This window comes from Carettochelys insculpta, chromosome 12 (genome assembly GCF_033958435.1).
Source record: "Carettochelys insculpta isolate YL-2023 chromosome 12, ASM3395843v1, whole genome shotgun sequence".
NCBI classification, from domain to species: Eukaryota; Metazoa; Chordata; order Testudines; family Carettochelyidae; genus Carettochelys; species Carettochelys insculpta.
The window spans coordinates 2,575,490-3,080,136 of NC_134148.1; the positions used below are offsets into that span (position 1 = coordinate 2,575,490).

Sequence of the window (504,647 nt, forward strand, 5' to 3'; positions counted from 1 at the left end):
TCTTCCTTAACAGCTGAGTCCGTAGGTCTGCTCAAGCGCCACCGCTGGCATATACATGCGGAGTGCTGTGTGTACCTGTGACACAGCATCCAGTGAGCATCACTGCTGCACAACACAGCCCTCTGGGCGCTGTTAGCAGTTGCTGCAGCTGCAGTGACTGACAGTGGGATTTGTTTCCTAGCCCCAGCCCCATACTGGGTCAGTCCCTCAGAATGACAGAGGGAACGATGCCACCTGCAGTGGTCCTGCCTCTTCCCTGGAATGTCTCCCCTCTGCACATACAGCAGGTTTGATTCTGTGGCCCAGATGAGGGCTGAGAGAACCCAGCAGCGAGGCTGCCTACAGCTCTGTGCAGGGGAATGTGGTGTGGCTTGTGTCCCTAGGGCTGGGGTACATTGGCAGCCTAGGAATGGTGAAGTCGGTATTGCCAGAGCTGGAGCCAGCCTGCCTGTGCCCCCACCCCCTCAGCTGGGCTGAGACCAACAGAGCTGCTCCCATGACTGGAGCCAGTGCCCCTTGGGCTAGGGCTGAGTCTGGTGCTGTTACGATGGCAGCCAGGTGCCACAAGTCTTTACAAGGCCAGCATCTGGAGCAACCTCCCAGGTTATGGTCATAGGGGCCAGAGGTAAGGTGCTCACTGCAGCTGGAGATGAAGGCATGGGCAGGCAGGAAGCAAAGCTGGCAGAAGGTTGGGGCAGCAGACTGGGTTCCCTGCCTTCATGTGGCAGATTTCCCATGTGCAGGACAGGTGCAGTCCGGAGGGAGATGTAACCTATACTGTGAGATGGTGATACCCCAGCAGTGGATTGAATAGTTTCACAGGGCGTCAGTTGTCCATGATGGGTAGTGTCAGGCCATCCTAATTGTATGTCACATTTTAGCAATACAAAGGATGGTCTGTTCCAGAGCCCAAACTCATTGAAATACCAGGCTTTGCGTTGCTTTTACTAAACCAGAACAGTCATGTCGCACTTTAAAGCCTAACAAAATAATTGAGTTTTGGTGGGACCGATCCAGAAGTGGGTCTGTCCTATGAAAGCTCATAAACGAATTAATTTTTTAGTCTTTTTTTTGCACTTTAAAGACTGCTGTTTTGTTTTGGTAGCATACAGACTTACCAAGCTCCCTCCTGTTAATGTGTTTGCTGTCTGGTTTTTGGCCCTTTGCAATAAAAGGGAGCATGGCCATTCAGAACTTGCCCAGTAGGTGGTGAGCTTTCCCTGATGTTAGCAAGTCAAAGGTGTTTGTCCCAGATCTAGCAACTAGTAAGATGAGGGTCTGACAACCCAGCCCCTACTTCACAGGCCTAGGCCCCAATGGTCAAGACTGCTAATAGGAAGCAGAGTGAAGCAGTGAGCAGGAGACAGGGCCCCTCACAGAAGTTAGCAAGAGCAGAGGTGGTACTACAGAAATGTGCATACCTGGAGGTACTAAGCACAGGCTATAACCATGCTCTAGTGGGGTTGTAACCCTGTGCCTTAAGACGAAACCTTGTGGTACCAACCCACGCCAACAGCTAAGGGGAATGGACTGACCCAGCTTTAAGATAAGGTCTAAACAGGCCACTTGATACTGACCTGAACCTGCCCTGCGTGAGGCAGTGCATTATACTGAGGCATAGTCAGAGGTTGGCAACCTGGTCAATCAGGAGTGATGTAAGTTTTGTACCTGTGTGTAAAAATGTAACCCAAGGGAGTTGTCTTTGGCTGAGGGGGCAGTGAAGAACCCTGTCACTAAGTCGAGCACATTGTCGTGGGCACACATTCCTGCCCTACCTGTAGACAGCTGCTCTGGGGAGGCTGTTACTGTGCTTCGTTTCCAGTAAAGCTGGCCCGGCACCATTGATCCTTAGCTGATTTTGTGGTCTTTGGGGCCTCTCTTGGCACTTACTGTATCAGCCATCTGCACAGGGCTGCTAGAATGCCCAGCAGCACTATCTAGCAGGAGCCATGTCAGGGCACCCCACTAGTGACTTCAGGCAACCGCATCGTCATCTTGCTCTTCAGTGCTAGTCCTGTTCTCTCTTTGTAATGTAAATAATTTACGTAATGCCAATCCCATAAGCCAGGAGCAGTCAGCCTAGCCGCCTTCCAGGGCACGTGTGCTTCTATCTAACGTGTAAACCGGGCTCTCCTCAGACGTAGATTTAAAAAGACTCAAGCTCTAGCCTGCTTCCAGAAGAGCCAGAAGTTAGGATCATCTGACAACTCTTTTTAATCTAAATATTATGAGTTTCGGGGTGTGTGGTGAGTTCCCTGGGTCTTGTTTACTCTCCTCTTTGCTCTGGAGGAGGGATAAGCTGCACTGTGATACAGCACCTTTATAACTGCATTTTACTGCTGGTGTCAAACTACCAGTAGTTAAGAGGTACAAAGTGTGTAAAATTGCTTTTGTGCTCCACAGCACTAACCATGCTAACTACAGAGGCAGAGAGTTGGCTCCCTGGCTCTTTGAGCGGTGGGGGGTAACTTATGGTGCCAGAGCACTCCTAGCCCACAGAAAAGGGGTGTGTATTGTAGGTGTCAGTCAAAAAGGCAGGGATGGGAGAAGCTGGGCACAGCTGCTGTGGGGGTAGGCAGGAAAGGGATGGATTGCAGCTAAACACAGAGCAGGGCAGCACCTTTAGTTATTTGCATCTGTGAGACAGAGGGATTAGACATTTGAAGAGCACATGGGACTAAATGCTCAATTTCCTTACAGCTCCAGCAACTGCATGTAGAGCCAGTCCAGTTGCTCTCACTAGGCCTCTGGCTGAGAGGAGCAGCAGAAGGTGGGTGGCCTTCCCCTAACGCACCAGTGAGTCAAACAGTACCTCCTCCTTTTGTTTGCTTGTTAAAGAAGAGGACAGTTAAGTCAGAGACCTCAACTAGGAGGGACAGGGTCCCACAAGGCCTTGTGGAGATAGAAAGGAATTTGTTCCCCCCACCCCACCCCAAATCATGTCTCTGGGCCTGAGTGGCCCCAGCTGAACCAGTGTCCTTATGCTGGTCTCAGTTTGCAGGGAATCCAGCTGACAGCTTGCAAAACCAGAGGGAAGATAGGCTCACCTAGGCAGACTCCTCTCTAGTTCAGGCTCGAGGACCCTACCAAGTGATTCCTGGAGTCAGCCTGTTGTTGCCAGTTGACCTAGAGCAGACCTCTAAAGAGCTGTCCGTCGAGTCTTAAAGGACTTTGGGTCACAGAGAATCCACCGGATCCCTAGGTTCGTCTGTTCCAATGTTAGCTACCCTCACTGTTTTTTAAAGCTGAATCTGGCTAGCGTCAGCTCCCAAACCTTGGCTTTCATTCTGTCTTTTGCTGCTGGTGAAAAGAGTAGCCTGTCAGAAAGGATGTCTCCAGGGAACTTGAGCTGATCACCTCTTAGATTAAATATTTTGGGCTCCTTTTGTCCCTCACAGCAAATCCTTTGGAGCTTGACTCATTCGCTCCATCTCCCCAGGACATTTGTCTGGCTCATTCTAACTAGCCTTGTACTGATCATGACTTTGTGAAGTACCCGACCAGCACCGTAACTGCAGTGGGAGTTTTGTCTATAGACTTCCAAAGCTGAGGTACTGTCTCCTCCTCAGTCTTGGCCGTGGCCAAAGCCCAGCACTTTTAGTGAGACACCCAGCTCTTTTTGGAGAGCTCTTGAAGTGCAAGTGGAGCTGGCGCATGCTGCTGATGAATGGACCTTGATGATGGCTAATGAGCAGAATGCACGTAGTTCAGACCAACGCATGAAGCCAGTGTTGGACTTGAGGGGCTTTTACCAGACAGTCCAGCCCATCCTCACTGAGCTGGTCAGAGCTTTAGAGAGAAGAACAAATCCCTGTCTGCTCGGGGAAACCAGCCCGCTCATCCTGCTTAAAAGGGAGCTTGAGAAGCACATGCACAAGGCTATTTACGTAAGGCTCTTTAATTAGCACCAACGTAGCAGCCTGGTGGAGGTGAGAGAACAGGCTTGAGGGAAGGGACAAGGAGTGAAGGGGCCTTCCCACTTTCACAAGCACCGATACCTCTGAGCTGTACTGGAAAAGCAAACCAGCAGTCCTGTAGCTCATTAAAGACTAACCCAAAGACTGACTAGGTGAGGCGCTTTTGTGGGGCAGACCCACGGCTTCAGATGGGGCAATACTGATGAAAGTAAGCTGGCACAACAAAAATAGAGAAGAAATGAAAACTGATAAGTGATATCATTTTTCTCTCTCATATTTTCATTGTGCCAGTTTACATTCGTCAGCATTTCCAGATCTGAAACAGAGGGTCTGTCCCATGAAAGCTCCTCGCCTAATAAATCGTTGTTAGCCTCTAATGAGCTACAGGACTGCTGGTTTGTTCTACGAAGACAGAGACTAACATGGCGACCTCTTTGTGGCGGTACTGGAAAGACACACATGCTGTGACCAGCCCCAGAACTCAAAGGCACTTGGGTTTGAACCTAAGTGTAAGGAGCATTTGATTTCCCTAGTGCTCTCACCCTCAGCGAGCCTCACAAAACCTTGTCCCCTCTTCCATTGTCCTGTAGCACAGCTTGTGGAGCAAACACTAACAGCCCTGTGCAGGCAGAGGGCCTGCGACAGCTGTAGCGGGATGCCGCTTGCTCTTCCTCTTGTTCCCTTGCCTGTCAGGGAGCGAGGGTAAAGTACATGGCTTGTGTGTGTGCCCCTCACTTCTGACTGGGGAAAGGAGGAGCAACACAATGGAGCCCTCTTGTTAGGGGTGGAAGTATTTTCTCAGCAGAAGTGCCGACAAGTAGCATTCCCACACACTGGCTGTTGGCGACAGGGTTGTGTCGACACTGCATCATCTCAAAGCCGTGGAGTGGAGATGTGCCCTTGGTTTGCCCGCTCAATTCTCCGGAGACTGGGGCAGAGATGCACAGGTAAGAGACCAGGGATCCCGCTAGCAACCGAGTTCCTGCGGTTGGTTACAGATGTAAAATCTTAGCCCGTTAATAATTAAGTAACCATTGCTTTTTTCCTGCACCCAAAGCGTGTTCCATGGGCATGTGGTTCTTGGCGTCCCTGCTCTGTCACCTGAACGTGGGGCTCTCGTGTAGGTAAAGTTTGGGTGCTGCTGATCCAAAACGCAGCTCGGGAGCCTTACAAACTCTCCTGTGACATGGAGAACTTTCCTGCCCTGCAGCCTTACTTCCACTGATCGTGCTACATTGCTGCCGGCCTGCAGCTTCCTGCGAGCGCTGCGATGTGAATGGAAAAGCCGGAAGTGCCACACTGACCATGCAGAGTCCCAGGGGTGGGACCCTGAGGCCGTTTCCTTTTGGATACGTCTGCCAAGTGCATCGTGAGGTGTCGCTCTGACGTTCCCGAGAGGAAGGACTGCTTTGAATATAGGTGTGCCCTATTTGCCTGCTGTGAGATCCATCTCTCACAATGGACAAACACTGTGGAGCTTAATCGGTGCCAGAAGGGTTGAATGCATATCCCATAAAGGACACACAGCACATAAGGAACCCCTCTGGGCACTAAAATAGCAGACCACTCGGCCCTGGATGGTCTCTCACATTTAGGGGTGTGGCACTGAGACCACTTCCCAAAAGAGAATGAGTTTCCTCTACAACTTTAGCAAGAGTCAGCTGGCTTTCAGCTCACACTCTAGCAGCTCCTTCGCTAAGGTCTTAGGTTCAAGTCCACCTGTAGGCAGGTACACTAGTCAGTGCATTAGAGGAGATAAAAGGTCCTCTACAAACAAAGGAGCTGCTGGACCAGATCAGGCCAGGAGCCACCTCATCCAGGAGCCTGTGTCTGACAATGGCCAGTCCCAGAGTTTCCAAGGGAGTGGAAAGAAGTGGGGTGGATTTTAGGGGTTTTTTGGCTGATTTATTCAGATGCCAGTAATTGCAAAATGGAGCAATTAAAATAACAGATTTAAATTCAAAATATGCATAGGCTGATGTTTTCATGTACTCTGCTCTTAGTAGTAGGCATCCTTCAGTCTGCATAGACTATGGATCGCGCCCTTTAAAGTTTCAATTGAGGGCTTTATTTACAGCGTCTTCTGTGACTATGAAGACCCACACGAGAGTGACAGTCCTTGCTGCATCTCTTGCAGATGTGGTGGGTGTCTGGCAAGTCCTTAGTGTGCTTTCTGTGCGCTCGCTTCTCTGCTAGCTGTCTGATCCTCATCTCGCCCTTCTGAAGGCCCTTGTGTAACCCCTGCCTCCATCTGCTGCGGTCGTCTGCTAGTTCTTCCCAGTTGTCCAGCTCGATGTCTACCTCTCTGAGGTCTCTCTTGCAGACATCTTTGTAGCGCAGCTGGGGCGTCTGGGAGGCCTTTTGCCAGAGGCTAGCTCACCATACAGGATGTCTTTTGGAATCCTTCCATCATTTATCCAGTGGACGTGGCCAAGCCAGCAGAGCCGACGCTGTCTGAGGGTGTGCATGGTTGGGATTCCAGCTTGCTCGAGGACAGCGGTGTTGGTCACTCTGTCCTTCCATGATATTCCAAGGATGCGCCTGAGGCAGCGCAAGCGGATGATAAAATAATTAAGGAAGTTTTACATACAGTAAACTTTCATATCTAACAGCCAGAACTCTCAAAGAACGGGCATTTCAACCACAAGTAAATTCTAGTTGTGTTTTCCAGAAGTACAGTACAGTGAGAGTCAATACAAGTACAGCAAATGCAGTGTACGTTTACAGGGTACAGTACTGCTGTTGTTGGTAAATAGAGTACTCTGCATGCATTTTTGTTTTTCTTAATATCTAATCTGTTTTGTCTCTAGTGTTATGCATTGCTGAGTATACTGCTCGATTCTCCAGAATGTTTGAATACCCAGCAACCTCTCGATCCCGGGGATGCTGGATATGGAAGAGTTTACTGTAAGTGGTTTTTGACGTATTTTCCAGGCATCCTTGTTGCAAGCAAAGCCGAAACACTGCAGTGTAGTCTATATGGAGGACTTGAGATTTATCTGGAAGTCTTTTAAAAGCGTTCTTTAGTGCTTGGTAAAGGAGCCAGGTTTTCAGTCCTGGAAGCAGGTTCTCCATGCTAGAGCCCAACAACATGGGCTCCCCGTCCCCAGCTCTTGCCCTTAGCCCACCCCGGGATGCTGAAAATCAGCAGCAGCAGCACTTGTTGCTCAAGTCCCCACCTCACATGCTGCAAACCCTGCCCTAGCAGTGCTGCTCCGAACACCCAGCAGGTGGTGGAAATGAGGCACCCTCTGTTCCTCCTTCTGGCCTCCCTCCCAGCAGGCTCAGTGAAGTCAGCAGAGCTAAGGCTGTCCACAGGGTGACCTGCTCTGCAGGAAGCAGCTGGGGATTTGCTCCTGAGAGCCGAAATCCTCTTACCCAGACCAAAGCGCTCTTGTGATGATCAGAAATCCCTTGTGCATGATCTGCCACTGTCTAGCGCCTTGAGGAGTTGTTTGCAGCAGGGTGCATGAGGCAAGGGGCTGCTGTGCTGATGGAGGAGCATGTGACATCTGTTTTACACAGGGTGGGATGAGAAGGCAGGTGCAGGAGGTTCAGAGCTGGGTCTTTCAGGCTCTGTGGGCTTGACTGAACCTGGATGAGTGCAGGTTCAGCACCCTGGTGAGTGTTCCTGGTCCCTTGCAGTGCTTGTCTATCGAGGTGAGGCCATTGCAGGCCATGACGGAGGCCGGGAAATGTTTAGAATCATTCTGGAGGCACGTGTGGGCCCAGATCCTCGGCAGGTGTAAACTGACACTGTGATGATTAGCACTGACCAAGGATTTGGCCTGGTGTGTTCTGGGGGTTAATGTACTGTGACTACCCAGGGGTCATCTCCTACAAGGGTAGAAGGGTGTTTGCCATGGCCTGGGCTTCTCCTGCCATTCCTGTGGCCAGCATGACTCGGTGTCTTTTGCTTTTGTGTCATGCCAGAGTGTGGCGCGATGCACTCAGGGCTGGGGGTGTACTTGCTGCTGCTGCAGAGCCATGTGGTGGGCCCAGCAGTGTGGAAAACGATTCTTTCCCAGGCTAAGGTGCCGGAACACAGCACTTCAGTTAATCTGGGGCCAGCAGTGCTTGCCAGCAGCTCAGGTTCTGACTTTGGCTTCACTGCTGGAAATCCAGAGTAACACCAGTGCAGTAACTCCCTTTTTACGCTGGGATAAGGGAAATCAGACTCTGGCCCACTGCCCTACGTAATAACAAGCAGCTCGTCTCTAGTCTCTCCAGCCCGGGAGTGAGCAAACTTCTTATGTCAGGCCCCCCTTTTTTGTCCTGGTGAGGTGCAGCACCCCCAACCTGGCCAGCGTAATCCAAGCCGATTTAGAATGTGGAAACTTTCTGAGCTGGGACAGAAATACGAACACACGCATGCATAAAAACGGTAACAGGTTTCAACCTTTGTACTGAGACGGATAAGCCGACCGTGCTGTGACCCTCTTACGGCATTTCACCCCCGCCCCAGGGGGCCTGCCCCCCACTTTGCACACCCCTATTCTAGAAGATCTCTTCCTCCAGCGCTAGGTGCTGCAGGCACCCCCGGCTTTATGGGCTGGGCTGGGCTGGGCAGCTGCGGCAGCTCCCATACAGGATGTGTGCAGGTGCTGGGACTGACCTGGGGCAGAAGTTGCCAAGGTTTCTGGCCTGGCCTTCCCTCTGCTCCTTCCTCCATGGGCATCTCTGGGCCAGTCCAGGGCATGTGCCACCCAGGAGCCGGGCAGAGCAACATGCCCGCAGCAGGCCCCACCTTGTCCTGGGTGGGGCCTGCTGGCAGCAGTTGGGCACCTGGGAGGGAGCTGCCGCTGCAGAAAGGGGAGGAGTGTGGGAGCAGTTGTGTAACCTCAGTCCCAGGGGCGGAGGGGCAGAGACAGTTCACCTGGGCCAGTCCACCCAAAGAAAGGAAGGGAAGTGCTGCAGCCATTGTCTGGGCTGCGAGCTCTGGGCTGGGCCTGTCTCAGCGACTGGGCCTGCTGGCCCTCGCACTGCTGCAGCCCCACAAGACCAAGGACCAGTCCCACAGCACTGGCAGGACGGGCTGGACCCCGGGGCGCTGCTCAGAGGTGGGGACTCAGTTCTTCTCGCCCAGGCTTGCCCCCTTCTGCTGGGCATTTCTGAGTGCGGCGTAGGCAGATAACAGGTCCGGCAGAGAGCGGCCCGCGAGAGCCAGCCATGCCCAGCAAAGAGCCGTACTCCGCCTCCCTAGTAGGTGCTGGATCCCTGCAGTGATTCCGCTCAGCTGGGCTCACATCCTGGCAGAGGGACTGAAGGGTCCCGGCTGGCGCCTGAGCGGCTGCCGTGAAGCTGTGGACTTGCCCAGAGCCCAGCCTGCATGCTGGGCGGGTAGCCGCACTCTGGCCTTGTGCTCAGACGAGAAGCCAACGTGCTGCGCGTCCCACAAGGCGCAGCCAGGCCCGGGAGTGCCTTTCCTGCTCTCCGAGGGACTGGTAGGCCTGTGCTCCTTCTGGCTCAGACTTTCCAGTGACGTCACCGGGGGCGGGTGCGGCGGAACGACTGCTTGAGGGCTGGGCCCGGAAAGAGAGGGAGAAAAGCACAGCGGGGCTAACGCTGCCCACTTCCTCTCCTCTCCCCCAAGCGTGGGCCTGGCCCTGGAGCCTTGCTGCTGGGGTGGAGGGGCCTGCACCGAGGGGCATTGCAGGGCTGGACGGAGGCAATGCCCATGCAGGGCCACGGACAAGAGGCTGAGGTTTGATTGGCTGCTGGCTAAGGATTAGTTCCCCTATACCAGCATCCTCTGTGGGCTGAGAAAGGAACCTCCAGGAGTGAGGGACCCAGCCTCAGTGCCCTCCAAGCATTTCATTAAGGATGGCACAATCATCAGCGCTAGTTCAGAGGTGGAGAAACTGAGGCAGGGGGAGGGAAGGGACTTGCCCAGGGTCACCCAGCAGGCTAGTGGCAGAGCCAGGACTAGAACCCAGCCCCAGAACAGCTGCAGACTGTAACTAGCCTGGGTGGTGGTGTCCCTGTGCCTTGTGGAGAGCACAGTGTGAGCAGGGGCCAGAGGAACCGCTGCTGGGAAGGCGTGAGAGGAGTGAACAGCAGTGCCCAAGCGCAGCGGGAGGCGTGAGAGGATGGGGGACTGTCGCAGGGCTGCAGGCAGACTGGCAAACACCTAACAGCTCCCAGTGATCGTGCCCTCCCTCCCCTTTTCAAATGTGGCCACTGCTTTGGGGCGTGCAAGGGGAGGCCCTACTGGAGGTGCGGGGGTCCCCCGCCTCCTTCCCGCGGTGCTGGGGGTGTCAGTGCTTCTGCAGGGCAGACCTGAGGAATTGGGCGCCCTACAATGGAGGCCTTTGGCGCTTTGGAAAATGTTGGCCTGACAGTACCGCTGTCCTGGTGGGCCGCCAGGCTTGCTGCAGCCAGTTCTGTCCCAGCTCCAAAGCACCCCCCTTTTCACTGCGGAGCCCGGGCAGGTTAATTACCCCTTGGCAGGCGGGGTGTACGCTGCTGAGAGCAGGCCGGGTCCTTGGTCCTGTCAAACTCCTGGGAAGGGGGCCCTGCCAGAAGAGGCTGTTTGGGTGAGTTGTGACCCCACCACAGAGATCCCAGCATAGCCACTTTCACCCTGCTGAGGGAGCAGCGCCTCTCCGGGAGCAAGTCAGCAGAGCTGCCTGGATGTGAACGGGGCTGCACTGTGTGGTGTTGAGGACTGGGGCTTTAAGGGCTGAAGTTGTGGTTGTGCCCAGTTAGTTGGAAACTGTAACTGACTCAGATGCTGATCCCCAGGTATAGAGGCACCAAATGCCCACTGAGTTTAGTGGAAGATAGGAACCTAAATCGCTCTGAGGACATGGCCCCCCTGCAGCCTCAGCCCGATGGGTCCGAAAGAACCTCAAGGTCACGGCCTCCAGTGCCTATGGGGGCAAAATGGTGCAGCCATCTCTTAGGTGGAACGTGCTTCCTCTATACAACACAACACAACACCGAGTCATTTTTGCAGGCAAGCATTTTTGTTCCCTTTCCTGGGGAAGAGGGAGGCTTGTTAACTTCCTGATCTGTAACTTCAGGGAACGCAGGCTGGCAGGTTGTTTCCAGGTTGGCACGACATAATTAGGCTGGTTGGAAGTTGGCCAGGGCCAGAGGGACAGCACCGAAGGAGGCTTGCAAAGAGCGCCGGGGGAGCTTTTAATGATGCAGGCGTCTGCTTTGCTATTCTCTGCCAGGCTGCCCAGCGCTGGGGGGGCCGGGGGGGGTTATGCTGGGGAAGGGGTCAGTGCTGGATCAGAGGGCTGCTGGGCCTGGACTCCTGGTTCCACACGGCCAATAGGTAAGGTGGCATTCTGCCTCAGGCCACCCTGTCACATAGCCATCCCCACCTCTCTGATGCCTTCACACGCGACGCCACCTGAATTCCCTGAGCACACACAGCTTCACCTTGGGCCTGGGTTTAGAGAGCTTAACTCCTCGGGCAAGCACTGGTGGAGTATTTTACCTTAGCCCAGACAGGGGCTTGGGTCATGGTTCCGCCTCAGGGAGAGAACAGGCAGAGGCCGGAAATCTCTTTGAAGTGCCTCAGGTGCAGGGTGCCCATCCAGCCTGTTTCCGGCGGGACAGCCCTGTATTTTGGGCACCATGAAGTGTCCTGATTTATTTTCAAAATGGGGCTAATTGCCCCGTATTTGTGGGGCGAGGAGTGGCTGTTGCCCAGTTCCAGCACACGCCTGCAGCGGCTGCCTGGTTCCTGGCTCCCCGCGCCTTGTGGGAGCTCAGATTGACACCGGTGGCTGCTGTCTCCTTCCCAGCTCCCAGAGGCGTGGGAAGCAGGGAGCCCACCTGCGCTGGTGCCTGGCTGCTTGTGCCTTGGTGGAGGCAGGAGGAGCTGCTCCTCGCCCCATATCTCCCTGAACTATATTGGGAGTGGGAGATATGGTCACCCCCTACTCACATGGCTCCTCTTCTGTGGCAGTGGGCAGTCGGGTCTAGGGGCTAGTGCATAAGTCGGCTTCCTGCATTCTGCTTCTGAGTGTCCAGGGGAAAATAGTAGCGTTGCCCTGTGCCTCAGTTTCCCCATCTGCCAAGTGGGCATAACGGTTCTCCCCTCCTTCGCGGATAGGTCTGCAACTGACTGATGAAAAGCGTTAGATAAGAGCCAGGGAGGGGTGAGGGTGTTACCACCTGCACTATGCTGGGTATCCTCTGAAGGAGCCTTTGGCTTTCAGCATTAGCATCTGAGCGCTGCCCCTGGGCTAAGGAAGCAAGAGCTAAAGGAGAGAGAAGGGCTGGGGCGTTGTCTGGAACCCACTGCAAGCCGGCTGGCTCCTCTCAGGGGGATCCCGGCACGTGGCACAGATTCATGGTGGGCACGGAAAGATCAAGGGAACAATTAGGAGGCGACAGTGCTGCGGGTCTTTGGCGTTAGGAGATGTTGCGCTACCGCGTGTACTTCAGCACCTGGGCCCTGGCTGATTCACACCAGGAAAATATTGCCTGAAGGTGTTTTGTAATCCTCCTGGATGTCAGCATTTTAAGTGCAGTGCTGCCAAGACTGGTGTCCTCTGGCAGGCCGGCGAGGGGTGCAGGGAGGTTACGAGAGCCCCAGTGTGCCCACAGGGGTGGCAAAGAATTCCCTGATGCAAAGGGCACACAGAGCATGGGACAGGCACTTGTCTGCGCATCTTTCATCAAATTGAATACGTAATTACAGGTTGGAGGAGTGGGCCAGAGCCTCTGCCCTTGTGTGCCTGCCCTCAGGGGGAGTCAACCAGGGCCCTGTCCAGGTGAAAATGAGTACACAAGGTAAGGCAGTGGGGCGCTGGGACCAGTGAACCTGACCCTGCTCTCCCAATGGCTACCTACCCCAACAGAAAGGAGAGACCCTGTCTTCATTAATCTAATCAGCCCTGAGCCGGGCTTGGCAGAGGCTGGCTGCGCCCCAGCCCCAGCAGACCCCTGTGCAGCAGCCTTACAGAGACTCCTGGAAGAGACAGACTGAAGTGAGGCAGCGGGCTGGGGGGCTAGGACCAGGGGAGAGGCAGGGGCCTGGGAAAAGGGAGGAAATGCCCGGAGTGGGGTAATGTCTATGTGGGGCACAGGATGAGATGCCTGGGAAGGGGGTGGGGCTATGAGTGGCAGGGGGGGTCAGAAGACCCTGTGCCGGGAAGTGGCTGGGCAAGGGGCGGGGAATACCTTGGAAGGGGGTGGGGCCTGAGGGGAAATGGGTAGGGCCAGGGCCACTGCCCACGCCGGGGGGGCAGTGCCCAGAGAGGGCGGGGGGCAAGTACGGGGGGGGGGTCAATGCCGCGCTAGGGGGACAGTGTAGGCGGGTCAATGCCCGAGTTGGGGGGCAGTGTCCGGAGTGGGGGGGTAGTGCCGGGGGGTCACTGCTCGAGGGCGGGGCAATGGTCGGGGGGGATCAGTGGGGAGGGAACTCGCCGCCGCCAGGCCCCGCCCCTTACAGATCCGAGGGCGATGCTCTGGGGGCGGGGCCTGGAGCAGCCAATGGGCGATCGCGGAGGCCTCTGCGCGCCGTGCGGGCGGGGCAGCTGGCGGCCAATGGGAGGTGGCGGGGTGGGGCGAGGCGAGCGGCTGGCGCTGGCGCTGGCGGAGCGGAGCGGGGTGCCGGGATGACGGCGCCGAGCCGGGCGGAGAGCGCGGGGCGGCCACCCAGGTAGCGTGGCGGGCCGGGCCGGTCTGTAGCGGGTCTGCGCGGGGGGCTCCCGCCTCCGGGGCTGCACAGCGGATTCGTCCCGCTCGCCGCTGCCCCGCGGTTGACCGGAGGCGGCCGCGGGCGCCGCCGGGGAGGACAGCGCCGTGCACCGCCGGGAGCCGAGCGGGGCTGGCTGCGGCCGGCCAGGGCCTTTCTCTGCTTGGCCACTCTGGAGAGACCCTGCGGAACTGGGGTCCAAGCCCCGCCCCAGCCTGGAGTCTGCTCCGGCCGCGGGCGGTCCCACCCCTGCGCGCGGGGGCGCCCCCCTGTCTGAGCCTCTCGGGGGTGCCCGGCTGCAGGCAGCTTCGCGGGACCCGGGTGCTCCGGGCTCCGGAGAGGCAGCGACTGGGCCCTGGGGGGGATCTCGGGCTTCCCTGCACCGTCAGCCCCGTGGAGGACGGCGGTGACCAGGAGAACCCGGCGCCGACCCGAGTCCCCGTGTTCGGGGCAGGAGCAGAGCTGGAGCCCCGCTGCCCGGGCCCGGCTGGAGCTCAGGGGGCTGGACCCTGAACCCGGCCGCCCAGGGCTGCAGCCGCAGCGCCAGTCGGCTGCCAGGCCTGGTGCCCCCCGCCCCCCGAGACGGGGCTGTGAGCCGTTCTGGGGGCCTGTCTGCGGCCTTACAGCCACTGTCTGCCCGCCCGGGGCGCGGTGGCCGGAGGGGGCACCGAGCGATTCTGCTCCAGTCCCTGCGAGGGAGCCCGGCGGCTGCGGGTAGCTGCTCCTGAGCCCGCAGGGCTGCTCCAGGCCAGGGCGCGTGCGGCTCTCGTGGGAGTGGAACGTTTGCGGCGAGGGCCAGCCCGTGGGCGTCCCTCCTGGGTCAGCGGCCCGCGGGCGGCTTGGGTGGCTGTCGGCAGGTTCGGCAGGGGCCTGGTGGCTGCGGCTCGGAGAGGCTGGCGAGAGCCCTTCCTCTGCTGCTTTTGCTTGCCAGGTTTCCTGCTGCTGTCGGGCAGGTGGCCCGGTGAACGACAGAACGGGCGCGCGCTCGGGAAGGGCCACGCGGCTGCAGCTGGCTCCGGAGACCCCGAGAGCAGGAAACTTTCTCGCTGTCTTTCTCGCTGGCCAGGAGCAATTCCGCGCGGGTCTTGGCGCCCGCCTGGGCGCTTGTCTCGCTCAGGAATGCAGTGCTGGCCTGGAGGGTGTGGAGGGCAGGCGCTGAGCGCTTGTGGCTTCTTCCAGCGGCTCCTCGCACAGTTCTCGCTTTGTGTGCTGCTTTGGAGAGTGGCGCTGCGGATCCCTGTCTCTGCCCTGCACACCGCTCCCCAGCTCAGACCAGGGCTGGCGGCGTTGGCAGCAGAGCAGGTCGCGCTGCTGCTGGCCTGCTCGGGCTTTTTGCGCGTGGTGCTTTCAGGGCAGGTTTTAGAAGCTTGGAGGTGGTGGTGAGTTTCCGAGGACCCTGCCTAAGCAGGGTTGCGACCTGTGTGGCTGCGCACTGGAAAAGCCGGGCTTTCCTGCCACTGCTGCAAACTTTTCTCTCTTTTCTCCGCTTTATTGCAGCTCATCCCGCCCAGGCTGCTGGCGCGTTCCCCAGCATGCTAATGAAGTGCCGTGCTGGGTCTGGTTGGGAAACGCAGTGGCTCTTTCCCGTAAAGCTAAGCCAGGCCTGCTTGTGAGTCTCCGCATGGACAGGACCTGCATTGTTTGTTCTACAGTACAGTGCTTTATTGCATTTCATTCAGGGCTTCTTGGTGGGAGTGGCGGACTAGCTCCCTGCCTCCCTCTGCGTTTGGGCACTTCTGGTTTTTCACAGGCCGAGCAGGTTCTTGGTTGAGACCGTTTCTTTGCCTTGGCATGTAGGAATATAGAGGGGATGGGTGTGCTGCCTTGGGGCTGGATTTTGGAGGTGCAGTCCCATTGGCTGCCTTCACTCCTTCCACGCATGTTGCATCGTTAGGGTGTGGGCCCTCAGTCTGTGCCCTTAGAACGGGGCTAGCAGGAATGAGGCGAGCCTGGTGTGCCTCACCCTGGGTGGCTTTATGTTTGGAGGGAAGAAATGGCATCCTCCTGCCTCGTTTGTGTGCCTTGGGTCCTGCTGCTGTGATTGTCTCTATGGCCACTGGGCACTGGACCTGCTGCCTGTAGCCTACCAAACAGCAGGCAGATGATGATGATTTTTGATTGATGCTGACCCTCTCCAGACCGCAGCTGGAGCCACCTGCGACTCCACTAGTCCCTACGCCAGGGTGGGGGGGTGTCGCTGTGGGGTGGTTGTTGTTTAAAGAAACAGAGCAGCCGGCTCAGCCCTGAATGCGAGAGGTAACGGAGCCACTCCCAAGCCCTCGCCTGGTCTTGGGCCCTTCCCTTCCCAGCAGAGCTGGGCTGTTCCCTAGCACGTGCCTTCCTTCGCCCAGCGCCCGGCGGAGGGCTTGCTCCTTGGTGGCTGTAAGCGTGATGCTGGGCGCCTCTCCCAGCCCTGCTCCAGTGTGAAGTGGCCATGTCTAAAGCAGAAGGGGGGGGGGCAGGGTTGGCATTTTGTGTGTCTGGCGAATGAGGGCGCTGCCTAAGGACCAGATGGCACTGAGACCTTTTGCCAAGGAGCAAGGACCTGGTTTCAGATGTGAGGCTGCTTTCCTGACTCCAGGTCAGCAGGCTCAGCTGTTGGTTGGGGGGGAAACACAGGCACTGCCCTCTAACGCCACCGCTCCTTGGTGCTGTGCCTCTGTCAGCTGGTTAGACTGAAGGCCTGGGGAATCTGCACACCATGTAGCCTGGACCAGTAACCTCGGTTGCTGAGCACCTGGTGCTGTATCCGGCAGTCAGGGTGGAGGGTTACCGTGGACAGCTGCATGGGATGGTGCTTTGGTGCCCCAGTTTTGAGGGGGGGTTGCTGGGTTTGGGGTGTCATTGGCCTCTTTGGCTGATTTTTTTTTTCCTGCAGGAGTCGGAATGGGACTGGGGTTCTGTGTGACAAGAGAGACTGGGCAGAGAGCTCAGGCTGGCGCCTGCAAAGGGTTTCGGGGGCGAGAAAGAACTGGTGTAGCAGTGACAGGCTGGGCCTGGAAGTTGCACTGGGTGAAACTGGCACTGCTTGCCTGCGCCTGAGTTCCTCGGGCCTTTGCTGGAAATCCTGCCGTGGGTGCAGCCTGTGGGGAGCTAACGCAGAGCTTGGGGGGCCAGCCGCTCAGCCTGACCCTGGTCTCGTAGCGCTACTTGTCACCTGGGGGCAAGGCAGGAGCTGTGGTGAGTCCCTTCCCGGTGCCTCTCGTCAGAGGAGAAAGGCGCAAAGCCTCCGTACTGGACCCGTCTCCACGCTCAGCACAGCTTGCACCCAGACTCTGCCCGCTGGGCGGTGGGGAGACTGCGCACCAGGCCCGTCTCCACGCTCAGCACAGCTTGCACCCAGACTCTGCCCGCTGGGCGGTGGGGAGACTGCGTACCAGGCCCGTCTCCACGCTCAGCACAGCTTGCACCCAGACTCTGCCCGCTGGGCGGTGGGGAGGCTGCGTACCAGGCCCGTCTCCACGCTCAGCACAGCTTGCACCCAGACTCTGCCCGCTGGGCGGTGGGGAGGCTGCGTACCAGGCCCGTCTCCACGCTCAGCACAGCTTGCACCCAGACTCTGCCCGCTGGGCGGTGGGGAGGCTGCGCACCAGGCCCGTCTCCACTCTCAGCACAGCTTGCACGCAGACTCTGCCCGCTGGGCGGTGGGGAGGCTGCGTACCAGGCCCGTCTCCACGCTCAGCACAGCTTGGACCCAGACTCTGCCCGCTGGGCGGTGGGGAGGCTGCGCACCAGGCCGCACGGGTGGTTTCATCTGCCTGTGGTCAGAGTGTGGCTTCCCCCAGGCAGCGCCTTGGTACAGCGGCTGAGAGGCCTGCCTCGGCCTTTGCTCCCGGCGTTGTCCCTGACCGCGGTGGCACCAGGGTGACGTGGGAACGCTGGACGTGCTGTTCCTGTGGGATGAGGCAGAGCTGCACTCCAGGGCATAACCCATGATAACATCTCCATCAGGCAGTGCAGGAATGGACCCTGCTCTGGAGTCGTCTTCTGGGCCTAGGCCCAGGCCCTTCGTGGGGCCAAGGCGGCCGCCAACGGACTGAAACAATGGCCATAGCTTCCTGGAGGGCTGCGCTCTTCCCAGAGCGCAGTGCCCTGCCTGCTGTCCAGCCTGCGGGCTTTCCCCGGCCGCTTCCTCTTGAGGGCGGGATGATGGGAAAGGCAAATGTAGCGCCCGTCTTTAACAAAGGAAAGGACAATCCTGGGACCTACAGACCAGTCAGCCTGAGTTCAGTCCCTGGGAGGATCATGGTGGGGATCCTCAAGGAATCTATTTTGCAGCATTGGAAAAGGAGACAGTGATCTAGAGTAGTCAGCATGGATTCCCCAAGGGCAAGGGGTGCCTGACCAGTCTGATTAGCTTCTATGACGAGGTAACAAGCTCTGTGGGCGTGGGGAAGTCAGTGGGTGTGATACACCTCGACTTCAGCAAAGCTTTTGTTACAGTCTCCCACAACATTCTTGCCCATAAGCTGAGGAAGTGTGGGTGGGATCCATGGCCTGTAAGATGGACAGATTGCTGGCTTGGCATTCGGGCCCAATAGGCAGTGGTCAGTGGCTCAGTATTCAGATGGTGGTCAGTTTCAAGCGGAGTGCCCAAGGCTCTGTTCTGGGGCCGGTGTTGTTCAGCATCTCTATTAATGACCTGGATGAGGGACTGGGTTTCACCCTCAGCAAGTCTGCAGATGACACTAAGCTGGGGGAGAGGTAGGATCCAGAGGGACCTGGATAGATTGGAGGACTGGGCCAAGAGAAATCTGATGCGGTTCAACAAGGAGAAGTGTAGAGTCCTGCACCTGGGGCAGAAGAATCCCAAACAGTTACAGGCTGGGGACCGACTGGCTCAGCCGCAGTACGATGGAAAGGGACCTAGGGGTTACGGTGGATGAAAGGCTGGATATGAGTAAACGGTGTGTCCTTGTAGCCAAGCAGGCTAACAGCATACTGGGGTGCATTAGGAGGAGCATTTCAAGCAGATCTAGAGAAGTGGTTGTTCCCGTCTGTTCAGGACTGGTGAGGCCCCCCAGTATAGAAAGGATGTGGATGTGCTGGAGCAGGTTCAGCAGGGAGAACATAAGAACGGCCATACTGGGTCAGACCAAAGGTCCATCCAGCCCAGCATCCCATCTGCCGACGGTGGCCAATGCCAGGTGCCCCAGAGAAGGAGAACAGAAGACAATGATCAAGTGATTTATCTCCTGCCATCTATCTCCTGCCCTTGTACTGAAGGCTAGGGCACCATGCTTTATCCCTGGCTAATAGCCATTTATGGACCTAACCTGCAAAAATTTATCAAGCTCTTTTTTAAACCCTAATAGAGTCCTGGCCTTCACAGCCTCCTCGGGCAAGGAGTTCCACAGGTTGACTGTGCGCTGTGTGAAGAAAAATTTCCTTTTATTAGTTTTGAACCTACTACCCATCAATTTCATTTGGAGGAATGAAAATGATTAAGGGGCTGGAGCACATGACCTGTGAGGAGAGGCTGAGGGATTTGGGCTTGTTTAGTTTGCCGAAGAGAAGACTGAGGGGTGATTTAATAGCAGCCTTCAACTTCTTGCAGGGGAGTCCTAAAGAGGAGGGTGAGAAGCTGTGCTCAGTGGTGACAGATGGCAGAACAAGGAGCAATGGTCTGAAGTTACAGAAGGAGAGGGATAGGTTGGCTATTGGGAAAAAACTGCTTCACCAGGAGGGTGGTGCAGCACTGGAATGCGTTACCGCGAGACGTGGTGGAATCTCCATCCCTAGAGGTTTTGAAGTCCCGTCTTGACAAAGTCCTGGCTGGGGTGATTTAGTTGGGGTTGGTCCTGCTGTGGGCAGGGGGCTGGACTAGATGACCTGCTGAGGTCCCTTCTAGCCCTAGGATTCTATGATTCCCACCTACGCTTTCCCCCAGCTCTGGCTCCCGTTTGGTCTGTGCCAGGCTGAGCTGAACCAATGATCCCATCCTGTGCGAGATGAGGACCGCCAGCCCCCTGCCGCCTAGAATGTGGGGTGTCAGCTGAAGGGGGTGTGGTGTATTCCCACCACAATGCAGACTAACACAGCTACCTCTGTGCTTATTGAGAAGAAACGATGCAGATGAAGGTGTGGATGTAGCTGAGTAGTTCCACTGGCCAGTAACTGAAGTAATTCCCTTTGCAATGCATCACTCTTCAGAACTCTCTCTCTGCCCCTCAGTGTGTGTGATTTGACAAGTAACCGCCCAAGCTGTTTGCGTTGAACATTGCTCGGGGGAAAAAAAAGTTCAGCGGAGCTAATCCTTATGGCTTGTTTGGTTACTTAACTCAGTTTAGAATTGGTCCCTTACGTTTACAGTACAGCAAGCTGCAGTCAGAGAAATCTCGAGTTGCCAGGTGCCATGGAGTATCACTTTCTTATTTCATGTTACATCACACATGCCCTTATTTGGGGACATCCTGGCCACAGCCCATACAGGTGATGCCGTAAGTCTGTTCCCTATTTTACTTTGGCGTAACTCAGCTCTCCGAAAGGAGCCCCAGCCTATATTTGTTTTGAATGGGGCTCGCTCCAAAATGAAGCTCCCGCTAAGTGCAGTCAGTTTGAGCTTTTTTGGTAACTTAATTTCAATTGGTATTTTTTTTTTTTTTGGTGGTTTATGCTGTATTTAAATCAATCCCTTCTGCCGGCACGTCCTGGTTGTGCTCTAGTTCCACATGGCTTGGCCCTTAGGGTCAGAGCATGTGGCTGATGGTGGGAACTGCCTTAGGTGTGAATTTTCCAACCCCTCTGTCCTCTGCCAGCCCACGCTGATGAGCCTGATAAGCACTTCCTGTTGCCTGCCTTCATGGCCTTGGGGTCCCTGAAGGAAGTAGGATGTGCGTTGTGATAGGCCTGCCCCTGGATTAGTTTATGTGCTGTGTGCATTCTGCCCTGGCTGCAGCTTGGTTTTATGGCATGTGGCTTTCAGCTCATCAGGAAGTGGCTGAAGCAACCTTGGAGCTGTTAACAATTATCTTTGGGAGCTCCTGGAGGCTGGGCGAGTGCCCAGAAGACTGGAGAAGAGCACGAGTAGGAAGACTGTTTAAAGATAGGCACTAATGACAATTCCTGGAAAGAGACAGGAGCAAATGGTGAAAAGATCAGTTTGTGAGCCCCTGGAGGAGAATAGGGTTACGAGGATCATGAGTCAGCAGAGATTTGTCAAGACGAAACTGTGCTGATTCCAAACCCACTCGAGGTCCATCTGTGATAGAATTACTGGCCTTTAGGAGAGCAGGGAAGTAGACGTGCTCCACCGTGGCTGGTGGTAAGGGGTTTTTGACGGTGGCCTGCAAACTAAGGAAACGTACGTCGCATGGGTAAGGTTTCCAGAGGGTGCGGGCACAGCTGATGGAAAGCCTGTATTCCATGTGGAGCTATCGGGCTCACTGTCAGACTGGGAGAGGATAGGTAATAGGGTCCTGGAGGGTCAGTCCTGGGTCTGGTACTTGTCAATATGTCCATTAATGACTTGGATAATGGAGTGGCTCATGCTTATAAAGGCTGCCGATGACATCAAGCTGGGAAAGGTTCCAGGCACTTTGGTGGACAGGGTAAGATGGAAAAACAACTGAAACCAACTGGAGAATTGGTCCGAAAGCAGCCGGATTAACTTCAATCAGGACAAGTGCAAAGAACGTGCCTTAGGAAGTTAAAATCAGAGGTGCAGTTGCAAAACGGGTTATAGCTGGGTAGGCAGTAGTGTGGCCAGCTGGGTCTGGAGGGAGTCACAAATGGAACGTGGGTCAGCAATATGATGTAATTTCCAAAAAGGCTGATGCAGAATCACTAGGCCTGGAAGGGACTGCAACTGGTTATCAGGTCCAGCCCCTGCGCTCCTGGCAGGACTAAGCACCATCCAGATCACCCTGTTAGGTATTTATCCGACCTGCTCTTAGAATCTCCAGTGCTGGAGAGATTTACAACCCCCCTTGGGCAATTGATTCCTGTGTTTTGCGAAAAACACAGGCAGTAATTGTCCCCCTCCGCTCAGCACTGGTGAGGCCCCTGCCGGAGGAGAGGGTTCAGCTGTGGGCACTGCAGTTTAGGAAGGATGGGGACAAATTGGACAGAGTCCAGAGGAGAGCGACTGATGCCATCACCAGTTCCCAAACCCAGGCTGCACTGAGTGCCTCTGATTCTGAGAAATGGGAAGAAGTGGGAGGTGGAGGAGGGAGGGTTGAGATAAGTTATCGTATCTGCTCTTGCTCTTGAGATAAGAGCAATGAGGTGGCCCTGATAAGCTTTCTAAATATGTTCAGAGCTGCCATAGAAAGGACGGCGATTGGCCATTCTGTGTCCCTTGCAGGTAAGAGCACCATGAATGCGATTTACCTGCAAAGGGCAGTCTAGGTTAGGTGTGAGGGACATGTGAGGGAACACTTTTGAACTATACCAGTAGCTGAGCTCTGCAACAGGAGGTTGTGGAATCTGTGCCACTGGGGAGGCTTAGGAGCAGGGTGCACAAACCCCTTCCAGCCCATTCTTTAGCTGCCTGCAGTGGAGCTGTAACTTGTCTGAGGTGCTGAGCGGCCTTTCCTTCTGCCCCTCACTATGCCCGTTTGGTTTCAGTGATGCTTGGCTTCTGAGCTGTTTGCATAACGGAGCTCAGACTGCCTGCCCGACCCTTCACGTCCCCTCACACTGGTGGTTGCTGGCTCTGGTGGTGATCCCAGCTGTGCGAGGCAGCTCATGGTCCCCGTGCCCCCAGGTGTGTCTACTGTCTGTTGTGGGTGGAATCAAGAGAAAGAGTGGTCCAGGAGAGCTCTTTGGTAGGGCCTGGCGTTGCACCCAGAGAAGATGGGTGAAATGCAGTCTGGCCAAGGGTCAGCACAGAGCGAGATCTGCTTGGCAGAATTAAATTTTGACTTCCTTGTGCTTCAACAGCCATAGAACATGGATTTTTGTTACGGTTTTTTATTTTAAGTTTACCCAGCTGCACAAAATTCTGGGCTGTTGGCATTTTTCCCCGTTCTCATTGACATTAAATGCCCACAGTTGTGGGAAATGAGGGGGCTCCGAGGCAGTTGCGATGGAATGATGGTGCGTTTTGATTATTGTTTCAAATATTACTTCCTTGGTTTGCATGCCTGCTGTGAGACTGACACGACTGCTTAGCCCCAGTCATGCAGGGGGAGCGTAGGTCATCCACCAGTCTCCTCCGCTTCACTCTGTCTTGGGACAAAACTTCTAGCTGGCCCCAGGAGCACCCCAGTTGTTGTCCTTCAGTTTCAGTAGATCTTCTCCACGGTCTTCCTCGTTTGTGTCTGCCTTGTGGTTCCACGTGAGAGCTTGATGGACTCTGCTGGACGATGGTTTTCTGAGAGTGTGGCCTGGCCATCCCCACTTTCTTCTCTTGATTTGAATATCAAGTGGTTCTTGTCCTGCTCTGTTCCAAAGCACCTCATTTGTGATGAAGTCTTGCCATTTGATGTGAAGGACGTACCTCAGGCATCTGCTTGTGATTTGAAGACTTTAGTGCGCCGGGTCTCGAGTCCATACAAGAGCACGTTTCATATTTGTGTTGCAGATCCAGTGTCATCTCTGCAGGTGTTATCTGTGAGTTCCATATGGGACGGAGAGTCTTGAATGCAGTTGTCGCTTTCCCTATCCTGCATTGATATCTTTATCTGTTCCTCCATCTGTGCCCATAGTACTCCCCAAGTAGGTGAACTGCTCCACATCTTCCAGGTCATCCCCTTGCAGTGGGATGATGGTGGTGGTGTTGGACTGGTTGATCCTCATTGTCTTGGTCTTTCCCTTGTTAATGCTCAGTCCAGTCATTGAGGCAGTTTTGTCTAGTGTTGCGACCTTTTCTTCCATGCTGCTGTGACAGGAGGGTGACATCAGCAAAAATCAATGTCCTCCAGCTGTTTGAAAAGTGTCCACTGAACGCCTTATTGACGGCCTTGTGTTGTCCTGCTCGTTGTCCTGTTCATTGTGATCAAGAACAGGAAAGGTGACGATAGGCACCCTTGTTGCACTCCCGACAGTACGCTGAAGGAGTCTGTCCGGCACCACTGTGAACAACTTGGCACGTGGAGGGTTCATACGCTGAATGAATCGAGTTGGTACTTTTGTCTGGGATGCTGCGGTGTTGGAGCAGTTTCCACAAAGCGTCTCTCTCAGCGCTGTCAAAGGCGTTTTTAAAATCTCTGAAGGTTGTGTACAGGGGGAGTTCCACTCGAGCGACTGTTCTGTGATCACTCTGAGAGTTGCTATTAGGTCAGGACAGGGTCTCTCACTTCGGAAGCCGGCCTGTTCTTCCCTGAGCTGTCTGTCCATTCTGTCTTCATTCCCTCCAAGAGAATCCTACTGAACGCTTTTCCTGGAACAGACAGTAACGTGGTGCCCCTCCAGTACTTGCATCCCTTTGGAAGCTTGATAAGCAGCCATGTTTCCAGTCTTGGGGGATCTCCTCAGTATCCCAAATCTTCCCAAATAGATTTCTACATCATGTTGACTCATGTCTCGCTAGCTGCCTTGATTGCTTCTGCAGGGATGTTGTCTGGACCAGGTGCTTTTCTGCTTCTCAGATGGGCAATGGCTTGCCTGATTTCTTCTTTTGTAGATCTGCTGCTGGTAACTTGCAGTGGTGTGTTTGCAGGTGGTCTGTTCCTTGTCGTGGGGAGGTGGCTTGTGTGTCTCAAGGACCCAGAGAGAGATGCCAGCGGGAGCTACAGTTCCTGGAAGGGTCACCCAAATTGGACAGGTCAAAGGGTAGAGACCAGATGAATTTGGATCACCTCTCCCCGAGGTGATGGGCTGGCTTAGGGTTAACAACCCTATCTACAAAGATCAACAGTTACAGAACCCTCTGCAAACAAAAGACTGACGTTTGCCAGTTAAAAACGGATCCCTGCCAGGCCTCGTTACCAGTGCAATTGGCCTTGGGCCAAACATGGGTGTGGACAGGGGAAGAAAAGACCAATCTCTTAGGGTGCCTCTGCTTCTGCCCAGGTGGCCACGTATCCATCCTGGGCTGGCACGAGTCCCCCGCAGGAGCAGCAACTTGGCAGCAGAGCTGGAGGCTGTATGGCAGCCAAGTGCAGGGATTCCCTGGCTGTTTGCCCAATACTGGCCAGCCAGGAGCCTGGGGACGGAAGTGGGCCCCTGCTGCAGCTGTGGGCAGCCCTGGCGGCAGGGGAATGCTTTGCTCTGCTCTGGGGCTGCTGGGCTCAGTGCTGGCACCAGAGCGACTCAGGGATGGGCTCTGAGGCAGGAGGCGAACAGCTGTCACCCTCCTTCCCAGCCGGGCCGATCTTCCAGCTCCTGGGACAGGTGGGGCTTTGGTTAAGCCGCCTCCTCCCCACTTCTTCCGTGTTTCCCGAGCGCCAGGCACATGGTCAGCCTGGGCTCGGGGGCTGAAGCTGGCAGCAGCTGCTGGGACACGCAGTGCTGGGGTTTGCAGAAGCCTTTCTGTACTGTCAGTCGCCGGGTGTGAGGAAGGAGGCAGGGGAGGGACTCTCCTCTGTTGGACCAGCCGCTGCCGGAGGGAGAGACGAGCTGGAGAGCTCCGGATGTTCCCTCGCCCTTGTCTTCCTCCGTATCTGCGCTAGTTCCATGGAGTCCCTCCCGCCCGCCCCGCTGGCCCGGCTTGCAGCAGCAGGTAGCTGCGTGCAGTCAGGCCGGAGAGCGGCGCAGCTGCTCCTGAGGTAACGTGTCGGCACGGGGACCAGGAGCCGAGGCAGCCTCAGTGCAGGTGCCCTGTTGCAGTGCGTTCCCCGTGTCCTGCCCGGGTGCACCTCCGCGCCCGCCCAGCTGAGAGGGGAGTGGCAGCCTGCGGTGGCAGGGCCTTGTCTCCTTCCGCGTTAGTTGCCGTGTGGGGTCTGGCGGCTGGGGAGATGTGCAGCTGTTCTTTCTGGCAGTGCCTGGTGTCCCTGGCCGGGTTCCGCTTGCCAACAGCCAGCTCAGGCCCAGCCTCGTGGGAGAGGCGCCCGCGTAAAGGGCGGGGCGGGGCGGGCCGGAGGGCGTCTGTGAAACCCCATTTGTAGGGACCGTTTCCTGCTGCCCCCGCCGTGAGCATGCGGAGCCAAAGGTGCCTGACGCTGGGTTTCTGCCCCTCTGGCGCCCGAAGCGGCAGGAACGAGCAGCGGCCGTACGCCGGGGGCAGGTGTTCAGGATGGGAGCTGCTGGCTCTGCTGCGGGCGGAGAAAGCGGAGCTGGTGTGACAGCTGGCGCTGGCCCCTCTGTGATCCTGCTGGCCAGGCCCATGGCCCTCTGCTGAAGGCAGTCGGAGTGTCTCCGTCAGTGTCTTTAGGGCTTGTTACCCTAGTCAGCCAGCTCTCCCTGCAGAACGGACTCACGAGCGACAGAGAGGAGGGGCTCGTGGCTGTGAAAGCCCCTGCCGTGCCGGGCTGGTGTCGTCTGTTACAGCAGCACCCAGAGGCCCTGAGTGAGATCAGGGCTCCACTGGGGTCCCTGCCCTGGAGAGCGTGCAATCGTACAAACCAGGACAGACAAAGGAGGCAGAGGGGAAACTGAGGCACGGAGTGGGGCAGGGCTCGCCCAATGCCCCACAGCAGGTCGGGGGCAGAGCCAGGACTAGAACCCGCGCCTGGTGGCCGGAGGACTAGAACCCGCGCCTGGTGCCTGGTGGCCGGAGGACTAGAACCCGCGCCTGGTGGCCGGAGGACTAGAACCCACGCCTGGTGGCAGGCCTGTGCTGCCCCCCTCACCCACGCCCTGAGGAGGGGGAGAGAAGCCCTGGCCTCGCTGCTTGAACAAAGGCAGGGGAGCGGTTGCTCAGCTACTGCTTGCTGTGAGCTCGGCAGCTGCTTCGCCAGACGCTTGTTTGCAGAGTTACAGATGATAAAGCTTAAGCCGGTCTGGCCTGCCAAGGAGGGAGATGCCAGGCTGCTCTCGGCCGCGGTGCTGGGGCCCCGTGCGGGGAGGGAGGCCGGCAGAGGCAGGAGGCCTGTGAGCTGTGCGGGTCGCTTGCTGTGCTTTTAACGGTGGGAGGGTAAATACCGGCCGTGCTGAGGCAAGTTCTCCCTGTGCTCACCCTCGCCTGGGTCCATCCTCCTCCGGCTGAGCTGTGAAGGCTCCCCGCTCCCACCTGCCGCCGACTTTACGCAGAGCTGGATTCCTGGCCCAGAGGCTCCAGAGCTGCAGTTTAGTGCTGCGTCTCTGAGGCATGTCCTGCCCTGGCAGGGTGGGTGTAGTAATCACCTGGAAATGTCAGAGCCTTACCAAGGCGGCCTGGGGCCACAGTGAGTTCTTAGAAGTGCCGCAAGAGAAGAGCATCGCACACCTGCAAGCCTGCCCCGGAGGCTCAAGTACCTTGGCAGTTCAGCCGAGTCCAAGCTGGTTAACTCAGCCACTTCCTCTGCGCAGCGCTTGGGGTCCTGCCCAGGGCCACCCGTAGGCTTCGTGGGGCCCTACACAGCCCTGTCAAAGGGGTGCCCCATGCCCAACGGCAGCCCAGCGAGGAGGGACGGTGTCCTAATCTTCAGGAACACACTAATGGCTAATAGGCCATTTCAAACTACGGAACTGTAGGCTACTTGTCTGTTCAGACCCTTTGGCCATAGGCCCGTGTGAATGGGCTTTGTTACCACCGGCCGAAGGACTTGCCCAGGGCGCTGTTCTGATACCAGGCCGCCTGGAAGGCTGTTTTGCTTCTGAGTTAACTAGCTCATCTCCACCAGGCTGCAGCAGCCACAGACCAGGGATGGGAAGAGGCGGCTGGGTGGACACTGAGACCCGATGGTGCCCTACGCAGCTGCGTATTGCGGGTATGACTGAGGATGACACTGGTCCCGCCTCCCGCTCCCAAGCCAGGATTCTCCCACTCTTCCTTCCCCACAGCAGGCAGTGCTCTGCGTGGGGTGGTGCGCGCTTACTCTGAGGTGTGGCTGAGCCGCAGCCTGGGGGTTTCCCTCCCTCTGTTCCATCACAGACTTGTCCTGCTGTCTTGAACGTGTCACCCTGGGGGTTTGTCTCAAGCTCCTTCCTGGTACCTTGCGGAGGACCCCTCTGAATGGGGCGGAGGTTCCTTCCCCGGCACCTGCATTGCTACTGTGGAGCTTGGTCGTTCGCGCGCGGGGGCGGAGGGGGCGGAAACCCGGCCCTTCCGCGCGTGGAGCTCCACAGCCGCAACCGGAAAGCAGGGGAGAAGGAGGAGTTTTGGGTAAGGCCCCAGTGGGAAATGCTGCCTCGTCTCGGGGGGGTTCCGAGCCGCCTCCCCGGGCGGAGCGTGGCAGTGGTGCCGGCGTGCGAACGGCGAGGGAGGCTCGTGCTGCAGGACGAGGTGTGTGGAAAGCACTCAGCGCGCAAGGCAGAGGGCGCTTTCGGGGGCGTCTGGGCTGTAAGGGAAACCTGGTGGGTCTGAGCCTCGGAGCCCAGGCTCCTCGGAGTCACTGCTGCCGCCTACAGCTGGCCATGCACCAGCCCCGCCCGCAGCAGCAGCCGCTCCCCCAGCCTTGTGGCCGCTGTGCCACCCCAGCCGCCTGGCTCGTCTCCTTGGGCCGGGCCAGGCTGCAGCTGCCGCCACCGTCGTGGTGCCCAGGCCGAGGTGACAGAACAACCGGGGGCCATTGGCGGAGCGTTTCCTTTACACGCCCCAGCGAGGTGCCTGCAAGCAGCTGCTGAGCTCCCACCATCGGCCCCGCCAGCTCAGCTCTGATCTGAGCGCCCCGCTGGATGGACGGGCGAGGGTGTTTAGTGTAGATGTGTCCCCAGCCCCTCGGTAAGGGGGTACCTGGCCTCCTGGGCCAGCCCCACACAGGTGGCGCCTGTTGTTCTTTTCCATGGGGCTGATACAGCCCAGCCTGCAACATGCATCGCCACTGGGGGTGTGAGTGAGTCTCCGGGGCGCGAGCCATTGCGAGAATCCAGTCCTGAGAGCCGTAGTGCAGCATCGAGTTGCCAGGCTCCTGCAGCTGCTTCCATCACAAAGGGCGACCTTAACGAGTTCCCTCTGCAACACAAGTGCTGGCCCGCGAGTCCCGCCGTCGAACCCCTTCAGCTCGCCCAGCCGGGTGGAAGCTCTGTGGCGTTGGCGCGTTAGCCCTCTTGCTTCGGGAGGAACAGGGACGCTTTCACAGTGCTGCGCGTCCCCCCCACTGAGCAAAGCAACTGCAACGGTGACGCCAGACGAGAACTCGGAGACTCGCTGCTGGGGTTTGCTATTGCAGCTGGTCGACCCAAAAGGTTCTCTCAGATCAGGACGCTCCCTCCCCCGAGGCCTTTGCAGCAGTATCTTGTGCGGGGAGACTGGCTCTCCGAGCTCCCCTGAAATGATCCATCTGTAAGTCACCTCCGGGGAACGGGGTGGGGCTGTGGTTGGCGGCTGGGGGTTGGCGGCGGGCGGCGGCTGGCTAGGCCATGCTCGAGACTGGGTGGTTAGTGCTCCACCAACACAGAAACCTCTTGCTGGTTAAACTAGAGCTGTAGGCAGTCTCTGGTTCTTTCCATCCGTGGGTGGGATAAATGTTATGGGCAGATGCGCACCGCCAATAGAAACACCTGCTGTCCACTCGCCAGTGTCGGGGCGTGGCCAGTCCGCTGAGCGGCACCCGACGCGCTGCTGGGCAGCCTCCCAAACACCTCTCGGGGGGGATGATCTCTGGTTCCTTGGGGGCTGGACAGGATGATGCGCAAAGGTCTCTTCGGGCCCCACGCTTCCGCAGCTACTTGCCTCTGGACTTTCTAGTGTTGTCTCTGGGCTCCCAGGAGGGTGGTGGAAACGGGCTCAAGGGGCTCTTAGTTTTTCTGACAGACCAGCTTCCGAGGGGGGTCGTGGACATGGGGCCTCCGAGACCCCTGAACTCCAGCTACTTTGTCGCGGTTCAGTGTCAAAAGAGCGCGTGTTCAGAGCCCGCGGGTCCGGCAGGTCGTGCAGCGGCTGGCGTAGGAGAGGGCAGCTGGAGATAAATGCCTCGCCTGCCGTCCGGTTACAGCCGTGCGTAGTGTGGGGGTCTCTGGCCAGTCACAGCACAGTTGCATTTTGTAGCTAGACAAGGCCTTACCGAGACCCAGGCGAAGCTTTGGGCGTGTCTCAGACAGGACCGAGGGTTCAGGGCACCACTAAAAGGTGGTTGGACCCTGCACTGCTGGGCTGTTCTGTGACAATTTTTATCAGCCGTTCCCTGCCCTGGGCAGCGCAAGGAAAAGACCTGGGTGGGAATGGTGCTGCAGGGAGGGTGGGGCACATGACCCTTGTCCCCTCCTGTTCCATCCTGGGGCAGACCAGCCTTTGAGCTTCGGAGGGCCCGAGACCCAGGCAGGCTTCAAACAGACACTGGGGCTGTGTGTGTGACCGGCACAAAGAGGCCCTGGAGGAGATGGGTCTCGGACGGGGTCAGAGAGGGCTCCCACCACCTCCTCTCTCCACTTGAGCAAAGGGGCGTGTGCGTGCGTGTATGTTCCAGGGAGCAACCTGCTCGTTCCAGGGAACTCCTGGGTGCCCCAAACTTGGCAGCAGCGTTTCCTCTAATTTCTTCCATCCGTGTGTGGAATGAACTCTGTTCTGTGCACTGAGGTGGGGCCGACGTGCACCACCAGTAGAAACACAGGCTGCCGACTGTGGGTGCTCTGCTAATCAGGTGGGAGGCACCTGGCTCTCTCCTGGGCGCTGCCCAAGCGCTCAACTCACAGGGAACCCTGCTTGGCCATGCTTGTGGGTAAGTGGTGTAAGGTCCCCCTCTGAGCAGGTTCAGCTGCAGATCCTAGTGTGGGCGGCTCAGTCTGGACTGCTAGCATGTGCCTCTGTCTGGGCCAACCTGGGAAACAAGCCCGGACGCCACCTTTCCTGGTACGTCCCACCAGAAACTCACCCTGGGCTGCTTCTGTGAAATGCCTCTTGGGAGCAACTGTGTACCTCTGCCTCTGGGCCAGCACGTAGAGGCTCACCTGGGAGGCTGGATGGTGCCTGGCCCAGTCCCTGGCACCGTGACCGTTCAGCGGGGTCATGGCACAAACCATTAGCAGGCTGCTGATGAGCGGCACCGATGTGTCTGCTTCTCTGGGGTTTGGCAGGCCTGGTTCTAGCCAAGACGTCCGACCGATCTAAGCCCCTAGAGGCCTTGCCACTCAAGGACTGCAGGCTGTAGCCTTGCACGGTGCTTGCCTGGTGGCCGGGCTCTGGGTTACTGCCTCTGTCTTGGTCCCGATCCCACGCACGGGGACCGAGAGAATCTTGCCAGCCCGTGACTGCCAGGTCGGTACTTTGGCCAGACTGATGTTCCTTTTTTCCTAGGAAAAAAGCACTGGGTGCTACTGATCTCAGGCTCTTGCGACTGTGAGTAATCGGTCTCACTCCGTTTTCCTTCTGAACTCAGCCCCTGTGGCTTCCCCTTTGCAAATCCCTGGGGGTGGGATACTTTCCGCCAGCTCTCTGGAAGCTGTTTCCCTTCCCTGCCTTGGCAGGGTGTCGTCATTTTAAGGCGGGCAGGGCCACAAAGCCTGAACTCAGCCGTTTCCTCCTGCGCCTGATCCATGCGAGCTGCTTCCTTTCTCTTGCCACGTGTGGGTGAATACTGTACTGTGGAGAGCCCAGCAGAGCGAAGGTGGCTGGAACAGGTGTCACAGCCAGGTTCTTCCAGTGACACACCTTGTCCTTGCCCTAGAGGGGCCACATGGAGCAGGAGCAGAGAAATTCAGGGTGTGTCTACAGGGCAATTAAGTGGCAAAGTAACTTTCTCCCGCAGGGGTGTGACACTCCTGCCACAGTGCAGCAAGTTGACAGCTCTGTAAAAGCGCCAGTGGAAACAGGCTCCCAGCGCTCTGGGCTGCTCTGGAGGTGGCTTATCTTGAGTGCCAGGAGAGGGTTCTACCAGTGCCGGCTCCCTGACCACTCTGCCACAGCGTGGACAGAGCTTCAGCCTGGTGGCCTTGCACATCTCCCTCCTAGCTGCCGATCGGAGCCAGTCGCAGTCGGGCAGCTGTCGTATCGGACCCCTCCGGAAGTGTTGGTGACCGTAAGTGGGGAAACGCCGTTTGCATTTGCTGCACACTTGAACGGTTTGTTTTCCTCTAGCTGTTTTGTTCTCTTTCAGGCCTTTGTTTACTCGCAGACCTGTGTGAGCTCAGCTGGAACCCCCAGAAGAGCTGCTCGGCAGTTGTGTACCTTGCTAACACAAAGTGCCGCCTTGCCACCCAGCTGGCTAATGTATAGCCACAAATGACAAGGCGGAAGGGATCTGTGTGTGGTTACCTGTTTGCACCTTGCCGAACGCAAGGGGCCTGGCTGGTAAGGCTCTTCTGAGGGTCTCTTGGCGGGATAGTAAGGCCTGGTAAGCGGGCTGGCTGACTGTGTATAAGAAGCAGCCTGTTAAAAGGCGCACTTTTTAAAATTGGCTCTTTGGTGGTAATGATTGTAAAGTGTCTCACCTCTTGTGTGCCTATGGACAGCCTCAGAAGACGCCAGGGCTGCAGGCTGCTTGCCTCAGTCTACAGATGGGGAAGCTGAGGCACAAGGATTATGTGACTTGACCAAGGACACTTAAAAGGGTGTGGAAAAGCTGGGCACAGAACTCAGATCCTGTATTGCCCCAAGCACAAGACCAGCTTTCCTGTGTTGCTAGCATCACTCTGGACTGCCCTGGAGACAGGCCATGGCGTCTGTCTTCTGCAGTCTGTCCCAGTGACCAAGCCCTTTCGCAAATGTTCTGCTCAAACCTTGGTGCACAGCCCCAGTCACGTGCATATCAATAACCCACCGGAGATCTGATGGGCCATTTGCAATCGCTGGCCTTGTGTGTGTGGTGGTGTGATAAGTGACCTAAACCTGGGAGCTTGGGTGCACCCTCCACACACTGAGCCAATGGAGTCAGTGGTGAAAAGCAACAGGCAGAATTAAAATTCCAGGCAGCCTAGTCACATGCCTAAATCTCTGAGCTTGCCCCAGCTTGTTGGCTTTACTCAGAGGAGCTTTTCTGTGCGGTTGGGAGGCACCAAGGACGCACCGGTCTGCCCAGGGTTCTCAGAGGGAGCGTAACATGTGCGGTTGCCTGGCGGTACAAGAGAGAGCGAAGAAATCCTCTCCGGGGGATCGGGCAGTGTGAGAGTTACCCGTGCTTCTCCTCAGCCATTCCACAGACCTTCCGAAACCAGAAACTGCTTTCGTCGCAGAGGCAGCGGATTGCTTCTCTCCTGAGAGCCTGACGTGAGGGGGAGAGAGAGAGAGAGGTCCCCCTGCAAAATCACGCGCTCTTGCTGCACTGCCTGCATGCGTGCGCCCGGCCTCGTGTAAGATGCAAACACCTGGTGCCCCGTCGTGTGGGTCTCAGCACTGCAGCTGCTGCTCAGCGACTTACGTTCCTGCTGTGGTGGAAGAACGCGGCCGTCCTCTCCCGACAGACTCCTGCTGATGCGGGACCTGAAGCTTGGGGGGATGAGAAGGGTCTCCCCTTCTCAAGAGCGTTACAAGTGGAAGAGGAGTGGTGGAGCCGTGTGAAGTGTAAACCCGCTGTTTTCAACATGCTGAGCTGTGGAAAGAGCCTCCTGTTATGAAGATGCTCCAACGTTTTCTGCCCAGGGTGGAATAATTTCATGTGCACAAAGGCTTGTGCAATGTGCACCGCCAGTAGAAATAGGTGCTGCTCCCTGGGCGTGGCTGGGGGTGCTCTGCTGATCAGCTGGGCCTCCCCTGAATCTCTCCTGGGCGGCAGCCCGAGTGCTCAGCGTGCAGCGAACGCTGCCGTGCTGCCAGGAAAGGGACTTTCCCCTGTGCTGTCTGCGCGACTGCTGATGTGCCGGGTTGCCTGTCGGATCCGTTCCTGGGAAGGATTAGGAACAGCTGTTGAACAAACGAGCTGCGCTCGTGCCCTGGCGTGAGGGCCTGCGCGGTGGCATGACTGGTGCGTTGTTCCAGGCTGGGTGCTGGGCTACAGCCGGTCTCTCCAGGGTAGCGCTCGCCCAGGTGGGAGAGCAGCCTTTGTAGCAGTGGAGGCCCAGCTGGCTGCCTCATGAAGGCCATTTAACCTGGGTGGTGGCTGGGATCTGCGCCCAGTAACTTGGGGTCCAGAAGCAAGGTGGGCCCCTGGCTGTGAGTGGGATGGATCCTTGTCCCCTGAGATCGGCTCAGCTGGCCCCCACCATCCGGGGGCCACGTGCTCAGCTCTGCGCTTCAGACTTCACATGAACCGTGGCCACTGCCAAGCTCTGCCCCCACCCTGCTGGGACTCGCCTTCGCTGGAGAGCGCCTGCATGCCCAGCTCTCGGGGGAGTGAGCGCTGCAGGGCAGGGTGCAGGCAGTGGGGTTCAGTGGTTAGAGCTGGGGGGTGGCCAGGCCCCTGGAGTTAAGGCAGAGTCAGTAGCCATGGTTCAGTACCGGAGTCAAGGCGCCGGCAGCCAGGAAGTAGGGGGCAGATGTGGGGACAGGAGAAGGTGGCGGCCGTCTCTGCCTGGGTATGGATCTGTCTGGGTGCATGGGGGATACCCCTCCTGGCCAGTGGGTGGTCAGAGGCGGGTGGTATGGGCGTCCCAGCTGTGACGGACGTCTCCTGGCACGTTGAGGAGCGCTGCCAGCCCTGCCGACCCGGTTCGGTTCCCCCCCCGGGCCCCCGTAGGGATCGCGTTTCTGCTTCAATACGAACCCGTGTCCCAGCCCGAGCGTCACAGGGGGCCGGCGTGCCCGTCTCTGGTGCCCCAGGGGAGGTTTCCGTGGGCCCCTCCTGGAGTTCCTTAAGCCGAGGGTGTGGCATGAACCGGGCTGGCCTGCTGCTTCCCCGGCGTGGGGGTCCGTTGCCGTGGGGACGTTCCAGCCTGGACGCTGGTGGCCATGTGCCGGGGTTTGGAACATCAGCATGGCTTCCGGGGGGCCTCGGCACCAGCGCTGTGCCCCTGGGCGCGAGAGGAAGGGGTGGCCGCCTGTGGCCCAGCACTGTCTCAGCCAGGTGGGAGCACACCCAGCCAGGACCTGCACTGGGGTTTGCAGTGGAGACGTGCATCTCAGCTGCCTGACAGGGCCCCTGGCGAAGCCCCATCCCTTGCCAGGGCCCCTTAACCCCCCCCGTTGTCCTCCATCGGCATCTTAATTCATTGCCTACTTCCTGCCGCTTCCACTGGAGCGTAGGTCCCTGGCGGCCTCCCCTGGCGGCACCGCTTGGGCAAAGAGGACGTGACCCCGCTCGGGCCTCCCAGGAGAACCTCTGCCCCCGGGGCTGGAAGCGTGTTTGCTTTGGGCTTGGTAAGGGCGGGCTCTGCACACCTCTGCCGGGGAAGCCTGGCAGTGCGGCTGGGTGGGGTGGGGAGCTCTGCGCCATGGGGCTGGTACCACCGGCGGGTTGAGCAGTTCAGAACCTGCCCAGCAAAGGAGACAGTGCGGTCAGGCGGAGCTGATCCCTCCAGCCGGGCTCGCCGCAGGGGGGCCCTGGTGGGAGGCGAAGGAGCATGTGCCCCAGGACTGGACTTTCAGAGGGGCCTGGAGCCCAGGCCACTGCTCTTACTTGAGAAGGGCCAGCGTGGTCGTGGGCGGCCCAGCAGCGCTAAGGGCTGACTGCCCTTAGCCCCCCCGCCTTCCCACAGGCCCCTCCACTTTGTCCCAGGGCTGTCTGCCCTGCTGTGTCCATCCCAGAGTAAGCTGGGGCTCTCTGCTGGGCACGTGTGTTTGTTCACCCCCCCCCCCCCCCCGCAGAATCACCCCCCTCCCTCCGCCACAGCAGGGAACTGACAGCTGGCCTGGCCGCAGGGCTGACTCCACCGAGCTGTACCTGGGGGCCCAGCTCTCGGTGAAATGAAACAGGCGTGACCCACCCTCGCTCCGTTGCGAGGCCGCAGAGCTGTGCTGGCTTATGGACGCCAGCCGAGGGGCTGGCCCACAGCCCTGCTCTCAAATGTCATCTCCCTCCGGTGAGAGCCAAATGCTACATCCTCACCGAGCTCCAATCCCGAGCAAGTTTCCCCACGCCGCTCCGTGGCCCTGAGCTCTCGCTCACGCTGCTGTTACAGGGACCAACTCTACCAGTCAAACGCTGTCCCGAGAGCTGGCTCGCTGCCCCTGCTCCTTTCCCTCCTGCGATTTGGTGTAGCGAGTCGGCCCAGGGAAGGGATTTGACCAGCCCACTGCGCACTTACAGCAGCCCTTCTCCTTCTGCATACAACACCGTTAGCAGCTGCACCAGCAGAGCACAACGCTCCTGCTGCCAAAGGAAGTGTTTCCAAGGGCTGAACACCTCGAAGGTGGTGGAGTAGAGGCTGGCCAGCCCCTGCTAATACAGCTGTCCCCTTAGTCCCCCAGCAGGTGAGCTAATAAACTTTCTGCTTCTGTCTGTCTGTCTGCAGCACAAAGCCAGCTCATGAAAAAGCAGCTCCCCTGAAGAGCTCCGAGCTCATGCACAGCCAGGAGAAACTGGAGGCGTCTCCGAAGGAGAGGAGCTTGGATGCCCTGGATGACAGGTGAGCTCTGAAAGTGTCTGCATTTAAAATTTGGACCCCCATCAGATGGGCTACAAACAAGGTGGGCTTGTGGTGAACGGCTTCCCTGGAGATGGCAGCAGGCCCCTTACAGTGTGAGCAGATCCCCTCTTCCTCTCCCGGGGATGCAGCTACTCCTGCAGGTCCCAGCAGCAGCACGCAGAGAGCTGTGCTCCTGGCCTGAGTCTTTAGGGCTGCGTGCATCGACTGCTCCTCCTCTGCAGCATTCTCCCGCCGTTCGGACCCAGTAGGGCCTTCTAAAGACACCCTGCGTGACTCCAGCGTGCTCTGCAGCAGGGTGCAGGGAAGGACGGATTAAGTGAGGCCGGGCCTGGCATTTCCTGCCAAACGTTTGCCCTTCTGGTGCGCCAAGTTCCAGCCATGGGTGCAGCCGGCCCGGGTGTGTGAAGCAAAGCCCAGCAGGTAGGAAGCTCTGGCTACCACGTCACAAGAGAGCTCCCCAGGAGCAGCCCAGGGCTGGCTGCATAATGTACCGAGTGGATCCATGGAGCTGCTGCTTGGCCCCTTGTGATCTGGGGTTGGATCCCACGGCCACTCTTAGTGTGCAGTCCCCAAAGCCAGGTGACTAAATATTCACATCCCATCATGCGACTGCTCCGTTAATGCCGCTGTCCTGTCTGGCAGTGGCTGGTGTCAGATGCTGCCTGCTCCTGGGCATAATACCTTAAACTGTTCACTGCTAAGCCCCTAGAGGAAGATTCCCAGCTGATACTTGGCTTACACCCTGAAAGGCAACTATTTACACCCATTATGTTGCTACCCCAGCTAGCCTCACTGCAGAGGACTCCTATAAATGCCCAAGTCTTTCCCCTGAACTGCTTGTCTGTTTCCTGCAGCAGCCAGTTCCACAGGTTGATTATACTGTGTGCGTAATAGGCCTGGGGGTGGGAAGTGCCTGTCGCATGGTTATCTCTTCACTTGTCATTTCAAGGGCCCTCTTGTTAAGTGCCCCAGTCTGACACTCAGCACCATTTGTTCTGTTGTATATTGCTGCTGTATCCCTTGCGGGGAGAGGGGGTCCAGTGGATGGCTTTTCACTTGGCTAGGATCCAGTATTCTCTCTAAGCTGAGCACTTGGGTGGCTGCCTGGGAGAGATTCAGGAGCCGCCCAGCTGATCAGAGATCAGCAGAGCGCCCCGCAGCCAGTAGCCTGTGTTTCTATTGGTGGGGCGAATCCACATGTGCCTTGGTGCACATAACAAAATTTATTCCACCCTTGGATGGAAAAATTAGAGGGACCCTTGCTAGGATCATCCTCTTTCCCTCTCTCTTAGTTTGCATCTGACGGAAGCGCTGAAGGATGAAGAAGTAAAGAAATGCCCCAGACTAGCGGTGAGTCACGCTGTCCCTGGCGTGTTGGAACTGCCCGCCAGAAGACAAGGGTTCTCAGTGCTGGGCAATGGCACCTGTGTACGATGGTCTCCAAGGCTCTGGAGTGCTTTACACTGGATGGGGCGGCTCCTGCTCCAGGCGGGCTGACTGCTCTGCAAGCGCCCTATGGGGAGCAGGGTCTGGGGGTCCATGGGGTGCGCTGCCACTTTCCTGCTTAGAAGGATGAATTACGCAGGTGTCCCCATCCCGAAATGAATTGGGCCTCGTTAAAAATGACTCTTCCCTTGGCCTCTGTTGGGACGTGGTCTCTGGGCTTTCCCACCCAGCCGCTGCGCTCTGCTTGGCCGAGCGTGACCACTGTACTGCTGGTCGCTCAGCCCTGGGGAAGCACCCAGTTTTTCTAGCTGCTGCTGCTCTGCAGTAGCATTGGGACTGTCCGGCAGCAGCTCTGCCGTGGCTGAGAACAAGGGAATGAAACGCAGCTTTTGCCTCTCTTGCCCTGGGTTTGGGGTTTGAGGGAGACGTGATGGCTACTGGTTGGTTTTCTGGTTTTCTTGCACTCTGGCCTTCTTACGTGCCTGGGGAATACTTCAGAAAATCCAGCACATGACGTAAGGTAGAAGCGTTTCATGTGTCGTCTGGAGGATTTACTGCCATTGTGTCCTCATGGGTCTTTGGCTCCATTGATAATAAGCAGATGTCTGCCTGTGTGCCGTTCATTCACACGGGCTCGGTGACCCCAGCAGACCCCACGAGGTTTCCCCAAGACCTCAGACCAGATCAGGCTCCATGTACAGGTACAGCTAACAGCCGCCATAGGGCGCTGCACTGATAGGCTTCACAGATGTGCCTGCAGCAATGGACTGACGCGGTCAGTGAGAATTCCACTGCCCCCCAGGGTCGGACAGAGGGCCCTCAAGACACCCCGTTGTATCCAGGTGCAGACAAAGCACACCCCACTGCTGACGTGTGCGCTTACCACCCTCTGCCACTGTTTAGATACCACGTTTCCCTTAGATTGTCTCATCTCCATCACGCTGTCGTTTTAGACCCTTTCCTGAACCTGGGTCTGTATCTGTGAGGAGTTGGTAGCAAGGTCTTTGTTAATGAGCTGCTGGTGTCTTGTGATTTCAGCTTGTTCCAGGTACTGTTCTGCACCTGGGCCAGTTACCAGTGACAGCAGACCTCTGACTTACGGGGTGTTTGCAGTCTCGCAACCCCTGTGTGAGTCAAATTTCCCACACAATTTGGGGGAGCCAGGAAACTGAGCAGGGCTGGCGCCCTGCTCAGTCTCCTGGCTCCAGGCTGCCTTCCATTGATGGGAGCCTGGAAACTGACCAGCACTCTGGGAGCCAGGAGCCACTGCTCCCAGCCGGGCAGGCAGGCAGCTGTAGTGTGTTGTACTCTTAGCCTGTCTGTGCCAGGTGCTGTCAGCAGAGGCCTGCCTCTTGCTCACAGCTTAGCTTTGCTTTTAGCCGTGTTTTGTTCATTGTTGCTGGGCCTTGCACCTGAGACCAGGGCTGTGCTCTATGGGCTTAGGCCTTCATCTTACTACATTGTATAAACAGCAAATTAGCCCGTGTGAATGTAGCTGTGTGCTGGAGGAGGGGATCGTGCTGACAGACACGCCTGCAGGCGGCGTCACATCTGTGCTCGTGTCCGTACAGAAGAGTGGGGTGCCAGGTCTGGTGCTCAGCACCCAGGGCAGGACAGGGAACCCTGTTACCATGTTTTCTAGAGCAGATGGAAACAGAAGCAGAAGAGATGAAGGAGGCAGCACAAGGAGCCGGTAGCCTTGTTCCTTCCACCTCTCTTGTGCCTGGGCCACTTTCGTTTTGTGGTTTCCTTTTTCTTTTTTAATTTGGTTTTGTTCTTGCTGTACCGTCTCTAGTGTTTAAACCTGACCTTTGCCTAGAAAAGCAAGGCGTCGCGTTTTGGCACCAACTTCCATCAGCATTAAAGAAACTTTTGCTATAAACAGGGGGCTGAGTATGAGTCAACAGAGCGACACTCCTGCAAAAAAAGCAAACGTGATTCTGGGCTGCATTAACAGGAGAGTTGTGAGCAAGGCCGGAGAAGTGTTCTTCTCTTCTGCTCTGTGTTGATTAGGCCTCAGCTGGAGTCTGTCATGGTGACCTAATTACTGGGATAAATTGCCTGGGGTGGTTGTAGAATCTCCCTCACTGGCGATGGTTAAGAACAGGTTGGATAAATACCTGACAGAGGTGACGTAGACGGTACTTGGCCCTGCTGGGAGGCAGGGGACTGGATTCAAGGACCTCTCTCAAGGTCCCTTCCGGTTCTAGTGTTCCGTACCCCGGTTCTAGGGTATTAACAGTGGAAGAAGGGCCTTGGCTCCAGGCAGCTTCTCGTTGGGCGATCTTGGAAACATAGGCAGCGTGGCCCCTGCGGACATGATGCAGTTGCGCTGAGGGGGCAGGCACAGAAGTACTTCTAGAAATGGGCTGTGGCGTGTCCAGGAGGCCTGTGGCAGGCAGGCCTGCTGGTGGGACCCGCAGAGGCATACAGGCCGAGACTAAGATGGCAGTGGTAAGCAGGCAGTCTGGCATGGGCGCTCTCTGGGGCAGGGGCCTGGCTTCCCTCGGGCAGTGCCTGTGTGGGGAGGAGGAAGCTGCAGAATCAAGTGCTGGAGTTCGGCGCTGTGGGCCTGTAGCCTGGACTTGCCTAGTTTGACGTAGGGCCCTGCGGCTGCCTCAGTTTACTTCCATTCTCCCCGCAAAGCAGCTGCTCCCTCCGGCGGCGTCAGAATGCTGCTCCCGGCTGCTCCCCTTCCGGGTGCGGCTGGCTACCAAGGAGTAGCGGGTAGACCCTGCTTCCCCAGGCCTGGCAGCACCACCGCACCCTCCCAGCGCCGACAGGGCCCTCCTAGGAGGGGTGTCTCTGCCTGGCTGGGAGCTGTGAGGTCTGCTGCGCCTCTGACTGAACTCAGCCTGCCCTCGTGTTCCCCAGCAGGCCTGGGCTCACCCCTGTGTCCTCTCCTTTCCCCAGGGAGGTGAGTGGCTGGCGCCAGCCACACCAAACCACAGTCACCTTGAGGGCCAGCTCACCCTGTCTGGCTCTGGCCACCCCCAGGTCGTAGTGCTCCTTGGAAGCCCTGGGGTTGGGCAGCTCTGCGATTCCTGGGCCGTTGGAGGAGGAGATGGCCCCAGGGCTAGTCCCCCCTGCCCCGTCCCCCGCCGGGAATGCTCCTGCCAGTGGGGATCTAAAGGGCGGGGGAGCAGCCACTGCCGCAGCCCTGGGGAGAGGAGAGGTTGCTTCCTGGCCCGTCACTTTAACCCTGCGCGGGCCCCTGCTGAAGGCACCGTCTCCTGAGGCAAACAGTCGGGCTGGTTCCTGCAGCATCTCCCGCCTGACGTTCAGGCCTAGGCCCTCCTGGCAGCTGGTGGTGGCGCCTACAACTGGGCTGGTTTCCCCAGCGTTGGCCGGTCGGTGCAGCTGTAGGCCAGGAGTGGAGGTGGTGGGGGGTGTCTCGCTTCGGGGAAGGGCAGGTATCTCTGCCGATTTGTGCTTGTAGCTCCATCTAGACCAGCCCTGACAGGTGTGTGTCCAACCTGCCCTGAAGTGGCTCCAGTGGTGGGGATTCCACAGCCTCCCTGGGTAACTTGTTCCAGGGTTTAGCCACCCTGACAGCTGGGAAGTTATTCCTCGCGTCCAACCTAGCGCGCCCTGGCTGCAGTTTGAGCCCGTTGCGCCTTGGCCTGTCCTCAGAGGCCAAGGAAAGGATTTTTTTTCCTTCCTCCTTGTAACACCCGTTCAGGCGCTCGAGAGCTGTGAGCTCTGGAAAGCGCAGCTGGAGAGCCGGGTGCCAATGGGGCTGGCCGAGCCACCGGAGACGTGCCGGCACTGTTCTCCCTTCGCCGCTGCCTTCCCGCTCCAGTTCCATTGCCACGGGGTCCTGAGAGAGGCACCAGCCTATGCCCTGCTCAGCGTCTGCCCCGGGGGAGATTGGGCAGCTCACTGCCACGTTCCACGGGAAAGGGTTAATTCTCTTAGAGTCATGGCTTGAAACTGGCCAATGGGAGCTGTGGTGGTGGGGCTGGGGGAGGGTCAGCATGCAAAGGTGCCCTCAGTCCCCACACCCCCTCCGTCTCCTACCCTGGCCTTCCTTCTGCACCCAGCCTCCGTCCCAGCCGCTGCACCCCTTCCATAGAAGAGTGCAGCCCGGGGCCCCCATTGCAATGATCTCCCGCCCCGGGCTAGGGTCAGTGTGCTCTGCTGCTCTCTGCTGGCTGGATCAGAGCTGCCCCACTGTGTCATAGACCCTGTACCTCTCCCAGCTCTTCTCCTCTAGCAGCCGGGCCCCAGGCTGCTGCTGCAGGGGGCTGCGGAGCGGGTCCCGTTCGAGGGGAGCCAGGGAAGCTGGACTTCTGTTACATGCTGCTTCTGGATGGCTGTGTGTCACCTGGGCCCCCTGCAACGGCTCTGACCACCTGACTCTCTCTCTAACTTCCAGACCCCCAACAAATACAACTCTCAGTACCACAAGCTGTTTAAGGACATCCCCATGGAGGAGAGCGTCTTGAAAGGTGAGTGGTGGTCGTCTGCTGGGAGCAAGGAGAGAGCCAGGCTTTTGGGGCAGGACCCCAGGGCTGCGCTGGTGGCAGAGCAGCTGTGGAAGGCAGGTAACCTAGCCCCAGCCCCTCCCCTTGTGCATGAGGCCACGCCCCTTCTCCCCCCCCCCCCCCGCCGCCTTACAACCCCAGCCCTGGTGCTCTGCAGCCACGGCCCCTGGGTGGCACAGTCACCACCCCGCGTCTGGTGCTGTGGGCAGCTGGCAGGCCGTTTGACCCAGTGCTGGCGAGGCCCTGCAGGGCAGCAGGCTGTTTGGGGGCACGCAGCTTCCCCTGCCTACAATACCCGCCGCCCAGAGCTGCCCTCCCGCTCTGCGATGCCCAGAGGCTGAGGGGGTGGCACGAGGCAGAGGCCCCCCGAAGAGCATGCTGGATGAAGACTGATTTCCATGCTGCAGACCCAGCCTGTGTCCCGGCCCCATGCTGGGCCCCCAAGGACCTTGATCATTGTGGCCAGAGCACGGCAGGAGTCTGTGCACCTTGCGCCGGGGGCTCGAGTTGGCAGAGCAGAGTTCTTGCACAGCGGGGTTGGTTTCTTGCTTTCACAGGCCTCTGACGTCCCCACACCGAGCAAAGGGGGAGAACGTCCCAGGCCGCCGTCCCTAGCAACATCTCAGAGCAGGTGGCTGGCGACCTGCTGGCGTGCCGGGCACAGTGACGTGAACCCCGTGGTCTCTGGGGCTGGGGCCGAGATCCCTGGGTCCCCCTCTCCTCTAGCAATCTGTGTGTGCATGTTTCAGTCTGCTCCTGTGCGCTCCAGAGAGACATCCTCATCCAGGGCCGGCTGTACATCTCCCCCAACTGGCTCTGCTTCTACGCCAACCTCTTCGGGAAGGACATCAAGGTACGGCCATGCGGGCGCCCTGCCTCCTTTGGCTGAGGCCGGCATCCGATTGCCAAGCCCTGGGCCCCGCCAAGGGCTCCTTTACCAGCTCCTCTCCTCGGGGATACGCTTGCCCTCTGGCCCGAAGCCGCTGAATGGTGCAGTAGGACCCACATCCGTGCCTCCCAAGATGGGTGGAGGATTTTCACATGCTGCTGGGAAGCCGTCTGGATAGCTAGTGACCTCCCAGCTCCTTCATGGAAACGGTGCTGGTTGCTTGGGTCTGGGTTTGAATTCCACCCTATAAGTATTTTTAGAGGCTCAGACTATGGGGATCAGAAGATTCTGAACCTTCCTCTGCTTGAGCCTCTGAAAAACCCAGCAGTTCTGCAGCACCTTTCAGACTGACACTTTATGTATTAGGTAACGAGCCTCCGTGGCTAAGTCCCCCTGCGATTGGACATTTGCCTGTTATTGCTGGAGCTGGCGGGTAGCTCTTTTAAAGCCGTGCCCAGCGGAGATCCCTGGTTAAACAACCCTCTGACCAAAGGAATGTGAGTCAGTTCCCAGCAAGCTTCAGTGAAGTTGTCCTGCTAGGAAACTGCATCCTAGTTTATTTTTAACTGTGCCCTTGAATGGGAGGCTCTTATCTAAGTCCCTAGGCAGAGATCTGCTCTGTTAGCCTTGGACAATGGCCTCTTTCTGTGCTAATTGTACTGGAAATGCCAAACCTTTGCAAACCGAGGTTATGTTGCTCAGTAAATGGTCCTAGGCCAATGACAGCTACCCAGGTTATTGTCCTCTCCAGGATGCAGAAAGACTCCCCTGGGATGGAGAAAGGAGCAGTGCACTTCCAGAGGAATTCCACGCCGAGCTAGGCTGGAAAGCCATCAGAAGTTAGGAAACGCAGGTGGTCAGGTTGCCCATCCCATGCGGGACCGAGTCTCGGGCTGACTCAGGCTTTAACACGGCAGTGTAGCACTCCAGGCTCCGAGACCCTTGCCCCTGGCAGGTCTTTTTATTGCAGCATAAATGTGCCCTGCCTGGCCCCGTGCTGTGGTCTGTGACTGCAGATGCTCCCGTCTCTGCCTGGGGGACAGACATACCAGCTCCTCCGGGGCTTGTTGCCGTCACGCCCTCGGCTGTAACACGGGTGCCTTTACCTGGGTGTGTTTTGCATTTCAGGTGGTGATCCCGGTGGTCTCCGTTCAGCTGATAAAAAAGCACAAAACGGCTCGGCTGCTGCCCAATGGGCTGGCGATCACCACCAGTGCCAGCCGGAAGGTAACTGCTGTGTTGTGGCCTCGCGTCTGGGCCTGATCTGCCAGAGGCCCCTAAGCTACTCTCTTGCTACCCCATGATGTGACAGAGCACGACTGCCGGCCCTGCTCTGTGCCACTGGCTGGGACGCCCTGGCACCTCGTCTGGGAACCTCACGTGCACACGGCATCTCTCTGTTTAGACCATCCCCAAATGCTTAGCAAACCTGGGCCCAGGGAAATGCCCATTGCAGGCAATGGGAATTGGCGTGTGTCAGGCCTGAAGCATGGGCTGAAATGGGGTGCGGCCACTTCTGGGGTGGGATGTGGAGGCAGCATGGCTCTGGCACGTTGGGACTAGGAAAGGACCCGGGTCAGGGGTGGAGCCGGGAGTGTCCTTGCTTTCAGGTCACCCCGCCTGGGAATTGGCTTTTGTGGGCGAGATGAACCCAGCTGAACCTGGCTCCCTTGAGTGGGCTTCCAGCTACCCCCGATAACCCAGCGCCCCGGAGGTGGGAGGTGCCCAGGTGTATTCCAAGTGGCTTGTATTCAGAGAGCTCTGGGCAGTTCTGGCCAATGTGTCCCCTGCAAAGGGCCCAGAGTGCAGATGGTGAGGCCCTTGGTAGGATGTCTCCTCTGAGCTGGCCCCAGGCTGGGCGTTTGTAACACTGCTGCTCTGGCTTGCTCCTCCCCCAGGCTTCCAACCCAGGAGCCCAGGCCCAGCCGAGTGCAGCTGGGGCTGGGAATTGTGACTGTCGCCGGTCGTTCACTTGAGCGCCTGAATGGAAGGAAACGAGCGGTCGTGGGGCTGAGCAGAACGCTTTGCTGTCAGGGTTCATCTTTTCCGCATTGTTTAGATGGGAAGACCTGAGATGCTGGGGTGTTTGCAATGGTGCTCTGGGGAGGGGTGCTCGGGAAGGCCTCTGAACCACGGTGCTGCTTCTGCTGAGCTGTGGGCGCCCCACAGTGGTAAACGCCCCTCTCTCTGTCGCTGGTTTCACACTGTCGCGTCTCCTCTATCAGCCTTGTGATCGCAGCCCCCACAAACAATCGCAGCTAGAGGCGTGTGACTGTCCTGCCCCCCCCAGTCCACCCTGGGGAGCAGAACTCTCTGAGGCTGCTCCAACTCAGCTGCTGCTCCCCTGAACAAGAGCCCCGATGCCGCCGGCGGGTGCCCTTGTGTCGCAGAGCAGCTGGGAGAGGCCCGGGGGCTGAGGCATAGAACGGCTTCAAGTTCCGAGTCGCTACTTCTGCAAGGGCCGGGGAGAGCAGAGGAGGGCACCTCCAGAGCAGACGCTGCGAGAGGAACGTTACCACCACCCCGAGCAAAACTCAGAGGCTGGAAGGGGCTTGTGGGGACAGCCACCCTCCTGTAGCCCCTCCTGGCACGGACATGAGAGCAAAGCTGAGCTGCCTGGGAGCAGCTCCTCGGTGGGAAATCCCCACTTGGCAGCAGCATCTTCACCAGAGGGAGACCAAAGCCTTTAAGCCAGGCGCTCGGGAGGAAAACCATCCTTGTTTTCCTGCTGATTATGGACGTGCCCCGAAAGCTTTTCCCCGGCCGGGCGCTGTTCTGCTGGGCAGTCGAGCAAAGGTGGTGAGAGCCCTGCTCTCTAACGGGCTCCTGCCGACTCCCCTGCACTGCTGGGTCCCAGCAACAGGGCTCCTCGCCCAGAGGGGAGCCATGCAGATCCCAAGCAGGCAGCCCCCTGGTAGGAGGCAGAGGGGGGTACCCGGCACGCTTCCCATACGGGGGTCGGTAGCGAGGTAGTGGCTACCACAGCGCTGGGACCTTGTGATGCTGGCGGCGTCTGCCTGCGGGGAAAAACTCTGCACCAAGATTCTGACAGTTCTCGCTAATTATCTCATTCTGCTTGAATCAGAGGCCAGCCCCTGCGTCCTGGCTGGAGCCCAGCTCTTCTGCCCTGGCTATCCACCACTCCGCCCCCACCATTCTTTGGTTCCTTCCCTGGGCTCTATTCAGGGCAAATGCAAATTACTTCACTTAGGAAGGAACAGGCGCATGCAGGATGGGAAGCGGCTGCCTAGCAAGGAGTACTGCTGGAAGGGATCTCCAGCTCAAAGCGGCCCCCAACCTAATTATGAGTCAACAGTGGGACACTGGTGCGCGAAAGCAAACGTGATTCTGAGCTGTATCAGCAGGAGTGTTATGAGCAAGACAAAAGAAGCAAACCTCCTCTGCTCTGCGCTGATGTGGGGTATTGTGTCCAGGTCTGGGCACCGCATTTCAGGACAAGTGTGGTGGAAGTCTAGAGAAAAGTGAGGGAAATGATGGAAGGTCTAGAAAAGATGATGTCTTGTTGGGGTTGTTTAGTCCCAGGAAGAGAAGACTTGGGGAGTGGGGCGGGCAGAAGAGGTTAAAAGGAGAAAGGAAGAAAAAACTGTTCTGCTTGGCCTCTGGTGACAGGACATGCAGCAGTGGGCCCATGTTTCAGCCAGAGAGGTTTAGGTGGGGCGTTCCTGACTGTCAGGGGGGTTAAGCTCTGGAATACATTGCTAGGGAGGCTGTGGAATCTCCATCATTGGAGGTTTAAGAGCAGGTTAGATAAATACTTGTCAGGGAGGATCTAGATGGTGCTTGCCCCTGCAGGGGACTGGACTAACCTCTGGAGGTTCCTTCCAGTTCTGTGCTTAATGAGCAGGGTTGCTGGTGATCCCCTGTTCCTCCCCAGAGGTGACTGCATTTCCGTGCTTGCTGAAGACACGCTCTCTGGAGCCTGTCCAAGTGGAGTGCGTGCTCTCTAGGTAGAAGCAAAGCCCTCTTGGTCTTAAGCCTTAAATGTGCTTTGGTAGTGACCTGAAAGGTGGCTTTCCCCAGTGCTGGCCTAGCTGCTGCCCCCGGAAGGTGGGGAGAAAGCTGCCCCTGGTGTGAGCAGGAGGAGGATTAGAATCATAGAATACCGGGGCTGGAAGGGACCTCGAGAGGCCATTGAGTCCAGTCCCCTGCCCCAATGGCAGGACCAAGTACTGTCTAAACCATCCCTGATAGACATTTATCTAACCTGCTCTTAAACATCTCCAGCGATGGAGATTCTACAACCTCCCTTGGCAATTTATTCCACTGTTTGACCACCCTGACAGTTAGTTATGAACTTTTTCCTAATGTCCAACCTAAACCTCCCCTGCTGCAGTTTAAGTCCATTGCCTCTTGTTCTATCCTCAGAGGCCAAGAAGAACAAATTTTCTCCCTCCTTATGACACCCTTTTAGACACTTGAAAACAGCTATCATGTCCCCCCTCAATCTTCTCTTTTCCAAACTAAACAAGCCCAATTCTTTCAGCCCTTCTTCAAAGGTCATGTTCTCTAGACCTTTAATCATTCTCGTTGCTCTTTTCTGGACCGTCTCTAATTTCTCTACATCTCTCTTGAATTGTGGTGCCCAGAACTGGGGCCTAACCAGCGCAGAGTAGAGCGGGAGAATGACTTCTCGTGTCTTGTTCACAACACACCTGTTAATGCAGCCTAGAATCGTGTTTGCTTTTTTTGCAACAGCATCACACTGTTGACTCATATTTAGCTTGTGGTCCACTACAACCCCTAGATCCCTTTCTGCTGTACTCATTCCTGGGCAGTCCTTTCCCATTCTGTATGTGTGACACTGATTGTTCCTTCCTAAGTGGAGCACTTTGCATTTGTCCTTATTAAACTTCATCCTGTTTACCAATTTGTCCAGATCATTTTGAATGCTGACCCTATCCTCCAAAGCAGTTGCAACCCCTCCCAGCTTGGTATCATCTGCAAACTTAATAAGCGTACTTTCTATGCCAATATCGAAATCATTGAATATATTGAACAGAACTGGTCCCACAACAGACCCCTGCGGAACCCCACTTGTTATGCCTTTCCAGCAGGACTGAGAACCATTAATAACTACTCTCCAAGATCGGTTATCCAGAAAGTTTTGCAGCCACCTTATAGTGGCCGCATCTAAGTTGTATTTGCTTAGTTTATTGATAAGATCGTGCAAGACCGTATCAGATGCCTTACTAAAGTCTAAGTATACTCCATCCACCACCTCTCCCTTATCCACAAGGCTTGTTATCCTATAAAAGAAAGCGATCGGGTTGGTTTGATGTGATTTGTCCTTTACAAATCCATGCTGGCTGTTCCCTCTCAGCTTTGGCCAGTGCTGAATTTCTTTGCTTCCCCTTTGGGAGTGGCCTCTTGGTGGGTCCTGGTGTTCCTTGCTTTGACCTCTGAGCAGCCTGGCAGAGAGGGAGCCCTGTGCCTCCTGGCCATTGGCCTGGGTGAATACAGCCGGCCTCTCACTGCTGCTTCTCTGTGTGTTTGTTTTCAGTACATCTTTGTGTCGCTGATCTCTCGGGACAGCGTGTATGACGTGCTGAGGAGAGTCTGCACGCATCTGCAGGTAGGTACCTTCCGCCCCGTCTCAAAGCAGGAGCTTCTGCCGGCTTGCAGGAGGGGTCTGAGGCCGAGGCGTGTGCCCCGAAATAGCCGGGCTTGGACAGCGGCAGGGCGGAGGGTCCCTGGATGCTGCTGCAGGACGGCCGGAGGTGGATGAAGTGTGACAGCCTCGTGTCTCAGCATTGCCTGGCGTCGTTTGATGGCTGGTCTGTGACTCCCCCGCCCAGTGGCGACAGGCGGGCAGGGTGGTCTGCACCTGCCACTGCTGGGGGGCAGAGCAGCTGCGTGCTTGTAGTCCCACGGGCCCGTTGCTAACAGGGCCTGGATTAGCCCAGAGAGTGGAGCAGTGAGTCCGTCGCAGCTACCTGCTGGGGACAGCGGTTTGTCCCTGACGGAGGCAGAGGCCTTAGGTTGAGGGGCTGGGGTGGGGAGACAAACTACAGCCCACGGGCTGCATCTGCCCTGTCGGCTGCTCGGAGTGGGGCTGCCCTATCCCACACGGCAAACAGGAGCAGCAGCACGTCCCCCAGCTCCTGGGCAGCTAGAAGGTACCCCACCCCCACCCCAAGCAGCGCCCCACAGCTCCCGTTGGCAGGAAACCGCAGCCTGTGGGAGTAGCAGGGGCAGCACACGGAGGTGGCTGGAAGGGAGACAGGGGTGTAAGTGCAGAGCAGAGTCTGCACCCTGACCCCCTGCCCCATCCCCCTCCCTAGCCACTAGTCCGCTCCCTGAACCTCCCCAGTGTTCTCTGGCACTGTCCTCTGGGGCGGCAGAGTCCTAGATACGGCACGGGCGGGGGGTTCCAGTTTGCTTCCTCTAAGCAAAATCTTCCATTTGATCAGCACCACACCCCACAGGTAGCTCCCTTCAGGAAGGCCCCAGGGCATCGGTGCCCCTGGGAGCTCACTCAGCCAGAGTCCCTGGAGGGGTGGGAGGTTAAGGGACTTGCCCAAGGATCCCACGTGAATCGGTGGCAGCTCAGAATAGCTGTTGCAGGCAGGCAACAGGCCCACCCTTCTCTCGGTGATTGCTCACGTGCACGTGAGCTTGGGCAAGCGATGGCTCTTCCCTCTCTCCAGGCCCCCCGTCCCCAGCGCCCTGTGGGGGCCAACTTCCTAAAGTGCTTTGAAGACGGCAAGTTCCACGCGCCTCGCATAGGGGAAGAGCGGTGTGTGTGATCTGCCTCCTCCAGCGCAGTGCTCGTGAGAGCCTTTGCGCACACGCTAGTGCTGTGGAGTTCCATCACCCATGCTGAGTGTGCCGTTACACTGCCCCAGCGTGCGTCAGTGGAGACAGCCGTGGGGCCCCGGGGTGACAGAGAAATGGTGGGGGTGGGGGAGGTGATCTCTTGCTGAGACTTGGGGGCTGGGAGGGAAGGACAGCCATGTGTATCTGGCCAGCTGCTCTGCCTGCCACCAGGCCTTACCTCCCCGCCTCGTCTGCCCCCCGGTGCTAAGCGCTCACCAGACTGCCTGGGCTTTGAGCCACTCCCACTTCGGGTTTCGACACTTCTTGAAGCAAGGGCCGACCTCTTCCTGGATGAGCCTTGAACGCATGCCCTTGGCCCGAGCAGTCCAAGCCCTCTGCTCCCGCAGACCCCCACACGCCAGCCCGTCCCTGATCTGCCTGGAGGTGAAGAGGGAGGCCTATGATAGGGAAAGTCCCCCTGGCCGTTAACAACATAACACTGGGACAAAGCCTGTTTCTCTTGGCTTCGCCCAGGGCACAATTGGTACCTAATTCCCATGTCTCATCAAAGAGGGGCCTGGATGTCTCTGCGCTGTGCTGCCAGCCAGGGGCAGCCGTTTCTAGGTCACTGATAAATGAAGCTAAATCCGAGGGGAGTTCTTCGCATGTAGCAGTGCGCATGTGCATTATTTATAACCTCTCCAGAAATACACCGGCTCTGCCGTATCTGTGTTCTTACCGTCTCTCTTCAAGGGGTTTAAATACGGATATGAAAACAGCAACACAGATTAGATCCAAGGGAAATTAAAAAACAAAGGCCTTTCACCTGGTGGTGAGCATAAAGTGGCTCTGAAGAGCCCCCTTATTTCTGACACCTTTCTTTTGAGGCCTCTGGGGCTGTGGGGCTGTGGTAGAATTCAGAGGTATCCTTAGGCCAGAGAAACACCTCTGGCATGTAACAGGACGAGCTGAGAGCCTTCATAGGCATGCAGGGTCCTGCTGACTCATCCTGTCAGCCAGGTTAGGTGGAAGCCAGTAGCTCTGCCTCAGGAGTTCTTTCTTCCCCCTTGGCTGGTGTTCCCAGCATTTTACAGGGAGGAGAAACTGAGGCATGGAGGGGAAATGATTTACCCAAAGCCTGGTGCTAGGTCTGGAGAGATGGGGCTCAATGCTGAGAGCTCCAAAGGGGTCTCCCTAAGCCCAGACTGTTGTGCCCATATGATGCTGCCTAGGGAGGTTGTGGAGTCTGCGTCACTGGAGATACTTGAGAGCAGGTTAGATGGACATCTACCAGGGATGGTCAAGACGGTGCTTGGTCCTGCTGTGAGGGCAGGGAACTGGACTCTGACCTCTTGGGAATCTCGGCCAATTCTGCTGTTCTGTGATTCTATGCTGGCTTTGTTTAATCCTGGAAACAAGAACAATGGTGCGTACGCTGCCACCTGTGTGGAAGTTGCCCTGCGAAGGGGATGCAGGTGGGGATGCAGGTGATGCTTTTACCAGGTTCAGCAGCAGCTCAGAACCCAGCGGTCCAGTAATATTGAGCTGGGGAGAGAGGGCCCGGAGAGCGTGCTAGTCCGGACGCTCCAATTTGGTGCCCAAAGTAACTGCTTCCAGTGGTGATCCGCTGGCCATGGGTCAGTAACAGCCACTCCTCCCTCTCTTCCAGGTTTCAAGTAAGAAGAGTTTGAGTTTGAAAGAATTCACAGAGGAGCCTGATTCTGTATCCCTGGTAAGAGCCATGTTTGCCCCCGAGGAGCCTCTAACAGGAGCTCTCCCAGAACTCCCCTGGGGAAATGCTTCTGCTGGTGATGCTGGAAAACAGCTGTTTGAAGCGCTAGCAAATTTAAAAACATTCTCACATGCTTTGCCTCTGCCAAAAGCAGCGCTGGGGTGTGGGTAACACCGGGTCCTCTGCCTGCTTCTTCCCATGGCCACAAGGAAGTGCAACGTCAGTGTGTGTGGGAAAGTCACAGTTATGCTCCTTTTTTTAAAACCATGTCCTGCAGGGTCTTTTGCCAGAATCCAGCCTGACTTAACAGAAATGGATATTAGTGGGGGGACCCTGTGTGTGTGCGTGAGAGGGGGAGAGAGAATGAAAACAGGGTCATTTAGAAAACCTTGAGTTGAGTGTGAGCCTTCAGTTCCAGCATCAATGTCCAGCTCAGGCTTAGAGAAATAAAATCTGCTTGACATTCAAACAGCTTCTTCATTCCTGTTTAGAGGAGAGAGATCTTACAATCCAATAAAGCCACCTCAGTCATAAGCATGCAGAACATGCCGGGAATGTGATTAACTGATCAAAAATCCCAATAAATTAAAAACTTCTCTTCTGAAAGTTCCTGTGTCACTGACTGAGCAGGTGCTCAGATCAACTTCTCGGGCTTGCAGCAGAAATAACTCTGCACGGACATCCCAGCCCCCGAGACAGCGCAAAGCATCTGCAAAGGGGTTGGCTGGGAAATGAGACTTCTAGTTTGTGCCATGTGTTGTAGCTTCAAAATTTGATTTCATTCCACGCTGAAACCAACCTGGGATTTCACATTTTCCGTTGAATGCATGAAGGGGGGAGTGGCGCCCCATCAGAGCCCAGCGGCCAGGGCAATGAACGGGGATGTGAGTGCCGGACCACTGGCTATTGGCTATTCTGGGAGGGGCAGGAGTGTGTCTCTGACCTGGACTGTCCCCTGCCAGCCAAGACTTAGTTGGAACTCATATTTTTTTCCTGTGGAATTTCCTTGTCTCCAAATTAATCACTTTCTGATGGGTGGGGCAGTTTTGAAAAAGTTTCCACGCAGCTGTGTCTGTAGGGCAGGTAAGGGGGCTTCCCCCAGCGTGAGGTCCTCGTGGCAGCCGTGTGGCCGGAAGCACTGCAGGCTCTGTGGGAACAGCCCCTCGGGGCTGGTGGAACAGCAAATGTCTTGTGTAGAAAAACCGTGCAAAGATGTTTCCTGAGGTTTTTTTTATACGACAACCACGCCGGTCAGGCGCCTTCTTGCTGAGCTGTCTCAGCCTTTCCGTGCAGCCGTGGTGAGGGACGGCAGAGTGCAGGGGTGGTGGTTAGCGCCCAGAAGCGTTCCAGGAAGCCCAAAGAGCACATGCATGTGAGCTTGACCTGGGGCCCTGTGTGCGAGGGCTACGGCAGTGCGAGTGTGAGCTGTGGGCACCACCCCCGGCTGTCCGGGTGTTAGGTGGTTGATTAGAACGGTGGGCGAGTCAGTACGTGAGTCAGTGCAGACAAAGGCGCTCTCCAGAAAGGGTTAACTGGGCCTCGGACAACAGCTAGGAACTGTTGGGTTTTCCGATCACTGGGCTTCTCTCGCAGTGAGCTGAGTGATTCTGAAGCTGGTGGCCGCCTGGGAGCCGTGTGCCCCAGAGAAGCTGCCCCTCTGTTGTGCTGAGCTGCACAGAAGTCCTTGTCCGTAGCTGCTGCTGCTGCATGAGGCTGTGTGGCCATCGGAAACCACAGCTGCGAAGTGAGGCACTTGCGGAAGGACCTGTCCTTGTGCGCCAGGGAGGGACTGCTGCCCCAGGGTTAGGAGCAGTCAGACTGCTCGAGCCAACAGGGCCCCTTTGCTGAACGCTGGCACCTTCCAAAGCCCTCCAGCTCCCCATCCTGCTGCGAGGCCTCTCTAGTGATGGGGATGGGTAAGTGGTCATCTCCCGCCCGCCCGCCCACGCAGTGGTCTGGTGAGATATCTGGTCCAGAATGAGGGCCCTGGCTGCTCCAGATCACGGGCCCATGCTGGATCAGCCACGTCCGCTTCGCTTTTCCGTGCTGGTCCCTGTAGACGGAGGTCTTGCGGCTCGGGCGCCTGGCTGTGGCAGGGTCAGGGGCCCTGGTGCGCTGGGCAGGGGCTCAGGATCCCTTGGGAAAGGCCGTCTGGTTCGGGGGTTGGTTTGCTCAGCTGGATGCCAGGGAGGCATCTGGTTGAGAGGGTCCAGCTGGTGTCTCCGTCCACATGAGCAAGCCTTGGACTAATTGTTGCCAGGCCTGCTCACCTCTCCGGGTGGTCTGTGGCTGGGTCCCATGGTCCTGTGCCAGGCTGCAGAGCCCCTTTCGGTGATGAATAGGCCTCTTGCCGTGCTGACACTGGGTTTACTGCGGCACCGATAGTTACCGTATCATGGGCAGTAATTTTCTGCTTTTGCCAAGTCACCGGTTATCATCTGTTGGCTGTTTGGCCAGGAAGTGCTCAGAACTGCCGGCAGCCAGGCCTTGCCAAAGGGCCGCTGCTCTGGGCTGCAGATAAGTGTGTGTGGGAGAGGTGAGATTATGGGTGGTGAGGTAGGGATTGCTCCTGCTTGGAGCTGGAACCCTTAACAGTCTGTGTGCCGCTGCCTGGAGCCAGAAGAGCAAGTGCAGGCTTGGGGTTTGCCGCGCAGCTTGGCTGCCTCAGTGCTGCTTTGCTCCTGGGCTGGGATTCCCAGGGCACAAATCCCAGCTGCTTTGAAGCCGCACGTCCAGTGGCGCCCCAGGATGGCTGGGGGTTGAGGCGCCAGTGGGAAGAAGCTGGTGACCTCTCGCCCGAGTCTGGGGATGGGGCGCGTATTGTTAGCAGCCGGCTGTGGGTTCAAGTCATCTAGTGCTGCTGAGCATGAGGAATCCGTCCTGGCAGCTGTCGGGGCCAGGGCTCCTGGGAGGCGAGAGGAAAGCCCAGTAGCTCCCTCCCAGCACCCGGCGGGTGGCTTGTTCCTAATGTAACCCCCCACAGGCCAACTCGAACCTGGGACCGCAGGCGTCTCTGCAGCGTGAGCTAAAAGCCACTGCTCTCCCGTAAGGCTGGAGGGGAGACTCACTCTCCTCTGTAAGTGGTCTGAGTGCCCCTATGTGGGACAGACGCCGCCCCCGGCAGGTGCGTGGGTTACACGCCTGCCTCCACGTGGGACCCCAGGGGATCATGCACATCCGGAGACGCCAATGCCTGAGCGGAGCCGACAGCTGCACCGCAGGGCTTGGCGAGGTGGCATTCCTCAAGGAAGCGACTGAGATGTGCTGGGAGCAGGGCACCGTCTGGCCCTGCTGCTCCCCATGATCGCGTTGCTCAGGGGTGTCACCCTAGCAAGTCTGACATGGGGCGGGCGGGCGAGTTGAGCTCCAAAGGACGGGGCACGTCACGTTCTCCCCGCGGGGAAGCCTCTCCGGGGGGGTCTTCAGCAGAGGCTCTGCCAGGGGCACGAATCCAGTCAGTTGCTGAGCTTTTTAAGGTGATGGAAAGGGGCATGTGTGAGTGGCCCCTCCCCAAACACCGGCAACCCTACAGCAGTGGTTGACCAGAGCGGCTCGTTGCTCACGTGGGCCTGGGGCTGCGTGGGGCCTGGCTCTTGAGGTGCAAGCAGCTTCGCAGGCGTGTGAACTAGCTGGGAAGGGCAGAATCGTCGTTTGGCTGCCCAGGGACACAGAAGCTGGCAGGGCTGAGATGCTGTTGGGCTCCCCCGGGGAATGCAGCTGGCGAAGGCTTTGCCATCCAAGAGATGCCTCGGAAATGCTCCTGGCTGGAATTGGGCGGGGGGACCCAGGGAGGTTGTTGGGACCAGGGCTGGGAGCAAGACTGGCTGTGGTGATGTGAAGATGCCCTGACAGAAGAACCCTGCCAGAGCTCTGCCACACCCAGCCCTGCGGCATGACCATGCCAACACCCAGCGTAGCCCTGCACTTCCTAGCGCAACAGCCAGCCCAGGCGCTCGGTCAGTTCTCGCTCCCCCTTGGCCTGCGTGCTCTGCTGCTAACGGTCAGTGGCTTCCCCAGGAGGTGATCGTCCCGGAGGTGAAGTGGAGGAAGGTTACCCCGGCGGCCCTCTCCCTCTCTCTCCCAGACGCAGACTACCAGTGCATCCACCGAGCGTCCATCAGCAGCCTCAGCACCAAGGAGAGCTCTTTGAATTCTGAGGAGCCCCTGGCGTCAGGTGAGGGGGGTGGGCGTGGAGGTCCGAGCTAGTGCTCAGCTGGTCCCTCCTATCCTCTGGGATCCCATGGAGGGCTGCTCCCCTGGGAGCTCCAGGGCAGCGTATGCCAAGGGCGTGCGTAGGTCAGAGCGGTTCTGTGGCTCCATGGACGGTAACTATTCACTGGCTGCCAAGGTGTGTCCCTGGCAGGGCGCGGGCTCTCCCCCTCGAGGAGGCAGCCTTCCCCAGCGCACCCCTGCAGTGGACTGTGCAACGGCCGCCTCCTTGGGACGGGAGACTCCTGTCTGGGTGCAGCTTCTGCCCAGTGCACGTCTGATGCAGGAAGAGCACCGCTGGCTGCGGGTTCCTCAGCTCCGGCTCTGGGCAGAGGAGAGACCCTGGGCCTCGGGCACAATGGGCACGTCTAGGAGTGGTGCTCTGACGGGGTTGCCCTGTTGGGAGTCCATGGCAGAGCCCAGGGCTGCCTTCGTTGGAGGGGGGTTTGGCCAACCCCTCCTGCAGCGCATCGGGACGTCTCCGGCTGCCCCGGCAGCCTTGCCAGGTTCATGCCCTTCCCTGCCGGGATCCTCAGTAGGCCTTGCCTTTGGGAAGGTGTCTGCGTGCTGCACAGGGCAGCAGAGGGTTAAAACACTCAGTTCAGAAGTGTTCTCTTTCTGGTGGAGGGGAGAGCGCAGCTGAGCGGGGCAGCCCTCTGCTCGCGGGGTGGGGTGAGCATCGCAGAGGTTCCTAGTCGGCTGGGGGTGACGTACAAACTCAGTGAAAGGGTGGGGGGTTGGACATGGCTCTCCCTGGGGCAGCGTCGGCGCGAACAGGCCGTTGGACCGGGCGTAGCAGGGCTCTCTGGCTGTTGGAGCCTGCCAAGCTGGTTGGGAGAACCAGGATGGGCCCGTAAGCCAGAACGCCCACCGGCCTGTCAGCTTCCTTAGGCCTCTCCCTGCTTTTCTCGCAGAAAGTGCCATACACACGGAGGAGGAGCTGGAGGAGGAACCCAACTATGTAACCGAGCTGAGGCCGTCTGATTATCAGCTCCTGAAAGTCTTCATCGTGCTGTAAGCCTGCAGCCGGGCACAGAGACCGCGGCAGGGGAGCTGGTGGTATTTGCTGCCCCGCTTTCCCCCAGGGCTCATGGGTCCGGTCCTGCCAGTCAACAGCAAGTGCAAGTCGTTGCTGTTACAGTCCTTCCGTGGCCTGTGGGAGATGATGAGGGCTCAGTCCAGGTCCCAGGCAGAGGTCCGCATTGCAGTGGAGAAGGCCCGTGCCTGAACCCAGCAGGCGCCCGCCCCCTGCGGTGAGGGGAGAGATCAGCAGAGAGTCAGCACGCGACGCTGTTGCGGAAGGACGGCAGGTGTTCCGCTTGGCACGGCCCCATCCCTGGGCTGTGCTGCTCTCCCCTATGGGACGGCTCTCGCCTGCCTCTCGTCGAGTCAGAGTCAGGAGCAGGAACACGGGCGTTCTGGCACCTCTGCCACAGCCCTGGAGCCCTGTGCGGGAGGGTCAGGCTAGCCTCCGTGCAGGGGAGGCGGCAGGGCTCGACCGTTGCATTAATTGCCAAGCGTGGAGGGGTCTTGGAGTGCAGGGAGGAGGTGGGAAGCAGCCGTGCGGTTGCAGAGCCCAGTGGGGATGTGAAAGGCCCCTCTGGCTGGCACCCTGCCAGCTGGGCTAGCACAGCTTCTTTCAGGGCTTGTCACCTGCGCTGCCCTGCACTCGGGTTGGGCTGAAACTCACAAGGGGGTTTGCAGTGTGGCTGCAGCGCAGGAAGGGTTTAGATCCACAGGACGTGAGCGGCCCCAGAGATGCTCCCCTCCCCTGTGGGCTGCTCAGCCTAGTTACCAAAGCTCTGCCCTGGAACGGCTCCGACTTGGGGAGGTTTGTGCTTACCAGTGCTCTGCACTGAGCTCTCTTCCCAGCTCATCCCGGGCCCAGGAGCCCAGAACTTACCACCTCCTCGGCAGCAGGACAACTCCCTGCCTGGCACGCTAGGGGTGCACCGCGCTGGGGTTAGCCCGGTCCCCTCTTGCTGCAGGCGTGAGACATGGCGGGGGACTGGAGCGAGAACTGCTCCGGCCTGTCCTGGGTCGATCGAGACCATCAGTCGCTGGGAGCTCCCCAGCCAGCCCTGTGCCCTGCGCTAGCGCTGGTTAAGGGACTTCTCCCTTCCATCCCTGTGGCTGGTGCTGCCTTCCAGAGCTACTGCTGTATGGGCCTGACTCCCACACAGGCTGAGGCTGCTTGGCACTGGAGCATGGGCCTCCCGGTAGGTGGGCGTGATCTCGTGACCACTTTAAGGCCCATTTCCACAACCAGCAACGGGCCTTGAGGTCTTGGCACAACGGAGAGTGGTTCCCTGGCGCACCTGTCTAAGCCCAGGCGCTGGCTTTGGAGCACTGGCTGGCTGGGCTACGTGCAGCCTGTGAGCGTGGTCTGCCTGCCCTGGGGTAATGTGCTGCCCCTGGCGGCCCTGTGGGGAGGTGATGGACGTCTCGTGCCGGCACCAGGATGCTGCATGAAGAAAAACATGTCCGATTGAGAGACCCCCTGGGTTTCAGCCCCTTCCTCGGGCCACATCTCCTCTGGCTGCGGGAAAAGCCACGGTCTCCAAGGCTTTCCTTCCTAGCCCGTGACCCCTGTCTCTCTGCTCCCAGGATCTGCCTCCTGGTTGTGTCCTCGTCGTACCTGGCATTCCGGATCTTCCGCCTGGAGCAGCAGCTCTGCTCGCTCAATCGGGACTACCTCTCACGCGGGCCCCGGAGGTAGGGGGCTCTCAGCGGTGGGGGACCCTGGGGCTGGTTTTGTACACGCTGTTCCTGGGGTGTGCCCGCAGGATAGAACCAGGGCCCTGCTTCTGGGCCAGGGCGAGTAAGAATCCTGCTGTGCACTACAGAAGTGCAGTTTACCCTGTGTCTTGCCCACAGCCTGTGTATTTGCTTGCCCACAATCTCCCCCCGGTGCATTGTCAGCGTAGCAGCTGCTGTCCCCCTGAAGCTGGTGGCATTTCCCCATTGGAAATGCCCGCAGTGTGGGCCGTCTGTAAGGCACATGGGACCCTTTAAACAACCCACTGTGCTGAGCTAGTGACCAGGCTGAGGTCCCACTGTCATCACCGAGATGGTTGCAGCTCAACACGTGGTTATTCTTTGGCTCCGGAACCGGCCGGAGACGGTGGCGGCTGCTGCTGCTTCCCAGCCCAGGGAGCCACAGAGGCATTTCACTGTAGGCCTGAGGGGCACCAGGCTCTTGCTGCTCACCTCTCTGGCGTCACTCACCTGGGGAGGCAGCATGGGAAGGCATTCTGGAGAGCCACCACTCTTAGGCTGGCAGGACATGCTGGATGGCAAGGACTAAACAGGTCCTGCTCCCTGGTGGCCATGGTGGATACAGCATTGCTCCAAGAGCCCTTGTCCTTCAACCCTCTCCCTGATCCCTGTCCTAGCACAGCGGAAGTGGCTCAGCATCTCTGAGCCAGCGGGAGAACGTTTCCAGTGCCGTTCCCTGGGCCGCACTCCAGAAGTCCTGTTAGTACAGGTTGAACCTCTCTAATCCAGAACTCTGCAGAAATGATTGCCCAGCCCTGGTGTAACAGGTCTTGAGAGAGGGGATCTGCCCCCACACAGTGCCTGGGGTGAAAAGGGGCCCTGGCTGGGGTAGTTTCCCTTCATCTTCTCTGTGCGCCTCTGCAGGTGACCGTTGCCCCGGAGCCGTGACCTGCGATGGACCTTGCCTGGAATCTAGCACTTCGTGTACAGCTCTCCGGGCGCCTGCTGCCGACCACGGCTGCGATGTTGAGAATCGGCCCCTGGGCTCCTCGCTCCTTTAGGCCGCATGCTGCCAGCTTGTAACGCCTCCCTTCGCAATGGCAGGCCCCGGCTGCCCTGGCCTGTCGCACGGGGGACTGGGAGCCGCCCTGCAGCCGGCCGTGCAAACACTCCTCTCAAAGGACAGCGGCTGGTTTGGCCAAAGCCGCTCCCAAGGCCCCACTCGATCGGTGTCTCAGGTGCAGCTTCGCCGGACGGCGGCTCGAGCTGCTTCTCTGGCTGGCTTCGGAGCGAGTCAGAACAGCTACGCGCTCGATGGGTGGGGAGCAGGGAAGTGTCGGAGCAGCCTGCCCTTGGCCGCGCTGTCGAGCCACACAGCTGGGACCACACGCAGAGACCCCTGCTCCAGCAGGGAGAGTCCATCTGCGTAGCCCCCGCCGGTGCCAGCAGGACTCCCCCCTTTCAAGGAAAGGGGATCCAATGCCACTGAAGTCACATGTTGTTCTTGAGGCCTGGGCTTGGGCTTTGGCCCTGGCGCACGGTGCCGAGCCATCATACTGACACCACCAGCACTGGCCATCGTTGCAGCCCTCCAACGGTGGCACAGCAGATGGCAGATGACAGGAGGCCTTTCTGGTGTGATGCCACTGAGCCCAGCCCTACACGGACCCCCTTCTCCAGTTACCACCTAATTCTGCTTTGGGCTCTTGGTCATGGGGAGCCAGAGCTCGGTTCGGTCAGAGGCCCATTCTTCCTGTGGATGCAGGCGCTCGGTGCGTGCCTTCGTGTGTGCAGCCGGGGCAGGTTCTGTTCACCCTGCTCCCCATCCTCTTGCCTCTTGGGATTGCCACGTTCCCCTGCCTGGCTGGCCCCCGCACTGCAGCTCTGGTTTGGTGCCTGGGTTCGTGCTCAGGCAGCGGCACAGATTCTGTAGTTGGTCGTAACGCCGGTGAGTGACCGCCAGCATGGGGAGCGCTGCTGCTCAAGGCAGGTTCGTCAGGAGGCACTAACGGACTCCTTCCTGGGGAGTCTCGTGCCCCCCTCCCCCTCCCCCCCCCCCCCCCGCGGTGCCAGTCTACTCTGCGCTTCGCTGCTTGTCCCCGCTCCAAACGGCACCCGGCCCGGTGCCAGTGTTGCTTTGTTCTGTGGAGAGGGGAGAGTAAAGGGAGAAGGCGGCTCACTCCCCCCCGCCCCCCAGAGCCTGGGCCGCATACAGCCCAGCTGCGTGCCGAATACATGCCAGGCTGCTCTGTGCAGCGTTGCACGCTCCAGGGAGAGGGTGAAGGGTGGTGCGAATGGCACCCAGGGCTCAGCACGCCCTTTGCACGTCCAGGAGCTCTGGAGTCAGGGTGCCTGTGTCTCCCGTGGGTGCTTGTTCCAGCTGGGACATGCCCAGCGGCTCTGAGGAGGCTGCTGGAGCCTGTAGCAAAGCAGCTGCACCGTCCCTCACGACCCCTCTTCTCCCAGCACTGGCTCGCTGGGTTGAGCTGTGGTTGAAGGTGCTGCTGGAATGAAGCGAGCTGTGCTGGGCGTGGCTCCTGCCTGCGCTCTCCTGCCCTGCCAGCAGGTCTCCAGGAGCACGCTCCACGGACCGGCCGCCCGGCAGCTGCGGTGTGCCAGCCGTAATTGCTGGGCTGCGGCTGGGTCGGACCTGCTCGGTTGGACACACGACAGCTCCTCTCCCAGATACGAATCCCAGGGGGTAACAAACCCCACGGGAGCTGTTTGTCTGCAGAGTCGTCCTCAAAGCTGCTTGGGCCTGTGCCCCACTCCCGTCCCGCCCCACGGAAACCCCACGTCAGGACCCAGGGAGACGCAGCACGTCCCAAGCCCCCTCGTCCCGCCCTGGGACTCGAGGAGAAGAGGAACCCCGAGTTATGTGCCTGGAAGTCGAGAGCTCTGCTGGGGCTCCGTGAATGGCCCTCAGGCTGCATGCGTGTGCCCTGTCTCCTAATGACTGCCTCGCAGGCCCAAGGAGCCAGCCTCGGAGGGCGTGTCTGCACCGCAGTCATACCCTGCGGCTGCCAGCGCGGAGCTGCCTGATGGTGGGGGCCGGGGCTATTGAGGCGCAGTGCGGATGTCCGTTCTCATGCTGGAGCCTGCGTGTGTCCAGGGCAGTGGGAGCCAGCTGCAGCGCGGACACCCTGCGAGGCACAGCAGGCAGGGCAGCAGTGGTGTGGGCACTCACGGCTCTGCCGCTCGCGGTGGCGCTGCCCCAAGCTGCCGTCTGGGCTCCTCCGTCAGACCGTTGCCCAAGTCTGCCCCTAAGTACTGAGACGAGCTCCTGCCGATGGGTGTGGTGCAGAAGGAATCTTGGCTGCTGGGGGAGACAAGGCGCTGGCGTGCTCGTCTAATCCCCTGGCCGGAGGCTGCTCCCAGTCCGGCTGTTGCAGGGCGTGCGTCTCGGAGGTTCGAGACGGGAGGAGACAGCGATCCAGGAGTGAAAGAAGTGTTCCGTTACTTCCACGCCCCCACCTCTGACCCAGACTGGCCTCCTCTAACCGCCAGCTGCAAGGCGCTGGAGACAGACTGAGCAGTCTGGCTTTTGTAACCGCCCCCCCCCCATGGCAACATCACTCAAATCTGCCTTTGGCCTGCCTCAAGATTGCCCACCTCCTGGGACGGTGGCTACTGGCAGTGGGCGCAGCAGGAGGCAGGCAGAGGGCCTGTAACCTTGGCCCAGGAGGAAGTGGCCTTTCACACTGCCACGGTGGTCAGGCGGATGGGAAAGTGACCAGGCCCCAGGGGTAGGGATGGCCCAGAGGCCACAGTTCCCTAGTGTGGGAAAGGATTCCATTTGGACACCCTGTGCTCCTGCCAGGGATTGGGGGGACAGAGGCTGAAGCTATCCATGGACCTTGTGGCCAGAGGAAGAGGAGGAGTCGGGGCGGGGCTAATCACACCATCACACAGCTCATGGGATCTGCCCTGGGCCAGAGCCACCTCTTGCCACGCCAGTCCCGGGTACAGTGTTTTTGAGTCACAGAGCAATCTCAGTGCAGTTGTCACCCTGACTCTTCGCTGCAGCTGCTGCCACAGCTGGGTCCTGTGAGTGCTGATGCTGCGCTGACCGACGGGGAGAGGCAGCCGGAGACAGCGTGTGCCCAGCCCAGAAGCTTCTCTTTTTGTATTTGTTGTAAACCAGAAGTATTTATATGGATTCAGTGAATTATTGGTGTCCTTTCCCTGCTCCACAGTGGTAGCTACATGGGTTGGCCCAGGGCCACCAGCTGGGGACTAGAATGCTGTCTCGCTCTCAGCAGTGAACATATTTTAAATAAAACCCATCCGTTTCTAGTGTGCCGGAGTCTGAGAGAGAGTTCCTTCTGCAGGTGGAGAACCCAAGCCGGGGCCGATGCATCGCTGCAAATCAGCATTGAGCTGCCCTCTTGTCTCAGGCTGTCATCATGTGCAGTACAAACCAAGCAGGGCCTGGGAAGCCTCACGGAGGATGCTGAAGTTGGGGAAGGGTAGCAGAACCTCAGGGAGCAGGGCCCTTTTGCTCTGGGGCGATGCTGAACCAAGGCTGGGCCGTTGCAAGGGGCCCCAGCTGTTGGCTCCTGGGGGCTCTGCAGTGCTCTCTGACCCATGTCCCATGGGCTGTTGTGGGATCCCAAGTGCTACCCGGATGCTCATCATAGCCACGAGCAGCCGTGTGGCACAGCTCCGAGTGCTAACAGAGGATGCACCCAAGCAGTACAGCTGGGGCCAGGGGGCCAGTTCTGGGCTGTCCCAGCAGGCACAGAGCCTGCAGCATAGCCAGTCCCTGTACCTCCCTCCCCTCTGTGCTCCTGGGCTGCAGCATCTGGGAACTACAACTAGAGGTTGATTTTCTTTTTTTTTTTTGGCTCCACCTCCACCCACCCATTCATCCCTGCCCTGTGTGACCTGGATTTTACTGGGGGGGAAGGGAATCAACCTGACCAGAGGTGCGCTCTGGCGCAGGCAGTGCCAGTAACTGTCCCTGATCCTGCTGTCCAGGCAAAGGAGCCATCAGCCCCGCTGGCTGTGGGGAAGCAGCTGCTTGCGGGACTCCTGGCTTGCACCAGAGATGTTCCTGCGGGGCAGGGGGCAGCTACCCTCCCTGGCTGCCAGGCCTGATTCTTCTGAGGCTGAACAACAGGTTGTGGCTCTGGGAAACATTGTCCTAATCAGTGGTTCCTTTCGTTCTTCACTCAGCTGCTTGGCCAGCCCCTTGCATGCTGGCCGGCAGGGCAGGCCCAGCCCAGCCCAGCCCAGCCCAGCCCCCTTTGGCTCGCTAAGTCCTAGGAGGCAAAAATACAGGCTGGAGGAACAATCCAGTGGAAGGAACGGAGCTGCCCATCTCTGTACTCGGAGCCCCCCCACTGTCCCGGAAAGTGCCAGCAGCGTGGGGCAGAGCCTTTTCGTTCCAGGGCCGTGGCCTGTGCCACCGTGCTGTGGTCCAGCTCTGTGGAGCGAATTGCCACTGCTGTGCGCGCCAGCTTGAGCCAACCCAGGCAGCCCCGGCTTGTAGCCTTTGTCTCTTTTGTTTGTTACCAGCAGCGGTGGGCTTAGCCGAGCCACGTGAAAGCCTCCGCGTAGCTGTGCACAAATTGCAGCGATAGTTACACTCACGTCTGCCCAGCGGGCTTGGGGGGGGGGGCGGGGGCTGATCAGCACAGGGACAGCTCCTGGGGCGTGTTCCTGTGGGCACCCCCTTTTCAAAGGGGATTCTCCTGGTACTTCAGCCCCGCCCAGCTGAGCATGGAAGCGTCAGCCCTCGTGCTTCTGCTTTGTATTGTGTGCACAAAGAATGCTGGGGGGTGGGGGGGCTGTTTTCTCTCCGTTGTGTCTTGTATTCTCAGCAGCATTGAGGCCCTGGGTCCTGTGGTTAAGGCATTTGGAAAAATATGTGCCTGTAGGGCAGGTCATAGTGTGCAAGTAATCGTACAGGTTAACCTTCTGCAATATCATTCATTGCTATGGCATCTGCCCTGCTCTGGGGTCATACTTTGGTCCTTTATGTCAAACATGTCTCAACTCTCAGGCTTAGCAGGGCTAGGCAAAGGCCTACACGATCAGGCCAGTAAGATTTTGTGGTCAACTTTACTTAGCAAATTAATACCTGCTTATTCATGCTACCCACCAATTAGTTTTGTTCCAGGTGGGGGTCCTGCAGCGCGCTAGGCATTTCTTGGGTCTCATTCACTTAATTTTTAAAACTGTCTGCCCCTGCAATGGGCGCCTGTGCCACTCTGAATTCACCCCGGAGCTTGCACGTTGGCTGCTTGCAAGGTTGTTTAGTTCCCATCAGCGCCTGGAAGGAGCTCTGCTTCCCTCCTGTAACAAGCCCAATAAACTGGCTGGAGTTCTGTCCCAGGACATGATTGCATTAGAGACTCTCACCAGCACTGAAGTGCGGGTGGCTGCAGTAAAACGTCACTTTGGCTGGTGTATTGCTTGGATTCTCCCTCACTGCTCTCCAGAGATGGTCCATTCCAACCCCTGCCAAGTGCCTGGAGAGGCAGCTAAAAAAGGAAACAGCTGTTTCTGACATGCTCATTAAAAAAGCTATGAGAAGCCTGGCCTGAGGGCACGGTGGGAAGCGGGAGCTGCAGCCAGGCCGGCCGCTGGGGTCAGGAGCAATGCCCAGGGCCCCACGAAGACAAGCGCTCACCACTGCTGCCACTGAGGGATTTGCTGAGTTGCCATTGGCTGGTGGAAGGGGGTGATGGTGGCAGAACCTGTACCCTCAAGCTCCTAGGGTGACCTCTGGCCTGTACGGACCTGCCTGTTAATCACAAACAAATCTTTGAAAATGTGGGGTGACAGTAAAGGGGCCGGTGTGGAAGTCTGTCACCCCAGACGACAAAGCAGGCACTGCTCATTGCCTACTTACCTCTACTTGCCTTACTCCCACCCGCGTTTTCCCCCTGCGGCCACCAGCCCCCTCCATGTTCTCCCTTGCCTCTCCCAGGCCGGCTGAGCTTTGCCCTTTCGCTTCTATTCTTCCCTTCTTTGGGTGCGACCTTGGCCATGAAGCAGTCTGATGGCAATACATGAGTCCGCCAGTGGGGCAGGCAGCTAAAGCCCCAGGGAGAACCAGGTGAGCTTAGCCCGGAGCAGCAGGAGTGGAGGCTTGGTCCCATGCCTGCCACCATCTCCATGGTGAATCCTCCAAACTGGTCTTCCACATTGTGCACAGTAGTTGCACCAGTGCCTGTCTGGGATGCCAGAACCCCTGTGCTGGAGAGGGAGAGATTCCTCGGGCCCGCACTCTGTGCATGGATCCCAGAGCATCACAGGGAAAGACAACCAGGCAGCTCCAGGAGCAGCTCCTGCAGCTTCCTGCTCCATCACTCGGCCCAACTAGCAAGGGTCTCAGAGGGGCTGGCCGCAGAACTCGTGCTGGAAGCAGGTGTGGTCTTCATTGCGGAGGGGAGGACTCAGTCCCCACAGATGCCTGGGGTGTCTGCATGTGGCTGTGTTCTTAGTCACTAAGCATCACTAAGGCTGGTTAGTCCATTCCGGGCTGCGCCTGGGCCATCTGTCCTGGGTGGGCCATATGCATCTGTGTGAGGGAGCTGAGGGCCAGGAGCAATCGATAGCTCCCAGATGCATGGTGCACCCTATAGCAAGACAGGGCAGAGTCCTCCAAAGGAAAGGGCTGGAGCTACAGCCTCTGCCTCCAGTTACACCCCAAGCAAAAGTATTCACAAGCGGTCAGTGGACTAATTCTAAGGGAAGATTTTTTTTTTTTTTTTCTCCCACTGCTCTAGAGCGATGCCCGTGGGAAAAGCATTGCTTTCTCCACACCAGGCATGACTTCATAGAGCTCTGGCCTAGCCCTCCTTAGCTGGCTCTTTTCCAGGCAGAACAGTTCCCGGCTGAGTCAGCTCTCCTCATAGGGCAGCAGCTCCAGCCCCTCTTCGGTGTTGGTGCTCTGCTCTCCAGAGCAGGAGGTTTGTGCCACGCTAGAACTGGGCAGCACAGAAGAGTCCCAGGTGCAGGATAGTGCTACTCGTGCCCAGACCACCTGGCACAACCTGGTTCCATGTGGATTTCAGGGCCTTGAATGCAGCCTCACAATTTGATGCTTCTCCTGTGCCCCAAGTTGACAAATCCTGGAGTGGCTTGGGGAAAACCAAGTGTGTCACAACCTTGAGTCTGACCACCTGGTATTGGAAAATGCCCCTTTGTGCTGCCCTCCCCCCGCCTCAGGGGGACAAAAAAAACAACAGCAGCATTTCCTACCCTGGTAGGCCTGTTCCAGTTCATAACCCTGCCTTTCAGATTACATAGGGGACTACGTGCCTACAGATCATGTCCTTCTTCCCCACAGGCAATTTGCAGCTGCCTTGCTAGACAACACAGTGGGCTTCAGTGAAGACTGGCAGTTGTATTTCGTGCATGTGCCAGTGCTTCTGAGTGCCCACAGCCGCTGAAGAAGTGTAAATTTTGCATGCAGGAGACTTGGTTATCTTGCAGTGAATGGGAAAATACAGCCCCTGCCAGATAAAAGCGGGGCAAACTCAAACCCCTCTCAAAGTGGGGCTCATCAGCTGGGCAGCACCTGACTCTTGCCTGGGTGGCCACCACCGTTTTCAGCTTCCTGAGAACACTGGTACCATCCGCCCCCCCCCCCCACCCCCTTTTTTTGGTGAGCTTTGTCTTGGAGTGCTGAATAGCACATTACAGTGCTTGGTGGAGTAGCAACTCCCTGTATGCAGCAGAGGGCACTCCTGACTAGGAAAACCAGGGAGCAAGCATTTCCGCAATAGCTGTGACTGTCCCAGTAAAATGTTTGCAGGGTTACATCTTTGCAAGCTATGATTTGAGGGGAGCGGGGGCAGTGAATTATTTGTAACTTCAACCCAACTGGCCAAGGGAGGAGGCGCTTTTCTTACTTGCTGGGCTCTCTGAGAATTAGATACAGGATTCAATCCAGTTTACCTTAAAAATATGAGTAACCTTAGTTATGGGACTTGTTCCCTTTACCCCACCTCCTCTCACCTCCTTCCTTCAATATCCCCGCTTCCTTCAGTATAAACAGAGACATGGATTAGCTCACACATTACAAGGAGTGCGTCTCTTCTTTTGATGCTCATAATTATCTCAGACAGGACAATTAGCACCCGCCCCCCCCCCCCCACCTCTCACACCCTTCTTTCTATCCTATTTGATGTGTCCGTTCTTATTGCAATTTTTTTCTTTTTGGTCCTCTGCACTTACAGCTGCTGGGCCGTATTGGATATGAAATTGATCTGATGAAGCGGGTCTGTCCCACGAAAGCGTATCACTGAATAATCAGTTTGTTAGTCTTTAAAGTGCTACATTTCTACTGCTTTGTGTTGTGTTGTGTTGTCGTCCCCCCCCCCCCCCCCCGCCAACGCACACAGTTACCCACATGCTTAAGCATTCGCGGAATGACGCTGTGCACGTGTGCAGTAGTCTAAGCAAAATGGAGTGGTGCATATATGCAAATCTAGGCTAATGTGAATGGTATGCACCATGCCCTTCATTTTGCTTAGCCTGTTGAACACATGTCGCTTCATGATACTAACACGGCAGCCTGGTTTTAACAGGATGGAGACAAGGTATTTTTACCTCTACACAAGCTTTTTCTTCAGGGTTTTGATAAGGAAAGGTTCTGGGAAGCGCTGTGGATGCCACTTGGCTGGGGAAGGAGGCTGGAAAATCCATGGAAAAGGCTTTGCTGGAAGATAGTGTCAAGACAGACTGTGCATGTTTCGGAACCAGGCTTTCAGACCGCAGAGAGCAGGTAAATTATTTTAAAGGCAATTATTCTGGAAGATTATTTCAGCGTCAAAAGTGGGTGAGTGTTTAAGGTGAACCGTGCATCCAGAGCCATATGAACTGCCCTGCCACATGGGCCTGGCTCTGCAGATACCTGGAATACACTGTTCAATGCACACACCAGCTGAAGGCTTTCAGCTGTCTCCTGCAGAGAGAGAGAGCGAGCGAGCGAGCGCTAACTAAACTCAGGCAAGTGACAGAGTCCTTCTGTATTTCTTGCTTCTCTGGGAGTTACGGTGTGTGCACGCACACAAAGGAGAGAAGGGACAAGCTTCTGCTTAACCGCCCCTCAGGGGAAGACTAGCCTGAACTCAGGCAGACTAGAAAACACATCCCTAGCGCCTAGGCTCCTAAGTCCCGGGGCCTATGGGACCGTTGCATGTTCAAGGACCCAGGATCTCTCCCTATGCGCTCCTTGCAGTCTTGAAAAACAAATGCTCTGAGACCATTCTAGGTTAGTAGTTCTCACCCCTCCTTGTATCACTGATCTCTGCCAAAGTCGCCAATCCCCCCCGCCAACAACCACCCTTGCTTAATATTTACAATCAGGACTAGCCCGAGGGGTCAGGATGGGGGAACCCCTCCAGTACCCCAGGATGTGGGGCCCTGGGCAATTCCCTCCCCCGCATCCTGCAGGCCCTGTCCCTCCCCGCACCACTCTGACCCCCCTCCCACACTACTCCCTCCCCACCCCCCGCCCAACCTGGCCAGGGATTGCCTGGGGCAAGGTGCAGCATCAGGCAGCTGGAGGGGTTCAGCCACACAGGCCCCCTCCCACACTGACCACATGGTGTGAGCAGCAGTCTGGATCACCACACCCGCCCGACCTGCCACGTCTCACTTCGCTGCAGGGAGCAGAGGCTGTGTCCTCCTGCCATGGGGGAGCAGGGCTTGGGCAGCTGGGCACAGCATAGCAGGCTAATGCTGGCACCACTCCTGGGGTGAGGAGAGGTGGCTCCCCTGCTGCTGCTGCTGGAGTCCCGCACCATGGCACTCTGTTCAAGGGAATCCCCCCAGCCCTTTCCGGCCATTGAATGGCTGGGGTGTTTGCCACAGGTTCCCCAAAAGCACGGGGCCAGGGGCAGTCACTTCACTTTGTCCCATGGACAGGACGGGGCTGTCCACAAGTCTTACCTACAGTGGGTGGCTGGCACAGGTTTGGCTTGGGCAGCAAGCGTGTTGTAAATGGGGTGTTTGCCACTAGACAAAGCGTTGTGTAATGCTCACAAGTGCCCCCCCCCACCGCTGGTGTGGCTCACAGCTTGGGTCTCAGCAGATGACAACGTTTGCCAAGGGCGAGCTGAGTCTCTCTCCAGCCAGCTTTCTGCAAGGAAGTAACGCGTCGTGAATGAGAGAGTCAGCCAAGCTTCCTGCAGGCCCCAGAGCAAAGTGGGGAGCGCCTCCAGTCTGGGAGCAGCCGGCATGTGGTAGGAGCATTGATAAATGTCTGCCCCAGGAAACTGCCCTAAAGGCTGTAGCTAGGGAACTCAGCCACCGGGAGTGTCGATCCTCAGGGCTACTATGCAAACCCAACGAGTGAATAGTCTCAGAGAGGGAGCTGTGTTAGTGTCGTCACAAAACAAAACGCAGCCCAGGTGAGACTAAAAATAATGTATTAGGTGATGAGCTTTTGTGGGCCAGCCCCCACCACTTCAGGTCTGGTGCAATCTACCAGGAGTCTCCAAATAGCAAAATTAACATGGGAGGGGGCGGGGTCAAGCGACTCTGTTCCTCCCTAGGCTGCTCTGCAATAGGGAAGGGTTCCCTGCTGGCTCATCTGCATGCCTGCCATCTACACCCACAGGCCAGCGCGAGCACAGCAGGGCAGTTCCATCCCACCAAAAGTACCACCTTCACGCTAGCTCAGCTAAGCCTGTGCTCCATTGTGCCCTCCAAATGCCCCTGGCCTTTCCCCAGAGAGACCTCCAGCATTACCCTACACACCAGCAGTGAGAAAGTCCTTTCAGCAAGGAACCCAAAGCTGCTCTGCATTTCTCTGCTGCTGACTTGAATGTTACTCTAACTACATGGTGTGCTGTCTTGTTCGGGATCCTGGGCTGCTGCTTGTGAGTCAGGTAAGAGATGCTGCTGCTGCAAAGGCACCTTTGAATTGTTGGGCAGGGCCCTGTCGGCAGGGAAATGTTTGTTTAAATGGTCAAGAAGAGCATTTGTATTTCTGATGAAACAGTAAAGCACAGCAGCTCACGTTGGGCTGTTTCCTGCAGGGAAGGTGCCAGGTGTCTGTCTGCCTCAGGTTTGCAAATTGCCAGCCTGTACTTACACAGGAAGCTTTAAGAAAGATAAAGGGGCAAGTAGGCAAAGGTCAGTCAGTACCTTTCTTTGCGCTGTGACACAGTTGCAGGGCCTGTTAGTTTTGTTTCCCAGCAAGGAAGTATTTATTTAACCCCCCTTTGTGATGTTTATTCTCACTATGCCTGGTGCCGCCCTTGGTACTCTAACATATTTGCTTTTTCTTGTGTAAAGAAATTCCACCTTAAGGCCCTCAGCACTTCCTCAGCTGCTCCCTCTCGCCACCAGCTCAGGCTACCTGTGCACGATGCCTGAATGCCAATTCGGGGGCTTCATTCCCGCACGTGGCGCCAGGGCCACCCATCTCTTGTTTCGCTGCAGGAATCTGTGCACCCTCGTACCAAACTTCTCCACTGTAAAAGTTTCATGGGTGCCACGTTTTAGACCCCATGGCATGCACGTTGCCACCTCCCTCAAGGCCCCCCTCTCACTCCAGAGAGATTCATGAATTAAGGACCCGCCAAACTCACAAGCCACTTCAGTCCAAGTCATGGTCTTAGGATGTAAAAAAAAAAAATCATACTTGGGTCACAATCCCCACTTTGAGAGCCACAGGTTGTCCATGTGAAAGCTGCACAGCATAGGGGGAAAAGTACACAAAAGACCAGATTTCATGGCCCATCCTGCATTCCTCATAGCCAGGAATTTGGTAGAGTTTAATTCGTGAGTGAGGGTAGGCAGATAGACATTCAGCTGCCTAAGCTGTGGGCGGGTGTCAAACCAATAGACAAGCTCGGAGCATGCAGACTGGGTCAGGTACTATTCATACCCAGAAGGAAGAGGTGCCACCTTGTAACCCTCAGCCTAAAAGTTAGGACCCACCTTCAATTCCTCCTCTTAACCAGGAGGGGAGAAAGGAAGCATCCTGCCATCTCTCACTTCTCACAAGAGTGCACTAGCTCCTGAGCTATGAGATATCAGAATGGGCATGGGGGACAGGGTGTGGTCTTGCCTTCAGTCTTGTCTGTTGAAGCTGTTCTAGTGTGGCTAAAAAATGAAAGCCCAGGGATTGTTCCACTGAAATACTTTTAGTGGAAACTGAGGGCCGAGAGTATTTTGTAGAATTGGGCTCTTATGCTGTAGAGCTGGGTTCAGCTCAGCCACAAATCTAGGCCACCTATCTCACAGCTCTCCTAGATAACAAGCACTGACGCAAAACTTCTCCTGCCCCCCCGCCCCCAGCAGCAATGTGTCCATCCATTTTGAAGATCTTGTGACCAGTATTTACTCATGAGAAACTGGCCTGCAGCTTTCCCTGTGCGACACCATTGAGTGTATGGGATACAAAGAAGCAACAGTTAAACTTTAAAATGTTTTTTTCCCACATGATCATACACGATTTCACAGGAGTTAATTTCCATGCCTCTTGATTTTTGCTGTAATTTTTATAGCCACCCTTTAATCTGCTCCATTTACTAGTTGCTAGAAGTGTTGCAAAGTGATTTAAAGAACCGATTAAAAACTTCAGCTCTGTTCCAACTTCCTGTGGCATGGCTCAGCAGCTCCTCATGGTGCCAAAACATAATAAGAAGCCGCATGTGAATCATGCTGTCAACTGTAAAAGTGACACTGCCCAATAAACAGAAAGGATGTTGGTTTTGGGCTGCTTAGCAAAGGGGAACAACGGTAGCTGCTCCCCCTTCATGCTATAATCCTGTTACTTTAGCAAAAAGCGCTTTACAAGGGTAAGGCATTAATATTGCCAGTTAATGAGATGTAGGAACACCTTCCCTCCCCTAGCTACCCACCCCAATCACTGGGAAAGTGTGACACATCAAACAACACTGTTGCTTTTTTAATTGGTATCTTTCTTTATTCTTAGTACTGGATTCTCCAGGATGTATTTGACTGGGAGGAGGGCATCTGAGGTGGGTTAATTTCTTCCTCTCTTCCATCATGTATCGTACTGAGCAAAGATGGAAAAACATTCTCCCTGGGAATGGGAGGCCCCATGCTGAAATCAGACCATGGAAAAAAGTATTTTTGTGTATTAACCAACCAGGTAATCTGTCAGGGATATAAAAAGCATCTCAGTGCTACAGGGCAAACAAGTGGGGATGTGCATGTGTTAGTTTGTTCTTGGAAGCAAAAGAGGCAAAAAGTTGCAATGGGGAGATAAAAAACAAAACAAATTAGCTAAGAGTGCCCCATGTATTGTCTCACCTCCGACCCTCAGGGGGGAGAATGGCATGTTTGGCTAGGCAATGCACTTAGTGTAAGGTGACTCAACAATCCTATTCCATTAGACAGTTCCAGGGATTTCAAATACAAGGACGTGGAACTGACTTCTCCCATATGCTCAAAAGGATAAAGAGAAAGCAGAGAGCTACAGGCAAACCCTCTCTTCTGTTAGCACTGGACAATCTAGCTAGGATCATTCATTGTCTTGTGATATTTAACTCCTCTCCCCCACAATCACTACTGCTTGTTTATTTGACTGGGTATTTGGTTTGAATTGGGCTTGCTCTACTGAAATCAATGAAGCTATGCTGTTCTACACTGGCTAAGGATTTGCCCACTGTATCCAGCGAGGCTGTAGATTATATAAATCAAACTATTTCATTTCACACTGACATCTCCCTCTTCCACCAACAACCCCTTCTTCTGTCAATGGATCCTACTTTCTTGCATCCCCAGTGTAATCCAGGGCTGCAGCAAAAGCTTTCCTGTTTTGAATTAACCACTTACATTTGGTAGGATAGATAAGAAGACTACAGCCTTAGAGCTTGATTTTTCAGAAGAGCTGCAGCTCCCACTGATGTCAAGACCTCTGAAAAATCATGTACTGCAAATTTTTTTCTGCTCGTAGTGCTTTTTATGATGCAGGAGAGGGTCCAAAAGGTTTTTTACTTCTTGTTCCCCTGCATAGAAATATCCAGGATGTAAAATAATCAGGGGTGGTGGTGGATACCTTTTTTAGAGAAGTTGTTGGAAGTCTCATATGTGTTGAGTAGTCCTAAAACTTGACTGGCGGGGTGGAATCTGAGGGTTCCCTGCTTCCTTCCGACTTTGTGTAGGTTATTTGTTCTAAGTACATGTTGGTGAAAATAATCTTTAATCATTGGTTAAAACACGCCAGCTCCATCAGGTTTCACCTTCTTAGTTCTTGTTTTGCCATACCACTAGTTTTACAACAATCCAGAATATAGTTAAAAACAAGCAGGGAAAAAAAAATCAAGCCTTTGTCATACATCCTTTCAAAAAACTAGAAAAGTGATTTTTTTTTTGTTTGCCCTTTTTTCTTATCTTTTGAGGTACCTTTAAATGATCATCACCTTTACTTCTAATTTTGCACTCTCATGTCACAGGATATGATATCCCACTACCAAATTTTTGGGAATAATTGTGTAGCCAGACTGCTAAATCCCCTAACTGTGACCCACAATTAAAGGCAGGGACAAATCACGTATCCTTTAGGCACTATATATGTATGATGGACACCACTGGACCTGATTTGATTTTAAACTAGCAACATCCATAGAAAATTAAAATCAGGTAGTGAGGGCACATTGCTTATTGTAGGGGTGGAGGAATCCTTATCAACCTAGTTTGATACACTTAGAAAAGTGCTTGAAATCAAACCTGCCCTTAAGAAGGTTCAGCTGAATGCAAAAAGAGATGTTACCTGTACTTAAGTCTGAAGTTTAGGGTGTTGTTGAGAAGACTAAGGCTTTTTAGCTGGGCCGGTGGAGCGGGTAGCCATGCTGCGGGGGCTACATTCTTCTTATGGAGAATTGCTGTACCTAGCTACCTCCCTTAGGCACTGGGGGTGGAGACAAGAGGACTGGAAAGGTAGTTGCTGGGAAAGGGGGAGTTACATTTAAGTCATTTGTGTGCAAGTTTGGCAATGAGCGTTTTCCATTCTGCCCTCTTCCGGGTGATGTATGCAGGGGTGAGGAGCTGCAGGACTGGCTCCTGCAGGCCCCTAAAGTATCCCTGACACAGAGCCTCTGTGTTACAGATCACATACATTCCACAGTCATAGCTGTTCTGCTGGGCAGGGGCCTTCTCCTCCACAAAGGGCACTTTGCCTCCTCTTTTGCCCAGAAATGCTTCCAGCTTTCCTGCCACCAGCTTGGCATGGGCAGAGTTGCTTTTATTCTGGGAGTCATAATGGGCAAAGCAGTTTTTGTCCCTGAAGTAGACCAAGAGGCTCCAATGGGTGCCCCCAGCAGCCTGGTTGGAGTTATCATTGATGGCCAGGAACACCACCTCTTTGTGCGGGAGGCCCAGCGGCTTCAGGAACATGGCTACTTCCTCCTGGCTGGCGGCACACTTGATGAACTGGGCCACTTCAGGACTGACAAAGCAGACTTGGTCGGAAAAGTCTTGGAACTGGTCACTAGCAAAGTACTCAAAGGCAAATCCAATGATGTGGTCATTAAGCCAGCTGGGGGGGTCCAGCAATGAAACATCTGACTGCCTCAGCAAGCTGTCCACATAACTCAGAACAACAGGGTCCATTGTGCACAGGCAGGGGCCACCGCGCGTCTTGAAAGGTCAAGAACTAAAACAAACCAAAGCGGATAAGATAAGTTACTACTCAAACAAGCTGAACTTTTCCCACTGAGAAGCAACTATAGCTGACATGGAGTCATGTGAACATTAAGGGATTTCCCCACCTAGGTTTAAGCAACAAGGGTTAAACAAGCTATCAGATGGCAAGGAATGTAAAAAGGGAGAGAAAGGTGGTTTGCAAGTACCTTCCCCCTACCCAGTAGTGTGAGGTGGAAGCTGTGTGAGGCCTGCTGGATCCCAAAGCTCATGCTAGAAAAACCACCTAGCTGTGTTCCCCACAATACATTGGAAAGGAAGGAGGGTCCAGTGGTTAGAATGCTAGTCCTGGGGAGGGGCGTTGTGACAGGATAGTATCTCTAAGAAATTTAAGTGTGGGATGGAATGCGGAGGGCTGAAGGTAGGGGGTTGGCAGAGGGTCAGGGTGTGTGTGGGGATACATGGGAGGTGTAGGAGTCAACAAAGGGGCTTTGGGGATATCAGGGCGGGGGGCTGGAGATTTGCGGGTGCAGGAATCAAAGTTGGGGAGGTGAAAAGGACCTCAGGGTGGGGGTAGGGATATGGAGGGGTGCAGGAGTCAGGGCTTGCGAGTTTGTCTGGAGTGCAGGGGTGAGGGCGGCTCAGGGCAGGGGGTTGCTGTGCATGTAAGGGGAACTGAAGCCCCCACAGATTTGTTCCAGGATGCTGCTTGCTCTTCCCCTTCCTGTCACTGTCAGGAAGCCAGAGGAAAGCACACAGCTCATCTGAGAAGGGGAACAACGAGCAGCCTGGTACAAATTGGGGAGGTGGAGAAGAGAAAAGCTTCAGCCCCCTCCCCACAAATGGGACCAAGGATGGGAAGCTTGGGGCTGCAGCAGTGTTCCCACTAATTTTTGTTTCATTCACGGGCAGAATAAATTTTATGGGCATTGAGGCATGTGCCAATTACTCCTTGCAAGGATTAATGGTTGCATGATGACGCTTGCATCCTGAACTTTATTCTTTTTTATTCCTGTAACGATGAAACGTGGCTTTCCTTTTTTTTTTTAAAAAAAAAAAAAAAGTAAATAATCCAGCAGCTTCCACACGCAGTCTCTCTTCCTGATTATAACGAACAGCACTTAATTGCTACTTGCTGCTACTTTTACTTTTATTCCCATCTGGTATTTGTGAAACTGCATGTAAGATCTGCATGATGACTCAGTGGATGAATTGCACGGTATAAGGAGAATGCTGCAGAGACTCACATTTCACTCAGCAGAAGTGGGACATACTTCACCACAAATAGTACAGCCACTTTGGAAATTGCAGCTCTCACTCTGTGAAACGGAGCCTTCCAAGGAGAACTATGAACTCTGTGAAGTTGGATTTGGATACAATCTCTTCTAGAGTTTATGGATGCTTCAAGTCCACATCACAAAAAAATTCCAATCAGAACTTGCCCCATGTCTTCAGGGGCATGCTTTTCTCATTTACAGGTCTGACCTACTCCTTGTAGAGAACCTCTAGCACACCTCACCCAAATGCCCTAAAAATTAGAAGATACTGATAGACTACAGCAGTGACCAAGATTATAAATAAGAGTAAGGCTCTTTGTTTTGGTTTTTTTGGTCAAGTAACTGACTGAACTTGCAAATGCAACGTATACTTCTCTGCCTCCCTGCTGGATAATGCAAGTGGGTACTGGTTTCAAAAGCAAGGCAGATGCACATGCCTTCTTTCCAAGTGGCAGCTGAAGAATCAGCGTATTTGGGAGGGAGTAAGTTAAATACAAATTAGCATAAAACACATACTAAGACAATCAAGTCCTGTTTGTGCAGTTGTCCAGATAGTTCAGTAATTTAAAATTTATTTCGGTACCCTGCATCAAGAAGACTAAATTACCACTTAAATATGCTATACTAAGCTATGCTTTTTATCCTCTCACATCTTAGTTATTCCAATCTTAGATGGTACAAATAAGTAGAAAAATTAAGACAGAAGCGTCTTAAATTGTCCTTTTAATATGTCCCTTTAAAGCCAAAATTAAGGGCAGAGATTGTTTTTCTAAAGTTTTGCAAAACCTGATTTTCATAACACAATTTTTTTAAGTTGTGAACAAACAACGCCACACTGTGCTACTGCTTGAGAACCAAGTGAAACTGACTCGCTACAGATACAAAAAAAGTTAGTCTATTTTTATAATCTAACCTGAGCAAAAAAAGAACATAAATGGTGAAGAATGAATCAGATTTTGTTATACTTCTGTTTTAATATGTTAAGAACATATGGGCAGAGTATTTTAAAATATGTTGTTTACTGTGCCCCTGTAGCAAATTTACAAAATTAGGAGAAAGCCTAAAAAGCCAGCTGAGGAAGATATTATCCAAACATTACATAAAGAAACAATGAGGACCAGAGATATGAAATGATCTTCCCACCATCATACAGGAAGTCTTTGGCAAAGATGGAAATATAAACCTACCTCTCAAATCTATGAGTTAATCACTGTACCATCTTTCTAAGTAACGTACAGTTTTTGATGCATGTCAGTGCCACTTCTTAGATTCCAGGTTCACCTACCCCTCAATAAAAAAAAAAACCTGACAGCACTAAGGCTGCACCTACACTACAAGATAAATTCGATTTAATAAATTTCATTATGTAATCTGAATTTGAATTGTGTCCACAAAGCTTCTTGAAATTCAACCCACCTTTTTTTCTGTCCGGTTTCCACATCCCCATTGCCCTGTGCAAGTTTGACAGTGTGAGCAGTGCACTGCGGGTACCTAGCCTGCAATGCCTTACCACTGGTTGATTGTGGGCGTTTCATGTTTGAATCCCAGAATTCCAAGCTTTGTCCCAGAATTCAGAGCACGAGTAATCATGAGAAAATGAACCGGAGATTGCACCATTTCCTGCTGCGACATTCCAGTGCAAGCATGGATCCCCAAATGCTTCAACTCTTAGCACACATCGTTTTGGCAACCACGCTGGCTGTCGTGCAGTTTTTTCCTTCAATTACAAAGCTCAGTGACAGTTCAGTATTATAATGCTGCTGCTAATGATCGTTTGGAAGAGCAAATCTCCCAACTGTGGTCCAAGAACTCAGAGCTGCTGGGTGCCCTGGATGAACTGGTGACAATGGAGTGGCGGTTTTGGACTTGAGACCAGGACACACTGGTGGGATCAGTTTTGGAGTCCTGGGACAACCAGCAGCGGGTGCAGAACTTTTGCATGTGCAAGCCCACTTTTATGAAACTTTGTGATGTGCTGGTCCCTGCCCCGGAGCACAGCAACACAAGAATGTAGCTGGCTTTCATGGCTCAGGAGTGGCAATCGCGCTGTGGAAGTCTGCCTGATAGTTACTGGTCAGTGGCAAAACTGATTTGGGGTGGGCAGATCTACAGTGGGGTTCATGGTGAGGCAGGTGGCCCATGCCATCTGTCAGCATCTCCTCAGGAAGACTGTGACCCTGGGAGATGTACAGTTTCCTAACTGTGGTGGGGCAACAGATGGCATGCATATCCCCACCATGGCCCTGGACACCTGGCCTGAGCACATAATCCGAAAGGGGTACTTCTCAAGGTGTTGGTAGATCACAAAGGTCGTTACACCGACATGAACGTTGGCAGGTCAGGGAGGGTTCACGACACATGCATATTCCACAATCTGGACTATACGAAAAGCTCCTGGATGGGACATTTTCTCCCCAATTGGAAAAAGTCATGATTGGCAAAGCGGAGATGCCTATTGTTATATTGGGCAACCCCTCTTACCCTCTGCTCCCTTGCCTTATGGAGCCCTGGACCCCAGCAAGGAAAACTTCAAGCACAGACTCAGCAGGTACAGGATGGTGGTGAAATGTGCCTTTGGCCATTTAAAAGTGAGGTTCAGATGCTTATTGACCCATTTGGACCTTTCTGAAACTAATGTCCCCACTGTTAATTACAGCATGCGCTATGTTGTGCAACATATGTGAATCCAGGCAGGAGACTTTCCTGTCCCTCTGGAATTCCGAAGCTGAGGCCATAGGCAGGGCTTACTCACAGCTGCCTGCATAACCACCCACCAGTAGTCACACTGAGACAGCAGCAATAAGGAAGGCTTTAAAAAGTTATTTCATGAATGAGCTGTAACGCACATGCTACCACTGCATTTCTCTGACATAATGCCAATAAATCATACCATCTTAATGAATGAATGCTTTCAGCTGGTGGGAGGGGATTGAGTTGCAGTAAGTAGAAGGCATGGGGGGGCCAGATGTGCCCTCAGCCTTCCCCCAGCCCTCCTATGATTTGTGTTCCCCCCACACACTCCTGCATGCCCCACACCACCATGAGCTCAAAGGAATGATTTTATTTTGGTAGGAAGAAAGGTTTAAGTGCCTGGGAAAAGAAGCCTTCTCAAAGGTGCTTAAATAGCCTTTTGCAGTGGCCCTTGGGGCTGGAGCGGCAGGCTATCCTTGCTGCCCCTCCCTGTGTGAGGGGACCATAACAATGGGGAGCAGGCAACCTCTCCTCAGGTGACTCCAGGCAGGAGGTATAGGCTCCTGCACTGCTGTGTTGGGAGTCCCTCTGCCACTCCAGCAGGGAGTGCAGGACCTCACTTTGCTCCCTGACTGCCATTATGAGCTTTGCCACGGCCTCACTCTGTTTTGCCACTTGCTGCTGCTGCTGGCAGTCAAGCATTCTCTGCTGAAACTCAGCTTGACTCTAATGCCTTTGAGCAGTGTTGTTTTGTTAGCTTGTTGTGCTCAACTTCATTACTCTCCATGTCCTGTAGGAAAACATCTTGCTTGCACATCTTTCTTCTTCTGTTCCTCTCTGCTTCTCTGGGCATTGGCTCTGGAAAATGAAGGTCAAAATTAAGATACAATTCACATAATGTGCTTTGAAATTGAACGAACAGCTCTGTGTCCACTGAAGGCTTATTAAGGATGGGATAATAAGCATGCATTTCACAATACATCAGTTGCCATAATTTATCCAGCACATTGCTTTGTGGATGTAGTAAGCTATAAGCAGTTATCTGCTTTTTGGGGGAAGAGGAGAGCTGCAAAGCAGGGGAAGCTGCTGGGTGTCCTGTGGCAGGGAAATTTTTTTTTCAGCTGTTCTTGGAGCAAACCTCCACAATGACCAAGATGAGTAGAGAGAATGGTGGGGAAGGGTTCGATTCCAGCCACGTGGACTGCTGCATGAGGGGGGTGTTCAATGTACAATAAGTGTTTTAAAGAGAAAAAACAACCCGAAGAAAGGCTGGGTGTAAAGGGACATGGGAGAGGAGATGCCCAGCAGTGCACAACAGCAGCCGCGTGGCACCCGGGAGTCCTGAAAGAGCAAAAGAAATGCTGGTGGAAAGGGACCTGGGAGGGAAAACACCCAGCAGAGCCCGGGAGTTGCAGGGTGTGGGGGACTCCTAAAAAATTAAAAGAAATGCTGGTTGGAAAGGGACATGGGGGGTGGCGGAGAAGCCCTGCTGAGCCTGCAAAATGCTTTGGTGGTGGTGGTGTGGGGGGCAGATTGCCCGCCGGCTGCTGCAGGCAAGCATAAAGGGACAGGAAGAATGTTAAAATAAAAACATTCAAATTTTCATGCTTCTGCAGGCTGCCAAAGAAGATATCACCCCCGCCTAAAACTAAGAGATATGGAAAAAAAACACCTACTCACACTGTGCGACCAAAACCCTGGAAAATTTGCTAAAATGCTGTGTGGCACCATGACACCAGATTGCTATCTGTTTGCCTGGCGTGGCAAAGCATGCTACTGTGGAAGTTGCAACAAGTCTAGCCTGCCCAAGAAGCTCGTGGAAAAAATACAAGAGTGCCTGGATGAGGCTTTCGAGGAGATCTCCAAAGAAGAGAAGCGCTCCATCCCAAGAAAGGTTAACATGCTGTTCTGAGGGGCACAGAACCCTACCTAGCAAATCTGTACCCACACACAACCCTATACCTCTGCCCACCCCCAACCCACCTCTAGCACGCAGAATAAATACTCACCCAAACCGCTCGGTCCAGGGGGTGAGCACTGTGCAGGAGCATGGTTCCATGTCTACCGTGAAGAGCTCTGGGCTGTCTTTCAGAACTTCCTCTGTCCCCTGCTTGTTGCCTCCTTCCCTCTTCCTCCAGGCCACCCAGTACCTCCGGGCTCACCCTGAACTCCATAGCAGGGCCTCCAGAAGTGCTGTAATTCAGACTGGGCTCTATGGTGGGGTTGCTCCCCATAAGCATGTGCAGCTGTTCACAATAGCAACACATATGTGGAGATGCGCCGACCACTGGTTGGCTTCCCAGACTTTTTGATCGGCCTTTCAGAATTCTTTCACCTTCACCTGGCATTGCATTGAGTCCCAAAGTAACCTCAAGAGGTCATCTCTCGCAACATCTGATCATAGATGGCTGCATTTCTCTTGGCCACCTGTAGTCTCTTCACCTCCAACTCGTCTCCCCAAATGGCAATGAAATCTAGAATCTCTTGGGGGAGGTCCATACTGGGGCTCTTGCTTGCAACCCTGAGAAGTACGAGGCAGATCACTACCCTGAGTGCTCATGGTCACAGTAGATGGCTAACAATGCAATTGCTACCGATGTGGTGTGATGCTATGGGTAAAGGAATTTTTTCGTAACGGGCGCCCTTTATATTTCCAGGGCTGGGCACTGCTGAATTCCAATTCTAATTCAAATTTAAATGCAATCCAAACTTCATGGACTTCCTGTGACCTTCCTCCTGCGTACCTGGCTGGAGAGCAGCATACAACGAAGCGGCTATACATGGAGGGTCACCGCGTAGCTTTGTGGGACACATATGGAACACTTCTGGAGGCTAATAAATTCGAATTAAGGACATGGCACTTCCACACTGGCCTTGATTTGAGATTTTAAATTCGAAATTGATGCTATACCTATCCCATAATATTGGATATTTTGTTATCGGTATTATAGCTCAATAAATTGAGCTAATAGTATTAACTGTTAAGACAGTGACGTTTTAACTGGCATTAACTGTGAAGACAGTAAGATTCTGATTTTTTTCCAGGCATAAGAGGCTGCTGACAAAAGGGGAGATTCCTGCTGGTAGATCCACGTTTACACTGCTTTTCCTCTGCCGGGAAGCAAACATGCAAATGTGTCCCTTTGCATTTTCAAGACCGCCCATTTGCACGCTGCTGCCAGCAGTTCGGGTCAGTGTAACGGTAGTCTTGGAGTCTACAATCAAGCCACTCCTCACCCTTCTCTTTGCTAAGCTAAATAGATTCAGCTCCTTAAGTCCATCACTAGGAGACATGCAACTAGAGGATTAGAAAACGTTCTTGTGGTTCTTCTCTGAACCCTCTCCAATTTGTCAACATATTTTTTGAACCATAGGCACCAGGAAATCATATTCCAGCAGTAGTCATACCAGCACCAAATACAGAGGGAAAGTAACTTCTCTACCCCTCCTATGAATTCCCCTGTTTATGTATTCAAGGATTATTCTCTCTTTTGGCCACAGACCATCACCTGGGCATCATCATGACTTCCAAAGCCTTTTCAGAATCAAGGCTTCCCTGGAGAGAGTCCCCCATAACACTCCCTGCCAGCTAGTAACTATGGCCTATATTCTTTGTTCTCTATGTATACCTTCATATTTTGCCATATTTAACATGCATATTGTTGGCTTGCATCCATTTTACCACGTGAGCCAGATCTCTCTGTATCAGTGACCTTTCTGCAAACTTTGTCACTGATGATTTTGCTTGCTTCCAGGTTATTAAAGTTAAATAACCTAGGGCCAAGAATAATCCCTGCAGGAACCAATTCAATGACGATTCCTCATTTGCAATTACATTTGATAAAATGGATAAATTAACTAACTGATGTTATTGTTATGTGCCATGTTCATCTAATATCTTTGATTTTAAATCAAAATGTCACATAGTACCATGTTACATACATTACAGAAGTTCAAGTTGCATTTTCAACAGTATTGAAATCCAACGGGATTTGTGATTGCCCTGCACTATTAGCTCGACTACCACCAAGCTGTTGTTTCCAGCACACTGTTAACTTAATCTACATCTTCATATATGTCAGAGCTGCCTAATATGTTCTATTATTTAGGACACGTCCATACTTTTGGGAAGATTGGCACCCTGGAGGTTGGTCTTCTGGAGTTTGCTTTAGTGTGGCTAGTAGGGCTGCGCTCAGTCAAATGCTGAGTTCTTCCCCATCAACCCCAGTACTCCTCACAGTTGCAAGGAACAAGGGGAATTGATGGGAGAATTTCTCCTGTCACCCTCCTACTGGGGGGACAGTGGAGAACGTTGATCTAAGGTATGTCGACTCCAGCTATGCTATTCTTGAAGCTGGAGTTGCGTATCTTAGATAGACCCCCTCTTAATTCCAGCAAAAAATTGTCGAAGTTACCAACCCATGCACAAGGTTTACTCACCCACCCCTTATAATAAATATTATTTATAAAAAACTAATACTATCTGAACAACTTGTCAATTAAGGGTTATGCACTGTAGGATAAGTGAAATGCTGCAGGTTTTTAGTTAGATTCTCATGATGGTAAACTTCAGGAACATTTTCATGGTTCTCACAGACTGCATACACAGGCAATGCATAAGTCTTCTATTTTGTTATTAAAAGCTCAGAGACCAACCCTGTCCTGCTGCAAGGCAAAACAGCATTTTTGGTATTTACATATCAATTAAACAAGCCCCACAATCCTATTTTGCTTCAAAATCCTATATGGCAATGAAAAGCATTTGAATTAAAATAAAATATACGCAGGCCAGGACTGCAAACATGGGCTTACATTTTACTCAGGAGTAAGGGCAGGTAGAAAGATGTGAAACCAGCTGAGTACAGCACTCTGATAAGGTAGAGATGAAGCGTAGTGAACAGAAGAGATTAAAAAAAATAACCTCAGATAAAAAATAATTTGGAATTTAAGTAGAAAAACTAGAAAACTAAGTGGATCAACATTCACCTATTTCAGTTCTGTATCAAAAAGGCATAAAGAAAGAATATAGCTACAGCTAAAATGTGCATTTTTCTCCTGAAAAGGACACCATTCGATATAGTGCAAATCAGTCATAAGAACTGCTTTGGGTACTGTGGTAGCTTGATCTTTTAAAAAACAGTATCCACTCTAACTGATATGACGACACAGCTATCAGGGGACATAGCTTACCCCAATTTTCCTTTAGATGGTGTGAGTGGAGTACTTACAAATATAGTCGTTGTCTAATATTGTATAAGATACTTTTACGAGGTTGGTGCACCCCCTCTGACTGGGTAAACCATCGTGCCTCAGTTTCTCTTCTTTTGAAGACTCAAATGCCACACAACTGGTGTTTTAAATGTCTTCCCTTCTCACGTCTCACTAACATTCTCTTTTTCATCCTTATGTGTGGGCTCCCCAAATTGTTTCTGGCCCTCTTCCCTAGCCTTCAACAAAACCCGGATCACAGCTTTGCCATGTCCCCCCCCGCCCCGACAGAAAAAAGTTTCAAAACAATCTTGCTTCTGGAGCTTTTGCTCCAGCTCTCTAAAGCAGGAGCTCTGCTGATCCTGTGAGGTGGCCGATTCCCGTTCACTCCTCCTTGCTGGGCAGAGGAGGGACTTCAGCCCGAGCTCTCCCACATCCCCGGTGCCATCATGAACCACTGGGCTGGAAATGATAAAGCAGCTACTCCTCCCTTCCTCAGCCCCTGTTCCGACAAGTGCTGGCCTACCTAATAAGCAGCTTGTGAGGGCTGATCCAGTCGGCCGGGCCACGAGCTGCCCATACGCCCCTGGTTGGTGGAGCACCAGCCCACAGGGGCCAGGCCCTGCGGGGGCTGGACCGATCGCACTCCCCTCTCGCCCCCAGGTCTCCTCTGAGCGGAGGCGGGCAGAGGGGAAAGGTGCGCGGGGGCGCCAACCCTCAGGCCTGGCTCGGGATCGCCGGGAATTGAAGATTAACAGCCAACGAAGTCCTGTCGTGGGACAGGTCCAACCAGAAAGGGGGCCGGGCTCGCACGGAGATGGTACCTCAGGCCGGCAGCTCTCCCCGGGGAGCACAGGTCAGACGCTGCGGTGACGGGCGCAGCGCGCAGGCCTGAGCGGATAAAGGGGCTAGGGCCCGCCCCGAAGATAATTTACTAGGCGCGACCCCCTTCCCCCCCGCGGGAGAAGCGGAGCGGCCCCGGCCCCGGCCCCGGCCCCACAGGAGACAGGGAGGAAGGGACCCTTCCCACGCCGCCGCGCCTCACCTGCCGCCGCATAACGCTCCCGGCGCCACACAGCCCCAGCAGTTACTAAGGACCGCCGCCAAGGGAGGAAAAAAACTGTCGTAAACCGGCATCCTGCTGCGCGACGCCCACGGCGTGGCCACGAGAAAGAGGCGGTCGCCCTGGCTCCGCCCCCCGAGAAGGCTCATTAGCATACGGCTCAAAACGAGGTAAGGAAAAACGACGCAGCCTGCTACTGCGCAGGCGGGCAGCGCGCGGAAGCCGCAGACGGCGGGGGAGGAGCGAGACCTGAGCTGGGGGGGGCGTGTCCTCCTGAGGCAGTGGGGCAGGGACGGCGCCGTAGCCTCAGGGGAGTGGCGGGGGCGCGGCCGGGGGCGTGGCCGCGCATCTGGCGGGCACGCGCGACGCGCGCGGGCCAGTCGGGCAGTGCGAGCCGCGGCGGGAGCCGGTGGCGGAGGAGCCCGGAGTGCGCGAGCGGCGGCGGGGCGCTGCCCTCGGCGGGCCGGGACCTGCGGGATGCGCCGCCTCCCCGACACCCAGGTGAGAGAGCGGCCGCTGCGGGGGGGACGGGAGAGACCTGCCCCACGTATCCCGCGCGCGGCGCGCCCAGCTCGCTTCCTGCGCCCGGGAACACCCCGCCCCGCCGCCCCCCCCCGCCCAGCATCCCCGGGGGGGGGGTCCGAGACCGCCCCGTCGCCGCCGCCGCCGCCCCCCCCCGCCCCGCATCCCCCGGGGCGGGGTCCGAGACCGCCCCGTCGCCGCCGCCGCCCCCCCCCGGCCCCTCATCCCCCGGGGGGGGGGGTCCGAGACCGCCCCGCCGCCGCCCCCCCGGCCCCTCATCCCCCGGGGGGGGGACCGAGACCGCCCCGTCGCCGCCGGCCTCCCCGGCCCCTCATCCCCCGGGGGGAGTCCGAGACCGCCCCGTCGCCGCCCCCCCCCCCCTTGTCCCGCATCCCCCGGGGGGGGTCCGAGACCGCCCCGCCGCCGCCGCCCCCCCTTGTCCCGCATCCCCCGGGGGGGGGTCCGAGACCGCCCCGTCGCCGCCGCCCCCCCTTGCCGCGCATCGCCCGGGGGGGGGTCCGAGACCGCCCCGTCGCCGCCGCCCCCCCTTGCCCCATATCCCCTGCGGGGGGTCCGAGGCTGCCCCCCGTCCCTTCGTCCCCGGGGTGTGGTCCAAAATTGCCTCTTAGCTGCCCCCTCATCCCTCCGTCCCTGAGGGGTCCTAGACCGCCCCTTCACCACTCCCCCGTCCCTGCATCCCGAGGGGGGGAGGGGTGAGACAGTCTCTTCGTTGCCCCCCCCCAATCCTTCCTTCCCCCTGGGGGGATGAGACAGCTTCTTTCTCCCCTCCTGGGGGAAGGCAAGACAGCCCCTCCACCGTCTCCCATTCCTGCATCCTGGGGTGAGGAGTGAGACAGTCCTTTCACCTCCTGCTCCCATCCTTGTATCCCTCTTTGAGGGAAACAAGACAGTTTCTTCATCACTGGGGGTGGGATGGTCCTTGCCCTGCCCTGCCCCCCCCCATCCATACTTTGCCCTGGATGGGGGGGCAGACAGTCCCTCCACTGCCCACCCCACCGCACCCTGTCCATACAGCCCCTCATTTCTGGGGGAGTGTCAGGACCTCCTTACTCCTACCTACTTACCCATGTGCCAGCTGTCACCATCCTCTTCTCCTTCCCCCACCTTCCTCCATTTCCCAGGGTGGGGAGATGGGACAGCCTGGCCACCATCTTGCCCCTCTTGCCCACCCACTCCATAGCCTCAGCCTCTCTCTGCCAGCTCTGCAGGCATGCCAAACATTCTCCACCCGCCCCTGCATCCCACTGGACTGGGGGGATGGACAACCCTGACATGGCTGCCCTTTTCCTTCCATCCCTGTATCCCCCCTGTGAGAGCTGACCTGTCCCCGCGCCCTCTGTCTCTTTCTCCCTTACGTGCGTTGTTCGCTACTGCATTCATGTCTTCAGTCCCCTTCTGTCATATCATCCCTCCCCAATGAGTGTGGTGCCTTTGGCGGCACCCTCAGTGTGGGTGTCTCTTGTATGCATGCCTTGTGGCTTCCCCAGACCCAGGAGGCGAGCCATTATTGTGGTGGGGTAATAAGATCATGCTTTCAAGGTGGGTGGGGTTATGCCATGTGGTGTGTGTTTGCCCCTTTTTCCCACACCTCATTGCAGTTTTTATTGCAGGTGGGTATACTGGGGCTCTGGGGCCCTATGGGGAAGGGAGCATAAGGTACCTGGAAAGAAATAGCAAATTGTCTCAGAGGCCCAGATTTTCGAACGCGAGTGTCTCAAATTAGACACTGAAATCCGTGTTTAGCTAAATAAATACCTTTGAAAAAAGTGCAGAAATAAATGTGCTGATTTTCTGTGCTCTGATCTGCTGATGCAAAATATCTGCCATTTATATAGGTGCAAATTTGTGGTTTGTCTTGGGTATCTGTAGCGCATCATTTTGTGAGCATTAAATGGCAATGCTGTAATTCCAGCTATGCAGTGAAACATATTTTGTTTTGTATTACGTTTTTCTTTAATTTGTTTATTGTTACAAAAGGTCATATGCCCCTTATAAAGCAAAACACTCAGGGTTGTGGTCCCATATGCACTATAAAATCCACCTTGTTAGAGACCTGGTTTGTAGCATTTTGATCCTCCAAACACAGTTAACACAGGGTTTGAGCTTGCAGCATAGCTGAGACTGAGGTATTCCAAGTGTTCCCAAATTGTGCTACCGCTTTGGACAAATCACACCTCTACAAGAGGAGGATGATGATGCTTGTGGCCGTTCAGTTGTGAATCTGTGGTAAAAAGAGCAAATCTGGGAAAGGGGGAAGCTATTCTCATCAGACAACCTATGGAAGAGGTCTCATAGTTTATCCATGTGTCTTTTTTATTAGAGTTGGATAGATTCCGTGTTGCTTTAAGGATTTTCTCAAGACATTGGTTTCTTTTACTGTCATTGTACACTGGTTAGGAAATAAGGTAAGTTCCTTTTGGCCTGTTGGACCAGTGGCACAATTTGTTACAATACCTTGACACCTGTGATTCATGGTCAGTGTTTTGGTAACACATTTTTTTTGCTGATGTTTCATTCTGTGTTGCTCCAGTGAGCAAGTGGAGAACATTGCAATGTAAACTATAGTTAGCAACATTAGGCTGTTGTCAGTACAAGGCTAGGAAATCACTCCACACAATAAATGCTTCAGTTTATATTCACATGATGATTAAAGAATGCAGTATCCTGGTTATGTTTCACAGGACTACTTTAAACTGTGGCATAATGTGCGTAATGTACAGAGGGCACTGTCATAAACTTAAATTTATAGTCTCTCTTAGTTTGAATCTTGACGTTGAGTATTGTGGTTTTTGTGAAGCAACCTTAACTGATGCATATGGAAGGTAAAATGACCGTGCAGATTGAAAAGAATTATGTATTGGTAAGGAGATAAATGCAAAAAACAGCTTATTTTTCAATCGTACTTAAGGGTGAGAGGAGGATTCACTGCTTCTTTTTCCTGACTAAACATTTGTGTTTACATGATGTATTTTTATTAGGGCTTGGCTAGTATGTAGGTGTTGTGTGGTTTAAACTTTTATTAAAATAATAAGGGCATAAAATGTAGTCTTGGGAATAGAAGGTGTACTCAATGAAAATAACAGCCTGAGGACTTCTCTATGCTGGTGTTTTGTTGGGGGTGAAGGTGTACAGTAATGAGGGGAAATTCTCCTTGGTAACAGTGAGAAAACTGGCATAGGCAGGGTATTAGGTAAATGTGGTACTGTAAAAAGTGTCATGAGATTTGTTTTGGGTGGGGCTTGACCACAAAATGTTAAACGTTGGGTGTGGGAAACTTGTCTACACTAGGGTTTCTCATGTTGCTACCACCAGTGGATTTATATAATAGCAAGGTAGGGGACTTGTTTGCAAAAAAAAAAATCTCCTAGCATGGATATAGCACTGGTGCCAGACTTCAGTGATCCTTATTGGGATGGCCTTTTTGTAATTATTCGGATGAGTTATTTTACAAATGCAATAAAATCAACAGTAAAGCTAATAAACAAGCTGCATTCAAACCTCTTTTTTAGCTTGTAGTTTAGTGAAATATCCTGATTTTAAATCAATGCAATATTCTTAATGCATGGGAGAAGACCCCTTAATACTTCAAAATTTTAAGTACTGCTCTACTAGATTAAAAAAAGTCATTATTATTAGTTTTTTCTTATATGTAGGAAAACGTCAACTTTAGGGAAAAAGAACCCTTCACCCAGGAGTTGTTATACCATGTCAGTCTAACTTAAGCGAGATTGTAGAGTTTTCACAGCCTCTAGCTGTCCTTGTCCTTTTATTGTTGGAACAGTGTTCCTCATGGATATTTTGTCAGCCCTCATTTCATATAGTTACATTTTATAGCCTGAGGTCCTTCCGAGACTAGTTATTTAGAATATGACCAAAAGTAATCATAGCTTTCAGATGTTTTGACAGTCACAATAATGCGTACTGTAGCAGATTAGCAGGCACTGTCTGCTTTATGCTGGTACTACATGGTAGAGGAGGGTTAGCCAAATTTTCTGACCTGTCAGGCTGCATATGATAGTCTTTAGAAGTTTGAGAGGTGCAAGACATGCACAGTCTACCCCAAGGCTAAAGCTCCAAGATTCCCCTCCCCACCAGGGGGGAAGGTTGTATCTTCGCCAGCCCAGGAGTGAGTAGAAAGCCCGAGCTCCTCCCATCCCCCAGCATCTGGTAAGTGGGGAATAGGTGAGCTGCGTTCTAACTGTAGAAGAACTGCCTGCTGGCCGCAAGCCATGGTTTGGCTGCAGCTGCGTAGAGGCTTGAAGCAAGCCCACTGAGACTGTGAATTAGAGCTCAGGTACAAAGAGCGAGTCGAGTTCTCTGATTTGTGAAGCTGAATATTAAAAGCTACTGTCTGCGGTTAAGTTCAGTGATGTAATTAGGAGATTGTAAAACTTTATTTTTCAAAATAGGGTTTTAACCCTTTCCTTCAGTTTTCACAGTGAATTACGTGGGTTTGGATTGTGAATCTTTTCTTCCCCTCAACACCAACAAATTTTATACCGCAAAGGGGTTTTGCACATCTGCATGATACCTATGGACCAGAGACTAAGGTACCCATCCTGCTAACACTTAGCCCACTGGTTCGCAACCTTTTCAGTAAAGCGGCACACTTCAATGAAACAAACAGGTCCATGGCACACCCAATTTTATCAGCTCAATTGCTCATAAATGTCACGTTTAGTTACATTTACTATGGTTATGGTCCTATTAGAGACATTTGCAACATAGTAGCACATACAACAAGCTAAATAAGGATCAAATGCATTAATGGTTCAGATCTACCACAGAATACACCATCTTCGACAGCAAGCGCAGACACATTTCCAAAATCTGCTTAACGTTATGCTAGGGATGCTGAGAAAACAAGTAACCACTGAAAGCAGCTCCCATGCCCACTAGCCAGTTGGAGCCAGTATGCAGCATTTAGACTGCATCCCAGCTGCAACAGGCTTCCGTCCTCCCTCTCTTCCTCCCCTTTGCCACAGCAGGGAGTGTAGGGGGGGCTGACCACGGCTCATTTGTGCCAGCAAGCAGCATTGCAGTGGTCTCCTGGTGTGAAGGGCGTCCTGTGGGGTCAGCATTTTCCCTCATAGTGGCTCTGTGTGTTTGTGTGAGGAACTGATGAACCCTACACCAGTGTCAATCCCTTAGCGCCCCTGCCCCAACATACCCTGGGGTTCTGCAATGAGCCCCAGTAAGGGGAAATTGACAGAATTTCATGGCACACTTGGACAGTTCTCATGGCACCTTGGTTGAAGACCACTGACTAAGACTACTTGCCTGTAATAAAGCAGGTGCTTATGTCAGTGGGGCTGCACCATCACTTTATACTCAACAGCAGTAGAGTATACCTCCTGTAGAGGTTGAGTATGCAGTTTGGTAACTTAGATTTCCTTTTGAGATCAGAAATGTATTAATTCATCAATCGTGTTTACAGTGGGTTTTTTCTATCTAATATTTGAGCATTAATCTTGCTTTTGTCCATAGGGACTGTTGTTTTGTCATAGGCCTTACTCTGGACTGCCCTTCCAGAGTTCCTGTTGTAGAAAGGTGTGTAGAGTGGTCTGTTCACAGGTTTTAGGGAGGCTAAAATAGTGGTAGACAAGGTTCCTTCTAATTTTTACCATCCTTGTATTCAGTAAATTTTGTTATGAGCACAGGGGCTGGTGTGGATGTGCACCTCCAGTAGAAATACATGCTGCTGATTGTGGGCACTCTGCAAATCAGTTGGAGTGCATTATAATCTGCTGGGAGGCCACCGAAGCACTTTTCTTACAGGGAACGATGGTGGTAGGCAACTTCTGTCTCATGTCTTCAGTTATGAGCATAGATTTTCAGACCTGTCCCTACATGGAATGCCTGCCAGAATGTGACCCACAGAACCAGAGAAAGATGAGTATCAAGGGGCTTTGATAAGTAAGCTAGCCTGGTTCCCTGGCCTGAGGCAGAAATAAATTATCTGGCCATCATTGACAGGTCTTTGTCTAATCGGTTCTTAAAAATCTCCAATGATGGAGATACTACTCGCTAGGTAATTTGTTCCAGTGATTAGCTAACTATCCTTAGAGCAAGGAAGGGTTTGGTTTTTTTTCCCCTTCTTTTTATGGTCTCACCTAAATCTCCCTTGCTGCGATTTTAAGGCCATTATTACTTACACTGTCCTTGGTGGTTGAGGAGAAATGTTTATTATTTTCCTCTTTATATGTGGAATTATATGTACTTAAGGACTGTTACAGCTTCTCTCAGTATGCTCTTCTCTGGACTAAACAAACCCAGTTCTTACAATCTGTCCTCAGAGGTCAATGTTTGAGACCTTTAATCATCTTTGTTACTCCCCTTTGGACTTTCTCCAATTTATCCACCTCTTTCTTGAAGTATAGTGCTGGGTATATTGGACACAGTGCTCCAGCTGAGGCTTTGCCAGCACTGAGTAAGTGGAAGAATTACTTTTGCTGTCTTTCATATAAAACTCCAGCTAATACAATCCAGAATGTTCACTTTTTTTTTTTTTGCAATTGTTGATGTATACTTAGTTTGTGATCTACTATAACTAACAGATCCTTTTCTGCCATACTCCTTCCAAGCAGTCATTTCTCATTTTGTATTTTATAGTTGATTATCCTTACCTAAGTGTAGTACTGTGCATTTGTCCTTATTGAATTTCATACTGTTCATTACAGATCATTTCTCATTTGTCAAGATAAGGATTAGAATTCAAAATGTCCTCCAGAGCAACCCCTCCCAGCATGGTGCCATCTACAAACTCTGCCATTATCCAAATCATTCATGAAGATGTTGAATAGAACTGGACCCAGGACAGATCCTTGTGGGGCTATACTAGATATGCCCTTCAAGCTTGATTGTGACTCATCAATAACTGCTCCGTGAGTAGGGTTTTCCAGCCTCTTTCTTGTACATCCACTTTATAACAGGTTTGTATCGGCTGTTTCTCTAGTGCGTTCATGAAAAGGTCATGTGAGACAGTATTAAAAGCTTTACTAAAGTTGAGATGTTCAACGTCTACTGTGTGTCTCTCTCCCCCCGCCCCCATTCACAAAGCTTGCTACCCTGTCTAATATTGGCTAGTATATTAATTCTTTGATTTAAATATGCACTGTATGTACTTGAGACCTTCCACATATGTTTATTTAGTTTCTTATTTTTGGTAAGAGTGGGAGAAAAATTATGACTTTCGAGACCAAGCTAATAAACCTCTATCCCTCTAAGTTTTTGCAGAGTTCTATTGAAAAAGCAGACTCAGCAGTGGAAGTATAAGACTAGTTGAATGCCATTTAATAAAGATGTGTGAGGCCCAGATCCTATCAATCAAAAGCAGCACCTGTGAAACAGATTTCAAGGAAACTGAATCAAAACCCAGTTTCAGTCTGGGTAATTTGATTATTAAAATAGATGAGCAAAAATTACTACAGTGTAACATGTATAGTTATGTTACATGTTGTATATAAGTCAATGCAAGTACAGTACATTTTAGATGTTTTTCCATTGGAACAATATTGTAATTATGGGTTATAAAGTTTTTTCAGTCCTTCATTTACAAACAAACACCAAACAAAACAGCACTTGGCAGTTTAAGGGGTCAGCAGGAAACTAATGAAAACAATCAATATTTTTCTGCTGTTATCTGCATGTGCTGACTGTGTATGTACCAGCTAAAGCTTTAATAATTAGGGATGTTAGAAAACTTTTCAGTAACCTTTCTCAATTAGATAGACAAATAATTTTCTCTTGTTGTGTTTAAATTATTTTTTTTAGTCTAGGATAATTGGGATAATTATGTGCAAGCTATTAAAAGGATGTTAAGTTTGCCCTGATCTCATTCTTAAAAACAGCTGAAACATTGTTTCAGAAATTTTTCCAGAAAAGATTACCAAGACAGCCTGATGTGGAAAATTTCAGCTCAAAGGGTAAAAGTTTGGAAAGGTTATAAACCACTGAAAATTGGGGTTGACAATTAAAAATGTTGAGCAGTCTAGCTGGAATTATAGTTATAATTACATGAAGTATTTTAAAGCATAAATTAAGTCTTTTCCCATGCTTTAGGAGAAATTGCTGTTTGATAAAACTGTCAGAGAAATTTATTTGCTCTTACATGTGATTATGGTGTATCTTAATTATTGAAATAATTATTTAGCATATGGTAGTGTGAATTGCATTGTTTTTTCCAAAAGTTAATCTTCCAAAATGGTGCATGCTTCAATCTCTGAAAGCCAGATCATTTTTTGCTAAAGGCCTCAATCTTACAAATACGTATTTGAACAGCATTGTGCATGTATCCACTTCCTCTGAAGTGAATGGGACTACTCCTGTGGCTAGAACAACTACGTGCATACACATTTGAATTAGGGCTTAAATTTTAAATTTTGTGATTACCCCTGGCATTCCTTTAGGGAAAAAAATCAAGATGATAGCTTCTGCTTTTGACCAGGTGGTTAATGTACTCTGAAATAAAACTTGCTAACTTTGTGATCTTCCTGTTACATAGTGGTATAAAAATGCGTGACTGTAATTTTCAGGTTAAGTGACTCTTGGGTTATCACAGATCATTACACTAGCATCAGGGTTGAGTGAATGTCTTATTGGGCTATTAGAGTGATACTTGTAAGCATACGTACGTTATTTTTAATAGCCTATGTGATTGGAATTGTTTCCAGATTGAGGTAATTTTATTGGTCAGTCTTGTTTCTTATTTATGCTAGGTTTTTCAACAGACGTTAGATATATGGTATCTTATAAAAACAAATGTTCAGGAATTAAACACCGTAAATAAAATCAACATGCATAGTTCATGCCAGAGGATGATGGGGTGGGAAGAAAAGGAAATTAAATAGACCTTTTGTAAAGGTTTGGTACGTAGGCATCTCTGTGTATCTTAATATTGTCGAGTAATATAGCAGTGATAAGACACTTGAATATCTTGGTGTGCTTATTAATTATGCATTTTGTTAATATTTCAAGTTTATATTTTAGGAATCTTCGATACAGGTTAAGTTAAAAATAAATTCAAGACACAAGTCTCAAATTATTTAATCTTATTTGACTATTGAATTGAAATTGAGAATATTAAGAACAGATGTAATACTGGTGGTTTAAGTGTAAAATCTTTTTAAGAGTTATGCTTCTGTATGGCTGTGTCCAGATTAGCCCCCACCTTCAAAGGGGGCATGGTAATTAGGGTGTTGGGATATTACTAATGAAGTGCCGCAGTGCATTTGCAGCAGTTCATTAGGCTAAATCTCCCCCGTGGCAACTTCAGAGTGTCAGCTTGCGTGTAGTCGCGGGTCAGCCACAGGTATTTCAAAGTGCACATCGAAGTCCCTTTTACTCCTCAAAATTCTAGTCTAGTCTAGACAAAGGCTGTGTTTTAAATGTGAATTATTCTGTTAGAATTTTTTGTAGTAGGGAGGGATTATGTGACAGGTAAAAACAAAGCATTTTTATGTGTAAAATGAGCACTGGCTGTACTTCCGCAGGTTCCTTTCAAAACAAAAAGAGAAAATAAAAAATACTTTAATATCTAGTAACAAAAATCCCACCTGCTTTTTTTATCTGAGGCTTTTTTAAAAAATCATTTCCAGGGAAGATATATGTCTGTCTTAAGACATCCTTACTGGATGCATGCACTTAAAATAGTTATTTTTCTTTCAGGCAGGTTATCAGAATTCCTTTAGTCTCAGCATGGATGCATTTTCCTACATTAATCCTTTCCACCATGATTTTACCTTAGTTACCCTCATTGTGGCTGAAGTCAATGCTGCTCCTTTGCCTGCATCTTCTGCAGGCTTGAGGAGTGAGAAACTGAGACCAGAAACAGAATCCAGATAGCCCACATTTCTGGTATTGCAGAACATTATAATTAATCCTCTGGTCAGGCCCTATTAATTAAGTTCATTTAACTTCAAAAGAATCGGAGTATGCACAGAGTCTGTCACTAGCACACGCAGAATTTATTTTGGTAGTCCTTGTGACACTGTTAATATATTTTACTGTCGGGGAAGCTGATAGTGATAGGTTGAAATGTTCAACATCCACTGCGTTGTTATGAACGTTTCTTGGGGCTCTCTTTTGAGAATCTGAGAGACATCCATTGTTTGCAATAGGTCTTTGAGATAGATCAGAGAGAGAATCTTAGGGCCAGCAAATGCTTTTTCTTTGTTCCATGGAATTCTGTTGAGATTTAGCTGACTTGTGACTTGTTAAATCACTGTTGCCCTGCTGCCACTTGGGTTTGACAGGAAACTTGCACACTCACATTCTAAAGAGCTGGGCCGATGGTGTTATCCTTACAACAGCCATGCATATTGCTTTGGAAGATATATAAGAGCTGTTGCCATGGCACAGCCTGGCCCGATTCTTCGTCTTGATCTGATGCATGGCCCAAATGACTGATCTTGCCTCTGGGGACACCACTTGGGATAGGAGCTCCCCCATCTCCTGCATGATAGTATGCAGGCCCACTGATAGCAATGGCAGGTCCCAGGAAAGAACAGTCAGTGGGACCCTGTGCACGTGTAAGCTGTACCCACATGAATGCTGTCTGCCTGACATTTGGGGGGCGCTGCACCTGTGCTGGCTGGTGCCCCACAAGCTGCTGACAGTGCTGCTGGATACGCTCTTTCAGCATGGCCAGGACTTTCACATGCTCACCTGGCTGCCTTCACTGCTCCTAGTACCATCTTGTGCGCGTCTAGGAGTTTCCCTGTCCCCAGTGAGTGGGCCTGATAGGGAGTGATGTTGGGGGAGAGCTGGACAAGGCTACTCTTGAGCAACTCCTGCACGTATCACATGGCATCAGCAGTCTATCTTCCCCCTCTTTTGGGATAAGAGACTTATTTTCAAATAACACTCTGTGCTGTAGTACCTTAAAAACTAACAAATGTATTAGGCCATGAGCTTTCATGGGTAAGACCCACTTCTTCAGCTCAAGTGGCAGAAGATTCTTCTGCAGTGCTGAAGAAGGAAGGTGCACACTTGATCAATGATTATGTAGTCCATCATTCCCTGCGAACTGGGGAAGAGATGCATGTTCTCAGGGTATAGCTGTTTTATAAGATGCAAATTAATAAATTATCTTACAGATTACAGTATATTTACTTTGTTGGTTGTCATAAACATTGAGCAAATAGTTCACATATTCTTTGTGTAATTTAACTGTAAAATAAGGTCCTTGAAACTTGAGGTTTCTGGAGGTGGAAGGCAGGGGTGTGTATGAGAGAGAAAAGGGTCTTCTAAAGATTGTATTCCATTTTATTTCTAACCCTGATATGCAGGTAATAAAGTTTTTGATAAGTTAATGATTCTTTCTGCTTACTCATTTCCCTTGTGTTCTCCTGCTTTGCTGCCTAACAGTGGTTAAAAAGAACTGCTTTCAGTGCACTGGCTGTTATTAGTTAATGCAGTCTGAGTAACACTCCCTTCCCTTCTTTCAAACTGGGAAACAGCAATCACATCTGCAGGATTTTAGTATGGTTCTGTTTAGGCCCTCTTTCCATCTCTCCTCAGTTTTACTTTCTGCCTTTGTAAACTGCAGGATTATGTTGTACTGACTGTATCCATTGTTAAATTCATTCTTAGAAGCCAGATGCTTAGGCTGCTGCATCTATGCAGCATTCTCCTTTCGGAAGAGGAATGCAAACGAGGGAGGTCAAAAATGCAAGTGAAGCACTGATTTACAAATCTCGTGTGATTGCATTTCTGAAAGAGACTCTTCCGGAAACAAGCAGCTGCGTAGAGGGGGTTCCCTTGGAAGAGAATCCCATTTACTGAAGAACCCTTAGTCCTGAAACTTTGAGGAATAAGGTTCTTCCAGAAACTAGGTTTTCTCCCTCCCCCTTGTTAACCCTTTTTTAGGTAAAGTAGACCCAAGATACGTGCACTCAAATTGCACGTATCTTGGGTTAACATGACTGAGTGGTCAGCCCTGGTCTGTTTCCTGGCTCTGCAAGGGGAGGGCTGCCACCTGGTTCCCTGCTCCCCTCCACTCCCTGGGGCCAGGAAATTGACCAGGGCTGCTGTGCTGCTCAGCTTCCTGGCTCCCCTGAGTTGTGTGAAATTTGACTTACGTGGCGGTTGCAAGAGTAAGTCGGGGGTCTGCTGTGCTTGAAAACCACTCATGTCCCCTCTGTCTTCTCTTTCCTAAAATAAACAAGCCAGTTCTTTCAGTCTTCCCTCATAGCTCATGTTCTCTAGACCTTTAGTAATTCTTGTTGCTCTGCTCTAGACCCTCTCCAGTTTCTCCAGATCTTTCTTGAAATGTGGTGCCCAGAACTGGACACAGTACTCCAGTTGAGGCCTAATGAGCACCGAGTGGAGAGGAAAGATGACTTCCCATGTCTTGCTGTCAACACTCCTGTTAAGGCATTCCAGAATCAGGTTTGCTTTTTTTGCAACAGCATCACACTGTTGACTTACATTTGGCTTGTGGTCCACTTTAATCCCTAAATACCTTCTAGAGTACTCCTTCCTAGACGGTTGCTTCTCTTTGTCTATGTATGTATCTGATTATTTTTTTCCTAAGTGGAGTAATTTGTATTTGTCTTTATTCAACTTCATCATGTTTACCTCAGACCATTTCTCCAGGTTTGTCCAGATCATTTTGAATTATGACCCTATTCTCCAAAGTAGTTGCAATCCCTCCCAGCTTGGTGCCATCTGCAATCTTAAAAAGCGTACTCTCTATTACGATATCTAAATTGTTGATGAAGATATTGAATAGAACCGGTCCCAAAACAGACCTCTGAAGAACCCCACTTGTTATGCTTTTCCAGCATGACTACAAACCATTAATAATTACTTTCTGAGAATGGTTCTCCAGCCAGCTATGCATCTATAACCCATGTTATGAACAGTAACGACACTTCCTCAGCCAGGTTTGCTGACCTGATTTTGGTTTTTGGTTTTTTTTTTTTCTAACTTCCAACCTATCATCGTTCCCCAAGTCTCATCTTGATTTGATATGAAGTTTCATCCAAGCTCTAGTCTCTCACTGGGAGTGGCTCATTTGTTCTACTGCATTCAGGAGGTCAGAGTAGGGTACTGACCTATTGACGCCATTGCTCGTTTTTCTTCACTAGCCCTTCCAGTGAACTTATCCACTTTAAAGGACCTCTCTTAATTCCTTCTCCCTGAATAAGAATGATGAGACAGAGCCCTAGCTATAGTTTCTCCTCTCATTTCACTAATCTGGTAAAAAAGGATGTTTGGATTTTGAAATAAATGATCATTGACTTCTCTGAAATCTGAAGAGAGGCTGCATTTCACAAAATGTTCTTTTCCCCTCTCCCAAAGGTAATTTTGTTCAGTACCAATCTTAATAGAAATTTTCAAGTAAGCTTATGTGCTTTTTAGATGTTCATCATCATCAAAGTGTTAAAGGAACAGGAATTCTCAGAAGTGGACTCTCCAGTGTTCTTTGACCCTCAAGAGATCAGGGAGTATGTAATTGTTTTTCGATCCAAAGTGGCTGTATCTATTCATTTTTTACCACCAAATGCAGCACAGGGCTATTTAAATAGATGCTCACATTTGTGACAAAAGTTGCCTTTTTGCCATCCGGGTGTGCAAAACACATCACTATTTATTTACCTCTGCCATCACAGATGCTCATGTTTCCTGCTGGGCCTTCTTTATTTTCAGTAATTTTCACTTCTTTTTAGGTCTACACACCATTCAGGATAAGAAGCTCATTCTGGCTTGATGAGACTACACACCAATGTATATCACAGTTTTAGGAATTCTTGTGTTCATAACATCTTAACTGAATGTTTAGCATTCAGGCTTTTAAAAAAATAAATTATACTGCAGTGTTCAGCCTCTTGGAGAGGAATAATCTCTCTCCTCCTAAGGTGTGCATGATCACTAGCTTCTTCAGTGTTTGTCTGTCTTTCCATTCCACTAGCATTCTAAGGAACTTGTGCCGACATGGTAGGGATCATGTTTTGTTTATATATCAGTTCTTTGACAAATGTCTGAAAATTGCCATTTTGCCTAAGAAGAAACGTCCATAAACTTGACCATTCTTGAATTTCCAGCTATTGAATTATTTTTAGCATTCCAAGTTTTTCATGTAACACCTCACATTACTGTAAGTGTAAGGTCAGAAAGCTGTATCTCTTTCTAATGTCACCTACATGTGCATTTTTCATACTACAACAGAAGAGAAAAATGTTTTAAACTTTTTTTGTAAAAGCACAAAAGCTTGTAGAAACTCAGGAGCAAGTATAATAACTAAAACCACTTCTAATTCAGCTCTGAAATTGGCTTGATTTTTGAGCTGACACACTGTACCTTTTAAGTGAAAGCTTAATCTGGTTAAATTTCATGGTGTATAGTCAACTGCTGTTCAAAATCTCTACCTTTTGACCTGTTTGTGCTTTTTTTTTTTAAAGGGCACCCACCTAAAAATAGTATGGCGATACAGACAATCGGTGTTGGCTTCTGACTGAGTGGCACATTAACTAATGTGAGAACTGATGTAATGTTTCACAAAACAAATATATTCTTTTTTCATCACACTTGGATTTTATTTGCTGATAGCACACTTCACTTGAATCATTAACTCGGGGTTTGTAGTGCTATTGCTGTTTAGCAGGTCTGTGTGTTTGTTCAGGATCTGTTTGCTTTTTTCTATCAAACACTGCTATTTAATAGATTAGAAAAAGTCCTTATTAAAAAAAAGCAACAAACACACACCCTCCCCACCCATCATTTGCAGTTGTTATGGCTTGTTTTTAATAGGGGCCTGAGTGCACGGTTCCCATTGAACATCAATGATAGTTGAGTTCCTAAATTTGGGTGGGGGCACGGGGGGAAAGAGCCTGTAGGAGAGGGGACAGCATCAGCTAAAATGTTTGTTCTAAATGCTTTTTTTGTGTGCTGACAACATTGGTAATTATCTTCTATATACACACATCATGTGAGTGAGCACTCATTTAAATTCTAGTTTTATAAGAAATGATTAGCGGTTCTGATTTTGGAGTTGAATCACTGCTATTCTTTGTAGACATCTTTGTCTAGTTAATCACATGAAGGACCTCAGACACATGAATAGATTTCTCTTCAACAGTGCTATGAGGTAGGAAATATTTTAATGATTTATATTTGTGGCTGCATTCCATAGGATGTCAACTGTAAGGACCAGTGGGTGACGTAATCATTGAATGCGGTCCCATTATTGCATAAAAACGCAGTGCAAGTAGGGTAGTGCAACAAGTAGTTAGAACTGCTTTACTTATTAAAGGCACATGAGCCAGTTGTTTAGACTCCAGATTTAATGCTTTAAATGTTGGATATTATAGTACTCAGTGGCTTCCTAGGGTTTCTTTTGACAGTTAACTGCAATATTTAATTTAAAAAACCACTCTGCTAGCTACTAAAATGTAGTTCCAACTCAAATTCATCTTGTGTGGAATTGACAGTTGCTATCATAATATGCAATTTTTAATATACTAAATGCAAAGTTCAGGGCTGAACCACTTGATAGAACCTTTCCCAAAATGGAGCTTTTGTTTCATTTACACAGATAGAAGGAACAAAATTTAAAATGCTGGGTTACTGGACAGTGCTGGGGATTGGTAATAACGTACAGAATATTTTTACAGCTTTTTGATGAAATTTTTGCCAATTATATGTGAATTGAATTTTGCCAATTATTAGCTGGATGTTTAATGACTGTGGGTAATGAATTAGTATTAACAAGTGTAAGAGGCTGTCATGAGGGCCACATCACCAAAAAGTGATCAAATATTTTTAATTGTCTAATAGTGTAAATACACAACAGCTTTAGTCACTGTAAGACGGGTTTTCTAGACTTTGAACTATTCTTACAGTTCTTTTCTGAACGCTTTCCAGTCTAACAAATTTCTAAAGTAAAACCATAAGAACCTGAACACAAAATTGCAGTAATGGTCTTATCAGTGGTGTATTCAGATACTTCCTGCCCTTACTTGGTTTTCCCCTGCTTATACCTGTAAGAATCACAACAAAAAAGCAGTCAAGTAGCACTTTAAAGACTAAAAATAATTTATTAGGTGAACTTTTGTGGGACAGACCCACTTCTTCAGACCATAGCCATACCAGAACAAACGCAATATTTAAGTCACAGAGAGCCAAAAATAGCAATCAAGGTGGGCAAATCAGAAAAAAAATTATCAAGGTGAAGAAATCAGAGTAGGGAGCAGAAGGGGGAAGAAGGGGAAGTCAAGAATTAGATTAAGCCAAGTATGCAAACAAGCCCCTATCATGACCCAGAAAATTCCCATCCCGGTTCAAACCACGTGTTAATGTGTCGAATTTGAATATAAAAGAGAGTTCAGTAACCTCTCTTTCAAGACCGTTGTGAAAATTCCTCTTCAGTAAGATGCAAATTTTTAAGTCATTAACAGAATGGCCCACTCCATTAAAATGCTGGCTGACCAGTTTGTGGATCAGGAGTGTTTTTATGTCTGGTTTGTGCCCATTAACTCTTTGTCTAAGAGAGTTTGAAGTCCGTCAGTATACAAAGCATCTGGGCATTGTTGACACATGATGGCATGTATGATAGCTGAGGAATGTGACAGTGTGCCCGTAATTCTGTGAATAACCCGGTTAGGTCCAGTGATGGTATCTCCAGAATAGATATGTGGACAAAACTGGCAGCGGGCTTTGTTGCAAGGAAAAGTTCCAGGACTGGTGTTCCTGTGGTATAGACTGTGGTTGTGGTTAGAAGAAAGATAGGCCACAAAAACAGAACACCACTGGTCACTACCTACAGCCCACAACTCAAATCACTGCAACGCATTATTAAAGACCTGCAATCTATCCTTAATCAGGATGCCACACTCCAGAAGGTCCTAGGTGACAGGCCTGTTCTCTTACAGACAATCTCCTAACCTTATGAGGATTCTCACCCACAACAAGAGTCTATGCGGCAGGAACACCAGTCCTGGGACTTTTCCTTACAACAAAGCCTGCTGCTAGCTTTGCCCACACATCTGTTCTGGGGATACCATCACTGGACCTAACCGGGTTATTCACAGAATCATGGGCACATTCTCATGTTCCTCAGCTAACATCATATATGCCATCATGTGCCAAAAAATGCCCAGATGCTTTGTATATTGGACAGATGTCAAACTCTCTTAGACAAAGAATTAATGGGCACAAAACAGACCTAAAAACACTCCTGATCCACAAACCATCAGCCAGCATTTTAATGGAGTGGGCCATTCTGTTATGACTTAAAAGTTTGCGTCTTACTGAAGAGGAATTTTCACAACAGTCTTGAAAGAGAGGCTGCTGAACTCCGTTTTATATTCAAATTTAACACATTAACATGTGGTTTGAACTGGGATGGGAATTTTATGGGTCATGATAGGGGCTTGTTTGCATACTTGACTTAATCTAATTCTTGACTCCCCCCGGCCCCTGGGCCCTCTACTCTCTGATTTGCTCACCTTGATGATTTTTTTTTCCCTGATTTATCCACCTTGATTACTATCTTTGGTTCTCTGTGCCTTAAATATTGAGTCTTTTCTGGTATGGCTATGGTCTGAAGAAGTAGGTCTGTCCCACGAAAGCTCATCACCTAATAAATTATTTTGTTAGTCTTTAAAGTGCTACTTGACTGCTTTTTTTGTTGTGATAGTATATAGACTAGCACGTCTTTCTCTCTGTTACTGTAAGAATCGCATTACTGCTGAGCCTTCACGTTACACTTGAGATATCATCAGTTGGTGATTGCACCCGGTGATCAGGTCCCTGATATAGTCACTTCTTTCAAAATTAGAGTTCCCCATCCTGTAAGTTGTGAGCTGTTTTCTTTGTTCCCAGATAAACAGCCTTGCATTTGGCGAGATTTGAATTCATGTGGTTCAGATAAGTTGGCCATACTAAGCAATCCATATAATTGTATTCCACTCTTACAATATTTGTCATTTGCAGTGATTGTAGTGGAGTAGCTGTTCTGTACTGTGATGGCTGAGTGTTACTTGCTGTTTAAAAAGATTCCTATGCTAGATGCTCTAAAATATATATGCTTATGGAGAGTGTCTTGAAATATGTTTCAGCAACAAAGGGTCCTGTGGCACCTTATAGACTAACAGAAAAGTGTTGAGCATGAGCTTTCGTGAGCACAGACTCGCTTCATCAGATGCTGGTCTTGGAAATCTGCAGGGCCAGGTATCCATTTCCAAGACCAGCATCTGATGAAGTGAGTCTGTGCTCACGAAAGCTCATGCTCAAAACTTTTCTGTTAGTCTATAAGGTGCCACAGGACACTTTGCTGTTACAGATCCAGACTAACATGGCTACCCCTCCGATACTTGAAATATGCTGTGCCTCTTAGTTTGTAGTAGAGTTACTGGTACAACTGTTAGTGTCATTTGAGCAAAGCTTTCCTGAAATACAACCTCTTTAAATTGTAATTTGCTTAGCAGGTTCTGTAGTTAGGATTTTTGCATGTTCTTGGGGCTCAAAATATGACTCATCCTGCACAAAATGATGACATTGCTTGCTCAGGCTTCATTTCCACTAGTGTCATTTTGTGGAAGCAATATTTAGGATACACCAGAGGGTTAAGTTTAAAGCTCAGACCCAGGTTGACTCACACTCATGAGCCAAAGAGTGACATGTCCATGTGTGGCAAGACAGAGCTCTGTTAGATGATTTGCAGGCCATCAGTCTGTTATAGTCGCTGGATGGCTTAAGTGATGTGTTGTGGCTGTTGAACCTCATCGACGCACATTTATTGAGTTCTGTTGCTGTCGTTAACAGCTTCCTGGGACTCTGTTGTGGACATTAATAATTGTTCTCTCCCTTAATTATTCATTGACTGCCTTTTGGAAGTATTGTCCTGAAGCCAATGTTTGTGTTTTATGATACAAAACTTTAAAGAGCTGTGAAAGCCACGTAGAGGCTCTAATTTTAATATTATGGTATGGACAAGGACATTACATACTCTAGGGTGATTTCATGACTAATGCTCCTCAGTCATTTAAAAAAAAAAGTGTGATTAAAGGAAAGCAAGTCACTGGGTCCTTAGGTCAACAGCTTAATTAAAACACAGTTGCCCAATGTGAGCGGCTCAATTTAAGATTATCACTTCTGGTGCAAATATAGGGAACATGGGTGCTGGAGCAGCGTGTGGAGCTTGGGAATTGGGAAGGTGCAAGGAAAGGGGTTCTACCTCTCACAAACTTCACTGGTTAGGGTGATATTCTGGTAGAACTACTTAGGGGTTAGCACATCTCTAGACTGTCCTTACTAATATGAAGGCTGATCCAAACACAGTAATTGAAATCCCAGTTTGACTACAGTAATGATGAAGAACTGAATTTCCAAAATTTAGTGTTTTTGTTTTTGGGGTTTTTTTTGCCTGTGATCCCTCAACAAATAAGTGATCGTCAGCAAGGGGACCTTTGCTCTGTGGTAGCTCAGAACCATTGACAAATAAAAGATACTACCTTCACCTTGTCCTTTTGCTATCCTGTGGGAAGCTAATGTAAAGAGCAGAGGATATGTAGGCTTGTAATAGTTAGGTAGCTGAAGAGAGAATGCAATGTTCTGTATTAGTTGGAGTTTCCCAAGATCTGATGCCTTCATTCTCAAGTAGGTTGTATTGACGTAGTCCAGCTGTGAGGTGATAAAACCATGTATAATAGAGGCCAGGTCATCATTCACCAGGATGAAATGGAGTCATAAATGGAACTGTGTATTTTCAGTGCTGTATCCAGCGAGTGGATCCAATAGACTTCTATTAAGGCTGAGAGCTGAGCAGCAAAATATTTTTCACAGGATTGAAATTGTATCTCAGATATTCAGTTAATGAGGAAGATTGCTTGATAGTACCTCCCCCCCTTGCCAACTTTCCCCTGGACTTTTCTTTCATAGTTTAGAGAGAGCACAGTATAGTGAACAGTTACTTGTTTTACACTTAAACATAGTTTTTTTTGTCCTGTAGCTGAAAGCCATTCCTTAAAAGTAATAGTACTAGTAGTATTGCTAGAATTAATGCTGCCTGCTTTTTTTTCATTCATAAATGCTGTAAACTTTTCTTTTGGCTGTAAGAAACAATACAGCCAATCAAGAAACAAAAGTTAAATGAAGACCCCAAAAGTTTGGGGAATGGGATAATCACCTTTGGGGGGAAAATGAATTTAGTGGTACACACCTTTTGCTTCATTGTCTGAAATTACTCACATTAATGAAACATGACTCAGACTAAAATTGAGGAAAGTGTTTCATAAGAAGCTTTTTACTTCCATTTTGTAGACCTTTAAAAAGTCCTGGATCAAACAGATTTTTGACACTTTCAGTGTAGGAGTTTCACTGTCTGCCTGTTCCAAGAGGCAGAGCCAGCTATGGCTTAGATTGTTTGACAACTTTTCCTTCAGTCTCTATCTATAATGTCATTTCCCCTATTTGTTTTTTTGCCTTAAGCTAAGCTGTTGCCACCTTTGCTTATCTTTAATTCAGGAACTGCTGTGATTTTAAATCTAATGCTCCAAGAAAATGTATGCTTCATGTATGCTATTTCTACATGGTTTTACTCCAGGAGGGATTAATAGCTCTTCAAAAATATGGCCCATAATGAAGCAATGATGCAAGCCCTCCTCTGCCTCTACACTGGGCCTGAAACGTCTTCATCACAAGTTTTAAGAGCTATTTTTAATGAAAAATTACGTGAACTCCCTAACCAAGTCCTCAGGGAGATAGATTACAAATCTTTCAAAAAGCATCATCCCATTCCTTTGATTCCATACGGGAAACCATATTTTTAGACTTGTCTTTTTAAGATTTTTGCTCCAGGAGTAAATAGAGCTGTTTATTGGGCATATTTGCTAAAGGTATTTTGTGGATGGGCTGTATGTATGTACACAATTTAATGATTCCATTCTCCCAATAAACTTATCAATCTCAGTCTTAAAACAAAGTAGTTTTTTTTTTTTTGCCCCCGCTCAGCCTCTTGGAAGGCTGTTCCAAAACATCCAGTCCTCTGATGGTTAGAAACCTTCATCTGATTTCAAGACTGAACATATTGATGGCCAGTCTATATCCATTTGTTCTTATGCCAGCTTTGGCTCTTAAATAACTCCTCTCCCTCTCTAGCATTTATAAATATTGATGTATTTGATTTACAGAATATTGAGGGAAATCATATCTTCCTTCACCTTCATTTGTTAAGCTAAGCTCCTTATACCTCCTCTTCTAAGGTAAGGTAGGCTCTCCATTCCTCTGATCATCTTAGCTCCTCACATTTGTTCTGGTTTGAATTTGTCTTTCTTTAAACATGGGAGACCAGAACTATACCCCTGGCAAGCCTCAGGTATTGAGTCAAGTGATTTATGGGAAGGAATGATAAAGATCCAATAATCTTACCCAGAGGCCTGATGGATTTCTATTGCCAGTGATTTTTTTTTTAAATCAAGGTGACTGCAAGATCTGTTCTGGGAATTAATTTGGGCAACTTCTATGGCCTTGGTTACGCTGGAAGTTAGACTAGATGATCACAATGGCGTTTTCTAGCCTGCGAATATGAATCTACATGTCTTCCAATTTTCAGAATTAGTGAGGCCTGGGTTCTTCCTATAGACAAGAGCCTCATTTGCTCTGTAACCCTGATGTGTTCTCTGAATTCTATAGACTAGAGAAATTTCTGCTAGTGTAAGTGATGCACAAGCGTTGTTATATCACTCATGCGTTTTCTTGGCATAGACGAGCTGTAAATATTTTTCTGTAAATTTGTGAATAAACCCAAGCAAAAATGTGAAATAGTTCAGTTTTCTAGATTCTTGTGAAAAACAACACGTTACTGTCAGCCCTATCCCCACAAATAACTGAAGAAATATTTGTCTTTGCATTCATCAGGTTCTCAGTAAGGAAGTAGTTAATCCTGAAGTATATGCTGATGTGGGGAAACAATATGAGCCAGTTGCTGTGGCTTCTAGGGTGTGGTTCAGAAAAGGCCAGTGTCTGATGCTGTTTACTGGCTGAGCTAGAAAGGGCTAATTATAGAGACAAACTAGGGAAGGAAGAGAACAGGGTCAATTAGAGCATCCAGCACTGTTTCCTTTAAATTAGTAGTTGGGCTGAATAGATAAAAATAATAAAAAGCAGTGAGTGAATTTGCAAAGCGCAGCGACTGCCTTTAAAATTGTGCCCGGGGCTGTAGTGCATAAAATCTTGTAATTTGTTTCACGCTGATTTCTTTTTTTAAAGTACGTAGTATTATCCAATTTGTAGTTTTGTTTGCCAGTCTACCCAACTTTAGTTTAAAAGAAGACAGCAGGGATGTTACTTCTTCTCTTCTTGTGAGTCGTCTTTTTGATATGAAAAGCATCAGTGTAACAGCCTTCCACATTATTTAACAAACTGGATCTTTGACACAAAAGAGAAGTTGAGCAACTATTTTAAAACTTTATTGACATAAACATTTTAAAAGCAGCATCATGGCTGTATGGTCTCATCTATGTTGTATACACTATTTAAGTAAAATATCCAACCGTTTTAGATGTCTTTTTTGTTTGTTTTGGTGCTGATGGTTTTCAATAAATCCTGAGGTAGAAATCAAGCTTTTCTGGATTTTTTTCCTCCACTTTGAATTAGCTAATATTTTAAATTTTAAGAAGAGATGCGTAAGTGTTGCGTATTTTCAGTTCCCAATTCCATTGGAACAGAAGTAGAAGTAACAAACTCACATGCAGACTCGACTGGTTTGCAGCCAGTAATTTCTTTGGTGCCACTTAGCCAGCTGAGATCCTACTCCTCTCTGTTTGTTTTTCTTCTGCCTTTTTGATAAAAGGCAGCGTGCTGCAGACTTTGCTTTTGTGGAGGTGAGTTTAAGTGTTTCTTTTCCGTCTTCCAGCATGTCTACTTGGAAGCATTTTGAGCAACTGAATGGAGGAGGAGGTGGACAAAGCCAACAGTTGTTGTCTCGCTGTTCAGCCCACACTGGCAACTTCCTTCTGCCAGTCCTGTGACTCAGTCCTGGGCTTGCTTGCTTCCTTGAGGCAACTTCGGGTAGCTTATCAAAGGCGTGTCCTGTTCTTTCAAGCCATGGCTGAAAGAGGACTTTGCTGAAGTGCAGGTGGATGCTGGGATATTTTCTCCTTAGGAATCTTCTATGTCTGCACCACAGTAAGGTGCACCATTTTCTGCCCACCCACCCAAAAGCTGTTAGTCCTATGGGCAGAGAGTGGTTATTTTAGCAAACCACCCATTCCTTTTAGAGCTGTGATTTTTCAGCCTAGGGGATGTGAGCCCTCGTGAGGAGCGTGCGAGAACTTCTGTAATGGCCAACAACACATTTTACTTAGTAAGACTAGGTGATGTAATCATAGGTGCATTGTGCCCTTTCTGAGATAGGGTCTATGGTAGGCTACATTATTTGGAAAGGGGTATGCAGCCTAAAATAATTGAAAACTACTGTTGGAAGGATCATGCCTATCTGGTGATAAACTATATGTAGCCATTGATGTATTTCAAGTCACAAAGCCATTGTTCGGAGTCATTCATCAAGTTATTTGTGCTATTGTATGGCTTCTAATGAAGGGTAGATGCTTCATTTTTTTTTTTTTTTTTTTTTTTTTTTGTATTTCAATTGTGGAAATCCTGGTTAAATACTCAGAGGCCCAGTTACTCTATCAGGATTGGCCATTTTGTAATCCAGCCCATCACAGAATAAAGAGCATGATAAACCTTCCTTCTGATGGTATCTGTTCTCCCTCCCTGATGAGGCAGATTGGGATCTATAAGAAGGGAGGATTTCCTTGTTGTTCTGTGGACTGGACAGCAATTACTTGAGGTTTTGCTAGAAGACACCTTGTGTCAGAAGTATCTGAGGGGTAGCCAGGTTAGTCTGTATCTGCATCCATATCCATATCCATATATGGTTAGTTTTATAAGGTGCCACAAGATGTCTCATTGTTGCTTTGGAAGCTGAGTGTCCTGTGGGAACTGGAGTGGGGGTGACTTGACTCAAGTATCTCCTCAGTAAATGAATTGTTTTGCCATGTTCTTTGTTTCGTGAGCTTATCAGGAGTCTGCTTATTTACTTTTTACATGACCTCAAAAAAAGGAGACAAGGGAATGTGGTGTTTCAGTGTTCCTAAACTCAGAAGTACTGAACTGGTCTCTCCCAGTGTTAAATTCAAAATTAAATCCTTCAGGCCCTTAGCCTGAGTGATTTTTCTGACCTTGGTAAATGGGCATTCCCATTTGTATCAGTCAGTGGGTTTATTGAAATATCTAGCTGGATGCCACACATTCAACCAGTCCATGTCTTTGACTTGGCAAACCCACCAAGAGCAGTTTTCCAGGAGAGTCACTGTCAGTGGTTACGAAGAGCTGCTTTTGGTGAGAAGTTGGAGCATGCATAGACTCTTAGCGCTGTACAGGCATACACGCAGTTATGTTCAAATGTTGTTGTGCTTTGCTCTGTCTCAACATAAGAGAAGAGGAAACTTCAACTTCGTGCATATTTGTAAGAGGCTTAGAGAGTAAAGGAAAATCGATTACATTTCCAGAATTGACCTTGTGTAGGTATCTCTCTTGTCTCTCCAGCCCTTCCTCTTGCTTTTTGGACAATGTCGCCAGCTTGCCACCCATACTCTTACTGTCTTTATTTCACTCAGGCTGCATCTCCACTATGAGATAAATTCTAATTTAAGGCAGTTAGCTCAATATTGCCACGTGACTGTCTTCACCGTATATACCATTAGCTTGATTTAGGGAGCACTAATGTTGATATGGGTGTAGCGTCAAGCTCAAGTTCAAAAGTTTGATTAAAGGCCGCTGTGGAAGCGCCGCATCTTAACATTGAATTTATTAGCCACTAGTGGTGTTCTGTGTGTAACCCACAATGCCTCTCAGTGCTCCACTCTGGCCACTGCTCTCCAGGTATGCAGGAATTAGGTAACTGGAAGACCAGGAATTTCAAATCAGGAGCAGGAAGCCTGTGGCTGTGGGGTCATCTTTGTATGAGAGGCTGAGAAATGTCTTTCTTCCTTTGCTATTAGCACTCTGAGCACATCTGCCCATTACAAATAGCCCCTGCATGGAGTTAGTGGTACTGTTTCTATACTTGGTATTTTTTTCCTGCACTGCCTGGTGCCAGCCACTGCCCTGACACGTCACGTGGCAGCAAGGCTGTTGTGAGGGTTGTGCTTGCATACAGGCCGAGAAACTTCTTTTCAGCAGTTTATATTTGTGCACAGACTCCTTTCCTTCCCCCACAGGCATCACGTGCAGTCAGTCTTTCCCACGCTCAGCCAGGTCGTGCAGGTAGTCCCCAACCCAATTAAAGGACATGCCTGCCGTTCGGTGCTGACCATGCTGCCAGCGAGCACCATGTCCTGGCTTGTGCACAGTTAGGGCACCAAGGGTGGGAAAGATTTTCGGGGCCTTTTGGCCACTGGGAAGTAGTCTCTCTTCCCCCCCCCGCCCCATGGGCTAAGATAGTGGGGGGGGGTGACTACTTCAACTGGCCCCTCCACTGAAATCCCCCTATGCCCCTAGCAACAGACCCATGGGACTTGCTGCCGCTGGGTGTGGGGGGATCTTCCCCGGCAGCTAAGATATTTGGGGGAACTACTTCAATATTTCATCCAGCTCTGCAGCTGCAGACCACAAGCCCCCCACTGCCCCCTCTGCCAAAAATATTTTCGGGGGCTTCCTTCCCATTGGAGGCACCAGCTGCTTTGATATTTGTTATGAAGTCTTTTTCCTAACATTTTCTATTTATCTTCACGCTTTGACCCCTCCCCCAGAAACACAGGGTGGAAGGCCAGTTGAGATTGCTGCTTCTGTTAGAAATTCAGTGTGTGAGATTTCACTGCCATCCCCCGTGTTGACGATGTCTGTGTAGTGAAGAGAGAACACACATTTTTTTTCCTAGACTTTTCTATCCTCCTTTCTTCTACCTTTGCACCCCTTCACTCAGGGAAGAGAGGGTGGAGAGCCAATTGAGAATACAGTCTGTCCCTGTGTTTTTCAGGGATCAGAAGCAATGATGGGAAGAGGGCCAGTCAGTGGATGGCTAGTTGAGAACGCAGCCTGTGCACAGAAGCGTTATAGTGATCAGGGAAGCCAAATACCCTCCCCTCAGGAACTCTTTTTTTCAAAAACTTTGCTGTCCTCTCTCTCTCTCAAAGCTTTTCAGGATCCCTGTGTTCTTTTCATGGATTGGATGCAGTCATGGGAGAGAGGATGGCCAGTTGAGAACTGAGTTACAGAAGCAAGTGGCTAAGTACTGTTGACCCCCCTGACTTAAACATAGATTGTGTTCCTGGGCAACCATGCGTAAGTCAAATTCTGTGCAAGTTGGGACTGGGTGGAGGGGGGGCCCTGCCACCTTCCATCCCCTGGTTCTAGCTGCGTCTGGCTCCCTGCTTCCGTGAGTGAGGGGGAGCCAGGAACCAGGTGGCCGCCTGGCTCTCACTTCCCCTTTGCTTGTGGGAGCTGGGAAACTGACCAGTGTTGCCGTGCTGGTCAGTTTCAGGTGACAGGGAGTCAGCCTGCCACCTGGTTCTGGGCTCCCTGCCACTTCTGGGAACCAGGAAACTGACCAGCGCAGCGGCACTGGATAGTTTCCGGTCTCCTGCAAGCACAGGGGAGCCAGGCTGGTGCCTGGTTCCCAGCTCCCCGCCACTTAACGATTTCAACTCACATTATTGCAAGAAATGCATAAGTCAAAATCACGTAAGTCCGGTCTTTTGTGCAGCATTTATCCTTATTTGTAAACTTTAAAGTGAAACTGGTGGTTACTTTCACACAAGTAAGTGCATTTGTGTTCTGTACACTTAAATAAAACTAAATAAAAAACCCAAGCATAAAATTGGGTGTTACTTCCTAGAAGTGGTATTCTGTAATTTGACTTTGCATATAATTCACTAATAAAGTGAATTAGAAAAGTATACCCTTTCTGCCTCCTAATTTGTGGCCCTTTTAAAATTCCATGTTAGACTTAGCAGCCTTTCAACTGCAAGTATTTCATAGAAAGTCATTGTAATCTGTAGGGGCTACGGATCTCTGAAAATCAACTTGGTATCTAAACAAAGATTTAGGTGCCTAATGTCAGACATTCTACATCTGAAAATTGTACCCAAGTGTGCAAAATGTCCATAACTAGATGCTGACTAGAGCACAGAATGCAGATTATTTTACCGCTTTGATAAGAATTTGTCATTGTTAATATGTACAATGCATTGCTGCAATTTTGTGTAATCTTCAAACAAATATAATATTTAACCATGACTGACACCAAGATCATTGTTTCATTTACCATGCATTTAGCCCAGTACAAATTTCATAACTGGTGTTAACTTTTTCCACCACCCCTAATTTTCAGCAAACTTTGTATTCAGGAAATTACTCTGGTTTCCCGTGGACTATTTCTAGTTGCTGGTGGCTGAGAAAATTGTAAAAGTACCTGTGCGTTAAAATATTGATGATGATAGCCCACCAGTGTGAAAAAAATCCATTTTCCTTTCCTAGGATCTGAATTAAGTGTATATAGTACCCGAAAGCCAGTGTGGAAGTAATATTGTCCTGTGTCTTTCCACTGTTGCAAAGTGGTGTGGTTAGTCTTCTCTTTGGTTGACAATGCATGCAGGTGGTGATTAATAGGATTGCACAGGTCCCATGATCTTCAGCAGATCAGCTTCCTTTTTTGCAGAGAACAGGTTTGCTTCCTACTTCTAAAGGGGAAGGTCAGGACACAAGTGGTATTCTGTTTAACCACAAGGTTAGCATATTTAAATTAATCTGAATCCATTATTTTACTCTTCTAAAATATTTTGTTTTGATTTTTTCTTAGTTTACAGGGAGCTAGAGATGGAGCCAGAGAGGAAAAGTCTGTAACATTCAGTCTACAGCAGCTCTCAAGGTCTCAGCTGCCAGCTCTTTGTGGGCTATTTGTTCAGGCTAGGAACCCTCTGTTTTGAGGCAGTAGCTTCTCTTATTCCTGTAGCTGGGCTTCTAGCAGCAATCTGCACTTGGGCTGATGCTCAGCCGCATGCCATTCTTCACTCAGCATCATACTCTGGAAAGGGAACAAAAGGATGAGGTGTATCAGGGCTCAGAGATTGATACAAAAGGAAAGAACAACAGCTGTATGAGGGAAAAGCGTAAATGAGAGAAGACTGTCACATTTCAGACAGCTGTCCCTTGATAGTCTGTTTTCTCTGGGTGTTACCCTGCCAGTGTGGTGGTCCCACTCTTAGGGCACGGAGCACTATTAGACAGGACTCTGTATCAAATGTGAATGCTTAGTGGGGTCTAACTGAGTTTGGCTACCTACAAGTTTTTCCTTTGAGATCTGTGGCTGGTGGTGTATACGGTGACTGAAAATAGACTTTTCTCAAAACAAGGTACTGTTTTTAATTTTAACAGCAGTAATAAGAGTATAATGAGGAAAAAAGTTTTTAACACTAACATGTTTACAGACACATCGGTTTTACTATTTTCAGCAGTCAGTGGAGTGGATAGAGCCCTGTGCAGATACAAAATTTACATCTGCAGCCATATCTGCAAATATGAACTGCAGCCATATCCACAGATTTGCAGGGCTTTAAAGGTGGCTCTTGCTGGTGCGCCATCATGTAAGTTCATCTGATGTACAGTTGGCTTTCTGCGCTATGAAAAGATTTCTAATACTTAAAGAAGCTGCCTGCAGTAAGGATCTGAGATGACCTGTATGTCTAGTTCTGTCTGAGCAGCTTTTACAATTTAGGTTTTATAATTTGAGTGCTAACAATGTATTGGAGACTATGCAGAATGTACGGTTAATCTTGACCCCATCATACAGACTTTATGTAGCTTCTGTACTTTGAATAATAAAACTCACTTTGTTCCTTTTTGATCACCTTGATCTGTTTTGAAATGTTTTTCCATCTGTTTTCTGAGAACTGACAGTTTCTCAGTGTTTCACAAAGTGTTTGCTGCAAACAAAAGTATTTTATGGTAAAAAATATGGGAGTGTACTTGCACAAACAGATCATCTTTAATCTGACTAATTTCTTCTCTTTAGAATCAGCTCAGATAAGGCTTTTAAAAATGTTTTCAGGGACCTGTATTTGGTCAGCGGTCAGATGTAGAAGCTAGACAAGCTGACCATACCCTCTTAAGAATGGTGATATGAATCGTATTTTGCTGTATTTGCCACCTTATTTTTGAAGTTGCAGAAGTACAACTGTTAATTTGACACCAGTGAATAATTTTTAGATTTTATTGTTGTCCAAGATAAAAATAACTTGTCCTTCAATGTATAATTTCTTTGGTAGGGGTATGTTCTTATCTTAAGGGGTGAGACTGTTGTTTACCTAGTTTCTGTGTAAATATATTTCTCAGCATGGACTGTCCGTCCTGGGAAATGGAGACTATGAAAACTCTATCGTCAGTTGAACATGAGCTTCCCAGTGTGACACTGGCCAAAATAGCTAATGTGACTTGTAGATGTGTGAACAAGGGTATCTCGAGTAGGAGCAGGGAGGTTATATTATTGTGTTTTGTTGCAGGTGAGGTGACTACTGGAATATTGTATCTAGTACTTGTGTTATTAATTCAAGAAAGTTGTTTATAAATTTGGAGAAAATTCTAAGAAAAGCTCTGAGAATGAGTAAAGGATCAGAAAACGTGTCCCATAGTGCTAAATTGCTGGTATCCATTTATTTAACTTAACAAAGAGAAGGTTATGGGGTGGCTGATTCAGTTTATAATGTCTACATGAAGAAGAAATATTTGATGATTGGCTCTTAAATGTAGCAGAGAAACTCTGGTGCAGAAATGTCCCAGTGGTCACATGTTGAAGCTAGACAAACTGACATCAAATAAGTAAATAAGCCATGAATGTTTCCAGCAGTGAGAGTAACTAACCATTGAATAATTTATCCTGGGTTGTGGTGGATTCCCCATCACTGGGAATTTTTAAATCAATATCAGATCCACTCCAGTTCAATCAGGATTAATAAAAGGAAGTCTAGTGGTCAGTGTTGTACACAGGTCAGACTAGATGATGACCGATTCCTTCTGGCCTTATTTATTAATCTGTACATGCTCTTTTACATTTTTAGACTTGCAGGTTAGTCTGTGAGAGTCCACCAGGTGTTAAATAGTCCACCCAACTTGGAGAATAGGTACCAGAAATTTTACCTCAGGTTTTCCTATTTCGGTGCCCTAAACATATTGTCTCAAGTCTAAACTCAAATAAGAGGGGAGATGGTAGAAATAATTATAAACCTAGAAAAGTTTTAATTAATAATAGGGTCTGAAAAAGAAAATGGAAACATTTAGAAGGAAGAACATCCTACTTCAAATAGTGTTTCCGAATATTAAATTTCATCCTCAATTACTACAGAACCATACTGTAGTGTTGTGAATATGCCAACAGAACATTGTGTATAAAATGTTGAGTAAGCAATATTGTCTGTCTTAGAGTTCTGAGGCCTGGACCCTTGCACTACCCCTGCTCTCAAATGCTTTAGAGAAGTGAGTCAAAGTATTTCTGTTACCAGTTTTAATCTATAGCTTTGATAATGATCATTTGCTTTAGACCAATGGTTCCCAAACTTTTTGGCATCACACCCCACCTTTTGATTCTTCAGAAACCCTCATACCAACCCCACCTCTTCTTTACCATCATTCAACCCCCCTTTTAATAAAAAATTCAATTTGTAATTAAAATAAACACACAAACCTGATATAAAAATGTTATTTAATATTAAAAATAAGCTCAAATTGTTTTTCTTGGTCCCTTGTGGGTGCCTGGTGCAGCCCCAGCTGGCCAGGTACCTGAGCCCCATGCCAGCCACCAAAGCTGCCCGTACAAGCCACCCGCCCGCCTGAGACCTGTGCTGCCAGAGCCGCCCACCAGCCACTCACCCTGGCCATGTGTTACCTGCCCAAGCCCCACGCTGATGGGGTCAGCTGCCTGCCTGCCTGCCAGCCCAAGCTGCCCCGTGCTGCCAGGGCCAGCTGCCCACCTGCCAGCCCAAGTCTCCTGAGACCTGCAAGCCACCCACTTGAGCCCCTCCCTTCCCACAAAGCCAGGCATCACTTGCTCTTGCTCTTACCCCATCTCCAACCCTGCATCTAACCTCATCCTCCTCCTGCTCCAACCCACCTACAATCACTTTTGCAGGAGGCAGCTAGCTCCACATGGGTCTTCACCAGCTGCCTGATTCTTACAATGGCTGTGCTGGGTCATCCCCGTAAAATGGCATTGGCTGAGAGCCAGAAGCAAAGGCCGTCCCTTTCTTCAGATGGGGGTGGGTGGGTCACCTCACGCACCCCCTAGAATTTCTTCATGCCCCTCAGTTTGGGAAACCATGCTTTAGAGTGTGAGGGCATTTCTAGAGGGCTCACCTAAGCTATTCTGGATTCTGGTCTTAACCTTTGTACTAAATCCCTTTTATAAACAGGGTTACAAATGTTTTGTTTTTACCGTACTGTTTTACTCTGCTTTCAAGAAGTCTCCTTTTTGTATGTCTGATAAGACGGTTGTCAGTAAGCTGATTTACTATCTCTCTGTATTCTGCTTCTGACTTGGTTCTAAGCACTTTTCTCACGCATTTGTGTGGATACATTTTCTTCACTGTTCTTCCTGGAACCAGATCTCTGCTGTGACCGTCTGATATCACCAACCCTTAAATTCTTTTCCACATGGAGCCTTCTCTTTTTCAGCCCTTGAGAACTAAAACCAACCATGCATTGGAAAGTTCAGTTGACAGAAAGTCCATGGTTGTAAGGCTGATGAAGTTTGTGTCTTGCTCAGGTGCTTGCACGCTGAGCTGCTTCCGTTGGCTCTGTATGGACTCACCAGGAGTGCTTGTGTCAGTGTTTGTACCGCCATGTTGTCAGCCAGCACTGTTATGTGGGATGTTTTTGACATGTTTTGTGGGATGCTGCTGTATTCAGGACTCCAGCAAGAGCTGTTTGAGTTCAACAACTGAATGCTGATGGTCATAGTAAAATCATTTCTGGTATTCACTGAGCAGCTTTCTATAGGGCATGGCTGCCCCTGGGCCTGAGGCACTAGCTCTGGTTGGTGGGATTGCGTTATAGTCCTGATTTGGGATTTTAGATGCAAAAGGACCTGCTCCTTGATCTGTGCCAAGCAACGCACAGACATGAGGCTGTGAGCTGCCTTGACAGAGGAAAAGCAAAGGATGATTGCATGCTGGAAACTTACAGGGCTGAATTGCTATTTGTCAGTGGGCAATCAGTGGAAAATCCATTGTGGAGGCCATTGACATCAAAGGCCATTAAGTGTGTCCTGCTACGCTGCGCTCACTTGATAATGTACAGGAAAATAGTGGGTGGATTTGCAACAGTAAGGTGATAGAATAGGGGCATCCTTCCCCTCTAACAGCCGCCAGTGAGTCAGTCAAATCAACAGAAAGGGATACTTTCCTGGGCTGTGTGTGCTAGTTGATCACTGGGGACACATCATTAAAATCACGGGAAAGTGCATGATGCTTGCATCTTCAAGAACACGGGATTTTTTCAGAAAGCTGCAAGCAGGGACGTCTTTCCCCAACTGATGGATAACTACTGGTACTGTTGAAATGCCAGTAGTGGTTCTGGTAGATTCAGACAGACCTTTGCTCCTCTGGCTCATGAAGCTGCAAACTGGAGACTTGGGACAGCTCTAAGGAAAGCTTCAGGTACTGGCTCAGGAAAGTGCAGAATGACTTGAATGTGCTTTTTGGTAGATTGGAGGGATGCTAGCAGTGTTGGCTAACTAGATTAAAGAAAAAAGCTTTTCCATTGTTGCAGCTGCCTCTTATGTTCTGCATAATATGTGTGAGGTGAAGGGGACAAAAGCTGCAAGGTGAAGTGGGATGATGAGAGTGGACCTGCTGACTTTGAGCAGTGAGGTACAAAGACTGTTGAGAGAGAACTTGAAGCTTTGCAGGTGGGGGAAGCCATAAAAAACTGTTTTCAGTCATCCACAGTAGTGTTGTCTGTTAAGTATGTGTGAGTCTGTCTCCCACTTTGACTTATGTCATGTTTCCTGTAAACTAATAAATACACCCTGAGTGTCCAAAAATTGAACTTCATTGTGATTAAAGAAACACGGAGCAAAATTAAAGTGCAAACAAGCACAAGGTTGCAAATGCCTACTAAGGCTGTAATATGATGAACCATCAAAAATAAAAATGGAAGTCACAGTCAGCATTTATCCCTATATGTCTAAAACCTACTACAGTGCAGTAGATAACTGTGGCAGACCGCTGCCTGGAAGCTGCAGGAGAGCCTTCTTGAAGGAAGAGATGCTGACTGGTGGGCCAATGCCTTTTTGTTTCCTGATAAAGCCCAATTAGGGCAGGCAGTTGGGGCCTTGTTAGGGATCAGCCACAGCTGAGTCTAATCAGCAGTCATGGTCAGCTGAGGCCCTGCACGCTCTCTAAAAGGCTCCCCTATGCCTGGTTGCAGGGGGAAGGTTTTGGAAGATGCACTGGAGAGCAGAGGGAGATGGTACCACAGGGAAGCGGTGGGCAAAGTTGCCCAGGGTGCAGTTGCTACATCGGGGCAGGGGTGAAGGCCCTGCCAGCCACCTCTTGTCCTCTTGGGAACCCTGGGCTGGAGTCCAGGTTAGAAGGGAGTTGTAGACTCCCCTCACCCTTCCCCAGAGCGTTACTTCACTGGAGCAGGCATGGGCCTGCAAGGGGACTGGATTTGTCCTCCCCATTAACTTCTGTGCCAGGAAAGATAACGGAGCAGGTAATTAAAGCAATCATCTGCAAGCATTTGGAAGGTGGTAAGGTGCTAGGGAACAGCCAGCATGGCTTTGTTAAAAACAGATCATGTCAAACCAATCTAATAGCTTTCTTTGATAGAATAACGAGTCTTGTGGATAAGGGAGAAGCGGTGGATGTGGTATACCTAGACTTCAGTAAGGCATTTGACATGGTCTCACATAATATACTTATCAATAAACTACGCAAATACAACTTAGATGGGGCTACTATAAGGTGGGTGAACAACTGGCTGGATAACCGTACCCAGAGAGTAATTATTTATGGTTTTCAATCCTGCTGGAAAAGTATAACTAGTGGGGTTTCTCAGGGGTCAGTTTTAGGACCGGTTCTGTTCAATATCTTCATTAACGATTTAGATATTGACATAGAAAGTACACTTATTAAGTTTGCAGATGATACCAAGCTGGGAGGGGTTGCAACTTCTTTGGAGGATAGGGTCACAATTCAAAAGGATCTGGATAAACTGGAGAAATGGGCTGAGGTAAACAGGATGAAGTTTAATAAGGACAAATGCAAAGTGCTCCACTTAGGAAGGAACAATCAGTGTCACACATACAGAATGGGAAAGGACTGCCCAGGAATGAGTACAGCAGAAAGGGATCTAGGGGTTCTAGTGGACCACAAGCTAAATATGAGTCAACAGTGTGATGCTGTTGCAAAAAAAGCAAATATGATTCTAGGATGCATTAACAGGTGTGTTGTGAACAAGACACGAGAAGTCATTCTCCCGCTCTACTCTGCGCTGGTTAGGCCTCAGCTGGAGTATTGTGTCCAGTTCTGGGCACCGCAGTTCAGGAAGGATGTGGAGAAATTGGAGAGGGTCCAGAGGAGAGCAACGAGAATGATTAAAGGTCTAGAGAACATGACCTATGAAGAAAGGCTGAAAGAATTGGGCTTGTTTAGTTTGGAAAAGAGAAGATTGAGGGGGGACATGATAGCAGTTTTCAGGTATCTAAAAGGGTGTCATAAGGCAGAGGGAGGGAACTTGTTCTTTCTTGCCTCTGAGGATAGAACAAGAGGCAATGGACTTAAATTGCAGCAGGGAAGGTTCAGGTTGGACATTAGGAAAAAGTTCCTAACTGTCAGGGTGATCAAACACTGGAACAAATTGCCAAGGGAGGTGGCAGAATCTCCATCGCTGGAGACATTTAAGAAGAGGTTAGATAGATGGCTTTCAAGGATGGTCTAGAAAGTGCTTGGTCCTGCCATGAGGGCAGGGGGCTGGACTCGATGGCCTCTCAAGTCCCTTCCAGTCCTACTCTTCTGTGATTCTATGATTCTGGACTTGCCTATGGTGAGGATGGCTCACTAAGAGGAGACACCTGCCCCTGGAAAAGCCTGGGCAGATAGGGAGTCTCCCTGAGTCTCTGAGGCACAACAGAGAACCGCCAGGAAGCGCAGGGACCCACAGGGGCTGACATGGGAAATCATCACATAACACATAAATTGTTCTGTGGTTTTTACAAACCCAGGCATATGTGACTCTTGTTTTCCTGGTCCATCGTGAAGTGGCAGGGTAAGGATGAACACCATGGTTCTGGTTGTGGTTGCGAGTAGGAAGCAGTTATTTTGGGGTATTCCAAAAACTGGGAAAGCAGCTGAGTCTGGATCTTTGTGCATATAGGACAAATGCTGCTCTGCTTTTGACTTTGTTGCGTGAGCAAACCATTTGTCTTTGTGCATTTCCTGTCAGTCCTTTTGCCTCTCCTGCAGGAGCTGGTGTCTCCATTTGTGGTTCTTTTTCATGGTCATGTTTAGATGGGACCCTGAAGTCTAATGTTTGTGGATCGTGGCTGTATTGGAGTGGAGGATCTCACAGAACTTACCTTCCTTCATTCTCCTCTTACTTCTGTTGTTCAGGTCCAGATGTTCAACATGTAAGCACCTTGGAATGGCCTCTACACAATCGCAACGGAAAGGGAATGATAAGTCTCAGAGCTCCATTATATGAGTCCTGTATGTACTTTTTAATAAGCGGCTTATTGACACTTTGTTTTGGAGTACATAGTGCTACATCACAGCTCAAAGCATGATCACATGGCCTAGTGGGATAAGGAGCTGGTGTTGTTTTATGGAAGCTATAAACATTGGGTGGCCCTCCCTGAGAGGTGTAGGGAGGTTGCAGTTAACACTGGTAGTGTTTTCACAGTTAATCTTGGCTAATAGCTCACTCCTGAAGGTGACCAAGGCACAGAAGGTCCAGCTACTGCTGCTGTCCTGAAGCAGCTTGTCCCCTTCCCTTATGCTACAAGCCTGTTCACTGCAATGATGACAGCTGAACTCATCATGGAGTAATATGGAGGAATCTCCTATTGTGGAGGAAGAAGTGAGGCAGGCTGCCTTCTTTAGAAATATGCAGGCGACCACTGCAGTACTTACATGAAGATTTTGAGGTCTCTAGAGCACAAAAGGTTCATCCCCATTCAGAAACAAAGTTCTATGCATGACCTTCCCTGCCTAGCCCAATAAACCAAAAGGGGAAAAGTGGATGCTGACAGGACAGTGATAGAATGCGGGTTGCGTAATCTGACTTCCACACTACACTTTTTGAATTGATTTCTGACCCTTATACCAGTAAAGCAGTCAAAACTGTGATACCTCTGTCCTCTGCATTTGAAGATGGAATGGGCCCCATTTTTGCATGGGGAAGAAGGAGAGAGTGGGAGAAGTGAGGTTTCAGGGAAATCGGAACCAAAAAAAGAAAAAACTCTCCTGTATACACTTCCCCTTCGTCAGTGGGCTCATCTGCTAGGACTCACTTGACTCTGTGAGAACTTCAGGTAGTTCCTGGTTTGTAGCATAGTTTGAGTCACTGGCTGCGTCTTGACCCACTTGCTCCTTGCTGTTCATGGCATGGGTCTGTAGGTTCCTTCATAGTGCTCCACCGTTGTATGTAAGGGTCTCATGGGCTATAGCATGCAGTGTGCTTTGAAAGTGGCAGGTGTGTGGGGCAGCACCACTTTTTTTCTTCCCTCACGTGATATAACAACTGACAAAGTTCCTTTGTTTTCATGTGGCACTGCTGTTCATCCTTGTTGTGCCCCAGTTGCAGCACCCACTGTGATGGTTCCATAACTGTTTGGACAACCTTCCCTCTTCACTCAGCAGGGTGAGGCTTTCCAAGACTTCTTGCCAGGCAGAGTGGATGTAGTAGTTGTCTGTGTAGAGATGGTCAGATGCACGCAGGAGAGGTGAGCTGGTACATGTGCTTTGCAAGGTGGACAATCAGAAAAGGGCATTTCAAAAACATGTGGAAGGCTTTGGAGGTGAGGGGAATGGGACAATGAGCTTCTAGTCTCTCTCATCCCTGGATAGCAGTGTTCAAAACTGTGCTTCAGCCAGTCACAGACACAAGGACCAGGGCATTGTGGGATGGATGCTGTAGGGCTTGGGGTAGTCACAACTGTGCAATGTCTACCCTTAAACCACGTCAACTTAAGTACTATGGCTCGTTGTTATTCAGGGAGATATTGCATTACTGTAATGCCTTGCTTACAGTGGTAGGAGACCAATTTTGGTGTAGATACATGCATAGTTATAGTCAAGTTGCTTGACTTCAGGTCCACGCTGTCAACTTATGTCAAGGTCCCTCTAAGGTGCGAAGTTGCATGACTTTGCAGCAGCCTGGCTCTCAGAGGTGTGGCAGGAAGAGCTGTCTCTCCACCACCATGAGACCTGCGGCAGGGAGAGGCATCCCTTTCTGGCCCCAGGCATAGTATGGCTCTGCTGCAGCCCGTGGAGAGCTGCCACTGTAGTGAGAGGCTCTTCTTCCCCTTCCTCACTCAAGACTCCTTATCCCTGGCCTCACCCTCGGAGACTTAACCCAGGTGAAACCATCATACCATCTGCCACAGCCCTGAGCTCTCTCCTACTTTGTGTCCCTCAGACCCATCCCCACCACATTGATTTTTATGAAGTGTCACACCACCTCTGTGTTGGTGCACCTTGCAAAATTTGTTCCACATGTGTAGGAAAAATTATAGGGAATGCTGGTGTAGACCAGGCCTAAAAATTACCACCTCTGTACTTTATTATTGCAGTGTTTCATCGTTCTGGTCCTATAAAAGGGACTGTATGTTGTTTGGCACAATAGCATTAGATGCCAGAAAATCAAGAAAAATAACCATGAAAACACAGTAACCTGTTGTCTTGGCAATGCATCCGTCTCCCAGCATAGAACCTTTCTGTTCTGGCCATCTTACAGAGATCAGAACCTGGATTTTCCTCCATTTGCTACTAGATGGAGAGCACAGCCAGCCTGTGTTGGCTCATGTTGTTGCTGGAAAATCAAAATGAAAGGAAAATAAATAGTTTTAGCTGACAGCCTCTAGTGAGAACTTCCACTTATCTTCCAGCAGGATTAAGGCATTCTGTTTCCTACATTGTCTCAGTACCCAAATCAGCATGGGTTAGGAATCTTCTACCTTTTGACAGAGAGGTAGTAGTGTTAGTCTGTATCTTCCAGAACAACAAGAAGTCCTGTGGCATCTTATAGACTAACAGCATAATTCTTTTAACATAATTCTGTGGTTATGAATAAGGCAGTATCTCCTGGTAAATTTTCAAGCCACCTACTTTTGATCAGATATGGGAGCTGGTAGACTGTCCTATATTGGGACAAAAAGGTCTGTTTTCTGATTTGCTCTTGAGTGCCTCTCCCTGTCCTGAGGAGCCCTTCTGGAAAGCTCGTCCCTGAGCAGGTTTTTGGGCATCAGGTGGGTTGGTGCAGGCCCTCTCCCTGGCTCTTTCTGTTAATCCCTTCAATTCCTGATGTAGTGCACTAAAAATATAGATTAGGACTGTCGACTGTTTTAAAAAAAATGTGAATAATCTCAATGAATCATTTGTTAATAATAGAAGACCATTTATTTAAATATTTATGGACGACTTCTACATTTTCAGATTGATTTCAATTGCTGTACAGAATGCAAACTGTAAAGTGCTGACTTTATTTTTGATTACAAGTATTTGCACTATTGAAAAACCAAGAGATTTTTCAGTACACCTAATACAAATCGCATACTGAAATCTTTGTCATGCCATTTGATCAGTTGTTATCAATTTGAAGGCTTTTTCAATTGCAACACTACATTGTTGGAGGTTTCTGGGTCACATGGCCTGTTGCGCCCACATGGTTCAACATATAAGACTGCAGTTCTGAACTGCAGAGCTGGCTGGCATCAATCTGTTTGCTACGCTGCTGTCAGTTAGATTCAGTGGTTAGCTGCACCCTTCATGTTTTGGTGTGTGTTTAGCTCTTCCATTTGTCCATGTATAATCGATTCCCACATAGTGGCCAATGCTTTGGCTCTAGGATGGGGAACCTGCCTGGGTTATCTACTAATGCAGGGTCTGTGGACTTCACAGAACTGAAAGGTGTCTGGTTGGCATGCCAAGTATTCCTTTTGCAGAAGAGGGGAAGCATCCTGCTAGTCTCCACAGACAACCCAGAAGTAATATTTTTACCTCAGCAGGCTGGGGCAGCTGCCTCCTGTCTGCTCTGTCTTGAGATGACTCTGCTGGGGGAGCTCTGTATTGTCAGCTCAATAGATCCAGAAGCATCTTACCTGCCAGGCATATAACACAACCTAGCAGACCACCTGAGCACATTATTTATCAGTCATCACCAGTGGTCTCTTTGCCTGGATGCAGCCATCTTCAAGCCACAGGGTTCTCCTCAAATGGACTCATTGGGTACAAAGTCTGACAGAAAGTGTCTCAGATCTGCTGTGTTTGTGTACCTAACAGAGGGCAGGTGTGCTCATGCTAAAAGCAGGTGCTTTTTTACTGACCTGGTCAAGTTTCTGAAAGCTTTTTTTTTTTTTTTTTTTTTTTTTATTAAACCCAATCTTGCTCGTTTGAAGGATAGTACAAACGTTAAGCCTGGACCAGGCCAGGATCATGGGAGCAGTGTACACTTTCGGTTCTGCATTTTAATGGAAATCAGTGGATTTGAGAATGTGGGATAAACATCCAAAATATTCTATTGTTTAGCAGTGTGATTAAAACTGTGATCAATCCCATTTAATTTTTCTGAATTAATTGCGTAAGTTAACTGTGGTTAATGAACAGTCCTAATTTAAAATACTGTATTCTCATGATATGGAGAAGTGCTTGAAAACCTGACCCAAGAGTGCCCTAAAGATCAAATCCCAAAGAATAAAAATCAGATGGCAAACAATGAAACCCTATTTTAAAAATAACAAAATCCTGATGTTTTTCAAGCCAGTCTCATGTCTCTTTTGGAACTGAACTCGTGATTTTTAAATCTTGAGGATTTGGTGATAAAGTTTTGCTAAATTTTACCATGTAAGTTTCAGTGACTCTTCTTTTTCCTTACCTTTATTTATTTGGCTAATTTTTCAAAATATATAAATAAATAAACATGTAAATTGCAATACAAATTCAGAAGCAACCATATCTTTATCTAAAAGTATTTGAGACATAGCACGTTATGTAATTTTTTGGTATCTTTAGGATTATTTGTCAGCTTTTGTGTGTTTATCCATGCACACTCAAAGTGGAAATAGTTTGGACGTGACTTACATTCTTTGACTAGTAAACCTAAGGGTCTTTTGAGAGACAGAGTTGCACAGTACTTCCATCCTCAGTTTCAGATACTCTTGTTAGTAGCAAATCTTTGGAACTCCTTTGTAAAACAGACCAATACCGTGTTGCCACGCATCCAATTGAAGCTGAGAGGTAGCATCTGCTCTGTGACTGACCCATTATTACTGTACTGTGACGGAACAGGCTGCAAGTTGAATGGATGGTTTGTTACATGCTATGGCCTCGGGCAGCTGCCTGCTGTGTCCAATGCTGCTCTCCTAATGTTTCTAATTCTGCCAGTGAAATGGAGTGAAAATAATTTCAAAAAGCAATAGGTTAAATCTCCCAATGTCGTCTTCCCTGCCCCTCATGCTGCTGTTTTCCCTATTGTTCATAATAAATTTGCTTTGCCTCAAGGAATACTGAGCTAATTTTGTCTGCTCATCTTGCTTAATACTTGTTGCTGGATCCCCCTGATTTTCCTCTGTCGTGGAGGCTTTGTCAATACTCGTTCATCAGAACGACTAATTTGGTCATGCGTAATCGGAAAGTTGTTCTCAGTGTTAATTTTTAAGTTCCCCTTTTCTGTACCTTGCCCTTTTGCTTACATTCCATTTAAAATAAAATGTTTGCTTTAAATGAAAAGTGGGGGGTTGATTTAGTTGGGCAAGGAAATATTTAAAGTGAGGTGGTTTTTTTGTGTCACAGGAATCCCTAGGAAATCCACTCTTGGGCCAGGACCCTATTGTGGTGAGTGCTGGCCAAAGATGGTTCTTGCAGTGGGATGGGGGTGAGGGGAGTATAATGAAGCAGAAACAACATTGGTCACATCACACCAGCAACCTCTTACTATTGTCAAGTGTGTGTGTGGTTTTCTTTTTTATAGGCCTCTCACCCGAGGTAGGATTTTAAGAAGGTATTTGCAAATGGATAACGAGGAGGCTTTTGTGGTTGTTTGTGGGGAAACACCTCCCAGTCGTGAGGGGCCTTCAGTTTATTATTATTGAAATTTCTGCTGCTGAAGGATTTCAAAAAAAAAAAAAGACGGGGGGGCGGGGTATGAAGGCTTCAGTGTGTATGCAAGTTAAACAGGATGGAAGCACCTCAAGAAATTAAGTTACATATCTAGGTCCTTCGTGAAAAGTTGCTCTGCTGGTCTGAGGGCTGTCTGGAAAATGGAGTTTTCCAGTATTTCTTGAAAATAACAAGGAATATATAATCCCTGTTTCATGGTGAATATGCCATTGTTATAATACAAGGTTTATCATTTTTAGGCTAAAATGACCGTTTCTGAACCAAATGGATATTGTACTATTTTAGGTCCTATTTTTCAGAAGGGAAAAATTATCGTTGATGATATCCTGTTGGGAAGGTCTGGGTGTCAGAGAATGCTTTTTGTCTCCCTTCTGAATTACCTTTTGCTTAAATCAAAATAGAAAAAATTAATCCATTTTGCTATCATATTTTTGTATAGGTTTTACACTGCACTCCTCACTGTGTACCTTCGACAGTGTGATTGACACCTATTGTGCTATGCTTGATCTCTTATCCTCTCTCTAAGGAGAGAAATATGTGCAGCAGAGCATCGTGTTTTGGGAGGATTTTTAAAAATACAGATGTTGCTGTGTATTTGTTGGAGAAAGCAGGTCAAAGAAATGTTTGGCACGGGGGCTGGAAGCTGGCGAGGTTTAAGGCTACATCTACGCTACAAAATAAAGTTGAATTTATTAAAGTTGACGTTTTAGCACTAGATTTTATAAAGTCAAAGTTGTGTCCACACCTGCTCACAGAGTCAGCTTAGTCTCCGCTCTAAATTGCCACAATTCAACTGTTGCAGCAGTGCATCGTGGGTAGCGGTCCCACAGTTCCTTCAGTGCCATTGCATTTTTGGTTTTTTCCTGGTGCATTAGGGAAAAAATGCCCTGCAAGTGGCTGTGGGTGTTTGATGTCATCTTCCCAGACTGCATTGCCCTCATTCCCCCTGCCCTGGTAATCATTTTCACCATTTTTCAGAAATTTCTTTCCCTGATGACAGAGATTGAATTGTCACATTACGTGAAGAGGCAGCTTTTACAAAAGTTTTTTCAAAAGACTTTAAATTGACATTAAATACAAGTGGAGAGGGAGAGAGGCTGAAGGAGCTAAGTTTTAAACTGTAGCAAGAGAGAGAGAGCCATCACCATACAGAAGTGAAGAATGGCCATTTTTCAGAAGTCTCTTCCCCCCACCAGTGAAAATACACCCAACAGGAATGGGTCAAAGTGGGGTCTATGTGACATGAAAGACTTCATATTATTCATGAGGAAAGAAGGAAAGTATGGACTCCTGGAGGGCATTGGAGTCTAATGGCTTGGCCAGAACTGCTGAACTAGTTCTAGTGTGATCTGGTGGTTGTTCTAGGTGTTCTAGTTGAAAATCCAACACCGAGGCACCCTTGTGCAGTCATATGTAATAGTCAGGGCACCAGTCTCATGTGGAAAGTGCTCACTGAGGGGCATGTAACAGGGAAGGAGTTGTGTTACATTCTGCTGCTTGAAGGCCCAAGCAGTGGATTCATGCAGAGGAATTAAATTAGATGAGGCATCTCTTTTACAGTGGCAGCCTGTGTTTCTGTAACGGCCTCACATTCTTTCTCAAGCCAGTCTCTTGGGGACTTAGCAGTAGGAGAAATATGTTCACAGTTTCAAATGTCTGGACGTTTAAGTACACCTTAAAAACTAAACTAGAATGAACTAAAAATGTTTGTCTGGTAATCCAAATTAAGAGGCACAGTAGTCTGCATGAAAGTTCACCTTTAAAGGAATAACTTATTTTTAAAATGTTCTTTAATTACAACTTTGTTACCCATGTAAAATTTTATCTGCAATTAAATGTAGTGCTTTCTCTAAGATTGACATTAAGAATCATTGCTTTTATTCCTAAAGAAATGTATTGTCAAAAGGAAGCTCGTAATGGGCTCAGCAGATTTAGGATCTGTGATTACTGATCATGTAACACTGTCAGTTAGTAAGACTAGTTTGCCTATTTACTTTGGCCAACAGTATATTTCTGATTCTACCTTTTGATAGCAAAACCTGCAGTCCAAAAGCTTTTCTATTCCCATAAGACATAGAACAGTATTTTTTTGAAGTGTTGACTGTGTAAAGCTGAACTGCTTTTAGTTCATTTGTGCATCCAAATTCACAAAATACAGAGGCACCTGCAGGTTAAAGAGGAAATGCATAAGGAGAGCAATATATTTCTTTCCATTCTGAAATGCAGGTTGAATAGTTCGATAGTTTAAAAAAAATTAATATAAATTTAATATTGAAAGAAATGCTGTTTCAGCAGCTACAAATTAAATTTTGTTTGGGTGTTTGGCTTGTGGTGCCCCAACTTCACTGTTCTGAGACCTGGGCTAGCTAGGTTAAAGTTAGTTAAGAGGGTTTCTCAGACTGCAGTCACACCTAGTGCATGCTTTCCAGATGTACCCCAAGACCTCCTGATCATGAATTTCCTTCGCCTATAATGGTCTAGTAATTATTTAATCTTCCTTTTAATTGTTTCAGAAACCATACAAATAAAATATTCAGCTGACACTAGCCTTCAAGAACCGTTAATAAGTAACTATCAGGACTCTTCACTGAAATGCTTAGTAATGAGAGAGACACCCAGATCTGACACACAGACTGGTTGGACTTGTATGGAAGACCTCAAAGAAAAAAATGAACAAATAAGGAAAATTACTTCTTTTCTGTTGTATACAGTTCAACAGTTGGCACCTCCCAAAGAAATGAGTCATTGTAATATGGGCATCCTTTGAAAGACTAAAGTATTTCCAGCAAATGTCACAGCTGACTGTTCTTGTGCGAATCTGTAGTGGTTGACAAGTGCATGAGCAGAAGGCCAGGAAGTGGCTTTGAAAATATCACGTAAAGATGCTTCTCTTTCTGCCTTTGAAGGTCCGATTGAGCATGCAGAGTGAGCCTTAAGTTTCTAATTTTTTTCTTTTGCTGTGACATAAACCTCTCTGACCACTTACTTAAGCCATCCGACAGTGGAGGGATTAGAGGCTGCTTGACTTTTAAATAATGGTGGTATCCGGAAAGTCTGACAGGCTAAACTGATATCTTTGTAGGTAGTCTGCACTGTGGTACAGGCCATTTTGGCTTCTTGGGTTTGAGATGGGCTGTCTAGAGTTATTTTGAGGTTCACGTAATAGACCATTTTGAGGAGCCTGAATTCTAGCACAATCCATAGCCTGAGCTTCCTGTGGTGAAAATTGTATGGTTGTGTATGGAAAAAGGGCCTAAAATTCCCTTGTACTCTGCTGAATATACTTTTACTAGAAGATCCAGAGCAACTTTTTTCCTCAAGCTCTAATGAGGGAACTATGAGAAATTTTACCATCAGTTTCAAGGCCTATTTGGGAAACAGACATTCCTCCACATCCTGTTGGGGTGGAGGTGGATTAGCTACTGGGGCAATGAGGCTGGTGCCCAGAAGCCCTTTGTAAAACAGGACTCCTGTGCTCCAATCCTCACTGCCTGCCCAGGCACTCCTGCCTGCCAGACAGTGTGGCCAGGGTGTGAGATTTGTCCTGCTCTTCTTGCCACCCAGACGTCTTGCTGTGTAGTGGAGTTGGGGCGAAGGGACATGCCATGTCCCATCCCCCTGGTGCTCCTGCAGGTGTGTGGGCAAGCCCCAATGCCCATGGGTAGGAGTAGGGGGATGAGGGAGAACTGCAGACACCTTGTTGGAGCATGCTGCGCTGGCCCCCCATCCTCCAGCCAGCCCTAAAAGCTGCCCCAAGCACACCATGCAGCATTCAAATGGGTTTAAAGGGCCCAGGTTTCCAGCCACTCCTGTGATAGTAGTGGTGCTGGCTGGGAGCCCTGGGACCTTTTTAATTACCAGCTCTTTCCCCCTTGTTTTCCAGGCAAGAGCAGGCTGGTAAAAATGCCCAATGACACGATGGAAAATTCAGTTTCACTTTCTGAAACCATGTCCCAGCTCCCATGATGGGCGTAAGGCAATATCTCAAACTGCCCACCACATTGTCCATATAATCCCAGACATGCGCTCCAAAATATGTTAGTCTATAACGTGCCACAGGACTTCTTGTTGTTTTTGTAGATACAGACTAACACAGCTAACTTTTTATCCTGCATATATATTTCAACCAATATGATGTGCTTGGGGGTGGTCATGCTGGAAGACACATCTCATGGTCATTTAATCTTCTACCAAAAAGCATTGCTTGAAGGATTAGGGTGTTTGTATTTTAAGCAATGTTTTTCCCTTCTGTTTCCGTTCCCCATTGTGTTCTTTGAGATTGAACTTCTAAACATTAGATGCTGCCCTCTTTTATTGTGGCTTTCTGTGTGTGTCAAATATCATTCATAAAAAAAAAATCTGTTCTGCATTCCGGCTTTGTTTTTCTGTGTATGTCCACCTACCATCTTAGGAGAATTAGGCAAACAGTCTCAGTGAGAGTCTTCAGTAAAACTATTAGAATTTGCAGGTGTAGATATGTCATATATCACTTTTCCCATATTTTTGTTATGTAACCTTCCATTTCCCTTTCTCCAATTTCCTGTCTCAAAGGGATGCCTTTGAAGAACAGAAGCAGCAACAGCTTTGATAGAATAGACTTATATGTGCATTTTACAAGTATGCCCATCTTTATCTGTCTTTATCAAGGATAAAAAGGCTCAGAGGGGTATAAAGAAAGGAAAACAATCCAGGGAGTTGTTGCCAAAAGGGATCATTTTTTAAAAAAGCTCTTAATGTTCTCGTTTTGTACCAATTCATTTTTAATCAAATCACCATGAACAAATTGAATTGTGTTCAGAGTTTATAGTCCATGTCTGTTTTTGCCAGTTGATTCAAATTTTTAGGTTTAAAGTTGTTAAATTGAACTTTGTAATCCAACCTTAACTATGATGTACCTGCCACTACTGCGGCACAATAGTAATAGCATTTGCAGCATTTAATATGTAGGTTTTAAAATATTTCCTTTGGTAGCCCACATAAGAGCAGATTGGGAATTTGTCACAATTTGACAATACCTTGATTATATCCAGCATTCTATTGGCAGTAATGAATCACCTGTAATACATAAGAAAACAAATTCTAATGCAGTTGGCACATGTGCTTAAGGAGGAAATATATTTCAACAGTACATTGTCCACAGAGCACAGTAAACCACAACTTTCAAAGATAATGAATATTTTTTCTTCAAGAAAGGTGTTTTTTCTGTATCTCTATCAGGCCCCAAAGGCATTCTATTTAAATCCTCTGCTAGTTAAGATCCTGTCTCATATCAACTTACTCTCCTTTTTGATGAGGTAGACTAAAAGGTTTGTCTTTTGAGGAAGCCAATATTGTTCTTTCATCAGTGTGAGGAATCTCTTTTGAAAAATGAATAACTGCCCCCTGAAAGGGGTGTGTGTACTATTGTTCAAGAGCATTAAATCCATGGCAGAAAGAGTCCTTTTTAAAATACAGCTAAACGGCAGTGGTTCTCGTAAATGTTAACAAACAGTAGAAAACTATAACCTAATTAAAATTGCTCTTTTAATAAATTTATTGTCTACGCACAAAAAAGTTCCATAAAACTGAAGCCCTTTTGAAGCCCACCTAATGTTCATTCATTAATTGTCTGCATAGAACACAAACATTATAAGCTCTTAGGATAAGGGTCTCTTCTCCTCTGTATTCCTGTACAGAACCTAGCAAAATGGGATGCTGGCCCATATGACCTCTACACAGGAACACAACATATTTTCTTAATTTTGAATTCTTAATGACATCAACGGACATTAGTAAAGCAATGGCTTGCTTGACTTAAACCTTTGTAATCTGGTAGATGACCTATGCTCCACCCAATCTCCTGCATTTCACTCTGTCTCAGGACAAAACTTCTAGCTGACCCCAGGAGTACTCCAGTTGTTGTCCTTCCAACTCGGTAAATATCTGCATTGTCTGAGGACTTTCTCTTTTGTGTTTTCCTTTTGGGTTCCATTTGAGAGCTTGATGGACTGTGCTAGGTGGTGATTTTCTGAGAGTGTGGCCTAGCCATCCCCACTTTTTCTTCTGATTTGAATGTCAAATGTTCTTGTCCTGCTCTGTTCCAAAGCTCCTCATTTGTGACCAAGTCTTGCTATTTGATGTGAAGGATGTACCTCAGGTATCTGATTAAGAATGCCTGTAAGCCTGTGATTTGAAGACTTTTTAGCATGTCTGGTCTCGCATGCAGGCAAAAGCACGCTCTTCACGTTTGTGTTGGAGATCCACAGTGTTGACTTCAGATAATATTTGTGATTTCCACGTAGGACAAAGTCTTGAATGCAGCTGTTGCTTTCCCTGTTCTGGCATTGATATACTTGTTTGTTCCTCCACCTCTGCCCGTGATATTCCCCAACTGTGCCATGTCTTCAAGGTCATCCTCTTCCAGGGTGATAGTGGTGCTGTTGGACTGGTTGGTCCTCATGGTCTTGGTCTTTCCCTTGTTGATGATCCGTCCAGTGGCTGACACAGTTTTACGAACTTTTCTTCCATGCTTTCATGTCTGTGTGCCTGTTAAGAACAAGCTTTTATCCATCAACTTCTTGCATATCCTGGCAAGCTGAAACCAAATTCTATGGCAGACTAGAAGTTCTCCAGCAGATTTAGATGATAAATTTAAGATCTGTTTCTAGATGAACTGTGAAAATGAGAGATACAATCACTAGAGCAAATGCTATGTATAATTGTTCCTACATGTTCAGTGCTTTATTTTGTTGACAGTGCTGAAGAGGTTTTGGTATCTTGGATCAGGCAGCTGGTGTTTAATACGGGGTGGGGTGGGTGGGGTGGTCTATGAGATAATTAGAATTTGTGGAATAAACATAGCAGGGTCAGGTAGAAAACGAACGATACTAATATTTAAATTGTCCTATGTAGATTTCATACTCTCCGGTCTGTTGAAATCAGTGGAACAATACATATCTGATGTTTCAGACTCTTAGCAGACATGGGAAGTCAGTGCGGTATCAGTTTTCTAGAAGGAAAGCAAAGATACCGGAGAAGATATCTGTTGCAAATGGTGAATTCTGCAACTAAGGCTACATCTACACTTACCAAAAACTTCAAAATGGCCATGCTAATGGCCAAATTGAAGAATACTAATGAGGCACTGAAATGCATATTGAGCACCTCATTAGTATTCTTTGATCTGGCCATTAGCATGGCCATTTTGAAGTTTTTGGTAAGTGTTGACATGGCCTAAGTGGGTCTGGTTACAAACATCTGTAGTAAACCCCTGAGATACACGGAACTCAGGCTAATGTGACTGCTGCCCCTTACTGGCTCTCAGCTGCCACCACTGAGGGGAGCAGGGAAACTGACAAGGTACCAGCACTGGTCAGTTTCAAGGCTGTGCAACTGGAGGGGAGCCGGAAGCCAGGCTGCCACCTGGTGCTGACTACCTGGAGCCAGGAAGCTGACCAGGGCTGGTGCCCTTTGTCAGTTTCCTGGTTCCCCCAAGTTGCACAGGAAATATGACTTATGCAGGGGTTGCGAGAACACAACTCCTGCCTAAGTTGGGGCTCTAGTGTATTATGTGCTCTCTGGTGAAAAATAAAATTTGTGTGGTTGTTGTTTGTACTCCTGTTTGTATGCTCAATTTCTGCAGGCGGGAAAGTTCAAAAGTAGTAGATAGTTATTTGCATGTTACTGCTACTAGTAAGAAGGAGGGTCTTCTCTCATTTTTGAGATCAGATGGTTATTCTTTCTAGTAGATAATGTGTAACAATGTAACAATTGTATTTAATATTGTTCAATGTGTAAACATAAAAATGGGAGGGATAGCGACATGTTACATTTTCCTTTCATATTTTGCCTTCCTGCTCCACATTAATAATTGTGACTGTTTACTTAGAGGTCCCTAAAACGGAATGCTTTCCAGGAAAACTTGGTTTTTAATTTTTTATAACATTGCAGTAGGATAAATGAATAGATGAAAAGAGAAACTCAGTCATGCAGATGAAATGTTAACAGTGTTTTGTAAGCTGTTCCCACCCTATGAATGACATTTAAACTAAGAACCAGCTTTTCTAAATATATTCGTTAGTTATCAGGTTAATCTTTTGTTGGGTTTAGTATTAAGTTTTATTTGAATATTTGCCATGTTAGATTTTTCAACTAGACTTGTAATGTAAAAATGACAGACTTCTTTCTACCTAGTCACCTGTTAAAATAGGTTTATCAGTGCTAAAGAATCTTCTTAGATGTTTATTTTTGTTCACCCTGGAGTAGTTTGCATGAGTGAGGATTGAATCTACGTTTATAATACCACTTGAAGAAACTAGACTTCACAATTTTATTTTTCAGAATTAGTACAGCTCAATTAAAAGAAAAACCTTTAATCGACTGTAATGACCTAGCAAAAGCATTTTTTTTCCTTCCTGGTGAAAATTAGTGGTTGCGTAATATGTTAGAATGGCATCACTATACCTCGAAGTCTGGCTTTATGTAGTAGGTGCAGATAAATAGTGTAATTTTCCCGGTCTTGTTCTACCAATCTTGCCCCGGTCCATTTCTGAAAGGACCACTAATGATTGAGAGTAATTGAATATTCATGGCCTCTGCAGTCCTTGGTCACTCTAACACAGCAATCCCAGTCACTTTGCTCTGGAAGTAGTGGTTTTTAGCAAAGTTGGCATCTGTGATATCTCAGGGAGTTTCTAGCTTCTTTGGGTGCAAGAAAAAGTCAGACTTCAGCCTCATACTTCACCATGCCTCAAAGGCCCAGTATCTAGGCAGTTTACTAGACACTCTTGTTGTGACCTGTTGCTTCCTAACTTGACAGTGTGATGTTAAGTTTGCAGGGTTTTTCCATGAAATACTTGCATATATTGCAAAAGATGTACTGTGCCGCTCTTTGTAGGTCATCATACAAACCTGTATTTAGAAGAATTTTTTTTCCTGCAAGAGCCAGATTTAGCAAAAGTATCCATTTGGCTTTTGTGCCACACAACCCAACTTTTTTCAGTGTCTGCAACTGTAAGTGGTAGTTATTTTGGCTGAATTGGGCTAGAAGTGCACGGAACTGCTTTGGCAATAAATTCCAATTAACTTTTTTCTTAAGTTGGACCAATTTAATAGCTTAAAACCTTCAGGCTTGCTCGTACTAGAGAGATTGACTTAAAAACTCAGTCTTCTGGTCTGCTGGTTTCAATTCTAGAAGCTCCCTCCAGCTCTTACTCAAATGCAGAATAGGTGCTGGTCTCAATCATGGACTAGATGTTCCCCTGGGATTTCTAGGAATAAGTTGTGTACTGTTCCTTTAGTGGGCGAGGTGCCTCTCCCCTCTTCTCATTCTAATAATGGGAGCTAGTAATTGCTGTGATATCTGCTGCACCTGTGTTGCAATTTTAGCTGAACAAGAAACTTTCTACATAACCAGTGGCAGTGTGAGCCCCATTCAGTGTTCTATGGAAAGAGACATCATGAGGGTCCATGTTTGTGTCTGCTCTGTTTATAGGTAACAGTAATTTTTTTTAATTGCCAGCTAATGTTTCATTACCTGCCTATCTTCAGATCTTTGCAACTGTCTTTTTTTCTTCATTGAGATGATAAACCCTGTACCATAGGTGAGAATTTCTTTTTGAATTGATATGTAGTTAACGCTTTCATTTATGTGTACTTCGGAGATTAGAATCCAGATTGCTCTTTGTGGTCTACTCTATTCAGGCAAAACTTGTTTTTTGTCTTTAAAGTAGGCCTGTATGGCTAAATATAAGCAGGGATCAGAGCTGCTGACTAAGATACCACTATTTCTACATTGTTACTTTCCAGAACAGAAGTACGCTTTAAATTTGTATTAATTTCCAAGGTTTAATGGCTTCTTTGTGAACTTCTTTGTTGGAGGAAAAGGTTTGAAGATGAAGCTTGCCTTCATTTCTGAATCTATTTTATGTTGTCCCAGTATGTGGATTATAATGTTCTTGTTGGAGTCTGATTGTCTTGTGCAGCAGTGAACTCACTGACATTCAACAAACAACCTTTTACAAGAGTAACAGAGAGGAAACCGTGCTAGTCTATACACTGTCAAAACAAAAAGCAGTCAAGTAGCACTTTAAAGACTAGCAAAATAGTTTATTAGGTGAGCTTTCATGGGACAGACCCACAGACAGGCTATGGTCTGAAGAAGTGGGTCTGTCCCACGAAAGGTCACCTAATAAACTATTTTGCAAGTCTTTAAAGTGCTACTTGACAACCTTTTACAAGTGCAGTATTTCAAGTTACATTTGGCTTGTAAAAATGAAAACAACTTGTGGGTTCTTAACTAAGCAGGTTTATTTGTGGTTTAAATTCACATCTGAGAAAAAATTTTGGTAGAAGCTCTGTAATATGAGTGGTGCTATTTTTAACCTGTAGGTTAACCAATCATGTGCCTATTTAAGCCATTCCAGAATTACTTATGCTACATTTTAAAGCATTTTGAAAGCCGCTCGCAAAAAGGAGATACTCTTGTATGGCTTGTTGAAACAGACAGTCTATACTAAGCTGTTGAGTAACAGTGCAATTTGTTTGCATTTGATTACTAATGTAACCACCGTTTGTTCACATGGCATGAAGGGAGCTGTGGAAAGCATACAAACATGTTTATCATACCCCAATTAATAGCCTTTGTGTGGGGTTATGCAAAAGTTAAGGGTGAGGCATTGGGGAATAAAAGAGAATTACTAGTTTAAAAGTTTCTAGGGAAGCTTGGCTTATGATTGCGAGTGAACCTCTGGAATCTCTTTTTTTTCCTAAGCCTGTCGTACTCCCCATATGTAACAAACTGCTTTGGAATTATTGCTTTTCCTTATTCTTTATGGTTTTGAAATTGTCTCATAAGTATTTGAAGGTGATTTAAACTAAGATTTTTGTAGGGTTGGGACATAATGAGTACATATAGTTTTGCAGAGTCTTCTTCCATATGTAAGAATATACATGTTTTAGGTTAAGAAAATAGTTCTGATTCTCTTAATACACTAATATTTAGAGCATCACCTGGGAATTTTCTTGCAAAGCAATTTTCTGTAATTTTTTCTAATTTTATTGTACACTGTCAGCTGTGTAGAAACTCACTATGCTATTTATGATGCTAAGGTTGGGTGAAGTGGGTGGATCTTACTAGGAAGAAAGGACAGTGTATGATGTCATCTCCTCTTTCCTTTCAGTATAAGAGTTAACTCCAGCCTCGACCAGCTGACAAGACTGCAGCTATTTAACAGACCGTGCTACTGAGGGCTGATCTGCCTTTTGGATTTTTTTTCCTTTGGTACTGTTTCATGAAATGATTTTAGCTTCCTATTTCAAACTACAGGGCAAGCTGGAGAGAGCAGAAAGTGGTGGTGAGACTGGGACAAAAACACATGTTTATTTCACCCTTCATCGACAGCTGCCTTGGATGGTAGAGTGCAGATGTTGAAATCTATATGGACAGCTGGGGGAAAAAAAAAGCTGGGTTATGCTGTAGCATGTTGTGACAGTAAGAAGTGACATAACGAACCCAGAGCTGGGAACTGTGGAAGTGGCGTTTGCAGAGAGTTTGAAAAGAAGACGTGTTTTATACACAAAATGGCTAATGATGTTGCTGATCTTGCTGTTTTTGGGGGGTGTGCATGAAAGGTACCAGTATTTGGGAGCTGATGAGGAAAATATATCCGCAACTTCATTGATTGGAGTGGAACCTAATTTTACTGCATGGTGATGACAGGACAGAGAAGACTTGGAGGATACTGTAAGAGTATATTTTTGTTTAATGGATTATTTTTATTACCATACAAATGTTAAAGAAATAGGAAGGTGTCTCTCAGGGAATGTGGTGTAAGAAATGTAGCAGAACATTATTTTGGAGCGTTAGCTTTTTTTTGTAAACTAGAGGTGTAGAAGGATGTGCTAAGCTATCAGTTTTGCAAGCCCCAAGTGTTCCAAAAACCTAAGTCAGGATAAAAAAAAAATCACAAACTGGCTTAAAAATATTTTAAAAATTACATTTTGGGGTTTTATTTATCTTGTGGTTTTCTAGCGTGGCATGGGGGTTATACATTTTCATGCTATCTTCCAGATACATGAGGGTTAAACAAACGTTTTAAAAATAAAAGCTGAGATTTGAATGCATTCACTTAATTCCAGGGAGCTGGGCATTTTAAAATAGCTCCAGTTATTGCAAACATGCAATAAAATCATGAGCTGGGAGCACTGCAATATTTTATTTAAATCTAGTAAGGATTGGAACAAAGCTACAGTTCAGAGAACTTTGCCATGAGGGAGGTTTGAAAATACAGTAGTCCCTTGCATACCTTGAATTTCACGTAAGTCGGGGTTTGGGCACTGGGTGGGGCATGGGAGGGGGCGTGTGGAGTTGAGACGCGGGATTGGGGCCAGGGCATAGGAGTTTGGGCGAGGTATGGAGCCAGCGGGGGGGGGGGGGGGATTGATTCTGAGTCCAGGATATGAGCAGAGCGCCCCGCCCCCCCCCAAGCAGGGTGGGGCTGGAGCTGGAGCCCCATGTGTTGGTTGGAGCTGGGGCCTCCACAGGGGCAGGGTGAGGGGGAAATTGAGCTGGGGCTGCAGGAGTTTGAGCCTGGCAGCAGGGTAGGGAGGAAGGGGATTTTAGCCCTCCTAGCTGCCTGCAGCAGCGGGCAGCTAGGGGGCCTAAAACCCTTCTCCCTACCTTGCAAGAGCAGAGCCACTGTCAGCTTGACAGCAGCATCACTCTGAAAAGGGGTTTTTAGCCTGCCTGGCTGCCTGCAGTGGCAGGCAGCTAGGTGAGCAAAAAGCCTTCCCCCTACCTTCCCAGAGTGGCGCCTAGCAGGGGCAAGGGGCTCTCAGCCAGCCTAGCTGCCTGCTGCTGCTCAAGTCCACTGGCTAATTTGTTAGTTATATCAAAGATCATAATTTAAGAACTTAAAATTAACGAGAGATCAATTTTTTGACCTGATTTCTTCAGCCTCAGTAACCTTTTGTTCAGTTAAAACAAAAAAGCAGTCAAGTAGCACTTTAAAGACTAACAAAATAATTTATTAGGTGATGAGGTTTCGTGGGACAGAACCACTTCTTCAGACCATCCATAGCCATACCAGAACAGACTCAATATTTAAGGCATAGAGAACGAAAAACAGTAATCAAGGTTGACAGATGAGAAAAAAAATCATCAAGGTGAGCAAATCAGAGAGTAGAGGGGTGGGGGAAAGAGTCAGGAATTTGATTAAGCCAAGTTTGCAAAAGAGCCCCTATAATGACCCAGAAAATTCACTCCCAGTTCAAACCACGTGTTAATGTGTTGAATTTGAATATAAAAGAGAGTTCAGCAGCCTCTCTTTCCAAAGTAGTGTGAAAATTCCTCTTCAGTAAGAGCAAACTCTAAAGTCGTTAACAGAATTGCCCACTCCATTAAAATGTTGGCTGACCGGTTTGTGGATCAGGAGTGTTTTTGTCTGTTTTGTGTCCATTAACTCTTTGTCTAAGAGAGTTTGAAGTCTGTCCAGTATACAAAGCATCTGGGCATTGTTAACACATGAGGGCATATATGATGTTCATTGAGAAACATGGGAATGTGCCCGTGATTCTGTGACTAACCTGGTTCGGTCCAGTGATGGTATCCCCAGAATAGATATGTGGATAAAGCTGGCAGCAGGCTTTGTTGCAAGGAAAAGTCCCAGGACTGATGTTCCTGCACTATAGACTGTGGCTGTTGGTGAGAATCCTCATAAGGTTGGGAGGCTGTCTGTAGGAGAGAACAGGCTTGTCACCTAGGGCCTTCTGGAGTGTGGCATCCTGATTAAGGATGAGTTGTAGGTCTTTAATAATTCGTTATAGTGGTTTGAGTTGGGGGCTGTAGATAATGACCAGTGGTGTTCTGTTCTTGGCTTTTTTGGGCCTATCTTGGAGTACCTGGTCTTTTGGTATTCGTCTGGCCCTGTCGATTTTGGTTTTTTTTTATTTCTCCTGGTGGGTAATTCAGGTTTATGAATATTTGGTAAAGATCTTGTAGCTCGTGGTCTCTGTCAGTAGGATCAGAGTAAATGCGATTTGTACCTAAGGGCTTGACTGTGTGTTAAAACAAACAAAAAAAAAAAAAAAAAAAGGATCTAGTTGTGTGTGCAGGATGGAAGCTAGAAGCATGGAGGTAAGTATAGCGATCAGAGGGTTTCCGGTAGAATGTGGTACTGATCGGGCCATCCCTGATTTGTACTGTAGTGTCCAGGAAATGTATGTCTTGTGTGGAGTAATCGAGGCATAAGTTGATGGCGGGGTGCAGATTGTTAAAGTCTCTGTGGACTTGTTCTAGAGTGTCTATACCATGGGTCCAAATCATAAAGATATCCTCAATGTATCTTAAGTAGAGGAGGGGGTAATAGGGGACGAGAGCTGAGGAATCGTTCCAGGTCAGCCACAAATATATTAGCATATTGTGGGGCCATGCGGGTGCCCATAGCAGTTCCACTAATCTGGAGGTATAAATTGTCCCCAAATCGGAAATAATTGTGGGTGAGAACAAAGTAGTTTGTCTAGGAGTTTTTATGGGTGGGTGGATTTGTAGGAAGTAGTTTGTTCCTTTGTGGGTATAAAATAGATTGAATTCTCTTAGGAAGATGGCCTGTATATGGAGAATCAGGTTAATGAAATGTAAGTGGTGCAAGTTTTGGAACTGAGTAAAAGTGGTGTAGATCATGTCTCTCTGAGGGAGAAGTTTAAAAGAAAAATCTATTTTCAGTCTGGTGTGTGAAAATAGAAAGCTAGGAAGTAATTTGACCCCCTTTAAGCTGTTTTGATAGTGTTTTCTTAAGTGATGAAGTTGTCATATTTACCAGTCTTGTATCCATGTGATGCATTTTCATAAAGAACTTCATAAAATTATGCCCATTAAAAACTATCATTTTAATTTTTTCATTTATTTTAAACACCTAAAGATAGAGACTCTCCTGTGTTCAGACTAGTAGAATACAAGCATACTGTATTCTTCTACATGCCACTCAGTATATTACTAGCCAGATTTGTATCACTTGACTTCAGTGCCTTCAGAGCTGGATGAGAGTATGAAGGGTATGTGTGTGGTTTTATTCCATTTCTCTTTGTTCCTTGAAGTTCTTGAGCTCTGCAGGGTAGAGGTACCTTGTCCCTAAAATCCTGCAGAGCTCCTGAGCTATGAATGTAAGAGGTAATGCCTGTGGTGGTGGTAGACTCTCCATCATTGGAGATGTTTTTAAGAACAGGTTGGATAAATATCTAAGATGGTGCTAGCTCTTGCCATGAGGGCAGGGGACTGCACTTGATGATGTGTCGAGGTCCCTTCCAGTTCTAGTTTTCTATGATTCTATGCCTTTTCACCTATCTCTTGCAGAACTCCTGAGATGTTCCATTCCTGCTAAGTACCAGCAGTGTTCATAGGCAGTGCTCTGCCACAGTACAGTAAGCCCTGGAAATACATAGCTTCAAGTTGCAAGTTACTTGCTTTAGCATGAGTTAGGCACCACTTGAAGCTGCTCTGTGGCCCCTTCCCCATACCTTCCCCCGGCAGCATGGCTGTCAGCCTGACAGCTGTATGGCTGGAGGAAAGCGGGGGGGAAGGGGCGTTTTAGCATGCCTAGCTGTCTGCAGCTGTGGGCAGTTAGGCAAACTAAAAGCCTTTTCCCTGCCTTCCCCAGGCAGGGCGTCTATCAGGATGACAGCCATGCCACTGGAAGAAGGCAGGAAGAAGCAGCCAGGAAACTGACCAGCCCTGGTGGACTGGTGAGTTTCCGATTCCTGTAAGTGAAGGGAAGCTGGGAACCAAGGGGCAGCAGCAATGTGCTGGTGGAACCGGGAAACTGACCACCTGTGAGCTGGTCAGTTTCATGGGTCCTGCCAGCAGTGGGGAGGTGGGAACCAGGCTGCCCACCACTCTGGGAGCCAGGAACCTGACCAGCCCTGGTGGGCTAGTCTGTTTCTTGGCTCCTGCAAGTCTAAGGGAGCTGGGAACCAGGGGGCAGCCTGGTTCCCTCTACCCCTCACCCTGACTTGCATGGAAAATTTGAGTTATGCTGAGGTTGCAAGAATGCAACCTCCATGTAACTCAAAGGTTTACTATATTATAGTACGTTAATTCTTACCATACTCACTAGGGGTTTTTCTTTGCTTAAAAGCGCTGCAAATGCTCTGCTGTGGCACTTCAGTAGAAAGCATTGCTTATGTTGTTGGGTGAGTAGTTGGAGTTAGTAGTCATCTCCATCTGTATCTTCACAAAACGAAAATGCAGTTATTTTTTAGTCAAATTATCTTATTAGTCTTTAAAGTGCTACATGACTGCTTTGTTGCTGGGAGGGGATCTCTTGTTGAGATAAGGTAGGTAGGTTGATGAGAAGTCTCCTTTCAGTCTCAATCTAGAAAACATAAGGTAGGGAGTTAGGTCATTTTAAATGTATCACTCAGGGATGGGGATTTTTCACACTGCTCAGTTTTGTAAGTATAACCTAATTATCTCATTTAGCTCCAGTCTAGGACTCTGAGTCAGTACAACATTTAAGTGCACTCTTAAGTCCAGTCCTATTCCGTAAACCACCTAAACATGTGCTTATGAAACGAATGGACTGCTGAAACGGTGGTTGTACTGCCTTGAAGTTCAGCTGAAGCTCCTTTAGAACAGGAGCAGGCCATCACCAGCCCACAATCTGGGCGCGGGTCACCAGCGCTTTATTTACGTGTCGCAGGTCATTGTTCCCAGCCAATGGGAGCTGCAGGCAGCTATGTCCCAGTCCGCACCTGGCTTATTACTCTCCCCTGCTTTAGAAGAATCTTCACTTTTATAAAAATCCATCCCTCTGACAACTGAGACATATTGTTATCCAAAAGCAGATTCTACTTTAGCAGCTGTTCAGTTCGTCCAAAAGGGTTGAAATTCACTTTGCAGAAATAAATACAATTAAAATTCCATCAAGTCTTTATTTTCACTGGAAAAACTACATGTGGCACCAGTTGTGTAGTGCAAAAGTATAATGTGGAAAGTGTTAAGAGCTATTTAAAATCCTTTCCTTTTTCAGGTACTAAGTAGTATGTTTTTGTAGTATGTTGAAGTAAAATAATAGAACCATATTTTATAAGATAATAGGGAAATATCCTTTTTTAAACTACTAATTTTGCCACTGAGTCAGAAATATTTCTGAAATGTGGTTATGGAAATTATTAAATGGAAGAGATTTCCTGGAAGTACTGTAGCTTCCTTTACAATGCATTCGTCCTTTTACTATGGGTGTGCGCTTTTAAAGGCTGACTTTGTCCTGCCGTGGAGGTGGAAATAAAGGAAAGTTAAGGGGGGGGATGTGTGAGAGAGCACGAGAGAGAGAATAAAAACATAATTTGTCTTTAACTTTAATATAAGTATCACCTCTGTTCACCCATGACTGGGATCTCTTGTCCCACTTTTGAAGTCCTCAGCAGGAGAAGTTCATGCAGCGGACGCTGTCTTATTTCATTCCTGACAATCACACATCTTGATTCTTAAATGTTGATGCAAGGAGTTTTTCATTGACACATTTTTTTTATCCCCAGTGGAACTGAACATCTGCACGCCATGCCGAGATTTATATTCATTACAATTCTATATTGCCTATATGACATAAAAGAATGTTAATATTAAGTCAAACACTCAAAAGTTAGAAGCCATCAAAATTAAGGTGGCCATATATACCAGCCAGGGTGCTGGAGCACCTAATTAGCACCTGCCCTGTCAGTGCTTGTCCAGGGGAACAGATTGCTTCTGAGGAAAAGACTTGATGCTGGCCTGAGAATTGGCAGTGCCTGCCAGCCTGGCGAGGCAAGACCTAAACAGGCTGAGGAGGAGCTGGTAGGGAGGAAGAGGACAGAGAGAGAGCTTGAGGCCTCCTCCCTGCCTGTAAGCAGGGAGAGAACCCTGTAAAGGCTGTATCTATTTTGGCACTGGTGGTGGGGTAAGCTTAGGTGAATGAGGACATGGATATTGCACATCCTGAGGGGTCTCTGAACCTGATTTGAGAGGGCAACCAGTGCACAAAGAGATGATCCTGCAGCTTAGTTCAGCCCCCTTGAGCATATGTAAGTCTTGAGTTACATGATCTCATACTTTTTTTTCCACAGGACCTCTGCCTCCATCAGTATATGCTACAGGATGGACAGAGCTCAATGAATGAGTAGCCATTCAATATTTTATGTTACCATTCATTGTTTGCAGCCCCATACATTATTCACTGCACACCGTCCAAATCCTGCCTGCCTGTACTGAATATATTCACTGAACATATGCGCTGAATTATTCATTTTCTTTGGCTATTTTATGGAGCTGTCATTGTAGTTTTAGCTCATTTCAGACCTTCATGGAATCATCATCTCTACACTCTTGTGGGGTGAATTGATCATATTAGCCCCATTTTACCTAGGGGGAATTGAAGCACAGAAATTGAAACCAAAACTGTTTCAAACTGAGAACCCAAAATTAGTTAGTGCTTTTGACTTCCTAGCCTTATTTTTCAGAGTACTTGGGGATTTTACAGCATGTATTCTGGAGCATAAGCTTTCGTGGGCAAAGACCCACCTTCGTCAGATGCATCTGATGAAGCGGGTCTTTGGCCACGAAAGCTTATGCTCCAAATATGTTAGTCTATAAGGTGCCACAGGACTTCCTGTTGTTTTTGAAGATACAGACTAACTCGGCTACCCCTCAGATACAGCATGTATGTGTTCTGGATCAGAGCTCTCATTGATCCCTTGCCTTTGAGTTCTCAGAACTTCCCAGGGCTCATTTGCATGCATGTTTCAATCTGATCCCTATAAAATGTGGAACACACAGTGGCCACCTATGCACACTTTGGTGTATGACTTGCCTAGCATCACACAGGAACTTGGTGGCAGAGACAGGGATGGAAAGCAGTAACATGGGGGTAGCGTTCCAACTACCCTAAATCAGAATCCTCCTTTCTTTTCTTGCAATCCCCTGCCCCATTCATCACACAGCTTCTAACTTTGGGTTGGAGTCAGGAGCTCTACAGATAGCAGCATCATTCACTGTGCAGTCCAGGATCATTCCCAGCGCACATTTTGAAGCAGAGGAAAAATGTTGATCATCTGATTGGAGATGGTACCACAATGCATGTGTGCAACAGTGCTGAGTTAAATTGCACAGGCAATCAAAAAAGTCTCCAGCATTTTTTTCAAAGCTGAGAGGGTGTAGTACTTTTACTCCCTCTGCCACCTCCGGGGAGGGGGAGTAATTGGAGTTGTCTTTTCTTCCACTCCCTCTTTCTTTTGCCAACTGAAAAAGTGTATGCGAGGAAGTGAGATGGTAAAGCCTTTCACTCTTTGCCTTTTTAAAACGGTTTACCTGCACATGCTCCATGTTTCCCACCAGTGAAAAATTGCATCAAAATACAAGTATGGTTTAAAAATGAACAAAACCAACATATTTGTCCAGACTTTTTCCACAAATAACAAAAGCCAGTTTTGTACACTTCTACTTGAAACCAGTGGAAGAGACCAAGGCAGAGAGCGTAGGCCATCTGTCTGCGAGAAGGAACCATACGCCCAGGTGGCCTACCCTATTCTTCATCTCCTGAGACAGAGGCATGCGGTGAACCAGTACACATGTGCAGACCAGAGGACACTGTTTTCAAAATTCTCCAGTCCTGGACACATGCATACACCAAAGCGTAATATGTGTAAAGTTGAGAGCGCTTGAAGAAAAATTTACTACTATAAGTTGAAGGAATTCACGTAAAATCTAATGTACTGCTGTGAAAATGTAAGCAGAAAGACTGCCTATATAAAATCAAGGAAACGAGCTCTTCTAGTCCACCCCCTTACAGAAAGGCAGAATAGGCCTTTTAAAAGTAATTAATGATTGCGGAATATGGAAGGACAATAGTGTGGCATTTGGTATATTCCAGATTGAACACAATGTGTGATGATATATGCACCAAGTACATTTTTGCCATATTAATGCCTCTTGAAGACTTCAGTATCCTCTCTTGATAAAATTTTCTCTATATGAACACAATAGTCTTATCAATGATGTAAATGAGCGACTAAAATATTTGACCTTTATCAGCAAAAGTAACATATTAGTCATATTGGGACCCTACAGACATATACAGTTATGCACCCTCAACAGAATGAACTAAGCCTGAAATTCCATTGCAGGGCTCTTGGGATGTCAAACCAGAATGTGTTTAAATGCTGGCGCCACTCAGTTTGTGTCAGCAGAATCCTGTCAGTCTGTCTGTCTGTCCTTAATTTGTCTTTGCTGCATTTCATTTTAGTATACACATCACTTGCATTATTTTTTCTTTTTAAAAACAGCAAACTCTATAATATACTATTCCATCTAATCTATGGTGCGCTTACATTGGGCTATGTTTAAAAAAGACCTATTTTCCAGCTTTCAAACATCATTTTGGGAGTGAAGTCGGGGGTTGGCATCAATTCAATGTGGTGTTGATTCTGACCATTGAGATACCACAAACAATCCAAAACCCAGTAACTAGTGAATGTAACTGACCAGAAAGATATAAAAACTGGAGAGCATAATTGGAAGCTCATAATAGCATCCCCCCAAAGAGCTGGCATTTTTAGACTTTAATGTCACAGCCAGCAACATCACTGATGATGACAGTAGTAACTAAGTCTTGCTTGAAATCCTTATGAATACCAAAGGAAGGGAAACAGTTCTTGTACTGTGTGAAATAATTGCTATCTTTATTGAGACCAAGTCTTAAAGTATTGAAATTTGAGCATGAACTCCAGTTCATACATCTCCCTTTGTAATCTGCTGTTAGTCTTTCTTGTAGGATGCATATTCTGAGGTCTTTAACAGAGTGGCCCACTCCATTGAAATTCTCACTGACAGGTTTCCATATTACAATTCCTAATGTCTTCTCTGTGCCTGTTCATTCTTTGGACAAACTGGGCAAACACTTTGCCAATGTACATAACAGAGGGGCATTGCTGGCACATGCCATATATAACATTGACTGATGTACAGGAGAATGAGCTTCTGATCTTGTAATTAACAGCAGCACAGCTCCCTCACTATCCATGAAGCCTACCCAGTCTGGATGTGGAATGTGCTGAGATGACAGGGCTCAAGATATCCTAAAGAACACACTGTCCCCTGCGTGTGAAGGGAGAGCAAAATAAGCCTGAGCTTCTAATACTTGCTGATCAACAAGGAGCCAGGTGGCAAACATCTGGGGCCCCATCAGCAATATTCCAGCACAAGTGCGCCTAGTTCATCCCAAACACAAACCGTGGGTCTACCACCACCGAGTGCATGTCTTAGGCCCAGTACCATCTTTGTCTTCTGTGGCTGTGACATAGACCCTCTCTCCTGAAGGTTGGGTGGATAGAGCCCCCCTAGCCACAGGAAGAGCCAAGATGTATGCTCCACTTGAGGATACTCCACTGTGTCCCTCCCTCCATGAGGAGAGGCAACCTTTTGGAGGAGTCCGTCTCCCATTTCATCTTCAGGTTCTGACTTCCCTCCATTGACATGATCCATATCACTGTTGGATCTAGAATACTCATTGGGAGATTCTGATCTTCCCATTGAACCATTACTCCCTTCTCCAAGACGCACCTTCCTTCAAGAAGGCCTGGACTAGCTTGGGACTAACTTGTACCTCATTACCTGCCTCAGAACTGTTGATACCCCATGGTCCAACACTCTAAATACACTACGAAGATAAGTCTTTCCCTGACTCAGTTGGTTCACTTACCTGTGTTCTTCCTCAAACCACACACATGCTCAAAAGAAAGGAGGTTCCATTCTGTCAGCGTTCGGTGAGACATGATCTTTTACTTGGAAAAAATGTAAGCCCTCAAAAGTCTCTCAGAATATTTTTTACTCTAATGGAAAAAATGAGGGTCGATCTCTGTCCTTTCAAAGAATTTCAAAATGGATCTCGGGATGTATTTTGCTCTCAGCTGTCTAAATTTCCCACTACTCATGGGTAAGACAACAGCTCAGTTGAGGCTGATGGCATTGTTTCTGTGAAAATGACTTGAGTGCATTCTTTATGTACCAAAAGGAGACTGTTGGTATTGCTGTGTCCTGATACTGCAATGCTGGGTGGAGGTGGGCAGTCTTTCATCTAAACCCAGCTATGGCAGACTTATTGTTGAGCACAGGTCACTTACAATGTTAGGTCTTTTTTTCCTGTCCACATGCAGAATAAATTGTACGGGCACTGACGCATGTGTGGATGTCCACCACCGATAGAAACATGCTGCTGGCTGTGGGCGTTCTGCCTTTGAATCTGTTTTGGGCATCTGCCCAAGTGCTCAACTTACAGGGAGTGCTGGGCACTTGGAGATTTCAACTAGGTAAAAGGCGAAGTCTCTGAAATTTAAAGTCTTTAAGTTACAATTTGACCTCTTCACTAACTTGGCCAGCATTTGTGTCTATTACAGGAGAATGGGGTAGGGCTTTGTGGGCTGCAACATGCTGGAGGACAGACTAGATCAGGGGTTGGCAGTAATTCTTGATTGGGGCGGGGGGCTTCTTCAAGGATTTGGTAAGTGGTTGGGGCTTCATTCTTCTATGACTAATGGAGGAGGTGCAGTTTCTGGGCTAGAGGCTGGGTGCATATGAGAGCTTGGGGTACGGGAGTGGGCTGCAAGAGGGGGTGTGGGGTCTGTGGGTGAGTTTGGAGGAAGGAGGCAGTTGTGACCTGGTGCAGGGGATTGGGGTGCAGGAGCAGAGGTGCAGGGGGTTTGGGTTCTGACCTGGCAGAGGGAGGTGGTGGGCTGCCAGGTGCAGGTTCTGGCTGGAAGGTACTTATCTTAGGCAGTTCCCAGAGAGCAACCCACCAGCGTTGTCAGGCAGACTCCCTGTCTGCCTGGCCCATTCATGCCTTTCAAAGTGACTGGCTAGGAGAGATGTGAGCCCCTTGGGGGGCCCTTCCACACGCTGCCTGCTTCCCCAAGCTGTGGGAATGAGGTGCACGGACACACTCATGGCCCCCACAGCCAGCCGCTCTGAGCAGCGTGCAGGGACACAGAAGGCAGAGAGCCTGTCCAAGGCTCCTGCTGAGCCATGGATTGGTGAGGGGCCATGTTTGGCCTGTGGGCTGTATTTTTTCAGACCTTGAACTGGAGGATCATGATGGTCCTTTTTTAGTCTTAAAGTCTATGAGGCATAGTTGTCAACCCTGGTCTTCATCCGGGATTGAAGGTCCTTTTTTAGAGTGGACAGTTAGCCTAGGGATGTTTTGGATTCATCATCACTGGAATCGTTAAATCAAGACTGGCTTTCTAAAAAATATGCTGTAGCTCTAACAAAAGTTATGGGCTTGATACAGAAATTACTGGGTGAGGTTCTGTGGTGGGTGTTTATGCAGGAGGTCAGACTAGATTATAATAATTGTCCTTTCTGGCCTTATAAATCTGAGTCTGTAGTAAAAGCTTGTGGGTAAGATGTAATGTGTATCAGCCTAACAGTTTTGTAATGAAGGAAAACCAATCTATGGGTAATATTTTTCTTTAGCTGTACGGAGTTAGTGTTGAATTAAATATTTCCCTTACTTTGAGGTGCTTGAGTTTGAAACAGTAAGAAATAAAAATAAACACAAGTACATAAAGTATGTTGTGAGAATATAATTGATACCTGCTTGGCTCAACTGTAATAAGCAGATGTGGGAAATCCAAATGTGACTGTCAATCATGTGGAAACTGTGGAAACCAATGTAATTATTTTATTTTGAAGTTCATTTTGTCAAATGCTTCTCATTTTTATTACAGGTGAGTTGTTATTGTAGGACTTCTGAACCCAAGTAATTGTACTGGATTCTACAAGAATAGAAACTTCTCATATTAAGCATGTTGCTTTCATGATGCCCGTTTTCTTAAACAATGAAAATGGTTACTTTCACCATACCTCTAATTTTTTCCATCCATGGGCAGATTGAATTTTGATGTGTACCACTATAGGTTTTTTTTGTACTGGTGGCACATAGCTGCAGATTATCTCAATAAATCTTTTAAAAGTTCATAAATACAGAAAAATATTAAAACAAGGCATAATTAACAAGTTGCACTGCTTAAGGTGTTTAATATGCAATCAAATAAAAATAAAATTAACACTGTCCTTGGAGTGCATCCTTTCTAACAATTCACACTAATAAACGCAATAAAATGTTGTTTACTCAAAACAGCTAAATAAAGGGAGGCATGGCCATTATGTGAAAGCATAAAAATATGCACCATAGGTCCAATTTGAGAATCTACTGCTACTACCATACACAGACCACTAAATCTTCAGGAACAACAAGAAGCCCTGTGGCACCTTATAGACTAACAGATATTTTGGAGCATAAGCTTTCGTGGGCAAAGACCTGCTTCATCATATGCATGAGTGGGGGGACAGTTCCAGAGGGGTATTTAAAGAGTGGTATTTAAAGCCCTCCCCTGTAAAAGGGTGGGCGAGAGCTGACAAGGTCTATTCAGCAAGGTGGAAATGGTCCATTATCGGTAGTATGTATCAGTGTGAAAAAACAAGTCAGATCAGACAAGGGGATGTGACCCATTGTCAGTGTCTAATGGAGAGAGATTAACACCCAGGGCAGAGAAACTGCTTTTGTAAGGGGCCAACAACTCCCAGTCTCTGTTTAATCCTTGGTTGATGGAGTCAAATTTGCAGCTCAGAGATTTCTGTCTCTCATTTGATTTTTGAAATTTCTTTGTTTTAGGACTGCTACTTTTAAATCTGTTCCTGAGTGTCCAGGAAGGTTGAAGTGTTCTCCCACAAGTTTCTGTACATTACCGTTCCTGATGTCTGATTTATGTCTGTTTATTCTTTTATGTAGAGACTGTCCAATTTGGCCAATGTAAATTGCAGTGAGGCATTGCTGGGACATGATGGCATATATTATATTAGTAGATGTGCAGGTGAAAGAGCCCCTGATGGTATGGTTGATGTTAGGTCCTGTGATGATATCACTGGTGTAAATATGTGAGTAGAGTTGTCAGTGAGGTTTGTTGCAGGGATTGGTTCCAGGTTTAGAGTTACTGTGTTGTGATCTATAGTTGCAGGTGAGGATTTGTTGCAGGTTTGCAGGCTGTCTGTAGGTGAGGACAGGCCTCCCTCCCAAGGTCTGTGAGTGAAAGATCATTGTCCAGGATGGGTTGCGGATCACTGATGATGCGTTAGAGAGGCCCAAGGTGGGGGCCGTATGTGGTGGCAAGTGGTGTTCTCTTGTTTTCCTTGCAAGGCCTGACTTGTAGCAGGTGGCTTCTGGGTACCTGTCTGGCTCTGTCAATCTGTTTCCTAACTTCCTTAGGTGGGTATTGCAGTTTGAGGAAAGCTCGGTAAAGGTCTTTGTCTCTGTCTGATGGGTCAGAGCAAATGCGGTTGTACCTGAGCGCCTGGCTGTAAACAATGGATTGTGTAGTGTGCCCTGGATGGAAGCTGGAGGCGTGTAGATAAGCATAGCGGTCTGTGGGTTTTCGGTATAGGGTGGTTCTCAAAAATGAAGCACCCGCCAAAACATTAGCGTGCTATGGACTTCTGCAGTTCACAAAACCATCCCTGGGGCATGCTCATTTGTGCACGCTGCTCAGCTTTAAGATGCTCAGCAAATCTGAGTCAGCTAGAAATTGTCCTGCTCTCATCGCAAATATTAGTACACCATTATTTGCTACTGGAAGGAGAGTAAGTGGTATTCACTCAGTATTATACAATTTCTGATGGCTATCAATGCAATTTAATACTTCACACACAGAAAAGAGTAAAAATAAATAATAAAGCAATTCAGAGTATAAACAAAACTACAAGTAAAGGACAACACTGAAAATACAAATGGAAGTAAAACAAGTGGTTGGTTAACAGCAAGAAGTCCTGTGGCACCTTATAGACTAACAGATATTTTGGTTGGTTGTAAGTCTGAGGAGTAGCTGTGTTAGTCTCTATCTGCAAAAACAGAGAGGAGTTGTGTGGCATCTTAGGATCTGACAGGTTTATTAGGATATAAGCTTCATTTATGTGCAAAACTGACTTATCAGATGAGTTGGAGTAGAAGTTATAGAGGTGAATGTACAGAGAACAACAAAAGAAATACATGTCAAGTTAAGACCAGGGTTAGTCTGCCAACTTGACTAGACTCGTTAACACCAGTCCTCTCTTGACAGGTATTTCTTTTGCTGTATGTTATGTGTGTAATGCCAACACATCTTGCGCATGTAAAAGAGTCCTTGTAGAAAAGGCAGTTCTTCTGGCTTTGTATTCTTTATCACCCACTTAAAAAAAAGAAAGTCGGAGTATGGTCATTAAATTTTTACACATCTCTTAAGAAAATGGACCACCTTAACACATGGCTTTGGAGTGTGCAGCTGTGTTTCAAAGAGCCTGCAGCTACGGTTTTCATCCTACAAAGCTTAACACTAACCCTAGTGCTTGTTACTGAAGAGTCACTGAAGTACTCCGAAGAGCCAGAATTACACTAGGTAACAAAGAACTGACCTTAAAGGGTTCCAATACCTCTCCCCAGACAAATTCTACAACTTACTGAAATCACTTTTCTGGAATCAGTAATTCCCATTGTTTTAGGAATTGTTTGGAAAGACGCATTTCTCCAGGCAGCTGCAGCCCCTGAGCTGGGGCTCAGACATGACAGTTTAAAAATACACAAATTTGGATTCCAGTTAAAAAAATAAACCACGGTTACTGAAGTTACTCTCCAGCCAGAATGTGTCTCCCTTCCCAGTCCCCACAGCCCAGCTGGAGGACAAAGGCAGTCCAATAAATTTACATCAGTGCAGCAACTGTTAGAAATGATGAACTGTCAAGCGAAAAAAAAATACCGCATGAATTCTATTAAAATTAATTCATTCCGGGCTAGGTCTTGTGCTGGCAAAATTAGCTGAGAATTAATGCAATACTTTTTCCTCTCTAGAGTCTTTAAAGTAATTATATAATATGTAAAATTTTTGTTGTGGTTAGTCAGCATTTGAAAGTCACTGTTTAAATTATTGAAATTCATATTCATGGCTGAGAGTTCTTTTAATTCTGACTGATCATCTGATCTTTGCTTTATAGCCAAGTGGTTATTGAGAGAAATAAAATAACTTTTGTGACTCATCTCAGTTTTAGTTTAAAAACAAACCACCTATCTGTAATATCTATGTTACAATTTATATTAAGAAATACCTCATTCTTCCATTGGCAATGCAGACTCTAGGGTGGAACACAGTAGTGGCTTTAGTAGTGGTACACGTAGAAAAGGAAGGGATGACATATTTATGAAACTGCAGTAGTTCATGGGTTCCAAGGACCCAAGGAATCGCTGTGATCATCTTAACACAGGCCCAGTCCATAGAACTGCTCTCAGAACAGTCAGTCTCCATTTAAACATTGTCAGTGATGGAGAATCCACTGGGACCTTTGGTAAGATCTTCCAATTCTTAATCATCCAAAAAGTACACTGTATTTCCAAAAATTCAAATTTGTCTATCTTCAGCTTCTAGCCATGGAATCATGTATTTTTCTGCTCAATTGAAGAACCCAGTATTAAATGTTCTTCAAAGTTAAAATGTAAAACTGAGATAAAACCATACTGTCCTATTAAATGGTGCAGATCATCCTTTCAGGTTTTTTTTTCCTGTAAGTATTTATATGACAACACAATAAGTATTAACTTGGGTTAAGATTTTTAACAATAGTGAGGTTTAAGTGGCTTAGTTCCTGGGATTATAAATTTTGATGCATGTGGAAAGCAGTGGACTGTCAGTGGTCATCCACACTTGAGAAGGTGAGATCCCTTCAAGGTAGTTACTTTTAGACATCTTAACCTAAAAAACTAAGTTTGTGTCTGTCTCATTAATGCACATCTTATTGATGAATGTGTGGTTAGATTAAAAGTTTAGTTGCCATTTATAAAACTGAGTTCCTGGAACAGAGCATGTGTTAGACAGACCTTGGCATGAGAACTGTAACAAGGCCATAATGTCTCATTCTGCTTGTATCATGGGTGGGAAATAACAGTGATGACTAAAATAATGGCTAATTGGAGGTTGTTAATAATAATAATAATAATAATAATAATAATAATAATAAATTGAGAAAGGATTGGTCTGATGATTTTAGACTTCAGAAACACTCATGGCATCTATTTTCATCTTAAGGATTCCTCTAAAGAACAAACTCTAAAACGTTTCTGAATTACCATTTTCATAATTACTTCATGGTAAACCCATTTTAAAGGCCTTGACTGTGTCTGTAAGTTTCTCTGTCTTACTGATTTGTGTAAGTATTGTGTAGCCATTGTTTTTACATTTTTTCAGGAATATATAACTTGGGCATAAAATTAAATCATTTTGAAGGGTCTCTTCCTAGGAAAAGATTAATTGATTTTGTTAAGAATGTAGCCTTTTAAAATTTTCATGCTCTGAGGTAAATAGGATGAAGTTCAATCAGGACAAATGTAAAGTACTCCACTTTGAAGAGTCAGTTTTTCTCTCTCACTCTCACTCTCACACTCACACACACGGACGTAGTAGTGCAGAAAGAGATCTAGGTGGCTAAATGAGTCAACAGTGTGATACTACTGCAAAAACAAACCAAGGAAATCTTAGAGACAGGTACTACTCCATTAACTCGTTGAAAAACACTGATCTGGACCCTCTCTGACAGGTGTTTCTCTACCCTGTTCTTACAGACAAAAATTGCATGGGTTTTTTTACTTGTGATTCTAAAGTAAAGATGTGTCTAGAGAAATTAGAAAGGACAAGTTTTTAAATTAATAAAAGGCAATACTGAAATTGGGCCACTTAAAGTTAGGTTAATTTTAGGAGTGCTGCAAGTTGTAAGTATCTGAAGAAATGTTCTAATGCAAACCTTTAATAGCTGCTTAATTTTAATAGTATTAGTGTCATTAGAACAGTGGTGATCAACCTGTGACCCACTGGCGTTCTTGTGGCCTGCAAGACATTTTGTTACTGTTTCCCACGTGCAAGCTTGCCAGATTCCACTAGTTTCCATCCATGCAGTTTTCTTCCTACCATTATTACTGAAGTGACACACGTGAAGCAAGGAGCTGTGGAACGAGGTGCGTGCTGATTGCACGCAACACTTGACTGTGAGAGCTGCACACCTTCCCTGCATCCAATCAAAGCACTTCTACCATTCAGTTGGCACATTCTGCAAATTTTTGGTATGCCAGGGAACATAGCAAAACTACCCTCTCCTAGGAGACTGTTGGTGGCAACAATCTTGGGGCCCTGAGATGGAGAGTCACCACTATGGCTTGCTCACTAACCTAGGGTGCCCATTTCTGCATTAGAGTAATAGTTTGTGGAGAGCAAAAGGGGGAAAAATGGGTACACAACAAAAACATTAACAGCATGCCAATTTTTAAGCTGCGTCTTGTGAGCAAGGCTGTGCATATCATACTGTAGTGTGCTGAAACTTGATACTCTTTGTGGGCTTCCTTGTTGGTACATTAAGTAACCTCTCCTTGTCTAAAGAAGAGAGGAACAATGGCACAGGAAAAACTCCAGATTTCCTTTCCTCCTGTGTTAACACATGCAAAGCTATTTACTACTGAATTACTCAATCTCGCAACAGCTTTGATGGCAAAAAGTTATTTTTTCTTATACTTGAGGCAACAGCAGTGGTGAGTTCAGCAGGGTTTGCGTTTCTGTTACACTGTGTCAAAAAATATGGGGGGGCGGATTTCCTAAACTAGTGTACGCTAGACCCGCAATATGTGTTTACAGTAGTAAGTGCTTCTTGGATTTTATAAGTGCTGGAATTTTCATGGTAATGAAATGTTTTCTATTAAGCTTCATGGATTTTTTTTTAATCCTAACCTGTTCCTGTTGTATCAGTCAGATGTAACATATTGTGGATAGGTGTTCCAGACCTCCACTCAATTTAGCGTACGTTAGAGGTTCAGAAATGGGAAGAGTCTGTATTTTCTGAGGGGAAAAAAGCAAAGATGCTTTACCTTTGCTTAACTGATTCTTGTTCTTTTTTGTGGCATTCTGTATTTTAGGGCATGTATGCACTTTGACTTTCTCTATGCTACACAGCCATGTTGCTAAAAGTTGGGCAGTGTAGCCACTGTTTATCAGCTTTTTTCTGAGAAAGTACTTCCATCCCCACCAAGCAGTGTTTTTGTAGTTGTCCAAAGACATCTCCTGCCCACAACATGCTATTTGCACTACTGTTACTTGTGTTTTTGGGGGAGAGAGAGTTTATCTTCTGTGAACGACAAAAGTTTTCTTTCAGTTGCCTTAAAATGGTACAGCAACACAACTTTGGCACTTCGGTGGAGACACTTTCTACATCAAGAGGAGGGGTTACCCCTCATCTCCCTGAGAAGTGGCAGTTAGGTTGATAGATTAATTCTTCCTTTGACCTAGCACTGTCCACACTGGGTCTTAGGCTGGTGTAGTTACACCTTTCATTTTTCACACTTCTGAGAGACAGTGAGATTTTCAGGGTAGATTCTCCTTATTTGATTGATTTAAGGTAATTTCTTTTTCAGCCCTCTCCCCTCAGCAGCTCTAGTCTTTACACTAGACTCTTCTACATCCACTATATGCGTCGGACAAGCTGGACAGCCTCTACATAAAAGAATAAACACACACAAATCAGATATCAGAAATGGCAATATGCAAAAACCTGTAGGAGAGCACTTCAATCTCCCAGGCCACACAGTAGCAGACTTAAAAGTAGCTATCCTACAGCAAAGAGATTTCAGGACCAGACTCCAAAGAGAAATTTCTGAGCTACAATTCATCTGCAAATTCGACGCCCTCAGCTCAGGCTTAAACAAAGACTGCAAATGGCTGGCTAAATACAGAAGCAGCTTCCCCTCCCTTGGTGTTCACACCTCCAGATCAACGGCTGGTAGTAAGCCTCACCCTTGCTGACTGAGCTAACCTTGTTATCCCCACCCTTGCTCTGGCTTATTTATACCTGGCCCTGCAGATTTCCAAGACCAGCATCTGATGAAGTGAGTCTGTGCTCACGAAAGCTCATGCTCAAAACTTTTCTGTTAGTCTGTAAGGTGCCACAGGACCCTTCGTTGCTGTTACAGATCCAGACTAACATGGCTACCCGTCCGAAACTATCTAAAAATGAACAGAAGTTGTCTGTGGCCTCTTACGGACTTTCTTATAGTTTATGGAGCACTTTGATGCTTTGTTTTTATAAGCAATAAAGGTGTGTTTAGCTTATGGCAGTGCCTTTTTTGTTTGGAAAAAAAATAGGAGCCGGTACTCATCTGGCTTCCCTCCCTACCTGCCCCCCCAGCCAATCCCTTGCTGGTACTTAGTACTGGCAAGTACTGGTGCGCAAAAGAAAAAAAAGAAAAACACTGACTAGAGGTAAAATCCCAGACAAGGGTGTTTTTCTTTTTCCTGCACAAGTTAATAAGCAAAGTTAAACCCTTGGCTTTCCGAGACTTACCATGACCTTCTAACTTGTGTGAGAACAACAAATTGTCTTGTCTTCACGAGGGTTTTACCTTGGTTTAGTTACCCCGAGTTATGTAACATAAGAGCTCACTTTTTATTTCACCTAATGTCAGATTTTACAGCCACTAGAGAGTTTAAAAATTTTCTGAGTTCCCAGCAGCTAGTATATTTGTGATTTTAAAAAAAGCTTTGGCTAATCGAAAAATCCAGCAGTATGTGCTTTTCAGCACAGACAGCATGTCCTGAAGCAGTGTGTACGGCTCTCACAGCATATTGTTTGAATCCATGCCAAGTATGTTTCATGGGAACAAACTGATTTACTCTGTTCTTCAAGCCCATATCTAGGAATGTACACTTGCCGAAATGTTTGACTAGTGTTGAATAAACAGATATGGCTCAAAGTAGTATTTTTGCATTTCTATAGTACCTTCCATCGCAGGATCTCAAAAAGCTCTTATAAATTAAATGCCATTACTACACATCTCATGCTGGAATTGCCTGTTTATCCCTGTGCAAAACAGGAAAAAATTGTATTTTGCCCACATCTTTGGTCAAGTCATTGGCAAAGTAGGAAGTGAACACTTTGGTTGATGATTTCACCTCTGCTCTGTCCTCTTCTTATGGGACTGGAGTGATGTAGAGCGGTTCTGTTTAGTCCCAAATTAAACAGGTTAAGATTCCCCTGGTTTAGGAATGGAAAAAGATGATCATAAAATATCTTGTAAAGTACCTTCCCAAATCCTGATGTAGAGAGCATCTGAAGAGCAGGGATGCAGGAGAGAAGAGTGGCTGTGACAGGATTGCCAAGGTGTGCAACCTTGGACCATTAGTCTGCTGTGACCCCTTAACTCTTCAGGTGGGGCTGTTTCTCACAATGCTTTGCTAGTGACAGACAGCAAACCCCTGCAGGCACCAGGAACACTCAGCACAACAGCACATGGAACCCTATCCGTGCCCAGCTAGATTGCACGAATTCTTCCAGAATGCCTCATGAATCACTCAGGCAAAGGTGCAAGTGAAATCCCCTCACTCCCAGCCGTGTGCCTCAGGAGTATATGGTTTTGCACTGCTCAAAAGGATTAGTGCAAATGTATTAATTGGTTCACTTCATCGGTGGAAAGTGGACAAACACCAGCCTTTATAAAACCTGAGGAACTGATCAGTGAGTTTGCCTTAAGTGTCTGCTATAGCTAAACACTTAAATTTATTGACTGCGATAGGTACAATTTAAGTGACTGTAAGCGATATACAAGAAGTCAGAGTTAATTACCAAAAGGAAGTAAAATATTAGCACATAGTCCGAACTTTCAACGTATTAGATTGGGGAGCAGTTTTTCTCAACCCACTGAATATTATGATTCTTAATTACAGGTTTGACCTTAAATTTTGGCCCCTCTCAGTTGGAGTCTTCTCGCTGTCATCGTTTCTTGATCTTGTGGGAGCAGGAGAGAGGCCAAGAATGGGTCCTCCATCTTCTGTTTTATATCTTCAGTTGCATGTGCTTGGAGAATAGAAGTCCAGGCATATCTGGTGGGCATTGCTGAGTTCCCAGGCAAAGCTAAGCAATTCTTCTGGTGTGGCCTTATGCAGCTCAGTCATTGAACTGTAGCTCCCTTGCCAGACGACGATGGTTGAAGATTGTTTGACACCTAACCTGTGTGTTGGTTACTCTCCTTGCTATTGTCTCCGGGGAGCTGGTATCTGGCTTACAACATGTTTTAGTGACAGTTATCCAACACAATCTCAAGTTCGGATGTACTAAAGATACACATATTTAGATAGAACAGAGATTTTCAGCTAATCATAACCTTTTCCCTGATTCCTCACATGGTGTGTTTTACATGCAATATCACAGTTGTATATAGAGAAGGCATATGGGGATGCAGGTGACTCCCCCAGGATATAGAATGCCATAGTGCCATGCCAGGGCAGCACTGTGGAAGTTCAGAGTGGTGTTGCAATTCAGAGTGGGTCAGGCTGCCACAGGCTAAGTCTAGACTGTCACTTTATTGCACTGCAACTTTCTGGCTCAGGTTTGGGAAAAAAACCAGCTGTCCCCAACTGCAGCAAGTTAGTAGTAGTAGTAGTAGGCATCCTTCAGTCTGCATAGACTACGGATTGCGCCCTTTAAAGTTTCAATTGAGGACTTCATTTACAGCATCTATTGTGACTATGAAGACCCACACGAGAGTGACAGTCCTCGCTGCATCTCTTGCAGATGTAGTGGGTGTCTGGCAAGTCCTTATTGTGCTTTCTGTGCGCTCGCTTCTCCTCTGCTAGCTGTCTGATCTTCATCTCGCCCTTCTGAAGCCCCTTGTGTAACCCCTGCCTCCATCTTCTGCGGTCGTCTGCTAGTTCTTCCCAGTTGTCCAGCTCGATGTCTACCTCTCTGAGGTCTCTCTTGCAGACATCTTTGTAGCGCAACTGGGGGCATCCGGGAGGTCTTTTGCCAGAGGCTAGCTCACCATACAGGATGTCTTTTGGAATCCTTCCATCGTTCATCCTGTGGACGTGGCCAAGCCAGCAGAGTCGATGCTGCCTGAGGAGGGTGTGCATGGTTGGGATTCCAGCTTGCTCGAGGATGGCGGTGTTGGTCACTCTGTCCTTCCATGATAGTCCAAGGATGCGCCTGAGGCAGCGCAAGTGGAAGACATTCTGCCTCATTTCCTGGCGGGCGTACAGGGTCCAAATCTCGCTGCCCTAAAGGAGGGTGCTGAGGATGCAGGCTCTGTAGACTTGCATTTTGGTGTGAGTGTACAGCTTGTTGTTGTTCCACACTCTCTTGCTGAGTCTGGACAGAGTTGTGGCCACTCTTCCGATCCTCCTGTTTAGCTCAGTGTCCAACGACAGGGCGTCAGTGATGGTGGACCCGAGGTAAACGAACTTGTGGATGACTTTTAACGTATAGTTGTCAATGCTGATTGATGGGGATTCAGCAACATCCTGACCGAGTATGTTTTGTCTTCTTTAGGCTGATGGTAAGCTCAAAGTCCTTGCACGCTTTGGAGAACTGATCCAGCAGTTTTTGAAGCTGGTCTTCTGTGTGAGACGCTACAGCAGCATCGTCTGTGAACAGCATGTCTCTGATGAGGACTTCTCGCACCTCAGACTTAGCTTTCAGCCTTGCAAGATTACGACACTGTAAAGCGTTGGTGTAAAGGGTCTCCCAAGGCTGTAAGCTACACTCCTCGTAGAGATGGTTTGCTTGGAGTGCTCTCTACCAATACGTGTGCCATGGGGCCGTCCTGTCACTTTAAAGTGTTGCTGTGGCAGTGCTTTAATTTTGGAAGTGTAGAGCAAACCATAGTTTGACAGGCACCTGAATTTTACCAAAGCTTTAGAGCAGTGCAGGTTTAGGAGGGTACGAAAGCTGCTTAAATTTACCATACCCCACCAGCTCCTGGGTTCTGACTTTTGTCCTGCATCTCTCTCAATGTGCAGAACAGGATCTCTTACCCTGGATCACCAGGCTCGCTGTGGTCTGCAGCATATAAAATTGAGATTATGTTGGGTGGTGCTGAAAGGAAATGTAGGAATGAGTGGATGACTTGATTACATCTCAGGAAGTATGTCACAATCTCAGGAATAATTTTTTGTTTGCAAACTTTCTTTTCTTTAAAATCAGCTAGTGAGTGCAATACATAAATTCCCAAGGACGTAGATCAGGTCTTTACAGCATATAGTATTTAAAGTTAAGCTGTGTTAATAACGTCAGTAAATTTGAAAATAAAAAGAATTTTGAATGCATTTTGTAGATAATTAAAATCTCTACTGTATATCCACCTAAGTGCTGTTAGCTTGCCCGCTCACCTATTTTCTGTCTGGGAAGGCACAAGGAGAAATTAGTGTCAATTCTGTGTTGTGTGTGGTGAGAATATTTTGGTTGTATAGCCAGTGGGCAGTAAAAGGGTTGTTACCTTTCTAGACGTTGGTAACCTTCTGCCCTGGTTGAAGCAATTTGTGGGAAATTGAGTGCTCAAGGCTAGGGTTTTTTAAAGGTGAGTATATATGAGAGAATGTCGTCTTCCTTTTTTTTTTTTTAAGGGCATGGAGGGAAGGTAGATTGAGAAATGGATTCTGACTGTAACTAACCAACTGAGAATTCCCCGTGGGAGTTTCTTTGGAGATTTAGCACAGATGGCTGATGTCTCCAGCACCAGCCATTGGCCAATTCACCTGGGAATAGAAAGTGCATCAGAATCGAAGTTTTGCTCCACCATTCAACAACTGACAGTTCCATCCCTTTGTGAAATGCCTAGTGCACTGTTAGATATGATAGGGTTGAACCTCTCTCGTCTGGCAACATCTGTAATCCAACATTATTTTATTTAGCTGGATGATGACTTATCAGGGGTATGGCCAAGTTTCCTGTGGTCCCATAAAGTTAGTGTATAGCCAGCAGTCCTGCTATTTAGCAGTAATTTACCCCAAATGTCTTCTAAGAGCCTGGTAAGCAGTGGAAGTGTTGATTAATGTGCTAAACAATATTAACACCCTGTGGTCTGACAAATTCTTTTATTCTGTACTGGTCAGCTCCCAAAGGTGCTGGATGAGAGAGGTTCAACCTGATAGAAATATTAATATAGTTGGATTTTTAACCAAAATCTGTATTTCTGGGCATCTTAATGGGAAGTCGCTGTATTGCTAGACTAACTCCATCTGCCATAGTGGTAGTGTATATGCATAATATCAGAACTAATAAGCTAGCCTTCGTTTTGCTTTGGCACTGGACTAACATCTTAGCTGTAAAAATTTCAATATTGTTATGGTTGAAATTAGAGCTCATGAAAAACAAGGAACTGAATTCTCTTAAATAATTTTATGGGCAACCCATCGGTGTCCAGTTTTCCTCAATATCGTGGAAATACTCTAGTTTTGCTTTGAATGCCATCTTTTGAAATGTGTTGGATTAATGTGGAAAGCAGTGTTTCTGCCCAGAATATCTCTTTACAGCAGAAATTTGTTGAATTTTAAAAATAATAGTAAGGCTGTATTGTAGTAACAGTTGCCCAAAATCACAAGGCTTAACAGATATTAAGTATCATTATACCCACTTGAGACAGGCATTTTTAAATGCCTTTTAAATATGGGTAAACAGATGCCTAGCTAGTTGTGAGCTGGAAAAAGACCTTACATGTCATTCTCTGTTTGCTTTAAATATCTAAAAAATGAAAATGGAGGAAGCACAAACTTTCAGGTGAATCAACTTGTAAAACTATACTGTTTTGTAGAATGAATGCCACCATTGCAGAGGTCCATTAAGTAGCTATACCACTCTCAAAACATGACTTTCTTCACTAGCTGTGGCCATAATAAAATACATTTAAAACTAGATCTGTTTTCAAATCCCTGTTGCCTTAGGATCTTGCTGGTTCCTGCAAAATCTGAAGCAATTTATCCCTGAGTTTGTCAGGTTAAAATAGAATCTGAAATGTGTTACCCTTGGTCTTCTAGCTGCAGTTTTCTCAAAAGCATCATGATATTTAAAATTGCTTTTTTTTCTAAATGTCAATTTGGAAATACTGCATTACCTTTTGTAAAATCTTAATATGATTGAAGGTGGTATTTAGATGTTACGTTGCTTTATCTTTTCATACAATGTGTATAAATATATTTAAAATACCTGTTACTAAAAGAAAACCCTGAGTCTAAAACATTTTTGTCTTGATTTTTTTTGTAGTGTTGATGTCCTGACAGCTTATTGGACCATTCTAAAGATGCACTGCAGGTACTGATGGGAAGAGTCCAATATGAGTGTAAATGATGTCGGAGGAAGACGACGCTTTGAGGACAGTGAGTTTACACTACACGTATACCCTGGGAGCATTGCAGAAGGGACCATTTATTGCCCCATTACTGCCAGAAAAACTTCAACAGCTGCTGAGGTAATAGACTCTCTCATTAATAAACTCCAACTAGACAAAACAAAATGTTACGTCCTAGCAGAGGTGAAGGAGTTTGGTGGGGAGGAATGGATTCTCAACCCTACGGACTGCCCTGTACAGCGCATGATGTTATGGCCCCGCATGGCACTCGAGAACCGCTTGAGTGGGGAAGACTATCGTTTCCTCTTGCGGGAGAAGAATCTAGATGGATCAATTCATTATGGCAGTCTGCAGTCCTGGTTACAGGTGACAGAAGAGCGTCGCAGGATGATGGAGCGTGGCTTCCTGCCTCAGCCTCAGCAGAAGGACTACGATGATTTGTGTAGTTTACCAGATTTAAATGAGAAAACGCTCCTGGAAAATCTCAGAAACCGCTTTAAGCAGGAAAAAATTTATACCTATGTAGGCAGCATTCTGATCGTCATTAATCCATTCAAATTTCTCCCCATCTACAATCCCAAGTACGTCAAAATGTATGATAACCATCAGCTGGGAAAGCTAGAGCCCCATATTTATGCTGTGGCCGACGTGGCCTACCATGCTATGCTTCAGCGCAGGAAGAACCAGTGCATTGTGATATCAGGAGAAAGCGGGTCAGGGAAAACACAGAGCACAAACTTTCTGATTCATCACCTCACTGCTCTCAGCCAGAAGGGATTTGTTAGTGGAGTCGAACAGATTATTCTTGGAGCTGGGCCAGTTCTTGAGGTAAGATTAAAGTGATGATAATTATGCAGCTATTTTTCGATGTGCTATGACACAAATACTGCTGATTTTATATTACTGGGGAGGGGATGTCTGCTAAATGAGTGTAAGTAAGACTAGAACATTAACAATAATAAGATCTAGGTGTGTATCTTCAAGCCGATATAATTTTAACTTTTTTGGAAAACATTCAGTGAGCAGTTATTTAATGAGGTTTTTTTATGCTTATGTGCTTTATTTATTATGCTTTACATTTTTTTTTCACTTTAGCATGCATTTGCAGGGCTATAAATAGTGAACTTTTATTTTGTAAAAAATCTGTGACCCTAAAACAATTTCTTTGAATGAGTGGCCTTAATTAGTAGAAGATTTAAAAATGGAGTTCACTGCACATAGTGCATTGGTGGTATTGCTTTCCAAGTACTGTAAATATTTACAATTTAATTTTTGATATGAAGCTAATTTGTACTAAGAATCTGACAAGGTTTAGATTAGAAGACTTGCTCCTCCTTCCCCATCTGTCAGAAAAGTTAACTTACCCAAGAAAATGTTCTGTGTGACCAGCTGCAGATTAGAATTTTTGTAAAGAAAAAAATTAGGTGAGCTGCAGAGAGAGATTCTCTTCAAGAGACTGCAGGTTTCCATCCTATTTCAAGTGTGTACACACTCATAGTTGTAGACCAGACTTTAGCGATAAATCTCTATTACAGAGATAGGCTGATGCAAAGCAGTTTATGTTGACCTAACTATGGAAGTGTGTGTACTTGTTTGTACTCATTTTTTCCTGGCTAAGAATGGCCACTTACCTAGGAGGTAGTTCATTTGACTTTGTTAAAACCTGCCTGAGTTGTCAGTTTGCCTTTTATTTACGTGGAACCAAGTTGTGCATGGTTTTCCAAACTTTGAGCATGTCAGTGAAGTCAGACAGTAGAATCTTAACTTTACATACACTGTCACCACGCAAATTTTACTTGGACAATAACAATCAGCAAATTGTGAGTTTACAGATGATCTCATAAGACATACCTTGTACAAAACCCATCACCGTTTTGTACATTGGGTGAACATGAGGATACAGACTTTCACACTTCCTTGACTTTATACCGCTATTTCCATGAGCAGGGGTTGGTAACCAAAATAGCAAGAAGAGGTATTTCTTTTCTAATTTGGGAAGACCTCAGGAATCAAGAGCCTCGATGCATGTGAAAGAGAGAGTCCTTAATAAAAAAGTCAACCCATACATTTTGTAACCCCTGTTTTAAGAACAGTGCACACAGTGATTTGTAATGGGATACATGTTTACTGCAGGGTGTTCACAAACTTTTTACATATTCTATTTCCATACGCTTTACATGTGTGTGTTTTGTATCACTGTCTTCCCTATTTTTCACTCCCAAACCTGTTTTAATTATGCCAATTTTTCTTCATGGTGAATTTCAATTTTCTTTCTTAAAATGTTCATTGCCCTTCACAGCAGGAATGCTTCAAGCTTCCTTTTCCTTTTCAAAATCAAGACTTCGTTAGCAACACAGTATCATATCCTATGACGCATTGCACATATTCAAGGAGGAGTTCTCCAACATTTTGAGATCACGTATCATTTACTATTTAGATATGAGTTGTTTGTTGGCCTTTTAGATGTTGGTTATATTTAGATGCTGATCAAAATAATCAGGAGATTCTTTTTTACTTTGCAATTATAACGTTGGGAGACACAAAAGTCCTTAAAGGGCTGCACGTTGCAGACCCCTGGCTATGAGCATTATAGAGTTGAGGTCAATGTACTTAGGTTGATGCACAGGAAGCGTAGACAGTGTAGACGTCATCTGGTGTGGGCTTTCAGGAGCCACCCAACAGCACCCCACACTGACAGTATAATCGATACAAGTGGTCTGGGTGAGGAGATACGCTGCTGATGCAATCAGCAAAGTGCACACACCCACACGCGCAGTATGTAATTACTGTGATGGTTGTATGCCAGCGTAAATTAGATCAACTTAATTTTGTAGTAAACACATCCATGAGTGATAGCCATTGAAGGAGTGGGAGAAACAGTCTGATGTTGCTGCACAGTGGTGTGAAGGGAGGAGGCAGCCTGGGTCCCCTTAGTTTCTTCTTACTCTTGTGATCTGTGGTGAGAGCATGAGTAGATCTGGATAGGTTATATTCTCATATCATGGACCCTGTTTCTACTTGGGACTTGTACCTTGTGCTGGCAGCATTGATGAATTTGGGCTTTGAGCCCCATGGCCTTACCACACCTGTGAAAGCAACATTTTTGGTAGTTATTACGTGGTTGCAAAGGGTCAGGGAGTAACCAGCATTTATAGATTTCAGTAGAATAGTGGAGCTAAAAACAAGAATTCCTGTAGCTCTGTAAAAACTGATAAATTTATTTGGAATAAGCTTTCCTGGGCTGGAACCCACGTCATCAGTTACATAAAGAGGAAAGTTCAAGGTTGGCTTGTATATATGTGCATGCAAAAATGGGTGTTACATCACTACTCAGAGGACAAGCAGTAACGAAGCCAATGCAATCAGGATGGATGTAACCCACTCCCAACAGTTGGTGAGAAGATGTGAATACCAAAAGAGAAAATAATTCTGTGTAGTTAACTAGCCACTCTCACTTTTTCTTCAATCCCAGCCTGACGGTGTCCATTTACATAGGAATTCCAGCTCCGCAGTTTCCCATGGAAGTCTGGTTTTGCAGGTTTTTTTGCTAATGTATGGTAACTTTCAGGTCTGTGACTGGGTGTCCATGGAGACTGAAGTGCTTGTCTACTGGGTCTGGAATGTCAAAATTCTTGCTCTCTGATTTGGTTCCATTTAGTCTTGTGTGCAGACAGTTCTCTTTGGCCAGTGTACGTGGTTGAGAGGAATTGCTAGCACATGATGGCATGTAACATGTTAGTAGATGTGCAGGTGAACGAGTCCCTGATGGTTTGGCTGATGTCGCTTGAGTAGATAAGCTGACAGAGTTGGCAGTGAGATTTGTTGCAGCGATTGGTTCCTGAATTAGTGTTTCTATTGTACGATGTACATTTGCCTCATTTGGTATTCACATCTCAATGCAGAGGATTTGGTCTTAGAACATAAGAATGGCCATACTGGGTCAGACCAAAGGTCCATCCAGCCCAGCATCCCATCTGCCGACGGTGGCCAATGCCAGGTGCCCCAGAGAAGGGGAACAGAAGACAATGATCAAGTGATTTATCTCCTGCCATCCATCTCCTGCCCTTGTTCTGAAGGCTAGGGCACCATACTTTATCCCTGGCTAATAGCCATTTATGGACCTAACCTGCAAAAATTTATCAAGCTCTTTTTTAAACCCTAATAGAGTCTTGGCCTTCACAGCCTCCTCGGGCAAGGAGTTCCACAGGTTGACTGTGCGCTGTGTGAAGAAAAATTTCCTTTTATTAGTTTTGAACCTACTACCCATCAATTTCATTTGGTGTCCCCTAGTTCTTGTATTAAGGGAAAAGGTAAATAATTTTTCTATATTCTCTTTCTCCACACCATTCATGATTTTATATACCTCTATCATATCGCCCCTCAATCGCTTTTTCCAAACTGAAAAGTCCCAGTCTCTCTAGCCTCTCCCCATATGGGACCCGTTCCAAGCCCCTAATCATCTTAGTCGCCCTTTTCTGAACCTTTTCTAATGCCAGTATATCTTTTTTGAGGTGAGGAGACCACATCTGCATGCAGTACTCAAGATGTGGGCGTACCATAGTTTTATATAGGGGAAGTATGATATCTTTTGTCTTATTATCGATCCCTTTTTTAATAATTCCTAACATCCTATTTGCCTTACTAACTGCCGCTGCACACTGCGTGGATGTCTTCAGAGAACTATCCACTCTAACTCCAAGATCCCTTTCCTGATCTGTCTTGGATTTTATCCTGCACTCATCTGTGCTATGACATTGCCAAGCAACCCCCTTTGACCAGGTTATAGCTTGCACTCCAAGTACTTTACAAACTAAAAACAGCTAAAGTATTTGAAAAATCATGAAATAAGAATGACAGGCCAAATAAAGATATAGTAGATGATGATACCTATGCCATTCAGATCATCTTGTGGTGTCCAGAAAATAGGATGCTGTGCATAGCCGGAGTTTCTGCATGTCATTATTTACCATTTAAGGTGTCAGGTAACTTTTGCATCTTTTTTGGCCCATCTATCTGCAACAGATATTTGTAGAGCTGCAACATGAAACCATTTCAAGTCATCGTGCTACGTTTCAGCATTCCAGAGAGGATGCCAAGTTTAGATGTGTAGTTCCGCAGTCATTGTTCAGGTGGACTTCGAAACTAGGATATTCAATTTTAACCAGTTAACAGGTAAGCCTCAGCCTGAACAGCTGAGGCTAACTGGTTTATTGTTAACTGGTAGGGGCTGGAGCACCCCTGCCTGTGGTGTGCCAGGACCAGGGCTGTATGACCTGGCTGGATTGGCACTAGTGAAGCAACTAGTGAATGCTATGGTGTCCCTATCTCCTCTTCTTTTTCAGATGACAGTAAACTGTGCTAAAGTAAGGTTTATCCCTCAAGAGGATTGAGTGAATTGAGTTAGTTTTTTTTCCAAACTAGAGCAGTTTTGTAGTGTTTCCTGAAGATAGGTGGATTCTAGATTTACATTTTTCCCTTAAAAACTTGTTCTGTAGGGGGATCCCTTCATCTGAGCATGCTTGGCTTATGGTTGCCATGGTCTTGCGACTGGGTTTTGTAATTTGTCCTTTCCCTGAATAGTAGTAGTAGTAGTAGTAGTAGTAGGCATCCTTCAGACTGCATAGACTATGGATCACGCCCTTTAAAGTTTCAATTGAGGACTTCATTTACAGCATCTATTGTGACTATGAAGACCCACACGAGAGTGACAGTCCTTGCTGCATCTCTTGCAGATGTGGTGGGTGTCTGGCAAGTCCTTATTGTGCTTTCTGTGCGCTCGCTTCTCCTCTGCTAGCTGTCTGATCCTCATCTCGCCCTTCTGAAGTCCCTTATGTAACCCCTGCCTCCATCTGCTGTGGTCGTCTGCTAGTTCTTCCCAGTTGTCCAGCTCGATGTCTGCCTCTCTGAGGTCTCTCTTTCAGACATCTTTGTAACGCAACTGGGGGCGTCTGGGAAGTCTTTTGCCAGAGGCTAGCTCACCATACAGGATGTCTTTTGGAATCCTTCCATCGTTCATCCTGTGGACGTGGCCAAGCCAGCAGAGTCGACGCTGCCTGAGGAGGGTGTGCATTTCACAGAAGCTGTTCACCCATAGAGCTGAGGCCTGTTCTGTTAAGCTTTGTCTACATATGCCCCCTCCTTTTGGAGGGGCCATGTTAATGGGGCACTTTGGAAGCTGCTAATGAGGCTCTGATGTGAATAGGCAGTGCTTTATTAGTGTAATTGTGGCCACACACGATTTGAGTGCTGCTTTTGGAATGAAAGCTGCCTGTGTAGATAAGGGCCTTTCAAAAGGACCCCACTCTCTTCGAAAGTCCCTTCTTTCTATTTGGTTTTAGGTCCCGCTGGACTCTGTAAATGTCACCAAACCACTGGCGAACTTCATAAAGTGTGAGATCCAATGTATACGTTATTGTCTGTCACACCTTGTAGGAACAAATGGTTACTTAACGGTTTGTTCAAGCAGTGCAGGAGCAGGGGTGTAGGTTGTTCTGCAAGCTTGAATTGCCAAAGGACAGGAACTTGGTGGTACAGGTTGTCTCTAAAATGTCATTTCTGCAGAGTGGACTGGAAAAGATAGTCTTTAAGGTGCAACAGGACAGCTCGTCTTTTGTGAAGCTACATACTCTGTGGCACATTGGACTCAAAGTCCTCTGATGCAGTAGTCTGAAATCTTGCAGCAGAGTTTCTGGCCCCCACACAGTAACTATTTAATCTTTCAAATGTTTATTTTTTTTCAAATATAACCTTCATGTCGAATTTCCTGGTTTTAAGGGTTGGCTGTTCTTAAACTATTTGCATTCTAGTTTAATCAGTTTTGTGTGTGGGATATATGTTAGATTACACCTCCCAAGTGTGTGCGTGTACATACCTCCTCTCTAAACATATATCAAACCTATCTAAATATGTCCAACAGAACCTAGCTACAAACTTGTATCTATTTTAGCCAACTTAACATATAAAAGGATTTACAAAGCCCACCCAAGCACATGGTAACCATATATTTAAAAAAAAAACAACAAAAAAAAACCAAATAATTTCAGATGAATTCCAGATCCCTAAAGTATCCATAGTGAAGCATGCTCATGTGTTCTGCGAGCACAAGTAATGGATCTCTCTGAATCTCCATTGCTGCTTTCCTTTAGTCTTTTCCTTTTCCTGCTAGTAAATAAGTGGTTGCTACTACTGTAAAAGCAGGTCAGCGTACAAGCCATTTTAATGTTGCTGTGATCTCAAGGCCCTTTATTTACTGAGGTTGTAGTGGGATCTCCAGGTCTAAATCATGGTTTCCCAGACTTGGGGGGCATGCAGAAATTCCAGGGGCAGCATGGGGCTTCCCCTTTCATTCCCTGCTACTCCAAGAAAGAGCTTGCCTTTGCTTCCAGCTCTCAGCCCCTGCTGCTTTACATGGGCGACCTGGCGCAGCTGCTATAAAAAGCAGGCTGCCGGCAAAGACCCGTGTGGAGCTAGTGGGGGAAGGAGGGGGAGGGGGATGGAGTTAGATGGGGGGGCGGGGGAAGCCTGGCTTGGGGGAGGGGAGTGAGATGGGGTTAGATGGGGGGCTGGTAGTGCCTGGCTTTGGGGGAGGGGAGGGGCGTGGCTTGTGGGGCTTGGGTGGCTGGCCCGGGCTTGGGCTGGTGGGTGAGCAGGCATCTGGTCCCAGTGGCTAGTGGGTGGGCAGGCAGCTCTGGCAGTGCAGGGATCAGGTGGGTGGGGGCTGGTGTGGGCTGCTCTGGTGGCTTGCACAGGGCTCAGGCAGCTGGCCAGCTGGGGCTGCACCAGGCATCTGCAAGATGGGGGCTGTGCCATTAGCCTGGCTGGCCCATAGCACAGTGTCCAGCACCCCAGCCAGGGATGCAGCAGCTCTCTGCAGGGCTTGTGCCGCACCTGCAGCTCTGGGGCCATGCCAGCAGCCCATTTGGGGTGGAGCTGGTGCCCATGGGGTCCAGGCCATGTCTAGCATGGGGCTGGAACCAGCTGTCGCAGCCTGTGGCTGGGCTGGTGTCAGCTCAGCTCAGCAGGGATCAAGGTCCAACAGGAAGGGGGCCCTGGGACTGGTGGGGGACACTTAAGACTTTGGCGGTTGGCGCATGGGTTGGGTGTAGGGTGGCCAGCAAGTAGTAGTAGGGTGGCACAGCTCCACTGAGTCTGCTATCCACTATTTTTCCAGCAACCCCATTCATAGTATGCAATCCATTCAACATTGGTGTTGATACATTGCCAGAAGTATTGCGAGAACAAGCACTCGAAATAAAATATGATTCAAGTGCAAAAGAATTTCGAAAACTCAAGGTTGGAGGAATTTTGGATAAAATATTTCCCAATGTACCCGAAAGTTGGGGAAGGAGTGCTACGTGTTGTTCTTCCGTTTTTGTAAATATAACCCTGTGAAAAAAGCTTTTCAAGTTTACTCACGTTAAAAATGAAACGAAGAAATCAACTGGCTGTCAAAGGTTTGCATTGTGCACTTCCATCTTTCAAACTTAGGATTTTCCAACATGTGAAGAAAATGCAGCAGCATCATCCTTCACATGAATTTCATTTTGTTTCTGCTGTTTCTGAAGTTAAATTACATTTTCATTAAATTTTTAAGCCAAGAAAAACTATTCATGCTTATTTTTAAATAACATTTTTATATCAAGTTTTTTGTGTTTATTTTAAATTATGAATTGAATTTTTGGTTAAGGGGGGTTGTATGATGGTAAAAAAGAGGTGGTGAGGCGTGAAGGTCTCTCAAAAATCAAAAGGGGGGTGTGATGCTGAAAAGTTTGGGAACCACTGGTCTAAATGCTTAGACATACCATCTTTGCTCTCAGGTATGCCTACATTCACAGGAGGATTGGCGCACTGGTGGTTGATCATCTAGCCTAGTGGGGATGTGCTAAATTGAACTGTCATGGCACTGCCGTTGACTCCACTACTCCTGGCAATTGTGAGGAGTAAGGGTTTCTCCTGTCGACCTCCTGCTGTCTGGATGGCGGCAAAAATCTATTTTAGATTAATTGACTCCAGCGACAATTCGTAGAACAGCATTTGCGTATTTAAAATCGATTTTTACCTCCTAGTGTAGACCTGGAGTTAATGCTGTAGAAACTGACAAGGTTGGCCTGCATTGCCATGCTACTTCACACTATGGTGTCTTTTGGGATTAAACGTAGAGGAGACAGGGCATAGTGCTCTGTTCAACCTCACCTCGTTGGGTTGTCTGGTCTCTTAAACCATTCCAGGCGAGTCGTTGTGAATTTCACAGTCTTCTGTGCTTCCTGCTTTCCCACCCTTAGAGCAACAGCTTTTGGCATGAGTGTATATTCTGTGTTTTGTCAGCGTTGTGGCTATAAATGCACTTTTCTAACTGCCTTCAGATCTGTCTTCCTTAGGGTGGTTACTCAAAAATTTCTTCTGGCCAGCAATCCAATTAACAATCACAGAAATAAGCACTGCTAAATTCAGTCAGTGCACACCTCCTTTTTTCATTCTTTGAATTGTGGGGCAAAATCATCTGTTGGAGTAAATTGTAGTCTGTGGAGTTAAACCTGATACCTGTATAGGATCTGATCTTTCTTTGTTACCCAGGATTTGACTAATACACTTATGCTTTTTTATTTATTTGTCTTAGTCTTTCTTGTTCATTTGTCTGTGAAGCCTCTTTTCTTCTGCATTTCTCTTCCCTATTTCGTTTGGTCCCATCTTTCCCTCTACTGCTGAACACCCCCTGTCCTGTATCATGATCAAACTTTCCTTTTCCAGAGGGCAGGACGGCAGGTTTGGTGGTCACAACTTGCTTTGGGGCTCAATCTTGTCACTGCAGCCAGCCCTAAGAGATACTAGAGTGTGATGCATTTCTTTTATTTCAACCTGTGAATTTGAGGAATGTTGATGGGTTTGTTCTTCACTAGCCTGTCAGGACACCCATTATTCCTTATTCTCAGCTCTCTGGAGAGTCGCTCAGATATCTCAATGAGCTATCGATTCGTCAATGAGACGTTCCCTTTGACAGCATGGGTGGAGCGAAAAGTACAAGATACTGCGATTTTTATGCCATTTCTTAGTACTCCTGTTACAACAGTACCCCACATCTGTCTCCATGAGATTCACCCTCCGGGAGAGTTTGAAAATATACTTACAGGAATCCTGATCATTGGCCAATTTATATTCCTTCTCTGGAACACTGTAAAGGCATGTCAGTATTTGGTATCTAGTAACATTAGCGACATGGCTAATATATTTTCAAACAAAGCCAGCTCTGACGAAGTGCCGCCTTTTTGAGGTGCATTTGTTCTGAATGCTACTTACATGAAAAACACCTTTTCAGGTTTTGTTTTGGCACCACTTAGCTTGTGATGAATTGCTGGCAGATCTGAGAGTTATTCTTAGTAATAACCAGTTTTCCCTCAGTTTTCTTTCCCCTCCATATATTGAACACAGTTTATGCGCACTGAGGCACCTATAGATGGGCACCACCATTAGAAATGCCAGGCTGCTGGCTGTGGAAGCTCTGCTCATCAGCTGTGCAGCACTCAAATTTCTCCTGGGTGGCCATCCAAACACAAAGTGTAAAGGAAACACTGGTAATAACTTAATTGAATGCCACTTTGGTCCTGTTTGGAATGTTTGTATTTGACAGGGCTGGTGGACTTCAAACAAATCCAATAAGTTAATATTTGACTTCATTATATCAGCTGGCGTTATTTGAACAGTCTTCTTGTGATAAATTGCCGCTTGACTGCTGGACCTACGCTCTGGGAAGCTTTCAAGTACTCTATTGAAAAAGAAAGCCAACTTGCTCTTTGCTTTATTTCTTGTTTATGTGCATTTTCAATTCGGGGTGCAAATATATTTATTTTTTCCCAGTTAAGGTGTTGTCTTTAATCTGGTATCAGTGTCACTGAGTGTTTACAAAGAAAATAGTGTCCAAGAAAGCAGATATTGAGGGGTTCAGGTGCAAAACTATATGCAATCTGTCATTACATTTAGGTATTGAAGGGGAGAAACACATTTGTTTTTAGTTCACATTAGTTATCCTGCTTCAATCCTAGTGGAGACAGAACTGTACCTTTTCTGTGAGTGGCATATGAAATATCATCCAAGGTGGGATACATTGGTAACTTTGCCTCAAGATGTGTTGGTAAAGGGTGGAACTTGTCGCCACTAGGATTTCACAGTAGGATAACTGTTGAATGTTAGCTATCCTGCTGAAAAACCCCCCAACGTCTTTGCGATGAGCTCTCAGTCCAAGCTCTGCGACGAAAATAGTCTTCCGATAATCTATTGTTGGCAGATTTTTGGAAATGATACCTACTGGGTGACTCTGCTCACCTCAGATCATCTTCAGTGCTTGGTATTGCGTCGTGTTAGAGTCTGACACCTGGGCAGAAGCAAGAGTTCACTCACTGTCTTGGACAGTTTCCATCGTGACTGTTCCCTGAGTCACTGTAGGGGCTCATCTGCATACTTGGCTCAGTCTAATTCTTGACCTTCCCCACCCCCCGCCTCCACTCTCTGATTTGCTCACCTTGATTATCTTTTTCTGATTTGTCCTCCTTGCTTACTGTTTTTGGTTCTCTGTGCCTTAAATATTGAGTCTGTTCTGGTCTGGTCTGGTCTGAAGAAGTGGGTCTGTCCCACAAAAGCTCACCTAATAAACCATTTTGCTAGTCTTTAAAGTGCTACTTGACTGCTTTTTGTTTTGATAGTATATAGACTAGCACAGCTTCCTCTCTGTTACTAGTCAACATTGTTTAATATGTGAGTGCAAAGTACTGAAGTAGTCTGAACTCTTTTGGCTGCTATTAATGCCGTGCCAACACCTGGATGCTAGAAACATGGGCTTCCCCCAAAATGATTTACAGTGCAGCAGGGAGAAGTCTTGCCATTCAGACTTACGCACAGGCTTGTCAGCTAGCAAGTTAGACGTTCAAGTCTCAGGAAGAGCATGTGTGTGGAGGGCAGGAGGAAGACATGATTAACTGTCACCTGTTTGTGTCTGGTGCTTTCCTGTCATAGTAAAGTGGGGCAGATGCTAGGGCTCCTTTGGAATCTAATTCTAAGGAAGCTTTATGAGTCACGGGCTTTGGCACGGAATTTCAGGCTTGGGAAGTGAATCAGTCTGGATTGCTGGCTCTGAATCCCCAAACCTGACCTGCAAGGAAAATTGTATTGTTCAGAGCCTGCTGAGGTTTCCTGATAAGTATTTTGCCCAACAGTCCCCACCTCTGGTACGGGGGAGGGGAGGGGGTTTAGTAAATCGCATCCCCTGGATATTTCGTTTCTCTTTCTCACAGCATCCTGCAAATCTTTTCTACCCAATTCCCTGCTAGAGAAAATAGCACCAAACTTTTCAGTCTAGGTTCCTCAGTGTCTTTCCTTTCATTCCCAACTCATGGAGCTTGCTGGGATTAATCCTAGGCAATAATTCCTACATTGCCACCTTATTTAAAATGAAGTTAAGGTTTCAGTTTTAATGCCAGTGGCATATTCCCATTCTAAACCATTACAGATTTTTAAAAAATTAAAGGCACAGTAAATTGAATTAAACAAACAAGACATCAAACTGCCGTAACTCTGCCTCCTTAGAGATGCCAGTCTGCTAGCCTCCCTTTAATGACACTTCAAAGGCCCACTGGAGAGGAGCCCTGTTCTTGCAAACAGGGGGATGCTCAGCCCAGTTGACCATGGTGGGTGGGAGAATCCAAGTGGGACTTGGACTTGTGGTCTATTGCCCTGTAAGTGTGCTGCTGACCTCACAGTCCACCCACCTTATCGTGGAGGGAAGTTTTGAGGCCAATGTCTGAAGAACAGGTACTCTTCTCCTAAAGACAATGCAGATCACAGAAACAGTTTCCTGACCTTATCAAATCTATTTTTGAAAGGTTCTCTTTGGTTAGTTTGCTTTTAACGGTTCTTTACTACGTTTACTTTTTGTCTCTGCCGTTGCCTGGTGGCATACTTCTGGCTTCAAAAGAGGGCGCTGGTTGACTGATCAATCCATAACTCTGGTCTGTGGAACCCTCGGGTTCCACTGTATTTTCAGGATGCGCACAGTTCTCTGCAACAGCAATGAAGGGTCCTGTGGCACCTTATAGACTAACAGAAAAGTTCTCGGCAGTTACTGTGGTGTTTTCAGCGGAGACCGACTGCCCAAGCACACCTAGCTGCTGCCTTTAGAGATTAAGAGCTACAGCTCTAAGTTAGCCCCCAAGCACTTCTTGTGCAAGCCTGTATTATTCTTCAGGTAGAAGCACTACTGAGGAAACAGGTGAACCGTAAAAGGAACATACATGTGCTAGTAAGCCTACTCAGGGCTCATCCTAGTGCTAACATGGTTTCTGGCAGGAGCAGGGTATTCCTTACGTTACACATTCATCACAACTTCAGTGCAGAACAAGCACCCAGTCTTAGTGTGGCCTCAGAAGGGCCCCTTCTCCGAGTCCCATCCCTAATGTTTGGGGCTCTCGGTGGACCAGGAGTGCTGTCCATGTGCTGGACCAGGAAGTCATCCCTGAGCCTGTTTACCACCAGGTTATTTATTTAAAAACACACACAAATCCTCTCTTTGTTGGTCCCTGGAGCTATGTCTACATAGCTATGTAGGGCTATGTCTACACAAGTAAATCGATTGCAGATATGCAGTTTTAGCTACAGCTCTTGCGCAGCTGCAATTCATGTATCTGTAATCAGCTTACCTTACTGTCCTCACTGAAGAAGGTTGACGCATAATCATACCCCAGAGTATTGACCCTTAGTGGGTTGATCTTCCAGGCAATGTAGACATAGCCTAAAGTATGTGTACCTCTCCAGAGTGTGGGTTCAAAGGGCTGGTAAAAAGAACTACCTTCATGGCCCCCCTCCTATTACAGAGATGCTACCAGAAATTCCATACTAACACACACCCAATTGCATTTTTAATACAATAGGACACATACCCGCCCCCGCTCCCTCTGGAGTTAACATTAATTCAATAGGGTTTCATTTAATTCAGTAAAGTTCACCTTAAGTCTATAAAATGCGTCCAGGGTGTTGCAGGGTATTGTCAGACTATCAAAGTTCAAACTAAGAGTCCAGAATTAACATTTGGTAGCTGAGATACAGCAGTTCCTCCCCAAACACCAGATTTAAGTGCAAACTTACATGTCTCTTATATAAGGCAGTTTTTTTGAGTACTTCACGCTTGATGCCTACTTAAGCAGCCCCACAACAAGGACCAGGACTAGAAATCTACTTGTTAAATTTTCCTAAGAAGGTTTCCTACTTTCAAGTAAGTGGATTTGTCATGCCTTTGAAGAAATGCAAAACCAGCACTGAAGAGATGATTTTTTTTATTGAACTCTAAAAATGATTGTTATTAGGGGATGTTGCCTGTTAAACAACTGAAACAAGTTGAACTTAAATGTTCTGTTCTGGTATGTCTGTGGTCTGAAGAAGTGGGTCTGTCCCACGAAAGCTCACCTAATAAATTATTTTGTTAGTCTTTAAGGTGCTACTTGACTGCTTTTTTGTTTTAAATGACTGCATTAGCTTTCAGAAAACAGGGAAAATGCTTTTGTTATGCAAAAGAGCAAACAAAGCTTCACTGTTTGCATTTTTTATAGTAGGTGCTGTCCAGTGCTTTAAAGTTAAACGTCCAGCTGATGAGCTGGGGCTAGGGGTGAATTAATTGGCATAATGAGGCATGTACAAGGCTGTCAGTACATAAAAGTAACATCAGACAATATCAGAGAGGTAGCTGTGTTAGTCTGTAGCTTCGAGAACAAGAAGTCTTGTGGCAGCTTATAGAGTAACAGATATTTTGGAGCATAAGGTTTCATGGGCAAAGACCTGCTTCATCAGATGCATCTGATGAAGCGGGTCTTTACCCACAAAAGCTCATGCTCCAAAATACGTTAGTCTGTAAGCTGCCACAAGACTTCTTGTTGTTCTGTCAGACAATGTGTATGTTTCATTTTAAGCTAAAGATACATACCTTTTTATGGAGTTGCCATTAAATCTCCAGAACAGTGATCCCCTTAGTCCAAGTTTGTCTCCAACAGTGTCTAGTGCTAGATGTTTCGTAGAAAGGTGCAGGAATGCAGGTGATGAGCAGTTGTGAAATCTTCCAGTGAGAGAACTTTCTTCCTAACCCATACCAATTAGCAGCTGTCTTACCCACTGTGCCACATTGGTTTATATCTTAAACTTCCGCGGTCCTTCTTTTTATCTAATGTCACTTAGAAAATTAATCTGAGTAGAGATGTCTCAAACTTTGTCCCCTCTGTGGTTGCTAATAATAATTAACTTTAAAATATATTAAAATGATTTTCCCCAAAATCATATTTTTTAAATTTAAACTGACTTTAAAAGGTTGGATTTTACATGCTTTGTGATTTGTGGTATTGCCAGTAATTTAGTTTGCAGATCAAAACCTGATTGAAAGTCTAGGAATACTTTACATAGGAAAAGTCAATACAATAGTACTGTGCTTATTTAATTTGTTGTAATAGAAAAGCTAATTAAATTTGGTTAGTAAAATTTAAGGGCTGTTACGCTTTAACTGAGGCAGTCTGTTCTGAATATAAACATAGTTTATATTTCATCTTATAAAGTCAGTAAATAAATTTATTCTGAGCAAATTAAAAGACAAATTAATTTTTCTCTTAAAGAAGCAGGTTACTTTCTAAGAGAATAAGGAAATAGGATTCTGCTTATGTGAAGAAAGATGATCCACATTTAACAAGCAAGCTGGTACAGTGCTCTAGGTCCCCTTTATACAGAAAAATGGTGGGATTTTCTGCACCCCTGAGTGATTTGGTTATGCAGGGATGAGTTTGTAGTGTATATCAAGCCATTGTTCCCAATCTTCTGCTTGTATGTTGCACAGGTTGAACCTCTCTGTTCCAGCACCCTTGAGACTTGACTGATGCTGAAAGAGAATTTGCTGGACTGCGGGAGGTCAATAATGTCTAACAGCATACCATCACTTCCACTGATTACTGCACTTTTTTTTTTTTTGTGGGTGGGGGTGGGAGACATTTTGGGGTAAATAACGGCACAGAACACTCAGAGCCAGGACTGGTAGCTGCAAACAAACTTTATGGGATCACTGGAAACTCAGCCACACCCATGATGGGTGGGCATGTGGCTAACTAAAATCATGCCAGAATTACGGATGTGGCCAAATAAATGTGCTGGATTAGAGAGGTTCAGCTTGTATCTTTTGCCTGTTTTGCTGTATCTTGCCTAGATTGTTAGCTGTCATAGTGCTGACTGTGATACAGATCACTCGTGAGTTTGCTCCAAACTCAAGCTGAGACCCAAGAAGCTGTACCGCTCTAAACCTCCTGGAAGGCCCCTCATTGACGTCAGAAAGACAGCAAACTCGGAGAAAGCTGAAAAGTTCAGAGAGACCCTCCAGGAAAATCTGCGCAGCAGCCCTGGGCGCGCCAATGCGACATCCAAATGGCAATATCTGAGGGATACATTTTACAACACGGCCTTGTCGGTGTTTGGAAGAAGAGCTAGAAACACGAACAACTGGTTTGAAGCTAACTCCAATGAGATGATTCCAGTCATTGAAAAGAAGCGCGCTGCACTCCTGGAGTACAAACGCTCACCGAGCCAGAGTACCCAGCAAGCACTTAGAGGGGCCAGAAGAACAGTACAGCAGACAGCCAGGCGCTGTGCCAACAACCACTGGCTCCAGCTATGCAGCAGCATCCAGACCTGTGCTGACCTTGGTAATGTCAGAGGAACGTACGAGGGTATGAGGAAGGCATTAGGACCCACCCAGAACAAGATGGCACCTCTGAAATCCAAATCTGGTGAAGTCATTGCTGACAAAGCCAAACAGATGGAGCGCTGGGTTGAGCACTACTCCGAGCTGTACTCACGTGAGAACGTTGTGGTTGACGCAGCCCTCAATGCCGTCGAGCTCCTACCAGTAATGGACGAACTGGATCAGGAACCAACTGTGGACGAACTGAAGAAAGCCATCGACAGCATTGCATCGGGAAAGGCCCCTGGTCAGGATGGTATACCACCAGAGGTAATCAAATGTGCCGCGGACACACTCCTGGAACCCCTACATGAGCTACTGTGCCTGTGCTGGAAAGAGGGTGAGGTTCCACAGGATATGCGCGATGCTAACATTATAACGTTGTATAAGAACAAAGGAGAGAGAAGCAACTGCAACAACTACTGTGGAATCTCCCTCCTAAGCGTCACTGGTAAACTGTTCGCTTGCGTCATCCTTGGCAAACTCCAGAAGATTGCTGAGAGGGTGTACCCCGAATTGCAGCACGGATTCCGCGGAGAGAGGTCTACCATTGACATGGTCTTCTCGCTAAGGCAGCTGCAGGAGAAGTGCAGGGAGCAGAGGAAGCCACTCTACCTAGCCTTCATCGACCTGACCAAGGCCTTTGGCTTGGTCAGCAGAGATGGTCTGTTCAAACTGCTCCACAAGATAGGCTGTCCTCCACGGTTACACAAGATGATCCAGTCATTCCACGAAGACATGAGAGGAACCATCCAATATGACGGTGCATTATCGGATGCTTTCAGAATCAGGAGCGGCGTCAAACAAGGATGCGTGCTTGCTCCGACATCGTTCGGGATTTTCTTCGCACTCCTTCTGAAGCATGCCTTTGGATCTTCAACAGAGGGCATCTTGCTGCACACAAGATCTGATGGGAAACTGTTTAACCTTGCAAGGCTGAAAGCTAAATCTAAGGTGCGGGAAGTCCTCATCAGAGACATGCTGTTGTAGCGTCTCACACAGAAGACCAGCTTCAGAAACTGCTGGATCGGTTCTCCAAAGCGTGCAAGGACTTTGGGCATACCATCAGCCTAAAGAAGACAAACGTACTCTGTCAGGATGTTGATGAATCCCCATCAATCAGCATTGACAACTATACGTTAGAGGTCGTCCACGAGTTCGTTTACCTCGGGTCCACCATCACTGACGCCCTGTCATTGGACACTGAGCTAAATAGGAGGATTGGAAAAGCAACCACAACTCTGTCCAGACTCAGCAAGAGAGTGTGGAATAACAAGCTGTACACTCATACCAAAATGCAAGTCTACAGAACCTGCATCCTCAGCACCCTCCTTTATGGCAGCGAGACTTGGACCCTGTACGCCCACCAGGAAAAGAGGCTGAACGTCTTCCACTTGCGCTGCCTCAGGCGCATCCTTGGAATATCATGGAAGGACAGAGTGACCAACACCGCCGTCCTTGAGCAAGCTGGAATCCCAACCATGCACACCCTCCTCAGGCAGCATCGACTCCGCTGGCTTGGCCACATCCACAGGATGAACGATGGAAGGATTCCAAAAGACATCCTGTATGGTGATCTAGCCTCTGGCAAAAGACCTCCCAGATGCCCCCAGTTGCGCTGCAAAGATGTCTGCAAGAGAGACCTCAGAGAGAATAAACATTGAGCTGAACAACTGGGAAGAACTAGCAGACGACCACAGCAGATGGAGGCAGGGGTTACACAAGGGCATTCAGAAGGGCGAGATGAAGATCAGACAGCGAGCAGAGGAGAAGCGAGCGCGCAGAAAGCACAATAAGGACTTGCCAGACACCCACTACATCTGCAAGAGATGCAGCAAGGACTGTCACTCTCGTGTGGGTCTTCGTAGTCACAATAGACGCTGTAAATGAAGTCCTCAATTGAAACTTTAAAGGGCGCGATCCATAGTCTATGCAGACTGAATGATGCCTGCCTACCTGCCTAGATTGTTAACAGTTTGGGGGCAGAGTCCATCTATCACTGTTTTTTCTGAAATGCTCTGTGTAATGGGGTTCTAATTTCAGTTGTAGTCTTTGCGTTCTACTATAATACAATTGGCTAGAGGGTTTGAGGTATTATTGTGTTCACAAAGTCTGTGTTGTTTGTTCCCACAGTGTTCTCAGAATGCTGTGTTTCTGTAGCCTGTGTGCACTAATGTATGGTAAGCCCCCTGCTTACATGTAGGTTGCATTCCCAAGCAACCACATATAAGATGAATTTTGTGCAACTTGTGGGATTCCTTGTCCTTTCAATCTCATTCATCCTCCTCACTTCCATAAGTCTCTCTTCATTCAGTTCCTTTGAATCTGAACCTTACAGCTGGTTTTTCTCATTCTCTTTGTAGCCTTCCTCTCTCAACATCTTTCACTAACTCCTGCCATAGAGCCACCTCTCAGAACTCAGTTTGTCCATACAGATTGAAGTTCTCTCCACCAGCATGTGAATCTCACTGACTACTTTGGAATTGTTTTGCAGCATAAGATGACCTTGTGTAGTATATTTAGGAGTTTTTGTCTTACTGAGCTGAAAGAACTGGAACAAATTTGCCCTCAGATACAACAAATCTAATTGTTCAATATCTGACTTCCTTTAAATAACTGAAATGTGGGCAGCATTGCCTGTTATATAAAGTTCCTTCTGTTCTGTGTAGGTGCTGCTGCCACTTAATTTATAGATTGGAGGTGCTGAAAACAATAAGCTATTCTTCTAAAGTTATTCTGGAAATATTTATACATATTTTGAAGGCTGAAAGAGAGAGTCTGGCTTAATGACAAGGATTCTAGCCTGGCGTTCGGAAGCCTGAGTCCAGTTTACTTTCTGACGTTTTCCTGTGTGTCCAAAGACAAGTCATGTAGTACTTAATGTAAGTTACATCACTCACGTGTGCAAAAGCCCCGTCCTTTCCACAGGAGAGACTTCCGTTACATTGACATAAAGCAGTGTCCACATGGCTCTGCGTGAGCACGAAATGCTGTCCTGTGGTATAGCTTTCCTTCTCAGTGAGGTGGAGGAATTATGCTGACGAGAGAATGCTCTCCTGTGCTGGTGGAGGTGCAGGTGCGTTCTAGTGGTAATGGCTGCAGCTGCCTGGATGTAGTGCAGAGGAGCCATCAGACTCTGTGCTTTGGTTCTCCATCTATAAAATGGGGAGTTTTGGCACTTCCTGGGGTGGTATGAAGATAAATACACATTTTGTGACTTGCCCATTTAGCATGGTATTGGGCGTAGTTGGGGGGGTGGGGGTTAGCTGTGTTAGTTTGTATCTGAAAAAAACAACAAGAAGTCCTGTGACACCTTATAGACTAACAGATATTTTGGAGCATAAGCTTTTGTGGGCAAAGACCCGTTTCTTCAGATGTATTTATCGTATACAAACATTTCAAACTAATCTTCACACGTGACAGATATAATTGAACTCCTGGGTTGCCCTGCTATTACTCAGAAGCTTTTTCAAATAAGGTGGGTGTAGGACACAATTTCAACAGATGACATAGGGAAGTCTAATGCATTTGACAAAGCGGGTCTTTGCTCTCAGAGGCTGATGCTCCAAAAAATCTGCCAGTCTCTAAGGTGCCCCAGGACTTCTCCTTGTTTCTATAGCAGTACTTGAGAGGGAGACAGATTACAAAACACCATTTGAGCTTTTTATCAAAGGAGAAGTACAAAGCAGGGGTTGGCAGGGTAGGTTGCATTACTCTACAAGGTACACAATATAAAGACTGTATAGATAGCTGTTATTCCTGGTGCAGAATACTCAAAGTTGGATGTGGAAGCTCTCTGCATTTTAGAAAAGAGGTAGCGCTGTAGAGGGAGTTTTCGTATTCACCCCTCCTATAGAACAAAATCCTAGGGCTAGAAGGGACCTTAAGAGGCCATCTAGTCCAGTCCACTGGCTGAACTAGGATCAACCCCAACTAAGTCATCCCAGCCAGGACTTTGTCAAGCAGGAACTTAAAAACCTCCAGGGATGGAGATTTTAACACCTCTCTAGGCAACGCATTCCAGTGCTTCACCACTCTCCTGGTAAACAGTTTTCCAAATATCCAACCTACTCCTCTCCCTCTAACTTCAGACCATTGCTCCTTGTTCTGCCATCTGTCACCACTGAGAACCGTTTGTCCATCTTCTCTAGAACCCCCTCTTCAGGAAGATGAAGGCTGCTGTCCTCATAGGTCATGTGCTGTAACCCCCTAATCATTTTCGTTGCCCTCCCTTGGACCTGCTCCAATGCAGCCACATTGTTCCTATACTGGGGGGCCCAGAACTGGATGCCATACTCCAGATGTGGCCTCACCAGTGCCGAGTAGAGGAGAATAATAACTTCTCTAGATCTTCTGGAAGTGCTTTTCCTAATGCACCCCCATATCTCATTAGCTTTCTTGGCTACAAGGGTGCACTGCTGACTCATATGCAGCCTCTCATTCACTGTAACCCACAGGTCCTTTTCTGCTGCACTACTACTTAACCAGTCAATCCCCAGCCTATAACAATGCTTGAGATTCTTCTGTCCTAAGTGCAAGACTCTGCACTTCTCCTTGTTGAACCTCATCAGATTTCTTTTGGCCCAATCCTCCAATTTATCTAGCTCACTCTGAACCCTATCCCTACCCTCCAACATATCTACCTGTCTCCGTAGCTTAGTGTCCTCCTGCAAATTTGCTGAGGGTGCAATCCAGTACCTCATCCAGGTCACTGAGAAAGATGTTGAACGATACTGCCCTAGGCACTCTACTGGAAACTGACCACCAACCAGACATTGAGCCATTGACCACTACTCATTGAGGCCATCCATCTTGCCAGCTGTCTGTCCATCTTACAGACCGTGTATCCAATCCATACTTAACTTATGGGCAAGAATGTTGTGGGAGACTATATCGAAAGCTTTGCTAAAGTCAAGGTACATAACATCCACTGACTTCCCTATGTCTACAGAGCCAGTTACCTCCTTCACAGCAACACCTGATGTAAACCGCTGCTCCAGGGACAGATGTAAAACAGCTGCTTGCGGGGAGGTTAAATAGCTGTAGGCAGCTCATGCTCAGTGGTGCTGATGTCTGGCTGGAGGAGGCAAGCCCCCAGAGCCATCCCTTCCACTTGAGGCCTCCCTCCTTCTGGGGGTCTGGAGCCATCCTCCCTGCATCCAGCCGAGCCTGTCTCCAGCCATAGCGTAGTGGAGGTAGTCGCCTTCTCAAGCTGAAACACGATCGTACTCTGTGTATGTGGAGACCCTTTTAGTTTATTTCTTAAAATGGTGTGGACTTATAAGGTTGCCTGTACCAATAATGTCTCTTCATTTTAAAGTTAAAATTGAACTTCCCCATGGAAACCTGTTGCAATTGTATCCCACTCCCACTGTCTTTGAAAACGTTCTGAGTAATAGCAGGGCAACCCAGGAGCTTAATTTTATCTGTCGTGTGAAGATTAATTTGACGTGTTTGTCTACAACACGTTTGAGCACAACTGTGTTGCTCCAGAATGTGTGAGAGTGGGGGCTCTTGCTATAAGTGTTGGCAGATGTCAGACGGATCCTACAGAGGGGAAGTGGCTTTGCACTGTCCTTGGGGGTGGGGTAGTCCTACCTCCACCAATTGTCATTTTTTGGCCACAATGTTCTGTTAGTTGTTGAAATTTACCATATCCATTGTTCAGATGGCTGCTGTGGCTGTGGTGATGTTGTGGTTTTCGTCTCCATGAAAAGTGTGTTCCTGTTGTGTAACAGCACTCCAGTTTTGTAGGTCAAAAACGTCCTGCTATTTGGAGGCCACCAGTGTGGATGTAAACCTGCCAGTAGTCTGTAAATTTTAGCAAACCCGGAAATGTACATTTGAACTTGAAAAGGATCAATCTGAAACTTACAGTGGTCTGATGCCAGTGCACTGCCAACCGTACCATGTACTTTTACGCTTTTAATTTCTTATTTTAGTGTTCCTTTCCTCGGGTAGTTTTTTCTTATTAGCACTATTAGTCACTAATGGATAAAGGCAGTTAGCAGTCCTGTGAAATGGCCCTTGTTATTACCTTATATTGAATAACAGAAATATACAGCACAGTAAGGAGAAGGATAGCAGTTTCCAAGCTGTAGCATGGCAACTTAATGAGTTCCTCTTTCTCTGTGAATTACAGAATTTATATACCTGTTTGGAAGAATTTGCTTTGAGGAAAAACTAAAAGGACTAAATAGTTCTAACTCCTCCAAATGGTGACCAGAGGGGATTTCAGTAATGTTGTAGAAGTATGTACCAAATAAGGGGAGTTGGCATCAAAGCTGGCACCAGGGAGGAATAGAAAAGTAATAGAATACAATTTAATAAAATAAAACTTAGCCAAGATGTCAGGGAACATTTCAGAAATCCTATCTGAGAGTGAAGTGGTGGGAATTCATTTCACATTTATAAGTAGACTGGCCAGGTAATTGAATAACTTGGCATGTTTATTACTAAAACAGGTGAAAATCAGTGCAAAAAACCTGAATATTTCTGGGTAAATGTCAGGGCTTATGTTGGTGGGGGAAAGGTATTCAGCAGGTTAATGCTTTGGTGAATGGAATTCAGTATGTTTCTGTACAGAACTAAAACAAAGTCATAACAAAATGCCACTTCTGAGTTGAAGAAAACAACATATTTCTAATCCCCAAATAAAACATTTCATGTGAATAAACAGTTTACTGTTGTAAGTGGAACTGTTAGCCTATAAGCATTTATATTTAACACTTAACCCAAATAATTTGCTGCACGTAAACACTTCATCCTTTTCGCCTGTTTTTGTGTTTTAAAATCTTTTGACTACTTCCTTGTATTCTGAATCCTGTTGTGGCACAGATTTTTGTTCCCCCTTTTGTGTGTCAGATCTTTAAACTGTTATCTGCTAACACCTTGAAATGAAAAGCAGTCAAGTAGCACTTTAAAGACTAGCAAAATAGTTTATTAAATATTAATATATTAATATTAATAGTCTTTAAAGTGCTACTTGACTGCTTTTTGTTTTGATAGTGTATAGACTAGCACGGCTTCCTCTCTGTTACTGTTCAACCTTGAAATGAGTCCAGGGTGGGTGTAGGATTCGTCAGTATGTTCAGGTGTGTAACCAATTCAGAGTTTGCATGTCCGCCTGTCTTGTGTGTACATTCTAGAGCACTGTTTCTGAAATTTAAAACATTTGTATACCCCTTTTGGGACTTTGGCCTTATCTGGTGTACCCCTTTTCCCAGTGCCAGCCCAGTGCTTATCTCCTGATTTTTAGTAATTTATTATCTGCCTCATACCCCTGGAAATCCTTTTTCATACCACCAGTGGTACACGTACCACAGTTTGGGAAACCCTGTTCTAGAATAATACATAGTCTTACTTCACCAGGCAGCTTTTCATCTACATGCAGCCTAATATCTGATGCAATGGATTGTACTTCCGTAATAATACACATGTTTTTATATAGATTTGAGTGATACAAAGAAAAAAGTAATCCAGGATTCTTTTTGTAAAAATAGTTTAAAACTAAAAACAAAAAGGCTTAACTGTAGAAACATCAGTGCAGGGATGGGATAGATGTGACTTTCTATTAAATACTTGGTATTCCTATAGTACTTTTCATCTGAGGAGCTCAAAGTTAACTCATCTTTAAAGGGTTTATTTTTCCCGTTGTGCAGAATTGACTTGCCCAAGTTAACAGAAGATCACTGTCAGACCTAGGAACATTAACTACGTTTTCTGTGTTCCAGTATGCTACTTCAACTAATAGATGATACTTCTCTAGTATCTCCTGAATCTGCGTGCCACATACTGTGTAATAGGCAATATATTTGCTCTGATATGTTTTATAACTCGGCTCTCATTGTGTTCATTTCTTTGCAGCCTTCGCTCAAATCCTATCAAAGACTAACCCAATTGTCACAGGTGCTGTGTTAAACTTTCTTAATTATTGTTGTTATAGTTCCTGATCTAAGTAGGAGAGTACAATCACCAATCCTTTTAGATGGTAAATAGATACACATAGAACTGCAAATCAGTGCTGTTTGTTGGGTGCAAAAATTGGGAGGAGGCACAGGAACTGAACTGGTATGATTAGAATGCCAAATGGAACCTTGTTGGACCAAAATAAGCTAGAAGCCAATGGAGATCCAGATCAAGAAGAGACAATGGTGCTGGGCAGGCCATATCGTGCATAAAGACTGGGAGGAATGTAGCATGAGACAAGCCTTAACATGGAATTTAAAGGGAAAGAGGAAAAGGGGATGTCCCAGACAAACATGCAATGAAGTTTTGTGGCTAAAGTAAAAGCAGCTGGCTTAACATGGAATCAAATCAAGACTATAGCCAAGGATCACAGGAGCTGGAAAATGACTGGGGGGGCCCTGTGCTGCACTAGGAGCCCAAAGAATTAACCATCATCTTCACAGTAATCGAATAGCCCACATTCCTTATATCTGTGACATTGACAGTGGTCTATGATGATATGAGCATAGAAGGCCACTGTGTGACTATATGATCAATATTTGTATAATGCCTTGTGCAGATGACTTTTGAACCCTTTTCATTACCTTAAATTTAATCAGATGTCTTATTTTTTGCATCACTTGCCCACCTCCAGCAAACTTCCCTGCAAGCTTCATTTTGTGACCTACTTGAATTAACATATGCTAATTTATGGTCCAGTGAAATTTCCTAAAAGTGCACGCACTCATACATCATCATCAACATCAATAACCACGGGCTCAGCACCCGTTGGTGTCCGATGCCTCCCTCACTATTTCGTTCCATCTTTCCATATCCAGTGCAGAGTGGGACCTGTTCCAAACCCTTAATCATTTTAGTTGCCCTTTTCTGAACCTTTTCTAACACCAATGTATCTTTTTTGAGGTGAGGAGACCACATCTGCACGCAGTACTCAAGATGTGGGCGTACTATAGTTTTATATAGGGGAAGTAAGATATTCTTCGTCTTATTTTCTATCCCTTTTTAATTATTCCTAACATCCTGTTTGCTTCACTGACTGCCTCTGCACACTGCGTGGGTGTTTTCAGAGAACTATCCACTATAATTCCAAGATCCCTTTCCTGATCTGTTGTAGCTAAATTTGCCCCCATTATATTGTATGTATAATTAGGGTTATTTTTCCCAATGTGCATTACCTTACACTTACCCACATTAAATTTCATTTGCCATTTTGCTGCCCATCACTCAGTTTGCTGAGATCTTTTTGAAGTTCTTCAGTCTGCTTTGGTTTTGACTGTCCTGAACAGTTTGGTGTCATCTGCAAACTTTGCCACCTCACTGCTTACCCCTTTCTCTAGATCATTGGCGAATAAGTTGAAGAAGATTGGTCCCAGGACTAACCCTTGGGTAACTAGTGGCATTCCCCCCTTCTTCTCTAATCTTCTAATTCTTCTCCTCTAATCTTTCATTATCACCCATGTCTCACATCCGTATAACAAGCTGCTGAATACACATGTTTTCAAGATGCTCAGCTTCATTCCTAAGCTAATCACTTTGCTTTTATGGACCCTATCCATCGCCTTCAAACTTGCTTTTGCTATTCTAATGGCTGTTTCCTTCTTAGTCTAGATCATGTGTTATGTTGCTCCCCAGATACATGAACTTCTCTATGGTCTCTAGTTCTATCCCATCTACACTGATCTTTCTTCCTATACATGATCATCTTATACATGTGTAAGCCTTAATGTTCTAACTATGGCAAGTGTGCATCCAAGGATCAGTAACCTGGTTTACTACTGGGCCTGGGCTCCTCCAAAAGGCATTCCAAACCCTAATGGTGCTGTTAGTGCTACAGGGCCTAAGTCAAACTATCTAAACTGCTTGTTCAGCGGAATGAAAACTTTGCTAAAGCCTTTAACTTTGTACGGATTTCGTTCTACCAGCTTATGAAAAGGAAAACTGCATTTTCTAGTACTACATCACAATTATAATATGTGAAATAATACAGATGCGATATGAAAAACCTTATGGCATCAGTGAAATGTATGGGTAATGAATGGGTGTAACCCAGTTATTGCTGTCTTGGTTTTTCATTATAGCTCCAATAACAATCATCATCTTTGTGTAACATTTGGCTTTCATTAGTGATGGGAAAACTTAGCAACTCCAACCAAATGGAGAGAAATCACTGTGATTTTTAACATACACAAATTGATGTTCATTTCAACATTTGTTCATTGAACTTGGGAATTTTATGGAGATTCTTATGGAATCAAAATGTGGCAGCTGGTGGCACATCTCTATTAGTACCAGGTACATGCTGGTGGCAAATTGGCCACTCATCTGGAAGGGTAAAAGAATATTTGTCTTTGTACATGCTATGATGTGAATCCTGGAATGCAAAACTACAGATACATTCAGAAGTCAACAGGTAGCTTGAATTTTTAGAATTTTGGTGAACCTCATATGAATTTTATTCCATAGAGCACCTGAACACATTCATAAGTTAAATACAAAGTTAGTCCGATGTGAGCTAGTACAATTTACCAGGTTTGTTGTTTTGATCCTTCCTCTCAAACTAGCATTTAGAGATTGCAATATATTTTACAGTTAGGGATCAAGTACCTTTCATGTATTTAATGTGGGCAACAACATGGAAATACTGTCAATAGGAAATTTCTTTAAAAATATCTAGATTCTCTATCTTCCATCTATAGTGTTGACATATAGATTGACATTATTGAAATAATGTATCACCGGTTACTATCCAGAACTCCAAACATGATTCATTATGAATAGCTATCTGAATGTCTGTTGCCACAGTAATAATATTTCACGTTTATTATTTACTGACAAATGATTTAGAGAGGTAGCCATGTCAGTCTACTCCAACAAAACAAAGCAGCAGGAATGTAGCACTCAAGTCGTTAAGATGATTTACAGTTCATTATTGACTGTTCTGTTAGCCACCTTCATCCTTGGATGGTCACACTAGATGATTGTCCACATTGCTTTTGTTGCTGGTCCTCAGAGGTATCATGATGGTCACACTGAGCTTGTTTCTTCTCCTTTAGTTGTTAGATTTCATTGAAAGACATCTAAAAATAGACACACTATTTTTACTTTTCAGTGCAGACAGTTAACTGCTTTCCACCAGGTATTTTATATAGTTGCAAATGGGAGGGGAGGTTGTCCGTGAAACAACAGTCTTTCAGTGAAAAGATGACTACTAGATCTATGGAAGTGTTTGAAGCCAATTTTAGTTAGCTAGTTTTTATTGTTGTAATTGTTAGTGTTTTATGACAAATAGTTGCAACATAACCATAGTTTTGACTTCTGTGCAATTTTCCTGGTGCTTAGCTTGTGAAGTTTGTAAATTTGCTGTCATTTGTTCATCTGTATAGCTCTGCATCAGTAATTTTTTTTAAATAGTATCTTCATGGGAAAATACTTAGGAATGTGTTTTCCTATAATTATGTATGACATAGCATGGGTATTTTTGCTGAACAGGGAGGTACACCTGCAAATCTATTTGCCACCTTACTACATGGAGGAATTTATAAAAATCCTTGGGCAACACTGGAAAGTAATGTTTCTTGAGAGCCCAGTGTGTAAAATTAATTTCTTTCCTATCCATCAGTCCAGTCTATACAATCTATCTACAGGTTAAACCTCTCTAATCTGGAATGCTGTCATCCAGCAAACTTCGCAATTTGGCATGATTTCCTTTAGCTAGCTGACCACTTATTGTGGGTGTGGCCAACTTTCCCATGGTCCCATAAAGTTTGTTTCCAGCCACCAGTTCTGGCTCTGTGTTGTGTGCTGTTACCCCTAAATGTCTTCTGAGAGCCCAGTAAGCAGCGGAAGTGTTGGTAATGATGCGAGACAATATTGACCTCCCATCATCCAGCACATTCTCTTTTCTGGCACTGGTCAGGTCCTGAGGGTGCCTGACGAGAGAGGTTCAACTTGTACTTCTGGACCCTCTTACAGTAGTATCCGAGTGCCTCACTTTACATGTTCAACCTCACAATACCCATGTAAAGTGGCCTGGAGGGTTTTATTGTTAGGTACAGTAATTACAATTGAAATCCAGTAATTCTCGAACTATATGATCCACATGCTTTATACGGCAGCTTTATCTTTTTCTCCAAAGGAGAAGACAAACAGTGAGAAGGTACAGATTTGTTTGAATCATCTGAACGTGACAACTCATTAGAAAGGCCCAGAAACATCTCACAGGGTGTGAATTTGTTACACACACACACACATTCGGTTCTTCTGAAGTTGAATTCTTCACGAAGGGCATGGATTTTTATATGTCTGACAAATCTTCAGTCTATGAGTTAAGCCAGTCATAGAGCCTGAGGGGCAAAAGGAAGGAAAGGCTATAAATGTAGGAGTTAGACATCCTTGGAAACTTAGGTGGACCAAACATCCCAAAGAGATGGTTCTGGTGGCCCAACACCTGTAGTATTTTTGGTACAGGTGAATAATTTCAACTTAACTTATTAGAGTAGTGTCCGGAGCATCACACTACATTTTATATTATATTTTGCTATTAGCTGCTTTTAACTGTGATTTTTGTCTCAGTTAATAGAGAGCAAAGGTAGAACTCAGGCTGTGTCTATACTACAAGATAAATTTGAATTTCAGGGCTTTAGCTTGATATTAAAATGTGACTGTCTTCCCATGTAATACTGTTAACTCGATTTATTGAGCCATAATGCCGATTACAGAATGCCAATATTACGGGATGGATATAGTGTCTATCTGAAATCAAGGCTAGTGTGGAGGCACCATGTCCTTAATTTGAATTTAACCGCCAGAAGTGTCCCATATGTATCCCAGAAAGCTATGTGTTGACCCTCCAAATATGGTCTCTTTGTTGTGAACTGCTGTCAGGTGTGCAGGAAGAAGGTCAAAATAAGCCCGCAAAGTTTGGGTTGAATTTGAATTTGAAATAAAATATTAATTGGAATTTAGCAGCCCAGCCCTGCAAATAAAAAGGGCGCCCATTATGAAAAAATCCTTTTGCCCTTCATGTTGCACTGCATTGGTAGCAATTATCAGTAGCCCTGTACTGCAGTCCTGACAACTCAGGGTAGTGATCTGACTAGCACTTCTCTGGCTCACAAGAGTGTCCCACTTTGGACCTACCAGGAGATTCTGGATCTCATTGCCATTTGGGGAGACCAATTGGGGGGTGAAGAGACTTGGGGTGGCGAAGAGAAATGCAGCTATCTATGGTCAGATGGCGTACAAGATGGCAGCCTGAGGTTACTCTCGGGACTCAGTGCAATGCCAGGTGAAGGTTAAAGAACTCCGTCAGCCCTCTCAAAAAGTCCAGGAAGCCAACCGGCTGTCAGGGTGGCTCCACGGACCTGCCACTATCAAGCGCTCCACACGCTTATGGGGAGCAACCCCACCACAGAGCCTGGACTGAATTACGATACTTGTGGAGGCCCTGATATGGAGTTTGGGGTGAGCCCGGAGGAGCAGCGTGTCCTGGAGGAAGAGGGCTACAAGCAGGGGACAGAGGAATTTGTTCCGGACAGCCCAGAGCTCTTCACCGTAGACCTGGAGTTGCTCACCTCCACAGTGGTCACCTCCATGCTGGCCCCTGAGCCCTCTGGAGTGAGCAGTTCAGGTGAGTCTTTATTCTGCATGCTAGAAGTGGGTTGGGGGTGGGTGTAGCATAGTGTTTTGCACAGGTACAGATTTGCTAGCTGTGCTTCTGTGCCCCTCAGAGCAGTGCATTAATGTTTCTTGGGATGCAGTGCTGCTCCTTTTTGGGGATCTCCTCAAAGGCCTCATCCAGGCACTCTTGTATTTTTGTCACAAGATTCTTGGGCGGGTATGACTTGTTGTGGTTTCCATGGTAGCACACCTTGCCAGGCCCGGCAGCCAGATAACAATCTGGTGTTATGGCATCACACAGCATTTTAGCGCATTTTCTAGGCTTTTGGTCACACAGCAGGAGTAGCTGTCCTTTCTCCATATCTGTTAGTTTCAGGAGGGTGATGTCTTCTTTGGCAACCTGCAGAAGCATGGCAATTCCCATCTGGGTTTTTTTTTTTAAACATTTGCCTGCAGCAACCAGCGGGCACTCTGTTCCCCACCCCACAATGCGGTTCCAGGCTCTGGCAGGAGGGGTGGGTGTTGCTCCTACATATCCCTTTCCAAACAGCATTGCTTTTCATTTTTCATGACCTTCTCCCCCCGTGCCATGCTGCTGCCAGGCTCTGATGGGCATTTCCCCTCCCAATCCCCCTTCCCCCAGTGTTTCTTTTGTTTGTACAGGACTCCCAGGCACTAAGCAGCTGCTTGGCTCTGCTGGACATTACCCCTCCCATGTCCTTTGCCAAGCACCATTTGTTTCCAGTTCTCTGGATTCCCCCTGCACCACCCGCGGGATTCCTCTGCCGTGCTCTTCCACTCCCATGTCCCTTTGCATTCGGCCTTTCTTTTTCTTTATATGATTTTTATTGTGCATCGAAGCCCCACACGCAGCCATCCACTTGCACTGCCACAGTGCACCTGGCAGCTGCCCCTGCTTTGCAGACCTTCCCATTCCCACCAGAAGAGGACAATTGCTTTTAACTTACCATGTCCACAAAGCAATGTGCTGGAGAAGTGATGGCAAGTGAGGTATTGTGAAATGCACACTTACTGTCCCATCCTTAATAACCCATGTGTCCATCAAAAGTATACTTTTACTGATAGTACACAGAAAGACCCATTTGTTGCACTTCAAAGCATGCCATGTCAATTGTATCTTAATTTTGACCTTCATTTTCCAGACCCAGTGCCCAGTGTTGCAGAGAAAACCAGGAAACGCAGGAAATGCGAACAAGACACTCAGGCAGAGCACAAGAACTTGACAAAGGACATGGCTCAGTGGCATCACAGCATATCTGAGTGGAGTCAGAGTCAAGGAAACTTTAATGAGTGAATGCTTGGCCTGCAGCAGCAGCAGCAATTGAATGAGGTTGCAGCAAAGCACACTGAGGTCATGGCAAAGCTCATTACAGCCAATACTGAGCAGATGGAGATCCTGTGCTCTCTGCTTCAGTTGCAGGGGGACTCCCAACCCAGCAGGGCATCAGTTGATACCTGCTGGCTGGAGTCCCCTGAGGAGAGGTCACCCACTGCCTGTTGTTGGGGTACCCGCATGAGGGGAGGGAGGGCAAGGCTACCCTGCCACTCTAGCCCTAGGAGCACCTCAAAAGGCTGTTTAAGCATCCTTGAGAAGGCTTCTTTTTCCAGCCACTTAAACCTCTCCTTCCCCCCAGCTAAAATAATTCCTTAGAGCTCGGTGTGATTTCTTGTCTTGCCTCAGTGTGATGGGGGCACAAATCGAAATGGGGTGGGTGGCAGGAGGGTTAGTGCTGCTGAAGGCACAGCTGGGCAGTGAAACTCCCTTGTCCACAACAGACGCACAGCTGAGGGAACGGGGTGGATGGCGGGCGGGTGCTGAAGGCACAGCATGTTCTATTTATTAACTTAACCTCCTCCCACCAAAAAAGAGCATTCCTTCTTTACGGCGTGGTTGATTTATGGGCGTTATGGCAAAGATATGCTTAAGTACCGTGTGCTTTTCAGATCAGTCATACAGCTGTTTTTTAAAGTGTCCCTTATTACTGCAGCCTCAGTGTGGCTGCTGGTGGATGGCAGTGTAGATGGCTGCGAGTAAGCCCTGCCTATTGCCTCCACTTCAGAATTCCGGGTAGTCAGGAAGGTCTCTGGCCTTCATTCACAAGCTGTTCAAAATAGCGCACTCTGTAATAACGGTGGGGGTATTAGCTTCACAGACATCCAAACGGGTCAATAAACATCTGAACCTCACTTTCAGATGTCCAAAGGCACATTTCATGATCATTCTGCTCAATCTGCAATTAAAGTTTTTCTTGCTGGTGTCCACGGCTCCTGTGTAGGGTTTCAACAGGCAGGGAAGCAGAGGGTAATCAGGGTTGCTCAATATAACAATGGGCATCTCTACATTGCCAATCTTGATTTTCCAATCAGGGAAAAAAGTCCCATCCAGAAATTTTCTGTACAGTCCCGAATTTCAGAATATGCATGCATCCTGAGCTGCCTGACCGGCCAACGTTTATGTCGGTGAAACGACCTTTGTGATCTACCAACCCCTGCATGACCATGTAAAAGTACCCCTTTTGCTTTATATACTCCGAGACCAGGTGGGATGGGGCCATCATGGGGATATTGGTGCTATCTATTGCCCCACCACAGTTAGGGAAGTCCTGGGCAGCAAAGCCATCCACTGTGGACTGTACATCTCCCAAGGTCACAGTCTTTCTGAGAAGACACCGACAGATTGCGTGGGCCACCTCCATCACCACAGACCTCATTGTAGATCTGCCCACCCCGAACTGATTTGCCGCTGACTGGTAACTCTTGGTCGTTGCAAACTTCCACAGTGCGGTTGTCACTTGCTTCTGTATCATTAAAGCCTGCCTCGTTTTGGTGTTGCTGTGCTTCACGGCAGGCACCAGTGCATCACAAAGTTCCATAAAGGTGGACTTGCACAAGCGAAAGTTTTGCACCCACTGCTGGTCACCACATGATGCCAAAATGATATGATCCCACCAGTGTGTGCTGGTCTCAAGTCCAAAACCTCCACTCTGCTGTCATCCATGCATTCATGGCAGCCACCAGCTCAGTGTTCTTGGAACGCAGTTAACAAAAGTGCTGTTCCAAAACACCATCCGCGGCAGCAGCAGCACCAGTAGGATAGACAAGCGTCACTGAGCTTTGGAATTGAAGAGCAAATTGTATGCCAGCCGTTGTGGTGGCCAAAACGGTGTGTGCTATGAGTTGAAGTATTTGGAGATCCAAGCTTGTGCTGGAATGCTGCAGCAGGAAATGGTGCAATCTCCAGTTCTTTTTTGCGTGGTTAGTGATGCAGTGAATTCTGGGATTCTAACATGAAACACCCCCAAGAGACTGGAGCTAAGGCACTGTGAGATAAGTACCCACAATGCACTGCTCATGCTGTCAAATTTTGCACAGGGCAATGGGGATGCAGAATTTGATATCGAAAAGTGGGGTTGAATTTCAAGAGGCTTTGTGGACACTTTATTCAAATTCATAGTATTGAGATTAAGTATTCAGATTTATCAATTTTTATCTCATAGTGTAGATGCAGCCTCAGTGAGGGGAGGGTCTGCACATTTTTCCAACTTAAACTGGGCATACTAGAGAAGAGTGCCCTATGGTGCGGGCAAAGGCAGAACAGGGCAGTGTTCGAGGAAATGAATACTCTGTGTACTGATCAGATTCCTACACCAGTTTGAATACAGGAAAGATTTTCCTGTTTCACAAGCTGGACTTGGATACGGTTAGCTATGAGGAGACACCAGACTTTTGTTGGCTGACAGGTCTTTGGAAAAGAGTTGAGTGATGCTACAATTCATTTCACACTCCAAAGAAGAAATCCAGGTGACACACGCTAAGCTTATGCTGCAGTACAGCCTGTGAAAGTCACCTATGGAAAAAAAATCAGAAGGCAAGAATGTGTTTGTGCTTGAGTTTATATAAATGGTATGCTGAAGCACTGTAATGTTTGCCAGCAGTACAGTTGTGAACTCTGTATGCAGAGGGATACTGGAGATTTACTCTAATAAGTTATTTAATAAGTATTTCAAATACTCTACAAGGTTGTTTGTATTAAATATTTGTCTACTAAGAATCCTGTAGTAGCTTTTGCTTTGCACCTGGCAGTACCCACTACATTCTGGGTCTTGAATAGTGGAGCCCTGCAGCTGAAATCATGGGGGTGTTTTCCTAAATCCCAGAAAAGACTGTTCCCTAGTCTGTTTCAGCACAGACTTAGCTGATACTCAAGGAAGGGGAGTAACAATAGCTATATGTCGTTTACCCTAATCCTTGTTATTCTTATTCACTTACTATAATCCTTAATCACTGACCATGTTGAATGTAGTTTTGATATCATTAGCGATGTGCCTTTAGATCATGAAAGTTTCGGTGGGTAGTTCAGTGCAAGGAGTTTACTGTTTGTAGGACGCATACCACATTTGTCACTATTTAAATTACTAATTTAAATGGCTAATCTGCATTTTTTGCTGTCTTGTGTGTCTAGAATGCTGAATGTCTCTACTTACACTAGCTCACTATGGGGGAAAACTTATTCGTGTAAATTAATATGCTCAGGACAGTTGTTGCTTTTGTCTACTATTTCTGAATGCAAGGTATTGGGAGGTCCTTGTGCCCCTGCTGAAGCAGGCCTCACTTAAAACTCCTTTTTAATGAAGTAAGAATTCTGCGTGCAGACTCAGGCTTGTGATCACTGTTAGGCAGAATGGAGATAAATCAATGATTTTAAAAAATTAGAATTTTTTAAAATTTAAATAGTTTCTTATTTTTATTTTCATAAAATTATCTCCCAACTTGCTCAGCATATGGAAAAATCCAAGAGAGGCTTCCATGTCGATTTTTGTCTCACTTGAACCAATGGAAGTCGTGAAGTGGGGAGGGGGAAGTAAGTGCATGCAGGTGCATGGTGCACTTTGCTTTGTTGGGCAGAAGGACTGATGGTATTGCTTCTAGAAACATGAGAAGAGATCGTCTGTGTGTGTCTGTATACTGTGAGTAAGTGCTACCGTTGTAGCAGAAGAGTATTGCAGACGGCTCTGGGTCTGATTGACGTTGTTTTCTTCGGAATACTGGAAAGTATCGTTGCTTGTTAGCTCAGGAGACTCATTATCCCGTGTTGGATTGCAGAATGAATCCCAACTTTAACTGTATTTAGGACTGTGATAGAGAGATCACTGTCTTGGGCTGTATCCTATCAAAACAGAATAGCAGTCCAGTAGCACTTTAAAGACTAACAAAATAATTAATTAGGTGGTGAACTTTCGTGGGACAGACCCACTTCTTCATAAGTCTATAAAGTGCTACTGGACTGCTTGTTTGTATTTAGGACTGTGTGAGGTGCTTGGTTGGAAGCCCTGTGTGCTGGAGTTCTGTATTCTGTGTAGCGGGAGTAACAGCGGTTTTGCGGCCCAACAATGTCTTGCCGCTTTGATCTTAGCGAGGTAGAATCTGAAGAAGTAAACTTAAGCAGGTGCCAGGCTAAGCAGCTTGTCTTTATTAGCAGCTTGCCAAATACCAAGTTTGAATACTACCAACCTGCACATAAGAGAAGGGGTGGATGAATAAGGCAGTATTGATGTGGTCTTTGGCTGGCAATTTAGAATGCTTTACTTTTATTTCAGATAGTCACCCAATTTCATTCTGTACTTCCTTTTGGTTTGTGCATGTATGTGGTGCCATATGTGTATATATCTGTGTGGAGAGGTTAGTCTGGATGTGAAGTTTGGAAAGTATTTGTGCAATGATCTGGGAGGGAGGAAGAATGATTTTGTTGATAAAGAACACGTTTGTGAGGCAAGACACCTGGACTATTTCTTGCTCTTCCAAAGACTTTCTGTGAGAGTTCAGTAAGATGCTTACCTTCTCTGCCTCAGTTTTCTCAGAATAGGAATAATATTTTATTACCTCACAAAGGTGTTTACAATGTTTGTCCAGTTCTGTGATGAGCCCTGTATCATCATAAATAAGTTAGGATTATTATCATCATCTTTTGTTACAGGACTGGATCAGGAAGCCAGAGCAGATCTGGGAGTTTGTAGTTACTGTTATCCCCCAGGGAAGTGAGATGCAGACTTTGTATTGGCAGTGCTAATAGACGATCTTCCCCTATTGTCAGGAGAAAAACATGAGATGTTTGGGACTGTGGATTTGTGGACCTTGACATACAGTAATTATAATTTGCTGTTCATTTGACAGTCAGAGCTCACTGTTGCAGCTCTACATGCAGCAGTGTGTACGGTGTTGAAAATGCCTTTCTAAGCACAGAGCTGAGTGGTGGTGCCTAAGAAGTGAGCAGGAAACCTGAAGGAGGTGTATTCCTGTGAAGTGTTTGGTGCATTTATGGCTCCCCTTTCTCTCGCCTTAGCGTTCCTTCAGTCTAGAGCTGAAAGAGTCTCTGTTACTGTGCTGGGGTTAGTTTCACCTGTGAGCTGTCTCTCTACTCTTTGCAAATGACAGGGCTGTAGGTGGGCTTTTCCCCTTAGTGAAACTCTGTGGTTCCCCGTTTTAGTCGGGATCACTGGTCTACAGCACCATACAACACCCGGTGTTTACCACTTCATCTCAGCTGATCGAAAGGTGGTGGAGAGGGGGGGGTTGCTTCCAGCTCGGAATCTTCTCTGGGAACTTGTCACCAGGGTGAAATTTGCTCACTCAGAACAGTGTCCAGCAAAAGGAAGTATGTTTTTATTTGTCGTATACATTTGGTAAGGAAAGAGAAACAGTTAAAACACTAACCCCCTGCACATATTTCCTGTTACCCAATGCTTATTCTGTCCTTAAAGTTATCCCAGAACCCTTTCCTGACTATCAGCTTGCATTTCTTCAGACTCCACTTCTGTCTTCCTCTAGCCTATCTGTAGGGATTTTGTTTCCTACTTGCCTTACAGCAATTGGACATGTGTACGGTAAGACAGAGATGTCTCTTGTTTATGACAATATTTAAGAGGGCAGAGACACATTCTTTCTCCCCACAACTATTTCAGGCCTGGACCTGAGCCTCTTTCTTGTTAGGTCCCCGATTCAGTAAAGTATCACTGTTCAGGAAGGGTTCTTGAGCACAGTATTAAGTTAAGCATATGCTCTAGTGCTTTATTGAATTGGGGCCCATCTAAGAAATCTGCCCCTCACCTTCTGTTAAAGGGAAACCTTTAAGGGGATAAATTATTCCTAGAAGTACAAAACTGTTCAGTACAAGCAGCAAGGACTCAGTCCTGCAAGGCTAAGTTTCCTTTAATAGAACCGTTACTCTTTAAGATGCCACAGGACTCTTTTGTTTCAGGAAAAAAAAAGATACCCCTCTAAAACTGGTCAGTGGTTACGATAGAAGATGATTTTATTAGAACTGAAATGCTTGCTGCTGGTAAGAGGTCAGCACAGAGGATCACAGCCCCAGTTAGCTAATAGAACTGATTTACTTACATCAGCTGAGTTGTAAATCTAAAAGATCATGTATTTGTAATGACATTTCACTATCAATTTATCTAGAGAATCTTAAGTGAGTTACTCAATGATGAGGTTTTGTATGATTGACAGAGGCACACAGGTCATACACATTTGAGGTCCTTTATTCAAGTGAATCACTTGGAATGAATCCCAAGTTGAAATAAGTTCCAATTCTTTGGTCCACCACTAGACCTAATTTTCTCTACATTTAAAGCAATTTAATATGCTTGTTTAATTGTTCAAAAGCTTCATTTGATAGCTCTTGTTCAGCCCTAGAAAAGCTAATATTTTTAAGTGTATTGGGGGGGCTTTGAATAGTATTTTTGTTGATGTTTTTAATGTTAGGACATTTTTTTTAGTTGATTTAAAGTGCTCGTTTATTTTACTACAAAGTAAACGGAAAAACATTGCACAAAAGACGTGCATTAGAAGTCTTTCTCATGGTGACTCAGGCAAACTTAATAGTTCAGTTTTACTTGATATTTTTTTCTGTAATACGATGTTGCATGTTTAAATGTGACGACATGGCTGTTTTTCCCGGACCACGTACCTTTCCAATCTGGAACTTGCTTAAAATATTTGATATGTTTTATGTTAAGAGGAATACTGACTTTCTCTCGTCATGGTGCAGACAGATTGTGATGGCTGTCCTAATGCTGAGTATAGGATGTAGTGTATAATTTTAGCCTACAGATCCCAATGAAAACTACATGTTTGGACAAATTTTCCCCTTTACACAACCCTGTAGTTATTAATTTGAGATTTTGAGTTTTCTTTGTAAGAGGCCCTTCCACCCCTGCAGGTCAGAACACAGGAAAAACTAGTCGCATTATAAGGACTCAACAGTGTGAAAATTCAGGGTTATTTCTTCAGAAAAAAATCCCAGCCATAAGTTTTCAGTCCTTGTCATTCTTTTAATTTCACTGCCACTTTGAAGTATTTACATCAACATAACATATGTAAAAGATTCTTGGGCTGGAAATATTAGTCTAATTTCGGTCTGTGAATGAAAGCCCTAAGATCAAAGGTCGTCTTATACCTGTCAAAAAAGTAACACAGAGGGAGCCATGCTAGTCTATATACTATCAAAACAAAAAAGCAGACAAGTAGCACTGTAAAGACTAGCAAAATAATTTATTAGGCGAGCTTTCGTGGGACAGACCCACTTCTTCAGACCATAACCATTCCAGAACAGACTCAATATTTAAGGCACAGAGAACCAAAAACAGTAATCAGGGTGGACAAATTAGAAAAAAATGATCAAGGTGAGCAAATCGCAGAGTAGAGGGGTAGAAGGAGCAGGGGGAGGTCAAGAATTAGATTAAGCCAAGTATGAAAACGAGTCCCTACAGTGACTCAGAAAATTCCCATCCCGGCTCAAACCACGTGTTAATGTGCCGAATTTGAATATAAAAGACAGTTCGGCTGTCTCCCTTTCAAGAGTGGTGTGAAAATTTTTCTTCAGTAACACGCAAACTCTTAGGTCATTAACAGAATGGCCCACTCCATTAAAACAATGACTAACTGGTTTGTGGATCTGGAGTGGTTTTATGTCTGTTTTGTGCCCATTAACTCTTTGTCTAAGGGAGTTTGAAGTCTGTCAAAAAAGGGTTTCACTCCCCTGTAAATGTGTCCACATTAAACATTAATGCATGGCAAGTTACTATACTTTAGTTTCATCCCTAGCTCACAGAGCAGTAATTTGTTTTGTAGACAAGCTTGAAAAGGATAACTATATAGAAGTGGGATGCCTGGAGTGGTTGGTGATTAGAGAGAGATGATCTGCTTGATTGAGCAATCATTAGATGTTGGAGAGGGGTATGAGTAGAGATGAGAAGAACTGCTAAAGGATTTGGTTTGCTAAAATCCAGAAACTGGAAATGTGGTTTTGTATAAAGTTAGCTTGCTCCTCTTATTTTTCTTAGTGTTGAATTAGTAGGTGATTGTAACTTTTGTTAGCAGAATGTAATTAGAGTTGGAATAGGGCCAGGATTCCAAGGTTAAGATCAAGTCTGACAAAAAGTACCATGGTGTATTTATCGACCAGAAATGAGTCCTGGTTTGTCTCTGAAAGATGGCATCTGCAACAGCATCATACAAGTGTAGTACTGTGGCAGACTGATAGCTCTGAAATGCTCCCAAGTCTTCAATTCATCATAATGGGATTTCTCATGAAACTTGCAAGGCTTTAGGGGGCAAAAGGGAGTTAGCTAATGTTTAAAAAAGAGAAATTGACTTTGGTTAAAATGCATTCCTTGACAGCAGAGGAGAAGAGACTTGGACATCTTTTTACTGCTGTACTGCTTTTTGGGTTTTTTTTATTAAATGGATTGAGCATTTGCATTACTTGTTTTATTGGGATGTGATTTTTGTCGTACGTTCAGAAAGGAGACTATAGCAGCTTGATTTTACAAATAATGAGTAAGGTGCATTAAAGTGTCTCTTCAAAGAGGAAGATTGATACAGAATTATCTTTTGTTTCTGGCAGGATGTTAACCAGATGACTCCCTATCATTCCTTTTAGGACCTGTTCCAGTGAGTTAAACTATAGCTGCCTGCCCTCAGAAATAGGTGATGTGATGGAATTTGAACCCTTCAGGAACATGAAAGGGAATAGTTAGAGAAAATCCAGAGTTAAGCTATCTTTTCCATGATGCTACCACTACAGACATTTTTATGCCACTAACGATGAGTTTAGCCATTTAAAGTGTTCCATTCTACGACTCTTCTGTGTTTTCACTTGCACACAAACATTCATACAAATGTGTCAGTAGTTTGTGGTAAAAAACAAACAAATGTAGGTATGTGGTAACTATCCTCAAAAACAAATATTAAAAACCCAAGAAGTTCAGATGTTAAAAATTGAAGCTCAGCTTATAAAATTAAAGCATACTGAAGTACTGAATTGCATAATGAAGGGGCTCCAGTAACTTTAATAATATAGTAATGCCATGTAGTAAGCATACAATTGTATTTAATGTATATTAGTTTTTGTGCGCTCATACTAGATTGAGCTGATTAAAGATGTTTTCTATTTGTCCCCTTCATCATGGAATATTTAACACACACATTCATGGGTCAATTTCACTCTCTGTAGAACAGAAAAACATAAGGTCTGACTACATCTGCGGTAGCATTCTTGAGAATCAGCTTTCTCACTGTGCCTCTCATTGTCTAGTGCAGTGGTTCACAACCTTTTTGGGGCACAGCACGCTTCCACGAGACAATTCCACAGCACACTCACTTTTTTCAGCTGACTCGATTGCTCATAAATGTTACATTTACATGGTTAGTCTTACTAGAGAGGTTTGCAGCATAGTAGCTCATACAACAAGCTAAACAAGAATCAAATGCAGTAACGTTTCAAACCCACCACAGAATGCACAGTCTTAGACAGCAAGAACAGACACATTTCAAAATGTGCTGAGTGCCATTCTAGGGATGTTGAGTAAATGAATGAGCACTGAAAGCATCTCCCCTCCCCGCAGCCAATTGGAGCCAGGAGACAGCATTTAAACTGCATCCAGTCCAACAGTCTCCATCTCTCCCCCTTGTCACAGTAGGGAGCGGGAGCAGGCTCCCCGCCAGCTTGTTTGTGTTGGGAAGCAGCATTTCAGATACCTCCCAGGGCAAACAGGCTCCTTCAGCGTTAGCATTTCCCCATGTGATGGCTCTGCAAAGAAACGCTGTGGGGGGAAGGGGGCAATTGAGCCCTGTGCCAGCTGGGACTCCGGCAGCCTTGCTGCTTGAGCCCCACCTGGGATGGGGCTGTCAATTCCCATCCCCACCACAGAGCCAAAGTGAGAGGAAATTGACGACACCTAATGGCACGCTGGTTTAGGGTTAGGGTCTGTAGGTTCTTGATACTACACGTAATGATTATAATTGCAATATACAATCTTCATTCTTTCTCGTACATTAATAGTGTGACTAGTGTATTTGTCTTTTGAATTTCATGTCCTGTAATGATAGGGAGGTGAAGCTAATGCTGGCACTTGTTCTCTTGCATGTAAAACTGAATTTTCACAGACATCTTAATGAACCCACACTTGGTGCAAAAAAACAAAACGAAACCTTATGATACAAGATTCCATCTCAGAAATGGCTTGACGTGATGCAATAAGGCCTCCTTCAGCCTTCTTCTGCATCCTTTCCAGTCTGGCATTCACTTTCTCCACTGAAATTGCCATAATAAAAGTAATTAGTAACATGTTTTCAAGCCAAAAGGTTTCCACATAGTCTTGTCAATATCTCCTGGCACAGACATTGTTGATCAGCTGCTTTGCTTTGGACTTCTTGTTCCTTTCTTGCTGACTGTTCCTTTAATATTACATTTGGTGGGATTCTTCTCTTCCTTTCTCCTGCTCTCGTCTTTATTTCCTCCTGTAGTCACTTCTGAAAGACTGGGTACCTTCCAATAGCCTGTCCCTTTTTCCCACGTAGATTTCACTGTTTTCAAACTCTGAATGGACAAAATGAAGTTCTGTACCAAAATATAGTTCTGATATTTTGCAATTCATAGACATAAGTGTAATTTAGAAAAAGGTGAGATTCCAGAGGTCTTTTTCTAGGGCTTGTTGATCTTAAGATTTCACATAAGATAAAGTACTGAAGTCCAGTCTGCATGGAGAAAGGGTCAGTAACAGAATTCTGAGTAATCCCTGTAGGTGGTTGAAGAGTGGTGATGGTCCCATTGAAAGAGATGCTGAAAAAAGTAAGAGAGGTTGGAGAAAATCCAAGAGAGAACAGTATCTCAAAAGCCCAAGAAGGAAAATGTGTCAGAGAAAATACACATCAAAAACAACAGAGAGCTGGGGGGTGATGACACAGGGAGTGGTCACTAGAGAATTTAGCAAGCATGGTTTCAGTAGGATTGAGGTGGGCAGAAGCCAGGTCAGAAGGGGTGAAAGAGTTGAATGGGAGCAAATCTATGCATATAAAACAAGCTTGGAGGATAAGATCTCAGAGGGATAGCCATGAGAGTCTGTATATGTAAAAACAAGGTGAGTCCTGTAGCATCTTAGAGGCTAATGGATTTATTAGGGCATAAGCTTTTGTGAGTAAAACCCATTTCATCAGATGAACAGGATGGTTCCATAGTTGGAGAAGCAGATAGAGTGGAAGGACCAAGTCTTTTGCGAATATGAAAGACCTAGTCATGAGTATGTTGTGAGGAGACGGAGCCAAAGGATAATGAGAGACAGAGGAATTTGAGGGTAGGGATTAGCAGGGGGTAATGGAGGAAAGAAAGCAGAAGCAATGGGGTCAATGGAATTAGAGTATGGGGGAAATCTCCAATGTGCACATGTCAATGTTTGACTCTTTTTCATCACTGCTGTATTGGGAATGGCATATCTTCAGGTCTGAAGAAGTGGGTCCGCCCCACAAAAGCTCATCACCTAATCAATTATTTTGTTAATCTTTACGGTGTTGCTTGACTACTCTTTCACCATTGTTAACCAACAGGTCATTCAGTTTTTCACCTGTTCAGATATTTGTTAGTTTTTTTTTTAAATTGCAAATCCAACTCCTGCAATTAAGTGCAAGTCTCATGTTGTTTTCCCCCTTAAAGCCTCAGCATCTGGCACCAGGATCAGATAGGAGAATCTCAGCTTTCATCGTAACAACATAATTTTTTAGTCCTTCTGCTTGTGGGGGAAGAAGCTTCAAAACATGAGCCACAAAGACTCCAAACCCAGAAGTGCAGTTAAAAAGAGATTTTTTTTAAAATCTCATGATACTACGTGTTGAACCTCTCAACTCTGGTACACTCAGGACCTGTCTGGTGCAGGACGAGAGAATTTGTTGGACAACGGGAGAGCAATGTTTTCTAGCACAGGGATTCCCAACCTGTGGGTCGTGACCCAAATATGGGTCATGGTTAGATTTGTTAAGGGTCGCCAGCTGGGCAGCTCCCAGCTGCAAGTGGGTCTTAAAGGAGCCATTTGTACTTTCTTAATGCTGCCTCCTCCGGCAACTATCTATCAATAGAGATAAGTGCCCTCTCCAGCAGCTATCTCTATCAATTGAGATAGCAGTTACCTTACGCCTGTGTGCTGAAAGCTTAGCACTTGATTTAATTGGTTTAATGACGGCTGTTTAGTATTCAGTCCCTAGGTTTAAAAAACTGTCCTCCTACGGGTTTTTTAAAAAAAAAAGCAAGCCTTGGACACCCTTGCTGTATGCATTACAAAGAGAGCTTCCTCCTCTGATACTTGTAGTGATTCCAGGCAAGCCACTTTATAGACCCTTGCAATAATTTTTGCCTCCCCCTCTTTCCGCCTTTCTCTTCTATGAAGTGATTTTTCAGTTTTTTGTTTGTGTCTCTGCCCCCCTGCCCTTCCAGCCTCAGAGGGTGAGGTTTAGGCTAGGGCAGGGGAAAGTGGTTTGAGGATAAGTCGTTCCTCCACTACGAGTCAGTTTAACTGTAATAATAAACTATAATAATAGTGTTATTTTATTAGTGTATTTTCCTTTTTCTATGAACTAACTACTATAAACACACAACTGTGAGGGGGCACAATTTCATATTCTTGCTTCAGGTGCAAAATTAGCTAATTACGGCACTGCTCTTCCCTCTGCCCCCGCCCCCCGCACTTTTGAATTGCTGTGGGCTGCAAGTCTTCCTGAATTGTCAGAATGGGTCCCCGTCTGGAAGAGGTTGGGAACCGCTGTTCTAGCAGCATTATCAACACTTACACTGCTTACTGGGCTTTAGAGGACAGTTAGGGTAAACTACAGCTAAATAACAGCACAGAACACACAGAGCTAGGAGTGGTGGTAGATGCAAAGAAACTTTATGGGACCACAGGACACTTGGCCACACCCATGGTAAGTGGTCATTTTGCTAACTAAAATCGTTATGTATTACAGATATTGCCAGACGAGAGTTCCAGATTAGAGAGGTTCAACCTGCATTAAAGTAATGGTGTTTTGTGACTGATTTTTTTGAACGACCTAATCTACCTTTTAGATTTAATAAACTGTTTTCAAAATCAGTTCCAGCCCAATCAAAATATCTTCTTCTCTTTAAAAATGTGGTAGGAACTTACTAGGAGCAGAATCATTACTTGTCTCTTACTAAATTTTTTGAATTCTTGAATCAATGTTTAGTCCAGACTGGAAGTATTGCTCAAACAGAGGAGTATTGACTTTTTTTTTCCTTCAAAATGTTGAGCCCCAGCCAGTAAAAGCTCTGGCCTTGCCTAGCATTTTAGGAATGCGCTTTATGGAGTTTTGCCAATGAGTATTTGCAGGCTTGCACCAATCACTTAGCAGAGGGAAATAATATGGACAGAACAGAATTTGTTTTAGTGAAATAGTTATATTCACAGTTTTGCAAGGCTGTACTGTTCCATTATATTTAATCTTGCTGGCTTTACAAGAACACAGTGTACAGTGCAAATGTATCTAGACATGCACATTTGTAACGCACTTTAATAGGACTTTTTATAATGTCGTCACTCTTTAAGAGACCTCATAAATGAAATAAAAAGCATTACATTGCCTCAAGTTAATTTCCCAACTGTTTTTAGCTAGTTGGTAACTGTGTTTTCAGAATGCCTCTGCTGTATGGTTACTCTTGTGAAATTATAGTAAGACTAGCACAATGTGTCCTGAAAATCTCTCTTAAATAAAAGAGTAATAAATAAAATAAAATAAAAAAAATTAACTACCAGCAGACCTGCGATATTCCATATAATAGTTTCCATGGAGACTCAGGTTACAAGACAGGTTGGCCTGTTGTGTAAAGCCAAAAGAAAAAAATCATGAAGCCTACAGCTTAAAAAAGATGGAGAACTCACATCTCCAGCTCTAACTCCCTATCCTTAGTCAATTTCTCTGTTCCTTACATTGGAACACATGACCTGAGGAAGCTTACTGCATTCTTAGGGAAAGTGTCTGCTACATTTGTCTACCGGGAGACGGGTGGGCTTTTGCCCAACATAAGGGACGCCTTTCAATGAAGAAAAGCTGCAAAGGTGGTGGATTTGCTGATGGGAGTTGGGGCAGTGTGGAGGGAAGAGATCTCTCATCTTTAGTTAAATAATGGGCTTACATCCTCTGCAAAATTCGTTTTTTGTGTGCGAAGTGGTTAATTTTTTTCCTTTGACCTTTTTCAGAAATAAGGCTCTCATCTTATGAGACTTGCTGCCCGTAGAGCTTTTTTTTTTTTAGAAATGTTTGCTTTAAGACCCTGGAAGACTTGGTGAGCTGGTCAGTGCAAACCTCAAGGCCATTTTCCTGCTTTTGATTTGGAATGCACTAACAAGGCTTGTGGGAAGAGGCCAGGAAGAAGCACTATACCCTCTCCAACATAGGTGCAGGAAGCACGAGCGTGAAAGATACTGCAGCACCTCCATGTTTTGGACCCGGCTTCCCCATGCCAATGGCTGCCAACCTGCAAGCCCCTGATCTTAGCCTCCAGGCAACCCTTGAGGGTGCCACTGGCTTCTGCACCCATTGGGGTTCTGCTGCCTGCTATCCTCATGGATCCAAGGCTCCACAGCTGCCTCTAGCTGTAACTAGGTTGCCAACTCTTAGGGGCCAGATGCCATTTGCAGTAATGGTGTTCTGGTCCAGGAGAATTGGCAGTCCTAGGTGTGACCCCAGACTAGAGTGCTGAGGGGTGTGAACAGGTGTGGGGTGGGGCACAACTCAGCACACCATGCGAAAAACATTTCAGCAACAGTGCTGTCGGACTGGGGAGAGACTCCTGCAGTTGTCATTTCCTTTAGTCAGTATGCTGATTTGCTGCTGGCTAGATCCCTTCCTAAATAATAATCACAATAAATAGACTTTAGTTCCCTGAACAAGGATCTAATCTTGTTAATACAGTATAGCACAGAGAACTAGAAGGCCCACAAACGATAAAGTCCTCAAGAATGTTGATATTTTATTAATTTTTTAAAGAAACATGAAAGGGTGGTAAGAGTACAACTGACTTGCCAAATGGCTGATGGTTTTATATTGCTTGTTGATATAAACTCCGTTAAGTGACTAATACCCATTTGTTTGGGTTTTTTTGTTAAAGTTTCCTTCAGTCATTTAGCATATGGGTTCTGTGGTTGCTCATTTCAAACCTGTTCCAGAAAATTTCATAAAATGAAATTGAGATTAATAATAATAATAAATAAGTAGAAACTGTGTTCCACTCAGAGGATTATTGTGTAGTGTTTCCTAGCTTGACTCAGAAGACACCTAGGTTGGTGTGCTGGCTGACATGCTGCTGCTCAGACTGGTACCTTGGCTCTGTGAACTGCACGAGCTTTTGTTTGCGCTGTTAGGGTAGGGCAAGTTGAAGAACAAAGATGAAATCCTTCAACTCATGTACATAGTAGTTTGAGTTAAATAGAATTTCTACCCTGTAGACTTGAGATGTCTGTTTCTGATAAGTATTCATTCAAATGATTTCTCTCTGGCTTCATTTAAAAACAAAACAAAACAACCAAGCATACCATTGTTGAAAAATTGGTATCGTATTTCAGTTTTGTTTCTTATTCCTAACATCATTTGTTACTTGTATAAATTCAGAACTTAACTGGCGAGCTGACTGGGATGTTCATAAATAGATTTTGAACCCCTTTTAACCAAACAGTGTACCAAAATAGAGGGTCAGCTTCTGCCCCAGGGTTGTGGCGTGAGTAGACAAGAGGCAAAGGGTGGAAGGGGAGACAGGACTAAAATGATGAAGTGACTTGTCCAAGGTCACACAAAAGGACAATGGACAGAGTACCAAAAATCAAAACTAGATTCCCAATCCAGTGAGCTGTCCACTCGAGATCATGTTGCTGTCTCTTTTTCTGCTGCTTGTTGGTACTGCATCAGGCAAACACTAGTTGTCAGACAAATGTCAGAAAGACAAAAGCTATTCATTCATAGATTCATAAGTGCAGCAGAGAGAGGTAAGGAGTGTATTATTGTAATATTCTGCGGCTTGTAACATTAATTAGACATGTGTTTTTTCTCCCTCCTCTCTCCAACGATCCTTGTTCAAAGCATAACAACTTCATGCATTGTTTGGGTAGTGTTGTTTGTTTAGCATGCTTCTTAAAATTCATTTTTTCTTTTGGAGTTTTCCATCTACACCAGTGAAAAGTGTGTTCACAGTTTCAAATTATCCTTTTTATCTTCTAGAAGAGTTCCATTTCTGCCCCAAATTCTAGCTTAAAATTGTTTTATTTAGAACTGCAAGCCAGGCTGGGTACAGCATAGCTTTTAATATAATGCTTAAGATAAAGTTAGGGAATACTGAGTTGGCTTGCCATTGAGGCAACATTTTAAAATCCTGCACTTATATCTATTCATCTCACACATTTTTCTTATTAGTTTCGATCTTAAACCTTGGCAGAGGATTGTATTAAGTGATCAGTTTTGAACCTGAAGAGCATTCCTGGAAAATGAAAACTTACTTTATCAAGTGACCTAAAAAATGTAAACCAGTAGCTTGATGAGGTAAAATTAGGCTGCATCTACACTATGAACTAAAATCGAATTTATTAAAACTGATTTATTAACACTGGGTTTTATCAATTCCATTTTGAGCATCCTCACCTTCCCATGTGCTCCCCACAAAATCGACTTGTTGCTGCCACACAAGTAGCTTAAATCGAGTGCTGCAGCAGTGTATTGTGAGAACCTATCCCACCATTCCCTGAGCCCTGTAGCATTCTGGCTATTTTCACTGGTGCATCGTGGGGGAAAAAAATAGCCTGCCAGTAGATGTGGCTATCTGATGACATCTTCCCCCATTTCATTCCACTCTTCCCCTGTCATGTTAAACAAAATGTCCCTTTTTCCAGATGGGGGTCTGGCTTGTCTTTATAAGAGATGTGCTTTTTATAATTGAGGGGAGGGGAGGGGTAGACAACCTGTCCCAACTGACAGATTTTTGAAAACGGGATGCAAAAGCACTGGACCTTTGCAGGCTTGGATCTGGATTTAGACCTCCTGCCAAAGAAGACCCTCAGAAGAAGCAGCCAGCTAAAAGACCCCTGGCTACAGCCAGCCCCAAAAATCATGACCATCCAGAGAGAACCACCACCAGCCCCTATTAACAACATGCTTAGGTTTAGATCTAGGTTTGGACCTGAATCTGGATTTAGATCTCCTGGAAATGCAAACCCTTAGAAGAAGAATATATTCAGATAGACATGGGTGCTACACTAAAACTGCAATGAATTATTGCAACAGTTATGGCTGGGGGCGGCTAAAAGACCCCTGTTTGCAGCCAGCACCTGAAATCATGACCACTGAGAGAGACTTCTCGTGGGTGGCTGAAAGACCCCCGGCTACAGCCAGCCCCTTGGCCTTAGGCTAAAGCCCATCCAAAAATTCTCTCTCAGAGGACAGCCACGCTAGTAACAAAGTATTTTCTTCAGTTGCCCAAAAACCATGACTGACCAGGGAGAGGTCCCCTGGCCAGCTACAGGACCTCACCGCGCTCAAGCTGCCTGGCACCTTGTGCGGCATGTCCTTTTGTTGATTCAGGGTCAAGCCACATGATGCGGCTGGGTGCGGGAGAGTTCCAGACTGCATGGTGCCTCCAGGGTGAGGAAGGGACGGGAGGTGAGGGTCAGGAAAAAAATGTAAGTGGCTGAAAAGAAGTTTCTCATTCAGGTATGGCATCCCCCACACACACACTGGCTGCCACGTGATGTGGGTTAGGGAAAATTCCAGAATGCGGGGCGCCTCTCAGGGAGGGCAGGGACAAGATATGGGGGGCAGGACAACATGTAAACAGCTGAAAAGAGGTTTCTCGTCCTATCAGACAAGTACAACCCCCACTCACAGCCTAATTGCCACATGGTGTGTGTTGGGGGGGCGGGGAGGGAAGCAGCAGCTTGTGCTGGGCAGAGCAGGGGTATACACAGAACCACAGATCCCCCAGCTGTACTACTAGCAAAGAAAAAGATTTTTTTCAGACTTTCATGACCCTCCAGCCACTGGTTTCCAGTTGCCAAATTGAAACAGGCTTCCTGTTGCCGAATTTCTCTGCACCTGAGAGCAGTGGAGATGGAAGAGGCCAGAGCGGAGGACTGTGGGGCACATACGGAACATCTCTGGAGGCCAATAGATTTGATTTAAAGATGCGGCGCTTCCTCGCTACCCTTCATTCGGAATTTCAAATTTGAACTGAACGCTACACCTATCAGGTTACTACAATATTGTGATATGGATGATATAGTGCGCTACAAATCGAGCTAATGGAATTTACAGTGAAGGCAGGCACTTGGAAAAATCTGGGCTAAAAGACTTCAGATCGATATTAGCTTGTAGTGTAGACATAGCCTAAGTTTCTGTGCATTCTCAGATTGGTTGCTTCAGAATTTAGTAGAAAAGGGAGAAAATATGTGCAGTGCTCTTATTCTGAGGCAAAAAATGTATGGGGAAACTTTAATTCGACAATTCTAAAGTAACAGCATGTACAAAATACTGTATCTAGGGAAGTGATTTTTTTTTTTGTCTTGAGTGGTGGGATTGTTTGGAGAAATCTAAGGGAACCTTGTCTGCAGAAGTAGGGAGGTGATCGTGTTAATACACACACACACACAAGATCGGGAAGTTTTTTTCTAAAAGATCTACTCTAGGAGTTGTTTTGGGGAAATTCTGTGACCAGTAAGTATGTGATGCAGGGTGGGTCACACGCAGGCGACAATCACTGTATTGCTCCTGGCCATGTAGCCTATGAATATGTTGAACACATGCAGTATGCAAATGTTTACAGATACAGATCCCATATAGAATTGATTCCTGTGTAAATACTAGCTCGCTATTTTGATAGTTGTCTGTAATTGTAAAACTTGGTTTTAGTGACCCACTGAAAACTTACATGGATCAAATTAAATTTTAACAGGTTCCATGTGTTCAGATCTGAAAAATATCAGCTAGTTATCAAGACACTAATAAATATACCTCATAGTGGACTTGCTGGATTTAATGCTCTGCTTGATAACAGGCATTCGCGTTTCAAGCTCCAGTGATTTAATTAGAACCAAAATCTATTCAACACGTTTCTGTAGGCTAGGCGGGGTTGTTTGTTGCAGGATGATTTTCAGCCAGTGCGCGCGCGCACACGGAGAACTACTTGGTTCTAGTTCATCGAGACTCATCCCGCTTCTTGCTTTGAACAGCCACAGTTTTAACTTTGTGTTCAACTTCTCAGGATAATATGTACTAGAGGCTGAACCTCTGTCGTCCAACATCCGTAATCCAGCATGATAGTTAACTGAAGGACCAGTTATCGGAGGTGTGGCCAAGTTTCCTGTGGTCCCGTAAAGTTTGTTTACAGCCATCAGTCCTGGCTCAGTGTTCTGTGAAGTTATTTAGCTATAATTTACTCCAAATGTCTTCTAAGAGCCCAGTAAGCAGTGGAAGTGTTGGTAATGCGCGAGACAATACTGGCATTCTGTGGTCTGGCAAATTCTCTCATTCAGCACCAATGAGGTCCCAAGGATGCCAGACAAGAGAGGCTCAGGCTTTAGAGTCAAGAGGCCAAGTCTGCTATTCCCCATGGCCTAATAATTCAGGAACAGCTGCATTGGTTAGAAACAACTTTGTTTTCTGATCATATCAGCTTGGGGAGTCTGTACTGGAGCAGAACTACTCTGATAGGTATATAACACCAAATGAGTGTTTCAGGAAATGTCAGTATTTCGCGGAAGTAAGTGGAAGAGTTACACTAGGTATAGTTGCAGTTCTGTCATGTCAAATGTTTTGCAACCTGAGGCCATGTCTACACTATGGAACTTAGTTGATTGCCCATACAGTAAACCCTCGAGATATGCACAACCAAGTTGTGCATGTCTCGGGTTAACATGACCGCCAGCCCTGACAGAAGTGGGAAGCCACTCCTGTCAGGGACGGCAGCCTGTCTCGCGGTTGTGCCCCTCACAGGAGTGGTTTCCTGTTGGGGTGGCAACCGCAAGTCAGGCTGCCATCTCTGACAGGAGTGGGGAAACTGCTTCCCTGGTCAGTTTCCCAGGTCCCACATGCCACAGGGAGACAGGAACCAGGCCGCCCCCTGGTTCCCGTCTCCCCTCGATTTGCACGAAAATCTGAGTTACTCAAGGGTTTTCTGTATGCAATCCTAGTTATATGCAATCAACTTACTTTGCCATCCTGACTGAACAAGGTTGACAGGAGTCGACCTCCCTTACTCCTCACATCTTGTGACGTGTACAAGGGTTGATGCTGACCCCGATAGGCAGGCTTCACATGTGTCTACCAGATGCATGAGATCGAAGCCTGGAAGACATAGCCCTGAGCTAGTGTAGACATAGCTCGAGATGAAAAATAGAAGCTTGGTGAAGTTTAGCTTTGAACATCTAGGTAGCAATAGATTAATGTAGACTATTGATAATTAATTGTTTAAGAGTAAAAATCTATCCAGTAACTGAATTACTGTTTATTCAAGAGAATTTTAGGAAGTATCAGTGCAAATGTGCTTGTACGGACCTTCTAAATTATCTCAGCCAATACTCACAGGAGTGGCCTCTGCTGCATTAGGAAAGTCATCCATTTTCCTCTGGCTGAGCATTCATTTTTCCCGCAGTGGAGTTTTATAATGGTATATGCTCCTTTTTACTCTAGACATTAAGTTGGATGTAAAGCTGGTTCCCCGAGTTTCAGTGAGAAGCATTCTATCTATGCAGCTCCCCTTCTCTGGGTGGTTATTATTTGTGCAATGATAGCCAAGTCCCAAAAGCGACCCTATGATGTGCACATAAGTTTGGCTGTATGTAGCTTGTCTCTTTTGGAACACCATGGTAATATCTTCTCTTTATTATGACAGGCTTTTGGAAATGCAAAGACAGCACATAACAACAACTCCAGTCGCTTTGGCAAGTTTATTCAAGTGAATTACCAGGAAACGGGCACCGTGAGGGGGTAAGTGGCAATCAGCAGCTGTTTAGGGTTTTGAAATAGATGTATGCACTGAAATTGTTACCTGCACAAAGGAATGTAAACAGATTCAAAATATCCGTATAATATGTGGCCTCACTTTTGTCTTTGTGATAGTCAGAGATAGGCCCCTTGCTTATTGTGCAGGTACTTAAGTGGGAATATATGCAGCGTTTACCCGTTATGAACAGATCTTTATTGGTAAAGAAGCTTAAATGTACATTTTCAACAGCATCCCCATTTAGCATCGTGACTCGCTGGGATTTAGTCCATGAGAATTGCATGATTAAACATCTCTGATGAAAATGTAACCCTGTTCTTTGTCCATGCCTATAAGAAAATGTATTGATTTGTTCTATCATTTTGTTTTCTGAAGATACTGTGTCACGGCTTTCTTTTTGTTTCCCAGCAAAATAATGTCGCACTATATTGCCTGGTTTTCAGATAGTCTGAGAATCCACAGCTCCCAGTGACGTCAGAAACAGCTGTGGACAGGCAATACGTCTGAAAGTGGAGCCTCTGCTTTCCAACCTTTTTGCTCACCTTCTGTATTATTTATTTTTGTTTTAAACAAGCAGTTCAGTAATAAGTCCATACTTTTAATGGTGAGATTCTGCTATTTTATAATATCCACTTAAATCTGCATCCTTCTTTGTTATAATTAAAGGGTTGCAATGTCAAAAGGGATAGATATCCCCTTTTATTTTGAGTGGAGCTGACAGAAACATGGCCACTTATTTACCTACACCGTCCATTTATGTAGCATGTTTCCTTGCTGAATTTGGGTTTAATAGGTATTTCGGATTCTTCAGTTGCTGTCAGAGTTTCCCTCTGCACTTCCTGCCCGTGGCTAACTCATCAGAGGTCATGGATTTCATATAGATATTAATCCTGGCTTTCTATCACACTAAACCCCTCAAAAGTCAAATGTAATTTTGATCTCATTCTGCCTTGGATATAACTATATAACTGCGTATAACTAATTTAAACAAGAATGAAATAAAAATGTCTTACCTGTAGAGAGAAAATTGCTGTAAAGCTTTCTTTGTATAAGCCTCACTTCAGCTGAACAACAAATTTTTTTTTTTGTTCCAGAGCTTATGTTGAAAAGTATTTACTGGAGAAGTCCAGGCTAGTCTATCAGGAACACAATGAACGGTAGGAACTTTTTTCTTACATATAAGTTCTTATATTTTTGGGTGCATGGCACATAGTTTTAATACCCTATTGTAACTGGACTGTAGGTTATCACTACCTGTTGGTCCATTACTTGTCGTGGTGAGGAGGCTTGTGTGTCTCAAGGACCTGGAGAGCTATTCCAGTGGAAGCTACAGCTCCTGGAAGAGTCACCCAAACTGAACGGGTCAAAGGGTAGAGACCAGACAAGTTTGGATCACCTCACCCTGAGGTAAAGGGGTTAGCTTAGGGTTAGCAGCTCTATCTGTGGAAAAACAAAAGTTACAGAAACTCTACAAAGAAACCAACAACTACACAAGTCTTGGGAGGAGTTGACTGTCCACTCAGATTGAGTATGAAGCTTGTCAGGGAAAGCCAAAAGGAAACTGCACTGCAGATGACTTTCTCTCACCCAGGACAACAACCCAGTTTGGTAGGTGGAATGCTTGGACCATGTATCAAGTGGGGAAGACAGCACAGATTGCGGCAGAGATGAAACAGTACAAGCTTGCAGTTTTGGGCTTGTGTGAGACAAGTGGACACAATCTGAGCAGCTGTGCCTGGCAACAGGTGAAACCCTCATCAGTTCAGGACATGTACAGGACATGCACTGTACACAGGAGCTGTGGGCTTTGTTATTAAGAGAGGCATCTGGTGCTTTAAGGGAGTGGACAGCAGTATCTTCACGCATCATCACGTCCAGATAGTACACCAGAGTTCGAAAGGTACTAATTGTGCAATGTTATGCACCAACCAATGAACCAGCTGAGGAATGTAAAACAGACTTCTGTGAGAAACTACAAAGTGTGGTGAACCAGAAAGCAAAGAAGGGTATGTTGTTTTTGATGGGCGACTTCAATGTGAAAATTAGAAGAATAAATATGGTAGAGAACGAACCCTGGGAAAAGAAGACCTAGGCAACATGAATGAAAATGGAGAGCACTTCAGTGACTTCTGTTCCTTCAATGGATTGGTGATAGGTGGTAGTGTGTTTCCAACAAAAGGATCCAGAAGGTCACATGGATTTCACCAGACCACCAGTCAGAAAAAGAGATTGATCGCATGTGTATCAGCTGTTCTTTCAGAAGACCGATGCAGAATGTTCACACTAGATGAGGAGCAGATGTAGGTTCAGACCACCATTTGGTCATGGTAAAACTTAAGTTTAAGCTCAAGAGGTACACCACAAAAGTAACCAAGCTGGGATTGAGATTCAACCTGAAGCAGCTGAAGGATTTAGAGAAGAGCTGGTTTCCAAGTGGAGCTGTCCAACAGATATGCACTTCTGGCAAACCTAGTCCCGAAAGATGCTGTCATGTAACAACCTTGGGAACACACACAAACAGCCTGGAAAGAAACGTGCACTAAAACATTGGAAAGGAGGACAAGGCATCACAGAAGAAACTCTGAGAGAACCTGAAGGAACAAAAGGACGGAAAAACAGCAGTCAACAGCAAAACAAGAGCAGCCAGGGTGGAAGCTCAGAGACTGTGTTCAGAAGCCAACAAAGAAGTTAAAAAGGCTGTAAAACAGGAAAAGAACAACTTTATGGAAAACTTTGTACAGCAAGCTGGATAAGCTGCAGGACAGAGAAACTCAAATGAGCTCTGTAACATCACATGGAAGCTAGCTGGGTCACTGGGTACAGTGGGTCATCCAGTACAGGATAAGGAGAGACGTGCTAACAAACCCAAGTGAGCGTCTCAGTAGATGGAAGGAATGCTTGGAAGAGCTACTGAACTGCCCTGCCCACATGGAACCTCCTGAGCTACCACTGCAAAGTAACAGCAGCAGACCTACAAAAGAGGAAATCAGAAAGCCATTGCCCATCTGAAAAATGGAAAAGCACCTGGTTCAGACAACATCCCTGCAGAAGCAATCAAAGCAGGTAGTGAGACATGAGTCAACATGATGTAGAATCTATTTGGGACACCGAAGAGATCCCACAAGGCTGGAAGCATGGCTGTTTTATGAAGCTTCCAAAGAAAGGTGACCTGAAGGAATACAAGAACTGGAGGTGCGTCATGTTACTGTATATTCCAGGAAAAGCGTTCAATAGGATTTTCTTGGAGGGAATGAAGACAGAATGGATAGACAGCTCAGGGAAGAACAGGCCGGCTTCTAAAGTGAGAGATCCTGTACTGACCTAATAGCAACTCTGAGAGATCACAGAACAGTCGCTTGAGTGGAACTCCCCCTGTACACAACCTTCATAGATTTTACAAAAGCCTTTGACAGCGCTGATAGAGACGCTTTGTGGAAACTGCTCCAACACCGCGGCATCCCAGCCAAAATTATTAACTCGATTCATTCAACATATGAACCCTTGACGTGCCAAGTTGTTCACAATGGTGTCTTGACAGACTCCTTCAGCGTACTGTCAGGAGTGCAACAAGAGTGCCTATTGTCACCTTTCCTGTTCTTGATCACAATAGACTGGGTTATGAACAGTACAACAGAAGGCCATCGACAAGGCTTTCAGTGGACGTTTTTCAAACAGCTAGAGGACATTGATTTTTGCTGATGTCACCCTCCTTTCACACCAGCATGAAAGCGTGAAAGAAAAGGTTGCAACGCTGAACACAACTGCCTCAGTGACTGGACTGAGATTAACAAGAGAGAGACCAAGACAGTAAAGTTCAGCCAGTCCAACAACACCATCATCACACTGGGAGAGGATGACCTGGAAGATCTGGAGCAGTTTACCTATGTGGGGATTATTATGGGCATAGATGGAGGAACAGATAAAGATATCAATGCCAGGATAAGGAAAGCGACAACTGCATTCAAGATTCTCCATCCCATATGGAGCTCACAAATAATATCTGCGAAGATGAAACTGTGGATCTTCAACACAAATGTGAAGTGTGCTCTTGTATGAAGGTGAGACCTGGTGTACTAAAAAGTCTTCAAATCACAAACTACAGACCTTCAAAAAACAGATGCTTGCAGTACATCCTTCGCATCAAATGGCAAGACATGGTCACAAATGAGGAGCTTTGGAACAGAGCAGGACAAGAACCACTTGACATTCAAATCAAGAGAAGAAAGTGGGGATGGCCAGGCCACGTTCTCAGAAAACCATCATCCAACATAGTCTGTCAGGCTCTCACATGGAACCCATAAGGAAAATGCAAAAGAGGAACACCTTGGACAACATGAAGAAGGTCTACTGAGATCTAAGGACAATAACTGGGGAACTCCTGGAGCCAGCTAGAAGTTTTGTCCCAAGACAGAGTGGAGGAGATTTGTAGATGACCTATGCTCCACACGGAGTACAAGGGGTAAGTAATAGTAGGGTATCGGTTTCTTCATTCTAAATATATATTGCTAATCAAATTACAGGCAATCTACAAGCAGGTAATGTTTAGGAAGTTAGTTAATAAAAAGTGAATTAGTTAAACTGCATTAAACCCCCATGTGAATCCACACTTTTGGAATTATGGTCACCTTACAGCTCCCAGCTGCTGTGGATGGAGATCCCCTCTGCAACTTTCAGCCACCACTGTTGCAGGGGGACAGCAACAAACATCACAGCCAAGTCAGTTTCCATGAATGTTTATTGCCCATGACGCGTCCATGACTTCTACTAAAATGTCTTAGTTAAGAGTAAGACGTGTGTGTATAAAATTCCTAGTCTGTACCCTTGGCTTTACCACCAGGTTATCCTGGAAGGGGTTACTTAGAAAACCAGAGCTACTGGAGCCAGGTGGACCCTAAGTCTGTGGGGAGACAGAGGGTGCAGGAGACTGTAACACTAGCTCTAAGATCTAGGCAGTGGAATGTGGGGTCGCACTGCCTGAGAAGAGTGTCAGAGGCCCTGTCTGCATGTGGGAGAGATCCAGAGCTAGGATGAGTGATCAGTCACTACTTAGACCCAGGGTGCCTGGCGATAGGTCGGTGTCAGCAGCTGGATCTCATTGCAGCCCACCATCCAGGGAGGGTAACTGGACTGTTCGTAATGTAAGAAACAGGAAGATGACAGGCCATGGTCTATCCCATATGTAGGTTCTTGGACACAGGTGGGATTGTACCACTGCCTGCTTCCAAAGGGTAGCAGACTGGCTGTTCAGGTTTCTCTGATTCTATGACTGTGTTAGAGCTAGAAGGGACCTCAGGAAGTCATTGAGTCCAGCTCCCTGCCAGAAGCAGGGTAAACCCCAACTAAATCATCCCAGCCAGGACTTAAAAACCTCTAGGGATGGAGACTCCACCACCTCTGTAGAACAACAAAAAGTCTTGTGGCACCTTATAGACTAACATATTTTGGAGCATAAGCTTTCGTGGGCAAAGACCTGCTTGAGCTCCAAAGTATCTGTTAGTCTATAAGGTGCCACAAGACTTTTTGCTGTTCTCAAAGCTACAGACTAACACGGCTACCTCTCTGATACTTGTCACCTCTGTAGGCAACTCATTCCAGTGCTTCAACACTCGCCTGGTGAAATAATTTTTCCTAGTATCCAACATACACTTTACTTTCTGTAACTTCAGACCATTGCTCCTTGTTCTGCTATCAGTCACTACTGAGAACAGCTTCTCTCCATCCTCTTTAGAGCCCACCCCATTAGGAGTTGAAGGCTGCTATCAAATCCCCCCTCACTTTTCCCTTCCACAAACTAAATAATTCCGGATCCCAAGGTCTCTCCTCATAGGTCATGTGCCCCGGCCCCCTAATCATTTTTGTTGCCATCCACTTGACCTGCTCCAATGCATCCACATCCTTTCTATACTGGGGGGGCCCAGAACTGGATGCAGTGCTTCAGATGTGGTCTCACCAATGCTGAATGGAGGGAAATAACAACTTCTCTAGATCTGCTGGAAATGCTTCTCCTAATGCAGCTCAATATGCTGTTAGCCTTCTTGGCTACAAGGCTACACTGTTGACTCATATCCAGCCTCTGATCCACTGTAATCCCCCAGTCCTTTCCTGCTGCGCTGCTACTTAGCCAGTCAGTCCCCAGCCTGTAACCGTGCTTGGGAGTCTTCTATCCCAAGTGCAGAACTCTGCACTTCTCCTTATTGAACCTCATCAGATTTCTTTTGGCCTAATCCTCCAATTTATCTAGCTCACTCTGGACTCCATTCCCTACTCTCCAATGTATCTGCCTGACCCCTTACCTTAGAGTCATCTGCAAATTTGCTGAGGGTCTCTCATCCAGACCATTAATAAAGATGAACAACACCAGCCCTAGAACCAATCCTTGGGGCATTCCACTTGAAAGTGACTTCCAGCCAGTCATTGAGCCATTGGTTGCTATCTGTTGGGCCTGACTATCCAGCTTTCTATCCACTTACAGTCCATGTATCCAATCCATACTTCCTTAACTTATGGGCAAGAATGTTGTGGAAGACTTTATCAAAAGATTTGCTAAAGTCAAGATATATCACATCCACTGACTCCCCCATCTACACAGAGCCAGTTACCTCCTAATGAGATTGGTCAGGTATGATTTGCCCTTGGTACATCCATATTGGTTATTCTTGATCACTTCCCCTCTTCCAAGTACTTCAACATAGATTCCTTAAGGATCCCCTCTATGATTTTTCTGAGGACTAAGGTAAGGCTGACCTCTCTATAGTTCCTTGGATCGTCTTTCTTTCCTTTTTTTTAAAGATGGGCACCATGTTTGCCTTTTTCCAGTCATCTGGGATCTCCCCCAATCTCCATGAGTTTTCTAAGCTAATGGCCAAAGGCTCTGCAATGACGTTTACCAATTCCCTCCGTACCCTTGGATCCATTAAATCCAGACCCATGGATTTATGGGTAGTTTTTCTAAGTAGCACTCAGCCTGTTCTTTCCCCACAAAGGGCTGCCCACCTTCCCACACTGCATTGCCTAGTGCAGTAGTCAGGGAGCTGATCTTGTCCATGAAGACTGAGGCAAAAGAAGCATTGAGTACTGCAGCTTTTCTCACCTCTGTCACCAGGTTATCTCTCTCATCCAGTAATGGTACCACATCCTCCCTGATAACCCTCTTACTAACTTTCCTGTAGAAACCCTTCTTGTTACCATTCACATCCCTTGCCAGCTGCAGTTCCGGTTGTGCTTTTGCTTTCCTTATTACTCCCCAGAATTCTCCAGCTATGTATTTGTACTCCTCCTTAGTCATCTGTCCAGGTTTCCACTTCTTATACAAATCCCTTTTGAGTTTAAGCTCACCAGGGATTTCACTGGTAAGCCAAACTGGTTGTCTATCATGTTTGCTTTTATTGCGCATCAGGACCGTTTGTTCCTGTGCCTTCAGTGAGGCTTCTTTAAAATACTGACAGTTCTCCTGAACTCCTTTCTCCCTTCATGTTGGCTTCCCAGGGGATCCTGCCCATCAGTTCTCTCAAGGAGTCGAAGTCTGCTCTTCTGAAATCAAGGATCTGCATTTTACTGCTCACCCTTTCTTCCTTTAGTCAGGATCCTGAAATCCACCCTCTCGTCGTCACTGCAGCCAAGGTTGCCACCCACTTCTATTTCTCCAACTAGTTCCTCCCAGTTTGTGAGCAGCAGTAGCCAATTGTAGACTGAACTGGGTGTTTACATGTGCTTTGTTATTGATGCCTTGAATTTTAAAAGCCACTTGAAGTTGTCCTCATTTGAAAGTCAATGGAAGTTGGGTACCTAATACCATCCAGGCCTTGGAAAATCCCAGTCTCAATTGTATGCTTAGCTGCAGGCCCACAACTGTGAAAATCAGGTTCTCTAGGGTGGACACAAAATGATACGTCCAGGGCTGATATTGATTTTCAAGTTTAACATAATTTTCATTTGTTACCAGGAACTACCATGTATTTTATTACCTTCTGGCAGGAGCGAGTGAGGAGGAAAGATCAGCGTTCCATCTTAAACAACCTGAGGAGTACCATTACCTCAATCAGGTAGGAATAACCGGGCAGCTCTGGGGCTGTGACAGCATGTTTAAAATGGGGTTGCAGAGCGTGTTTATCTCTAGAATAATAGAAGACTCTTTCTTGACAACGTACTTTTCTCTATTGGTTTTACTTAATGCTAATAAAGAAAATAAGATGAGTGGCGAGATTTATTGTGGGTGGCCTTTTTATTCAGGATTTCATGAGGAGAAATTCATCAGTGTTGGGACTTCAGCTCTTTGAGAAGGGCAGTGATTTTGAGGCTGTGTCTTGCCCAATTTAAGTAGAGTATAGAAGGCTAAAAATATAAGCCATTTATTGAATATGATCACCTAAGGGGAGTGTTAATCATTTACTCTCCTTTTGTATGAATGTTAATAATTACCCTCTTCTACTTGGGTCTGTTTAGAGAGAGATGTGCCCAGTTGTTAGTACGATATAACAACTTGCATGATGGTGTCATAATTCTGTAGCTTTATGGATTGGCTGCTGGGTAGCATGTCTTGTATACTTTAACAATGTAACATGCCTAATAGCAACAAAAGAAAGTATTAACCACAAACAAGTTAGATACTTCTCGGGGATTATTCCGTCTGCAGTGTGGAAAATTTGTGAAGAAATTTTGTCCCCACTGCAACGCTTACATGAGTGGGTCTTTTTCCAGCAAACTGGCCACCCTTACAGCAGGTAGGGAGAAGGGAAAATTTAAAGGGGTGGACAGGAAGCAGTTGGAGCCCGGGGAGCATAAGTTCAATGCATAGCCCTGTAGAGGTTCTTTTTAGCAGGATTGGGCAGGGTTCAGCTCTACTCTTAATGTATGTTAAGAGAAAAAGGGTATTATCACCCATAAATGTTAATTGGATTTCGACATGTAGAACTCTTCCTTGTCAGTGATTAATTCTCCTTTTCGTTTCTTATAATTGAAATCAAGGGCAATATAAAAACTCAAAATTAAAGAAGCCCTAGTTACATGATATGTGACTTTTAAAAACTAAATAGCTGTCCGTCTTTGGCATGACAGATCTGAGAACAGTTTTGTGTGTATTTGAAAGGAAAAAAGGGTTTTTTATTGATCAACAATAAATAATTTGCTACTCTTAGAGTGCAAGTTAAATCCTCGATTATGTAAGCACAGTGTGTTGCAAATAATTTAGTCACTTTTTTTATAATTTGAAAAGGTTGACATCTTGAGATCTAAATTCTTCAGAAACTTGTAAAGACTTTTAAAGCAGTCGATTGAAGCCAGAATCTAGTGTAGTAACAATTGCTACCCACATTTCATAATATTCGGAATTTCACACAAGTTAGTGAACTACCAATTTAGTGCGTTTGTTCTTAAACACTAAGTATTTTAGAGATTTAAGAACATAGTGTGTTCTTTATGTAACATCAGCTCTGTAATTCTGAGGTGTACGGCAAGGCCAAGATAATTTTTGAATGAATATTTTGCTTGGTTGTCTCATCTTAATTTTGCTTTTTAAACCCGATTTTTTTATTACATTTGCTTCATTTTTTTTCAAGCTTGTAAAACAGAGGTCAGGAGTATTTAAAATAAACAGAAACAAAGTAGTGTAATGCACTAGCTAAAGAGAGGGCTGACAGGTTTAAGACCCAAACATCTATTTCCATTTAAATCATGGTCTGCTGAGGATGTTTGGAGGTACATAGGATTTCTAAATACCCCTCAGTGGATCCTCGAAGCAGATGCTGCCTTTAGCTGAAGATCATGATGACAGTCTGGCATTTTGTACATGAGTGCTGTATTGTATCCAGGCGGATTAGAGAGAGCAAGCCCTTTATTCGTGTGGCCCTACCCAAATGGGCTTCTTTAGAAGTGTTAAGTGTGTTATTTCATGTCAATGCCTTCCATTAGTGCAGTAACAGCACCCTTCCAACTGCCTGCATGCAGTGGGGACAATGAAAGATACAGAGGAAGAGGAAATGAAAACACAAAAAAGCAAAAATATCGAATCACCTTTGAACAATCTCATAGTAACTAAATGGGTGTGTTAAAGTGCCTTAGAAATACCGAAAGTAGAGAGCTTGGAGAGGAACAAGACAAGATGCAGAATGTCACTCCTAGTCACTGACAAGGTGAAAAAAGTAGGGAACAAAATAAAACTCTTCTTTCCATTTTCCTCAAGACCCTGGTCCGTGTTCAAGTATGTAAAACAGCATTGTATTTTGTGCTGAGAGTGAGGATTAAAGCATCTGTTGGTCAAAGCCCTCCTTTCCTTGTAAAAAGAGTCTCTGTTTGAGAGAGCATTCTGTGCAAGAAATAAAACCACCTTATTTGTAATATCTGCCCAGGTTAAACTGTGCCTATCTCTAGGCTAGATTTACAGCTGAAGTCCTAAATGTCCAGTCCTGCACTGTGCTGAATACTTTTGAGCTGTGCTCACTGGTCCCCACTCCTGCTGTCAAGACCCTGCAGAATTTATTCCTTAATTACAGCACAATAAAGAGCTTTGTGCCATAACATTTTTCCACTGGGTCTGCTTTCTACCTCATTTTTTAGCTTTGAGAATCCTTATTCTTTTTGTCCACTTGGACTACGCTACAGGTCAAACTTCTCTCGTCCGGCGCCCTTGAGTCCTGACTGGTGCCAAACAAGAGAATTTTCTGGACCATGGAACGTCAATATTGTCTAGCACATGACCAACACTTCCACTGCTCACTGGGCTCTTAGAAGACATTTACTGGTAAATTACAGCTAAACAACAGCACAGAGCACAGAAAGCCAGGACTGGTGGCTGGAAGCAAACTTTATGGGACTGCAGGAAGCTTGACCCCATACATAAGTGGTCCTCCAAGTAACTAAAATTATGATGGATTAGGGATATTGCTGGATGAGAGAGTTCTGGATTAGAGAGAGTCAACCTGTATTTTTAACCCCACCTCTGGCTGGCTGGCTGAGGAGAGCTAGGTAGCACTTCCTTAGGAACCCCTGGGTGCTGTTCCTTAATTGGTAATATGAATGACCTTGTTTACTAACATATGTAGCTTCCCAGAGCAGGCATTGAGAGTAGAAACTAGATTTCTTTCTCCAGTATGGCTATGCAGATCACGACCATCAGGTCAGCTCACCACTCAAGTGTAATAGTCACAGATAAATCTGTCTTAGAGATATTTTAGTCTTGTGCTAAGCAGAATTATCATTATGCACTTTTTTCAAATACCATAAAAAGAGATCAAAGTATTGACTAATGTGGTAAATCATTCCTAGCATCTAAATTCTTCCTTACATATTGTAAATTTCATAACTGCAAAATGAATTCTGCCTTTGCAAGTAATGTGATTGCATTTGTGCCCTGTCTCAGACTTGAGGGAGAGAGTTTTGTGTTTGACTTGAATGCTACTTAACCTGATCTGCCTTGCTTTCAGATGACAAAGAAAGCCCTCAGACAGAGCTGGGATGATTATTACTATGACTCTGAGCCGGTCAGTACACGTACATATGCATTCTGTGTAGCTGGTGTAGGGTGCTATAGTACTTTGCTGATTTCAATCTTTATTCTACACCAAGACACAGAGAGAACTTAATTTAAAATAGAACCACCGCAACTACAGGTTTTATTCCTAGTGTGGTTGCTTGGCTGTTTGGAAGGTGATGGTCAGATCTTTTTCCCCCATCCCCTTTTTTGGTCATTTTCCTTCGGTGAGCTTTCTCTCTTAGTTTGCATTGCATATGCCCATCTAAATGAACCAAGTATCCACTTACCTACTAATGACATTAGATTAAGTATACTGCATATTTGCTGGACATAAGCATATGCTTTGTGTCCATGATATAGCAATAATTATATTGCTGTGTTGTGAACATATAATATCCTTTCAGTGGTATGTCAAAGAACAGCAATCTGAGATTTTTGATTAAATGGGCATTGAAAGATTTGTTCTCCATGTTCCTCCAGAATGACTGCAGTCGTGAATTTCCTGTCTGATTTGTTATATAAAAGTACTACACGAAGGATGTGAGAAAATGGAGACACCAATATTACTGAAAATAAAAACAGTTCCTCAGTTAAAATAGTTTCACTTGTGGTGTTATCTGAAAGAAGATGACAGCTTAACAGCAAGATCTTTCCAAACGCATATGACCAAAAAAGGAAAAGTGAAGCGCTCTCTCTCTCTTTTTTTTTTCCCTGTGTGCAATTTAGTCAAGCGGCAAAGGCCCAGATTAGAGATGTGCTTTTGGTTTGTGTGGCCTGTGGATGTTGTGTACATGTTCTTTGTTTTCCCCCCTGTTTTGTCTTGAACCTAAAAGCATGCTTGTAAATATAATTGCATGTTCTCATTGCTATTCATGTGCATATACTAACCGTGTTTGGTAATCTTAAGGGGTAAAAGATACACTGTAAGGGGCATCCTATTACTGTAAGGGTAAATAGGCAAAAATAAAAGTAAGACTTTCATCTGTGATAATATTTAATCTCAGACCCACTAAAGGGGCAGGTTATAATTGCTTGAAGTTTAGAATGCTGGATATTGAATCACTCAGCACGTGGGAGGAGAAGCCTCTGAATAATATACTAACAGTTTCAAAGAACTAATTTGGATAGTAGTAATTGACTTTTCCTATGTATTAAAAAAATAAGAGGTAGATAAGGCAAATCCTCTTTGCATCTGACCTGGATTATTCATGCGGTGCAGATTCCCCCTTCAACCCCAACAACTAAAGACCCAAGAGAAAAGGAGCTGCTTTTTCCATTTGAGCAGCAAAGTCTGTAAATGTTGGTTAGTTTGTTGAATCTGTTTTTCTGAGCGTTGTGGCTATTTATTTCTTTGCACTACCAGGTCATTAGACCATGAATTGGCTGCGATATTTTGACGATGTAGTTCCTTTTTGTTCTTCGTGTAGTGGTCCTGAATCTTTGAGGTTTTTTTCTCTTTCTGAATTTCTCAAAGATGATAAAAAAAAAAAGAAAGAAAAATGGTTTATGAGCAGAGACAAAATGCAGAATAGAGATTGAAAGCACAGACTTCTCTCTTTTGTTCGCTGCACTCCCATTATTAGATATATACCCTATGTTCATGCTAGGGCTATGCAGCAAATTTAAAAAAAAATTGTTCATCATGGTATTTTCATCTCTGAACAAATGTCTTTCATCTTTGAGATTGAAGAAGCTTCAAGTGCTTCTGTTTAGTGCTAATCAGCAGGGCATTTGCGTATGTCTGATGAAGTTGAAAAGACTGGGAGAGGACTCATTGCTTAAGCAGAATAGAGATGACCAGTTTGATTAGTCTACAAATGTTGGCTCTTTTCACAGTTGTTTCCTATTACAGCATGGATGTTCTAAATTTATGGCTGTCCATTTTGAAAAAAGAAAACAAAGTACAAAGGCTTACTGCAGATGAAATAGAGTGCAGAGCATCTGCTCTGACATGAATGATTTACAAGAAGCGTTCCATACCAGTTAATGAGCTTGGCAATTGTTATGTAAATTGTTAACTTCATTGCCTTTGGCTTTGGAAGTATTGCTTCTGAGTCAGCTGTAGTAGTTTCACTATGAACTTTTGTGGGCAAAGACCCGCTTTGTCATATATGTTAGTCTATACGGTGCCACAGGACTCCTATTGTTTTTGAAGGTATGGACCAGCTTGGCTACCCCTCTGATACTATTAACTTGTGGTTTAATTTCAAATGGGTGACATCCTGTAAGGAGAGTGGGTTGCAGGAATGCTGACACTTTATTTTCCTGTTGGTTTTTAAAGGAAATTTTGTTTACGTGACAGTTCCGAATTCTAAATGCATGAATATTGCATTGAATTGCCTGTGCTCTCCAAGTTCAGCAAGGGCTGGAGAACAAACTGCCCTAAATTGTCCTAACAAGATATAAACCAGCAGTCCTGTAGCACTTTAAAGGGACTGTCATTGTGGGAAAACTCATCACCTAATAAATTGTTTTGTCAGTCTTTAAAGTGCTATAGGACTGCTGGTTTGTTTTTTTAGAATACGGCCTAATAAGGCTACTTTTCTGTTACTATCTAACAAGATAGGTCAGCCATAACTTTGAGAGGGGAGTTGAGTCTCGTTGGACCTTGTCTTCCTTGACCCTTTCTGCTTCTTCCAACGAGGAAGCCAGTTCTGATAGTATTTTTTTTTCTGATGTAAATACTTGTTCTCTTAGAGTTGGATTGAGGTTAACAGTAGATTATGTACTGCATTGCAACTAATCATCAGATAGAATGACTTTTGGAGACCAAATGTTAGGTCACAGTGGATCTAGATGTGAAAGGCTTTGCTTCCTGTTATTGGTTTGTGGAATTACCCTAATTTGTCACATTGCTGTATTACATGGTTTGTTTATTTTGAGCTACTATAGCTGTCCCATTGAATACATGATATGTTGTATAAAAGTATGTATTAAGAGTTTAAAAGTAGTTTATGGATCTATGTCCAGTACTCATTTCTAATTAAACTGAGTTTCTGCCAATAAGCATGTGTAAATCCACTTATTGTTAAACAGCTTTTAGCTGGGGTGAACTGGATAGTCCTAGTGACTAATATCTAATATTTCTGTATGTTTATGCTGTTTGTTGTGAATATTTGAAATGAAAGAATTCTAGCCTAGGATCAACAAATGGACATTACTTAGAGCAATAACCATAGGAAGGAAAGGCAAAAATAATCTTCCCCGTTAAAGGAGATTTGTATCTGAGAGTTAGCTGTGAAGCTTTTGCCACACATACATGCTGTGAGATGCAGAATGGAGAGACGGCTTTGTGCTGTTGATTGAAAGTGAGGCTATGTTTATACTTAGCAGGGGGTCAGCACACCGCGATCCATTTTCAGGGAATCGATTTTGCTGCATGTGAGAAGACGTGCAAACTCAAGCTCTCTGGGCTCGACTGTTGACCCTGGTACTTCATGCGGCTATGTGGAGTAAGGGACATTGGTGTGAGCCCAAATAGGCCTGATCTACACCAAGGAAGAAAGCCAGTTCTGATATGTCGATTCTAGTTATGCGTATGGCATGGCTAGAGTTGTTTATCTGGGATTGACTTTGATCCTTAGTGTAGACCAGGCCCGAGAGGACGTTTACATGAGTGAGGCCTGCTCTTCACTAGGGATCAAAGTCAATCCCAGTTACACAATTCTAGCCATGCTGTTAGCACAGAGGTAGATTAGATGACGCTAATAGCATGGTGTACATCAGGGCTCCTTGGGCTTGTGCTGACATCCCTTACTCCATGTGGCAGCGTGGAGTACTAGGGTCAACGGCCAAGCCCAGAGAGATCGATGTTGCCGCATCTTCACTAATGCAGCAAAATCGATCTCCAGAAGATCGATCGTGGCACATCACTGCCCCCCCCCCATAAGAATAGACACGCCTTCAGTGTTCTGCATCTGCTGCATGCCTGGTCATTGAGCTCTGTACCATGCAAGTAGCCTTAGTTTGGAAAATCCATACCAAATGTTTTGTGTGTACACTTAACTATACAATAAGCACGATTACCAAGCAAATGACCAGAGTGGGTCAGATGATAACCTGAACACTCAGTTACCTGATTTATTATTGGAGGTACAGATTTGAAACATGGACTGTTTGATTTATACGTATAACCATATTTTTCTGTACACTTGTTAATAAAATAGTCTGTTGTTTAAGAGACTTTGATGCTCTGGGCAGTAGTTGGATGGCTAACGTAGGAAAAAAACAAAACAAAATAGTGTGGCCTGTCAAGGGAGGTAATCCATGGTGGTGAGCAGGGAGTGAACCAAGTTGCCTGAAAGGTACTGTACTTCTGAGGTTTTGTCTACACTGATAGTGCAGCTGTGTAAGCCATTTAACGCAGCAGTGGTCACAGCACCAGCAGTGGGAGAGAGCTCTCTCATCACTGGAGGTAAACCACATCCAGGAGGGGAGCAGCCTGTTTACACTGCTGGGGGACTGTTTACATTGCACTTTACAGCGCTGTAAATTGCTGTGCTCGACATGTGTTTTCACACCTCCTAAGCAGGAGAGTTACAGTGCAGTCAAGTGGCAATGTAAACAAGCCCTCATCAGTTTATAAATCAGTTCAAGGGAGCTGAGACCAGTGTAGATGGGATTCTGTGTATTAGTTTTGAAATATGAGTGGGTGGTAGATACAGAACTCACGTTTTCTATCTCATTTGAAAGTATCCAACTAGCCTTAGTGTGAAGTTCACTAGATTTCAAATGTCCTCTGGGTCAGCATTTTCAGAACATCAAGTTATGTTAGAATTAAAACAAAAAACCAAAAAAATTGTTGAATATAACAGCCTCTAATCTACATTTCAAAGTTCATAATTGTAACCTCAGAAGAATAACGTATTGATGGATGCTGCAGTTCCTTATCTTAACAAGAATGTAAAATAATCCAATTTTAATTTTAACAATGCAGTTCTTGACATTTGTTACAAGTATCCTGTGAGTTAGAGTCCAGTGGCTCATTTATTCTAAAGATTAAGACTTGGAGCAGGCTAGAAATAAGTTACAGCTTAATCTCCTGGAAAAGTTGGACACACTGTTTTTTTTAACAGTACCCAAATGCTGCCCACATTCACTCTCCTTAGTCTTTATTTGAGGGAGTCCCTCACCCACAGTAGGTTATAGCTCTCAGTTTGTATTGGGCATGCTTCTTTCACTCCGGGCTGGACTTCCAGAAGAGTGCCAGAGTGGGGGAAGAGTGACTTTCATGTCAAAGCTGTGCTGGTAACTAGCTGAGCTGTTCCTTATTAAGTCAAGAGGGTCCTGTGACTGTTGTTCCTCAAGCTGCAGGCAGGACATACTGCTGTCATTGGTAAAGGGCGTGGAAAGCACAGACTGGGATTTGTGTAGTGCTGAGCTGGCAGTCTATGTATAGTCTAGTCTTCATTTTCTTTTAATGTTCTAATCTTTGTGTTTGACCCTAACAGGATTGTTTCCATGTTGAAGGGGAAGACCTGAAGCATGACTTTGAGCGCTTACAGCTTGCCATGGAGATGGTGGGGTTTCTGCCAAAAACTCGTAGACAGTGAGTACAGTTTTCATGTTCGTATCTGGGACAATGAGCAAGGAGTGCTGAATACACTTGACTGTTTTGGTTGCACCCCAGAATATTTGTCTGGCTGCTGAAACAACCAAGTGTAAGGACTCCTGACAATGTATCTATTAAAAGAGTACATTTAAAGATACAAACAAGATATACTTCCTCTCAGCTGTGGTATTTTTGAATTTTTCATGAATATGAATGCCTCCTGCATGACTTTAATAAATGATGACTCAGGGTCATCCTGTGTATAACCTCTTATGTATTGCTTATTGTTAAACCTTGGGTCCATTTTGCATGCAACTGCTGATGCCAGATATTCTGAAAGCCTAAAAAACACCTTTGCGTATAAGATCTGTAGCCACTTATTCACTGGTACGGCCAGTTGAGAAATAGTGTATGTCAGTCAGGCTGATATTCTCATTCTCTGTCACATGCAACCATTCTCACAAGGGCAGGAGAGAGGCAGGAGGATGCAGCAAAAATGAAAAGTCACCACTTGGATGGGGATTTTGTTTTAGTTCAGCAAAAACTGTAAAATAATCATTTATCAATAATGTACTTTCAAGTTCTGTCAAGCTCCATTGTCACTGGAAGTTCTTAAGTCTTCCATATATTATGAATAAATTATCTGCTGTAAAATATTGTTTCTATAAAATGTTGGTCTAACAGACATGTTTCTATTTATATGAAGTTGAAAAAAATGGCAGTAGGCTAGCAGTATTGTTTTAAAAAACATTGTATTCCCAAATTGATAATTTGGACACCACTAAAGCCCTACATATATTTATTTAAAAGAAAAATGTGTGTTTAAGTGATTGATTTTGACACAAACAATTGGATTTGCTTTCTCAAGTAAGGAACCCTGGTTACTGGATGATTACATGGGAGCAGGTGAGAACTGCTGCTTTTTTTTTTTTTTTTTTAAAATAACGAATTTAATTTGAAATCTTATCACCTAGTGTAGATGTTTACATCTCAAAAAATATTAGCTGGCTGTAGTCTACCTCAGTGTGAAGTAGTCTGATTTTTTTAAAAAAGTATTTCCTTTTTGGAGTCTAGATATGGCCAAGGAGATAGCAAGCTTCTAAGCTCTCCATAATGTGATGCACACCCTTGACCTACAGTATCCCACCCTCCATCATATGCAGACACCTGCACCCTACCCTATTCTCTCAGTCTTACCATTTTCTTGGCCCCCATCTCCCTCACAATTCTTATTCCACTTAAACAAAGAAACTCCTTGCCCCAAGCACCAGAAATGAGTTGTGTGCAGTGCTATTTTCTTCCAGTGCTGCTTGTATGTCTTTGCAAATCTCAGCTTTATCAAGCAATCAGAAAAGATATTAATGTGTTCCTTACCCAGGCGTATAGGCAGTCACTCATCTTCATCTCATTGACCTCAATGTGCGAACTCCATTTCTGCAAGGGAGCAGAGAACGCACACGCGTGCGCTGAGTGAACAGGTGCCATTGCCTCCCAATCCAGACAAAACTGTTTTACTAAACGCTCCAGCAAAAATTAATTGTTGCTGTACGACTGGATTGTGCACTGTGTTCTACCATTAGTTAAATGTTTGGGTTAAATGCAGGGCTCCTTTTAATTCTCCTCCTTTGTCTGTGTACACTGACAAATGCGTTACTTTTTAAAAATGATTTTTTAAACTTTTTTTAAAAAGAAAAATTAGTTTGTCAATGTAAATACGTGGAATTTGCTTCTAACCAACAACAAAAAGGTAACATGCAGGTTGAGAGACAGACTATACAAGGAAAAGAAAAGTTAATGAGTTGGTATGTTCTGTAAAAGGGCCTATTAAAATCATGTCTCTCAGTGACTTCCAGATTAAACTAAACTAAAAAGATGGTTTCCTAATTATCAGCCCTGCAAACCCAACCCGGGATCTCAGACAGACGTTTTTTTATTTTAATAAGCCTATCACCAAGAAAAGAGAGAAAACATTCTACAAAATCAGTGTAGCACATTAAATGAATTAAAAATTGGCTGATGGGTCTTGAAAGGTAATTTTTAATGGGGAATCATCAGATGGGAGGCTTTCTCCTGGGATTCTGTAAGGCTCTGCTCTTGGTCTAATATCTTAATAAAGTGGAAGAAAATTTAAAAGTGTTTCTAGTAAAGTTTGCCATGGAGAGACAGGTGGGTGGGAGGGTAAATAACAATAAAGACTGGTCAGTTATACAGTGCAATTTGGACTGTGTGTGGTAAACTGTGTTCAAACATGCATTTGAATCCAGAGCCTGGCATGTTGAATAGTAATAGAGAGATAGCTGTGTTAGTCTATATTCTATTAAAACAAAAAGGCAGTTCAGTAGCACTTTAAAGACTAACAAAATAATTTGTTCGGTGATGAGCTTTCGTGGGACAGACCCACTTCTTCAAGCCATAGCCATACCAGAACAGACTCGATATTTAAGGCACACGGAACCAAAAATTATCATCAAGGTAGACACATCAGAAAAAGGCTCACACAACAAGATCCATTGTTTACAGTCAAGCCCTAATGTACAAGCACATTTGCTCTGATCATACTGACAGAGACCAAAAACTACAAGATCTCTACCAAATGTTCATAAACCTTAATGACCCACCAGCAGAATTAAAAAAACAAATCTACAGGGCCAGACGAATACCAGAAACCAGCTACTTCAAGATAGGCCCAAAAAGCTAACAGTAGGACACCACTGGTCATTACCTATAGCCCCCAACTCAAACCACTGCACCACATCATTAAAGACCTGCAACCTATCCTTAATCAGGATGCTACACTCCAGAACGGTAAACACTCTTCAACAAAGAATAAATGGACACACAACAGACATCGGAAAACTCTTAATTCACAAGCCGGTCAGCCAGCACTTTAATGGAGTGGGCCATTTTGTTAATGACCTGAAAGTCTGTGCTTTACTGAAAAGAAACTTTAACGACCGCCTGCAGAGAGAGAGTGTGCGAGAAACTCTCTCTTATATTCAAATTCGACACATTAACACGTGGTTTGAACTGGAACGGACAATTACCTGGCCCATTATGAAAACAAAAAAGCAGTCCAGTAGCACTTTAAAGACCTAACAAAATAACATAGCTGTCTCTGTTACTGGCCCATTATAAGGACTTTTTTACACACTTTGCTTTATCTGGCTTTTGACCTCCCCCCACCTCCCTTCTACTGCTTCTCTGCTCTTCTGGTTTGCACACCTTGATTACACTTTTTCTGGTTTTTCTATCTTAATAACCAGTTTTGGTTCTCTGTGCCTTAAATATTGAGTCTGTTCTGGTATGGCTATGGCCTGAAGAACTGGGTCTGTCCCACAAAAGCTCACTACCTAATAAATTATTATGTTAGTCTTTAAAGTGCTACTGGACTGCTTTTTTTGCATTTGAATCCAGTGTAGATCATGCTTATAGGATGAGAGACTTGAATATATCTAAAGTTATGCAGTAGCTCAAGTAGAGTGTATTGTCTTACTGCAGGAATTACAAGGCAAAATTCTGTGGCCTGTGTTGTGCAGTTGATCAGATGAAATAATCATGACGGTGCCTTCTAGCCTGTACATCTGAATCAGTAATGACAGTTTTCCAAGCCAAATTGTGCTCTCATTGGCAACCGTGCAACCATATGGCTGTCAACATGGTGCTGTGGTATAACTACTTGGACCTTATAAATGGAATGTAGTGAACAATTCTGTTAATGTAGAAAACAAAATAATTGAATTCTATTCCCTTTTATTTGTTCACTGTTTGCAGGGCTAATAGGCTTGAAAAGTAGTGCAAATGTATTTTATTGTTGCAGTCAGCCATGACTGAATAGCCACAAGGAGCAAACAGGTATGGCCCTACCAAATTCACAGTCCATTTTCATTAGTCTCCACAGCCATAGGATGTTTAGAGCTATATATCTCATGATTTCAGCTATGCAATGGGTATAGTGTAGAATAAAAGGACACACAAGACCAAATTCCATGGGGGGGGAGAACAGATTTCACATTCAGTGACAGGTTTTCTGTGTCTGTGAATTTGGTAAGGCCCTCATTATATGATTTTTTTTTTTTTTTCCCCCACGGGAAAGAAAATAAAAACCAGTTTATTTTTTAATTATGTTGACAATCGCTTATCAGACTAAATGACAATTAGGGATGAATATGAGCACGTGCTGTTGTGCAAGCAGGCCTGTAGCACCTTAAAGACTAATACATTTATTGATTAGGTAGTCAGCTTTTGTGGGTGAGACTAGATAACAACTAAATTACAAAGGGAGACACCTGAATTGGAATCCATTTTCAAATTTGACACATTTGACCTGGGGCTGAACAAAGATATCAATTATCTTACGCATTACAAGGACAATTTCCCCATCTTTTATATTTGCAGAAATGGAATCCATCCCATTTAACTTAATCTAAATACTTTGCAGAGACATAGCACTTTTCATCCCAAGGGAGGAAGAAAGGGAAGGGTGTCACCCGTCATTAACAGGATCTGTGGAAGTAGTAAATTAAGTACCATATTAAATAGGGTTCTTAACATTGTACTGTTTTCAGACCACTTTCTAATCCGAATGCCTTTCAAGCAATAATACGTGAGTCATGGCAGTTTTTCTTTTAGTTCTTAGGGTAGTGGGATTCTAAGAACAAATGTCATTCCAGGGCAGTGCTTCGTGAGTCTGACAGCAACGAAGGGTCCTGTGGCACCTTATAGACTAACATAAAAGTTCTGCGCATGAGCTTTCGTGAGCACAGACTCACTTCATCAGATGCTGGTCATGGAAATCTGCAGAGCCAGGTACAAATTATTTATAACTTTTCTGTTAGTCTATAAGGTGCCACAGGACCCTTCATTGCTGTTACAGATCCAGACTAACACGGCTACCCCTCCGATACATGAGTCTGACAGTGAATTCTTCTTCTACTGCTATTATTAAGAAAACTACAAACCAAAAATATTTCTCGTTTCTTTTTTTTCTTCAGAATTTTCTCTCTCTTATCTGCAATACTACACTTGGGTAACATCCGTTACAAAAAGAAAACATACCGGGATGATTCTATAGATATTTGTAACCCTGAAGTACTACCTATTGTCTCAGAATTGCTGGAGGTAAGCATTACTTTTTGTTTATACAACATACAGTTTATCTCTTCTTTTTTTTGGTGTCTTTCTTTTAGAAGACAACTAATTTCATATGTTGTAAGGAAAAATGTCGTATTGGGCTAAAATTTAGTTCCGGCAATTCAGGTTCTCGCTTATTGAAAGGTGCTAGCAATTGGCTGTTGGTGGAGTGTTTCCTTTTTCTTTTCATCCTGATTTTGAGTAATAATTCATCTGCATGTCACTTGTTCCCCTTCAGTCTATCTCGCCTGCTGATATCTTTGGACATTCTGATGAAATTAACAGTACGACCCATATCCAAATTAAAATAATGCATACCATCAGCAGGAGAGAAAGAAACTGTGTGCAGCAGAATGTATCTCAAATCCCCCATTCTTAGCTGCTTCACTAATAGTCCCACCCATTTCAGCTTCCAAGCAGATGGACTTTGCGGGTCCTGAGAGGCAATAGATTTGGGCAGTTTGAGACCACAGATGAATGCGTTCCAGAGATGACAAAACCTTAAAGAAAACCTTGACCTCTGGATACTGCTTTGACGGTATCACAGGAGGAGGGAGTCAACCTGCCCCATAGGCAGGTCCCTCACCGTGTAAGAGTTTTTAGGTCAGAGTCAAAATTCTAAGTCCGTTGTAAAGCCAGCAAGCTGCCAGAGCAGATCATGAAGTGCTGGTGTTATGTGCTCACAGTGAAATGGTTAAAAATGGGCCACCACGTTCTTTACTTATATCTGTGTTCAAGAACAGATGTTACAATGGCCTGGCCCAGAGGCAGATGGCAAAAGCAGTTGGAATGATTTGTGATGTTTGCTTGTGGAAGCAACTGGAACTCAGCAGATCCCACAAACTGCATACTTGAATAACAGATGGAAAATACACACTCCATCAGTTCATAATTTGGGGGGCTTTTCCCCCTCTGGTTGGATACACAAACTATCATCCTTCTCCTAATCTTACCTTGAATTACTTTCAACCAGCTGGTTCTCATCCAAATTGAAATCTTGCTCAAACATGGATGAGCCTCTGATGTCTCCTGGATTGGGTGAGCTGGAAAGTTAGGTGTCACCAGCATACCGAAGACTGTTCAATCTATACCTCTGCTCTGACCTACCCTAACATTGTGGTGTGCATTGACCAGAAGGGGTGTCGGAAGAGTGAATTGCAGCACCACATGGGAGACACTCCCTAGCATGAGCAGCTCTCCAGCACTACGTTGAGAGTTTTCTGCCAGTGAAATTTCTGTGGTAAGTGGTCCTGTCCACCCCTCACTAGAGCACGCAGCTGGCGCACCATCTTGTGATCAAAAGCTTCCGAAAAGTCCAGTAACAACTTGGGACATGTAGGGGAAAATGTTCAAAGGCGCAAACGGGTCCGATGTGCTCAATTCCCATTGAAAGTCAGCAGGAATTAGGTACCTAAGTGCCCCGTGTGCCTTTGAAAATCTCCCTCTTGATCAGTCTACATCCTAGAGAAGAAAGCGGTCAGTGGCTGGAACAAGAATAGCATGTTAGCTGCCCTAGCCAAGTGAGACCTCAGGTCAAGTAACCTGCAGTGTTCAGGTATTGTAAGAGTTGTCTTGCCACAGACTTGTTGCATAAGCACAACCAAAACTGAGAGAGTAAGTACAGGTCAAGATTAAAAAAAAAAATTCAGTGCTCCCTATTCCAGTTTAGCATGAGGGTCAAGTAGCCCCAAATGTTGCATTATTTCCTCCATACTGAAGTTCATAAATGCCACTGCTCCTGATTTAAATTGCAAGAATCAAGCAAAAAGGCCAATTCATCATTCTCATTAGATAAATCCCATATTCCATATTTACCTTCCAGAGGTAAATCAGTCCCCATCTGCTTGATATCGATCACCTATTCGTTTGTCTGTACCACACCACACAGGTAAGTCCTAAACCTCACAATACAGTGAGGTTTTTATGGGTCATGATTTAGTGGAGTTCAAGAACAACAGACGTCCACCAGACTGTGGTTCCTGAAGCCCTCTTAATTGGAGCCATAAAATCCTGAATCTCTCCCCATCTCACCCCACCGCCCAGAAAAATAAAGAACTGAGCTCAATTGCTGCTGCCTGGACAGTCGCTGCTGCCAGAGCTGCCATGCGTTCCTTCCACCAATGGTTGGGTGCTTACGCGGGAAGAAGGCACTTGGGTATGCCCCCACCCTGGTGTGCAGAGCACGTGGTGGCGGCGGCTCTTGTATCTGTATGGCGGGCTCTGAAAGCCCCAACCATGTGGCTTGGGGGCAGCTCCAGCTGCTCAGCACTGGCCACGGCAGGCAGCTCCTGCAGCCACGACTCCTCCAGCGGCAGTGGCTCTGGTGAGTTGCCCCCTTTCTTTTCTCTCTCTCTTTTTGGAGGGTGTGGTCTGAGGAAGCCTGGCCGGTGGGATGCTAGTGCAAATACAGTAAACCCCCACATGTAACGGACTGTTGGCATTAACAGACACCCTTCCCCCCCTAAAACAAGTTTGTTCTATTGAGGGTTTACTGTATCCCATGTATCATGCTATTGCATTGCTTAATTTTCATGGAGGAGAAAATGAAGTTGGCATGTCTATAGAATGTACTACATCTTGGTGGTCAGTAATGATTTCACAGACTCTGATGTATTTATGAATAAATAATGAACTAGAAAAGGAGATGGAGTTAAAGTAGTTCTCGTGTGTGAAATAATATTTTACATTGAAGAGCTTTTTTGGATTTTCAGAGGATTTGAAACTTTACATATTGCATGTTGCCCAGTGCTGTGGTGTCCAACAGTTCTGAAGTCTAGCGAATTAGCCACATTATTTGGAAAATATATTTATTGTTCAAGCTAACTAGCCACACTCAGCCAGCCAAGTAGCCAGATGTAACTAGTGTGTTGTACACCATGGCTTTAGAGTATCTGTCCAATGGCCAGGTACCCTCCCGCAGAATTTTCCCTTTTGTATATGAATATGTAACATTTTTCGCCTTCCCACAGGGTACAAAATTTGACAGCTGGCCAGTGGGGGAGTAGGGGAAGAGGTAAGGGGGAAAGGCTGCTAGATTCCTTCCAGTGCTGTTTTGAACATGAAGAGGGGTCAAGACTTTGTTACTCTAGGTAGTCAGGAAACTGATTTGAATGATTGATTGATTGCATTGGCATGTTTGCAGGCATGGTGGCAGCCAAGTTAGCTGCCAACAAACTTGGTTATTTAGATCATTTTTTTCCTTCTTTGCTTTCTTTTCTGTATTTAATGTGGGAACCAAAACACGTAATTTTTCTTTGGAATTCGTTATATTCAAGCTATCGAAATGCATGGTTTACCCAACAGCCATCGCTCTTGCAATCTCCAGAATGGAAAAAATGTAACAGTTTATGTAATGCTTCAGAAAAAGCTACATACGTGCAAAGGCATTGAGTTTATGTTGCTGGAAGAATAACAACTTGGAACATCTTTATTTTCAATTTTAAATTCTCATCCAAAAGTTTGTGCTAATGTTCTGATGTTTCTGTGAGGAGCTTTATTCTTTGGGAGCTGAGTTCAGGATGGAATTGTAGAGAACTCTAGGGAAAGCACTGTAAAGGGGGAGCTAGTGTTGATAGCTGCAAGGAGCATGAGGATTAATAAAGTGCTGAGATGGTCTTCGTAATTTAATAGGCAATGACGACGTCTTCCAAAATATGGTACTTTTTTTTTTGATTTGCTAAAACATTTATACAAAGTGTTTTGTTGTAAAAGTAAATGGCACTGTAAGATTTTGCCCATGGATCTTTGCTCCATTTGCCTGAAGACCTCCAATACTTTTTTTAAATAATAGACATAGTGTATGGATTATGTGAGGGGCTTGGCAGATATTTCTTGGCCTTTTGTTTAAACTTCACTAAAAGTCAGTGTTGTAGGATGAGGTCAATGTTGCTTGATGCATTGACCAGATGTGGAATTTCGTGAAAGTAGTGAAGCTGTTACAGAGGGAGGGGGAATTTCTGTGACATCAGGTTTCACTACAAACCCTGAGGATCTTTGTTTTAAAAAAAAAAAAAATCGTTTTGTCTTGAAGAACCTTTAAGTGTTCAGTTGTGGGCTCAATGCTTCTGTCAGTTTTACGTGTGCTATGGAAGAAGATTTCGCAACTTAAGGTTTATAATAACAGAGCAGCTGCCTTTATTCATTCGCATGTGTAGTTTAGAATATGTTAAGTGTTTGAGCATGATGGGGACTGCTTAATCAGGATTCATCACTGAAATAAATCTTTTGGGAGTAGATAAGCAAGCCTGTTTGTTTTTCTGCCACTGTCTTCCCAGTATAAAAAGCAGATACTTAGCTACCTTTTCAAATGGGTATTTAGCTCTTTGGGTGAAAAGTGCTATATAAATGTGGCATGGCAGCTCTCTGCTCCTGGAGCCCTTCCCCACCGCAGGGAATGACTGAAGCAGAGGAGACAGGCTCTGGGTGGGGCGATCGCCTCTACTCCTCTCTTGTTAAAGCCTTTCCTCATTGCAGTAACAAGGCTCTTGCACTGAGGAGCTCCTGTAGCCTTTCCCAGCTGCCTCCCTCTGCCAGAACCTTACACTGACATGTGTAGCCACACTGAGTGCAGTTTCTTCTTTCACAGTGGTTGTCAGGTGCTGTAGGCATGTGTGTTTGGGCCTGGGCAACCAGGGGCAATTTTTTCCTGTGCAAATAAAAATCACTTGTTATAAAATAGCAGTGTCATAACTATACTTTCTGATCCCCACATTCTGTAGTGATGAGTATTCCCTTGCAGCAGCTTATGGCTAGGTATGGATAAATAGGTGCCGAACTTTTTCCCACTGAAAAGTGGTCTTTAGCCCTCCCAGAGGAACTCTCCATTCTCTTACATGTGATAGAGCTGATGAAATTATGAAGAAGGGAAGCAATCCCATGACCGTCATTGCCATATCCATCAATGGGTTCCAAGAGTCTTTGGTCCCATCTTCTCCATCTGAAATCTGGCTCTCTTGTCCACCACTCAGGACTAAGTTTTTTTTGGCATGAACTCTGTCTTTCACCCAGCCTTTCCTTTGACTTCTTCCTATAAACAGCGGCTCACCTGGAAAAAAAGGCCTTGAACGTACACAAGGCAGTTCCTTTACTCCCTCATACGATGGTAGTACTGTCCTTCATGGAAATGCATGCAAAGGTCCGAGCTCTGTACCACTTTATCTAAGCCCTCTGGCTCAGGAGGTGCCTGGGTTTGGCCGTTGAAATGCACAAGCCAACAACAAATAAATGCCTCATAAGCTTACAGATCTTTTTCTGTTCCCATTATGCTAAAGCTGTGTTCCATACTGTTCTTGGATTTATTCCTGAGATGCTGCCTGCAAATCACAGTAACCAGGAGATATACCTTCCTTTTTTGTGTCTAAACAATGTATGTGAAAGAAGTTCGTTAGCTTAGCTGCTAAAAATTTGGGGAAAAGATAGGATACTGTGTTCCTATTTGTATCATGGTTAATTCACACATAGGAATCGGATGAGTGTTAAGTGCCTTGGTACATTATTGACTGACATAGTAAATGTATTTATGAACTTTGTCTACAAGAACCATCTTTCTCTGGGGGACTTATGAGCCCGTTGTACATTGCCTACATTATTGATGCCCGTTAGGAAAAGAGAGAATTGACCTCCACCAGAAAAATCTACTGAACAACATTTTGGAAGTCATATAATTCCGTTTTGCTGCGCTAAACACTTGATCTGCACATAGTCCGTTATATTTTCTGAGTACAGTGGTCTACGGTAACTCTTCTCAATATTATGGAATGTGGACACCACTATTTAGGGTATCTCTGCATGGAGATAAAAGTAGTATGGCTGGCCTGGGTCAGCTGACTCAGGCTCTTGGATCTTGGGCTGCGAGGCTAAATATTGCCGTGTTTGGCATTTGGGCTTAGGCCAGAGCTGAGCTCTGCAACCCTCCACCACCACTGGGTGCCAGCGCCCAGGCTGCAGCCAAAGGACAAATTACTGCACAGCAATTTTTTAGTCTAGTGAGGGCAAACCAACTGTTTTTGTTTTTGTTTGTTTTTAAATCCCTGTGTAGACGTACCCTTCTGTTACATTACCCCATTTTAGTGGGTATGAAAGGAAACGTCCTTACCTGTATAATGCTTGGGTTTTTGTATATCTGCCTCCATAAGCTGGAAACATCCTTCTGCCCCAGTTCTGACTTTGCCAATTAGCTGAAAGTAATACACACCCCACCCTCTCCAGTGAAGGCTAATTACCTAGAGGAAAATTCAACAGCAAAATTCTCAAATTGGTGGAGAATGAGGGCAGGTCTACACTCGACCTCAAAGTCAGTCCTAGATACACAATTGCTGGAATCAACTTATTTAGAGCCAACTTATCTGGCTGTCCTCACTGAAGGTGGTTGACAGGAAAAACTCTCCTGTCTATCTCCCTTGCTACTCAAGATAATGAGGAGTACAGTGGGTTGGCTGTTGAGTTCAGATTTGGGCATCCTCACTAGGTGCCCTTAATCAAACCCTGGAAGATCAACCCTGGACTGGATTAATCTCTTGGTGAGGGTAGATGTGAGGCAGGGCACTCCGCGCTGCAGGGCACTCAAGTTAAGTAGAAGTTCAGTTTTCTGCAGCTGCTAGATCCTAACAGCCCTGCATTACAGGAGAATTAATCTTAGCCTGTCTTGGCGTTGGGCCAGGCTTTTGAGAGCCCAGCTATCCTTTCCATGGGGACAAGTATCAGAGGGGTAGCAGTGTTAGTATGTATCTGCAAAAACGAGAAGTCCTATGGCACCTTATAAACTAACAGATTTTTTGGAGCATCAGCTTTCGTGGGCAAAGACCCACTTTGAGACATGCATCTGACGAAGTGGGTCTTTGCCCATGAAAACTGATGCTCCAAAAAATCTGTTAGTCTATAAGGTGCCACAGGCCTTCTGATTGTTTTTGACTATCCCTCTGGGTGTCTGCACATTGCCACCTCCCTCATCTATCTGTGTTAACATTTGTAGCAAAGGACAAGCTGCTTGTCACAATTCACTGGTTTTCAGAGATCCAGTCACCCAGATGCTTCACTGTCAGTTTAATGTACGTTTGGCAGATGACAATATCTGAAACTTGTAGCAATTTTATGAAGGAATTGCGTCGTTTTGCTTGCAGGTTGAGTCCCTACAAACAAGCTTTGGAGCCTTACAAGCTGTGTTGTTTTGCTTTGTTTTTTAAACAGCTCATGACTTTCTTGATTTACCATCAGGGAACAGAAAAGGAAATAACAATTATAATGTATGAGTGTGATGTGTGATACATAAACTAAAGAAACAGGTTGTTCTGTCTTTTTGGTGCTATCAGTCTTGATGGACTGGTTAGTCTACCTCATTCACTTGCATTCCGGATACCTGCAGTGAATAGAGATCCACTCTTCTGAAAACTGAGTCACCGTTCCTGTTCTTCTAAACCACTTTCATTACTAATTTTCATTTGACATCAATGCCTAACAGTTGCAAGTTTTCATTGTCACTTCTGTCAAAGAGTTTCTCTCAGATGACCGCTGAAGGCTTTTTTGTGCAAAATAGCAGAAATGTGACTGGATTATTTTTTCTTGAGGGAGTTGGGAACCTTCCCGTGCAGTTTGGAAATGCTTAGGAAAGGTGTTTTGTCGGCCTGATGTTTAGCCTCCTCCCACTCTATGGCTAGCGTAAGCTGTCGATTGATTGATTGAAAAACATACATCTTGCTTCTGGGGCAAACTCCTATGCTTCCCAGTTATTGATAACTCTCAGTCACTGTTCGTAACAATTCTACCAGCTTTATGTGTTCTGCAACTCGAGCAACTTTCCCACAGTGATGGCTAGGAATCTGGACTAAATCAGAGTTCCAAAATAAGCCTTGTCTCTCTGCATTTGTGGCAGATGTCAGCAGTGAGGATTATAGCTCTGTCCTTCTGAGCAAAGTTGTCATATGGATAAGACTTGAGTTAAATGTACCGTGATATGGCAGAAGATGCAACGTTTTCATTTACATTTCTCAGAGTCAGGGCCTCAACTAAGTTCCGTGCTGGGAGTGGTTAGACTGCTAGACATTGCATTTCCCACTTAATGTTTCCTCCTGTTATGCAAGGAATGGGGTCACTCTCCCATAGGCAATTGGGCGTACCACCCTGGCAAGAGATAATGGGTACTTCTAAGTGTGTGCTGTCGTTCTCTCTTCAGTCTACATTTTTCTCACGTTATTACTTTAATATTCACTTCATTATTTATGCAACATCCAGAGTTGCTAGGTTATTTGCAAATAAATAAAAAAGGGCCCTACAGAAGAGGGCTAACAGGCTGCAGCTCAGTTACTGAGGTCATACTGGTTGGGGAAGCAAGTGGAGGAATTGGCAAGAATGGTATATGTCTCTGTCCTCTGTTACACAGGTGTACAATTTGGATGTCGTCTTAGATCTAGGACTTTGCCCGAGTTTTGATGATGCAGTTGGGGCTTAGTCTTTTTCTGCCTGTTAGTATACCATTTTGGGAGCAGACCTTGCTATAGTGCGCTTTGTTGGCTCTCTATTATGCTGCCATTACAACAGAGCTGTATTGGGCTGTAGCTTCAGCCCATTCAGAAACTGAGGTAGGTATACAATATGTCCGGCCTCTTATTAATTCGAGGTACCACAGAAAGCATATTATGTGTAAGCATATTATACGTATATGGGCCGTAGCTCAAGTTCACTTTTTTCCTTCCATGTCTCTAATATTGGTCCTTCTGTCCATGAAACCCAAACTCATCTAAGCCATCATCCCTCACATGTTGACTGTGTTCTGTTTTTGATAACTGTAACTTTATTTCCATCCAGTGTATTCAGAGTGTTGCTGCTAAAATCATCGTTTGCCTGCCACTCTGATAGCATCAGCCTCCTTGTTGAATCTCTTCTCTAGCTCCCTTTACCCTGGGCTGGGTTAGCCTGTAGGCTGGTAAAGCTATAGCCATAGGCCGACCTTTAAGCTCTGCATCCGATATTGAGGTAATAGCTTAGCACTGGTAGTGGGACCACTGAAATTTTTGTCTCATTAGATGTTGCTTTGTGAAAATTCATCTGTCAAGCTTGTGAATTCAGTTTATGGTGGCTGTGATTTTGTCTTTGTGGGCTAAGTGAGTGGCTATGGGCCCAAGCAATATTGAACTTAGTACATATGAGACCTACAGTGGAAACCAGTTGAAGAAGGGAGGGTGGCAGAAGTAGAAGCAAGCCTGAGAAAGGTGACAGAGACCAAGAAAGATACTCCTTCTATCCCAACATTTTTTCCTCCTGCTAGTCTGATGTTGAAGTCTATGCAAATAGAGCTTGAACCTCTCTAGTCTGGCACCCTCAGGACTTGACTGGTGCTGAACAAGAGAAACTTCCCAAACCACAAGAGGTTAATATTGGCTAGCAGCATTACCAACACTTCCAATGCTTAGTGGGTTCTTGGAAGACATTTAGAGGGTAAATTACAACTAAATAACAGCACAGAACACTGAGAGCCAGGACTGGTGGCTATAAAACTTTATGGGACCTTGGGAAACTTGGACACACCTAGGATAAGTGGTTATCCAGGTAGCTGAGATCATGATGGATTACAGTCATTGCCAATGAGAGAGCTGAATTTGGCGGGGTTCAACTTGCACCAGCTCAGGTGAACCTGCTGTTCCTGCACCTGGTGAAATGGAGCAGCTTCCTGTGACTATTGTAGCTGTAGTCTAAGGTTGCATCTCTGAAGACTTTCCCAATGACAGTAACAAAAATATGCTTCACCAACGATCCAGGTGAGTGGGATGTGAGTTCTCAAGCGCTCATTGTGTATTGGTCTGAGAACAGCCACAGAAATGCCAGATTCTAGATGCTGACTTTTCATTGGCAAGACAAGAGTACACCAATCAGAATCGTCATCTGAGCAAATCAGAGGTACCTTGTTTGCCAGCCACGGAAGCCTCATCCCTCGGGGCTGAGAGTTCTTTGGTTGTGTCTTAGAGATGCAGCACAAAGTCTCTCTCCTCTCTCTTCCTTTTGGACCTGCTAAACTTGTGAGTGGGGAAGTGTTGAAGCTGAAGGCCTGCCTCTGTCCTGAGTTTAAACAGCAAGGAGATCCTGATTGAGGAAGATGCTCAGCTTTGAATACACACTCCATGCTGTGTGCCAAGACAGCTACATTCTGAGCACAATGCAGAATCGTCGTCTTTCCCTGTGCTTTTGAGATCTGGGAACTTTAAGGGTCTGGACGGTTCGTGTCATTTCATCTGTACTTTAAATGTATTGAATGCCAGCTGGAGCATAGGATTTGTGCTCTGTAAATCTTAAATAAACGTTAGTCCCAGATGCCCTCCGCTTAGTTGGAGCTCATCTTTAGCAGACACCACACACTTTGCTACAAGAAGGTTTTATGCCTACAACCAGAACAAAAGCAAAGCCAGCATGTTGGCTGTGAATTTCCTGTCCCAGGCTAGTGTTATGTGCATTTATTATTTGATATTTTGGGGCAAACTTGGTTCCGCAATGTTTGTGGGACAAGGGCTATGGATCAATTGGAACTGCTCTGCTTGCTTGAGGGCTGAATTTCTGGCCCCTCACTTAGTCTAGCTCTTACACGAAAAGCACAGCCTGGTAATCCTGCCTGCCCAGGAGGGGCGTCACCTTTCAAATCAAACTAGCACTTCTGCAGACCTGGTTTTAAAAACAGCAGGATGAGCTGGAAAGAAAGTAATAAGAAGACTGTGGAGGAAAGTAGAAAAATGGACTAGTACAAAAGAATGGCCTATAGCTAACAATCTTCCAGGTTAAAACTGTTTGGTTTATAGAGAAGTCTCAGAAACATGTACGTTATTTTATGTGGGCAGCTAGCTGGGATTCTGTATCTGAACGTCTTTAGCAGGATTAGCCTGCCTGTTGCCTTGGTAATAGGAAAGCCAGGGTACCAGTTGATTGTAACTGAGCCCTGCATTGTTCCTACTGCCTTATGCTTTCCATCTCATGTGGGGTAATGACAGCCTGAAGCCTCATTTTGTTTGAAGCCTTTCTGTTTGCTTGCAATTTCTGGAGGGCAATCGACTATTCTGCTGCTGTTGAACTGCTGAAAATGTGTATCTACTTTGTTTTTGGCTGGCTGGCTGAGTCAGCAAATGACCCTGTACATTTGCCCTGCATTTGCTGAGGCAGGAACTTGGATTTGACGAGGAACTTCAGAGGAACTGGGACATGAAGAGATGTAGATGTTGATTCAGAAAGTTGCCAGATTTCCTTCAGTCCCTACAGAAAATTCAGTCCCACTGACTTGCTAAACTAAATTGACTGGTCTTTGACTTTGTTTTGGGGAACAGGAACCAACTATGAGGAACTGCTTATTAGTTTCTGAACAATGAGAAAAAAAATATTATTATATATATATTTAAGAATTGCAAACACCACTAACAGTTGCCATCATCTGATGACAAGAGATGGGCTACAGTGACATTAATTCCACGGTGTTGGGATTTGACTTTTCATTACTCAGGCACCATATGCTGGGGGTTTGTGGGAATTGCACAGAGCTGACTTAGTATTTCTTGCTCTTCACAATTTAAAAAAAAATCTAATTTGGTTTAACTGGATTTCAGTCATCCACAGAAAAATTCATTATTTCAGCAGTGTGTTGCTTGGAAGGGGCAGCTTGTTTTTGGGGTAGGAGCAAAGTTGTGGAAACCAATTGTCCTCAAATAAAAGTAAAACCGTGTACAAAATTACTCTATTATTTCATTGCTTTCAGGAATTCTTTGGATTCAGAAGCTGTTTTCACCAGATACAGAGGATTAGTGGTAATCTTTCAGGTTGTGTGGCTTTGGGGATATTTCGTGTGCAGTCTGTGCCCAGACCCTGTTGTTTTTCAGTTTGAACTGATATGAATACAGCAGGATGCTCAGATGGTGCTCCTGCGTGTATCCTGCACCATGTGCTAATGCTGAGCCACAAATGGCAGACCTCTTTGAAACACTGCAGTTGTAGCCAGAACTGATAGAAACTTCTTATTCTTAGTGGCTCCTCCTAATGAATTAGGGACTCTCAAATTTCACACCTGAAACTTGTCTATTTAATTAAATTACTAAACTGTCTTAATTTAAGGAAAAAAAAAAAGAAAAAGCTTGACAGTATTTTCCAGTTGTTAGTGGTGTCTGCTGTTTGTGGAGTCAGAAATTTAAAAAGTGTCCTGAGAATTGGTTCAGTGTGTTGAACTGTACATGAGTTGTTTAATACTGATGAAGAGTTAATGCACTTGTCTTTGAGCAAGTCCCAGGTTTCAGAGGAGTCATTGTTTTGGCTTAATCTGGGTTAAAATGACATTAAAAATATTCAGATTAGTACTGAAGCAGTGATGATAAATAGGGTGCCCAAGTGCATTTAGTAATCATGAGTTTGTACTTGGTGTGAAAATGACATAATCACAGTACAGTAGATGCCGTTAGCCATTAGTAGATGCCATCACAGTACCTAGTCGTATTACTTCACATTACTTCAGCCTAAAAATTCTTGAGTAGCTGAAACCCTATTTTCTGATAAGGAATAAATCACTGAAGTATTTGATGGGCAGCTCTATCATTTAGTGGGGAGAGAGAGGGTAAAAAGAATTTGATTTTTTTTCCTCTGAGCATTTGGGGCCAGGAGTCATGTTTTTGTTCTGTGATTTTACATCACCTAGCTGTTTAGGGTCTGGTCCGTGATTAGGTCTCATACATGCTATGGTAATACAAATAAATTAATCATGATCTAACTTTCTTTGGGCTGACTCCCTGAACTACCAGTTCAGAAAATAAACTTTTCAGGAAATGCCATGTTATATTTTTAACGTATACTGCATCCATTTTGCATCAGATGTGCTCTTCTGCATATGTAGGGATGATTTTTTTCATTATACTCTGCCAGTGGGTTTTCTTGAACCATATTGCCTGCTATTTAGTGTTTATTACTAGTGCGTTTACCTTAAGCATGGAATTCACAGTGCTTCTCGTGTCTCCATCTCCAAGCTCATAGGGAATAATGCTGTAAAAGTGAAAGGATTCCACTTACTTTTATTTTGAATTAAATTTGTTCGGTATGTCTACTGCTGCAGATGCCTTTCGTTGTAGTGTTGCTGCTCAAGGGAAGATCATGGCAACTATCAGAGGTTTTGCCAGTTGAGTCATGAAATCATTTCTTGTTTAACAACATGCTAATTTGAAGTGAGAAAGCTGTATTAGGAACCAGGAGATCTTCTAAGCATAAAGCTCTTTTCTTAAGATTTGCCTCAGGAATCTTGGTGCATTTTAAAAATAACAAAGCAGCTAATCTTCACCATGTTCTTGTGAGGAAAGGTACATTATCCCTCTTCTACAAATGGGGAAACTGATTCAGAGGAAAGATGCGAGTAGCCAAGGTCATACAATAAAGTTGGTGTTAATGTAGGGAGAACCCAAATTTCAGAACTTGTATGAGGTCTTATATTCTAATCACAAGACTCGCATGTCTGAAATTGATTCAGATCTTGCTACCAGCGTCCCCAGATCTAGAATTGAGACCTCCAGTTTTCCGTAGGGGTGTTTTTTTCACAGGTCCAGAGTACATAATACACCTGAGCAACTAATCTGGTAAGACCTGAGTAGTACAGATAAAACTTTTTGCTGTTGAAAACACACCATGTTAATATTGATCTATGAATATGAATTTGTGCTCAAAGGCTCTCAGGAGTGAAATCCACATGAAATACTACTTGTTTCTTGATTGATGTTCTATTGAAGTAATGGGCATGAGAAAATTGAGTATTTGTTTTCATGCCCATATTCTATTTTTCATCTTATTCTGGTGACCTGAGGGGGGGGATTGTAGCAGGAGTCTTAAAGTGGAATTTTTGTTGGGTGGGGAAGGACTGAACCAAAGAGCCTGAAGTGTCGGCAGAGAATAGTAATGCAAAAGGCACTTTAACCTTGTGGAACACAATCCTTTTCCCCAACTGTTCATGTGGTGCAAGTGTAGTTGAATATTGTAAGACTGGGGTGGGGGTATGACTCCTGGCTCCCTCAGAGCCCATTGTAGGGCTATTTCCATGCTGGCAGCTGCAGTGCTTCGAGTCTTCATGTCCATTCAGCATTGGTGTGCGCTCATCATGTGCACTGGTGTCAGAAGATTGTCCCTTAGCAGTATCCATAGGGGAGCTGGCTCAGGTGCCCCCTGGAGTAGCGCACACAGGCCGCACTACATCAGGTGCATCTCACCTACTCCTCCCTCAGTTCCTTCTTGCCGCCAGTGACTGTGCTTGGACCCTGCTCACCTCAGCATTAGCTGCCACACTGTCCCAGATGGTGGACTCTTTTTACCTGCAGTTTGTTTACTGGTATCAGTCAGCTAGTTTAGGTCCCGTAGGAGCTTAGCCTGTTCCGCAGGCTTCAAGTAATGTGACTAGTTGCAGTCGTCCTGTACCAGTGAGTGACCCCTCTGCCAAGTGTTTGGGTGCTTAGGAAAGGCACACGTCAGTGGTAAGTGCTGCATTTGCAGCTCGTTTAAGCCTTGCAACAAATACGAGAGGGATAGTTGGCTCAAGCCTCCCCTAATGGAAGCTGCTTTAGCTCTGGTGCATGAACGCATGGAACTGAGCTGCAGTATATCAGTGCGCAGTGCTCTGCTGGTGCTGTCCGCATCCTGGCTCCATGCGAGCCCAGATGAGGCATGGGCAGATCTCTGAGGCCTAAGGCTAAGCACAAGAGGTCAGCTACTGTCGACCCTTCTGCTGTGGCACAGCAGACCCCTCGGGCCCTTTTGGAGCCCAGCTCTCCCAGCTCCTTCTCCGAGCAGCATCAAACAGCTCCGCGTGCTGCTGGTGCTGGAGGCCTATCGTGCAGCTCAGGACATCCTGTTGAGGGCTGCTGCCACCCACCTCTGTAGCTGTGGGAGCATGCCAACAAGGAGAGCTGGGTATGCCTTCAGCTGCTCAGGCACGCCAGGCACCCTTTTGCCAGCGCCGGCTGACGGCAGTGTATGCTCCTGCCATGCAGCCCCTGGAGAGGATGGTGGCTGTTCCATTCCGGGTCCTTGACTCTTTCCCCTGTTGGACAAGCCGTGGGAACTTTCCGGAGGGAGTGATGTTCTGGGCCTCTCACAACTCCATCGTGCTGGTGTCAGACACGGTGGTCCTGGGGCTGGCACCCATCTCAGAGCTCTCCAGACCCAAGGTACTTGGCCCACCCAGGAGGTGCCCCTCCACATAAGTGTCAAAGCGCTACAGGTGGTTCACAGGGCGTGCAAGGTCTTCCCTCCGCATCTAAGGGGCAGAGTGGTCCAGCTTCAGTGTTCTAGATCAGCTGGCGGGGGGGTGGGCCTTGTCTCAGTATTCTCTGCCTGGAGCCCATCTGTCATTGGGGAATTTGGCATCCAGCACAGCATTCACCTGGAAGCCTGCCCCCCTCCTGGGACAGGGTATCTCTTAACTGACAAGCTGAGTGGGCTCTTCACCCACAGGTCACTCCCTTTCTCTTCCAGAAATGGGACCTTCCCCAGGTGGACCTCTTTGCCGCAGCACAGAACACAGAGTGCTGCAGCTCCCGCTGCAGACACCAAGCGGGGGCAGGGACCCTGGCAGCTGCCGTCCATGGTCAAGCAGCCTGTTCTGTGCCCTCCAGTTTCAAACAGGACAGGCTCAAGGTTGTTCTCATTGTGGCCCCAATGGCATTGGTTTGCCTCTCGGAGGAGCCGTGTGGTCTAACCCCCACCTCCCCACCCCCGGGACCCTGGCTGCTCTGCCCAGACAAGTTTGCTCAGTATTACGGCTGCTTTCTCCGCCTGGATCTGTCGTTTTTCCACCTCATGGTGAGGCTGATCTGTGGCTACATACAGAGCAGTGCTGCTCAGAAGGTCCTGTTGGGAAGCCGCAAGCCCTCAACCAGGCAAATGTAAGAAGGTGAGTGGACTCGGCTTTTGGTCTGGACTGAGCAGAGAGATCTCAGCCCAACAACAGTGCCGATCTAGTCCATCCTTGATGATGATCTCAGCTTGAAAGAGAGGGGCTTGGCGCTGGTGTCCATCAGAGTGCACCTGGCAGTGATCTCTCCCATCCACCTGCTGATATAAGGCCAGGCTATTTACAGATGACACAAGGGACAGATTCCTGAGGAGTCTTGAGCAGCTATTTCTTCCGGTACAGCCTCCCACCCCCCAGTAGGACCTTAATTTGGTTCTGTCTAGGCTCGTCAGGCTGCCCTTCGAGCTCTCAGCTACATGCTTCCTTCTGCACCTCTCCTAAAAGATGGTCTTCCCAGTGGCAAGTATGACTGCAAGGATGGTCTCTGAGTTGTGCACTGACTTTGGAACCCCCGTATCCTTTAAGGGCAAGGTCCAGCTACAACCACCCCCTTCCTAATGTGGGCTCAGCCTTCCACATGGTCAGGACATCTTCTTCCCAAAACCTTATGTAACCAATGCGGAGAGGTGGCTGCATGCCCTGGACGTCTGCAGGGCCCACAATTTCCGTATTGAGGGAACGATGCCATTCCGTAGGCTGCCCAGCTCTCTGCAAGGCTGCGGTATGGTCCTCGTTGCACACCTTTAACGCACGCTGTGCCCTGATGCAGCAACCCAAGGGGATGCTGCCTTCAGAAGAGCTTTGTTGCAGTTGGCATGTCAGTGAACTCCTCCCAGGGGACACTGCTTGCACTCACGTATGTTGAAGGGACATGAGCAAACAGTCAAGAAAAGACACCTCTTTCCATCTCCTTCCAGACGTGTTGCTTGTGTCCATTCAACCTCCCACCCTCCTTCCCCACTGCTGGAGTTCTCTGGTAAGAAAGCACTGAGGATGGAGGGAGCCGACAGTGCCCTATAAAGCATGGCTTGCATGTGCCACTGCAAGGGGTGCCGGAGACAGCTCCCTTCCAGCTGCTGCTAAAGGAAAGTCTTGCAGCACCAGTGCATGTGGCAAGCACACATACCTGTGTTGGATGGATGTGAGCAACACATCTCAAGGAACACCAGCTACGGAAACATGGATCTGTCTTTTCATTAGCAGTAATCACTTGCTTGCCACCGTGTCTGGTTCGACATCTGATTTATTTCCAACTAGCTTCTCACACTGATGATTGGCAGAATGATTGTCACCTTGTGAAAAATATCTTCTGCCTGTGATTAACTGCTGCCCTTTGGCAGTTGAAAGGGATCACCCTGATTTCTCCATCTCTGTGAGTCTTCTCGCCCAACCAGAGCAGTCCTATGTTCAGATGTTTGTTCATTCTGTAGCATAGCAAGCGTTTTCAGTCATTACTTTCTCTGTATGTCGCCTTCATGCTGTCTCCGTGGGAGCTTGTCAAATCCAATGTATTGCACTAAGTGCCTCTTTTTTAAAGTGTCAGTGCTGGTTTGCTACTTTATACAGTAATTATGTGACCCATCCTGATTGCACTAGAGAGCTGGGGGGCTTTTTACTAAACTGTGCAAAAAAAAAAAAACAAAACGAAAGGCGGGTGGGGGGCGGGAAGAGGGAGGACAGCAAAGCATCCAGGCTACATACACTAATAAGATGAACCGCTGAGAAGGCACTGGTCCCAGAGACTAGCCATGTTATTCTGTAGCTTCACAAAAAAACAAGCAGCCACGCAGCATCTTAAAGACTAGCAAATGTAAGTAAGGAGCTTTTGTGGGTAAGACCCACTTCTTCATCTGAAAATCTGAAGTGGGTCTTATCCACGAAAGCTCACTAATAAATAAATGTGTTAGTCCAGAAGGTGCTGCAGGACTGCATGTTTTTTGGGAAAGCACTAGAAATTAGTGGATGTAATGCTGAAAACTGATCTCTTAAGCATGCTGTTGTGCCATTTGTGAAATACTAGGTTTATGTACTGAGTTGTGTTGGCCTTGTAATAGCCTGTGGCACATACACCGGGTTTTCAGTGGCTGCCAGACGTCTGGGCATTTTAGTTTCCTTGCAGAATTGTTATGATTAACACTGGTACTTTTGTTTTATTAGGTGAAAGAAGAGATGCTGTTTGAAGCCCTGGTTACCAGAAAAACAGTGACTGTGGGGGAGAAGCTTATTTTACCATACAAACTTGCAGAGGTACATGATGTTTTATTTTAAACTGGAAGAATATTAATGTGGTTTCAAGCTCTCTCACTAAAGCACTGAAATATGCATGTCCTGGGGCCTGGAGTGGCTCACAGCTCAGAATGGCCAACGGAGGTCAGACTGTTAGAAACCAGGGCAGACAGCCCAGAGTGGTTGTATATTCTACCATTAGATTTTATCAGGCCAGTAACGAAAGTACACTCATGGATCACAGACTCCCGACAGTCTCCTTGCGCTCTCTTGCTCCTCTTTACCATACAGACAAATTTGGCTTTATTCTAAAGGTTATGAAAACCAAAATTCATCACACACGTCGTTACTTCCAGCCCCAAAGGGCCAGTCACTTACCTCAGGTCAAAATATACTCCAGATCCCACCAAAGATGATGCTGCAGCCAGTCCTTCAGTAAACTAACACTAAAGATCTATTAAGAATAAGTAATGAGATTTACAGCAAAGTTAAAGCAAGTAAAATACATTACAGGAAAATTAGAGTTTATCGGATCAAAACCTAAACGAAGAGATCCAGCAATCTGCCAGTGAGAGTCTTTTATAAATTCTCTCTAGGCTTCCCACACACAGCTTTTGACAAACTCTGTCTGGCTTCTGGAATCCCTGTTCGTGTTTAGATGAATCAGAGGTAAAGGTAGCTCACAAAGCTGCCCCTTTTAGAGTTGAAAGGGGTTAGCAAGCCGGCAGACATCTTCGCCACGTGGAGTTTGAAGAATAGCAAATTAGACACTTTAATGTTTCTTGCTTAGCACTCAACAGTGCCATTCAAAGATAATGCACTTACTAACCGCCACTCAGGCTTATTAGATGGTCTGTAGGTATTGCACGGTGTAAATCAATAAGTTTCAAATGAATAAAGACTGTAACGTTAACATTTCGCTAGTTGCCGTGCATTAGATTTCATGCAGTTTTCATACATAAGAACATAAGAATGGCCATACTGGGTCAGACCAAAGGTCCATCCAGCCCAGTATCCCGTCTGCCGACAGTGGCCAATGCCAGGTGCCCCAGAGAAGGAGAACAGAAGACAATGATCAAGTGATTTATCTCCTGCCATCCATCTCCTGCCCTTGTACTGAAGGCTAGGGCACCATACTTTACCCCTGGCTAATAGCCATTTATGGACCTAACCTGCAAAAATTTATCGAGCTCTTTTTTAAACCCTAATAGAGTCCTGGCCTTCACAGCCTCCTCGGGCAAGGAGTTCCACAGGTTGACTGTGCCCTGTGTGAAGAAAAATTTCCTTTTATTAGTTTTGAACCTACTACCCATCAATTTCATTTGGTGTCCCCTAGTTCTTGTATTATGGGAAAAGGTAAATAATTTTTCTATGTTCACTTTCTCCACACCATTCATGATTTTATATACCTCTATCATATCGCCCCTCAATCGCCTCTTTTCCAGACTGAAAAGTCCCAGTCTCTCTAGCCTCTCTCCATATGGGACCCGTTCCAAACCCCTAATCATCTTAGTCGCCCTTTTCTGAACCTTTTCTAATGCCAATATATCTTTTTTGAGGTGAGGAGACCACATCTGCACACAGTACTCAAGATGTGGGCATACCATAATTTTATATAGGGGAAGTATGATATCTTTTGTCTTATTATCTATCCCTTTTTTAATAATTCCCAACATCCTATTTGCTTTACTAACTGCCGCTGCACACTGCGTGGATGTCTTCAGAGAACTATCCACTATAACTCCAAGATCCCTTTCCTGATCTGTCGTAGCTAAATTTGACCCCATCACGTTGTACGTGTAATTTGGGTAATTTTTTCCAATGTGCATTACCTTACACTTACCCACATTAAATTTCATTTGCCATTTTGCTGCCCAATCACTCAGTTTGCTGAGATCTTTTTGTAGTTCTTCACAATCCCTTTTGGTTTTGACTGTCCTGAACAACTTGGTGTCATCTGCAAACTTGGCCACCTCACTGCTTACCTCATTTTCTAGATCATTGATGAACAAGTTGAACAGGATCGGTCCCAGGACTGACCCCTGGGGGACACCACTAGTTACCCCCCTCCATTGTGAAAATTTACCATTTATTCCCACCCTTTGTTTTGTGTCTTTTAACCAATTCCCGATCCATGAAAGGATCTTTCCTCCTATGCCATGACCACCTAATTTACATAAAAGCCTTTGGTGTGGGACCGTGTCAAAGGCTTTCTGGAAATCTAGGTATATTATGTCCACTGGGTGCCCCTTGTCCACATGTTTATTAACCCCTTCAAAGAATTCTAATAGATTAGTTAGACACGACTTCCCTCTGCAGAAACCATGCTGACTTTTGCCCAACAATTCGTGCTCTTCTACATGCCTTGCAATTTTATTCTTTACTATTGTTTCTACTAATTTGCCTGGTACTGATGTTAGACTTATCGGTCTATAATTGCCAGGGTCTCCTCTGGAGTCTTTTTTAAATATTGGCATTATATTGGCTGTCTTCCAGTCATTGGGTACCGAAGCGGATTTAAAGGATAGGTTACAAACCACTGTTGTTAACTCCGCAATTTCACATTTGAGTTCTTTCAGAACCCTTGGGTGAATACCGTCTGGTCCTGGAGACTTGTTACTATTCAGCTTATCAATTAACTCCAAAACCTCCTCTAATGTCACTTCAATCTGGGAGAGTTCCTCAGATTTGTCACCTAAAAAGGCTGGCTCAGATTTAGGAACCTCTGTAACATCCTCAGCCATGAAGACTGAAGCAAAGAAATCATTTAATCGCTCCACAATGGCACTGGCTTCCTTGATCGCTCCTTTTATATCTTTATCATCCAAGGGCCCCACTGCTTCTTTAGCGGGCTTCCTGCTTCTAATGTATTTAAAAAACATTTTACTATCAATTTTTGGCTAGCTGTTCCTCAAAATCTTTTTTGGCTTTTCTTACTACGTTATGACACTTAATTTGGGAGTGTTTATATTCCTTCCTATTTTCCTCACTAGGATTTGACTTCCACTTTTTAAAAGCTGCCCTTTTCTCTCTCTTTTTAAAAACTGCCTTTTTAACATGGCTGTTAAGCCATGGTGGTTCTTTGTTAGGTCTCTTACTGTCACTATCACTGTCCTGGTTAGGTGGTCGGTAATATATTCCTAATGCCATATTCATATTAGAGGAATTAATTGTTATCCATAATGATTCTACGGAACATTTTGATTCCTTTAGGATTTTTGTTTCATTTGATTCTATATTATCCTTCACATACAGTACCACTCCGCCATCCGCATCATCTCCCTGTTAATGCATCCTTGTTTTAAGATTAAGTACTCAGAGGATATGGACTGAAAAAGCACATTGCTATAGCATAGTAATTTAGTTACACTAGTATGCATCAGACATGAATACATACAGTGTAAATCGCGTTCAGCCAGTTCGTATTTCAATTTTTTGGGCCTCTGTTCTATAAATGTCAGTTTTGGACTCGAAGTGCAGTGTCTCCTGATCTGAAGAAGTGGGTCTGCCTCACAAAAGCTCAGCACCTAACAAATGATTTTGTTAGTCTTTAAAGTGCTACATGACTGCTGGTTTGTTTTGTTCACATTCAGACACTTACAGAAGAAGACAGGCAGTAGCATTAACATTTAACAGACAAGTGTGTTGAGACACTTTACAAAGCCGTGGGGTTGCAGCCCGCACTCAGATAGCCGCTAGTGCCACAGTGTGCTTAGCTTTGGTGTGTACTGACTCCTTCAGACCCTTCAAATGTAAATAAATAGAGGGAAACTTGGTGTGGAGGAAGGTCTCCAGGCAGTTGAATAAGCTTGTTTACCCTACCACGGCCTTGCACTGTTTACATTCTTCGAAAGCAGATTTTACACACAGTTTTGTAGGGCTGTGTGACCATTTAATGGCTTATAGATGAGGCATGCTGTATGTCCTCCTCTCCACCCCAAGTGTTCTCGGTGCAGTGGTTGGTGCTTGTACTGATCAGAGCAGCCTGAGGATACTTGCAGCCAGTCAGCTGGGAGTGGGTCCTGCCTGTGGGAAGAGAACTCCCCTGGCTGAGATGCCACCAGTTCATCCCCTACAAACTAAGCTGTTTAGACCCAGGCATTCTCAAGGGATCGTTTCTGTTACCCCAGATATAAAGCACTAGGACAGATGTTACATGTTGACCTCCACCCCATCGTCAGCTTGTCAGATACCTGTTAGATTGAGAGAGAAAATCTCCTGTCAGTTGCCCTGGACTCTTGTCACCAGGGGACATATCATTTACATTTAGTCTTTTCAGGTGAATTATGGTTCATTTATGACGAAAAGTTAAATTACGTGTGTTCTGTGTGCCCATGCAATGAATTGTTACTGTATTGTGACTAGGAACATCATTGTGTGTGTTTGCTGAAACAGTCGTTTGAAGGCCTGGTGGTCCCATTCTGAAAGTCACAGTATAATTGATAGGGTCCCCATGGTTGAGCACAATTTTAGTCTCCTGCCTGCTCTGACGCTGAGTTACGTGTGTGTATAAGGTGACGGGAACAGATGTGACCCCAACAAATTCGGTAGGTTGTTGTAATATTATTACAGGGGGCTGGAATGTGTTCTCTCTGAAGCCCATTAATTCTGTTGCCGAGTTAGCTGTAGTAGCTTTTACAGAGGAATATGAGCTTTTTCAATTCCCATCTTTGCTAGCCTGGAAGTGGGGGGTCAAAGCTGCAGTCTGTCTTGGCTTCTCCAATCTGTAATTAATTTGTGCTTGGAGTAGACAGACAGGAACCATCTTATTGTATCACTGGCATAGGGTGACCAAATACAGGACACCTAGTCAAATTGCTTGGAGGTAAGCCAGTTCAATGGCAGTCCATTTGAACTATTCAGTGTAAATGTTTCATATGACATTGTTGACTGTGCACCCATTCAAACGATACACTGCATTAGTATGTAAAGAATTAAAAGTATATGCCTACAGTTAGGTGCCTATGGCTTTATAGAAGTGCCTGCCTTGTCCTCATCTTGCTGTCCTCCACAATGAGGGCTGGTAGACAGAGGAAGAGGTGCAGGTGGCGGAGCAAGGGCTGTGGATAGGTGGGGGAAGGCTGAGGCGTGTGCGTGGGCTGCTGGAAATCAGGGCTGGGTGTGTGCAGGGGGCAGGAGTCTGGGAGCAGTGAGGAGCCCTGGCGCTGGGTTCTGGAACAATGCAAACCATTTGATATTCGTGCAACAACATAAAAAAGAGAATGCAACTTACTAGGCCAGTGTTACACTCCCTCCCCACATCCCGTTTAAATTTCACTGGAGTCAGTGGACTTATAGCAGATAAAGTATGGTGCCTGTTTGTTTCCTAGCTGCTGTGTGTGGGTCCACCACACCCCCCGACTCCTGGTCTTTCTAGGTGCCTCATTTCCCAGAGTAGGGCCAGATTAAATTAAGGGCTGCAGCCTAATGGTTCAAATACCCCTCCCCAAACAAATGCAAATACTTGATAGAAATCACTTATCTGGAAGTCCAACTGTAACTGAAAAGTCGGACACGATCTGTGGCGAAGTTCTCCCAGGTGTAAGTTCGCCTTGCGTCGGTTAGTAAAGTCAGACACGATCTGTGGCGAAGTTCTCCCAGGTGTAAGTTTGCCTTGCGTCGGTTAGTAAAGTCAGACACGATCTGTGGCGAAGTTCTCCCAGGTGTAAGTTTGCCTTGTGTCGGTTAGTAAAGTCGGACACGATCTGTGGCGAAGTTCTCCCGGGTGTAAGTTCGCCTTGTGTCGGTTAGTAAAGTCAGACACGATCTGTGGCGAAGTTCTCCCAGGTGTAAGTTTGCCTTGCGTCGGTTAGTAAAGTAACAGGGTATTTTTTTTTAAAAATGGATCAGGTTTCATATAGTTACAGAGCACCCAAAGAGTTACGCTGTGAGAAGAATTCTTTGCCTTCTAACGTATTAGCACCTGTGCAAAGTGGGGCAGCCAAACTCTCTTCCCCCCACCCTGTTTCTCCCATCACCTCATCCTTTCCCACCTCCTGTCTGAGGTGGGGGTTCTGGCTGGGACCTTCAAGGACGGACGCAGGCAGAAAGCAGGGAGCAGGCGGTTAGCCTCCCCCCGCCCAAAGGTTGAGGGGGACCTTTCAAATTGCCTGGGGTCCTGGACACTGGCTCCCTTTGTCCACCCCACATCCGTCAGTGGGGCAGGCTGATTCCCCTCCCACACTACAAACCCTGGCACCCCCTCCTGCTGCACCCCAGGCGCTGTATCAGAGCGTGCACTCCTAGCTGGAGCACCTTCCTCCATCTCACACCCCACTCTTCTGGCCCAGCCTGGAGCACCCCTTGCCATATTCTGAACCCACGATTTTTGTGCTCACCCCAGATCGTAGGGGGCCCCACAAAATCTAATAGCCCTGGCCTCCAAAAGAGTTAGTCCAGCCCTGCCAGCTGCCCTCCATGATTTACCTTCCTCGTCCCTCCTGAGTCCTGTCTCCTGCCCCGTCCTTCATGGGACTCCTCCAAACCCCTGATTCCCCCATCTAACCCCTGGCCTGGGCCCAGCTGCCCTTTACTTGAGACTTGCCTGTTTGCTGCTGCCTGTGGGCTATCAAGCTAAGTGCCCCCCTTCCACCCACAACTGTCCCCATTTCTCCCAAGTGGCTGCCCCCCATTCCCCACCACAGCACATCTGTGCCCCCCCCCGCCCTATTATCTGATAGTGTGTGTGTGTGTGGTGGGGGGATATCTGAGACTTGGCCTACTCTGTCAGGCAATGAGAGCGAAGTGCACAGCAGCCAGGCAACCTGACCCCTTCCCCGCATCCCCAGGGGCTGCCGGCAAGCCAGCAACAGCCTGTTTGTAGTGCCTGCCTGCCTGCCTCCCTCCTCCAGCCTCTCCAGCTAGATCTTCACACAGACAGCCCCTGCTGCTTAAGGAGCTGTCTCTTTGATTTTCAAGTCCCAACTTTGCAACATGCCGGACAATTATCCTGGTTTTGAAAAAAGTAGGGGCGCTGTCCAGGGACCTAGAGCTAGAAAAAGGGACATCCCTGGCTAAAACGGGACAGGTGGTCACCCCTCCCTAGGGTGCATCTACAGCTAGAAAATGTCAGTTTTAAATGGGGATTTAATTTTGAACCTGTCCACCTTGAGCTTCCTGGGAACTCCTTCTACGTCCCCTGCTACCACCTTTCTGGTAGTGCCACAATATCGAGTGCGACCGACATCACTAAACCAGCCCTGCTGTCTGCAGTGTGCTGATTTCTTTAGATGCTAACAGGCAGCGCACAAAAGAATTGGTCTGAGAGATACAATTCTCACTCCAGACAGGACTGGTTGAGTAGGAGTAGATGGCGCATTTTGAACCAGTTTGGAAATTTGGAGATTAGCTCTCTTTTTTTTCTAGGGTCTTCTACCATGTCCATCTCAAGAATTACTGGACACCCCTTAAAACTAGAATTGCTGAGGAGAATCCTTCCAAATTTTTTTGTGTGCTGTCAGCTTCTGTGACTGATAACTCAGCAGATTTTGCTGTATGTGAGAGATTGCATCATGACTTTCTGATCTTGGCTTTCCCATAAGCCATTTTGCCTCTGGATTTACAGATGGCTTTGACACTAAGTAGATGCTACCAAATAGGCAAGCAATGATTGCAGGTGCCAATTGATGTTTTGTGCACACATTTTGACAGATAGTGTTCAGGACTCCATTTGAAAAGAAAATTTGGCTTTCCTAGTAAAACTCAGCCAGTCAGGTGTAATTTTACACCATGTGCAGTTTCAGACCAATACTGAGAAAGGGTTGTGTGAATTGGTTTAGTCCAGTCATTTAGAAGCTGGTGAAATTTTAAATGAAAAGGAGTATCTTGACCATAAATAATGCTTACATTTACCTCTGAAAGCAGACTCTTATCTTCAAACCCATGCAGGGTTTTTGTACTATAGAACTGACACCAAGAACCCTCCCTTATGTCTTTTGTAGTAGTTGGATGTGCTTAGAATGGCTGTATAATTTAGTCTAGAGCTAAGGTTTGGCAGCTATATCTGCCAATTAACCTTATGAATGTTTGCATTCGTTATGTGTAGTGTTTGCAGTGTTAGCTGTAGCTGTGTCAGTCCTAGGATATTAGTGAGACAAGGTGGCTGAGGTAATGTCTTTTATTGGGCTAACTTCTCATGGTTAGAGAGACAAGTTTTGAATTGACCCACAGCTCTCCTTCAGGCCTGATCTGAAGGAGAGTTCTGTATAAGCTTGTCTTTCTGTGTCGCCAACAGAAGACACACCTTGCTCACTTTAGGGCTTCACGTCATTCTGGAGTTCAATTTCTCAGGGGTCGATGTAACAGGCTAGTAGGGACGCAGTAAATCAACCGCTTGGTGCTCTCCCATTGACCCTGGTACTCCACAGGGTTGTGTCGAGGAGGGGAGTCAACAGGAAAGTTTCTTCCATTGATCTCCTGCTGTGGAGACGCAGTAGAAATTCAGCTTAAGGTATGTCAGCTCCAGCTACGTTATTCATGTAGCTGGAGTTGCTTGTCTTACACCCACTTTCTCCCTAAGCTTAGACCTGTTTGTTCTTAGACTGTTGACGGATATGTGGGATTAGGGGAAGATGGTAAAATATACAGAGTGATCTAGAGAAAATAGGCTGGAAAAGCCTCTTTTTCTATTTTTGTAATAGACAAACATTTAATGAGATTGAAAGGTATCAAGTGCAAAACCAGTAAATGGCAATTTTTTTCATGCAACACACTTATCCTATGGACTGGATTGTCACAATATATGACTGAGGCCAAGAACTTAGTAGGAAGTATAAAGAATTTGTCCTTTCCTTGATATAAGGAATATCCAGAGTTACAGCAGTAAATACAGCCTGCAGCACAGATTGGGATATACACTTTTCTGCCTCAGAGCCTAAGTCAATCTGTAAATATGGGGTTTAGGAGATCCCCGCTGGGGGCAGATTATCTCCCAACCGCCTCCTGCGGAGTTTCATACCTCTTTCCTTGAAGCAGCTGATACCAGTCTCGGTCAGTGTCAGAATATGGATTAGATGGACACTGATCTGATCCGGGACGGCATTACCTGTGTTCCTGGAAGTTCTTTCGTGGGACACAGTGTCCTGCCTTGCGGGAGGATGCTCACAGGATAAGTCTACACAGCAGAGAGAAACCCATGGCTTCCCCATGCTTGCCTGCTCAGGCCCGCGCTGCAGGGCTGTTTCATTGCTCCGTACACTTTTGGGCTTGACCTGGAACCCTGGGATCTTCCCACCACGCAGCGTTTTAGAGCACAGGCTCCAGCCAGTGCTCAGAAGTCTGCACAGCGATGAAACAGCCGTAGAGGCCAAGCCCCATGAGTCTCACTCAGGTGGCTGGGGCTGGCTAGAAGTTTCTGTGGTTTTCGGTGATTTAAGTCTTTCATTTCTGAGCTCTGCGCTCCTGTGATGATATGTTGGGGTCATCCCTTAAAAATGCCTGCTCCCATGGGGGGAGACAAGCGTATGGGGCAAACAGCACATTGCCAAGCTTCTGTGGACGTGCAATAGGTGTGGTGCCACTGCCTGGAAAGGTCTCTCGAGTTGTAAGCATTTTCAGTACTTTGGGGGAAGGCTGGAGTCCAGGGGGCAAACTGCTCAATAAACTGCTTTTCCACTTCAGCTGTCATGAAGGGTGCTTCATAGGCACTGTTGCCACCAACTCCCACCTGGTGTATTTCTTTAAAGGGTATTTTTATTAAATGTCATTGTTCAAGAGGTGCTTGAAATTCGCGATTCTTTCTTCTTTTATTTAGATGCGTCTGCTGCTGTGTTCTGGTGACGCTCGGGTCATAAGATTTGTAATAATAGAAACAAATCATTCCTGAATTTATCAATTTTTCTTACGTGGAATGTAATTTTAGCAAAGGTGGAGGGAACAGAGCTGGTTTTATACTGTCTTGCACAATCCGCCCATATCCTTAGGTTATTGTCCCCTCAGTGAGCTAAACAAACAAATTATTGTAAACATTTGGAGAAGGGAGATATTTAATTGCACTCTGACTGAGGGCAGCTCTACACTGCAAACTTTTCTGGCAGAGCTGTTTTGCTTTAGCGTGTGACGAGCTGTAATTTGACCAATGTCACTTTGCAGTTGTCTGCATCAGGAGTACTTTGCCACAGAGGTACCAGTCTACCTAGACAGGCAAAGCCTTCTGAATGTAGATCTGACCTGACCATATCCCTGCTTAGTGTGTTACCGCTGCGGGGGTACCTCTTTCAAGCAGTGATGATGATTGTACCGTTTGTGTTGTCTCCTACTCATGGTTTGAGCAGACTCCTTCCCGCTGCAGGGCTTTTGCACTGCATGCATTTAGTTTCCAGTCATTTTTGCTTCCTCCTCTCATCATGCTATGCCAGTTTTTCTCATATAATAATTGCTGGGATGCACAAGAAAGTTAAAATAGGCTTCCAATCATGGCATTTTTGTCACAGTGGAGACTGGAGAAGAAACAATATGAGAGGAAAAACAGTAACATAGAATTAAATGTGGCTACGTGACAGTTTGCCCCCTGCCACTCCCTCACCCGTCCCCAGAAAATAACCCTCTCATTTTTTATTTACGTTCAGTCCAAATTAACTTTTCTTTCTACCTGCTATATCCTATTTGTCTCTCTTATGGAGAAAGAAACAAAACAAAACTGCAAACCACATCAACAACTAAGTCTACACTGTTTCCTTAACTGGGAGAATTTTAGTTACATAAAACCAAAATAGGGAACTGATGAGGGTGTTACAGAGCCTTTCACTTTTAAGTTGCCAGGTAGAATCCAGCCTGGTCTGCAGTATTTCTACCTCCAAGCATTGAAAAAAAAATGGCAAGACAGGGACTTTTAAAATTAGATTTTTTTAAAATACATTTTGATTTTTGGGGGTGGCCATCTGGTTTCTGAACCCTCAGAAGTCATGTTTTCAGGTTTTTGACTGCAATCTGGAGGACCAGAAAACTTATTTTTCTGTAAGGGAAAGTTGAGACTCTGGTGCAATTACACCTGCATGTGACTGGCAAGTTAAGAAAAACATCAACTATTACAAGTCCTTGTGGATAAAATTGCAAGAGATGACAACCCAGGGCTAGTGATGACCAAATTTTGCCCTCTTGGTGCTTTGATGGATCTGTATAGTGTGAGTTGGTGGTCGGAGATGCATTACTACAGTAGAGGTATCTGAGTGTTTTTAAGCTAAATTTCAGCTTTATAAATGGTGTGGATTTTGAATTCTAATGGTTTTGCCTTGGTAGAGAAGGCAAAAGTTAGCTGGCTTTGGAAGGCGAACCTCTCACCCTTGGAGTGATGCACATTATTAAGGGGCATTATAGAGAAGTCTTCCCTCATGTTACCTGTGCTATGCTTTGACTGTAATAAGGAGTGCACATCAGAAAGTGGGGGACAAATTGTCATAGTAGAAGCTTGGAACTCAGGACTTTTTTATACTCCAGATGTGCCTCCCCTTATTGTATTGCCCTAGGGAAGTCAATTGGTCTGCCTGGGTCTTGTTCTCTATCTGTAAATACAGAGATAATCTCAGATTTCGTAAGATGGTGTGAATGAGTTTGAAAAATGTAAGAGGATCCTTCTCCCACTGAAGGATTTGTTTTGAGAGGCTTCCAAAGAGCCGTTCACTGTTACCACAGTGTGTTACGGAGGTTGAGGCACAGCACAACTAGTTCAGAAAAGGGACCTTTAAAAGCAATTATAAAAATAGGTGACAACTAAGTACATTTTTTAGCTTCTTTTTGTAATAGTGTCTCATGACTCTGGTCTCCCATCTGCACTTTCTGGGTTTTGAAATGCCATCAAACAGTAAGTGTGGTTGTGGGTGGTTTGCAAGTCCTTCCCTTACTGAATCAGTGTTCCTGTGAGAATATTAAGATGCAGACTTTTCCACTGAATTTTCCCATTAAAATTGAATGAAAGGAATATGACTAGCCTGGCTGAATGCCTGATCAAATTAGAGAGAACTTTCTAGGGCATCCATAGTTCTGAAACTTTCCTATCTTATATTTTCTTATTAGAAACTGGTTTTGTTCATGGATGGTTTACTTTAATAAAGAATAAAGAAAGAGAGCACAAGGTGAATGGGGTAGCCCATGGGTGTCCAACCTTTTGGCTTGCCTGGGTCGCATTGAGCGAAGATAGTCTTGGGCCGCGTACAAAATATATAATATAGTTAATGTATATAAATCACATAATAATGTTAAAAGTTTACGATCTTGTGGGGCCACATTACTAGCTGTCCAGGGCTGCATGCGGCCCGCGGGCTGCAGGTTGGACATGCCTGGGGTAGCCCATTACAGAAGGAGAGAGTAGCATTTTATGATGATCTAGGAATAATATATGCAGAGGCATCTCCAGGAGAAGAAGCAGACTGTTTTCACTTTGGTGAGGAGTTAGTAGTGGTAGTTAAATAAGGTAACAACACGAAAGATCTGTCTCATTCAATGAAACATGAAAGAATTCTCTTATTAAACATTAAGATTTTAATTTTCTTGTTGAAGTTTGGGTTTGAGTTGGGGAGAGCTGGAAGGGTCTAGGAAGGAAGCCCTTTAGGAATATCTATTGTGAGTAGATAAAGATGGTGCTATTTGAGAATCAAGCACATTGGGTCTCCATCTATTAGTAGATTGTTATTGGCAAGGACTTCTCCTGCCACATTAAAGAAAGGGTGATGGAGAATTGGAGGGGACGTTGGGAAGTGAGTCACAAGGCACAGGGAAAGGTGGCTTTGGATTTTGCAGATCATGCAATACAAAGATATTTAAAAAAATTAATTTGGGAATTTTATCACCTGGACTAGCAACAAAAAGGAATCACACTGACGACAACCATATAAACTCTTATTCCACCGATTCTTAGTACTCTGTTGGAACAATAATTTTTCTACATATCTTTCAAAATCCACAAAATACAAATAAAAGGTATTTGAAAAGATAATGAAAATCTACTTTTTTGTCTAGTCTGTAACATTATTAGCTGGATGATTCAGGGTGGATTGATTTAAATCACACCAAAAAAGATTGATTTTAAATCAAGTTAACAAAAATAGCTAAGATTGACTCTGCTTAGAGTCAAACTTAATTTTGGAGTAGTCCACATTGAACTCAATGGCACTTGTGATTTTTGAGAAAACAAGTATAGAATGGGGCTCCCTTGGGGAAGCTGAGTTATGCTGAAATAAAGTGGGAAATAGACATAGGGCATCCCCATTGTGGTCTGTGGCTGTGAGGTTCTCAGATAAGGGGCACATATTATCTACAGTATATTTTAGTGTGTCTGTCGATGCTCTGTTTTTTCAAGAACTCGTCTTCAACCTTAAGAGCGATGACCTTGAAATTTGGTGTGCAGTTTCCTCTTATTCTAAGGGTGCGTCTACACTAGGAACGAACTTCGAAGTTAGGCACTACTTCCAAGTAGCCAGCAGAGAGTCTACACACATTTTCCCTTACTTGGAAGTTAAGTTCGGAGTAGGGAGGCCAACGTCTAAGTCCTTTCTCCATTCCTGGGAATGTGGTAATGCCCCACTTCGAAGTATGGTGTGTGTAGACGCTCTACTTCGAAGTTGTAATTCAAAGTAAGCAACTTGGAAGTTATTTTTGTAGTGCAGACACAGCCTAACTTAAACCAAGGTCAGGGTTTGCTTACTCCTGGAAAGTGGGAAATGTCTGAAATCCCAGGATTTCCCAGAACATGGAAAGGGAAGGGGCACTGACAGGTGGGATGGCATACTTTGACTCACCGCTGGGGGCAGTGAGCGCAGGGAACAGCCATACAACCACATGACCACCAGGGGCAGCCACAGCAGGAGAACAGTGGCCATGTGGAGACAGGGCTCTCCACCCGTCTGGGAGAGGTAAGTTCCCCTCTACCATACCCCCACCATGCAGTCAGTGTCATGCAGGGGGAGCCGTACAACCACCCCACAACTCTCCCATGCAGTCACCCCTCCTATCATTTGCATAAACCGTAAGTTTTCTCCTTTTATTTTCCAAACAGAAAAGGAAAAAACTTATTTCACTGAAATACCCGAGCAACACTGGGTCAATTGGCTAGTGACAGTCACTGGCAGCTCTAGATTTCTCTGACTGCAGCTTTCTGTGTTGTATGCTTGAGTGATCGATTCTAAACCTAGTTAACTAATTAAACAAACCACAGGAATTAGCTAAACCCTCCCCCCTACATCATACAACATGGCAAACGGCTTGGGAAAATACTTGTCAAATTACTAGGGTGACCATCCATCCCGTTTTGGCGGGACGGTCCCATGTTCGGGATGCCAAAAAGGCATCCCTATTTATTTTAGATACGGGACTAATTGTCCCCTGTTTTCCACAAGCAGGGGCACAGCTGCTGATGGGCGAGCAGGGAGCCCGCAGGTTTGCCTACTTCCCCCTTTCCCGTGGCTGCTCCGTCCCTGCTGCTGTTTTGGGGCTCCTGGGAATGCTAGAGGCTCCCAGGGCTCGGGGAGGGAGGGCAGCTGTCACCTCCTTCCCTGATCCACAGGACTTGGCGTCGCTGCCCCTCCCCCGTATCTCCCTGTCTCATATTGGGGACAGGGAATTATGGTCGCCCTACAAATTACACTACTATTACAAGGCATAGAGAGAGTCCAGAGGAATGATACATTGCCAAGTTACTCACTGGTGATCCACCCAGCCACATCCATGTGTTCATCCACATCATTTTCTCCCAATACGCAGTTTTCCTTACGATGGTTCATTCTCACAGCTGGGCCCTGCCTTGTCGTCTGGCACTGCTTACACTTGACATGTTTTCCCATTTTACCCAGGGGAAAAAAATCTTCACAATGTTGCCAGTTAGGGTTTCTCTTCTGCCCAAAGGCCATGATGCATTTTCCTGTGGCATAAGTGTTAGCCCACTGAGAGAGAGCAATCCAAAGCCCAGAACTTTGCAGAAGCAATTGGTAATAGCTAAGCTGGACAGACTAGAGCCATTAATTCATTTTTATGAGACTGTAAATGTATGTGTAGTGTGTTTGTGATGCGATTCAATTGGAACTCTTATTTTTAAATGAGAAATTTAGTATTTTATTGGGTTTTTTTAAAAACCATTGCATTTAATCCACTCTGTTGGATTGTACCTCATTGTCCCCTAGGTTAGCTAGAGATTTTACTAATAAGCCAGTAATTCAGAACAGTTAAAACGCTTCAAGGTCTTCATTTTACGCATGAGGGGAATTTGTTTACTGATGAGCTAGAAGTAAAACTTAAAAATGAATTGTGTGTGTGAAACATACTAGCTTTTCTCAATGGACTTAGGAACAAGCCACATGATACTTGTCTGCAACTATGTTCTGATATTTGTTACTCATTTTCCCTCCTTCAGTGGTCATGAAAAGGGAGGAGGTATCTTTTTTTAATGTTCACGATTGGTTTTAAGTATAAAAAAATACAGCCAGCAAAGGGCATAATAGCTAAGGTCCCATTGTGGTGAACTGAGCTCTCTCTGGGGAAGTAAGAATGAATACAAGATTCTAACGTAATTGTAAGATAAAGTACAAGTACAGAAAATTACATCATGACTATTAGCTCTAAATATGATATAACTCGCTGTTGCCAAGATAGGAATTAAATGAGAGTCTGGTATCCTGCAATAGTACTTTTCTCTGGGTGTTAAGCCAATGTTTGAAAAACTAAGCCAGCCTGTCTCAGCCTATGTCCTGTGACCCAAGGGGAACCACTAAAGCTGCTTAATCTGTCTCTCACCACAGGACACGTCTGTGAATATAAACCAGACACACAATGTATTAGGTGACAAATGGACTGCTACAAAAACAGCAAGAACTCATAATTCTCTGTTCATGCTCACTCATACACAAGACTTCTTTACTCCTTTTGTAATATTAATAGTTAATTTCTGATCTGAAATCTATAGAGTCAGACCAAAAGAGGAGGATTTATTTCCCATGCAGACAATTCCAGGGAAAGATATTACAATGCCATGTCTGTTTCTCAGATCCTGAATGAATCCTCAATCCTGAATGAAGATTGATTTAGACCTGGTAGGCATGCAGCCAACATACAATCATTTTTGTACGTACCCTACCATGATATTTCAATGTCCTTCTTCCTCTCAGTTCTCCTTATTGTTCTGCCTAGCAACAAGCGCCTGGCTGTATCATTAGCTCTATTTCCACTTCCTTTCTTTTGATGTACTGGGAAGTGTCTCCTTCCCCCCGCCCCCCATTCCCAAGATACACATTACCAAACTCTGGCTTAATCCCTATCCTGGTGATCCTAGGAATTACAAACCCCTAAATGTAACTTCAGTGCTGGATAAATTGGTTGAAACTATAGTAAAGAACAGAATTGTCAGACACGTAACTAAATGTAATTTGTTGGGGAAAAAACAACATGATTTCTGCAAAGGGAACTCGCCCTTCACTAATCTACTACCATTTATTGAAGGGGGCCAACAAGCATGTGCACAAAGGGAGATCCAGGGGTTTCTGTGTTTCCAGAAAGCCTTTGACAAGGTCCCTCACCAAAGGCTATTAAGCCAGGTAAGCTGTCATGAGAGAAGCAGACCTCTCATGGATGGATGAGTGGTTAAGAGATAGGAGCCAAAGGGTAGGAGTAAATGTTAGGTTTTCACAATAGAGTTAACTAGTGGTGTCCCAAGGGGGTCTGTACTGGGACCAATCCTGTTTAACATGTTTATGAACAATTTGGACAAAGGGGTAAACCAAGGGTGGGGCATCTGTGGTCTGGATCCAGACTGCAGCTTGTCTGGATCTAGACCCAAGGCTCAGGGCACCCCTCCATAGCATATGCCCTGTAGGGGCGGGGGTGGAGTTGAAACAGATTTCTCAAAACTATGTGACTGAGCCACAAAATACAAAGTAATGAATATTGGAAAACATAATCCCAGCTACACATACAAAATGATGGGTCTAAATTAGATGTTACAACTCAGCGATCTTCTAGTCATTGTGGTCAGTTCTCTGAAAACATCCACTCGTGTCGCAGCAGTCAAAAAGTCAAACAATGTCATGAATCATTAAAAAAGGGATAGAGTGTCTTATTTGGCATAAGTCCGTGGTATGCCTGTATCTTGAATACTATGTGCGTAAGGTGCCACAGGGTTTCTCGTTGTTTTTGCAGATACAGACTAACACAGCTGCCCCTCTGAAACACGTATAAATGTGGTCGCCTCATCTCAAAAAAGATATTTTGGCACTGGAAACAGTTGAGAAAAGGGCAAGGAAAATTATTGGGGTTTGGAACGGTTTCCATATAAGGAGAGATTAAAAGACTGGAACTTTTCTGCTTAGTAAAAAGAAGACTCAGGAGGGATATGATAGAGATCTATAAAATTGTGACTGGTATTGAGAAAGCAAAAAAGGAGAAATTGTTTGTTTGCCTTGTTCAAAAATATAAGAAATAGAGTCCACCAAATGAAAGTAATTGAGTAGCAGGTTTCAAACCAACAAAAAAAAGTGTTTGTTCAGGCAGCTCATGGTCAACCTGTGGAACTCCTTGTCAGAGGATGTTGTGAAGACCAGGACTTTAACGGGGTTCAAAAAAAAGCTAGATAAATTCATGGATAGGTGCATCAATGGCTGATAGCCAGTAGGGGTAGGAATGGTGTCCCTAGCCTATTTGCCAAACTGGGAATGGGTGATGGGATGCATCACTTGGTGATTGCCTCTTCTGCTCATTCCCTCTGGAGCACCTGTCGTTGGCCTCTGTTGGAAAACAGGATGCTGGACTAGATGGACCTTTGGTCTGACCCAGTGTGGCCGTTCTTATACTCACTCCAGCCCAGGATAAGAGAGAGATACGATCAAAAGTTACTTCATTTCAGTCTCTAGTTTTCCTTTCCATGCTGGTGCAAAGGCACTCCTAATCAGCCCCACAAATCCCCTTCTGCATACCCAGGGAGCAGCAGTAGTGCCTTGATTAGGGTTAGTGCAGAGTCCATTTCCCCCTGGGCCAGAGCAACGCAGCACAATATCACCTTGGTCCACTACAGGGGCCCATTTAAAAAATAGAATCAGAGTCTCCCATTAAAAGGCCTAGCTTAGCAGAACAGCTGTGTGCAAACACGCGTTAGCACAGGCTGAGTGTTCCAGGTTGTTAAGGATGAGATTGGCCTTGTTCTGTGATCCCAGGGAGGTTGGTTTGTTGTGGGAGGGCTCTTCTGCCTGTCCTAGTGTGAGATTAGCACTGGGAAAACATCTCTGCACTGACTGAGCCAGTTCCATTTCAAGTATCAGAGAGGTAGCCGTCTTAGTCTGTATCTTTGAGAACAACAGGAAGTCGTTCCTTCTAGACGGAGAGGTATTTTGGAGCATCTGCTTTCGTGGGCAAAGTGGCATCTGACGAAGCGGGTCTTTGCCCACGAAAGCTATGCCCCAAAACATCTGTTACTTCAATTGCAGTATATTAGCTCATGAACTTGGTTTTTGCAGACCAATAACTGATTTGCCTTTTGATGACTCATATGCTGGCAATTAGCCGGGGCTGCCCCCAACCTGTGGGAGGACCCCAGGAAGGGATGGAGGAGTGGAAGGGAGCTCAGGAAGGTGGCACCCCCACACGAGCAGCTGCCAGCTCAGCTGTCACTCCTGCCACAACCTGCACCATCTCCCCAGCCATGATGAGACCGTGAGACCCTGCCACTTGCGTCAGGGCCGCTGAATATTCTGATTGGCCCAGTGGCAGGGGGTGTTCTCTTGGCCGGGGGAGGAACCAGAGGGCTGGGGATGCAGTGGAAGCCAAGGGTCGGAGTCGATCGTGCTGCACCCTGCTCCTGGCTAAATGTCACGCCCCCGCTAGGGGGGCTCACCCACACTTTGCGAACCCCAGGCATAGGGAATGTTTGTGCTCTTCCTAGAGAGAGGGGAAATCCACATGTACCTCTCCACCTGCCCCAGTGCACACATGCGCACACGTGTAAGCAGTCGTAGTTCTGTTGGTTACTGCAGGCTCATTGGTTAAAACTGCCACACATTGTTTCAGAAACAAAAGCTCACAGGTGAATTCTGCAGCTAAATTGTTGGATCGTTCAAGTTAACGATGCTGATTCGTATTTTCACAAATCAATGCTAGGAGACTGAATGTAGGAATTTGAAGAGGAGGCATTTTATAGGCCCAATTTCTTGTACATCTGGAGTTCCTGTTGTGTCAGTGGGAGTATTGTACGTGCACACAAGGTAAGATCAGCTCAACACTTAGCTACTGTGGCCACGTGCCAGAGATGAAGTTATTAGAATAACAGAGAAGTCATGGAAAGGGGATTCTCAGGAAGAGGAGATTGTTCGTGAACACTGAAAGTATTTCTAGTTTGATGGGCAGTGGGCAGCTGGTATCAGAAATACAAATTCCCTCCTCTCTTTGTACTGCCAAGTGATGCTTGACAGTCATGGTTGAGAAGTTATTTGTGCTTACAATCTGCTTTGCACTCTTCAGTCTAGTAAACTTTCAGGGAGAAGTTCTCACTCCTAAACATCACTCCCTCCTCTGTATCTTGTAGTCCAGTGCTGAAAACTGGGGGGAGTTTCATAAAATTCTTTGTCCATCTGAATTATCCTCAGGGGTTTCACAAATACAAGTTGAACCCCTCTAGTCCAGCACACTCTGCTCTGGCAACATCAGTGGTCCAGTAAGATTTTAATTAGCTGGATGTCTACTTACCGTGAGTGTGGCCAAGCTTCCTGTGGTACCATGAATTTTGCTTACAGCCGCCAGTCCTGGCTCTGTGTTCTGTGCTGCTCTTTAGCTGTCATTTACCCCTGTATGTCTTCTAAGAGCCCAGTAAGCAGTAGAAGTGTTGACAATGTTGCTAGACAGACAGTTTTGACCTGCTGTGGTCTGGCAAATTCTCTGGCGCAGCACCTGTCTGGTCATGAGGGTGTCGGACTAGAGAGGTTCAACCTGTACATCTGCTAGATTTGCGGGGAATGGTAGAGTATAAGATAATTAGGGTGACCATATCTCCCTATCCCAAATAAGGGACAGAGAGATATGGGGGAGGGGTGGCACCCCAGCTGCAGCTGCCAAGGGCTGCCTCCCTGGCTGCCCTAAGCCTGTGCTCCTTCTAGCTCCCCCAGGGTGCAGGGAGCTGGGAGCTGGGTGGTAGCCGGGCACGTGGGCTCCCTGCTCTCTGCACCTCATGGAGCTGGGAAGAAGGCGTCAGCAGTGCTTGTGCTCTTCCTGGCTTCCCCGAGCTCTGGGGAGGCAGCACCCACCAGCGGCTTCCTCGAGCCTTGGGGAGGCAAGAAACAGCTCCCGCCTTTTTAGGGCACCCTGCTGGCTCCCTCTTCCTGTGGCTGGAGAGCACGTACTTACACACGGTACATGCTCTCCGGCCAGCAGCTGCGCCCAGGCAGCGGGTGAGGGAAAAGGTCACCTGGTGGGGGGGCTAAATATGGGACAATTAGCCCCTTTTTAAAAATAAGTAGGGACACCTTTTTGACACCCAAAATACAGAGCCATCCCACCCAATATGGGACAGAGGGTCACCTTGCTGGTAATTAAACTCATTCTATACATGTGCAGTGTACCACTTCCTCACAGATTTTATTGTTCTTTACAGAGCCAGATTTAGCAAAGCCTTTACACATGCTTTATGTAAAGCACATGCTGCAAGCTGTTCCCGATAGTGGCACCACCAGTATTCTGCCAAATCTCTAATCACCCTTAGAGGTGATCTGACTGCTCCTACGTGCAGGATCGCTCCAGCTCCCATTGTAGGAGATTTTCGTCTTAATTACTGAGATTAAGGAATAGACACCTGTACCATAGCACCCCAATCTCAATTGGCCCCTTTGAGTACTGGCATAATATAAATATTTATTGTTACTAAGTTTCTGTTTGCTTTACAGCACCCGTAATATATCACCATATTGAGGCCCTGGTGTTGCTGTGCATCATACCTCGTTGCTCTTTAATCTTCAGAATAAATAGTTGTATGAATTGTCCCTCCCACCTCATTTGTCAACCTTCTTGCTCCCATTTCAATTGGAAAACTTCTAGATTTTTTTCATCTTCCAAGTAGACCTACAACAAGCTGTTTCTCATGTGTTGAGTTAGTAAACAGTCTAAGTACTGATTCTGAAAGGGCAAACAGACTGCACTCTTGGGAACTTTTTTCTCCCAGTAGATCATGCGAAAATATCTATAAAAGGTTATCTGGGCCTCTGCCAAGAAGGCAGGTCACTGACTAAGAGCTCTGAGAACGCTGTTGTTTCAATGGCATTTCGGCAACAATGATGCCGTTTGAAACAGCACTTGAGGGGGAGAAAGTGAAATAGCAGAATGAAGAGCCACAGTTTCTTTCAGATCCGAGGGCGTCCTTCACCGCTCAGCTTGCAAAATCATCTGTGTACGGAAGCCCAGCTGCTGATTTTACAAGATACTATGGGTGGCATGAAAGGAGGTCTGATGTCTCAGCACAGAGCTGAAAGATTGCACGCACATTTAATTTAGTGAGAAAGTATTAAACAATCTCGTTTTCCTCCCACGCCTTTCCTCTCCAACTTTATTTGTTGTCTGGGAGAGAAGCTATGTCTATCAACGGTCCATTTACTTATTCCCCCATTGAGAACCCCCCTCTTGCCTCCCCACTTCTGACAACAGACTAGGAGGCCTGTAACTGTAATGAGACAAACAGAAAAGTGGCCCACATCTTGTGTAGTTAAAATGAAGTTCTTCTGATTTGTTGAACTTCCTAGACTTGACCAACCTTTGATTAAAAAAAAAGGGAAATAAGGGCAACCCAGGAATTACACACCAGTCGTCATAACTTCTGCTCCAGAAAGGAAAGGGAGCCAATAATTAGGGAATCAGTTTACAAGCATCTGGAAGATAATAAGGTGATAAGTAACAGTCAGCATGGACTTGTCAAGAGCAAATTTTGTCAAACAACCTGATAGCTTTATTTAACAGGGTGACAAGCATTGTGGAATGGGGGGAAGTGGTATATATGGACTTTATTAAAGCTCTTGATACAGAGTCATATGACCGTCTCATTAACAACCTAGGGAAATACAGTCTAGATGGAACAAGGTGAATACATAACTGGTTGGATAGTAATTCCAAGAGGTTAGTTGTGAGTGGTTCACAATCATGCCGAAAGGTCATGATAACTGGGGTTCTGCAAAGATCAGTTCTGGGACAAATTTTGTTCAGTAATCTTCATCAGTGATTTAGAAAATGGCATAGAAAGTACACTTATAAAAACTGCAAATGATACCAAGCTAGGAGGTGTTGCAAGTGATTTGGAGGGTAGGATGAAAATTCAAAATGATCAGAACAAACTGAGAAATGGTCTGAGATAAATTGGATGAAATAAGGACATATGCATCACTTAGGAAGGAACAATCAGTTTCACAAATACAAAATGGGAAATGACTGCCTAGGGAGTAGTGTTGCAGAAAGGGATCTAGAGGTCATAATGGACCAAAAGCTAAATGAGTCAACAGTGTAATGCCATTGCCGCCCCCCACCCCACCCCCAAAAAAAATAGAAAAGAAAAAAGCAAACACCATTCTGGGATGCATTAGCAGGAGTATTGTAAGCAAGACACAAGAAATAATCTTCCGCTCTACTCTATAAGTATTTATGTCCAGTTCTGGGTCCCATATTTTAAGGAAGATGTCAAGAAATTGGAGAACGTGGCTGTTCATTCAGAGAAAGAGCAACAAAAATGATTAACAGTCTAGAACATATGGCCAATGAAAGAAGGTTAAAAGAAGTGGGTTTGTTTAGTTGGGGGGAAAAAAAAGAAGACTGAGAGGAGACATGACAGTTTTCCTTCATTGAAAAGGTTGTTAGGAGGAGGAGTGTGAAAAACTATTCTCCTTAACCTCTGAGAATAGGACAAGAAGCAGTGGACTTAAATTGCGGCAAGGAAGGCCTAGGTAGAATGTTAGGAAAAACTTCCTAACTGTCAGGATGGTTGAGCACTGGAATAAATTGTGCAAAGAGGTTGTGGAATCTCCATCAGAGGAGATTTTTAAGAGCAGGTTAGACAAACGCTTGCCAGAGATGGCCAAGGTGATACTTATTCCTGCCTACCCTCCAGATCATCACCTTGTCGTGGTGAGTGGGCTTGTGTGTCCCAGTGAACCCAAGAGTGATACTGTAGGGAGTCTCATACTCCCAGCAGGGTCACCCATTGTGGGAAGGTCCAGAGAAACAAAGATCTTAAAAGTCCTCAATGGCAGAACAGGTGGAGGACAGCAAAGGTAATGCCACAACAGCTATGAGGGCAGATGAAGGCTGCTGCTGACAGGGACTCCCAGTTGTCGTGGATCCTGTGCCACTGAACCTGAGTTTCTTATCCCTCAGGAACCATATGGTGGCTGCAGTGCAGCAGACCCGCTAACATTAAAAGGAATCATTCACAGGCATCTTCCTCTGTGTACTGCTCTTCTAAACTTAAGCCCTATAGCGACTGGCAAATGGCAATGGGAGCAGGATTATGAGATTAGGAAACTTCTAGTCATGAACCAGCATATAGGTGGTGGATGTATGTATCAGTCATTCCGTTTCAAGGACCGAGGTGATAGAACAGTCCAGCTGCTGCATCCACGACTGAGCAGCCCTGTTTAGGATCCAGTCTGCTCACCCCACATGGAGAGGAGGCTAGAAAAGGTGCCCTAAACATAGTCTACCTCAATCCGCCTGGCTGGATAACTGCATCCTATGGATTCACCTCCATGCGGTTGAAATCGAACAGTAAACTTTGAAACATGGAATATTCAGACTCTAATGGACAACCTAGACAGTGAGTGAGCCAAAAGATGCACAGCAATTATCACCCACAAGATACAATGATTAAACATCAAGTTCACTGCCCTGGCAGAAACACCTACACCAGAAGGAGGACAGCTAAGAGAAGGCGGCAGAGGGTACCTATTTTTCTGGAAAGGAACCACATAGGAAGGAAAATGACTTCATGCCATAGTATTTGCTTTCAAGAACAAACTGACAAAGATCCTATCTGAGGTCCCTGACAGCATCCATGAGAGTTTCATGACTCTCCGCTAGAAGCTTTCTGAAAACCAGCAGGCAACTTCATCAGTGCTTGCGCACCAACTCTAGACACCAAATATAACATGAAGGAGAAGTTCTGCACCCAACTGGACACAGTCCTGGAAGACACGATTATCCTCTTAGAGGATTTCAGTGCCAGGGTTGGAAGAGATGCTGATCTCTGGCACACTACCATTGGGAACGGAGGAGTCAGTAACAGCCATTCCAGCGGAGTGCTCCTCCTTATAAAATGTGTGGAACACAAGCTTGTCATCATAAACACCCTGTTCCTCCAGAAAAACTTAAGACCTCCTAGCAATATCCTTGATCAAAGCACTGGCACTTCTTAGACTGTCATCGCCTGCACTCAGGATCGGCATGATGTCCTTCTCATACATGCAGTGACTTGCGCTGATGACTGCTGGACTGATCACCACCTTACTCGATCTACAATGGTCATTAGGATTGTCACCAAATGGAGAAGTCAGAGGAAACCGATCTGATGAAGGAGCCCATCAGATGAAGCAACTTCCGATAGCCCTCCAAAGAAACTGCCGACAGTACACCCGGAGGATGTGGAAGAACGCTGGTGTCAGTTGAAAAGTGCTATCATTGGAGTTTGTGGAGAAACCATTGACTACCATACCAGGAAGCATCAGAACTGGTTTGATGAGAATTATGTGGAAAATGAGCACTTGATTGAGGCAAAAAGGAAAGCCTTTAGAGCCTGGCAAAGTGACATCAGTTGCATGACAAACAGAGAAGGGCGTGCCAAGAGCAAGGCAGAAGTGCAATGTAAAATTAGGCCTCTGAAAAACGAGTGGCAGATTAACAAGGGGCAAAAATTACAGTATCTTGCAGACATTAATGATACAAGAGGTTTCTTCAATGCTACCAAAGCTGTTTATGGACCAAGAAACCATGGAATCAATCCCCTGACATCACAGGATGGTGCCCAACTCTTGAAAGACAATGATGCCATTGCTTCTCACTGGAGGGAGCACTACAATGAGCTCTTGAATTGCCCCTCCACTGTGGTACTGGAATCCCTTGAACAAATCCCTCACCAACTGCCTCGAGAGGATCTTGCAACACTTCTTACCCTGAGTGAGATCCAGGCTGCCATCAAAGTGATGAAGTGCAACAAGGCAACTGGACTAGATGGAATCCCCACCAAAGTCTTCAAAGAAGGTGGGCCAGAGTTCCACAAACAGCTCCACTTCAAGATCTGGGATAGGGAGTAGATGCCACAAGATTTCAGAGACACACTGATCATCAGCCTTTTCTAGAAGGGTGACAAGTCAGACTGTAGAAACTATCATAGCAGCTCCCTCCTGGAAATGGCAGGGACAATCTTAGCTCAAATCCTTGCAAACTAACTTGCCACTCTCAGAAGCACGCCTCCCAGAATCTGAGTTTGGCTTCCAACCATTCTCAGGAACAGCGGACGTGATCTTCGCTGCCTGGCAAGTGCGAGAAAAACATTGTGAACACAATCAAGCCTTACATATGAGGTTTCATCAACCTGACCAAAGCTTTTGACTCAGTCAATCATAGCACCACGTGGACCATCCTCTCAAAGATCAGCTGCCCCAAAATATTAACATTTTAAGGCTGCTTCACGAAAACATGACTGCTGCAGTATTGAGCAACAGATCCCAAAGTAACCCCTTTGAGGTCAAAACGGGAGTCAAGCAAGGCTGCATCATTGACCCATCACTGTTCTGCAGTTTCATGACCCTTCACTTCATTGATGGCTACTTCCAGATGGTGTGAAGATGGTCGGTCGGTCGGTCGGTCGGTCGAATGAACGGGAAGCTTTTCAGTCCCAGGAGACTGAAGGCTGTAAGCAAGAGCCCCACAACCTCTATCATAGAGCTCCAGTACGCGGATGATAATGTGGTGGTTGTGCTTTCTCCCACAGCCCTTCAGGCCATCTTAAGTGCCTTCACTGAAGCATACAAGAAACTCATCCTCACACTGAGCATGAAAAAGACTAAGGTGCTCCACCAACCTTCACCACCAGGACAATCTCCTGCACCTTCTATTCAAGTCAATGGAGAACTGCTAGAAAATGTGGAGCACTTCCCATATCTTGGAAGTCCATCTAGCCACTAAATTCGACATTGATGTGTAAATCTAATATCGTCTCAGCCATGCAAGCTCTGCTTTCACCCACCTTAGACAAAGGGTCTTTGGAAACCGGGGTGTTTATCTCACGACAAAGCACCTTGTATACCATACAGTAGTCGTTCCAACACTAGTATACGCATGTGAAACCTGGACAACATACAAACACCATTTTAAGGCACTTGAACAACATCACCAATGCCGCCTCAGGAGAATCCTAAATCTCTCTGGGGAAGATAGGCACACGAACACTAGCATCCTGGCAGAGACGAACATGACCAGCGTTGAAGCCATTATCATTCATCAACAGCTTCATTGGACTGATCACATGGATTGGATATCTCATCAGCGCCTCCCAAAACAGATGCTGTTTTCCGAGTTGGAGGAAGGACAGAGGAGCATTGGGGGCCAGTGGAAGCAATATAAGGATATGCTGAAGGTACACATGAAATGTGCAGCATCCATTTCAACACTTGGGAGAACCTTGCCCAAGACTGTCCCCAGTAGAGAATGGTTATCTGTGAGGGGCTATTGCCGTTTGAGAGTCCTGCCACAGTGCAGACGAGGACAGGCGGAGAAAAAGAAAAGAGGATCAAAAACTGCTTCATGCCCCTCCAACAGCTGCCAACACCTGCCTCTTCTGTGATAAGACGTGGAGCTCCAGAATTGGGCTGATCAGCCATCAGCAGACTCACAGATAGGAGGATGACACGAAGACGTCCTCCTCGTTATTGAGTGACTGCCAGGAAAGAGAAAAGAAGAGCATTCCTCCCATGAGTGCATGGGACTAGACTTGATGACTTCTTAGAGTTCCTTTCCAGTTTTGTGATTTGTCATTACATCCAATATGTAAATAGATTTGAAGAATAAAAGTATTAATAGGAACTGCAAATGGTTGTGAATTGAAGTACAGCTTACTTGTAGTCCTCCTCTAGTTCAGAGGCCTTTAGGAGTACAACAAAACCTTTCGGTTGTCTCCACTGTATCATACAATGGTGCCTTGGGAGCATCTGACGTTAATAAGTATTAAAGTAAAAAATAGAAAATGGAAACTTGTTCCCCAAGCACATTCCAAAAAACCCTGTAGGTAAATCTTGTTTAATCTCGCTGCTCAGCAAGCAGCAACAAACTTTCCCGTGTCTAAAATAAAAGCCTCATTATAGTGTATAGTTTGCTATCTATGGTAAAAAGAGAGAGCTTGCTTTTAATGGCATTACTCTTTACATGAGCTGAGTGAGGTACTAGGCATTAAAATTCATCCTGGGGGCAGTTACATAAATAAAGTGCCTGCTTCATTTAAAAAAAAAAAACCAAAAAAAAAACCTTATTTTTATCGTGGGCCTGTGCGGTATCGAAGTGTGAAAGTTCCTTCTCTCCTACAGCATGCCGCTTGAGTTTTCCAGTTTAAAAGAAAGGAAACAAAACAAAAAAACTAAAAAAAACTCCTGCTGTGAGATCTACCCAGACCCTCCATGGCCACGGTTGGCAGTCTGTCTGGGTGCGTTGGGGTTCTTCCTCTTTTGACACTTCGTTCATTTTTTTCTGACCAGTGAGGGAAACTGACATGAAAAGATGTACAGGAAAGCAAAACAACAGCTCTAAAATTGAAGACTTTCCTAGCAAAGTTATGAGGCATAACAGATTTAAGGTAAGTGTCCTCCACTAAGGACCTACGAGACATATCTTCCCTAATCCTTAGAAATAGCTGTGATTTCAATACTAACAGGTAAATATATGGCCACATCCCATTGTTGTTTAAAATATATGCAATTCTTTCAGAATGCGTGTGTCTATATAGAAAAGTAACCTCTCTTCCAAAAAATGGCAGTGGAGCCTATCAATTACATCTTTTCCAACGGTGTGTCCATAAGACTTCCTTGATCCATGAATCACTGAAGCTCTGTAGGAAGGTGTCTTCTGCTTCATCCTCAGCACACTTTACAAAAGTGTGTGGGAAATTTTCTTCAATCTTTTGCATCTCACAAGGCCCACAGAGGAGGAATCAAGAATTTCCGCAGAACTCCAGCCTTCACCCCCCTGCCTGCTGCTTTTGAGCAATATACAGAGCCAGTGTCTGCTCTCATTTATACCAGTGCAAATCTGACGTAACCGCATTCCCCTCAGTGGAGTTAATCTCAGTTTAAGGTGGTAGAATTGAGAGCAAAATTTGTCTATTAAGGAGCAATAAAATGGAAAATTAAATTCATTATTTGTTTTCCACTAGCACATTTTCTGGCTTGTTTATCCAGGTTTCCGTGCCCCGAATTTCACTTATAAATGTGTACAACCTGGGACTCGCACGGTGACTGGTCTTATCTTGGGAGAAAAGGAGCAGAGCACCTCTGTCCCTTTCACTGACTTAGGCACCCTGCCTGCAGCAGGGCTGCTGCAGACTCAGTTCTGCCATTTTTAGCTTTGTCAGGACGAGAAAAGGTGGGCAGTGGGAGTGGAGTTGTTTTATGCACTTTGTATCGTCAGCAGCAGGAGAGGGGAAACTCCACGTTTCATAACGCTGTGATGAAACCCACTTTAAAATAGACAAGACCAAAGTAGGATTGCTCCAGCACAAATCTTGGTACCAGGAAGAAATGTTTCCACACTGTGCCCCCGCCATCTCTAATTTCCTCCATTGGTTTGTTTGGGGAGGGGCAAGAGATTGTTTAGCTCAGCATTAGTAGCAGATTCAATAAAATGAGACAGAAAAGAGTGTTACCAAAATCTACCCTAAAAGTATTTGAGCGTGTTAGAACATTTCCGTGTAACGTTGGGAAATTCATGGCAAAAAGAACTCGTACCAAAGAGAATTGTCTGTAAAAAGTACACCAGATGCTTTCCTTAGAAAATTCAAAGCTCTGTTTAGGAGTTAGTTTATCAAGAATATTATAGATACCAATCAGGTTCCAAAAGAAGTATTAATCTACTGGGTTGTGCAAAGAGGGAAGCCTAGAAAGAGCTGTTCTTCGGGGCAGCAAATTCCCTTCCCTTTCATTGCTTGTATGTTTTGGTCAGGCATACGGTTTTCGGAAATGAGCAATCATTTATTTTGGCATTGGCAAGTCGTTCTTTTTTTAAAACTATTCTTTGCTTTGACGTCTTGTGATTTTTCTTTTGTTTGCTTGTTGGACAGCAGTGGAATGTTGCCATTTAGCAAAATACAGTCAAAGCAAAGTTAGTTACGTGAGGCATTGTATGCATTCTGAAGTGTATTTCTGGGGAAGGGCCCATCCTCTGCTGTACCCAGTGTGAGTATGTGAAGGTGAAGTTCTTGGTTTCAAGAATGCCATCTGGCGGGTGAGAGAGATGCCCTGGCCCAGAAGCATGTGGCCATGTGAAAGAAGTTGCTAAATGAACTCAAGGAAAAGAAGCAGCTTCCTTTGAAACATGGTAAAAAGTCTCATGGGGGTGGCCATGTTAATCTGTAGCTTCACAAAAAGCAAGCAGTCCTGTAGCACCTTGAAGACTAACAGTTTTATTTTTTAGGTCATGATCTTTCATGGGTAAGACCCACTTCATCTGTCTTTAAGATGCCACAGGACTGCTTGTTTCCTTTTGAAATAGTAAAATGCAGTGATTTCACACTGTGGTCGTTCTTCTTTTGGTTACTATTGTGGCGAAACGAGGCTGTTCTTGTATGTACCCTGGCTGTGGTTGGGTTGAGTGAAGGTGAGTTTATCATCATCCTTTGAAACCTCTGGATGTAGATCTTTACGTTGAGAATGGGAGGAAGGTAGGAAGGATGAGCTGGCCAAACAGCATTGTCTTTGAATAGCATTTCTCTCCTGTCTGTTCAGTTCAGCCAGAGCTTTCACTGCTTGGTTGAAAAGAAATACCTCTTATTTATGCTCAGTGCTGCATTATGAAAGTTCACTTAGTGCAAAACGTTGTAACACTGTATCATAAGCTGGCAATTATAGTTTTAGTTCAAGGCTTTTGATTAAAATGGATGTTTCTGAACCTCCTGTTGATGTAAGAGACTGTCTCCATCACCAGAAGGGCTTGATATGCTTGCATCATGGCTAAAAATAGCTGAGTTAACGCCACAGTCGCCAATCCCTTCATAATATTTTAAGTGATTAACACACACAGCAGCCTTTGAATAAACAGCCAGGTAACAACTGAAGCCTGAGAATCAGAAACTATGTCAGTAGGATCTCAAAGTGAAGTCTCTTGCAGCGCGGGTGAGACAACATCGTAACTTGGAAGTGCTGCTCTTGATTCTGTGGTGGTTCTTTACAGAGCAGTAAATCTGCGTATGGCTACACCGCACTGCAGGCCATTGTTGGCAGCATGTGCAACGAGAGAGAGCCGTGAAAAAGCAAGCTTGAGTCCACAATGGCTCCCTGTTGCTGGGGTCTCCCAGTGGTAGGGAAGCCTTGCTTGATCTGTAGAGAGCCACGTCTAACACGTACCTGGTAAGCACTCCTAGGCTTCAGGCAGGGCTTTATTCTCCCACACAGTACCTCACCATCTACACTGTTGGTAGCTACGCTAGCAGTGCTACTTCCGTATGTTCTTCACGTGCCACCACAAAGAGTATGCAGTGCAGCTGGGCCTTATCAGTGTGATTGGCACCCTCAGCACTGGAGCCAGAAGATTTTAGGTATTCAGGAGGCTGCGCGGTTCCATCGAGGCTTAGATCCCATCTGTCACTTATTGATCTCGGTGGAGCTGTCCTCCTGCATCAGCCACCAGAGTAAAACCAGCCACGTTCAGCGGGCTCTGTGGTTCAATAGGTTGGTAATGAAAACAAATCGCTAGTGCTTCATGAGCAATGGAGCACATAATGAAGATGAAAGGTTTCTCTTCAGTAAAGCTGGATGCTGGACACACAGATTCTTTATTGCATAAGCCAGTTTTAATTCAGATAACTCATTATTTCTAAGAATTATTTTTGTGTTTTTCCAGGCTGTGACTGTGCGGAACTCCATGGCTAAATCGCTGTACAGCGCCCTCTTTGATTGGATAGTTTTTCGAATTAATCATGCACTTTTGAACACAAAGGACGTGGAGGAAAGCACCAAGGTAACATCTGGGTTCTTCTACCGCTTGTCAGGCTGCAAATGTCCCCTTTTAAAATGTGTAACTACAGGGTAGCACATTACCCAAACAATTGATGGCAAGGCGTGCCTGGCAAAGAGGGCAAACGTCTCCCAGTGCAGCATGACTGGGAGTGTTTCAGCAATGAGCACCTCATTTTGGAGGAGGGTTTAGGGGATGTTTTGTGAGTTTATCCTGCCAGGAATTGAATTGTAGGGGTTCTGGGCCTTGAAGTGACTGAAGATGGGGAGAGGTTATGTATTGGACCCACAAAGATACGAGTCTCCCTGGAAAGAAGTGCCGATTTCCATGTGTGTAAAAGGGCCCTGGAGAACGCGAGCACCCTCCAGTGTTCCGAAGGAACCGAGAAGAGGGCGGATGAAAGAATGGTATTGGAAGGCATCATTCATGGGGTTACTCTACTTTATTCATTTTTAAAAAAAACAATACACCAGTATTTTTTTCTGCCCTCAGAGGCCCTGACCCTTGAATACTTCTTGAAAGTTAGGTAGGGGTGGGGAGTGGTGCTGGGGTAATTTTAGCTATGTTTGTTTGTTTTTGTTTTTAGGCTTTTGAAAAGCTTTAGGGATCCTTGCCCAGCAAATATTAGAGACAATGTGGCCAAGCTTTTGTTTAGAGAACCATTGTACAGCAATACGGTCAGAGCGCTCTCTTTAAGATAGTGTTAGCATGTGACAGAGTGAGCAGCTTTCTCCATGGCATTGTCATCGGTAACGATTTTCTTAAATCACATGAAATCTCTCTGATTAGCCATTGCCCAAACCAGGCATATTTGTTAATTATTCAAAGCAATTGGGCAGGATGCACGCATGTGTATAAATAAGAAACAGACGCTCACACTCATATTACTGGTCACTCGCCCTTGGCTTTTACATTTTTGGCACAAGCCAACAGCACTTCTTGGTCATATGTCTTAGCTGTCGCGGTGGGTGCCGAAGAATGATGGTTTAGCTAAGTGCTAACATGGCGTTAGTATTGTCCTACCGTACAATTGGTTCAAATTACAGAGCGTAACGTGTCTGACCTTTCATTTTACTGCACAGAATTCCTTGTAATTTATATAGGAAAATAATTATGATCTGCATGTACAAATCTGTTCTTTTGTAAAAATGCATGCTTAATAAGTGGTGATTACTGTGCTGGCATGCGGGTGTGCTTAAAATGAATAACAGTGTTTCTTCAGGCTGTGTGCTCTCTTTGGTATTGTACTGTAAATTTTAAATTCCCTACAATTTGTAAGGGTTTGAAAGCTTTTCTTGGGGCTGTCCAAAAAGGGAATTTATGTACTTGGAGAGCATATAAGTTTGCTTATTGTCAAGGGAACGTACGTCTAAAATATCAACCAGATTAAGTCACTGCTCCTTTTTAAAGGAATTGAAAAATGCTAGTTCTGTGCATACTTGGAACTTGGGCTAGATCATCGTTGTTCCTCTTGCTGAACCTGGCTAGAACACTGTAAAAGAATTACCTGTTCACTTCTGGCAGCACGTCAGGGTGAAGAACAGAAATACTTATAAGTAGATACAAAGCCCTTTTCAACCCCACAGTTTAATTTCATAAGGTTAATTTTCACACCTCCCCAGAGAGGGAAGTGGAGCCATGTATTATGTCAGCACACCAACTTGCTGCACAGCACTGTCATGGGGAGCCTGCTAGCTCAGTACAACTCCCAGAGTAGAAGAGTGTGTCTTTAGCTCACATTAGCTGGTGCGGATTAAAACAGCAGCAGAGGCACGGCTGCTCAGCTTTTAACTTGAGTGAAAGCCTAACCAAGTACAGAGTTGAACTAAAGCTGCCAAGCCAAGATTAAAGTTGGGCTGCTGTGTTAGCTAACTCAGCTTAAGACCACGCTTGTGCTTGCAGGCTAGACACCTTAGGCTTCCATCCCTGCTCACCTGCTCACACCTTAGCCCCACTGTCTTGCAAACCCCGGTTCTTACATGACTACAAATACCTGAACATCCTGCTCAGCTAGGATGGCGCCTATTGTGCTGCTGTGGTGCCCAGGGATTTTGAGTGCTTCATGCTGGGGGCTGCAGGACGAAGCAGCCATGCAGTAGAAGTTGAGCAGAAAATATGGACAAAAGCGCTGCTTCATCCTTTAGGGTTGCCAGGTATCCAGTTTTCAAATGATTTCCCCCCACCTCTCCAGCCTCCCATTTAATCAAATGGGATATTACATCCCTATTACACCCCCAGGCAACTGAGCCCCACACTTCCTAAGCCAGTCCCCACTTCCGCCTGCCCCAAGCACTTTTGGGGGAGTTGCAAATTGCCTGATCACCCAAAATAGTAGTGCCATGAATCAGCTAGTCGCTGTGTTCCAGCTTTGGGAGGGAGGGGGAGGAGCAGATAAGTGTGGGTCTTTGGTGTGTGAGCCGGGGGTGGGGTGGGGCTATTCATGTTGCTAGCTTGTTTTTCTGACTGAAAATTGAATTTAACATAAGACAGGCTAGACTTGTATGCAAAAACTCATGTTATTTCAGTGCATGCTTTCTGCAGTGCAACGTTATGCTGAAACTAGAAGATACACCTGGCACTGCTTGGGTCCTTAACTGAAATACATTTTCTTTTTCTTCATTTAAATCACTGCTCTGGGGTGGAGCTGGGGCTGGAGCTGATGCAGTATGGGAAGGAGGTGGGTAGCCCTCAGTGGGGAAAGTACAGGTTAGGAGCTACTTAGAGAAGATAGAAGTACACAAATCTATGGGTACGGATTTGATCCATCAAAGGGTACTGAGGGAATTGGCCTTTGGCTATTATCTTGAAAACTCAGGGAGATCAGAACAGATATCAGATGATAGGATAAAGGCAAATTAGTGCCCATCTTTAAAAAAAAAAAGAAAAGGACAACCCAGGGAACTATAGACCAGTCAGCCTTACCTCAGTCCCCGGAAAAATCGTGGAGGGGTTCCTCAAGGAATCCATTTTGGAGCACCTGAAGAAGGAGAAAGCGATTGAGTAGTCAACATGGATTCAGCAAGGGCAAGGGGTGCCTGACCAATCTGATTAGCTTCTGTGATGAGGTAACTGGCTCTGTGGACATGGGGAAGTAAATGGATGTGATATAACTTGACTTTAGCAAAGCTTTTGATGCAGTCTCCCACAACATTCTTGCCCATAAGTTAAGGAAATAGGGATGGGATACATGGACTGTAAGATGGATAGAAAGCTGGTTTGATGGACGTGCCCAACAGGTAGTGGTCAAAGGCTCAATGTGTGGTTGGCAGTTGGTTTCAAGTGGAGTGCCCCAAAGGTCAGTTCTAGGGCTGGTATCGTTTAATATCTTTATTAATGACCTGGATGAGGGGATGGATTGAACCTCATTAAATTTGTGGATGACACTAAGCTAGGTAGACACATTGGAAGGTGAGGAAAGGGTCCAGAGTAACCTAGACAAATTGGAGACCTGGGCCATGTAGTGGGGCGGAGTGGCCACCCACTGACCCGAAGTGGGAGGACACCCTCCGGGAAGCCATTTTGGACTGAGCCCGGACCTGACTGGAAGTTAGGAGGCAGGGCCAGGACTATAAAAGCCCAGTCAGAGGGCTCAGTCAGGGCCCAGCCTCCAGAGGAGCCGGAGTTCATCTCTGTGTTCCTGGCCAGGGAGGCTGAGGGCCTGCATACAGCTGCAGATTGGCCTGGACCTCCCAGACCCCAGCTGACCTTGGAAACGCTGAGAGACTGATGAGGCACCTGGGTATGTGCTGAGGGGGAGAATGGAAGTAGCCTAGGGGACAGAGAGGACCATTAAAGGTCCTTGGGCAGCGTGTTGCGATCTGAATCCCTGCTGCACAGGGCTCTGGGCTGGGATGCAGTAGAGTGGGAGGGCCAGTGTCCCCGCACTACCCACCTCCCCCCTCTCCGCTAACTCAGGCCCGCTGCCTGCACCTCTCCTGACCCAGGAGACAGATTGTTGATGGGCTTGCTTAAACTGTATTTGCTGTCCCGCCCTGAGCTAGGGCCCAGGCACGTGGAGACTGGGTTTGCTGCCCTGACCTAGAGCTGGGCCCTGACTGAGGCTGCTTCCCCCATGGCCCGCCTAAAGCCAGATGGGCATCTGAACTAATTCCCCCGTCGCTTGCCTCACACAAGGCCGGGCGCTGAGCCATTGTCCTCTGCCCACCCGAAGTAAGGCTGGGCTAAGAAACCATTAACTTGAGGGATTGTTTTGGGATCTGCACTGACCCAGAATGTGAGGAACCCCGCTGGGAGCCAACCCCACTACAGGCCAAAAGAAATCTGAGGAGGTTCAGCAAGGAGAAGTGCAGAGTCCTGCACTTGGGACAGAAGAATCCCAAGCACTGCTACAGGCTGGGGACCAACTGGCTAAGTAGCAGTGCAGCAGAAAAGGACCTTGGTATTACAGTGGATGAGAGGCTGGATATGGGTCAGCAGTGTGCCCTTGCAGCCAAGCAGGCTAACGGCATATTGGGGTGCATTAGGAGAAGCATTTCCAGCAGGTCTAGAGAAGTTATTCCCCTCTACTCGGCACTGGTGAGGCCACATGTGGAGTATTGTGTTCAGTTCTGGGCTGCCCAGTATAGAAAGGATGTGGATGCACTGGAGAGGATTCAGTGGAGGGCAATGAAAAGGATTAGGGGTCTGGAGCACATGACCTATGAGAAGAGGCTGAGGGATTTGGGCTTATTTAGTATGCAGAAGAGAAGACTGAGGGGCAATTTGGTAACAGCCTTCAACTTCCTGAAGGGGAGCCCTAAAGAAGATGGAGTGAGGACTGTTCTCAGTGGTGACAGGAGACAGAGCAAGGAGCAATGGTCTGAAGTTACAGAAGGGGGAGTGTACGCTGGATATTAGGAAAAACTACTTCCCCAGGAGGGTGGTGAAGCATTGGAATGCGTTACTGAGAGAGGTGGGTGGAATCTCCATCCCTAGAGGTTTTTAAGTCCTGGCTTTACATGGTCCTGGCTGGGAGGATTTAGTTGGGGCTGATCCTGCTTTGGATAGGGAGCTGGACTCAATAACCTCCTGAGGTCCCTTCCAGCCCTAGAATTCTGTGATTCGGAGGACTTCAGTGTGCAGGCTGCCCCAGGGAGGGAAGATGGTTCTAGGAGACTCTCACCACAGCGGCTTGGGGCCAGGTGAGAAGCATCAAAATGGCTACTACAGCTGCTGTGGGCGCAGCCAGGGTAGGGTGCATGTCCCCTACCAGGGGACAAATGGGCGCACAAAGAGAAACAAGGTATTCTGCCCCAGCAAGTTCTCATTCCCACTCTGCTCGACTGCCTCCTGTACCTAAAACAGTAAGGTATTGCCTTTTCGTCCCTCAGGTACTCACTGGGACACCTTTGGTGCTTCACTCGGGGCGGGGGCAGATCTGTGCTTGGGAAGCACTCCACTCCCTGGGCATTAGGCACCCCCTGGCTTTGTGCATTCAGTGCAGAATGCAATTCTGCAAATCAGCACAACTCCTCCTTGCTATAGCATAGGGAATGAAGGGCCTCCTCGTGTCAGCCCAGTACCTGTCCTCATGGATTTCATCCTGCTTTGACCTGGCCAAGGTTCCAGCCCTGGCCTTGACAGCACCCTCCCCAAGGCTGCGGGCATCCCCAGTGGTGTTCCTCGCACAAGTCCCTGTCCAGGACATGTGTAGGGCAGCCACATGGTCTCACTTTGCTGTCACTGTGCAGGCCAGAGATTGTACAGCCTTTGGCAAGGCAGTCCTGCAGTCAGCAACCAGGTGAGCTCTGATGCCTGCCCCGCTTAACAAACTGCTGGTGAGTCACCTATTGGAATGCATACGTGCAATCACACAATGATAAGCAGTCAGTAACCTAGGGTCAATTCACAAGCATTAGAAACAGGGCAATGAGGCTCCTGCTTAAATATTTCATATTAACCTCCTTTTGGAAGGTGACTTGAAGGGCTCATTTTGTTTAACGTTAATCGTACTCTCACAACAGTGGTTTAATTTAATCCAAAGGATTTTTCCATGCTGCTCAACTGGAAATTGACCCTAAATTCTTTCCATTAAAAATTCATGCCATTCTTGAACACCTACACTCCTGTGTATGTGCATGTGTTGTGTGTACACAGCTACTTTATATGAAAATGAGACTTATGCAACTAATTTAAATAGGTGATGAAATATTTCACATTGTGTCCCTAAAAGCATGCATCACTCTAGGATCTTTTCTTAGGTAAACAGGAGCAGTGGCTATTAAGATTGGTGGAGTATTTGAAATCTTGACTTCTGTCTCATATTTCTGTTATCTCATTTACATATATAAGTATGCAAAGCTTTTTTGTTTAAGATGGTATATTTAGTACACTAAATATTTAAAATGTTGTGTTAAGGTGTCTATACATGTAAAAAAGTAAATAAAAATAGTTCTGAGAGAGAATTATCTAAGCTGTGGTAAATGTTCCAGGACTGTGCGTATAGATACGCTTCATCAAGAACAAAGGGACCTCTTTATCTGCATGGAACAATGGTAGGAGGATTTATAATCCTTTAGGAGGAGTGAATCTATGTGTGCTTAGTCGTTGTCTGTTGGTCATTGTCTGGTCCAGAAATGGCAAATTTCAGTCCCTTAGTGCAGCAGTTCCCAGCCTTTTCAGAAAGGCGGCACGCTCACTGTTTTCAGATGGATCCCTCAATCGATCGCTCGTAAATGTCTCACTTACACTTGTTACGGTGACAGTCTTACTAGGGAGGTTTCCAGCACAGTAGTGCACACAACAAGCTAAACAAGGATCAGATGCATTAATGTTTCAGACCCACCATAGGACAGACCATGTTAGACAGAGAGCTCAGAGACATTTTCCAAAATCAGCTCAACACCATTCTAGGGATGTTGAATGAACGAGTATCTTTAGCTCTAAATTTGGCTGGTGGTTTGTTCATGAGAATTACATCTCTCCTGATAATTCCAGTAGTTCTTCCGCCATTCTGTAGAATCGCTGCAGCCACGGAAGAAGCTTTGTACCACCATGTCCTTCGACTCTGCTGGGCTCTGGTGAGGTCACAGTGGTGTAAATAAGATGTTGGTCAATCCATTACCCACTGATGTGAACACTGCTGGAGCTGCAGTGTTGCTGGAGTAATGGTGGGAGAATTTCCTAACATTCTCCAGGGGGTAAGAGGAACACAATTGAGTTTTGGGTAGTAAATGTGGCAGATGTGTTTTTCCTTTGCCAGAAGCTTAGGCTTGGCCCGTGGTTCTTATTCTGGAAAAAGTTCTACCCGCTCTTTTTGTTGTGTGACCAGAACCCTCTTCCCGTGCTTATAACTGGCTTAAAAGGTGTTTTTCTCCCAGCTGTCTTTGTGATAGGTCATTCCAAAGTGCATATCATCATGAACTGCTGATGCTGTTCTCTGTCCATAGCTTACATGCACTTTCATCTCACATTTCACTTTTGATCCGTAGTCGACGTAGACTGAAGGATGCCTACCACTACTACTTTAATCTCCTGCTAGGATGCTTAGATGTCCATAAAATCACTGAAAAGTTAGGCCTAGAAGGGCCTTCAAGAAGTTTTCTGGTCCATTGGCTCTCAAACAGGGGCTCAGAGCCTCCTGAAGGGCTGCTAACAACTTTCAGGGGGGCTGCTAGAATAAACCAGAGAGCAAGCCAGGTATTAGACCAAGCAACTTAACATTGTGGGGGCCCCTGTGGCCTGTGACCCCAGGCAGTTGCTCTGTTTGCTACCCTTGCTTGTCTGCTCTGACTTTTATCTACTAGATGTGCAGCCAACCAGTGGTTGTGACACAGTAGAGCCATGGTGGATTTTAGAGCATGTTGGGGAACCCTTAAATAGAAAATGTTTGAGTAATTCGCCTGGGACCAAAGCAGAATTGCGTATACCTGGGCCAACCCTGGAAAAATAAGGGTTCCACAGCCTCCCCAATCTGCTGTAGTGCTTACCCAGCCTCGCTTGTGATTTTCCCAAAGTGCAACCCAAATCTGCCTTTGCTGCAGACTAAGGCTGCTTCTACACTCACCACCTCCCATTGGAGGTGACAGGGTAATGAGGCAATTTGAAGCAGGCTAATGAGCTGTTAATGTGCATATTCAGCCCTTCATTAGCATAATGGCAGCCACATGAATTTCAAAGTGCAGACTTCTAACTGCAGATTGACAGTGTAGATGGGGCAGCTTCGAAATAAGTGCCCCATCTCGACATTCCCTTACCCCCACAGAACTAGATCAGAGTAAGGGAATGTCGAGATGGGGCACTTATTTCGAAGCTGCCCCATCTACACTGTCAATCTGCAGTTAGAAGTCTGCGCTTTGAAATTCGCACAGGTGCCATTATGCTAATGAAGCTCTGAATATGCACATCAGCACCTCGTTACCCTGCCACTTCCGACAGGAGGGGGCGAGCGTAGAAGCAGCCTAAGTCACTTATTGTACATCCTGCCCGTGGTGGCCAGGGAGCATAATGCATCAAAATGAACACGGCGGCGGTGTGGTACAGGTGTGGACATGCAGACAGGGTTCTGACAATAGAAAAACTTCTGGGTGGACACAAATGTTGCGGTTTTGGATCAGTTAATGTACATTGAACTGACTTGCAGGAGGTGATTTTAACATGGAGTATGTAGCAAAGATTTCAGTACTGCTGCCCCGCCCCACACTCTCTCTAGTCGTGTTGGGGGAGCAAAGGGAATGAAAATCTGTGTGCTCTTGGTATGAAGTGTTTTCTCCTGTTTTTGGGAGCTCTCCAGCTGAATAGAAAGGGGTTGCAGGAGCTTTGAACTTGACGTTTCCCAGATTTGAATGTTTTGCTGTACAGCCTTAGCAGGCTTTAATGTTCTTTGACTGTATAATCAGAGACTGTCTCACAGTTTCACAAAATCAGTGCATTGTTCTGGACTGCATTCCCCAGAGATCCCTTTCATCTCAAAGATACAGAACAACTTTAATGCTGTTGGCTCCGCTGGATTTTAGTTTTGTTTTGATTATTTATTTGATAAAAAAAAAAATTGCATCAGAAGGGTTGCCCAGAAAGACGCATCATAAACACATGGCAAAAATATTAAATTGCTTTTCCTGCGTCTGCTTTCTGGTCTGTTACGTCAAGCAGGTTTGATATTCTGGAGAATTGCTCTGCGGAATTTTGTAAGCGAGTCCTTTACCTACCCTTACTTATTGCTGTGCATTATTTATTTATAAACCCCTCCAGTGGGTGTTTTACTTTGAAATGTTCACAGCTGGAGTGTAACCATTTACAAAGTCAATGCAGGGAGTCCAAATAAGCACATTCCTCTGGTTTAGCCTTCCTGGTACAAGTCATTTTTTCCATTGGGTGAAAGCTTTTAAGTCTTAGATCCAGTGGAGCAGGTTGGAACTGTATTCAGATTTCCCCTAAGAGGTGATAATTCATTTAGCTGTAAGAAAAAGCCAGATGAGCACACTTATTATTTAGGCCAAAAAGTGCACTGGAAGCTCAATATGGCATGCAGTACTGCAAGGGGGGGGGGGGGGGCGAATTCAATGTACTTTATTTTGGAGGGGTACTCCAAACTATTTCCTTTTAGTAAATCACAGCTAAACTGGTACAGGGTGTTGTCTTGATTTATTTACAGTCCTAATGGTGGAGTAATGTTAATAATTACAGCAGGGATTACAGATCTTTATACTGAGTAGATTTGATTGTTTGCCTGCTTTGTCATGTTCTGAGGGTACAGTAATTGGTCGGACTTTTCTAAGCAGCATACATTGTTTTGTTTTGCAGACCCTGTCCATTGGAGTACTTGATATCTTTGGGTTTGAAGATTATGAAAATAACAGCTTTGAACAATTCTGCATTAACTTTGCTAATGAACGCTTACAGCACTACTTTAACCAACACATCTTTAAACTAGAGCAGGTAGGTCTGAAAATGCAGGGACAGATGGGTTTGGCTCTATCTGCAGAGCTTGACACAAGTGTAAAATCCCAAGCAATGGGGCATGCTCGCATGTCTGGACCACTGCTAGGGCAGTTAGAGCTTCCTGTGAGAAGAAAGGACGCTTTCCGGTAAGTAACGAGAAATTTTCCTGTAATTATTTGCGAGTCCCTACGTGTGATTACCTGTGACGTAGTATCACCTTTTACTGTACTTTTTTTCCTAGTGGCATGCGTGCAAAACTCCACAAAATAATGCAGCTCAGATTTTTACAGGACTCTTTCGTGGCAGCAGATAAACTTCCGGGAGAATCCAGTACTTGATTGATTGATATTTAGCTAAACAATGAGGAGTCCTGTAGTACCTTGGAGCCTAACGGCTTTATTAGGGCATAAGCTTTCATGGGTAAAACCACTATTTAGCCTTAGGGCTGTCTCCACTACACAGTGGATCCACACTGCGGCTATTCATCTGCCAGTGGGCGATTTATTGTGTCTGTTTAGACATGATAAAGCTACTGCTGAGCGCTCTCCCATTGACTCCAGTATTCCACCGGAATGAGAGAAGTAGGTGGAGATGATGGGAGAGCAGCTGCTGCTGCTCTTACTGCGTGGAAGACCCCACGGTAAGTAGGTGTAGGTCTGTGTGACAAAGCGGGTCTTTGCCCATGGAAGCTTATGCTCGAAAATATCTGTTCATCTGTAAGGTGCCACGGGGCTTGTTTATCCGCAAAAACAATGAGACTAACCTGGCTATCCCTCTGATACAACTTTGATGGATATGTATGTCTTAAATCAACAGGAGGGATGTAGTGTGGACTAGGCCTTACAGAATTATGCGCTGATGTCCTGTATGTCCCATCACAATGTAGATTATCCAGTGGAAATCTGTTTTTTAATATAAAGCCTTATTCTACCTGCAAAGAATGCTACTTGCAGCTGTTTGTACCATCCTCTCGCAATAGAGATTGCAGGTGTTTCCTCTCAGAAGTACAGTTTTCACTGTGCTGTATATCAAGAGAGTTTAAGACTGAATCAGATTTAAAAAAAAAAACAAACTTCACATTAATGGGCTTTCAACTTTGAGCTCAATAAAAATAAGTGTAAATGAGAAAAATGCCAATCAGGATATTGTTGACAGCAAAGAAAGGGAATGTGACAGAAAGGGTTAAGTGTTAGATTTCTGCCTTGGACCAAGATTTTCTAGTTAAGATGGCTTGCTTACTTGATTTATTTATTTTATTTTTGAACCAACTGTTCTAAATTACTGAAGAAGACTTAGCTGGAGATGACTCATGAGAGCCTTGAAGTGTGCTTTACCAGATGATAAGCATGAGTGAAATATACTACCCGGGCTGTAAAACACAGGCACATAAATCCTGCGATAGCTGTGTTGCCAAAAGCCTTAGATTCAGAGCTATAATCACGTTATTTCTGGAAGTGTGCCCCTGCCCAGGAATTGGATCATATCGTAGGCTTAGTTTATCATTCACAGGGAGACCCTTTCCTCCCATCTCCCCAGTTATTTCAGCCAGAGTGGTTCTCATCCAGCACCAGGCAGGCAGACAGCCTCTGTCCTTGCATCCACTCGTCTGTTTCAGTTATTAGCTATTCTTGGAATGTGTGCTGACCCCAGCTGAGTAGAATTCTCTCTGCCCCACGTGCCTAATCATGTTCAGCTCCTGTTCTGGTTTTGTCCTGCTCAAATGGGTTCTTCTCCATGACAGGGATGCATATTGCCTCTGTGCCACTGAGCTGGAACTGGGGGTGTTTGTATGTTAGGAAAAATAGCTGCTCTGTGTTATAGCTCACCATTGCCAGTACTGGTACCAGTGCATGCAATAATTAGGGTTTTCTTTGGTATCAGTATAAGGTCTGAGAGAGAGCCTCTTGCTAATGATAAAACCAACTGTATGATTTAATTCTGCTAGTGGATTTAAAAGATTTATTCTTTTTTACACACTGATCAAATATCGTGTGTGAGAGCGAGAGAGAGAGAGAGAGAGAGAGACATACTCATTCACCTAACAATGAATACTGAGCTTCCAAAGCTGTTCATTCATTTTCTATTCTAACAACTTTTGGGTATTCTTTCTTTGTCTAAAAGGAACCCTATGCCCTCAGGTAAGTGTGTGTTTGGTGGTGGCAGTGAAAGATATGTGTTCATTATCCAGAAGACCAACCCCCTCAGGGTCAATCTTTCACGGTTCATTTTCGCGTGCCAGGTAGGCAGTCGACTCCTGTACTACTTCCTGTCGCAAGGACTTAGGGAGGTCGATGGGAAAAACTCTCCCATCAACCTTTGTGAGTGAGGAGGGCCAGTTAAGTCAATATCATCAGATAAGTTGATTTTATCTGTGCAATTGCCCCTAGCTAGAAATGCATATCTGCAATCAACTTACTTTCCTAGTGTAAACTAAGGCAAAGTGTGAAAACAGGTTCTGCAATTTCCATTTTAAAGCGGTATTGCCCTCCACTGCACACCAACATTGGAAGTTGGTAAATAAACAATGCTCTTTCTGGAGTGCAGGCACATGTCGCTCTTTGAGAGGCTGGCTGAATAAATAGGACTTGAAGGTGGAAGTCAGATTTCGGTGTGCTCAGTAAGCAGGGGATAAGACTAGTGAAACACTGATATAATAAACACACATTATTGCTGATGAGCCTGACCTGGTTTTTTGCTCGTGAGCTGCTGCTGGGCCATTTAGCCTCACTGAAATATCTGCAACCCTGTAACAAAAGAAAAGCACAGACACTGCTTTAACCTCCGCAACAGGAGTAAGTCATGGCTGTGAAAGGGGAAAAATGTGGATACCAGAATTGTAGCTCTGTGATTTGTTGAGTGTGATCACCTTGGCTTGTGTCCACTGATGGATGCATTCTTCATAAACTTACCTCTTTCTTGTTTGACACCAATCATTCTTCCGTCCCTCACAACATTCACTGGCCACAAGTCCCACAGGTTGGATCTGCTTTGTGTGAATCTTAGAATCATAGAACAACAGAGCTGGAAGAGACCTAAAAAAGCCATCAAGTCCAGCCCCCTCCCCTGAGCAAGACCAAACCCGGCAGATGAGCCCAGCCAGGGCTTTGTCAACGCGAGACTTAAAACACCTCCAGGGATGGAGACTCCACTACTTCCCTGGGTAGACCATTCCAATGCTTCACCACCCTCCTAGTGGAAAAATAACAACAAAGAGGAAGCCGTGCTCCTAATGTTCAACCTGGACCTTCCCAACCGTAACTTGAGACCGTTGTTCCATGTTCTGCCATCCGTGACCACTGTGAACAGCCTCTCTCCAGCCTCTTTGCAACCTCCCTTCAGTAAGTTGAAGGCTGTTATCAAGTTCCCCCTCAGTCTTCTCTTCTGCAGACTAAACAATCCCAATTCCCTCAGCCTTTCTTCATAAGTCATATGCTCCAGCCCCCTAATTATTTTGGCTGCCCTCCGCTGGACCCTCTCCAGTGTATCCATATCCTTCCTGTAACTGGGGGCCCAGAACTGGACACAGTACTCCAGATGTGTGAAGGTGTACTTTCCCTGTGTTTGTTTGAAACCTGCTTGGCTTTTAACCAGAGCCTGGTTCTTGTGCGATGGGAAGGGGTGAATAGCTCTTTCTTCTTCAGTTTCTTCCCATTGATCTTGATTTTACTGACCTCTGTCCTGTCCCCTCTGAGGCCAGGTCTACGCTAGGGGACAAAATTGATGTGAGGCTGCGTCTACACTACGAGATAAAATCAATTTTTGTCACTTAGCCCGATTTTTTCCAAGTGTCTGTCCTCACTGCAAATTCCATTCGCTCAATTTACGGTGCACTCAAATCGACAGACTATCGAAATCCTAGAATTGTAGTAACCTGACCGGTGCAATGTTCAGGTTGAATTTAAAATTCCAAATGAAGGGTAGTGAGGAAGTGCCGTGTCTTTAAATCGAATCTATTGGCCTCCAGAGATGTCCCGTACATGCCCCACAGTTCTCTGCTCTGGCCTCTTCCGTCTCCGCTGCTGTCAGGTATGCGGAGGAATTCAGCAACAGGAAGACTGTTACAGTTTGGAACCTGGAAACCCGTGGCTGGGGGGTCGTGAGAGGCTGAAAAATCGTACTTTTTCTTTACTAGTAGCGTGGCTGTGGGGTCTGTGGTTCTGTGTATACCCCTACTAGCTGCCCTTTTTTTTTCCCTGCACTGCTAGGCGCCATCTGCTGCCTCCCCCCCCCCCCCCCCCCCCCCCAAAAACAGCATGTGGCAGCTAAGCTGTGGATGGCAGTCGTGCTTGTCTGATAGGACGAGAAACTTCTTTCCAGCTGTTTACATGTTGTCCTGCCCTCCCAACTGCTCCCTGAGAGGTGCCACACAGTCTGGAACTTTCCATCATCTGCATCATGCGGCAGCCAGGCTGCGAGTGGGGCTTGTGCTTGGATGAGAAACTTTTTCAACTGCTTATGTTTTGTCCTGACCCCCACATCCCGTCCCTGCCCTCCCCGAGAGGCGCCACGCATCCTGGAATGTTCCCTCGCCCACATCACCTAGTGGCTAGTCTGCGGGTGGGGGTCGTGCTTGGGTAAGAAACTTCTTTTTAGCCGCTTCCGTTTTTTCCTGACCCCCACATCCCCTCCCTTCCCTCTCCCCAGAGGTGCCACGCAGCCTGGAACTTTCCTGCCGTATCAGGTGGCAAACCAAACCAAAAAAGGGTGTGTTACACAAGGTGCCAGGCAGCTTGTGTGCGGTGAGGGCCACGATTTTCAGGGTCTGGCTGTAGTCTGGATTCTTTTAGGTGGCTGTGGGATGTCTCCCTCGGCGGTTACGATTTTCAGGGCTGGCTGTAGCCTGGGAGTCTTTTAGCTGCACAGGGGGATTCCTTCCTCGGCAGACGTGATTTTAGGTCAATGGAAGAAAATACTTTTGTCACTAGAGTGGCTGTCCTCTGGGACCAAATTGTACATATGGGCTTTGTCAAAGGCCAAAGGGGCTGGCTTTATTTGGGGGTCTTTTAGCCTCACCAAGCCATTACTGATGATTCATTCATGTTTCAATGTAGCACCCAGCTCTGCTCAGAGTCCTCTGTCCTGAGCCCAAAATGAAGCCTAGGCACACTGCTTGTAGGGCAGGTGGTGCGTCTTCCTGGGCAGTCAAGGTTTTTGGGGCTGTCAAACATGATTTTAGGGTGCTGGCTGTAGCTGGGGGTCTTTTAGCCACCCCGAGCCATATGTGTTTCAATGAAGGCAATGTAGTAGCTATACAATTACCACAGTTCTCGAAGTAAGGCTTGCAGTGGGGAATATTCTTGTTCTGAGGGCCTTTTTGGCAGGTCCAAACTGGGGTGTAGTCTGGGGTCTTTTAGCCATCCTGAGCTGTAACTGTGAATATTCGTTCGAGTTTCAGTGTAGCACCCATGTCTACTTTAAACATACTTAACACGGCTGAGGAGAGAGGGGAATGAAATGTGAGAAGATGTCGTATATCAACATCTACTTGCAGGGCCAGAATGCTACGGGGCTCAGTGAACTGTGGGATAGGTTCCCACAATACACTGCTGCAGCACTCGATTTTAGCTACTTGTGTGTGGCAGCAATAAATTGATTTTGTGGGGAGCATATGAAAGGTGAAGATATTCAAAATCAAATGGACAAAACACAGTGTTAAGAAATCGATTTTATCTCGTAGTGTAGACACAGCCAGAGATACACAGCTCTAGCTATGGGAATTATATAACTGGAGTCAACATATCTTGCATCAGTTTTTTCTTCGCTGTTCCCGAAGTGGGAGTTCAATGGGAGAAACTCTCCCATTGACTTCCCTTGCTGCTTGTGACTGTGAGGAGTACCAAGTTCAATAATGGCACCCTGAGCCTTCGATTTACCGTGGCACTACTAGGCGCACTAAATTGAACCCTGGAAGATCGAGCACTGGTGTGGCAACTTGGCAGTAAGTATAGACAAGCCCTGAGTGTCTTCTCTAAGCTGAACAGTCCCGGTGTGCTTAATCTCTCCTCGTACGGAAGCTGTTCCATACACTTAAGAGTTTTTCTTCCCAATCTCTGTCCTTTTTCCATTTCTAATGTTTTTTGAGGTTGGGTGGCCAGAACTGCACGCAGTGGTCAAGATATGGGCCTAGAATAGGTCTACGTCGGCCATTATATTATTTTCTGTTTGATCATAAATCTCTTTCCTAATAGTTCCCAACATTGTTTGCTTTTTTGACTGTTGCTGCATATTGAATGGATGTTTTTAGACTGCCCACAAAGACACTGACATCTTTCTCATCGTCCAGCGTGCTGCGTTTATCCAAAAGTGTGTATTACTAGTCCTGTGTCTGAGATGGACAAGTCTAGTAATCTGAAAAGCCTGCAGGGAAACCCTGAATTCATGAATTTTGACAGTCTGTGCATCAAAGTGCAAGCAAGTTATGTTTTGGGTCTGCACCCCAGCAATAAAGAATAGTAATAAGCCATTAATGAACATGTGAATTGCCTGAAACCTTGGTTATTGCCTGCCGTACATGTGCAATATTCTTCACTGTGATACTGCTCTGGTCTGAACAGCCCTTCACATGTGGTGGAGAAAAATTGCATTATGAGAAAAGATATTTCTTCCCTCTTACGAAACATCTTTCTCTGGTGGGGTTGGCCTGGCAGTTAATTGTAGGTATGTGCGTATTTTAGTTTATCACTATGAAGGAGAAAAAAATCCATTAGAAATCAGCCAGTGAGTGTTCAGTTCAAGATTCTATTTTAGTTGGACCTGGGAATAGCATGTGGGTGCTTTAGAAAAATGCTTTAGTCAGCTGTATTCGATGTGACATGCAGAGAAGTAACACGCTGCAGAAGCTATTGATTTGCTATTTGGCAGTGTGCCATCCTACATAGCACGCTTTAAAAAAAGGCGAAGGCACGCAGATACTAAAACTCTGTCCTCAGAAAGGAAGATTTCAAATTGAAAATGTGACTGCAGGAATTACCCGACCAAAATACTGTTTGCTTTGGCTACAGTGCGTTTGGAGATGAGGGTTTTAATGTGTAGAGCTGGATTCCAATCTCAGAGCTATGGGATTGAGCACCATTTGCCACAAGCATTTTGGTAGAGAAGTGGGTCTTATCCACGAAAGCTCATGACCTAATAAATAAATGTGTCGTCTGTAAGGGGCTACAGAACTGCTTGGTTTTTGTGAAGCTACAGACTAACACAGCCACCCTTCAGAGACTAGTTAATGTCTGACATTTCAGTTTTGGTCCAGGTAACCAAATGGCTAACTCACTGGTTTGGGTTCTTAGTAAGCCAAGGAGACGGGAGAGTTTTTCACGGTAGCGTAGATGATGCAACTAGTAGAAAGAAAAAGAAAAAAAGCAACATTTTAACCGAATATTAAGCAAAATTTACCGCCAGCAAAATCTCTTCAGCTGTGGAATAATCTCCCAAGTAGGGATGTTAAAGAGCAAGTAATCTGGTAACTGAATAATGGCCAACATTTCTGTTGGTTGCTTGTGTGTGTGTATGTACACGTGCGCGCACGCAAACACACACACACACTTGCTGTTCATTTAAAAGGCTGAGCTTAATTCCCCCCTCTTTCCTCCCCTGCTATTCTGCATTTAAATTTTAAATGCAGAGTGGCAGGGGTGTGGGGAAGGGCCAGATCCCCACAACAGGGGCAGAAAGTGAGCCAGCCTGTGTGTGGCTCAGCCTTTTAAACAATAGCAGCAGCAGAAAACCACCTGCTCCTGGCGCAAGCAGGGACAGAGGTTTAGCCAGCTCCTCCCTATTTACTTGGCAGCTGGTGGCTGCGAGTAACTGGTAGCACTGACTGATAAGCAGATACTTATTGGTTAGTTGCACAACTGGATACTCTTATTACATCTCTGCTCCCAAGAAAGCTGTGTTGCTTGGCCCCTGTAAGAGTAGGCTGGAGAAAGCACTAGAAATTGACTCTAGAAAACAGTCCCGTGCTGTTGAATGGATAGCATGACGGATGCAGAGGGTTTTTCCATCTTCGATAACTAGGTTCAGGTGCCAATGAGAAACAAAAGATGATTATTTTGGATTCTGTGATTTGGGGTTTCATTTAAAGCCAGACTGGGGAACCTTGTGTGTGTTGGGGGCCACTGCCCTACGGAGCAATCAGCGGGGGCCACACAAACGAGATGCGAAACCAAAAAAACCGTGTCCATTGACCTGGCCCCCAGGTGAGAGGGGTGGAGGGAGGGAGAAAACCTCACAGATGTGGCTCCCAATGGAGAAGCAGGAAAAAAAGACCCTCCCCTCAAGCCTGGGGCTAATACATTTTGCGGGGGGAGCCCTAGGCTCCGAGGTAGGACTGAAATGAGGGGTATAATGTGCAGGAGGGGGCTGCTAAAGATCAGACTGGGAGAAGGGATGTGGGTTCTGGTGGTGGGTGTGGTGCATGAGTGGGCTGTGGGGGCAGAGGGGCTGCGGAAGGGGACAGGGGATTGGGGGCCCCTACCCAGAGCAGCTTCCACTGGGCACAGATGTCTTTGCAGAGCTCTATGTGCCACAGGGGGACACTCCCTGCAAGCAGCACTCTCATTGGCGGCAATTCTCATGCAGCTAGAGCAACATCACTGGCTCATGCACTGCAGGGGGTGGGGAGGGGACACGGAGACCTGCGGAAATAAGTGAATTCTTATGTTACAAAGTTTGGCAAACTAAGGAGTGCGTTGTTGAGAGAGAACAAAGGGTCTGGCATGCTATAATGACGTTGTCGGTGTGCGCGTCGGGCGACTTGCAGAGCTCGCGGATGGAGCTCGCGTAGGGATCCCAGACAAGTTTCTGTGAAACCTTTATACCATGCTATCTCGCATTGGGTCTAGAGAAAATTGGATTGAAGCTATTGTGTCCTTTTTGGGAGGCTATGAGGGGCCTTGACACAGTGCGCCCAACTGCGCAGGACCTGGAGAAGGTGAAAAATAACAAAAGGTTTGGTGTGTCCAGTCGCCACCGCCTCTACAGCAGTGGCCAGAACTTGAGGCCGGTCAGTTGCCACTGGAGCCCAAGACAGCGCACACAAGGCAGCGCTGAAGGCATGGCGGGGTGGGAGTGGGATGTTAGCCTTCAGGTCCCACCCCTTCTGCCTAAGGTCCCGCCCCTTCTGAGGCGCCCAGCCCTAGCCCCACCCCTTGCCCAGGAGCAGTTGGTCAGTTGTTTTGATCAATAGCTATAGTGCCAGGAGCTGTCTGTTTACATGGCTAACGTTTCACGAGCTCAGAATATCACTTCAGCGTTCTGGCCTGTCTGCGGTGCAATGGCCCTGATTACCATTTGCTTTTATGACTAATAGAGCTCTGCAGGGTGACTCTGGGTCACTTACCCTGCAGGATAAATAGCCCCTTTCTGGCCCAGACCACACCTTGTATAAGATTCGTTGCAGTTATATAACACTGGTAGCAGCAGCGGTGTGCAGGGTTAAACGGAGCATCCCGTGGGATTTAGATGTGGAAGGAGACGACCAGGGTGTTAGAGGAAAGACGGTTCCTTTTAGGGAATTGCCAGTTCCTGTGGGTGTTTGTGCATAATCTGTGGTGCAGCTCATATGAATGTGGAGTTTATTACTGGCAAGTTACACGGTAACTCTTCAGAGCTGGTAGCTGCCTAGCACATTAGTCCAGTTCTGGAAAAATTGAGAGTCCTGTTTTGAGGTGAGGAGGAGACAGTGATGCTGTGGGCAGATAAGTTAATTAATGCGGCAACTATATTGATAGCTTTGAAAAAATACAGACAGTTTGTAAACAAAATCCATAGTTGTCCCTGAGACTTAGTGGCTATTTGAGCTCAAAGGTGTGATGGGATGTGGGCTCTGGAAAAGCTGGTGTTTTGCAGAAGCAGACATCAATTTACAAAATAGCACTTGTGTAGGCTTTGAAAGATGCTGTTTAATTGCATTTCTGTCTATATATAGGATGAAACAACTCAGAGATTCCACTGCAACCAGCTCTTTAGTCTAATGAGCATTCAGGCTGGAATGTTTTTAGCTAAGAATAGAGGCTGCCAGCCCATAGTAGGAGTTTAAATGGTGTGGGAGGGGGAAGAGACTCAGTTATTACTCTCATCTATTATTTTTGTTAAAGTTTAGGAGATCTACATCTCAGCGTTGTTCTGTGTCAGTCTTAGAAAATGACCCTTACTTTAATTTCAAACTCTTGCAATCTGTTAATAGTTGATTTACATGGCTAACTGTGTAGCCGCATCTCTTGCTTATGGGTCCAAGCCAAACACCGTTGTAGTCAGTGGGAGTCTTTCAGCTGACTTCAGTGAGTTTTGGAACAGCTCCTAAGTACTGTCAAGTTGCGTTCATTGAAACAACTGTTATAAATTACATTAAGCTGCTGTCCTTTGAATGGTCACTAAAATAGTAACCTCTGATGTGAAGGAAATCTAGCAGAGTGCTTTCGTTTCGCAGTCAGCTGCCAACATTCAATAAATATTTTGGAAGTCTCTGTAATTAGGTGCATACATGGTATTTGTCACCCACAGGAGATGCGGCTGGCTGATATACTCCCACTGGAAAAACTGAACACAATCAAGTTGTGTCTATAAAATTTTTATTCTAATTCTAATGACTTTCCCTTGCTGCTTCTCTCTTCCAAGAATGATTTAATGTCAGCAGAATGTCTTAGAGCCTTAAAATGGGAATTCCCTACTTTTTCAAATAGGACTTCCTGTTTCCATGGAGAGATGTGATGGACCCCATGGCCCCAGAATGCAGAAGTTCTGGCATGCTGTTCTGGGTTTAATTGGTATTTTTTTGCACATTTTTTAAAATGTAAAACCATGATCCTCTCTCTTAGTTTTCTTAGAGATGAGCCAGTAAGCCACAGCTTTGGAGCTGAAGATGCCTGCCATTGAATGATGTGATGAACAGCTCCAAGCCAATTTAATGATGAGAGAAACAGAACTGCTCTCAAGAGCTAAGCATTTTTCTTGCCAAAGAGCGAGGTGGCTAGTGATAAAGTGGGTGATTTAAAGGAAGGCAGTCAGTTCATACATAGAATGGAATATAAACGAAATGTGCACAAAGACTGTTTATCAGAAGGCACTCATTACCAGATGGCGTAATTAACAAACTGGCTTATCAACCTGCTTATAGATTATGTATGTGTACATTGATGTGAACGTTTGGGGGGTACAGGTTGTAAAAAATAAAATTAAATGGGCATGTGTTTAAATTAGTCTTACAGACTTAAAATAAACAAAAAATAGTTGATAATCTCATAAATGAAAGTATTGGCTTCTTTAGCGCTGGCACTCTTCTCTGGAGTGGTTTCAAGAACTTTAGGCATGTGTGTCCATCTGTGGCCCATAAACATACACAATAAAGGCAGCAGTTGCAAGGGGAGATGTTGGCCGCATTTGTTCAGGAATAAGAGCTCTGTATGGTTTTCCATTTTTGGACAGAACAGAATCATCAAGTGATGCGTCCCCTGTCACCCGTTCCTAGCTTCTGACAAACAGAGCCTTAGGACAGCATTTCTGCCCTTCTGGTTAATAGCCCTCGGGAGAACCTGTCTTCCGTGCATTTATCCAGATCTTTTTTTCACACCTGTTTAAAGTCCTGGTCTTCACAGCATACCCCGGCAAGGAGTTCCACAGGCTGACTGTGCGTCGCATAAAGAGATGCTTCCTTTTGCTTGTTTTAAACCTGCTACCTCTTAATGTTGGAAGGATTCCATTTCATTGTATTCCTGACATTAGGGGCTAACTCAAAATGCCTGTGTAAGGATATTTGACAAAAACATTCCATAATGTTAGCAATCTGAGATGCTGGCAATCCAGGCGCCAGCTTGTGCCAGTGCCCCCATATCTTGACAGAGTGCTAACAAATATATAGCTGGAATTAGTCTGCCTCATCTGTGTATCAGTGTTGTTCAACTAGGTATTAGAATTCTAAACATACACTTTGTGTTTAGACTTCTGAATGCTTTTAAGTTGGTAGGTGCATTAATCTCACATACAACATCTGTATCTCACGTTATAACATTTCTATTTGCATGATGAGCCTCTGTGACTGTGTAAACCACCAGACCAGAAAGAAGCAGTAACTACTGTGAAATGCAGTCTCCAACAGAAGATGATGTCCTATTGATGTCAGACAAACCATTGTGGAACATCAGAGGACAAATGACTTTGTGCATTGGTCTTTCCTCCCTCCCTGTAAGAACTTACATGCAAATGAATTTTCCACTCATCTGCTAAGTTTTCAGCTCACATAATAAAAAGGAGGAACTGTCTGTGCTGCCTGAACTCTGGGGGCAGGATTTCTAGGTATAACTGAGGGACCCTCAGCTGCGTAGCCAAGGTGTCCTTAAGGGACGTACAGAGCTTGCTTATTTATAAAAGCTTCTGTTAGCTTTTAAGGTTGACTGTAGCACATTTGTGTGTGTAGAATTATTTGCCTTAATCTTCAAAATAACTCCTATTTCCTTTTCCTAGTTTTAAAGCCTTAAATAATTTATTATGGTATTGGCTATAAACTTTGTGTTGGGTGGAAGGTCTCAGTGCACTTGAGCTGGAGTAAATGATTGGTTCTTTGGGAAATTCCTGGAATGCTGTGACAGCAACGAAGGGTCCTGTGGCACCTTATAGACTAGCAGTAAAGTTTTGAGCATGAGCACAGACTCACTTCATCAGATGCAGCATCTGATGAAGTGAGTCTTTGCTCACGAAAGCTCGTGCTCAAAACTTGACTGTTAGTCTATAAGGTGCCACAGGACCCTTCGTTGCTGTTACAGATCCAGACTAACACGGCTACCCCTCCGATACGGAATACTGTGGTGATTTTTGGCGTGAAAGGCCATGTGCCACAAGGGCAAGCTTACCTGGGAGAGCAGGTGCAGAAAAATACTCCAGGGAGATTATCTGTGACTCCACGGTGGCAGGTAGTTCCATAGCACAGTACTGTCCTACTCTCCTGATGCCCAGTCTCAGGCACAACTTTTCCTTGACGCCTTTAGTGAGATGTCTTTTATTACTCCTGATAGATGGGAGACACGTGTGCTCTTGTGCTTCCTTTTGTTTGTGAAATGGGGTTGAAGCTAGTTTGTCTGCCTCATCTCTCCTCTGTGACGGTGACCGTGCAGTCGCATTTGAGCCCTGGCCTGCTAAATCCAGGGTTGAGCTCAGTCCTTGAGGGAGCCACTTAGGGATCTGGGGCGAATAAATTAAAAACAAAAAAAAAAAAACTGTCAGGGATGGTGATAGGCCCTGCTGTGAGGGCAGGGGACTGGTCTCCATGACCTCTGAGGGTCCCTTCCAGCACTATGAGATAGGTATATCTCCATAGGTCACTGTTTTCTAGGCTTAGACTGCTTGTGTCACCCAATCTCCACAATAACTAGTGGCCTTTGAGTCCATCTTAAGTGAGAATCTGCTAACTGGGTGTTCTCTCCAGGATTCTGTCACACTCCATCTCACTGCCCACTTTGATGGCATCTTGGGCTTTGTTGAAGCAGGGCTGTGTTTGCTCTGCTGGTCCAGCAATTGGAGTTGTTGCTTGGAGAGCAATATTGGAGAAGACCCTAATTTAACTTGAATGACCCTCCTCTGTTTTGAGGCAATGGGAGTGTTGGATGAAAATGGCACCAGAAGGTGGGTATTCTTTTGTGTATGTTGATTAGAAGAACAGACCCAGGGAAAGGCAAATATTTAGGACAAAGATTTTATCTTCCTCCTTCTCCTCCTCCTCCATCATTCTTCTACCCTTGAATTCTTCCTACCTCTGCTCCACCTCTCCCTCCAAATTTTCACCTGCTCAGGGCAAGGAGATGAGTTTTGCCATTTGCCACGATCAGAACCGGGGAGTTTTTGGGGTGGGAGGAAAAGCTCTAGAGCTCTGGGAGCCTTGGTATGTTTTGTCAGCCGTTGCTTCTTGTGTGTAGTAAGGGAGCTTCAGCCTCCGTTGTGTCTGCTGATCTGAGCTGTGGGGTCATGGCACAGGGGGAGAGGAGGTCTCTCACCCCGTGTAGGTTCTGAGCCATTTAGATGGTTAACTTCAAAACCAGCATCTTAACATTCACAAACCCACAGCAGCCCAAAGTAGGTCATGAACACAGCTTATTCACAGAGAGATGCTCCATTTCCCTGAACAGACAAGCTGCCTGCACCAGTCTCAGGTTCTGAATGGCTTTAAAATCTAGCCCTGATGTAGGGCACATTGCAGTAGTCTCCTCTTCATGTGATGAGAGCATTTGCGAGGTCCTCAACATTAACGTGCTCGTTTGGGGTCGAAGTCTCAATGATCTTTTTAATCAGTGTGGTATTATTGATGCGTAACCGCCCTCTGTGGCTCTCAAAAATGAGTAACTTACTTGCCCTGAGGCAGTCTGGAAGTTCAAGAGATTCCTGAAGTCACCTGGGTATGTAACCACCCCACCCCACCCCACCCCCCCAAAAAAAGAGAGAGGGAGAGAGAAAAAAAAATCCAGCATTTTGTCAGATGATTGTCTATTAATTGGATGAGAACATGTGAAAGCCATGAGATGTGGATTAAATGGCATTAGTCAGAGAGAACATTTATAGAAGGTAAATAATTTCTTTTCCTCTCCTTGTCTAGCTGTGTTAGTTTCATGTATATTGATAGACATTGTTCAAAAAAAAATCTTTGTTTAAAATATTTAGTTTACTGGTCTTTTCTAGTGGATTCCAAGATTGGAATGCTAAGGGTTTATTTTGCCAAGATTTTTGATAAAGTTCATACTGAGGGACAATTTGTAAAATGTTTGACAGGCTGGCTGAATTTGAAGATTTGGCAATAAGATGCTGTATAAGCTACACAAACATCATCTGTGTCTAACTTACAAAAGAGAAGCAGTTTATATATTTTAGTGTGTTGAATCTAAGCTTTCATTTGTGGCTGTTTATATCTTTATAGGCATTAAAATTGGTTTTGAATGCTTGTTTTATATTTAAATCACAAATGAGGAAAATCTGAGGACAGAGACTAAAGGATGGACAGAGAATTAAATGAGGTTTATGTACTAGTTCTGTCCATTTTAACTGCTGCCTGAGAGCAAAGCAGAAGTGTCATGGCAGGGGAGGGGGAAACATGATCCAGGTTTTGGAAATTGTTGTTGAATTTTCACGAGAGAGAGAGACATCTGAATGGATCTAGCTCTGTGTTCTGGAGCAATAAGTGCTCTTTGCCAAACACTGATACTGCCATTAACATCATTTTAGGGCTTGTCTACACATGAGCTTTTCTTTGGAAGTGGGTGAAGCTAATCAAGTGAAGTGATTGACGTAGAGCTGTCTGTGCGTGGGCTGCATCTACACGAGCACCTCCCTTTCGAAAGGGGGATGCTAATGAGAGACTTGAGGATTTGCTAATGAGATGCTGCAATGAATTTGCAGTGCCTCCTTAGCATAACAGCTGTGGCACTTCAAAACTGCTGCTTTCGATCACACACGTCTCATCTATAAGGGGTCCTTTTCGAAAGGATCCTGCACACTTTGAAATCCCCTTGTTCTTATTTGCTTGTAGGAATAAGGGGATTTCAAAGTGTGCGGGGTCCTTTCGAAAAGCACCCTGTGTAGACCGTCCGCGTGCGATTGAAAGCAGCACCTTCAAAGTGCTGTGGCTGCTGGTATGCTAATGACGTGCTGTATATTCATTGCAGTGCCTCATTAGCATATCCCTAAGTGTCTCATTAGCATCCCCCTTTTGAAAGGGGGGTGCTAGTGTAGACATAGCCCTGCTGTTTTTGCAGAATTGCTGTTTCACCCTGAAGTCGTGCTAGCCCTCAGTGTGGTCAGTGTGAGATGATCAACTCGGCCATGTAAATTTTGATGGCTTATGCAGAGAAGCATGTGAATAAGTTGATTGGTTTTCAGTCTGTCTTTTGATCTAGTCAGATGGCTCTGGAATAATATGTATTACATCCCCTTATAAACCCCAGAAGTGCTCATCTTCTCTCAGGTGTTTGCACTCTACAGTCACGTATAGATGGGTATTATTTTTCCTTAGTAGTCCTTTGACCAGGATCATAGAATCTTAGGGCTGGAAGGGACCTCAGGAGACCATTGAGTCCAGCCCCTTGCTTCAAGCAGAATCAACGCCAACTAAGTCATCCCAGCCAGGACCTTGTCAAGCCGGGACTTAAAAACTTCTAGGGATGAAGATTGCATCACCTCTCTAGGCAACGCGTTCCAGTGCTTCATCACCCTCCTGGTGAAGTAGTTTTTCCTAATAGCCAGCCTACTCCTCTCCTTCTGTAACTTCAGGCCATTGCTCCTTCTTCTGCCATCTGTCACCACTGAACAGTTTCTCTCCATCCTCTTCAGAGCACCTCTTCAGGAAGTTGAAGGCTGCTAGCTAAATTTCTACTAGATATTCTGATGAATTCTGTAGCATTCATACCCCAATTGTGCATAATCTGTGTGGGTAAAATGATTCTCTTGTCAGTGAAATTCATTGAGCATATGAAAACACTCCATTTTGTGAAGGAATTTTATTTGTTGTTGTTTTGCTTATGTTTAGGCTTGTATTTGAATCTTTTTGTACCATGATGAACTCATTTCCATGTGAAGATTCCTGCAGAGAGGGTCCTGTCCCTCTCTCCTGGTTTCAGGTATAAAAGAATATGAAATCAAGACTCCCATTTTCAGACTCGTGTGGGTGCTTTTGAAATTGGCATGTGTGCATGCCTGCCTGTGTGGGGCCTACCACCCCGGCTGGCAGCCGGGAAAGATGTGAATGCTCAAATGGGAGTTGCATATTTGGATGTGTACACATTTCAGAGCTTGTCCCTGTTTTTGTAGAACATCTGGTTATTTGGTGAGGCTTTATGTGTGTATTCCTGCGGCACAGCTTTTAGAAAATCTGGTGACTTGAGAGTTTGGCCTGAACAGAGCTTTTAAGATAGCCATGCCTCAGGCAGGCAAAACCCAGTCTAGGTCCCGTCCTCCCTAATGCTATAAATCAAGCCGTTATTGCTCCCTTGGGAAGGCCACATCACTTTCCAACTACTGAATTAAATCAAAATAAATCTTTTTTTTCTCTTTTACTAAGTAATGAGAAGGAGACACTTATCCCCTCTCCTGTAAACACTGGGACTGTAGCCCTAACTCGAAATAACTTACAGAATTTGCATACTGCAAGTTGTATAATTTACTTCATTAACTTATTTTGAATTGGGTGCTGTCCACACAATACTGAAGTTCTAAATAAGTGGCTGTTTCGAAGTTTCCGCTACCCTTTGTACAGCGAAGGTTACCGGAACCAGAATTCTGCACTCGAAATAGCGCTGCTATTTTGAGCATGGTGTTTAGCCATGGACTTGCTGTTTCAGGAGACATCTGTATCCCGAAATAGCTACTATAGTGTAGCTATAGGCTGGGCGAGTGAGCAAAATGGGGATGCGGTGATCTCATGGCTGCCCTGCAGACCGTTTGGGGAATGGGCAGTAGTTTGTCACTGTGTGGTTCCAATGAAACAGCAGCTACCCTGGCAATGTTGACCAGCTAGACTCTGTGCTATTTTGACTCTGTCCTGAGCTCCCTCTGCCCAACTCCACACTTGACCACTGAGTGCAGAGCCACATGGCACCTGTTCTTCAGCAGCCCTACAATGCAGGACCTTCTGTCTATCACGCTTTGGGCTAGGCCAGGTTTCAGTCAAATTTAAAAAAAAAAAAAATGGACAAAGCATAAGGAGTCCAAAAACTGGAATGTAACCCCAGTCGTTTTTACAGGTATTGTAAGGTGAACGATGTTTTTATCCTGACATAAAGCTTTAATGTAGACTTCATTATACAAGCTTAAACAATGTTCTTGATATAAGCTGCATTTCCTCTAGGTGAAATTTGCTGGACTAGCAATACTGGAAAAATGGCGTAAATGACTCCTTTGCTTGGAAAGCAGGCAGGTTGCAAAGAGGTGGTGCTTGAAGAGGAGTGCAGTTTTGTTGTAGCCATGTGGGTCTCAGAATATTAGAGAAACTGATGACTCGGGGCTTGATGGAATTGTATCAAAATAGCTGTTCTGGAATAGTTGTTTGAGGGTAAGACTACGCGTGGACACTTTCATTCTTGAATAAAATGGTCCATGTAGGAAGTTTATTCTGGAATACAATTTGGAATATGAAAGCTGAGGTTCTTGCCTAATCACTTGCGTCCAAGAGCTGGAACATTCAGTAAAACACACACAATACCAACACGGGAACCTCGACAATTCCGTGTGTTGTAGGAGACACTTCCTTTTATAATGCATGTATGAAATGCACAAGAAAGTTCCATGGGTGGAACAAGGCTCCTCAGGCCCAGTAATACAGAGTGCAAATAGAACTGGTATCATTGTCCTTTTCTGCCCACATAAAGCCTCTGAGCTAAGTACAGTGCCTGCTGTGTGCGCATAATGCCTGGTTTTCAAGTAACACTGCCATTTAGCTCAAATAAAAACAAGAGTGTAATCGTTAATGACTAACTTGGAAAAATTCAGGTTCAAAATTCAGCAGTCTCCTACTAAGTTAAATGGAGACTTAATGAGGTACTTGGATGTTATTCTTTACCATGATGGTGGTCCCTAGAAGCCTGAACTGAGATCAGAGTCCCATTCAGCTAAGTGCAGTCTGTACACCAATATTGCCAATTCCTGACATTTTACAGGTACTATTGGGTTTTGGGTGTTTTTTTAGCAAGGCTGCCGGCTCATGAATTTTCCCTTGTTCAAAATACCGCCTGCTTCCTTACAGTCACAGTTGGCTGCTGCCTCCCACTGTGAGATTGACGTCGTCTTCTCTTATGTCTGGGCTGAAGTCCTGCCCAATGGCGAAATGGCAGCCATGCTACAACCCAAGGGGCGCAGGACAGGACACAGGGACCACAAGGAGGAGGAAAGGGTGTGAGTGAACGGGTGGCAGATTTTGGAGGTGCAGCAGGATGGGGGCACAGCTGGTGGAAGGGGAGATGTGTTGTGGTGCTGCCCAGTCTTGAGCATAAAAGTGGGGAAGGGGAGGAGACAGGGAAATGTTTCTTGCGGAAAGCCAACCCAATCCCACTTTGTTTTCAGTGTGACCTTGTCACTTACAGGAATGCTTGCCATGAGTGTAGTGTTCTTCAGTACCTGTATCTGTAACTCATCAACCCAAAGCAGTAATATAAACTCTGTGCACGTGTGAATCATGATGTGGTAACTAGGTCAGTGCAGTGCTTCCCAAATTATTGGCCATCTAGTCTTCCTTTGTATCCAAGGAAATAAACTAGGGGGGAAAGAGTAGAGGCAGAACAGGGAATGGATGGCAGTTAGCCTGGCTTAGCATTGAGGAGATGGTTGTTGGGAGTCTCCTATCGGCTAAGGAAAGGGGTGCATTTTGTGTATTTCTGACTTTTCAGGTTTACCAGCAGAGGAATACAGTGGAATGGAAAACCAGAAAGAGAGCGAGAGAACAATTTTATTGGGACAGGGGAGGTTGCTTGGCACCAGTCTCATGATCTGTGGGCTCTGAATTACAATTTTAAATCTCTTGTGGCTGGCAATTGTGCACACGCAGAGTAGAAGCAAAGAACTACTTACATAAATAACGAATGGTAAGGAAAGGAAGAATTACTTATCGTTCTATGTATGGGAAGCTGTGGCCCATGTTAATTAAATGATTTAAACAAGGTCACTCAGAGTCTGTGGCAGAACTGAAACTTAGATAAGCTGAGTCCCAGTCATGTATTTTAACCAAAGTCCATCTTTCCACATCCGCTGCAGGGATTAGTGTGGTGAGTGCACTGGAAAGCCTTATACATAAAATAAGTAAGTAAACTCCAATCTCATCTCTGTGGTTGTACCAGGTCAAGAACTGAAGAGCAAGGAGCAGCCTGCACTGCTCTTACCTGTATTGTGGATAATGAGGACTTCTTAATGTAGGTGTGAAAGGTTAAACAGCTTGAAAAACTAAGCTGTTTGTTTTACTTAGTCTGAAACCACCTCATAACCATTCCAACCTGGTCTGCATTTAAATTTAGCTCAACCTCACTGCAGCTCTCAGGTGTCATGGTTACCTAGATTTTCCTTTTACTGTAAGCACAGCTAGACTTCTTGTGCCAGCCTGGCTACTGCCTCTCACCTGGGTGGATTCAGTTCAGCTGTGCTACCGTGGCACAGGTAGTATAGACATACCCTTGGTTCTGAAGAATTTAAACTATAGTAATTTACTTTCGAGTATCTACAGTAAATGAAGCTCTGAACAAAAGCTCTTCTCTTACGGCTGGGCTGACAAATGACGTGCCAAATTATTCGACCTGTTGAAATACAAAGTTTTGTATTATAAACAGCTATAAAGGCCCTGTTGCTACTAGCATGCTCAGGGCTATTCAGAAGTGCTTTAAAGAATTACAATTTATAAATGAAAGAAGTAGATAAAAAATAATTAAGGGGATTAATGGAAAGAATCTAGTGACCATGGCAGTGCAAAGACTTATAAACCTGTTCGCTCATTTGGGTTTTCTTTGCTGCTTCACTCGGTATTACAAAGATCAAGAAAAATTATCTTTGTCGATATTTGTTCCTCCCTTCTCTGCACACAGCTAGAAAGAAACATTTAAAGAGGAGGTGGCCATAGAATGAATGCTTTCCACCTTATGAAGACTCTGAGAGCCACTTCACTTCTGCAGTAAGGAACCTTGTTCCAGATGAACATGAAAAACACATTTCCGAGCTGTTGTTCTGCTCTCTTGGCCGCCTTCCAAAGAGACTCTGGCAACACTTTCAAACCCGACAGGAGCCAGGGCTGCATTTTTGAAAGTGAAGTCATAAATGGGAACTCTTGCTGTTCCCCTCCCCCTGCCAAAATGGCCTGTGTGGGTAGGTGAAGGGATCTCAGCTGTCTTCTATGACTTGTGCTCGTCTTAAGGTTTTCTAAATTGTTTTGTTTTTAAAGCTCTTTGTTTCTTAATGAGAGGTGAGAGAGCAGCGTGCGGATTCTGTATGTTGTGAGCTGTAAGGAGGTAACTTCATGTTGGTCTGAGAGAGAGCTTCTCATCGCACTGGTAGGCTAGACATGGCCAAAAGTCATTCAAGTGGAATATCCGCGTTAATGCAGCTCTGCTGCTTGCGTGTAGACACTTGGTATTTTCCGTCACTGCAGTAAATTCCCCCCTCAAGAGCTGCGGCTGAGGTGACAGAAGAATTTTTCCTTCTACCTAGCAGTGAGCAAATTTTTTGGCCCGAGGGCCATGTTAAGGCCATAAACCCTCCAGCAGCTGGGGCTGGGATATGGGAGGGAGTAAGGGCTCCAGCAGAGAATGCTGGTTGTGGGGTGTGGGCTGGGGGTGAGGGGTGTAGGAGGGGGCTGGGGGTTAGGATGGAGGGGTTCAGAGGGTGGGAGGGGGATCAGAGCTAGGATATGGAGCTGGGGTATGAGGGAGGAATGAAGGCTATGGGTACAGGCTCTAATGTGGGGCTGGAGGTGAGGGGTTTGGGGTACAGAAGGGTACTCTGGGCTGTGACTCAGTGGGAGGGGGACACAGGGGAGGTCTTGGGTGCAAGCTGTGGGCAGCGCTTACCTCAAGCAGCTCCCAGAGGCAGTGGAACATCACTTCTCCGGCTCGGACAGGGAGACACTGCTATGCAGCTCTGTGTATTGCCCTGGGTGCAGGCACCTCCCCTGCATCTCCCATTGGCCGCTGTTTCTTGCCACTGGGAGCTGCAGGGGCAGTGCATGGGTCAGCTCTCTGGCTGACGTGCTGCTGATCCCAGGAGTTGTGCAGAGCAGGGCAAAGCCCCTAGCCCCACGCCCCAATGAGTGCTAGAGCAGGGCAGGTCCGAGACCCTGCTCTCCAGCAGGAGCTCGAAGGCCAGATTAAAATGGCGGCTGGGCTGGATGTGGCCTGTGTGCTGTGGTTTGCCCCTCCCCCCACCCCAGTCTATATCAAGGTGTGGGTTGGCTTAACTGCGTCTCTGAGGTCTCTGCACATCCTGAGCAACACGGGTTGGTCAACCTACGTTTCGGTGGCAGACCGTGCCTTTGACTTTGTAGCATGTGGATTTGAGATATAACCATGCCAGGCCTAGATTCGTGGGTCTGGATCTTGCTTAACACGTCTCTGAACTTGATTATGTGCTTTGTATCCTTTCAGGTTCAACCGGGGCAATAGTTAAGAGCTACGGGAGGGGCCAGGAAGGGAGTGGAAGTGTAGACTCGAGAACAGAGATTTCGAGACCAGAAACCACCAAGCTTCTTGATACTTGAAATGACTTTGGCTTTGGGCAGATCAGTCTTTCTGCTTCAGTTTCTCCTGTTGTAAAACAGAGAGCATACTATTTCAGCATGCACAGACATTTTGAATACTAATTAATTTCCCATTTGGAAATGGAAAGTGCTGAGCAGCTATTCTGATGTGTTCCAGTTAAACACATACTTAGCCATGCAGTCATTTGCGCTGGGGTCTTTTTCGTAATTATGTAACATGCACCACTCGTGTTCATCGCAGCTGAAAACACTTCTTATAATTAAATGCTGCTGCACCAATATTTACTGTAGGTTGCACTCCCTATTCCAGCACCTTCAGGATCTGAGCGGTCCCAAACGAGGGGATTTGCCAGACTCGGGGAGGTCCTCTGACCCTGCAGCCTGCTTGCCCGTCCCTGCTGTCAGCTGCGTGCCCCACTAGTCCCTGCCTCCCCTCAGGCCCCTGCAGCCCTCTTACCTCAGTAGCAAGGAGTTCATGGACGATATTTTGAAGGTAAATATTTTTCAGTCCAAAAATTTAGACCAGTTCTAATCACTAAAGCGCCGTATGTGTTTATAAGGCCCCACACTCCTTTACACCGCTCTAGCAAAGTAAAGGAGCTTTAAAGCTTCTACACCTGTTTTACGTTCCTGGCTGAATTCACAGAGGCAGTGGTAAAAATTCACCAAGCAGGGAGGCTGCTGTAATTTGCTCTGCTTGCAAGAACAGAGCCTGCCCTACACCTGTCTCCTCAGAAACACTCCGAAGCCTGGTCCTTTCGTGCCCAGCATGTTGTGATAGTGAGTGAGAGGGACAATGTGTGTCTCTCACATGCACCCAGAAATGATATGCCTGTATTGGCTACTCGGAGTGCCGGAAGTGATCTGCCTGCCCTGGGGGTAGGGGCGCTTGACTGCTGTTGTGGTATTTCCTTGGCTTCCCTGTCAGAAATCATTTTCCTGTGGGGACACAAATCAGAGAGGGATGTGAATTCTGTGATGTCAAATTCCCTCAGGAGTGATACAAAGTGACTTCATAATATGAACTTCAGTTGAAAATAAAACTGTCTTACTCTCAGATGCTCCTGTGATGTTGTTTTTAAAAAGCATTCAGGATGGCAACAACATAACTTACAACTAACCAAGAAGCTTCCTTGTGAAGTGTCCCAACGCAATCGACAAATTATCCTGGTCTCCTCACACTTGTTCATTCTCACATAGGTACACATTCTGTATACAAAGCAACCACCCCGTCAACTCTGTATCAGGAGCTATGGGCAGACCATAGATGCTTTGTAGGAGTAGTGTGTTCTTCAGAAACAGGACAAAGATTGCTCTCCTGATATCCAGTATTGCCCGGTAGAAATGCTCACATGTGGTGTTTGCTGGGCAGAAGTGATATGGCTGGTTGTTGACTCTCTAATAGATTAGTGGGAAAAACAAAAATTATTCAGCACATTTAGCTTGTATATTTAAGTTTGTAACGTTGGTGACAATGTGAGAAAAGTAGTGAGAAATAAGCAGTAAGAGTGGTTTTGTGGACACCTGTAAAATGCATATAGGTTAGGGAGCTTTGTCCTTTTACCCAATCAACAAAAGCCACATGGCTAAACAAAAATAGTGGAAATTGGGTTGGGTACCATCTGCTGTTTAAATGCATGGAGCTATATTAACACACACTATATAGTTCAAAAAATGTCTTTACTATTGAGAGGAAAAATAAAAAAAAGTTTATGCATAAGTGTATTCTGGAGATTACATTTTAATAAACTAACAAAATTTATTTTACATACTTTGTAATTATTTATTCAGCTGTTATCTCTAAATGATGATTATAAACCTTTCTGTGTTTTAACTTGAGAGGACATCTTATTTTCAAAAGATAGAGAGTAAGGTCATTGCTGATGTCCATCAGATGAGGACTGGACCTGTGAAAGAGACAGTCTTTACTCCTAAGCTAAGGGACAGATACTTAACTGGAATAAATCATGTATATAAAGATATAGATAAAATTACAAGTAGTGACTGGTTAGCAGAAAAACAAAAGAAAAAAAACAGTAAAATATTGTGCAAGACATAGGTTATTTACCAAGATTGTGCTGTTACATCTCAAATGAAATGAAAGATGTTGGATGTTGTTTCTTATTTGTGTTACTTTTCGGTCTGAAGGACAATATTTCCTAGCTGCTGAGGCCCAATGAAACAGTGAGGTTTTTATTCTTTCCTTTTACAGATAAATACATTAGCTAAAGCTAGGCCACATTTCATCTGTATCTCCTGCTGGATTTCTGTTGTGTGAGTTTTGTTTTAAGGTCATGTGTAGACATTGAACTGTTGCATAATTTTGGGACAGCCAGGCAGAACAGAGAAAGCCGTGGAAGAGTGTTTGTGTCATATTATGCATAGTTTTATGCACAGTGGGTTCAGTGTTATATACAGTGAACACACAGTCTAGAGGAGAGCAAATACGGAGAATTGTTTCTTTCAGAAAAAGTGACAAATGGAATCTTTCCAAAAGCATCTTGGTAGCATCAATGTGGTTGAATGTGTAAGATGTTCTAGTGTTTGCTGCTGATCAAATTAAGCAACTATTTTACTCTTGAAACTTTCTTCTGCAAACCAAAAAATGATGACAAGGCATCTTCCCAAGAACTAGTCCCGTGGTGCTATAAATTTTGAGAATTTTTGTATTAATTTCACACACAACTATTGTTGCTTTTTTTTGGCACCTGCTCTTGGCTTTGAAATACATCCCAGGGTGTTACCCATAAGTTCTCCCATGGAGCAACTGTGAAAGATATGGCAAGTGGAAATTAAGATCCTAAACATCTTAATTTTGGGGCACATCAGTATTACCATCTAAGCTAACTTTTCTCTGTTCTAAAAAGCAGAACTTCTGAGTTGGGTAAGCTCATAACCAAATTTGATCTTAATAAATTTCTCTGTTCTGATTTCCTTTTTAATTTTCCTCAGGAGGAGTACAGAGCAGAAGGAATCAGCTGGCACAACATAGATTATATAGATAATTCTAGCTGTATAAATCTTATCAGCAAGAAACCAACAGGACTGCTCCATCTGCTGGATGAGGAAAGCAAGTGAGTATGAACCATTTAGGAATGTAATGACTGCAGTTGTATGGTCTCCACCTCCAAAGGCTCATACTGCCTTATCCAAATCGCTTGTGCATCAGGCAAAAGGAGGGCTGCAAGGCAGGTAAGGCAATAGCCTTTACTGGACCAGCTTCGCTGGATGGAAGCTACAAACTTTTGAGCGATACAGAACTTTTCCTCAGGTTGCCCTGGACAAAGTTGAGCGTGAGAGCTCCAGATCTCTTCCTTCCCTCAGCTGGTATTATTAAAGGCAAATGTTGAAAATTCTCTTCTTCCCTGATTTTTTCCCCCCATACTTGCTTAGAATGCAGCAATTGTTTGTTCTGAAATCTTTTCTTTCTTGGCAATGTTTACCAGAAAGATCCATAACTCACTAATCACTATATCTACCTAGCCTGTGTCTACACGGCGTGGTATGTCAGAAATAACTCACTTTGATGTTCGGACATGTGGAAATAAAGCATTCACACTAGAGCCCAATTTCAAAATAAGAGCGATGAGGGGATGCCTCAGTGGAGGCCAATTAAGTCGTAATTATCTCTGCTTAGTGCACACTGAGCCTAATTTGAAATTGAAAGTTGTGGGGGAGGAGTTACTATTTTGAGTTAAATACCCTGATACTCCAGAATAACAAGCTTTGCAGTATAGACAAAAGGGTTTTTTCCAGGAAAAAAAAGGGGGATTTTTCTGCAAAAAACCCCCAGTGTAGACAAGTGAGTTGAGATTTCAGTGACAGCCTAATTGGATTTTTTTTTTCTTTTTTAGCCGAAGAGCTTGTCACTAAGGCGTAGCTACACTTTTTTTAAATTCCCTCTTTTCCTGGAAAACAAGCAAACAAACCCTTGGGTCCATACTGCCAAGCTTGCTCCAGTGATAGGAGTTTTCCCATCATTGAAGTTAATCCTTCTCCCCAGGAGTCAACACCTAGAAAATTCTTTCATCCCCCGGCGCTGTGTACACTGGTGGTTAGGTTAGCTTAGTGATCCCTCTCAGAGGCGTCCACACTGCTGGGAGGCATAGCTGTGCCAATTTATCTTTTCAGTGCAGACCAGCCCTTCGTTAACTTGGTTTAATTTCCCATGTAGACAAGCTCTCGGACTTGTGGGAATTTTGACATAAATGCTCTGAATTCCTAGGCTCCTGGACAAGAAATTTCCAATATGCTCCACTGGCAAAGTTCCTCCTTCATAGTTCTCAGTGGCACATGGGAGAAATAAACTGTAAACCTGCTGTTAAGGTTGGTGGCACCTCAGCCACCTCTAGTGGGAATCCCATTTCGAGAGCTGTGCAGCTCTATTGATTCTGTGCTATCAAGGACCTCCGTCATCCCTCTTTCCCCACCGACCCTAGGGAGGCCTGCTCTGAAAATCAATACGGCACTAGGTTTGTATTAACTCTTCCAAGGAATTTCTCCAGTGCCTCAGAGGAGATGAGGGTTTCCCAGTCTGCCCAGTCTCCACAGCCTTGTATGCCGCTAAAATAGCCCATTTCTAGTTGGGTAAGTATGCCATATCCTTGTGTGCTGTGCGTTCTGATACCCAAGGGTGAAGACAAATACGTCCATTCTCTAGATAACTGAAGGTATCAAGAACAATAATGCTTCCATGAATGTTATTACAAATAGTTATGTGCATGAAAACCCTTTTGTAGTTGACTCATTCTAGCCTCAGCTGTACTAGATAACTGCAGTTGGATGCTTCATCGAATGTGCATCATATGTAGGACGACCATATCACCCTGTCCCAAATACAGCCAGGGAGATATGGTGGGGAGGGGTGGCTCCTCCAGGCCCCGGGGAGCCAGGAAGGAGGCAGCAACCACCGGCACTCCCTGAGCCCTGGGGAAGTGGCAGCTGCCCGCACTTCTCCGAGGCCAGGGGCGGGGGCAGGACAGCCCAATATGGGACAATTCGACCCTTTAAAAAGAAAAAAAAAGGTCAGGAAGCCTTTTTGGCATCCCAAATACAGGACTGTCCCACCCAGTATGGGGCAGATGGTCACCCGAATCATATATATAATAAAGGGGTGTCCATATTCCAAGTGCCACAGGCAGCTCAGAACTGGTTATAATTTTTGTGCACAGAAAAGAGAAAAGGAGAGTATTCCCTAATAATTTATGGTCTGTCGACAGGGCTATGTTGATTTTTTTTTTTCTTTGACTTCACAGCTGCCTTCATTTTTCTCTCCTCTTTATCCAGTTTTCCACAAGCCACAAACCAAACACTACTGGACAAGTTTAAGCGTCAGCATGAGGGAAACTCTTACATTGAATTTCCAGCCGTGATGGAGCCTGCTTTTATCATAAAACATTATGCTGGAAAAGTGAAATATGGCGTGAAGGTCAGTCACAATAGCTGTTTTGAGCACTTACATTATTTAAAATGAAGATTAGTGATGACTGAAAATCAGTGTACCCAGGACTGTGCTGTGGAGGAATAAAAATTAACTCTATTTTACTGTCAGCTACAGTTCAGAATGGTCTGAATGTAAAACCTCTGCAAGTTGCTGACCTGGGTGTCGATGTGAAGGAGGTAGGCACAAGGAGGTGATCTCAGGCTGGCTGGAGTGCTAACCTCAGGCAGACCATCAGGAAATAGACCACAACCCCCACAGCAGCTGAGTGTTCTGTACTTGCATTTTACTAACCAAGTAACAGGAAGGAGCTCGTCAGGCACTGGAACAGTCTCACTGTGGAATTGCAGGCCGCCCCTTAGAACAGGGCATTCTGGTCTAACTTGCCATCCCAGGCAAGCCTGCCTCTGGGGTAGGTGGTTCCTTACTCCAAAAATCAGAGTATTCAGGTTACTCCCAGTCCCAAATGACTAGTCGGTTGTCCCAGGTCAGCTGCTCTTCCTGGGGTTGCCAACCCTCAGTGATTGTCTTACATTCCCTCTCTAGGAATTAAAAATTAATCTTTAATGAAAGAATCATAGAATCCTAGGGAAGGGACTTCAGGAGGTCATCAAGTCCAGCCCCTTGCCCCAAGCAGGATCAACCCCAACTAAATCGTCCCAGCCAGGACTTTGTAAAGCCAGGACTTAAAAACGGCAAGAGGTGGAGATTCCACCATCTCTCTAGGTAACACATTCCAGTGCTTCACCACTCTCCTGGTGAAAGAGTTTTTCCTGATATCCAACCTACACCTCCCCCTCTGTAACCTCAGACCATTGCTCCTTGTTCTGCCATCCATCGCTACTAAAAACAGTCTCTCTCCATCCTCTTTAGAGCTCCCCTTCAGGAAGTTGAAGGATGCTATCAAATCACCCCTCAGTCTTCTCTTTTGCAAACTAGATAAGCCCAGATCCCTCAACTTCTCCTCATCGGTCATGTACTCCAGCCCCCTAATAATTTTTGTTGCCCTCTGCTGAACCCGCTCCAATGGATCCACATCCTTTCTATACTGTGGGGGCCCAGGACTGGACACAGTGCTCCAGATAGCAGCAATGAAGGGTCCTGTGGCACCTTATAGGCTAACAGAAAAGTTTTGAGCATGAGCTTTCGTGAGCACAGACTCACTTCATCAGATGCTGGTCGCCCTGCAGATTTCCAAGACCAGCATCTGATGAAGTGAGTCTGTGCTCACGAAAGCTCATGCTCAAAACTTTTCTGTTAGTCTATAAGGTGTCACAGGACCCTTCGTTGCTGTTACAGATCCAGACTAACACAGCTACCCCTCCGATACAGTGCTCCAGATGTGACCTCACCAGTGCCAGATAGGGAGGAATAATAACGTCTCTAGATCATCTGGAACGTTTCTCCTAATGCACCCCAATATGTCGTTAGCCTTCTTGTTTACAAGGGTACGCTGTTGACTCGTATCCAGCCTCCCATCCGCTGTAAACCCCAGCTCCTTTTCTGCTGCTCTGCTACTTAGCCAGTCAGTCCCCAGCCTGTAACAATGCTTGGGATTCTTCTGTCCCAAGTGCAGGACTCTGCACTTCTCCTTGTTGAACCTCCATCAGGTTTCTTTTGGCCCAATCCTCCAATTTATCTATGTCACTCTGGACCCTGTCCCTACCCTCCAATGTACCTCTCTCTCCCCCATCTTAGTGTCATCCACAAATTTGCTGAGGTTGCAATCCAGTCCCTCATCCAGGTCGTTGTTAAAGATATTGAACAATACTGCCCTAGAACTGTTCCTTGGGGCACTCCACTTGAAACTGACTGACAACCTGTCCTTGAGCCATTAACCTGTTGGGCCCAATCATCAAGCCAGCTTTCTATCCATCTTTACAGTCCATGTATCAACCCATATTTCCTTAACGTGTGGGCAAGAATGTTGCAGGAGACTGTATCAAAAGCTTTGCTAAAGTCAAGGTAGTAAATCCAGTGATGAAACCTCTAGGAATATGTTTTGCCAAAACAGTCATAGTTAACCCCCACTGTACCCTGGATCTCTTACTGGAGATAACACTTTAATAAACTGGCTAAAGATTTATTTCCTAGGAAAAGAAAATAAGAAGAGTTTCTCCCTGTCAGATTTTTTTGTCCCCTTCTTCCCAGAGCCCAAGCTGATGGGAGGAGCTCATGCGCTGACCTCTTCTTCCTGGAGGGGGTCAGGGCAGTTAATAAAGTGTTCGTTCTTTTCATGTCTCACCATGGCTGATTTGGCCTAAAAGACTTTCTCTCTGGGCAGGACCTAACTTCTTTTGTAGGGAGGCAGCGGTGCATCAGAGGAGACGTCTCTCCTACTTGCTGATGGGTAGCAGACATTTGCTGTCAATAGCAGTAATTTGCTATTGCTTTATAACCTGGGACAATAATCTGACATGTATCTTTCTGAATAATGCCCATCTTTCCTGGCTGCATATATATCAGCAGTTCTCAATTGTTTCCATAGTGGACTCTCCTCCTAGGTAGCCAGACCAGAGGCAGAAAAAGTACCCAAAGAGTTACATAAGTAAAACTACAGCTGCCTTTTTCAGAGGGTGGGAGGTGGGGTATACCTAGGTATAAGTCACTGGAGTCCTTCTGGAAAACTACTTGGGCACCCCCACACACATCACATCTTGATTGTAATTAAGTATCCAGACTTGAAAGCAGCTGCACTTCTATTCAAGTAACTTGTTGGGTACTTTTCCCCACTCTGGCCAGGACCCCGCACTCCTTAGCAACTGACAACCTGTTCACCTGCCCCCAGATGAGAACGCCTGTAAGAGAGAACATTCCCTCTAACGTTTGATATCCATCTGCAGAATAAATCTCACGTGCACTGAGGCAGCTGCAGAGGTGCACCACCAATAGAAACATACATTGCTGGCTGGGGGCACTCTGCAAATCAGCTGGGTGGCTACTGAATCTCTCCTGGTCAGCCAGCCAAGCATTTAGCTTACAGAGAACTCTGGATGATGACATTCAGCCTTGCCTACCAGTACTATGGCTCTGCAGGGGAAATTTCTTTGAATTCTTGCAAAGAATCCTAGGTTTACAGCATGGTGTGGACACTGAATCAAGAGACTAGATGCACTAAGTTCACCACCCACGTTCCAGAGACTTAGGCTTATTGCATAGTGCAGACATATCCGCAGACAGCCTTTGAAACCCCAAAACGTACAATTTGCGCTATAATCCTAGTTGCAGCTCTCCCTCCAGGTCCCTGTTCCTTGCCTTGTCTGAAGTTCTGAACTGATAGCTGCCAAGTCAAGACAATTATTCTGCTTGGAGGAATCCTTGCAATCAAACTCCATGCAGACTGCATGCCTAACTTGTATTTGCATGGCTTTTCTAGATTACAGGCAGTATATTGTTTGTGGGTTATATACTAGACCTGAAAATCGTTTGCGTTTTCTTTGCTTTTAGCCATTTTGCTATTAAATAATGATGGGGATTTCACAGGAAGTTAGGAGCCCAGTTCCTGAGGCATATTTGAAAATCTCATGCTATTTATTTCAGATCTGACCCTATTTACGTTCAAGTCACTAAAAGTATTGGGCCAGATCATCTTCACTTGTGTCACACCTGGCCCAGCCTGTACGGGAAGCCACATAGATGTTGTAGTGTTTAACTGGTTACCAAAGCATCGCAGTAAGAGAGTATTTATGACCGTTGTAGAGTCAACCATCAGTTTTTAGAACATCTGTTTTTGTTCATAGTGCGTTGGACTGAGACGTTTTATTAAATTGTCTTGGGTATTGAAAGCAATCCTGTGCAGAAAAACAACGGGGGTTGTCTAAACAAAGAAGCTGTCCTATTCCAGGACTAGTCAAGTCCTCCTATTTTCTTTTTTGCTAGGATTTCCGGGAGAAAAACACAGATCATATGCGGCCGGACATTGTAGCTCTCCTAAGAAGCAGCAAGAATGCCTTTATCTGTGGGATGATAGGGATTGATCCAGTGGCCGTGTTCCGCTGGGCAGTCCTCAGAGCTTTTTTCAGGGCTGTGGTTGCTTTTAGGGAGGCTGGAAAACGATACATTGCGAAGAAAACCGGTGAGTAATGGATATGGTCATCTTACCCCTGTAGAGCTTTGAACGTTACAATACATCCGTGATGACATCTGATTTCAAATATCCCAGTATGATTAAATTAAAACGTTACCGTATCTAATTTATACGTATGCTGCTCTTTCTAATAACGTGTTCAAAAGCTGCTGTATTGAAGGGCTGGATTTCTGAATCCAGAAAAGCGTGGTACTTTACATGTTGAAGAGCAAGTGCAATGAAGCCTCAGTAATTTGTGATGAAGGCTTTTCATTCTGATGTAGTTACACCTTTTCTGTAGGATTCATTCTTATGAAAATGGGCATAATTTAAATGGAAGCTTAAAATTATAAAGTAAAAAAAGGAATACTTTGATTCTTTACCTCATAGTTCTTTTTCTGGTAGCGTAAAGTCTCAAAATACAGAAAATAGGAGTCTGCTCTGTAATTTACCAGGCTGTTCACCTTTTAAGCTGAGAGAGAGAGATTGTACTCCTGTCTAGCACAAATTCATAGCTGTGTGGTCAGCTGGAGCGACCCACCTGCCCTCCTGCAGAACAGGGCGGGCAGTATGTTAAAAGAAAGTAAAGGTGCGTCGTCATGCTGTGGCAAGCAATACCTGGCTGTGCTTGTAGAACATTTCTCTGCATCAAGCTATTGCTGAACAACCAGTACAAGCTGTTTATAATTAACTTCTGGGCATAAGAGGACTTGAGATTCAGAACAAAGCTAGAACATCAGCAGGAAAATGTCAGTACAAAGTTAAAATTAAGCACAGAATCACTCTTCTTGATTTCTAGCTTGAAATGTTAATAGATTTGCATTAATACAGAGAGAGAATTACAAATAAATCCTATAATTATGAATATCTACCCATTTAAAAATAACTTTCTGGGCTCAGTGAGAGTAATGTCAAAATCTGGGTCAAATCCTAAGAATAAGAAGAAACAAAACCAGCTTTCCACCATCCAGACTAGTGGCAAGACAACAGCTTTAGATGGAATACTTGGAAAGATGCTTCTGACAAATACACTTGGGACTTTCTGACGTTATCAGTCCAGGGTTAAGATAGTGAAAGTTCCATGGTGATCATTGTAATGCTAGGCAATAAAGGGGAGTGAAGTTTCACTTTTAAAGTTCCCATCACGTACTGCATTGAACAGAGGTTTTCTTGAGATGTCATGGTGAGGAGGAGATGGTTAGAAATCTGGTTATCTGAAGAAATATTCCTGCCTTTCTCTCATGTGTAGTAAGGCGTATGTGTGTTTCTTTTTTGAATCTTTCTGATTCATGAATCAAGCTGGATTGCTGGCTGGGCTACAGAAAGCTCTCCAAGGAAAAATAATATTAAAAACGCTAACTCTCTGGCAGCAAGAGCTTATTGCCAACCCTGTCCTGCTAATTTCAAGCCCTGCTTCCCCTTCTGTCTTCTGTAATCACATCTGCCATGTCAGTGTCCCTAGCATTTAGCTTTCTGATTTCTCATTCTTTAGATTGACTGAAATGACACTCATCAAAAACAATCTGTACGGTTTTCAGACAATTCTGGGATTTAATTTTTTTTGGAAAAATGTCTCAAACTCTTTCAGGGCACAGTCCTTTATAGTCTAATCCATCCTGTACAAACCTGTGGCATTTATCCCCTGGGGATTGTTCACAGAACCACTCAAATGTTAGGTCCTAAAGTAGATCTATCTTGATATAGGTACCCTATAAAATGGCGCATATTGGATTGCGTATGCTAGGGCGGCAGCCAGAAGAGCAAGAAGAGCCATCTTTTCAAATTCAGTTACAAAGTCAATCCTTCGAGAGTCGCAATGCGCATGGATATGAGACAGTCCTTAATAAATAACGTCAAACTGTAGTTTCGTCACTCCTCTTTTAAGAGCAGCATGCACACAATTATTTGTATCAGTTGGAAAATTATTACCCCCATCTCCAGGCTTAACTTGCCTCAGCCCCCAAATCCATCGTCGTATCCCCAAGCTGTTGCACAAACCATCCCAATGCCGGGTTTAACCTCTTCAGCCCCAGGATTTACCTGCCTCAGCTGACAAGATACGTGCACGGCCTCTGCTCCTCCACGGCCCCCACCTTTCCTCTGCTGCTCCCCCCGCCGCTGCCTCCTACGAGTAGCTGCGCAGCTCCAGCAGAGCAGACTTGGTCGCCCCTTTCCCCAGACCTCCTGCAGGGTGATTTCCCCCACGTGGAGTGGCTCCCTGCCCTGCCGGCTTCCTCTTCCTGCCACAACGGACTGCTCAGCAGCTCTGGAAGCTGCTGACACTTAAACAAAAAAACTAAATTCCACTTAAGTGGCAGCAGCTTCCAGTGCTGCAAGAGGAGTCAGCGGCAGCAGTGCTCGGAGCCGCAGGTGGCTCCTTGAAGAGCCGCATGTTGTCGACCCCTGTGTTAGGGGTTGTTTTTTAAACCAGTCCTTTCTAGTGGTTAATTAGCATGAGCTGAATGCAGAGCTGGAGGCTAACAATGCCTCCCTCCCCCACAACACACACACACACAAACACCTAATAACATGCCCCCACTAGCGCTCGTAATGCTCAGATTTCAACATTACGAAGAAAGGCTAGGTGTCTGTATGCTTCCTGGTAGTCCTATCTGGCCTCATTGTGACTGATCAGAGGATAGTTACACAGCCATTTTAAATGATGTCTGAAAAGCTGCACATTTTCTTTGGAGCTTAAGTTTTTCCAGTGTTTTTTAGGCCAAAACTTTCATTTTCCTCACCTGAAAACCTGTTGGGTTATAGTAGCCACACACAGATCTCAATCCTCTGTGTAGTAGCCTTTCCAAAACCAGTTGTTTTTCCTTTCCTTCATTCTCTTTTTCTTTGTGCCAGTGATGTCCAGCGACGGTGTGAACTCTTCTGCACTCTGCTTTCAAATAGAGTTAGTATTGGATACATAAATAAACTCTTCACTGCTGCCATTGGGAGCTTTTCTTTACTTGCTGCCCTTGTAATGTAGCTCTTAGTGATGATGTGTTTGTAACTGTGAGGTACGTACAAGCAGAGCAATGCAACTGTCTGAATTTTGTTAGATATATTTCTCTTCTGGCCCAGTAGGTGTTTCTTACAGTGCTGCCAACTCTTTTCAAATTGAAAAACTAGAGATATCAGAATGGGTACAATGCCAGTGGTTGAAGCCGGAGCTCTTTCAACTACTTGTTTTATAACTGAGCTTTCTTTGTGGGAGAATCAACACACTGAAGTTAAATTTGGGTTTGATTTTCTTGAATCAAAATGAACTTGATTAAAGGAACATTGCCAAGGTTCTAGGATGCAAATTTGTCTGATTATTTTGTAATCTGATGGCCGATATCCTCTAGACCAGGGGTTCTCATCCACAGACCATAAGACTCTATTCTTCCAAACAGCACACGGCTGTGGCCCAAGGACAACTTTGGGGCCATAGAGGTGCATTGGATGCAGCCCACGGTGGTAAATAGGTTGAGAACCACTTCTCTTGATTAATTTATTCCACATAAAACATAATATTGAGCACCACAGTGCTAGGGGCGACCATATCTCCTTGTCCCAAATATGGGACAGGGAGATATGGGGGGAGGGACGCCTCCGCCTGGCTCCGTCAAGCCCCAGGGTGACAGGAAGGAGACAGCAGCTGCCAGCACTCCCCAGGAGCCCTGGGAACGCAGCAGCTGCCAGCGCGCCCCGGGAGCCCAAGGAAAGTGGCACCCTCCGGCAATCCCTCAGAGCCCCCGGGAAGCCACAGCCACCGGCCCTGCCCCAGAGCCCCTGGGAAGCCACAGCTGCCAGCCTCCCTGGGAGCACCAGGGAAGCGGCAGCCCTGGTCCTGCTCCAGAGCCCCGGGGAAGCCGCAGCTGCCAGCCTCCCTGGGAGCACCAGGGAAGCGGCAGCCCTGGTCCTGCTCCAGAGCCCCGGGGAAGCCGCAGCTGCCCATGCTCCCCCTGCCTCCCTGAGGTGCAGAGAAGTGACTTCCACCAGCAGCTGTGCCTGCGCAGCTGCTGGTGGGAAAGGTCGGGAGGGAGGGCCCAAATACGGGACAATACGCCCCACCCAGTACGGGCCGGAGGATCACCGTTCTGATTGCTGACTTTTTTATAAAAAACGAGGAGTCACTGTTTGGGGTAACTTGCCAGCGATGGCAGCCAGTCATCCACAGCTTCCTCTTGGGCTTCCTCTTCTCAGGAAGCTGGACGTGAACTTAAATAAAGGATTTCTGTTTTGGACTTTGTGCTCTTACAGTCCCTCCACTGGCTGTGCAATGACATTTCCCAGGGAAGCCCTGTTCCCGGGGGCAGCTGCCATAAGCGAGGGTACTAGTTTGCAAGCAGTGAAGTGGGCAGAAGCACGCCAGGCTGACTTCTTTTGGATTAGCAACATCATAAACCAGGAAGAAGAGCATGAACGTTTGCTGAACAGAAAAAGAGAGCTAAAAAGATGGTTCAAAAAGGCCTGCAGGCTTCCAGATGGGCAGTGCGAAAATGGCATTACTAACTTTAGAAAAATGAGAGTTGACAGTGTTGCTCTAAAGGGTTCGGATCAGTCTATGTTGATCGTTGTAGAACATTGGCCTTGAATGCCAGGCATAACATACCATGCTGATGACCTAAAGTAACTTCAGTGCCTCATTACTCCTCAAATGAAATGTCCCACCGCAGACCCCTTTTCTGAGCCATTTAGATGGTGCTTCCTGTTTACAAAAGTAATATATTTATTGGTTTTTATTCCAGGTTACATTTATTACAAAATTATCAAAACATCCTGTGCCCATATGCAGACGTCCACCATAACTTCTGACACCAACTCCTTCCAGAGTCCATCTGACATCTAAAGTCAATGTCTGAATCTCCCAGTTTCTCACCTAGGCTGAGCTTATCTTTCTGTCCTTTCATATGTGGAATAAAACTCATAGTTCAGTTTAAATGTTTTATATAACAGTATTTGGAGTTGGTCAGAATTTAAGGTGTCTGTGTTTGTGAACAGCTGGGAGAATTCTGAAATCAGTAGCTAACCTTAGCTGAATGGAAGCAGAAGGATTAATTGTAGTAGGGATTTGCATAATCACTGCTTTTAAAGCTCACTTTGCAGTGATTATATAGATGTTTGTGCTCTGGCTAGTAATGGCATTTGGCCAATCAAAATGCTGGAATTTGTGTATTATACAGTTCACAAGATATAATTGTATAGTCACCATGCAAATCAGACACCCCGGCCCCAGTCAGAGTTCAAGGAAATGTGTAACTGAGTGCATGCCTACAGAGATGTGGGTCAGTTCATTTACAGTGTCTTTGGACTCTACTGGACTGACAGAATTGTTTCCATGACAGTGTGCGATATGCCGTGATACCTTGTCATGAGGGAACTGAAGTTAACCTGTGTCAAAGTTATGTATTTCCATAACTGCTGCAGATAGTCTTGTCATGGTCCATATACGGAAAGAGAGTGTGACTTTTGAACGATTCCTCAATCACTTGGGCAGTTGGCAGCATTGTTCTTTATTCTTTCCTGATTTCTGCTTATATAATCTTTCTCTTCTCTCCATTTTTTGTTTTTATTTTGCTTCCCAAGGGCATGATGATGCAGTGCCATGTGCGGTTTTGAAAAGTGTGGATAGTTTTAGCTTTCTACATCACCCAGTCCATCAGAGGAGCTTAGAGATCCTGCAGAGATGCAAGGAGGAGAAGTACAGTAAGGCTCCATACCCCACCATCCTCTCTGACATGACACTCACACACCAGGAAATGGAAACCAGGAGCATTCTGAATAGCAAGGAGGAAAAGAGAGACATGCACAGAAACTTCCAGTGCAGTCCACTGAGATCACCTTAAAAGATTGCAGGATACCTTAAGGAAGGGAAGGATTTTAGCCCTTTCCTACTAGAAATTGTTAGCTAGGGGGTTGTTCTACAGAAATCTGGAATGAACTCTCTGGATCTTCTGTTCTTGTTTATGAGTAGTACCAAAAAAAAAATCCAGTATATTTCCACATTAGTTTTATATGTGTGGACCCATTTTTGTAATGGCTTCACAGGTGGTTCTCCCAAATAAGACCCTATTCAGAAGTTTGTGATGCTTTTCATGCCATTCATTTTTAGTGTTACTACTCTGACATCTAAAGCAAGTTTAGAGCACTTCAAAACCAGTACGAATGTTTCTAGTATGAGTTAATGTAGCTAAGATTTTACTTCATGTGTTCTTCAGGATTTGGTCCCTTTTTTATCACAGCTTTATTTGCATCACATGTTTAGAATACCTGTTTGAAGAAAGTCCTTACATCTGCTCAGAGGATTTCATTTAAATGTGAGGACTTGTTAATGCTAGCAGGCCCCTTTACACAATGGGTGGGCAGAGATGCACTTGGTCTCCATTTCCTTGTCCTTACTCCTCTGTTTGTTACATAATAAACTAGTCCTGCATGACAAACAGGCCTTTCTGCCTGTGTTACTAATTACTATGGCTGGACTCCTGTCATGTGAGGAGAAGGGAGTCTGGCAGCATGGAACGTAACATCACCTGTCACAAAGAGCAGCGCATGGAGATTCAGTGTTATAACAATGTAAAGGGCCTGCCACAGAACGCCCCAATACTAGTTTGCTCTTTAAACTGCTCTGTGTGCTATTTCCTGACATGATGTGCATCCAGTAGCCAGCCCTGTGAAGAAGGAATAAGACAGCAGTGTAATGTTGAGGTTTGCCTTGTTGCAGGTGGAGAGGTCATCAAGCTTGAAAAGGGAATTAAAAAAGTTATGTATATTTTGGTGCCTGTTCAGAGGCTTTAGGTCTTGTGCCATCATATTCCTTCGTCAGTTTGCATAGAGTTTACAGAGATGGAGCATTACTGTAAAGGAGACTTTATGTATGCTTTCCATCTTAAAACATAGACTTTAAAACTCCTGTAAGATATGCCTAAACAAAACATCGAAAGGCTTGTTTCCACATGGTAGAAATACGATGGTAAGTACAGTATGTCTGTTACCACTTCAGAAGGATGTTCTTGGACAGATTTCTTACACTGTCTAGAGAGAGGTTTCTGTTCTCCACTTAGGCCTTGTCTACACTTGACTATTTTCCTTGATTTTTTTCCACTGCGACTGTGAAATGTTCAGAAGTGTAATGTAGACATACCCCTAGAATTTCATAATCGATATGCTTAGAGAATGACACAGCTTTTAAGAGTTGGCACCTAATAGTTTAATACTAGTGAAAGGCTGCTTCTACACTTGCCCCCTCCTGTCGGAGGTGGCATGGTAATGAGACAATTTTCAGCAGGCTAATGTGGTGCTAATATGCATATTCAGTGCCTAATTAACATAATGTCACCTGTATGAATTTCAAAGCATTGACTTCAAATTGCAGATGGACAGTGTAGATGGGGCAGCTTCGAAATAAGTGCCCCACTTCGACATTCCCTTATGCTGATCTAGTTCTGGGGGAATAAGGGAATGTCGAGGTGGGGGGCTTATTTCGAAGCTGCCCCATCTACACTGTTCATTTCAATTCAAAGGCCGCACTTCGAAATTTGCATGGCCACCTTTATACTAATGAGGCCCTGAATAAGCACGTTAGTAGCTCACTAGTACTAGCTTGCTTCAAATTGCCTCATTACCATGCCATCTCCAATGGGAGGGGACGAGTGTAGAAGCAGCCGAAGTAAAGCAACTCGAATCCAGTTGAAGATTTGCACTTATTTAGCTGTTTGAGCAGGTGGTTTATGGTTTGCTTTAAAATGGAAGGAAGGAAAGCCATTCAGGGCAGAATATTTAACTATATCCTGTAATTTGTGTAAAAATAATGTATATTGTGGTCAAACCCAACAGTGTTAAATACTAATTCATTCTTCCAAAGCCTTGTGATTCTTTTCCTAGTAAGAAATCCATCTTTGGGTGACCGAGTGGAAAGGTGATCTGTGTTACAGTTGCTGCTGTTTTGTGAATTGGGTGAGAACAGGTGGTCTGGCAAACAAGCAGTTCATTAGCTGCTTCTGTGTTCAGGTTTTCTGTGCATCTCTCCATAGTGTGTGCTGCCATTAGTCAGTGCCTAAAATGTTCTCTTCCAAATAAGTAAATTCAGCTCCAAACCCATTTAATGATTTGATGCTGGGGCGTTAGATTTTTCTGGATTCACTCAGTTGCTAGTCTTCAAGCGTGCGTTCTGAAGTTCGAGAAGAGCCTGTATGCTCACTGGTGGTACTACTTGGGCTTAGTTTTTCCTGGAAATTGAACAGTTACATCCTCACTAGTTCTGAAAAATGGATCGTTTTCTCGAGTCCTCTCATTCTGAATTGTAAGAATCAGGTCCAGTCATAAGTGTAAATTACAAGTGGTGTTTAACCAAACGGTTAGTTAGGGAATCCAAATTCCCTTGGGTAGTAATAGCCCTAACTGTTCAAGCTGTTTGGCCAGTTACTGATGGTCACCTTTACATTGGTTACTTAATCACTACCGTGCTTACAGCTAGTCTGTTTGTTTCTGTTGATTTGTCCGTATTCCCTAAGAGAAAAGCAGGGGCGCTTCAGTGGCAAGTTAATCCCAAGGAATATAATAGGGCTTCACACTGAGTCATAAAACAAACAGTATTGCACAGTGGTTTAGCCATCCCCTCATGTTTCTATCTAGGGCATAGAAAGTCCAGTGACCACAGTTCCTCCCCAAAGCAGAGAAGTACAACTGTTAGCAATAGGAAAGACCAATTAGACAATTCAGTCCAGCTTGTGAAAGGGCTAGTGTTGATGTAGGGAAAATGGGCCCTTAGAGGGAAGTGAGTTTTAGCGACTAGAATCATATTTGTGACCACAGTTTAGCTTAGGCGGTCAGTCTGCATCTGCCCTGTGAATGGAGAAGCACACAAGTGCCTGATCCTTTGTTTGGGAAGGAGTTGTTTATATAATGAAGGAATAAATGCTCCTTGGTCAGAGGAGTTTGTGGCCAAGGGAGAGGAGCACCTGCTAGTTGAGAGGGCAAATTAAAAACACAGTTGGAGTTCTCAGCTGGTGAGCTGTCGTTGCATTCCACCCCCGTCCATTTCACAGCAAGACGCGCAGCAGTATGGTCGGTTTCCTTTGCCCAGTACTGAAGAGACGCCGTCCAAACGTCACTCGTGACAATAGTTGCAGTGTGTGCCCTGGATCTTAGCCTGGTTGGAGCAATGAGGAGTTCGCTTGGAGAGAGCTTGAGTCTGATGCCTGCTGGAGCACTGCTGGTTCATTTTCAGTGTATTTCATTGATATGATTTTTGCACTCCTGGCTGTCCAGTGTTATCTGCAGCCACAAAGACAAAGATGTCTGAGAGAAGAAATCATACTGTCCCTACCAGAGAAGTGGTGCAAAGAGAGAGGTCACCCCATAAGCACCGCTCTCGGGAGACCACAGCTCCTTAGAGAGTACCCTGGAGGGTTTGCCTAAGTTTGCTGCTGCAGCAAGGTAAGGAGTGCGGAGCCTTGTGTCGCTGTTTTCCTGGGAGCCTCCTGCAGCAGCAGCATCTGATCCCTCACAGTATGCGTCGCTCAGTACAGCATCTGAAAGAAGACAGGACCCTGCATCCATCCCCGTACTGCACGAGTCTCCATCTCGCCAGTCCACAGCTGCACCTCCAATAGCAACCCAAGCCTTGCCTGGGCTGTCAGAGCCCTCTGGCTCCTTCCAGATTTGTCTTCTAAAGAGTCTCATTATTTTGGATGAGCCCGAATCTCCATTCTACAGAGACCTAGCAGAGCCGCTGCTCTGCTAGTGTCCAGACAGCTGCAAGCCTAAGCCTTCCACTGCCGGCACCAACCGTCTCCTTGAGGCATCTCCACTTAGCTCTGCAGATGATGTATTGGGCCCTGAGATTTCAGCCTGTCAATTTATTTCTGTACCATATCGTTAAGCTCCTGTGAGGTTTTTTAACAAGGACAACCATAGAGAACCTACCAGGCATGACAGAGACCAATTATCACTGTGGCCCTAACCCTACCCTCTTCCTCAGTGTAGTTACTGGGATGCCTGTGGCCATTTGGTGGTCAGTTCTATACAATATCAGGAAGAGGTTGCAGTTGTCATCCAATTCAGAGTCACCAATTATCTACCCATCAGCAATGTGCACTTCTTTATACTGGGTTATGTGCAGTGGGACCCAGAACCTCAAGTTGATTCCACTTCAACCCTAAATAAGGTAGTAATACCACCATGGCCATCCAATGCTGATAACTTCAAGACTTTCCAGAATCTCAGGAAAATACTGGCAAACTTTTTCTAAAACGTGTTAGAGGAACTCCGAGTCACAATGTTCTTTGATGGATGAATATCCATCCAAAAGACAAAACTGCCTTACTCAGTAAAGAGGCATTGTTATTTTTTAGACATACGCTGTTGCAGATACCCACTATAATGCTGTCCACATATCAGAGACCAGATAAAAAGTGCGACACCCTGCTAAAGGGGACGAAACACATCTTTTTGCACCCAAGCTCTGATTCCTTCCTGGTGGGTTCAACCAGCGAAATGAGCAATCAGACTTGATCTAGACCCTCTTCAAAAGACAATGAATCCAAGAGACTAGACTCATGGGGTAGAAACAGCTACTCATCAGCCACTCTTCCATTTTAGTGCCGGTTGTAAGGCCTTGATGACCCAACAAGAACTTTACCTCATACTCAGAATTTACACACATCATTGAACGTCTCTTCCAAGACCAGAGAGATCAGTTCTAGTCCATCATTACAGAGGTCAAGTCAGTTGCAAAAATCTCACCAACCTGCCCTACATTTGGCTGGCACAGCCTCCAGAAATGTGGTCACACTGGTAGTTGTGAGGAGAGCATCCTGGCTCTGGTCCCTGGGTCTTGCATTTGAAGTACAAAATAGGGTGGAGTTTCTCCATTGTATAGGACACAAGTTTGTCACTAAGAATACGGACTCCCCTTTCTGTACCTATAAGAATTCCAGGGCAAATATGGGGTCACTGAGAATCTACATGCCTCAGTGAAAAGATGGTCTTGTAGAATCCAAGCTGCTAAAAGATCTGGGCTCTTCTGGTACTATCAGTACATCTTTCGTAGGCCTCAGGAACCCTTTGGGAAATGAGGCAAACAGCAAAAATGAGGATTACCCACTTCTGCTTAGTCAGCCTCTCTTTCTAAGAGGCAGTTGAGGGCATCGGTCAGTCCTGTTCACCACAGTCCCAACTGTGCAATTTTTCTTCCCCCTACCCCCCCGCTTCGGAGATCAGCCACACCACTAGTTACCTGCCTGGGAACCTCTTTCTTAAAACAAGCAGACACTGGAAGTTGTTGGAGTAGGTTACTTGGTCCACTTCCACTGTACCTCTCCAGTCAACTCCGTCTCCTCTTCAGGCACACCCTCACAAAGTTCTTTACAGCAAGAAGTCCAATTCCTACTACTCCAGGGGCAGTAGAGCTGGTTTCAACCCACCGGACAAAGTGGGTGTTAACCTCAAAAGCTCATGACTTAATAAATTTGTTAGTCTCTAAGGCTGTGGCTACACTGTGGTCGCTATTTAGGGATACATTTGTATCCCTAAATAGGAGCCCTGTGGCTAAACACAGGGCTGTTTCGACCACAGTATTACATTTCTGCTACCCCTTGTCGTGAGAGGGGTAGTGGAGACTTTGAAGTAGCCACTTATTTTGACCCTCAGTGCTGTTTGAAAGGCACCGAGTTTGAAATAAGTTAATTTGAAATAACATATGCAATTTGCTTAAGTTACTTCGAGTTACTGCTCCAGTGTGGCTGTAGCCCAAGGTACCACAGGGCTAGTTGTTGTTTTTGAAGTTACGCTTTCCCTCTGAGACCTAAGAGGCATTAGAGAGGGTATGTTTTGTGGCTTATGGGGAAGGAATTTGGGGATAGTGTCACTTGATTTTACGGAAATTCTGACAGGAGTAGACAAAGACAGGGCAAGAGCCAACTCCTTATTCAGAGAGTCACTAAGGCAACTTTCTCTCCTCACACATTTATCAGGCCTTGAAAATGGAACCCGTTAGTTTTAGAGGGCGCATTTTAGCAGAAGATGAGATTACCCTCTACAGCATACTGCTTGGTGCGTCAGTGTCCGTTCATTTTGTGAGGAGGAGAAGTGGTGAGATACAAGAAACAATTACTGATAATTGTAGTGATCTGGTTGTTTCTGTCTCTAGCCCAGCCAGTTCCCTTCGTGATGGACTGATTGGTACAATTCAGTGTTTTTCATGTTACTGCTTTCGAGTGTTTTGACTGACAGGAAGCAGAGGAACTTTCTACCAGTCATGACTGATGGGTAGTTTTCTTCCCATCCTGCTTTCACAGTGTTCTCATGTTGTATGTGCAGGTGCTGGGGAAGAGGTAGACTAGAGTGCACTGAATTGCTTGTAAGTGATGTCTCCTTGTGAAAGGACATGGTAGAAGTTAGTAGTCAGTTGATATTTCATCAGCCATGGCTCCTTCATAAACCCATTACTTTGTATTCCCAGCATGTGCCATAACAAATAGATATTGCTCTTCTCCATTCGCAGCCAACAAAAGCTGTTGGTGCTGTAAGTGCAAAAAAGGGTAGTGAAAACCTCTTCTTGTCAATATGTTGCCACAGGTATTACCCGGAAAAGTCCAAGAACACCCCTTTCAGATCTTCAGGGAGTTAACACCATCAATGAGAAAACCCAGCGGTAAGTCTACTCTTCAGATGAGCAGATATTGCTAATTCCAGAGGGGAGAAGTTTTTCTGAACTCTTGCAAAACAGTTGTGCAGGTGTTTCTTCCCAGCTAACTGGTTTCTTTAACTACGATCTGTGTTCTTTACCCTTGTCATGTGGGCACATCAAAATGTCTTTGGACTTGGTTTGACAATAGAAATCAGAGAGAAGTTGATCTCTACATAGAATCCTGTAATTGTAAATTGCAAGAATTTTAGAGGGTGATTTTTATAAGGAGAAGTGTGCTATAAACTGAAGTAATGTTATGGGGAAGCAGGCAATGTTTTCCACCTTCAACATTCACATAAGTGGTTTTGTTACAGGTATAGAGGTTAGAAGTTACCCACAGTTCTTGGGCCAAAAAGAGTATTTGCATGTTTTATAATATACAGCACTGTGCACCTGTGTTGTTGTAGGAGGAAGGTCCCATGACATACCTTGGTTAGTGTTGTATACCCAAAAATTGGCTGTGTGTGTTGTTTCAAACATCTGTAGATACATTTCTTCCGGGAATGTTAAAGGAATCCTAGTTACTGAAATAAAGATCACAAATGACTGAAACCCTCTTGAAATACAGGTCATCTACATTTCTGTCTTATTACAGGTCTGGGTCTGAAGTTATTCTACTACTGGCATTAGAAATATTTCTAACATTACAAAATATGCCTACGGTCCAATTCTGGATTTTTCCAGCAAGGTTTCAGAGAGGACATAGCTCATGCAGGGTGTCAGGGCTAGGCCTCAGCAGCTCCTAAGGAGTACCAGGACCACTTTCCAAGTAGGTTTTGTGGTCCATCTTCAGAATGAAGTCTCTTGTGAAACAGGCTGTCGCTATCTGCGTGTCCTCTGTGCCCCAGCTGCTCTGTTCCAGACACAGAGACGTCCACCTGCTTAACCAAACCTGTCAGGGTTCCCCTTGCCTGGGGACAGCTTTCATCCCTGCTCCTGGCCCTTGGCATCAGGGTATGGCCAGAGTGCTCCAGCAGTCTCCAGCTCAGGGCTGTGGGCAGAGTGTCATTCTAGCAGCCCTGAATTCCTTTACGTTTCAGTGAAGGACTGGTCCAGGGCCAGCACAGACTCCAGTCTGGAGGCATCAGTGTGATCGGAAGTCACCTTTCTTCCCTCGGGCCTGCGCAAAGCAATTACAATAACACCCACGATCTTTTCTCTGAAGTTATGAGCTCTGTGTAATCCTCCCCATCAAACGGTGTGAAGCGTCTCTACACTTACGACACCCTACCATCCCTAACCACTTTTCCTCTGACAGCCCGGAGGTAGCAGAACTTTAATGTCACCAGGCACGAAAGTTCTGCTGAAACAAAATTGAAGAATCTTGGGTTGTAAATGAGTTTATTTGGACATACCAAAGAGCAGTTGTACCCACAAAACTGTGTTCTCCATTAGATCAGTGTGTGCCAGTGAGGCTTATCCTTAAAGCCAGCACTGTCCTGTTGGGGCAGCCAAGGTCTCTCCCATGGGAAGCAGCGCCATTCCCTTTGTAAGAAAAGGAATAGGTCTGCAAAGTCACTGCGTGGCTCTCAAGGCACCATTTCACCAGAAGGTATGGAGCAGGTAAATTTGCAGTTACAGGATTCTGCCAAACTCTAGCTTCTGTTCTTGAAAGTAAACCCACTCTGGTGTGTGACATGAATGCACTGGCTGTGTCTATAGCAGACTTTTTATTTTCTGAACCTTTTCTACCAGTACTATAATGGATCCAGCTCCAACCAGTTTAATCATAGTGCATTTATTGTTTGTCGTATGATGTTGTAATTGAGGTGTGTACAGTGCAATTGGAGTGGAATCCCTATTCCTCCATCAGCGGAACAGAGAGAGCAAAGGGATGGACCTTTGTGTTCATTGTTACTTGCAATTGTCAATTGCATTTATTTGGATCAAAGAAACGCCAGATAAATTCCCTGAAAGTCAACCCAGGATGTCAGGATAGGAGTTAAAGCTTAGAAAAATTCAAGTTAAAACCCATCAGGCTTAGTGGGACATGCAGACTTTTGAATGCCTGAATATTTTTCCAAGCTTTTAAGTAAATAGTAATTTAAAAACTCTGAACAAATGTTACCTTCATCCTGATACCAAACGAATACTCCACGAAAAAACCTAATGTGAGACGAGGCTATCCTAGTATATTTCACTCGGGTTTTGCATTTGTTTCAAAATTAGGTTCGCAGTATTGTTAGTGTTTCAGGTGATCAGAAAATGTTCCATCACCAGACTAGCTAATACAAAAATATTTTATCCTTCTCTCCACCTGTACATTTAATTCTCCGCTTGCCACAATAAACTCTTGTGCAGCCAAAGCTGTGCTGCAGATCAGCGGTGACAGCATTTCATTGGTGGCTGAGCGATCTTTACATATAATTTATCAAGGAAGCTGGATGCCGTCGGAATGCGGGACTAGTTAAAGGTCTCTCCACCTGGTTTCAGAAGTCAATCAAATTTTAAGAGGCACACATTGCAAATAAGGGTGCCAGAATCTGGCTGTTAACGTAGACTGGTGTGGCGTTTGCCAGGAATGGTATAGGTATGTGCAGAGCCAAATGCATCACTTTTACCAGTCCCCTTCCAACCTGATGTGCGGCATCCTCCGTTACACCAGTTGTGAACATAAACTGTCAACCAAACCACAAGGTGTGGTCATCTGAAAAGAGCCCTATTGTAAGATCATTGAGCCGTTTCCATTTGCCTGAAGTGTCATTTCAAACCAAGACTTCAAGGGGTAAGGACGGTCTTTCTGTCATCCCCTCCCACTTTTCTTCTCTCCCTCATCCACAAAAGTTGTGTCCTGTGACATTCTCATCACTGAGTAACAAAGCTGCCTGGAAGAGTCCTAGCACTCCTGTATTAACAGTGCTGGGCTTTGTTCAGTGGCTGGCCAAGAATGTACTTGTGCAAGGTATGGGAACTAGTGCATGCCTCTCTAACCCAGCACTGTGTCTTAAGTGATCGCAGCTCAGTGCACAATCTGTGTTTCCAGAATATGTAGTAAACTACTGATCCATTAAATATTTCTGTCCCCCATAGCCCTCAGAATTAAAACTAGCATGCAATGTATCCTGTGGTGTTTAAGTTCAAAGTGCAGTGGCAAGCCCACTGGTGGGGGGCAGAAGCAAAGGGGACAGTTGCCCCTCGGCCCAGCATTTCCAAGGGGCCCAGAGCTACAGACGCCACCTCTGTTACTTTGGCAGCAGCGGCAGCTCTGAAAATATATGGAGATGCACATCTCATAGAACTGGAAGGGATCTTGGGAGGTCATCAAGTCCAGTCCCCTGCCCTCTTGGCAGGACCAAGCACCATCTTTTTTTAATCTATTTGCCCCTGATTGCTAAATGACCTCCTCAAGGACTGAGCTCACAACCCTGGGTTTAGCAGGCTGGCGCTCAAACCACTGAGTTATCCCTCCCCCAACTGTCCCTGACTGCCCTTGGACCCACCCCTTTGAAAGTGCAGAGCCGGCTAGCCCTAGAGCCCTCAGCGGCTGTCAGCACCGCTGGTCAGTGACTAAATATGTATAGACGTGGAAGTATTCGATTTTATTGGCAATGGTCAGCAAACATCAATTTCACTGTAGTTACACAGATTGGAAAAAATATGTCTGTGTGTAATGGTCAGAACTTTCAGATAAAGTAGCAAAAAATCGTAGCCAAAATCTTGGGATTTAGAATGTTTATTTTGGCTTATTGCAAATGTACTAGTGAGTACACAGTGAAAACTGGATGTGATTTCTTGTTTTAAGGATATTTATTTTGTGTGTTTTAATGTGATACTGACAATTTGTTTAAAACTTTACAAACCCTTATTTTTCTGAATCTCAGCCTCCACTCTGATTAAGTAATTGTTTGACCCTACCCATAATTTCACAAACTGTGAAAATTTAAATCCGTTAAAATGAAAACTGTCTTAAAAATAAACACCCATGTTATCTGTTGCACTTATGAATGAAAATAAACTTCTGCCAAGCTTAAATATGCATCAGATTTTTAATGTCACTCGTGGCTGATTTTTATTATTAGTTTATAAGGTGCCACAAGACTTATTTCATTATTGTTATACATTTATTATAATACAAATATTTTTATTTCATTCATATCATAAATTTTAATTTAAGTTGTAGAGGTCTCTAGTGTAATTTTAACAACCACATGCAAAACTCTGTCTACAAAAATTAAGATAATGACCTACCAAACGCTGTATTGGGGGGATTAATTAAAAGTCCCTTTTTAACTGAGAAGTTCATACTCAAAACAATCATTGCTTCCTTCAGACCATTCAGTGCTTTCTGCAACTGTCTGGAGTTAAGAGGAGACTCATGGTTTCAATTTAACCATATGCCTTGCAGTGTAGCTTGAGGCATTATTTTGAATGCAAATCTGAGCAATGACATCATGCAGGAATAGCTGCAGAGGAACTTTCTGCTGAATCCACATCCTTCAGCTCTCCAAAGCAGTGGTTTTGTGGTTTCCACATGAGTACTACGGCAGCTGGCTGGAAAAAGGGCTTCTCTTTAAAGCAGAAGCGAGGCAGCATGTCTGAAAACAGCCTGAAGCAGCCACCAAATAATTGAAAACATGGTATCCCTAACCAAAGCCTGTCAGGGTGGCTCTGTTTTCGGTACAGCAGAAACTTTCATGCTCTCTAGCCGTGCAGGGAGAGTGAGAAGAATAGCTGTAGATCAGTCTCGCTCTCTGCTTTGTGAGATCATGAACCCCGAAGGATGGAGAATTTTGCCTATCACTGACCACAGGAGAGGCAGCACCTGTGCATTATGGCCAGAGCCCTCCCTGGGTATAGGAAGTAGCATCACGTCCCCCTCACCTGTTTCCTCTTCCTGCCTGTGGCTGGAATCAGAGCTCTGTGTGTAGCTTCACCTCAGCATCTGTGATGTAGCTGTTCTGTTTGTCTCCTTGGTATTCGTTAGGAGGCCCTCTTGGGGGTGGGGGCACAAAGGGGCCGACGGCCCTGCTAGCCCTTTTAAATCAGCTGGGCTTCTAAACCGCAGGCATGGGCGGTAGGCAGAGACCCCTTGACGGAGACTCGCCCTTGGCTACGCTCCTTCCACTTGTGCCCTTCCCCCATGGCTGGAGCCATGAGATTCCCCTGGTCTCCATCCCTTGGCTGGAGCCACAATCCCCCTCCCCACCACCCAGAGCAGCTCTGAGCATGACCACCCCCGCCCTCAGGCCAGCTGCAGGCCCCCTGCCCAGCAAATCCCAAGGTACCTCTCGGGTAGACCACTCCTCCCCCAGCAGCTAGAGGCCATGCACATTTCCTTACATAAATCCCATTCTGGCAAGATTTCGAGCAAGTCCTTCAGGCACTAGACAGCCACCCTGAGAGGTGATTCCATTGCTGCATCCCAATATGCTCATCTATCTGCCTCTCCCACTGAGATCCATTCAGCATTTCGAGTCCCCACCAACTTCCTCGGGCGCATGGTGTGAGGCACCGAGCATGGCCTGCCCAGGAGAAGCCTCACTTCCCTCCCCTATCAGGAAGTGGCTAAGAGCAGAACGTGGGCGCTTTGAAGCAATTCCAATGGGAAGAGGGGTAGGAGAGTGCTCGTTCAAGCTGGATATTCCAGCTTCTTCCTTGCCCAGGACACGTTTGCCTCTAAGTGGAGACAGCTGCTCAAGATCCTGTGCGCGGAATCTCTCCACGGACTCTCTCCAGCAGTCAGAGACTTGTAAAGGCTGAGAGCCCTTCTGCAAAAGCACCAAAGATGGAATTCCATGAGCAACTGAAGGCTGAACCTTCTCTGCCTACCTCTTTCTAAATTATGCACTGCTCAAAAAATGAGTCCTGGCTCCCAGGCCAGAACTGACTCTGCTGTGATTCAGTCCATGGTGAAATCTTTCTTCAGAACGTACATGCCTCAAAAATCAATTTGATGGGAAACGAGGAGGTGTAAAAGGAATCATGATCTGACGACAAGGCAATTGTGTTCTGTAGTTTGCTGGCATACTGTTCCCTGAGCCAAGCTGTGGGCCTTCACGACTTAGGAGATGAGGCACTTGGTACCACCCTTCTTTCTTCTCGATTTACCTGTTTGATGGGAATTTTTTGTTTTTTCCCTTTGTCTTCCGTACCTACAAGGTTTGTGAACCATAGGACCCCAGACTAAACTCTCCTTTTGTCGTATTTCCAAAAGCCGTAAACAGTTTCATTCTCTCTAGGAAAACGCTCAGCTGAGTTCTAAGCTCCTAACCCAAATGTGCTTAGGGGTTTATAACTACCTACAGATCCAAATATCACTTTGTGAATTAAAGAATTGTAGGCTGCTTGTCTGTGGCATTGGGACAGGTTTTGAAGTGGGCTTGCTGAGTGGCACCCCTGCGGCCCCATCTGTGCCTCACCACCCAGTAGAGCTGGGGCCAGCAGTCAGGACCCTGCATGAACAGCCCCAAAGTGGAGCCCCTGGGCACAGGGCTGGCCAGCTGGCACACGAGGACTGCATAGGATGTGGGGGGCTGGCACTCTAGTGGGGTATGGAGGTCCAACAGCAGAGCCAAGTGGGGCAAAGGGGCCCCAGGTCACAGGGTCTTGGGCAGCAAGGGCTTGGAGATGGGATACCCAGTACGTGGGGGTGCTACTCCCCTGCACCTCTACTTCCTGCATCTATGCATCCTGCTCACCCAAATGTTAATAGCTTCTTTTATAAGTATTTTATTCTGAAAATACTTTGAAATATGAGTTGGTGAGTAGCTGAAGTCTAGGTGTTGGCATTGTGAACGCATGGGAGTGAATGAATGGTAAAAAGGAATGTTGAATGAGTTATGGTCACAAAATCAGAAATGAGTCTGCTGATTTAGAACCTTTCAGCAATCGGAATGACTGTTCTCACCACTTGCTTTTGTTGGAAGTGTTTTTTAAAGGCATGTTGCGACTGAACTCTCTCTCGTTTCAGTGATACCTATGGAGTTGGCTGGCCAGGCAGGATGGGAATCCGGCAAGGCCGACTCTCTAGTCCTACCTCCTTCCTAGACAAAGATGGGATATTTGTTAATTCAGCCAACAGCAAGCTGCTGGAGAGGGCCCACGGCATTCTCATGTTAGTACAAAGGAGCGGGTGTGGGCCTCATTCCAAGGGTGTGCTGAGCTGGGTGGGTAATAACGAACATGAGCTGCTAGGGCAGCAGAGATGAGCTTGGCTCTGTCAGTAGTGACAGGGATTGGGAAAAGGGGAAGAAGTGCTCAGGACAGGTGATGTGACGGGTGCTCTATAGTGACACTGTGGAGAAGGCTTCTGCTAGCTGGGGCACGGGTGCTACATGCAGAGATGATCTAACGCAGTTTGAGAACCTGGAGTGGCCCTTTCTTAAGCGGTGCTGGTTGATTGTACAGTTTCATCATAGGCTTCAGAAGAGGCTGCCGCCTAGCCGGAGGCAGGTGTAATGTGTGAGAGCAGATGGGTCAACCTACAGATCCCCCCTTCACAACCAACCAACTGCCCCATTACTTCACTGTCTGTAGCAATCCCGATCCACTTCCCTTTTATCCCACCATCTCCTCTCTGATGCACTCAGGCACAGAATGGAGGGAAAGGTCTGTGGAAAGCATGCTAAACCTGGCTGTTTTATGCAGTGTACAGGGAAGCAAAGCTCTTGGTGGTTTGTTCGTTAGTGCATGTGAATCCCTACTACTAAACATGCTTTCCCTACCCTCTTTCCAACATGGGTATTTTGGCCATTGGCACTTAATGCCGAAGATACTGGGACTTCTAATGGGAATGCTCGGCTTCTGCCAGGCAAGGGTTAAAATGACACCTCAGCAGCAGACAGACAGTCCCATTCAGTACCCTTATGTCTGTCTTAATGAGACCCTTTTATTATTTCCTCAGGCGAAACAAGAACTTCAAAGCCAAACCCAGTCTTCCAAAGGTGAGTGAGCAAACACGTTTAGCTCTCTTCTTCCTGGAGTGTATAAGGACTCATGTAATACTGTGTGCACGGCCGTTAAGTGTTAACTAGTGTTTAATGTAGACTTTGCCAGTTTGAGGGGACTGTTTCTCTAGGCCTAGTCTACATGAGAAGCCTCTGTCGACAGAAGTGACTGTCAGAAAGGATGTCCCAGCCAAACTTCTGTCAACAGATTGCGCGTACCCATAAACGTAGATCAGAAGTGCAATTCGCTCTGTTGATGGAGCAGACTGACTGCCTGGCCCTCTCTGGACAGAGAGGCTAACCAGAAGCTCTGCTGCCCGGTGAACTGGAAGCTCTGTCTGTCAACAAAAGGGCCCCAGAGTGTCTACACAGCTGTCTTGTTGACAGAACTCTGGGGAGAGAGGCATTAATCCTGAACAGGGAGATATATAGCAGTGCCAGTGGATGTGCTGGGTTTTGTCAACAAACTGTTGACAAAGCGCATTTTGCATGTAGGCGCTCCATGGCCTTTCCTGACAAAAGCCCAGTTTTGCTGGGAAAACCTCTCATGGAGACGTAACCCTAAAGAATGGTTTACAAACTTGCTCTAGTCATAGAACTGTGCAGATCAACTCCAGCCTCCTCTGTTTGAAGTTCATAGAATCATAGAAGAGTAGGACTGGAAGGGACCTCGAGAGGCCATCGAGTCCAGCCCCCTGCCCTCATGGCAGGACCAAGCATTTTCTAGACCATCCCTGAAAGCCATCTATCTAACCTCTTCTTAAATAGCTCCAGTGATGGAGATTCTACCACCTCCCTTGGCAATTCGTTCCAGTGTTTGATCACCCTGACAGTTAGGAACTTTTTCCTAATGTCCAACCTGAACCTCCCCTGCTGCAATTTCAGTCCATTGCCTCTTGTTCTATCCTCAGAGGCAAGGAAGAACAAGTTCCCTCCCTCTGCCTTATGACACCCTTTTAAATACCTGAATTTTATAAAGTTATTCTTTATCTTAGAGAAATGAAAGTTAGTGAGTTCTCCGTGACTGTGATGTTCATGTGTCCTGAAAGAAAGCTCTGCAGATATTGAATTTCTTCCTGCTCAGATGCTGCTAGTTGTTTTTTAAACTTCATTTTGTGAATTTAAAAGAAAGCAAAGAGAGAGAAAATATCAGCACAAGGGTTGAGGGAGGCTTGTTTGTTTGTTTGCTAGGCCTACTTCAATTGATGTCTCTAAGTGGAAGGAAATATCCAGGGATCACTCCAAAAAATTTTGTATTTGGTATATACAGAGCAGGTTTCAGGCCATTTATTTCCTTTGTGGAGATTTCCTTTCCTAGGAAAATGTTTACAGTTAGTTCATAACAATATTGGAATGCTGTACATATTGGATAACTTCCGTTCTATGTTTCCTTTTATATTGTGGCAGTACTTACTGTGCCTGAAGGTATAAGATGAGAACCACTGTTTGTCAGTGATATAAGTAGAGCATTTTGTGATCGTCATTGACACTGCTCTGACAAAAGAATATCCATGTGCTGTCCACTAAGAATGAGATTTAATTAAAAATGAACTAGAAAACGTAAGCTCGGACTGCTTGTGAGGTGCCTGTTTTGTAAATGCAAGACTTCTCCTTTCATTTTGTTGGCTCTTATTCTGGGCAGACTGGGGAACTAAACAGTTTCACTTTGTCTCAGGTAGTCAGTGGACCAGATCACAAACTACCAAGTATCATTCTGCATAGTGAGTAGTCTGCATTGATAAAGTGCATGGCACCTCACTGCACTAATGTGGAGAGGGAACAGACTTGTTCTGATGGCAGGGATTTCTGATAATCCGAATACCTGTTTTACAATCATGGATGAGCCAAACTGGTTCCAGCACCGTTGTCGTCAGTGTTCAGCTGGGATGGGGGTGGAGTCTATGTCTTTGCTGGCACCTAGCCTGCCAGCACCCTATCGCATCATATATACGAACACAAAGTATGAATTGAACCTAAGTGGACTCTTCTAAACTGTTGCTAATGTGGAGCATCAAAGAGACATGAAAACTGTGCATGTACAAGAGCCAATCTACAAAGTGACATGCTCCTATGACTGTCACTCATCAGCCCCCTCACGCAACCTTTGGCTGCTGTGTCATGCATATTTCAACCATAAGATCTTTGGAACAGGGACTTTATAATGGGCACAGTGACCAGCCTAGTGGCTACCATAGGAATACCCGGTTGTCAATCGTTCCCTTTTTATTTCCAGGGGGTATTGCCTGGAGCTGGTACCCTAAGGGAGCCCTATGGGCTAGCCAGGGGCTGCAGCAGGAGAAAGTGGGTCACCCGCACTCCAAGTTCTCTTTATATATCAACTCTCTTGCTTTTATTTTGGGGTTTTGGCAGCACTTGTTGGAGGTGAAATCTCTCAAGCACCTAACTAACCTGACACTCCATGATCGCATTACGAAGTCTCTGCTCCACCTTCATAAGAAGAAGAAACCCCCCAGCATCAGCGCGCAGTTCCAGGTAATTTACAGTGTTTCTTCCAAATGTGAAGAAGTACAAGAGGAAACAGCATTGGCCATGGAGGCACTCGGAACAAACACCTGCCTGGGGCCCCAAGTGGCTCTCCCAGGCACCGAGCTCTCCTCTTTAACCCTGCTCAGAACATGGAAACAGCCAAGCATGTAACTCGGCAAAGCAATGGCTTGGAGGGGACATAACAGTCCATGGATAGTTAAAGGGTGGACATACGGAGTGGAGAGGGGAGAGGAGAATTGCTTCGGGTGAGTATAACCAAACACAGTGGGATTAAAAATAAGAAATGTAAGACTGAGGAAGCGTATCAGGAGAATCTTCCAGGTGTTGAGGTTTTAGACCGGTCTTGTCTTGCAAGGGAAGGGATGGAGATCCCATTGTTTAGGGATTATAAAACCAGCGTGGACAAAGCAGTCTAAGTGTTACTGTCAGGGGCAATCTTCTACTGCCCAAGGGGTGGACTTGTCCCTGGTGTCTTTGAAGGGTGCATCCATGCCTCTCCCAGTTCCGTGATTTCTCTTACACACACACACACAGGGCCTCGTTCCCTCGCTGGCCCTATCCCTGTGCCAGTTTCATTTTGTACTGAAGTGGTGTGCTTGACTCTGTTTTCAAAGGCAACATGACAGTTTTGGGGAGAGGAGCTGTACACCCTCACAATGCAGCTGGTGAGAACAATGATAATTACACACACAAAGGAAGCACAGGTTTTTATATCTCATTGCGTGGCACCTAAGTCTGAATATGGGCCCCTTTATATGAGGGGAATGAGGTGGGGAGTTCTTTGGGGAATCAGAAAATGGTGGCATTTAAAAGTGTAATTACTTGTATTATGTGTGTCGAGTTATGTTCATGCCAGTCAGAAGGTAATTCCTTGAAAGAGCCCAGAAGGAGAAAACTGCTGCTTTAGTTCCGAAATGCGCGTGAATTCTGAGATGTGGTTGAGGCTAGTGTTTTCTGCCCTGTTGCTATTCTGCACCAGTTAACCTGCCATTATAGGTAACTGAAGCTTAAAAAAAAAAAACCTTCTCCAGCCTTGTCACGCTAGATACAGACTTGGAAACTGCAACTGTCAAGTGCTGGGATGCATGCACAAGTGTTTGGTGGTATTACAGAGCCACTTTCATTTAAAATCAGGCGTGTGGTCTAGTTTTACGAAAGCATTTTCTAGTCATCCTGGTCATTTCAAGAATGTTTCTCTGGGAATTTGTTTCTAGAAACATGTTATACAAAACATGAATGTAACAAATGCCCTCTTCTCTCCCCTCCCAGCGATAGAGGCAAGCCTCATCTGGCTTGCGTGCTCACAGCTTCATTTCCTAGAGTGTTCTTTTCTGCAAGTAGATTTAAATTGTTTGACAATTAAAATCCAGCTAATAAAAAAATAATAAAAAGCTACATAAGTTGGTCCAAATGTTTGTACGCACAGAATGATAAATGTTCCCCCCGATTGCAGCTGCTGCTTTCCCTAAAGAGTGCATCAGCCAATTTTTTGCAATGGATGGAGCAGTTGTTTTCTAAATGCAGTCACATACACAGTCACCAGGAATCCTTAAAATGCTCCAGTGGCAGCAAGTTAAGTAAACTTCCTATCCTGTTTCCATGCATACACTGCCTGGGAAAAGTTAACCTTGTTAATCACTTGTTAGTTGGAAGTAAACAAAAATGCACTGGATGTTTCACTGATCCAGTGTGGAATTTAATATGCCCCCTCAAGAGACTGAATCTTTCCACATTTATGCAGTGATAGCAGTGGCTGGCCCGTTGTCCTTGTGCGCTGGATATCATGCTAGATGGAGTGGAGAGAACAGAGCATGGCATCATTTTCTTCTGATTTTTATTATGTTTACTCTTCTGCCCCACTGTACATTTTCATGTGCAGAGAAATCACAGCTCTTCCAGCCAGCTGTGATGACATCTGTGAATCAAACCATTTGATCCAGTGCACTGCAATAGAAGTTTTCCTTTTATTTTTTTACCTCCTCCTGCCGATTGGATGCCTCTGTACTTCTCTAGCCTTAATTTCAGGAGCTGTGTAGCCTAAGGAATTCCGGTCAGTTTTCAGTATTCATGAAATCTGTGCTTGACAGAGCAGCTGTAAAGTTGGGCTGTTCAGGGAGCAGCCACAAAGCAGAATCTCTGACCCAAAATAGGGCATAGTAAATGTTTGTTTCCGGTGTGTAACCCAAGCCTACACTCTCCTGAGTTTATCGCAGTGCTCTTGACAGAAGGCTTTCTCATGAGTTTGCACCAGTCTATCTTCATGAGCAAATACTGCAGTCTAGTAAAAATTAAATGAAGTGAGGGCTGTGATACTCTTGGGGATGTCTAAAGGCACATCTACGGGGCAGAGAAGAATTCGTGGCTAGCCCGGGCTAAGGGGTAAACTTCCCTGCTTTTGAGCTCTGGGATGCTTCCACTTCACAGGAGCTTTCAGCCGAAGCCTGGACGTTAGCATAGCAGTGGCACAGCTGGTGAACCTGAGTTGACTGAAGTGGGCCAGCTGCAGCAGTCTAGTTGCTGTGCAGATATACCCTTAGTCTGTGACGTAACTGGACAGGCTGGGGCTTCTCTATCCCCCAAAATGCCCTTTTAGGCGTCTAGTGCATGCCAGAAATACACAACAGAATGTCTTTGAAAGTATCTGTGTTGTTAGAGTCAAACCAGCTCCATAATGAAGTGATGCTGCGATGTATCGCTAAGCAGAGCAGGCCAGTAAGTGTTTTGAGTACTTGGCATGCACGTGGCTGGACAAGGGCACGGTTTCAGCGAGCTTGCGGTCTGAATGCCCAAAGTGCAGGTGAAGTATCTGAGGATGGAATTCAATACAAAGCAAAATGAGTGTGTGCCTGCCCATTGCTTCATTTCAACTGGTTGGACTGGAGGGGGATTGACCCATCACTGCAGGCAGTGGTTAGAAAGTGTAAAGAGTTCAGCGGAGGGAATAGGAACCACATTTTATTATGAGGCATCCTGGTAAATAAAGATCCCAGTTACATACGGCACACGCAACAGCTCCATCACTCAAATAATGCCAAACTGAGAGTTTTAGCACAGGCCGCGCTCCGGGTTTGCTGCAATTCGTGACAGAAAAGCAGACGCAACACTGATCTGTGGACACGGAATTGCCATGCACAGAGCCACGCTTCTCCTCCACGCAACGTGAGGGAGTTGTACATTTCCCCAGGAAATGCTGGTCCCAGGAGCCAAGGGAGAATGACGCCGACTTGGCCTGGGACCAAAATTCCCTCTCGGCTTTGCAGCCACCCAGCGGGCTCTCAGGTGCCATGCGCTTCAGGTACCCTGCCTCTCCCTCAGCCGTGCTGCTTCTGCCCTCCACCTTGGAGCCTGATGATTTCACAGTAAATTGAGCTACAAAAGGCCTGGGAGGCTAGTCTGGCCAAAGGGATGTCAGTCAAACCGCAGGAACTGGTTTGAAAGAAAGCAGCCAACTCTGCCATTTCAACCGCTGCCAAGAGACTCCATTTTAAGGTCATGCACCAGTGATAGCCCAGCCTGGTTCCAGCACAAAAAAAGAAATGGGGCGGGGGCAGAGTCAGATGGCTCTGGAGAGAATGGAGGAAAGGGGCCTCCACATAATGGGTTTCTGAACACAAGCAGAGTGCCTGAGTGGTTAGACTGTCTTCCGCCACCCTCCAATAATTCTCTTGGGCCTCCCAGTAACGTACATAATTGCAAAGTCAACGCTTATTTCCCTTTAGCGCTGAGCTCCTCATGCCTGATTGTACAAGGTGGGGTTGGAGTTACCCTATGTTAACATGTAGTATAGATGACAAGTGTGTCATTGTGGCTGCATGCTGGCTATAAAGGCCATTACCTTTCAAGTGTAGCATGGTTAATATATCTAGAGATTGATATGGAGCTGGTGCTGAATTGAACTGAATGACCCTTGAAAGAAAAATCCTTCCCTTGTGTGTATTAGTTGATTTGTTCCCTGTCAGAAGCAGTTCTTAAGTTGATAATTTCCTCAGAGTGTCCTCTCATGGGTGAAATATTTGGAACATCAGTGTGTCACATGGTTCTCTTCCAGCTTCTAAGCTTGATTCTCTGCTGCAGGCATCCCTCAACAAGCTGATGGAGACTCTTGGCCAAGCAGAGCCTTATTTTGTCAAGTGCATTCGGTCTAATGCTGAAAAGGTAAAGATCTTCCACTGCCAAATGCTTAGTAACAGATTTCATTATTTTGACAGTTCGTTAACAGGAACTCTGGCAGTTGGGATGCTAAATACACCATAGCTAATCATTGCTGCTTCAGATACCAAAACCCGAAACACACTGCCCCATTCTGACACACAGGTGTGCCCCAGCATCTCATTGGGGTTTCATTGGAATCCCAGAACTTGACAAGAGAGGTGATCTTGCAGAACAGCTGCAGGACTGGAGCCTGAGATGTTACTTAGGAGGCAGTTTCACACTTCATTCTTAAGTGTCTGGGTAAAACCCACCAGAAGCTGGAAATACCCTGCCTGTGCGAGCTTGTTACGCTTGGCTAAATGGAAGAAGAGGGGCCTCCTGGATGAGTCTGTATGTATGGGGGGTTTGGTTTGTGTGCAGTCATATCCTGACTTGATAAACCAAATAACCCATCATGCAAACGATAATTTTAGTGGTCTCCTTTGGAGTTTTTACCATCTGTGAGATAACAGAGGGCTTATGAGCTTTGAAGGTCATGTCTGCCATGAATGAGCACTAAGCTTTAGTTTAAGAAAGAAAAAAAGGCATATGAGCTTTTGAATTGAAAAAGGAGAAAGGAAAAGACTTCCACTGTAAATCTTATTATTCCAATTAACTTGGTTCGCATGATGTTTTTCCTGTATGTTTTTCAGTCTGGGGAGAGGATTGAAATTTTACTGCGTCTCCCAATGCAACAATTGCAGAATTCCCCGAGGACTCATTTTTAGAAGATGAATTGGTATAAAAGACGATAGGTTTATAAACACAGCTGGACTGAAACTGGCTGGCTTGTGGAGTAATGGAGTCTGTGTACCCAAAATTACCCTTTTAAGCCCAGCCAGATCAGCAATGCTTCAAAGCCGTTTTTCCCAGTGGCTGCTCAGTAACAAACAAATTGGTAGCCTTGGACCAGTTGCTGGTGTTGCGTATCCTACTATTGAGATCCTGCGTGTCACACAAACACATGTCATGTCATCAGTCAACTGGCATGTCCGGATGCTTAGGAGTTTTATGGAACATTTGGGGTTGGGTGAAGTATCATTGTCTCTCTGTCTCCTTCCAGCTGCCCCTGAGGTTCAATGACAACCTGGTGCTTAGGCAGCTGCGATACACAGGGATGCTGGAGACGGTTCGAATTCGGCAGTCTGGGTACAGCTGCAAATACTCCTTCCAGGTTAGACGTAGCACTTCTCCTCTTGATTCATTTCTACTCGAAGGTCAGGTTACGGTCAATTGCACTGGCCTGTTTTTGCACATGGCCTTATTTTTAAATGTAGGTGATCTTAGAGCTCATAAAAACAAGAACTACCGCTGGCTGGAGCCAGACATGAGTGCAGCCAGCTTTGCCAGTGCTCCTTAAGCACTGCCTTGCAAAGCCTCGGCTGCTCTAGTTCTGGTGCACAGCTGGAAGTCGTGCATTGGTTTGCAGAGAAACGCGTACCTTCCTTTCATGAGCAATGGCGCACACACCTCTAAAGTCGAGATCAGTGTCCATTAGAAGCTAGAATGAATTCACTCAACTGCTCTGTGACCTAAAAAGTTGTTGATCTGTTTTTCCAGGAGTGAAGTTTAGTGTGTAAGCTCCTCTGAACCTCCTAGAGGTGGATATCTGTATCTGCAGTTACAGCCCACGGGAAAACGGAGCCTGTTCCTACACCGGCAGCCCCCTGTGACTTGGATCTGGTTTTGTTCCCTTTCAGTGAAGCTAATTTGTTCAGGCCAGCCAGCCCTAACTCAGAGCTGGCATTTCCTGCCGTAATCTGTCAGTGCTAAGTGCACATAACCGTCATGCAGAAGTTGCCAAGCCTCACAGCTCTAAGGCACAGCCTTGGTTCACGTAGACGTGCTTATTCAAGGGAAATGTTTCTTTAGATATGTTCTGTTCTCTTCGTGGTTTTGTCTAATTTTCTTTTTTCGTTTTGTGTGTGAAGTTCTTTCATCAGTGGCTCTCACCTAGTTTGTTTCCTTGAGTAAGACAAATGGACAAGAGTTTGTTTTTATTGACAGGTGTGTTAAAATCGCTGTTAGACAAAAGGGCTATCGGGTCCCTTGTAGGGATTCTGAACCCCATCTTTCTTTGGGGTGTCTGTTGTCCAGGACTCTAGCATGTCTGACATTTGAACCGTCAAATTGGAAACTGTTGTGCTGAGCTGTATTTTCTGAGCTATTCTGCAGGTTCTGGTAAATCCCTCCTCTAATCATTCCTCAAGAGTCTGTGTGGGTTTTCAGAGAATCTGAGTGCTCCTCTACAGGCAGACCCCGCAGGATCGCCTCACACATGAACGGCACTGAGCCTTCCCAGGCCTGCATTCGTGACCTACCTTAAATATGATTCTGAAAGCTGTCAATGCTGTGGTTTTCTCAGGGCTCCATCCCTGCCAGTGTTAGATCAAGTTGGGCTTATTTAAAAAAATCTGCTCCAGAAATTATGGGGCATATCCATGGCCTGTTCCGTACAGGAGGGCATACTAGATGAGCTCAGTGGTTTCTTCCAGCCTTGGAAGTTATGAATGGGGTGATGCATTGGAGGGTTGCACACAGGGTCACATGCAGCCGCAGTAACCTCCCCCACACACACACACTTCCACTGTCAGTACCACATCACTTCTGGTGAGTGTGGTGGCGGGCGGTCCCATGCCTCCTCCAGAGCAGCACGAGCTAGAGCAGAGAAGGGACACATGGGCCAGTGGCTCCTCACCCTCTTAGCCCCCGCAGGAACCTCCTTGACCAGCCACCGCTGTCTATAAATCTGTAAAGATGGAGGAATCTTTGACATCTGCAATTCTCGAACCTCCGATTTGTTTGTGCTGGTTTCTGAGACACACCTGGTTTGGCCAGCAAATACCTGCATAGCCGTGGCACAGCAGTGCCCTCAGATTTTAACTTTGGTGGCTTCTAATTTCGCAGGATTTTGTGGACCATTTCCATGTTCTTCTGCCACGAGGAATCAGCCCATCGAAGCACAACATACTCGATTTCTTTAGGAAAATAAAGCTCAATCCAGACAATTATCAAGTTGGGAGGACAATGGTAAGTACTTAACCCATAGCTCACAGTCTGCGTGGACAAATAAAATTTTCTTTTATGTTTGTAATTTGGTTTTCATAAACGTTTGCGTTGACATGGCGGTTGTCTCCATTTATCGGATGGAAATGGACACGGTGAGAACGTGTTTAATCATGTTATACGCAACACAAGCTGCTAGAGATCAGTAAGTTGAGAGACAGGGTGTCAGAGGTAATAGCTTTTATTGGGCCAGTTCCTGGGGATGAGCTTTCGAGCTCGCACTGAGCTGGGAAAAAAAACCAAGGGCAGTTCGTTGTGAGCTCAAACGCTCCCCTCTCTCCCCAAATGAAGCTGGTCCAATAAAAGATATTCCCTCCCCCGTCTGGTGTCTTTCACATTCTGAGATCACGACAGCCACAACAACATGGCATGTGGTGGTCAGTGATGTGACAAAGTGGGGAGGGATTGTTAGAGGCGGACCTGTTTTCAATAGCATCCTGGCTTTACGTAAAGCAGCGTTCTGGCAGTTGTCAGTGCCTCGCTTGGTAAAGGAATGATACTTGCCAATGGTGGTGCACATCTTCACATGCCCTGGTGCACAGAACTAAAATTATTCTGCCCTTGAACTGGAAAAAAAATTGGAGAGAACGCTACATAACAGGTGCTACATTTGGTGATCCAACCCAACATTTCATAGCCACGTACTGTAGGTGACAGTCCAGATGCCTTTCACAAGTATCCCAAAGAAAAGCCAGCTGCCAAGCGCTCTGCTGGAGAGCGTTCTGGATACAGACGTCTGTGGCATTAAGTTGTGTGTCTCCTGTGGCTGGGGAAGTATAACGCACCAAGCCCTCGCTCCCTGTGTGCTTCCTATTAGGTGTTCATGAAGGAGCAGGCGCGCCAGCTTTTGCAGGACTTGCTGCACCAGGAGGTGCTCCGGAGGATCACTCTGCTGCAGCGTTGGTTCCGCGCTCGGCTGGAGAGAAGGCACTTCTCGAACATGAGGCAGGCAGCAGTGATCATACAGGTAAGCGACAGTAATGTCATTTGCTCTGTATTTATTAGTGTGTGTGACATGTAAGGGCCACAGAAGATGAGACCCCTGTCCTGAGCAGCTTGCAATCTAGCCTAGACTCCTACTACAGTGAATGATAATAGGTGTCTCTCCGGCAGGGAGGAGCTAGTGGCACTGGAACCCTCAAATCCATTGAGAGCACTCCTGCAAAAATCCTCTTCCTGGCCCTTCGCTTTGGCCACATCACCCCACCTTCACCCAGAATCGCACAGAATCACAGGGCTGGAAGGGACCTCAGGAGGTCATCTAGTCCAGCCCCCTGCTTCAAGCAGGATCAACCCCTACTAAGTCATCCCAGCCAGGACCTTGTCCAGCTGGGACTTAAAAACCTCAAGGGATGGAGAATCCACCACCTCTTTAGGCAACGCATTCCAATGCTTCACCAGCTGCCTGGTGAAGTAGTTTTTCCTAATATCTAACCTACACCTCTCCCTCTTCAACTTCAGACCATTGCTCCTTGTTCTGCCATCTGACACCACCGAGAACAGTTTCTCACCCTCCTCTTTAGCACTCCCCTTCAGGAAGTTGAAGGCTGCTGTTAAATCATTTGTAAGTCTTCTCTTCTGTAAACTAAACAAGCCCAAATCCCTCAGCCTCTCCTCATAGGTCTTGTGCTCCAGACCCTTAATCATTTCTGTTGCCCTTCGCTGAACCTGCTCCAGCAAATCCACATCCTTTTTATACTGGGGGACCCAAAACTGGACACTATTCCAGATGTGGCCTCACCAGTGCCGAATAAAGAGGAATAACTACTTCCCTAGATCTGCTCACAATGCTCCTCCTAATGCACCCCAGTGTGCCGTTGGCCTTCTTGGCTACAAGGGCGCACTGTTTACTCATATCCAGCCTTTCATCCACCATAAGCCTTAGCCTAGCGCATAAAGCACAGTCTGTTTGCCTTCACTTTGGAGGTTGATCCCAATCTCCTCTATGGTCTGTTACGTGCTACAGGCATAGACTCCGCCAGGGACACCACCTTGGCTACCCACTTGTCAAACTTCCCTGCATGCACCGACAAGCTTTCTCCCATGCTGCTGCCCATGCATGAAAGTTGGTCCCTGTAAACACCCTCAAAGCCGAAACATTGTCTTTGTTTGTAGGACGTGTGTTTGCTGTAATGTCTCCAAAGCTGAGTGGTGAACGGGCAACTGGTGTGTGGTGACCACTGCTTATGACACTGATTTTAATTAAGGCTGAGATTTTATCACTGTTATTTTTAATAAGTCTAGAACAGGTCACTGTCAATAAACAAGAATTCACAGAGCCTGTGACCTGTCTGTGATGTCACTAAAAATAATCGGGAGGCAGAACTAGGGGGTGGGAAGCCATGAAGGAGGGGTGCACAGCCCCCACCACAGCTGCCAGGCAGGGACGCCCAGCCCCAGCTGTGGAGAGCTGGAACACACGGCTTTGGCTGTTTCCCCTGCCAAACCTGCAATACTGCTGGGCTGGAGCACAGCACCCCAGGTGGAAGCCGCAGGGCTGGGGCGCACAGCCCCTGCCAGCCATAGGGCTGGGGCGCACAGCCCCTGCCAGCCATGGGACCGAAGCACGTGGTCTTGGCCACAGCCCTGGGCATAAGCTGTGGGTTCCAGCCAGCCCCAGTTGCAGAGCAGGGGTGCACAGTCCTGCCTTCACCTGCTGGAGCTGTAGAACTAGCAGAACTCTAGAATCAGTGACTGCGGTGATCACATCATAACCGTGTCATAATTCCCTCACTGTGAGCTAGTGCTGCGATTCTGTTTGTCAGCTCTGCCTAGCAACTTTTCTTTCAAACGTTGTAAACTCTCTTGAGCAGCGTCTGTCTTTGCTACGCTTTTGTACAGAGCCTAGCTTGGTGGAGTCCATTTTGGTGGTGCTACTGCTGTCTACGTTATAATAGAATCCATTCGTCATTGGCATCATTTGTGTGTGTTTCTTCTCTGAGGTAATTGGGATAGCATTTTATGAGCACAGCTGAGCAAGGCAGCTCGGTACTTCATTGTTCTGCCATTGACTTCATGTTAAGAGGGGAAAAGTTCTGCAGAATCAGATGGGAGGACATAGTGATAGAAGTATAAGATGACCTCCTGAGGTCCCTTCCAGCCCTGTGATTCTGTGAAGTATCTGGTTGGAAAAGCCTCCCTGTGATCACAGGGTCGTATCCTAGTAGTAGCATCCATCCGGGGTAGGCACAGCAAGCTGTTTTCCTTTGATCTGACTTTTCGATACTCTTATACTGAGGACTTATTGCTTATCCAAGTGGCAGTGAAAGATTCCAGAAGACCTTTCCTACCCAGGGTGGTCCAACCTCGTGTCCTTGGCACAGTTCACTGTGCCCTTTCATGGATCCACAGGGCCTGTGCTGTGCCCCAGCTTTTATACTGGTCCCCGAGGCCTCCCACCCTTCTGTAAGGGTAGGCTGGGCCGTCTGAAAACCTGGCACCTGTTTGTCTTGCTCTCTGAATGGGTCTGGTGTGAGACATGCCCCCAAACAGTGTTCTCTGTTCCCTCTGCAGAGGTACTGGCGCAGTTACCAGAGTAGGAAGCAAGTCGAAGAGTCCCTAGTTGACCCTCTCCTCCTCAGCAACGCAGCCCTCGTTCTCCAGGCCTACTGGCGAGGCTTTGTGGAGAGGCGAAGATTCCTGCGGTTGCGGGTTGCAGCCTTCATCATCCAGAGCTCTTGGCGTGAATGCTCTAGACGGAGGCACGCTGCAGCCATGTGCATCCAGGCAATCTGGCGTGCGTACTGTGCACGGAGACTCTACAGGAGCAAGAGAGACAATGTCATTGTGTTGCAAGCAGCATGCAGAGGGCACCTCGCGCGGCAAAGGTAACATGACGACCTCGGTGGACATGCAAGGGAAAGCACAGCAGGAGAGCTCCGGGGCTCAGAGACGTGATGCCCAGCAATTGCTGCTAGAACGTTATGTCCCTCTTCCCTGGCGCGCTTGGTCCTGAGTGCTGTCACTGCACGCTTCTCACTGAGTTGGCCGCTCTTTCTGTAACCACAGCAGAGCTGAGCCTGCTCCAAACACAAGTCTCCTGGTCAGCAGAGACCTCCATTTAAAGCACACAGCTGAGGCGTTACTCTGTTGAGGCGGTACAACTCTGAAAAGGTTAGGGCCATTGGGCTACTGTAAATGATCTGAGAGCTGGAAGGACAGCTCTAAATACAGAGGGCAACTCACCTGATTGTAGCTCACTCAGCCTGGTAGGAAGCTGTTACAGAAGCAGGCCAAAACACCAGGTGGTGCATTTGAACTACACTTCTTTGAGGAAGCAAAAGCAAAACAGTGTTTCGTGCCCCCTTAATCAGGGAGGCGGTAGCTCTCACTAACAGACACCAGTGTTTTTCGCACCGGGGGAAGGGATAAAGCAGTTGCAAAATATGTAGATTATGCCTAAGCAGTTTTGCACTTCATTTTTAAATATTTGTTAAGGTATTAAAAGCAAACCTAGGCACATTCTTTTAAACGTTCCTTTAGAATCAATATGTTGCATCCGAGCAGTGAAAGTGGGAACACTCTAAACATCTGTGGTTTTCTCTGCTCTTGCAGGTTTGCAGCTCTGAAAGAGCAGAGGTTAAAAGAGAGACAACTGGAGAATGGAGGGTTAGCCAGCGAAGGAGGTGAACTGGAGGCAGCTGAGGCTGTGGACATCCGGGGCTCAGACCCATCAAAGTGGGAGGATGGCTCGTTTGAAGAGCGGGCGAGAGTGCTAGAGGAACAGAAATCGGTAATCGAGCATAGTCGGGTGAATCACGCCGATCCAGCAGACAGCTCTGGTGACTTGCTATACAAAAGACATGAGCGGGCCAGCAGCCAAAGTGGAATGGACATGGCAGAGGAAGTTGTGGTGAGAGAGAGGCCCAAATCGCTGGAGGATCTCAACCAGAAAAAAGTGGTCCGCGCCAAAAGAGAAAGCCGGCGCATGCGGGAATTGGAACAGGCAATATTTAGCTTGGAATTACTTAAGGTCCGGTCCACTGGAGGGGTGTCTCCCTCAGAGGAGCGTCGATGGTCCACAGAGCTTGTGTCAGAGGTCCTTCATTCTCCACAGGGAACCCCAGAGAGTGAAAGCTCTCAGGAGAGCTTGGAAATGTTAAGCTGCGAGGATTCTCTGAAGAGTAAACTTGATTCTGTCATGTTAGAAGAGCAAAATGCGCAGTCTGTCTCTGCTCAGATCCGGGACTCTTCACCTCACAGCACCAACGTTGATTTGCAAGACGCGACCTTCTCCACAGCAGATGTGAACAGCAACGTGCCTAACAGAAAAAGGACACAATCAAGTTCCGAGCTACCGGAGAGTCCCGCTACTAAGGAGCGGATGGTCTGTGATCCCCAAAATATGACCTACAAGATGCATCCACGAGACACCTTCATTTCGAGCCATCTGCCAACTTTCTACATTCCCCCACAGGACACACTGAAAGCAAATCAGTCACTGGTGGAGAATAACTTAAAGAACAAACTGATGAAAAAGGAAGGGGGGCCAGTTACATTCCCTGAGGTTCCAAAGGGTATAGAGCCAGGCCAACAGGGCCAGGGCACAGCTGTGGACAAAGAGAGAGGAGCAAAGTCTTCCATCAAGCAAGGGGAAAGCACAGCTGCCCTTGCAGCAGCTACACATTCTTCTGACTCCGTTATCAGGAGACTGGAGAAGCTGAATGTGGAGAAAGAGGAGCGACAAAAGCAGCTGCAGCTGCAAAATGAGAGAGAGATGATGGAGCAGATCCGCCAGCAGAAGGAGATTCTGGAAAAACAGCGCAAAGCTTTTGAGCAGTTAGAGAGACAAGGGAGGGGAGAGGCCTTGCAAAGGACTGAGCAGAGCATACCCAAGGAGCCCTCACAAGGAGTCTCTCTCAGACTTACAAAGAAAACAGACAACAGGCCTCAGTCTCTCCTCGTCCTGAATCCCCAGAGCAAAGGAGAAAATTCTGAGATGGTGACTACACCACCAGCCTCATCGGTGGATATTAAAGGGCTCACTGTTGCAAAGCAAGGGAGCCCCCCAGACCACGTAGCACTCAAGGACAGGCCTGTCAGCATGTTCCTTGAGCGAAAAGAAAGTCAACCGGCAATGACCCAGGGATCCACCAGAACAGATCGATGGAATCCAAAGCTAACTGTAGAATCTGGGGACTTCTGCAGTAGCCATGCTGCAAGGACAGAGCGCCTCAGGCAGCCCCGAGTTCCCACCCAGAGCACCGAGGGCTCTTCTAGCGACCAGCGGGCCAGTGCCATTTTCTTCACCCCAAAAGACAGTCATTTCAGCCTCCTGTGAGTAGAGTGTTTGTTAGTTTGCTTTCTCTGCACCATGAGAGGGGAGATTGGTACATGACCATTCCTTGAAACAGGACTTCAGGTTTCTATAGGACGGCAATGAAACTAAGAGTCACATGCCCAGTTTTGGGTGGCTCATGCCCAGCAAGATGCTGCAAAATCTGGGAGGGTTCAGAGTTAAAAAGAAACCAGTAATTATTAGGAAACTGGAGGGATTAACTTAAAAGAAAAATGAAAAAGGACAATCACGAGATGTGCGCCAGTCTGGCCGGTGGCCAGGGCATTTTTTTTCTGGTGGTATGTGCCAGTATGCAGTGCTAGCACCTCCTCGCCAGGGTTTCTGTGGGGCTCAGCAACCCCAATACCGCAGCAGCATGGGGGCCGGGAGCCAGAACCCCCACTACGCCTCTGGCAGCCCTAGCCGTGAGAATCTGGTCGGGGGGAGGCAAGGAGTCATAGCATCATCTTCCCCCACTCCCCACCCAAAAAATAGCACTGCTGGTGCCTCTGAGTGACATCAGAGAGCCATGCTAACCATTCACAGCAAACATGGAATGAGGAGAGAAACTAGAGCAATGCCACCTGGTGTTAGTGTGGGTTGAACTTCTCTAGTCTGGCACTCTTCCCAGCAACATCTGTGATGTGGCATGATTTTAGATAGCTGGATGAGCACTTGTGATGGGTGTGGCCGAGTCTATTTACAGCCACCTGTCCTGGCCCTGTGTTCTGGGCTGTTCCTTAGCTCTAGTCTATCCCTACGTGTCTTCTGAGAACCCAGCAAGCTGTGGGCATGTTGGTAATGCTGCTAAACAATATTGACTTCCCAGGATTCAGCAAATTCTGTAGTTTGGCACTGGTCAGGTCCTGAGGGTACCAAAGTAGAGCTGTAGGAAAGACAGGGGGAGATTAAGAAATCAGAATTTAAGAGAAGTGTCAGGAAACAGTTAGAGTCGGTATCTCTGTGGAATAGATTGCCCCGGGAAGTGGTACAATCTTCAGCTTTTCACACATTTTAAAATTACAGTGGACAAAACGCTGAACGGTCAGTGGGGAAAAATCTTGCCCTGCCAGGGAAGGGGCATAAATGACAGAGTAGATCTTGCGTGCGGAGTAGTTGTAGCCATCTCAGTCCCAGGACAGTAGCAACATTCTACCTCGAACATTCACTTGTGATATTTGCTAACTTCTTATGTTGAGCCGGTGGTTTTCAACCTTTTTCCGTTTGCAGACCCCTGACAATGGCTAAGGGAGATGCAGAACACTTTGGAAACCTTAGATGTCGTCTGTGAACCTCTAGGAGTCCATGGACCGCAGATTTGAAAACCTCAGGGCTAAACAATCTGGTCCTCCTGGCAGCTAGCCATGGGGCTGGGAGAACCTTGGCCACACCTGGAGAAGAGCTCTGCATGGCTCGAAAGCTTGTCACTTTCACCCGCAGAAGCTGATTCAATAACAAATATTCCCTTGCCCACACGTCTTTTTAGAGGAGATCCCTGTGGAGACTGGGATTGTGTAAGCTTTTGAAAATGTTGTCCTGTTGTGGATAAAGTTGTACGTTTAACAGCCTGAGCAGTAATTAGAAACACCTGCATAGAGCATGGGCAGTTCTTCGTGACTGTAGGTGACATGGTGGGCTCATTCCAAGCACAGATCATGGCAACACTGCACGATCCTCTGTACATCTTTCCTCCCCCACAAGCCCCTGCAAGCCAAGCGGCTGTTAATTTTCATCCCGTGCACCAATATCCCTTCTACCTCTTCCTGGATCTTGCCATCGTGCTCTCGAGGTGTGTGATGAAGATACTTGGTGGTATTGGATCTCATTGTCTCCTACCTCTACTCATTCTAAACCAGCTTCCCAACTCTCCACAGTTTCCCACTGCTGCCTCTGCATTGTCACTGATATCCATCAATAACCATATCAGTCTGCTCTCCACTCTGTATGACTCCAACACTGTCCAAGTCCCTTCCTGATTTATACTGTCAAATGCCTTCTGAAAGTCGACGGAGCAATTGTAAATATTCTTGTTCTTTTCTCATGCTTTCTCCTCTGTCAATCTTAGGGCCAGTGTCTGCTGCCTGGTAGTTCTCTTTCCTGAATCCCATTTGCTCTTGTTCTTGTATCTGTGATCTTAGTCTCTCCATGAGTATCATCCTCAACACTTTGCCTAGGTGACTCGTTAGGGCAATTGTTCTGTACTTCACTTCTTGCATGGTGTCACTCGCACAGATCTTGTCCGTTCCTTAGGTGCCGTCCCTTCCTTCCACGCTATATTACATACATATTTCCTGAATCACATGTTCTCCACCCTATTTGATCATTTCTCCTGTGGTTTTTATCATTCCCAGTGCTCTTATTGTTCTTTAGTCAATTTGCTGCTCTTTATACTTCCTCCTTCAAAATATCAGTCTCATTCTCGATGCTCAGCTGAGATAACTTTCAGTTCTTCAGTGAGTCTCTCTGAGATACTCAGGTCCAACTGTGCTTTGTATAGGTCAGTGCAATATCTTGTCCATCGCTGCACAACCATCTCCTTGTTCATGAGCATTTCATCGTACTCCTCTTTGATCACCATCTGTTTTGGCTGCCACTTCCTATTAATATTCCTAATCATTTTATATACCTCCCTGGTCTTATACGCACTGTAATCACTTGCAGTATCTTCACACTGCTCCTCTAACCATTTTGTGTTGTCCTTTCTGTCCCCTTTCCTTACCTCATTGCATTTCACCCTATATTGCTATTCCCCCGCTTCTGGAAACATCCTTTCTAATGTTCAGTACTCTCTTCTCTTGGACCAACTTCAGTGTCTGCTGCATAATCCACTTCTTAATGATTTTTCTCTTCTTCCAGAACAGTCTGCTTAATTGCCTCTTCTATTGCCATGGCTATCCCTTTGACTCTTATCTAGGTCTTTCTCTGTGGCCGCATTCCTAATCTTCTCTTCGAGCGCTGCTCTGTACCCATTCCCTATTTCTTCCTCACCTAGCCTTGCCACGTCTTATTTTTTTAAACTGCGTCTTAAACATTCTCTTGAGTTTTATCTTAATGTTTGCGATCACTAGACTGTGGTCCAAGCCTATATCTGCTCCTTGGAAAGTTTGGCACTACTGTACTGATGTTACCCATCTTCTTATCAAGATCGTACCTATCGTATTCTTGAAATCCCTGTCATTTGATCGCCATGTCCACTTCCTACAGTTGTTTTGTTGGAATCTAGTGTTGCAGATCACCATCTCATGCTCCATAGCAAACTCTAGTTGTTCCTTGCTTTGTTCATTTCTTTCTCTGTATCCAAATCTTCCCATGACTCTCTACCAACTTTCGGTATCTGTTCCGACCTTCACATGCCAATCTCCTCCAATGATCAACACCTCTCTCTTCAGTATCTCCTCCAGCATCTTTGTCAAGTCTTTACAGAATAGTTTGATCTCTTCCTCCCTGCTGAACAAGTAAGAGATTGAACAGTTTCACTTCGCATTTAGCCACCGTCACTCTTGCAATCACCAGCTTCTATGCTAATAATGCTCCTCTAGCGCTTTTGCTAAGAAGGAATGTGATTCCTTCCTCATCCTTCATTTTGTTCCCTGACCAAATGACTTCACAACTGCACATCTCTACTGATGCCATCCAATGCGGCTCTGCCAGTCCAAGGATATTGCTTCGGTATCTCTCCATCTCCTTTCAAAGGAGATCTAAGTTTCCAGTCCCCCACGGTGTTTTGATATTCCACATTCCAACTGATAATATATATGTTAGTTGTAATTTTCTTTTGGTAGCCAACTTATCAACTCAACCCTGACCGCTCGTCTGGTGCCGTGGACCTTGTCCGAGCTGGCATATTTTATCAGTTAGTTGCAGTAGCACTAGATTTCATTCGGATTGTTTTATGATCAGCACATCGTCACTTACCTGACCAAACCTCCTCCTTTATCCAGGCTTGGCACTGGCCTGGCACCCCTAGGGGCTTCATGGCAGAGCTACTTAACGCTAGTGTCTAAGCTGTTACAGGTGGATAATAGATAAGCTATTATCTTCTTTTTATTTTATTTAAGTAAGTGCAGCAGTGGGCTTGATGCTGTATAAGATACAAAATGAAGACTGTTCTTTCCCTAAAGATCTCGCGGGTTAGTAAGAACAATCCAGTGGGAGGCCCAGAAGAAGGAATAAAAAAGGAAATAACATTTATCCTCATAGGGTCCATCTACACTATCCAGTAGATTGACCTGCTCAGGGTCGATCCTCTAGGGTTCAGTTTCATGTGCCTAGCTGGGGATGCGTGAAATTGAGCAATCAGGGGTTGGTACTTAGTATCATGGGGAGTAAGGAAGGTGGATGGGGGAGTTGACCCCCCTCAGTGAGGGCGGCCAGATAAGTTGATTGTACATATATCGATTCCAGCTATGCAATTGCCGTACTGGAATTGTGTGTGTGCAATCAACTTTAGCGACTGAGGTCTTTCATCCTGCACATGGAGACCTTAGCCAGTGGCATGAAAAGAAAATCGTTAAAATTTTCATTTATCTTGTTTCTTGACTTTTTTTCCATTTCCACGCTTTGAGCCTGCAATTACTTCCCAGCACAAAGCACCAAAGAGAACTTGCATAAGAGCTATTGGCAAGTGTGCAGTAGCTTGATGAAGGAAGGACAGGCGTTGAGTTCATTCATGGTTTTTATCCTCACTAGAGTGTCTAATGGCAGTACATGTAAAAGCAGCATCCCTTAAAACACATGCAATCTAACTGCGGTTCATTCTGTGTCCATTGAGCTGTACGTACTTGGATGTTTCTGGCATCTGGACTGGCGTTGTGGGTGAACCTGGGCAAAGAATTTAAAGGTCTTGTCTTTGTTGTTGTTTTTTGAGTTTCAACAAGGAAGCTTCACATCATCAGATCCTTTCGAAAGATGAGCTACCTAGAAAGTCACTAAAGTTCCCTGGGCCAGGCAGAGTGGGGGTGAGTAACAGCCTCTGTATTTCATCTTTTAATTGAATAAACCTTATCTTGTCAGTTCCCTCTCAAGTGTGTGAGAAGAAAACAGGAAGGTGGGTGCAGTTAAGTTACGTATCTGTGAGAAGGAAGGGAGGATACTCCTGGTATAGAAACATTAAAACCTTCTCTTTGGGAAATCCCAGTAAACATGGGAATAGCCATGCAGAATTGTGACATTTTCTGCCATGAATGCCCCAGGCAGTCATGTCTTGTTATGGTAGAATCTATGATTGTCTGTTTCCGTTTTCCCCAATCCTCTGCACTACCTGTAGTATTTGTACATTCTGTCTGGAATAACATGTTGTTCGTGGACTTCTTCAGGCCATATCTGAACCACCCTGTGATGTCAAGCATCAGCAGAATCGCCTTTTCTTTTAAAACATTTTATGTTGTCTGTTTTATCATTTGGTCAAGCAGGTTGCCAGACCGGCCCATAAAAAGAAAGCCCGCATGGCGCGGACGCGCTCCGATTTCTTGACTAGAGGTACTTTTGCTGATGGGGAGGGGGATACGGAGGAAGATGATTACGATGACAATTTTGAGTTCCTTCTCTTCCCTGACCAACCTCCTCACCTTGAGCCAGGGCCTACAGCCAGACTTGGGCAGGCCTGTCACAGTGACTCCGAAATGGTAATTTTCCGACATGCGGAAGCAAGCAGTTGTGCGGGAGCATTTCTTTGCTAACCCTTAGCCGTACTGACACCCTACACTGCTTCTTCTCCCACTGACAACGATGCTGTAGATGGGTAAGCTCAGAGAACACAGCAGAAGACCTTAGTGTTGCTTTCAGAATGGATTTGGCAAACACACCTGATGAAAGTAGAGCTTCTAGCATTCCAGCAAGCCAGAGAGCTACAGTGTACACTTAGTACAAAGGCTAAGGGCCTGTCTGCCAGCAATCATGAAAAAAGATAGGTGCATAGGGAGAGCTTGTGAGACTTGTAGTTTCTCTGTAGGCTTATAAAGAATGATTAGCACATTCTATTGGTTTACAACAATAGCCACAGCCTGCCTAATGTGAGTCCCTCCTCTTTTAGCAAAGTCTTTGTCCAGGTGATTGGAAAAGATCTAATCAAACAAATTGTCCCACATACATACAACCAGTTCTTTGATAAGCAGTAGAATTCTTCCTCTATCGTACATCTTTCCTATTAGCTATGGTGGTTTATCTTTCATTACACTTTCTGGCCATTTATTTCTCATTTCAAAGAGTGCTTCACTTACTATTTGAGTCCTGTAACATCAAACAAACTAGTTTGTAGCATCAGGGTTGTTGGGTTTTTTTGTTTGTTTGGTTGGTTGGTTTTTTTTGGCGGGGGGGGGGGGATTGTTTTTGTTTTTTTTGTTTGTTCTTAAGTTAAAAAATGGGAGGTAAACCATATGTGAGAATTCAGATGTCCACACGGGAGGTGTCTGCTTCCTACCCACCTCGTTCAGATGGGTGAAGCATCTCATCAAAACGACCAGGGTTTTCAAGTTTAGGTATACACCCTTTCTCGTCTGTCAGTGACATTACCTCATGGGCCCAATGCTGCTCTTGACAAGAGCCATGGGCAGTTGATTTTCAGTTCCTCTCTATTTGCTGCTTTAGTCACAGCAAGGGGGCCTGGGGAATTTTGTACAAATAATTTTATAAATGACCAAGCTGTTTTTTTCTCAAGTAATTGGATTTTAAAAGCCCAAACTTTGTGTCTCAGATCTTGAGAGTTACATTTCACCTAGAAATGAGCTTGTGGTATAAATTGAAATTCTGGCCGCCCCTGCTATGGCAGAACAAAACCCACTGCCCTAAAATAAAAGGGGGCAGGAATAATATTTGCATGCATGGATTGGAAAACATCTGTGAAGATTTGAAGGGAAGCTCCCACAGGAGGAGGGTCACTCACATTGGGCCTGTTGGACTGAAAATAGGTGATGCTGTGGAAGACAAAATTAAGCCTGGTTGAAGGGTTAAGTACAGTGCCCAAAGCCCCTGACATTGAATAGACTCTGAAATGGACAACAAAAAAGGTGAGGGGTTTGGAACAGGTGCCATATGAAGGGGGATTAAAAAGACTGGGACTTGTCAGCTTAGAAAAGAGGAGACCAAGGGATGGGAAGGATATGGCAGAGGACTGTAAAATCATGACGGGTATGGAGAAAGTAGGTAAGGAAAAGTGATTTACTTGTTCCCATAACATAAGAACTAGAGGTCACCAAAAAAAATTAATAGGTGGCAGGTTTAAAACAAACAAAAGGAAGTGTATCTTCATAAAACACACAGCCAACCTGTGGAACTCCTGGCCAGAGGGTGTTGTGAAGGCCAGGACTTTAACAGGGTTTAGAAAAGAACCAGCTAAATTCATGGAGGTTAGGTCCATCAATGGCTATTAGCCAGGATGGGTCAGAATGATGTCCCTGGCCTCTGCTTGTCAGAGGCTGGGAATGGGTGATAAGGGAGGGATCACGCAAAGACAATCTGTTCTGTGCACTCACTCTGGGGCATCTGGCATTGGCCACTGTCAGAGGACAGGGTGCTGGGTTAGGTGGACCTTTGGTCTGACCCTATGTGGTCATTCTTATGGTTCTTTAAAAACTATTTGAGAGACTACAAAATATGTTCCTCAGAGTTCAGCTTGTCTCAGGTCTGTTGGCTCCTGCGCTCTTTGGATTAGGTACAGACTACACAGTTAAAAAGGGATTTTTAAATGCCCTTTAGATAAACAGATTCAAAGAACTCTGCGTTGTCCATGGAAGCAGTGCCACCAGCTGAGTACATGCTGTGTTCCTGGAGGCTTACCCTGTTACAAAGCATCAGTTCTTTTAGCAGTAGAAGTCTGTCCTGCTGGAGGCCTCTGCTGAGATGCGAAAGGGTGCTGGGCTCACTGTTCGGTTGGAGGACCCTGTTCTTGGAAGGATTTTACTTCACGCCTCTTACTGGAAATAGTCCTATGATTCTGCTCACTGGGTTTAACAGATCACCTTGCATGCAAGTAGTCCCGGGCCTGCCTCATCAATCCACATGGTGCAGCATCTCCTGGGAATCACTCTAACCTTCTGTACTACTCCATCACTAACTCTGACTGCTGATTGGGCACGCACAGGGGTGTCGCTTGGGAGCAGTCACTTGCACGCTCGGGCTCTACTTGTCTCGCATATGCTGAATAGGTACATTTTTGCATAACACTGCTGTATGTCTGTGTCTCTTGTAAATATACGCACCAGTTCCAGCTGTGCTCTGAACTGCAGAGACTGGCCCATCAGAAGCAACAGCTTTTGGTTTCTGTATTTCAGAACCTCCTGGCTTTTGTTTCAGTGCTATTTTAGAATAGCAGAATTGATGGACTGTTCAAGTAATACAGTTTCCAGCAGCTTATTAGCATTTAGATGTTAATGGCTTAGCCCTGACAGGCTGTTCTGTGTGATAAAGCAACTCAACAATACAGCTGTGTATATGTGAGCTGGTTTCAGTACAAAGCGGAGAGTACAAGAGTGTGGGGGTGTGTGTGTTACTTGTTTTAAGATTTCAATACAAGACGAAGGACAGCCACGCAATCTTTCTTTGGATGGCGGTGATTATTTTAACGAGAAAAACAAATTAGCTTATCACACATGCACAACAGCTGCTAATTATCAATAGGCAGTTTTTAGTAAGGGTTCTTGGTGTGCTTGTTCATAAGCCAATGGCTGCCAAGTACATGAAAGAAATACAGATTGTGGCATTGAACTAAAGCACTTTTTGATTCAGCTGCTGCTGTTATTACTAGCCGACCTTTTGGAAGTTCTGGCAAGGTAAAACCTGCTATGGTTCTGTGTGCCAAAATCCATTTATTGTGTAGCCTGCTGGTAGGTGAAGTTAAGGTGGATAGCATTGCTTACTGGTGAAACATCTGCAAATAGTCTTTGACCTAAGATGAAGTTGCAAATGCAAATGTTGAACCTGGTTGCAGTAGACTTTGGTGAGAATAGCGTGCTCTACAATGACACCTGCTATTCAAAGGCTGCTTGGATTTTCTCGTTAGTAGTAGTTATCCGACAGTGTGATGAGCACAAATGTCCCATGCTGCTTATCTGAAAGGGTTAATAGAGCTTGGTTTTACTTTTAAACATAGGGCGTGTGCATTCTGGTAGCACATCTGTCAGAGAGCTTGGCGAGATTATCCATCAAAGCTGCTTTGGAGGTATCCTGTGAAGCATTTATCATTTGGCAATAATTTGTTTAGATCATTTATGAGCGAAGATGAAAGTCATTAAATCCCATTTATGGAAGCGCAACCCTTTTGCCCCATGGCTTTGGAGGTGGCATTGAAAAGGCAGCAATAATGAGGACACGCTCATTACCTGTTTTCTGGTAAAACAGTGACGTGAGCTTCCACTATAAAAGAACACGTCTGAGTAACACCAGAATTTGTTGCCCGTTGTCCAGCTCATAACCTAGACAGTCCGTGGACTCGAGGATTCTGATTTCAACAGAGATCTGTGAAATAAGAACCATTCTCAGACACTGCCACTAATCAGTGGGCAATGCATCTTATGCAAATCCTTCAATCCAGCATGACAGAGCAAAGCACCATCTCCATCTGTCACACTCATATATGTTTGTGTGACATGCCCAGACTGAACCTAAACGCAGCCCACATTAATCCAGAGGAAATAATTCCCTCCTGTCCCCTGCCAGGTCCATTAAGGTCTACCCCCTGCAGCCTGCACCGATAGCTGTACCTTGCAGAGGGCTCTAACATTCCACAAACCAGCCCAGTTCTAAATCAAGAGTAAAGCATGTTCCAGATGCCCATCCCTCGACAGAGACCCTTGCTTGTCCCCCTTCTCTCAATAAGGGCAACCCAGCTTGAGTGTTTCTGTCAGTTGCAGTATAGCGGAGAGGAGACAGTGTCTCAGGGAGGGCAGTCCAAAGCCATTCAGGGCATTCTACATTAATACCAACACCTTGCATTCAAATACAAAGTAAGGTGTTAGTTGGGGTCTACTGTACTCTTGCAGGGAGGTTGCGTTCTTGCGCAACCCCACGTATATCAGTTTTCACCTAACTTGCTGGAGCCAGGAACCTGAGCAATGCAGCACCGCTGATCAGTTTCCCGTCTCCTGTGAGTGGGGGCAGCCAAGAGTCTGGCTCCTAGCTGCCCACTGCTCACAGGAGAGGGGAAACTGACCAGCACTGGGAAACCCTATGGTTTCCCCACTCAGCAGCCTGACAGGAGCAGTTTCCCCACTCCTGTCAAGGGCAGGGAGCTGGTGCCTGGCTCCTGGCTGCCCCCCACAAGTTCCCTGCCACCCAGAGTCCCGTTAACCTGAGATTCACGCAACTTCAGTGCACGTATCTCAGGGTTTTACTGTAGTTTGCATTTTTAATTAAAAAAAAAAAACAAACCCAATCCCAAAGCTATGGAAAAGCTGATAAGGGATAGTAGGGTACAGATTGTGATCTCAGTGGTGCCAAGAAAAAATAAGTGCAGTAACTCATACTTACATACCTTAATTATGATCCCATATACTGTTTATCTGTTTTGCTATGCAGCGTGCATCAGCAACCCTTCTCTCTTTACCCTCTAGAGGCATGCACAAGAAAGATGGCTGTTTGCAGTCTCCACATTTCTAATGTCCAGTGATTTCTTTAGTGCATTTGCCATCATTCAAAAAGCACCATCAGTAAAGGTGATTATTTCCCTGTCTGTCATACATGTTGATACCACTCACAGAAACAACCACATTGTGAAAGTGTTTACCAGCAAGGAATCTGAAGTGCTGGAAGTCTGATGCAGTGTATTCACAGTGACCACTGTAATGAGCACTTTGTCCTTGCATAGGCTCATAATTTATTACCAAGAAGATTACATCACCTTTGGTCATCACCTCTGCCCCATGTACTTCCTGTGAGTAATCTTAATTCCTTGTCATGCTTTTGATGTAAAAAATACACACAGATCCTTTCATCCAATGTGTCTAAGAAACCCTCTACTGCAGCACCAGTGCCTGCAAAGCCTCTCTGCAAAGAAAACCCCATGGCTGGCCTGTGCCAGCGGACTGGGCCTGCAGGGCTATTCTGCTGCTGGGTAGAATTCTGAGCTTGGGAGTCTCTGCAGCAATAAAAGAGCCCTGCAGCTTGCTTCCCGTGAGCACAGGCCCCATGGGTTTTCTTTGCTGCATAGGCGAACCCCGTGTGCACAGCTCTTGGTTGCTTTGATTTGCAAGGTCAGATGTGAGAGTTGTGACAGGCTAGCTGTGAGCTGGGAGACCATGTGGGTGTTGACCTACAGTCCAGCACAAGTCTTCCACACGCCTTTTGGAAATCCCACAGCCACTGACGCCAGAGCCCACCTGGAGCTCGTTTTAAGTGGAAGCAGAGAACATCTAGGCCAAAAGGACAGCAAATCTGACCCTATTTCTTGACTCTTTGTTGCTTACCGTAGCATCCAAGCTTAATGTGTCCAGTCCCATGCACTCGGCTGCCCAGTCCCATGCACTCGGGCCACATGTGCCATGGCTTCCGTTTGAAAAGTGCAGTTCTGGAGAGATCCCAAACCAGAGATCCCCTGTGAAGTTTTGTTTTAATGCACTTCAGAGCTAAAAAGTTTCTGTAGATAAGTGAGCACAAAGTAGGGTCGCACCCACTTAAGAGTCGAATGTTTTCACAGGTTTATTTTTTCACTGAGAGATCTGTACAAATTCTGCCTACTCGCTTGAGCATCATGTTACCAGCTCCTGTCATTTCAATAGAAGAGAGACTGTTTTTTTTATTTTTAGGGCATATAACATATATATTAATGCAACATGAATGGACTAGTCAAAGTACTGGAAGGAAGTAGTATCTTATGCTGAGCCTCAGAGCTGCGCAGCTGACCTTTGCTGGAGAAAATCCACAAGCTTCAATTCAAAGGGGAAAAAGTTTTATTTATACAATGCAGCTTTTGAGTTCCTCGTTGACCTGCATAGGCTGCCATCTGCCGGCTGAAAGGGAAAAACACTTTATGTGGAAAAGAAAATCCAAAAAATAGCTCTTAAACAGTGACAACTTCTCTATTACATGGTGAACATTGTTTCCCGGGAATCTACTTTTTATGTAATTTTGTTTAAAACCTTTTCTCAAATGCACAATTAAGAGGCTAGAATGAAAGAATCTCATTGAACATAAACCAGCCTGCTCCGCTGGTCATGTTTTCACTTGAAAACCTGTTGTATCAACCAGAAGGAGAGCAGGCTTCTTGAAAGGCATTGAAGCGTCTCATAATGCCCTCATTGCTGGAAGGATGATGCTCCTGGAAAGGTTGTGTACTCAGAGGCACTCAAAACAACACGGATGGATCACACAATCTGGTTTTGCAGTCTGACTTGCAGCTCCCATGAGGTTTGGGCCAAAAGTGATATTTTCAGCAAGTCAGTCACAGCAGAAGTCAGATTCAGAGCTTTAATTTTAGCTGAAAATAGTTGCCTAACAAACTCACATTTTTAAGCTGTCCAGAAATGTTTCTTTCAGGCTGCTGTGCTGTGCTGTGCTGTGCTGTGCTGTGCTGAGAGAAGTGATTACAGTTTTCTTTCAGTAGTCGCATTGGTGAAGACACAAAATCTCTCTTCAGCTTTGCAGAAGCTGCATGATTAAACACACTCTTCAGCTGATCCTATTTTTAATACAGCCAAATCTCTTCTGCGTGCTCTTTGAGGAACAGCATACCTGGAGAGCGTTGCCTAATCAAAATCACAGCTCTCACCAGGATTTTTTCTTTTAAGAGAGGAAACAAACTAACCAAATACTATAATATAACCATTTTCTCTGATAGGCTGGGCGGGAAAATTATTTATTTTTAAATTACATGGACTTGGGCACCACAGTGATGGGGCTATGAAAGGACATAGATTGAAATTAAATTTTCCTCTGCAACTGGCTGCTTTGCAATGTGATTTTGGACAACGTTTTAGAAGCCTAACCCTTGTGCTTTCAGATCAAATTTGACATTACATTATGAAAACATCCTCTCAATTATACCATCTCTGAAGTATTGTTTTCCACTGAATGAGAAATAGTCAAAATAGGGCAATACTTAAAATCAAATACATTTAACCCAAAATAGCTTACATTTTCAAAGCTGCTCACGCGGTATTCTTCATGGTGTGCCTCTTGAATTTAATGAGCTGTGCCATTAAAATCTATCACACTTTGAAAGTGTACCCACAGCATTTGAAGCTGTTAAGAAATCTATGAACCGTGACTGAACATAGCATATGTGATTCTTTGTATTTCTACCTCCTAACGAGCGTGTCTTCATTTGAGCATGTACATACAGTAGCACTTTGGACAAACCAAATTTTTTTAGTCTTCTGCAGAGTGAATTCACACCAAAACTTGAATGCTGAGGAAGGCGCATTAATATCGGAGAGGGTACCCTGGTATTTTGGCCTCTGGTGGCAATTTCATTGTCAGCTGTGAGTGTCTTTTGGAAAGTACTGTAGACATGCTTCCTCTAAAAGAGTTGGCGTGATCAGGTAGTTGAACATTCCCACTGAGCGGATGTTCTTGGTTGCTTTGTAATGAGAGCAACATGTGGGTTCGTGTGAAGTAGTTTAAAATAGCCATTGCTAAATCTAATTTAAAGGATGCTCCTCTGGAAAGGCATTGTTTTTGTTATCTTGTGTGAGAATGTGTAGTTAAACGTGGTGTGGAAGCCAACATGTTTTGCTGTACTTCAGATGTCCTGCCTTTCTAAGTGGCATTTATGTTTCTTGTTGTCTGTAAGTGGATCACAGATAGTTTGAACCAGACCAGTCTAGTTAGGTTTCACCCAGTTAACTTTGTGGCAGCCAAACAGAAAATCAGGACGTTTTAATGGTAGCATGTAACATTTGCCATTTTTGTTGTTGTTGTTGTTTAGCTGATGAAATCTGAAATTATTCTGGGGGTCTGTGTCTCTTTCAGTGCCAAGCAGTCTATTGATTTTAATGTTTGTTTGGTTTTTTTTATATTTGTTTTAGACATTGCAGCGTTTCACATCAAGTGAAGACCAGGCAAAGCTTCATAAGACAATGTCTCAGGGTGAGATTGGGAAGCTGGCAACTGTTCAGAAGACTCTGCCTACGGCTGGAAGGTATGAAATACAGAACTGGTGGAGAAGAGCTGCAATGATGGGAGAAAATGAGTCTAATGCCATCTCCTCTTTGATTCCCTTCAGACATTGGGACAACTGGCTCCGTCACTGGATTGGCACTCTTGTCTTTTTCAGAATTGCTTTGAGTTTTATTTTCTATTACAAAAGAATACTACAACCAGAAGTCCTCATGCAACAAGCAACTTGCAGTTTCCCAGTATTTTATTTGTGATGGTTCATGCTGCTGCCGTACGTTTTTAGAAATGTAGCCCTTAAAGCATAGCTGCAAGAATCAGAACAAATCACAGGAATAGAACAGTGTGAGAATCACTGTGTTGCATCAAAACAAAAAAGCAGTCCTATAGCACTTAAAGACTAATAAAATAATTTATTAGGTGATGCACTTTCGTGGGACAGACCCACTTCTTCAGCTTTCTGTCCTACAAAAGTTCATCACCTAATAATTTATTCTGTTAGTCTTTAAAATGCTACAGGACTGCTTTTTTGTTTTGATAGAATGCAGACTAACACGGCTGTCTCTCTGTGTTGTGTCAAGGAGGGCAGTTGTGTTGCGGAGTGCGTTGCCTAGAGAGGTGGTGGATTCTCCATCCCTTGAGGTTTTTAAGTCCCGGCTTGACAAAGTCCTGGCTGGGATGACTTAGTGGGGGTTGATCCTGCTTGAAGCAGGGGGCTGGACAGGATGACCTCCTGAGATCCCTTCCAGCCCTGGGATTTTGTGATTCTGAGAGATGGGGAGAACATGCAGTGAAATTAAACAAACATCACAATGCAAGACCCAAATCTCACCAAAGTATAACTAAATCAGTCTGTGTTAAGTTCTGTCTGTCCAAATTCCCTTTGTTAACACAGATTGAGAATACTTATTTAATTTACCCTATGTTAAGTACATAAGTTAAGCTATGTGTACTTATCTGTGATAAATTATCATTGAGAAACAGTAGTAGGTAGAATGTGGCAGCATATTTCAGTGCTCACTTTAGTGATGGGCTCCCAAGACGCACAGTTCGAGTCAGCAACAGCCTGGATCATAGAGTCATTCCGAGAGGGCTGTATATTGACCGTATCCTTTTTCCCCCAGCTGAGTAAGCCCAGTTCCAGCCAGACCTGCTAGGATGAATACCTACTGCTTCTTTTTTAACTTGATTTCCCAACACTGAAATAAATCCAGGTTCCAAAATGCAGCTTTACATGTTTTGTTGCTGTTAGAAGGGTAGAAGGAAGCATGGGACTCTGTTAGATTTGGGGGCGGAGCAGGGGGAAGGAAATCATCTAAATAAAAGCAATTTCTGTTATCTCACTGCTGTACAGGCCTCAGAGAGCCAAGATGAGATTCTGGGCTAAAGGGAAACAGGGAGAGAAGAAAACACCCAGAGAGAAGCTGGCGACACAGTCTGAGCTGCTCGAGCTGTATGCAGAGCAAGAGGAGTCAGGCGCAGAGATGATTCCTGGCCTCCAGCTTGGAGAAGGTAGATTGGGGAGCAGCAGGAGATGTGGTGGTTTTGCCAGGCTCCTTTTAGGTATTCTGAGGGTCTGCAAACTTGTATGCTTTGGAATTCTTGAGAGTGAACAAAGGGGACTGTGTATGGTAGAACATTGCCATGGGGGCGGTGGCTTGCTTTCACTGCATGATTAGAAAATCTCCCTGTGTAGGCCGGGTGAGAGCATGGGGTGACGAGCTGAAGACAGTAATTACTTTAAAAAATGAGGCTAAGGAGTCTGAACAATGTCGTAATCCCCAAAAAGACACATTGGTTTGTGAATATGTGCACCAGTTATTTAAGGGAAGAACACCATAAATGGGGTATTGTTTTAAAACAAATATCAGCCCCTGAAAGCAGAGAAATTCAGCTCCAGACCAGTGGCTGTAGAAAAAAATCTCACTTCTCACATTTGATGTCTTGCTTACATCTAAGCCTTTTACTGCAGCTGAACCCCAAAGCTGCGTTACTGCTCTGATTCCTAGTTAATGCACCGGGATCTCTGCAGAAAGTGCTGTATAACCTTCAACTGAGTAATTATCACGGCACTGCTTTGAGATAGTCAGGTATTCTTCCCCTACAACAGAGGAGGAAGCAGACAGAGGCTCAGCTGTTTCCACTCGGATAAGTGATGTACAAATACAATACCTTCCTCCTCTGCTCCCTGCAAATATTCAGAGTAATATCTGCCAGCTCTCATGACAGGTTTTTTCTCTTTGTTATGCTATCATGCCCATCAGCACAGCTTGGAGACAAAGAGCTGAGCTGGGTTCTCTTCAAGTTTGCGCTTGATCAGCAGAATTGTTCTCCAAGTTCCCGTGACAGAACTGGTGGTCGTGGGGAGAGAATCCATCTTGATTTACAGGTCCTGGGTGAAACTTGCAGTTCCGGCATTTGGGAGAATCTTCTTTCTCACTTGTGCCCTGGGCACATTTGAGTAGAAGTTTGAGACCCCAATAATATTGCAGCATTTGAAGTTTTCATAATGAAGTTATAAGAAACTAACAACATGATGGCGCTTCTGGGTGATCAAGAAAGCAATTCTCATCTGCAATTTTCTTTCTTACCTCTTAATTGCAGAATTGGGTCCACCTCACCTGACACCCCCAAGGAGCCCAGAGCTGTCAGGCATGTACAAAAGGGAATTCAAGGAGAACAAGGAACCATCTCCCAAAGTGAAGCGCAAGCGCAGCGTGAAGATCAGTAGCTTGGCACTGGAGCCTGCGCAGTGGCAGAATGACTCTCTGCAGATCATCACCAGTGCTGGTGACTTGAAACGCATGGATGAGTTTCTTCTGAAAAAGGCATGCTCGGCCATTTCACTTCCATATAACCACAGTAGAGAGCAAAAGAGAGATGTTCTGCCTCGTGCACTACAGAATCAGGGTCATCTCTTAAAAGCAGCAGCGGTATTTATACCACAAATGAGCTGGGACTTTTCGATCAAACGCTACGACCTTGACTACCGCCGTTCCAAATAATTTTCCACTGTTACTGTATTGTGTTATCTCAAATCCATGTTCTGGATGGGGTTTATTTCATCATTACTTTTTTTTTTTTTTTTAAATATTGGGGGAGAGATAGAAACTACTCTTCTTTAGTCTCCAAAGGAAAACACCTGATTGGCTGTTTTTAGTTCTGTACCATCAGAACAAAATAAAAGGTATTCAGGAAGTCATGGAACTGATTGGCTGTCTGACCGGAAAGGAAAGAATGGCTGCATGCATGAATCAGTGTATTCTCACAACCTAGCAATAGCTAACCATGTCATCAGCTTACAGGAGGGCAGTTTTTCTTTACTAAATGGTGCTGGTGCCTAAAACAGAATGTTGTATTTTTTTTGTATTTCCCAGATTAATGATCTGGATAATGAAGACAGTAAGAAGGACACTCTTGTGGACGTGGTGTTTAAGAAAGCATTAAAAGAATTCCGACAAAACATCTTCAGCTTCTACTCATCAGCTTTAGCGGTAAGTAAAGGGGGTGACATGTCCGGTACCCAGTTAGCGGAGTAGTAAATGGAAAACTTGAGTGAGGCAGAGGTCCCCTGGCCAACACCACCAAATTATAACCTCTTAGTGCACCTTAAAATAGTTAAACTCAAGCGTGGCTGAAAACTTTAGGGATATAAAAAGATGATATTGAGTGAACTACTTATGCTTCTCTCACTAGTAGTTGTGTGCTGTGCCCTGGCCTTCACAATCTGCTCTAAAGCTCTTGGTTCCTCCAGGGTGTAAATCTGGCATTACAGCTCCCTGAGCAGCCCTACTTCCAGCAGCACGTAACTCAGTGTAGGTCACATTCTGACCTCGAGAGGGTCTTGTACTGCGTCAGACCTCAACTATATGCTGCTGAAACGCTCAAGTTACATTGTAGACTAGGGTGTGCAAAATTAAGTGGGAGGGAGCGAACTGCGAGTGCTACCCAGAATGCTACAAACATTCACGTTAAAAGGCCCGTGGTGTAATTTCTGCTAGCTTGGAGCTCTTCCCTGTGAGCATCTGTATAGATCTGCATTGTATGTCACAAGATAAAGCTTGGAACTTGCCAAAACTAGCAAAAATTCTCCAGCCCTTCCGTGCGATTCAACATGTCATGTAGCTGGTAGCCTGCTCAATTGATGTCTCTTCTGCTGTTCAATCCACCAGCCAGCCACTGTGCTCTAAAGTGTGTTGTAGGATGTAACACTGAGCAGAGTAGCTTTTTCATCATGCTTCTGTACTTACCCACATTAAAGGCTCGAGAATACAAGAACTAGGGGACACCAAATGAAATTGATGGGTAGTAGGTTCAAAACTAATAAAAGGAAATTTTTCTTCACACAGCGCACAGTCAACCTGTGGAACTCCTTGCCTGAGGAGGCTGTGAAGGCCAGGACTCTATTAGGGTTTAAAAAAGAGCTTGATAAATTTTTGCAGGTTAGGTCCATAAATGGCTATTAGCCAGGGATAAAGTATGGTGCCCTAGCCTTCAGAACAAAGGCAGGAGATGGATGGCAGGAGATAAATCACTTGATCATTGTCTTCTGTTCTCCTTCTCTGGGGCACCTGGCATTGGCCACCGTCGGCAGATGGGATGCTGGGCTGGATGGACCTTTGGTCTGACCCAGTATGGCCATTCTTATGTTCTTGAGAGTGTGAGCCAGGGCTGGAGCAGCTCTCCCTGGGAGCTATGGAAGCTTGTCCTGCAGAAGTCCTTTTTCTGATCCTGTTGTTTCTCCATAAGATGGATGATGGGAAGAGCATCCGGTACAAAGACCTGTATGCCCTGTTTGAGCAGATTCTGGAGAAGACCATGAGGCAGGAGCAGAGGGACTGGTGTGAGTCACCTGTCAAAGTCTGGGTCAATACCTTTAAAGTATTTCTTGATGAATACATGACAGAATACAAGCCCCTGGATTGCACTGCTCTAAAGGTATGGAGAGGACCAGTCTGCTGCTTTCTCTTTGTTAATTGAAATGTGGCTGTTGATTCGTACACTGCGTCTCTGGGATGCTGTAGACCAGGGATCTCAAACTCAATTTACCTTGGCATAAAGACCTCAAATTCTCCTAATGGGCCAGTGGAAACCCTGCTCTGGTAGGGCCCCGGGGCAGGGATCTCCACACATCCCCTCCCTCCAGCCTGCTGCCCTGGGCGATTTAACAGGGGCCAGGCTTGGGGGGAGGGTCCGAACACCACTCCCCAGGAGCACAGGAACTCGTGCTGGTAACCATGTCTGGGCCGGATTGTGGAATTGTTCAGGCTGTAGGTGACCCTTCGCCATGGGCTTGAGACCTCTGCTGTAGACTGTCAGAGTGGGCAGTGACTCTGCTGCAAAGTCTTGAGGATCCTCCTCTTTTCTTCTCTTCACCCCCTGCTCACCCACAAGGGTCACCCTCTCTTGTAGCCTGGTGTCAGCAAGGCCAGAACTGTCTCAGCTGTGGCTGCTCACTCAGCCATAGCGGTCACTGCTGTGCTCCCTGAGTGACCCACCCTCTCCGTGGTCCTGCCGTGGTGCCCTGGTCTGTAGTGCTGTGGGTACTAGTCAGGCATTGGCAGTGCTGTGCCTGGCGCGTGGAGAAGGTTTTCACGCCTCTCTCTTCGTGAGGCGGGTGTGATGCAGCCCAGTGAACAATATGCTCTTGGCAGTGGTGACTCCCCGCTTTTAACTGACGGCCAGTGCACATGTTGCACGTGGATTAGCAGGGAGGGGCAGGCCGAGGAGTTCAGACAAATTCGAGACGTCAAAGCTTTAGCGCCACTAAAACACCAAGTGTCAGAATACGCGCTGCGGTTGTCCTCAAGTCCTAGTACATTTTCAGCACCGTTTTTCTTCCTTCACCTCTTCGTAAGTTTCAGTTCTTACCTGTGGAAACGCCTTTTCATGGACGTCCGTGTTTGTCAACACTGATGAGTAGAAATCAAACCCTTCCAAGCTGAATTATCCCCTGTGGGCCAGGGCAGGCAGCAGGCCCCGACTAAAAATGTGCAGCGCTTCGCACCACTGGTTGTCTGTCTGAAAAACAGGACCGTTCTCCGCAGCTGGGAGTGTGGGGATTTGAGATGGATTTAAGATTATTTTCAACATCTAAGGGGGAGAAAAAGCTGGGAAGATAGTATAGAGCTTCCCAGACCACACCCAAAGGCTCCCAGTTCTCCCCATTCCTGGGAGGGTCTGCCTCTCTGCCCTCCCCAGTGACCAGCCGCCCAGCCCCCTCTCAGCTCTGGCAGGCGTCTGCCAGGGACGGAGCTGGGAGTTGTCTCCAAGTTGCAGATCAGTGTGGCAGTCAACAAATGGAGACAGACCTGCCACAACACACAGCCCACTCTCACGTCCATGCTGCTGTTCTCGTGCATCCTGCTATGGCTCACTCCCTGGGCCTCCCTCCCTGCAAATAAGACCACGAATGGCTCCTAGGCCAGGCTGCTGGGGTCACCAGTGCTTGTTCTGGAGAGCAAAGTTTACCCTTCCTCTCTGACTCTCATGCTGCAGCTCATCCACAGCCCTCAGGGCAAGTATCTTGTGGGTCCAGGATGTGAGCTCTCAGGGGTAGTTTTTCAAAGCCTGGGGCTCGGAGCTGAAGCAGAGCATCTGGCCCGGTGCAGGGATGCAGTTAGGGTTGAATTTTCAGAATCAGCCAGCTGGCTTTTGAAAATGGGATTTTGGCTCCTAAGTGACTGTGGCACTGTGTCTGCAAGTCAGTGCCCATTGTGAGCATCCAGGGACCTGGAACTTCCAGGCCTGCTACAGGTCCAGACTGAAGTGAACTGGCAGAGCTGTGGAGTTGGATGTGCAGGCCTGGACTTGCAGGGGTTGTTGCAGGTCAGAAATGAGACCGCTACTCTTTCTGCAATGTTCTTTTATCCCAGATGGCTGGGGCTGAGTATAGGTTTGAGGATGAAGACTGAGGAAGATAAATTTGAGAGAATTCAGTAGACTTGAACTTTTACCGTCTGATTGAATTATTCTCTTTAATTCTCTTCTAAATACGTCCTAGGTGCCAAAAACTGAGAGGAAGAAAAGAAGGAAAAAAGAAGCAGATGCAGTAAGTTGAAATCTCTGTGCTTCAGCGGTAAAGAAATAAAGTCTGCGTGGTCAGAATTTCAAGTGATAGAGGAATCATGCTGGTTACAAGCTCTCTGCCAAGATTTGAGCACTGTAACTTACAGAGAACAAATCTCCAGGGAAGAAAGATTAACCAATGCTCTAGAAAATCTACCAAGGTGGACTTGGTTTGATTTTTGCATATCTCTCTCTTTTTTTGGCTCAGCTTTTTAGATCACACTAATTCCAATTTTGTTGACCGCGAGCGAGAACAATGTAATTTACAATATTTTAATAAATAATGGAGTGCCTTAGTATGTAACGTGCAGTAAAGGCTAGTATTTGCCTGGCTGTCCATCGTGTAAAATTCAGAAAGTTGCATTCCATTCTTGTGAGATCAGGGCAAAGGAATATGATTTTATTGCATTTGGAAAGGGAGCCATCTGCTTTAAAGATGTTCTGCCATCTGCTGGAGAAGGAACAGAAATGCACTTTAGTAACTAAAAATCATGGAGGGGCTCCTCAAGGAAGTCATTTTGAGGCACTTGGAGGAGGGGAAAGTGACCAGGAATAGTCAGCATGGATTCATGAAGGGCAAGTCATGCCTGACCAATCTGATTAGTTTCCACAATGTGATAACTGGCTCCGTGGATAGGGGGAAAAAAATCAGTGGATGTGATTTATCTCGACTTTAGCAAAGGTTTTGATACGGTCTCCCACAGTATTCTTGTCGGCGAGTTAAAGGAATGTGGATTAGACAAATGGATGGTAAGATGAATAGAAAGCTGGCTGGAAGGTCGGGCCCAGCGGGTAGTGATCAACGGCTCGATGTCAGGATGTCGGTTGGTCTCTAGTGGAGTGCCCCAAGGTTCGGTTCTGGGTCCTGTTCTGTTCAACATATTTATCAATGACCTGGATGAGAGGTTGAATTGCACCCTCAGCAAGTTTGCTGATGACACTTAGCTAGCGGGAGAGGTAGATATGCTGGAGGGTAGAGATAGGGTCCAGAGTGACTTAGACAAATTGGAAGACTGGGCTGCAAGAGATCTGATGAGGTTCAATAAGGGCAAGTGCAGAGTCCTGCATTTGGGCCAGAAGAATCCCAAGCATTGGTCCAGGCTGGGGTCCGACTGGCTTGGGAGTAGTTTTGCAAAAAAGGATCTGGGAGTTGTAGTGGACGAGAAGCTGGACATGAGTCAGCAGTGTGCCGTTGTAGCCAAGAAAGCTAATGGCATATTAGGTTGTATCAAGAGCAGTGTTTCCAGTAGATCCAGAGAAGTGATTATTCCTCTTTATACGGCTTTGGTGAGGCCGCATCTGGAGTACTGTGTCCAGTTCTGGGCCCCCATTTATAGGAAGGATGTGAATGCACTGGAGAGGGTCCACCGGAGGACGACTGAAATAATTAGGGGGCTGGAGCATATGACTTATGAAGAAAGGTTGAGTGAATTGGGACTGTTTAGTTTGCAGAAGAGAAGGCTGAGGGGGGACTTGATAACAGCCTTCAACTTACTGAAGGAAGGCTGGAGAGAGGCTGTTCACAGTGGTCACGGATGGCAGAACACAGAACAATGGTCTCAAGTTGTGGTTGGAAAGGTCCAGGTTGAACATTAGGAAAAACTTTTTCATTAGGAGGGTGGTGAAGCATTGGAATGGTCTACCAGGGAAGTAGTGGAGTCTCCATCCCTGGAGGTGTTTGTCTCGCTTCGACAAAGCCCTGGCAGGGCTGATGTGATGGGTTTGGTCCTGCTTAAAGCACGGGGCTGGACTCGATGGCTTTTTTAGGTCTCTTTCAGATCTGTTGTTCTGTGATTCTGTGAACTAAAAGCTCAGTTTACAGACATGGGTAAATGTACAAGATCTCTGAATCCCTGTTGCAGATGTGCAGATTGGCAGCCAGTTGTTTAGGAACTCAAGATTTCACTTTCCACATCAAGATTTCAGGTGTTCCTCTGGGTTGCTAATGTTTGAAAATTGGGCTTGTTGAAGGAAAAAGAGCGAGGAACAAGGGGATCTTTCCATTTTGGAAACGCATTGAAATCGTGGGCATTTTATTCTCACAGCTTGGTGCGTGATCAGAACTGAATGGAAATACTTCTTTGTGCATTCTGTCTCTGCAGCTCAGTATACCCCCGTTTGGTATTGGTTTGATTTTTACGCAGGCGCGGACCTAGGCTGCCGGCTGGAAAATCTACAAATAAATTGCTTCAGAAAAGAAGTGCACATAAGACAGTGACTCAGCTAGAAAGACGCATCTCTTGGGCGAGAGTCACAGGCCGGGGAGGCCTGTCCCATATTTATTCCTAACAAAGTAGTTGCGTCTGTCCTAAGCCCGCAAGTACTGACTGTTAATTCACCCATTCTGCAGCAAGTGGTGCATCAACCCTCCTGCTTGTGCTACTGCATTGTCTACCCTGTGTTTTGTCCTAGGTGGAAGAGCATAACGGTCACATCTTCAAGGCAACCCAGTACAGCATCCCCACGTACTGCGAGTACTGCTCCTCCTTGATCTGGATAATGGACAGGGCTTCTGTTTGCAAACGTAAGCACGGGCCATTCGGCTTGTCTTTTGAACCTTTCCTCACGATGTCGCTTGTTCTCCCAGGGATCCCCGACGTATTTCCCTCTTCCCTCCCATGACATCCTGAGGCCACGAGAACCAGGGACCCATCCAGAGTGCTCCCAAAATCAGCGAGAAAGGCCACTGTAGAGCACATAGTGCAGAAGGGGAACACCAGTTGGGCCTCTCTCACAAAACTGCAGACATGCTGCTGGCTCTTGAAGCTAGTCGCATAGTATTTAATTAGATCTTTACAAGACAGTGAAAAATGATCAGAGAAGAATACTGCTCTACAGCTACCTAGTCTCAATATGTTGGGTACATTGTCCTTTTCAGGCTGCAGAGTTTCTAATGCCCTGATGTGCCTGACCCCAATCAATCCAATTTAGAGTATTTAAATTTGAGTCAGTTGGCTCTCTGTGGTCATTAGAAAAAGTTTGGCAAATGTATTTTTTTTGTCTGTGGTTTTTCTGACGTCCCTGAAAACCGAGAGTGGCCTTCTGATGGGAGAGGAGGGGCTGAAGTACTGTACTCATGGTATTTCAGTACAAAATTGGATGCACAGACAACTGAAATCAGGTGACATTTCCAATCCAGTCAAGCAGATCCAAATCAAATAGCTCAGAGAAGCAGCTAAGCTTATGGAATATCTTCTGAACCGATCTTCCAAACCTACAAATGGTGCCCAAAAATGTAACCCTCACGTCTTTTGAAAATACTTTGATTTTGCATTTATTAGGGCTGTGAATGCAAACAAGGTAGTTTGGAGGCCAAGAGTCACAAATTCTGGGCAGTGCAGACATCTGGCTGTGAAGATCAGGTTCAAAATGTCAAGCACAAGGCTGTCGGAAACGCACAGCCCCGAGTCTCTGAACGGTGGATAATTCACTTGTACCGTGGCTTTACTGACCGACTCTTTGAGTCCCTAGTCCAATAATGAATTCTGCCACTGTTTGCCCTATATCTTTGGGAGCCTTTGTGCTGTGCAGCCAGTAATGGTCAATTCCCTGGCACAAGCAGCCTGCCTTCAAGCATAAGGTCTCGCCCTGGCTCGCGCCAGTCTGATTCCACTTTGCAGGTGACACCAAGAGATGTGCAGTCCAAAGTCTGTCCTTCCCTACTTTTTAATTACCAGAAACTCGGACTAGATTCAGAGATGCAGTTGTAAGGGGGAAACGAACATAAGCGAGTTATGCAGAAAATAAACAGAGAGCTGCAGCCATAGGCCATACGTTCCCATAGCAGATAAAAACCCCTTTCAGACACGAGGTGCCTGTTGCCGTCAAGCTGTTTCTCAACTGTTGGAGGGATCCAGTGTTTGTGGGCAGCCTCCTGCCTGGAGTCTGCCCCCCAAGTTGTGGGTGGTCTCAGGTTGGGTTTTTCCCCATCCCTGTAGATGTCTGAAGTAGGGAGCGCTCCCTCCTGTCCCGGTTTCTAACAATGGGCTTTTCCTCTCCCTTTCACATTGTTCCCAGTGGCTTTGGTGGTTCCTTGTGTTTTTCCCTGGGCTGGACAATGGCTAGGTCAGGGGCAGAGAAAATACAGCCTGTGGGCCAGATCCAGCCTGTTGCGGCCCAGCGAGACCCTTGGGCAGGCTCTTTGCCTGCTGTGGCCCCACACAGAGCTCGCAATGGCCGGTTGCTGGGGCCAGCGTGTGCTCCTCTACACAACACTGCCCCACCCTCAGCGCCACCCTCGTTGCTCCCATTGGCCGGAAGGCAGCCGGCTGTTAGCTGCAGGGCCGGTGCATGTTGGTGCAGGCAGCACATGGAGACCTGCTGCTCGACACCCCACACAGACACACGCTGCCCCAGAAGCGCTGCTTTGAGTGGCAAGTCCGGTGGTGGCAGGCAGGGAGCCTGCACAAGGGTCTCGCTGGGTTGCCTATGGTAAGTTCTTCCTGGCCAGAGCCTGCGCCTGGTGTCCAGCCCTCAGCCCGGGTCACCACCCCTCCCCATCCCAGACTGTGCAGCGCCTCTCAGACCTTAGCGCCCCACCCCATGCACCCACGCATCCTCTTCTGCGCCCAGCCTCCATCCCAGGCCCCTCGCGCCCCCATGAGCATCATAGAAAGGCGCAGCCCCGGACCACTCACCAACATCTCGGGGGGGCCCCCCTCCCCCATCGAAAACTCCTGCCCCCCTGCGGTAGGTGCTTGAAGCCAGTCTCCTACATTGGTGGAGCAGCCCCTCTCTGCCTGGTCGCTTCGCTGCCCTCTTGTGAAGTGACACTCAAGTAGCAGCACAGGTACAGTGAGGCATATGCCTGGCCCCTCCCTAGGCATAACCCATCTGCAGAGCTCAGAAGGGCGAGTCAGTTTAGAGCAGGGCCAGCTTTGGCGTAAGTTCCTACGTGTCACGCTCTTGCAGCAGAGCGACAGGCCAGGCTCGCTCAGCTGAAGGGATTCCCTTGGGGGTTTAAATCTGCCGTTGCCCCCGGGTACGCCGCCGGGGGTGCCGTAGCACGCTAAGTGCCGTTCTTTCTCCTTGCTACAGTTTGTAAGTATGCCTGTCACAAGAAGTGCTGTCTTAAAACCACAACCAAGTGCTCCAAAAAGGTAAGACTTGGCCAGTCCATTCATCTGCTTCTCTCTCTCGACTCTCCTGCGACTGCGGCCGCAGTGATGTCATGGGGGGCAGTGGTGGGGCTGTACTAGAGGCGTGTGCCACCTGCGGAGGTGAACTTGCTCTTCAGAGCTGAGCGTTTTTGGGTACCCCATTGCCACTGCTCATCCGCTTCAAGGCTTTAAATGGTCTCATCGGCTGGAGGAGCCAGCCTCATTGTCCAGCGCTGCAGGAGAGCTAGAGTTGAGCAAGGGGTCAGTGTATTGTACAGCACACGTCATGGTGTATATAGGGCCAGGCCAAGGGTATCTAGGGTTTTTATTTCCTGACCCTTGGTGGTGGTTTTTCTTTTTGTTCCACTTTTATAGTAATTTAATGTGTGTTACCCTAGATACTCCAGCACCAAGGAAGCCACATATGACCCACTCCATAAAAACATGCGTGGCCTCCTAGCTGTTATGCACCAGATGAGATGTATAGACAACAGACAAATTCAGCAGCTTATTAGAGATGTCAACCAGTCATTAAATTGTCGTTTCCTTTACTACGGTGTTTATTGCCCTCAGGAGGTGGCTGGTATGGCTCTTGGTATTGTGTAAGGGGAATAGCATGTGCAAAGCTTTATCTGTTTCCACGGTGTACTTCCTCCAGGGCAGTAGAGCACTGCAACATTGGAATGTATTCTCTATCATTTTTCAGCACACCCCCCCCAGCCGCGGAGAGCACAGAATCTCTGCAGTGTAACTGAGGGGGTTGGATCCAGGCTGGTATATAGATAACAGCCAGGGGCATTTGCACACGGCTAAATGCTGCTCTCAGGTGTTTTGAGGAGACTGGGGCTCCTTTGCATGTTGAAGCATTTTGTATTCATGTGCTCTCTGGCCTGAACCGGTGTGTGGCGTGCTTATGTGGAGGAGAACGGGTATCGTAGCGACATGCCAGCTGCCTCTCCTTATGTCCAGAAACCACAAGTGGGCTCACCAAGGCAGGCCTAGCACTTTGGTTGACAGTTCAGTGGCGCAGAGCCAGAAATGCACCAAGCAAGAAATGAAGGAATTCAGTCCAGGAAAACTCTGCTAAAATAAAGTAACTACCTGGCGTACATTCATTTCCTGAATTCTAGGGAAGTGGCATTCAGGGGTTAGCCAACGTCATCTTTAAAAATCTTGCTTACTAAGGCCCAGAAAAAAATTGGAATCTGAGAAATAAATACCAGCCCAAAGGGGGAATGGGAAACGGTTAGGCCCTTGGCATTTGTTAATATTTTCTATCTGAATGGATTCCGGCTGCTCAGGGTGAATTTTCACAGAGCATCAGCTGAGGGACTCCGTCCCGTTCTCCAGGGAGCGTGCGCTCGCTATGCTTTCGGAAGGTGCCCGTTATCCGGAGGGCGGCAGCGGATTTCCTAACTGCGTTTTAACTTTATGCAGAACATGGTGACTTTTTACAGAGGCTGATAGTGGAACTAAGAGAACCCCAAGCTCAGCTCACCTGTGGCTTTGCTGTGATGGTTGTTGCCATTTGCATGAATGCGTTTGATGCCAGTGTTGACCGTTTTGTTCTTTGAACACAGGACAGCAGCAGTGAGGGTTTTGTGGTTGCGCTTGATGTTAGCTATGGGAACAGCCCAGTCCTGGCACTGAAAGGGTGATGGTACCATATCTTGTAAATTTTACACAGAAGATTACAGTGGATGAGAGGCTGGGTGTGAGCCAATGGTGTGCCCTGGTAGTCAGGAACTAATGCATATTGGGTTCCATTCATAGAAGCATTGCCAGTACTTCTAGGGAAGTGATTATTCCCGTCTTCAACACTCGTGAGGTCACGTCTGGAGTATTGCGTCCAGTTCTGGGCCCCCCCCCAGTATAGAAAGGATGTGGATGCATTGGAGCAGGTCCAATGGATGGCAATGAAAATGATTAAGGGGCTGAAGCTCATGACCGGTGAGGAGAGGATGAGGGATTTGGGCTTACTTAGTTTGCAGAAGAGAAGATGGAGGGGCAATTTGACAGCAGCCTTCAGCTTCCTGAAGGGGGGCTCTAAAGAGGATGGAGAGAGGCTGTTCCCAGTAGTGATGGATGGCAGAACAAGGGGCAATGGTCTGAAGTTACAGAAGGAGAGGAGTCGGTTGGATAGTGGGAAAAACTGTTTCCCCAGGAGGGTGGTGAAGCACTGGAATGTGTTACTGAGAGAGGTGGTAGAATTTCCATCCCTAGAGGTTTTTAAGTCCCGGCTTCACATAGTCCTGGCTGGGATGATTTAATTGGGGTTGATCCTGCTTTGGGAAGGGGGCTGGACTTGATGATCTCCTGAGGTCCCTTCCAGCCCTGGGATTCTATGATCAAGACCAGTTGCTGTTGTCCTTTCTTCCTGGTGTGCTCCTGCAAGGAGGGCTAGCCTGTGTGGAACACACACCCCAAGCCGTTCCCCTTGTGTTGCTTTCATTTGTGCTGCAGCGACAGAGAATGAAAAGCAGCAGACGTGGGAGAGTGGCCCTGGTGAGAGGTTTAACCCAAGCCACACGCCTGGTTTCCCATGCGTTGGTCCATATGTTCAAAGCCTCCGTAGTGGAGCAGTGCGGTATTGCATGGAACGTTTCTCCCAGCCTTTTGCCTTTATCCAGCCAGAGCCTCTCGTTCAGGTTGAATGCGATCAATTGTTTGCTGGCGGTTGAGTCTCTAAAGGGCAGTTCTGGCTGGGAACCTGACTCTGTAAACCCAGGGAGTGTGGGGGTCTCTCGCCGATTCTCTCTCAACGGCTTCCGTGTTGCACGTTTTTGTAATAGCCGGCGCTGTCAGTTCCCCAAGGGATATCCGCAGCAGCCTGTGTGTGTTCCCTCCAGGGATCGTCGCCGGGCAGTTCAGCCAGCGAGGCATGAAGCAGACGAGGCTATAGCTCACCGTTGCGCAGCTGTGTTGGGTCTACAGGCGCAGTAAAAATGCCAGTCAGTGAAGCAAATGATGACTCGGGGAGGGAACCAATGGGCCATTTCAGAGCCACTTTCCTGAGCACAGCCCCATTGCAAACCTTGGCGCTGAACATGTGCTGATCTTGCCAGTAGCGTGCAGTGCTGCCGACGCAGCTGAGGAAACACAGGGATAGCCACAAGGATGAGGACAGGCCATGGGAGAGGTTGGGGTTGTGGGGCAGCGTACAGGCTCTGATACCCAATTAGATTTACTAGATTAATTTCCAAATAGCCCACTTAGCTTTGTTGAAAATTGGGAACTGCATCTTGATCAGCAGTCAGATGCCCTGGCCTAAAATGCAAGGGTCCAGCCCAGGACATCCCTCGGCTCACCCCGCTGTGAGCAGCACTGCCTTGAGACCTCTGAAAGGGGATTACAAGCTCCCTCTCTTTCTCCACAATTCAGTATGATCCCGAGCTTTCCTCGCGGCAGTTCGGGGTGGAGCTCTCCCGACTGACCAATGAGGAGCGAGCAGTGCCGCTGGTGGTGGAGAAGCTCATCAACTACATTGAAATGCATGGGCTGTACACCGAGGGCATTTACAGGAAGTCAGGCTCGACCAATAAGATAAAGGAGCTACGACAGGGCCTGGACACAGGTAAGATGAAGAAGAAATCAGAGGGAGGAACCTATTGGGACAGCTGAGCACCTCTGTCGGGGGGAATTCATGCCAAAGAGGCCAGTGCAAAGGAACTCTGGCTGCTGACAGCAAGGAAGTACTGACAGGTGTCTAAAACCGACCTTCACCAAAGGTCTGTGCTGTGTTAGTGCTCTCCCGTCTTGGCGTACTGCGTAATCCTTTCCTGTTCTATTGCACCTCTTGTGCGCAAGCATGCAAAAAACAGTCATGAAAAGAAATGAGGGGAAAAGCTACATGAGCATTGCTTCATATTTATCAACATCACCCAGATTTCCAAAGTGCTTTACAAACTCAGTCTACAGACCTTTGGCCCTAAAGAACTGACTCCTTTCACAACAAGGGCTTTAGCCCGATCCTTTTAAAAATCAGCAGCCGTGGTTGGGCAGGTGTTCGCTGTGTTGTCTGTGGTGGTTACAGCACCTGCTTCTTGTAATCCCAGTTTGTTTTGGGAATAAGGGGATTTCGAAGTGTGGTGCTTGTTTCGAAGCAGCCACGTCTGTACAGCCAGTCTGCGCTTTTGAAGCATGACTGGCTGCCGTTATGCTAATGAGGTATTGAATATGCATGTTAGTGTCTCATTAACATGCCCCTTCTGAAAGGGAGGGACGTGTGTCGACACGGCCTGCTTGTTCACTGGATCAAAACTGCTGGTTTGCTTTTCCTTTGCTTTCTTTTCCAGATATAGACAATGTGAATCTAGATGACTACAATATTCATGTCATTGCCAGTGTGTTCAAACAGTGGCTGAGGGATTTGCCCAATCCCCTCATGACCTTCGAACTCTACGAGGAATTCCTGCGAGCTATGGGTAAGGAAGGGCTTCACAAATCAGTAGTCACCCAAGCCCCTGGCAGTGAGGACATCTGGTTGCTTTCAGGTGCTAAACCTATTTTCTGCCTGCCCAGAGCACCTGGTCCTTTTCCAACTTCACTTTTATCGTCACCATTGTCATGACAACCAGAAGGCAAATAGGTTTTGTGCTTGTGCAATTGTATGACTGCTAGTTGTACAGTGTTTGAGTCCAAATTGTTGCTTTGGAGAGGTCGTCCTTTGATATGAGAGTTACAAGCAACACAGGCCTTGCTGTGACTACTGGAAAGAGTGTAAGGGATTATTTGTGTAACAGTGTGGTTTCAAGCACTGCATGCGGTGCAAGCACTGGCGGCAGTGTGTAGGGCAATGGCTCTAGACATTTCTTCAAATAACACGTAGTCAACCTGTGGAACTCCTCGCCAGAGGATGTAGTAAAGACCAGGACTTCAACAGGGTTCAAAAAATAGCTAGATAAGTGTGTGGCGGATAGGTCCGTCAATGGCTATTAACCAGGATGGGTAGGAATGGGTTCCCTAGCCTCTGCTTGTCAGAAACTGGGAATTGATGATGGAGGGGAGTCACTCAGTTGAGTCCCTGTTTTGTTTGTTCCTCTGGGACATCTAGCGTTGGCCCTTGGTGAAAGACAGACCACTGGGCTGGATGGATCTTTGGTTGATCCACTGTGGCTGCCCTTATGTTCGTAACCCTGGTCTTTGAAGGGGGTGCATCAGATCATGTCCATGTTTACCTAGTTTGGCAACAGGCTACATGAAAGGCACACAGAAGGTCAATACTGACTAAACGTTCAGACAAGCAATGGCTGGTTCATGCTGAGCTCTCTCCTGCGGGGGCTGCAATGTGTCATGAACGGTAAACGAGGGGGCCAGAAGTTTTCCGGTAACGTGCCAGACACCCTTGTATTTTTATGTCCGACTGTGTAAAGCAGGTCGTTTTCTGGGGAGGTGACCTTGGGGTGCCCAAGGGAAATCTGTCTCAGTCTGGAGAGGCTGAGACCCCCGGTGAAGGGCATGTGTAGCTACGTGCCCCGGGGAGAAGAGGGCAGTGTCCACGCTGCAGTGCATCCTGCAGCTCAGTGACGGGCTCTGGCAGGGGGAGGCAGCAAGGGAGAGGCTCTGATAGCAGAGAACTGCTGGAGCTTCTCCCAGCTGCCTCCTCTCAGAGCCGTTCCCTGTTGCTGGAGTCTTTCCCTGCAGCCGGGTAGAGAGAAGGAAGGGTTTGGGCAAAGGGCGCTGTGTCATTTGTGCCAGGCTTGCCAAGGCTGAGTCCTGGCACCGCTGGGCCTGACAGATCAGAGCCACCTCCCCTCCCCCCACACTCTCAGGTACCTCTGGACTTGCTGTGTCCATTAGGAAAGTGAATATGTTCTTCTCCCCCAGCTTCTAATAGCTTGAGCCCAACACCTCTCTCCTCACAAATGAAGCCCTGCATCTGGGTTGGGCCCCCCAGCACCTGACGTCTGCGTTGCTGTTTCTGTCTGTGCTGGGGGGCGGTTTTGGTGGCAAGCAGTGAGCGCAGCAGGGACGTGCCCCGGGAGAGGCGGTTTTATTATTCAGCTCCCAGCTCTTGGAATCTCTTTGAAAGAAATCGGTGTCAGGCGCCCATGTCTTTGGCGCAGGACCTGCGGGACCAGGGTGGGAGAGAGAAGCTGTGAATGGGGCCAGTTTGTGCAAGCAGGGGGAGGAGGGAGTTGCCGGCCCTGACCCCGTGCGCCGACCTCCTGCCCGGTGTCCTGGGCTGGCCAGCACAATGGCTTTCCCAAGCTGAGGTGACAGCAGACGCTGCAGGGTGTGACTCTGCTCTCCCCAGGCCTGCAGGAGAGGAAGGAGACGGTCCGCGGCGTGTACTCGGTCATTGACCAGCTCTCTCGCACCCACCTGAGCACCTTGGAGCGCCTCGTCTTCCACCTTGTGAGGTAACGGCCAACCCCAGCATGCAGCCGCTCCCCGCTCTTCCTTCCTCACGAGGGCCCAATTCTGACACGCCTACTCACCAGGAGCATCCCCTTACGCCAGGGCTCATCCCGCTGGGTCAAGGTGCTCTCGCGCCTGAGTCAGAGTCCCGGTCCCCACGTGATCTCAGTGCTGTGGTAGGAAAAGAGGAGCGAGAGCGCTCCCCAGCTTAGCTCCTGCGCTAAGTTCTGAAATTGTTCTAACCCTCCGGACCCGGCGCTCGTTCTCCAGGCGGTGCTGGCGCTGTGGTTGACAGCACGCGGTAACATCAGTTGTTATGGAATTACAGATACGTTCCCGTTCATAATCGCAGCCAGTGGTGCAGACTTGCTGGAAAGACAAGTGCGCTGCTGCTCTGGGGGTTTAAAACCCCTGGCTGCAGGCCGCAGATCTTGCACGCTCAGGCGTGCAGAAAGGTGGCCGTGGGATCCCAGCATTGCCACACCTTGCACCCTTCAGCTTGAATATTCAGGCTCTAGAGAGGATGGGATGCTTTTGCGTGAGCTCAGGCACTATCGAGCGCAGGCTCTCGCCACTGTGCTGCAATCTTCGTAGAGCTGTGTGCCTTTAGACACCAGTGCTCTTGTTCTAAGTCCTACCTTAGTGAGGGCTCGTTGAGCCCTTGCTACTGTAATAAACGTGCACTGCATCTGTCCTCGTTAGGCTGAGTAAGTCAGAGCAAAAGACCCCAAGAGAACATCAGGGAGTGTCGCGTGGTTCGCCGAGTGTCCATTGTCTGACCTAATTGCCATTGTCTGGTATAACACTTACACCTGTACTCTGGTTCTTCACCAGAGACGACAAACTGCAGCTCTCAACTTCAGAGCTACAGAAGTTCCCCCAAAGAATGGCCTCCAGTTCTCATGTGCATATCCAGCACCTCTCTCCCTGCCCTGCTCTGAACGGGCACTTGTCCTTCCCGTTTCTCTCCAGGGGCACTTCCGGCCAGGGTTAGGTACGTTGGAGCTGCCTTTAACCCTTACTGCTCTGTTGTTCTTCGTTTAGGATTGCCCTGCAGGAAGAGACCAATCGAATGTCAGCTAATGCTCTGGCCATTGTGTTCGCCCCCTGTATTCTCCGCTGCCCTGACACCACTGATCCACTGCAGAGCGTTCAAGACATCAGTAAAACAACCACGTAAGAATACAACATTTCCACTTCTAGAGTAAACCCACATTTCTAGCTGTAACGACAGCAGGCGACCCCTGAATAATGCATGTTAATGTGCTCTCGAACCATGGTTACAACACAGCGCTCTTTTGCAAGTGAGCTGCCTTAATGAAATTCTGGCTATTCCATCAGGAACTAGCAGCTGGTAATGTTAATGACTAAAGAACCCACATCCAGGAGTTTTTAGAGATCTGGCCCCTAAGCTTCCTGGGCAGTTGATGGTGATATTTCATGAATCCTGGAGAAACAGAGGAGTCCCAGAGGAGTGCAGAAAAGCTCATCTGCTAGTATCTAAAAAGGATAAACAGGCGGCACTGATTAACTGGTGGCCTGTTAGCTCAAGGTCAATCCCAAGGAAGATCATGGGCCTGCTGATACAGAATGGTAATCAGTGAAGAACTGATGGGTGGCAGTGTAAGTGGTGCCAGTCAGCACTGTTTTATGGAAAACCGATCTTGGCCGATGTTCTTGATCCTGGTTTTTGATTGGATGCCAAGTTGAATTGCAGTGGTAACCACACTGGCATCGTAGACTTAGATTCAGTATCACAGGTCGTCCTGGTTAAAAAAAAATTAACGCCTACAAATTCAGTCTGGCAAATATTAAAAGGATTAAAAACTGGTGAACTGATCTCTCTGTAGGAATTGTAGGCAGGGAACCCTCTTCCAAGGGGTGGGGAGGGTTTGCAACAGAGCGCGCCACAGGGTTTTGGCTTTACAGGAGGCCAGACACGTAGCTTGGGTGGACAGGGTGATGCAAGATGAAATGCTGTGGGCTTTGTTATGCAGGAGACCAGATGATACGAATGCAGTGGGCCTCCCTGGCCTTGGCAGCTGGGACTCTCTCTTGCTCTGTCCTAGAAGAACCGCTTTGGCCTTCAAATGTGACAGTTATTTGGAATCACTCTTCTAAAGGTGCACTGCAGTCCTACTGCCTGCCCAGCTTGGCTGCAAACGAGCACAAGTGTTTGCCTGCCAATAGATACAGAACGGCTGCTTCAGCCGGACTGAGCTTTCAGCCTGTCGTCGGAACATGCCAAGCTTTCCTAACCTAGGTGGCTATTCTCCCGTCCAGGCAAACGATCAGTTTCTCTGATGGAGCTTGTGGGGATCCCTCCCTTTATTCGCCCACTTTAGCTTCCCTGCCTACCCAGTTTCAACAGCATTGTTCATTGCCAACCCACGGAGCAAGAGAATTGGTGCCCATCCCTTCCTCTCTGTGACATTGCAGGGCTGTAGGACTCGGGCAACGTGGCCAGCGCAGACACAGCCAGAGCTCCGTGTTCCCTTTGTGCCACTTCCTGTTCTTTTTTACAGCTGCGTGGAGCTGATTGTCGTAGAGCAGATGAATAAATACCGAGCCCGACTCAAGGACATCAGCAGCCTGGAGTTTGCCGAGAACAAAGCCAAGAGCAGGCTGTCTTTGATCCGCAGATCTATGGTAAGATTCAGGGGGCGGCTGGTTCTCTTCCCGTGTCAGGAGAAAATGGAGCAGAACTTCCTGTGGGAGGTTGCTCCAGCCACCTTGGTTACCGTCAGTTCCCTTTGCGCATAAGATTCCGAGGAGAATCTCGTGTCCGTGCTGTCAGCGCGTCTGTGCCTGATTTGTTTGGGGAGGGGGTGTCCTAACAGAGGAGAACTGAAGGTCAGAGGATAACCTAGTGCAGACAAGTCACCCCATTCTTCCCTCTCCCTTTCACTTGAACTAATCCCACCTACCTGTTTCCTGCCTCTTTCGACCTCTTGCCTCGTACAGCTCCCAAAGCATCAGACCTGGGGCCAACGGGGGGGCTAGCCCTCCGCCCTGCACTGGCTCCCTGCATTATAGCAGAGAAGAGCCCCGAGGAGGTGGACACGGGCCTGTCAGGATTCTGAAGCAAAGTGCCACAGACGCCTGGTCCTGGACTCCATTCCCAGGTGCAGGTGGACATTCTTAGGACCTACTTTGCCCGTTTGGACTGGTTTACCCTTTAAGGTGTGCTTCTCTGGCACTGACCAGCTAACTCCTTTGCTAAGGGCGCCTAATCCCACACTGCCCACTGTGTTACAACCCTTCGCTCCCACAGAACACCAGGGCAGATCTGGGGAGAAGTTGCCCTTAACCAAGGCCTTGCTTCCGTTCCCTGGATGCAAGTGAGAGCCTGCTGCAGAGAGGGCTGAACTGAACGGCTTATAAAGGGTCACCTTCTTTTCCTCCACTGCCTCTGGGTGCCTGAGAGACCTTCTAGTGGGTTACTGAATGGGAGGCAGAGTCTGGGATTCGAATCAACCTGTTTCTCCTTTGCTGTAAGCTGAATGAGCAGCAGGCGGCTGGCGTGCTGCATTCTGAGAGAGGATGGCTGACTCAGCAGGGCGGTCAACCCCCTTAGGCAGTGCCACGAGGAAGAGCAGGCTCGCCGTTTATAAAGACCAGTACCCCTGTGGCATGTCCCGTCAGGAATCCAGCTTTGCCAGTTGCAGCCAATGCTAAATCTGCTCCACGCAGGCGCTTCAGCAGTTACGTTGCAAGGCTTGAGGCTCAGCTATGCATCGTTGCTAAGGCAGCAGAGAGCCGACCCGCTCACGACATTAAAAGACTCTAGAAGTTCTTTTAAGGGGGCAGTGGCATGTGCACTCTAACCTTCTGCTTTCCTTTTCATGTCCTCTCTAATCCAGAAACCTGTACTAATTGCAGTTAGATTTATGAGCATAACCCGCAATTCAATCCCGGTATGTATTAACCACATCGCACTCCGTGACAGCCACATCCCATCGTTGTGTGTAACCCCCCACTCACTCAAGTACCATGCCACAGGCTCCTGTGTGACTTTGCCCCTTCATTCCGCTGCAGGACCCAGCCCAGGGACTGACCTTCCTTTCCTCTCTCGGGGGGAGCACCCTAAGGTCCCCGTCCCCTAGGGGAGGCGCTGGAGCAGGAGGAACTGATGCCAAATGGTTGATGAATTTGCCCTCAGCAACTGCATTGGTTACTGCAGTCCACTGGCCCGCTTGTCCACGTCACACACATGGGAGAGGCGTTTGACCTGGCAACTCATAGAAGCTGCCGCAGGGAGAGGGAGGGTCAGCCCTGACAAACGAAAATAGCAGGAGAATCCTCCTCGCGTACCCAGTAGAGGCCCCCGCTCTCTGCAGAGCTGCTCTCGGAGTCTCTAATTAACCCAGCGTTGGTCAGCTTTGCCCTTCTCCTCCTGTCTGTCGTGCTCCTCGGTCCGCTCGTCTTGTGTCTACCTGCTAGTTCTGTTCCTTTCCTCCCTCCATTCTGTTTTCATCCAGGCCCTTCTCTGTCTTCCCTCACGCCCGCTCCTTTGCTGCTCAGTATATGTCTGTGCACGGCACCTCCGCGCTGTGCCAGCTGCTGCTGCTGCTCTGCCACCAGTCGAAGGGAGCCCCGAACGCCTGCCCCAGCTAGTGCAGGTCTACAAGCGTGCTAGATCAGAGCAGGGGAAGAGCCCCCCCGTCCCCCTTTTTCCCCTTACTCCTCCCTGCAACTGAAGCCAAACACGCTGGTGTCCAGAACTTGGCCATTCCACATTCCAGTTGATAGATCCAGCTGATGGCGCTTTTATTTTTCTCTTGTGCCGGCTGTCAGCTGCAGCCCCTCTGAAGCGCTTGCTGCCTGCCTCTTGCTCCGCAGGGTGGCCGTGCGGTCGGGGAGCAAGGCCGTTTTGACAGGCGTGGTTTATAACACATCTGTTGCCGCCCTGCCCATTCACAGACCTCACCATGCCAAGCACTCAGAGGCTGATTAGCAGACCTGAATCAGAGCTGTGCTTCCTTTGGTGTCATGTGCTGGTCGTGTACTCGGCCGCTGCTCCCCTCACGTTGCTGTCTGTGCTGCAGCATTGAGGGACTTTGTCAGAGCCTGTCCTGTGCCAGCCATCTCTAAAACACACACGCATGGTAGAGCTGCTGGGTCCTTTGCCTTCCTCAGCTGGCATCAGCCAGGTGTTAGATTGATTCTGGTCAATAACGGAGGCCTTGAACCAAGACACCCTGATATTGGCTATAAAGCTTTTTGCTTTTGATTTGCCCCGTCAATAGCATTAATGTACATGAAAGAATCATAGACTCCTAGGGCTAGAAGGGACCTCAGGAGGTCATCGAGTCCAGCCCCCTGCCCCAAGCAGGATCAACCCCAACTAAGTCATCCCAGTTGTGACTATGTCAAGCTGAGACTTAAAAACCTCCAGGGATGGAGATTCCACCATCTCTCTAGGCAACGCATTCCGGTGCTTCACCACCCTCCTGGGGAAGTAGTTTTTCCTAATATCCAACCTACTCCTCCCCCTCTCTAACTTCAGACCATTGCTCCTTGTTCTGCCACCTGTCACCACTGAGAACAGCCTCTCTCCATCCTCTTTAGAGCTCCACTTCAGGAAGTTAAAGACTGCTATTAAATCACCCCTCACTCTTCTCTTCTGCAAACTAAATAAACCCAATAATATGGTAAAAGTAACTTTTACCCTGTCTTCCAGAAGGGCATCCCATTCTTAATTTGAGGTCATCATCTGCTCTTGAATTTCCCACATCCCTCAGTAGCTTGTTCTGATGGTTAATCACAATCTCTGCTTTAAAAAAAAGGCCGTGTAGTGTGGGTGGACTCTGGGCCATGGGTGACTAGTGGGGCAGGTGGCCGTGCTTTGTGTTCAGCATCAACATGATGTGCTGCATAGGTGGCACTTGAGCCTCTGCTAGACGCTAGCCTTGGACCAACTTTGACCCAGCTATTGAGGAGGTTCCTCTGCTGCTGGAAAATATCATAAAGTTATGGAAGCTTAGGCCTAGAAGGGACCTCATCTCCCCACACTGAGGCAAGACCAAGTAACCCTAATCCATCCCTGACAGGTGTGTTTATCCAAACCGTTCTTAGAACCACCCAATTTCAGAGATTCCATAACCTCCTGGGAAATCTATTCCAGTGCTTAACTAGGCTTATAATTAGAAAGCTTTTCCAAATATCTTACCCCAGTTTCCTTTTCTTCTAACAATCCCTATTACTCCTTGCCAAAGCTTGAGCAGACATGCAGAACAATTGATCACCACCCTGACTGCTATTTCAGCCTCCCTTCGCAGGCCATGTTGTCTAGCTCTCAGGACACAAGCCATGTTGTCTAGCTCTCAGGACTCTCTCCAGTTTCTCCATATTTCCTACAGAGCAGTGCCTGGAACTGGACACAGTACTCTAGCTGAGGCCCCACCATTAAAAAGGTAGAGCAGAACTGCCATGTCGCATGGCCTAGAACTGACAGGCACCACAAACGCCACAACCTGATGTCCAGCTCAGAAGAAAAGGTCAGAAATGAAGGTCCTCAAAACCCCACTGGATCTGCTCACTCTGTCCCCTAAATACACGTTGAGGAGTGGCAGAAAGTGCAGCGTGCAGGGAAGGGTGCCGGAGCTATCACTGGGGCAGCAAATTCTGAAGATTCAGGGAAAGCAAGATCTGAAATTCTAGCAGTAAGATTTGCATTGACTTAATGAGATCTGGGCAACTCCAAACCTGTGCATCTCCTCTTCCTACGTTCTCCTTCAAAACGGTCTGGTTTGTGCTTTCAGGACAAAAGAGAGGTGCCATTACAGTGAGAGACTTAGAGCGACGTCTCTGTTTAGTTTATCAAGCACAAGATCAGTAGGTAACTTGATTACAGTGTTTAATTATCTTTATGGGAAGAAAATCAGTGCTCTTTAATGGAGCAGAGGAAGGTAGAAGAACCACCAATAACCAGAAGCTGATGTCACATAAATTCAAATCAGCAATAAGACACATTTTTAAGAGTGATTTGCCATTGGAACAAACTACCAAGGGCTGTGTGACATTCTCCAGCTCTTGCTGTCTTCCAACCAAGATCTGGGGCCTTTCTGGAAGAGGTGCTGTAGCCAGGCACAGGTTACTAGACTCAGTGCAGGGGTGTGTGTGTGAAAGGTAATGCTGGTGTCATGCAGGAGGTCAGACGAGATCTAATGATCCCTTCCGGCCTTAAACTCCCTGAATCCAAAGAGTGAAATTCAAAGTGCATCTCGTAATGGTTCATGTGGAACCCGAGAGGAGAGTGGTCTCTTCACTGTGTCTTACGTCCAAAGAAACCTGTTGTTCCTCTGTCCCTATGAAGCACACTTGAGCATCTGGTCCTAGGAAAGGTAAAATATAAAATACAGCCCAGCTCCACATACAATATCTCTGTTACTCATTTTTTCTATTCTTTTTCAAAGCGTTGGCATTCCGGTCCTACTAGGGAAAGAGCTCACGAGTGAGTCACGCATGCAGAACTGTAGCATCTTCAGTATATAGGGAGTGAAGATTGTCTCAATAATTCCCACAGGAGCGGAACACACCAGACACAGCAGGGTAACATTTGTGCTGCCCTGGGAGTTAACAGAGCATGTCAGTTGTTCTGACACTGGAAGTGGGCTGCTGAGCAGGGTGTGGTTAATGTACTGAGCCAGCAGCTGTACTGTGAGTTGTGAAGCTCAGAAGATACTGAGCTTGCTCACGAGGTGACATTTTCTGAAGGACGCGAGTGGCTTTAGGAATACAGATCTCATTGCCAGTCCACAGGACCCCAGCTCTAAAGTTTCTTACGACGTTTGAAAACTCCCCCAACTGTACGGTGAAGCAGGGCCCTCCTGTGTAACTGGCTGGCAGTTTTCAGATGGCTGTAAGTTGAAATGGAGACTATGGGCTTTGCTGAGTTCAGGTCGGGATAGCGCCCCAGGCTGCTGGAGTTGTACGCTGCTTGATCAGCCGTCTGCCAGTTCTTCAGTGCTCTCCACTGTGCTGCTGAGCGAGTTTCTCTTGAACAGCTTCCCTGCTCTCCATCTTTCCCCTCCCCGTGTTCCGGTCAGTGGCAGTTCACCACCTCATTCCCTGAGCTGAGGGGCTAGCGTGGGCTTTAACGGCCTCCCCCCGCCCCTCACCTTCACATTACACCTCCGATTGCCACAGACGTAGGGTGCAGCTGTAGCTTTGTAGCTGGCTTTTCCACTTGCCATCATTTGAGCCCCCGATATGTTTTGTGTCCAGGAAGCGTCTGCCCAACCTGCTGAGCTGAATGTGCCCATTGGATCATGTACCTGTCTCATTCCACGCGCATCGGTGGGGTGGCTTTGGCAAAGGACGGGATGGTTGAGAACTGTGCATGCCAAAGCTCTGTTTGTGACCTGCAGGATGTTCTCCTGCTGGGCCAGACTGGGGGCTTCCGTCTTGCAGCCTGGGCTTGTAAAAGCACGTTCTGTCGGCTCTTGCGCTGGCTGTGAGAGCCTGACGCGCAGGTCTCTCAAAAGAGCACCAGCTTCGTTTTCATCCGTGTCCTCCTCTGAATACACCGAACGCTTACGTCTCCCAGCCTGCTGTGAGGTGTCCTGCACCCATGTACTGAGCACCGCGGCTGCTGAAATTGTTCCCGCCGCTCTTGGTGCAGGGGACAAAGTGGGGAGCAGAGCAACTGTCAGGCTCACGTACCATGAAACGCCTGCAGGGCTTGGCAGTAGCGGCATGACATTGGCTAACCTGGGTTGTCACCGGCAGGGCAAAGGGCGTCTGAGGCGTGGAACCTTCCCCAGTCCTACATCTCCCGTCTCGGTGCGGTTGCCCTCCGTGTCTGACGTCTCCGAGGAGGCCGTGAGTAGCGAGGAGGCGATGGAGGTGGATGTGTCGGATCAGCAGCAGGCAGCCATGCAGCAGGAGGAGAAGGTGCTGACTGAGCAGATCGAGAGCTTGCAGAAGGAAAAGTGCGTGAGTGGTGGGGAGCAGAGGGGTGGACGGGCTCAGGGCAAAAGGGGAGATCTGGCATCTTCCATTCAGACCGACTTCAAACCGCAGCTGGACACGCGGTTAGTCCCGTTCGGGGAGCTGCGGAGAAACGTTACTGGTGGCTGCCTGTCAGGGTGAGGCTGAGTACCCGTGGGGACCCAGGCTGAAGACAAGTGGTGGTGCAGGCTGGGACTGAGGCGCATGGGTGGGGAACTGTAGTCGGACCTGAGGCACGTTGCCGGAATGAGAGTTCTGGAGGTGGCCTGGGACAGAGACTCCTGGGGGTCAGTCAGTGGGGGAAGGAGACGCACCTGCTGGTGGTCAGGCAAGCAGCGGTGGTGCCTGTCACAGAGTGTGACATGCTGCTGAACTGACTGGAACTGATAGAGGAGCCCTGGGTTTGGTTCCTTCCTGCTGAAGGGGCCAGAGGCTGACACGAGGTAGAGGCTCGTCTTCCCTAAGAGCCCTGCTCCGCTCTTCTGCCAGGGTTCTCACCAGCCTCCCGCCCTGCCCAGGGTGTGGGGAGTGCTAGGGAGACGACAAGTGCTCTGAGCTGTGGCCACCTCCGTGTGCTGCTGGTACCCAGCTCTCTGACTCCTTCCAGCCAGAGGGAGCTTCTGCAGCCTCGGGACTGCGGGGTCTGTCTGACAGGGATCCGGTTGAAAGACTCGGCCTAGGTGTGACCGTAGAGATGCTAACTGAGAGGTCACAGCACGTGGAGCTGTTGAGGACGTACAGCCCTTCTCTCCAGCCTCAGGGCCCTGGTAGAGACGTCCTGGCTGCGTCAGACAGCTTGAGTGGCCCAAGCACGTCTTGGCTGGGCAGCTGTGCCCCAGGCCTGGAGAGCAGAGCACACCTAGGGGGCGCTCGTGCCGCATGTTTGCTCACCTCTGCACTGGTGCGTTTCGAGGTGCTGAGGGCGAGCTCTGGTCTGGGGACAGGATGACTGAGAAGCTGCCCCGTGCCAGACCTCCAGGCGCAGCCCCTGGACTGCCTGGGAGCCCCTTGCTGACGGTCCCTCTGTTCGAAGCCTCCCTGAGTGTTGGTGTGGAGTCCTTTGTGGCCTCCAGCTCAGGCACGTGCCCTCTCCGACGCCCTGGTATCTGTGGCAGGGTTTGAACATCGTTACTGTTCTGCGTCCGACACTCTTTGCGCAGCATCTCTCACGCTCACCGGCCAAGGCCCTTCTGGGTCTGCGGGTTTACTCCCTCTCTGCCTTTGTCCTGCTTCACCAGCTGGGTCCCTTTTGCAGGGAGGAGCTGACATTTGAAATGCTGGCGTTGGAGCCCCGAGCCTCTGACGACGAAACCCTTGAGTCTGAAGCATCTATTGGCACTGCGGATAGCTCCGAAAATTTGAACTTTGACTCTGAAGGGGCCGTCTCGGATCGAACCGGTAAGCACAGTCTGCTGCGGGCTGGGCTTGTGAGGCAGAGTCAGTGCCCCAGAACAGGGCCTACTGACACAGGCAAGGAGCCTTAGGTGGGCTGTTAGACTTCCCCTCCCCTCCCTTCCCTTCCAGTGGTGCCAGGGCACCGCGTGTCTGACTCACGAGTGCACGAAGCTGAGACGCCTCCAGTCCCAAACCACAGAATTGTGAGCAACCCAGCCCTAGAGTGGGCAGTAGGCTGTGCCCTCTTGCTAGGACACCCTCCCTCTTCATCCCATGGCCGGCAGGGTCTGTGGATTACAGCTCGGGCGGTAGAGGCAGGTTGCAGACTGAGCTTTGCCACACATCCCATAACCCTTTTCTGCCTGCAGTGGGGTCACCCTGCCCAGTCCCTGGAGCTCCAGGCGCACTGTGGGGCGCCATTTTCCATGGCAACCGCCAGGCGCAGAGGCCTGGTCCCTTCTCTTTTCCAGTTTACTCACACCTCCAGTGGGCTCTGCGGCACGGGGGGGTGGCAATGCGTTCCTGTCTGTACAGCTCTCTGTGTCTGCTCCCATGCTCTGCCCATCTCTTTCGGCCAGAGAGAAGCTTAGCACTTGGCTCGCTGCGGCCCGTCAAGACCGAATCCACGAGCAGGTTGCGAAGGCACCTGAGGAAGCAGCAGGACTCTCTGGACTCTGTGGATTCTTTGGCTTCTTCTCCGCCTTCCCCCTCCTCGTCCTGCTTACCTCATGTGACCAGGAAACGGTTCCATGTGTACTCCAAGTCGCCCTTCTACCGAGCCGGTGCTCCGGGTGAGACCACGGAGCAGAGGCTGGGACTTGATGGGTTACCGGGGCAGCTCAGGGGGCTGGATGACAGGCCCCAGTTCACCAGCAGAGGGACCTTCAGCCCCGAGAAAGGCAAACAGAAACTGAAGAATGTGAAGAACTCACCCCAGAAAACCAAAGAGCCCCCCGAGGGGGCAGCTGGGGCTGGGCGGAAAAGAAGCACTGACCCAGACTGCGGCAGCACCCAGCAGCTGGTCCTCTTTGGGAACAACGAGTTTATGGTGTGACCCACTTGCTCAAAATCTCCTCGTTGCTGCATAGAAGTGATAGCATCTCACCGTTGGTATCTTCCCCCACCATCGCCACCACCACCATTGTAAGGCTGCTACCAGCTGTCCATGCAGAGCGTTTCTTCTCTAAGTGCTTGGGCTTCCGACCTTGCATTGCCAGCGCTAAAGGCGGCAGGAGACTCATGCCTCACACAAGCCTGCTGGGGACAATTTCAGCAGTGGCCTTAGCTGTTTTTAACGTTTGGAACTCAAAACCTGCCCGGTTTTTCAGACTGGGGACCCGGAACAGAAGCAGATAAGTTGGGGGAGGAATTGCCGGTGAGCACTGTTTACTTCCCATTCAGTCCCCGGGCAGCTTCCCCTTTCTGAGCAGAGGAAATGCGACGAGAGCAAGTGAGCTGCCAGGTAACACCCACAGGACCTTGGAGGATGGGGAGCTGGTCCTTGCTGTCTCACCGCTGGGTTTGGGAGTCTGTGCTGGGAGGAAGCATAAAACACTTCGGAAGGAACCACAGCAAAGAGCCTCCCCAGCCCTTTGTTCAGAGCTATTTATAATGCACTCCATGGTGTTGTCAGGTAACAATAAAATCTATCGTTTCCATTCACGCAATCGGCGCATGTCTCAAAGCCCCCCACCACGCAAACCTGCCATGCAAAGAGTGGTTTTATTTTTGTTGTTGATATGTCAGGAAAACTAAAGCCAGTTTGACTCCCGTTTAGTGCAAGCCAAATACTTGTGCCGAATTTTCAGTAGCCATAACTAACCCTGTGAGCCAGGCACAAGGAAGTATTTCTAAAGAATAGAGGAACCTTTGGAAATCTGAACCTAAAACATTACAACCACATCACAGCCCTGTACACTGAAAGCGAACAATGGCTCGCAGTTCCAGTGACGGGTCAGAACTCCTCGGCCAGGCAGCAGAACTCACGCAGACAAAAGAGCTCTGTTCCGATTGCATCGTCAAAGCAAATGCATGGAAAAGTGTTACAGCTATCTCAGTAATCCGTCTTTACCATGTGACATAGCCAACTTCCTCCCCCTTTCTCAGATCAGCAGTATTAAAAGCAAAAAGAAACCGACAGATGGCTTTTTGTTAATGTTCAGGTTACTGATGTTCACCGTAAATATATTTTAATGAGTTTTATTTCTCCCCCTCCGGCTGATGGAGTGGTTTTGCCAGGCAGTAGCAAGAGAAGCGAGGGAAGGTAGATTTAGCCCCTAATCAGATTATTGCAGGGAAAGCAGCAGTACCATTTTTCACCACAAAGCGTCCCTGTTCACCATCTCCCAGCCCACTGAAGGTTTGCAGTTAGCACCCTCCCAAGCCTGCTCCCAATCAGTGAGAAGCTGACATCTGTGCACCTTTGTTAAGGCGAGGAGGTGACAAGTGTCTGCTTAAAAGCTCTCACTAGACCTCAGCTCAGAGTCAGAGGAGCAGAGCCATCACTGCGCGGCAGTGGGGTAATCAGACCAAGGTGAGATTTGTCATTCCCGATGTCACCCCTGACCTGCTGCCAGCACCCGTCTTCCTCTAGACTTTTTAAAATAGATTTCTAGGAGTCTAATTAGTAAGCGTAGGGGCAGCAACCCCAGAGCACCCTTTGGAGAGGTGTCCCTACCTGTTGGTCTTCACCCACCGTCTCATGGTTGAGAACCAGCGATCCCAGGGCAGGGTTCAGAGAAATGGTTGCAGATGCCAGTCCCGTTCCCTAAGCAGACAGGAATTTGCTGATGCTGAGAGGAGTTGATCAGAAGGGGCTTCAGGACCCCAGTTAGAATAATTGGCCGAATAAATGTTGGATTGGACCAGCCAGTTAACCTGGGTAGTGTTCTGAAGCCAAACACAGTTCTAATCTCCATTCTCCACCCGCCACATCAGAAATTTAGAGCAGCGGTGTGAGAATAGAAGCCCTGGGCTGTGCACTGGGCCATTGTTCTCCCCAGCATCCCAGAACAACGGGGAAAGAGACCTGCCTTTGGTCATTTTCTTGGGTAACGGTTTTAGTGTTTTACTCCATCACGGGGAACTTAGTCTCATGCAAGCAACTCCCAGTGACACCCTCGCTTCGGTAGCATTCTGCTACAGAACCAGCTCTGTGCCCTGGCTTGCAGCTCTTGTGGACGACGTCCACCTGACTTAGCACCCTGGAGGTGAGCAAGTCTGCTGGAGTTGCCTGAAACAGTAGTAGGTTCAATGATTCCTTCCTTTTGGACTTCAGCCGGGGGGCAAGCATTCCATTGGCATGTTCCGCTGCCGGCTGAACCTGCATTTCTTCAGAGGGATTTGAATTAATTTATTTTTTGCAGTGAAACTTTTATGAGAGTGATGATGGTACGGAGCAGGGCCGGGATTTACCTTTCCTGCTTTGACCTCTGTGGATTCAATTATGTCAGGCTCTGGGGTTCTGAAGTTGCTCAGCTAACAGGTCTGTAGCTGTTTTACAGATTGAGTGAGAAACACCTGTCCAGGTGGGTGGTGGTGATGAAGGCGGAAAGTAACAAAGGAAACACTAGCAGGCACCCAGTCCCTTCAGAAGCCAGCTGATGAGGTTTAAAAATAAGGGTCTGAAGTAGTTAGAGTCTGCTGCTGTTCCATGCACTGAATTGGGGCAGTTTTACACATGAACACAGACCTGCTAACTACAGATTTTGCAGCCAGACCCCTGGGTAGCCATCCTGGCCGTGCAAGGGTGAGAAGAAGTGCCAGCACGTACAGCCCGAGAGTGGGTTGACCCTGCACAGCCTCGAGGGTGAAGGAGCCGGCAGAGTCAGAGGAGACCGAGTACTCGCAAGGAGCGGATTTGCTGCGGAAGGGCTGGCTGGTTTTACACAGCCTTCATTTATTAAATCCACACCTGCAGTTAGAAATCAGGCTGATCAGTGATTTGTCCCATGTAATTCTCTGGGGTTAAAAGTCCAAGCACAAGTTTTCAAACTGCCAGCACAGCGGGCTCAGGCCCGTTACCAAAATCAAGCTGTGTTTTTTCTGCCACATGCCATGTATCTTCACCCCCCCGAGACGCTGAAATCCAAATGCTACGGGCCCCTTCGCTGCGGCTTCTTCCGGCAGGAGAGCGCACAGCTTGCTTCTCCTCAGATGCGGCAGGTTCTGCACGGCAGACTCTGAGCGCACGTTGGGAGCAAACACGCAGGAGCCGCTTCTACTTTTGAGACCATCCTCTGACAGAGACACTCCCCAGTGTGCTGGTTCTGCAGACGGACTCCTTAGATACAGGCCCGGGGTTCACTTTTCAGCAGGGATTGTTCCTGCTTTCCTTCTCCTGGAGGTTTTTGCACCCAGTGACGTGCCGGTTGCTGCCCGTGGGGTGAGTGTCTGCAGAAGCCGTGGGTCAGGATGAGGCGAGGCACTGCAGTTCCCACAAAAGTTCCCTGCAGATTTAATATTGCTTGGGACTCTTCCCACCCCGCAATTCCTAGACCTGCAGGAGCAGCAGGTACCTGCCCATGTATTATAGTGGGCCTAGGAGAGGGTGGCTCTGGAAAGCAGCTCCAGGGTGAGATTTAACACTAGCTGAAGCCTCTTCAGACTGGACAAACGTAAGGGATGCAACACGCAGTTCTCAAGCCCTGCTCTCTGGATGAAGAAATGGCCTGTCTGTCCCTTCCCCTGTGCTGTGCAGGAGTGACAGAAGCACTTGTCATTACCTTGGTAAGCCCCAGAGCTCTCCTGGTGAATGAGATGCGTACAGTGTCACACACAGGAGCCCTGGGTGCAAACGTTTCCACGGGTCCTGTTCTGCTCTGCCTGGGGTTTCGGATCCTCCGCTACAAACCCTTTGAAGTTCTGCACCAGTAACTCTAGGCTTCAGGTACACGCTGGGTTTGCCCTCGTTCTCCTTCCAACCCAAGAACATTCATGTCAGCCCAAACTTCCCACCCGCCACTTCCCTTTTACCTTGTCTTGAAGGCTGGGCGGGGCCGGGAAACGGTTGTCGTTTGGCCCAGACTCCGTGTTTTCTCTCTTGTCATTTAATTCGTGTTTTGAACATGGGCACAGGGTCGGCCAACCCTGTGTTCCATTCCCCACCCGCGTTTCAGCCTGATGCCTGTCTTCCAGTCCTGTCATGCAGTAGGTAAGCAGTAGGTTCTGAGATCCACTCCTTGTACCAAGTGAATGTACTTACCACTGGAAAGGATAGGGGCTGCGTATTATTATTATTATTATTATTATTATTAATTATTATTATTTGTAATGGAAATTTTTAAAGTAATTTATAAGTATGCTGAGTGTAAATTTACAAAGCAAAGTCTGTATCGTAAAAGGATATATTATCCTGTGTCATACGCTCAATGCATTTTACCTGTTAGGAACAAAGGAATATATAAAGGAGAACGTCTTCTCTGCCCACAGAGCCAGACGCGGTGTCACCGTGCCGTCACCTGGCACTTTGTAATTTCACATCCGTAGGTTTCCTTTCATTTTTTTAATGTTTTTTTCCCCCCTTCTGGAACAAGGCCGTCATATGTATAAAGTGCAATTTGTGTAAGATTTCTTAACTATATGCTGTATGGCTGTACAAACACACCGTTATGAACAAGTAACCCCCAGCTGATTAAAGAACAAAGCTATTAAAGAGCAAAGAATGACTCTGGTGAGTGTGGTTTGTGCGATCTGGGAACATGGCACCTCCCCAGATTCACTTCCCTTTGGCTCGTGGCTTTCGCCTGTTGCCAGGGATGAGGAGCAGCACCCAGGAAAGACAGTTAAGGCTTGACATGGGAGCAAGGACCGGGGTGTGTGTCCTGCTTACCTCTCCAGGGCAGACTTCAATCTAATGTGGCCCGGGGGGCATTGTGCAGACCTTATGCAAGGTCCTGGCATCCAGCCCCAAGACAGAGCTCAGCCGTTGAGACCTGAGTTTCCACGAAGCCCCAGTGTGTACTGACTGCAGAGTCGGTGCAGCCATACAACTCAGTGACAAGCTGCCACCGCATCCCTGAGTTTGAGCCCTGCCTGAAGTAGCTTCTCAGATCTGGGGCTCATGACCCTGCGGGAGAAGCAGCGGGAAAGCATTCCGCCTGATTTCGCAGCAGCTCTGCCTGCAGGGTGGTGGTTGAAATACGCACACGGGATTGTGTCGCAGTCACCAGCACTACACAAACCTGTCTGAAGCCCAGGACCCAGTCCAGGCGAGGAGGATCGCAAGCACCGCTTCCAAGAGCAGACGTCAGAGTGTGGTGATTGGTGACTGTTCTGAGCAGGACGGAGGCACCGATCTGTCACCCTGACGTGGCATCCTGAGAGAGATGCTGCCTGCCGGGGCCCCTATGGGAGATGCCCTTACAGAGGGATTGTGGAGGATCATCGGCCCTCTGACTACTTCTCCATGTGGGCACTAATGATACAGCGAGGTCTGACCTTCAGCAGACCCAGTAACTCTGGGATTACGGGTGACAGAACTGGGAGCGCAGCTGGCGTTCCTTCAATCCTTCCAAAGAGGACAGCGTCCCCAGCAGGGCTTTGGCTTCCAGGACCATGGGGTGCTGTTCTAGGAAGGGCTGCTAAGTGGAGGTGGAGCCCACCTACCCAGGAAGGGGAAAAGCGTACCTGGACGCAGACTGGTTAACCTCGGGAGGAGGCCTTTGAAGGAGGTGTGGAAGGGGCAGGTGACCCAAGCCCACAGGTAAGTTAAAAACGCAGGGACCGGGGAGAAGGGTTGGCGTTTGCGGGTGCATGAGCTGTTCTAGCAGAGGTAAGGGAGAGATGGGACCAAAACAGGGCAGGAGACCAAACCAGTGTCCCAGTTGTCTGTACACTAATGTGAGAAGTTTGGGGAATAAGCAGGAAGAACTCCTAACACTAGTAAATAAATGCAGCTAGGGCACAGCTGCCAACACAGAGACCTGGTGGGGTAATAGTCAGGACTGGGGTATTGGTAGAGAGGGGAACAGCTTGTCCAGTAAGGACAGGCAGGGGAAAAGGAAGGAGGCCTTATGTATTACAAACATGTACGCTCAGACGGAAGTGAGCGTAGGGACAGGATAAAAAGCAGACCCCCCTCCCTAGGCAGAAGAAGGGGGTGAGGCTTTTTCTTTTTTCTTTAAAACCAGAACAAAAAAAGACTAACAACGTTATGCAAAGCACGGGACTTGGTGGCGATGGGGAACTTCAGCTGCTCCGACATCCGCTGGGAAGATAATACAGCAGGGCCCAGATGAGCAGCGAAGCTCCTGGAACGTATTGAGGATGGGTTTTGATTTGGCGCGGCGGTGAAAGTTCCTCGGGGAGGGGCTGTTCTAGGTTAGATTGTGGCACTGGCTGAGTGGCAGGGGGAGCGAGAGCGTGCAGTGATAGAGTTCGCGGTGCTACGGAGCAATGGGAGGGAGAAGAGCAGAATGAAGATGGTGGATTGGTAGGCAGCTGACTGCAGGAAACTAACGCTGGCGGGCGGGATTCAGATTAAAGCTCTAGAAAACGTCCTGGGAGGGAGGATGGAAAGAATCGGGCTTGTTGGGTCTGGAAAAGAGGAGACTGAGAGGGGCGGTGATGGCAGCTTTCCAGTACCTAAAAGGGTGTTGCGAGGAGGGGAGAGAGAAATTACTCTCTGTAGCCTCTGAGGACAGGACAAGGAGCAATGGGCTGAAACTGCAGCAAGGGAGGGTTAGGCTGGACATTAGGAAAAACTTCCTGTGGTGGGGTTTGAGCACTGGAATAAATGACCCAGGGAGGCTGTGGAACCTCCATCCCTAGAGATATGGAAGCTCAGGATAGAGAAACACCTGTCGGGGGGGTCTAGAGGGCTTAGTCCCACCAGGAGTGCAGAGGACTGGACTCGATGACCTCTCAAAGGTCCCGTCTGTGATTTCCGCCTTCAGTCGCTGCCCCCGTGCGCGGAGAAATGCTGCGAGTTTTACCATGTGCAGAGCCCCTCTCCCACCCACGGAAAAGCAGGGGGCTGCAGTGTGCCTGTGGCACGAAGCCTGGTCAAGCAGAGCCCACTGGGCCCCACCCTGAGACGCCTCCTCCAAATCCCGCTGCTGTAGGGCTCTGCTCTTGTTGGTGTGGGCCTCACACTGAGTGGCCAAGGGGAGCCAACAGCTGGTCCCTCCGGGGCAGGGTTGAAGCCCACTGACCAGGAGACCCTGCGGGAAGCTTTGCCCACCGTCCCCAACAGGCGGAGGGGTAGTTCCCTCTCCAAAACAACTCCTCCGGCATCTCGGCAGCTTCCCGTCCGTGTACCCGTCTTCCTGTGCTGAGCTGGGCCCATGGCAGTTGAGGTAGGACGCAGCGGAAGGTGAGCCGGGGGCATGCATGGCGGGTGGACGGGGCAGGCCCTAGCTGGGGCAGGGGGAGGTGGGTGCGATGCGGGCAGGAAGCAGGGTTACGCTGGGCCAGGCGAGAGGCGCGCTGGCGGTGCGGGTGTCTTACGGGTACAAAGGAAAAATGGCTCTCCCGCCAGGCTGCCCTCGCCCCGGTGGCTGAAGTGTGGTGATGCTGTCGTCACGTTTGCCTGAACGTCTCTGGTTCAAAACCAGGCGGGAACACGACCTGTCGCTGCCCTCTGCCCGGCGGGCTCTGGCCCGGCCGGCCTTCCGAACGCTCAGGACAGACGGGGTCACTGCCCTCATCCCCGCAAAGGGGAGTTCGTCACCTCGCTGCAGGTATGGGTTGCGCTGCAGATCTGCCCAGCGAGTTCCTGACAGGGTGACTCGGTGGGTAACAGCCGTCCTTCCTGCATGAGAGCAGTGCCCACTGCTGTCCTCTCCTGCAAGGCGCTGGAGAACACGCCTCCGCATTTGACCAGCGTTCCCAGTAAGCGCTTGGGCAGCACCCAGGGGAGTCAGGTGCTGCCCAGCTGATTAGCACAGTGCCCGCCGCCGGCCACTTGTGTTTACTAGTGTTCACGCACGTCCGCACATCTTGGGGCGTGTAACAAAATGTATTCCACACCGATGGGAAAAAACTAGAGGGGAACCTTTGCATTTGACTGCTGAGGCCGCCCTGCTCAGGGGAGGTAATGCTACCGGAACACACTCGGCAGTGCAGCCACTGTTCCCTGGGAGCTGAGGGGAGAGTCGGGGCTGCCCAGCTGGTTAGCAGAGCGCACAGAGCCACAATAGGTGTTTCTCCTAGTGGTGTACATCCGCACACGTCTCAGTGCAGGTAACAAAATTTATTCCGCCTATGGATGGAAAAACATTAGCGGGAACCCTGAGTGCGATGTGTGTCCTTATGCCCAGGTCACAGCCGCCCCCAGTGCAGTCTCCAAACAGGCTCCAAGTCAGGCACCTTTCAACTTCTCTGCAAACGTCACCTGCACGTCTCAGCTCACATGCGGACGAGACTTTCTGCCCTCCCCCCCAGGTGATGTTCGTAGGCCGAGGGAGAAGCGTGCAGGGGGCCACAGCGGGCCTTGCCGCCTGTGTTAAACGTCGCAGTCTCCCTTCGCTTCAGCGGCTACGTCGCCCGATAGAGCCTGGGCTGCGGTGGGAAATCCCCGGTGAAAAAGTGAGCTGAAAACTGTCTCACCCAAATTATCTGCTGCTGGGGACCCTCCAGCCGGGGTCAGCAAGTTCCTTTCTTCCCCCTCCAATTGAGTCCCCTCTTCCTTGATCCCCCTATGCCCCCACCTGGGCAGCCCAGCCCATGCGGGATGATTCCCAGGAAGACCAGCCGTCTTCCCTCCCTGGGATCCAGGTTCAGAGCCTGGACCTCCTTCAGACTTGCAGTTTTGTCCCCAATTTCGCTGCCATTCCCCTCTGGCTCTGCAGCTGGAGCTGCCCTCTCCCACCTGCCGGCTGGTGGTAGCACAGAGTCCGCCAGGAGCGTGTGTTCCTCGGTGTGACATTAGTGCCACGCGCCTCTTGCGGCTCAGCCAGTGGAGATGAAATAAACTGGGACGTTTGCAATTTCAGTTCCCTGGCAGCTTTCTGGGGTGACCAAGCCCGCTGCTGGCTCCCAGTGGGGGGAAGGTTGATGGGAACAATTTCCAGGGGATTGCAGCTGCTGGTGCCCGGAGAGGAATCCTGGGCCGTGCCCGGCCAGGACCGGAAGACGAGCAGTTGACTTAAACAAGTCCGTGAGCACGGAGCTGGATCCCCTCTGCTTTCGGCTCCAGGCTGTGGGAAGCGGGTGCTCGGTGCCATGGCATTCGTGCCGGTCCAGGGCGCCCTCAGCCCACACCGCCAGGGGGCCGGGTCAGTTTTTGAACATGTCGCAGAGCAGCTTCTCCATGGGCGTGTTGCCGATGGTTCGGCGGAAGAAGAGGCGCTCAACGCGCTCGGAGGAAATGAACCGCAAGGAGGGAAGAAGCAGCAGCAGTTTCCCGAACCTGGGGGAGAGCAGAGGGGGCGGGAGTGGGTTAGCTGGGGAGCGGCGGGCAGGGGGCTGACGTTCCCCTGCTGTGAGCGGGCAGGACAGGGTGGAGCCCCAGCAGCGGAGAGAAAAGGGGTGGCACGTTTCTGACCCCGGGATTCATTCTCCGCAGCTTTCCCTCTCGCGCAGCGGGCTTGGGCCTGAGAGCGTCTGTGGCCGAGGGTCCGGGAAAAGCCAGAGCGGTTTGCAGCCGGCCTGCCCCCGCGTGGGGAGGTCGGGCCCTACCCCAGCAGGGCTTTGTGCTCTTCGCGAGTACCATGTGACGGCTCCCAGCGGGGCCTGCGGGAGCCAGTGTTCGAAGCGGCGGGGGACGTTTGCCTGGGCTCAATCCAGCCGCTCAGAGACGCTGGCGCCTGTTTGGCGTCGTGGCTGGCTGCCCTGGACGGCCTTCGCACCGCGAGATGCTCTGTGGGCCCCAGCCTGGGTTGGGGATGGCTCGAGAGAGAAGCCCTTGGAGCACCCTGGCGTGAGAGGGCAAAGAGCTGGTCCTTCCCTCAGTCGAAGTGGGCCAGAGTCCCTGGGGGGACGGGGCCGTCGGGCTGGTGGCAGAGGCCTCCTGGCCCAGGGAAGTCGGCTCGTGTTGAGCTTTCGCGTTCTGCACGCTGGAAGGGGGCGGTTGTAACTCTGCAGGGGGTGCCCCTGCGGGAACCCCCGAGGGAGAAGGGGCACCAGCAGGAAGCAGGAGCTCCCCACCCCCTGCCCTTTGCGGAGCGATGTGGATGATGAAGACGGCTGCGGGGGAAGGAGGAAGGTGGGGGCCTCGTGTCAGAGAAGCCCTCGATGGGAGCAGTGGCCAGAGAAGAGCCAGCAGCCTGCAGGGGAAGGACAGAGGCCGGTACAGGGCCCCGGCCCAGCAGGGGTGGATTCCCCCAAGCTTCAGGATTAGCCCTTCCCAGGCTGCAGGCGCAGGGGCTAGAGCGGCGCCGGCAGGAAGCCAGCGGCGAAGGAGCTGCACGAGCTGGTACCTGACGGGCTGGCCGGGGTAGTGCGTCCGGTTGTGCTGGTCCAGCATCGCCTGCGACTGGTCTTGCAAGTTCTCCACCTGCTCTGGATCTTTCAGGCCGCGTGTCTCTGGAAGGAGATCAGGGCTGTTCTGGGGCGCTTGGCACTCGCCCTTTCCTGCTCTCCGAAGGGTCTGGCCTCTCCCATCGCAGTAAGACCCTCACACGGAGCCAGGGCCTGAGGGGAGCAGCCCAGCGCTGGGGCTGCCCAAGCTGCAGCAGCTGGTAGCTGGGCAGGGCCAAGGGATGCCAGAGGGCAGGGGCTGCAGTTTGGGACTGAGGGGTGTTGGCAGAGACAGGAGAGTGAGGTGCCAGCCCCGGTCACTGCCCTTCTGCACCGGCTGGGCTCACCTGGTTTGAAGAGCACGATGGCCTTCATGCAGGCGAACTCTGCCGGGTCGATGGTCAGCGACCTGAAGCGGGTGATGGTTTCCTGCAGGACGCGGATGTCCCCGCTGGCAGAGACCAGCTTCCCATGGGGGCTGGGGCAGAGCTCAGGCACGGAGAGCAGCGGGCAGCTCTCCAGGGGCATGGACCACTGGATGGCACAGAGCAGGAACAGCTCACTCCAGGCTTCCTCCAGCAAAATCACCTGCCCGGGCGAGAGAGAGAAGCACGTGGGTGTGGGTGTGTGTGAGGGAGTGTACAGCTGTGTGTGCAGGTGTACAGGTGAGGCTGGTCTGCTGGCCTGGGGTGCAGGTGTAGGTGGTGTACAGGTGCAGGGGTGCAGGTGTAGGTGGGGTGCAGGTGCAGGTGTAGGTGGTGTGTAGGTGGTATACAGCCACAGGCCTGTAGCTGCTGACATGATACAGACATGGACACCCTCCGCCCCACTTTCTGTGCCACTCCCCTCAGGCGCTGAAAGCCTTTGCGTGGCCCAGCCCCCACTCCTGCACCCGCCTGCAGGGCCGAGTGCCCCCACCCCCTACCTGGTGCCGTCACAGCCGCACTCGCCGGCGCCCGCTGTCCCCTAAGCCCTGGGATAGGGGCAGCCGTCACTGGGCTGCTACGACGCCTCCTGCAGCCAGGGCAGCCCGTGGGGCAGGGATCCCCCTACTGCCCTGGCTCAGCCTGGGCTGCAGGAGCCTGTTCCCCCTCCCCCGTACCAGCGCCAGGCTGGGCCAAGGGGCGATGCCGCTGTGCCCCCACTGACAGCAGGGAACTGGCAGCACCCAGCACTTCCCTGCCTGGGCCTGGGCCTGGGCCTGGGCCCGGCGGCCGCCCTGCAGCCTGGGCAGCGCGTTCTGTAAAGCGCTGGCGAAGGGCACCCCCGGGGCACTGTGCAGTGCTAGGCCCAGCCCCGAGCGCCTGCCGGGGACCTATCTCACCTGGTCCCGGAAAGGCAGGTTGGAGAAGACAGGCAGGTTCTTGGCCCACTTGACGGCCATGAAGAGGAGGCGGGCGGAGGTCTCGTAGACGGTCTCCGGGCTGGCGGAGGGGTAGGGGGGCGCCTGGCGCTCTCCAGGACCCCGCTCGGGCTCGTTCCCCGTCACGTCGATGTTCTCGTCGGCTGGCGGGAGGAGAGCAGCTGGGTCACCGGCAGCTGCAGAGCTCCCGGCCGCTGCAGGGGCCAAGCCAGGGCTGGTCTGAGTCCCGCCGGACGCCCGGCAGCCCAAATGCGCGGGGAGGAGCCAGCCAGGTTTCCCTGCATCCTGCCAGCTCTTTGGCCAGGCTCTGCTACGCCCCCTACCCGCAGCATCGGCCGCCAGCCGAGGGAGAGGCGCCTGCTGCTGGGCCCAGCTGCTCGGGGGGAAGGGTGAGCGTGAGGCAGGAAAGCAGCATTGCGTGTATGCCTGGGCTGAGCCCCTGGCACTGCTGGGCCCGGTACTTTGGACCCCGCCCCAGCGCATGTCCTAGCTGGCACAGGGAGTGCTGCAGCCTCCCCCAGCGACTCACCGTCCTCAGGCTCCAGCTTGGCGCAGGTCTCGGCGGTCATCAGGCTGGCCATGAAGCGGTGGTTGCTCGGAGGAGTGGGCGCCCGGAGTGCCAGGCTGCCCGGCCCGGAGGATCCCGGCCCCCTGCGGCTGGGCAGGGCAGGGCACGGCGGCGGAGGGGCCTCCCGCGTGGTGGCCACATGCGCAGGCTTGAGGTCTGCGTCCAGCGGGAGGCTGTCGAGCCGGACCTGGGCGGTGCTGCGGGGCTGGCGCTCGTTCTGCACAGCTGGGGAGGCAGAGGTCGGGGCTGAGCGCTGACTCCCGCAGGCACCAGGGCTCCCCCAGAGCGAGGCAGGACTGACCCGCTGCCCCTGCTTCAGCCTGGGGGGGCAGGTGCAGCCTGGCACCATTCTCTCTACTGCTGCCACCAGCCACAGCAAGGGCCAGGACTGGCCTATGCGCCAGCGCAGCCTCTGCTGCCCTGCCCAGCTCAAGGTAGGGCACCGGGACTGCCCCGAGAGCCACGGCCCGGCCCCAAGGCTCCAGCAGGGCCCGGCCTGTCGGACCTGCACTCACCGTCCTTGTTCATGCCGGCTTGCAGGCACTTCTTCAGTCGGCAGGCCTGGCACTGGTTCCTGTGGGCTTTGTCCACGGGGCACTGCCCTGTCCCCGCCTGGCACCTAGCGGGCAGACGAGCATAGGCCCCGTCCTGTCAGACCGCGGGGAGGGTGGGGGTCCCCCAGTCCAGGCTGCCGCTCCTTCCCCTCGCTGACTGAGCAGTGGGCCAAGCATGGCCGGGCGTTGCAGTGTGACCTTCCAGGAGTCCCGTGGTGCCCACCCCCAGCCCCACGGTGCCCAGCTTGTGCAGCCCTGCAACACCACAGTGCCTGTGCCACAGGGCTGGCTGTGTGGGGCGCATAGTGGGGGCTCAGCCGGCCTGGCTGAGGGGCTGATTGGCTCCCCAAGCCCTGCTGGACTCCAGTGCCATCTGTCCCGTCCCGTCCCATCCCAGAGGGGCTCCAGGGCCCCGTGCATCCCGCAGGCATCGGGGGGGGTGGCTGGGATGCTAAGAGGCCAGTGGCCCACCCCGCTGCTGGCTGGGGTTGGGGCTGTCCCGTCTGAGTGCTGGCAGAGAGGTGCCAGGCCGGCGGGTGGGCTGTACAGCGCCTGGGGGGAGGGGAACAGCCTGCCGTCCCCTCCCCCACCGTGCTGTGCCCTGTCTCCCGTACAGCCCGGCTCTGGGCCTTACGCGCCCCTCTGCAGGCTCAGAGCTGGGGATTGGGCCCCACTCACATTGATCCAGGGAACCGTGGAGACAGACCTGTGCTGGTGTGGGGAGGGGGCCTGGCCTGGCCGGCGCTGGGGCTGGGCGGCCGGCGCTGAGCTGGGCCCCGAGATGGTCACAGCAGTGCCAGCAGCACTCGCCCCTCACCTGTAAATGAGCTTCCGCCTCACGCTTCGCTTGAAGAAGCCGCTGCAGCCGTTGCAGGCGTAGATGCCGTAATGCTTCCCGCTGCTGGTGTCGCCGCACACCCGGCAGGTGAGCACCGGGCTCAGGGCTTTGCCGGGGGCCGGGCTGAGCCCTGTGGGCGAGAGCAGGAAATCAGCGATGGGGGCCCAGCAGCTACAGGGGGAGGCCAGGCCCAACTCGCCCGCTCCAGCAAGCAGCTGGTGCTGGGGCGTTGTGGGGGAGGACAGGCCTGAGTGCCGGCACGGGTTGGCTGAGCATATACAGCAGCCAACGGGCCTACAGCCATGGCCCCCAGAAAGCCAGAGCTCAGCGGCGGCACGGCCGGGAGCGGGTCACAAACAAGCTGGCGCTTGACGAGCCTGGGCCTGTTTCCATAGGTGTCGGAAGCAGTGCTGGGGATGGGGCCCAGCTGTGTCCCCCCACATAACGCAAGCACACGGGGCCCTCGCAGCGCTGGGCACAGGCGGCGAAGCTACCACCATTGAGGGCCTGCTCCTCTGGGCCGTGTGCGACTGGCCGGTGGAGCGCTCTGCCCCCAGGTGCAGTGACGGTTGAGCAGGGCTCCGCAGAGGGTTGTGCATTGATGTGGATCACGTGCAGGTCCCCACGGCATTACATGGGGTCCGAGGGGCTGTCGGTTAGACGCCAGCAGGGCACAGAATGCTGGACTTGGAAGGGACCTCAAGAGGACCTCATGGCAGGACCAGGCATCCCTGGCAGATGTTTGTCTGGCCTGCTGTTAAATACCTTCAGTGAGGCCAGTTCCACAGCCTCCCAGGGCAACTTACTCCAGTGTTAACCACCCTGGCAGGTGGGAATTTTCTTCCTAATGTCCAACCTCACCCTCCCTTGCTGGAATTTCAGCCATTGCTTCTTGACCCCCCCCATCAAAGGTTAAGAGAGTAATTTTCCTCCCTCCCCCTTGTAACAACCTGTATGGTACTTGAAAGCTGTTACCCTGTCCCCTCTCAGCCTCCTCTTTTCTAAGCTAAACGAGCCCAGTTCTTTGTCTCCCCTCTTAGCTCCTGTTCTCTAGACCGTGAGCCATTCTTGTCGCTCTTCTCTGAATCTCCGCCCATTTCTCCACGTCCCTCTTGAAATGGGGTGGCCAGAACTGGCCAGAGTGCTCCAGCTGAGCCCTACCCAGCATGGAGCGGAGCAGAAGAATGACCACTCGTGTCTTGCTCACAACACTCCCAGCCCACCATCGCGTTTGCTTTTCTTGCATCAGTGCCGGGCTGTTGACTCATGTTTAGCTCGTGGTCCACTCTGGCCCCCAGATGCCTTTCCACAGTGCTGCTCGCTAGGCAGTCATGTCCCTCTCTGAACAGGTGCAACCGATTGTGCCTCCCTCCCTGGAGTACTTTGCGTGAGCCGTCCTGTCTTGTGGGCTGGAAGAAAACTCTGGCAGGGCCAGTTCTCACGTGGCTCCTCAGGTGGGAGCTGCCTACACCTGTTCTGCACAGCCAGGTGCTGGCCACTCTCGGCTGTGGAGGTGGGATCCCCAATGGCAGGCCGGTATTTGCAGTAGCTCCTGGAGGCTGAGCTGTGCCCTGAGTGCTGACCACGGGAGGTGCTGCCCAGCCAGAGCCAGGGCCCTGCAGAGGCCAGGGCTGAGCCAGGCTGGGCCCTGGGGCTTGGCGCACAGGACAGGCTGCTGGGGCTCTCTGCCAGTGCAATGTTCCTAACTGTTTGTGGCCTGTGCTGAGCCAGAAATCAGGGGGTGCATTAGAGCAGGTTTGGCTGGACTACAGCTGCTTTCTAAGCTCTCACCTTCCTAGGCCTGGCAGGGAGAGTTGAATGGTGGGGTGGCCCCGCCCCGCCCCGCCCCTCCAGGGGTGAAAGCCTCCTCCCCCTGTCCTGCCACCGCAGTGATGCCCCCCCCGTGATCTTAGCTGTGGGATGCCCAGGGCTGGGTGCTGTCTCTCCCGCTCGCTGCATAAAGGGCTGTCTAAGCTGTTCCCTGGCATTAACGTCCCTGGGCAAGTGGAGCGACCCAGGGGCAGCTGGAAATGACATTAACCACCTGTGGCAGCTCTAAGAACCAGCGGGGAGCTGGGACTTAGCCCGCCCTGTGGACCCCCCCGCACCTTCCTAACTATCCCCAACCCTACTAACACCACCACACAGGTTCCAGAGCCTGTTACAAATGGGGAAACTGACGCACAGCAAAAGGCCCACGGGAGGTCTGAGCCTGCCCCAGGGATACAGCACATGCCCATCCCTTCTCCCCTTCGCTATGGGAAGAGGCAGTGGTAGGGGGGAAGCACAGCCAGCCCGAGAAACGGGACTTGGAGGGTGTGGGCAGAGACATGCGGGTGGGCTTGGCTCCGTGGAGAAGGGGGCAAGGGGGGACCCCAGCCAGGCTTTGCGGGGGAGAAGGGAGGTGGCTGGCAGGGGGCTGCTCTGAGGACCATGAGGAGGGCATGGGAGATGCCCTGTCCTGCCACCGGCTCTGCCAAGTCCTCCACCCCCTGCTCCCGAAACAGCAGCCGTGCTCAGCCCAAGGCCATGGGAGTCCGGCCCCCAGCTCTGCCCCCCGTGTGCAGCGTGGCCTGCTCCAGCCCCCAGCTCTGCCCCCCGTGTGCAGCGTGGCCTGCTTCAGCCCCTTTCCTGGCCAGTGCCTCAGGTTCCCCCCTAGAAAATCCCATCAGTGGGCTTTGCGAGCCCCTCAGCTGTGGCGTGGGTCCCAGCCAGCTCCGGGCTCCCCGGGGAAGACGCTTTCCGGGGCCAAGGGAGACAGCTGCTCTGCTCGCCCAGCAGCCAACGAGCACAGCTGGCGAAAGCCGATGCTCTGCAGCCCCCAGCTGCCGCGTTGCAATTGCTGCAGTGGCTGGGCAGTGCCGGGCGCCCAGGTGCCAGCCCGTAGGTCGCCCCTTACCTGCCTGGCTCTCCTCCAGCCCAGCGCTGGTGATGGACGCGGCGGGGGAGGCGGACATGCTGGGGGATTGTGCTGGTGCGTGAGGTTGCAGGAGAGTGGAGCCCGGGGCTGTGGTCCTCTGCTGTATCCTTCAGCGTCTCCTCAGCTGGGCTGGGCCCTCAGCCCATCAGCAGCCCCTGTGGCTCCTGGGGCCGCTGCGCCTGGCGGTTAGCACAAGGGGGGGCCCAGGGCTGCTGTGCGTGGCCTGTGGGTCTGAGCGGCTCCTCGTGTGGGCTGTGGGGCTGAGCGGGCTCGCGGCCCCGCTGGCTCTGCAGGCTGGGGTGTGGGTTGCGTGTGCTGTGGGCTCTCTTCAAGGCTCCGAAAGCGGAGCTGGGAAGATTAGGTCTTAACGCTGTGTAAGCAGATGCCTGTTTGTCATCCTCTTAATCTTTCGTGGCGCTGCAAAGGTGGATCAATCAGCCACCCGATGAAGAATTCAAAAGGTGCTGGGACCTGTCAGCGCACCCTGGAGGGAGCCAGTTCCCTGTAACTTGAGCCCCAGTGACATCAACCCCCTCCCAGCCCTACAGGACTCAACCAACCGATCCCCAGCCGCGCTCTCAACGGGCCTCTCCCTTCCTGCACGGGACCATGGCCGCTCATCTGTTCAGCCTGAGCTCCGGCTGGCAGAGGCGAACCTGGGCTCCTGTTCCAGGCCCGACATTCGATCTGCGTTAGCTGGCTGCCAGCAGGCCCAGGGCCCTCCAGGCTGTTTTCCCCCCTGCACCTCCAGGGGCTGTGGAAAAGGGGCAGGGATCGGCCCTTACCTCAGGGCACCAGCTAGTCCCACTCAATATTCCAGGGGACAGGTAAACATGCCTGAGCCCCACGAGGGCTGGGAGAGCCGCCCCTGCCTTGGCTGGGCAGGCCTGCGCTGTGCAGGGATGTACTTCCCCAGGGTGGGCCCCCCTCCTTGAGGGATGGGCCCCACCAGGCCAGCAACCACCCAACCCTTGGCCTGAGCTTGTCACTGCTGAGGCGCAGGTGCTGAAATCCAGGCCTGAACTGCAGGCTCCGTCCTGGCAGGGAAGGGATATGGAGGGGACCCCGAAGGCAGCCTCGGCCCTGGGCAGGGGCCCTGACCTCCAATGAGGACTCCAGCCCCACTGCTGGTGACTTGTCTGCAAGGGGCGATGAAGCAGGCCCACACCCAGGGGGCTGTGCTGGCACAGGGCAGCCAGTGGGGGGCATCTGCCTCTGTCGCAGCCAGGTCACGTGCAGCTGGTACCCATGAGTGAGCCTTGTGCCTTCTGCCTGGCAGCCCCTTACCTGGTAGCTGCTCACTGCGGAGGGCCTTGCCCACCTCCCTGCAGAGCAGCCCAGGGCCAGATCAGCCGGAAGCTGGAGGAGAGAACACCCAGGGGCCTGTGTAGCAGCAAGAGCGGCCCTGGGTTTGCACCTGCCTCACCAGCGCCGTGTCTTCAGAAATCACATGTCAAGCCACAACATCGCAAGAGGGTAGAAAATGAGAAGTTCTGGACTGTTTTTATTTGCTGGCCAGGCTCTCAGCCGGGATGGTTCACCTCCTTCTGCCAGTCTCTGCCCAGAAACTTACTTGTTATTCTCCTTTAAATGAAAGCCCAGACTGTATTCACAGGACTCCAGGAGCTGGGGCTTTAAGCAAAACACTGCATTTTATTAGACTCACACTAAAAGTCTTGTGAGTTGAAAACACCCTACCAAAACAACGTGTTTTCAATTACTATTCATGTTACAGGAGCAGCTCGAGGCCTACCCTGGGTGCTGCAGAGATGCTTTGAGAAACGGGCGGTGCCCTTGCAGCTGCAATAAGGCCAAGGGGGGGGAGACAGAAAGCAATTTGACCCAGGTTCACAGTAGGCCAGTAGGAAACAGGCGCCTGAGCCCCAGTCCACCCCCTAGCCACTAGGCCATGCTGCCACGTGGACAGCGTGTTGGAAAGCATGCACACTGACCTCTAATTAGAAGCCTTTATTGAAACCAAAAAAAACCAGAGCAACCTGCCCGGGGTTAATACAGGGAGCAGCGTGTCCTGAAACAAACTCTTCAGTGGGGATCAATCCCTGACCATCTTGCCTTGGCAGCAAACTCTAGCTGGCGTGGGTCAGTGGCCCTTACCTGGAGCCTGTGTTCCATCACTCAGCCAGCCAGGTACCTGGAACATGGCTTATACTGTGCTGCCTGTATTAGCCCCTAAACTACGGTAATTGCTGGGCAGGCGTGCACCCTGGCTGCAGTCCCTCCCGGCTAATCCATTTATTCTGCTTAAGGCGAAAGGGGGGTGAAAAAGATGATAAAACAGGTTTACTGGAGTCTGCTAGTTCAACAAAAACAATTAGCCCTGGGATTGAACTAGCAGCTCTGAGTCAATCAATCCCGAGGCCTCGTCAGGGGCCAGATGGTGGGAGATGCTCCACCAGCCATTAGGAGCAAAGTCATAATTAGTCTCCAGCCCTGCTTTCGCTCACGGAACCCAGGCGGCCGAGCAGAGCTGGCTGGTCCCAGGCTGCTTTGGCCCTTCACCTGCCCCCTGCGGCTGGGCACCAGCCCTTCCAAGAGGAACCGGTGCGACTTTTTGCTTCTGATCAGCGCTGCAGCTTGGAACGTCCTCCCCGGCAGCCACGTTCAGCGGTGTCTGTAAAACCGGCGAGGCGTCCTGGGCGCCTGAGCGGCTCACACAAAGCTGCGGACAGGGGCAGCGTGCCCTGTCGCGGCCCAGGCTGCTCCGGTGTGTGGCCACACAGGGCCACCAGCACACGCTGCCCCAGGCTCCAAAATCAAGTCAGATGCCCCAGAGAGGCCCAAGCCCAGAAGATTTGCAAACAGAGCTTCTAGCCTGTTTCTTGGTCTGACTCCTGCCTTTTGCTCATAGGGTAACCAGGTGCCTGATTTTATATGGCTACTGTTGATATTTGGGGCTTTGTCGTATACAGGCACCAACACATAAGGACCAGCCCATGCCTCAAAGTGTTCACAGGCCATTGCAAAGCTTGTTGCTGAGATTGTGATGTGGGTGCAAACACACGTGAGGTACAGACCACCACAGGTCCCTTAGATGGAACAACTTTAACCCCCTGTAGGACTGGGCTGGATTCAAACAGGTGACCTACTGGTGAAAGGCTGTGAAGTTGTATAGTACTCACCCAACGGCAACGCATCCCCCCAGACACGCTTACCATTCAAGCGCATGGCAATTGTCAGCCAACATTTATTTTCAGCAAAAAAAAAATGCCACATCAACGACCCCAAACAGGTGGAGAATTCCTGTCAGTTTTGCTAACTTGCTTGTGCTGAAAACAAGTGCTGTAATTATTAATAATAAAAAAAAAAAAACCTGAAGAAGCTGACTATTTCTGGTGCTTCATTTGAGATCATTCTGATTTTTAAAGTAATGCAAAAGTATTGTTAAAAGTGCTTGAAATTGAAACATTGCCTTCTGGGCTGAAGGAAGAATTTCCTTTGCCCAGAAAGGATTTGTTCAACCACTGAACTTTTTTTTTGTTAATTTTATTTTATTTCGGAACTGGTCCAAAATGATTTTATTTTATATTTCAGAATTGCCAGAGAGCCAAAAACTCCATTATTCCTCCAATGCTGCTCAGGGTCTGCCTTTAGGAGCTAGGCTGCCTTCTGCAAAGGTACACTGATCAGCTCATGTTGTGCTTAATTAATCTCGCAGAGGCAGGTCCTTGTCTTTGCAAAAAAAGAAAGGGAGCTGTTCTCCCTGGGTGCTGCCACGCCATCGCTGCACACTGCAGTTATCAGGTGCAAACCCATGCTTAGGTGGCCATGCTCTCTTCTTAAAATGTCGGTCTTTGCTAAGCAAATACGATGGGTATAAATGTAACGGTCTCGTGACCATCGAGTAGCAGCCAAAGAGGGGTCTGCATGCGAGGCTTTGTGAGTCAAAATTGTCTGGATAATTACTCCCTGTGCTTCCCACGAAAAGAAGACCAGCCACACTGGGTCAGACCACAGCCCAGTATACTGTCTTCCCACAGCAGCCACGGCCAGGTGCCCCAGAGGGAATGAACAGAGCCGCTAGTCATCCCGTCAGCCGGTCCCAGGCTAGGGATGCTGCAGACCATGGTTTTGTCCCTGTGCATTTCCTAACCCGGCAGGTCGTTGGCCAGGTGTGAACGTTCACTTCTGGCCCCCTGCCCCAGACTTTTCCAGCTCCGCTAGCACACAGCCTGCTCTTGTCCTGGCCCCTCTCGGGCAGGAGTCGCACCACACACGTTCACAGTGGCTCCTTTGTAGGGTCACTGTGGAGCCCATCAGGGCTCTTGGTTCCTGGGTGTTTGACGTAGCCTCTGGCGCTGCTCCACTAGGGCGAGTTGGGCCTTATGCAGGAGGGAGAGAAGGATAGTGCCGCGGTTTGAGCCTTGGCCTGCTGAACCCAGCATTGTGAGCTCAGCCCTTGAGGGGACCACTTAGGGGTCCAGGGCAAAGGAAAAATGTCAGGCATGGTGGAGGGCAGGGGACTGGACTCATTGACCTTTCAAGGTCCCTTCCTGTTCTGGGCAATAAGCAGATCTCCATATTTATTTGTAAAAACAAAAAAAGCCGTCCAGTAGCACTTTAAAGACTAACAAGATAATTTATTAGGTGACGAGCTTTCGTGGGAGAGACCCACTTCTTCAGGCCATAGCCAGACCAGAGCAGACTCAATATTTAAGGCACAGAGAACCAAAATCAGTAAGCAAGGAGGACAAATCAGAAAAAGATAATCAAGGTGAGCAAATCAGAGAGTGGAGGGGTGCGGCGGGGTGTCAAGAATCAGATTAAGCCAAGTTTGCAAAAGAGCTCCTATAATGACCCAGAAAATTCTCATCCTGGTTCAAACCACGTGTAAATGTGTCAAATTTGAATATAAAAGAGAGTTCAGCAGCCTCTCTTTGCAAAGTAGTGTGAAAATTCCTCTTTAGTAACACATGAACTCTTAAGTCATTAACAGAATGGCCCACTCCAGTGAAATGCTGGCTGACTGGTTTGTGGATCAGGAGTGTTTTTATGTCTGTTTCGTGCCCAATTAACTCTTTGTCTAAGAGACTTTGAAGTCTGTCCAATATACAAAGCATCTGGGCATTGTTGGCACACGATGGCATGTACGACGTTCGTTGAGAAACATGAGAATGTGCCCGTGATTCTGTGACTAACCTGGTTAGGTCCAGTGATGGTATCCCCAGAACAGATATGTGGACAAAGCTGGCAGCAGGCTTTGTTGCAAGGAAAAGTCCCAGGACTGATGTGCCTGTGGTATAAACTGTGGCTGTTGGTGAGAATCCTCATAAGGTTGGGAGGTTGTCTGTAGGAGAGACCAGGCTTTCTGGGTCATTACAGGGGCTCTTTTGCAAACTCGGCTTATTGCTCACCTTGATCATTTTTTTTCTGATTTGTCCTCCTTGATTACTGTCTTTGGTTCTCTGTGGCTTAAATATTGAGTCTGTTCTGGTATGTCTGTGGTCTGAAGAAGTGGGTCTGTCCCGCAAAAGCTCATAGCCTAATACGTTATTTTGTTAGTCTTTAAAGTGCTACTTGACTGCTTTTCTTGCTTTGATAGCATATGGACTAGCATGGCTTTCTCTCGGTTACTATTTATTTTTAGTGTTTTCAGTCACACATGCAGCTGGGGCGCTGGTGTGGGGAGCCAGCCAGGCTGTGGTTCCTCAGCCCTGCGGCTGGGCTCTGTAATTCCCCACTCGGGCGGACGTGCACGCGGTACGTCTGCTGGAGACAAGGCTCTGACAATAGCTACTGTCTCGTGGCAGTGGCGTTGGGCCTCAGGCCAGCCATGGGAGAACTGACTTAGGACCCGAGGGGCGATTGTACACTGGCAGCTGGCCAGAGCTTCTGCAGCAACGCTGCCGGTGGCAGGGCTAGCGCACGGCCATCCACCCGGCTGGAAAGGGCACCGCCAGCCCCAGGGTACAAGGTCGCTCTGCATCCTCTCTGCCCCCCTGCGCCCGCTCTGCAGGAAAGCGCCTGGCAGAGCCCCACTCTGCATAACACAAGCGGCTGTTCTGTGTGTGACTGGCTGACAGGGATGGTGCAGAGAGGGGTCCTGGGAGCTCGGTGTGAGCCAGAGAACCAGGGCTGGGGAACTTGCTCTGTGTGGACCCCTGAAAGGGAGTGTGGCCTAGTGGTTAGAGCTCAGCAGGCAGGTCTCCTGGTTTGAGCCCTGTTCTGCCATGGACTTGCTGCCTGCCTTTGGGCAAGTCGCTCTATGGCCTTTGTGCCTTGCTCTCCCCACCTGAAAAAATAGGCCTAATTGTGGCGCACTGCAGTACCACCTCAGCCCAGCCCAGCCCTGCGCTGCTTGCAGGGGGAGGGCGCAGGTGTTCGCTCTCCCGGGCCCAGCCAGTTCTCTGCTGCAGACAGGAGCGGGTGCTGGTTTGACCTGCACAGTCCATGCACCAGCCATGCAACCGCGACTCAGGTGACATACACCCCCTGGTCCAGCGCTGCGCACCCCGGCCGGCTGTGAAGCCGTGACTTGGCTGGAGACTCACAGAGGTATTCAGGCCCCTAATTCCCACTGAAACCTGCCGGCGTCAGAGCTGTGCGTCAGTCCCCGGGGTTGCGCGTCCTGCCCTGTGAGAGTGTGGGAATCGCTGCAGGGCTCTGGCCGTGCCACACGTCACACTAAGGTGTGTACGGGAGCGCCCACGTTCCGCAGCCCTCAGGTCAGGGCGTGGGCGCGGCTAGGCCCATGGGGGATGTACCGCAGAGCACGCGCTCAGGAGCAGCGGTGTGTGTCTCCTGAGGGGTGCAGGGTGCCGTGGGAGCCTGGGCAAGCTACTAACGGCTCTGCGCCTCAGCTTCCCCACTTGTATAGCAGGGCTAATGGCAGCCGTCAGTCTCGCTGCCCAGGGCTGAGCTGCTGTGGCTTTGTTAGCCGCGTCGAGCTCCTCGGCAGGGAAGGCCAGGCCTGGAAGAGATGGGCTCTCCTGCTCTTGGCTCACGTGTGCGGAAGCAGGGCAGAACACCGGGGCGGGGGGGTGCGAGCCCAGAGCCCTCCAAGCCCTAGGCAGAGCTGGGGGAGCACCAAGGTCCTCTGGCACTGAATGGGAGAGAGGCGCTAGTGTCCCATCCCAGCTAGCTACAGAGCAGGTCTGCTGGCTCCTTTGCAAGTGGGCATCCCCCTGCCCAGAGCAGCCTGCCTCCCTCAGACCCAGCCCCCAGTTGGAGCCACCCCCCTCCCCCGGCCCTGCCCAGCTATCCAGGCCAGCTTCAGAGCAGGGTTCTGGGGTGCCACCTGTGAGTTGCGCTGCCAGGAGGAAGCAGCGGCAGTGGCTGAAATGCAGATGAGGGCCAGGGAAAGTGAGCCCCCAGCATGGACTGTGCACCTACCCATCCGTGTGAGGCCCCTCCCAGGGACAGGCTCTCAGCCCCAGGGCCCCTGCTGGGCTCCAGCTTCCCCTCTGTCGAGCCTGCTTTCCATCAGGTTCTCAGGTAAGCAAATCCCAGGAGCGCCATCCCAGGGGCTCGGCACAGGGGTTATGTACACGGGGCCCCATCCTGCCAGGTGCTGAGTGCCCCCAGTTGGTGCTCACCTCAGGAGGGGCCCAGGGCTCTGCGTGCCAGGCAGGATGAGGCTCAGCGGGTGGGAGAGGATCAGAGCGTGTTAGCCTTTAAAACCTGCCTGCTGATTCTTTCCAGTGCTGACGCTGTCACTTTCGGGGCTGCCGGCGGCCCCTGATCTCCGCCCCTGCAGCCCAGCCAGGTGCTGGTGCCTGTTGTGTAACCTGGTGACAAAGCCTGGCGCTGACAGAGCAGCACAATTTAGGATTTGAGGCTTTAGCCTTTAAACCGGGGCCACTGGAACTGACATGGCTGCTGCTCAACGGGGGCGGTGGGGGGGGGGGGCTTTGGATTAGAGCGGGACCGTGTCTAAGATGTCATAAATTCCCCAGAGCTCAGGGCGCCTATTTCATCCCTACATCCCGCTGCCTAATTAATCCTTTCCCAGCCCCTGCCACTGACCTGGGAGGATCTCAAAGCACCGAGCCACCCAGAATGGGCTTAACCTCCTCATGCGGTCGTCCCCATTCTACTGATGGGGAAACTGAGGCACGGCGGCTGCGGGATTGGCCCAGGGTTACCTGGTGAGTCTGTGGCCGAGCTGGGACAGAGCCCTGGTCTCCTGGCTGCCAGTCCCTGGTGCTAACCACCAGAGTCGCTACTCCCGGGTGGGACTCGGCCGGCCCCCAGAAGCCTGGCTGGGCTGGGGGCTTTGCCCGCTCCCAGACTGGCGTGGGAGGGGGTCTCACCAGCAGGGAGGCGGTGTGGGTCAGGGCCCTGGGGGTGGGGGCAGGGGGTGTTCTGGTTCTGCATTGCCAGGCTGGTGGGAGGGTCTCCCTGTAGTGCTGGGAGCTGGCGGCCCCTTCCCCTCCCTGTGCTGTCAGCTGGTTCCCTCTCCCTGGCGCTCATGCCCCCAAGGCCCTGCAGCCCGAGGTGTGTGTTTGCCACACGTGGGATCCCAGCGCAGCTCCCCTGGGGGCTGAGACGGGGGAGGGAGGCGGGGAGGGGACGCCCCAAAGAGCCCAGGGCCGGGCTGCCCCTAGCAGGATGTATCGCTGCGCCGGGGCAGCCTCAGCTGCTCCTGGAAAAGGGCCCAGAGCAAGCAGCAGCATGAGGCGGATGTGGAGCTTGTGCAGACAGACGACATCCCCCACCACTGCCTGCCGCCCTGCGGGGAGGAACCCAGGCCTGGAGCAACGTGCGCTCTGCCAGGCACAGCCCGGGCTGCACCCACGGAACTGGTTGGGAGGCGCAGGCGAGCGGCCCTGGGTGCAAACCAGACGAGCGTGTTAACGTGCCCTGGGAAAGGGCGAGGCTTTCTGCTGTGCATTGCCCTCGTGCGGGCGAGCCCCACGGCCGCCAGCGCTCAGCCTGTGAGGTGCTCGGAGCGCCCCGGGTAGGGCAGGGTACAGCTACAGGGCAGCAGAACCCCCGTCGGCCGCAGCAGCTGGCCTGGGGTGGGCGTGTAGGCAGCAGCTGAGCTCTGGGACCTGCCTGCAGCCCCCAGCTCCCCCAGCCGGACTTGTTTGCGGGGACCTGCTGCTGCAGTGAGGAGGGGGCCAGGCAGGCTGAGCCGGCGCAGGGAAGGCAGGGCGGCCCGGGCCCCTCCCTGTGCGGCTCTGCCTGCGAGCCCAAGGCCTGACACCGAGCTCTCAGGCCTGGCGGCTCCATCCCTGCACCCCCTCGGACACAGCCCTGCCCGGGCACCTGACTCCTTCCCAGCGCCGCCTCCCTGGCCTAGCACTGCCCCAGGCTCGCCCCACACGCAGCCCTGCCAACGCCCCACGCTGGGGCTGCCCCCAGGGCCCTGCTGCTGCTCCTCTCGGTCCCGGCCCAGGGAAACACCAGCGCAGGGGCTCTGCTGCAGGGCACGCGCATGGCGCCGGCTGCTGCCCGGCCAGGCCCAGGTCGAACCCTCCCCACCCATCTCCGGGGTGACCCAACTCAGGGCTGAACCCCAGTCTGACCAGCTCCCAGACGTGTAACTGACCCCTCTCAGCCCCTTAGCGCCAGTGGGCCCGAGCTATTCCTGGCTTGCTGCAGGGACCTGGCACACGGCCGGGCGCTGCCCAGGGAATTAAAGGGCACTGGCCTTTTGGCTGGTGCTGATGTGGCCGAGCGCCCTGCTCTTCCCACAGACCCTGCTGGCTCTCTGCCATTGGCCCACGTCTCAGCAGAGCCTGGCCCTTGCCACGTCCAACCCAGCGACGTCGCCCTAAGCACCAGCTGCACGTCGGACCCGGCACACTCAGCCAAGACTTCAGACAGGTCAGCCGCTTCCCTAGGGCCCCGGGGGAGTCCAGGACACTTGCTGTCAGGGCTGAGAGTCTTTCAAAGGGCTCTGCTGTGGCCGTGATGCTGGAATCCCGGGCGTCTCTCTCCCAGGTTAAGCGGCGGGTCAGACTGGGGGTGCCGCCTGGCCCCGACGCAGCGGAGCTCTGGCGTTGCAGGGGCGTGAGCGCATGCTGGCAATGAGGCAGAGGCTGGAGGAAGGCCGAAGATTGTGCTACTGCCTTGGGCTGCCCTGTGCTCCACCGTACACCCCCGGAGCTCGGCTGAGTCACTGCAAACGGTGCCCTGCCTGGGGGCACGTGCGCAGGACCCCTCAGAAGTGAGGACTGAGCTGGGCCTTGGAGAGAAGAACCGGGCAGGCAAAACCTGAGGTCCCCAACCCCAGGCTGCAGCTGCTGCAGTCCAGTGAGGAGACCCCCGACTCTGAGCCGGCTCACACCGTGCACACAAATCACCCGTGAGGAACAGACCCGAGCCCCAAGCTCCAGCCCCTGGTTGTGGCTCTGAGCTTTGCTGATTGGTCTGCACCACACAGCCCCTAGGGTCCCGCCCCAGCACGTCCAAGGACACGCGAAGGAATCCCACAGCCCCCCCAGCTCCCAGACTCTACTGGTCCTGTCTCTCGGGTTGCTCCAAACTCCAGGCCAAGAAGCCAGCGCGGATGCTGGCAGGGGTGTTCAGCCGCTGAGCCCCGTGCTGGGGGAGCTCAGCAGAAAGGCAGGCAGGGCCTCCTGAGCTGCCAGGCGGGGCCTTGTTCGGGTCCCAGGGCTCCTGAGCAAGCACCGTGGGCTCAGCCATGGGCGAGGAAGAGAGGGGCCAGGCTCTGACCTGCACCCAGCACGGAAGAGCCCTGCGTCTCTCTCAGGCAGCGCTCATGGCTGCAGGCCCATGGGACGGCGGTGGAGAAAGGGCTGCGGAAGTGGCCGTTGCGCAGGAGGGCAAAGAAAACCCAGCAGGACAGAGGACAGGAAACCCTGTGTGTCCTCCACACTCTGCCATGCCCAGGGAGCAGGAGCTGTTGCTGGCAAGGTGGCGCCTGCCTGCCTAGGCCTCGGTGTCCCTCAGCTCTGGGTAGGGGGGCAGGGTCCTGGTCTGCACTGCAGGGAGTGTGCCAGGACCCCTGAATTGGCGCACCCTGTGCCAACAACCACCTTCTGCCACCCCTGCTGGCCCCCAGGCTGTCCCCCCACACTGTAGGCTGCCCAGCACCCCGTCTCTGGTGCTAATTAGAGCCCCTCCGCGGTCTCAAAGCCTGACCTAGATCTCTGACAGCCACCATCTGCAGCGGCAGCCCCCAGCCCTTCGCAGAATTATGACGCGGGGGGCTAATGCAGAGAGGAGCTGTCAGATTGCTCTCCCCCGATCCCCTTGATGGGGCTTAGGTGCGCTGAGATCATTTAGAACAGCCGAAGCCCCAGCCCCCCGCCCCCGCCCGGCTCTGGCCCACCAGCACATGCACCCAGCCCACCTGACTGGCCATGGTGGGGCAGGGACACTGCGCCAGAGTCCTGCAGGGTTCTCCTGGCGGCCTAGGGATGGAATTAGGGCCCAGCTGGGTCTCACCAAGTGACGGATGCGGCATCTTGCCCTTCACAAGCTCTGGGGTCTCTGCCCATTGCCCCTGCCAGCTGCTGGAGGTAATCTTCGCTGCCCCCATTGTACAGATGGAGAAACTGAGGCACCATTGGACTTGGCCAGGTGGCAACACTGCGACTAGAGCCAAGGCAGAGTTCCCCCTGAAGGTGGCACTTGTGTGACTGGGGACATTGGGCCTGACCGCCCCCCCCAGGCCTATTAAGGGCAGTCTGTGGCCTCAGCTGCCTTTCGACCTAGCCTTCAGCGGCGAAGGGCTTTGGAGCCTGGACTGTGGCTTTGTCGTGCTGGATGTGCCCCTAGCAGCGGGGCCCTGACTCCTGGATGGCGGCCTGAGGTGAGGCTGATTAATCACAGTACTAGCGACTGCTGGGGAATCAGGCAAAACCAAGCCGTGGACAGCCCATGCCACAACCTTCCCAATGCCCCTTGGCCTGTGGTGGAGGGTGGGTTTCTCCCCGTCAGTGCTCCCAGGCTGCTGGTCACGCGCATGGGGCCGAACCCAGCCCTGGCTGCTCAGCAGTTTGGTTCACTGCCTGCCAGGGGTCCAGGGGCAGAATAAATTTTGCTATGTGCGCTGAGGACTGTGCTATGTGCACCACCCCATACACACAGGCTGCCAGTTGCAGGCGCTCGGCACATCAGCTGGGCGGCCCCTGAACCTCTCCTGGGCGGCTGCCTGAGTGCCCGGCTCACCAGGAACTCAGCCTGCCTAAACCCGCTTTGGAGCGCTCCCTCCCCTGCTGCCAGGCGGACACCGGAGCTGGTGTGTTCACCTTTCAGGGATGGGCAAGGAGTCCCTGCTCCAGGGGCTGTGCTCCTGCCCAGCCTGTCTGAGCAGCCGGCCATGGGGCCCTGTGCCACCTGTTACACCCAGCCCAGCGGCTCCACACCACGAATGGCCCTGGGCTACCCAGGACGAGGGGGTGGGAGGGGCCCAAGAACACCTCCGCCCAGACAAGTGAAAAATTGTCACGAATGTGAACCCCGCCCCCAGGGCAGCACAAATGCATTTACCCAAAGCCCAGGAGCTACTCGACCTGCCGAGCGCCGCCCACTAGGCCCCACTGTCTGGCTTGCCCCACACCTGAGCTGCCAGGTGCTCATGCTGTCGCTCTGGCTAACCCCTCCCAGGGTACGAGGCGGGGGGATTAGCTTGACTCCCCATCTGTTACCAGGTCAGTCGTCATCACACAGAGCAAATCCCAGCATTAAAATATATTTAATACACGTCCGGCCCGCTAGCGTTGGCGCCTGGCTTGCCCCAGCGTGACACCGAAGGGCAGGGGAGAGTCGGGCCCACCCTATGGATTTCGTGCAACCGTTGCTGGCCAGGGAAGCTGGATGTCTGCCGTGAGCGCACTCGCCCCCCGCCAGGCTTGGCCTGGCCCTCTCCCGGCACTGCGATGCCTGGCGGTCCTGCCGCCCTGGAGGCGGCTCGGCAGAGCTGGCCTCCCCACTACGCCGCTCCCAGGGACCTCGCCTGTGCCAGCGCTGCTCAGCTCCTGCCTGCTGCAGCGTCCCTTCCTCCTCTCCCCCTTCTGCCTATCCATGCCAGTGGAGCCCAGCGCCGCCGGGTTGTGCTACCACGTGCGTGTGGGCGTTGTGGCGCTGGCCGCTGCTCAGGGTAGGTCCTGGCTGGGCTTAGGCTCCCGCAGGGAACCCCCACACTGCTACTTGCAGGCCAGTCTCCCAGGGCTGGGAGGCTCGTGCCCAGCAGCAGATGCATCCTTAGGGATGTTCTGCAGCTCACCCGGTGCCCGGCACCAGAAGGGGATGAGGGAGAGGCATCGAATTTTGACCCCTCTGCCCCATTGCCCTGGGACACAGACACACGGGGGGGGGGCGGGTGTCCCTGGTCCCTCCAGCGTGTGGCTGTTGTAGCTGCGAGCTAGAAGGTGAGCTGCATTAGCGTCAGCTAGGGAGGGTCCTGCGTCAGGCCCCCCCGCCCCAACGGCTCTATGGCCTCTAGTGTGCAGTGGAACATGGACCGTCTATCCCAGGCAGCCTGGCTGCCGGGCAGAGCTGCCAGCCGGTGGGGCGAGACAGGAGCAGCCAGGAGTGCCAGGGCCGGCACGCAGCTCTCCAGCACCCAGTGCTGGCCTGGCGAATTCCGTGTCTGGTTGGCCTCACCCGGTCCCGGGCAGGGCAAAGCCAGCTCTGCAGCAAGGGCTGGGGTGTGGGGTGGGTGGGTGAGGAGGGTATGCAGGGAGGGGGATTAGCTTCACTACCCATCTGTCACCAGGCCACTTGTCATCACACAGAGCAAATCCAGTCATTAAAAATATTGTCAGCCCCGGCCCTTCTCAAGCCATTTAGCTAACGCCGCTAAAGGGGCTCGAACGGCCACAGTCTGGAGGCACAGAAGCGGGTCAGGGGGTGGATAAGCTGGACCAGGGCCAGAACATCAATGGGGTGAGGTGGAGAATGGGGACCCTGGGCGGGGGGGGGTCATGCTCACCTGTGCGGTTCTGGCTGGGCGGGGGCAGGGTCATGCTCACCCTTGCGTTATCACCGAGTGAACACCTTGGATTGTGGTGCTTTGGGGCCCTCTGCAACCCAGACTCGGGCAGACTTTGCTGTGTACAACTCGGCGGCGGTTAGGAAGTTGTGGGGCCCATAGGGCTGGGAGTCAGGAGCTCTGGGTTCTTCGCTAGCCCATTTCAGAGCTTCCGAGGCCAGAGGGAACCAGGGTAAACACCGAGTCCAGGGGGCGGCAACCAAAATCACAAGCTGGGTCAGTTTGTTCAATGTGATTAAAAACGCTGTCACTCAAGAGCCGCAACACGCGATAATGGCAGATGAATAAGGGCACCCGTACTTCTGGGGAGCCCTGTTTTAGGAGCAGTGCACACGACGATTTGCAATGGGATACAGATTAACTGAAGAATGGGCACAAACGTGTCACATATTCTGTGGCCCCCACATGTTACGGGTGTGTTTGTACCACTGTCTTCCTGACTTTCGCTCCCCAACCTGCTCAGTCTCCCTGGAGGACATTTCGGGGCGTTATCCAACGTTTCGAGGGCGCATATTGTGCACTATTTAGATATGAGTTGTTCATTGTTGGGGCTTTTAGACAGTCACCAGTTAGCAAAAATAATCAGGAGGGTGTTTTCTTTGGTTTGTTTGTTTGTTTTTAACTTTGCAAATTATAGTGTCACGAGCCACCAAGACATCCTTAAAGAGCCGCATGCGGCTCCTGAGCTGCCTGTTGCAGACCTCTGACCTATCTGGCCATCTCCTTACCAGGAGGCCAGAAATCTGCCCCCCTGACAATTCCTGCCTCCCAGCTCGTAAACGAGTGTCTTGGCTTTAAAAAGGGGCAATGCTGGCGAATCCACCAGGATTCTCTGTAGGTTGCTGCAATGGTTAATTACTGTCGCTGCTGAACACGTACACTGCCTTTCCGCTCTGTTTTCTGTACCTTCACCCACCAGCCAGCAGAGCAGGGCAGCTCTTTCTCTGCCCATCTGAGGAGTGCATTAGCGAACCTTTGGTCCTGGCCACTGGCAAGCGATATAGCAGCTGCTGGCAGTTTGTAAGAACCAGGCATGGATGGTCTAGGCGCTCTTAATCCCTCCTCAGCGCAGGGGCCTGGCCTAGCTGACCCCTCGAGGCCCTTTCCAGCCTTAGGAGCTACGATTCTGGCGGTGAGACACTCGCCCATCATGTTGCTATTTTGCTGGTTAGAAACCGGAGACAATCAAGTTGTCTAGTTACGAAACATCCATGTGTTCACCTCTAGCTGTAACCACTCAGCTTAGCTGCTGGGAGGCTGCGCAGGCCGGCCAGCCCTGCAGGCGCTGCAGCAGCCAGCCATGCGTGGATGCTTCTGGGCCAATCGTGGGTCATGCGAACGATGCTAAGCCAGTGCCCCGTCTCACAGGGCGCCTCGTAGCAGCGCAGACGGGTGTCGGTGAACCTGCGGCAGCTGCTGCGCTGCATGTCTGTGGGAAGCGCTGAACAGACGACAGCAGCAGCACCGGCGGGGGGTCCCGTTGCCGTTTGGTTTGCGTGTGCTTATGGTGCTGTGTATTCGGACTTGAGGGCTGGACCCTCCATGGCGGTGGCCCAGCTGGTGGTGGGAGGTTTGCTGCCAGGGCCCTGCTCGGTGTCGCTGTGCCGTGGGACCTGTGAACCAAGCGTCTCACAGTCCGATGGGTTTGCGTGGCAGTTGGTGCCAATTGGCTGGGGCTGGTATCCCCACAGCAGATGCCTGGAGGGAGGAAGCCTGACCAGACCCAAGGGGTGATGCGCTGTGAGGTAGCTGCAGGGCACAGGGACACGCTGTGAGTCCCAAGGCCTGGTGCTCGGCGCAGGGGGCCCTGCCCAAGGAATGGGGAGAGACATGCGCCTTAGAACACCCACTGCAAAATCCAGCCCCCTGCTAGGCAGCGCCTCACCCGAGCTAGCCACGGGGGCTGCCAGGGAGGTGGCTGTGAACCTGCAGCCAGGCCTCCTGGAGGCAGCTAGCCAGGAAACCGTGCTGGAGTTAGCCAGTGCGAAGCCAGTGCATGCAGGCTGGGCGTGTGCAGCGTAACCCTGCTCCGGCCAGCAACATCTCCACGGACTCCCCCTGAGCCAGGCGTACTGCAAAGACCTGGTCTTGGGCTGGCTGTTATCACATTTTCCAGCCCTCTGCGCTGGGCAGAAGCATCATTGTGCTGATGCATCCAGCTGTGACTGCTCCTGTTCCCAGTGCAGGACAGTATCCAGGGAGCAGCTGGCTCCAACCTGCTCCTCCTGGAGAGGCTGCTCTCCAAGGCGCTTCCTAGTCTGCTGTCCCAGCACGGCACGGCACGGCAACGAAGGGGGAGCCCTCCCCTTGTTGCTAGCAGGATCCCCCAGGCCGTTGCTCTGAGCGGGGCCGTGGGGTTCTCTAGCCCAGCAGCCCTGACCTCTCATGCAGGATCGTCAAGCACTTTATGGGGATCCTATCTGCAGCAGTGCGTCTCAGCGCGCCGGCCGGCTGGGCTTGCGCCCCAGGGCTCACGCCAGGTGTGTAGGTGTTCAGGCTGCAGCTGGGACTGCGGGGGAGGGGTGTCTCAGAGCCTGGGGCCCAGCCTGAGCTGAGCAGCCCCACTGGCCCGAGCTCGGGGAGCCCCAGTCAGTTCTGCCTGGTGGCGGCTCTTTGGGTTGCAGCGCAGGGGTGCAGAGAGACCCTGGCCCGGGGTGTGGGCACTGCTGTGGGCATTGCAGAGCTTCCGCCTTGTTTTCAGGAGTGACTCAGCCACTTAGGAGCCTAAAGCTCATCTACAGCCTGTGGGATTTTGGCTCCGAGGGGCCTCGAAACCTCCATTGGTGAGACGCTGCAGTGCAGAGCGCAGGACCACCGAGCACCTGTGCGCTCCTGGACTCGGTTTTCAGTCTGCTGTTGACGTGGCCCTCGGCCCAGCCCGTCCCAGACACCGACCCAGCCCTCTTCGGGTTCTCCCAGCGCTGGGGCGGACTGGGCGATGGGACGGCCGATCTCCCGGCTGCCCTGGGCATCCCCAAAGGACGCCCGGTTTGCTTGGGAAGGTGGCTGGAGGCCAAAGAGCAGCGAGCCAGACCCCGCCGGCTGCAAGGTGAAGGAGCAAATGTTAAAGCCGGCGCCGGGGTCATGACTCAGCTCTGTGACAGACGCTGAGGCAGCTGCCTCGGGATTACTTGGCCTAAAACCTCGGAATCTGCTCCCCGGCAGGAGGAGGACATTTAATTACTAATTTACTAATTACCCAGCGATGCTGCTGGGAGGCTCAAAAATCACTGCCTGAGAGGCAGCCACCTTCCCAGCAGCCAGGCTCTCAGCTTGTCATCTCGTGGGCAGCAGAGGGGCTGCGCTGAACTGAGATGCCTGTGCCCTGCCCTGCCTCTGACAGCCTCTCGGCCCCGGGGAGGGGTCTCCTCTGAGGCCCTTTCTGATTAATCCAGAGCCCCGGGGGCTTCTCAGTGGCTTTTCCCTGGGAGGCAATGAGGCCTCAGGAGCTGCTGTTGTCGGGATCTGCTCCCAAGGGGCACAGCTCCCAGTTAGGCATCAAAACGAAAGTGGCATCCCCCTTCCAGTGCCCACTGGTGTCATGGGGGAGGGCCCGAGCTGGCAGGAATCAGCCCACCAGCCCTCCCACCCCACCGGGCGGCCCCCTTTGCACCTGGGTTCCCCTCGCGCCGGCAGCAGGCCGCAGCACCTCACGCAGAACGTTTTCTCTGGAAAAAAGTTCAGTTTTGGCAACACCGACTTTTTTTTGCCATAAATGATCAATTCTGACCAGCGTCCGCTGTCGTGTGCCGCTGGGCTGGGAAATGTGCCTGGGCAGAGAGCTCCGGCAACCAGGAGCCGGGCTGCAGGAAGGCCCATGAGCCCATGGCCAGGAGCCCTGCTAGGGTCGGGAGTCCGGCCAGGGTGGGTAGCTGAGCAGGGGCAGGGGCCAGCAGCCAGGAGCGGGGGCAGGTTGGGTGGGGACGGGAGCAGAGTCTGGCAGCGGGGTTGGATCTGGGTTACTCTGAGCATCGCCACCTGCACAGAGGAAACCAGAAGCCAGAACTGGCGCCAACGCAGTTTCCTTTCCTGAGGTGTCGGAGAAGCGACGGAGGGGCAGGACTGGCCGAGACGGCCTGACGCAATCCCTCGGGGTGTTAGTTCTGGTGTGAACGCTGCCTCCTCCTGTCCTGCCTCTGGGCACCAGGCCCCGACTGCCTGGGCTCCAGGTCTGGGGAGAGGAGGCTCGGGCACGGCTGGTCCCCCCCGTCCTCAGCTCAGCTGTCCCCAGAGAGGGACTCCGGTGGGAGAGGGGATTTGACGGCTGCACCAGACTTCCTGGGCTGTGGTTGGCAGGGGGCTGTGTCAGCCGGAGGCCAGGCCGTGGCGCTGGGAGCTCCTGACCGATAAGTTTAACATCAGTACCAGGCAAATTAGTAGAAACAATAGTAAAGAATAAAATTGCAAGGCATGTAGAAGAGCACGAATTGTTGGGCAAAAGTCAGCATGGTTTCTGCAGAGGGAAGTTGTGTCTAACTAATCTATTAGAATTCTTTGAAGGGGTTAATAAACATGCGGACAAGGGGCACCCAGTGGACATAATATACCTAGATTTCCAGAAAGCCTTTGACACGGTCCCACACCAAAGGCTTTTATGTAAATTAGGTGGTCATGGGATAGGAGGAAAGATCCTTTCATGGATCGGGAATTGGTTAAAAGACACAAAACAAAGGGTTGGAATAAATGGTAAATTTTCACAATGGAGGGGGTAACTAGTGGTGTCCCCCAGGGGTCAGTCCTGGGACCGATCCTGTTCAACTTGTTCATCAATGATCTAGAAAATGAGGTAAGCAGTGAGGTGGCAAAGTTTGCAGATGACACCAAGTTGTTCAGGACCGTCAAAACCAAAAGGGATTGTGAAGAACTACAAAAAGATCTCAGCAAACTGAGTGATTGGGCAGCAAAATGGCAAATGAAATTTAATGTGGGTAAGTGTAAGGTAATGCATGTTGGAAAAAATAACCCAAATTACACGTACTACATGATGGGGTCAAATTTAGCTACGACAGATCAGGAAAGGGATCTTGGAGTTATAGTGGATAGTTCTCTGAAGACATCCACGCAGTGTGCAGCAGCAGTTAGTAAGGCAAATAGGATGTTAGGAATTATTAAAAAAGGGATCGATAATAAGACGAAAGATATCATACTTCCCCTATATAAAACTATGGTATGCCCACATCTCGAGTACTGCGTGCAGATGTGGTCTCCTCACCTCAAAAAAGATATATTGGCATTAGAAAAGGTTCAGAAAAGGGCGACTAAGATGATTGGGGTTTGGAACGGGTCCCATATGGGGAGAGGCTAGAGAGACTGGGACTTTTCAGTTTGGAAAAAAGGCGATTGAGGGGCGATATGATAGAGGTATATAAAATCATGAATGGTGTGGAGAAAGTGAATATAGAAAAATTATTTACCTTTTCCCATAATGCAAGAACTAGGGGACACCAAATGAAATTGATGGGTAGTAGGTTCAAAACTAATAAAAGGAAATTTTTCTTCACACAGCGCACAGTCAACCTGTGGAACTCCTTGCCCGAGGAGGCTGTGAAGGCCAGGACTCTATTAGGGTTTAAAAAAGAGCTCGATAAATTTTTGCAGGTTAGGTCCATAAATGGCTATTAGCCAGGGGTAAAGTATGGTGCCCGAGCCTTCAGTACAAGGGCAGGAGATGGATGGCAGGAGATGAATCACTTGATCATTGTCTTCTGTTCTCCTTCTCTGGGGCACCTGGCATTGGCCGCCGTCGGCGGATGGGATGCTGGGCTGGATGGACCTTTGGTCTGACCCAGTATGGCCATTCTTATGTTCTTATGCACGTTGTGCCTGGACAGCTCCCACTGGACACGCAGCTCCCACTGGACACGCAGCTCGCACTGGACACGCAGCTCGCACTGGTTGCTGCACCCAGGTCCTCCCAGTCGGCACGGGCACAGCCAGGGCTCTGCTCCCCTGCACTGTCCAAACAGGGCTCCCAGCCGGCCCCTGGAGAGGTGTCTGCTCTGGGCCCTACCCCTCTGAATACGGGGATCCTATCCGCAGCAGTGCGTCTCAGCGCGCCGGCCGGCCGGGCTCGCACCAGGCGTGTAGGTCTTCAGGCTGCAGCTGGTGGGGTGGGGTGGGGTGTCTCAGAGCCTGGGGCCCAGCCTGAGCTGAGCAGCCCCACTGGCCCGAGCTTGGGGAGCCCCAGTCAGTTCTGCCCGGTGGCGGCTCTTTGGGTGCAGCGCAGGGGTGCACAGAGACCCTGGCCCGGGGTGTGGGCACTGCTGTGGGCATTGCAGAGCTTCCGCCTTGTTCCCCTCTGAGCACTGTCCCTGGAGCAAGCTGCAAGGGGGCCTTGCTCACCTTGGCCCCTGAGAGACCCAGGGAGATGCCGTCCGTTTGGCCTCTGCTACCTCCCGACGAGTCCTGCAGCGGCAGCAGGGGAGCATTGGTCCTGGGTGAACAGGGCGGTTCCCAGCAGCTGGGTGTCTGTGTGTGCCCTACCATCAGAGCCAGGAGGCTGGGCAGCCTCAGGAGAGGCCAGTGCTTGGCAAGGGCCTGCCCTGTTCACTTCCTGTCCTAAACCACCATGTCCGGTAGCTGCAGCCTGTGTCCCTTGGGGCGGCGGCTCTGCTGGGAGCGCCTCGGCCAGGGCTCTAGCGCATCACACCAAGGAAGGCTCTTACCAGCCCTCTTGGGATACGGGTGCAAAATGCAGCCACCTCTTGGGTGGAGTGAGCCAGCGGTTTGGCGCAACAGTCTGTACGACGCGACCCAGCAGTTCGGGGGCGGGGGAGGGTGCGTTATGAATGACAGGGGCATTCACCAAAGCTGGTCAGGCTGCCTGGCTGCCAATGCAGCGTGAGGGGAGACACACACCCCCCACCCGCAGGCCCCGAATGATGGTGTGTGATCAGCCCCCGGCTCAGCGTCTCCTCTGAAATGCAGGTGCTCAAGGGATCAGCCGTTTCCTTTGGTGGGAGCGGGACTGTGGGGTCTCCGACTCCAGGCTCAGGGGGGATTAGTTGACCCATGTTGCTGGGATCTGGCCTCCCACAGCCCCCTCCCTGGCCATGACAAACAGGGCCTCCTGCTTGGTGGATGCTGGCTGCCAGCCGGGCTTTGCCCGTCCCTGGCTTCGCCGGCTGCAGGGCCTGACAAAGGCTGTGCTGACACCCAGGCACGGCCAATTAAAGTTTAATGTGACTCTGGGCATGACCCGGCCCTGCCAACCCTGGCTGTAAAGGCAGGTGTCAGCAGCCGTCCTGCATCTTGCTGACAGGGCTGACCTGGGCACTCCGAGCCATGTGACTCTGTGCTGATCTGCTGGCTGGGAAACCTTAGCCGGGCGCCCAGCAGGGCGCAGCACCCAGCCCCAGCACCCGGGGTCCACGGCAAACGCTGCACAGCAAGTGCGGTGTCCGCACCGTGCCCCAGCCACGGGTCCTGGCAGACGCTACACCTGCACCCACTCTGTCTCCTACCCAGGGCACCCAGGCACCACGCACCGGCGCATGGAGCCCCACCCAACCAGTGCCTCGACACTGCCCCCTGCCAGGGGCCGATGCACACACGTCGCACAGCCTCACGTGCAGGGGGTACTTGTGTGCCTCCCTGCACGTGCCGGCTGGGCCTGTGCAGCCGGGTGCACTGGGGACAGCTTGGTGTACGCAGCCACAAACCCAGGCCCGTGACATGCGTGCGTCACCCCACGTAGCAGCGGGGAGGCTGACGTACAATAGAGAACCCTGACCGAGTGCGTCCGCTCTTTGGGGTGGGGGCCTGGGGGGCCCGCTGGCGGTCGCGTTCGCTGGCGTCAGGGTTACGCCCTACAGGCGTCTCATGCCACATGGCGTGAACGGTGGTGATGCAGAAATAATTCCAGGAGCGAAGGCCAGACGGGCCCATCTGCTGCATGTCACAGGCTGGGTTCCCTGCAAGCTGCATGGTCATGCAGCGCCTCTCCAAGGGTGCAGCGGTCCCCTGGCCTGGCCTGGCCTAGCCCCTCCAGACCAGCTGGGGAGGGGAGTCCTTCACCTGGCTTGGCCCCCCTGGAGCTGCCATGGTGGGGAAAGGCACCCCTGCGCCCCCGCCAGCCCACGAGCTGCTGGGGTGGGGCATCCTCCCTCCTTCCCATAGCCCTGGGGCAGCCTGCACCCCAAACCCCTCAGCCCCATTCCAGAGTGCACCACCCCGCCCACCCCGGTGCCTGCCAGGGTTTTACAGCCCAGGGAGAGGCCGGAAGAGTTGGGGGGCTCACGTCCATTCTCTTCTCGGTGACCCTGAACACGACAGGGGACACAGCTCAGTGAGTGCACCCAAGTCACAACTCAGAGTCCCGCCGGTGAGTGAGGAAACGCCTTACAAACGCCTCCTGAGGAGGGAAGGAGAGGGCCGTGCCACCCAGCGTCTGCTGCAGAGCTCGCCTGGTTGGTTGCATGATAGGCAAGGCACGGCCGGTAGAGTAAGGGAGTCTGGGGTCTCTGCCCCACAGCCCGCATGGGACCTCTACTGCCTGCCCAATAACTAAACAAGGAAATAACCTAGCAACTCTGGGGAGCCCTTGGGCACGTTGCAGGGCTTCACGCCGTGCAGGGGCCGGCACTGGGTTTTGCGGGGCGTTCTAGAAATATTTAAAACCCTGACAGCAAATTATAGCTTGTAGCACCTCCTGCAACAAACAAGTAACCGGTGGTGCAGGTAGCAATTTTCTGACTATTTCGCGATGCCTGTAGTCTCTGGACGCAAGACAGCTCTGCAACAATCCTGCCGCTGTAGTATAATTCCACCCCAAATCACATCAAAACTTTCTCCTTTATTTTCAACAATAGGAAAATACCTGCAGGAAGTGACATTAAGGTTGCAAAGATGAGCACCAGCATGAAGGTTGTTGGCTGGGGACCAGGCATGCAGCCAACCGGGGTGTGCGTACATTGAGATACAGTAGTTAGTTACAGGATCACGTGCTATTTGGTACTGCAGGACCCTGCCTTGTTCGGTGCCTGGGAGGGACGGGCCAGGTTGTGTGGGGAGTACGAGTATTGTCTGTAGGACCCGGCCCCGCGCCAGGGCGTGGTGAGTCGTGCAGCAGACAGAGAACCAGGGGCAGAGAAAGCATCGCCTGGGTCTGGCTGTCACTTGTCCCCAGCGCCGTCCCTGCCTCTGCCCCTGAGTTTCTGCTCCGTGCTCAACCCATTGCTCCCCCCGGCCCCTAATCGCCTGTTCCGGGAGCCCCTCTCGGGACACTCACCTGCTGCTCAGAGCTGTTGGCGCCCACAGCTGGCCCCGCAGTCCGTAGGAGCTGTGGCTGCCCACCCGGCCAAGGCGAGTGGCCTGAGGGCCCAGGGGAGCTGAGAGCCAGGCAGGCCTGTGTTCTAGCCTCCTCGCTGACTTCCTGGCTTGGTTCCCACTCCTGAGACACAGGGGCTGACGTGCCCCTGGCCGGCAGGGACGCTGGGCGGGCGAGTTCCTGAATGGTCACCAGTCCCTCGGCTGCGAGCGCGAGAGGCCCCCGGGAGGCAGTCAGTCTGAGGGGGGGTGGGGCCCGCATGTGAACCATGGATGTGGAAAAGCCGTGCCCTGCCGCCTCCTTCGCTCCCTGCTGACGTGCAAGTGGACATGTGAGAACCGCCTGGGAAGGGCGCGTCTCTGTGAGGCTCCGACACCAGGCGCACGTTGCTGGGCCGCTGCTCCTTGGCGCTCACGCTAGCTGTGATGCTCTGAAGGGGACCCTAGTGACACGAGGGCAGGGGACAGAGCAGCCCCACTCTCCCCCTGGCCTCCCGTGGCCCGGGTTTACCCGTGCTCAGGGACTCGTCTCCCTGGCGGACTGGTTGCACCCTGGGGACTCCAGGCGTTCCTGTGGGGTGAAAGCTGTGGAGAACCTCCCCGGCCCTGAAATCACCAGAGGAACCCTCTGAAATGTAGCAGGGCCCGGAGCGTCTTTTCATTCTGTTTGTACAGCTCCGAGCACCCTCGGGACCTGCTGCCTGGCTGCGAGGTGCCACCGTAGCACAAACCCTAACTGAACAATGCCGCAGGGGCTGATTGCAAGGCCCCGGTCAGGGCCGCGGGTGAAGGTGCCATTTTAACAGGAGGTTTAACCCTTTTGTTTGTAAACGGCTGCTTAAAACCAGACCGAACCCGGCAACCACCGAGCTCCCACCTGGGAACGCTGAGCAGCATTCGAAGGGCTCCTGGTGGTGTGTGGAAAACAGCGGAGGGGGACACAGGGAGGGGATGGGAATAGCCTGTCTCAAAGTGCCCCTTCAAACGATTGAAATTGTACCGTTTAGTCATTAGCACCCCAGGGGGCAGGCGGTGGGGTCCAGGATACAGAGCTGCTATCCAGCCCTACACGGCGGGGTCAGCGCTGCTTCGCAAGGGATGGAAAAATTCCTCTCAGCCGCCTCAGCATTGGGGAGGCAGAGTGTGCGCTCCAGTGCCTGGCCGGGGGGTGGGGGGTGGGCGAGACGGCTGTGCTGCCCTTGTGGTACAAGACACCAGGTCTCTCCCCAGGCTCCGGGCGCTGCGGGGGGCCGGGGGGACACACTGCTTTGCAGACCCCGCGGGAGGAAGAGGCGAAAGTCGCCTCGGTGGGTTACGGAGCTACGAGAAGGTCGCAAGCTGTGCAGAAGACTCCTCCTTCCAGGTCGCTCCCTGCTTTGGCGCTCTGCACCTGGGTGTGTTCCGCCGAGCTCTGGGGGGTTAGCGGAGGCAGAGGTAAGGGCGCCCCGTGGCACTAGAGGGGGCACTTTCCCTGGGAAAAAGCTCCTAACTGCGCCTTAAAGGACCCAGATCCAGCACCAGCAGCTTTGCCCTGATGTGAGGGTGCACGGGAACCAGCCCCAGGCTGCTTAGGACCTTCCCCGCAGGGGAGGCCGGTTCCTCCACGTCGCTGCACTGCAGAGGTCCGGAAGCCGGTGTCCGAAGAGGTTCCTGCCTGGGCAGCGCTGGCGAGTTTCTCTGCAGGGAGCGTCAGCTGCGCTCTCCTGGGGCTGCCCGCCACAGGCGCGGCTGTCTGCAGCTGCTGCAGCCTGGGCTGGGTTCAAGCCCACTGTGGAGACGATCCTCCCCAGCAGTGGCGCCCGGAGCAGTGTCCAGTGCCTGTTGGCAGGGTGGAGCAGCAGCTCCCATGAGTGCAGACACCCTAAGCAGCCCCTGGGGCGCTCCCCCACGTGCCGGTGCTGTGGGGACGGGGCGGCAGGCCCCAGTGGGCAGGCCGCCGGCTGCATGCGTGGGGACTGGCTCCCCTTTGGCTGGCTCCATGTTAGCAGCGCATCGTGCTAGGGTCAGCGCTTGTCTCGTGGTACGGCCTGACGCCTTTCCATGCAGGGGAAGAGTGGCGTCCAGTGCAGGGACTCCAGCTTCCGTAAGGATGCCAGTTACCACACCGTTCCCCAGGCCTTTCTAGTGACTGGGCTATGCTGATGGCTGGGGCCGTTTCAGGCCCATGACCAGGTGCTTCCAAAGCGCCCCAGGCCGGTCCCACCCCTCTTATCCTGCTTCCGTGCTTGCTAGCCCGCTGCTGGGCTCCCGGACGTACTTCTCTCCAGTGCCTGTAAGTACAAAGGGGCCCGGTGGCTGGCCTGCCACGGGCTAGAGGAGGGCCAGGGGCTGGCCCAGGTAGGGCCTGCGTATTTCAGTCCTAATGCGGGGCCCTTCCTGGGGCTTGCGTTGGCGGGAAGGTCTCGGGGCTGAGCTCCTGCTGTACGCTGATCCAACGGGGCAGATGATCTCGGCACTCCGGAGGCCTCCATGCAGGCCAGCTGGGTGTGGCTGCCCGGCGTCTGGGCAACAGCTGCAGGGATCTAAGCCTGAGCCTCCTCCCCTTTTCCGCTGGCCTCCCTGGGGGACTCCTGCTTCACCTGGGGGTGCGTGTGCACACAGGCCCACGGCCGCTATTGGCATGACCACTCACAAACGTTTTGCCTACAGCAGACGTAGGGGCCTGGGAGGTGGCCAACGTACACTGGCATTGGTCACCAGAATCTTAGTGTCCCTGTGGTACCTGGGCCTGCCACCGGGGATGGGGGCAGCTGCCACGGGGCCCTTTGAAGTGCTGGGAGGGAGTGGAAGGGTCCAGGGCCACCCTCGAGGCGGTGCTGAGGGCCGAAAGCCTTGACCACGCCCCTTCTGGGCTCTGGGCCCCTCCCACCTTGTCCTGGGGCCTGCAGCCATCAGCCCCAGGATCAGATGCTGCCTCGCAAAGGGATGTCTCTAACCCGGGTTATCTTCCTCTTGTTTTGCTATGTAGCTGTGTATCCAAAGTCATCTCTCCCTCACCTCCTACCTCCAGCGCAAAGCAGAGGGAGAGGTCTGAACTGGAATTCATTTACGAGACTAACACCTTTAACTTTGGCCCATATGGAGATCTCAACTGGCTTATGCATTACTAGGGCAATTTCCCCATCTTTGATATTCGCAGGAAGGAGACACACCCAACTCTGTTTGCTTTGTTACCTGGTCCTCCCAGTGACAGATAACTCCCGCGCACCCTGGGCTGGTTTTCACTCCTTTTCCATCTGAAGAAGTGGGTTTTACCCATGAAAGCTCACGGCCTAAGAAATCTCTTAGCCTCTCGGGTGCCACAGGACGGCTTGTTTCTACTTGTTCCTTCTGATGACAAACATGCCGCCATGACCCCAGAGGGGGTCGAAAGCTGAGCCCGCCCCAATCCTGCTGCCCTGGGCGGGTGTTGAATCTTGTGTTCCATCACCCCAGCCTACAGACTAACCGGGCCACCCCTCCAAAACTTATCACCTCTAGCTTTTTTGTTTTACCTCCCGCCCCCCCACATCCCTCTGCCCCCCCCCCCGAACAACAGCCCAACGCCTCCTGCCCCTTTAAGAGGCGCCCCCCCCACGGGGGGCTGTGCCCACATGACGCTGACATCAGCTGCAGCATCCCCCGGCCCCGCCCCGCGCATCCCTCCCTTGCGGCGCTGTGGCTTTGAGCGGCTCCAGCCATGTCAGCCAGCCCGGCCTACGGCGAGGAGAAGGGGGGCGCGTCCAGCCTGGGGGAGCCCGAGTACGGCCACGACCCGGCCAGCGGGGGCATCTTCTCCTCGGATTATAAAAGGTGCGGGCGCGGGGGGGGGGGTCGCTCCCCACTTCCCTCCCCCCCATCTGGGGCAGCTGGGAACAGCCCCGCCAGGAGGTGCTGGGGGGTATTGGTTGCCCCTTTCCTTGCCCCCCATCTGGGGCAGCTAGAAACAGTCCCACCAGGAGGTGCTGGGGGGTATTGATTGCCCCTTTCCTTCCCCCCCCATCTGGGGCAGCTGGGAACAGCCCCACCAGGAGGTGCTGGGGGGTATTGATTGCCCCTTTCCTTCCCCCCCCATCTGGGGCAGCTGGGAACAGCCCCGCCAGGAGGTGCTGGGGTGTTGTTGCAGTTGGGGTCTGGGGGGTGATTGCCTGTACCCCCATGGGTGGGGCTCATCGCCGAGGGTTTGGCTGAGAGCTGAGAGCCGGGGGAAAAAGGCAGTGGAAAAGGTTCCCTGCTCAGCCTGTGGCTGCGCCTGCATTTGGTCCCAGTTGCCGGGTGCTGTCTGGCTGAGCGGCTCCGGGCCAGCTCTGCCGGAGATGGTTTCTGGGGGGCGCTGGGGCTGGTTTCCCGGCCCTGTGCACTGGATGCACAGCCCTGCAGAGCAGCAGTAGCCAATCTGTGCTGGACTTGACCTCCACAGCAGAGGGAAGCTGGATTCCTCCACCCCCCTGTGCCGCTCTTCCAAAGGCCAAACCAGCCAGCTCTGCTGCTCCCCTTCGAGGCCCCAGGGAGCCGAGTTCCCTGGCCAGGCCTTGAATGAAAGGAGAACCCACCCAGCCCGAGCCAAGCCTGTGTTAAGTGGCGAGAGTTCCGTGGTTCTGCAGTGTAATGCAGGCCCAGGCTGGGATGAGAAATTCGCTGCTGGGCGTTGGTGGAAAGCCGCTGGCCTTCGGAAATTAGTTCTCCTGCAAGCTTTTTCCCGAGGAAATTAACGAAAGAGCCTTGCATGCGCCGCACCTGCTTGTGCATCTCCGTAGTGGGAGATGGCCAACATCTAGTTTATGGCTTTAACCTGGATCCATGGAAATCAAAGGCAAAACTGCCATTGACTGTAGCGGGACCAGGAAGCTGTTAAACGTTCCCATGTGATCCACTCGTTCACACCAGTGGGGGCTTGTGAGGCAGCTTATAGGTTGGCTTAGAGGGGCAGAACAATCTGTGCTTAGAGGCAAACTGGAAACACTAGTCTGAACCAGGAAGGAAATTCAAGCCCTAAGGTGTCTAGTCATTTCCAGGCGTTTCCCACGTCTGCAGTGCAATGGCACAGCCTTGGGAAAGCCATATGGGCAAGCAAAAGCTATTTGTAGACTGCTGCCTCAATCTGAGGCACCGGGGATTCCTGGCAAGGGGGTTGTTGTGGATTCTGTTAGGCTGAGTATGGCTTTGGGGGCCCTTTACTCTGTATTGGGTCTGTGTGGGGAGCCCAGGAAACCCTTTGACGTGCCCTCAGGAGAAAAGACCACGGGCCTGACTCTCATCTCCCTGTATATCTGGATTATTGCCTCTGGCTTCACTGGAGGGATTGGATTTCTGCTGCTGTGGCCATGATGGGGATCAGGCCACCGGCCTGGGCAGGAGGGAAAGGTGCCGGTGGCACGGGGGAGGATGGTTGTAGAAATGTGGCCTGCCAAAGGAGAGAGATTCGTACGTACTGTCGCAAGGGCTGAACCAGCCAGAATTCCTGCTGGGATTCCCACTGCATAGCGGGTCTGAAAGCCCCAACATGGCCCAGCTGCAGGGGCCTCTAAAGTAACACCCCCGGAGAAGTGACGTTGATCCTCTGTGTGCAGCAAGGTGGGTCCTGAGGAACAGGGACCTGCTGTGACTAGTAAGCTGCAGAGGCAGTGACTGGGGACGCTGGGCCCTGTGTTTTTATGTGTATGCTGGTGTAGACTGGGAGAGCCTCCATTAAAGCCGGGTCCGTAGCACTGATGTCGGACTGGGCGCGAGTGAACGCTAGGCCCACGCAGCGTGCCACAGAGGCAGGTGAGTGGCTATCTGGGTTCCCAGCAGCCAAAGGACTCCGGCGCGAAAGGGGGTTGCAAATCCCCACCCCAGTGATAGAGAGGCAGGGTTGGAAACTCTCAGAACAGCTGTATCAGAGGGGTAGCGGTGCTAGTCTGTATCGTCGCAAACCCCAAGAAGTCCTGTGGCACCTTCTAGACTAACAGATGTTTGTTTATGACTTAACCCTTGCAGGCAGTGCTGGGACCCCAGGCCCAGGTACTGGGGAGCCTGGGGGTGAAATTAGCTGAGGCTGCCAGGCTCTGAACAGGCCCCAGGCTCTGCCCAGGCAGACCTGATTGTGCACCTGGCACTGGCCACTGTCGGCAGGCAGGGTGCTGGCTAGATGGACCTTTGGCCTGACCCAGTAACGGCCGTTCTTATGCACAGCACTGGGTCTTCCAACTGTTCCACAGCAAAGACAATATGGAGGAACCCCCGCGTCACAGCCAGGTCTCGGTCAACCTCATCACTGGCTCTACAGACATGCCCAACCAAGCTGCATGCACTTGCTCAGCTGGTGGCTTCCAAAGCCTAGAGGATGGCACGGGCTACGGGGCTCACAGGCTATTTAAAAGCATTCTGTCTTATTCCTGTACTGCAGGAGACCCCGACTCAATGCCTGGGAGAAGTGCGGGGAATGGGTTTCCCTCAAATTCATTCCACCCATGTGGGGAATAAATCTTCTGTGCAGCAAACTGAATGCAGGTCCCAGGCTGGCACCCGAACCGCTGGGCCATCCTTCCTCTCTGTTCTTCACCGTGCCCTGAGAGGAGGAAAGCTAAGGAGGCTTTTCCCGTCATCTCAGGAAGTTCCCTAAGGCCAGTGGTAACAATGGGAGGACAGTGGCGATCTAGAGGGTAGTGCTGGTAGCTGCTCTCTGGATCCAACCCTTCGGTGCTGTGCACCCCTCAGTAAGGATGGGTCGCTGCCCTGTGCGGAGGAGTAGAATCCCTGGATCCACCAGGCCCCTCTGCACCAGGCCGGATTTCACCCTTCCTGAACTGATGACACAGCAGTTCCCTGACAAACCCACCAGGACTGAGAGCCAAGGGCTCAGCTGAGCTCACCAGCCCTGCATAGCCCAACTCGACCTGGGCCAGCAGCAGCATCAGGGAGGAAAAACCCTTGTGTGACTTGGCTCCTGGGCTCCCTGCTGTTAGTTACATCTTACTCTGCGTCACCCCGGGATGTCTCTGCTTTTCCTTTGGTGACCGCCCATGGCAGGGCGAGGCTTTTCAGTGCCAGCTCTGGCCGCTCCGGTGCTGTTTCAACACAGACGTTGATTTTTGTTTCCTGGCTGACGGGCAGCCCGGAGTAACAGACCAGCCCTTAAAAGTGGGCAGAGGGGGCGGGAGGGTATAAATATCAATGAAGATGCAGAGCTGAGCTGCCCGGCAGGTGTTCTGCCATCCCAGATTGTGTCGTGTCAGACTCTGGAAGCTGAACCAGGGCTGTGCTGGGACAGGAGGGCTGAGGGGACGGTCTGGCTGCCTGCCGGAGTCTGCTGCCAAACCAGTCACCAGCAAGTCTTCTGCGTGAAGTCAGTACTGCAGCCGGGTGGCTGGGAGGCCGGCGGAGCCCCCTTTGGGATCCGCTGCCCGAGACAGGTTGGGACCGCTTGTGGTGTTGGAGCTGTGGGTGCGAAGGCGGGAGTGCTGCTTGCTGGGGTCGGTCAGGTTCGAGCAGCGGGAATGACATTCTTAGACATTGTTCCCTGCCTGGAACTTCCCTGGCTGCCCTCCGGCGCCTAGTGCGGGGGCCAGTCTCTGCTCAGTGTGCTGAGCTGCGGCACACCTCGCCGCAGTAGGGGCGGGGCCGTGAGATGTCCGGGTTTGAGTGACAACGCGACTGGGCCCCTTTGTCACATGAGCCGCGGGCTTTGGGCTGAGCGTGTGGAACTCAGAGGCACAGAGCTGGGCCTGGCTGGGGACCCGCTTCCGGGCCGTGCTTGTACAGGGTCCAGCTCACCAGGGAGAAGGCTGTCCCGCTGCCTCTGCTCATCTCCGCCTCCTGAGAGCTCGGGGTGCTGCAGGCACTGGCTCAGCGTTGGCGGACGGCTCGTCAGATGCTGAGCAGGCCCCTGGGGGCGAGTCACCACCTTCAAGCGATGCACCGCTGACGGGCAGAGTGGGGCTGCGACTCTCCATGGGAGAGCCCAGCGTGGAGAGTCCCCACGGCGCCATGCAGGAGGTGGGCGGCTCCGCTTCCGTTCCGAGCGGCGGCTTCTGCTGCCTCGGCTCTGTGGCGCCCGAGCGCCTCCCCGCAGAGCCGGCCAGGAGTCTGACCCGCGCGGTTGAGTTCTCACCCTCTCCTCCGTGAGTGTTGCCGCGGAGTGCTTGGTTGCAGTGGGGCTTTGCTTCGCCATCTGCTCCACTCAGCGAGGAGCTAGAGAAGACAGACCTGCACTCTTCACGTTGGCGGGATGTATGGGGCGGCCCCTGGTCCTGCAGGAGAGAGGGCTGGGGCCTCGGACTGGCCCCCGCCCCGAGGGAGTCTGTCTCCTGTGCAGGTGTGGGAGGCCGCTCCCTGGCGTCGGAGGTGTTGATCCCGGTGTGCTAGATGTGCCGGTTCCAGGCCATGGAGAGCTCTGAAGATACAGGCTGAGACCTGGAGCTTGACTCTGTGCCCCCCAGGAGACTGGTGTGGAGCGCGGCAGGCAGGTTTGACGCGCGCAGAGTAAGTGAGCTGTCTCCCCGGCCTGTGCCATTGCTGGGGATGGTCACAGGCTGGCACCGGCCCTGCCTGAACTCATGCGCGTCCGTCTGATTGCCCTGATCTCTGCAGTGTAAAAACCCGGATCAGCTCGCTCAAATCCTGGGCCTGCATCCATCCGTCAGCCCCAGCCCTGCTGGAGAGAACTGCTCCGGTACATTGGACAGCTCACTCCTGGCTGCAGCCCCTGTGCGGTCGGCGCTGATCTGACTTCCTGACGCACACTGCTCCCACGGAAGCTGAGCTCCTGATCGCACTGCGGGGGCTGCTGGGGTGCAACGCCTCTGCGGGGGCCTTGCTAATCCCTCGCTCGCCTGCTGTCCCAGCAGCACTCTGCCGGGGCCGGCTGGGACAGGGAGGGGCTGATGGCTCTGTAGGAGGCGCGTTTCCCCACTCAGTACGGCGCCGATACTTGAGAGCCCGCAGCACCAGCATGGGGGGGAGAGGCACGCCAGAGGCCTGGCCGCTCGTGCTCCCGGGCAGCTCTTCCCTATGTCCTGCTTGCACTCCAGCTGCTACTTCTCCCGCCTGTCCCCGCTGTAAACTGTGGTGCTCCTCACTTCCTGTCCTAGGCTGGTGTGTTGCTGTGCGCTGTGACACCCCAGAGGTGGCTGCATTTCAGGGGTGAGGGAAACAATCTCTGTGGACAAGGGATGTTACCGGTTAATTGCTTGACTGTAAAGCCTCATCCGAAATGGAGGAGGTTTACTGGTTCCAGTTAACCAGCTGGGGCCGGAGCTGCCCCCTCCTGGCATGGGAAGGGCGTTGCTCCAGCTCCGTGGGGCCCCCACAGGTGGGGGGCACTCCAGTGCTGCTGGAACCCCCCTGTCTGCAGCCGCTGGCTGAGCACTGGGGCGGCTGCTCCCCCCACCCTCAGTGCCCCAGAGACTGGGGCTGCTCCGGCCCGGCGGAAGTGGTTCTGTCCCCAGAGCGCCGTGGAGGGGGGTGGTGGGGAGGGGCCTCTGGAGGCTGCTTCAGCAGCTTCCCCAGCTGCCTCCCCCTTAATTGGCTAACCAGTTAAATGGCAAGGCGACTTGCTGGCTAACCAGTCTTGCATCCCTGCTGTGGACAGCGCCTATTGGCACCCCCTGGGCTGAGGGGGGGGCAGGATGCAGGGTCCCAGCTCTCTCAGCCCCACCACTTCAAGGAGGTGAAGGCTCCTTCCGCCATGTGGACAGGGCAGTGGAGCTCTGCCCGGGCGGGGGGGCGGGGGGGGCTGGACCAATGTCCAGGGCTTTGGGCCTTTGCCAGCTCCTGGGGGAGTCTCTGCCAGTGGGGGCCAGATGGGTTCAAAGCCCGCCAGGAGGCCAAAGCTTGTCTGGTGGTTGCAGAGGGCAGTTGGAGGCAGCCTGGTGAGACAGGGCGGGGCAGAGATCTCAGGGTAGGCAGAAGGGGCTGGGAGTGTTGGCTGGAGCGACGAACGCTCTGAGGCGGCACAGCCTGGCAGGGAGTGGCAACCTCCTGCCCACCGATGAAAGGCTCTGGGGGCTGCCCCACAGGGTGGAGGTGGGGTGGGGGGGCCCTTGTGTCCCCCAGGCCAACTTCACGGTGGTCCCCTTGGGAGCGTTTCCTGTGCCCAGCCCCTCTTGCTCACTGAAACACGCCCACTCTCCTGGGCAGACCGTGGGAGTGGCTCTGTGGGTCTCAGACCCACCCGGGCGAGCCCTGTGACCCCAGAGCTGAGGCCTGAGTCAGACTGCAGCAGTCAATGCCTGCGACTCTAGCAGGGGTGGGATTAAGGAGAGACCTGCCGCACAAGGGGCCCTGGGCAGCCCCTCCAGCCTGATGCTGCCGGGCAGGAGCTGGGTGAGGTCCTGGGCAGCTCTGCTGGTGCCCCTCAATCCCGACCCGCAGCCCCTCACGAATCCAGTCCTGCCCCGTCCCCAAACAGCTCTGCACGAGAATCCTGTGGCTCCCACGCTGTTGCTCTTCCCTGGGTGCTGAGTGGCAGCAGGACAGGGATGGGAGCTGTCTGTGAGGCAGGGGGTCCTGGAAGCTGGCGGGGAAGGGCAGAGAGACCCACGCCACCTTTGCAGGGGAGGACAGCAAAGAGGGGAACCGGGGGGCAGGCTCTAAGCTGTCCTGTGGCCATTATGGATATGAGTTAAGAGTGCCCTGGTATAGGAGGAGCATTTCAAGCAGATCTAGAGTGTGGTTATTCCCCTCTGCTTGGCTCTGGTGAGACCACAGCTGGAATATCGTGTCCAGTTCTGGGCCTCCAGCATAGAAAGGATGCGGATGCATTGGAGCAGGTTCAGCGGAGGGCAACAAAAATGGCTAAGGGGCTGGAGCACTAGACCTGTGAGGAGAGGCTGAGGGATTTGGGCGTGTTTAGTTTACAGAAGAGAAGACCGAGGGGTGATTTTATAGCAGCCTTCAACTTCCTACAGGATGGAGAGAGGCTGTTCTCAGTGGTGGCAGACGGCAGAACAGGGAGCAATGGTCTGAAGTTACAGAGGGGGAGGTGTAGGTTGGATATTAGGAAGAACTATTTCCCCAGGCGGGTGGTGAAGCACTGGAATGTGTTGCCTACAGAGGTGGTGGAATCTCCATCCCCAGAGGTTTTGAAGTCCCAGCTGGACAAGGTCCTGGCTGGGAAGACTTAGTGGTGTTGATCCTGCTGTGGGAAGGGGGCTGAACTACATGACCTTCTGAGGTCCCTTCAGGACCTCAGATTCTGTGATTAGCTGTACAGCCGGTCGGTTGCAGGCCCTGGGATGGCCCTTTGTGCAGAGCAGTGCTGCCAGCAGTGCGTCTTAACTGGCCCATCCCACTGGGGCTGGGCTCGGGATCTGCCTGGAGACAGGAGCCAAACTAGCCCTGGGCTCAGAAGGAGCTGGTTAATGCTCCCAGCGCTGCCCCTCTCTGGCTGCAGCAGAGGTTCCATGGCCACAGTCTGGCCAGGAACTCCCAGGATGGGCATCCCCAGCACCGCCTGCCTGTGTGATTGGCACCTGAGTCTAGGGGTGCTGGCTGGCTGCCCAGAGCAGGGCCAGGGACTGGCCTGGCCACGAGGCCAAGCGCCCATCAGCAGTGGGTTCCCTACAGAAATGGGGGGTGCCAGCCCTGAGGATCTCCTCCAGCATTGTCCAGCTGACACCTGTCACTGGAGTTTGGCCCCTCTTGCCTCAGTTTCCTTGTCTGGCTCCAGCTCCGAACTCTTCCTTTCCTGCTCCGCGCGAGGAACCTGAGCCCCACGGTGGAACGGGCGGGAGTGCCGTTTAATCCCGTCGGGACAGGTTGGGCCCAGCCCGCAACGGCCCACTGAGCTGAAGGGGTGTCTGGGTGAGCTGGCCCAGCCCTGGCTCACCCGCTCTGGATGTGGCGGCCCAAGAAGAAGCTTGACCGTCCTGGGGCTACAGTGGCAGCTAAACCTTTGTGTCTGCTCCTCCTGGGTGAACGGGGAGGAACCCCACAGAAGCCAGTGCTGTGATCCTTGGGTAGGCCCGGTGGATGCTCGATCCCTGGTCCGGCCTGAGCACCCGGCCACATTTGGAGTGCAGCCCCATAGCACAGACACTGTGGCTGAGGGCCCCAGGAACGGCTGGGCAGAGGGAGGTGGGTTATGGGTCAGGTGATGCGCTGGTTCTGGGCCTGGCTCTGGCTCCGGCAGGGCCTGTCTGTGTGTCTGGGGCGAATCCCTCAGACCCCGTCCGTACAGCAGGGCTGGCGCTGTTTGCTGCACCGTGTTTATATGGTGAATGCAGAGGCAGCCACTGCTCCTTCCTGTGTGCTCACGTGCGTGCACCCAGGCCAGCGCCGTGGGGCCTGCCGGCACGGGGGGCTCACAAACGGAGCAGGCCCTACAGACATGCGCCGGGGGGCGGCTGCCGCGGAGTGGCTGCCCGCTGCTGTTTCCCTCTGACAAACCCAACGCCACTGGTGTCTAACGGAACGGGGCTCTGCCCCTCTCCCTCGGGCGCCCAGCCAGCTCCAGAGCCCACGGCGTCTCTCGGGGGGGGGCGTGACCAGGCCGGCTGGGTCTGGAGGCGCTGGCTCCGCTCCGCGCCCGGTGTCTGGGGTGCTGCCTGCTGTGCTGGCTGTCACAGACCCCAGCCCTGGTGACTCATCTGCGTGACTGGCTCTGTCCCTGCCCCTGCCTGGGGCTGGCAGGGCTGCACCACAGGAGCCCTGCCAGGGCAGAGCCGCAGGTCCGGGCGGCGGCTGTTCCCGCTCAGGGGCGGCCTGCCGGAGGCTCCTTAGGCCAGGCACTGTCCTCTCTTGCTCCTTGGCCCCCCTCCCTCTCACCTAGCAGCTTCCTGGGCTGCCCCCTCCTCTGGCTGCACCTCTGAGCTGCTCTAGGGTCCCTCGCTGCAGCTGCCCCATAGCTACCCACACAGCTCTGGCTCCCTCCCGTCCCAGCACAGCTCCCAATGTTGCTCAGCCCTTCCCTCGGGGGCTGCCGTGGGCCGAGCCCTCGTGGGCAGGGGGAGCGGTTCCTCGTGACCCCAGCCTGCCCCACTGAAGCGAATGGGAACTCAGTCCCCGCTTGCTCTCGGCCGGCTTTCTGGGGGGCACGGCGCACACAGCCCAGCTCTCTCGGCGGGGGGTTGCTGTGGCATCTTCCGCAGGCTCCCTCTGGCTCTGGTGAAGAGGCGGCTGGGTCCTTAGCCCAGCACAGCACCCGGGCTGGAAAGCCCAGTGTGCGTCTCAGGGTCTCCCTGTCTGACGGAGGAGCTGGCCCCAGGTAGCCCTGGGGGGAGGTTTGCTAGGAACAGCTCTCTGGACTGAGGTCCGCTGGCGGGCATGGCTGGCCCTGTTAGGCCTCTGGGGGCTGCCTCGGTCCGTGGCACAGCCGCATCCCCAGACTGGCACAGGCCCAGGGGCTGTGGAGCCCAATGCTTCTGGCAGTGGCCAGTGCCCAGTGCTTCTGAGGAAGGTGTGGGAAGCCTGCCGTGGCCTCGCCCGCTGTCTGCCCCAGACCTCTGAGCGAGGCAGCAGCTGAGGCCCTGAAGCGTGAGGGTTTCTCGCCCTTCTAGCCCCCGTGGTCGCATGACTCGGGAGATCTGTGGTATCCCTCCAAGCCCCCTCCCTATGTTGAGCGAGGGCTCGGCAGCCTGTCCTGCTGTGCCCGGGGTACCGAGCGCTGCACACACTCGAGGTCTGCCCTGTGTCCCCTGGGGGGCAGGAGCAGGTCTGGCTCACGCCGAGTGGCTGTGTGGCCAGCAGGAGGCGCTGCGAGCCAGGCCTGGCACAAGGGCTCCTCTCCAGCTGGCTGCTGGCTGCTGGCTGCGGCAGCATCAGGTTTCAGGCCAGGGCCAGGGGGTGGGGGCTGCCAGGCGGAGGGGAGCTGAGTCATAAGAGCCGAGCGGAGCCGACCTGCCTGCAAACGTGGCTGGGCTGGGCTGCGCTGAGCCTCTGGCTGGGGGCAGCCAGCGGGAGCAGGAGGGGCCTCTCCAGCCGTCTGTGGCAGGGCCTGCCGGGGAGCCCCACAACAGGTGCCGCCTCGCCGCCTGCCCCCTCGTGCCTTGAGTCACGCCTGCCAGCTTGGGCTCCAGCATCAGAGGTGACATCCTAGGGGGATCCAGCGGCGTGCCAGTGATCGAGGGGACACGAAGCCCCCGGCTGGGCTGGGACCTCATTGCAGAGTGTGGCAGAGCCAGGTTACCCCCCTTGGGGGCTGGCACACTGACTGGAGAAGAGCCCATATCCTTATCGCCAGGCGCCCCTCGCCTGTTTCTGCTTCTCGCCAAGGCCTGCTCCCCTCCGCAGCCGCAATGAATCCGATGCAGAAGCTGCTGCAGCTGCCAGCCAGCGCGGTGAGCCTGGTGAGGTCCCAGCAGGGCATGGCAGGCGAAGAGGTCAAGAGCCCGGTGCTAACCCCTGAGGGTGGGCAGCAGGCCTGGTACAATGCCATGCAGGCCGACGAGCTGCGTCTGCTCAAGTCGCCAGAGCAGGAGGTGGCCCCAGAAGACAGCACCGGTGGCAGCCAGACACAGCCACTACGGTAGGGCCATTGATAGGGAGAGGGGGCTCCTTACACCCTTCTGACTGGCCTCGCTTGGGAGTTTGGGGGGGCAGGGAAGGGATGGGGTGCTTGGAGAACACAGAACTGTCCTGCCTTAAGGAATAAAATGGTAGCATCCTGGTCCTCTTTGGCACTCAGCTGGATGGTGGCAGCAGTGGGATAAGATGGAAGGAGCCTCTTCCTTGGGAGACTCTGCCCCTCTCAAATTGGGAGGGAGGAGGGGGAGCGGTTCCCTTATTAGAGTGATGGTAGGAGAGCTTGCTAGCCCCCTGGGCTGCCCATCAAACCTCTGCCTTGCCTGTCTCTGACTCTCCCTGATACAGTCCATGTGGGATCTGACCCAGCTGCAGTGCAGCAGCAGTTGTTGGGTGTGTGTCTGGCTCGTGGCCTCTCTGCGACCCAAGGGCCTAAATGGCAGGGAGTGCCGAGCATGTTTTTGGTGGCAGGTGATGGGGGGCGTGGGGGGAGGGATGGCGGGGGAGAGGCATGCAGCTGCCTACAAGGGGAGCTTGGGATGCTGGGGTGACAGACAAGGATGCAGCTTTAATAGAGCCAATAGAGCACCTGTGTGTTTGTCCACCGAGCTGTCCACAGGGCCCTTCACTTTGAGGGTGTGGGTGATACCTGTGTTCCATGTCTCCCTCCTTCCAGCCCCGGCCTTGTATCCTCAGGCCTCTCCGTGCCAACCCTGCTGTGCCTTGCCTGCCGGGCATGCCTGTGGTGGTCCCTTCGCTCACCTAGCCTGGTCCTGGCGGCAGGAGGAGGAGAGACCACGACAGCGGCACTCCAGTTCGTGCTGGAGTTGTGAATCCCCCTCACTGGGGACCCTGTGTCCACTGAGCTCCCTGCCCCCGAGGAGCTGCGGAAAGCCTGGTACTTGTGCCAGAATTGTCCCCTCAGAGCCAGGACGAGACCCAAAGCAAGGAGCAGGCACCTGGGAAGAGGGCGTTAGGAGGGAAGGTGCCCAGCTCAGCCTGGCCTGCCACCTGAGCGTGGGGGTCTGTGGTTTGGTCCCAGGTTCAGCCCAAGTTTGGGGTCCCATCAGACAACCCCACAAGCGTGGGAGGTTTGGATTGCGGTTTGGCCTGTGCTAGAGACACTTGAGTCTAGTCCCCTCTCCCAGCAATTGAGGGGGACGGGGGGTTGGTTTGGTCCCATCTGCAGGTCTAATTCCTCCATTCCCATTCTCCCACACCCAGCTCCAGGGCTCCTGGGTTGTTGCATGGGCCTTCACCGTCCTTCCTGCGGTGCTGCATTTTGGACAAGCTAGAATCTCTGATGTGTTGGTTTGTGGGTCCCCCCGTCCCCATGTGGGGGGCACTGTAGCGAGAAGGTGGGATGTCTCATCCCAGCCCCAGACCCCTCTCCGCATGCTTAGCTCTCACTCACACTGCTCCTGCTCTGCAAGTCTCCAGCCTCCAAGCTCACAGCACCCTGGGGTGTTCCCTTGCCTGGGAGATTTGCTAGTGCCTGGAAACTCGGGGGCTGCTTTTGGAAAAGGCTAGTTTTGTCCCCATATTTGACCTGTGCCCCTAGAGCTGTGGCTGGCAACCCGTGGCCCGTTGTGGTTCTTGGTGTGTCCCACGAGTTGTTTTATTTATCGTTGTGCGTGTGCCAGGCTGCAGGATAACGCTGGCTTCCAGCCAGGCCGGTTTTGCCCTACAGTAACGTTAAGGTGGGGACGTGCCCGTGAAGCTGGCACACGTGATGTAGATGTGTGCCAGTTACACTCTCTGCTGACGGAGAGAGCTGTGCGCTCGCTCTGCATCCAATCGCAGCGCTGCTAGGGTTACATCAGTGCATCCCGCAAATTCTAGGTATGCCTGTGCGGTTTGCAGAGCTGCCCCGTTCCGCGATGGCACCGGGGTTAGGACAGTCATGCGGCCCCCCGAGGTGAAGGAGGGCCGCTCATGTGGCTCATTCACCAGCTTCGGTTGCCCGGGGCTGGGCTCGGGCGGCTCAGCCATGCCGGTGAAGGGTCGGCTCTCTTGTGGCAAAGCCCTGGGGGGGCTGAATCTGTCCATAGGGCTTTGATGGAAAGCATCCCACAGAGCGGACCGTAGAATCCTGTCCCAGCTGCAGCAGCCCAGGGAACGGGCTGTCCTGTGCTGCGACCAGGGAGTGACTGCTGGATCCAGTGGTGCTGCCGCAGCTGAGACGGGGGCTGGTTTTTGGCTCTCGGCCTGGGGATCCCCCCGGGACGAGCTCAGAGGCCGGGGTGTTGCCACCCCGGGACTGGGTGTGGACTCAGAGGCCACCTCAGGACTGGGAGTGCCGGCCCTGGTGGATTTGAAGAGAGCAAGTGCGAGGTGCCGGGGCGGCCCTGGGCGCTGCAGGTGAGCAGTCCTCACGCTGAGCCCTAGCACTGCGCCCCAGCCCGCTTGGGGGCCAGGGGCTCTATCTCTAAGGCCTCTGCTGAGCCCGCTGCCAACTGGAGTCCGTTACTGAGAGCTCCTGCCCTCTGCTCAGTCCCAGGTTGGGGGCAGGAGGGATCGCGTGCCACAGCCCCTGAGGCCCAGCAAACTCGGCCCATGAGGGACTCCAGTGCCACACGGCCCCGGAGGCTGCTGGGAGGAAGGCCCCTTGCCCCCCGCGCCGTGAGTGTGACCCCAGCCGCCAGGGCCCGTGAATGGAGCCGGTGTAAGAGAAGCCTCACGTTGAGGTTGCCGTGGCAACCCGCCTGGGCTCCTTTTCATGCTGCTCTCCGTGGCTCCCTGCCGGGGATGAATATTTCAGGGCAGCTGCGGGTCGGGTTCCCTGCCAAGGGGGGCAGCTCCTGGGCCTGGCCCAGCTCTGCCCACATCCCGCCCCGGGTTCTGCCGCATGGGGGCGGGGTGCGAGGGGTCAGCTGCAGAGCTGGAGTCGTTTGGGGCTGGGGACCCGCAGCCCCACATCTGCCCTGACCACAGGCTACACAACCTGCATAGGCTCCCATGCTGGAGGGGCCAGCTGTGCTGGGCATGAGGGTCCTTCCCGTGGGGTCGGCGGTTGGGGCTCGGTGAGCAGGGATGGGTTGGGCCGGGCGGGTGGCTGGCCTTGTGCTTGGCATAGGCCTGGACAGTTCTGGCCCATCTCTTCCCAGGTCGGGAACGGGCACCTCATGATGGGGCATAAGACCCTGAACGTCAGACGGTGCCCCAAGCTTCTGCCTGGCCCCAGAACCAAGTGAGAAGAGCCTCCCCTCTCCTTCCCCAGCCGGGCCCTGTGCAGAGTCAGAGGTTGCAACCAGGAGCCTCTCTGGTTTCCCGGGGTCTCAGGTTTCACTGCAGACTGAATTCATTAACAGAGCTGGGAGCCTGGCTTGCCCCTCGCCCCTTTTCTCTCCCTCTGGGGCTGGCTCCCAGCCAGCTTCCTCCCCTGGCCTGGGCCCAGCTCTCTGGCAGCTGAGGTCTGTGGGGTGGGGAGCCCTGAAATTTGGCCTCCTGGTGGATTTTCGTGGGAGACTTGGCACTTGGGCCCCAAGTTTGGTGCTGAACTTCGGGGGTTCAAAACTGGAGCCCCGGAGCAAAATTCCTGGGGATGGGGGGTGAAGGAAGTAGGTCAGGGCAAGCCCTAGGGAATGACTGTGCGGAGAACCTGTAAAGCCAAGCAAACATCATCTGAGCAGCGATAAACCGTGCTCGCGCATCCCTGGGAGTTTGTGCAATACCATGTTTACCTACTTTAATCACACTTGCCACACTAGCCTGCTGTTTGCTGCTGACAAGTGGGGCTGGAGTTTGGAAAGGGAATGACTTACTGCTATTTCCCTGGCATGGCTGCTGTGCTGAACTGAGTGCCCCACTGCTCTCTACCGAGTAGCACAGAGGGCTTAAATGTGTCGTAAGCCCCACTGTGCTGGTAGCAAATGAAGATTCTCCTCTAGCTCTGGCACTAGGCTTTGAAATGAACAGAAGTTGAAAGCCTAATTGCCTTGGAGGATCTGGACTTACGAGCCTGTGTATTTGATAGCGGGGCCTCTGGGACAAGTGGCCGGAGCTGTGGTGGAAATCGCAAATGATTAAAGCCTGTGTCCATGTGTCAGTTGGGCCCTTGTTACACTTGACCCACCGCACCTGTTGCTCTGTGTCTAATGGGTACTAAGTTTATAAGGAACGGGCTGTGTGAATTTGTCAAGAAGAAAGTATGGCAAAGCAGCCTGATTCCTTTCCTTTCTTTGGCAGGGTTACTGGCCTAGTGCCCTGGGGGAAGTGGTAGATGTGATAGATCTTGATTTTTGGCAAGAGTTTTGACACAGTCCCACATGGCAGACTCAGACTCAAACGAAGGAGAAGTTGCCATCACCAGCAACAACCATGACCTCAGCGCCCGTTGGTGTCTGGTGGCTCTCGCACCATTTCCTTCCATCTCTCCCTGTCCGGTGTGGCGTGGCTTTGTTTCTATCGACTAGCTCCGCACCAATCTACTGCATCATCAACCCATTCTCTGTGAGGTCTGCCTCTCCTATTTGAACCGTCCATTATGCCGAATACCAGGGTCTTGATTTTGCGTTAGTCATTCATTCTGCAGATACGCCCAAATAGCTGTAAATTGTTTCGTATAACCTTCTGCAGCAGGTTCTCTTTCAGCTGTATCTTCCTATATACTTCCTTGTTGGCGATCTGCATCCCTCTATTCTTGGGATCTTTCTGTAACAACGCCTCTCGAACATCAATATCTTTCTCTTTGAATCTTCCATTATCACCCCTGTCTCACATTGGTACAAAGTGCTGCTGAGTACACACGTTGTCAAGATGCTCAGCTTCATTCCTAAGCTAATCACTTTGCTTTTCCAGATCTTATCCATCACCTTCAAACTCGCTCGTTTTCACTATTCTAGTTGCTATTGTCTCCTTACAGTCTAGATCATACGTTATGTTGCTCCCCAGATATGTGAACTTCTCTACGTTCTCTAGTTCCATCCCATCAACACTGATCTTTCTTCCTATTTCCTTATCTCCAAATAGCATTGTTCGTAAGCATTCAGTACCGCTTCCCTTCCTCGTCTAGTACCGGCACCGTTTTTGCTAGCTTCTCCTCGTCTTCCTCAGTGATAACTACATCATCCGTGAACCTCAAATTGCTAATTCTCATCCTGTGCACCGATATCCCTTCTACCTGTTCCTTGATCTTGTCCATCATGTGCTCTAGGCGCATGATGAAGATAAGGCAAAGTGGTTTAAATGAAGTTGTCAGGTGGGGTTCAGAACTGGCTGAAAGACCTTCTGTAGTGACTGGTTATCAGTGGTTCACTTTCCAAGTTGGGGGATGTATGTAGTGGTGTCCCGCAAGCGTCAGGCCTGAGTCTGACGCTAGTCAACGACTTGGATAATGGAGTGGAGAGAATGTTTATACAATCAGCAGATGACACCAAGCAGGGAGGGATTACAAGCACTTTGGTGGGCGGGATTAGAATTCAGAATGACCTTGACAAATTGAAGAATTGGTCTGACATCAACCAGATGGAATTCCTTAAAGATGAGTGCGAAGGACTGCGCGTTGGATGGGAAAATCAAACACAAAGCCAAAAAATGGGACTTAACTAGGTAGTAGTACGGCTGGACGGAATCCAGGGGTCATAGTGGATCACAAACGGAATGTAAGTCAACGAGGGGATGCAGTTGTGGAAAAAGGCTAATGCGATTCTGGGTTGTGGTTCCCGGGGTGTTGTATGGACAACACAGGAGGTGATTGCGTGTTGACTCTTGAGAAGAAGACTTGACGACAGCCTTCAACTACGTTAAGGGCTGTTCTAAGGATGACGATGTTCTATTCTTCATGTCCACTGAAGGCAGTGCAAGAGGTGATTGGCACAATCTGAAGCAAACGCAATTTAGGTTAGATGTTAGGAAAAGCTTTAGAACTTGGGGTGGTTAAGTACTGGAACAGTCTTCTGAGGAGGCTGTGGAATCCCCATTGTAGGGGGCTTTGAAAAGTAGGTTAGATAAAACCTGTCTGGGACAGGCTAGGGTTACCTGGCCTAGCCACAGAGCAGGGACAGACCTCTCAAGCCGAGCTGTCCCAACCGTTAATTGTTAATTCTTAAAAATTCATCCCTCATTTCCCACCCAGATTTAGTCTCATTTCTACTCTGGTCCTTGGATCTCATTAAACCTTTGTCCGCTAACAAAGACCCTGTTAGCAAATCCTCATCCCCCACGTGGGTACATAGAGCTGGGTGTGGACAGAGTTCGTTAGAGAGATACTGGGGTCTTGGAAGGATTTGGTTTTCAGCAGTAAATGTCAGTTTCTCCAGACACATACAAACCAATACAAACTGATGCTAATGTAAATGTAGAGAGAGACAATGGAAGAGAACATATTAGAGTTTGGCTTTTAATGCCTGTTTCCTTTGCGTGTTTTGACATGTGACGTTGACCATTTGTTTTAATGGTTATAAAGCTTTAACTTTCCTCTGTTGCCATTAAGTAGTTCTCTGACCTCCCCTATAATTTTCCACAAATGCGAAAATGGAAATAGCTTACCAATGAAGAACGCTATGAAACGCGCACCTCTCTTATCTCTTGAAATGATAATACAATCAAATCGCCTCACTTTTCGACTGTGACCCAGCCGGCCCTTCCCTGGCTCTTGCTGTGTTAAGCAGGCTCAGTTCCTTGTGTCCTGCCTTCTGAGGCCTGTTTGGCTAGCGCCTGTCTCCTGCAGCAAAGCGGCACTTGTGTAATGCCATCTCTGGAGCAGTGGCATGTCCTGCTTTGGCTCACATCTGTTGAGAGCTGTTGCTGCAGCCGGGAAGTGGCTCCGAGGTGCAGTTCTCGGTGGCTGCTCTCCCTGTGGCTATGGCCTTGGCAGGGGGGTGCCTGCTCTAGAAGGGGGAAGGAGGAGGGCTGTGGATGCATAGCCCAGCTGCCAGGACTGGGGGGCGGCGGGGGAGTTAGTGAAAGCTGCTTGCAGCTGTGAGCCTGAATACAAGAGAGGCAAGCGGTGAGAACCCCTCCCCTCCCCATCATAATCCCATCACAAACAGCATCCCCAGCCCACACAGCAGCTGCCCTGCGTTGGGCGAGGCCGAGTCCCTGCTGGGACAGCCAGCGAGGGCGGGATGTGGTATGGCCCTGCCCGGGCTTGCACGCACAGTGCTGCTCTGAGCTGGCCCCTCCCAAGCTGGTGCAGAGGGAGAAAGTGGCTGCTGTGCTCTGTACAGGCTGCCTGGGCCTGGCCCCCGTGCCACAGGTGGGAGGGGGACCAGCTGCAGGAAGGGTTTCCCTGCGCTGCGCTACAGCTACAGGCCTCTGCCCTTACCTGCCCCGGGGAGTCTGGGCCCAGCCGTGCTTTCAGGGTACAGCCTTCCACCACAATGCTGTGGGGGGCTGGTGCTGGCAGGGTTCCCAGGGAGCCTGGATCCAAGGGCAGGGCAGGGCTGGCCCTGCTCCTTACCCTGGCTGGCCCTTGGAGGCGCTGGCCTGATCTTTCATCGCACCCAGGCTCTGGGTCCAAAAGTCTCCCCTCCTCACTGTTAATGGCCTGGCTTCCCCAGGACGGGCGGCTGGGGCGGGGTGTGTGGCGTACGCTGTCGGTGCAGGGGGGGAGAGCCGCCACACCTCGCCTGGCCTGTGCCCGATCAGCTGGTGACAGGACCCCTTGTGACTTGCAGACACGACGACCTGAAGGAGATGCTGGACAGTAACAAGGACTCTCTGAAGCTGGAGGCCATGAAGAGGATCGTGGCTGTGAGTGTCCCTCGCAGGATGCGGGGGGAGGGGCACTGTTATCTCCACCCCCACAGTAACAACACCACTGTGCACCCTGAGCCAGCTGCTGCCACACTGTGCCTCAGTTTCCCCTCTGTGGGGTTCCCCGCCCTGAGGTCACGCCAGGAGTCGGCCTCAGAGCTGGGAACGGAACTCATTCCCCCACCCCCGCCCCCCAGACCCCATTGTTCTGCTGGGCTTCCTGCCATGTAGTAACTCCCCTGGTCCGCTGGTTGTTGCTGCTGGCTGGTGGTCTGCCCTCTCCCGTCCCAGGGGCTCGGAGCAGATCAGGTCTCTGGGTGCTCCTGTCCTCCAGTCGGGTGGGGGGGGGCCCTGGGAGCCCCCCCCCCACTGCTGCTGTCGTCATGGCAGAGTGCTGTGTGCCCCCACACAGCGCTAGCAGGGTTCTGCTTTCTAGCCCACGTGATGGGGGGCCCCTGTGTCTGGACCCGGAGTCCCTGGGTTCTCCCCCCAGTGCTGCTGGATGCGTGCAGGAATCTGACAGCCGGGTGGCAGGCCCTGGGGCTGTGCTGCCGGCTCGCAATCTCTCTGTCATCCCCAGATGATCGCCAGGGGGAAGAACGCCTCGGACCTCTTCCCGGCTGTGGTCAAAAACGTGGCATGCAAGAACATCGAGGTGAGCGCCTCCTTTGGGCCACAGCCACCTGTGAGCCAGCAGGGGGCAGTGGTGGGGGCCAGCACCTGCCTGGGGGCTGCTGGGGGCTTGCCCAGGTCTGATCCGTGTGCATGCGCCAGGGCAGGACGGTGCCCCTGTGCTAAGCAGCAAGTGGCTGCGGTGGCCTGGAAGGCTGTGGTGCCCTGAGGCTGAGCGGCAGGTTGGCCACGTGGGCCAGCAGCCCAGCTCAGCGCTGTAGGAGGCACCACGATCCGGCCCAGACCGCACGGCGGCAGAGAGGGGTCTGGGGGAAGCCGCTGCTCTGGCGCACACGTGCGCAGCAGCACTTTCAGCGGCGCCCGCCCTGTGCTCCACCCCTCGGTGCTCGCAGCCTCTGTCCCCGGCCCCCCGCGCTGGCACGGGTGCAGCCTGGCATGGCACTGGCATAAGGGACGGGGCGGGGGGCTTGGAGCTGAGCTGACGGGCTCAGTCTCTGCCCACCTGTCTGGCAGGTGAAGAAGCTGGTGTATGTCTACCTGGTCCGCTACGCGGAGGAGCAGCAGGATCTGGCCCTGCTCTCCATCTCCACCTTCCAGCGCGGACTGAAGGTCAGGGGCCACCGGCAGAGGGGGCTGGAGAGCCTGGGGGGAGATGCAGCCCCGAGCCGAGGCGGGAGAGGGCTGCCCCACGCGTGGTGCGCCGGCCGCAGAGGTGTAGTGCCGCTGGGGTCACTGCGAGGCTCGGGAGGTGGCGCGTGGGCTTCGCTCCCTTAGCCAGGGGACTCCACGCTCCCCTCACTCCCACACCCGGGCGGGGGCAGTCAAGAAGAAGACACCTCGGGCGTCCTGCTGCTCTGGCCGCCCACAGAAGGAGGCTTGGACGTGCCTCTCTGGCTCCTCCGAAGAGTCGCCCCCGGCACGCCCCACCCCCTGGAAGACTGGCAGGGAGGGGGCAGTTGAGAGGCCAAATGGGGCCTGTTCGGGAAAGTCCCAACTGAGCCGCAGCTGCTGAAGCCTGGACATTTGGGGTCACCCGGGAGCAGCCCCCCTTTCTGTCCTCAGCAAGACCCCCCAGGGTGCTGCACTCTGGGCTCAGCCAGGCAGTGCAGTGCCCACCCATGGGACAGGACCCAGGTTCCTGCTGGCAGCCCTGGCTACCGCTGGGCCCTCCCCCCCGGCCCCCGACACTGAGTCGGGAATAGTGCTCTGCTGAACAGCCTTCCTGGAGCTGCCTCCTTCCCCCGCCCCCTCGCAGGATCCCAACCAGCTGATCCGGGCCAGCGCCCTGCGCGTCCTCTCCAGCATCCGGGTGCCCATCATCGTGCCCATCATGATGCTGGCCATCAAGGAGGCAGCCTCCGACATGTCTCCATACGTGCGCAAGACGGCTGCTCATGCCATCCCCAAGCTGTACAGGTAGGTGGGACAATGGCTGTGTCCCCTGCCCTTCGCCCCCAGCCCCCCTCTGGTCATGCATGCTGGCCTCACTTTGCCCTTGCCTGCATGTGGGGCATCCTTACACCAGTGCACAGCTACCAGATCCCGGCCCCCAAGGCCGCACGATGGAAGACGCAGTGCACAGGGAGGGTGCCGGCGCCCTGGGACCAGTCAGATTGCCTGGGCTCGGTATTCCGGGACTCTGGTTTTGTGCACAGGGCAGCGTGACATTCTGTGCGTGTCACAGACCAGGACAGGGCTCTGTAACCGCCTGCTTTGTGACCTTGTGCCTTGACGCTCTGTTGCTCTGGTGCAGGGCTCTGAACCCAGTAGCAGCCTGCCGGCAGAAAGGTCTCGTATTGGCCTCCACCAGTCTAGTTACTCCTGGCAGGGTGACCCCAAGCAGCTCCATGGGTCCCTACTCCTCCGAGATCCGTCTGCCTGGCTACGTCTACACGTGAAGCCTACATCGAAGTAGACTATTTCGATGTGGCGACATTGAAATAGGCTATTTCGATGAATAACGTTTACACGTCCTCCAGGGCTGGCAACGTCGATGTTGAACATCGACGTTGCGCAGCACCACATCGAAATAGGCGCTGCGAGGGGACGTCTACACGCCAAAGTAGCACACATCGAAATAAGGGTGCCAGGCACAGCTGCAGACAGGGTCACAGGGCGGACTCAACAGCAAGCCGCTCCCTTAAAGGGCCCCTCCCAGACACAGTTGCACTAAACAACACAAGATCCACAGAGCCGACACCTGGTTGCAGACCCTGTGCATGCAGCATGGATCCCCAGCTGCTGCAGCAGCAGCCAGAAGCCCTGGGCTAAGGGCTGCTGCACGCGGTGACCATAGAGCCCCGCAGGGGCTGGAGAGAGAGCGTCTCTCAACCCCTCAGCTGATGGCCGCCATGGTGGACCCTGCTATTTCGATGTTGCAGGACGCGGATCGTCTACACGTGCCCTACTTCGACGTTCAACTTCGAAGTAGGGCGCTATTCCCATCCCCTCATGGGGTTAGCGGCTTCGACGTCTCGCCGCCTAACGTCGATGTTAACATCGAAATAGCGCCCAACACGTGTAGCCGTGACGGGCGCTATTTCGAAGTTAGTGCCGCTACTTCGAAGCAGCGTGCACGTGTAGACACGACACCTGCGTTCCGAGCTGCCGGCCACGGGACTTTTCCCTTTGGCTCGCACCCCTGCGTGGTGAAACCCGCCCTGGCTATCCGCTTGCTTTCCCCCCCAGCCATACACCTGCATGGGGCAAAAATAAACCCCCTAGATTCCAGGGTGCAGGAGGTAGGGAAGTAAAGAGCTGAGTTAGACAAAGAATAACCCGAAGGCCCCAGCTGTACGCTTCTCTGCGAGCTCATCGCCTTCTCCAACACAAGCCTCTTCTTGCCTCCGAGCAGTCTCCCAGGGTGCCCCCTGTCACAGAGGGGTCCCGTGCTTGCTGGGCAGCACCTCCACTCGGATGTCGGCCCTTTATCTCAACCCTGGGGTTTGCAGAGTTTTCCTCTGCTCACGCCATGGTCATTCGTGGTTACGCAGAGCTGGCAAATTCCCTTGTCTTCCTGTCTCCAGACTGGGCTTTGCTTCTCCGTGTCAATGGCTTTCATAGAATCCCAGGGCTGGAAGGGACCTCAGGAGGTCACCTAAGCTGTGTCTACACATGCACGCTACTTCGAAGTAGCGGCACTAACTTCGAAATAGCGCCCGTCGCGGCTACACGCGTCAGGCGCTATTTCGAAGTTAACTTCGATGTTAGGCAGTGAGACGTCGAAGTCGCTAACCTCATGAGGGGATCGGAATAGCGCCCTGTGATGGAGTGGGGGGGGTGCATGTGTGAGTCAGGCTGGATGTCCGAGGCAAGCAGCAGCTCCCAGTGGCTAAGGATGACCCTGGGGCTACAACTGGCAGATAACACCTCTGCCTAAACAAAGAGCAGGGAGGAGCTGAGCTGGGTTTTGAATCGGGGGCGGCAGTTAGAGGGAGGAAAAGGGAGAGCTGGAAGGCAGCCAGCCTGAGGAGGGGGAAAGCTACACCCCAGAGGGGCACCCCTCGGGGTCTTCCCCCCAGGACAGGTTGGAAGGACTGTCTCTGGCGGCTATGCTGTTGCTTCTGTGAGAAACTGGACATCTGTTGCCTAATAAACCTGCTGTTGTGCCTGCTGAGTGAGAGTCTCTCCTGCCAGCGGGCGGGGTGCAGTGCAGGGGGACCCCTGAACCCCATCACACGCCCTACTTCAACATTCAACGTCGAAGTAGGGACTGTGTAGACGATCCGCGTCCCGCAACGTCGAAATTGCCGGGTCCTCCATGGCGGCCATCACCTGGGGGGTTGAGAGATGCTCTCTCTCCAGCCCCTGCGGGGCTCTATGGTCACCGTGGGGAGGAGCCCTTAGCCCAGGGCTTCTGGCTGCTTTTGTGGCAGCTGGGGATCCATGCTGCAGGCACAGGGTCTGCAACCAGTTGTCGGCTCTGTGTATCTTGTGTTGTTTAGTGCAACTGTGTCTGGGAGGGGCCCTTTAAGAGAGCGGCTTGCTGTTGAGTCCTCCCTGTGACCCTGTCTGCAGCTGTGCCTGGCACCCTTATTTCGATGTGTGCTACTTTGGCGTGTAGACGTACCCTCGCAGCACCTATTTCGATGTGGTGCCGCGCAACGTCGAAGTTGAACATCGACGTTGCCAGCCCTGGAGGACATGTAGATGTTATTCATCGAAATAGCCTATTTCGATGTTGCTACATCGAAATAAGCTATTTCGATGTTGGCTTCATGTGTAGACGTAGCCCTAGTCCAGCCCCCTGCTTCAAGCAGGATCAACCCCCACTAAGTCATCCCAGCCAGGACTTTGTCCAGCCCAGACTTAAACCCCTCTAGGGTTGGACATTCCACCTCCTCTTAAGGCGACGCGTTCCAGAGCTTCACCACCCTCCTGGGGAACTTGTTTTCCTAATATCCAACCTACTCCTTCCCCACCGCAACTTCAGACCATTGCCCCTTGTTCTGCCGCCCGTCACCATTGAGAACGGCCTCTCTCCAACCTCTTCGGACATCTCCTCCCGCTGCTTTTCAGGTAGTCGAGGGCTACTGTCTAAACCCCCCTCAGTCCTCTCTTCTGCAGACTAAGTGAGCTCCAGTCCCTCAGCCTCTCCTCACAGGTCGTGTGCTCCAGCCCCCAAATCATTTTTGTTGCCCTCCGCTGGATCCTTGCCAATGCCTCCGCATTCTTGCTATACTGGGGGCCCAGAACTGGACACAGTGCCCCAGATGTGGCCTCACCAGTGCCAAACAAAAGGAATAATATCTTCCCTAGATCTGCTGGAAATGCTCCTCCTAATGCACCCCAATATGCCGTTAGCCGCCTTAGCTACAAGGGCGCACTCACGACTCCTATCTAACGTCTTATCCGTTGTAATCCCCAGCTCGTTTTCTGCAGAACTGCCACTTAGCCACTCGGTCCCCAACCTGTAGCAGTGCTTGGGATTTTGCCATCCCCAGTGCAGGACTCTGCACTTCTCCGTATTGAACCGCCTCAGATTTTTTGGCCTGGTCCTCCCAGTTTGTCTAGGCCCTGTGTCTAGTCCTTTGTTACAGAATTCTGCCGTCCCCGCGGCCTCTGGCAGGGAGTTCCACAGCTCGACTGCGCTGCCTTCACTTTGCTGGCAACCTGCTGCCTCTTGAGCTCATTTCCGGTGCTCCCTATGCACGTTCCCCACAGCGGCCGTGCTGCTGGAGACCCCTCGTATCCCCCTAGCCAGCTCTGTCCCAGGCTGAAAAGTCCCTGTCTTATGAACCCCTCCTCAGAAGGAAGCTGATCCAAACCCCTGTTCCCTTTTGCTGCGCCTCTTCCCGTTGCAGTGTGTCTTGGTGGAGATGAAAACCAAAAAGCAGTCCAGTAGCGCTTTAAAGACTAACAAAACCATTTATGGGGCGATGAGCTTTCGTGGGACAGACCCCCGTCTTCAGACCGTAGCCACACCAGAACAGACTCAATATTTAAGGCACAGATTCCCAAGCACAGTAATCGAGGTGATGTGGCCAGGCTGCACCCCATGGTCCGTGTGTGTGCTAGGGCGGCGGTACGGTTTTCCCATCTGCCCCTTGCCTGGTGCTTCCCAAGCCTCTTAGCTTTTTGGCTGTCATTGTGCATTGAGTGGATGTTGTTGGGTGACGTCAGCTGAGACCAGCAGCCAAACGCTTCTCTGGGGACCTCTCTCTCGTTGGGGCCCAGCTGCTTGCCCTGCAGGGGCGCTCAGACGCGAGCTCTTTGCTGCTTGGGGGCATGGAATGAGGACTGCTCAGCTGTGGGTCATAGGCCCAGCCCTGCGAGCAATGGCTGGAGATTCTCCTTCCCTCTTGGGGCTTTAGGGCCTCGCTGTGGTGTTGCAGAATTGCCCTCGTCCACGCGGGGCAGCAGTGTGGACCCTGCCTCATTCTCTTCCTACACACTACAGCCCTGCCTGCTTCCCTTGTCTCCCCTTTCCCCGGGGGGGGTCTCTCCCAGTACCTCCCCTGGTGCTGACTCTCTCCTGCAGCTTGGATTCAGACCAGAAGGACCAGCTGATCGAAGTGATTGAGAAGCTGCTGGCGGATAAGACCACGGTGAGTGGGCTGTGGGGGCCACGTTCTCCATGTGGGGCGGGGACGGCCGGGCTCTCCCACCCCAGGTTCCAGACAAAGGCCCATCGAATGTGTAGCTGCAGGGTTCCCAGAAGCTGGGTTCTTCAAAGGCCAAGTCCTGCCTGGGATGGGGGAGCTTGAACTAACCCTCGCTGCCTCTGCTTGGCTGGTCCCAGCTCAGGGCTGTGCCCCGTCCGGCAGTGCCTTCAGAGCAGGCTTCTGCTCGGAGCCCCGTCCTGGGGCATTCCCGTGTCCTGGGGCCATGCCGCTGGGGGGACGGATGAGTGGTGCCCCTGGGGCAGATCAGCTCCCCTGCCCACCCCCGGCTCTCCCCCGGCCCCAGCTGGTGGCGGGCAGCGTGGTGATGGCCTTCGAGGAGGTTTGCCCCGAGCGCATCGACCTCATCCACAAGAACTACCGGAAGCTGTGCAACCTGCTGATCGACGTGGAGGAGTGGGGCCAAGTGGTGATCATCAACATGCTGACCCGCTACGCGCGCACCCAGTTCCTCAGCCCCAACCAGAATGTGAGTGAGGCCGCGTGGGGCAGGGGCCGGGGACCCCGGGGCGGCGCGGAGGCGAGTTCGGCCTGGAACAGTGCGGGGAGGGGGGCAGAGTGGCTCAAGGCCCCACAGCGGTTCTGTGGTAGCACCTGGCCCTCCAGACCCTGTGTGGGTGGCTGCGGCACCTCTCAGAGCCACGCGCCCCCGGGCTCCTATGGACGTGGCTCTGGGTGGTGCGCCGGCGGGGACTGGCATATGATGGCAACCCAGTGTCCCGGGACTAGAACAGAGGCGCGCACTGGGAGCGGGTGGGTAACTAGCCTCTGGAGCGTGTGGGCCGGGTAGGGGGACGCAGAGGCTGTACCTGGAGGCAGTGTTCTCCATTGCTGCAGCTTAGCTCAGCCCCACGCTCTGCAGACTTCCTTGGCCAGGGTCTCCAGACCGTGCTCTGTGAGCCAGCCTGGGTGACCAGCGCTCTGCTCTGGAGCATGAAACAGCCCCTAACGCTGTCCTGGGGCTCATGGAGCCTGGCCTGGATCCCCACCCCCTTGTCCTCCCTGAGGGTCTTGTCGCTGCCCTGGGGCTGGCGGGGAGCTCGGTCTGAGCGGCCGCCCCTGAGTCCAGAGCGGAAAAGCCTGACCGGTGCCAGCTCCTGGCTAGGGCCTCCGGCTGGCTCTGCCGGGCTGGGAGCTCTGCCCGGCGCAGGGGGTTGCTGAGGCGGAGTTAGGGCTTCGCCTCCCCTCCCAGCGCCCCCTCGCTGTGCCCGGCAGGAGTCCCTGCTGGAGGAGAACCCGGAGAAGGCCTTTTACGGCTCTGACGAGGAGGAGGCCAAGGAGGACAAACCAGATGCTGCCTCCCTGGTGAAGCGCAAGCCCTACGTGATGGACCCCGACCACCGGCTGCTGCTGCGCAACACCAAGCCTCTGCTGCAGAGCCGCAATGCTGCGGTGAGAGCCTGAGCCCTCACCCTGCCCCCCCCGGGCTGCAGAGCCGCAACGCTGCAGTGAGAGCCTGAGCCCTCACCCTGCCCCCCCCCGGGCTGCAGAGCCGCAACGCTGCGGTGAGAGCCTGAGCCCTCACCCTGCCCCCCCCGGGCTGCAGAGCCGCAACGCTGTGGTGAGAGCCTGAGCCCTCCCCCCGGGCTGTAGAGCCGCAACGCTGCAGTGAGAGCCTGAGCCCTCACCCTGCCCCCCCCGGGCTGCAGAGCCGCAACGCTGCGGTGAGAGCCTGAGCCCTCACCCTGCCCCCCCCCGGGCTGCAGAGCCGCAACGCTGCGGTGAGAGCCTGAGCCCTCACCCTGCCCCCCCCCGGGCTGCAGAGCCGCAACGCTGCGGTGAGAGCCTGAGCCCTCACCCTGCCCCCCCCCGGGCTGCAGAGCCGCAACGCTGCGGTGAGAGCCTGAGCCCTCACCCTGCCCCCCCCCGGGCTGCAGAGCCGCAACGCTGCGGTGAGAGCCTGAGCCCTCACCCTGCCCCCCCCGGGCTGCAGAGCCGCAACGCTGCAGTGAGAGCCTGAGCCCTCACCCTGCCCCCCCCCGGGCTGCAGAGCCGCAACGCTGCGGTGAGAGCCTGAGCCCTCACCCTGCCCCCCCCCCGGGCTGCAGAGCCGCAACGCTGCGGTGAGAGCCTGAGCCCTCACCCTGCCCCCCCCCCCCGGGCTGCAGAGCCGCAACGCTGCGGTAAGAGCCTGAGCCCTCACCCTGCCCCCCCCCCGGGCTGCAGAGCCGCAACACTGCGGTAAGAGCCTGAGCCCTCACCCTGCCCCCCCCCCCGGGCTGCAGAGCCGCAACGCTGCGGTGAGAGCCTGAGCCCTCACCCTGCCCCCCCCCGGGCTGCAGAGCCGCAACGCTGCAGTGAGAGCCTGAGCCCTCACCCTGCCCCCCCCGGGCTGCAGAGCCGCAATGCTGCGGTGAGAGCCTGAGCCCTCACCCTGCCCCCCCCCGGGCTGCAGAGCCGCAACGCTGCGGTGAGAGCCTGAGCCCTCACCCTGCCCCCCCCCACCCGGGCTGCAGAGCCGCAACGCTGCGGTAAGAGCCTGAGCCCTCACCCTGCCCCCCCCCCGGGCTGCAGAGCCGCAACACTGCGGTAAGAGCCTGAGCCCTCACCCTGCCCCCCCCCCCGGGCTGCAGAGCCGCAACGCTGCAGTGAGAGCCTGAGCCCTCACCCTGCCCCCCCCCCCGGGCTGCAGAGCCGCAACGCTGCGGTGAGAGCCTGAGCCCTCACCCTGCCCCCCCCCGGGCTGCAGAGCCGCAACACTGCGGTGAGAGCCTGAGCCCTCACCCTGCCCCCCCCCCGGGCTGCAGAGCCGCAGTGAGCACCCAACCCCTGCCCCCCGTAGCGCTGCAATGCTGAGGTGAGTCCCCAGCCCCCTCACACACACCCCCCACTGCCCAGCGCCACAACACTCCCCACCCCAGCACTACCTGCCCCCCCACCCCGATTTCCCCACCCCCTCGGCTGCAGCACCACAGTGAGCCCCCAAATGCCACAGTGAAGCGCCCCCACCTTGTGGAGACACAGCACCCTGGGGAGCCCCCCAACCAAGGAGCTGCAGTGCCGTGATGGCCACCGCCCCCCTGCTACGGAGCTGCAGTTACGTAACTCCCCGCACCCCCAGCAGCACCACTCCGCTGCCCCGTACCCAGGAGCCCCTCCGCAGCACTTCCCTGGTGCCTGAAGTGTGAGGCACGGGCGGGCTGGCTGGGCAGGCGCCCCAGGAAGGGAGCCATGGGCACCATGTCCCTGGGGAGCGCCAGCTGAGCTGTCCTGCGTTGCCCCGAGCTCAGCAAGCCCTGGCCCGGCTGGCTGTGGGCAGGACAGTGCTGCCCCAGGGAGCGCCCACCCGGGAAGGAGCAGCATACCGACGATGGGACGCTTGTCTCCCCGGCCTGCAGGGCCTGGCCCATTGCTCAGTGCTCTCCCCTGACTTCCTGTCTCGTCTCTCTCCCTCCGCGCAGGTGGTGATGGCCGTGGCTCAGCTCTACTTCCACCTGGCCCCCAAGGCCGAGGTCGGGGTCATTGCCAAGGCGCTGGTCCGTCTCCTGAGGAGCCACAGGTCTGCAAACCCCTCAGCACCTCTCCCTGCGCTCTGCTCACCCCGCAGCCCCCGTCCTGCCCTCTGGCAGCGCCAGAGCTCCCTTCCATGGCGCGTTCCGCGAGGCCGGCGGTGAGGGCTGGGGCCCTGCGCAGAGCCACAGAGCTGCTCTGCTGGCTCACCCCGTCGCGGGAGCAGGGACGTCTCTCAGACGGACAAATCAGTGCAGCCCGGTGGGCAGAGAGCCCAGAAACGGCCCGTACCAGGGCGGAGGGAAGGGATGAGTTTGGCCCAGAATGGGTCCAGCGGAGGGATGGTGTAAGAGCAGCGTGGGGCGCGGCTCCTCCGGGACCTGCTCCTCCCGGCCCGGCTGACTGCTCTCCTCTCTTTCCCGGCAGCGAGGTGCAGTACGTCGTGTTGCAGAACGTGGCCACCATGTCCATTAAGCGGCGTGTGAGTTCCTGGTTCCGTGCCCTGGAGCCGTTGCCCTTTGGGGCTGGGGCGGGGCTGCCGGGGGCGGGGGTTTGGGGCTGGCCCATTCCAGGGCCACGTGTGGGGACCGTGGGAAGTCACATCAGTCTAGTCCCCCGTGGAACAAAGCAGCAGTCTGTCTGGGCACGTAGCCACTCTCCAGCAGGGGCCAGTGCTACCCCCATGCACTTGGCCCGTTGCCCTGTTCCCCACTGACTGTGGCTGGCACCCAGTGGGGTGGGTACCTGGGGGCTGCTAACGTGGCTTTGCACCGGCAGGGCATGTTCGAGCCGTACCTGAAGAGCTTCTACATCCGATCTACAGACCCCACCCAGATTAAGATCCTCAAGGTGAGTCAAACCCGCAGGGTGACCGGAGCCATGTTCCCAGCATGGCAACCCCTCCGCTCACCCCAGGCACCCAACCCCCTGCCATGGGCCAGTTCCTGTCCCCCAGTGATACTGCCTTTGCCCCTAAGTGCCGTCTGGTCCGCAGAGCCCCACGGGCAGCTCCGTGTGACACCGCCTCCCCGAGCCTCGCACCTGGAATCTGGCTCCTCCCATGTGCCCCAGGTGCAGGATCGGCTGTGTGGGGCTGGTCTCTCTGGGCACGTGTTGCGGTGGGGAGTTGTGGGGGACCCTCCTCTCTCACGCCTGTGTCTTTCTCCCCTCCAGCTGGAAGTTCTCACCAACCTCGCTAATGAAACCAACATCTCCACGGTCCTGCGGGAGTTCCAGGTACTCGGGGGCGGGGCCGGGGGCAGACATGAAAGCACGTCAGGGGAGATGGAGTTGGGTGTAGCCAGTGAAGGGGAGGGGCTTATGGTTCAGCATGCACACGCCTCGATTGCCTCCCCAGTGGTGGGCAAGGGGAGAACTCTTCACAGCCTGGCGGGGAGCAACTGGCTTCTCCTGCGAGCCCAGAGCTTTGGGGATGTCTCCTCTTCACCGGCCATTGGGAGCTGTACCCAGTGCCAGAGCTGGGTAGGAAATGCCCTTGGGGTGGCAGGGGGAAGCGATGGAAAATGGAATATTGCAATTTCGAAAGCTGTGCCTCACGGGAGTTGTAGTCCAGCCGTCGCAGGCGCCCATTCGCCTGCCTTTGCTGGATTCCCCGGTGAGCCTACATTTCCCAGGATGCACCTCAGAGGGGGAGGTCCTGCAATGCATCATGGTTAGAGCCCTGCCAGAATTTACCGTTTTTGGTTGATTTCACATTTTGGGTTTTACGAGTCGCAGATGTCTCAGGGCGCTATAGCTGGGGGAGTCCTGACCCCCAAAGGAATTGCGGGGCGTGGGGGGTCACAAGCGTATTGAAGGAGGGGTTGAGTGCAGCTACTCTGACTTCTGTGCAGTTGCTGCTGCGGTTCTGCATTCAAAACTATGCACCCGCCCAAGTCCCCAGCTCCCCGAACGTAACCTGGTGACCCCCTTGCAACACCCTGGTGGGTCAGGCCCCCCAGGGTGAGAAGTGCAGCTCTGCCGCATGGCCGCTCCAAACGCCTGCAAAGCCCAGATTTCACGGTCCGTGATGGGCTTCTCGCGGCTGTGAGTTTGGTGAGGCCCTAACCGTGGGAGATGGCCGGGGCCTGGCCCTGCAGTGCCCATGGCAGCTTAGTGCTTTGGGTCCGGGTGTTTTGGTTCCCAGACGGAGCACGCACCTTTCCCAGGGAAAGCAGAGACGGCTTTGGGGGGTATCTGTGGCCAGCCCTACCCGGCCCTGGGGCCGGCTGGCTCTCTGAGGCCTGGCAGTGGCTGTTTCGCAGTTAAACACCAGGGGGGCTGGGAGCAGGTTGCTGGGTCCAAGCCCGCCCCACTTCATTCGCAAAGCCCAGTTTAGTTTCTAGCGTGTCTTTGGCCCCGGCCCTGCCCCCACTCCCTGGGTTTGGAGAGTGGGCCTCGAGTCACGGCCCGGGGCAAGCAGCCAGGGCGGTCTGCGATGAGCCGGGGGAGCAGGTAAACTCCTTGGGGTGCCTGTACACGGCCACTTAGGGGGCCTGATCCTGGGCTGGGCCTCTCTGTGCCACTGGGATCTATGTAAGTGGCTAATAGTCTGCGGGATGGATTTCCCTGACACAGGGAGGACTCTTCCCCTGGGCAGGGCACGAGGAACACCCCAGCCTCTCAGGCCCTGGTTCCAGTCACAGGCTGGGGGAGAACCAGGCTTCCCAGACAGCCTCGCGCCCCGAGTGCGGCCGCGGGGAGTCACCCTGCTTAGTGGGTGCCCCCGTGGTCCGCTCCCAGCACCTGCCGGCAAAGCTGCCACGCCTCTTCTCTCGCAGACCTACATCCGGAGCATGGACAAGGACTTTGTGGCTGCCACCATCCAGGCCATCGGGCGCTGCGCCACCAACATCGGGAAGGTCCGAGACACCTGCCTGAACGGCCTGGTGCAGCTTCTGTCCAACAGGGACGGTGAGAGTTTGCGGCCTGGGGGCACCAGGGGGCCATGGGCTGTGTGCGCCGTGGTGCCTTTCAGGGGGTGGTGATGTTCAGCAGTCGAAGACACCTCAGCGTGTGGTTCTGTGGTGGTGCGCATGGAAGGTACACACGCCACCCAGGCGCAGGAAACACGGGGGGGAACGCGCAGGCGGAGGAGCTGCTGGCCCCAGAGCTGGCTGTGGCCAAGGCCGAGCAGTGCAGGGGTGGGGGCGTGTCTGTGCTTACAGCTGGCGGGCGGGGGGGTGGATCTCTGCTCCCCCGGCGCGGGCCGTAGCCAGGCCCCTGGCGGAGCAGGGGAGGCGGGGTGACTCCCTGCACTCACGGGCTGGTGGGGATCTCTGCTCCCCTGGCGCGGGCCGTAGCCAGGCCCCTGGCGGAGCAGGGGAGGCGGGGTGACTCCCTGCACTCACGGGCTGGTGGGGATCTCTGCTCCCCTGGCATGGGCTGTAGCCAGGCCCCTGGCGGAGCAGGGGAGGCGGGGTGGCTCCCTGCACTCACGGGCTGGTGGGGATCTCTGCTCCCCTGGCGCGGGCTGTAGCCAGGCCCCTGGCGGAGCAGGGGAGGCGGGGTGGCTCCCTGCACTCACGGGCTGGTGGGGATCTCTGCTCCCCTGGCGTGGGCCGTAGCCAGGTCCCTGGCGGAGCAGCGGAGGGGGGCGGCTCCCTGCACTCACGGGCTGGTGGGCGTCTCTGCTCCCCCAGAGCTGGTGGTGGCCGAGTCTGTGGTTGTCATTAAGAAGCTGCTGCAGATGCAGCCCTCTCAGCACAGCGAGATCATCAAGCACATGGCCAAGCTGACGGACAACATCCAGGTGTGTCTGGGCTCGGGGCCCAGCCGCTCCCGCCTCCGCGGGGCTGGGGGCTCCAGCTGTAGGGGGGGGAGACGTGGAGGGGGCTGTGCCCCCAGGGAGGAGTGGGGGTTAGTTCAGGGGGACCCATGGAGCCCAGAGCTGCTTCCCCTGTGGATGTGCTGCTGCCCGTCTCCCCGTACCAGGTCCCTACCCAGGGGTGCTGCACTCAGTGTCTGGGTCCCCTGCTCCTGAGCACCCCGGACTTGGATCTCCTGGGCCATGGGGGGCAGGACCTGGTGGGCTCAGGCCCCCTGCAGGAAGGAGCAGCCATGCTTGGCAAACTGCCAGCAGACCCTCAGCAGGACCCTGGCCTGGCTGCTGCCAGGGTTGGGCACCACCAGGCTCCCAACAGAGCGTGTCCTGGCAGGGAGGGTGCCCCACAGGCCAGCCGGAGCTCCCCCCGACAGGCACAGACCACGCTGCGCTCGCCTCGGCTCTGGGGGCCCCCAGCCCCGCTGAGACGCCTGTGGAGCTTGTCCTGGCTGGGACGCGAGAGCTGAGAGGGACTTTGGCCTGGCTGCAGGTGCCCATGGCCCGGGCCAGCATCCTCTGGCTCATCGGCGAGTACTGCGAGCACGTGCCCAAGATCGCACCCGACGTGCTGCGTAAGATGGCCAAGTCCTTCACCGGCGAGGAGGACATCGTCAAGCTGCAGGTCATCAACCTGGCGGCCAAGCTCTACCTGACCAACTCCAAGCAGGTAGGGCCGGGCGGGCAGGGGGGCCAGGGAGCGAGCAGAGACCCTGCTCTCGCCGCCCGGCTGGGCATCACACAGGCACTTAGCACAGGGCTGGCAGAGCCTGAGGCCCTGCCGTGGCTTCCCCCACCTGCTGGCAGGAGCCCGTGCCCGGCTCCCCGCACACTGCAGGGCTGGCCAGTTCCATCCATCCCAGACACCGGTGCTGGGCGCACTGGGGTAGGGGCACAGCCATGCCCGGGCCCCTGTGCTGTGTGAAACACCCCAGCTGGCCAGGCCTGCCCGCTGAGGCCGGGTGCGTGGAAGGCACTCAGCACCTTGCTGGATTGGGCGCACAGCCCATGTGCGCAGAGCCCGGGCCACGGTTGCCCCCCTTGGGCAGGGGAGGGGCCCAGGCAGGGGCTGAGCGCACGGCGTGTCACTGCAGAGCAAGCTGCTGACCCAGTACGTGCTGAACCTGGCCAAGTACGACCAGAACTACGACATCCGGGACCGGGCCCGCTTCATCCGCCAGCTCATCGTGCCCACCGAGAAGAGCGGTGCCCTCAGCAAGTACGCCAAGAAGCTCTTCCTGGCCCAGAAGCCTGCCCCCATCCTGGAGTCCTCCTTCAAAGGTGCAGCCGGGGGAGCTGCTGGTTCCCCCAGGGCGGGCGGCACACAGCGCTGGCTGGGCCTGGCTGGGGAGTGGGGCCGGGCCGGCTGCATCCTGAACCCTCCCCTCCTGCTGCAGATCGGGACCATTTCCAGCTGGGCTCCCTCTCTCACCTCCTCAACGCCAAGGCGGTGGGCTACCAGGAGCTCCCCGACTGGCCGGACGAAGCTCCCGACCCCTCCGTGCGCAATGTGGAGGTACCGTGCCAGCGGGGGGCTCTGGGGACAGGGCCTCGGCTGAGCCCTGGGCATATGGCTGTGCTGCCCACAGCCTCAGCCTCAGGGGCCCTGGTCTCTGCAGCCAAGCTCTGGGCAGCTCCCAGGCGGGCAGGAAGGGGGTGGTTCTGTCCTGGTGCCTAGGACAGGATGCACTGGGGGGCAGACCCCTGTCAAGTCGCTCTGCTCCTGTGACAGCCATCTCCCTCGTTTGCAGGAAGAAACCATCTTCCCCACTGAAAGCCACATCGGGCTGCTGGGAGAGCTCAGAGAGGTGGCTCCTCTGTGTGTGTGTGTGTGTGTGTGTGTGTGTGTGTGTGGTGCTGGTGCCTGTCCCCTCTCGCTTTCCCCCGCCAGCGCTACGGGGTGTGTGTGTGTGTGTGTGTGTGTGGTGCTGGTGCCTGTCCCCTCTCGCTTTCCCCTGCCAGCGCTACGTGTGTGTGTGTGTGTGTGTGTGTGTGTGTGTGTGTGTGTGGTGCTGGTGCCTGTCCCCTCTCGCTTTCCCCCGCCAGCGCTACGGGGGGGTGTGTGTGTGTGTGTGTGTGTGTGGTGCTGGTGCCTGTCCCCTCTCGCTTTCCCCCGCCAGCGCTACGTGTGTGTGTGTGTGTGTGTGTGTGGTGCTGGTGCCTGTCCCCTCTCGCTTTCCCCCGCCAGCGCTACGGGGTGTGTGTGTGTGTGTGTGGTGCCTGTCCCCTCTCGCTTTCCCCCGCCAGCGCTACGGGGTGTGTGTGTGTGTGTGTGTGTGTGTGTGTGGTGCCTGTCCCCTCTCGCTTTCCCCCGCCAGCGCTACGGGGGGTGTGTGTGTGTGTGTGTGTGTGTGTGGTGCTGGTGCCTGTCCCCTCTCGCTTTCCCCCGCCAGCGCTACGGGGGGCGGGGGTGTGTGTGGTGCCTGTCCCCTCTCGCTTTCCCCCGCCAGCGCTACGGGGGGTGTGTGTGTGTGTGGTGCTGGTGCCTGTCCCCCTCGCTTTCCCCCGCCAGCGCTACGGGGGGTGTGTGTGTGTGGTGCTGGTGCCTGTCCCCTCTCGCTTTCCCCCGCCAGCGCTACGGGCGTGTGTGTGTGTGTGTGTGTGTGTGTGGTGCCTGTCCCCTCTCGCTTTCCCCCGCCAGCGCTACGGGCGTGTGTGTGTGTGTGTGTGTGTGTGTGTGTGGTGCCTGTCCCCTCTCGCTTTCCCCCGCCAGCGCTACGGGGGGTGTGTGTGTGTGTGGTGCTGGTGCCTGTCCCCTCTCGCTTTCCCCCGCCAGCGCTACGGGCGTGTGTGTGTGTGTGTGTGTGTGTGTGTGTGTGTGTGGTGCCTGTCCCCTCTCGCTTTCCCCCGCCAGCGCTACGGGCGTGTGTGTGTGTGTGCGTGTGCGTGTGCGCGCGCGCTGGCCTTTCCCTACAGAGCCTGACACCTCAGCAGAGAGCAACCGTCAGACCCACATCTCCGCCCCCAAGCCCCCGCCTGCGTGCAGATTAAACTCCTCACTCGCGGGGGCCTAAAGCTGGGCCAGGCCGAGTGTGCGCTGTACGTGCTCGTGGGTAGCTCAGAGCCCTGCCGGGCCTGGCCACTCGCTGCTGGGAGGCCCACCCCCGAGGGAGAAGGCTGGTGAGCGTGGTGCTGAGCGAGAAGACGTGCGAGGGCCGTGCGTCACCGGGGACGCCCCCTCCAGGACAGAGCCCCCCCATAGTAGTGCCCCAGGGGAGATTTCCGTGGGAATCCAGCCGTCCATTGCTGCAGAGTCCCTTTGGAGGGCCCTGAGCGCTGCCACCTCCTCTCCTTGGGGCAGGCCTCCTGTAGGGGGATCGGCACGGCCCCTGCAGCCGGCGCGCCCCTCAGCTCCCCCCCGCTCCACTCCCGTGCAGGTTCCCGAGTGGACCAAGTGCACCAGCCGGGAGAGGAGGAAGGAGAAGGTGGAGAAACCATTCTACTCGGATTCGGAGGGGGAGTCCGGGCCCACGGAGTCTGCGGACAGCGGTGAGGTACCGGCTGGCGCTGTGCCGGGCTCTGCTGCTGCGTTACCTGCCGGTGTGACACTGAGCACTGGTGCTCACCGCGTGGGGGAGCCGTGCAATCAGCTCCTTGCTGCCGCTCACCTGAGCCACACAATCTGTTGCCTTCCTGGCAGCGGGGAGCCCCGGCGGCAGCACCCCCCAAGCAGGGAATAGGATGTGTCGGAGCGGCGAAGGGCCAGGCCCTGCCGGAGCTGCTCTGCTCTACGTCAGGCAGCGTCCCCCAGCCCAGCCCAGGCGGGGCGGGAAGGGCTGTGCTGAGACGGGCGTCCTTCCCGCCAGAAAAGGCCCAGGGCGCACAGTGCTGTCTGGAGGGTCCCTCCCAGGCTATTCAGGGGAGCGGGCACGTGGGAATGACCCCCTTCTGTCCCCTCCGCAGCGTGCCAGCTGGGGAGCCCCTGGCCCCGGCCGTGTCACCCCTGGGAGCGAAGGATCTAGTGCCTGGGGTAGGGTGGCAGCCGGCGGGGGGCTCGTGGTGGGGAGCTGGGTTCAGACTGGCCGTGCAGACACAGCGCCTCTCTCCCACCCAGAGCCGGAATCCGTCAGCGAGTCGGACAGCGAGAGCAGTGGGGGCAGCAGCAGCAGCGAGAGCAGCTCCGACTCGGGAAGCCAGGCCGGGGAGAGCGGAGACCAGTCGGAGGAGAAGAGGAAGAAGAAGAAGAAGGGGAAGGAAGGGCCCCGCAAAGCCTGCCTGGAGAGCGCCGGGAGGTACCCCGGGCTGGGCCGGGGGCGGGGGTCCCCCAAGCTGCAGCGCAGGGCAGGGGTGCCACCAGCCAGCCTTGGGAGGACTACAGCCCATCCCACCACCACAGTCGCCTGTGTCCTTTCCTTTGGCTGGGGTGCCAGCCAGGGATCCCAGCTAGAGCAGCGCCAGCAGGGGAGAGTGCAGGCGTGCTGGGCATGGGGCGGGCATACGGGGGTGATGTCACCCCAGCTCTGCACAGCGACTGTCCTGCCAGACGCACCTCGGTCTGAGCCAGCCATCTCCGAGCATATAAATTAGCCCCGGTAGCTGGTGCCCCTGCAGTCCTTGGGGTGTTGGAGGATGGGTGTGGTGCCCTGTGTCTCACCCTGTCCTTCCCCCAGCGAGGAGGAGGAGGAGCGGGGGAAGAAGGGGAAGAAGAAGAAGACGCAGCCCGATGGGAAGGGGGGTGCTGAGTCCTCGTGGGAGGAGGGCAGCGCCTCGGAGAGCAGCTCCTCTGAGTCGGACTCAGGCTCCGAGGCAGAGGAGTCCCAGTCGGAGCCAGACAGCAAGAGGCGAGCCACGGTGAGGAGCTGGGCGGGGAGCAGGGGGCGGCTCGCTGATCCGGGCCACCTGCCCAGCAGAGAGGCAGCCCCGGGCACTGTGCTGGGACTCAGCTCCTGCCCATCTCTGAGCCCCCAGCGCCGGGCCCTCAGCTCCTCTCCTAGCCTCACCCGGCCCCGGCGCTCTGCTTTTGCAGCCTCCCAGCAGCAAACCTGCCCCAAAGGCCACCAGAAAAGGGACCAAGGAGATCTCCTTGCTGGACCTGGATGACTGTAAGTGTTGCCGCCGTACAGCCCTGCCCCGCAGCAGCCCCGCTGCACCCTGGGGCAGGAGAGAGTTAGGGATCGTCCCTTGACGCCTTCCCCCCCATCTTGCCTTTGCCCTGCGGCCATTTCTTCACCTCCCTGTTGGTGGCTGTAGCTGAGAAGCTGGGTTTTTACCAACTGGCTTGCAGGGTGTGCCCACATCTCCCCGGGAACTCAGGAGAGCTGAGATCTAGCCCCAGCTCTGCCGCTGGCCTGACGGGCAAGCTTGGCCGCGTCACTTCCCTGCCACGTGCCTCAGTTTCCCCATCTGTAAGAGGGGCTAACGACCCTGCCCTGCCTCGTGAAGTGCTTCGAGTTCTGTGGCTGGAGAGTGCTGCTGTAGGGCCAAGGGTTAGTGGTGTTATTACGCATGGGGGAACAGGCAGCAGAACCTGCCGATGGTTGCACGTAAGTTTGGGGGGGCAGGCAGGAACCCAGGAGTCCTGGTGCCTTGATCCAGCCACTAGAACCATAGAATCATAGACTCGCAGGGCTGGAGGGGGCCTCAGGAGGTCACTGAGTCCAGCCCCCGGCCCCAGGCAGGACCAGTCCCCACTAAGTCTTCCCAGCCAGGACCTTGTCCAGCCGGGACTTAAAAGCCTCTAGGGAGGGAGATTCCACTAGACCACACTCTCTTCCACAGTCACAGATAGGACCCAGGAGTTCTGACGCCCTGTCGCTCTCTAACCACTAGACTCTGCAGCCGCACAATCTACTGGTGCTCCCTGGGTTGGGATTGGCCTCCTGTGAAAGTACCTTATTTATGCCTCCTTGCCCTGGCGCGCATCACTGCCTGCTGATTGGTCCTTTTAGCTGCATGATCTGTCCATGGTGCTGAGCGAGCCTGGCAAGCTGCGAATGCTGGGGCCGCCTACGTGCTCTGGTGCCGAGGGTTTGCCCAGCCCTCTGCAGAGGGGAGGAGAATCACTCCGTGTCTCGTGTTCTCGGCGCTCAGGCTGGGTTTGTTCCTGGATGTCCGGGGAGGGCGTGGAGAGCGGCCCATGGGAAGTCTGACCAATAAACTAAAGAGACTCCTCCAGGGCAGGTGTAGGGCTCAGGGTCCGTGCCCCCAGCACCCAGCGCGCCCTGGCTGCAGGATGACAGTCTGATCTGTGCAAATGCTGGCAAAAATCATTTTGGATTTTAATTTAATCTAACTCAGTCAAAAAACGACCTTTTTTTTTTACATCTCGGGGGGCTGCTGTGTTAGTCTGCAGCTGCAGAAACAACGAGGAGTCCTGTGGCACCTTACAGACTGACAGATTTAAACCCCAAAGCTTATGCCCAAATAAATCTGTGACTCACTAAGGGACCACAGGATGCCTTGGTGCTGTGGGGTTTTTTGATATATTTGGGTTGCTGCTAATTGAAATGTCTGTGTTTTTAAAAAAAAAAAAAAAAATGCAGTTGCCAGAAAGTGGCCGATGAAGTTGTTGAGGTTTATCACAAAACCCCTTAAAGTTTTTGATGGAAACTGATATTTTTGGCCTGGTTTTGTCAGCAAAAAACACCTTTTCTGGCCAAAAATTGTTGCAGTGGAAAGTTTCCAGCCAGTTGGAACTCTCACTCCCTTTGCTTGTCTCTGGCTGTGAGTCTTGCAAATGGGAAGGAATTTTTCCCCAGTCCTCCCCGGGAGCCTCCGGGCTGCACTGCCTAGTGGGTGGCAGTGTTCCCTGTAAGGTGGGCGCTTGGGCGGCTGCCCAGGGTGGAGTCAGGTGCTGCCCAGCTGTTGAGCAGAGTGCCCACAGCCGGCAGCATGTTTCTACTAGAGGTGCACATCATGTATTCTGCACCTGAATCGGAAGCCGGGTCCCACGCTGCGTTGCCGGGTGACCCTGGACAAGTCTGCTCTCACCCAGCCTCGGTTTCCCCAAAGCCCAACCCAGTGTAGCAGAAGCAGACAGGTGGGGGAGGGGAGGGCATCACAGCTTCGTTCTCTCATTAGCACTGGGAGTAGCCGGGGAGGGACGGTATCAGCTGCAGCCTGGGGGCTTGGGACCCTCCTGTCCATCACCGGTTTATTAACCTTCCGTTCCCTCCCAGTCACCCCTGCTCCGCCCCAGCCAGCCTCCTCCCCGGCCGTCGTCTCCACCAGCCTGGTGACCGACCTGGAGGGACTCACGCTGACCGACACCTCGCTGGCTCCTACTGTGAGTGATCCGGGGACCGTCCTGTCACCAGTGGGCCCCCCCTCCATTACGCTGCGGGAGGCCCGGCTGTATGCTGGCTGCTGGCCCGGAAGGTGGCAGTGGGACCCCGCTGCTCTGCTTCCTGCTGTGGGCTCCCCGGCTGCGCCCCACTCCGGCGGGCAGGGAGTTCTTGATGGGCCCGTCAGGAGAATGAGGCCACCCAAAGCAGCCATCACCTGGTGCCCCAGGGGAAGGACTCGCAGCCCAGCCCAGCCACCAGGCGTCTGTGGGTAGCGATGGAGCTGGGGGAAAGGATTCGGTCCCTGCCCCGCCGAGGAGCAGGGGGCTCGGCCCGTCGCTGCCTCTCCCCCTGCATGGGCCAACCGCCCTTCTCCCTCCCCCGGCCAGGTGCTCAGCCCCGTGTTCAGCACAGTGAAGACCCACGAGCTGCTGCACCGCATGGCAGGGGAGGGGCTGGCGGTGGAGTACTGCTTCAGCCGGCAGCCCTTCCCCCCTGACCCCCGCATGGTGGCCGTGCAGATCCACTTCTCCAACAACACGGAGTCGGAGGTGAAGAGCCTGCGGGTCAGCGAGCCCAAGCTGCTGTCCGGGATGCGGATCCAGGAGTTCCAGGAGATCGGTAAAGCCCCCGGCCCTGGGCTGGGCTCTCCCAGGCTGATGCGGGGGACACTCCTGCAACAAGCCAGTCAGGGGGGGCCTGGCTTTGCAGCCATGGGAGGACATCTGGGGCCCCTCCCTGTGCCCGGGCCAACCGGTGCCTCCCAATGCTCTGTGCTGCTGTGGGGTGGCCCCGCTTGGGGGCAGGGCAGAGAAAACACCCCGCAAAGATTCCTGGGTGGGGGACAGCCGTGGGCCCCTCTGCCCACAAGCGCAGCAGCTGCTGTCTCCTCGGGGTGGGGCGGGGCTGGGTAGGGGGCAGCGGTGGTCCTGTCTGCACCCCAGTGGCGAGGGCCTGGCCCGAGGCGTAGGTGCCGCGGGAGCTGGCGGAGGCTGGGATTCCTGCGGGCTGCCTGTCTGCAGTTACCCGCCGGCCCTGTGCTTCCAGAGTCCTTGGCGCCTGGCGACGCTGCCACCGTCATCATGGGTATCGACTTCTGCGACTCCACCCAGGCGGCCAACTTCCAACTGTGGTGAGTCCTTCCCAGCCCACGGGCACAGGCCGGAGTTACTCCTCTGGGTGTGGCTGCGGGACCTCGGCACTGCCCCGGGAGGCCAGCTGCTTGGCCCCAGAGGCGGCCCACCACCCCAGGGACCCCGGCAGGCCCTGCCCCCTTCCTCTCAGAGGGCTGGCAGTTCCCAAGCCTCCGGCGCTCCAATGCCAGGCGTTGCCCCTGCGTCACTGCACCGTGGCGCTGCTTCAGCCTGAGGGGCTCCCAGAGGCCAGCCCTCCTTGTTCCTGGCCGACTCCCCCACCACAGGGATTTGCCCCACGGCACAGCTCGGCAGCCCCCCTTCAAAGAGAAATAGGGCAGCAGTGGGCCGGGGCAGGCTGGGGCTTGTCACACGGCACCGCCTGGGGCTGAGCTGGGGGGCTGCCCCGCTGCCTGTGACAAGTGCTTAGGAACAGGGCATCAGGGCCCCGCCCCCCCGGGGCGTCGGTGTTTGCCAAAGGCAGATGAGTTCCCTCCTCCTCCTGGCCAGAGAGCAGCAAGGGCCAGGTGGCCGCCAGCGTCCCGGTCTGTTTCCGCCCTCCCCTGTCCCCATGCTGGGGCAGCGGCGCCTCCCCCCAGGCAGGGCTCCGGAGCGCTCCCTGGGCCTGGCGGGAAGGGCGGAGCTTGGTGGAGATTGACACTTGGTCAGCAGGGCTGGTCCGTCTCACTGCGCTCCCTCTGCCCCCCCCAGCACCCACTCGCGCCAGTTCTACGTCTCCATCCAGCCGCCCGTGGGGGAGCTCATGGCCCCCGTGTTCATGAGCGAGAACGAGTTCAGGAAGGAGCAAGGTGAGTGCTGAGCCCGGAGCCCGCCAGCCCCTCCCGCCCTGCCCGCCCCTGCAGAGAGCTCGCCAGCCCCGCGCCCGGCCTTAGGATCCGTCCCTCCTCGCTGGCTCACCCGGCCACGTCCTCGCTACTGGCCTGGGCGCCTCCCTGGTGATGAGGCTCCTGCCCGGCACGTGGGCATCGCTGCTCCTCCGGGAGAGCACAGTGGGGCTGTCTGGCCTGTGCCCGCGCGAGCCTGCCCCTGGGAATCAGCTGCAGATCCCCCCGGTCAGCAGGGGAGCCCAGAGCAGCTGGGCACGTCCCAGAGGAGCAGTTCGGCCATCTCAGCCGTGCCCCCAGCGACGCCCCACCCTGCCCTGCCCTGCCCTGGCAGCCCCCAGTGGTGCCCGGGGGAGATGGGTTCATCCTCCTGCAGGCCATTGTGTGCGCCACTACACTGGGGTCTCCCCTGTGGGCCGCTGCCTGGGAGCGGCTGGGGAAACGGGGTCCTAGCCCAGACAGAACCTAGGCCCCAGCCTGGCCCAGGGGCAGCTGCCAGAGCCCCAGGCCTGCCCTCGCCTTCCCCCGGGTGCCCCTGGCAGCCAAGCCAGGTCCTGGGGTGCAGGGCGTGTCTCCCAGGCGCAGGGCTCGAGGCGTCGCTGGTGCCCCCGGCTGCTGGCCTGCTGCGCTCGAGCAGGGGGCTGCTTCACCAGATCCCGTCGAGCGCAGAGTCCCCACTCTTCAGGGCCCGTGCGGGGCCCAGCCAATAGGAGCTGAGCCCAGTCGGGTACAGAGACTCCCGCCAGGCAGGGCACTGGCAGCCCCTCCCAACAAGGGCTCCCGCTGCAGGTCAGAGCTCTGGAAACCCCGGAGCCCCACGGGGGAGGGACGAGCCCGGCCCTGGGGCCGTGGGACTGGCCTGCAGGCAAGGGGTGCCCAGCAAGGCCCCCCACCTCGCCCTGCCCCAAGGGCCTGGGGCTGGAGCCGCCTTCCACAGTCCCAGGGCTGTTTGCTCTCAGTGGGAGCTGGGCGCCTCACCTGACCCCACAGCCCAGGCGGGTGGGGTCCCCTCCTCCCAGGCCAGCTCGTGCCTTCCTCACACACTGGGGGCGGGGGGGACAGCTGGCCTGGGACAGCCTCCCAGTGACGTTCAGCCTATCCTCCGGCCCTGGCCCCCAGCCCGTCTCCCCATCTCCCCCGGCCCTGCGGGTGCCGGACTCTCCTGGGGCCTCCTGCAATTCTCCCCTCCCCGGGCACCGCACCAGAGTACGCGGTCACAGCTCTGCCTCGGCCTGACCCCGGCACGGGTACAAACGGCACCACGTCCTCCCCGCCCCGCCCCGCCCTTCCTCCAGGGCCAGGCCCCGGCACTCCTCCGGCGCTGGGCCCACCCCTGGCCGGGGCGCTGGGAGACCTCTGAGGAGCAGCCCTGAGCCGGGTGCCGGGTGGCTGCTCCCAAGGTGCGTGCTGGCTCTCGGAGCGCGTGCGGGCGCGTGCGTGTTCACAGCGAGGATGCTCCCGGGCTGCCGGGCACCCACTGTGGGGAGGGGTCTGCCGGCCCCCTGGGAAGGAAGCTGTCACCACCCTCTTCTCAGCTCCTGGGGTGCGGGGGGTCAGTTCTCAGCCCTCTTAGGGCCCCAGGCCTTGGGAGGAATTGGGAGGAGCTCCCAGGTGACTCCCCCCAGCGCTCTGCAGCCCACCTGGGGCCTGTCCCCTTGATGTAGATGAGTGCGTAGCAATAGCCTGTGAGCCTTCTTGTGGCGCTCGCTGCGTGGCGCGCTCGGGCCCGGCTGGAGCGGTGGGGTGCGTCCCTAAGGCCAGCGCGTGTGCAGCTGGGTCCTCACATGCCGGCAGAGCCCGTGGCTGGAAGAGTTGGGTCTGAGCTGGTCCCTGACACCGGTGGGTTACCCACATGCTCCAGCGCGCCCCACCTTGGCTGTCCTGGGGGCTCAAGGCATAAGCCACCTTTTCCCCAGGCCTCGGGCTCGGGTGGAATCTTCCCTGGATCCGCAGGGCCTCCTGCCAGCGCAAGAGCCGTTACCTCTGGTTGTGAACTACCAAAACAATCGCGCCCAGTAATGCCAACGGGCTCTTCTTGGGGGCCAGTCGCCAGCAGATCGCCCAGGGCTCCTGCTTCTGCAGGGGGTGATTGGCAGCCGTCAGGCCTGGCTGCTGTAACCTGGTGTGTCCCTACCATAACCACCCACTTTGCAGTAGCCGCTATCAATCAGAACTTTGCACCAGGCGGAGCCATGGGGGGGACAATTCTTCAGCCAGTCCTCCCCACCCCCAGCTGCTGTAAATCTTGCAAAATTAGCACTGCAGCAGCCAGAAACAAAGAACCAGACGGAGACCTTACAGATAAACGGGGTGAAGTAGGGCCCATAAAGGCAAAACAATAGGAGTGGTGCTGTCCTAAAGGCCAGGGCTGATAAGTGGTTCCTTGCCACTCCCAATGCTATCAGTTTTCTTCAACCCCCTGAAGCTCTGGTTCTTCCCGTGGTGTTGGTGGGGGCTGTTAGGACAGGATCTCCTTCTGAACAGCCGGCTGGTCCTCTGGTTCGGTGCGAAGTGAGGGTGAGATTCTCTCCGGCTTCCGTCCTGGCTGGCCTGGGAGAAGGCTCTGAACCTCCCCGCTTCACCCTGCGAGTGAGGGGCGGGGGCCAGCCCTGTCACTGACCCCTCTCGTTTTTTCCATCCGTGTGTGGAAAGAATTTGATGTGCACCGAGGCATGCGTGGCTGGGCACCCCCAGCAGAAACAGGCTGCTGGCTGGGGGCGCTCTGCTAATCAGCTGGGGGAACGTGATTCTCTCCGGGGCGGAGGATTGCACAAAGGTGCCCTCTGCGCCCGGTGGTTTTGGTCCTCGCTGCCAAAGGCCCAGCCCTGCCTCCGCCAGCTGCTGCTGCTCAGGCAGCCTGGCCGTGCCGTTGGATTCAGGGAAGCGCCTGTTTCGGGGCACTGGTCACGTCCATCCTTGAAAGGGGATTAGCCCCGGGCAGCTCCGCCCCAGGCTGATCCCCGTCCCCTGTCCAGGCAAGCTGACGGGAATGAGTGAGATTACGGAGAAGCTGCCGCTGCCGGAGACGTGCCAGAGCGACCACTCGATCATCCAGCGAGTGACGGCGGTGGCGAACGTCAGCCGCGTGCCCTGCGGCGCGGACAACGAGTACAGGTGTGGGGTCCCAGTCTGCGCATGGCGCCTGCCTGCTGGAGCCACAGGGCTGCCCTGGCAGCCGCGGCTGGAGCAGGTCCCCTCCTTGTGAGCTGGCCGCCCTAGCGGGGTTACAGTCGGCCCCCACTGGGAAATGGGCAGGTGCTGGCTGGGGCAGGGCCATTTCCGACTCACTGTCCCTGGCAGTGCAGCCCAGGGAGCTGCTGGGTCCCCCCAGCCCAGACCGCTGCCGGGGAGAGGTCTGCTCACGCCTGCCCCGTCCAGTGCCCCGGGGCAAGAGGGATGGCCCGGGCCCTCGTGCGCGGCAGGGGCTGTTGTGGCCTCCTGCGCTGGTGCCGCCCTGGAGACGGGTCCGGCTGACGGCCTCAGGCAGCGCCTTCACCCCCTGCTTTCCCCTGGGCAGGTTCGCTGCCAAGACGGTGACCAGCGGGAGCCTCGTGCTCATCACCTTGGAGCGGAAGGAGGGAGCCAGGGCCCACCTGACCGTCAACAGCGAGAAGATGGTGATTGGCACCATGCTGGTGCAGGACATTACCCAGGCCTTGGCACAGTGACCCGAGGGGGCTGCCTCTCCCCAGCCCCCCCACCATCCAGCCCTCTCCCCCGCCTTCCCTTGCCGTGGCTCAGCTCCTCCTTCTCCATTGGCCAGCAGCCGTGAGAGACGGGCCTGCTGCTCCTGCCCCTTGCCACAGCCTGGGCACCGGGCTGGTGGCCCCCTGCAGGGCTGGGGGCGAGGGCGAGGAGCAGACGGAGGCTGCAGAGCTTGGGGGGTGGGGTGGATACCTAGGCAGCAGTCACTGGAGGGTGAGCCCTGCTGCTGCCCTGGCGGCGTGGCCGTGGCATCACTCTGTGCCCGTCTCGCTGTTGCTGTATTTATTATGACCAGGCCCCTCAATACAGTCCCTTAGAGTGGCCCCGCTGCCCGGCTCTGCTTTGTGTCTGAATCCCTGGGCAGTGCCTGGAGCCGGGGGGCAGCCCAGGCCCCTGCCCTAGCCAGGCCCAGCAGCCAGCAGGGCGGGGCTGTCCCCTCTCCACACTGCTGGCCGTGGGAGCAGCAGGGGCTGAGCCACCCTGGGCTCCCCCAGCTGCAGAACCCAGCACGGGGAGGCCCACCGCGGGAGAGACGCCGTACCACCCCGCTCAGAGCCCTTCAGCACAGCAGGAGAGGGACGGGATGGGGAGCCCCCCTCTGCCACCTGCCCTGGGCTCCCAGCGCCTCGTATGTGAGCTCGGGGCAGAGGCAGGGAGGGGGCAGCCAGCCCTCGATCAGCACTCCCCACGGGCAGCGTCCTGGAATTGCAGCCGCGGCACTGGGGGCGCCGCTGCTCCAAGGAGGTGATAGCATCCCAGCGGCTCCCGGAGCAAGGCCCCCTGCTGCTCTCTGCTCTGCTCGGAAGAGCCCTGCCCTGGCCTTGGCGTGGCCCTGTCCCCCTGCCTGGGCAGCCGTCAGCCCCGCTGTAGTGGGGAAATGGGGCCCTGGCCCTGCAGCGCTCAGGGCCTGGGCTGCGGAGAGCCCTTGCGTTCAGCAGGCTGCCAGCCCTCTACTCTACAAAACCAGCCCCCATGTCCTGTCCTTGTGCACCCCCCCGCACAGTCCCCAGGCCGTCCCTCGCTGTGTATTCCCACTAGGCTGGGGTGCGGCTGCAGGGCCGAGCACCGGGGCAGGCCCAGGGTTGTGCTCGCCGGCTGCGGCAGCTGCCAGCGCCACTTGGGTTGTGTGAGGGGCCACAGCACCTCAGTCCCCCGTCCTGGGATGTTTGTCACTGTTGTGATCCAGAGGCGGCCCCAGGTGCTGCTCTGAAGGGCTGCCAGGGTAACCAGGTGCTGGGGAGCCTGGCAGCATTCCCGCGCTCCAGTCTGGGGAAAGGTGACCGCCACGCCCAGGCAGCAAGGGAGTAGCTACCCTGAGGGAGGCTGCCCGCCCCGCCAGGAGGGCTGCACCCAGCTGCAAGGAGAAGCGTGCTGGGCTGTGGGACTCCGGCACAGCAGGCCGCCTGCAGCCCTGCTCCGCGTTAAGCCCCGCGGCAGGAAGGAACCAGAGCCCTCGGGTGGCAGCTAGCCCAGCGTGCGGGGGGCTGGGCACGCGGCAGGGAGAAAGGCAGAGGGCTGTGCTGTGCCCCTGGGGGTGCTCACGCCGGCCCACCCTCAGCGTTGCCTTCGGTCTCTTCCAGGCGCGTGCGGGGTTAAGTTGGGTGTGCCCGAGCTGCGTGCGGAGACGCACCCGGCTGGGTGGCCGCGCACCGGAGCCCAGCTCGCCCTCCCACAGGAGCCAGCCCCGGAGCGGGTGGCTTTGCGAAGCCAGTTCCCTGGGCCACCAGCACGGCCCCGTGACCCGCAGCCAGGCCGAGACGGGCTGGGAGCGTTTTGTTTCAAGAACCTGGTTAGTTCCTGGTGTACATGGGGCTCCTGGCAAGGGGCTCAGCTCCCCCCACCAGAGCACCACAGACCCCGCCCAGCCTGGCCCCCAGCTTACGCTCGTTCCTGGTCCAGTAATGCCAAGCAGCCCCCGCTGTGAGCAGGGTCCTACGCACCCCCGGGCCCCGGCTGGGCCTGCCCCGTGCAGCAGCTGCTCGGCTGGAGGCCGGGTTCATATCCCGGCGTCACACAGGGGAGACTGAGGCCCGGTGTGATTGTGACTGTCCTCAGAGCGCACAGGTGCCAAGTCGGGAGCAGAGCAGGGCCCTGATCCCACCTGGCCCAAGCGGCAGCCGGGAGCTGCCCGCCTGCCTGCCTTGAAGAGCTGCTGCTGCCACAGGCACCCAGAGCAACGGGGCCGCGTTCCAGGGGGGCTGATCTGTTATGGCTGGGGGGATGTTACTCTCTCGGGGCCTCGTATCAGCGGGCCGCTAGCCTGGCCTAGGCTGGTAGGCTGCTGGGGCACATGCACGCTGAGCCCAGAGCTCAGTCCTGCACGGACGGGGTCTCTCCTTCGGAGCCTTAAGAACTGCCCAGCTTGGGGTTTTACCTCCGAAACCTCAAGCCCGGCCCTGGCTGAGCGGGAGCACCTCGATGGGCTGTGGGTTGGGGCCCCTTCACCCCCCAGGAACGTAAGGTAAGTGCATTCCGTAACCAACCCCCCGGCTTCCCCTGCACGGCCACGGCCCCGGTGTTACAGATACCACAAAGGGGGGGGGATGCAAGCAGCCCCCTTTCTTGTGTAACGTTCCACGGTGCTAAGGACCAGTCTGCTGCCAGCCAGCCACCAAAACGCCAACCTCTGAGTTACACGTTAGCATTATCCAACCGGTTTAGTTAAACCGCTGCCGGCAGGTGTGGCCGTCCTGATTCTCTTGGAGAGGGGCCAGCGCTGGTCAACTTTTCCTCTCTTGCTAGGCCACGGAACTGAATCCAAAATAAACCTTGACATGTGAGCAGCCACACGCCCTTTGGCACCGGTTCAGCTAAGTCACCTTAAAGCTGTGGAAGTTGGGCCTCTGTGTGTGGGCAGAGCCTGTTGGTTTCATCTCCTGCCTTATCGGGCAAGTCCTTGGGTGACCTGGGGACCGATGTTGAACCGAGTGGGCTATTGCGATTGGTATGTAAAATGGTTAACATTGAGCAGGACCCAAACGAAAGGCGTCCGCATGCACAGACGTTCACCGAAACAACAACCGGCTTTCGTTACCCCTCACTTCCAGTGGGGGGTAGCCCCTGCCCTGGTTATCGCCATGAAAGCGTGGGTGTGGTCAGGCCTGAAATGGGCCTGGGATTTAACCAGCGACAGAGACGGGCCTTGGTCGCTCTGGCCTGCCTCCAGGAGCGGAGAGGCGCTGCAGCCAGCTCCCCCCACGTGACTCTTCGATAGAGCTGGAGCAGGCCCCACAAGTGGGCCAGGGAAGGGCTGGGAGCAGCGTTCTCCCTAATTTTTGCAATCCAGGTGCAGAATAAATTTTATTTGCCCCAAGGCCTGTGTGGATGTGCTCCACCGCTAGGGCCATGGGCCGCCAGCTGTGGGCACTCTGCCCATCCACCGGGCAGCACCTGAATCTCTCCTAGGCGGCCACCAAGTGCTCAGCTTCCGGGGACAGGGTGGCGGGGAGGGGCTGCTGCCTCCCACACTGGCAGACACTAGGAGAGGTATTGCCTATGTAATTTTCCAAAATGCAAGAAGGGCGTTGGCGCAGGTTAACGCCTGGAGGTTGCGCGCTGGGCGAGGAAGACAGCTGTCTGCCAAGGAGCTCGGCAAAGCAAGGCCTGGAGCAGGCGTGGAATCTCTCTGGCACCCCCCACCCCCTGCTCTAGCCCTGTGCCTGCTGTGGCACCCCCCCCATGCCTTGTCCCAGGCCCCACCTCTGAGCCCGCACCCCCAGCTGAAGCACTCCTGCTCCCTGCACCCAACCCCCTGCCCCAGCTCAGGGAGGAGGGGCAGCAGGGCAGGGGCAAGGTGAATGGTTCTGGGCCAGTAAAAGTTTGCCAGCTGCAGTGCTGGCTCTGCTGCTCTGTCCAGTCCTACCCATTCCTGGCACCTCCCCAAACAGGGCCCTGGGCTCTCCCGCCTGAGCACGTCCTCCAGGCGCGCTGGCGGCGAGGTCTGACCTGGCCCCTTTGGCAATGCCCCGCTGCTGCTTGGCCAGTCCTCAGCCCTGTCTGCCTCCGAATCCCCCACCCAGCCCTGGGCTGTGCCAGGCCCCCGCGTGAGCGCAGGCCTGCGGGGCACTGCTGACTGCCCAGCTGGCGACGGACACCCCCAGGGATGCAGAGCTGCTCTCTGCGTGCACACCCCTCCAGCTGCTTGGAGAGGCGCTTGGCCAGCTGGTGGGGTGGGGGCATCTCCCCAAGGCGTGCTGCTGGCGGGACGCACCCTGGCCGGCGGGTGGAGCCCTGGTGCGCGCCTCTGGATGCTGGGGAGAGCGGCTCCAGGTGCACAGGAAAGGACCCGTTCCGCCCTGGGCGGGGAAAGAGGGGAGGCAACAGTGGCTACGTCTTCCCAGGAGCGTCACAGTGCAGCTCTTGAGCTGGGGGCATGCTGAAGCCTTTTCCCTGGCGCTAATCCTTCACTGGGCAGAGCCCAAGCTGCTCCTTGCCCACCTGAGGCTGAGTCGCAGCTGTAACGCGAGACAAGGAGCAGGGCGCTGGGCCAGCAGCCGTGTTCCCGTGGCCAGTGCCTGCCCCCAGCTCAGGGCAGAGACACCAGCGCGCGATGGGGCAGCCCGGGCCGGCGAAAACACCGGTGCTGGGCTGGAGCCCGTGTCAGTACAGCCAATGCCCCAGGGTGAGGCTGTGCCCGGCCCGGGGGCCCTAGCCTGTTTGTGAGGGCTGGGACTGGGCAGTGGGAGGCGTCGCTGCTCCACTCGGTCCCTCTGCGGTGCCTGGCAGCGGCCATGCTCGGCAGCCAGGCTATGGCTGGCTGGACCTGACCTTTGCTCTGCCCCCGCAAGCCCTTCTGCTGAGCCTGGCTGCAGATGGGAGCAGGGTTTGGCCCGACCCCCGCTAGGAGCCCGTCTCCAGCCGCAGCAGAGACGTGGGCTGAGAACTGCCTGGGGGCCCCTGAGCCTCAGGGCAGCACCTCTACCCCATGCCCCATCTCACCTGATTCCCTCTCCAGCGGCCTGCGGCCAGTGCTCCCACCCGTTCCGGGGGCCGGAGAGCAGCCTCGCAACGGGCCAGGCAGCAGAAGGTGCAGCTCCATCACTGTCCTCACAGGGAGCCAGGCCTCCTGCTGGGGAGCATCTTCACAGAGCCAGGGCTCGTGGGGGGCCGTGGTGGAGGGGCACAAAGCCACACATGGGTACAACGTTCTCAGGACGTGGCCTAGGATCCCTGGGAGCTCTGGACATCCCTACTACAGCAGGGAGGGGATGCTCAGCCCTGACACTCACAGGCTTTGGGTCAGGAGACGGGGGGTGTCTCCAGCTCCAGCCACTAGTCTTAGTAGCCTTGGACAGGTCCTAGCCTTGTGCCATGCCTTAGTTTCCTCAGACATACAATAACAAAACCTCGAGTGGTGGAGAACACGAGATGTAGTTCATTGGTGTGTGGGACCAGGCTATCATTGGACACAGACCTATGATTTATGTATGGTCTGAAATGCCCAGCATAAAAGCTGCATAAAAGCCTGGACTGTACGGCTGGCCATGGTAATATCAGCCTCACACATTCCTACACTGCCTTTCAGCAGAAACGGCTGCACAAACAGGCAAGCCCGTCAGGCTCTGGCCACTGGGGACTCACCCACCTGGATACGGTTGCACAGCAGGGCCATGGCCGGGGCGCAGAGAGACC

The 504,647-nt window shown here is 49.4% G+C and overlaps 5 protein-coding genes across 17 annotated transcripts; 3 read left to right on the forward strand and 2 right to left on the reverse strand.

Moving 5' to 3' along the window:
• The first annotated feature begins 13,481 nt into the window (after positions 1-13,481).
• On the forward strand, positions 13,482-62,479 carry GRAMD2A (GRAM domain containing 2A). Of its 2 annotated transcripts, none has more exons than XM_075006619.1 (12): positions 13,482-13,542; positions 35,803-35,916; positions 37,230-37,287; positions 41,762-41,834; positions 42,620-42,723; positions 43,888-43,986; positions 48,281-48,352; positions 51,206-51,268; positions 55,286-55,442; positions 56,392-56,491; positions 58,085-58,192; positions 59,120-62,479. In XM_075006619.1, the coding sequence occupies exons 1-12, from the start codon at positions 13,499-13,501 to the stop codon at positions 59,121-59,123; spliced, it is 996 nt and encodes a 331-aa protein (XP_074862720.1). In that variant the 5' UTR covers positions 13,482-13,498; the 3' UTR covers positions 59,124-62,479. The 2 variants fall into 2 exon arrangements, with proteins under 2 accessions (XP_074862720.1, XP_074862718.1); XM_075006617.1 differs by lacking the exon at positions 13,482-13,542 and adding an exon at positions 25,064-25,229.
• A 9,599-nt stretch (positions 62,480-72,078) lies between these two features.
• On the reverse strand, positions 72,079-85,136 carry SENP8 (SUMO peptidase family member, NEDD8 specific). 3 transcript variants are annotated; one of them, XR_012647113.1, is made up of 3 exons: positions 84,998-85,136; positions 73,908-74,789; positions 72,079-73,309 (listed from the first exon to the last, which is right to left on the reverse strand). XR_012647113.1 is itself a non-coding variant. In XM_075006698.1 (2 exons), the coding sequence occupies exon 2, from the start codon at positions 74,744-74,746 to the stop codon at positions 74,108-74,110; it is 639 nt and encodes a 212-aa protein (XP_074862799.1). In that variant the 5' UTR covers positions 74,747-74,789; positions 84,998-85,136; the 3' UTR covers positions 72,079-74,107. The 3 variants fall into 3 exon arrangements, 2 of the variants coding, with proteins under 2 accessions (XP_074862799.1, XP_074862800.1); XM_075006698.1 differs by having other exon boundaries at positions 72,079-74,789; XM_075006699.1 differs by lacking the exon at positions 84,998-85,136 and adding an exon at positions 84,479-84,722 and having other exon boundaries at positions 72,079-74,789.
• Positions 85,137-85,376: 240 nt separating this feature from the next.
• MYO9A (myosin IXA) lies at positions 85,377-410,791 on the forward strand. 6 transcript variants are annotated; one of them, XM_075007302.1, is made up of 43 exons: positions 85,377-85,516; positions 163,979-164,891; positions 216,632-216,726; positions 217,837-217,899; positions 224,685-224,784; positions 228,160-228,216; positions 233,660-233,757; positions 238,752-238,878; positions 256,826-256,915; positions 287,924-288,040; positions 297,779-297,913; positions 323,061-323,182; positions 325,395-325,536; positions 329,428-329,623; positions 335,180-335,299; positions 342,170-342,245; positions 349,192-349,335; positions 350,125-350,164; positions 352,538-352,660; positions 356,750-356,830; positions 357,930-358,040; positions 359,774-359,896; positions 360,750-360,899; positions 363,446-363,759; positions 364,487-366,208; positions 371,077-371,167; positions 371,618-371,833; positions 380,165-380,277; positions 381,607-381,764; positions 382,857-383,080; positions 383,630-383,746; positions 385,002-385,190; positions 387,256-387,303; positions 389,733-389,844; positions 392,358-392,419; positions 395,801-395,993; positions 396,715-396,843; positions 398,676-398,781; positions 399,824-399,955; positions 401,305-401,428; positions 407,513-407,715; positions 408,990-409,132; positions 409,708-410,791. In XM_075007302.1, the coding sequence occupies exons 2-43, from the start codon at positions 164,049-164,051 to the stop codon at positions 410,181-410,183; spliced, it is 8,025 nt and encodes a 2,674-aa protein (XP_074863403.1). In that variant the 5' UTR covers positions 85,377-85,516; positions 163,979-164,048; the 3' UTR covers positions 410,184-410,791. The 6 variants fall into 6 exon arrangements, with proteins under 6 accessions (XP_074863403.1, XP_074863404.1, XP_074863406.1 ...); XM_075007303.1 differs by having other exon boundaries at positions 371,621-371,833; XM_075007305.1 differs by lacking the exon at positions 335,180-335,299.
• Positions 410,792-419,347: 8,556 nt separating this feature from the next.
• On the reverse strand, positions 419,348-426,809 carry NR2E3 (nuclear receptor subfamily 2 group E member 3). The gene is made up of 8 exons (XM_075006947.1): positions 426,752-426,809; positions 423,832-423,982; positions 422,976-423,079; positions 422,422-422,685; positions 421,854-422,035; positions 420,877-421,117; positions 420,490-420,595; positions 419,348-419,480 (listed from the first exon to the last, which is right to left on the reverse strand). The coding sequence occupies exons 1-8, from the start codon at positions 426,807-426,809 to the stop codon at positions 419,348-419,350; spliced, it is 1,239 nt and encodes a 412-aa protein (XP_074863048.1).
• Positions 426,810-453,645: 26,836 nt separating this feature from the next.
• Positions 453,646-499,217, forward strand: AP3B2 (adaptor related protein complex 3 subunit beta 2). Of its 5 annotated transcripts, none has more exons than XM_075006630.1 (28): positions 453,646-453,758; positions 472,007-472,082; positions 472,666-472,740; positions 473,232-473,327; positions 473,974-474,134; positions 478,699-478,765; positions 479,127-479,309; positions 480,056-480,232; positions 482,242-482,339; positions 482,717-482,771; positions 483,068-483,139; positions 483,464-483,526; positions 485,071-485,203; positions 485,932-486,041; positions 486,604-486,780; positions 487,205-487,391; positions 487,508-487,626; positions 487,862-487,918; positions 489,488-489,599; positions 490,165-490,309; positions 490,721-490,901; positions 491,077-491,152; positions 493,229-493,335; positions 493,723-493,954; positions 494,381-494,465; positions 495,178-495,275; positions 498,287-498,425; positions 498,829-499,217. In XM_075006630.1, exons 1-28 carry the CDS (start codon positions 453,646-453,648, stop codon positions 498,977-498,979), a joined length of 3,345 nt encoding a protein of 1,114 aa, XP_074862731.1. In that variant the 3' UTR covers positions 498,980-499,217. The 5 variants fall into 5 exon arrangements, with proteins under 5 accessions (XP_074862731.1, XP_074862733.1, XP_074862734.1 ...); XM_075006632.1 differs by lacking the exon at positions 487,862-487,918 and having other exon boundaries at positions 490,165-490,242; positions 490,275-490,342; positions 490,728-490,901; XM_075006633.1 differs by lacking the exon at positions 487,862-487,918 and having other exon boundaries at positions 490,165-490,242; positions 490,275-490,323.
• Positions 499,218-504,647: the final 5,430 nt, after the last annotated feature.

Coding starts and splice junctions, on each gene's coding strand:
- GRAMD2A (XM_075006617.1), top strand. CDS start 25,138: ATGGAGTCCCTCCCGCCCGCCCCGCTGGCCCGGCTTGCAGCAGCAGGT. Junction 42,724..43,887: donor TCTTCGGGAAGGACATCAAG/GTACGGCCATGC, acceptor TTTGCATTTCAG/GTGGTGATCCCGGTGGTCTC. Junction 55,443..56,391: donor TGAGGAGCCCCTGGCGTCAG/GTGAGGGGGGTG, acceptor CTTTTCTCGCAG/AAAGTGCCATACACACGGAG.
- SENP8 (XM_075006698.1), bottom strand. CDS start 74,746: ATGGACCCTGTTGTTCTGAGTTATGTGGACAGCTTGCTGAGGCAGTCA.
- MYO9A (XM_075007302.1), top strand. CDS start 164,049: ATGAGTGTAAATGATGTCGGAGGAAGACGACGCTTTGAGGACAGTGAG. Junction 233,758..238,751: donor CTGCCAAAAACTCGTAGACA/GTGAGTACAGTT, acceptor TTTTTTCTTCAG/AATTTTCTCTCTCTTATCTG. Junction 387,304..389,732: donor GGAAAAAAGAAGCAGATGCA/GTAAGTTGAAAT, acceptor GTTTTGTCCTAG/GTGGAAGAGCATAACGGTCA.
- NR2E3 (XM_075006947.1), bottom strand. CDS start 426,809: ATGTCCGCCTCCCCCGCCGCGTCCATCACCAGCGCTGGGCTGGAGGAG. Junction 423,983..426,751: donor GCTGGAGGAGAGCCAGGCAG/GTAAGGGGCGAC, acceptor TCTCGCCCACAG/GGCTCAGCCCGGCCCCCGGC. Junction 421,118..421,853: donor ACCTGCCTTTCCGGGACCAG/GTGAGATAGGTC, acceptor TCGCCCGGGCAG/GTGATTTTGCTGGAGGAAGC.
- AP3B2 (XM_075006630.1), top strand. CDS start 453,646: ATGTCAGCCAGCCCGGCCTACGGCGAGGAGAAGGGGGGCGCGTCCAGC. Junction 479,310..480,055: donor TCCTCAGCCCCAACCAGAAT/GTGAGTGAGGCC, acceptor TGTGCCCGGCAG/GAGTCCCTGCTGGAGGAGAA. Junction 495,276..498,286: donor CGAGTTCAGGAAGGAGCAAG/GTGAGTGCTGAG, acceptor TCCCCTGTCCAG/GCAAGCTGACGGGAATGAGT.